General features: G+C 41.4%; 6 protein-coding genes, 2 long non-coding RNA genes and 1 pseudogene across 12 annotated transcripts in view; 7 read left to right on the forward strand and 2 right to left on the reverse strand.

Moving 5' to 3' along the window:
* The window catches only part of LOC130682865 (ras-related protein Rab-27A-like), a 2,917-nt gene extending 2,424 nt beyond the window's left edge, over positions 1-493 (forward strand). Inside the window, 1 exon segment of the mRNA XM_057497930.1 lies at positions 1-493. This exon segment is cut by the window's left edge and continues 1,904 nt beyond it. The gene's annotated coding sequence lies outside the window, so the exon portion shown is untranslated.
* Positions 494-7,729: 7,236 nt separating this feature from the next.
* Positions 7,730-216,463, reverse strand: LOC130682866 (uncharacterized). Its single transcript, XR_008996261.1, has 3 exons — positions 216,365-216,463; positions 10,777-10,897; positions 7,730-10,307 (listed from the first exon to the last, which is right to left on the reverse strand). It is a non-coding gene; the product is annotated as an uncharacterized LOC130682866 (long non-coding RNA).
* On the forward strand, positions 50,943-51,860 carry LOC118929401 (spindlin-1-like; annotated as a pseudogene).
* A 66-nt stretch (positions 216,464-216,529) lies between the features above and the next one.
* SNX16 (sorting nexin 16) lies at positions 216,530-260,450 on the forward strand. Its single transcript, XM_036919424.2, has 8 exons — positions 216,530-216,705; positions 218,357-218,828; positions 224,282-224,368; positions 231,565-231,713; positions 241,858-241,927; positions 257,590-257,726; positions 258,280-258,402; positions 259,126-260,450. The coding sequence occupies exons 2-8, from the start codon at positions 218,454-218,456 to the stop codon at positions 259,202-259,204; spliced, it is 1,020 nt and encodes a 339-aa protein (XP_036775319.2). The 5' UTR covers positions 216,530-216,705; positions 218,357-218,453; the 3' UTR covers positions 259,205-260,450.
* A 3,826-nt stretch (positions 260,451-264,276) lies between these two features.
* On the forward strand, positions 264,277-268,646 carry LOC130682867 (uncharacterized). Its single transcript, XR_008996262.1, has 3 exons — positions 264,277-265,298; positions 266,602-266,746; positions 267,561-268,646. It is a non-coding gene; the product is annotated as an uncharacterized LOC130682867 (long non-coding RNA).
* A 12,726-nt stretch (positions 268,647-281,372) lies between these two features.
* CHMP4C (charged multivesicular body protein 4C) lies at positions 281,373-307,686 on the reverse strand. Its single transcript, XM_036919425.2, has 5 exons — positions 307,345-307,686; positions 287,510-287,687; positions 285,309-285,423; positions 282,495-282,660; positions 281,373-282,309 (listed from the first exon to the last, which is right to left on the reverse strand). Exons 1-5 carry the CDS (start codon positions 307,532-307,534, stop codon positions 282,245-282,247), a joined length of 714 nt encoding a protein of 237 aa, XP_036775320.2. The 5' UTR covers positions 307,535-307,686; the 3' UTR covers positions 281,373-282,244.
* A 9,830-nt stretch (positions 307,687-317,516) lies between these two features.
* ZFAND1 (zinc finger AN1-type containing 1) lies at positions 317,517-337,625 on the forward strand. Of its 3 annotated transcripts, XM_036919427.2 has the most exons (8): positions 317,520-317,635; positions 319,973-320,015; positions 320,950-320,989; positions 322,858-322,985; positions 323,064-323,155; positions 323,897-324,018; positions 336,274-336,429; positions 336,524-337,625. In XM_036919427.2, the coding sequence occupies exons 1-8, from the start codon at positions 317,581-317,583 to the stop codon at positions 336,692-336,694; spliced, it is 807 nt and encodes a 268-aa protein (XP_036775322.2). In that variant the 5' UTR covers positions 317,520-317,580; the 3' UTR covers positions 336,695-337,625. The 3 variants fall into 3 exon arrangements, with proteins under 3 accessions (XP_036775323.2, XP_057353916.1, XP_036775322.2); XM_036919428.2 differs by lacking the exon at positions 336,274-336,429 and having other exon boundaries at positions 317,517-317,635; XM_057497933.1 differs by lacking the exon at positions 323,897-324,018 and having other exon boundaries at positions 317,519-317,635; positions 336,311-336,429.
* A 148-nt stretch (positions 337,626-337,773) lies between these two features.
* On the forward strand, positions 337,774-342,627 carry SLC10A5 (solute carrier family 10 member 5). Its single transcript, XM_036919429.2, has one exon. The coding sequence runs from the start codon at positions 340,267-340,269 to the stop codon at positions 341,578-341,580; it is 1,314 nt and encodes a 437-aa protein (XP_036775324.2). The 5' UTR covers positions 337,774-340,266; the 3' UTR covers positions 341,581-342,627.
* IMPA1 (inositol monophosphatase 1) lies at positions 340,475-375,232 on the forward strand. Of its 3 annotated transcripts, none has more exons than XM_057497932.1 (9): positions 340,475-340,588; positions 351,282-351,399; positions 351,771-351,904; positions 353,511-353,615; positions 355,154-355,199; positions 357,467-357,575; positions 358,735-358,843; positions 372,756-372,907; positions 373,747-375,232. In XM_057497932.1, the coding sequence occupies exons 2-9, from the start codon at positions 351,337-351,339 to the stop codon at positions 373,860-373,862; spliced, it is 834 nt and encodes a 277-aa protein (XP_057353915.1). In that variant the 5' UTR covers positions 340,475-340,588; positions 351,282-351,336; the 3' UTR covers positions 373,863-375,232. The 3 variants fall into 3 exon arrangements, with proteins under 3 accessions (XP_057353915.1, XP_036775326.2, XP_036775325.1); XM_036919430.2 differs by lacking the exon at positions 340,475-340,588 and adding an exon at positions 348,190-348,459; XM_036919431.2 differs by lacking the exons at positions 340,475-340,588; positions 358,735-358,843 and adding an exon at positions 348,172-348,459.
* The last annotated feature ends 201,484 nt before the right edge of the window (positions 375,233-576,716 follow it).

The following is a 576,716-nucleotide window of genomic DNA, read 5'->3' on the forward strand; positions in this document are numbered from 1 at the left end:
AGTACTAAGTCATTGAGTCCTATGTATTTGAATTGTGTAGTTAGTGAAGGAAAGATTCAGACATTTCAAGGGCAGGGTCATAATCACAAGCAGTGCCTTGAAAAGTTGCCCTAAGACTTCAGTGGAGCAAATCATAATTTTACAGCTGCTTATTAGGGAGTATTTTATATGGTGTATTTATGTAGTTAAAAAGAAGACAATATTTGTGTTTCAGTTTTTCAAGAACTAAATGAGAAATTAGCTGTTGGCCTTAAACAGAATATACAACTAAATGTATACATCATATAGTGATGTACAAGAACCATTTTTATTGAAATAAATAATCATATTCTCTTTGGAAATTATTTGTTTAAATTTGATACTGAAGGACCATATTTTTGTGTGTTGATGTGTTTTTCTGTTACAAGTCTGTGTAAAAGTGAAAATGTATCTTCAGTGAACTTTGTGCCGATTAAGCATATAATTAAAAAGTGGTTTTGTCTGTCAAAAAAAAAAAAAAAAAAGTGCAATACTACTGAAATTTTTATCTAATGAACCCTCCATCATAATGATTGAAGTAAGCTCTCTTCAGTATCCTTCCTCCCTCAAAAACAAAGCCCCCTGAAAAAACATGGATATTTAGCTATATAATTATCTGTTTGACTATCTCTCCCAAGGTTCACTTCTCCTAACTCACAGGTCTCCAGTTAAACCTGGAAACTACTAATTGCATTGCAGGAATAGAATCTTGCCATAATGAAAGTGTCAGCTCAAGCCCCTATCTGCAACCACAGCCTCTTTCAGCCTTCAGTTTTTATTTAAAAGGCTTAATTGGAAGTTTTTATTACTCCCAATTAGGCTTTTTAATTAAAAGGAAAAGTTGAAAGAGGCTGCAGGCAAATACTGCTAAAACCCTTATCAGCATAAAATCAAAGGAAATAAAAACAAAATTACTGTAAAACAGCATAACAGGCAGAACTTTCAGTAATGTTTACCTCTGGTCATATTTAATGTTAATGGTAACACATTGGCAGTGATGAAGTGGACATGACTGATTGGAAAAACTAGAGTGTATATAATGTAACAATAAAATTCATCAAAATGATGCTTAAAAGACCACATTAGCATTCAAGGCAAAAATGTACCAAAATGCCCAGTTGACAATTCAAGTAGTTAGCAACTCTAATTCACCAACACAGCACTAACTCTACACACTAATGCAGACTCTTAAAAATCTCTTTAACAAGCAGACTACTACATATAAACAATGTGGATAAGTGTTTATTGTTGTAAGATGATTAGCTTTTTAATTTCTTAAAGGATTTTTTCATTCTATAGAAAGCCTTAGGTTGTCATAATTGTTGAGTTTTGCACTAGTGATGGTTTTTTAATTCAAAATGAAATTGGGAGTTGTGTTCACTTGTATTTTTGGCATCTTTTAAGTTCCATGTGATGTCTCCATAGCAAAATAGAGCTTTCATAGAAAGGTGAACTCATCATCAGAAAAAACAGCAATATGTAGAGATATCAGATCCATACTAGACACAATTCCATACCTAATAAACTTGGTTATTTATCTTGAATTTTATAAATTATACTAAGAATCAGGAGAAGATATTTTTAAATGACTCTCATATAAGCTCTGACATTGTAGAAATTACTGCTTCATATGCTATCTTTCCAACTCACACATTAGATTAATACTTGCCCATAAATCACACTAACAAATTTTGGGAAAAAACATACAAATGTCCATGCAGATAGGCTAAATTTTACTATAACATCAAAGCTGACAGAAATCTTTGCTTTGTTTATGTCCAGTCACTTATGGAGTTCATATTTTGGCAACTGAAATCTTGACTAAAAGATTACGCAGGTATATTCAGGAGACATTCACTAAACTTGAGCATACTGGGGAGGAGTGGGTATCTTTATTGTGCCATAAATTACGATCTTCTTAGTCTCTCTGCCTCAACTCTTGTGCTCTACAACCCATTCTCTGGGTGTCCCATTTTCTAAAGGTATAAATCAGGTGATTCTCTTGCTTTACAAACTCTTTTATGGCTTCTTACAGTGGCTAGAATAAAATCCAAACTCTTAGGCCTGGCCTCTAAAAGCCCTGCCGGATCTGGCTCATGATTTCAACCTCATCTTCAGTGTTCTTGCTAGCTCTCTTCCAGCTACTAGTGTCTTCCTTTCAGTTCTATGAACACAACAAGCTCTTTCCTTCTTTGGGACATTATCATATGCTCTATTCTATGCCTAACAGTCTCTCCAATTTACAAAATGCTAGTTTTTTTTCTATGCCTCTCATTCTAAATATAGTCTCAGTATAAACATTACCTCTTCAGAAAACACTTTCCTAAACATTCAAAACAAGTCCATCACAGTTACTATCATATTCTATCACAATTCATATATTTTGTATACCCCAACCCTAATAACAATCTTAATTTGATATTTAGTTGTCCATATTCTTGTTTCATATTTTTAATGTCTCAACAAATAATATTTTAAAAAGGGAAAAACCAAGACCATCTTATGTATCAATATATCACACTACCTATCTAGCATCTAGCCCCTTCCTAGCAGGTAGTGGGCACTCAACAAATGTTTTTCCCCTTGTAACAATATCTTTTATTTATTCATTCATTCAACAAATCCTTTTTCCAGCTGTATCAATATACAATTAAAATATAACATTTTGTTAGCTTAAGATGTTCAATGTAATTTGATACACGTATATATTGTCTAATGAACACCACAATAGGGTTGTGACCTAGTATATTTACCTAATGTATGACCTATGACCTAATATAATTACCGTTTTATTTTGTGGGACAGAACACTTAAGATCTTCTCTCTTGGAAACTTCCAAGTATATAACACAAACATTGTTAACTATAGTCAATGTACATCCGATCTGCAGAACTATTTATCTTCTAATTGGAAGTTTGTACCCTTTCACCAGATCAGATCTCCCATTTCCCCATTCTCCAGTCTCAGGCAACCTCCATCTTCTCCTTGTTTCTACGAGTTCAGCTTTTTTAGATTCCACATATGAGTGAGATCATGCAGAATCTGTCTTTTTTTTTCTGTCTGACTTATTTGACTTACCATAATGCCCTCAAGTTCCATCCGTGTTTTCACAAATGGCAGGAATAATTCTACAAGGAACATGGAAATGCAGATTATCTCAATACCCTGATTTCATTAACATTGGCTATAAATCAAAAAGTGGGATTGTTAGATCATATAGTACTTCTATTTATAAATTTTTGAGGAACCTACATATTGTTTTCCATAGTGGCTGCACCCATTTATAGTCCCAACAGTGCACTCTGTCCACATCCTTACCAGCACTTATCTCTTATATTTTGCATAACAGTAATTCTAACAGATGTGAGGTGACATCTCACTGTGGTTTGTTTTGCATTTCCCTGATGATTAGTGATGTTGAGCATCTTTTCATGTACTTTTTGGCCATTTATATGTCTTCTTTGAAAAAAAAAGTCTATTCATATCCTCTATCCTCTTCTTAACTGGGTTGTTTTTTTGCTGTTGAGTTGTATAGTTCTTATATATTTGTATATTAACTTCTTATTACATAGTTTGTAATATTTTTTCACATTTCATAAGCTTCATTTTCATTTTGTTGATTATTTCTTCTGTTGTGCAGAAGCTTTTTAGTTTGACATGGTTCTATTTAGTAGTTTTTGCTTTTGTTGCTTGTGCTTTTGGTGTCATATCCAAAATTTGCTACCAAGACCCATGTAAAGGATCTTTTACTTTTATTTTTTTCTAGGTTTTAAGCTTTATGTTTAAGTCTTTACTCCATTTTGAGTTAACTTTGAGTGGTGTTAACAGGTCTAATTTGATTCTTTTGCAAACAATTATCCCATTTTCACAACACCAATTAATGAAGAGATTATCTTTTCCCCATTGAGTATTCTTGGCTCCCTTGTCAAATATTAGTTGACTTCCCGGAGTCCAGCTCCCGTGGGGGGGGTGTTGCCCAAAAGGATGAGATGGAGTCGGTGCACGGAGAGACAGGACACAGAGTCAGTTGGAGGAAGTCTCTCGACAAAGTGCTGATGACATCTTTATTTATACTATTTTGCACAAGGATATAATTATTTTTTATTTGTTCTTTTGATTAACAAGCATAGACAAGCTTTTTTTTTTCTATTTCCTTCTAATCTATACATGGTTAGCCAAGTGCTAGACAGGTGATTTTTTTCTGTTCCTTGACCTAAACTTTTCCTAGCAACATGTACTCTGTTGTGTTTCTTGTTTTTATGCAAAGCGGTTTCTAAGTAATGCATGTGACCACAGAAATGTGCAGCATGTAGCAGTGACTATTGAGTCTATCAGCTTAGGGTGACATACAGGTCACTCACTGCTACAGTTAGCTAGGCAGGTATCATCATCTATGTTTCTAATGCAATGGGTACATTTTATCCCCTCATAATATTTATTCTATTGTAGGTAGATGCAAGATAAAGATAGAAAGCATGATTTAGTGCTGTTAGAAGGCAAGTATAGATGATCAGGTCTGTGCCTACAGACTAGCTATTAATCCAAGTTAGACAAGGGTGACAAAACATCCACAGATATAGAAGATTTCTCTCAAAACTGGGGGGGTGAGGTTCTAAGCCTCACCTCTGTTGGCCCCCATTTTCTCACCTGATGGCCCCCCTGTGACTGTGCCTGTCTTAGGTTGTTCCTCCCTTGAGAAATCTTACCTGTCTCTGGCTAACCAGCCATTTTCCGGGGCCATACAGGGAGATGTAAAGCTGGTAAGTGAGAGAGAAGTAATAGTCTTTGAAAAGGTTAGATTTATGCAGATTTATGCCCCATGGCTTCTAAGCCCAGCACTTGTCTTGAGGTATCTTTACCACTCGGAAGAGTTATGGTACTTGGTAATTTCATGTATGAGGCATGAATTCTAGTAAAGGGCTGTAATTAGGAAGGAAGAAGAGAAGCTATAGAAGTAGCACATGGAAGAAAACATGAGAAGATTGATTAAGTGTCAGACGGTTATTCCATTCAGTATTCCCCCATAACTCTATTTCTCTAATTTTCCTATAAAACTCTTCATCACTAATTTCATTAGCATTGTAATAAAAAAGGGGGTCATTCCCACTTAGTGGAGATGGGGCAGTCAATGTTTGACTAACTAACAGTTTTCGGTATTTCATGCCAAGATCACCATATGGCCTCTGTGCATTCCATTCTTTAGGAACACTGTCCTGAAAAGCTTCTGGGAAACTTATGTTCTCATCTTTTCCATACTGCTTAGCAAAAGTTAGTTTAGTCTTTGGCAAAAATGCAAGCAAAAGCAAAGCCAATAGTATAATGGAGAATAACAAAATCAAGGTGGGTAATAGAGGGAGCCAACTGCGAAGGCCCCTGCTTTGTAGGGGTCTTCCTCCAGCCTGAGCTTTGCTACACAGCTTGAGTAGCATGGGTCCTACCATTGACTGTATATGCAATGGCTTCTTTCTGGGTTCTCTGTTCAGTTACACTTGTCTATGTTTCTACTTTTAGACCAGCTTTATACTGTTTTGATTACTATAGCTTTGGAGTAACTTTGAAATCAGAAAATCTGATGCCTCCAGCTTTGTTATTCTTTCTCAGGATTGCTTTGACTATTCAAGTCTTTAGTGATTCCATGTGAATTTTAGGATTATTTGTTTTATTTCTCTGAAAAATGCCACTAGAATTTTGACAGGGATTGTACTGAATTTGTAGATTGCTTTGGGTAGTATGGACATTTTAACATACTAATTTTTCCACTCCATGTACATAGGATATCTTTCCATTTGAGTCTTCTGCAATTTCTTTAACCAAAGTCTTACAGTTTTGGTGTGCAGGTCTTTCACCTCCTTGGTTAAATTAATTGCAAAGTATCTTAGTTTTTGATACAATTATAAGTGTTCTTGCTTTATTTCTCCTTCAAATAGTTCATTGTTAGTGTATAGAAATACAACTAATTTTTGTATATTGAGCTCTATCCTGAACTTTACTTTATTAGTTCTATTTTTTTGTGGATCCTTTAAGTTTTTCTAAATATTTATGAGATCATGTCATCTTTTAAATAACATTTATGTTAGTCAGTAGAAACAATTTTACTTCTTTACTGAATTCAATGCCTTTTGTTTCTTTTTGTACCTGATTGTTCTGTCTGGGACTTCCAGTACTAGTTGATAGGCATGATGAGACTGGGCACTCTTGTCTTGTTCCTGATCCTAAAGGAAAAGTTTTCAATTTTCACTGCTGAGTATGATGTTAGCTGTGGGTTTATTTTATATGGCTTTTATTATGCTGAGATATGTTCCTTCTATACCCAACTTGCTGAGAGTTTATGTTCCTTCTATACCCAAACTGCTGAGAGTTTTTATTCACGCATGGATATTGAGTTTCACCAAATGCTTTTTCTTCATCAAGATGATTGTATGATTTGTATTTTTTATTTTATGGTGATGTATCAAACTCATTGATTTGCATATGTTGAACCATCTTTATATCCCTGGGATAAATCTCACTTGGTCATAGTATATTATCCTTTTAATGTGCTGTTGAATTTGGTTTCCTAGGATTTTGTTGAGATGTTTCACATCTATGTTCATCAGGAATATGGCCTATAGTTTTCTTTTCTTGAAATGTCCTTATATCTGCCTTTGGTATCAGAGTAATAATAAGATAATTCATAAGATAAGTTTGGGAGTGTTCCTTCAATTTTGGAAAGGGTTTGAGAAGGATTGCATTAATTCTTCTTTAAACATGTAGTATAATTCATCAATAAAGCCATCTTGATCAGGAATTTTCTTTTGGGGAGGTTTTTTTGATTACCTATACAATCCATTTTCTCATTATTGGTCTGTTCAGATTTTCAATTTTTTCAAAATTCAGTCTAGGTAGGTCATATGTTTTTGGAATTTATTCCTTTCTTCTAATTATCCAATTTGTTGGCATATAATTGTTCATAGTAGTCTCTTTGATCCTTTGTATTTCTGTGGTATTGAATGCAATATCTCCTTGCTCATTTCTAGTTTTATTTATTTGAGTTTTCATTCTTTTTAGTTAGTCTAATTAAGGTTTCTCAATTTCTTATTTTCAAAAACCAGTTTCATTGATCTTTGCTATTGTTTTTCTGCTATTTCACTTATTTATGTTCTGATCTTTGTTATTTCCTTCCTTCTGTTCACTTTTGGTTTAGTTTGTTGTCTTTCTAGTTTTTGAGGTGTACTGTTAAGTTGTTCATTTGGGATATTTTTTAATATAGTCACTCATCCCTATGAGCTTCACACTTAGTATTGCTTTTTCTGCATCCCATGAGTTTTTGGTATAATGTTTTTCCGTTTTTGTTTCAATATATTTTTATCTTTGACCCATTGGTTGTTAAGCAATGTGTTATTTAATCCCCACATATTTTGAATTTTATACTTTTCCTCCTTGTATTGATTTCTGATTTCATGTCTTTGTGTTCAGAATACTTTGTATGATTAGTCTTTTTAAATGAAAAGACTTATATGATCTAATTTATGACCTATCCTGGATATGTTCCATAGTTTACAAGAATGTACATTCCACTGCTGTGGGAAAGAATATCCTGTATATGTCTATTAAGTTCATTTGATCTAAAGTATAGTTCAAGTCCAACATTTCCTTATTGATTTTCTCTCTAGATGTCCAATCCACTGCTTACAGTGGGATATTGAAGTACCTTATTATTATTGCATTGTGTATTTCTCCTTTCAGATCTGTTAGTATATTAGTATTTTTAGGTGCTCCAATGTTGGGTATATATGTATATTTACAACTGTCATATCTTCTTGATGATTTAACCCATTTATCATTACATAATCACCTTGTTTTCTCTTATTACAGACTTTGTCCTACAGCCTATTTTGTCTGATATAAGTATAGATGCCCCTGTTCTCTTTTGGTTTCCACTTGCATGGAAATATCTTCTCTCATTTCTTCAGTTTGAGCTTATGGGTGTCCTTCAATTTGAAGTTAATCCCTTTTAGGCAGCACACAGTTGGAACTTTTTTTAAAATCCATTCAACCACTCTATGTCTTTTCATTGAATATTTAAACAATTTATATTAATTATTGGTAGATAGGGACTTACTAATGTCATCTTAATTGTTTTTTGACTGTTTTGTAGTCCCCTTGTTTCTTTCTTCCTCTCTTCCTGTCTGTGGATTGATGATTTGTTATAGAGTTACACTTTGATTCCCTTTTTCTTGTGTGTTCATCTACTGTAGGTTTTGCTTTGTGGTTACCATGAGGTTTATGTAAAACATCTTATAGATATAACTCTACTATATGCTAACAATGGAACTTTAGTCACATATAAAAACTCTAGTCTGTTACTTCTCCCTTTTATGTTTTTGATTTCACAATTACCTCATATAGGATATTCACTAGCAAATTGTTGTAGCTATAGTTATTTTTAATACTTTTGTCTTTTAACCTTTTTACTAGAGTCAAGTAGTTAACATATCACCATTTTATAATATTAAGAGTTTTCTGAATTTGTGTATATACTTACCTTTACTAGTGTGTTGCATATTTTCATATGCCTTCTTGTTACTAATTATCATCTTTACATTTCAACTTGAAGAACTTTCAACATTTCTTATAAGATAGGTCTAGTGGTGATGAACTCCCTCAGGTTATGTTTGTCTGGGAGAATCTCTCTCTCTCCTTCATTTCTAAAATACAGCTTTGCCAGATAAAATATTCTTTGTTAGCAATTATTCTTTCAGCACTTTGAATATTCATCCCCCTCTTCTCTGGCCTGTAATGTTTTTGCTAAGAAATCTGCTGATGGCCTTATAGAGATTACCATGTAAGTAACAAACTTCTCTTGTTACATTTGTAAGTCTTTCTTTGTCTTTGATTTTTTACAATTTTATTACAATGTGTCTTGGAGAAAATCTCTTTAAAATTTAGTTTGTTTGGGGACCTACAAGCTTCATGAACTTGAATGGCCAAATCTATCCCCAGATTTAGGAAGTTCTTAGCCATCATTTCTTTAAATAAGCTTTCTGTTTCCTTCTCCCTTTGTTCTACTTCAGGGATTCCAATAATTTGCATATTCTTCTCCTGATGGAATCTATAGTTCACATAGGCTTTCTTCACTCTTTCATTCTTTTTCTTTGTTCTCCTGTGCCTGGATAATTTCAAAGATCCTGTCATCTACTTCACATATTCTTTCTTACATTAGATCCATTCTGAAATGAATTCTCTCTATTGCATTTTTCATTTCATTCAGTATATTCTTCAGCTCTAGAACTTCTGTTTTTTTTTATTATTATTATTTCTACCTCTTTGTTAAACTTCTCACTTTTTTCATATATTGTTTTCCTAATTTTGTTTGTATTTCTGTGAGCTTTTTGGTAGTTCATTGAGCTTTCTTAAGGCAGCTACTTTTTATTTCTGTATCAGATAAATTGCAGATATTCATTTCTTTGGAGTTGATTGCTGGAAAACTATTATGATCATTTGTGGTATCATGTTCCCTTGATTTTTTCAGGTTGTTTGAAGTCTTGGGTTGCTGTTTTCATACCACTTTCTCTAGTCTTTACTGACTGATTGTGGGAGACAAGTCAAAAATACCTTCTATCAGCCATACTAGAGATTCTGAGGCCTTCTCAGACCTTCTATAGATACAAATATTATTTCTGTCTTAATTTTCTATTATTGTTTTGACAAAACACCATAATTATGGTGGCTTAAAAAATTTATTATCTTACAATTCTGGGGTTCAGAAGTCTGACATGTGTCTTACTGGACTAAAATCAAGATGTTTGCCATACTCTGTTCCTATTAGCTGAGGTCTCAATGTTTTGTCCCCCCAAAATTCATATGTTTAAATACTAATGAGATTCAGATAAGAGATGGGTTTGGGGGAGGTGTTTAGGTCATAAGGGTGGAGCTAGTGAACAGGACTAAGTGCTCTTATAAAGGAGAAACTACAGAGCTTTCTAGAGATTCTGCCATATGAGGAGACAAGAAGCCTGCACCCTCTTAGAGAGCTCTTATCATCCATGCTGGCTCCCTGATGTTGGATTTCCAGGCTGCAGAACTATGAGAAATATATTTCTGTTTATAAGCCACCCAGTCTGTGGTATTTTGTTGTACCAGCCAATATGGACTAAGACACCTTCTGAAGACTAGGGGAGAATCTATTTTCTTGTATTTTCCAATTTCTAAAGGGTGCTTGCATTCCTTGGCTTATAGTCCCCTTCTTTCATCTCCAAAGCCATAGTCTCTTATCATTCTGATCCTTTTTCCATCATCACATGTCTCACCTGTATAACAGGAGAAATAACAATTACTACTTTATAGGGTTATAAGAATAAAATGTGATTATACATTCAAAGAAGCTGGCCTATATCTGAATGCAATTGTGCCCCAAAACCATTAGCTACTCTCATAAATAACAACATATTCCTTCTGTGCCCACTCACTTAAAAAAATATATAGTTTCTACTACCACAAAATTATTAGGGTCATTGATTTTGAACCCTTCCCTATTACAGGTTCTTTTCTAGTTCTCAAAGGAAAAAATTTTATGTTTCTTTAAGTTAATCTTAAATCTATCATAAGCATTCGTCTCCCCTTCAAGTAAGCAGGAGAGGTTATACCTGTACAAATGAACTCTTCTAAACTACCTCGAATAAATGGGTCTTGAAGCTCTTCAAAATTTCTCTTATTAACATTCATGGTTACTTTTCAATCTAAATAAACCCCACACTAAAATTCATCATAAACACTCACATGTCTCCTTCTCCTAGGCCCAGAGCTGGAAGTGGTGAGGCAGCTAGCCAATCACCTGCTGCTTTCAGAGGATCTGGCATTACAGCATAACCAGATTGTCAAGGTTCACCTAGAGGATTACCTGGTAAGCCACAAGTTTAAAGAAAACAATTTGGAGTTACCCAAGAGGAAACAACACACTTATCTCCAGACTCTCCACACAGACTATATTAAATTTTCCATAACCAAATTTACTGTAGGATTGAGAACAAGCGTGATATTTCTGCTGAAAGTTTTTGATATTTGAAACTATCTTTGATAAAAAAGCTTAAATCATAGGTACAACTCCCTATCTCTTGGGAAAAAACACATTTTTTTTCCTTTGGGGAAAATTGTTTGGTCATCTAATTGTTCCAGGTACAAAGGAAAAATATATTCAAAACACAGAACCTATCTATTAAACTATAAATTGCTTTTTTTCAAGATTTTTAAAATGCTGTGTTTGATATCATCAAACTGTTAGAGTTTATTTTAGCACCAACTGCTGTGACATTTTAAATCAATAAAACACAAGTACTCAAGCTAGTAGAGAAGGGAAAAAGAAATGAAAGATGGAATAAAAACTTTCTTAACAATTTCTAAACTAAATATATATTTAAATATAGCAATCATAGAGCCAAAATGGTAATGAACTCTCAGAGAACTATTTAGCATTTTTTCCCAACATTTGGTAGTTATTGTATTAGGTGTACAACATAAAAATTTAGGAAGAATGTAGACTTCAGCCAAATAGATTTGTGTAGTCAACATACACAGATGCTAAAAAAGAAAGCATGTTTTATTTGAAAAGGGCACTTCAATTCCCATCCCTGCCCATCAAGTGGAAAGGAAAATATATGAGGATATCAACTGTGAAATGTCAGCATACTAAGTAGGGTATATAGCTCAAGTTTCTTGAAATGAAAGGGAAATATCTCGTTGAATTCTATTTGAAAGTCCAGCTGCTGCAGAGCTATACTCTACTTGCCTGCGTTCTATAAAGCCGCTCAGAGGGCATGTGCAGAAGCACTATCTCAATACATCGCCCCATCACCACCCACAGCTATTTGTGGGAGTGCTGGAGATAATTGAATGTACTAAAGAAATGGATTTAGAAATAAAAAAGGAAGTGCTTCAGAATTCAAACAAGAAAAAAGAAAGGAACTGAAGCAAATGATATGTTTACCTTATCCCATGAGACAAGAATGTGTGAATGAATGAATATTATAAGAATTTTTACTAAGCCTAAACATACTAGGAAATATAAAAAGGGTCTGTGTCTTTTGTTGCCACCATTAAAGGGCAGGGGGAAATGAGTTAGTCCAAAGTGACAGTGCTGGTGGCAGATAAAGAAAGATTGAAATTGAAATGGTGGTGAACTCTGTGTGTAAGTCCTCTAGATTAGATAAATATTTATTACAGTTACATTTCAGATTCTACTAAAGAACACATTCTATCTTAAAGAATAATTTTGAAAGCCCTCATCTTTTCATTTCAGAAGAAAAAGGGTATATAATCTACACAGATGAATCTGAATTCATGAATGGCAATAATCACAATATCTTAACATGTTTCTCAACCCAAAGAACCCCCTAATCACTTCCCAGATTTAAGAAGATGACATCAAACTATAAACAGGATCGTTTCGCACATGGAATCATAGCTACATCTGTGGAGAAAGCACAGAGGAATGACACAGCTCAAACGTGCCTGTGACAAGGAAAAGTGCAACCAAACTACCTGGAGTGTCTGTGTGAACATCATAAGGCTAACCATGCGTGAAATTTAGCCAAAATCCTGTTGCCATAACAGGTATTTCAGCTTTTCTTAGAATGTTAAGATGGCTAGCAACTTTTAAAGATAGGATACTGTTATTTGAAATGGATTTTGCTTTAAAAAGATGGTTTTGATGTAGCACTACACAGCTCTAAAAACGAAGGAGCACCCAAGTGCAACAAGGGTTCTCAGGAAGATACATTTTAGTACTGACCTGGCCAAGCCTAAGACTGTGAGAAATGTATCAAGGTTTGATTAGATGTTTGTCTCAAGAAAAAAAAAAAATAGGAGCAAGGAAACAAAGACAAAAAAGAAGCCTCTCTCATTATATCAATAACAAGACAGTGGCATTTGTTTCTGTGTAATCAATGGAGTGATTACTTGTACTGCAGCATATATACCATTAATCTGTCTTATTAGACCAATAACTTGGATTAAAATTTATAGTCCACAAAGTATAGTGTTCTGAGAGTATAAAAAATGTGCTCCATTAATGAAATCCAAAACTTTTGTTTTCCCTTAGTCATTTAGATAATCTGTCTAAAACACTGCCCTCTTCTACTGCATTTTCTTAAGTATGGCTGAATAAATTTGATTTATTTTTCAATTGTGCCTCCCCCATCATTTCATATTAATCTGCTGTCATATTTTTCAGAACAGAGAAATCAAAACCACACTCTATATTTTAATAATATAAAATGATGGCAGAAAAACATCAGAAAGCAAACTATTCTTTATTTTTTTCTCTCTTTCCTCTTTATCAGTTTAGAAAGCATATACACACCCAGAAACACATACGACCACACAACAGAAGCCTGTCTTGTTTGAGCTTTTAATTAGTTAATCTCCCAAACAGGTAAATTAGTGCTGTTAAGTGCTGTTCTGGTTTCAAATAATTACCTGAAAATGACTGCCTGGGGTTGGATTACCTATATAGTCTCATCAACATGCATCACTATTGCTACAGCATGAAATGAGAGAAAAATAATATACAGTGAAAACAGGAGAAATACTATGAAAACAAAATGCGCACAATTTTTTGTTAAAAAGTCTTGGCACTGACCATCTTCTCCCCAGACACTATTTCATTGCATACTTCATGATGGTCACATAAGAGCCACACTCTTGAAACATACTCCTCTAGCACAGATTTTATATGTGCTTCTGCTTTCCATGCAGACTCTTACCTTTGGAGCACCTGGAGTGCTTATTAAAAGTTAAGACTCCCAGAACTCAAAAAATTCTGAGGCAGCAGGTATAGTTAGGGACCCAGAAATTTCTAAACACTATCCCATTCAGGATATCTATGGATCATATATGGAGAAATGCTGCCCCATAGGCTATGCACTACATCATCATCTGTTTTTCAAAAGAAAGACTTCCTACATATTCTTTACACCCCAATAAGGCAGAAGAAAGTCAGCCACAATTTTGCCTTCCTACCCGCTGTATGGTGATGCTAATACCACCTACCCCAAACTGAATCTTCAATGACAGGACCTCAGTAACTTCAGAAGTAATTCATTCCATTTTTGAACAACTCTGACTCTTCTTATATTTGCATATAAGTCTTTGTTCTAACCTTTGGAACCATATTCTGTAACAACTATTTTGCTCCAATAAAGCCTTCAAACTGACAGTTTTTGGGTACAGTATAGACGTCTCACCCAGAGGATTGGCAGGGGCTCAAACCCAGGGAAAATGCTCTGGTGGTCATAGGAGATGGCCCATTCTTAGAGAGAGGGGAGATTTAAGCTATTTGAGATTCAGGGAAAGCTGCCTCCTATGTTTATACAACATATAGACAATAAGAATAGAGAATGGAAATACCAAGTGAGAGTATCTTTGCTAAAGATATAGCATACACATGAAAAATAAATTCAAATGATATGGAAGTTAAAAGTGAAAAGGTCAGGTCTCTTCCCTGGTCTAACCTGCTGGCCCTCTTCTCCAAAAACAGTTACTTCTACACTTGTATGCTTAGTTACCTTACTGGCTACCATCACCATGATCTATGTGTGTACCTCTCTCTGTTCCTAAATGCCTGACAGTGTCCCTTGTTTCCCCACCAGGAAAGATGCGAAATTTGGGCACTTATCTTGCTCTGCTCTTTCTCTCTCTCCTCCACCTAATATGCATTTGTGTTATCCCAGTGGTTGCCTCTATGACTTAAAATTGTGTAGTTTAATGTCTAGCTCTGAATTAATTATCTTGGGCAGTGTCTAAAGATTCCATGAAAAATGAGGAAATTAGTACATATCCTTCCTAAAGGTAAGATGTTAAAAATATTTTCTTAATCATTAACTTATCTTTTAGGTGACTGACATGAGGCAAACCTTTTGAAATCATTCTCTCTTCTATTCATAGGCAGTAGTATTACGGACATGTCTACTGTGGAGAATTGTTATAAAGTTTCTAAAACCTTATATGTGACATAAATATAAATTTGCAGAACACATACACACTAGACTGATTGTCCAAAACATTTGCATTCCAACCGATAGTCCTACTTTCTTGTAACTTTGATATGACACATGATTTTAACTCACACAATGTGACTCTTATCTGTTCCTAAAGAATTTATGCACTATCTTAAGGCTTCTGGATAAACATCTATTTCAGCCCCATAGAAACCCTTCTTTTTGACAGGGTCCTTGATTTCAAAGCAAACTTCATTGATAGCAACCAAGAGTAACACAACATTTACTGCAAAAAAAGTCAACTAGTGTCCTAGGACAAAGCCAAGCTACCAGTTCTAAAAGAATGATTGCTTCCAAACAACCTTACTGTTAGTCTTGGCTGGAGAATAAATGATGGAAATTTACACAAAAGCTAACATAATGAAAGAAATGGTAGAGCCTTAAGCAGGTACTTAATGAATCACAACAGTAAAAGATATGGCACTGTTGTAACACAGTTACTAAACCACAAATGTAGAGTCACTTATCAATCACACACTATTATGCCCATAGGGGAGTGATTATTTTCATTGTTGTTTTGAGTAATTGGGTAGGCAGTGAATCAAGGAGACAGAGAAACAACACTGCAGTTACAGACCAAAGAAAAATTTTCACAAGAATTCTATGTCATATACAACTATATCACACATGCAGTTGTCTTTTTTCTACCACACTTGCACTACACAGAGCAAAAACTTCCAGTATCACAAAGGCTAATTGCTGGTGGAGGTCATCAAGACGGGACCAGTTGACCAGTGAAGAATTAGAGGCCCCACCTCCCCCCCTGCATCTTCAACTCCCCAATGCCATCCTTGGAATGTGTTTCCTTTCCTGCTCCCAGAAACTGCTCCAAGGATACACCCTTGAGATAGTAGTGGGGTGTTGAGGCTATCTGGACCAGGTATGTCACTAAACTCTGTCAGGGCCTCTATATGCACGTTTTTTTTTTGGAGTGGCAGAATTATATCTATTGTATCCTAACTGTGGTGCTGGTTACATGAATATATACATGTGTGAAAATTCATAGAACTGTACATCAAAAAAGAACTTCTAATGTATGCTAATTTTTAAAATAAAATTTATAAGTTGAAAAATATTGGAGGACTTAATAGATTTGTTACCAAAGGATAGAAACTGTTACTCAGGGGTTCTTTGACTTATGGCACTACTTATCAAAAACATTTTCAGTAAAGAATGAATCCTCAGAAGGAAGGTCAGTCTTTCTTCTGCATGAGGAGGGTCACTCTTACACTAAGAGATAGTAACTTGTAGGCCTGAGAATTCTGGCTTTATATATGCACGTTTTTAAGATTCTCATGGGTGAGTATGAAGATCTACTCATCTTCAGGCTACCCCAGAGAAGCCTCTCATATGTAACTTTCCTTGCTTATTAAACCTGTCACCTACCAATCTGGACTGGCCTGTCTCTTTCTGTGGCTTGGAGCCTATGTATACTTGGGGCCAGTTTGCAAACCCACACTAATTTGTATATGTTAAACTTTTATTTTCTTGCAATTGAGTCTTTAATTTTCCCAGTGGGAAGTTACTGTCTCTTAGAAAATATAAAGCATTTACTAGTTGTACAGTGGCCTAAAAGAATTTATTGTAAGACTTTTGGAAAAAGGTACACCTTTTTTATGTTTACTAAATCATGCACTATTATGATATCCATAATGATACCATAAATAAATATACCCTAATGGAGTAGGCTATTTAATTCCAAAGTCATTAAGAAATTAATAAGATATATTATAATATATCATACTATCATAACATCAAAGTTTAAATAGATATGTTTATTATCTAAAGAAAATTTAACAGGATGCTCAAACAGTGTGAGATTGAAAAATATCCCATGAGGTTGAGTTCAAATATTTCACAAGAACCATCCAATGGATATTACGCAGAGGGGAAAAGCCACAGTAGCAAAAACAAAGACATGTGGGATGGAAAAGACTAAGGTAAAATGTGTTTCATAAAAAATATATATCACAGTTAAGTCCAAAATATTTTATAAGACAAAAGAAAACAGTTTATATATGTATATATATATATATATATGTGTGTGTGTGTGTGTGTGTGTGTGTGTGTGTGTGTTAAATACACCATCTGCCATAAATCAGCAGAAATTAAGTTTTAAAGATTTTATGAATTGTTGGCTCTATAGGCAGAAGATAGGATTATAACTGAATTTTTTTAAGTTAAATAATAGTGACTTCAAAAGTAAGAATCTATTTTTTAAAAACTGTAATTCACAACCTGATGGTTTGGAATTAGTTACTATGTAAAGAAGAATGTCCTGATTATGTGCAAGACCTTGTTAAATTCTAGCTTTGTCTACAGTTAAGATTTTCCCAAGAGGAAGAAAAAATAATGGCTAACATAATTCAAAACCCTAATCCTAAATGAATTTTTTCAGCTTCCTATCTATTCATAAATCAGGAACCTGCACCTAGAATTTATTCAAGTAAAAAAACACTTCCATGCTCCAGGACTACTTGAAATAATGGTTTTTTATTATTCACAGCACAAATAGGTACCAAACGGTAAAGAATTCCACAGTTGCATCTTTACCGCTGAATTTTATCAAACGTTTAGTGAAGACCTAATACCCATCCTCCTTAAAGGGAATACTTCCAAACTCATTCTATGAGGCCAGCATCACTCTAATACCAAAACCAGGCAAAGACACCACAAAAAAAGAAAGTTATAGACCAATATCCCTGATGAACATAGATGCAAAAATACTCAACAAAATATTAGCAAACTGAATTCAAAAATACATCAAAAAGATCATCCATCATGATCAAGTAGGATTTATTCCAGGGATAAAAGGATGGTACAACATTCGAAAATCCATCAACATCATCCACCACATCAACAAAAAAAGGGACAAAAACCACATGATCATCTCCATAGATGCTGAAAAAGCATTTGACAAAATACAACATCCACTCATGAAAAAAACTCTCAACAAAATGGGTATTGAGGGCAAGTACCTCAACATAATAAAGGCCATATATGACAAACCCACAGCCAACATCATACTTAACTGTGAGAAGCTGAAAGCTTTTTCTTTAAGATCGGGAACAAGACAAGGATGCCCACTTTCCCCATTTCTATTCAACATAGTACTGGAGGTCCTAGCCATGGCAATCAGACAACACAAAGAAATAAAAGGCATCCAGATTGGCAAGGAAGAAGTCAAACTGTCCCTTTTTGTACATGACATGATATTGTACATAAAAAACCCTAAAGAATCCACCCCTAAACTACTAGATCTAATATCTGAATTCAGCAAAGTTGCAGGATACAAAATCAATACACAGAAATCTGTGGCATTCCTATACACTAACAATGAACTAGCAGAAAGAGAAATCAGGAAAACATTTCCATTCACAATAGCATCAAAAAGAATAAAATATCTAGGAATAAACTTAACCAAGGAAGTGAAAGACCTATACCCTGAAAACTACAAGACACTTATAAGAGAAATTAAAGAAGGTACCAATAAATGGAAACACATCCCATGCTCATGAATAGGAAGAATTAATATTGTCAAAATGGACATCCTGCCTAAAGAAATCTATAGATTTAATGCAATTCCTATCAAAATACCAACAGCATTCTTCAATGAACTAGAGAAAATCATTATAAAATTCATATGGAAACACAAAAGACCTCGAATAGCCAAAGCAATTCTGAGAAGGAAGAATAAAGCTGGGGGTCTTAAGCTCCCCAACTTCAAGCTCGACTACAAAGCCACAGTAACCAAGACAATTTGGTACTGGCACAAGAACAGACCCATAGACCAATGGAACAGACTAGAGGGCCCTGACATAAACCCAACCATATATGGTGAATTAATATATGATAAAGGAGCCATGGATATACAATGGGGAAATGACAGCCTCTTCAACAGCTGGTGTTGGCAAAACTGGATAGCTACATGCAAGAGAATGAAATTGAATTATTGTTTAACACCATACACAAAAGTAAACTCAAAATGGATCAAAGACTTGAATGTAAGTCATGAAACCATAAAACTCTTACATCTCCTGAATATAAGCATAAGCAACTTCTTCCTGAACCCATCTCCTCAAGCAAGGGAAACAAAAGCAAAAACGAACTCATGGGACTACATCAAACTAAAAAGTTTCTGTACAGCAAAGGACACCATCAACAGAACATAAAGGCATCCTACAGTACAGGAGAATATATTTGTAAATGACATATCTGACAAGTGATTAACATCCAAAATATGTAAAGAACTTACATGCCTCAACACCCAAAGAGCAAATAACCCAATTAACAAATGGGCAGAGGATATGAAGAGACAGTTCTCCAAAGAAGAAATTCAGATGGCCAACAGACACATGAAAAGATGCTCATCATCACTAATCATCAGGGAAATGCAAATTAAAACCACAATGAGATATCACCTCACACCAGTAAGGATTGCCAGCATCAAAAAGACTAAGAACAACAAATGCTCACAAGGATGCGGAGAAAGGGGAACCCTCCTACACTGCTGGTGGGATGTAAGCTAGTTCAACCTTTGTGGAAAGCAATATGGAGGTTCCCCAAAAAATTAAAAATAGAAATACTATTTGACCTGAGAATCCCACTCCTTGGAATTTACCCAAAGAATACAACTTCTCAGATTCAAAAAGACAGATGCACCCCTATGTTTTTTGCAGCACTTTTTACAATAGCCAAGATACGGAAGCAACTTAAGTGTCCATCAGTAGATGAATGGATAAAGATGATGTGGTCCAATACTATTCGGCAGTAAGAAAGAAACAGATTCTACCATTTGCAACCTCATGGATGGAGCTCGAGGACATTATGCTCAGTGAAATAAGCCAGGCAGAGAAAGACAAATGCCAAATGATTTCCCTCATTTGTGGAGTATAACAATGAAGCAAAACTGAAGGAACAAAATAGCATCAGACTCTGAGACTCCAAGAATGAACTACTGGTTACCAAAGAGGAGTGGTGTGGGAGGGCAGATGGGGAGGGAGGGAGAAGGGGATTGAGGGGTATTATGTTTAGTATACATAGTGTGGGGGATCACGCAGAGAACAGTGTAGCACAGAGAAGGCACATAGTGGATCTGTGGCATCTTACTACACTGATGGACAGTGACTGCATTAGGGTATGGGTGGAGACTTGATAATATGGGTAAATGTAGTAACCACATTGTTTCCATGTGAAACATTCATAAGAGTGTATATCAATCATACCTTAATAATAATAAGTAAAAAAAAAAAAAGTAGCCGGAAATCACAATTCATAAATAAATGATATGATTATGACTGATTCAGCATTTCATCAGAACAATTATAAATTTGAAAGTGCAATGGACCCTCTTGTTAGTCCCATAATTTATACTAGCACCTGGTGAACATTTTTCCATGTTAATATTCTTCATTTCAACAATTTTTCACTGCATTCTCTATACACTGTTAACTTGCCCAAAATACTTAGTAACTATAGCTACTATTTACTGTGTAATGTAACCCTAAAGAATAGGCCAAAGTTACCACTTAGTAATTACCACAAACATGTTCAAGCTAATGTTAAATAAGAATTATTCATAATTGCTTCATGAGATTTGAAGTTAAGTTCCCAAAGAGGTAATTTTTCTATTTCCTAGTATTACTCAGATTGAATTTTCCAATTCTTGCCATTTTCAGCATTGTGTTACAAAATCAGGAAAACATAGATGGTTCAAAGGACAGAGGGAGAAAAGCAGAATTATTTTAAAAGTGAAGGTAGTAAACTGGATGCTCTCAGTACAGTTCTGAAGGTTCAATATACACTTTCCAAAGCGACTTTAAGAAGAAAGCCAAAGATCAAATTAGTGTCCTAATCTAGATGTGCTGCTATCTCTGAAAACAAGCACAATTTAATTCTCTGATCCTCAGATACGCCTTTGTTAGCACACCTCTGAGCTACACCTTTGTTAATGCTATTCCCCTTCTGACCCACAGCCAGTTAAAGCGTGTCCAACCTTCATGGGTCAAATAATGCCCAACTTCTCCTATTTAATCTTGATTGAATATTAGGTCAATATTGATGTATTTCTACTTTGAACACATAAGAGTTTAGATAACTCAATTTATCCCAGAATTATGTAGACTTTATATTTTTGGAGTAGTTTTAGGTTCCTGACAGAAGGTACAGAAGTTTCCCATATACCCCTGCCCCTACACATGCATAATCTCCCTACTTATCAACATCCCACACCTGAGTAGTACATTTATTACAACTGATGAACCTAAATTGACACATCATCACCCAGAGTCCATGATTTACATTAGGGTTCACACTTGCTGTTGTATATACTATGAGTTTAGACAAATTTATAATAATATGTATCCATTACTATAGAATCATACTCAGTAATTTCACTACCCTAAAAATCCTTTGTGCTCTATTTATCCTTTCCTCCTCACTAACCCCATACAACCACTGATATTTTTTTATTGTCTTTATAGTTCAGTCTTCCCAAGAATGCCAAATAGTTGGAATCATACAGTATGTAGCTTTTTTAGATTAGTTCCTCTCACTTAGTGATAATGCATTTAAGGTTCCTCCATGTCTTTTCATGACTTGATAGTGCATTTCTTTTTGGCAATTATGAATAAAGCTGTTATGAACATATGTGAACAGGTTTTGTGTAGAATAAGTTTTTTGTCTCCTTTGGGTAAGTACTAAGGAGTGTGAATACTGGATCATATAGTAAATATGTTTAGTCTTGTAAGAAACCATCAAACTGTCTTACATGTCTATACCATTTTGTATGACTACCAGCAACGAATGAAAGTTACTGTTGCTCCACATTCTCACCGGTATTTGGTGGTGTCACTGTTCTGGATTTTAGCCATTCTAGTAGGTATGAAGTAAGTGATATCTCATTATTGTACTAATTTATATTTCCTTGCTGCCTTATTTAGGAAATTTAGGAAATGCACATTTCCCTGATAACTTATCTTTTCATATTCATTTGCCATCTATTCACCTCTTTGGTAAGGGATCTGTTAGGTCCCTGGCCTGTTTTTTAATGAAATTTTTTGTTTTGTGATTGCTGAATTTTAAAGATTCTTTGTACATTTGAATGAGTTCTTTATTGGTTATGTCTTTTGAAAATTTTCTCCCAGTCTGTTTTTTCATTCTCTTGCCATTGTCTCACAAAGCAGAGTTTTTAATTTCAGTTAAGTCCAACTTGTCAGTTCTTTCATTCTTTCATGGATTGTGCCCTTAGTGCTATATCTGGAAAGTCACTGCCAAATCCAAGGTCAGCTAGGTTTCCTCCTATGCTATCTTCCAGGAGTTTTATAATTCTGCATTTAACATTTAGGTCTATGATCCATTTAGAGTTAATTTTTGTAAAGGGTACAAGGTATCAGTCTAGGTTCACTTTTTTTGCATGTGGAAGTACAGTTGTTCCCTTACCGAATACACTATGACTTCTTTGTGCCTTCATGGTTTCCTAGATGTTACAGATTGCTTTGATGCTTTCCCTCAAATCATTTCATTTCAATGTAATCCAGTGGGTTCATGTAGAATCTAGGGAAATACCAGAGAAAAATGAAGTTTCCTGGATAAATGGGAGTAGGGAGGAGCACAATATCAGTCAACAGGTATTGTGTGACCCTGTTGATAGGAAATAGTTGTGCATACTAGATGCGGTCTTCCAATTAAGGGAAACTAATTTAAGGAATGCACATTCTCTTGGCCCTGTAAGTTACAGTTGGTAAATGTGGAAAGAATGACTGGACATGCTCAGTTTAGCTCTCTTCACATCCTCTTGAGAGGACACCTTCCTGCAGAGAACACAGATTTTCCTCTGCCATGCTATCCATTTTACCTCAATAGGCTTCTTGCATGGGCAAGCCCCAGTTTAGAACAACCTGGGACTAGATGGGGAAAGCTGCATAATTCTGGAATCCTATTAGCAAGCCTAACAGGTATGAAGCTACTTGCTCTGCCTAACCTGTTAGTAATAAACATTACTTTGCATTTACATTGGCCTCTTTACTCCTTTGGGGTTCTTTCTTTAACTTTTCAGATGTGGAAAAAGGATGCTACTTGTGGGGGTTCATTTGAAACACCCACAAACCCATTTTTGTAAAATTCTGTATGTATGCTTACTTAAAAATCTGTAAAAGAAATAAACCAAAGTGATAAAATTATAGACAATTTGGTTTTGCATATTTACATGTTCTAAACTTTTACTTTATGAACACATTTTATAATTAGGAAAAAAGGTTAAATATATTTTAAAATATAATGTGGAGTTCCTCAGAAAAAGAACATAGGTTAGCATAGTCCTTACAATAGGTGTCATGTGGAAATGCTCAAAATGCTTATTTTAGGCATATAACAGTGTTTTAATAATGAGCCCCCAAATGGATCACACAGTTAGGAGAAGCTCACAGGAATTCTCTTCCCTCCTATATCATTAATAAGAACCCTTCCTAATCAGTTAATGGACTATCAGAGTAATCAAAGAAAATTGCCTGCTTTTAGCAGTTACAGACAACATGACTTTTCAAAAACATATTACTGCATCACATTCCTATGGTAGACACAAAATTCCCTTGGTCCAGTAGAGCTACAGCATGTTTTAATGGTGACATTTTCTTCCAAATATCACTTTCATAGAAGCTGGCAACTTCAAAGTGCTGGATACAGCAGGCTTGGCATCAGCAGACATTTATTCCCCCTCTGTCACTATATTTCTGCTCACTTAGCTTTGCTTCATTTTGCCCATCCACAAAATAAGAAAAATAACTTGCTTGTTTCTTAAAAGTGATAGGAATAAAATAAATCAGAGTCTATACATGAATGCTATAATTAGATTCTTACAAATAAAGAAAAATGTATGCACATAAATATTCAGAATTGCTATTACTATAATTAATTTTAGCAGTCCATCAATTTAGGCTAGATAATTTTCCTGCTGTTTTTTAACTCAAGATGAGCTTAAAGATGTGATATTTTTCTCCAAATATCACTAACTTTCACAAAAGCCAGTAGTTTTAAAGTGCTAGAGGCTGGATAGGTATCAAAATGGCAGAGAAGCAAGCTCTTTGTCTCTAGGAGGGAAGCTGGTCTTCTCCAATTTGACAAGAAAAACATTACCCTTGAGAGCTTCTTTCCCCAATCAAGAAGTGAAAAATCACTTGTATGTGGCAAGTTAACCAAATAATAGTGGAAGAATGCCAGTTCTAGGAAAAGACATTTTGATGGATGTGAAAGGAATGAAATGAGATGCCTGCTTTATTAAATAGCAGCTGATCTGTGTTCTGCCCACAGAGGAAGTTTACAAAGGAGTAGGACAGTTGTGTCAGGGAACTGAAACCCACAATCATCCACAGTAGTTTGAAAAGGACGAAAGCACAAAGCTCATAAAGCGTAAAGAGCATAAAAACAATAAAAACAAGTGGCATCTGATAAAACACGAGAGATTCAGTAGAAGGGCATTACAGCATGAAGACAGAAAGCAGCAAATTAGGGTCAAGGAAAAAGCTTGTGTTTATGAATTTGAAAACATTGGAAAGACCAGGGAGATAGAGAGAAAACTCCTTGCAACTTAGCAAGGTTATAGACGTCAAACAGCTGGGAAAGGTCATCTTAAATAGTGCCTTTGAATGATTTTTGCTTTGTTGTGGGTTTTTTTATTTTGAAAAACTGAATTAAGGAGCTGGATTTCAGTGTCCTTTTAACAAGTAGGCAAAGGAAATAAGCCATTATTGATAAACAGCATTAGAAGATTGCTCAAATGTTCTAAATGTTCTGCAATAGTTAAGCTTGCAGCTTGCAACTAAACCCAGCTGTTGGCCTTGGTGACAGCTGCAGAAAACACGAAGGGTTAAAAATACCATTTGAAATTGGGGAGACAGGTTTTGAGGGCTTTGTATTCTCTCTCTGAAGTGATCGGTTTTTGCCTGATTACATCAGAGGCTTAAAGGAGATCAAAAGCTCCAGATGCTATAACCTGCTTTGTTGGAAAGACTTCTAATTGAATATGGCATGGACAGAATATAATTACATAAAAAGTAATAAAATCTCTCATCAAGATTTGGAGCAGTAATGCTTGGACTGCTCTAATTCCTTTACTGTCTCTTTCACAAAAGATATTGCTAATTACAGACATGCATTATTGCCCAAAATTCAATAATTCCTGTTTAGGATAGGAGGAAAGAAGATAAGAAAAAATTTGTAGGGACTTTTTCCATATTTATGTTTTTACTATGAAAATCATATTCACATAAGAAGAAAGTTGGTACAGCATGGATATATGGATATAATGAAAAGGGTTAATACGGCTTCATACATGAATTTATAACAAAGCATTTGGACAGATCTGGTAAAGTCTAATCCCCAACAAAACCAGATGGAACAGCATATCATACAGAGAAACTCATGGGAGTTTTACTCTAGAATTCAAAAATAAGTACCAATTTCTGAATATTTTTTAGATGTCTATATATTTGTTCCTTTCTTGTCCAACACTCACCAGGTAACTTCTGTGCTTCAGTTTTGAGAAACATAAGATGACAGAACGGTTAAGACGTTTACTTCCAACTCAGTTCTGACAGTCCGTCATCAAAATTATTCCTTAACACCCACAGGGCTCATAACACTACAATGGGTACTTGGATGTACAGATTAAAGAACAGATAGTGTTTCTGAACCAAAGAAAATGCATGGTAATGATTTCAGTGATAACAGGGCAAGTATTTTCATAGATTCAAACCAGAGGCTAGCATTAGAGAAATAAGCCAAATCCAGGAGATATGAGAAGACATTTCTGACAAGAAACTTGATATTTTCTTTTCACTTTTGTTGTTAAGAGATCCTACACAGTAACTCAGCCAGCCTCTCCTTGCTACACACTGCCACCTAAAGGACAGCTGGTAATTGCTAGGTAATAACTTGTTTGGTTTCTCATGGCTGAAAGTAAAGCCCCTAATTAATTTCATGATGCCCCTATTTTTCATGCAGCATGAAAGTTAAGCATACAAATGCACACTTGATCTTATGTCTATTATCTTAAAATAAAAATGCTTCCCAGGGTTCCAGATTGGTTTAGGGAAACTGAAGAAGTCCCTGCACATAACATTTCATAGCAAGGCACAGTTTTATTCCTGCTCTATTTAATTTCAGGAAGTAGGCTATTAGGATTAGGTTGCCAAATATTCTGAATAAGGAATCTGCTAATTGTGATAAATGCAATGTGCAAATGCACCATGTAATGAATGCTTTTGATGATGGTGGTGGTTGGCAGTAAGAGTACTTTTACCTAAATGTTTCATTAACTGGGATGCGATTAGCCATTGTTTCTCAAGGAACATGTCACTTTATATTACAAAGACTTGGATTTTTCAATTTTTTTTGATAACTGCAGAAAATGGAAATTAAAAGTAAAAAGTAAAAATACGTAAACTCAAGTCTTAGTACCTTCTGAAGGTAAATAAAACCATCAAAATACCATAGTTATTAGAAGGATACCATTATGAATAAAAGAAACAATTTGGCTTTTTCAGTTTGGTAACAAGAACAGTATGACATTTTCCCTTTATAAAGAATTATCAAATTACTTGCTTGAGAAAAATTGATCAAATCAGGCCAGAAGAGCAGCTTCCATGGCAACCAATGCATTAGAAGATCATAGATTTTAGTATTTTGACTGATATAATTGAGAAAGATTCAATAAGTCCTAGACAAACTGAAAGCTAAATTTGGTCACACTGATCAGTAAAAGGTACAATAAGATTTCTGGTGTAAAGATCAACAACAAATTCCCCAAAATGGGCTGAGAATTTTGTCAAATGGTTTATACCCATGCTGAACACAGATTAATCAGGAAGAGTTTTATATTGAAAAAAACTCTTCCTTTTGTTCCACAGTAAATGTGTGACTAGAAAGTTCTACACACATAACATATCTGTTATTCATTTCACATTCTTAAATGCACTGGAGTAGCTCCCTATTTATAGGAATCATGCAATGCATAGTTTTGTAAAACAGAGTATTCTTATAGTACAAATAGTAACAATTTTCTCTCCTCTATGTATTTGGTAAATAATGATCTTCAAATATTGAATTTCTTGAAGTAATACAGCCATAATATGCAAGTGACAAAATGCCAGGAGACACTTTCAGAAATTACTACTTGAGAGTTCAGAATTCAAAGATATAGCACTGTAAGAAGGAATTTTAGCAAGCTGAGTCTCTCTTATTTTCTTATATTACAAAAAATGAGCATTGGTGAATTGGTCAGACCTACTGTCCAAAAATATGGATCCTGCAATTCAGGTTCTCAGGTTGAGTTCAGCGTTACAAAAATCCAATGGTGTGGCTATACTACGTACTCCAACTTCACACTCCAGGAGGTTAAAATAATATAGCATTTTTTGTTAGTAGTAAACTTTTAATAATGTAGCTAAATCTAATTTTTTCCTTAATGCTAATTCACACCTGCAATATGCTGCATCATTTTGGTTTAGTGTATATATTTTTGTGTGGCTTGCCTTTTGCATCTAACCATAGATGATGTGAAAGACGCTTAAAGAAATAAGGTATCATTTTAAAAACTAGGGATGAGAGTCCATTTTTGAGTGTGGATTTCTTTTCATATAGTTTCAAGACTTGGTTTGAAGGTAGATGTTTTATTAGGAATACAATGTAGTTAAAAACACTAACATGGATTCTTTACTTTTTCATGGTATTGCGTGAACTTAAGACAGATTTTTAATCTCTCTTCTATTTCTCAAAAGGTAATGGTATTTTACTCCAAATTACCTTAAAGATTTAAAATGTTGTATGTAAGGCTCTCCAAGCCAGAAATCTCTTTTGCCTTAAATACTAATTTCCCCAGAAGAAACCCAGAATGATTCCATTTACCAAGTAACTGAGGGAAAGGGTTTGACTCTATTTTGCATTAATTAGTAAATCCCTTCCATTTTGCCACAGGTTCATATTTTAAGAGAAGCCTCATTGACAGCGTGGTTGTATTAGAAACTTTTATAGTTATGATAGAGAAAAAATACATATTTTGTGCAATGAATTCTGATATTTACAGTGCTTGTAACATGCTCTTTACATTTTAATAAAGCATTTATATAACACATTGTTTTTGAATAGATCACAAGAATCATTTCACAAAATTTTCACAACATCCCTACCTGGCAGACAGGATATACAACCAAAAGGTGATACACAAGAGAAAATATAATGATGGCCAAAGTTCAAGTCTGTTCTAAAACTAACAATTGCTATAAGTCCTTGAGAGTAAGCAAAATACCTTATCATCTCGTCTCCCCTGCTGAGGACATTGCTTTGCCTAATTTGAAAAACTAAAATGAATTCATGGCCTTTGTTCCTCCATATCTCTTTTATCCTCACACAGAACAATCTGATTCTACTACATCATTAAGCCATTAAGCCATTATTACATATTTGCATAGAGTTAAATTTCTGAACTAGAAATGCGGTGAAGACCATAGATATGAGTTCATCTTCCAGGTGACTATCCTCTATATTTAACAAGTGCAATCATTCTCCTTATGCATTGAGAACTGCAAAATGAAATAAAAATAATTCGGAAGTTTAGGTCATCATCTGAAACACATGATAAGCTAATCAGAGTATGCTTAGTGATAATTTATCTGAAATTAACCAGAGGCCTATAAAGGTTCATATTCTCAGTCTACTACCACTTTTAATTAATTTCCATGGGACTTAACTAATTCCTTCGTAAGAAACCAAAAATGCCTCAATTTAAAGGCTTGGATGGGAAGCTGAAAAGACAGTGGAGTAGCTAGTCTTCAAGAAGTCCCAATGACCTGTACCTCCTGCTTCTCACATCCATGAGTATGCCCCTCCCACCTTGTACCCGGGATGGTCTGTGTGAACAATAGCATATGGCAGGAATAATGGTATGTCACTTCAGAGAGTAAGTTACATCTGACTGCTGCTTCCATCTTGGACACCCTCTCCTTGGGCTCTACCCTTGTTTCTCCTTCCCTCTCTCCTTAAAGTCTCCAATTGAAAGCTAACAAGGAATCAAGGTTTCCCAGCAACCACATGAGTGAGTTTCAAAGTGACTCTGCAGCCTCAGTAGAGTCGTGAGATAACTGCAGCCCCTTCTTGATGCAGAGCCACCCAGCTAAGTTGCTCCCAGATTCCTGACCCTACAGGATAATAAATGCTTGCCGTTTTAAGCTGCTATGTTTGGGTATAATTTGTTACACAGAAATAGATAACTAATACAGATGTGTAGGCATATCTAGGGATTTTATATTTTCTACCAAATAAAAGTATGGTTATAAAAGTAAAAATAAAACACACACACACACATACGCACACACACACACACACACACACATCATCTTTTGATCACAAAAGATGTTTAGAATTTGGTTTTCTAGACTGAGGTTTATGGCTCCTAAATCACAAACTGAGAAAGGCTAGAAATCTCAAAAAGTCGGTGATGGATATTTTTTGCTATGGTAAGTTTTTTAAGACCTGAGGGAGGGAAAAAAATGCACAGAACAAACGACTGACCTCACAGTATGATGAACAAATTTGACATATAATGATGGAAGTGATGCCAAATAATTCACAGGGTAAGAGTTTTGTGATAAAACCAAGGCCTTATGGATTCGGTTATGGTCTATATCTAGAACAATTAGGAATATAAGTGTCTTATAAATCAAAATTTTAAATGCAACTTAAAGAAATAAGCTAATCTCTGGATCAGTGAAAACTAGTGGGAGATGGAAAAAGCAATGGCTCTATAACATGACTACCATTGAAGATGAAAGACAAGGAAAAAATACTTGTAGAGAAATCTGCAGCCCAAAGAGCAGAAACACAATAGAACTTATCGGAAACACAAATCTTACCAACAGGTAAGATTAGGGAGAAAGAGTAAAAGGAATAACATCATTAAGGATGTGACCTAAGGAGTACTTAGCCACATCAAAGTTATGGATTTCAAAACTGCAGAGATTACAAAACTGGGAAGGTATAAAGAAGTAAAATAGCAGTGGTAAGTTTTTTTTTCTAAATGCGTAATATCTGGTAAGTTCTAGACTTTCTCTTTTTAATAATTTCATGTTTCAGGGAAGATAAGAAATGTCTTCAAACAAATGAACATGTGGCTTTAGGTGCATGTCTAGATTTACTGCATCATGACAAAGGGTAAGGAGGAAAATTAAAGGAAGGCAACATTTGGCCTCAGAATTTTTCAATAATTAGATGCATAACAAGAGAATATATTTAATATATATTAAGTGGTAAAACTTTACCTTGGGAAACTTTTGATCAGAGTAGATGACACTTGAAGAAATATTGAGAGAAGGGCTGTGGTAGTGTGTTTAGATGTATTCAACAGGGAACCGAGAAGTAGGGTAACAAGATTTGCTGTCCCTAAGAGTCTTTGATTTCATGTACAAAATATATCAATCTCCCTTTTCATAAAATAAGATTTTCATCTTGGATTCCATGTCAAAAATGCTTCAGGAATTACCACAATTTAGGCAGCACATTTATGTAAGGAAAAACTGTCCCATGTTTAAGAAATTGATTCCAGAGTATTGTGCTCAACGTGTCTCATAAAATAGAGCAACTTTTAGAAGTGTGGTTAATAGACCCATGTTCAAGAGGGTTAAAAACCTAAATTAACTTGGATTTGGAATTTATTTCTTATTTATATATAAAATTACAAGAAATTATGCTATCAAGGGAATCTTTTTTTATACAACTCGAGAATTTTTCAAAAGATTTTCTTTTTCACAAAGCATACTCTTTTTATTTTGTTCTATGATTCTTAATACTGCCTGAGTTGTAAGAAGGTGACTGGTATTTTCTTTTGAGGGTAGATCAAATATTCTCTGATGGGATCAATAACATAAATTCTAAGAAATTTAGTACCCACTCCCTGCCATGTACTAAAGGACTTAAAATCTTCAAAACTCATGACTTATTTTTCTATTATCAAACACATTACTTTGAACTATAGTTTAAAAAAAGACACTATCCCATTTACTTCTTGCACAATCTAACCATGTTATAGAATAAAAGAACTAAGTAAAAATGATTCTAAAATTTAAAACTAAATAGTCTTACTATGCTGATGGACAGTGACTGTAATGGGGTGTGCTGGGGCAACTTGAGAATAGGGGGAGTCTAGTAACCATAATGTTGTTTAAGTAATTGTACATTAATGATATCAAAATAAAAAACTATATAAAAAATAATAATTAGTATATAAATGTTTAAATGATTAAGTAGTAATTTTAAGTGGCAATCCTTTATATCAGTGTTGCCACTGGACTTTTTCACTGTAGGCTCTCTTACATTCATAAAAATGTTATGTTTAGAGTATTATTGACTGCAAAGAGCCAGGAGAAATACATTGCATAGCACAGCTTATTTTTTTTAAGTACATTTAATAGGAAGCATTTTAAGGTTAAATGTTACATGGTTGCCTCCTGAATTAGCAAGATTTGATTTCTGCAATCCAGATTTTTGCCAAATAGCAGACTCATAAACACCAGCCATTCTTATATAAGGCTCAGTTGTGATAAACTACCTATATGGAAAACTACCAACTACTCTTCTAGATCAGTGTTTCCCAAATTGTGATCTCTGGACCATAGGCATGAGAATCAACTGAGGTGCTATTTAACAACACAAGGCTCTGAACCCCACCCTCTATCTGCTGAGTCAGAACAGTCCAAGTAATCCTTAGGCAACCTAAAATTTGAAAACCTACTTTAGATGTGCTTTATTATATTTTGATCAAGCCAGACTACCAAAGAGTTACAGAAAGAAAAAGACATACAAACTCAACACTGTTCCTGTTTTAAGAATTTGTTAGTGGACACTTTATCACACAATTACCTTTCTGTTAGGCCACAGAAAGTATGGCTTTCAGGGAGAAATACTGGTTATACCTGGACAGGCTTTACTTTTATCTTAACCATGATTCTTCTCTCTTTGTTTTGGTCACTTGATAGCTTAGAAAAAAATTTTAGCCCTATCCCTTATTATACTACACTTTGTAATAAAATATGTTGAGCCTACTTCAACAGTTTATTTGTTATTTTTAAAGATATATATAGATTGTAAACTGACTCAAACCCAGTTTGGTAGAGAAGTGGAATATAAATTCATAGATAGGTCAATACATCAATAATTCAATCCTAACCTTGAAAACAAAATTACACAGTTAACTGTTAACTAAAATATATATGCCTTATCTGACTACACTGATGGACAGTGACGGCAATGAGGTATGGGTGGGGACTTGATAATATGGGTGAATGTAGTAATCACATTGTTTTTTCATGTGAAACCTTCATAAGAGTGTATATCAATAATACTTTTAATTTAAATATATATATATATATATATATATATATATGCCTTATAACATATATTTTACATAGGTCTCCCCCATCTTTTCCTTTAAATTGTTAAAAATTATTTTATTTAATTTTTTCTACTCTCCATATCCCAGAACTGGTGCAAACATAACACTGAAAAATCAGGGATTAGATAAGTAGAGGGGAGCTGGTATGTAGCCACCAAAGTTAAAGTAGAGTTTCCAGGACCGGTGGAGGGGCCACTGAAAAGGTAGATACTGACTTGTAAACCATAGGTCTTTGTATGTGATTGTTTAACCAACAATCTACTTAATAAAACCAGTACCTAGCTCATATTTCATCACCTTTTCCAAAAAGTGTATGAGAAAAATCTGCCATGTGCCCAAATCCATATGCATTAGTATACTGTGTTTCTCTGACATTACTATATTGGTCAGTCATTAAATATATGTGGTCTGATCTTAGTATATCACCTCATGTTAATTCTAAGTGATCACTTTCCTTCATTGCCTTCAGTAAGTGCTCAAACCAGTGCTTCACAAATAATCTATGATGATCAACTAGTCTGTTTTATTATGTTTTTTTTTAATTTCTAATCTATCATGGACTGGAACTTTTCTAACATACAATAAAAATGATTTGTTAGAAAAATGAAATAACTAAAAAGCAATATACAAAGTCAATTTAATAATTTTAACTTAAAAATATTTAAAAATTATTATTAGATTCAACAGATGTAAAATTCCCTGACAAATGCCTACAAACATTTCTAAATATTTGCTCTCCTTCTGCATTTATCATGTGGAGCCATAACATTCTGCAGACAAAAACTATCTGTGGACCAACTTTTCACAACTTTCCATAAACAATTCCTGTAATACTTCCCTACTGGGTTATAGTTTACTGACTCCATTTCCTGTAAATTTTTAGAAAAGGGACTCTGCTTACTCTAAATTTCTCTTAACCTTTTTCTCCTCCTTATAGTTGCTAAATAACCACTGAAAATGCATTAGCAATCACAGAGGCAAATCCTTTCAGAAGTGTTATGTTATAATTGGACCCAAAGCTAATTAGAATAGCTAAAAGCTCTTTTCAACTTTGGCCCTAATTTGGGACATCACTTCCTTTTACCACTGTTTTTTCTAAGGATTTCAATCAAAGATAGTTACCTTCATTCACCAATATCAGATTCTTCTCCCTTCAGGAGACAAGGAAAACAGCACTCCTAATCTCATTCCAGTTGGGCAGGACTGTGGATTAGATCTAGCCCAAGGACAGTGAGAAGACCTTGAGTTATTCTCATTTTTCTCTTCCTTGGACTAATTAAAGACAAAGAAACAAGCAAAACACATAAATAAACTAACCCCCCCTCACACACAAAAAAAGACAAACCACTTGTTCTAATAGGTTCATCCGTAATATGTAGTAGAGGTGTCCTCAATTGTTCTGAGTCTCTGAATGGCTTTGTAAAGCTGAACCCACTGCTGATCTGCACTAAAAACAAAGCATGAGCAGGAAATAAACCTTTGCTATAATAAGTACCTGAGATTTCAGAATTAATTGCTACTGTAACATAATCTAAGCTATCCTGAGGATGTGAAACTTAAATTGAGGCCCTAAGTATGATATGTTGTTATCTGGAAGAAGAGGAAAAACCAGCACTTCAGGCAAAAGAAACTGCATAGGATGGCCGAAAGCTGTAAAACATGATGACTAAAATATGCATAGAGACCAAGCTTCCCTTCATGAGTTTGGTAAGCCTCATGCCTTTTGATATATCTACCTTGACACAATTTCTTTACTTCTTGCTACTGGATCACGGTGTTAGATTTCTCTCTCTGGTTTTAGATCTCTCATGACAACTCATCAATGTCCTGGAGAGCACACATTCTTCTGCAATGGTTCTGGACTCTCCCATTGCTTGAAGACCTCATGTTTATTGCGTGCTTGGCACATAGAAATGCCTAGTAAATAGCTGATAACTGACCAAATGAATAATAATGAAGGAATAATTGTAAGAAATAGTTTGCATAGATCCACAACATTCGTGTAGTCTATTCTTATGCCAAAAACAAAAACTAAAAATCTTAAAGCTATTTGAAATTCTGATTTTCTAATTTGTGTTCACATTTCTTCTTTCCCAAGGGTAAAGGAATATCAAAGTTATTCTAATCAAATGTGGAGAAAGCAACATGAATCACTGAAAAAAATCAATTTTTAAATAGTAAAAGAAATACAATTTTATTATTGCCAAATACAATAACACAAATTAATAGAATAGCAGCTTAAGGAAGCATTCTACTAGTCCCATTTTGATGAATCAGTCTCCCAAATATCTATGGGATACCACCTGTATGCCTAATCATAGAAGTATAGTAAGTAGTTTTTAAACTCTGTGCTACAAATCTTGAAGAATATAAAATCATTTAACAAACTCACTGTCCTCAACATGCTTAGCCAGATAGACAACAAGTTATTAGAGATTACCACTGGGTTAAAATATATTGATGAAAGTTAATATATTTGCATTGGCCTACTCATTTATTTTGTTCAAATACATATAACAAAATTAATGAAAACACTTTATTCTGAAACTCACTTTATTTCCAAATATTTTTCTGTATTACTATTTCATATAATAAATTTCCCCTTTGTGAGAGGTACTGATAAATAAAATTGACTTAAATTTGGATATACCTATGTGAAGAACAAAGAAGCCAAGAAAACAAATCAACCAAGAAGATTGGCTCTTTCTCCTAGAAATGCTTTAAAGTCCCTGTTCTTCACAAACTAGTCTCTATGACCTTTTAAATTCTATTTTTTTTCATTGAACAGTACACATTTATGGAACAACAACCTTAACATTCCCTCCACTTCTATAGTTTAAGGAAAGTCCTAGTATAAGGTTACGGAACAGATCTCACCTGCTCCTTTTTATGGCTCTATCACACTTGCTCTTCCCAACAAACTAACTTTTTAAAATATTTTGCTCCCCATGTTATTTTATATCTGAATAAAACCAATAGTGAAATCTGCTTTTAACCTTCAAAAGGTAAGTCATTCAATTTGAGAATTGTCCTGGATATTACTTCCTGATGTTCCTTGCTGACCATTAGCAATATAGTCTCTGTATTGTATCTTGATCCATTTTACATTTTGGCTTAATGAAAAGTCATCCTCACTATATGATACTGCTCCTTCATGAATCAGTATTAGTCATTTATGCAGTTTTCAAGACCAGGCCAATGCCTCTGCTTATTGCAACATCTAATCTACCATGAACATATTCCTCTGAAACAAAATCTTTTGGAATAATTATTAATATATCTGTTTTCATCAAAATCAGTGCAGTTGACTTACTTTATAGGTGCAATAATGTTGAATCATATTCTGAAAAATTATTCTTAACCTGTATATTTTGTTCTGTAACGCTAAATGTCAGTTGCATGACAGCATAGGTGGATGGATGTATTCTTCAGCATGAAATATGTCTGGAGTACCAAAAGAATAATACTGGATCCAGTACCACCTAAAGCTGAATCACAGCTTCCCTGCATTTGCTGGCAAGTCAAACACATCCACTATCCTTCAGGCTTAATACTCTTCTGTTCTTTCTCCTTCTAGCTCCAAATTACCCATGTCAATGAATCATCTTATCAGAATTCCATCTCTAAAAATTTGCCACATTTAATAGCATGGCATTAACTTTTTCAGTAATCGGGATTTATATCCTGTTCTATATTCAGGGAAGAATATTCAAAAGCAGTTGATACATATGGATTCTCAGAGTAATATTCAGTTTTTTAAAAATTCTACTCCTTCTAAAAGAAAAATCCTTAATAATGATAAAGGGCAGAGATAATGAAAGGATTATAAGGAATCACCTTATGAGAAGACGACTTTTACTCGAAGTTGTCAAGTGCCTTTCCACAATAGACAGGTTCTGTCTCAGCTTGAAAGCCTATCATTTACTCCTGTGTAGAGAAGTTTAAATGGATTTTTCTTTAACTTAAACAACAACATTTTTCATGACCATTTCCTTCTCATCATACTCAGTCATCAGTAATGTAAGTGACTGAGGAGAGTGGAAAGATAACTTCTGAATTTGACAACAGAGTGGATATTATACATTTTAAGAGTAGGTCTTTGGTATCTCTTCAAAGTGTATTTGTCAGCAGTGACCTTAAATGGCAATTTTTATGTGCAAAAAGAATGAACATCTTAGCTCATTTTCCATCCTGAGTCACATGTGAAACTTGGGGTCAGAAAGAACTCCAATGACACTCCTTGTTTCATACCATGCCTTCAGAAAGAAAGGTTTCATCACAACTAAACTTGGCCCTACTCTTCCTATCCTAGCTCTATTGATGGTGGAGGGAGAAATTTGGATTGTCAATTCTACAATTATATAAAAGTAGACATAATAATGTCTGAAATTATATAGTGACTTTCTTTTGCAAAGTGGTTTAACACACATATCTCACACATTATGGATTCAAGACAATTACTAGCACACATTCACACTTGAAATTTCAACGATGTGCCTTCTGTCTCTTTGAAATCAATATAGGTCATTAATTGAATGTAAAAAGTATAAATGAAAAATTCTGTCCACATCATCAACTTATGTCATCACAGACACTAAACATAAAGTAGGAATAAAGTTAGACAAGATCCAGACATAATCCTTAGAATCTTTGTCAGAAATACCAAAAAGGGAAGGTCAAAAGGTGGGAGTTACATGAAATACCCCATGTAATATAGGGGAATATAGAAAAGCCATTTCCCTCGAGGGGCTAGAATTGAGTGATTCAGAGATAGAGCCTCAGCTTCAGCTGGACATTGAGGAAATCTTCTACATTACATGATGAACAAAGGAGAGGAATGAGAGCAAAGTATCTGCACTTAAGTAGACACACAGTTGAGCAACTATATCCAAAAAGTGCTAAAAAGCATATCCATGTCTAAGAGAAACAAATGGTCAACCATAAACCACACAACTTAAAACTTAGACTGAGATTAAAGCATAGAAGATGTATTTATCAATCTTTCAGATGAAGTGCACCTGAAAAGATCACCTCGCCAAATTAGGATTTAAAACTGTTCCCCAAAAAAGAAGTTATGGGGTGAAACCAATCAAATTTTAATAAGGATATATCTACTTTCTCATTTATTTATTTATTTTTATCAAGCAGAGGGGAGGCTGAAAATGACCTGATTTGGCCGTATTTAATGTGAAAAATCTTAATATCAGGTGACCAGAATTTCAAAGAGTCAGTAGGACAATGCAAATATCAAAAAGTGCTGATGTGGTCCTGGGCTATATTAAGAAGGACATTTCAAAAGAACAGGAAGAACAGTCTTAGAATCCTTGAAAGGGAAAGCAAGTCTGAACGCAGTGCAGATAAGGCGACATTTGGAATGTGGCATTTTTTTCCCCTATGCTTGACATTTAAAGATGGATGTGGGCAACATAGAACAGTACTTCCCAAAATGTGTTAATAGTATACTAATATGTTACAGAAAATAACGTTACTGTGATCATATAAGTTTGAAAAGTACCATGCTAATATATGTGCCATTTTAAAGACAGTTTTCTTTAACCCAGTTTCCACCTGAATGCCTCTGCCAGCATGGACCGTGAGCTCTTACAGTTTTCAGCCTTTCACAGATGAATTTGACCAGGGGACCACCTTTTAAAGATGTACCTCTCAGAACTAGCACCACAAAGGACACACTTTGGGAAATATTGATCTAAAGTACATTCAAAATGTCATGTACCCAGTGATAATTTGAAAATCATCTTCTTAGAGGTTTAGTTGGAAAAACTAGGCATTTTAGACTGAAAAAGAAAAGACTCTAAGGAGAAGCATAATGAGTGAATTAAAATAGAAGACAACGATTTCTTTCAATATTGTTTTAAGGATGTACAAATTACTATCGAGTAGAAAATCCAGGCACACATGTTGGCTTGGTGTAAGAAAGATATTTCTATCATTGTCTCTAAGATTGTTATGGTCTCCCATGAATGAAGTTTTCTAAAATAATTCAGATTTTTCTCTAATAGCCATCAGTTAGGAAATATGAGAAGAAATCTTGTATGAATAGAAGTTTAAATTAGAATGATGTCCAAATTAATTCCAACTTTGACTTTAATTTATGCATAATCATTTGTTCACACTAATCCACCAATACAACTCTGCCATATTAATTATGATCTTAAAACATATCATTTCCTAATTCTTATTACTCTGTAATGAAAACTTCCAGTCAGTCTTTTATGGGTTATCAAATAAACTCCGATTTCTTTAGACCATCATTAACCATGTCACTGAACACATACGCAGCAGAACTCTGGTGTCATGTGAAAAAGACACAAGTGTCAACCACGTGATGGCACACAGACATTGTCTTGGGCATCAGCGGTTCCCAAATGTTCTATCAAAATGGCTGAATAATAAGAATGATCTAGAGGCCTTTTAAAAAGTTAAATATTTCAAGGGTCCATGCCCAGAAATTCTGAATCATGCATGGGGTACAGCCCAGGAGTGTATGCTTTTTAGAAGCCCTTTAGTTGATTCTGGTATACAAATTGATTTTTGTTTTTTTAATCCACTATCCAGTTCAGGCACCATTTGTTTGAAGGGATTGGCAGCACACATCAAGCCTCCTGTCACAGTTATGGTTATGTGTCTGAAGTTTCTCAAAAGGAGTTAGAAAAGATAACTTCTGAGTTGAATCTAAAATATGGCTTTGCAAACTATGGCCTGCAGACCAAATCTGCCCATGTTTGCTTCTGTAAAAATCAGGATTTGTAGTAACACAGCTATTCCCATTCATTTAACACTATGTCTGTGCTACTGTCATGCTACATATTAGCAGAATTGAGTAGTTTTGGCTGGCAAGGCCAAAAATATTTACTCTCTAGTCCTTTATAGAATAAGTTTGCTGATATATTGTCTAGAAAAGGTTGGTTTTCCAGGGGCCAAGGTTAGAAAAAGTCGCATGTCCAGAGACTTGGAGAAATAAACAGCTGTTTAGAATAAAGATTAAGAGTTCAGAAGAAAGAAAATAGATCACTTTGGTTAGAATGAAGGCTTCACAAAAGAAGCAAAGGAATAAAGAAAGGTAATCTGAACCAAAATTGTAGGACATTTTAACTATTGGTGACACTCCCAAGCTCTCTAGGGGTTGCCCAATAGTGACTTTTCAAGAATGTTTACAATTCTCTAACTCACCTTTTAGGGAGGAGATGCCCTACATTAAAGTCGTTTCAAAAGAGAAGCTATCTGCTCACATAAGGACAGCAAGAGGGCCATATTCTTTAGTATTTGTCTCATCTTTGGGATTATGTATTTTTGGAATGCCATGCAACAGTTATGGAAAGATAGGCCTGGGGTTATCTGCCAATGTGAGAGGGTTTTCTGGCTGAGAGAAATTCATGTTACAACCAAAGTCTAGCCCAGGGTAAAGGAGGCATCATTTGGTCACTTAAATTGGTCTAATCTTAGCAAAGTCATCCTTCCAATTTAAAAGTGAGCCAGCTCAGTTCATCAAGGTTTTGAGCCAAAGCCTTGACTACAAATAAATTTGAAGATACAGGATTTGGGAGTCCTAGATGTTGTCAATCTGTCACTTTTCTTCCATTATGCTCACTTGGAATTTGTACACATTTTTATTATAGTAATTCTCTCACTGTACTGGCAAATTATTTATGTGTTCATGCCTATCTAAACAGTGAATCCATCAAGGATAAAAACTATGTTTTATTAATCAGTATCAAACAAAACAGCTAGCACCCTACAAGTATTCAATAAATGTTGACTAGTTGAATGAACAAATAAATGAATGGATGGATGATAAATAAAAATGTTAATTTGAGGTGCATTTTGAACAATGGAAAGGATTTGGCAGATGACCCTTGAAATTAAGTGCAAAGTAGTTTCAAATCTAAGGGGAAACAGTTTTTTTTTCTCCCTGAACAATCTCCTTCATTCATTCGACAAATATTGACTGAAAAGTACCTGCTAAGGGCTAAACCCTTGACAATTAACATTCTGTAAAGCAGTGCTTCCCAGAGTTGAAGATATAAAGTACACTAAGTCACTGCACCCACTAAATATGCCTATTATGGCTTGTGCATGAAAGTCCTTTTAAAAGTTAATGGGATCCGAATGCATCAGCAGAATAAAAGAGGAATACCCAGACCAAATTACACAAAAATTTATGACACTCTGTCCCTGTATGTTGAATCAAGGGATTTGGGTTATTGAAGATAACATTCTAATGAAGTCTTTTCATCTGTTCTACACATCACTTTCATTAGCAACACATTGTAGAGGAGAGCATGGCATAGCACCAACACACTAATCCTTTGTTTGAGAAGGTTCCTAGGTCTTTATGTCCCCTTTAAGTACCCTTAATCTTCTTTAATTAACTACGAATTCCTTAATTTGTATTGTTTTTTTATTCTGTCTCATTGGTTCTCATAGCTATCTGCTCTGATGTATATTTCACAAGTGATTTCATATATTTTAGATTTCATACTATTCTGGGCAATCATTTATGTAATTATTGCTAAAAGGACTGTGCAAGAATTACTGTTGGCTGAAAACTTAATTTTTAAATGATGTAAATCTAAAAATTTTCGTCAAACATCTGAATATCTTTACCTAAGCTTTGAACAAACATACCTGACTGCATTAAATTCATAGCTCCAGATTTTTGACAAGTGGGTTTCATGTATATTGAAGTATCCTGAGCTTCTACAATGTTCTATTAAGGTCCAATTAATTATAATAACGGAAATTTTGCCGGCTCTGAGACTACCTGCCAAGACTAAACTTCAAGCCATTGAAAAGTTTCCCTCAGCCACCCTCTAAGTCTGCTGCTATGGTAATAGAGGGAAGGAGTGATGCCACCCTCTTTTATATTTTGATGGTGGGGGCAAGGTCAGAGCCTCTGCACCGACAGTTTACATATTTTAGTGAAGCAAATATAGTTTTTATTAGAGGGCTTTTTATTCTTAACACACAAACATTTGTCCATGAATCAGGAAAGGTTTCAACTAGAAATTTGCAAAAAGTCTTCATAATAAGTGCTCTCCTCTGGCGTCAAAAGTTGTCCCTGGGAAAAGTTTATTTTCCTAGTACGTTTTCTCAGGACGAGCTCTTTCCAAGGATCACCTCACTTCCTCAACTAATATAATCAATGTTTGCCACACTGGTCCCACCCCCACTGCTGTTTGCCATATTGAAATGCCAGTTTATGCTCAAGATAGAATCCTTGGTACATTTAAAGTGCTTTTATGCTGAATGCCTTCTTTAATTTGGCAAAGTCTGTTCATAAAAATTATCAAAAAGCAGTCAATGCATTACCTTCTGAATAAAAATATGACAAAATATAGTTTACATATATCAATATTACTAATATCTTGTCAAAAAGAGCTGCTTCATGTGGAAGAGTACACTGATTGCTTTCTATTTTAGATCTGGGAAAGATCCTGGACAATACCTTTGTAGAATAGTGGTAATGATCTACAAGTGAGAATATTTAAGTCCAGAAAAATTAAGAGGTATTTTAAAAGCCACATAGCTACATAGTTGGATATTTATTATCGTAGTCACTTGGAAAATCTAGAAAAGATAAAAACTTTGAAGAAAAGGCTAGGAAAAGTTCATCATGAATGTCAACATTCATTGTAGTAACAAGCCCTGGTAAACAGAACCATGCCAGGAATGGCAACATGAGTTAGGCAGACCGACAACAAACCTAACACATATCACAGTTACTATTAGTTTCCAAGGGAAGCATGTAATGGATAACACTGCCCACTCACAATGATGCTGAGTCCTCCATGGCCTTATTCCATGCCCTGCACCAAATTTTAAAAGCTCCAAGACAATAAAGTTATGATCATTTAGTGTAAATTCTGTGTGCCCACTCTCTTTCCTCCTGAATGTAATCTTAAGGAGGTATTGGGGCTTTTTCTATATTTATTGTTCAGTGCCAAAAGACAGGTCAAAGGACATCTTTGAAATTCTCGTGGGATAAGAAAAGAGAACGTATTTCAGTGTCTTCTAAAAACAAAAGGACTCTGGGAATGGGAGCAATGAATTTGGTCTCTGACAGCTCCTCTGTTTGTGATGGTTATTGGTTACAGGGCTTTACTGCTACCTGGAAGTGTAAATTGCACCCTGGGGATTGTTCTGCACGTAACCTTTAACTCACACTTGATAGCAAACAAATGAAAGAGAGGCAATACCACCAGATGTGATGATTTATTTTTAAACCACAAGTTTTTTGTTTAATATAAATGTAAAAACATAACTTTCCCTTCAAGCCAGCAAGGTAGTTTAGGCAATTTATCAAACCAAGAGCACTGAAGCTCTGCAGGAAGAAAGGAATAAAATACATCTGTGCCCAAGTAATTGTCTTTCTCTTCCTGAAATCTGGTTAGATTTAAGGTGTTGGTGATTCCAAATAATGATTACAGTCAAACAAATAAACTCCTTCATGCAATTAGTTTAATTTCATTTCATCTTTAATTTTCAGAGATGCTATCACATAACTAATGTTGTCTCCTATTTGAACTGTTTTGTGAATTTTTATTTCTTCAGGAAGACTCTTGCCAGCTCCTCATTTCAATAAAGAATACAATCCTTTCAAAAGCCATTTTTCTTTTATCTCCTTTGATGAAAGTTATTTTATAACCTTTGCAAAAATCCTGCCCAAATACAAAGCTGATCAACATAACCACTGTGTAAAGTATAAGCTGTGTATGACTACTCTCTCCATTCATATACCCAAGTATTTATTGTGTACTTATTATATGCCAGGAAGTATTCTAGAGGTTAGAAATACAAGGATTAACATAAAATAAAAAGATTCTTAATCTTATGGAATTTAATATAGTAGAGAGAAGATAATGAGGAGAGGGAAATAAATAAACCTGATAATTTTAAACAGGTAAAATGAACTAGGGTGGGGATGGTACTTACTTCAAAGTGATTGGAGAGAGAAAATTTCCCTGACAAGTTAATATTTGAGCTTAAACCTGAATGGTAAGAAAGACTTCAGGAATGAGAAGATCTAAAGCCAAATATCTGGGGTAGAAGTTATAACTAATACCAAGACCCTCAGTCAGGAGAGTTCAGCAAGTTTAGGGTATAGAATGGGGGCTTGTGTGTTGAACAAAGTGAGCAATGGGGGAATCACAGAGATAAGTTCTAAGAGGTAGGCAGGGACCAGATGATAAAGTGCCTTGCAGGTCACTGGAAAGGACTAGATTATTTTCAGGTGCAAGAGGCAAATATTGGAAGAGTTTAAAAAATGGAGTGACAAAGAAGTATTCAGTAGGGAATGGAAAGAGAAAGAATGCCATAATTTCAATATTATGTTGTATTTGTCTGTTTGCTTGTTTGCACAAACATTTTGAAGTTTTGGAACTTAATAGAATAATAGTATAACACATCCATTCTACAGATTGAATGCTTTCTTACTGTTTTCAGTTAGTTAAGCTTGTTCTAAAATAACGTTTTGAAGATGCATAAAAGTGGAGACATTATACCAGCCTGGTAATACATACACACAAATGTATTTAGTGGGGGCTAAAACTGACTAGAAGAGATAACCTGAAAGCAGAACCAGAACCCCCAGAACAGAGAAAAATCAGTATAAATCCTTTAAGAACTGACAGTTTGAATCAACAGGGAAATTAACTTGGCAATTAGACCTTCCTTTCTTGACAAATACACACACCCATAGGATGATTTTCATTATCAATACAGCAATAAAATTTCAGAACGATATATACTTCAAGCTGTCTTGCTTCTACATTCCTCCAACATGCACTCAAAATAGAATTTAAATTGAAAGGATTGCTAAATTTGCATTAAAATTTTATACATCAATTGGCCAAAAGATGGTGGTGTGAGAAGTCAGAGAGAAACCTTCTCCCAAAACCACATATAATATGAAAATATAACAAATACAATGAACCCTGAAAGAGTGATGGGAAAGAAGACTGTGACAGACTGCTACATCTAGCATAAAGAGAAGATTTCACAGAAAAGCAAGAAGAAGCAAAGCCATGATCAGGTGGAACCAAGCCTTCCACCCACCCCAGCTCACCAGCAGGGGGGAAGAGAAATGGAGCAGGGAGGGGGTAGAAGACTAGTACTGCTGAAAACCCAGCCCTGGAGACATGCTCTGGGAGCACAAACCACATTACATGGTGCTCTGGTGATTAGTGGGGTTGGAAAGCAAACACAGGTGTAATATTTGGAGAGACTGAGAGTCCAGCTGCTTCTGGAGAAGTTACCCAGAAATGGCTGCTTTTGGACAAAAGAAAGGCAGGCACTCTGAGACTCTTCCCAGTAGTGAGAGGGCTGCTAAATGGGCAAGGATTACATAGAGCTTGCTGCACAGGAGTTGAACAGGTGGACAATATTGTCCTAGAACACTAAGCACAGCAAGGTTGGGAACACTCAGGAGCTTCGGGCGCCCAATCTCCCTAGCTGCCAACACATGCTGAGGCCCCCACCATTATATGCAGCCTGCCGCTCCTTCATCTCAGCCAGCACCTGTTCTCAAACCTGCTGCCTCTGTCATTGTGCCAGGCCAGCCAGAGGGCAGCTCTGTCTATGGTAGTTACAGGGGCATAATGCAGAGCCTCCCCTCTGTATGCTCAGCCCACTAGCTCTGGCAGTGGAGGCAGGCATTGCAGCCAGGAAACAAGAAAAGGCTCTTTCTTCCCAACAGGCACAGGCACTGTTCACCACCATCACTCCAGGTGCTGGGCAGCTCCAGAGAGTAGAGCTTCTGGGCACTAGAGGGCACCACCTACACAAAGTTATTTTTCCAGAGTACTCAATACAAACATGAAATGACAAAGAAACCTGGTACAAACCAAAATCCCACAAACACCAGAAAGAGAGCTAAGAGAAACTGAAATCATCAATCTTCTTGATAAAGATATCAAAATAAAAATCATAAACATGCCCACTGAGCTACAGAAAAATATTCAAGACCTCAGGAAGGACTTCAAGAAAGAGAAAGAAACTTGAAGAGAGCTAACTGAAATGAAACCTACAATAAAGGGATTTAAAAGCATATTAGAAGAGGTCGAGGAGATGGTAAATGAAATAGAAATTAGAGAACAGGAATACAAAGAAGCAGAGGCACAGACATCAGAAACAATTGCTAGGAATGAAAGAATATTAAGAGAACTGTGTGACCAATAAAAATGAAACAATAGTCACATTATATGGGTACCAGAAGAAGAAGAAGACAGAGACAAAGAGATAGAAAGTGTCTTTGAGGAAATGCTAAAAACTTATCTGGGAAAGAAATTAGTCTCAGGTCATGGAAGTGCAAAGATCTCCCAACACAAGGGACCCAAGGAAGACAACACCAAGACATACAATAATGAAAATGCCAAAAATCAAGGACAAGGACAGAGTATTAAAAGCAGCCAGAGAGAGGAAAAAGATCATCTATCAAGGAAAACCCATCAGGCTATCATCAGACTTCTCAGTAGAAAACTTACAGGCCAGAAGGGAGTGGCTTAATATATTTATAGCAATAGAACCAAAGGGCCTCAAACCAAGAATGCTCTACCCAGCAAGGCTATCATTTAAATTTGAAGCAGGGATTAAACAATTTCCAGATAAGCAAAAGTGGAGGGAATTTACCTCCCACAAACTGGCTCTACAGTATAGTTTGGAGGGACTGCTATAGATGGAAGTGTTTCTAAGGCTAAGAGCTATCATCAGAGAATATAAAATCACAGTAAAGGAAGTAAACCAATTAATCACTAAGAAAATGCAAAATTAAATCTACTACCCCCAAAGTCAATCAAGTGATACACAAAGAGTACAGAATATGACACCTAATTTATAAAGAATGGAGGAAGAAGAAAAAGGGGGGAAAGAAAACCCTTTAGATTGTGCTTGAAATAGCACACTGAGTTAAGTTAGACTGTTAGATAGTAAAGAAGCCACCCTTGTACCTTCGGAAACCAATAATCTAAAGCCTGCAATGGAAATAAGTACATATTTACCAATAATCACCTAAATGTAAATGGTATGAATGCACCGATCAAAAGACACAGAATTACTGAATGGATAAAAGAACAAGACCCATGTATATGGTGCCTATAAGAGTCTCACTTCAAATCCAAAGACATACACAGACTAAAAGTGAAGAGACGGAAAAGACATTTCATTTAACTAATAGGGAGAAAAAAGCAGGAGTTGAAGTACTTGTAACAGATAAAATATAATTCAAAACAAAGAAAGTAACAAGAGACAAAGAAAGACATTACATAATGATAAAGTGGTCAGTCCAACAAGAGGATATAATCATTATAAACATCTATGCACCCAACACAGGAGCACCTACATATGTGAAACAAGTAGTAACAGAATTAAAAGGGGAAATAAAATACAATATATTCATTTTAGGAGACTTAAACACTCCACTCACTCCAAAGGACAGATCAACCAGACAGAACATAAGTATGGAGACAGAGACACTGAACAACGTATTAGAACAGATGAACCTAAAAGATGTCTACAGAACCCTCCACCCAAAACCAGCAGGATAGACATTCTTCTCAAGTGCAAATATAACATTTTCCAGAACTGATCACATACTAGGTCACAAAAAGCCTCAGTAAATGCAGAAGGCCTGAAATTGTACCAACCAGCTTCTCAGACCACAAAAGTATGAAACTGGAAATAAATTATGCAAAGAAAACAAAAAAGCCCACAAACACATGGAGGCTTAACAACAATCTCCTAAATAATCAATGGATCAATGAACAAATAAAATAGAGATCAGGTGCTATATGGAGACAAATGAAAACAACTACACCACAAAATCTTTGGGATGCAACAAAGGCTGTGCTAAGAGGGAAGTATATTGCAATACAGGCCTACCTCACGAAGGAATAATGATCCCAAGTGAACAGTCTAAACTCACAATTAAGGAAACTAGAAAAGGAAGAACAAATGAGGCCAAAAGTCAGTAGAAGGTGGGATATGATAAAGATTAGAGCAGAAATAAATAAAATCTAGAAGAATAAAACAATAGAAAGAATCAATGAAAGCAGGAGCTGGTTATTCAAGAAAATTAACAAAATAGATAAACCCCGAACCAGACTTACCAAGAGAAAAACAGAGTCTACACACATAAACAGAATCAGAAATGAGAAAAGAAAAGTCACTGCGGACACCACAAAAATACAGAGAATTATTAGAGAATACTATGAAAAATTATATGCTAACAAATTGTCTCAGTTTTCTTGTAAATGGGGATAATAATAGTACCTACATCATAGGGCTTGGCAAATAATTAAATAAGTGGATATATATATATATATAGCATTGGAAACTGTTCTTGATATGTAGTTAAACCCATACATACCTGTTAGTCATTTTTTTTGAAGAAATAACAATTTATATTTATATATTCATATAAATGAGCAGAAGTTGTTCAGATAATTAAAAGTCGATCCTGACTCTATACTTAATGAAATGTGGGTAAGTTATAAGTAATGATATTTAAAAAGTAATTGTAAGACAGTATAAGGTAAGAAAATATTTTTTTATCCTAACTGTATAATTGGGGAAGAAATGCAAATAATAAATAAACCCAAAAAAAAGGGTCTATTAATAAACTTATTGATGATAAGTAACTAATGAAACTAAGGAGATGCTTTCCTGACAAAATGGTAACATGAAAAATCATGAACAGACTTTATTAAAGATAGATTATTTCAAATTGAGGTTCCATACTGCTAGTTAAGGGATCTCTCTGATATTCAGGATATTTTACTATAAAATAAGAATATCAAAAACATTCTCATGAGTTTAGAATAAGAATTAACTAAGAGAATGTGTGTAAAAAGCCATCAGTGTCTGGCATATAGTAGGTATTCAAAAAAGTTTTCCATTCTTCACTTTTAATACTGATGTTATTGAGGTCAGCCCACCCTTCGCAGAATACCAGTCTGTAGGACCATCAGGGCAAAGGTGGAGACAGAGTCGACAACTGATCTATCCTGGAAAACCGTGCACTGTTCCAAATATTTATCTCATAAGGTGAAGGCAACTGGAATTCATTTTGGTTCCAATAAACAAAAGAAAGGAAAAGGAAGGAAGATTCTCCTCTCTAGGATCTCAGACTTTTTATTACCGAAATTATGTAGATCAGTGTACCTTGACCAAGAGTCACTGAGTATGGTGAACTGTGATGGCTCTTCAGCAGACTGGATCATGCTGAAGGCTAACTAGAGACCTCAAATGAATTGAACCAAAACGGAACAAGTACAAGTCAATTAGAAATGAACCAGTGAGTCTTTTAAAAAAGTGGGAACAGCTACCTTTCCTTCCTATGTTTTTCTATTTATGTTCACAGAAGTGCACATCTGTACTTATTTCAAGCAGATGCTTCTGCTCTCTTAACCACTGATAGAAGACATCAGTGGGGTAGGATTGTGGGATGGCAGATGTGGACCCCATTAAATGTGACATTTTGCTGTGGGGAAAGCCAAAGGAGCACAACTATGCAAAAATGTTTAGACTAGTACTGCCATGTAAAAATATATTAGCTGCATGTTTAATTTTAGATTTTCTACTAGCCACATAAAACATAATTTTAATAATGTATTTAACTCAGTATTTCAAAAATATTATTTCAAGATGTAATCAACACAGTTTAGGAAATATTTTCCACTTTTATGCTAATCTTCAAAATGCAGTTTGTAATTTATACATGCAGCACATCTCAACTCAGACCAGCCATATCTGATTAGTGGCTGGCATATTAGCTCAGATCTAGGGGAGGTAATATGAAATAGTAATAGTAGACTGGATTTTTCTGTTACTTTTTAAGGAATATGTCTGGGTCTAACAAAAAATATGGGAATATATACCACCACTTGGCATAACAAACTAATGTATTTTTTTGAGTCAGACGTTAATCAATTTCAATTCCTAGATATATCCTAGGTGGTACACGTGGGTGCAATTGTCTTGAGGTTACCAGCGACAATTTTGAAGTAGTAGCCTCTAAGAGGAACTCAGAAGTACAAGGTCAAAACCCACACAGATCTGCCTTTCAAAGTCATCCTGAGATGCTTTACATTAATTACAAGTTCCTAAGAAGACAGATTATCTGTTGAATGAATGAGCAAAATGATTACAAATGTATAATTGGATAAAATTTATATTATGATTTCACAATTTGTGTTTCTGTTAGTAAAGATTAATTATGTTCTATGTTGAATAGTTTTGTAGGTATAGATAGGTAGACAGATAGATATTAATATGGGTTACCTAAAACTCCTCTTTCCAGTAAAAATTACAAAAAACCTAAATTACTTCTAACTTATTTAGTTAAGGGTAAGGACTGCATAATTAAGACAGAGAGTCATGGCTTAAAGAAACCTAGGATGTACAATGGAAGATGAAAAATTAGTAGACTCTAAAACTTATTATTCAAATTTTCTGAACAGTAAATCTGTATGCTTTCAACTGTTCAAAAAACATTTTAAATACTACTTAAACTTTTAATCATATTTTTCTTATGCAGAGAAATACTAAAATAATCATTAAAACCTCATTATCACCTGTCCATACTATTATAAGACTTATTATTGCTTCCTATTTTTTCCCTTGCTAGCTTATCCAGGACACTATATATCAAGGTCTTCTTATAAGATGTGGTTTTCATTACACTATTCCTGTAGTAAAAGGCCTCCTCTCTGCTATTAGATAAACCTGAACTCCTTGACATCCTAAATCTTCCATCAGATGCCCACACCTAATAATGTCTCCTGACTCACTATCTCATCAGCTACTCCTCTTTATATTTCTGCACATTCTGTAACTACCAAATTATTTATGCCCAGAGTCTATGAGAAATGGTGGAGAGAGACATGCCAAAGTACTCTATGAAATTTCACTCTGTCCTTTCTGAGGCCAGCCAGAGTACCCATGAATCAGCTGCAATACACAGATATCCAAAACTGGCCAGGGAAAAGCTATAAATGTGAAAGAAGAAATTATGGGATCAAAAACACAGGTATGGGCAATCTGATTTTATGAGATCAAACACACAGAATTGAAAATATGTTCAGCTGACATGTTAGAAACTCTTGCCAAAAATTCAAGTGACAAAATCTTGAACCATTGAAGAGTTGCCCAGTTCTAAGGATTTTTGCAGTATTTGAAGGTCTGTTTTATCAAGGGCAGTGAAATACGCCAAATTGAATTACCTGTCCAGCACATGAATCAGCCTTGGAAATTTCAAGAAAAGAGGCTTTTTGGCATACATAGAAAGTTTTCAGATTAACCAAAATCATAGCTAGATGCTAATTCCTATTTTTTTTCAAGTCAGAACTCAGTATATTAAGATGAAGACAAAAATATACTATGGGGGGGTGGAAGCGCGGCATGGGATGGCGGGCCCATGGCCTGCAGACAGGGTCTGGTGGCCAGCAGAGTCCTTATGATTTCACATATTTTTCCTGAATGAAGAAGAGGCACTTGACTGATGGATCAAGAAGAACATTGAAATTCTGAAGAAAGTTTCAAACCGGAGAGTATTGGGTTTTCACCCTAGTCCAACAGCTCTGCTGCTCACTTAAATACAGATGAAGACTCCATTCGGGAAGACACCTGGTCAGCAGTCCAGGGCTGATGCAGGCCATGCTGGTGTGTCTGCAACCATGATGAAGAAGAGGACATCCCATAAAAAACACTGGAGCAGTGTTGGGCCAAGCAAACCTGTTTCCCAGCCCTGGCAGAACATCGTAGGCTGCAGGATACAGCATGGGAGTGGCCCTGTCATCCAGTGGAAAGGAACTGTTCTGCGCCAGGTGCCTGTAAATCCTTCTTTGTATCTTATAAAATACTATGGATTCGACTGTTTATGGACTAGAACTTAATAGAGGAGTTTCTGCACTTGAAGTCCTCCCTGATAAGAGTTGCAACTTCCTTAATCAGTGACACACACCTAGCTGACACGATGATTGGCAAGGCGATGGAGAACATGTTTGAGACTGAGAATGGCTCCAAGGATGAGTGAAGGGGAATGGTCCTAGCACGCGCCCCTATAATGAACACACGGTTTTACATTACCTAGGGAAAAGATCCTGTCTTGTACATGTACCAACTCTTAGATGATTATAAAGAAGGCGACCTGTACATTATGCTTGATTCTAATGATTCACCTCCAGCAGAAAGGGAACCAGGAGTTGTGGACAGCCTGGTAGGCAACAAGTGGAATATGCCAAAGATGGCTCTAAAAGGACTGGCATGGTCATTCATCAAGTAGAAGCCAAACCGTCTATTTCATCAAGTTTGATGATGATTTCCATATTTATGTCTATGACTTGGTGAAAACATCCTAGATGTCATCACAAACTTTGCCAAATCTGTGGAACTATTAAATGTATAATTTGGAGACAGAAAGACTTGATTGCTTTCCAGTTTAATGAAAGCTTAAATGTCCCTGTGAACCTATAATCTCTTCCAGAAGAACTGGTTTTGTTCTGAATAGTACAGGTTTTTATGTGAACACAAAGCATTTTCTGTAAGGAGCTCCTTCCTCTTAAGAAGTCTGTTTAGAAGGGAGTTACTGGCAGGTTTGGTAAAAATTAAGCTCATATCATAGTCGTTGAGGGCTGTGCCAGACCTTACCCAGTTCCCTTCACTCTTAATGTGCTCTCATTCTGCTGCTACAACGCAAGCATAGTTTGGTGTTTTTGTTATTGTCTTTTTTTGACATATATATATGTATCTATTCCTACCTACCTATCTATATTTGTGTGTATACATATATAATACACACAGATCTGTGCACATGCACACACACACACACACACACACACACACACACACACACACACTCTCTTCATTGGCAGTCATTTCTTTGTGGATTGAGATAGGGGTTAAAAAACTTTCTCCAGTTTAACAGGAATGCTTGACTCAAGTCAGTCCTATCTAGTATATATTACTGCTCTTTGTTTAAAATTCAGTTTGACACATGTAGGGGTATTCAGTTTGTGAAAATCAGAATTTCAGACACCTTTTCAGTCTGGAGGCTTTAAACTGTTAAGTCCAAACACGAATCAGTTGTGAATACAATGTTCATAATTTCATTATGAAATTTAGTGAGGTACATTAGAATTTTACAAAACAAAAATCTGGGTAAAAGGCTGCCTTTAATTCTAAGTTTTGTGAATTGTTTTGTTCACATTTTTTTAATCAATATTATTTTTTTAAACAAAACCCAGGCATTTGGTCCACATAGTGTAATGCAGATGTATTTTGGACGGCATATTTGGTCCATTCTTTGTGCAAATCAGTAATCTGGATTTTTGTATATGGATTTAAAAGGCAAGTGTATCAGTTGTTTCTGTGTATGTGGTAAGTTCCTGGAAGAATGTAATGGTTTTATATGAGAAATAACAAGTTTAAGAATGGTGGTGTTGCTGTCTAACAAGTTCTCTGGGACACTCTTATTTGTATTACTGTTAATACGGGTACATGATTATGGTCAGAAGACTTTTCCCCACAAAGAGTGCCTAGACAAATTCCCAGCTTCAGTCTCCTGACACCTCTGTGGCGCTGTATGTTCTTACCCCTGGTGTGCTGTGCCCGTGGGTTTTTTTTGTTCAGTTGACCCTGCTGCATCAGGTCCAGGTGCCTGTACTGACTTGTGGGTGTGACTATGTCAGTAGCCTTTACCCACTTCATCCTTTTGTGGCTTATTCCTGCAAGGTTGTTTTAACTGAAACAGAACTGCATAAGTGGTTGGATGCTAGCAAAATGGCCATCTATCACTTTGTTTTGGGTACGCCTTGGCAATTTGAAAGCTAGGATCAAGGCAGTGTGTGAATCCAGTTGCTCATGGAGATTAGAAATCTTAACCTGAGTTTTGAGCAGACTAGACACATGCTGTCAACACCTGAAATCTGAGTGACCTCCATCAGGGCCCTTCTTGAAGTTAGAGATTCCATGGTTTCCTGGCCTCACTCTGCACAGTTCACAGGGTGCCTGCTTGCGTCCAGGAAAGCCATGCCTCATGCTGTGGGACAGAAGGCCTACTTTTTGCCCCACAGTGCCCCCATTGGCTGCAGTGTGGCCGTGGCTCCCTGCAGGCCAGTTCCTGGGCGGCTTCTCCTCTCCATAGCTCCCTGGTCTGACACCCCTCCTGGGCTTGACCAAGTGTCATGCTGCAGATCGGCCACCTGGCTTCCTGGTGGCTCTTACAAGAGTCCCTGCATTGAGTCTCAAGACCAAACCTGGCTCCCCAAACCAACACGACACGTGTGGCCCAGAGTGAGTGTGTCCTGCACATCTGCCTGAACACGGCTGTGACTTTGGGCCGAAAAAAAAACAGTCTTTTGGAACTATCCTGAGGCTGTGAAACATTTCCAGCGTTATGTAATGACTTGCTTGTGGTTTCTCCTGCAAGTACCTGTAGCAACTTAATACCACATGATCTGCCACTCTTCAGGTGAACATAATGTGATGATCATTATTATTTTAATCATTGTTATATTTATCCTTCATGCCTTTGGGGCTGAAGGAAGGGGAAGGGTTTTTTTTGGTTTTCCATTTTTTTCTCCATTGTCTTTTCTTTCAGTGGCTCAAACCACATTTATGCTGTGACAAATTCTGCTCCTTGGCAGAGTATTCCAGGCCTTGTTTTAGGCTCACATTTCAGATCTGCATGCATTGCTTGCATTTTCCTGGTATCAAAATGTTGGTTCCTAATTCTCAGGAATCCAACGTGAATTTCCAAAATTACACGAATTGTGACAGCACAGGATATGAATCTGTTTAAAATGTATTGGCCTTCCTCAATGGCCTGCTCTAGTATTACTGTCATGTGTGCATGTGTGTGATGTCTGGCTGCCACGTAAAGCTTCAAAGGAGAGCCTTGAAAGCACACCATCCTTCTCTGCATGCTCTAGTCTAAGCAGAATGTTCAGTGTAACTGTGCATAAAATAAGAGTTCCTGTGGCCAGGATTCTCACCTGGCCCTGGTTGACTAGCTCACTGCACACCTGTGGGCAGTACATGGCTATTGACTCTATGTAAAGAGCTCCACCCAGTGCTCTGGGCAGGACAAAGTGGTAGGGCTGCAAGGCTGCAGGAGAGCAGAGCAGAGGCTGGAGTGATGGCAGCGCTGAGGACAGAGGCCCAGGGGATGGCTGTGCAGGACAACTGTGCAGAGAGGCCCGGAGGATGGCTGTGCGGACAGAGGGGCCCAGGGGCAGAGACCGGCTTGCTGCATGCAGACTCGCTCTAAGTTAACGGAAGTTTAGTGACTGACCTGCCACCTGGAAATAGTTGGGTATAATCCTTTCACCCCAAGAATGTTTGCTGATTTCTTTGGTCACATTGAATCCATAGCGAACTTGTCTGGGGCTGAAACACATTGGCAAGACAATTTGCAAAAGTCGGCAGGATTCATTGTTGACCAAGGAAAAAGATAAGCTGCCCTTATGGGAGGGGTGCTTCAGCGGGCTGCCCCTGTGAATGGGGAGACAGTGGATCATCCTCCAATGGGTATGTGGTCTGAGGTGGCTTGCCTCCTAGAGGAGACTGGGCCCCACCCCAGGACTGGAGGCAAGTGGAGGTGACACCTGAGGCTGTAGGTGTGGCCTTTGGTATTTGTAAGCAGAGCCTTTGAAAAGCAGAGTGCCCGGGAGGCAGCGGGGACTGTGGGTTGGCTGCTTCTCACAGTATTAAAAAAGTCTACAGAGGAGACCCAAGGAATGGCGGCATAAGAATGCAAGCTGCAAATTTCTGTGGATTCCCTGAGGAGGGAAATGGCATTGACGCAAGAGAAAGTGGCACGAGAACACGAGCTGCAAACTTCTGTGGATTCCCTAAAGAAAGAAATGCATTGATACGAGAGCACCGGCAACAAGGTGCCATTGGAGATGAGGCAGCAGCGCTGTCAGGTGTTCTGGAGGAGGAAGAGGCCATCAAGGAAAAAGATGAACTCCTGAGGGAAGCACAGGCAGAGCTGGCATGAGAACATCAGCTGCAAAGCACTGAGGTGAAGGTAAGAGACCTTCTGAAGACTGAGCTGGCATTGTTGCGAGGCACTGTAGCAGAGGAGGCACTGGGGGAATTGAGAGAAAGATGCCATCAGCCCAAGAAATGGAGGAGCTGGGAAAGGATGAAGGGGTGGTTTCAGAGGCACTGGCCCCTCCAGTATTGAAAGTATGCACAGTGGTTGTAAAGAAAATAAAGACCCAGCAGCTGAAAGTTCCCCTCAGAGAGGAGCAGCCCCCTCTCCAGGTTGTGGAGCACTCTATGGTCCACCCTTAGACTGAGCCGGTGACTGTGGGACTTAGGGGTGGATGGAATTGTTCTGTCAGGATCAGAGATGGGAAAGCTGTCTTCCCTGACAGCGCAGCCCACCTTGAGGCGATTACAAAATGTGAGGTGACATGTACAGTAGCTGAAGCAACGAGAACCTGGAAAGAAATAAGACCTGTTACTCACAGGAGGAATTTGAGGTGCCTCGTGAGGGTTACAAGGACCCAGATGTGGATTGATTTGATATGGGCAGGAGTAGATGGAAGGAAATTAGATGGAAAGCCAAATAGGATCTTACTGGAGCTATGGCAACAACTGAAACCAGAGCAGCAGTTCCAGCCATTAAGACCAAAGAGGCAGAGGTCAGAGACAGACCCATGAGTCGGGCCTGTGTGTCTGCAAGACTTTTTGCTGGAGAGGTTGGAGAACAGTGTTCAAGCTACCTTGCACAGGGACCATTGCAGAGGACTAAGGGCACATAGGTTGAGAGGAGAGAATCCTGGAGGGGTAGAGTGTGGGTAAAATGAGTTCATGGCCAGGATTCTCACCTGGCCCTGGTTGACTAGCTCACTGCATACCTGTGGGCAATACATGGCTGTTGACTCTATATAAAGAGCTCCACCCAGTGTTCTGGGTGTGACACAGTGGCAGGGCTGCAAGGCTGCAGGAGAGCAGAGCAGAGGCTGCAGTGGTGGCAGTGCTAAGAACAGAGGCCGGCTGTGTGGGACGACTGTGCAGAGAGACACAGAGGATGGCTGTGTGGGACGGCTGTGTGGACAGAGGGGCCCATAGGACAGTTGTGCAGACAGAGGGGCCCAGAGGCAGAGACCGGCTTGCTGCATGCAGACTTGCTCTGAGTGAACGGGATTTTAGTGACTGACCTGCCACCTGGAAATAAAGTTGGGTATAACCCTTTCACCCCAAGAATGTTTGCTGTTGATTTCTTTGGTCACACTGAATCCATAGCGAACTTGCCCAGGGCTGAAACCTATTGGCAAGACAGTAACTAACTAAAATTGCATGGTAAAGATACTTAGGTTTTTTTTTTTCTCTCTTTGTTTTGTTTTCATTTTCTGTATATTTGCTTCCTGTGCTGTTTAGTGGTTGTATGGCACTGGTGAAGCAAACATAGTGCCGACAGAAGTTGATTTTCCAGTCGTGTGTGTCATGCAGCATTTGGAGGGACTGTGCATCCTTTAAACAATCATGGTGACTTCTAAACCAGATTTCATTTCTGTTATTGTTTCACATGCCAAACCCTGAAGTGCATTGGGCTTGAATTTCTGAATGCTGTGGACCCTTTAGAGACTGTTTTGATTGTCACAAATTGTAATGCCTGAAAACATCCTTAAGCTGATTGTCTTAACAAAAATGAAAGTTCTCCAAAGACAAAACAGGAACAACTATTATAAAAGAAAATAAAAATGGTCAAAATATCTGTGGTTCCTTGGAAATAATGTACTTTTTGTATTTTCCATCAGCAGTTTGAACGAATGTGTATAGTTCAGAGGTCTTCATGTCTGCATTTTAAAATTAGGTAAATGAATGACCTCATCTTTCAAGCTTGAATTCGTTTTTAATTTTAGTTTTATTTTATACAATGTGTAGACAGTTTCCTGTTCTTTGCATTTACAAGTATGAACAATATAATCTGTTAATTCTGTAATTTTTATAATTATGATGTAACTATTGTATCCTTAAAACATTTAAAATAAACCCTTTATGTGCAAAAAATATGTGTGTATATATATATATATATATAGGTAACTTGCATCACAGGCTGCTGTTGTAGCTTTACTCAGAGAGAAAATGTGATGTCAGTTCCATAATTAAATGTAGGAGAAAATTTGTGAAAATTGATGTGACTACACTATAAGGAGGAACTGTGTTTTATCTTCTACTCAATTTCCAGTGCCTAAGATAGAAGACACCTTACAGTTTTCCTTTCAATTCTTTGTTATTCATGACTATTTGGTGGTTAATCTGGGTATCAAAGGTGTACTGCTAAATAGATCTACAGATACTATATATCTATAGTATTTTCTATGGTCCAACGTTATTTTCTAAGTGTCAAATGAATAATACTCTAGAAAGGATTTGGATCCTTTATGCACACAGCATTGGTTTTGAATGAGAAAGGGAGTAGTTTTTACAGAGGCTGCCAATATAATGTGTGCCCAACAAATGAAAAATACTATCATGTAGTTTTCAGAATTTTAGGCTAGCTGTAGAAAACTATATGTATTTGGCTAATATGCAGTTTTCTAATTTCAGTTAGAGTTTTGTTTTTCTTTCTTTTGGAAAAATTCAAAACGCCAAGTTGATTAACAGTGTGAAATACATGGAAAAGGCTACATAAATTTTCATTAGTACCATGATTGCTGTTTCTAAACATAACATTTTATGTAACTGTTTAACCTAGGAGAAAAAAAAATTTATAATGAAGATGATGCCTTTAAAAAAACTCAAGTGACTTAAATTTGACAAATAAGATGTCTACTATAAGGTAATGAGAATCTCACAAGCATGAATATGTATCTGATGTAATTATGGTCCAAGAAAAATTCTATCAAACACTGGTGTAAATACTTTACTCCACTGTTTTCCTATTTTCAATACGGGTTACTGGCCAACTCCACAAGGATCATTTGTTATAGAACACTTACGAAAATCAGACTGAAAATATTGGTCAAAACAATGTGATAAATCATCCCTCTTTTCCCTATATACACACATACACATACATACACACAAATACAGATACATATCTTATTACAGAAAATGGAAGTCACCTAACAATGGCAGAGTCCTACTATTATTAGGCATATATTACAGTACATATTGACTCAATGACTCCTTACAAAACAGGGATATGTTTGTCCATTTTACATATGGGGAAAGTGAGTCTCAAGCACACAAGGTGATTTTCCAAAGGCCACAACATGTAGGAAAGTGGAATCAGGATATGAATTCAAGTGTTTTGCTTCTATAAGCTGTTTCTTAATACTTGATGACTACTTTTTTTCAAGCTTTGTCCTTGAAACAACATTTTGGGAAACTAGGGAAGCCTCAAACTTTCCCTCAAATTATATCTGCTATACACACGCACACACACACACACACACACACACACACACACACACACACACACACACACACACACACACACACAATTATATATAAAAGTTCTGAAAGCTAAGACATCTAATTATTTGTGGTGGACCTCTGCCCAGGTATGAAGCATTCTCCAGGCAAAGATACAGTGAGAGGGGCTGGGTAGCTGTGGTAGTTACAAACATATTTAGTGTCAAAGGCCTGCTTCCTCCACTTAATAGCTGTGTGACCTTGAGCAAATTGTAATTTCTCTAAGCCTTAGATTCCTTGCCTATAAAATGGGCATAAGAATACTATCTACTTTATAAGGCTGTTAGATAGAGCCCGGAGCTCAGTCTGGCACCCAGTGAGGGCACAGGGAAAACAGGCTTTCAGTATGTTCAGTGAATGACCCCAAGAGCTGTGTTCTGGTCCCTAGAGCTGCTGCCAAATTGGTGGAGGTGTGTTCCTCACCTGACCGCAAGAGTCAGCTGCAAAGTTACCCTTGCAGGTTTTTACAATGAGAAGTAATTAACTCACACACTGGGCTGTCATATGCTGGCTACTGAGAAGACTGTATGGTTGAAGAAGCTGAGGTGCCAAAGTTCAAACAGCAAGTTCCTCAGCTGAGCCACATAAAGGGATAAAAGGTCACCTTTGACTATTTGCTCTTGGATATCAAAGGTGAACATTTTTTCACAGCATATTCCTCATGTTTAACAACCCCCTGATGAATGCTTTTGATAGGAGGTTGGAAAGAAATGTTAAGGAAGTGAAATGTCTAAACTAAGCTTCTCTCTGCAAGAAGCTCTCTGCTATTGTAACCACCTCCAGCCCCACCATGGTGCTCTTTTGGAAAACAGCCCCTTCAAAGCCAAAGAAACAAAGAACAAAAATCTATGTTACAACTCTCCCTTAAAATGCTTCCTGATTAAATCTGAAGGCTTTATGAACATTTAAGGACTCATCTGGAAGATTATTCAGGAAGGGATCCCCAGATTCCAACTGCATGTTGATGAAATGAATGCACTTCTACCTGGCAGAGTACAAAGAAACAAGAATTCAATTATTTGCATTGACATCCTAGAAGATTTCAAAATCATAGAATTTGGAGGGTGAACAATGTGCTAGCAGTACTGAATATGTAGAATCTCCATAAATTAAATATTGTCTGCATGAAGCCATATATAAAATGAAAAAAAAATCAACTGACGAAAAGTGTTTTTGGTATGTATGAGGCAAAATACTTTGTTGGATCATATTGTTTTTCTGATGTAAATGAATCAACCAGGTGCTTTCTTACCAGATAGAAAAAGCTTAAGAGATAAAGTTCAGCATTATAGAAACATCCGTATGTACAAGAAATTAGCAATTATGGACAGTCAGTAAGTACTAAATCTAGGAACTGTAAAGAGATCCAATTTAGACACAAATAATAATATTTAAATTTAATTTTCTCTTATTCAAAGAGAAACGCATTTAAGTAATATAAGTAGAAAATGTACTAACTAGAAAACTCAATGTCATCAGGAGCTTTTTCGAGCATGTATTAAGATCAAATATTTTGTGTGATGCAGCTCTTCATTTAGAAAGATGGCACTTGAAAATCACCATCAATGGTAATATAGCTGTAATGACTTTCAAAGCAGGAATAAATTTCCTTTCAACAGGAAAGTAGTGTGATGAAATATTGTGGTAAATTATTGTTCTCAACTACTTATTCCTTCTCTATAATAAAATTATTAATCTATTCCCTTAGCAGTGTAATTTCAGTTATTCCCACTGTGGAGATGCTTCCTCACCCTCATTCACATTGGGTTTAGCCACATCTTTCCTTGAAATATTTGTGCATATAACACAAGCAAAGACCTTTCAAAAAAGTATGTGTGGTCTGCCTGGGCACCTGTGAAAGCCATGATAAAAGTACACACCTAGCACACTCGAAATGAGATACGTGAGCAGAGCTGAACCCAATCCAAAGCTGGAGTCACCCTGATGACCTACAGCCTACAAGATTTGCTCCAGGAGACCCACAGATACAGGAGTGTGAAAAACAAATAAATATTTGTAATTGAAAGCAGCAATAGTTTATGTAGCATTATTGAAGCAAGTTGTCTGAACAAATGTTTAGAATGTGGACTTTAAAGTCAGTGAGAGTCTAAATTGGAACAGTCACTCTGCAGCTGAGCTGTGTAACCTTGGGAAAACTTCTTAACAAACATGATTCTCAGTTTCCACATTGATAAAATGAGTGTAATGATGCCAGTCTCATAATATTGCTGTAAAGATTAAACAGCACAATGTATGCAAAATAAACTATATTCCTGAGAAACTAGTTACTCTGCAAATAGTTGCTGCCAACATCATCATCATCATCATCATCATCATCATCTTTATAATCCAGCCCTTCCTTCTATAATCCAGGCTTCTTTAAGCCAGTAGTAATTTATGTCATGAGAGAGCTTATGTAAAGCATCTACAATAGTGTCTCATACAGATTAGGCCCCTTAAATATTTCTTTCATGATCACTATTTCCCAATAGACACATGCATAAATGGGACTCATGATTTCTGTTTCAGTAGCATCCTAGGCTATATAACCAAGGGGATAAAAAAATATATTTTGTCACAAAGTGATGCATTAAACCCACTCTTGTCATCCACCCAAGACTGAGACCAAAAACTTGTATTTCTGTGGTTCTCAAGTCCCTCTGGAATTTTGAATCCAACAGTCTGCATGGTCCACATACATGCATCCTCTAAATACTGCTGGGAGACCCAAGTGGATCTCATGTAAGTCTGGGGATCTACTGTCAGTCTATTCGGACCACTATGACATAGGACCATAAAATGGATTCCTTAAACAACAAACATTTGTTTCTTACAGCTCTGGAGGTTGGGAGGCTCAGATCAGTGTGCCAGCATGGTCAGGTTCCTGGTGAAGGCCATCTTCCAGGGTTTTATTTTTTTTGCTTTTAATTAATTAATTTATTTTATATAACCAACTGCAATTATTCCAGTGTATAATTTGATTAGCTTTGACATACAAAGACATAAACCCAAAGTAAGATACAGATGTATATAAATACAATGTGAAAAAATAACTAAAATCAAGATAATGAACATACCCATGAGCCTCAGAATTTCCTAGTGCAACTTTATAATATCTCTCTCTTTTTTAAATATAATGTCTCCTTTTGTTACTGGCTACTGTTAAAATTTATCTTTTCACCATCTTTTGTGATTCTGTTTGGTTGTGCCTTGGTGTAACTTTTTTTTATTAACATATCATTGACATGCAATCTATTGAAGATTTCACATGAACAACATTCTAGTAGCTATAATCAACCATATTATCAAGTACCCCCCCCACACCCCACTGCAGTACTGTCCATCAGTGTAACAAGATGCCACAGAGTCATTACTTGTTTTCTCTGTGCTACACTGTCTTCCCAGTGACCTCCACACACACACCATGTGTGCCCTTCATAAAGATCCTCAATCCCCTTCTCCCTCCCTCCCCACACACCATCCCCAACCCCTTCCCTTTGGTAACCGCTAGTCCCTTCTTGGAGTCTGTGAGTCTGATGCCGTTTTGTTCCTTCAGTTTTGCTTTGTTGTTATACTCCACAAGTTAGTGAAATCATTTGGTACTTCTCCTTCTTCACCTAGCATATTTTACGGAGCATAATACCATACAAATCCATCCATGTTGTTGCAATAAGTAAGATTTGTTTTCTTCTTATGGCTGAATAATATTCCACTGTGTATGTACCACCTCTTCTTTATCCATTCATTTACTGAAGGACACTTACATTGTTTTCATACCTTGGCTATTTTAAATAGTGCTGTGATAAACATAGGGGTGCATATGTCTTTTTGAATCAAGGATCTTGTTATCTTTGGGTAAATTCCTAGGAGTGGAATTCTGGGTGAAATGGTGTTTCTATTTGTACATTTCTGAGGAAACTCCATGTTGCTTTCTACAATGATTGAACTAATTTACATTCGCATGAACAGTATATGAAGGTTCGCCTTTCTCTGCATCCTCGCCAGTATTTGTTGTTCCTTGTCTTTTGGGCATTGGCCATCCTAACTGGTGTGAGGTGATATCTCACTGTGGTTTTAAAATGTATTCCCTGATAATTAGTTATGTGAAGCTTCTTTTCATGTGCCTGTTTGCCGTCTGAATTTCTTCTTTGGAGAAATTTCTGTTCATGTCCTTTGCCCACTTTTAACAGGGTTATTTGCTTTTTGGGTGTTGAGGCATATGAGTTTTTTATATATTTTGGATGTTAACCCCTTATCGGACATGTCATTTAGCAACATATACACCCATCCTATGATGTCTTTTTGTTCTACTGCTTGTGTCCTTTGCTGTACAGAAGCTTTTAAGTTTGATGTAGTCCCATTTGTTCATTTTTGCTTTTGTTTCCTTTGCCCGAGGAGATGTGTTCAGAAAAAAGTTCCTCATATTTATATTCAAGAGATTTTTGCCTGTGTTTTCTTCTAAGAGTTTTATGGTTTCATGACTTACATTCAGATTTTTGATCCATTTCAAGTTTACTTTTGTGTATGAAGTTAGACAATAATCCAATTTCATTCTCTTATATGTAGCTGTCCAGTTTTGCCAACACCAGTTGTTAAATAGGCTGTCATTTCCCCATTGTATACCATGGCTTCTTTATCATGTATTAATGGACCATATATGCATGGGCTTATATCTGGGCTCTCTATTCTGTCCCATTTATCTATGGGTCTGTTCTTGTGCCAGTACCAAATTGTCTTGATTACTGTGGGTTTGTAGTAGAGCTTGAGGTCCAGGAGTGTCATCCCCCCAGCTTTGATCTTCCTTCTCAGGATTGCTTTGGCTACTTGGGGTCTTTTGTGGTTCCATATGAATTTTAGAACTACTTGTTCCAGTTTTTAGAAGCATGCTGTTGGTATTTTGATAGGGATTACATTGAATCTGTAGATTGCTTTAGGTGGGATGGTAATTTTGACAATATTAATTCTTCCTATCAATGAGCATGGGATGTATCTCCATGTATGGTGTCTTCTTTAATTTCTCTCATGAGGGTCTTGTTTTTAGGGTATAGGTCTTTCACCTCCTTGGTTAGGGTTATTCCTAGGTATTTTATTCTTTTTGATGGAATTGTTTTCCTGATTTCTCTTTCTGCTAGTTCATTGTTGGTATATAGGAATGCAACATATTTCTGTGTATTAATTTTGTATGCTGCAACTTTGCTGAATTCAGTTATTAGTTCTAGTAGTTCTGGGGTAGATTCTTTAGGGTTTTTTATGTAAAATGTCAAGTCATATGCAGACAGTGACAGTTTGATTTCCTCCTTACCAATCTGGATGCCTTTTATTTCTTTGTGTTGTCTGACTGCCATGGCAAGGACCTCCAGTACTATGTTGAATAAAAGTGTGGAGAGTGGGCATCCTCATCTTGCTCCCCATCTTAAAGGAAAAGCTTTCATCTTCTTGCTGTTAAGTATGATGTTGGCTATGGATTTGTCATATGTGGCCTTTATTACGTTAAGGTACTTGCCCTCTATACCCATTTTGTTGGGAGCTTTTATTACGAATGGATGTTTAATTTTGTTGAATGCTTTTTCAGCACCTATGGAGATGATCATATAATTTTTGCCTTTTTGTTGATGTGGTATATGGTGTTGATGGATTTTGAACACTGTACCATCCTTGCATCCCTGGAATAAATACTACTTGGTCATTATGGATGATTTTTCTGATGTATTTTTGAATTTAGTTTGTTAACATTTTGTTGAGGATTTTTCCATCTATGTTCATCAGGGATATTGGTCTGTAATTTTTTTTTGTGGTGTCTTTGCCTGGTTTTGGATTTAGAGTGAGGCTGGCCTCATTGCATGAGTTTGGAAGTATTCCCTCCTCTTCTACTTTTTGGAAAACTTTAAGGAGGATGGTATTAGGTCTTCCCTAAATGTCTGATAAATTCAGCAGTGAAGCCATCTGGTCTGGGAATTTTATTCTTAGGTACTTTTTTGATTACCAATTCAATTTCATTGATGATAAATGGTCTGTTCTGATTTTCTGTTTCTTCCTAGATCAGACTGGAAGGTTGTATTTTTCTAGGAAGTTGTCTATTTCTTCTAGGTTATCCAATTTGTTAGCATATAATATTTCATAGTATGTATTCTCTAATAATTCTCTATATTCCATAGTGACTTTTCCTTCTCTAATTTCTGATTCTGTTTATGTGTGTAGACTCTTTTTTTCTTGGTAAGTCTGGTTAGGGGTTAATTTGTTAATTTTCTTCAAGAACCAGCTCCTGCTTTCATTGATTCTTTCTATTGTCTTATTATTCTTGATTTTATTCATTTCTGCTCTGATATTTATCATGTCGCTCCTTCTACTGACTTTGGGCCTCATTTGTACTTCTTTTTCTAGTTTCATTAATTGTGAGTTCAGACTGTTCACTTGGGATTATTATTCATTCTTGAGGTAAACCTGTATTGCAATATACTTCCCTCTTAGCACAGCCTTTGCTGCATCCAACAGATTTTGTGGTAAAGAGTTAATGTTTTCATTTGTCTCCATATAGTGCTTGATCTCTTGTTTTTATTTGGTCATTGATCCACTGATTATTTAGCAGCATGTTGTTAAGCCTCCATGTGTTTGTGGGCCTTTCTGTTTCTTTGTACAACTTATTTCTAATTTCATACCTTTGTGATCTGATTAGTTGGTTGGTATAATTTCAATCATTTTGAATTTGCTTAGGCTCTTGTTGTGGCCTAGTATGTGATCTCTTCTGAAAAATGTTGCATTTGCACTTGAGAAGAATGTGTATCCTGCTGTTTTTGGATGGAGTGCTCTGAGGATATCTGTCAGGTCCATCTGTTCTAATGTGTTGTTCTGTGCCTCTGTCTCCTTACTTATGTTCTGTCTGGTTGATCTGCCCTTTGGAGTGAGTGGTGTGTTGAAGTCTCCTAAAATGAATGCATTGCATTCTATTTCCCTCTTTATTTCTGTTAGTACTTATCTCACATATGTAGGTGCTCCTGTGTTGGGTGCACAGATATTTATAATGGTTATATCCTCTTATTGGACTGACCCCTTTATCATTATGTAATGTCCTTCTTTGTCTCTTGTAAGTTTCTTTATTTTGAATTCTATTTTATCTGATACAAGTACTGCAACTCCTGCTTTTTCTCCCTATTAGTTGCATGAAATATATTTTTCCATCCCTTCACTTTTAGTCTTGTGTATGTCTTTGGGTTTAAAGTAAGTCTCCTGTATGCAGCATATACATGGGTCTTGTTTTTTTATCCATTCAGTAATTCTATGTCTTTTGGTCAGTGCATTCAGTCCATTTACATTTAGGGTGATTATTGTTAGATATGTATTTATTACCATTGCAGGCTTTAGATTCATGGTTAACAAAGGTTTAAGGGTAGCTTCTTCACTATCTAACAGTCTAACTTAACTCAGTATGTTATTTCAAAAACAGTCTCAACATTTTTTTTTCCTCCCTTCTTTGTCTTCTTAGTCCATTCTTTATATATTAGGTATAATACTCTGTACTCTTTGTGTACCCCTTGACTGACTTTGGGGGTAGTAAATTTAATTTTGCATTTGCTTAGTAATTAACTGGTCTATTTCCTTTACTGTGGTTTAATATTCTCTGATGACAGCTTTTTAGCCTTAGGATCCCTTCCATCTATAGCAGTCCCTCCAAAAATACACTGTAGAGACAGTTTGTGGGAGGTAAATTCCCTCCACTTTTGATTATCTGGAAATTGTTTAATCCTTGCTTCAAATTTAAATGATTACCTTGCTGGTAGAGCATTCCTGGTTTGAGGCCTGCTGTGGCAGTAAATATATCATGCTACTCCCTTCTGGCCTGTAAGGTTTATGCTGAGAAGTCTGATGATAGGCTGATGGGTTTTCTTTTGTATGTCATCTTTTTCTCTCTCTGGCTGCTTTTAATACTCTTTTCTTATCCTTGATCTTTGCCTCTTTAATTATTTTATTTTTATGTCTTGGTGTTGTCTTCCCTGGGTTCTTTGTGATGGGAGATCTGTGCACTTCCATAGCCTGAGAGACTATTTTCTTCCCCAGGTAAGTTTTTAGCAACTATTTCCTCAAAGACACTTTCTATACCTTTGTCTCGGTCTTCTTCTTTTGGTTCCCCTATAATGCAACTATTGGTTCATTTGGATTAGTTGCACAGTTCTCTTAATATTCTTTCATTCCTAGAGATTGTTTTTGATCTCTGTGCTTATGCCTCTTTATATTCCTGTTCTCTAATTTCTATTTCATTTACCATCTCCTCTACCTCATCTAGTCTTTTAAATTCCCCCTTGTAGGTTTTATTTCAGATATCTCTTTCTTGACATTTCTATCTCTTTCTTGAAATCCTCCCTGAGGTATTGAATATTTTTCTGTAGCTCCAGGGGCATGTTTATGATTTTCATTTTGAAATATTTATCAAGATTGGTGATTTCAGTTTCACTTAACCCTCTTTCTGGTGTTTGTGAGATTTTGGTTTGTACCAGGTTCCTTTGCCATTTCATGTTTGTATTGCGTACTCTGGAAAAATAACTTTGTGTAGGTGGTGCCCTCTAGTGCCCAGAAACTCTACTCTCTGGAGCTGCCCAGCACCTGTAGTGATATTGGGGGTTGCAGGTGAACAACGCCTGTGCCTGTTGGGAGGAAAAAGCCCATTCTTGTTTCCTGGCTGCACTGCCTGCCTCCACTGCCAGAGCCAGTGGGTTCTGCATGCAAAGAGGAGTCTGTGCATTACGCTGCTGTAGGCAGAGCCACCCTCTGGCTGGCTTGGTGCAATGGTGGTGGCAGCATGTTTGTGAACTGGTGCCAGCTGGGAGGAAGGAGCGGCAGGCTCCATATCATGTTGGGGCCTCAGCGTTCGTTGCCAGCCAGGTAGATGGAGCACCTGAAGCTCCTGAGAGTTCCCAACCTTGCTGGGCTGAGTGTGCTGGGATGATTTTGTCCACCTGTCCTTTCTCCTGTGCAGCAAGCTCTATGTAATCCTTGCCCATTTAGCAACTCTTTCGCTGTTGAGAAGCCTCTCAGAGTGCCCGCCTTTGTTTTGTCCCAGAGCAGCCATTTGTGGGTTAACTTCTCCAGAAGTGGCTGGAATCTCAGACTCTCTAAGTATTCTACCTGTGTTTGCTTTCCAATCCCACTAATCTCTAGAACACCATGTAATGTGGGTCTGTGCTCCCAGAGCATGTCTCCAGGGCTGGGTATTCAGCAGTCTTAGGCTTATACCCCCTCCCCACTCTATTTCTCTTCCTCCTGCCAGTGAGCTGGGTGACAAGAGGGCTTGGGTTCCACTGGATCATGGCTTTACTACCTCACTCTTTTCTGAGAGGGCTTCTCTTTTCTGCCAATGTAGGCAGTCTGTCACAGTCTTCTTTCTGGTCACTCTTCAGGATTAGTTTTACTTGCTCTATTTTCATATTATATGTGGTTTTGGAAGTTTTCTGTCTCACTTCTCACGCTGCCATCTTGAAGCCCTTGCCGTTTTCCAGTTTTAAAGATGGCTATTTTTTCACTATATCTTCCCACTGTGGAGAAAGAGATCATGCATTGTGAGTCTCTTTTTTAAGGACAGTATTTATATTCATGTGGGCTCCATTCTCAAACATCATTACTTCTTGAAGGCCCTACCTACCATAATCACATTGTGGGGGTTAAGATCTCAACATATGAATTTGAGGTAGACACATTTACTCCATAACATCTATTTTGTTATGGATTAGGTACCACAATTTTTTCTGAATTCTATTACCACCATTTCCACTAGGTACCACCACACCACAATCCTCTGGTTCCCCATACTTGACACCACTGGCACTTCCTATGTGATGACCTTTGTTAGTGCTGCTAACACAGCAAATAACAAGATACCAGAACTACTAAGGGTTCTGTACTAACGTGATGAGAAATGTACCACTTCTCTCATCCAGAGCAACCTGTCAGAAAGGAATCACTGCAATAATTGTTTCTGTCCTACTATCTTACATAGATTTCAGTGAAAGTAATTCTTTGACTTTTTATTCACAACCCTTCTCTTTAATGTCCAAAAATGAGTCTGCCATGGAAGGAAGTAGGGAGGGAAGAAGCTGGACTTGGAACAATTCTGAAAGGTAGACACAATTCAGTGGTGGCCAGAACTGCCCCTCTGGTTTGACAACTGAATCTTTGCTATTGGGTCCAACCTGTTTCTTTGCCTCTTCTCTTAATATGCATTATTTTCCATGAAGTCCTTCAGCCCCTTTTGTAAATTACTTTTTAATTATCTATAAGACCTACTCACACAAATTTAGGCTTATAATGACATTGCCGTGAGCCCCCTGCTATAAATATACTGCTATTTATTTGGTGCAAAACAAAATGAGGAAAAAATGAGTCTGAATAAGTTATCATATTCAGAGACTCAACATAATTTTATTTTTTAGCCAACTCATTATTTACAAAGTATCTTAAACTTAGCATATCAAAAATTGAACTTTTGATTCTTCAGCTCACCCCCAACACCTGCTACTCTATAGTATCTTCTGTTTGGTAAAAAGTAACACCATCATATTACTTGCTATGGCCAAGAAACTTAAAGCCATCCTTGATTCTTCTCTTTCTCACATTTCACAGGCAAATCACCAACAAATCCTTTTGCCCTCACATTCAAAATACACTGGGAGTCCAGCCACTTTTCATATCTTCCTTACTACTAAGCTGAGTCAGACATCCAACATATCTCACCTGGATAGTTGTGAAAGCCTTCTGAGTTGTCTCTGCTCCCACACAAGATCATATATTATCTATTCTCATACAGAAGCCTGAGTAATCTTTTAAAAATATAAATCAGAAAATATCTTTGCTCTGCTCTTAACCTTTTACTGCTTCCCACCCTGCTCACAGTAAACACTAAAGTTCTTATACTACCTATGTAACCCTACATCATGTTGCTGGACAGCTGCATCGGGAAGTCTCTTCCTGAGCACTAGGTGAAGCACTAAGAGAAACCTCAACCTGGATTGGGGAGGTTTCTTGACTCTGGATAAGGAAGAATTCTCAAATAGGTTGGACAACTATAGGTAAGGAAGGAATTCATTAAAGCAAGAGTAGTAGTGAATGGTAGCTGCCCTCTAGGCATCTTAGAACAGGGTGAGATCCTGGACAAACCCCCAAAAAAGATGACAGCGGGGTTCTTGTTTACGGAGTCAAAGAAGGAACTTTGCAAATGTTCAAGAAAGGCAAGCAAGAAGGAGGCTTTTTATTGATAGAAATAAAGATATAGAGCTCCCAGGCATATACTGGGAGGGGCAAGGTTGCCATTTATGGGCTCAGGTCTAGGGGTTTTATGCCTGTTGAATCAGACTGAGCACTAGGTGAAGCACTAAGAAAGCAGGGAGAGAAGCTGTTTGTTTTCTATACGTTCCCATCAGAATGCCAGCTATATTTTAGACAATCATACTAAATGTCATTTCTATTTTTAACTAGTATGCCTTGGTGAAGCTACATGAGCTACCAGGGACTTACAGTTAGTAAAATGGTTCTTTATCACCAGGTGGTTTGGTGGGAACCTTCTTATACATTGCTGCATTGTTTCAGTCTCCTGTTTTTCACATTCGTAAGGTCCTTAGTAAGCATCTCCTTTGCCCTTCCCAGGGCCCATATCTTGCTCTAACTGGACAGGGGCTGCCCTCTGTCCTTTTCCTGCCTCATCCTGACACACTGGTTCCCTTCTTGCTCACTCTGTTCTAGCCAGTGATCTCCTTGCTATTTCTTGATTATCCTAGATCTGTTCCCATCTTGGGGTCTGTGGTCTAGCTGATCCCCCTGCCTGGAATGTCTTCCTCTAAATACCCTAAATTTCCTAACTCCCTCACATCCTACAAACATTTGCTTAGACCTCTTTTCCTCAGCAGATCTATCTTACTAACTGCTCTCTTCCACCCCACCTCTGCGACCTACCTTCCTGTAACTCTTACCCTGACCTGGTTCTTCATTATTTTCAGAGCATTTATTAGCCCATCTTATAGTAAAAATGTATCTATTTACTGTTTTATTATATTTTATCTCTCTCCCCTTCCTCATGTAAATTCTATGAAGGCAGGGTCTTTATCTGTTTTGTTCACTAAACAGTTTTAGGCATATAAATGAACACATATTGGAAGGAGAAAAAAATTATTTCTTAAAGTCTTTAATGTTTGTTTTTATCAAACAGCACTTGCCACACTTGAGCTTTGCAGAGGACCAAAGGACGTTTTCAAATCTTACAAATCAAGTTTTCTTCTTCAATTCTAGAATTATTTTTTAAAGTACTCTGTATATGTACTATCCTTTTGCACTCACACATATTGTAGTTATTTTGTCAATTCCGAAGGTCTTAAAGATAAAAGCTTCACTTTTTTTTAATGCTCTACTGGTCTCCTGAGAACAAAAGGTATAAACTGATATGTAAATGGTAATTAGTTCAAATGGTTACATTATAATTTTTAGTAACAGGAAAATATCAAATACAACAAATTAAAAAAATGATACAGCTGACAGATATGGAGAGAGAAAGCAAGTCACTTTTGAACAAATAAAAGTTATATATCAGCTTCATAAACATGTTTTATTTACATTCCCTCTAAAGCAGCATATGCTTCTTCAAGTTCACACATATATTTCAAACATGTCAAAAACAAAAAATTTACCTCCCTCTTTCCCTAAACTTTCTCTTTCCTTAATAAGAAAAATGGTACCAACATCTACCCAGTGATTACTTCACCTTCCTCAACTAGGTTTTGTTAATTCTACTCCACAAATGTCTCTCAAACCTTCCCCCTTTTCTTAGTAATTATCTGCTTCTATCAACACAGTCAGCCACCATTTCTTGTTTGGGTTTCAGGAACACACTAAGCAGATATCTACTCCAAGTCTTGCCTTTCACAGATTCATCCTCCACAAAGCACATCTGATCTTGCCATTCATTGCTGGCAACGCCTTTAATGATTTCCCCTTATCTTCAGAGTTAAGTTTTTATAAAAATCTTAACATGGCTTACCAAAAAATCTTTGATATATTAATACTGCCTGTCTCTTAAGATACATGTAAAGGAAAAATTCTATGCTTGAGGGCAAAGGACATAGTACATTATTTCAATAGAGGTGAGGACATAGTAGATTATTTCAATAGAGATGATTTTGGTTACGTTTCCCCAGGACCAAAGCATAAAACTAAGATTTGAATTCAAGTAAACGATATTTGGAGGACACTCAGGAAGTACCACACAGAGAAAGCCCTCTGCTGGTAATCAGAAATGCTTGCCTTAGGAAACTGTTCTAAACAGGACCTCTAAGTGCTTAAGGGATATGATGGGAACCAGCAGCATCTGCTAAAAGGGCTATTAACAAAATTAGTCCTTTTCCAAAAAAAAAAATGATCAAGGCAGTAAAGGACCTTGAAACTGTATACCATGAATAACGGTTAAAGGAATGAAGAATGTTGCAACTAGAAAAAAGGAAATATAAAACCCGAAATTTAATTCTCCACTTAAGAAAACAGTTAACCTTAACTGGAGGAAAACTGAGAAGCAAATCACTAGGACATACAAGTTCTTCAGTTTATTCAGTTTTTATATTGTGATTATTTTCCCTTCTGCTCATAAAAAGAAAGATCATAACTAGAATATTTATGACATAGGGAACTATATGAAGGATATAATTGCTAACTAATCAGTTAGCTTAAAATCAAATTAAATTTGGATATGATATGTTCTCTATATTACAAAATTTTCTCTTGTATTTGTTTGCCATTTAGTGTAAAGAGATGAAGCCCCTGCATGATTAAGATATTTTATTATGTATCTAAAATTTAAACTTGTTATTTTTAAGAACTGTGAAACATGTTTTAATTAAGCATGAAGTATAATAAAACACGATTGGTACAGGTGATAAATATTTCTCAAATTATCCTTTTTAACCACTTCAGACATATAAGAGTTCATAATCCATGTTTTTGAAGTTCCTGACTAAACAGTCTGTTTTTCTCATCAAAAAAAAAATTCTTTTTTTTTTAAATTTAATCAGCCAGGACAACATTGGGTTCAGAGATGCCTTTTGTATTTCATTTCTTTCTGCAAAGGTTTCTAATAAGCATGATTAAAAGTAACAGTGTTCCCCCAGCTTCTAAACTCTAACCCAACAGAGAGCTTTATACTTTGGCACAGAATAACTGCCTACAAATTTTGAACTCCTGACCAGCAGTAGAAGGATTAGACTTTCTGTATGGTCACAAAAGACAGATTTAAGATAAAAATGGGAGAAGGGTTTCACCTTAAATAAGGAAGGGGAAAGAGGAAGGGAGGAGGAGAAACAGAATATTTTTAAATAGCTAGGTTATTTTTAAAGACTGACTAAGGCTAGTGCTAGAGTTATGTAAGCATAGATTTGCCTTGGGATTTACAAAGAACTAAAGAGCATCCAGTTGGTTGGACCAGATTACTTTAAGGTCTGTTTCTAAATCAGAGATCTATGATTCTAAGATTCTAGGGTTTATCTGTCAAATAATCTTTAAAATGAATTAGAGGTAAGAGAAACCAGTTAAGAAATACCCCAAGAATACAGGTCAGAAGTAAAGTACAACTATATGATGATCCTAGAAATGGAGAAGATCAATATTAAAATTTTGAGTAATCAAATGAGAACAGCAAGAGAGAAGAAGAACTCAGAAGATGACACCAAAGTTTGGGGCCTAGGTACAGAGAGGTTACTAACCTCTCACTGACATAAGGACCAGAAAAGGAAGAGCAGGTCTGGGAGGAAATAACAGACCCACTATGAGTTTAAGTTACTTGATGAAGTCAGATATATCTAATCAGAATTAGAAATATTGTACTGGATCTTGGAAGGGAGGTCAGTTCTGGGCATATAGAAGAGAAAATTGCCTGCATATCATTGATTGTTAAAATCATGACATGAGATAAGATTGTCTGCCAAGAAAGACTATGGAGAGAAAAGGAAGTGGACAATGAAAGATCTTTATGTGATGTCTAAGTTTAAGAAAGTGGGGGGCAGAGACAGAGAGAAGAGGACAATAGGAAAGGAAAGAGGAAAGGAGGAGGGAGGGGGCAAGAGGAAGGGAAGAAAGGAAAGGAGGACAGGAGGGAGGCAGGCTTCATAGCACAACCTTTGCAGATAATGAGTCAGTAATCTTTTTTTATGAAAGAGTAATAGAATACTTCCAATTGTAATTAATAAATGAATAACTCTGAAAACTTTATTTGCATCATAACTGAATATTCTAATTGGAAAAATTCTCACCAGCAGAATTATTTTCTGTTTTCCATATTAAATGTTTTAGCAACCTCCTAGTTACATAAAGGCACATGAGCCTGAAAGTAGTGATAGACTGCTTTTTAGCAAAGAAGCATCTATTGCTTACTTCAAGTTAAAAGTAGATGAGAGTTAAAAATTCCGTTATTTCTTTTCTTTAAATCTTGGGATTCATAATTATTGCATTGCTCTATTTCACCTAATGACAATAGCTTACAATTACACAATTTTATGATTTGAAAAATGTTTTCACATGCTTCAGCTCTTTCAGCTCCCATGAACACCCTGTAAACTAGACAAGAAAGGTCTAATTACTGAGGATTTAAGTGATTTGCCCCAACTGACATGCCAACAAAACCAGTCCACTGCTCCTTCCCTCTACCATGGTGACCCTCTGTCTCCATAGGAAACTGAGGACTCTCACATGTAAATCAGGTGACTGGGCATCTGCAGGACTCCCTTCTGAACATTTATATGCATAGAAACATAAAATGTGACAATATACCTTATAGCAAGTGATTCATCCCTTTAAGTAGCAGATAGAAAATAAGATGAAGGAGATGTACAGACTTGTCCTAGAAATGATCCTTTAGTTCGTTATGACAGCAATAAAGCTACAAACAACTGGTTACCTATCTATAAAGGATAAGACTTTGGCTTTTTATTGATTTCTTTCCACACTAAATAAAAACATTGGTGGCAAATGTGAAAAAAATTATAAGGAAGCTTGCAGAATATTTATTCTTAGGGACTTTTACAATTTAAGCATATTTATAACAGTAAGTCTTCTGCTCCCTTTTTATCTCACTCTCCCTTTCCCCCTCTTGTAACTAATCTGGTGAGAGAGAGCAGAAAAAATTAGCATCTTAAAGACAACTTCCAGGTCTCTAATCTTACTATTCCATCACCTTCATACCTGTTTTCTTCAGACTATAAAAGATCCCTCCCTGACTTCAGTTAATCCTCAAAAAATCTGTCTCCAAAAACCTTTGCTGTTCTCTTCAATCAGAGGCATTCAGTATAATTTCTGGTGGAATACTGCTACCAACGGGGATCTGAAGACATCTGCAAGTCAAGCACTTCTCAACCACTGTATTTCTTTCAGCAGATTAGTGATTCACTAATGGTCAGTTGTGTGGTTGCCTTAAGTATAATTTTCCTGCACTTTTTCTATATGCTTTCTTTGATGGGAATAAAAGCATGGCACACACCTACAGGTAGGAATTTCAGAAATTGTTTATACTTGAGACTGAGTTTCTGTGATTGTTATTGAGCCACATGTCATGGAAATAAGCAAGGTTGTAGTTATTCTTTATGTATTCTTTATGCAAAGACATGCTTGTTATTTGTTTGATATAATATTTGCCTCACAAACTGGGTCTTATGGAATCCTTGTAATTAAGGAAACAGGTTCAGTGAAATTTAGTAACTAGTACAGTATCACATAGCTAATAAGCTGTAGAACAGAATAAAACAGGATCACCTCACTCTAAAGCTTCTGCTCACTTCACAAGAAAAATGATGTCATGACAGCAAGATATATTTCATACATCCCCGGCGGTACCCATAACTGTCCTAGGCTCTCAAACTCTTCCTGAGCAAAGCCTAACTCAGAGTCAGGTAGGCTAAGCCAGGAATCTAAGTTGAAATGAAGGAAAGAAAGGAGGAAGGGAGGGGAGGTGGGAAAGAGAGAGAGAAGAAAGGGAAGGGGAAAAGGGAAAGGTTTGAAAGGACTCAGAAGATCAAAAATTTCTCCCCCTCCTTTCCCCCACTCCACCCTGGGTGCACATCCAGTTCAAAATAACTCCACAGTGGCAGCAATTAAGTTCTAACAAATGAGGCAGGTGTGTTCTTTTCTGGTAAGTGCATAGGTGGGAGCCAATGTAATAGTTCAATTTCTCTTTTCCACTTTATCAGATGCAACACGCTGTGCACATCACAGTTCTTTAGGACAAATGCATTTCAAAAGAAAAATTAGTCGTGAACATTGAAACTTGCAACTGTGTATATTCTACTAAATGTCAATCATTGCTTGCTGGGTGACTTCAGTTAGTCTGATTTATTATGCCATTCTAAGCCTCAGAAAATTATTTCAAATAGAAAAAAGAAATTACTTGCCCCAAATCTTAGACTACATGCAGTTTCCAAAGGTACAATTTAAGCCATTTTCCATCATTCAGCTATAATTTTGCTTTCTACTCCCTGCTTCTAGCTAGGTTACAACCTCCTGACCATAAGAAAAATTGCCTCCAGTCTTACCTTAATTCTTCCATTTTGAGATAATTTCAGGTAACAGCACATATTTGTTCAAGAGTCTACTGTACCATTCTTCCTTCTCTGGTTAAATGCCAGACTGAATTTATTTTTATTTCAACTTGCTCTTCAAACTTGCATTATTCTTCATTAATGATCAAGTGGAACATTATTAAGGTTCATCTTAAAAGATCCTTCTAGATAAAAAAATATCTCAAGATGGGCATTTTTTGTCATTGTCAAATTATTTCCTGAGACCTGTTTTAAAATAATAAAATGTGGTGAACCAAATTAAATTTTTGTTATTCTCTGTACTACAATATCCTAAATGAGTGCTACTGAAACTGACTTTTCATGCTTCATTGCCCATATTTGTACCAATAATAAAAATAATCATAACATTCATTTTGTGCTTATTATGTGCCAGTATTTCAAATGAATTATCTTATCTAAACATGAAAATAGCCCAAGGAAGACCACATCATTCTATACTTCAGATTATTTCCTTAGTGAAAATTCCAAGATGAGGGATTCCTGGGTCACTGAAAGTGGTCAATTCACAAATTCAATATATGACCAGATCCACAAAGATTTTACTAATTTATGTTTCCCACTAGCAATGCATGAAAATTCCTTTTACTCTCTACTTTCGTCAGTAGTGGGTAGTCTGACTGCAATTCTTTTTTCAAAATTTCCTAATTTGACAAGGAAAAATAAGACCTCCCTGTTGTTTTAATTTGCATACTGATACGTTTGTTAGCCTATTTTATTTCCTAATTATCTATTACTGTCACAATCTGCTATCTATGAGGATCGTCTTAGTGCTGTTGTTCTCAATTTGAATGAACTCTTTAAATACTAAAACAATTAACCTTTGGCACATTTATTATAAATAGTTGTCCCAGTTAAGCTTGCATCTTAATTTTAGTCTTTTTTATTTTGGACTTGCAGCCTTTTTATGTTCAAACAATTAAATGTATTGATCTTAGTCTTTATAAATTCTTCCATTATAAGGCCATCTGAATAAAATGCAAATTGTTCATGTCATTCTTCCATTTTTTTACCCTAAGAGTCAAAGTCCTTAGCATAACAAACAAGATCTTTCATGATTTAGATCTCACATCTTACAAATTATCTTTCCTCACTTTAGCCCTTCAGCCCTATGAACTAACCTTGCCAAATTCCTTTAATTAACCTGCTTTCTTTCCCACATCTAATTTCTTTGCTCTAGTCCTTTTTTTCCAAGACTCAAATCCCATGTTCTCTTCCAGGATGCCCTTTTGAAAGCTACTCACTCTACAGACACTGGATGATTTTCCAAAGTTCCCATAGCATCCCAAGCTTGCTTCCTTCATAATACTTACAGCTATGTTGGATTCTCTCCTTTCCAACTAGATGCCAGACACTCTGCAGACCAGTATCTACCTATTATCATCCCCACATTATTCGACTTACAGTTTAAGTCAGTCATTGTTAAATGAATGAATTCATGCCAAAGTTGATGATGAAGGGTACTAGCCAGATAGATACATTTTATTTGAATATATACACAATTTCATTTCTAATATATGATGTGAAGAGCAATAATCTGGGAGAAATTAAATGACTTTCAAATCCTTTTAGTACTTAAAATCATTTCCTAGGGAGTACCAAAGGAAAGGGCTGGACTTTTGTCCAGTTTTAACCTCAGAGCTTCACTTACTTTTCTCATTTAATATAAATGTTGGGTCTCTAGGCTGAATAACACACTATTAAAGACTTCAATAAAGAAATTCACACAACTTAATTTGACATATAATCTTTCTAAGGGGCTTAGAATTTAATAAAAGTATGAAAATAAAGCAGTAGGCACCTAACTTTAAAATCACAATGGAGAAGAATGGTATGCAAATTCAACAATTTTACTTTGTTTAAACTAATATTATAAAATAAGTGACTCATATTTTAAAAATGTAAAATGTCTATAGCCATTTAAAAGAGCAATTCATTTCACTAATAAAATAAATGACATTTAAAGCAACAAACCAGTATGTTTCATCTGTCAGACTGGAAAAGATTAAAAAGACTAAAAAAAACCACCTATGGTGAGTGAGAGTGTAGGGAACAAGACTCCACTCTTTCGATGAATGAATTTTAACCAAAGGTCATCTGACAATATGAACTTTCAACATACAACTTTACATTTTCAATATTTTCTTAATTTTCTCACCTTTTTTGGCCTAAAGAAAACCTATTCCCTAATGACACTGTTTCTTTTTTAAGCATTAGAAGAAGGGTATTTTCTCTCATAATTCCACTTGCTTCAGGAGCTAGGAGTTAGCTATCTTCCTTATTTCCCATAGTCACTTCCATCTATTATACTAGTAACACTTTTAAAAATCACACACGCACACCTATATTATTTGAAGATCAGACTTTACCACATATCCTCCCTTCTCGATGTTGTCTTTTTTTTTATTTTTATGTTCATTGTTTTTTATTTTTTTAATTAAACAAATTTTTATAGTTGACATACAGTATTATATTACTTTCAGGAGTACAACATAGCAATTGACATTTATATCCATTACAAAATGCTCACTACAATAGTGTAGCTTCCACCTGTCATCTTAAAAAGTTATTACAATATTACTGACTATATTCCCTATGCTGTAATACACATTCCAGTGAGTTTTGTACCTCTTGATTAACGTCATCTTTTTTTGAAAATGTAAAGAGCACATAAATGCTAAATAAATAAGAGTAAACAGCCATGAAAAGAAAGAGAAAGCAAAAATTAAACATTACATCTTCATAGTACCTTTGCTATTCTAACTATGGTTAATTTTTATTGTTTTCATTTCTCTACTAGCTATGTTGGCAAACTTATGCTCTCTCATCTAATATTACATCCAGTTTCTGGGAGCAGAGGTAGTGGTTGCTACAAGAAGCACAACTCACCGAAAGAAGAGATTATCACTACTGGTGCTACAGCTTATCTCTGCACCTTAACTATCAATAAACCCACCACACTCCTGAATATGTCCATGAAAAATAATAACATCAAATTTCCCTTCCCATGCCCTATCTAGTCTAAAAACCAACCTTATATTGGAGATCTGATTTAATAACACTGCCAAATTTTTTCCTGAAGTCAAATTGTACACTTTGGATAACAGACTTCTAGAGTCTGAGCTTCATAACTGTGATGATTCAACTCTTTATATATACGTGTATATTGCTTATAATATTTGTGCCCATTTCATAAGAGCTGCAAAATTTTCTTCATGTACTTCTGCTTCAAATTACAAATGAGACAAAAGCCTTTCATTTGCATATATATTATAATGTTGCCCCTTGATTATACTGTTTTTCAAATTTGATAGCCACAATCAGCCATAAAAACTAAGATGATCACTCTTTTTATTGAAATACAGTTGACATACAATATCCTATTCATTTCAGGTGTACATTGCAGTGATCCCATTTTTTAAAATATATTATGAAATGACCCCCATGACAAGTCTAGATGCCATCTGTCACCATACTAAATTACAATTTTATTGACTATATTCCCTATGCTGTACATTATATTCCCATGACTTACTTATTTTTAATTGGAAGCTTGTACCTCTTAACCCCCTTCACCTATTTTTCCTACCCCTTCCCCACTCTGATAACCAAGAGATTGTTTCCTGTATCTATGAGTCTGTTTCCTGCTTTATTTGTTGTTTTATTTTTTAGATTACACATCTAAGTGAAACCATATGGTATTTGTCTTTCTCTTATTTCACTTAACATAATATCTTTTATGATCATTCATGTTGTCAAAAATGGCAAAATTTCATTCTTTTTTATGCTGAATAATATTCCATTGCGTATGCAAAATCCCTGGCAAAATCCCAGTGGCATCTTCCACAGAAGTCGAAAAAACAATCCTAATATTCACATGGAACAATGAAAGACCTCAAATAGCCAAAGCAATCTTGAGAAGTAATAAAGGTGGAGGCATCATACTTTATGTTTCAAAATACATAACAAAGCTACACTAATCAAAACAGTATGGTTTTGGCATCAAAACATACATATAGACCAATAGAACAAAATAGAGAGCCCAGAAATAAATATAAGTATTTTCAGTCAACTAACTTCAACAAGGAACTCAAGAACACAAAATGGCGAAAGGATTGTCTAATCAACAAATGGTGTTGGGAAAATATACAGAACAAAGAAATCAGACCCTTATCTCATACAAAATACAAACACAAACCGAAATCAAGTAAGGACTTGAATGAAAGACCTGAAATTATTATACCCCTGGAGAAAAACATAGAGAAAAATATAATAGACATTATATGTCTGTAAGTCTGGGCAATGATTTTTCTGGATATGACCCAAAGAAGCACAGGCAAAAAAAGCAAACAGACAAATGGGATGCATAAAACTAAGCTTCTGCACAGCAAAGGAAACATTTGACAGAGTGAGGAGACAACCTATGTAATGGGAGAAAATACTTGCAAACCATGTATCTGATATGGGGCTAATATTCAAAATAGATAAGGAACTTAAACAGCTCAACAGCAAAACAAAAAAATAAATGACCCATTTAAAAAATGGTGAAGGGTCTGAAAAGAATTTCACAAAAGAAGACATAAAATGCCCAGCAGGTATAATAAAAGGTGCTCAACATCACTAATCACCAGAGATATGCAAATCAAAACTACAGTGAAATATTATTCAGCATTAAAGAAAGAAGGAAATCCTGTCTATCACAACTTAGGGAACCTGGAAAACATTATGTTGAGTGAAATAGACCTGATGCAGGAAGACAGATACTGCATGATCTCATTTGTATGTGGAATCTAAAAATGTCAAACTAGTAAAAACAGAGTAGAATGGTGGTTGTAGGCCAGGGGCTAGGAGTTGGGGGAAACAGAAAGATGTTGGTTAAAAGTACAAAGTTTCAGTTATGAAGGATGAATGAATTCTGGAAAAATAATGGGCAGCATGGTGACTACAGTTAATATTATACTGTGTACTTGACATTTGCAAAGAGAGTAAATAGATCTTAAAAGTGTTCTCACCACACACATGAAAAAAGATAACTATGTGAGGTGATAAGATTAATTAGGTTGACTGTGGTAATCAGTCCACAATGTATACATATATTAAAACATAACATTGTAGACCTTAAACATCAATAAATTTTATTTATCAATTATATATCTCAATAAAGTTTTTGGGGAAAAGAATATACAAACAATTATTTTAAATCAATAAAAATGCCAAAATAATGAAGGGAAAAAGGCAATTCAAAACAATAATATATTCAAATGGCTAATAAAGTTTTTGTTAGAATGTGTTCAATGCATATTCATACAGAAATAAATATGATGAAGCATGGCCAAAAAGAGTTTAGAAACCACATAACCAAACACTATTTCCATACATCACCAAGAAACAAATAAATAAAAAGGTGATTAATTCACACACTTTATGAAGACTTCTAAATGTTCTGTTTATCAACCAGGCAAAGGTAAATATGGGTAGGCAAATGCAGATTTGGTGAGCTGATTTTCCACATGTAGGCAAGACCAATTAACCATTTATTTTTCAGGTTACACAGGAACTTAAGTTCTCAAAGAACTTTAAACTTGCAGTATTTTGTTAAGTAATATTTAGCCACTAAGTTTTACATCTATAACATTGAGTTAGGTCTCATGCAAGGCAAATTAAATTGAGACTGGGCCACCAAGAAATCTATAACGAAAAAGCAAGTTGGACTACTATATAAAGGAACAAACAAGCACATAAGCTTTATGTGTACATAAATGTCTTATGAATATTAGTATTACTACTTAGTAGAAATAAAAATAGTGTAGTGTTGTGGTTTATAAATCACCTTTCTAATATATGTATTCTCATATAGTCTCAGAATAATACTTTGAAATAGGGCTTTATTCCCATTTCGTCAGTAAGAGAACTGGTACTGTTAGTGATTAGGTATGTGTTAATTTTCTTACTAGCAGCAGAGACTGAGCATTCCCAGATGTTCCTTTGTTCTCCTTAGCTTTATTAGAACTCTAAACTTAGAAGGGCACATGACACTCAGGTAGAGACTATATTTCCATTTGAGTAAGTTATGGCCACTGGGTTGTGAGTAAGATTGAACTGTACAAACTCTGGGTCATGTCATTAAAGTCCATTTCCTTCCACTTACTCCCTCTCTCTTTCTGCAGGCTACAGGACAGATGGGATGCCAGATTCAATTTCTGGAGGAGGACAGCACCCAAGGGGATAATGGAGCAACAAGGTAGAAGGAAATTGGCCTTGAATGACCTCCTGGAGCTGCCTCCCTCCCTCCCTCCCTACCTCTACCACACACTTATGCTTCTGGAATGTTACATGAGAGAAACATAAATCCCTATCCAATGTTATAAAGAACTCTGTAGTTTGGTCCCTTTTCCTCTCCCTCTCCCTCCCCAGCCACCTTTCACCTCCCTTTTCCCTCTCTTTTCATTACCCTACCTTAACTTTAGCCATTCATTATTGAATGAATTAGAGATCAAAAGGTTAGAGATGGGGTAATGACTTGATCCTTAATCATGACTCCACAGCCAATAACCTTTCCCTTTACATTAGGTAAATAAATTCTTAGCATAAAAAGCAAACACTGTTGCAAAGAAATGTGTTATCTTGATTTTCTGGCTCTTCTTGACCGCACACCCTGTGGGACAGAGCACATTTAAAATAATAATATGTGCTTACTTTTGCATTCACTTTACTGGACTTAATTTAAAAAATAGGAATAGGCACCTTAGTAAGTCTCTCCCACTTCCCACAGGAATAGCTATATAGTCACTGCTACTTCTGTTTAAAAGATGGAGGTGACCATTTCCACAGAAGAACTATGTTCCAGAAGGAGTTGAACTGCACTGTATCACTTGAAGTCTTTTGTGGGACATCCTCCTGGTATAACTTCTGACCTCGGTCATGGCCATTTCCCCTTATTCCCTTTATTCACTGTTCTGCTCCTGCATCCATCCTTCCATAAATCCTAATTTAGCCACAAGAAGCTCACCATGCATTTTTATGCCTCTTTTCTCTTCCTTCATTCTTTCTCCACACATAGATTTTTTACAATACTATTACGCTGCCTTTTGCTGATTTCTCTGTTGCCCTCTAGTAAAAAAAACATCATTCACTTTTTAAAATACATACATGGATCCATACACTCACACGTACAGACACAAAAGTTCACCAAGAAAACCACATACCCAACCATATGTGATAAAGTAAGACTATAACAAATTTAACATCTAATAAAATTATCCTAATATTTCAATATAACACAGAAAATCATTTCCAATACAAACAAAAATTTGGAGTGATTTTACTGAATATCATGGGTATGCTCTCTTGTTTATTAGTTCAATCTAAGATAGAACAGACATAGATAGGGATACATGCTCACCTATTCATTACTGTGTCTCTTTTGTTTTTAAAGAAGTTGTGGTTGAAAATCCTAATTTACACAACAGCTCATTGTAAATAGTAATGATAGCAATAATATATTCTATTTAACAAGAAAATAACTTAAAGCTAATTCAAGTTAATGGCAAAATTAAAGCCTTGTGACCATTTTTCAGTATACATGGAGAACAATACTGTACTACCTTGTTTATATCTTCAGGAACCAAGTTTAATTCAATTATTTGTTCAGGACTTTGAAAATTAAGTATACCTTTTATCTAAATATTTCTCATAATCTTCAGCTATCTTTTTTGGAGTAATAATTAAAAGTTTGAGAGAGAAATGAAATGTAATAATATCTCTAATTTTACTTCTTTCAAACTGTCACTGAAAGTTACAACAATGCTGAGAACAAAGTGGCTCTTAGTGATTATTTCTAAATCTCACATGCTGTAACAATGATTTATCTCAGATACATCTGATTTGTTAAATATATCATTTATTTTCTAATTTAATTTACTAAAAATGACAAAAATGTTATTTAAATATGCTTAACTCTCTTAACTAAATATTAACTTTAGCTTCTTGATATAACCACTGATACTGATACTTCTGGTATTTTTAAATAAGTCCACTATATTTTCTAGTTATATGTGCTGCTCTACCAACTTCTGATTTTTTACAGCTCTTCCAGCTTAATTTATAGTAATCAACAGTGTGTTTTCCTAATGCTGTAGGTGTGCTTCATCCAGTTGTGGGTGGATTAAATTTAAACAACACAACAAACCTTCATAAAATCACCTTGTCATATATTTCTGGCCTAAAATTTTTTAACTTGCAAAATCGGTCCTGTCATCAACTTGGAACATGACATCAACATCAGCTGTTATTTATGAATTAAGTATCACTTCTAAGTATTCTCTAATAATTCATATTTGAGAGGATAGTGGGTTAATAAAAAATGTATTATTGATCTATAATTTTTTCACCAGAAATCCCATATACTTCACCCATACCATCTTAAAGACAATTTTTTTACCATCTCTATGAGACGTGTCTCTTATTACATAAAGAGCAACTGTGTCTCTATTAAACACCTCTCATAAAAAACTTTTTTTTTAATCTAAGAAAATTGTGCTAACAATTTTTTCTTTCCTTGACAAAATCTGCATATTTCACAGGCTGCTTTTCCAAATGTCTTAAATTTTGAAAATTTTACGCTTTTATGTGCAAGAATAACCTGTAATACATAGGTCTGACATTTTCATTGGGTTTTATATTTTGATGAAATCATATTTGAAATAATCTTCATTTTAAAGTCTTGCATTTAATTTTCTCTAAGTTTAAAAGAAATAAAAGTTTACAAATTAGAATTGTGGTGGCTTTGTACTGTATTTTTTGTAATGTCGCTAAGATGGAACTACATTTCCTAGAATTCCCCTCTTGTTTGGTAGCAGCTGGTGTTGGCCACACTAGAAATCTGCACGACATTTGGAAAATGGATGTGAGGAAGCGAACCTTACCTCCCCTTTCCTCCCCATTCTTTCCTTCCTTTTTGTTTCTGTTTTTTTTCCATTTGAAAGTTGGTATAAGAATGCAAGGTGGGCGGAGCCAAGATGGCGGCGTGAGTAGAGCAGCGGAAATCTCCTCCCAAAACAACATATATCTATGAAAATATAACAAAGACAACCCTTCCTAGAATAAAGACCAGAGGACACAGGACAATACCCAGACCACATCCGCACCTGAGAGAACCCAGCGCCTCGCGAAGGGGGTAAGATACAAGCCCCGGCCCAGCAGGAGCCGAGCACCTCTTCCCCCAGATCCCGGTGGGAGAAGAAAGAGCAGAGCGGGAGGGACATGGAAACCAGGACTGCCAAACACCCAGCCCCAGCCATCCGGGCCAGAGTGAAGGGCCCTGGATACTAGGAAAACAGGGGAGCAAGAACAGTGAGCGGGCACTGGAGGCGGGCGCCAGAGGACACCAGAAAAGTGAGCGAACTTTTTTTTTTTTTTCTGTTTTGTTTCGGCGAGCGCTTTTTGGAAGTCTTAAAGGGATAGGGACCCCAATACTAGGGAAACAGGGCAGCAAGAACAGTGAGCGGGCACCAGAGGCCTGGCGCCAAAGTACACCAGAAAAGCAAGCAACCATTTATTTTTTACTTATTTATTTTTTTTTGCTGTTTTGTTTCGGCGAGCGCTTTTTGGAAGTCTTAAAGGGATAGGGACCCCAATACAAGGGAAACAGGGCAGCAAGACCGGTGAGCAGATGCCTGAGGCTGGCGCCGGAGAATAAAGAAAAACGAGCGGCCACTTTTTTTTTTTTTTTTTAATCTAAAAAATTTTTTTTTTGTGGTCGTTGTTTTGTTTTGGCGGGTGCTTTTTGGAAGTCTTAAACGGGCAGGGCAGGACACTTAATCCAGACGTAGGGAATCCAGGGATCTCTGGGCACCCTAACCCCTGGGCTGCAGGGAGCAGGGAGGCCCCTTACGGAGATAAATAGCCTCCCAGCCGCTCCCCGTCCAACGCGACTCCACCACTTTGGAGCAGAGGCCCGAGCCAGGCCACGCCCACAGCAACAGCGGAGATAAACTCCATAGCCGCAGGGCAGGAAGCAGAAACACTGTCTGCGCGCAGCTGCCCAGCACAAGCCACTAGAGGTCGCTGTTCTCCCAGGAGAGGAGGGCCACAAACCAACAAGAAGGGAAGTTATTCCAGCCTTCACTCGTCCCAGCTCTGCAAACTATTCCTATCACCATGAAAAGACAAAATTACAGGCAGACAAAGATCACAGAGACAACACCAGAGAAGGAGACAGACCTAACCAGTCTTCCTGACAAAGAATAAAAAATGAAAATCATAACATGCTGACAGAGATGCAGAGAAATAGGCAAGAGAAATGGGATGAAGTCCGGAGGGAGATCACAGATGCCAGAAAGGAGATTACAGAAATGAAACAAACTCTGGGAGGGTTTATAAGCAGAATGGATAGGATGCAAGAGGCCACTGATGGAATTGAAACCAGAGAACAGGAACGCATAGAAGCTGACATAGAGAGAGATAAAAGGATCTCCAGGAATGAAACAATATTAAGAGAACTGTGTGACCAATCTAAAAGGAATAATATTCTTATTATAGGGGTACCAGAAGAAGAAGAGAGAGGGAAAGATATGGAAAGTATCTTAGAAGAAATAATTGTTGAAAACTTCCTCAAACTGGGGGAGGAAATAATCGAACAGACTACAGAAATACACAGAAGCCCCAACAGAAAGGATCCAAGGAGGACAACACCAAGACACATAATAATTAAAATGGCAAAGATCAAAGACAAGGAAAGAGTTTTAAAAGCAGCTACAGAGAAAAAGTTCACCTATAAAGGAAAACCTATCAGGCTAACATCAGACTTCACGATACAAAACCCTACAGGCCAGAAGAGAATGGCATGATATATTTAATACAATGAAACAGAAGGTCCTTGAACCAAGGATACTGTATCCAGCACGACTATCATTCAACTATGATGGTGGGATTAAACAATTCCCAGACAAACAAAAGCTGACGGAATTTGCTTCCCACAAACCACCTCTACAGAACATCTTACAGGGACTGCTCTAGATGGGAGCACTCCTAGAAAGAGCACAGCACAAAATACCCAACATATGAAGAATCGAGGAGGAGGAATAAGAAGGGAGAGAAGAAAAGAATCTCCAGTCAGTGTATATAACAGCTCAATAAGCAAGCTAAGTTAGGCAGTAAGATACTAAAGAGGCTAACCTTGAAACTTTGGTAACCACGAATTTAAAGCCTACAATGGCAATAAGTACATATCTTTCAATAGTCACCCTAAATGTCAATGGACTGAATGCACCAATCAAAAGACACAGAGTAATAGAATGGACAACAAAGCAAGACCCATCTATATGCTGCTTACAAGAAACTCACCTCAAACCCAAAGACATGTACAGACTAAAAGTCAAGGGATGGAAAAACATATTTCAAGCAAACAACAGCGAGAAGAAAGCAGGGGTTGCAGTACTAATATCAGACAAAATAGACTTCAAAACAAAGAAAGTAACAAAAGATAAAGAAGGACACTACATAATGATAAAGGGCTCAGTCCAACAAAAGGATATAACCATTCTAAATATATATGCAACCAACACAGGAGCACCAGCATATGTGAAACAAATACTAACAGAACTAAAGGGGGAAATAGACTGCAATGCATTCACTCTAGGAGATTTCAACACACCACTCACCCCAAAGGATAGATCCACCAGACAGAAAATAAGTAAGGACACGGAAGCACTGAACAACACAGTAGAGCAGATGGACCTAATAGACATCTACAGAACTCTACATCCAAAAGCAACAGGATATACATTTTTCTTAAGTGCACATGGAACATTCTCCAGAATACACCACATACTAGGCCACAAAAAGAGCCTCAGAAAATTCCAAAAGATTGAAATCCTACCAACCAACTTTTCAGACCACAAAGGCATAAAACTAGAAATAAACTGTACAAAGAAAGCAAAAAGGCTCATAAACACATGGAGGGTTAACAACACTCTCCTAAATAATCAATGGATCAATGACCAAATCAAAATGGAGATCCAGCAATATATGGAAACAAATGACAACAACAACACTAAGCCCCAACTTCTGTGGGACACAGCAAAAGCAGTCTTAAGAGGAATGTATATAGCAATCCAAGCATATTTAAAAAAGGAAGAACAATCCCAAATGAATGGTCTAATGTCACAATTATTGAAATTGGAAAAAGAAGAACAAATGAGGCCTAAGGTCAGCAGAAGGAGGGACATAATAAAGATCAGTGAAGAAATAAATAAAATTGAGAAGAATAAAACAATAGCAAAAATCAATGAAACCAAGAGCTGGTTCTTCGAGAAAATAAACAAAATAGATAAGCCTCCAGCCAGACTTATTAAGAAGAAAAGAGAATCAACACTAATCAACAGTATCAGAAATGAGAAAGGAAAAATCACGACAGACCCCACAGAAATACAAAGAATTATTAGAGAATACTATGAAAACCTATATGCTAACAAGCTGGGAAACCTAGGAAAAATGGACAACTTCCTAGAAAAATACAACCTTCCAAGACTGACCCAGAAAGAAACAGAAAATCTAAACAGACCAATTACCAGCAATGAAATTGAAGCGGTAATCAAAAAACTATAAAGAACAAAACCCCTGGGCCAGATGGATTTACCTCGGAATTTTATCAGACATACAGGGAAGACATCATACCCATTCTCCTTAAAGTTTTCCAAAAAATAGAGGAGGAGGGGATACTCCCAAACTCATTCTATGAAGCTAACATCAACCTAATACCAAAATCAGGCAAAGACCCCACCAAAAAAGAAAACTACAGACCAATATCCCTGATGAACGTAGATGCAAAAAGACTCAACAAAATATTAGCAAACCGAATTCAAAAATACATCAAAAGGATCATGCACCATGACCAAGTGGGATTCATCCCAGGGATGCAAGGATGGCACAACATTCGAAAGTCCATCAATATCATCCACCACATCAACAAAAAGAAAGACAAACACCACATGATCATCTCCATAGATGCTGAAAAAGCATTTGACAAAGTTCAACATCCATTCATGATAAAAACTCTCAGCAAAATGGGAATAGAGGGCAAGTACCTCAACATAATAAAGGCCATCTATGAAAAAACCACAGCCAACATTATATTGAATAGCGAGAAGCTGAAAGCATTTCCGCTGAGATCGGGAACTAGACAGGGATGCCCACTCTCCCCACTGTTATTTAACATTGTACTAGAGGTCCTAGCCACGGCAATCAGACAAAACAAAAAAACACAAGGAATCCAGATTGGTAAAGAAGAAGTTAAACTGTCACTATTTGCAGATGACATGATACTGTACATAAAAAACCCTAAAGACTCCACCCCAAAACTACTAGAACTGATATCGGAATACAGCAAAGTTGCAGGATACAAAATCAATACATAGAAATCTGTGGCTTTCCTATACACTAACAATGAACCAACAGAAAGAGAAATCAGGAAAACAACTCCATTCACAATTGCATCAAAAAAAATAAAATACCTAGGAATAAACCTAACCAAAGAAGTGAAAGACTTATACTCTGAAAACTACAAGTCACTCTTAAGAGAAATTAAAAGGAACACTAACAGATGGAAACTCATCCCATGCTCGTGGCTAGGAAGAATTAATATCATCAAAATGGGCATCCTGCCCAAAGCAATATACAGATTTGATGCAATCCCTATGAAACTACCAGCAACATTCTTCAATGAACTGGAACAAATAATTCAAAAATTCATATGGAACCACCAAAGACCCCGAATAGCCAAAGCAATCCTGAGAAAGAAGAATAAAGTAGGGGGGATCTCACTCGCCAACTTCAAGCTCTACTATAAAGCCATAATAATCAAGACAATTTGGTACTGGCACAAGAGCAGAGCCACAGACCAATGGAACAGACTAGAGAATCCAGACATTAACCCAGACATATATGGTCAATTAATATTTGATAAAGGAGCCATGGACATACAATGGCGAAATGACAGTCTCTTCAACAGATGGTGCTGGCAAAACTGGACAGCTACATGTAGGAGAATGAAACTGGACCATTGTCTAACCGCATATACAAAAGTAAATTCAAAATGGATCAAAGACCTGAATGTACGTCATGAAACCATTAAACTCTTGGAAGAAAACATAGGCAAAAACCTCTTAGACATAAACATGAGTGACCTCTTCTTGAACATATCTCCCCGGGCAAGGAAAACAACAGCAAAAATGAACAAGTGGGACTATATTAAGCTGAAAAGCTTCTGTACAGCAAAAGACACCATCAATAGAACAAAAAGGAACCCTACAGTATGGGAGAATATCTTTGAAAATGACACATCCGATAAAGGCTTGACGTCCAGAATATATAAAGAGCTCACATGCCTCAACAAACAAAAAACAAATAACCCAATTAAAAAATGGGCAGAGGAACTGAACAGACAGTTCTCCAAAAAAGAAATACAGATGGCCAACAGACACATGAAAAGATGCTCCACATCGCTAATTATCAGAGAAATGCAAATTAAAACTACAATGAGGTATCACCTCACACCAGTAAGGATGGCTGCCATCCAAAAGACAATCAACAACAAATGTTGGTGAGGCTGTGGAGAAAGGGGAACCCTCCGACATTGCTGGTGGGAATGTAAGTTAGTTCAACCATTCTGGAAAGCAGTATGGAGGTACATCAAAATGCTCAAAACAGACTTACCATTTGACCCAGGAATTGCACTCCTAGGAATTTACCCTAAGAATGCAGCAATCAAGTATGAGAAAGATCAGTGCACCCCTATGTTTATCGCAGCACTATTTACAATAGCCAAGAATTGGAAGCAACCTAAATGTCCATCGATAGATGAATGGATAAAGAAGATGTGGTACATATACACAATGGAATACTACTCAGGCATAAGAAGAGGGCAAATCCTACCATTTGCAGCAACATGGATGGAGCTGGAGGGTATTATGCTCAGTGAAACAAGCCAAGCGGAGAAAGAGAAATACCAAATGATTTCACTCATCTGTGGAATATAAGAACAAAGGAAAAACTGAAGGAACAAAACAGCAGCAGAATCACAGAACTCAAGAATGGACTAACAGGTACCAAAGGGAAAGGGACAGGGGAGGATGGGTGGGAAGGGAGGGATAAGGGAGGGGAGAAGTAGGGGGGTATTAAGATTAGCATGCATGGGAGGGTAGGAGAAAAGGGAGGGCTGTACAACACAGAGAAGGCAAGTAGGGATTCTACAACATTTTGCTATGCTGATGGACAGTGACTGTAAAGGGGTTTATAGGGGGGACCTGGTATAGGGGAGAGCCTAGTAAACATAATATTTGTCATGTAAGTGTACATTAGTGATACCAAAAAAAAAAAAAAAAAGGCAGTTCCTGTGTGGTAACCTCCAATGAGTTCTACACAAGGGTATAAAGGGCATATAAAAGTGTAGGCAAAGGGTCTGTTTGTGTTTATACAGAGGATCAAAGCCTAATTGAGCTACCCCGAAAATGAACTACGATACGATATGAAAAAGAACTTCCAACATCAGCACTCTCTGCAAGACTCATGCCAGAAGATGATCATCAAAAAACTCCAACAAAGATCCACGCACTGCTACAGCTGTAGGTGCACTCATCCCACCAATTCCTGGACTTGCCATGGGAATGAAGAAGGAGATATCTAAGCTGCCCTGTGCATACACTAAAACAACAAATTTGACTGGATCTATACTGTTGGAACTCAATCAAGAATTAGGAGAAGTGCAAATTGTAGTGCTCCAAAATCTTACAACTACAGACTATTTACTGTTAAAAGAACATAAGGGATGTGAACATTCCCCAGGAATGGGTTGTTTTAATTTTCTGATTTCTCTCAGACTGTTCAAGTTCAGTTGGACAATATCCACCATATCATAGATAAGTTTTCACAAATGCCTAAGGTGCCTAACTGGTTTTCTTGGTTTCACTGGAGATGGCTGGTAATTACAGGTATGCTTTGGTTATGTAACTATACTCCTATTATGTTAATGTGTGTGTGCAATTTAAGTAGTAGCTTAAAACCTATACATGCTGAAGTTACTCTACAAGAAGATATGTCAAAGAAATAATCAATCTTCCCATGTTTTCTTCCACCTGCTACTTCTATAGCTTTTCTTCTTCCTTCCTAATTACAACCCTTAAATAGAATTCGTGCCTCATATCAAATTTACCGAGTATTGAAATTCTTCCAAGTGGTAAAGATACCTCAAGACAAATGCTGTGCATAGAAGCTACAGGACATAAATATACAAAGAAGTAAAAAGCTAACCATTTCAAACAATAAGGCTTCTCTCTCACTTACCAACTTTACATTTCCCTGTATGGCCCCGGAAGATGACTGGTTAGCCAGAGACGGGTAAGATTCCTCAAGGGAGGAACAACCTAACACAGGCACAGTCGCAGGGGGGTCATCAGGTGAGAAATTGGGGATCAACAGAGGTGAGGCTTAGAACCTCACCCCCCCTGTTCTGAGAGAAATCTTCTGCATATGTGGATGTTTTATTGCCCTTGTATAGCTTGGATTAACACATAGTCTACAGGCACACACCTGATCATCTACATTTGCTCTCTTACAACACTAAACTATGTTTTCTACCTTTATCTCGTATCTACCTACCACTTCAGCATTTTATTAAAAACAATAATAATAAAGAGAGAAATGTGGTATCCACATATAAATCAAGTATAAAAATCAAATGAGTATTCATATTTTAACTGACTGTTTATAGTTCATAATGCATGAGCAAAACCGAAAGTTTCTGTGATGACCGCCCTTGTACTGTTCACCATGTAACTTATTCACTATGTAAGAATTTGTTCTCCATGTAAGAACTTGTTTGTTAGGCCTCAGAAGATTGGAGACTGACGAAAATTAGGCTTGGAGTGGATTAATGATTGTGCATTGAGCATTGACTCCCCTATACAGAATTTTATTGTTGTTAACAACCATTTGATCAATAAATATGAGAGATGCCCTCACAAACAAACAAACAAAACAAAAAAAAAAGTACACATTTCCAATTGTAAAATAAATAAGTAACCGGGATGTAATGTATAGCATAAGGAATATAGTCAAAATATTGTAACAACTTGGTATGGTGATAGCTGGTACCTAGAATTATCATGTATATAAATGTTGAATCACTATGTTGTACACCTGAAACTAATGTAATGTAATACTGTGTGTCAACTACCCTTCAATAAAAAATAATTATCTAAAAAAAAAAAGAATGCCAGGCAATAAAGCAGTTCACATTACTGCAGATCTGCTTCAAGCTCACCTTACTATAAGAGATAACATCCAGGCCCATAGCATCTCCATCTCCTACTGGATTTCCTCCTGCTTCTCTATAAACTAGGCCAGGTGCGTAGTGTAGTTCTACGGCAAAAGGCACCAGCAGCTTCTCTTTCAGGTAACCAGTGTCATCTCATCAGGGTTGGAGGTGATGAGAGTGTCTACATTCCAGTGTGTCCTTGCTCTTAACCCACTTCATACTCTACTCTTCATCCCAACAGCCACCCTGGCTGACCTATAGCAACCTCAGGACCAATACCAGATTCAAGAGTCCTTTTATAGACATTTCCAGTATATCCCATAATTCTATCAGATCTAATTCCTATAAAAAGTCCTTTCTTCTCTATCACTCCTACTGACTCTACTTCTGACTAAGCTCTGACAATAGTCATCATTTTCTCAATGTTGACTTATTTACATTTCCATATCCAACAGTTGAACATGAACATGCCCCCATATTTTTCATCTTTCTCCTTCTAATAATACAAATCACTCATTTAAAGGCAATCACAGTTACTACAATTAAAATGTTATATTGTCCCAAACTCTAAAAATGTCTTTTTCCATAACCCTTCTTTCAAAAGACACATACACACATTGAAACTCTGTTGCAAATCTCAATGCTTTGCCAGCTGTCAGTTTCACAATTAAATGCAAACTGTGTTAATATAAAACTAATTCATACAATATTGATGCCCCAGTTGTGGACTGGTCATGAGAGCATCATATTCATGAGTACAGATTGTAGAGCCAAATAGCCTGGCATTGAACCCTATTCCTCCTCAGACCTGTTGTGGATCTTGGACGTATTACTTAACTCTTTATCCCTCATCTCCTCATCTGTACTAAAAAAGTGTCTTTAAGTCATGAGTTTGCTGTGATTATTACAAAATTAACATAAGCAAAATTCTAGAACAGTCTATGGCATAGAGCATGAATAAGCACTATTATTATTATTATATGTCACAAACTCAGATGACCACCAGTGAGTAAATGATCAAAGCTCTTTCCAGACAATGTACTGCATTTATAACATACTTTCCACTAGTTTTCTGTCACACACAAATCACAAATGGCCACAGCATTAGTTCTAATGTGCCCTGTTTGTGCTAACAGTTCCTGTGCACTCTAATATTTTCTCCTTTTTTTCTATTTGATTTTATTATGTTGGCCATATAATTCTTCCTCTAGGGAATTTTATGGGCTGCTTGTCCTAATCATAATGTTATGATGTTCCCATCATAAGGTGGGGGAGAGTTCAAATGAATAACTCAAATTAATCAGTTTCTGCCCCTAGAGCCAGGATATATCCCCCAAAGTGGAGGCTGCTACATAATGGGGAAGGAGTGGGGTAGCTACTGAGGAGACCTCCCAACATCCACTACCATACATATAGTATCACATACTTATGAGTAAACAAAAGGGGAAATTTCCTTTTTCTAAGCCTTAGACCTTAACATTATTTAATTCCCATAATAGAAGTTAGTTATCATTGTAATAAAATCTCCTAAGATTGTGCCAGTCCTCCCAAAGTTCTATTGATTATCTACTAAACTAACTTCACGACTTGCTATTAGGTTATAATTCACAGTTGAGGCGTCATTCCATGCCTGCTGCTGGTTAGCCCACTGAAAAAGAGGAAAAACAAAAACAGAAAGCAATGAAGAAGCCGGCACTACCTTCCTGACCTTCACCTACTGAAATGCTTCCATTAGTGCCTAACAGTCTTATATTTTATTTTTCTTTCCCTCTTTTTCTAACATCATAGTACTGCATTTAAGAATTTAAGAGCACAAAACACTGGAGTCAGAGGCCTGATTTAGCACCCTCTGACCTTGAACAACTGTTTACCACTTTGAACCTCAGTTACTCCACATGCAAAAATGGGAATAATATAATTAACATTCATAATAGTAAAGTGAGAATGAAATGAGATAAGACATGAAGTATCTGGAACTCAGTAAAGCACTCAATACATATTAGCCATGATTATTGCTATAAAAAGTGACTTGCATAATAAGATAAACTAATGCCTCTCTGGTATAAATGAGTGCTTAATGTTTTCACTCTCAGGGCACTAGATGTCTAAAACTACAGCAAAGAATTTCTAACTGTAGAATGCCAAAGATTAGTCAACCAATAAAAAAGGATTTTTTTTATGGCCAAGGAGTGCTTTCCAACATGTCCTAAAGTCAAATTACAGACAGCTATATATTTGACTCTATTCTCACTGAAAAGAAAGAAAAAGGAAAGGAAAAAGCAGATTTTTTCCTAATGAGCACTAGGAAAATCTCTTTGTTTCTGAGTTAGCCTGAAAATACTTCAGAGTTAGAACCAAGAAAGTAAATTACCTTTCTTCTTTTAAGATAATTTTTTTAGAATAACAAATATTGAGAAATGATTACACAGTGAGCTCTTTGGAAAACAAGTAAGCTAAGAAATGAAATGGCTAAATGAAAACTGTTTTTAGAATCATTAACAATCTGCATGACCCCCCAACCCTTCCCCAGTGAATCTTCCAATTTGCCACATGCTATTTTATACTTTTGTTAAAATCTACTTATGCATTCACATTACTTATTCACAGCCAGGAGATCAGAGCCCTAAAACAGAAATCACATTAAATGCTGCAGACAGAATGTGGAAAGGCTGTAAAATTACCCATCCATAGTTATAGAGCTATTATTAACCCTGTGGCAATAGGCCAATTTACAGAAGTTATTTAAACTTGTCATTCAGAGAGTGTTAGCACTCCATTGTGGTGCTGTATTTTCCACATCAATTACATTTGATTTATAATTTTTCACTTTTGTAATGCCTAACATTTGGCCATTGGTAATATGTCCCTTAAAGTTAATTAGAACTAAATAGAAATTATGCTTTGTATTTTTACAATAAATGCATTGGATAGATTTAGGTTTGTGTTCAATTTTACATTGTTCACGAATAATTCAGTTTCCAAAAATTCAATTTCAATGGGCTCAGCCAACATCTACCCATGAACTTGATTAGGTGCTAAACTGGGGCACTTCTGCTTGGGGTCATGGTAAAAGGAGTGAAGGAGGAAAAACTTTATAACTTCTAGAGATTAAAATTTTTAGAAGTCAGGATTCTATCCTTCAACTTCCTTTCCTTCACTGTTTTGATACAGGGATATCTTATGAGTGAACTGAATTTCAGTAAGCTAATCAGCTTTGGATTCATTCTTAATTCTTTCAAGTTACTGTAGTAATATATCATGCCTTAAATTGATGCTTCAGGTACTAATCACTACATTGTACTAAAATGGTTAAAAAAGATCTAACTTATGGCTGGCATAAAATGGGAATATGAAAAGAATCAAAATGTAACTTTGCAGATCTACACAATTATAAATGAACCTTTTTGTATAATTCATTCTGTTTTGAGATAAGCTTAATTTACACTTGAAAAAAAAATCTACCCCATTACATCGTGATTACTGTTCCTTCCAATACACTTATTAAAAAATTATTCAATTTTTCTTAATTGAATGAAACTGAGCTGAAGTGCAGCAAAAGGAAACCAAATAAAGCTCTGGAAGGCAATTACTACTAAATAATTTATATCATTTAACAATTCTTAAAAACGTTTTCATAAGGTGCCATGTTTTCACAGTAACTTTTTATAAGAGTTCAATACAATTTTATAAAGCTCAAAACCAAGGAAAACTAAATAACATATTATTTATTATTTATTTTAAAAAGCAAAGGAAGTTTATGCAACCAACATAGGAGCACCTAAATATGTAAAACAAATAGTAACAGAAATAACAGGAGTAATAGACTACAACTCCATCATATTTGGGGACTTTAACACAGTACTTACATCAGTGGACAGATCAAACAGACAGAAATAAATAAGGAAACAGATGCACTCAACAACGCACTATATCAGATGGACTTAACAGATATATACAGAACATTATACCCAAAAGTATCAGGAAACAAGTATTTCTCAAGTGCACATGTAATGTCCTCCAGAACAGATCACATATTAGGACACAAAAAGAGGCTTAATAAATTAAAAAAGATTGAAATTGCATCAAGCATCTTTTCAGATCACAATGGTAGGAAACTAGAAATAAAAAACACAAAGAAAACAAAAAAACCTACAAACATAGGGAGGCTAAACAACATGCTTCTAAATAATCAATGGACCAATGAAAAAATAAAAGAAGAAATCAAGCACTATATGGAGACAAATGAAAACAAAAACATAACAGTTTAAAATATGTGGGATGCCACAAAAACGGTTATAAAAGGGTGATATATATAGGCAATACAGGCTTACTTCAAGAAACAAGAATAATTCCAAATAAACAGTGTAAACTCGCAACTGAAGAAACTAGAAAAAGAAAAACAAATGAAACCCGAAGTTAGTATAAGAAGGGACATAATAAAGATCAGGGCAGAAACAGAAAAAAAATCAAAGAACCTAAGAGCTGGTTCTTTGAGAAGATAAACAAAATAGATAAACCCCTCACCAAACTTATTAAGAAAAGAAAAAGAGAAGGACACAAATAAACAAAATCAGAAATGAAAAAGGAGTTACAACTGATACCAAAGAAATACGAAGAATTCTTAGAGAACTCAATGAAAAATTACATGCCAATTAACTGGACAACCTAGAAGAAAAGGACAAATTTCTAGAAAAGTACAACATTCCAAGACTGATTCAGGAAGAAACAGAAGATCTGAACAGACCAATTACCAGTAATGTAATTGAATCAGTAATCAAAAAACTCCCAACAGAAGTTCAGTACCAGACAGTTTCACAGCTGAATTCTAGCAAACATTTAGAGAAGACTTAATACCTATCCTTCTTACCAAAAAGTAGAAGAGGAGGGAATACTTTCAAACTCATTCTATGAGGCCAGCATTGCTCTAATACCAAAACCAGATGACACTACAAAAAAAAAGAAAATTATAGACCAATACCCCTGATGAATATAGATGCAAAAATCCTCAACAAAGTAACAACAAACTGAATTAAAAATACATCAAAAGGATCATCCCTCATGACCAAGTGGGATTTATTTCAGGGATGCAAGGATGGTATAATATTTTTAAATCAATGTGATACACCACAGTAACAAAAATAATAAAAATTGTATGATCGTCTCAATAGATGTTGAAAAAGCATTTGACAAAATTCATCATCTATTCATGATAAAAGAACAAAAAAAATGGGTATAAAGGGAACGTACTTCAACATAATAAAGGCCATATACAACAAACCCATAGCTAACATCATACTCAGTGGTGTAAAGTTGAAAGCTTTTCCTGTAAGATCAGAAACAAGACAAGGATGTCCACTCTTACTACTTTTATTCAACATGGAACTGAAAGTCCTAGCCATGGCAATCAGACAAGATAAAGATATAAAAGGCATCCAAATTGGTAAAAAAGAAGTTAAACTGTCACTATTTGCAGATGACATGATATTATACATAGAAAACCCTAAACACCCCACCAAAAAACTATTAGAACTAATAACTAAATTCAGCAAAGCTGCAGAATACAAAATTAATACACCAAAATGTGTTTCATTCCTATAAGTTAACAAACTAGCAGAAAGAGAAATCAGGGAAACAATTTCATTTACAAGTGCATTCAAAAGAATAAAATACCTAGGAATAAAAAATAACCAAGGAGGTGAGAGACCTGTACTCTGAAAACTGTAAGACACCCATGAAAGAAATTAAAGAAGACACAAATAAATGGAAATCTATCCCATGCTAATGGATAGGAAGAATTAATATTTTCAAAATGTGATACTCCCCAAAGCAATTTACAGATTCAGTTTTATCCCTACCAAAATACCAATAGCACTTTTCAATGAACTAGAGCAAAAAATCCTAAAATTCATATGGAACCATAAAATACCCCAAGTAGCCAAAGCCATCCTGAGAAAGAAGAACAAAGCTGGGGGTACTATGCTCCCTGACTTCAAGCTATACTACAAAGCTAATTATACAGTATGGTACTGGCACAAGAATAGATCCACAGATCAATGGTACAGAATAGAGAGCTCCAAAATAAACCCCTGCATATATGGTCAATATATGATTAAAAAAGCCATGAATATACAATGGGATACAATGGGGACAAACAATGTCTTCAATTACTGGTGTTGGGAAAACTGGAAAGCTTGATACAAGAGAATGTAACTGGATTACTGTCTAACTCCATACACAAAAGTAAACTTGAAGTGGATTAAAGACCTAAATATAAGACAGGAAACCATAAAACTCTTAGAAGAAAGCATAAGCAAAAATCTCTTGAACATAAGCATGAGCAATTTTTTTCTGGGCACATCTCCATGGGGAACAGAAACAAAATAAAAAATGAACAAGTGGGATTACATCAAACTAAAAGTCTTCTGTACAGCAAAGGACACCCATCAACAGAACAAAAAGGTACCCTACAGTATGGGAGAATATACTTGTAAATGATCTATCTGATAAGGGATTAACATTCAAAATATATAAAGAACACACACACCTCAACACCCAAAAAGAAAATAATCTGATTAAAAAATGGGCAGAGGATCTGAACATTTTTCCAAAGAAGAAATACAGATAGCCAACAGGCACATGAAAAGATGCTTGGCACCACTAATCATCAAGGAATGCAAATCAAAACCATGAGATAGCACCTCACACCAGTTAGAACACCCACTATCAAAGAGATAAGAAATAACAAGCATTGGCAAGCATGTGGAGAAAAGGAAACCCTCCTCCACTGTTGGTGGGAATGTAAATTGGTGCAACCCCTGTGAAAAGCAGTATGGAAGTTCTGCAAAAAACTAAAAACAGAAATTTGACCCAGTAATTTCATTTGTAGGAATTTACCTGAAGAAAACACAATTCCTGATTCAAAAAGATATATACATCCCTATGTTTACTGCCACATTATTTATAATAGTCAAGATATGGAAGTAACCAAAGCGTCTATGAACAGATGAAAGGACAAAGAAGATGTGGTACATATACACAATGCAGTATTATTCAGCCATAAAAAAAGACAGAAATCCTGCCATTTGTGACAACACAGATGGAACTGAAGGGCATTATGCTCAGTGAAATGAGCCAGGCAGAGAAAGACAAATAATGTATGATCTCACTTATTTATGGACTCTAAACACAAAACAAAACAAAATAAACAAAACAGCAGTAGACTGAGAAGTCTACTTAGCAGTCACTGAGAAGTGACTGGTGGTTACCATTGGGAAGGAGTTGTGAAGGACATAAAAGTGAGTATGTGAGGAGGGTGAGGGCATAAAAGGGACCCAAAAATTCTCAATCATAATACAGGTTGGTCACGGGGATGGTAGTAAAACATGGAGAATATAGCTAATGATTTTGTAACATCTTTCTACATTGACAGTAACTGCACTAGTTGTATTGAGGATTTCATAATTAGAGTTACTGTTGAAACACTGTGCTGTATACATGAAACTAATGGAAGATTGTATATCACTTATACTTAAATAAAATCAAAGGAATTATATGCACTTATTTATAACTAAGTAGAAATTAGAAATAGAAAATTGAGTAGTGATTACCAATTGGGGAAAGGCAGGAATATGAGATAAAGGAAGAATAAAAAGGAAGATTAAAGGTATTGCTGGTATTCCAGGGCAGAGGCTTGCAAACTATGGCCCACAGGCCAAATCTAGTGGTAACCTGTTGAGCAAATCAAGATTTTTTGGTACATAGCCATGTCCACTTGTTTATGTAACATCAGTGGCTGATTTTAGGCTACAACAGCAGAGTTGAGAACATGTGAAAGAGGCCATATGTCCCACAAATCCTGAAATATTTATCAGGGTTTTTAAAGAAAAATCTTGCTGACTTCTGATCTAGACAATAAAAATAAAGAACCCCTGCATTAGTTATTATTTGTATGTGGAATGATAACCCACTGATTCTCTTCAGCTTTACTTATCCTCATTCTTAATGAGAACTTAATAATACAGCACAAAATTACATACAAGCAGTAGAAGGAGGGACAATTGATATTAAAAAGATCAACCTGTGTTTGTTTTATAGGTTCTACAATCTGAAGAAAGTAAGAACCCAATATATTCCCCTTGGCATGGGAACAGGGAAGGGTTCTCAACTTTGACTACAATAAGATAGGATAATTTTGCAGCCACCCATTGAAGCTGACTGTATATAAACTGAAAGAGCATTTGATGGAAATAGGAATTATTTTATATCATCCTCTAGATTTTTATTAGCTTCTGGTTAGGAATCACAGGAGTTACACTGATTCTTTTTGATGCTTAACTGTCCTTATAACCCTTCCAAAAAGTGCAGATCATAACAGTAAGGTTATATTCATACCACTAGTTCACAACCACAGGAGGTTTTGAAACCCTTCCAGGACTCTCAGGGGACCTTGGCAATATCTGGAGACATTTTTGGTCATCACTACAAAGGTATATAATTAGTGGAAACCAGAGATGATGCAAAGTATCCTATAACACACAGGACAGCCCAGCACAACAAAGTCCAAACGTCAGTAGTGCTGAGGTGGAGAGACCCTGATTCACTCTTAGGTTGGATATGTTGACAATTAGAGTCAAGATTCAGATTGTATGGCCAAATCTCAAGTAAGTAACATGCTTACAAAATTCCTTCTGAATTTGAGATACATGATGCACACACAGACACATATTCAAGCACATTGTAATTTATATATTCTATATAACAAGAAAACTTAAAACAATTCTCCATAATTCAGACTTTTTGGATATATATTATTTCAAGTAAAAAATATTGTTTATTCTGAATTACTTATATAACTTGCCTCAGTTATTTAGTTCATTCAACATGCAAGGAGTCAGCATACAGATGATTTTTTAAGATATTACTACTAATATACTTTATCACTTCATCTTTCAACGATATGAATTGCAAAAGGACATTTCCGTGAGATTTCTCTTTTGTTATTAAGCTTTGAATAGGGCTTCAGCATTTGCACATGCCTTAATTCATGCCCAAATGATATTATTGAGCATCTTAAAAAGAATGTCTGGAATATTACATGTCGTGAGTTTAAACAGTCTGGCTGTCACCACCAGGAGGAAAAAGAAATGATTTTAGCAAATGTTTCAGATGTATCCCAAAGAGGCTGAGAATATTTTCATCAAAATTAAGAATCTGTTTTACAATTAGTATTCCATATATAACTATTCTCTTTTCAATTTTAGTGAATTAGTGGGCACTTCCAATCGTCACAATAAGATATATGATAGCTTTGTTGTTCATTAAGTGTCTCATTAGCAGGCTCTGGAAAAGTCGGATTCTAAGCACTCAAAATTAGTAAATGTTAATAGACAATTCTGAAACTTTTAAAATGCCTATTCTGATGCTAATAATCACAGCTAGCATATTCATCATTATTTATTTATGGATGTTGTTAGTAAAGATCTAGTAGAAACACTTACTAAGGAAATTGAAATAGTGTCTCCACAAATGAATTAACCAATGTCTAATTCAGTGAGGTCTACTTTAACTTGTAAAATTATTAGGATTTACAATGTGTCTTAATATTGTAAAGTTCATCAAGTGATATGAGACAGTCCCCAAATTAATCTTAATCATACCTACTATTCTTTTATCCAGGATTATCCTAGACAAAATTATGAAACAGGTATTATGTATCTCAGCCCACTTTCTAACCAATATATTCAAAGGCCTCTTTTTATTTTGTTTTATTTTAATAAACTCCATCCTTTTTGTTCCAAGTTGTTCATGTTACCAACACTTCATTATCTTCAAAACATTGTATGGTTTTCTCTATTAGGCAAAAAACACATCCACGAATCTGGAAGTGTAATCCCTTCTCTGCCTGAGCTACCTGTGAGTTGGTTGCAGAAACATGTTCTTAAATGTCCTATTATTTGAAGGCAATTTTTGCTTGGCATGTTCTTAAGATTCATATAGGCATATATTTTCGTTTTGAGGCTCTACCTTAACCTCACATTTTATGTGAAATTTTAAAATATGAATTTTAAGTACAGTATAAGAGTTAAGAATGTATACTGCAATTCCTAGAGAACCACTTAAAAAGTAATGCAGAAAGGTATGCTAAAATACCAATAACTAAATTAAAATAGAGAGGGATTAAAGATGGCAGCATGAGAGGTGAGACAGAGGCTTCCTCCTAAAACTGCATATAATATGAAAATATAATTAATTCAACTAATCCTGAAAGAGCAACAGGAAAGAGGACTGCATCAGACTGCATACATCTGGAGAAAAGGGCAGACCTTACGGAACAGGGTAACATACCAAAGCTGTGGCCCAGATGGACCAAAACCCTTACCCCACCCCAGATCACCAGTGGGAGGAAGAAAAACAGAGCAGGGAGGGAGTGGAGGCCTGGGACTGCTGAAAACCTAAATCCAGAGATCTTCTCTGGGAGCACAAACCTACATTTCATGGTGCTTGCATGGTACTCTCATGATTAGGGGGTTGGAAAGCTAAGACAGGCAGAATTCCTGGAGAGACTGAGATTCCAGCCGCTTGTGGAAATCAGGGATCCATATCTGGCTGCTCTGGGACAAAAAAAAGATGGGCAGTCTGAGAGACTTCCAAACAGCAAAAGGGCTGCTAAAGGGGCAAGGACTGCAGTTTACTGCTCAGGAGAAAGGACAGGCAGACAAAATTGTCCAGATGCACTCTGCCCAGCAGGTTGGGAACTTTCATGATTTTCAGGCACTCCGTCCCTCTGGCTGCCTACACAGATCCAAAGCCCCCCACCATGATACGTGGCCAGCTAGCACCAGGCTCGCAAACCAGGAAACCATGCCCGGCCATCAGGCCAGCCAGAGGGAAGCCCTGCCTACGGCAGCTCCAAATGCAAAACATAGAGGCTTACCCTTGTGTGTTTGGCCCACTGGTTCTGGCAGTGGAGACAGGCATAGCAGCCTGGAAGCAGGACACAGCTCTTTCTGCACACCAGGCACTAGCACCACTTCCCTGAGACACCTGAGCAGCTCCAGAAAGTAGAGCTTCTGGGCACAAGAGGACACCACATACAAATATGAAAGGTCAAAGGAACCTGGTTAAAAGCAAAATATCAACAACAACATAAAAAATAATGAGGGAGACTGAATTAGTCAATCTTCCTGAAAGAGATTTCAAAGCCAAAATCAAACATGCTCCTGGAGGTATAGAACAATATTCAAGAACTTAGGAACGAATTTAGGACGGAGATCCAATCGTTGAGGAACACAATGGAGTGTACTAAAAGCAGATTAGATATGGTGGAGGAGACGATCAATGAAACAGAAACTAGGGAAGAGGAAAACAAAGAAGCTGAGGCACAGAGAGAAAAAAGGATCTCTAGGAATGAAAGAATACTGAAAGAACTGTGTGACCAATCCAAATGAAACAATATTTGTATTATAGGGGTTCCAGAAGAAGAAGAGAGAGAAAAAGGGATAGAAAATGTTTTTGAGGAAGTAATTGCTGAAAACTTCCCCAGTCTGTGGAAGGAGATAAGTCTCTCAGGCCATGGAGGTGCACAGATCTCCCAATACAAGGGACCCAAGGAGGAAAACACCAAGACATATAATAATTAAAATGGCAAAAATCAAGGATAAGGACACACTATTAAAAGTAGCCAGAGAGAGAAAAATGACATACAAAGGAAAACCCATCAGGCTATCATCAGACTTCTAAGCAGAAACCTTACAGGCCAGAAAGGAGTGGCATGATATATTTAATGCAATGAAGTAGAAGAGCTTTGAACCAAAAACACTCTATCCTTCAAGATTATCATTTAAATTTGAAGGAGAGATTAAACAATCTCCAGATAAGCAATAGCGGAGAAAATTTACTTCCCACAAACTATCTCTACAGTGTATTGTGGAAGGACTGCTGTAGATGGAAGTGCTCCTATGGTTAAATAGCTGTCACCAGAGGTAATAAAAAGGGATAGACAAAGAGTAGAGAATATGATACCTAATATATAAAGAATGGAGGAGGAAAAAAAGGAGGGGAAAAAAAGAACCCACAGATGGTGTTTGCAAAAGCACACTAAGAGAGTTAAGTTAGACTCTTAGATAGTAAGGAAGTTACCCTTGAACCTTTGGTAACCATGAATCTAAAGCCTTCAATGGCAATAAGTACACACATATTGATAATCACCCTAAATGGATGTGATCTGAATGCACCAATCAAAAGACACAGAGTCACTGAATGGATAAAAAAACAAGACCCGACTATACGCTGCCTACAAGAGACTCACTTCAAACCCAAAAGCATACACAGACTAAAAGTGAAGGGATGGAAAAAGATATATCATGCATATAATAGGGAGAAAAAAGCAGGTGTTCCAGTATTTGTATCACACAAAATAGACTTTAAAACAAAGAAAGTGAGGAGACAAAGAAGGACATTACATAATGATAAAGGGGTCAATCAAAAAACATGTAATCACAGACATCTACAGAACTCTACACCCAAAAGCAGCAGGATACACATTATTCTCAAGTGCACATGGAATATTTTCAAGAATAGACCATATAATCAGCCACAAAAAGAATGTCAGTAAATTCAAAAAAATTGAAATTGTACCAACCAGCTTCTTAGACCACAAAGGTATGAAACTAGAAATAAACTACGCAAAGAAAATGAAAAAGCCCACAAACACATGGAGGTTTAACAACATGTTCCTAAATAAGCAAAGGATTAATAACCAAAGATAAACAGAGATCAAGCAATATACAGAAACAACTGACAACAATAATTCAACACCACAAAATCTGTGGGATGCAGCGAAGGTGGTGCTAAGATGAAAGTATATTGTGATACAGGCCTACCTCAGGAAAGAAGAACAATCCCATATGAACAGTCTAAACTCACAATTAATGAAACTAGAAAAATAAGAACAAATGAGGCCCAAAGTCAGTACAAGGAGGGACATAATAAAGATTAGAGCAGAAATAAATAAAATTGAGAATAATAAAACAATAGAAAGAATCAAAGAAAGCAGGAGCTGGTTTTCAAGAAAATAAGCAAAATAGACAAACCCCTAGTCAGACTTATCAAGAATAAAAGAGAGCCTACACACACAAACAGACTCAAGAATGAGAAAGGAAAAATCACTAAAGACAGCACAGAAATACAAAGAATTATTAGAGAATATTATGAAAAACTATAAGCTACCAAACTGGATAACCTAGAAAAAATGGACAACTTTCTAGAAAAATTCAAACTTCCAAAGCTGACCAAGGAAGAAATAGAAAATATGAACAGACCAATTAGTAGCAATGAAATTGAATTGGTAATCAAAAAATGACCTAAGGACAAACCCCTAGTCCAGATGGCTTCATCGCTGAATTTTATCAACTATTTTGTGAAGACCTAATACCCATTATCCTTAAAGTTTACCAAAAAGTAGAAGAGGAGGGAATACTTCAAACTCATTCTACGAGGCCAGCATCACTCTAATACCAAAACAAGGCAAAGACATCACAAAAAAAAAATTACAGATGAATATACCTGATGAACACAGATGCAAAAATACTCAACAGAAGATTAGCAAACGAAATTCAAAAATACAACAAAAAGATCGTCCATCATTATCAAGTAGGATTTATTCCAGGGATGCAAGGATGCTACAACATTCGAAAATTCATCAACATCATCCACCACATCAACAAAAAGGACAGAAACCACATGAACATCTCCACAGATGCTGAAAAAGCATTCGACAAAATTCAACATCCATTCATGATAAAAAACTCTCAACAAAATGGGTATAGAGGGCCAGTACCTCAACATAATAAAGGCCATATTGATAAACCCACAGCCAACATTATACTTAACAGTGAGAAGCTGAAAGCTTTTCCTTTAAGATTGGGAGCAAGACAAAGATGCCCACTCTCCCCACTATTATTCAACATAGTTCTGGTGGTCAATGCCACGAAAATCAGACAACACAAAGAAATAAAGGGCATCCAGATTGGTAAAGAAGAAGTTAAACAGTCACTGATGAAGATGACATGATATTCTACATAAAAAACCCTAAAGAATCCACTCCAAAACTACTAGAGTATCTGAATTCAGCAATGTTGCAGGATACAATATTAATACATAGAAATCTGTTGCATTCTTATACAATAATGATGAACTAGCAGAAAGAGAAACCAGGAAAACAATTCCATTAAAAATTGGATCCAAAAGAACAAAATACCTAGGAGTAAACCTAACTACGGAAGTGAAAGACCTATACTCTGAAAAGTACATGACACTCTTGAGAGAAACTAAAGAAGAGATTATGGAAAGCAGGGATCCATATCCGGCTGCTCTGGGACAAAAGAAATAACTGGAAACATATCCCATGCTCATGGAGAGGAAGAATTAATACTGTCAAAATGGCCATCCTGCCTAAAGCGATCTACAGATTCAATGCAATTCCTATCAAAATACCAAAAGCATTCTTCAACGAACTGGGACAAATAGTTCTAAAATTCATATGGAACCACAAAAGATCCCGAATAGCCAAAGTAATCCAGAGAAGGAATAATAAAGCTGGGGGGATTATGCTCCCCAACTTCAAGCTCTACTAGAAAGTCACAGTAATCAAGACAGTTTGATACCAGCACAAGAACAGACCCACAGACCAATGGAACAGACTAGAGAGCCCTGATATAAACCCAACCATATTAGGTGAATTAATATATGATAAAGGAGCCATGGACATTCAATGGGGAAATGACAGCCTCTTCAACAGCTGGTGTTGGTAAAACTGGAAAACTACATACAAGAGAATGAAACTGGATTATCGTTTAACCCCATACAAAAAAGTAAACTCAAAATGGATCAAAGATGTGGATGTAAGTCATGAAAAGATAAAACTCTTATAAGACAACATAGACAGAAATCTCCTGAGCAACTTCTTCCTGAACGCATCTCCTCAAGCAAGGGAAACAAAAGCAAAAATGAACCCATGGGACTACAAAAAACTAAAAGGTTTCTGTATGGCAAAGGACACCATCAACAGAACAAAAAGACAACCTACAGTATGGGAGAATATATTTGGAAATGACATATCTGATAAAGGGTTAACATCCAAAATATATAATGAACTTACATGCCTCAGCACTCAAAAAGCAAATAACCCAATTAAAAATTGGGCAGAGGATATGAAAAGATAGGTATCCAAAGAAGAAATTCAGATGGCCAACAGACACATGAAAAGATGCTCCACATCACTAATTATCAGGGAAATGCAAATTAAAACTACAATGAGGTATCACCTCTCACCAGTAAGGATGGCCAGCATCAAAAAGACTAAGAACAACAAATGCTGGCAAGGATGTGGAGAAAGGGGAACCCTCCTACACTGCTGGCACGAATGTAAGCCAGTTCAACCATTGTGGAAAGCAATATGGCGGTTCCTCAAAAAACTAAAAATAGAAATATCATTTGACCTGGGAATCCCACTCTTTGGAATTTACCCAAAGAATACAACTTCTCAGATTCAAAAAGACATATGTACCCCTATGTTTTACAATAGCCAAGATATGGAAGCAACCTAAGTGTCCATCAGTAGATGAATGCATAAAGAAGAGGTGATACATATACACAATGGAATACTATAGCCATATTAAAGAAACAAATCCTACCATTTGCAACAACATGGACGGAGCTGGAGGACATTAAGCTTAGTGAAATAAGCCAGGTGGAGAAAGACAAGTGCCAAATGATTTCCCTCATTTGTGGAGTATAACAACAAAGTAAAACTGAAGGAACAAAATAGCAGCAGGCTCAGAGATTCCAGGAAATAACCAGTGGTTACCAAAGGGGAGGGATGTGGGAGGGCAGGTGGGGAGGGAGGGAGAAGGGGATTGAGCAGTATCATGTTTCGTACACACAGTGTGGGGGATCACGGTGAAAACAGTGTAGCACAGAAAAGGCAAATAGTGAATCTGTGGCATCTTACTAAAGTGATTGACAGTGACTGCATTGGGGTATGGGTGGGGACTTAATAATATGGGTAAATGTAGTAACTACATTGTTTTTTCATGTGAAACATTCATAAGAGTGTACATCAATAATATCTTAATAAAAATTTAAAAAAATTAAAATATAATTTTTAAAAATATTCAATTAATCAAAAGAAGCCAAGAAAGGAGCCAAAGAGGAACCAAAAGCAACAGTGGCAAAGAAAAAATAAATACTAAGTTGATAGAGTAAATCCAGTAATATCAATAATTACATTAGATGTTAACAGACTACACATGTCAATTAACAGAATTAAATTGTCAAACTGTATTTTTAAAATGCAAACCCCAACTACATACTGGCTTTTGCAAAGACGCCCTTTAAAAATAAAGGACAGATGGATTGAAAGTAAATAAACTGGAAATATAATGCCAGGCTAACAATGAGATTAAAAAGGCTGAAATAATGGTATATCAATATCAGGTAAGATAGACTTCAAGACAAAGTTTAAAATAAAAAAAAAGTGACTTGTGTGAAAATGAAAATACAATATATAAAATATGTAGGTTACAAATGAAACCATACATACAGGGAAATGTATAGGTTTAGCCACTAATACAGAAAATGAAAAAAGTTTTAACCCAATGGCTGTAATTTCCACCTGAAGAAGCTAGAAAAAGAAAAGTAACCAAGAGTAAATAGAAAGAAGGAAATAATAAAAGAACCAAACTTAAATAAACAAAAACCTGACTATTGAGAAAATGTAAAAGGCAAAAAAAATGTTTTTTTGAGAAGATCAGCAAAATTGGTAAACCCTTGGACACAGCGTTCCCAAAAAAGAAAGAAAAAGAGAGGAAGAGAATGCAAATTACCAGTATTAGCATTGAAAGAAGTGTTGGTACTACAGATCTTACGGACATTAAAAGGACATTAAGGAAATAATCTAATAAATATATGCCAACAATTTTGACTACCTGATAATATCTACTGTGAGAAGCTGTTGAAAAAGAATAATGTATATTATAAGAGTGTATATAAAATGCTTTCATTACATTGGTGCCAACAATTAGCAAGGACTTATAAATATTATACCTCACACAACTTTACATTCTATGCTGGGAATAATTCAGTCTGCTTAACAGATGAGGAAACTGGAGCTTAGAAACAATAACTAACTTTTCAAGATTTGCATAGACAATAGAACAAAGAGAGTTGTTATTTGAGCCCATTGTCTAGTTGACTCCAAAGTATACACCTTTTATGACATAACATGTTGCTATAATAATACAAATACATGATCCTTGTAAAACACTATATGTATTATCCTGTTTTCCTATCATCCCTCACTTCCATATTATCAAAACTGTAGATTTTGAAAAAAATTTATTTGAAATTTTTCTCTAATTTAAAAAAATATGCTATAAAGTAATGGGATAATAATTTGTGCCATAAAAATTCTGAAGGAAAATACAAGTAAGTTTTAAATAGTATGAACATAGTATAGAATAATCATAATCACAGTAACTTATAAGATCTCAGTTAAGGAAGGGGTTTTACACAATATTTGCCATAGATACTAATTCAGTGCCTTCCAAGTTACTTTCAACCAAATTATTTTAAAATTTTTGTTAAATGCTGTATCTATACAAAAACTATAGAGTAACTATAAAATGAAATTATTACCAAACAAATCATACTAAAATTATAATTAAATTAATCAAAATTTCTAAAGCAGACCAAACATCATCTGGCCTTATGTTTCGTATCATCCACAAAATGTAAGTGACAATGGAGCAATGTTTCAAGTTTCTACAGGATATTATTATATACCCTCACTTTTATACCATAGCAAATTATAAATCAAATGTGAGTCCAAATCAGAGAGACTTCCACATATCCAAGGAAAAATATTAATTCACTATTCTTTCTAGGAAACCCATTTGAATATGGACACTTAAACAAAAATGAAAATAAAAAAGACGACGTGGAGTATGAAAAAACAGTACACTGTCCAGGATTCCAACAGAACAAAGTGCCAAGATGACAGCTGTGCAGCAAGTCTGGAAACTAACTGCAAAAAATTAGAAGAGGAAGTCAGCAGGCTCCAAGAGAATTTCTCATACAACATCCCATAAAAAGCAACACAGAAATACATTTCATGAAAAACCCATGGTTCACAGATGAAGCAAATTACAATGTGGCATGATTTTCAACAATTAATGAAGAGTTATAAAAGATAATCCATTTCACCATAATTCTGGTGATACTCTTCTAACATTGAAGTCTTATCAGTGGACCTTTAAGGAAGGGAAATTCTATCATACCACTTGGTTCTAAAACATAAAATAATACAATTTATTTAGAATCAAGCTATAAAATCTTAAGATTTATTTAATATAGATAATGCATGGAATATTTATATAGATATGGATATAAATGTACTATAGGATATTTTATGAAGTCAAGCTATAGATTAACAAGGGGAGACCCAATTATGCTCGTAGAATCAAATATAAACATAATCAATATTAATAATGTAAAAGTAAAATTACAGATGTCAAAATTTGAAAAGGAATGCTAAGTGTGCTAACAATCATGTCTTACATTAGTGCAAAATCAATAGTTATTATCTTTATTTGTTGGAATAATGATTTTAAATTACAAAAGTAATAAAATAATTAAAAATACTATTATCAATAGTTGAGAGGTCAGGGAAGGACTGAATAATATGAGTGAAATGCTTATCTTTCATAATAGAGTCACTGGAGTTGATACTTCCAAAGTTGATATATTAAGAAATAAAATATTACTTAGATTAATGAAATTAACCAACAAAAGAATCTAACAATAACAGTCAAAAATTATTGCTTCTAACAAGTGACTACAAAGGATGGAGCTTTTCATTATAAGCCTTCCTGTACTATTTGAATTTTTAGGATGCCCACTGTGTTTTGATAAAATCAAAATAATTTTGGATAAAGTATAAAACAAAGAGAAAGACTCTTTCATAAAAGTGTATAACCTCTATTAACAAATTAATACCTTGAATATAGAGCCATTAGCATGAGTTTAAAAGCACATAAAGCCATGAATAGAGCAAATTTCTTAAAGAGGTAGACAATGGCTATAATTCAAGTCAAATTATTCTATATGCAATGTTATTAGCAATAAAATAAAAACAACATGAATAAGTTAATTTTACTCCTAAAAGTTCTGTAGACAATACTCTTGTATAAGCTAAAGATACTTCTAAAAGTTCTGTAGGCAATACTCTTGTATAAGCTAAAAATACTGCTGAGCAGCTGTGGTAAGTCACTGCAGAAAAGATCGAGGCTCTCAGTAAGTCAAGTACTTCAATAAAATTCTTAAAAACACAAGACTATTTCATTGTATTCCAATAATGAGAAATATAAGTAATGAAAAGTGTTAGAATAGTCTCCAGCAGAATTTCTGAGCCATTCATAATGCTTCTGTTAAAGTCTGGATGTCACCAACTAAGATAATAAAAGATAATGTCTTAAGTGTTCACAGGCCTTTCTCCCTACTTATAATCTTACTTACTCTAAGCCACCCAAAAGCCCAGACTACTTTAAGGTAGTTCTAGAAAGCTCAGACCTTAAATTATGTAAGGAAGATGTAATTTCAATGTTCACAATTTTATATTACTCAATAAAGCTTAAATCCTGAAAATACCATCTTGCCGTCTTTTCAGATTCAACCCTCCTCCAAGTAGACTGGATTCACTTGTGAACATATCCCTTGAATCACTAAGTCGCTTGTCAGTACAGGTTTATTTCCATTTGAATCCTAAGCTTACTCTCTTCCTGACCACAACCTTGAAAAATAAGTCCATTTCCTGTCTGTACTCCATGTCTGTAACTTGATTTCAGGAGGAATCTACTATTCTGATTACACAGCCAACTCGGGGTTACTCAGTATCTTATAGTAGTATGCTCCAAAGAACCTTCATGCTGTGAAACGCATTTATTGACAATTACTATGTATTCTAGTAGATTTTGTTATGTTGAGTGACAGCCAGATTGTAGGACCAAGTAGTTTATATTGCTTATGCTATAAGTGGGAAATGGAACAGGCTATCTATATGGGCATGTTTTTTCAGAGACTCAGGGAGAAAGCCAGGCATTCTTAAATTACTAGGAGGAGGCAGTGGGGAGATCATCATGGTTAGTTTGGAGCACTGTATTAAAGGAAAGAGTGGTAGCACATGGTAAGCTCTACTAAACCACCACTAGCATAGCACAATTGCAGAGCTCCAACAAGAAACAGAAAGCAGAAATCCCAGAAAGCCTGAAAAGGGTAGGCAAAAATAACGATGTAAACAACGAATGACACATATTGAATACTTACTACATGTCTCATGCTTGACCTTTATCTCAAAGAATTTAAACCTCAAAGAATTCTATACCCTATATGCTACTACAATCCTAATTTGTAGATGAGGAAACTGAGACTTAGAAAGAATATCTAACTTGCCCATATATAGAAAGTGAAAGGATAGGGATTTAAACTAAGTTTGATTCCAAAGCTGACATACTTAAGCGGTCTGCTACCCAGCTCAAGAAGACGAAGATCTACACATAAAAAGTAAAAGTGGCAGAGAGATTTCATTAGAGCTGAGATAAAAGATATGTGTTAGGTATCAGTGAAAAAGGGTAATTGCTGGCCCTATAAAGGAAAATGAGGAAAGCGGGATTATCAATCTGTTGGACCAGTACTAAATGGAATTTAAAAGTGCCTTAATCTCCTCTGGAAATATCCCCAAACTCAAGACTGATACAGAGGTAATAAGGCATAAATCACAATTAACCAAACATGGTAAAGGCAAAGCTAAGGGTGAACACATTTTAAGTTTATTTGCAAGTGTTTTATATTTAATAAGTATAGTTTAGTAAAACAATTTAAATCTCTGCAAATGAACAAAGTATTACAGAGGGCAAAAAAAATTTTTTAATCCAATGGAGCTAATCTTATAAAAAAAGACTGATATGGAGATTTGCATGGAAAATGGAGGTGATTAAGTCAGAGGTTCACTAGTATATATAGTAGTTTTAATAAGCCATTAATATCCATCTCGGTGTTCAACCTCACCTGTTTTTTCTGTTTTCTGGAAGTGTTATGGTTGCAATTACATTTTCTCTATTTGCTGGCCTTTGAACCAGATATCCAGTGAGACCCTCAGTAGTCTGGTCCAAAAGAAATTATCCAGGCTTTGGGGGAAGAGAGTAGAACCAACCAAACTGAAAAAGACTCAAGGTTCTATAACTCTGGGGCTACATTGGGATAGAAATTTTTAGGACCATTTGGAATTGGAATACTATCATCCTAGAAATTTTGTTTTCTAGTGTTGTGACTATTTTTAAATACTAGATTAACAGATGGATAGGTGGAAAGATAGGTAGATTTCCAAGAGAAATTGTTGTGAACATGTAATGTACACTATGCTATAAGGAAGTGTAGTCAAAAAGACTGAATTCAAAATTCAATCCAAAATAATTCACTTTGAGATAGCATCAAGAAATTATTTGCTCAAGTTTAGGCCCAATGTACTATTGTGTGTCTGCAGGACATTTTGTTACCAGCTGAGATGCTGTTTTTTCCCAGTATCATGTTTGGGAGGCAGTGAAAAATGAAGCCAGCACACAAATTCAGAGCAACCAGCAAAGCTCTTTTAATGAAAAGTGAAAAGGAAATGGCTCTTGCTACTAAGAAGGGGCTAAAAGGAAGGATACCAGGCAGGGCTACAGTGTCTGAGGTTTATATTGCCTTCTGAGAGGAGGAAGTCCCATTCTTCCCAGACCTAATAGAGAACTGAACTAATGACATCACAACCCAATCTTGATTGGCTGAAAGTACAATGCTTCATTTGCATAGGACATAACCAATCAGAACTGAGTTCTTTCTAACTAACTGTACTTTTGAATGACTGACTTGGATTAGAGTTTTTTAAACTTGCAAGGGTCTTGAAACTTCTTGAAACTTCAAGGGCCCTGAAGCTTCTTGAAACTTACAAGGGCCTTGAAACCTACAGGGCCACTATACTCTGCCTGCCTCCTTCTATCACCTGCCTCAGTTTCATGGCTTGTCCCCTTCACAGTTATTTAACTGTCATTCTCTGAGTTAGCTCAGTTTTTTCAAAGTTTCTCTCTGATTTGGCCATTCAACACAGTGTGACTATTATTACATGTGATATAACATGACCAGACTGCCCATTAACATGTTCTCTAATATACCCTTAGTACTTAATACAACATTTAGAATGGTACAATCAGATGGGAAATCTTCCTCTTAACTATAGTGACTACTGAGCTAAAATCATAGCAGTTTCTCTACTGCCTTTAATCTGTGAGCTTTCAGTGTGACGAATCAAAAACTAGAGACTGAAAGCTCTCTGAAATAAAAGGGTTTACTGAGCCTTTACAGATGCAGCCAGAAAAGCAGAGTCCTGGGACAGGAAATTTCTGCTTTACCAGCATCAAGGCCAGTTAACAGAAATATGTTGTCCACCAAACTCAGGAAACAGGGCACATTGAAGAAATAAAGTTCATTAACTTCACATTGGCTACAGATAAAGAAGGCCAATGCAAAGCAGGGGAAAATCCAGGAATAGGTGGCTAGTCCATGCAGAAGGCTCATAGATTGGTTGTTGATGATTCCTTCTTGACGACTGCTGAAGTCATTCAGGAACATGGAGTTTCTGGTTAGCCATGACCCTCTGCTATAGACTGATGACCTTCCCTTTTTCTCCCTCATTTTCTGGCACTTATGTCACTTAACTTAGGACATTTCAGAATTTTTCCCTTTTCAAGTAGCAATTTGTTCCTCCTGGAATCAAGTTCTCCAAATCAAGACAAATGTTTTTAATGTCTTCTTCTTTAGAGAACAGATTTTAAAGTATAATAAAGAGGATTTTTCTGCTTTATTTACTGTTTTCTCCCTATTTCTATGAAAATGTTCATCACTCAGTCCCCATTAACTGCTCAACTATAAAGTTTATTCCAAACTTTAAAATTAATGTGGTTGATATGGGTTCTTTATTTCAGAGATTATTCTACATTTTAGTCTTCCAAGCCTCACTTCCTCTTTATCTAGTCAAAATGCAACTGTAGGATCTACTGTTAAAATATATTTGTCTAGCCACAATGTAAAGAGTCAATGTCTTTGCAAAATGGAACATAAATACTTGTTTCTTTCCAGACATTACTTATCATGTACAAAAGAATCTCCTGAGTTTATTTTTTTAATGGAGATTTCCAAGGTGTTACCCAGATTCACTGAAGCAAAATCTCTCAAAGTGAGGCAGGGTAAACCGCACTTTAACAAGCCTCACAAAAACTCTTTGGACATATTAAAAATTTGAAGGTATCTGAATTAAAAATTCCATAATTCCTCACCTGGGAACCTAGACTTATTCACAGAAGCTTTATGAAGTGAAGAATAAATATGAAATATATGTATAAATGTATAAAACATATGTATTTATGTATATCAAATAAGTTACAAAAATATTATATTCAGAATTTAAACTTAGACACAGTAACTATAAGAAACCTTGATTTTCAAAAAATCAAAGAAGCCAGACTAAATCAGATGAAAGAGAAATGGCTTCTTATTATTGTTAATGTTATGTGTATGAAAATATCAAATGCAGACCCAAAGTCAGATCAATGAAGTCATCATTTATTCATTATTCAATAAATCTTGTGCCAACCTTCTACTAAGTGCTGGAGACAGAAATAAAAATTAGACATATTCCTCCTAGTAGAAGAAAGATACTAAAAACAGATCTCTGCAATATAATGGCTTCATGTAGCAGCAGAGATATGCAAAGGTATTTTGGGTGCACTGAAGAGTACAAGTCTCCCTAGTTGGGTGGAATGTGAAGGGAGAATGTTAAGAAAGTCTTGGAGATGACTTATTAGGTTAATAGTTTAAGTATGCCTTAGGTTGCTCAGGGTAGGAGTTAAGAACTTCTAAGCAGAGACACCAGAATGAATGAAGATATAAAGATAAGAAATAGCACTGTATGTGGGATAAACTGTGAGTTATTTAGTGAACTGAAGAGAAAACCAAATGTCAGGAATTGGTTCAGATTTGAAACTTGAAAGACAGGCAAGACATTTGAATTTCTTGTACCTCAAATAATTTTTGTTCTGCTGTTCCCTTCCAGAATTACACATAGATAGACTACTTGATATTATTAGTCTTTTGTTCCCCCTCTGGGCTTTATTTTCTATACTTTCTATAGCTATCTATTCAAGTTCACTGATCTCAGAGTCCCATCTGCTATTAAGGCTATTCAGTGAATTTTTTTCAGACACTGTATTTTTCATCTCTAAAGTTCCACTTACTTTATTTCATAGCTTCCATTTCCCTTATAATTATGTTCATGTTTCTTTTAAATCCTTGAGTATATTTATAGTATCTGTAAGAAATATTTAATATCTTCATCATTTCTGTCATTTTAGTGCTTGTTTCTATTGGATTATTTTTCTCCTAGCTATGGCCATAATTTCGTCATTAAGACTAGTAATTTTTTATTGGGTGATGAATTTTATGTGTATTTTACATTGTTGGAGAATAGATTTTGATCTGGCAGGCAATTCAGTTACTTGATCCTTTTGAAGTTGGTTTTTAAGCTTTGAAGAGTAGGTAGAAAATACTCTTGCCCAATGGTGGTTCCACAAGAGAATTAAACCCTAGTGTCTAAGGCAACATGGTACAAAATGACTTAACTTATCTCTAATGATTTTTAATAGTATTATACCAATCTTAAGAGAAAAAAGAAAAAAGTCATTCAAATTATTTTCCATGGGACCCCAGTTGAGAAGGACTGACAATTTAGCTGCACTTCTAAGGCACAGGACCCCTCTGAAATCTCCCTGAAGGCCCAGATATTCAAGAAGGACTCTTCATTCTAGCTGATCAAAACTCACACTGACCAGCCCTGTGTGAGTTCTAAAACTTTCAACTTACAGCTTCCTTTCTGTTCTTTGCCTGGTATAAGAGGAGTTTCCTCATACATATGTACAGTTTAGTATTTAGAAGCAAATTCAAGGGGATTCTTACACAGATATCTGAAATTCTTTCTCAATGCAGCTTCCACTTCTTTGTTATTCTGCCCCACAAATTCTAGATGCCTCGAGATTCCTGGACCATAAAACTCTGTCTGCTCAACTCAGTGAGACCACTGTGCTCTGCTCAAGACATCCTGCCTACACTGTAGTCCAGCAAGAGCCTAGAGGTAGAATTTATAAGCTTACAATTATTTAATAATTATACTTAATAATTAAATAATTGTAAGCTTACCTGGTTTGTTTCCATTCTTTATGACAACTATTTGACAAGTGTCCAAAAAGTGTTGCAGCATATTGTCCAGTTGTCTTATGTTTTTATGGAAGTAAGTCCAGTTCCAGAGTGAAAATTTTACCTTATACTTTAAATTAAGTTGATGGAAAACTAATAAATGATTTTAACCAGACCACTGATATGATTAGAGCTGTATCTCAGATAATTATAGCAGTTCTGTGAGAAAGATTAGAGTGGTGAAAGGGAGAAACCCCAGAAACATTTAGAAGATAAAACTATCAGGATGGGATGGTTTATTGAACATAGAAAGGAAGGACTCAGAGATAGCTCTAAGAATTCAAGCTTCAATGTCTGAGTGCCACCAACTTACATGGGGAAGAGAACATAGTTTATGGTGATTTTAATTTTGTTCCTATGGCCTTTGAGGCATCTTTGGAATAGCCAAAGGAAGATAACCTTTGAAAAGATGAATATACAAACTTGAAAGATCTTGACTGAAAGAGAAAAAAACAAGAATAACCAGCATATAAATATGTTCAACCAATAGAGAAAACACATTGTTCAGGAAAAACATACACAATCAGAAGACAATTGCAATAAAATAAAGGAATACTAACATGTAAGAGACAAAGGGATAAAGTGAAGTGGAGAAGTCCTGAGAAATGAAAAGAACCAGGAGACTGCAGAATTGTAAAGTTAAGGTAGTAAAGACTTTCAGAAAGAGGAATTAAAATATGACTTTAAATGGGAACTCCAACAAAATGAATGCTAAGAGAATGGACACTGGTTTGGAAAATTAAGAAGAAATAAGTAATGTATCCTAAAAACTACAAAATATTCTTAAGAGAAATTAAAGAAGACACCAATAAATGGAAATTTATCCCATGCTTATGGATAGGAAGAATTAATACTGTCAAAATGGCCATGCTGCCTAAAGCAATCTAGAGATTCAATGCAATCCCTATCAAAATACCAATAGCATTCTTCAACGAACTACAGAAAACAGTTCTAAAATTCATATGGAACCACAAAAGACCCTGAATAGCCAAAGCAATCCTGAGAAGGAAGAATAAAGATGGGGGGATTATGCTCCTGACTTCAAGGTCTACTACAAAGCCACAGTAATCAAGACAATTTGGTACTGGCACCAGAACAGACCCATAGATAAATGGGACAGAACAGAGAGCCCAGATATAAACCCAAGCATACATGGTCCATTAATATACAATAAAAAAGCCATGGTATACAATGGGGAAACGACAGTCTGTTCAACAATTGGTGTTGGCAAAACTGGACAGCTACATGTAAGAGAATGAAATTGGATTACTGTCCAACTCCATACACAAAAGTAAACTTGAAACAGATCAAAGACCTGAATGTAAGTCATGAAACCATAAAACTCTTAGAAGAAAACATAGGCAAACTCTCTTGAATATAAACATGAGCAACTTTTTTTCGGAACACATCTCTATGGGCAAGGGAAACAAAATAAAAAATAATATAATGGGGGTGCTTTCCTATACACTAACGATGAGCTGGCAGAAAGAGAAATCAGGAAAACAATTCCATTCACAATAGAATCAAAAAGAATAAAATACCTAGGAATAAACCTAACTAAGGAAGTGAAAACTTTTACCCTGAAAACTACAAGACACTCTTAAGAGAAATTAAAGAGTACACTAACAAACGGAAACTCATCCCATGCTCTTGGCTAGGAAGAATTCATATCGTCAAAATGGCCATCCTGCCTAAAGCAATCTAGAGATTCAATGCAATTCCTATCAAAATACCAACAGCATTCTTCAATGAACTGGAATAAATAGTTTTAAAATTCATATGGAACCACAAAAGACACTGAATAGCAAAAGCAATCCTGAGAAGGAAGAATAAAGCAGGGGAGATCTCGTTTCCCAACTTCAAGCTCTACTAGAAAGCCACAGTAATCAAGACAATTTGGTACTGGCATAAGAACAGACCCACAGACCAGTGGAACAGAATAGCGACTCCATATATTAACCCAAACATATACAGTCAATTAATATACGATAAAGGAGCCATGGATATACAATGGGGAAATGACAGCCTCTTCAAGAGCTGGCGTTGGCAAAACTGGACAGCTACATGTAAGAGAATGAAACTGGATTATTGTCTAACCCCATACACAAAAGTAAATTCGAAATGGATCAAAGACCTGAATGTAAGTCATAAAACCATAAAACTCTTAGAAAAAAACATAGGCAAAAATCTCTTGGACATAAACACAAGCAACTTCTTTATGAACATATCTCCCTAGGCAAGGGAAACAAAAGCAAAAATGAACAAGTGGGACTATATCAAGCTGAAAAGGACAGCAAAGGACGCCATAAATAGAACAAAAAAGACATCCTACAGTATGGAAGAATATATTCATAAATGACGTATCCGATAAAGGTTAACATCCAAAATATATATAAAGAGCTCATGCACCTCAACAAACAAAAAGTAAATAATCCAATTAAAAAATAGGCAGAGGACCTGAACAGACACTTCTCCAAAGAAGAAATTCAGAGACAGCCAACAACCACATGAAAAGATGCTCCACATCGCTATTCAACAGAGAAATGCAATTAAAAGCACAATGAGATATCACCTCACACCAGTAAGGATCACCACCATCCAAAAGACAAACAACAACAAATGTTGGCGAGGTTGTGGAGAAAGGAAAACCCTCTTACACTGCTGGTGGGAATGTAAATTAGTACGACCATTGCGGAAAACAGTATGGAGGTTCCTCAAAAAGCTCAAAATAGAAATACCATTTGACCCAGGAATTCCACTTCTAGGAATTTACCCTAAGAATGCAGCACTCCAGTTTGAAAAAGACAGATGCACCCCTATGTTTATCGCAGCACTATTTACAATAGCCAAGAAATGGAAGCAACCTAAGTGTCCATCAGTAGATGAATGGATAAAGAAGATGTGGTACATATACACAATGGAATATTACTCAGCCATGAGAAGAAAACAAAGCCTACCATTTGCAACAACATGGATTGAGCTAGAGGACATTATACTCAGTGAAATAAGCCAGGCAGAGAAAGACAAGTACCAAATGATTTCACTCATATGTGGAGTATAAGAACAAAGAAAAAGTGAAGGAACAAAACAGCAAAAGAATCACAGAACCCAAGAATGGACTAACAGTTACCAAAGGGAAAGGGACTGGGGAGGATGGGTGGGAAAGGAGGGTTAAGGGCAGGGAAAAGAAAGGGGGCCTTACGATTAGCATGTATAATATGGTGGGGGGCTGCATAGGGAGGGATGTGCAACACAGAGAAGACAAGTAGTGATTCTACAGCGTCTTACTACACTGATGGACAGTGACTGTAATGAGGTTTGTGGGGGGACTTCGTGAAGGGGGGGGTCTAGTAAACATAATGTTCTTCATGTAATTGTAGATTAATGATAACAAAATGAATTTTAAAAAATGGGCAGAGGATCTGAACAGACACTTCTCCAAAGAAGTTCAGATAGCCAACAGGCACATAAAAAGATATTCCACATCACTAATGATCAGTGAAATGCAAATTAAAACCACAATGAGATATTATCTCACACCAGTCAGGATGGCCACCATCCAAAAGACAAACAACAAAAAATGTTGGTGAGGATGTGGAGAAAGGGAACCCTCCTACACTGCTAGAGGGAATGTAAATTAGTTCAACCATTGTGCAAAGCAGTATGGAAGTTCCTCAAAAACTCAAAATAGAAATAACATTTGACCCAGGAATTCCACTTTTAGGAATTTACCCTAAGAATGCAGCAGCCCAGTTTGAAAAAGACATATGCACTCCTACGTTTATCACAGAACTATTTACAATAGCCAAGACATGAAAGCAACCTAAGTGTCCATCAGTAGATGAATGGATAAAGAAGATGTGGTACATATACACAATACAATATTATTCAGCCATAAGAAGAAAACAAATCCTACCATTTGCAACAACATGGATGGATTGCGCTAGAGGGTATTATGCTCAGTGAAAAAAGCCAGGTGGAGAAAGACAAGTACCAAATGATTTCACTCATACGTAGAGTATAAGAACAAAGAAAAAACTGAAGGAACAAAATAGCAACAGACTCACAGAACCCAAGAATGGACTAACAGTTACCAAAGGGAAAGGGACTGGGGAAGATGGGTGAGAAGGGAGGGATAACGAGGATAAAAGGGGCATTACTATTAGCAGTCATAATGTATGAGAGGGGCACGGGGAGGACTGTATAACACAGAGAAGACAAGTAGTGATTCTACAGCATCTTACTATGCTGATGGACAGTGCATGTAATGGGGTATGTGCAGGGGACTGGATAATGGGGGGCGTCTTGTAACCATAATGTCACTCATGTAACTGTAGATTAATGACACCAAAAAAACAAACAAACATGAAGCAATGGGACTACATCAAGCTAAAAAGCTTCTGTACAGCAAAGGACATGATCAGTAGAACAAAAAGGCACCCTACAGAATGGGAGAATATATTCATAAAAGACATATCTGATAAGGGGTTAACAACCAAAATACATTAAAAAACTCACATGCCAAAACACCCAAAAAGCAAATAACCCAATTAAAAAATGGGCAGAGGATCTGAACAGACACTTCTCCAAAGAAGAAATTCAGATGGCAAACAGGTACATGAAAAGATACACTAATCATCAGGGAAATGCAAATTTAAACCACAATGAGATACCCCAACATCCAAAGACAAGGAACAACAAATGCTGGTGAGGATGTGGAGAAAGGGGAAACCTCCCACACTGTTGGTGGGAATGTAAGTTAGTTCAACCATTGTGGGAAGCAATATGGAGGTTCCTCCAAAAGCTAAAAACAGAAATACCATTTGACCCAGGAATTCCACTCCTAGGGAGTTACCCAAAGAAAACAAGATCCCAGATTCAAAAAGATATATGCACCCCTATGTTTATTGCAGTACTATTTACAATAGCCAAGACATGGAAGCAACCTAAGGGTCCATCAATAGATGAATGGATAAAGAAGATGTGGTACATCTACACAATGGAATATTATTCAGCCATAAGAAGAAAACAAATTCTACCATTCGCAACAGCATGGATGGAGCTAGAAGTATTATGCTCAGTGAAATAAGCCAGGCAGAGAAAGACAAGACCAAATAATTTCACTCATTTGTGGAGTTTAACAACAAAGAAAAACTGAAGGAACAAAATAGCAGCAGATTCAAAGACTCCAAGAAGGGACTAGAAGTTACCAAAGGGAAAGGAGGTGGGAAGGGTGGGTGGGGAGGGAGAGAGAGGAGATTAAGGTGTATTATGATCAGCACACATAATGTAGGGAGGGGTATGGGGAAGGCAATATACCACAGAGAAGACAAGTAGTGACTCTACAGCATCTTACTACACTGATGGACAGTGACTGCACTGGGGTATGTGGTGGAGACTTGATAATATAGGTGAATGTAGTAGCCATAATGTTGCTTATGTGAAACCTTCATAAGACTGTATATGAATGATACCTTAATAAAAAAAAAAGAAGAAGAAATAAGTAGCCTTTCACTTACTCAGTAGGTGAGTGTAGTTGAAAGCCAAATGTCAGCAGGTAGAGAAAAAAAGAGAGAACAGATACCAAGTATAGATTACTCGTAAATGATCAAAAAAGAGGATTGACTAAATTGAAGCTAATGAAAGATAAGGGTCAAGAGAATACATGAGACTTAACTTCTGGAAGGGTGAAGAGAAGAACTTAAAAATACAGAAGAGAGGGAAAAATAAATGGATTAAAGTCCCAGAGGAGAGAGACCAAGATAAACTCAAGAACACAGAATTCTGAGCAAGGGTTCCTACCTGGTTTTCAGACCAGTAGCAGCACCTTGACTGAGAATGAACTGCCACAGAGCTTAGGAAGGGCAAGCAAACTCATCAGAAACTGAGAGCAAGGGACTTACTCTGAGAGCCTATTTCCAGAGCCTTTAGCAGTGACAAGAACCCTGGTTAGGGAACCATCACTGAAGGCCTTGTTCTTAGTGTGAGCTGTCACATAACATTCAGAGCACTTACTTGAAAGGAGATAAAAGTGAGGATGCTGATTTTAATGATGATGATTAAAATAGAAGCTCTGATATATCCTCAAGGCACTCCTTTCAGAACCATATTCCCCTAGTCTCTAGGAGTCCTGCTGGCTGACAGCCCCTTAGCAAATTCTTCTTAGCTGAGGAGAGTTGCCTTGGTCATGAATGACCCCAAGGTCATGATTCTTTCCCAACTACAGTCTGTACCCCCATGACTAGTGAATACAAGGGTACAGAAATCTAGCCGCCTTCCCCCAACTCTGGACAGGGCTGAAGAGCCATCCCAGTTTCAGTTCCCTTGAGAGTCAGCTGCGGCCTTCATCGTTACTAAATAGCAGCATGATTTCCCTCTGTGTCTATTCCCATGGCCTGTCCTTCCTCCACAGCTTGGGTTGTCAAAACATAGAGAACTCCCAGTCAAATACGAATTTCAGATAATTATGTCCCAAATAGTATACTTTATATTAAAAATTATTCATTGTTTACCAGAAATGTAAATTTAACTGATATCCTATATTTTTATTTGCTAAATATGGCAAGTCTACCCGTAGGTATTAATTCTGAGAGGACTCTTGAATAAACTTCCTTCACACTAATTTGTATCTCAGAGTTGGCCTCCCAGGGAATCCCACCTGGAGCAGTTAGTAAATTCTGGAATTTAATCGTCTGCATGATAGCTAGCACTGAGGACCCCCTATCTAAGGACAAGTGGAAAATACACAGTTGCCAACAGTGTAGCAGTGTAAATGTTAAAACTTTGGTGGTGAACTGGTGAGACAGTCTCACCTGATCACTCCCAGGGATCCACTTAGAGAATTGCACTGCCTGCCTCACAATTCTGGGCTTTGTGGGTAAGGTCCTGATTCCCAAAGGAAGAGCATTTCTGCCAGAGGAAACAGCAGAATCCCATTGAACTTAAAGGTATAGCTGTGAGCCTGGCACTTTGGGCTTCACATGACAAAGGACCAGGAGGCAAGGAGAGAAATTACCAGTCTAGACAGAGGTAACTGAACCTGCTGTTAGGAAAGGTAAAGCTATTACTATATCATGGAAGCAGGGAGAAACATGTTTGGCATATAGGTAAGCCATTTAGACATCACTTGTTACTCCCTCGCCCAGTTTTGATGGCAGATGTTCAATACAGAAGCCATGGCCTGAGAAGGGCATAGTGACCAGGGACTCAAGTACACTTCCTAAAAAGAACTATGGCAGGGCAAGAAAAAAATAAAAAGACAAAAGAACATTAGAGAGAAGTCATAGGGAGGTTCAAACAAGTTTTCTCTAAGTTCAGAATGTATATGAATATACATATATATACCTCCTATAATCTTCTGATTTTCAAAGAATTATGATTGTCATTGAAAAAATAACTTGATTATACAAATGCAAATCAGCGCTTAATGAGAGCCTACTATGGGTCAGACAGTTTTCTTATATCATTTCACATTAATTCTCGCAAATAAAAACCTGTCAGCGAAGTTGTACTCTCCACAGATTTGGAAATTGAGTCTTAATAAGTAAATAGTGGAAGATATTTCCACCATAATATGTCCATGAAGAAAACTAATAGGACCTATGTGCTTCAGACAAATTGAATAGGACCACAGAGACTAAAAACAGCTCTGAGGTGGTCCAAATACACATATTCAAAAGCAGCACTCTGCAACAGAACTTTCTGAGATGATGGAAATATTCAACATACGTGTCTGTTCTGTCCATCATGGCAGTAACTAGTCCCAAATGTCTACTGAGCAATTAAAATGTGGCCACTGCCATAGAAGACTTAAATTTCTAATTTTAATTCATTTAAATCTGAATTTAAATAGCCACTTGTATTGGACAGTACAGCTTTAAAGGATCCTGGAATTTATCCTGTGCCTTTAATACAATACGTCCAGGAGTTAAGATGACTAATACAAGAAAAGCAATGCAACTCTTAATTTCCAAAACAAGACTTCTAGTTCCCTGGCCATACTTTTCTTTTCCCTCAAGTTCTCACAAAATTGGACTTATTGTATTCTAAACTCTAATTCTTAAATAGAGCAAATGCTCACAGACATTGATTAAAGACTTTTAGCAGCCATTGCTAAAGAGAGACCCTACAGAAGCATTCAGAGCTACTTTTCATTTTTCACAATTTCTTGGCTAGCTGAAGGCTAACTTTCTCAAAAATAATGTAGTGATATATTAAGTTAAACAGAAGTTTTCTTTATCTTTAGTTTACTGTTTACTGTCTGTGCAACTCCTTCTCCAGAGATTTAGACCAAATAGATTTTCCTGATTAGGTTGCTCATCATTATTTTCTGAGCTTCCAATTAAGTATCATCTGGCAATCTGGCAATTCTGTGAAACATTAAAGCAGGCTATATTTCAATTATGCCTTTCAACTTTTAACTTTCATTAAAGAGAATCTATTTTGAGGCCACTGCTGAACTGAGATCTCCAAATACTTCATAAGTTTTGACACCTTGCCAAACCTACAAAAATCTACACTCTGCTTAAAAGGATTTATTAAATTGAATCCTATAAGAGATCATTTACCAAACTGAACATGTTTAACTAATATTCTGGCTTCTGTCATTCAATCTAATAAGTCACATTGAAATCCTTACATTCTGGCCATTCACAACTTCCCACAAATATTTCAGAATTAAAACTATTTTTCTTTGGGGAAAGTAGATGACAGAAATACCTCACAGAAAGCGTTAACAAAATACCTATCCCTATCTTTACATAAATACTTTTCTCACCTGCTTCTCTGCTGAGATGAAAAAGGAAATGCAAATTATAAAACCCTAGAATGAACTAGACATTAAGAAAAACAAAAACTCTACCACACAGAGGGGCTAAAATTTACCCTCAAGTTATTATGGCTTAGTAACTGGCTAGATGTTGGAGGCCACACAAAAAGAATCTAAGCAAATATTAAATTCTCTAAAGCCAAAGAGACTGAGTTCGAATCCAGATTCCATTGTTGAACATTAGATAATTATTTAAAATATATGTATCTCTGTTCCTTCATCTATAAAATGAGGATGATAATAATAATAATAATAATAATAATAATAATAATAATAATACCTATCCCATAATGTTGTTTTGAAAATTAAATAAGTTGATGCTTGTGAAGCAGTTAGAATAGTGCCTGGCATACAAGCACGGTAGCATAAATCAATATAAGTATCACAGAACAATAGAATATGAATGTTGAATAGAACTTTAGGTGTTATCCATTTTATATGCATATTTAACACTTTCATAATATTAGAAACACCTTTTACACATACCTTTGGTACTTTAGTATTTAGATTCTAGAAATAGCAATAAAATTTTAACTATTCATTTACTATTTGATATAAGCAGAATTCGTAAATAAAAGGGTTTTCATTCAATTTGGAAATTAGTATTGGGATGGTTCTGTCACTGATATAGATATGAACTTTATATTCCTAATAAAATTATGCCTACAATTCTCATAGGGATAATAGTTATGGGCAGTGATGTGTCTATGGATACCACATTGTCCTTTTTGAGCATCTAGTAGAGTTGCTTAGTCAACCAACCAATGGTATTTAATCACCTCTTTTTCACTTCTTTTTGTTATTTTATTCACCTGTATTAATAAAGTATGGACAATAAAATTATCAACAAAATAGCTTTCATAACATTCACTCTAGTAAAGGATAAAGACATTAATCAAAAGAAATCACACAAATGTGAAACTTCAGCTGATATATATGAATTTATTTGAGCATATTATTTGAATAATTTGACCCAAAGTGAAAACTAGACTGATGCCAAAGGGTAAGAGGAAGTTAACTAAGTAAATAAATGAAAGAAGACCACTCCTATAAAGGGAACAGTGTGAGCAACATCTAGTAGAATGAAGTGAAGAGAATAAGGTGAATGAGATCCTCAACGAAGTTGAGTAGATGGGGAAGAGACCACACAGAGACTACAAGGCCATGTTAAGCAGTTTCACCCCCATCATACAGCCAATGGAAAGCCAGTGAAGGAGTCTAACCAGGAGGTGGTGGGAACAAACAGGATCAGGTTTGTTTTTACACATAAGATTAATAGGGCTGAAATGAGAAGACGGTTGAGGGAGAAAGAGGCAAGAGTTAAGAAAATCAGTTGGGAGGCTATTTCAACAATATCATTGGTCTAGTAACTGGTAGTGGAGATAGAGAAAAGTATGAATTCAAAAGATATTTAGGAATCTTGATGATTCACGAATGAATGTGAGATCTCATTCTCATAGGAATCTCATGAATGTGAGAGATGAGGAAGAGGGAGGTATAACTTCTAAGATTCTGATTTATATAACTGGACCAGATTTTGGGAGGGAAGACCATTTGTCTGAATATTTTGCACTTGAAATGTCTCTGAAACATTCAGGTGAATATAACAGTTTTGCAGTGGGAGAATTTTTGATTTCAAATACAATAAAGTAACTGGTACCATACTATTCTTCCCATAGCAAATAACTAAAACTGGACAAAATATATTAAACAATATTTTCAGACCTTGGTCAAAAGGCAACATTGAACTTTGATTCTGAGAAAGAGGAAACACATAAGATAGGCCCCATAATTGCCCTAAATTTATGCCCAGGGAAATTTTCCAGACTACAATGCAGGGAGAAGGAGTCAAGCAGAATATAGTAGTATCACTGAGCTGAGGCGGTAAAGAAATATTGGAGCTGCCGAGAAATCTAAGGTTTGTGGTGGATACTGTAGACAAGGAAGCTGCACAGAAAAAAATCTCACAAATCTAGATAGGGATCATCTTAATAATTTTGCTAAATCCTAAAGCTGTGTATACACATAGTGAAACTTAGGAAAGTGTGATGAAGAACAACTGCTAGGGATTTATAAAATAAAATGGATATTCTGGTGGTTGCAAACTGCTTGAAAAATAGAAATTCTGACCAGCCAAAGTAGAGAGAAGTCACTAAACAACCCAGGATGCAGTTGACACTTTGTAGAAAGGCCATGTCACAGTAGGGCTACTATAGCCAGGGTCTGCCCAAGACCCTTCATAACGTGATAAAACCAGACTCCAAAGACTATAAAGATGAAAGATGACCCACTAGTAAATTATCTGTCTGCCAGCTCAAACTCAACACTTGTAAAGAAAGAAAAAAGAAGTCATAATTTCAAAAATATATCTTAGAATGTCTAGTACACAACCAAAAATTAGTAGATGTGAAGAAACAAAACTACAGAAGCAGAGTTTTACCAACTCAATGAGTAGGGTTTGGAACAAGACACGACAGCAGTTTTACCTAGGCCCCAGTGGGAAATACAAATAATAACAAACAATACACCTAAGGAAAGGCAAAAATAAACTAATAAATAACAATAAATATAAAAAGAAGAGGGAAAGCAAAAGAACAAGTAGAACACTAAAACTTCAAGGTCAGACAGACACCAAAAATAATAAAGTATCTATGACTTAACTACATTAAGAAAAACATTTCTGGAAGTTAAGATAAACTAGATATTTTTCTTAAAAATAAGAGTTTAATTTAAGAAAAGAATGGTTATCATTGAGAACCAAATTAGTGTCTTTGGAGATCCTGAGGAAGAAATATCTCCAAAGAGAAAAAACATACAAACAGAAGGTAATCATATGGGAAAAGAAAAGAAAAATGGATGATGATCTAGCATGTCTAATAAATCATGAAATTTTAGAAGAAAAAATAACAAAGAAAATATTACATAAATTATAAAGGACTATTCTTCTAGTCTTAAGAAAGATTTGAATCTACCAATGTAAGGTCCTTACTGAAATTTAGGGAGATATTAATAGACACACCAGGGCATACCTGATAATAATGTAGGGATATCAGGTCTTAATCCTCAGAACCCATGAATGTTGCTTTATATAGTAAAGTCTGCAGATGCAATTAAGTATCTTGAGATGGTGAGATTATCTTGGATTATTTGAATAATAATTACCATCATTTAAGTGTTCTTCTAACACATAGGCAGATGTATATTACATACAGACAGAAGAGGACAGAGGCAGAGATTGAAATGATGTAGCCACAAGACAATGAATACTGGCAGCCAACAGAAGCTAGAAGACAAAATGTATTCTGAATGCCCTCTATTGCTCATCTATTCTCAAGATAATCTAAACATTTAGGGCAAATGTTTGTAGCATAATCAGAAGCTGGAAGAGGCAAGGAATGGGTTCTCCCCAGAGCCTCCAAAGAGAGCATGGGATTGCTAATGCCTTGATTTCAGCCCAGTGATAGTTATTCAGACTTCTGGCCTCCAGAACTTTGAAGAATAAAGTGTGCTGCTTAAGTCACCCAGTTTGGGGTAACTTGTTACAGCAACCAGAGAAAACTAATACATAATGGTAAAGAAAAAACTGTACAAATTCTCACAGAGTAAGAGTAAGTTATTTCAAAAGGCAAAAGAATAAAACTAATATCAGATACCACCTCTACAACTCTGGAATCTAGCAAACAAGAGAATAATATTTACAAACAACTGGTAAGTTAGAACTGCAAACCAAGAATCGTGAAGTTAGCTAAGACATCAATTACTTGTCAGAATGAAGGAAAGGTGTTTCAGATATCCAAGTATTCAAACAATATATAACCAACATGCCACATCTGAAGGAAATGTTTGAGAAATTAAGTAACCAGTGAGTCCAAACAGACAAAGATAAGGAGGAAGGAAAGAGTAGAAAGATGACCTTTTCAATATATCATCATTAAATTTAAATGGATAAAGGAATGTGCTACAAATAAGAGACATTAAAAAAAAAACTTAATAGCTGCCTTTAAAGTCATAAACCTTTTCATCAAAATACAGATGTTACAGGGAGCGGAAAGGTAAAAGCACTTTAAATGCATCACTGTATTGGAGGGAAAGCAGTGGTGAAATAAAGCATAGCATAGAAGATCATCAGCATCTTGTTTTCAATGTAATAGTAAAGACATTTCATTAGAAATGAAGAATGGAAATTATAATGACATGAAAACACAGTAGAATTTCTAAATTAACAAGAGAAAAAGAGGGCACTAAACTAACTTCAACAAACCTGAAAAATAAAGAAAAGAGAAAAATGAAATAACACAATTAAAGTAATAGTCTTTCTAAATAAGGAAAAAATAAAATGCAGTATAGCAGTTTTTACCCTAAATGGAAATGGGCCAGAATCTCCTATTAGAAACAACATTCAGTAATGTTTTTTCATAAAATACAATTTAACTCAAAATGATTAGGAAATGTTTTAAATTTTTATTTTTTTGAAATTTTTCAACTTTTACTTACAAAATATTTCAAACATGCAAAATTGAGAAAATATTATGAACCCACATGTACCACATGTTGACTATGTTCAATATGGTCATAATCCATTGACTAGATTATGAAACATAATCATAGTACAATGTATACATAGTTCAGCAGTCAAAATAGTGTAACTATTGACAGTGAAAATGAAAAATAGTGATAAAGCCACATTAAGCGGCATTGAGAATGAAGTCTTGCGCAAGTAAATTATAGTAACAGAAGCCATAGATATATAGAATCAATAAATTAAGACCTAGCAGTAGTAATAGTTTCTTTAGATATGTTAGGAATGTTAGGTAGAAAGATGGACATGAGCAGCCAGGGAAGGGGAAGATGAGGTTCAAGTGAAAAACTGCTCAGGTAGAGTGTCCCACATGAAGACAGCAAAGGCTTTACAGGGAGATAACTTCCTATGGAAACAAGAACAAACCCATCCCAACCAGGTCCCAATGTGGCACAATGGAGCAAAAACTAATACACCTCATCATAATCTCATTAAAATAAAATTGTGGTTTTGCCCCCCACCAGCAGCCTTAGGCTTTTCTGTGCGCATTTTAGGAAACAACAAGCACACCAAGAGGAAAGGGTGTGCAACTAGAGCTATCAATCAAATGACCTCACCCTGTCAGTCAAAGAAGTGCCTCCTAGCTAGGTAGTGATAAATAGTCCCTCCCCTAAAATGTGGGGCCTTTGTCTACCTTCACTCTGGCCTGCTCTCCCCTTGGAGTGTATTCAAATAAAACTTTCACTCTGCTTCTCTGTGTCTCTGCCTTTCAATTCTTTGCTGCAACAGGGACAAGAAACAAAGAGAACAAACTGAACCCATAACAGATAGAAGGACATTACCAAAGACAAATAAATATAAAGAATATGCAGCTCCCCCTCTAAGGGTCAGGATCTAGAGTAGAAAGGAGTGGAGTAGAAAACGACTACATTTTGTCATAAACTTTGAGACTGCTTGATTTTTAAATCTGTATGTATATTGGATTGATTAAAATTCAAATTATTTTTTTAAAGCTCAGTGATGCACAAAATAAATTCAGTGTAAGTTTATAAAATGTAAGTCTTTTTTTAAATGTTGGTCTTTATTAAAAGGTGTTCCACTTTTCTGAAAAGATCAATACTATCATTTTCATGACATTCAATCTCCTTAGTACTGTTAAAGATTGATGTATATTAAGGACTACCACGTGGTACTAGAAAGAATATTTTCCTTGGGATAGAATTATAAAGGACTGTCACTTTATATTTATATTTCTTCCATATCTTACTAACTTTCTAAAAATTCTCCTTAACTCCAAACCTCAACTTCATCCCCCTTTGATAAGAATATTTTGGGAAATGTAAACAGGAAAGAATGTGTAATTGGAAGGCAGATGGACCTAACTTTGAATTCTAGTTTCCTAACTTTCTAGTTTTAAGCACATTTATTAGTTTCTCTAACCTATAAATTTCTCATCTATAAAATGGAAGCAATTCATTACATAAAATAGTGCATGTAAAACGTCTTATAGTGCACATAGCACACAGTAGGTATCCAATAAATTATGGATGTTTTATTACATGGATTTCCATAATGTTTTAATCAGAATTTTGTAATCTGAATGACCATAAATTCACATGCCTACAAAACAAGCCACATTTCCTTTTAAAGTTTAAATTATCATGGTACAACTCTATAAGCTTGATTACTAAAGATGTCCCACATTATTTTCAGCTATTCCAAAGAGTCCTCACAACTGCCAAGAAACCAGTTTTCCCCACACATTTGCTCTTCATTTTCTTGTTCTGGCCCTTAAGCATGGTGCCTGCCAATGAGGCACTTGGAGAAGCCACCCAGACCAGCCCCCCTGCCACTTCTCACAACCCTTGAATCTGAGCAAAGGCTGCTGCCTGAAGAGAAAAACCTAGCAGTTTTTCACTTGAACCTCATCTTCCCCTTCCCTGGCTGCTCATGTCTATCTTTCTACCTAACATACCTAACATTTCTACCAGGGCAGAGCATTGCAGGAAAACAGGGAAAAACCTCTTTCCTAATTCCATGTCATACTATCGACAAGATTTACTACAGTTAATGGTTTTTAGAACAAGGCAGGTTTCAGTCTGTGTATGGGGATTTCCACGGATAGATTTTCAGCACTCGTTAAAGAAGACAGGAGTCAAAGCCATTCTAATGCTCAAGATTCAGGTAGCAGGCACGCTTTGAATCAAAACATTTCATAAATCAAAAATAACTGTACCAGTCAGTGTGCTCCATCCTGGAAAATACAGTTGATCCTCAGTATTTGTTAGATTTCATATTTGCAAATTTGCCTACTCCCTAAAATTTATTTGTAACCCCAAAATCAGTATGTGTGGTGCTTTCATGGTAATTCACACACATGGACATTGCACAGAGTGGTGAAAAACATGTTACCATGCATATCCACAGCTCAAGTTAAACACGACAATACTCTGCCTTCTTGTTTGAATTCTCATGATACACAAGTGTCTCTTCAAGTGTCCTTTTCAAGTACATTTAGTGCCCTTTTCTCACATTTTTGTGCTTTTTGTTGGTGATTTCACTGTTTAAAATTGCCCAAGAATAGTGCTGAAGTGCTATCTAGTGTTCCTAAGCACAAGTAGGCTGTAATGTGTCTTATGGAGAAAATATGTGTGTTAGATAACCTTCCTTCCAGCAGGAGTTAAAGTGCTGTTGACTATTAAGTCAGTGTTAACGAATCAACAATATATATTAAACGTTTTTTAAAACAGAAACAGACATAAAACAAGGTTAGGTATTGACTGGTTGATGAAATGTTGAGACCACAGGCTCACAGGCACCTAACCCTGGGGCATTGATTCAGTATTTGTTAATTTAGTGTTCCCAAGTATGCCTAGATAACTGCTGTGAATAAGGAGCATCTACTGTATTCTGATTTGTTGAAGAAGTTGAGGCCCCTCTTCTCTGTCTCAGTACAAGTGGGGGGAGATAAGCCAATGAGACAGAAACTCATTGTGACAGGCATGGGAAACAGAAACTAGCGTGATCCATAACCTGCTCTGACAAAATTTATTGGGAAGGCAGTAGGCAAAGGCTCTAGAAGGTCTAAGCTCCTTTCACTAATTAGGTTCTTATAGTGGGTATTACCCATCCACCAGAATGCACCGTTCTCCAGCTCTTCCAGGACTGAGAAGATAGAGATCCAGGACACTCAACGACAGTCCAGGGAGCCATCCACACCCCAGTTAATCTATGCCAAGGGATAGAATACCCTCTTACTGAGGATAGGCTCTGAGGCCAGTAGTGGGAACATGGGCCTGAAAAATTGCTCATTCTTAGATTTTCCTATTTGGGGCATGCACCTACTAAATTACGTTTTGTTTGTTTGTTTGTGTAAGTGTCCAATGTTAAAAGGGTATTGATTTACTTGAACTAGGCAAGTAAACTAGAGTGAATTGGAAATAGTGATGATAAATCAATAGTCAGCCTTTAGAAGCTGTTCTGTGAAATTCCAAAGTAAGTGTTCACAAAGTCTCACTTGAGAGTTCTCTCAGCTTCTGACCATCACCTCTCGCCTGGCATCTCTCCAGATTTCTCTTAGATAACCTTCCTTCCAGCAGGAGTTAAAGTGCTACTGACTGTTAAGTCAATGTTAATGAATCAACAAAATATATTAAAGGTTTTTTTAAAACAAAATAGAGCAATAGTTCTGTCAGTCTTTAAACATGGCCATTCAAGCCCAGTCCATGGATCTGACTGGCGACAGATACCACTGACTTCATTCTCAGCTCGTTATCCTTCAAATTCAACACACACAGATACACACACACAAAAGCATATCAATTGGTGCAAATAAACACTGGGAGAGGCATTTTCTGCATTATTACTTTTGGAGTTCAGTTCCATGAACCCAACATGTATGTAGCACGAACAAAAGGGAAATGAAGAGACAAAGTGTCCTGCTAATTAACAATAATAGTAATCACACGGTTCTACAATGTGCCAAGCAAAAAGTGCTTTACCTATATTAACTCATTTAATTCTCACAACAACATGAGGTAGTGATTCTATAATACTCACTTAAGACATACAGAAGTTAAAAGACAGAAAAGTTAAGTAACTTGCCCAACGTTGCACATTTAGTAAGTGAAAGTGAAAGTAGAGGGATTTGAACTTGGGCAGTCCAACTCTTGATTTTTGTGGTCTTAACCACAATACAGTACTGCCTCTCAAAGTCTCTATAAAGTCCTTTAAATGAGAGACCATTTTTCTCTACCAATTCTCGGCATGATGTGATTATATCACTGGGTCACAAAGAAAAGGATCTAAATAAGAACTCTCAGGAGCTTGGATAATTCCTACAACATCAAACTCCCTTGGAATTTTTCAAGGATTAATGATGTCCAGTGAGATATTATTGCCAAGGGCAAGATTACTGTTATAGTTAGCTGGTAATTCTGCTACTTTCTTTCTAGAAAAACACAAACTAATCATAGGACCAACAGGTCTTTCCCACATCAATAATCCGGTTCTGACTCCAGGGTACAGAGGTTTTAGTTAAAAAATATGGTTTGGGTTTCATGTGGTTAGAGAAATGGTAATTTTTCTTGATTTGCTGACTGCTGGAACATGAGATGAGAAAATGGAACAGGGAATCTGAGGTGATGTGCTCAGAGGAGACAGTTTAGTGTTTATGACTAAAGATGACAGAAAACTGAGGAAATAGGAAAGCATGTAAACAATGACAAGTAACCCTGCTTTTGCTATATTGAAACTGCCAACAAAGAAATCTGTTAGCCTAGTAGCTCTGTGCTTGTCAGTTAAGGATTTATCAAGTGCTTCTTGGGAAAATGCTCACTGGTAAACATTGTACAAAGACAAACACATTATATAACTGCGATAAAATGTGTCAGGGATATTTCCAGTCATGCTAGCCTCATCTGAGTAAAACAGTTCATTAACATCCAGAGAAACATTCAGATCTGATGCTCCAGTCATTTTAAATCTTTCAAAAGTGAGAGGATTCAAGAAAAACAACCCCAAATACAGTACGTTTCCTACTACTCTGGTGAATCAGTAGGAGACTAAATGACCTAGGGAATTGGGCTAAGGGGTCAGCAGCATGATTCTAATCAATTTTTAAATGTATCACAAATTACAATTTTACATACAATGTTGCTCAGGGAAAAAGAAACTCTGGCTAAATATATATATAAATTAGTTTTAATGGAAAATTCTTCTACAAAAGAAAAATATTACAAATACATTTCTAGTCTTAAACCTATAAAAATGATTACTATGTTGTAGTGGTTTCCATAATAATGTGTTTCAACTATGCTCAGCCACTGGTTTACATAATTTACTATTAAGCAAAATCTCAAATGTAATCAAGTACCACAATATTTAAGGCACAATTTAAGATGATACACTCTCAATCTGAAAAAAGCTATATGTTTAAATACCTTTTACAAAAGTAGGTATATTACCCTTAACAATAATTATCAAAAGTTTTCTTTTCTTTTTCATTCCTATCAATCTTTCTTAGTTCTTTGCACTTAAATTGACTATTTTCTCTCCAAAGTATTTTACTATCTCTACTACTTTTCTATTCTTCTACATGAATAGAAAAGAAGCAGTTGTATCACATAATGTAATTAAACTTAGCTCACATGCCTGAACTTCAAGAATAATTTAATTTCACATTTATTCACTTGTGGTATTTCTAAATTTATTTCAAGTGCTGTCACTGTACAGAAAAATTTTTCTACCATTTAATGAAAAATACTTCAGTTATTTCAACAAGATTCTACAAAATCTCTTTAAAGTTACATAGACAAGAAATAGTCAAAAACTCCTTATAAAATTCCTTCATAAAATTCAATGTATAACCAAGTGGAAAGTAGATATACATAAGAATGATTTTGTGTAAAAGTGAACTATAGATTCATTATTATTCTTCATTACCTCCTTAAATTAAGAAAAACTAGTAGACTCATAACACTAATAGATTCATAACTTTGAAATTACTTATCTAATACATCTTTTTATTATTTAACATGAGGAATAGAAAGGCCCAGAAAAGAAAAATAACTTCCTATATAATAGCAAAACTGTGACCAGTCTTCTGCCTAAAGCCCTTTCAACTACATCATCATGGAACAGAACATTATATGTGATAACACATATGTAATAAATATAAGGAATTGTAGCTACATGTCAAGATAGCCTTCTATGAATTTCTGCTCTCCCTAGAAATTATAACAATAACTAAACACAAAGGATATATCCTATTAAAATATACTTACCACAGTATTATAGGAATAAATATTCATTAACATTAAAATTTAAAATAGCAAACATTAAGTCAGTAAATGACATACAGGCACTAAGGTCCCTCATGTCATTTTAAATTCCCCATCTTTGGAATGTCTCTCAACTGAGGCAAAATGACCAGAGGGGCAGAAACCTTCTTGGCCTCCCTTCCACACTGGCCTGAGGCATCACTAGCTCTTTCCTGGGGCACTCCTGGCTCTCTCACCTTTCCTAGGGCTTCAGTTGTAGGAATCATCTTTTAACTTTCAGAGAATGTGCAACACCTGCATCATGACACATTCCCTTTTAAGTACTTGACTCCCCACTCTGTCCCAAAACCTTACAAAAGAAAATTTCTTTGCATGACACCCAATTTTGGTCATTCTGTAATAACCATGTATTTTCCTAATTTTAATAAATATGTCTATGTTTCATGCACTTCTATTGCCATGACTGGATAGTTTGTTTGTTTCTTTCAACAAATTGGGAGATGATCAGAAAGTAATTTAGTAAATAGACATGATAGCATATTCAAAATTCACCTGTGACTAAAGGCAAGGGAGGGTAGGCATAAGGAATAATAATCACTTGAGAATTCATAAGGAAAAATATAATGTTTAAAAGCAAATAAAAGTAAAATTTAATCAGAAGAATTTGTTCACAATTGGAAAAGACACATATTCTCAAAGACATCAAGGATGAGTTTTTAAGGCTAAGAACTTTGAGCACCTCAAAAAATAGGCAACTATCACTTGGAGTCACTCAAAAGGCTGTTTGACTATAGATCAAGAGAGAAGTGTTTGTTCATAAACCATTGAGATTAAGCTGGAGATATAAACTAGCTATTAAAATGTCACTGACAAAGAATACAAATTTTAACCTAAATCAATTTGGCTAACATAGTGGGATTATAAAATAAATATCTAAGACCTCAATATGTGAAAAAAAGATCTAATCTTTTCTATGAACTACACTCCACTGAGTAATAGAGAAATTTAGACTTTACAATTAATATTATCTCAGTCACTTAGGGTTTAATTGATCTCCTTTTAGTGTACAAGAATTCAAGTAAATATGTTCCACAGATTCTCTTTGTACTTTTCAAAGGTCTCTAGAACAAAATCTCCCATCCCACTTGCTCTTCTACAGTGTGACCTTGATACCCTTCATCAAGAAATGGGGTCTAAGTTCTTTCCCTGTAGCTAAGTTTGTTATTGCTCCAAACAACAGAGTAGCAAAAGTGACACTATGTAACTTCCAAAGTGAGATCACAAAACACAATGTAGCTTCTGTCTTGACCACTGGATACTTGCTTTTAGAACCCTAGGCTACCATGCATGTAAGGATCCAATTACTGTAAGGCTTCCAAGTTTTGAAAACAAGGCCACATGAGGAGGTTCTGTGGTTGGATGCCCCTAACAGTGAGTGTTCCCAGATAAGGCTTCACACATCATGTGTTAGAAAAAATCATCCTTACTATACCATTTCCTAACTTCTGATTACAAAATCCCTGAGCATAAAAGAATGGTTGTTTTACACTAGCAAGTGTTTGACTGGTTTACCATGTAGCAGTAGTAACTGAAATATTGCCTCTCTCTTGGTCACTATTATCTATCTTGATATAGTGTCTGGGAATACCAGGGGCTCATGTTATTATGGCAGAAAGCATTCTCACATCTCTGAAGTATCCTCTGGATCCTTTCTAGTCTCTGTTGTGATACTACTGGTCTGATCTAATTCCTGAACTGATACCTACTATTGTATAATGTGTGATGAGTCTAAGCACCATGATGGCATCTGCCATGAGAGTATGTGGTCTTAGATCTGTGACTCTGGTCATGAGTTCCTCACACAGAGACATTTTTGCCTCAACTTTGGGCCTCTGATGGTCCACTGATATTATCAGTCCCTCCACATCCTCTCCCCAGAGGATAAGGAAATTTCTTAAGCCCTCTACCCTCTGGGCATACCTGCGGAGTCAAGGATGCTGCCTCATGCCATCTACTAGCCAACTCCCTTCATCATACTTGTGCTTGCATCCTTGCCATATTGGAAAGGGCCAAACATGAGATTATTTCTGAGTTTTAAATTCTTAAATTTAAATTACCCACTGAGCTTGCTTCCACTAAATCCTGTGATATGGTCTGATTCTTCCACACAAGTCGCAATGCTTCTATCATATACACTGAGCTCTATTCCCACAAGAGGAAAATGAATGCATGGAAATGTGACCTCCCTGCCACATTTATTTCTCTCTTCTTTCCAAAATCCCCATGGTTCAGGAAAAAAGGATATCCCAATTGATTTCTCCCTAGCAAAGACTTTTTCTCCATTATATCTTCCTCCTTACATGCATGGTAGCCTAGATATTAAACCTCAGTTCCCAGCCTCAATAATAGAAGAGGTATCTTCTCTACACTAATGAGTAAATAGTATCATCTGAGCTATCAACATGGTTTTTCATATGAAGGTCATAAAATTACTGGCAAAATCCATATTGGTTTAATACCATGACAAAATCATTCCTGCTATTATAATCTTTAAATGGGAAATTGAACTTAAAGGTGACTACTTTACCATTTACTTGTTTATCATAAGTTTCTACACTTAGTAGAAATTTAATATGGCTGCAATGTATTGGGATCATATTTTTTTTAATGGCAGGTATTCTGATTCCAAAGACTAGTTCTTTGGATTTGATCAGAGTCTATTAGTGAAAACATCCCTCATGGTATTAACAAATACATACATAGCAATTAAAAATGAAAATCATTTATAATATGGATTCAAAATCATTATCTTCTTGCGTCTTTATGTTACTCAGGCCAATCCCCAAAACCTACAGGGCAGATTTATTAAGACAATGAATATTTGCTTATCTCTTTGGCTTTCTTATTCATCATCTATTATCCATTTTTAAAGTTACTACATAATTCATACTTTTGAATCAGTTGTCCCTGATGAACATTAAAAGCCATAGAAAAATGTCCTCTCCCCATTATCAAGTCATATGCAAGGTCATAGACTACAATGTCAACCTAGAATTGAGTAGGAGTCAGTGTATAAAGTGAAATCTCTATAAGGGACTCTGTTTGGGAATTAAAGTGTATATGTCTGACTATACCCTAATCTACATGTGGTCAATACATTGACTAATTTTCTGTTGTTTAAAGACAAGAGCCAATTACTTTACAAAACAGTGATATGTTTATTGAAATTTAACCTTAAAACTTGTCTTCAATTAAAGTTTTTAATTATGTAAATATCTGTAAAATGTGCTTCTGAATAAAATAAGCAAATATGGAATAATGTTTCATTATCTATCTCATTTAATCTATACCATCATGTCATGTTTACAAGACCCTAGAGGGAAAAGAATTTTAAATCCACCTACGTCTTTTCAGTCGCTAGAAGACAGGAGCTCCATCTTGCTCATAGTTGCATTTCTATAACTAGCATCCGGCACATAAGCATTCTGAATAAATGAATGAACCAAGTTCTACCCTTTCATTTTACAATTGAGGAAAGTGAGACCCAGACAGGTCATATATCTTCTCCCCTCTTAAGACGTTGCTGAAATGCCTCTGTATTCAGTATGAATGTTTCACTAATGTTTCTTATATATGTCTATGGTTTATCACCTGCATATATACATTTTTAGTATTTGCTCTAGTAATTTAGTTCAAAATCTACAAGTTCACTCAATGACATTTAGGTTCTTTTGCTTATATTTGTTATTGTGCCTTCTGATTAAGAGAGTTGGCAATAAAACAGAAAAGAGAGAGCAAGAAGAAATAATGCATGTAAAATATCCAGTCAGGTCTGGACATATGACTTCACTGCTGTCTAAACTAAAACTTTTCTTTGGAACTAAAGGTATAAGAAACACTCAAGTAAAATAAGACAATTTAAGTAATTCTGCATAGCACAGCCCTTTTGATAAAGACCAAAATCTTAAAAATTTCATGATATTGAAAATTAGGTCTGGGTAAAGGTTACATGAGTGTGTATACATGTCAAAATTCATCAAGCTGTCCACTAAGATTTGCACAGCTTATTGTGTGTACCTCAATATAAAAAATTTAAAAATAAATAAAGGAAAGGAAATTTTTTTAAATACTAAAAAAAAGAAAAAATTAGTTGTAGCAAAACTGTTATTTTAATTTATACTACCTGTTATTTATTATTTAGAATTTGTTTATTGTGTATTAAATAGAAACATATGTTAAAGAAGAAATAGATTTTAATGTTGATTATTCCTAGACCTCTTTTCTATATTTTGAAATTTTCACTTAAATTCAATAATATTTATTATGTGCCAGCCAGAATTACCTACCATCACTGGAGTTTACAATCAAAAGGGACAAAGGCACATGGAAAAAATTAAAAGATAACTGAAAAGTGCCATAGTAGATCAATATATACAATCTTTACAGAAAAAGTATTAGAAGCGATTAATTGTGCCTGAGAAACCTCAGAAGTCTTTGTAAAGGAGGTGATTTTGAGACAGGCTTTATGAGAAGTTGGTGGGAATGTAAATTATTTCAACCATTGTGGAAAGCAGTATGGAGGTTCCTCAAAAAACTCAAAATAGAAATACCATTTGACCCAGGAATTCCACTCCTAGGAATTTACCCTAAGAATTCAACAGCCCAGTTTGAAAAAGACATATGTACCCCTGTGTTTATTGCAGCACTATTTACAATAGCCAAGAAATGGAAGCAACCTAAGTGTACATCAATAGATGAATGGATAAAGATGTGGTACATATACACAATGGAATATTATTCAGCCACAAGAAGAACACAAATCCTACCATTTGGAACATCATGGATGGAGCTAGAGGGTATTATGCTCAGTGAAATAAGCTAGGCAGAAAAAGACAAGTATCAAATGATCTCACTCATCTGTGGAGTATAAGAACAAAGAAAAAACTGAAGGAACAAAACAGCAGCAGACTCACAGAACCCAAGAATGGACTAGCAGTTACCAAAGGGAAACAGACTGGGGAAGATGGGTGGGAAGGGAGGGATAAGGGGGAAAAAGGGGCATTACGATTAGCAGACATGTAGCACGGGGGCACAGGGAAGGCTGTACAACACAGAGAAGATAAGTAGTGATTCTATAGCATCTTACTATGCTGATGGACAGTGACTGTAATGGGGTATGTGGTGGGGACTTGATAATAGGGGGAGTCTAGTAACCATAATGTTGCTCATGTAATTATAGATGATACCAAAATTTAAAAAAAAAAAGAATATGAGCAAGTATCAGATGAAGCAAAGTGGAAAGAAGAAAAAAAAAAAACAAGGCCTAAAGAAAAGCATTCACAATTATACAGACTAGTGAAATAATCAGCAAGTATAATAAACATCCAAGGATTTTGTGTGACTCGAACAGAGGATATAAGGGGAGTTTTACTGGTATGATCCTTAAAAGTTAGGGGTCAGATTATAAAGAACTTTTTGCAGCATGATAACAAGTTTTAACTTCATGTTATAGGTAGTGGAAAGTAATTTCTAAGCAGGAGAGTAATATAACTTGGTTTATAGATCAGAAAAAGAATCTACTGGAATAATGAGAGTGAAGACAGAGAAACTATACCAAGGCTATTTAAATGGGCAAATCTGATGACAAGAACAAATAGAAGGAAAAAATGGAAATGAGGGAATACATTCTGGATATCTTTCTAAAGCACTTGATGATTGATAAAATATGAGCCATGAAGAAAAGATATGAATCAAAATTTCTCAGCTGGGCAACTGAAGGGATGCTGACAGCTTTAATCAAATAGATAGGCATACACTAAAAAGAAAGAATCAGGAAGCCATTGCATTTGTAAAATACAACAGCAATTATTTGAAATTTGAAATTAAAAACTTCAATAATTGACTTAGTTTTTATTTAACTTGTTAAACCAATCATCTATATTTTCTCATCACAAGAAAAGCTATCTGAGACCATAGCAAGTGCCTGCTCAATATTCTGCTCCTGGCAACTCCTTTAAGACATGTTCCTGATGTAGACATATTTGAAGCAGACAAAAGACTGGACATACTCTAACTTCCCTAACTTCTCATAATGAAACCAAAGAAAGTATAGCTTATCTCCCAATCCTGAAGATCATATTCTATGTGAAGGGATATTTACTAGCTTCACATTCTTGTCTCTCTCCTTCCCGTCACTTCCCCTCACTAGCATTCCTTCCCAGTCCTAGGGGAAATGGGCACAATTCCCTAACAATTCAATGAGTTTGGAGCCTGTGTCAGTTCAAGTCCTCTGAGAAACAGATACAAGATGGGATTGGACATGCAAGAGATGTCTATGAAGGATAAGAAGAAGGGAGTTAGGGACGGGGGAAGAGAGTCTCTATAATGCGATACAGGTGTGATGCCTGCTAAGACAAACTGGTAAGGAGAGTCTCAGACTGCAATGCCATTCTGAGAGAGGTGTGGCAAGACCAAAGGGACCACAAGCTAAGGTTACACATTAGAGAAATGAACCGACACCAACCCTTGCAACCCACAGATGGCTTCAGAGCAACTGCAGAGTTGGCTCCAGAAGGACAAAAATTGGGCAGTGGGTCAATTATGTTCCCTGCTGCAGAAGATGTAAACAGTGCATTTTCATGGCCACCACAGTAAGAGAAACTGAGCATGGGCTACCTGGCTCCTTCCTCTCTCCTTTCTTTTGGAAGCCAAAGCACCCTCAAAAGACTATACTTCACTGTTTCAGGACAGGACATAAGATTTACACTTTGGTGAGTAAGAAAGCCTGCATTTATTTTTGAGGGAAGAAATACATGGTGTATGGAACCAGGTTCTTTGTAACACAAAGGAGAGTTAAAATTTGGGGACTGACATATACCAGGAGGGACTGAGGGTTCTAAGGTAGTTATGGTACACAGCTTCAGGAGTTTCAGGTTTTTTTACTTAGATCACGTGTAGAAACTTATATCAGGCTATCTTGAAGTTTACAATTATGCAATTAGATTTTTCTGCCCTGTCTTTAAAGTTTTTAAGCCTTACGTCCCACTGTATTTTTTCACTTGGTGGTGACCACAGCTTATGGAGGCTTTTTTGTGAGGGGCAGTGCCACTTACTAGCCAGATGACAACCATAAGAATGTGGGGTGTGGGCTTCATCAAAGGACCGATCTCTAGCTGACTCAGGCAGGCTCAAGTTGCAGGATACGGCTGCATGGCCCTGAACCACACAGGTGCAACTTCCAAAGCAGGTGTAGCTGAGGCAAAATTATCTACAGGAAGCAGTCTTTTTATAGGCCCATCAGACAGTAGACAGAACATTATTTGCTTCTATTATGCTGCAAGAATTAAGCACATGCTACAATTGAGCTTTACCTGTGCTACACTAACCTAGTAAGGTTCTAGGCTAAGATGTTCAATGTTGGGCACAGATAAGTGGTACAAAGGAGAAATACGAAAATAAGGGCTTTGAATATGGATGGGAAAGAGGGTCTTCTTAAATAAGATTTTTTGTCTGGAGCTTCCCTCATTAAAAATTTATAAATTTTGAAAACAGCAGAGGAAATAGCATAGAGGTGGATTTCTTCTCCATTTACGCATAATGGAAAAATTAAGCCCTGTTGGTTTCTCCAATTTGAAGTTATGAATTCTGAACCAACTGGTACAGGCTGACATGGCATGACAGCAAGGCTAAATCAAGAATATTTTCTCTATCTAAGCTCCTTAACTCAGATATCATTGAGCCCACAATGTGGTCTTTCACAAACAATATTTGGTTAGACTAGATCCTGGGTTCTGGATTCTGAGAACATTATATTGCCTTGAATTATTGTCCTAAGCACTAAGGATTGGCTCATTTTAAAATTTGCTGCTTATGTGCCTAGCTTTGATAGTCTGATGTGTCCTATTTATCATTTGACCTCTTTAAAAGTGTAGGTCACAAAATATTTGGCATTAAGCTAATACAACTTCAGTGGCCCTGAAGGATCTATACCCATTCCAGGAGGAGACAGACTGCCCAACCTGCAGTATTTAAAAGAAACCCAACTCAAACCCTCCTACACTGTTGGTGGGAATGTATACTGGGGCAGTCACTATGGAAAGCAGTATGGAGTTTCCCCAAAAAACTAAAAATAGAAATACTATATGACCCAGTAATTCCACTTGTAGGAATTTATCTGAAGGCAACAAAATCTCTGATTCAAAAATATATATGCACTTCTGTTTATTGCTGCATTACTTACAACAGCCAACATATGGAAGCAACCAAAGTGTCTGGCAATAGATGAATGGATAAAAAAGATATGGTACATATACACAATTGAATATTATTCAGCCACAAAAGAGAAAGAAATCCTGCCATTTGCAACAACATGGATGGGCATAAAGGGTATTATGGTAAGTAAAATAAGCCAGGCAGACAAAGACAAATACCATATGATTTCACTTATTTGTGGACTCTAAACACGAAACAAAACAAAATGAACAAAACAGCAATAGACTCATAGACACTGAGAAGTAACGGATGGATAATGTGGGGGAGGGGCAGGGGAGAGTGGATGAAATAGGTGAAGGGGACAGAGGCATAAAATCTCAATCACAATATAACTTAGTCTCAGAGATGAAAGCACAGCATGGAGAATATAGTCAATAGCTATGTAACATCTTTCTATGTTGACAGACAGTAACTACACTAGTTGGGGTGAGAATTTAATAATGTAGGTAACTGCTGAATCTATGCTGTATACTTGAAAAACCAAAATAATATTGTGTATCATCCAAGCCTCCATTTAAAAAATAAATAAAACAAAAAGAAACCCAGCTCTACCAAGCACTGAGAGACTAAGCAGAATATTGGGTTAAAAAGAATGGATTTTGGACTTAAACACACTTGACGTTTGTAACACAATGGCAACAGAATTTGATTTTGAGCTTTATTTCCTTCATGCTTTTTCTCAAATTTGAATATGAGCTGGTTATTTTCTTCTTGCTGCTCCAGAGCACTCTCTAGACTTTGTGCCCCAGAGGCTGTACAGGCTCCTTTCCCTCTAACTCCCCATTGGATTCAACCATTGGAAAGCACCAACAGAATAGGAAGAAAATGGGGTCAGGTGTTTATTCCCTTGGTTCCTTCCCTGCCAGGTCACCACAAGTTGGTTGCATCCCACTCGTTAAAGTAGCTCCCTCCATATAACCACTTTCCCCAGATTCTGAGGATTTCTCCTTCCATATGACTCTTCAGACCTAGGGGGTTGACACGTGCTCTCTTGGCAACCCCAGAATATTGTCCATCCTTGTTGGTTTCTCTACACCCTGTCTGCACTGGCATAAACAGTTCCTTTACTAAGCTCATCTCAATTGCCCAGTCTGAGTATGCCAACTGCTTCCTGCTAGAATTCAGTGGATACAACTTGAAAGGGGAATTAAGTTTACAACTTTACTTTCTCCCTGGGAATTTGGTAATAACAAGTGGATTGTACTTTATGATTTGTCATTTGCTCTCTTTGAAGAACCTCTGATAGGCCCTGTTGGATGTGGTTGGATACATCTGGGATGTGAAGTAACAAGTGAACATAACCTTGAGTGTGGAGTGGCCTTGGAGGAGTTATTTGATCTTTATTATGACCTATTTTAGAGCCTCTTGGGGATAAAATCTGTACTGCCTACCAGAGGTCTCAGTAAGTACTCAAGCGAGCAGTGACGAGCACTTGCAGAGCAGTCTCAAAGAAGTGGCAGAAGGGTCATCCTCAGAGACCTGCTGCTCCCCTTTCCTGCTGGTATGGCTATAACTTTGGTTGACTGAAGATTTAATAGTTAAGCCTATTGGATTAAGAGTGCAAAAACCTAGGAAACTGTAGTGTAGATAGATATTTATTGCCTATTTCTAATGTCCCCTTTGATGCAGAGGAAACCTCATTAGTAAAACACTCCTGGCCTCTCTCCACCTCTTTCATGATCCTCTAAATGACTTACATGACTGGTGAGTCTGGAAGGAGAAACTGAGTATGAAAGCCCCTTCCTCTTTGCTTTCCATTATCTTAGGAAGGCTCTGCCTACAGTGAGGGGGTAGTCTGCTCAGCCCCAGCCACAGATTCCTGCCCTTTGGTTCATGGTGTGTGTAGGGTGCTGCCTTAATCCAGACAGTTAAAAAAATGAGCCTAATTCCAGAATTTTGTATTCAGAAACACATTTGTATGCAAACATAGACCACATTATAAAATATCAGCTTTATGTAAAATGAAGATGATATTTGGACTTCTATCTGCCTTGCTCCTTGGGGGAAGTGAAGTAATATTTATTTGTTCCCCCTCAATGACCCCCAGAAAATACCAAGTTAAAAGTTTCTCAGACCAATTTCCATTATTTTGCCAATATGATTTCCTGAGTTTATTGCACAACTGCATAAAGTATAAGATAATGAATGTCATTAACCTACTCCCAAAGGCTAGATTGTGATTTCATTGTTTTGCAAACCAGGTAGAAACTATAATACCCAGCAAAGCATTAAAATACATAGTAATAAGTGAAATAATAACCATAACAGCTCTGCCATTGTTTGGAAGACTTCAATATATTTAGCTAAAATAGTATGTAATTTTTAAAAATCACTTTAAAACTAAATTATAACAGTATAACTTCTCATTTGGTGCTACCTTTCCTGGCTCCTCCATCATTTTCTGTTCATAGGATCAGTTTTTTGTCATCTTGTCTCCTTGTACTCAGCATGTATAACAAAGGTCAAAAACTGAGAATACACCTCCGTGGTCAACTGTAGGTACTGATGATAGTGTCTGGAGAAACAGTCCTGACACCAGGTCAGCATGAATGATAGAAAAAAAATTGCACTGGCAAAAGAGTAGGCTCTTTTCTTGTTGTGTCATGTTTGATAGCCAACGGAGCACACATAAAATGTCGGTTGGCAAAGACATATTATTATGTGAAAACCATTAGAGTTGAAAAGAGGAAAATTTATACTTGAGATAAATATTTCTGTATTAAACAATTGCAGAGTTGCCAGAGCAGGCTACTGAAGTTCTATTGACAGATCTGTTGAGAAAAAGGTTATGCTGCTGGAGACATTTCCTACCACAGATCACCATGAGCCCAGTATTAGTGTTAGTGATTCTGTGACATGTGTCTCTTGTGGATCTCATTTCCCAAACAAACCCCTCTTTGAGCAAGGTTTGAGCTGCTCTGTGCTTGATGCCAAGAATATGAGACTAACTTGCCCCAGGATGGAAGCTATGTTACGAGGTAAGCAGCATGAGCCAGAAGGAGAATGCTTTAAATAGACCCTAGGCAACATGGTTCTGCCAAGAGAACTCAAGAGATTCACTGAAAGTTGTTCTGCACAGGAACTACTGTCCAAATGGAGGAAACAATACTTGAAGAAGGAACAGGTATTTCATATATTATGAGTGTTCTGTTTTACTTTATCACTAACACTCATCAACCACAGACATTTGCTGAGTACAATATCTATGCCAGGAACTTTGCTAGGCTAAGAAAATACCTGCTCCCAAGGAACACATAATCTAGTTAAGAATATAGAACCTACTTATAAAAATACAAATAACAAAGTAGCAGTTATTACTTAATAGGTGATGATGAATAAAGCTAAATATCCCAGTTTTAGGAAAATAAACCAATGTCAGTCTATTATGATTATCTTAACAAGAGCATAGAGCCAGGCCACATCCTTGAGGATAGGGGTGGAGTTTTCCTAGACAGTTTTCCTTCAGCAGTCATTCTAAAACAGGTTATACCAGAGAGCTAGGGTAGGGAGGGTTGGTGGTGAGAAACTTGAATATAGAGGAAATTTGCCTCATTCTGGGCAGGAGCATTTGATGCATGAAGAGGACTAAGAATTGTGGAGTGGTTCATATGGTAGGGTTTAAGCTTTTCCTGGTCAGAGAAGACAGGCTGAAAGCAAGGCAAAGAATGAACCTGTAAGTGACGACAGGTGTGAGCATAGGCTTGGACAGTGGTAGTTAGGAATTCTCTGACTTAAACCCTTCTTTTTTTATCCAAGATGCATCAGTAAAGCCTAAGCAAGAATCATCACAGTCTCAGTTGTGTTGCGGAACATTAAGAAAGGCCTGGTGCATGCATTGTGGTAAGGAACAATAGAAGTGATAGCAGTTCCTCCTCTCCAGAGCCTAGAGAAGGATGTGTGTGGGGATAAGGATGGGGAAGGTGGGTCAGGAGAATTCGGTAACACAGGCACACCAGGTGTGGTGGCTGTCTCATAAGAATCAGTGGTCAGGAGGAGGAGCCAAGATGGCAGCATGAGTAGGGCAGCAAAAATCTCCTCCCAAAACCGTATATATGTCTGAAAATAAAACAAATACAATTACTTCTAAAAGAGAGACCAGAAGATATAGCACAACAGCCAGGCTACATCTACATCTGCAAGAACTCAGCATCTCACGAAGGGGGTAAGATACAAGCTGTGGCCAGGCAGGACCTGAGCACCTCCCCACCCCCACCCAAGCTCCCTGGCGGGAGGAGAGGAATCGGAGCGGGAAGGGAGACGGAGCCCAGGGCTGCTAAATAGCCAGCCGTAGTTATCCGCACCAGGAGCGCAGACACACAGTGTGTGGTGTGCTGGATATTAGGGAAACAGAACAGTAAAACCTGCGAGCAGGTCCCCACAGCCGACACCCCTGGGACAAAAGAAAAGCGAGTACCTTTTGAAAGTCTTAAAGGAACAGGGGCCTCACAGCTGGACGGAAGCATCCCGGCACACTCAGCTCAGCAGCGGGAAATCCAGGGAACTCCGGGCGCCCTTACCCCCTGGATAACAGCATAGCTCTGAAACCCCTCACAGTGATAAGCAGCCTCTGTGTCCATTCCCCCTCCGGTGTGGCCCCACCATAGCAGGGGAGCGGCCTGAGCGGCCATGCCCACACCAGCTGTGCAGAGCCTCCTCCACAGCCGCATGGACCAGACTCAGAACCCTGTCAGTGCGCAGCTGCCCAACACAAGCCGCTAGGGGTCGCCATTCTCCCAAGAAAGGAAGGTGACCTGCAAGCAAGAAGGTACTTTGTTCTCCCAGCTGACACACGCACCAACTGCCCATGACTACCTCTACCACCATGAAAAGGCAGAAACATTTGATTCAGACAAAAATAACACAGATAACCCCCAAGAAGGAGCCTGGGGAAATAGATTTAAGCAATCTTCCTGAAAAAGAATTCAAAATAAAGGTCATAACCATATTGATGGAGCTGCAGAGAAGTATGCAAAAACTAACAGATAAAGTAGGGAGGGAGAATACAGAAATAAAACAATCTCTGGAAGGACTTGAGAGCAGAATGGATGAGATGCAGCAGACAGAGGACATTAATGGAATAGAAATCAGAGAACAGAAACGCAGAGAAGCTGATGCAGAGAGAGATAAAAGGATCTCCAGGAATGAAAGAATATTAAGAGAACTGTGTTACCAATCCAAAAGGAACAATATCTGCATTATAGGGGTACCAGAAGAAGAAGAGAGAGAAAAAGGGACAGAAAGTGTATTTGAAGAAATAATTGCTGAAAACTTCCCCAAACTGGGGAAGAAATAGGCTCTCAGACCATGGAAGTCCACAGAACTCCCAACAGAAGGGATGCAAAGGGGGACAACACCAAGACACATAATAATTAAAATGGCAAAGATCAAGGATAAGGACAGAGTATTAAAGGCAGCGAGAGAGAGAAAAAAGGTCACCTACAAAGGAAAACCCATCAGGCTATCATCAGACCTCTCAACAGAAACCTTAAAGGTGAGAAGAGAATGGCATGATATATTTAATGCAATGAAAAAGAAGGGCCTTGAAACAAGGATACTGTATCCAGCACTATTATCATTTAAATATGAAGGAAGGATTAAACATTTCCCAGAGAAGCAAAACTTAAGGGAACTTGCCTCCCACAAACCACTTCTACAGGGTATCTTAGAGGGACTGCTCTAGATGGAAGAACTCCTAAGGCTAAAAAGATACCATCAGAGAAAATAAAATCACAGCAAAGAAAGCAGAACAACCAAATACAAACTAAAGGCAAAAAATAAAATCAACTACTCACAAAAGCAAACAAAGGAAACACAAAAGAGCACACAATAAAACACCTAACATATAAAGAATAGAGGAGGAGGAATAAAAAGGGAGAGAAATAAAGAAACTTCATACTGTGTTTATAATAGCTCAATAAGCGAGTTAAGTTAGATAGTAAACTACCTAGTAAACAAGCTAAGCCTGAACCTTTGGTAACCATGAATCTAAAGCCTGCAATGGCAATAAGTACATATCTTTCAATAATCACCCTAAATGTAAATGGACTGAATGCACCAATCAAAAGACACAGAGTAACAGAATGGATAAAAAAGCAAGACCCATCTATATGCTGCTTACAAGAGATGCACCTCAAACCCAAAGACATACAAAGACTAAAAGTCAAGGGATGGAAAAAGATATTTCATGCAGACAACAGGGAGAAAAAAGCAGGTGTTGCAGTACTAATATCAGACAAAATAGACTTCAAAACAAAGAAAATAACAAGAGATACAGAAGGTCAGTACATAATGATAAAGGTGTCAGTCCAACAAGAGGATATAACCATTATGAACATATATGCACCCAATACAGTAGCCCCAACATATGAGAAACAAATACTAAAAGAATTAAAGAAGGAAATAGAATGCAATGCAGTCATTTTAGGAGAATTCAACACACCACTCACTCCAAAGGACAGATCCACAAAACAGTAAATTAGTAAAGACACAGAGGCACTGAACAACACACTAGAACAGATGGACCTAATAGACATCTACAGAACTCTACATCCAAAAGCAACAGGATACACATTCTCCTCAAGTGCACATGGAACATTGTCCAAAATAGACCACATACTAGGCTACAAAAAGAGCATCAGTAAATTCAAAAAGATCAAAATTCTACCAAACAACTTCTTGGACCAAAAAGGTATAAAACTAGAATTAAATTGTACAAAGAAAACAAAAAGGCTCACAAACACATGAAGCTTAACGACATGCTCCTATACAATCAATGCATTAACGATCAAATTAAAATAGAGAACAAGCAATATATGGAGATAAATGACAACAACAACACAAAGCCCCAACTTCTGTGGGACGCAGCAATAGCAGTCTTAAGAGGAAAGTATATAGCAATCCAGGCATACTTAAAGAAGGAAGAACAATCCCAAATGAATAGTCTAAAGTCACAATTATTGGAATTGGAAAAAGAAGAACAAATGAGGCCTAAAGTCAACAGAAGGAGGGACATAATAAAGATGAGAGAAGAAATAAATAAAATTGAGAAGAATAAAACAATAGAAAAAATCAATGAAACCAAGAGCTGGTTCTTTGAGAAAATAAACAAAATAGATAAGCCCCTAGCCAGACTTATTTTTTTTTTTTTAATTGAAGGGTAGTTGACAACAGTATTGCATTACATTAGTTTCAGGTGCACAACACAGTGATTCAACATTTATATACATGATAATTCTAGGTACCAGGTATCACCATACCAAGTTGTTACAATATTTTGACTATATTCCTTATGCTATACATTACATCCCGGTTACTTATTTATTTTACAATTGGAAGTGTGTTTACATATATATATATTGTGAGGGCATGTCTCATATTTATTGATCAAATAGTTGTTAACCACAATAAATTTCTGTATAGGGGGGTCAATACTCAAAGCACAATCATTAATCCACCCCAAGCCTAATTTTCATCAGTCTCCAATCTTCTGATGCATAACAAACAAATTCTTACATGGAGTACAAATTCTTACATAGTGAATAAGTTACATGGTGAACAGTGCAAGGGCAGTCATCACAGAAGCTTTCGGTTTTGTTCATGCATTATCAACTATACACAGTCAGTTCAAATATGAATATTCATTTGATTTGTAAACTTGATTTATATGTGGATACCACATTTCTCTATTATTATTATTTTTAATAAAATGCTGAAGTGGTAGGTAGATACGAGATAAAGGTAGAAAACAGAGTTTAGTGTTGTAAGAGAGCAAATGTAGATGATCAGGTGTGTGCCTGTAGACTATGTGTTAATCCGAGCTAGACGAGGGCAATAAACATTCATGTATGCAGAAGATTTCTCTCAGAACATGAAGGGGGAGGTTCTAAGCCTCACCTCTGCTGCTCCCCATTTTCTCACCACATGGCCCGCTGTGACTGTGCCTGTCTTAGGTTGTTCCTCCCTTGAGGAATCTTACCCGTCTCTGGCTAACCAGTCATCTTCCGGGGCCATACAGGGAAATGTTAAGTTGGTAAGTGAGAGAGAAGCCTTATTGTTTGAAAAAGTTAGCTTTTTACTTCTTTGCATATTTATGCCCTGTGGCTTCTATGCCCAGCATTTGTCTTGAGGTGTCTTTACCACTTGGAAGAATTATGATACTCGGTAAATTCGACATGTGGCACGAGTTCTATTTAAAGGTTGTGATTAGGTAGGAAGAAGAAAAGCTATAGAAGTAGCAGGCGGAAGAAAACCTGGGAAGATTGATTATTTCTTTGACATATCTTCTTGTAGAGTAACTTCAGCATGGATAGGTTTTAAACTACTAATTAAATTGTGCACACACATTAACATAATAGGAATATAGTTACCTAACCAAAGCATACCTGTAATTACCAGCCATCTCCAGTGAAACCAAGAAAACCAGTTAGGCACCTTAGGCATTTGTGAAAACTTATCTATGATATGGTGGATATTGTCCGACTGAACTTAAACAGTCTGAGAGAATTCAGATAAACTAGAACAACCCATTCCTGGGGACTGTTCATATCCCATATGTTCTTTTAACGATAAATAGTCTGTGGTTGTAAGATTTTGGAGTGCTACAATTTGCACTTCTCCTAATTCTTGGTTGAGTTCCAACAGTATAGATCCAGTCCAATTTTTCTTTTACTGTATGCACAGGCCAGCTTACATATCTCCTTCCTCATTCCCATGGAAAGTCCAGGAACTGGTGGGATGAGTGCATCTACACCTGTGACAGTGCGTGGATCTTTGTTGGAGTTTTTTTTTTTTTTGCTGATCATCTTCTGTCATGAGTCTTCCCAAGAGTGCTGATGTTGGAAGTTCTTTTTCATATCATACCTTAGTTCATGTTTGGGGTAGCCAAATTAGGCTTTGATCCTCTGTATAAACACAAACAGACCCTTTGCCTACACTTTTATATGCCCTTTATATCATTGTGTAGAACTCATTAGAGGTCACCACATAGGAACTGCTTTTTTTTTTTTTTAATCATTAATCTACACTTACATGACGAATACTTTGTTTACTAGGCTCTCCCCTATACCAGGACCCCCTATATACTCCTTTACAGTCACTGTCCATCAGCGTAGCAAACTGTTGTAGAATCACTACTTGTCTTCTCTGTGTTGTACAGCCCTCCCCTTTCTCCCACCCCGCTATGGATGCTAATCTTAATACCCCTCTTTTTCTGCCCCCTCTTATCCCTCCCTACCTACCCGTCCTCCCCAGTCCCTTTCCCTTTGGTACCTGTTAGTCCATTCTTGAGTTCTGTGATTCTGTTGCTGTTTTGTTCCTTCAGTTTTTCCTTTGTTCTTATATTCCACAGATGAGTGAAATCACTTGGTATTTCTCTTTCTCTGCTTGGCTTGTTTCACTGAGCATAATACCCTCCAGCTCCATCCATGTTGCTGCAAATGGTTGGATTTGCCCTTTTCTTATGGCTGAGTAGTATTCCATTGTGTATATGTACCACCTCTTCTTTATCCATTCATCTATCGATGGACATTTAGGTTGCTTCCAATTCTTGGCTATTGTAAATAGTGCTGCGATAAACATAGGGGTACATTGGACTTTCTCATACTTGATTGCTGCATTCTTAGGGTAAATTCCTAGGAGTGCAATTCCTGGGTCAAATGGTATGTCTGTTTTGAGCATTTTGATGTACCTCCATACTGCTTTCCACAATGGTTGAACAAGTTTACATTCCCACCAGCAGTGTAGGAGGGATCCCCTTTCTCCACAGCCTCGCCAACATTTGTTGTTGTTTGTCTTTTGGATGGCAGCCATCCTTACTGGTGTGAGGTGATACCTCATTGTAGTTTTAACTTGCATTTTTCTGATAATTAGCGATGTGGAGCATCTTTTCATGTGTCTGTTGGCCATCTGTATTTCTTTTTTGGAGAACCATCTGTTCAGTTCCTTTGCCCATTTTTTAATTGGGTTATTTGTTTTTTGTTTGTTGAGGCATGTGAGCTCTTTATATATTCTGTACGTCAAGCCTTTATCGGATGTGTCATTTTCAAATATATTCTCCCATACTGTAGGGTTCCTTTTTGTTCTATTGATGGTGTCTTTTGCTGTACAGAAGCTTTTCAGCTTAATATAGTCCCACTTGTTCATTTTTGCTGTTGTTTTCCTTGCCCGGGGAGATATGTTCAAGAAGAGGTCACTCATGTTTATGTCTAAGAGGTTTTTGCCTATGTTTTCTTCCAAGAGTTTAATGGTTTCGTGACTTACATTCAGGTCTTTGATCCATTTTGAGTTTACTTTTGTATATGGGGTTAGACAATGGTCCAGTTTCATTCTCCTACATGTAGCTGTCCAGTTTTGCCAGCACCATCTGTTGAAGAGAATGTCATTTCACCATTGTATGTCCATGGCTCCTTTATCAAATATTAATTGACCATATATTTCTGGGTTAATGTCTGGATTCTCTCGTCTCTTCCATTGGTCTGTGGCTCTGTTCTTGTGCCAGTACCAAATTGTCTTGATTACTATGGCTTTATAATAGAGCTTGAAGTTGGGGAGTGAGATCCCCCCTACTTTATTCATCTTTCTCAGGATTGCTTAGGCTGTTCGGGGTCTTTGGTGGTTCCATATGAATTTTTTAATTATTTGATAAAGTTCATTGAAGAATGTTCCTGGTAGTTTCATAGGGATTGCATCAAATCTGTATATTGCTTTGGGCAGGATGGCCATTTTGACGATATTAATTCTTCCTAGCCATGAGCATGGGATGCGTTTCCATCTGTTAGTGTCCCCTTTAATTTCTTTTAAGAGTGACTTGTAGTTTTCAGAATATAAGTCTTTCACTTCTTTGATTAGGTTTATTCCTAGGTATTTTATTTTTTTTTATGCAATTGTGAATGGAGTTGTTTTCCTGATTTCTCTTTCTGTTGGTTCATTGTTGGTATATAGGAAAGCCACAGATTTCTGTGTGTTGATTTTGTGTCCTGCAACTTTGCTGTATTCCGATATCAGTTCTAGTAGTTTTGGGGTGGAGTCTTTAGGGTTTTTTATGTACAGTATCATGTCATCTGCAAATAGTGACAGTTTGACTTCTTCTTTGCCAATCTGGATTCCTTGTATTTTTTTGTTTTGTCTGATTGCCGTGGCTAGGACCTCCAGTACTATGTTAAATAACAGTGGGGAGAGTGGGCATCCCTGACTAGTTCCCGATCTCAGCGGAAATGCTTTCAGCTTCTCGCTATTCAATATAATGTTGGCTGTGGGTTTTTCATAGATGGACTTTATTATGTTCGGGTACTTGCCCTCTATTCCCATTTTGCTGAGAGTTTTTATCATGAATGGATGTTGAACTTTGTCAAATGCTTTTTCAGCATCTATGGAGATGATCATGTGGTTTTCGTCTTTCTTTTTGTTGATGTGGTGGATGATATTGATGGACTTTCGAATGTTGTGCCATCCTTGCATCCCTGGGATGAATCCCACTTGGTCATGGTGTACGATGGTTTTGATGTATTTTAGAATTCGGTTTGCTAAAATTTTGTTGAGTATTTTTGTGTCTACATTCATCAGGGATATTGGTCTGCAGTTTTCTTTTTTGGTGGTGTCTTTGCCTGGTTTTGGTATTAGGGTGATGTTAGCTTCATAGAATGAGTTTGGGTGTATCCCCTCCTCTTCTATTTCTTGGAAAACTTTAAGGAGAATGGGTATTATGTCTTCCCTGTATGTCTGATAAAATTCCGAGGTAAATCCATCTGGCCTGGGGGTTTTGTTCTTTGGTAGTTTTTTGATTACCGCTTCAATTTCGTTGCTGGTAATTGGTCTGTTTAGATTTTCTGTTTCTTTCTGGGTCAGTCTTGGAAGGTTGTATTTTTCTAGGAAGTTGTCCATTTCTCCTAGGTTTCCCAGCTTGTTAGCATATAGGTTTTCATAGTATTCTCTAATAATTCTTTGTATTACTGCGGGGTCCGTCGTGATTTTTCCTTTCTCATTTCTGATACTGTTGATTTGTGTTGACTCTCTTTTCCTCTTAATAAGTCTGGCTAGAGACTTATCTATTTTGTTTATTTTCTCGAAGAACCAGCTCTTGGTTTCATTGATTTTTGCTATTGTTTTATTCTTCTCAATTTTATTTATTTCTTCTCTGATCTTTATTATGTCCCTCCTTCTGCTGACCTTAGGCCTCATTTGTTCTTCTTTTTCCAATTTCGATAGTTGTGACATTAGACCGTTCATTTGGGATTGCTCTTCCTTTTTTAAATATGCTTGGAGTGCTATATACTTTCCTCTTAAGACTGCTTTTGCTGTGTCCCACAGAAGTTGGGGCTTAGTGTTGTTGTTGTCATTTGTTTCCATATATTGCTGGATCTCCATTTTGATTTGGTCATTGATCCATTGATTATTTAGGAGCGTGTTGTTAAGCCTCCATGTGTTTGTGAGCCTTTTTGCTTTCTTTGAACAGTTTATTTCTAGTTTAATGCCTTTGTGGTCTGAAAAGTTGGTTGGTAGGGTTTCAATCTTTTGGAATTTACTGAGGCTCTTTTTGTGTCCTAGTATGTGGTCTATTCTGGAGAGTGTTCCATGTGCACTTGAGAAGAATGTGTATCCTGTTGCTTTTGGATGTAGAGTTCTGTAGATGTCTATTAGGTCCATCTGTTCTAATGTGTTGTTCAGTGCCTCTGTGTCCTTACTTATTTTCTGTCTGGTGGATCTGTCCTTTGGAGTGAGTGGTGTGTTGAAGTCTCCCAGAATGAATGCATTGCATTCTATTTCCTCCTTTAGTTCTGTTAGTATTTGTTTCAGATATGTTGGTGCTCCTGTATTGGGTGCATATATATTTAGAATGGTTATATCCTCTTGTTGGACTGAGCCCTTTATCATTATGTAATGGCCTTCTTTATCTTTTGTTACTTTCTTTGTTTTGAAGTCTGTTTTGTCTGATACTAGTATTGCAACACCTGCTTTTTTCTCTCTGTTGTTTGCATGAAATATCTTTTTTCATCCCTTGACTTTAAGTCTGTGCATGTCTTTGAGTTTGAGGTGAGTCTCTTGTAAGCAGCATATAGATGGATCTTGCTTTTTTATCCATTATGTTACTCTGTGTCTTTTGATTGGTGCATTCAGTCCATTTACATTTAGGGTGATTATTGAAAGGTATGTACTTGTTGTCATTGCAGGCTTTACGTTTGTGGTTACCAAAGGTTCAGGGTTAGCTTCTTTACTATCTTACTGTCTAACTTAACTCGTTTATTGAGCTATTATAAACATAGTCTGATGGTTCTTTGTTTCTCTCCCTTCTTATTCCTCCTCCTCCCTTCTTCATATGTTGGGTGTTTTGTGCTGTGCTCTTTTTAGGAGTGCTCCCATCTAGAGCAGTCCCTGTAGGATGCCCTGTAAAGGTGGTTTGTGGGAGGCAAATTCCCTCAACTTTTGCTTGTCTGGGAATTGTTTAATCCCTCTTTCATATTTAAATGATAATCGTTCTGGATATAGTAGTCTTGGTTCGAGGCCCGTCTGTTTCATTGCATTAAGTATATCATGCCATTCTCTTCTGGCCTGTAGGGTTTCTGTTGAGAAGTCTGATGATAGCCTGATGGGTTTTCCTTTGTAGGTGACCTTTTTTTCCTCTCTGGCTGCCTTTAATACTTTGTCCTTGTCTTTGATCTTTGCCATTTTAATTATTATGTGTCTTGGTGTTGCCGTCCTTGGATCCCTTTTCATGGGAGTTCTGTGTACCTCTGTGGTCTGAGAGGCCATTTCCTCCCATAGTTTGGGGAAGTTTTCAGCAATTATTTCTTCAAAGACACTTTCTATCCCTTTCCCTGTCTCTTCTTCTTCTGGTACCCCTATAATGCGGATATTGTTCCTTTTCGATTGGTCACTCAGCTCTTTTAGAATTCTTTCATTCCTGGAGATCCTTTTATCTCTCTCTGCATCAGCTTCTCTGCGTTCTTGTTCTCTGTTTTCTAGTCCATTAATGGTCTCTTGCATCTCGTCCATTCTGTTTTGAAGTCCTTCCAGAGCTTGTTTTATTTGTGTATTCTCCCTCCTCAGTTCTTGCATATTTCTCTGCAAGTCCATCAGCATGGTTATGACTTTTGTTTTGAATTCTTTTTCAGGAAGACTGGTTAAATCTATCTCCCAAGGTTCCTTCTCAGGGGAAGATGTAGCAGGGTCCGAAGCTGTCTGGGTTAGTCTTGTCTGGATCAAATTTTTTGCCTTTTCATGTTGACAGGTGCTATTGACTGTCAGCTGGGAGGGCCAAAATTTTCACTTGCTACTGGCCTTTCTTTACTGGGACAACTGAGACCCCTAGTGGCTTGTGTTGGGTAATTGCGTGTAGAGTGGGTCTTTGTGTCTTGCCCGGCCGGAAGGGAGAAATTTCCCTTTCTGTGGGCGGAATTTGTCTCAGGCTGCTTCTCTGCTTTCGCAGTGCCCTGTGGGGTAATGGATGGGGGGGCTGCTTGACTGTTTGCCTCCGTGAGGGGTCTCAGAGCTGTTGCCCAGGGGGTTAGTGCACCCGGTTTTCCCTGTAATTTCCAGCTGCTGTACTGTGACCTGGGTTGTTTCCGTCAAGCTGTTAAGTCCCTGTCCCTTTAAGACTTTCAAAAAGCCCCCGCTTTTCTTTGTCACAGGTGCATCAGCTTCGGCACCCGCTCAGAGGTCTTACTCCCTGTTCCCCCAGTATCCAGGGCCCCCTGGGCATGTACTGTGTCTGCGCTCTGGCCCGGATGGCTGGGGCTGGGTGCTCGGCAGTCCTGTGCTCCGTCTCCCTCCCGCTCTGCCTATTCTTCTCCCGCCAGGGGCTGGGGGGAGAGGGGCTCGGGTCCCGCCGGGCCGGGGCTTGTGTCTTACCCCTTTCACCAGTCGCTGGGTTCTCGCTGGTGTAGCTGCAGTCTGGCCACTGTCCTGCGTCTTCTGGTCTCTCTTTTAGGGCTAGTTGTGTTTGTTGTATTTTCAAAAGTATATATGTTTTTGGGAGGAGATTCCCACTGTCCTACTCATGCTGCCATGTTGGCTCCGCCTCTCCTAGCCAGACTTATTAAGAGAAAAAGAGAATCAACACACATCAACAGAATCAGAAACGAGAAAGGAATAATCATGACGGACCCCACAGAAATACAAAGAATTATTAGAGAATACTATGAAAACCTATATGCTAAGAAGATGGAAAACCTAGAAGAAATGGACAATTTCCTAGAAAAATACAACCTTCCAAGACTGACCCAGAAAGAAACAGAAAATCTAAATAGACCAATTACCAGCAACAAAATTGAATCGGTAGTCAAAAACTACCCAAGAGCAAAACCCCCAGGCCAGATGGATTTACCACGGAATTTTATCAGACTTACAAAGAAGACATAACACCCATTCTCCTTAAAGTTTTCCAAAAAATAAAAGAGGAGGGAATACTCTCAAACTCATTCTATGAAGCCAGCATCACCCTGATACCAAAACCAGGCAAAGACCCCACCAAAAAAGAAAACTACAGACCAATATCCCTGATGAACATACATGCAAAAATACTCAACAAACTGCTAGCAAACTGAATTCAAAAATACATCAAGAGGATCATACACCATGACCAAGTGGGATTCATCTCAGGGATGCATGGATGGTACAACATTCGAAAATCCATTAACATCATCTACCACATAAACAAAAAGAAGGACAAAAACCACATGATCATCTCCATAGATGCTGAAAAAGCATTAGACAAAATTCAACATCCATTCATGATAAAAACCTCAACAAAATGGGTATAAAGGGCAAGTACATCAACATAATAAAGGCCATATAGGATAAACCCACAGCCAACATCATAATGAACAGTGAGAAGCTGAAAGCTTTTCCTCTAAGATCGGGAACAAGACAGGGATACCCGCTCTCCCCACTATTATTCAACATAGTAGGGAAGGTCCTAGCCACAGCAATTAGACAAAACAAAGAAATACAAGAAATACAGATTGGTAAAGAAGAAGTCAAACTCACTATTTGCAGATGACATGATATTGTACATAAAAATCCATGAAGACTCCACGCCAAAACTACTAGAGCTAATATTGGAATTCAGCAAAGTTGCAGGATACACAATTAACACACAGACATTTGTGGCTTTCCTATACACTAACAATGAACTAACAGAAAGAGAAATCAGGAAAACAATTCCATTCACAATTGCATCTAGAAGAATAAAATACCTAGGAATAAACCTAACCAAGGAAGTGAAAACCTATACCCTGAAAACTACAAGACATTCTAAAGAGAAATTAAGGAGGACACTAACAAATGAAAACTCATTCCATGCTCTTGGCTAGGAAGAATTAATATCGTCAAAATGGCCATCCTGCCCAAAGCAATCTACAGATTCAATGCAATCCCTATCAAATTACCAAGAGCATTCTTCAATGAACTGGAACAAATAATTCAAAAATTCATATGGAACCACCAAAGACCCCGAATAGCCAAAGCAATCCTGAGAAGGAAGAATAAAGTTGGGGGATCTCGCTCCCCAACTTCAAGCTCTACTACAAAGCCACAGTAATCAAGACAATCTTGTATTGGCACAAGAACAGACCCATAGATAAATGGGACAGAATAGAGACTCCAGATATTAACCCAAACATATACGGTCAATTAGTATATGACAAAGGAGCCATGGACATACTATGGGGAAATGACAGCCTCTTCAACAGATGGTGCTGGCAAAACTGGACAGCTACATGTAAGAGAATGAAACTGGACTATTGTCTAACCCCATACACAAAAGTAAATTCGAAATGGATCAAAGACCTGAATGTAAGTCATGAAACCATAAAACTTAGAAAAAAACATAGGCAAAAATCTCTTGGACATAAACATGAGCGACTTCTTCATGAACATATCTCCCTGTGCAAGGGAAACAAAAGCAAAAATGAACAAGTGGGACTATAACAAGCTGAAAAGCTTCTGTACAGCAAAGGACACCATCAATAGAACAAAAAGGCATCCTACAGTATGGGAGAATATATTCATAAATGACAGATCCAATAAAGGGTTGACATCCAAAATATATAAAGAGCTCAAGCACCTCAACAAACAAAAAGCAAATAATCCAATTAAAAAATGGGCAGAGGACCTGAACAGACACTTCTCCAAAGAAGAAATTCAGACGGTCAACAAACACATGAAAAGATGCTCCACTTCGCTAGTCATCAGAGAAATGCAAATTAAAAGCACAATGAGATATCACCTCACACCAGTAAGGATCGCCACCATCCAGAAGACAAACAACAACACATGTCGGCGAGGTTGTGGAGAAAGGGGAACCCTCCTACACTGCTGGTGGGAATGTAAATTAGTTCAACCATTGTGGAAAGCAGTATGCAGGTTCCTCAAAAAGCTCAAAATAGAAATACCATTTGACCCAGGAATTCCACTTCTAGGAATTTGCCCTAAGAATGCAGCAGCCCAGTTTGAAAAAGACAGATGCACCCCTATGTTTATCACAGCACTATTTACAATAGCCAAGAAATGGAAGCCACCTAAGTGTCTGTCCACCAGTAGATGAATGGATAAAGAAGATGTGGTACATATACACAATGAAATATTATTGAGCCAGAAGAAGAAAACAAATCCTACCATTTGCAACAACATGGGTGGATTGAGCTAGAGGTATTATGCTCAGTGAAATAAGCCAGGCAGAGAAAGACACATGCCAAATGATTTCACTCATATGTGGAGTATTAGAACAAAGAGAAAACTGAAGGAACAAAACAGCAGCAGAACCCAAGAATGGACTAACAGTAACCCCCTTTAGTAAGGTGCTGGGGAGGTTGGGTGGGAAGGGAGGGACAAGGGGGGAAAAAAGAAAGGGAGCCTTACAATTAGTATGTGTAATCTGGGGGGAGGCACGGTAGGGCTGTGCAACACAGAAAAGACAAGTAGTGATTCTACAGCATCTTACTACACTGATGGACAGTGACTGTAATGGGGCTTGTGGGGTGACTTGGTGAAGGGAGGAGTCTAGTAAACATAGTGTTCCTCATGTAATTGTAGATTAATGATACCAAAAGAAAAAAAAAGAATCAGTAGTCAGGAAGGCAGAAGCAGGCTGAGGATCGAACGAAGACTGAACAGAAGAAATTGAGGGCTTTGTGCCAGAACAGATAAGAGACAGTATTCTGGGAATGGCCAGAAACAGCTGAGATTAATTTTGATGAACCTCATTTCTTGACAAGATGATGAGAGATTGGCTGTAACAATTTGCATATAAAGTTTGCTTTGATTTGATAATGACAAAGTTGGTAACTTAAGGCTGCACTATTGATAGGGTAACCATGTGTCCCTGTGCCCAGGTCAGTTCCAGTTTATGCCAGTTGTTCCAGTGTAACTATCAATAGTACTCATTCTCACTGGCAGAAGATTCCCAGCTTGAATAACAAACAAGGCAGTCACCTTAACTAAGCACTGCATCCATGAGAGAAAAGAAATACACAACTTCAGTAGAGGAGACATCAACTGAAGGATAAAGGAGATTAGATCTGAAATGTGTCTCAAAGGAAGGGAGGATTTAAAGAAAAAGAAAAAAAGTAATGATTTTATAGGAAAAAGGAATGGTATGGGAAAATAAATTCAGTGTGGCACATCTGCCACTTTTTGATGATATATATTGATTTCTTTCCATATGTCAAGCACAATCACATCCTGTGATTGTGTATGTGTAAACAGTCTTACTTCTCATAATAACCCTATGAAGTACAGACCATTAATAGTCCTGTTTTAGTGAGGTACAGAGAGCTCACCTAATTTCTCCAACCTACACAGTACTTCATTCTTTACAGAGTGTAAAGATAGTGAAGAGTTTTGAGATACTGATTTGAATAAGTCTTATTTTCAGAAGATTTATCTTTAATAGCATAGAGAAGCATAGAGAAGAAATCAGAATTAGACTTGTGAGGTTGTGTTTTCATCACATGGGTTTATAACCTCAAATTTATTTATTTGAGGTTATAATTTATTTATTATCCTTACTCTACATATTGGTATGAACCTAAGTGACATCTTTAAGAATTGTTTGCAACTAAGATTTGTGGGGAATAAGATTAATAATCAGAACACAGGAAAAGAAAGTAACCAGGGAGGAGGATACACACATATATTTATACATACAAATATTCCTTGCTTAGAGACATGTACTTAAAACAAAGCTCCAGAGCTGGGCATGAAAGCCTGTGGAAGGTTGGTTGAAGATGAAAGGGAAAGAACAGTAGAGCTATGAAATGAGACCAGAAGTTTCAGTTCAAAACAAAAGAGAACTTTCAAACAGTTACAACTATTCAAAAGTGAACAGACTTGATGTGATTCTATGAACATTTGATCCCAAATGCCTCTATTCTAAAAGCTCAGTCTATTAATGTTACACAAAAATGAGATAGAAGTGTAACTGACACAGTATATATACAAAAGAGGATAGTACATGTTGAGTATATTTCTATAGGTAAATTGGTGAGAGATGGAAAGACAGATTGGTAAAATAGATTGATAAATATTAACTAGATAAGTGGACAGATATACAGACAAGCAGATAACTATTATTACATTGTTTTACAAATTCCTCAGATCCCAAAATGTGGAAATCCAATCAAGACAAGACTCCAAGAGTTTAAGGGCTACGCCTTAATAATGGTTTGCATGCTCCATGTACCAGTAAATGGGAAAAGGAAAATGACTGAAGGCTTTAGTAATTCCTTCTAACATCTGGATTTGGATAATTAGTATTTGTTCATGAGGTTAAAATTGGGTAGTATTTCACATTATTAAGATCATGCAGTGAGTATTAGAGTTTAGGGAAATCAGTTTCCCTATCTGTGAAAAAAATAAATATTTGGAACGATTCCTTCTCTCAGCGTGTGAGGAAAATGAATTCATCATGCTTTTTTTAATAAAAAAAGTAATGATTTTATAGGAAAAAGGAATGGTATGGGAAAATAAATTCAGTACGGCACATCTGCCACTTTTTGATGATATATATTGATTTATTTCCATGTGTCAAGCACAATCACATACTGTGATTGTATATGTGTAAACACTCTTACTTTGAAAGCATCAACATTTGGGGCATCCATTGTCCAATGTAGTATTTTTTCATGTACTGGGATTATGTATGTGTTTGTGTCAATAATATAAAAATGCAAATTATATCCTTGAAATGTATATTATATTCATCTTCAATAGTAAATTTGAAAAGTAATTGCTTAAAACTTGCATGAAAATAAATCAATTAAAATCATAAACATTTTATTATATTATATATATATTTATTTATTTATATATACAGTATATATATATATATATATATATATATATATATGCACATGTATAGTTTCAAGTCCTTTGCCTAGGAAGTTTATATCTCATGGTGGCCCAAATGAAAATTCTGGTGAAGAATCAAACTTTGATCTTCTAATACTTATACATTATTTTGAGAAAAAAATGAATTCTGCACATGAATAAAAATATTTTCACTTTTAGATCATTTTTTTCAGCAGAAAGACAACTAAAGGGTTTTTTCAACTTAGTTTTTTAGGTTCATAATGAAGTCATTATTTCCAGAAAATAATTCCTCTTTCCAGTTGCTTGAAACCACTGCCATATTAATTTGATTTAGGCTGGAAACAAATAATCATAGTCTCTTTTCAATTAAGAGACATACTTCATTTTCCAATACAATCTTCATTTCTTCTAAAACTCATTACAAACCAAATAATTTTGTTTAGCCAAAGCAACTTCTGGAAACACAATCAAGGGCTACAGTATAACTGTGAAGTTTTAATAATGCCCTTTATCATTTTCTTGGGAACATTTCACACTAACAGGTAGAAACTCCAGCTTTTTAAAAATATTTCCTTGAGGTAGTACATCTACTCTGAAAATAAAATATAGGAAAATGATAGCTTTTCCCCAGGATTACTACGATGTAGTAGTACAAATGTATCAAGAAGCAATGACTGTTACTATATGGTCAAAGAGAGCAACTAAAAGGAGACTTTTAAAAACTACAATGAGAGGTGTGTGGATTTTTAAAGTCAGCAGAATCAAAATGCATTCTTCCAAACACATAGTTTTTGAAATTTATGCTATAATTCCAGAAGAAATGTTATTCTTCTGAAAATTTAGTAAGCAAGTTAGACTTTGTATAAAGACCTGTAAGAACCAAAATGAGACTTACATTTTGAAGTAATATATTTAAATAAAAATTTGATGAAGGAAAGGAAAAATAATTTAACTATAATTCTTAGCTCCAAGAATTTCACCAAACACTTCAGATATTACTTATACAAACCAGGAAGCCTGTGTGTCTGTTTTATGGATGAAGAAACTGAGGCCAAAAAAGTACAAGTAATTTACCCAAGATCACACAAGTAGTTAGTGGCAGAGTAAGAACTTCAAGCCAGATGCAACTCAAAATCCTTCCTTTATTGACATGAGGATTCTTTATTGCACTATGATAGGTCTATTGCATTAAAGTCAGCATGGAAATGATGTAGGGCAAGACTGATTGGACTATACTTACATAGCCATTTTAGAGAGTATCTATCAAAATTTTTAAACATAAAAGAGCATATCTTTTTATCCAATATCCCACTTTCAGGAATCCATCCTACAAAAGAGCTTGCTTGCTTTCTATAGGTGTATCTTTGCAACATTATCTATAATTTCAACAACAAAAAAAGAAAGTAAACCTAATGTCCATGAATAGGGAATTATTTCAATATATGACAGTGTGCCCACACTACAGAATTGCATATAGCACTACAAGATAGTGGTAAATCTTATATGGCAAGATCTCTGAGATATATTTTTAAGAGTAAAAGCAAAATAGAATACACAAATAACATCTTAGTTATGAGTTATGTTAAAATTACAAATAGAAGATAGATTAAACAGATAAATATAGATATGGTGACATATTAAGGAGATCTTCCTACGATCCAATGCTGTCTTTATTTTGATCTTGCAACCTGATTTATATTTACTCTAAGAAAATCAGACCATATTACAGGTCAAAGACCAAGAATTAAATGTCTTCAACTCTTCCTCACATGTCTATCAGAGTTCCAAGAATGAATCCAATATAACTGTATTAATCACAAAGCACATTTGACATTCATCACTTTAAAGCACTTTCACTCAGATGACCTAATCTAGTCCTTACAATACCCATAATCCAAGTATCCCAGAGCAGTTCAAGAACAAGTTATACTATTTTGCTGTTTTATGCTAGTAAGAATTCATATTTATTCATTTGAATAGCATTCATTGAGGGTTTACTATGGTCTAGCTTCTCATAATAGGTCTTGTCAGGGTAGAAAGATAAATAAAGTAAGCAACCAGAATATATTTATTCGGAGAGGTGGTGAGTTACAAGATATGGGCACAAATAACATAAAAATTTAAGTAAAAAGTGAACAGATGACACTGGAAAGGTACAAAAAAGGTACAAACAATTCTCCCAGTGATATGCAAATCTTGAAGCCTAGGAGACTTCTGTAAGATTCTAAACTCTGAATTTAAGTTGTTCATATATTATTTCTTTGCTTACTTATTCACAAAAGTTCTTTTAAGATCTTATAATCCTACAACACTCTATTGTACAATGTGATCAAGTGGCAAGAATACAAAGTTAGAAACAAGTAAATCTGATCTCCTGTTTGGGTGTTCCACTGTCTAGCTGTTTGACTGGGAGAGTTATTTAACCTCTCTGACCCTCTGTGTGGTAAAGCGTATTTTTTAAGTGTCCACATCAACATTTCTCTTCAGAACCTTGCTGTTACCCTATCAAGAGAAGTCAGTTGTCCTCCTCTTGAAATTGGGCATTCCTCATAGTTACAGTCACTCAGTGAATAGAATGTGGCAGAAAAAGTTAATGCTTCCATAACTTCAAAGGCTAGTCATAAAAATGAAATATCACCTCACACCAGTTAGAATGGCCACTATCCAAAAGACAAGAAATAACAAGTGTTGGTGAGGATGGAGAAAAGGAAACCCTCCTACACTGTTGGTGGGAATGTAAATTGGTACAACTGCTGTAGAAAGCAGTAAGGAGGTTCCTCAAAATAGTATGACCCAGTTATTCCTCTTCTAGGAATTTACCCAAAGAATATAAAATCTCTGCTTCAAAAGATATATTAACCCCTATGTTTACTGCCACATTATTTACAATAGTCAAGATATGGAATTAACGAAAGTGCCCATCAATAGATGAATGGATAAAGAAGATGTACATACACACAATGGAATACTATTCAGCAATAAAAAAGAAATCATGCAATTTGTGAAAATATGGATGGATTTAGAGGGCATTATGCTAAGTGAAATAAGTCAGGTGGAGAAAGACAAGCACCATATGATTTCACTTATTTATGGAATATAAAAACAAAATAAAATAAACAAAACAGCAGTAGACTCATACAATGAAAAGTGGCTGGTGGATGTAACCCATGGGGGAAGAGATGGGGTGGGTGGTTGGAGTGCATGAAGGGGATAAAGAGGTATAAAAAACTCAATTATAATATAAGTTGGGGCACAAAAATCTCAAATCATAATATAAGTTGATCACAGGGATGATAGTACAGTATGGAGAATATAGACAATGGTCCGGTAACATCTTCCTATTTTGACAGCAACTGTACTAGTTGGGATAGGATTTAATAATGGTTGTAGCTGTTGAACCACTGTGTTGTATACTTGAAACCAATATAATATCGTCTATCAACTACACTTCAATTAAAAAAAGTGATCTCCCTCTCAATCTCTCTCTCCCCTTTCAACACTCACCTTTGAAGCCCATCCATGATGCTCTTAGGAGTACAAACTAGTTCATGTGAAAATACCACACAGAAATCCTCAGCATCCATCAGCATCCACCACTGAACTTGTGAGTGGATGAGCCTTCAGATGATCACAGATCTAGCCTTCAAGTCTTCCAACTGAGGCCTCAGGTATGGTGGAGTAGAAACAAGCCATTCCCATCTGAATTTTTGATTCACAAATCCATGAGCATAATAAATGGTTGTTTAGGTGTAATTTGTAACAAAGGTATAGAAACTGTAATACTAAGTTTCCTCATCTGGAAAAACGTAACAACAGTATTTGAATAGATGTTTTGAGAATTAAACAAGACAGTATAAAGCATTTAGGATAGTACTAGGCACACTGCTGATACTAAATAAATGAAATTACTATTATATTGTTAGTTCCCCACAAACAATGTCTTCTCTGCTACATCCCACATTATTCTTGCCTCCTTTCTCCAACACCCTGGTAGAAAAGTCAAGTATCATCTGAAAGTGAAATCCTAGAACATCCCAGAACTAAATCAGCCTTTAGTTTATGAAGAATTGCTTTGCGCAAGCAGTATGTACATCCCTAGTTCCTTCCCATAAACTCTAACTCTGAAGGTAGGAATTAACAGGATAAAAGAAATGGATGGGATAGCCAAGAGTGGACAAAGTAGACAGTAACTCCTTTGTGATGACCCTGCTTTCTAATTTTTTGTGTGTTGTCACTGAGGGCAATATGTACTTGTATAATATCACACACACACAAATTTGGAATTTGAAATGAACACTTGGGTGATCAAAAATCATGCTGGTTGGTATCTAGCGCATCAACTTTAACACTTCATTTTTCTTTCCATCCATTCATTTATTTAGTCACTGGACAGACCTTTACTTAGCAACTTGTATATGCCAAATGTCATGTAGGTACTAGTAATTCAATGATATATTCTCTATGGTCTCTACCATGAAGATTTATAGTCTAAAGGTAGAGGAACACATGGAAGTAGTTCTTTTTGCTTTTTGAGTTCTTTATTCACCCCCCCAAAAAACTCTTTACTGTTTTGCTTACATAAAAAATGTTTTAGTTAAAGAAGTCAAATTTAAAAGTTTTATCTTCTCTTATCATCATCTTCATCCCAGGCACACATACCAACCAACACAATATTTCAAGTATATTTGTTTTGCCTTATCTTCAGTCAATGAACAAAGCTAAGTAATCATGGTATTGCCATATGGGTATGGATATTACAGAGCACAGATGGCTGTGCACATGAACTTAATAAATACTTGCTAAACAAGGCAATTAAAGTGTAACACTGGCTTAAAAAATAAAAAATCAGATTTAGTGAAAACAAAAAGAATCAGGCAAGCTTTTCCTAAGCTCCACCACTGCTACCTGAGGTACTCACGTTGTTCATCAGGACCAAATCTCCCTGCGTGTCCTTGAGCAAGCAACACCCCCATCAACTATCACGGCTCCTCCTGCCTGAGAAACAGGCTGCATGGAAAACTCACTGCTTCGGATTCAGTATTCATAGCCCAAGTGTACATCTTCCACAAAGCCTATCAAGACTAACTCCATTTTGTCATACAGTCCTACTTACTCAAGTCTTTGCCAAAAGTCCAAGCCCCCATGTTACCCTTTATCTCATAACCAATATCTCACAACCAAACTGCTTTTTACATGCTCTAATCTGAATCCCTAATCTAACCCAATTCCCCTCCCTTCTTCTACCTAAACCCCAGGTTTCACATCAAATATCATCTTGGAGACCTTCTCTGACCATGCCATTAAGAAGGTCTTACATTATACTCCATTGTAACATATTTACTTCATTCACATCACTGGCCCAAGTCATCATTATATTTCAGCTTTTCTTTCCTAATTTACTATTTCTTTGTTTACTTGTTTATTGTCTTTCCAAATTAGATAAGGTCCACAACAGTTAGGGTAATATTCACGTTGCTTACCACTCTATAACCAATGCCTAAATAAGGCTCTAGTGCCTGGTATGTTCCCAATTAATATATGACAAATAAAAAAAACTACTAAATAAAAAAATAGCTGCCAAGAATGTAGCATTATGTAAGCAAAAACATATGTTTTGTTCCATTGCCACTGCTAATGAATTCATGCAGGTCAACATCATCTCTTAATTGATGGCTGAAACAACTTTTCACTGGTTTCCCAGCTTCTCCTCCTTCACTGCTTCCTTCTTTTCTGAAATTGCTCTCACACAGTAACAAAAGTGATGTAAAAAAGTAAATTTGAAAAAAAGTAAGTAATTCGAGACTTCTGATTCCAAGAAGGAAAAAGTAGACCTACTTTGTCCCATTTCTCTCTTCAAGTACACATAAAACACTGGACACTATGTATAAAACAAACATAAGAAGACTGCAAAGTAGGAAGAATGCAAACCACCTAGGGACACAGAGAGCCGAGGAACCACTGGGTGGTGAGTTTCCTGTGCTTTGCTTTCAACTTACATATCCCATATTTGCAGAGGAAGAACTGGCAACCAAGAAATACCAACAGACATAAGCAAAAAGAGGCCAACACAAGCTGTATACCCTTGGAGGTTTGAGAGGAAGAAATATACTTGGAAATGAGAAGGGGAGCAGGGGCCAGAGAAAGAAGGTTTTATCAGTGAGGAGAAAGAGAATGCCCAGTGTTTTCTGATTCTCTCCTTTTTCAGTACAACTCACCTGTTCCTCTTCCTCTGGACTATGATATTTAGATTCCAGATCTCCCTGCTGCATTTCCATGCCGATCCACCATCACCACCTATCTCAACTCTACCACTACCAGACAGGAACTGATGTCAGATGCAATTTCAACACCAAGAATGGGGAAATGAGAAGTAGCAGGATAATGGAAGGGAAGATAATAAGATGACAAATTAACAACTTAGCTTCTAGCAAGTTTTCAAAGTGCCAGAAGAGAAGGGAAAAGAGAAAGAGAGCTTTTCAATGGTATGATGATTCATATCCAAGTATATATTCTAAGTACTTATTAAGAGCTATCATTTTACTACCACATTCAACTAAATAGGTAGTTTTATGAAAAACATGAAAATGTGTAAATTAACTGAAAGAAGGAGAATTCAGTGAATAGCTGAAGTATAAGAAAGAAATTTGGGAAAAATTGCAAAGATGTCAATTTAGTAATTGAATAACAAAGAAAATTCAGTATTCTTGATTACTGATACATGATTAAAACTAATGTTATGTAAATACATTGATTATATAATGAAATTTAAGTTGCACTATAATTAAATACCAAGAAAAAGTCTAACTGCATATACTTAAGTTTCATACTAAGGTCCAAATTATTGCTGAAACTGAGTGTACTAGAAGACAACTAGAACCCTGAAACAAGCCTTTTAAATATAAATTCATTAGTTTATGTAATATTTTTTGTATGTTTAACTCTAGGCTTTTTGAATTCTCAATAAAAACGATTGGGTACAGGGCAGAGCCAAGATAGCGGCATGAGTAGGACAGTGGGAATCTCCTCCCAAAAACATATATATTTTTGAAAATACAACAAATACAACTAATCCTAAAAGAGAGACCAGAAGACACAGGACAACAGCCAGACTACATCCACACCTGTGAGAGCCCAGCGCCTGGTGAAAGGGGTAAGATACAAGGCCCAGCCCGGGGGAACCCGAGCGCCCCTCACCCCAGCTCCCGGCGAGAAGGAGAGGAGTCAGACCGGGAGGGAGAGGGAGCCCAGGACTGCTAAACACCCAGCCCCAGCCATCCACACCAGAGCACAGACACAGGGCGTGCGTGGGGCGCTGGAAACTAGGGAAACAGGGCAGCAAGACCTCTGAGCAGGTCCCGAAGCCAATGCCCCTGTGACAAAGAAAAGCGAGTGCTTTTTGAAAGTCTTAAAGGGACAGGGATGACACAGCTGGATGGAAACAACCCAGGTCACAGTCCAACAGCTGGAACTTCCAGGGAAATCCGGGCGCACTAACCCCCTGGGAAACAGCTCTGAGACCCCTCACGGAGGTAAACAGCCAAACAGCTCCCCATCCATTACCCCTCCAGGGCCCTGCCAAAGCAGAGAAGCAGCCTGAGGCTGGCCACGCCCTCCGCAAGGGAGATTCCTCCACACCGGCAGGACAAGATACAAAGACCCAGTCTACACGCAATTGCCCAACACGAGCCACTAGTGGTCGCAGTTGTCCCAGTAAAAAAAGGCCAGGAGCCAAGAGGAAAGCTGATAGACGCATCAATAGCACTCAACTGCACCTATCAACATGAAAAGGCAAAAAATTTGATCCAGACAAGACTAACCCAGACAGCTTCGGACCCTGCTACATCTTCCCCTGAGAAGGAACCTTGGGAGATAGATTTAACCAGTCTTCCTGAAAAAGAATTCAAAACAAAAGTCATAACCATGCTGATGGACTTGCAGAGAAATATGCAAGAACTGAGGAGGGAGAATACACAAATAAAACAAGCTCTGGAAGGACTTCAAAACAGAATGGACGAGATGCAAGAGACCATTAATGGACTAGAAAACAGAGAACAAGAACGCAGAGAAGCTGATGCAGAGAGAGATAAAAGGATCTCCAGGAATGAAAGAATTCTAAAAGAGCTGAGTGACCAATCGAAAAGGAACAATATCCGCATTATAGGGGTACCAGAAGAAGAAGAGACAGGGAAAGGGATAGAAAGTGTCTTTGAAGAAATAATTGCTGAAAACTTCCCCAAACTATGGGAGGAAATGGCCTCTCAGACCACAGAGGTACACAGAACTCCCATGAAAAGGGATCCAAGGACGGCAACACCAAGACACATAATAATTAAAATGGCAAAGATCAAAGACAAGGACAAAGTATTAAAGGCAGCCAGAGAGGAAAAAAAGGTCACCTACAAAGGAAAACCCATCAGGCTATCATCAGACTTCTCAACAGAAACCCTACAGGCCAGAAGAGAATGGCATGATATACTTAATGCAATGAAACAGACGGGCCTCGAACCAAGACTACTATATCCAGAACGATTATCATTTAAATATGAAAGAGGGATTAAACAATTCCCAGACAAGCAAAAGTTGAGGGAATTTGCCTCCCACAAACCACCTTTACAGGGCATCCTACAGGGACTGCTCTAGATGGGAGCACTCCTAAAAAGAGCACAGCACAAAACACCCAACATATGAAGAAGGGAGGAGGAGGAATAAGAAGGGAGAGAAACAAAGAACCATCAGACTATGTTTATAATAGCTCAATAAACGAGTTAAGTTAGACAGTAAGATAGTAAAGAAGCTAACCCTGAACCTTTGGTAACCACAAACGTAAAGCCTGCAATGACAACAAGTACATACCTTTCAATAATCACCCTAAATGTAAATGGACTGAATGCACCAATCAAAAGACACAGAGTAACATAATGGATAAAAAAGCAAGATCCATCTATATGCTGCTTACAAGAGACTCACCTCAAACTCAAAGACATGCACAGACTTAAAGTCAAGGGATGAAAAAAGATATTTCATGCAAACAACAGAGAGAAAAAAGCAGGTGTTGCAATACTAGTATCAGACAAAACAGACTTCAAAACAAAGAAAGTAACAAAAGATAAAGAAGGCCATTACATAATGATAAAGGGCTCAGTCCAACAAGAGGATATAACCATTCTAAATATATATGCACCCAATACAGGAGCACCAACATATCTGAAACAAATACTAACAGAACTAAAGGAGGAAATAGAATGCAATGCATTCATTCTGGGAGACTTCAACACACCACTCACTCCAAAGGACAGATCCACCAGACAGAAAATAAGTAAGGACACAGAGGCACTGAACAACACTAGAACAGATGGACCTAATAGACATCTATAGAACTCTACATCCAAAAGGAACAGGATACACATTCTTCTCAAGTGCACATGGGACAGTCTCCAGAATAGACCACATACTAGGCCACAAAAAGAGCCTCAGTAAATTCCAAATGATTGAAATCCTACCAACCAACTTTTCAGACCACAAAGGCATTAAACTAGAAATAAACTGTTCAAAGAAAGCAAAAAGGCTCACAAACACATGGAGGCTTAACAACACGCTCCTAAATAATCAGTGGATCAATGACCAAATCAAAATGGAGATCCAGATATATATGGAAACAAATGACAAAAACAACACAAAGCCCCAACTACTGTGGGATACAGCAAAAGCAGTCTTAAGAGGAAAGTATATAGCAATCCAGGCATATTTAAAGAAGGAAGAACAATCCTGAATGAATGGTCTAATGTCACAATTATTGAAATTGGAAAAAGAAGAACAAATGAGGCCTAAGGTCAGCAGAAGGAGGGACATAATAAAGATCAGTGAAGAAATAAATAAAATTGAGAAGAATAAAACAATAGCAAAAATCAATGAAACCAAGAGCTGGTTCTTCGAGAAAATAAACAAAATAGATAAGCCTCTAGCCAGACTTATTAAGAGGAAAAGAGAGTCAACACAAATCAACAGAATCAGAAACAAGAAAGGAAAAATCACGACGGACCCCACAGAAATACAAAGAATTATTAGAGAGTACTATGAAAACCTATATGCTAACAAGCTGGGAAACCTAGGAGAAATGGACAACTTCCTAGAAAAATACAACCTTCCAAGACTGACCCAGAAAGAAACAGAAAATCTAAACAGACCAATTACCAGCAACGAAATTGAAGCGGTAATCAAAAAACTACCAAAGAACAAAAACCCCGGGCCAGATGGGTTTACCTCGGAATTTTATCAGACTTACAGGGAAGACAAAATACCCATTCTCCTTAAAGTTTTCCAAAAAATAGAAGAGGAGGGAATACTCTCAAACTCATTCTATGAAGACAACATCACCCTAATACCAAAACCAGGCAAAGACCCCACCAAAAAAGAAAACTACAGACCAATATCCCTGATGAACATAGATGCAAAAATACTCAACAAAATATTAGCAAACCGAGTTCAAAAATACATCAAAAGGATCGTACACCATGACCAAGTGTGATTCATCCCAGGGACGCAAGGATGGTACAACATTCGAAAATCCATCAACATCATCCACCACATCAACAAAAAGAAAGACAAAAACTACAAGATCATCTCCATAGTGCCAAAAAAGCATTTGATAAAATTCAGCATCCATTCATGATAAAAACTGTCAACAAAATGGGTATAGAGGGCAAGTACCTCAACATAATAAAGGCCATATATGATAAACCCACAGCCAACATCATACTGAACAGCGAGAGGCTGAAAGCTTTTCCTCTGCGATCAGGAACAAGACAGGGATGCCCACTATCCCCACTGTTATTCAACATAGTACTGGAGGTCCTAGCCACGGCAATTAGACAAAACAAAGAAATACAAGGAATCCAGATTGGTAAAGAAGAAGTTAAACTGTCACTCTTTGCAGATGACATGATATTGTACATAAAAACCCTAAAGACTCCACTCCGAAACTACTAGAGCTAATATCAGAATTCAGCAAAGTTGCAGGATACAAAATTAACACACAGAAATCTGTGGATTTCCTATACACTAAGAATAAACTAATAGAAAGAGAAATCAGGAAGACAATTCCATTCACAGTAGCATCAAAAAGAATAAAATACCTAGGAATAAACCTAACCAAGGAAGTGAAAGACCTATACCCTGAAAACTATAAGACACTCTTAAGAGAAATTAAAGAGGTCATGAACAAATGGAAACTCATCCCATGCTCTTGGCTAGAAAGAATTAATATCATCAAAATGGCCATCCTACCCAAAGCAATATACAGATTCGAGGCAATCCCTATCAAATTACCAACAGCTTTCTTCAATGAACTGGAACAAATAGTTCAAAAATTCATATGGAAACACCAAAGACCCCGAATAGCTAAAGCAATCCTGAGAAGGAAGAATAAAGTGGGGGGGATCTCACTCCCCAACTTCACACTCTACTACAAAGCCACAGTAATCAAGACAATTTGGTACTGACACAAGAAAAGAGCCACAGACCAGTGGAACAGAATAGAGACTCCAAACATTAACCCAAACATATATGGTCAACTAATATTCAATAAAGGGGCCATGGACATACAATAGGGAAACGACAGTCTCTTCAACAGATGGTGCTGGCAAAACTGGATAGCTACATGTAAGAGAATGAAACTGGATCAGTGTCTAACCCCATATACAGAAGTAAATTCGAAATGGATCAAAGACTTGAATGTAAGTCATGAAACCATAAAACTCTTAGAAAAAAATATGGGCAAAATCTCTTAGACATAAACATGAGTGACCTCTTCTTGAACATATCTCCCCGGGCAAGGGAAACAAATGCAAAAATGAACAAATGGGACTATATCAAGCTGAAAAGCTTCTGTACAGCAAAGGACACCATCAATAGAACAAAAAGGTATCCTACAGTATGGAAGAATATATTTGAAAATGACAGATCCGATAAAGGGTTGACATCCAAAATATATAAAGAGCTCACACACCTCAACAAACAAACAGCAAATAATCCAATTAAAAAATGGGCAGAGGAGCTGAATAGACAGTTCTCTAAAGAAGAAATTCAGATGGCCAACAGACACATGAAAAGATGCTCCACATCACTTGTCATCAGAGAAATGCAAATTAAAACCACAATGAGATATCATCTCACACCAGTAAGGATGGCTACCATCCAAAAGACAAAGAACAACAAATGTTGGCGAGGTTGTGGAGAAAGGGGAACCCTCCTACACTGTTGGTGGGAATGTAAATTAGTTCAACCATTATGGAAAGCAGTATGGAGGTTCCTCAAAATGCTCAAAATAGAAATACCATTTGACCCAGGAATTCCACTTCTAGGAATTTACCCTAAGAATGCAGCACTCCAGTTTGAAAAAGACAGATGCACCCCTATGTTTATCGCTGCACTATTTACAATTGCCAAGATATGGAAGCAACCTAAATGTCCATCAGTAGATGATTGGATAAAGAAGATGTGGTACATATACACAATGGAATATTATGCAGCCCTAAGAAAAAACAAATCCTACCATTCGCAACAACATGGATGGAGCTAGAGGGTATTATTCTCAGCGAAATAAGCCAAGTGGAGAAAGACAAGTACCAAATGATCTCACTCATATGTGGAGTATAAGAACAAAAGAAAACTGAAGGAACAAAACAACAGCAGAAGCACAGAACCCAAGAATGGACTAATAGTTACCAAAGGGAAAGGGACTGGGGAGGACGGGTGGGAAGGGAGGGATAGGGGTGGGAAGAATAGAAAGGGGGCATTACGATTAGCATGTATAGTGTTGGGGGGGCACGGGGAGGGCTGTGCAACACAGCGAAGACAAGTAGTGATTCTACAGCATCTTACTATGTTGAAGGACAGTGACTGTGAACTTGGTGACAAGTAGTGATTTTACAGCATCTTACTATGTTGATAGACAGTGACTGTGAACGGGGATGTGGGGGGGACTTGGTGAAGGGGGGAGCCTAGTAAACATAGTGTCCATGTAATTGTAGATTAATGATACCAAAATTTAAAAAAATTTAAAAAAATGAAAAATAAAACATTGGGTAATATTTTCTCATATTAAAAACAAAACCATGTATCACAGAAACCATATTAAGTGATCTGTAAATGCCAATACCTTTTATTTTGCTATACAATTGATTTCTTATGGAGCTACTTATAATTTTCTTTAAAAATATGTAACTGTGAACTGCTAAATTTTGCCACAAGGTGGCTCGTCCTAGATTCTACATTAACTAGCTAGTAGCTCTGAAAAAACAATTTCCAAAGGAAATATATTATCTCTTACATATTCTTTTAAAGTGAATACCATTGATATAAAGCCAGTTTGGGAAAAGGAGAAAAAAAAACTAAGCACAATATAATATATACAACTAATTGCTCTTTTAATAATTCAATGATTTGTGTGTGTATGTGTGTGGAGGTGGGGGGAAATATTACCATTTACTATCATAACATATCTATTTAGAAGTTACTCAGGCTTCTGAGTAACTGTAGTAGAATGTGGTACTTAAGGTATCTCCTAAATTGAAGACACCCAAAATTGGTTCTTTCATCACTTACGTGGATGGAAACCCATGATTGCTCCTTTACACTTTTGTACAGGAGTTTATGTCCCTTTCAGGGTCAGATGGCAGAGTGGAATATGAAATCATTCACTGAAGGAATGTCTTTACTAGCATTTGAAGGAAGCCCAAAATACAAAACACTCATTCAGACTATGTTCCAGACACTTCAATAGACAACATAGAAAGTGGTTAAGAACTTAGACCCTGGAGCCAAATTTCTAGGCTCCTATAAGTGGTCCCACCCTTTAATGTGTCATGTTGGGTAAAATACTTAACTGACTGTGCCTAGATTTTCTCCTACATCAAATGGGTATAATAATACAGGATTGTCAGCAGGATCAAGTAACTACCTGAGCTCTGCTTCTCCATCTGGAAAAGCAAGGTAATAACACTAGCCCTCTAAGGATTGCTACATACCCTAGAAAATCTTATTTCCCTGTCTTGAGTCTTGCTTCTCTCCTTTTATTCTGGATACCAGAGACAGAACAATCTGTCTGAAATGCAAATCTGATCCCAGACACTTTTCCCTGTCTTCCCACTGTCCACTTCCAATAGCAAATTTCTAAGATCTTCAACCTTGCTTTCAAACCCCTTTGCCCTGGCTTTCCTCCACCTTTTCTGCTTCACCCTGAGCCTTTCCTAACTATATTTGGAGGCATTTGCTTTGTGAACTTTTCCTGTTTCTCTTCTTACATTTTCTTCTAAAATTCGAAGAATTCACAGGGCCCCATAAAATTGTCTCTATGTGGTGTTTCAGCCACAAAAATGTAAGTCTTGTGCTTCAAAGTTTGAAGGACAAGGTAGACCTTAACTATAAGGTTCTTAAAGAGGTGACACAGGAGTTTCACACAGGATTTCACAGGAAGCTACTTATACAACTCTCCCTCCCCTGATGGTTTTCCACCATGAGCAGCTGACAAAAATCTTTTTCTCTCCATATGGCACTCTTATAGTCAGGTAGCTCTACCCTCCATTCTACCCCCATCCTCACCAAGTACATGTTTACCTGTCTTCCACTCAAGCCCAATAGCCAAGGTAACCCATTCTAGGACAACCAAGAAATCCCAGCAGGTTCAGGCTCCTAAACTTCTCTCATTTCCTCAGAAGAGAAGCATACATGGAACTTTCTGGAAAAGACAGTCTCAGCTCCCCCTCTGTTGCTTTCCTTATAAAAAAAAAAAAATCAACCTCCCTTCAAAAACACTGCATTCTCCAAAAGAGCACACCTTCATTACCTGGGTGATGTTAGTGATTAGATCAATTCTCTGAACTAGCAACCCCAACAAGAATTTTGGAGGTCACTGACTCCAACTACTTGTGCACTGAATCCTTAGAGTATGAGGTACTTGTATCCTCCTCAGCTTGAGGATTTAGCTGCTATAGGTGATAAATCTCATTTATCATCTAGTTACATATCTTTACGTATAGCTACATCCACACCCATAGCTAAAACCATATCCACAGCCATACCTACATCTATATCTATATCCATATACATGCTTATATACCTATATACATACATATAGATACACACCTTTATCAACATATATATCTACATCTAAGTTTATACATATTGCTGCATACATAACACTATGTTGTAACATTAGGATTGTTATAGCAATTAAATGAATACATGTAGGTATGCAATGAATATTTGTTGAATGAATAAAAAGTGCCTGTAACATTTTAAGTTCTCACTAAAGGCTAGTCATTATAATTTGTATTTTTTGTAGGGAAAGTAGTAACATAAAATCCCAACTTAAGCTTGCTTATCAAGATGGAAATTTATTATCTCAGATCACCACAATCCAGAAGTAGAGCAGACTCTTAAGTACATCAAGATGCATTACCCCTCTTCACTCTACCATCCTTATACTGACTTCATCCCAAAGTGATTCCCTTGCAGTTGCAAGATGACTGCAAATGGCAATCAAGACTCTATGCTTCCTTGTTCATACCTAGTTGAAGACAAGAGAATATTTCCTTCAACCACAGGAATTAAGTCCCTCCCTTTTCTTGACCTTTCTCTTGGCCCTTCTCTTTACTTGCTTATGTAGCAAGCAGGCAAACATGGCTATGTCCAATTTAAGATAAAGACATTTTTTAAAGATACCAGCTAGCTCAAAGAACCTCAGGGAAGCTTAGAGACAATGCAGCTGGAAACAAAGCCTAAAGCCAAACCATTAAACTAGCCCTGTAAGGATGCTGTTTTCACTGAGCATTAGACCCTGTACCTTGGGCCACCAACAGGGCAGGTATGGGAAAGGATTCATATGATCAGCAATGCCTAAGGCATATATCTATACTCTTGGCACAAGGGAGGCTGAGAAAGCAGCTATACAGCAATTTAGAATTTTATAGTGGGAAGTGGGCTCTGACCTCTTATCAAGATTCATAGGACAGGAACTCTCTAGACAGAAAGAAATTGAGATAGTGGGTAACCAATAAGGCCCACTACAGAGCTGTTACAGGAGCTTCTGCCAACACAGCCATCCTCATAGCATGGGGCTCCCTGGGGAAAAGAGCTGGGTGAACAAAACCAAAAGGTCTTATTCGCCAAACTCTGACACACTTTAGGATTCAAGCATATGAAAGTAGTTCTCCATTTCAACTGGCAGCAGCACCATGGGTCTCCAGCTCAGCAGAGGCAGGTAGCACTACTGACAGGTTTCCAGACTGCATCCAAATTGAGTGCTTGGATCAAAAGACACTGAAATGTCTAATCTCTGTTAGTGGGAAGGCTGGTGGGAAGTTGGCATGATTCAGCCAGGGACAAAAGCAGTGATAGCGGTCCCTCCAGCAATAGTGTTAGGGAGCAATAACCAGAACAGATTCCCTGCAGCAGAGAAAACATCCCTTGGTGACTCTAAGGATATGTAGGAAAAGGAAAATTTAGAAGAGGCTAGAATTCCTTTAAATGAAGTGGGAGCTTGAAACTAGCAAGATTTGGGTAGCAATATCTCAGACATATGGATCACATATGTGATTAGAGAAACATGGCATCTTATTTCCTGGAATCGGAGCTCTTAGAAGGAAAAGGAAACACTTTTCTCATTAGTTTTCTTTTTTCTCCTACAGAACACTTGAGGCAGCTTTCCTACAATGCTCTGCCACCCTATTCTTGCAAAGTTGTTCTCTTCTAGACAGTCACATCTCAGCAATCCAGATACATCTCAGAGAGGTGTGATTTGATGCCCCAGTGTATACTGCTGCACTTCTCCTTGCCTCAGCCACTCTGGTCATATTATCCTATTTTATTGTCTTCAAAAAATATAAATCTAGCTAACTCTTAAAATTCATTTCTGCTATGTTTATTGTCTCTCCATGAATAAATATTTACCAGGATGTGAACTCCATGAGAAAAGTAACTTTACACATGTTGCTATTGATAAATTCCTGTAGGCTTAGAATAATAACTGGCAAGTATGGTAGGCACTCAATAAGCATTTGTTCAATGAGTATGAAGACCTGGCTCTTCACAAAGTTGAAGCTCTTTGAAGCCATGTAAAAATCAAAACTTTATGTCTGTAAGTCTTTACTTCAATTCAAACCACCTTGTGTCTCACTATTAAGTAGTCTCTATATAGAATACTCCACACCTTTTCTGCCTGTGATATTCCTCTTCCCAGCTACACCCCTCACTTCCTCTGCAGACACATACTTCACTTGGTTAACTCCTTCCCAGTCTTTCTGGTTCACTCAGTCTTTCAACAAAGAAGATGAAAAAAATGAGGTATCAGAACCAACATCAGAAAATAAATCAGAAAAACAATAAAGAAGCTGAGGACAGAACATCAGTTTACAGGACAAGTTATTTTAGGAGTCATATTAGAACTAAGTAGTAGAAATAATCACTTGGGGTAGCTACCACAGTGTTAAATGGGGTGAGGAACCCAGGAGTTCCTGGAACTAAGTCCAAGGACTTCATCTTCAACCATTGTCTTGCCAATGTGCATCTTTGAGGGTCTGGTCTCTACCCGCAGAATGAGAGTGTATGTTTGTTAGAGCATAAATCAGAGTGTAGGCTTCAGAGACAGAACTTGGCTTGAATGCCAACTCTGTCTACCACAATAACCTCTCAGAGAATAACTTTTCATATAAAAGGATAAGCTGAGCAGCCTCTCAGATATTTAATCTGTAAAATATCAATTATAATAATAGTACCTGTCTCATGAGATTATTGTAAGGATTAAATAAATTAATGCACATAAAATCAATAGCACAGTTCTCTGCTCATAGTTAACTACCATCAATTCATTCAGCAAATATCTATGTACATTATTACTAATATTGCCTATCTTTTTGAAGTAATTGAGCTACCTAGTTCACTCAAGATATAATAATAATAATAGCTATGTTCATTTTGCCAGGCACTTTACAAAGCACTTAACAAGCATAATCATTCTGATTTTTCACAAAAACTCTAGGAGAAAGTACTATTATTATAGCATGTTACAGATGAAGAGTCAGAAGTAATCCAAACAAAAGATGAGGGGTGACCCAGATGTTTTAAGCCCTCCCTAAAGAAACAGCAGGCTCAATTAGAAAATGAGCAGGAATCCTGCTGTTGATGGATTGGAGACTTACTACTTCTTCCAAGACTTTATTTTCCCCTTAAATACTTTTTTCTTTTTGGAAAAATCTCTTACACGCTGGAATATTAAAACCTGTTGCAACCTCAGGAAACAGAATACCTCCTCCATGTTTATACCAGGAACTGAAGCATATCTCAAATTTAATAAGACAAAGACTTAAATGTACAATAATACCTGATTTACTGGTCTGCCTAATTTCAGCAGTGTAGCTTTTTTTTGTTTTCATTTTATTTTTGCTTGGCCTAATGTGTTTTATAGATCTTAGCATTGCTAACCAGGCTGTGATATTATTTCGGTTACCTATTCTCAAATGATGCACATAAACTCATAAAACATTAGATCTGAAGTGGACCTTAGAAATGATCTACCTACTCCAGTGGTCTACAAATAACTCCTTTCAGCAAATGAAGGAATCCTTTCTCTTTAACCAGAGCTGCCTCACTTTATTTCATAGAACGAGCTTCCATTTAACCTTTCTTTGAAGCCAAATTCCACAGAGATTGTGTGTGTTTTTTTACACTGAGCCACCAAGCTGAACCAGTAAGAAAATTTTAATCACTCATTTTCATTAATTTACTCATTCAGTTTAGCCCCACCATATGTCAGGGGTTCTGCCAGCCAGTGAAGAGGAAAAAGACAGTCTTTGCCTCAAGGAACACATGCTCTAGTCAGGAAGGCAGACATACAGGGACACCCACACTCAATGGGAGTAAGCTTCCAGTGAGGACTGTGAGGACACTGTAGAGGGGGATTCAGACAAGCCTTTGGAGAGAAGGTCACCTAGAGCTAAGCCTCAGAAATAGGACGAGAGAAGTAAGAAAAACAAACACTAGCAAAAGCAACAACAAATGCTAGCAAGAAAAAAAATGAAAAGCTCAGAATGGGAAATAATTGATATGGTTGGACTATGAGATTCACTGTATGTGACAGGTTAATTGATTAACTAGAAATAGACTATAAAAGTAGATCAGTCAGTCCATGACAGGGCTCTATGCCTACTCAAAGAAACTGGATTCAATTCTCTAAACTAGGAGCTGAAAATGCAAATGTCTACAGGGATCTTACAAAAAATATGAATAAGTGAAGTGGGCCAGATATAAAAAACAATAGTAATTATGGGGACTACACATAAAGTACCTGCTTTTTTCCAGGTACCATATAAGGTACTGTCAGCAGATAAATATCTAATATATGACCCTGAACACATAAATAAGTACTCACAGTAGAATGTGATTACCTCTGATCATGTACCAAATACAATGGGATCATAGAGGACACACTTACTTAGTTCCATCTGAGGAAATCAGGAAGGTTTACTAACGAGATTATATTTGAGATGGACTTGAGGGATGAGTTGGAGTTCATCTCTCTATTTCCAGCTACACCCGAATACCCTTCAATTCAATTAGGTTGGTCTCCTCATTTTCCCTCAACCTATTATGATCCTCTTTCAAGTTTCTGATTTTGCCTAATGTGCCCTGCATCCCTCCTTTACTCATTCAATTCCTATCTTTAAAGACTCAAATGAAGACCTCTCTCATGCATAAATTCTGTGAAGAAGTCCTAGGTATCAAATGATAACTGAGAATATACCAGAAGCAAGACACTACTGGAAGGCTAAATTTTGGACACAACAGAGTGTGGAAGTGCTCAGGAAAGGGTGTCTTATTGTGCATGGTGAGAAGCTTACTAGTGTGGGAGTCGAGGGTTCATTGGCACTATGATTAAAGGCCGATCTTCCAGCCTGTTTTCCTCAGTAGTCTTAGCTCTAAAATGGAGGCTTATCCTCATGACCACAACGGACCCTTTCAGTTTTAAGATTATACTGTGATTTTTGTGAAGGAACTTGATCTCTGTTATGTTTATAATAGGATTTCTACTAATGCTTTTAAATCTTTCCTTATGTAAAAAATGAAGAATGGTAAATCACTAATCAATATAGCAGTGAGGAGCACCTTCTCTGTGCCATTATAAATACCATGTAATTCCTACTCTAGACTTAGGGTTATATAATTACTATAATAATATAATAATAATAATAGTTATTAATGGTTGTCAGCTATTGGTAGTTAGTTAATAGTAGCTATAAATAATAGAGTTATAAGTCATTGAAAAGGAATTATTTGCATTTTATCAGCTCTTACTACTCATATTTGAGTTTGCTTGATTCCAGTTCTCTCTACTAGTTGTACTTTTGGTTATAAGCAAAAGAACTAACTCTGGCTAGATGTAAGCAAAAAGCAAATCTATTGAAAGAATACTAGGGAATCTCATGAACTCCAAGGAAAAGTCAAGAACAGGGCAAGACCAGTCAACTCCAGGGACCTCAGCAGGACCTTCTCACCATAGAATTTCCTTTAGTTGGACGTTAGTTCTTGGGGGTTCCAGGTTCTATCTCACCTCCACCCCTATTTTATTTCCTAGAAGAAAGCATCCTTCAGACACAACTTAAGTCAAATGTCCTCCTATGGCACAATCAATTATGACAAAAAACATTTGCTGCAAGAGTAACATATTAGAAACATGGCCACAGGGGCCCATCCTTTAGAAAAGGGACTGGTTCCAGAGAAGGGGGAAATGTTGAAATCTAGGAAGTCACCTCAAGAGATGTCTGTCTATTACATACTTTTTTTTTTCTGCTGTTGTTTTTTACCCTCCCTCTTCCTTTCCCTAAGCCCCCCTCCTGCCAGTTACCAATACCACCTATATATTATTGTATATAAAATTGTACCTTGAATGGGTTCAAAATGTCCTGCTAATGTATATTTTACATACAATTAAAATAATGTAAGGGGAGAAAAATGGGCTTCTGTTACTCCACAAATTAAAAAATATACAATTGAATTTGATTGCATGCATTGTAGAAAGGCATCCAAGCTTAACTAAAAAATTCCATACATCAAGACTAGCTATCAGATATGGTCTATGATAATATAACTTTCATTCTAATAACCACAGGATATTCTTTCTTGTATTGAAGATGCTCAGGAGTCCAGAAATAAACCCATACATATACAGTCAGTGAATTTATGACAAAGAAGTCAAGATTACATACAATGGGGAGATGGCAGTCTCTCCAATAAATGGTGTTGGGGAAACTGGATAGCCACATGCAAAAGAATGAACTAGACCACTATCTTATGCCATATACAAAAAATGACACAAAATGGATTAAAGACTTGAATGGATGACCTGAAACCATAAAATTCCTAGAAGAAAACACAGGCGTTAAGTTCCTTGATGTTGGTGTTGGCAATGATTTTTTGGATCTGACTCCAAAAGCAAAAGCAAGAAAAGAAAAATAAACAAGTGGGACCATATCAAACTAAAAAGCATCTGCACAGCAAAGGAAATCATCAACAAAAGTTAAAAGCAACCTAATGAATAGGAGAAAATATTTGCAAATCATATATCCACTAAAAGGTTAATAGCCAAAATATATAAAAAACTTATGCAATTCAATAGCAAAAAAAACAAAAACAGAAAAATACTCTAAATAGACTTTTTCCTAGAGAAGACATACAAATAACCAACAGTGAAGTGGTCTTTCCTAGAGAAGACATACAAATGAGTACATGAAGTGCTGCTCAACTTATCAGAAAAATACAAATCAAAACCATAATGAGGTATCACTCATAGCAGTTAGAATGGCCATTATCAAAAAGACAAGGGTAACAATTGTTGGTAAGGATATGAAGAAAAGGAACCACCATGCACTCTTGGTGGGAATATAAATTGGTTCAGCCACTATGGAAAACATACGGAGATTCTTCAAAAAAGTAAAAATAGAAATACCATATGATCCAGCCATTTTATTTCTGGGTATCTATCTGAAAATTTTAAAACCCAGTAATTTGAAAAGACATATGAATCCCATACTCATTGCAGCATTATTTACAATAGCCAAGATAGGGAAACAACCTAAGTGTCTATGGATGAATGAATGAATGAATGAATGAAGATATGGTATATATAGTTGACCTTGAATAACGGGTTTGAACTGCATGGCTCCACTTACACAATAATTTTTTTTCAATAAATACATTGGAAAAAAATTTGGAGCTTTGTTTGAAAAAAGTTTCTTTTCTCTAGCCTACTTTATTGTAAGAATAAAATGTACAATACATCAAACATACAGAATATGTGTTAATTGACTGTTTATGTTGTTGGTAAGGCTTCTGCTCAATAGTAGGCTATTAGTAGTTAAGTTCTGGGGGAGTCAAAAGTTATATGTATATTTTCAAGTGCATAGGGGTCAGCACCCCTAACTCCCACGTTGTTCAAGGACCTATTGTATATACAGTGGAATACTATAGCCATAAAAAGAACAAAATCTTGCCATTTGCAACATGAATGGACCTTGAGGGCATTATGCTAAGTGAAATAAGTTAGAGAAAGATAAATACCATATGGGCTCACTTACATGTGGAATTTCAAAAACAAAACACCAAGTTCATATACACAGAAAAACAGATTGGTGGTTGCCAAAGGTGAGGACTGGGGGCTAGATAAAATAAATAACGGGGATCCAAATGTACAAACTCGCAGTTATAAAATAAGTAAGTCCTTGGGATGTAGTGTACAGCATGATAACTATATTTAATAATATTGTATTGCATATTTGAAAGTTGCTAAGAAAATAAATCTTAAAAGTCCTGGTTAGATGAAAAAAAATATTCTGTAACTATGTATAATGACAGACGTTAACTTTACTTATTGTGGTGATCATGTCGTAATGTATACAAATATATCATTATTTCATAAAGCTGAAACTAATATGTTACATATATATATTAAGTTTTTAAATTTTTACACTTAAAAAAGCACTGTTCAGGAGGAGGGGCGGAAGATGGCGGCGTGAGTAGAGCAGCGGAAATCTCCTCCCAAAACAACATATATCTATGAAAATATAACAAAGACAACCCTTCCTAGAATAAAGACCAGAGGACACAGGAAAATATCCAGACCACATCCGCACCTGAGAGAACCCAGCGCCTCGCGAAGGGGGTAAGATACAAGCCCCGGCCCCGCGGGAGCCGAGCGCCCCTCCCCCCAGCTCCCGGCGGGAGAAGAGCAGGCAGAGCGGGAGGGAGACGGAGCCCAGGACTGCTGAACACCCAGCCCCAGCCATCCGGGCCAGAGTGCAGGGCGCTCGATACTAGGAAAACAGGGCAGCAAGAACAGTGAGCAGGCACTGGAGGCTGGGCGACAGAGGGCATAAAAAAAGCGCGCGACCATTTTTTTTTTTGCTTTTTTGCTGTTTTGTTTTGGCGAGCGCTTTTTGGAAGTCTTAAAGGGATAGGGACCCCAATACTAGGGAAACAGGGCAGCAAGAACAGTGAGCAGGCACTGGAGGCTGGGCGACAGAGGACATAAGAAAAGCGCGCGACCATTTTTTTTTTGCTTTTTTGCTGTTTTGTTTTGGCGAGCGCTTTTTGGAAGTCTTAAAGGGATAGGGACCCCAATACTAGGGAAACAGGGCAGCAAGAACAGTGAGCAGGCACTGGAGGCTGGGCGACAGAGGACATAAGAAAAGCGCGCGACCATTTTTTTTTTGCTTTTTTGCTGTTTTGTTTTGGCGAGCGCTTTTTGGAAGTCTTAAAGGGATAGGGACCCCAATACTAGGGAAACAGGGCAGCAAGAACAGTGAGCGGGCACTGGAGGCTGGGCGACAGAGGACATAAGAAAAGCGCGCGACCATTTTTTTTTTTTTTTTGCTTTTTTGCTGTTTTGTTTTGGCGAGCGCTTTTTGGAAGTCTTAAAGGGATAGGGACCCCAATACTAGGGAAACAGGGCAGAAAGACCGGTGAGCAGAGGCCTGAGGCTGGCACCGGAGAATAAAGAAAAACGAATGACCACCCCCCACCTTTTTTTTTTTTTTTTAATTAAAAAAAATTTTTTTTTCTTATTTTTTTTTTTTTTTTTTTGTGGTCATTGTTTTGTTTTGGCGGGTGCTTTTTGGAAGTCTTAAAGGGGCAGGGCGGGTCACTTAATCCAGAGGTAGGGAATCCGGGATCTCTGGGCACTCTAACCCCTGGGCTGCAGGGAGCAGGGAGGCCCCTTACGGAGATAAATAGCCTCCCAGCAGCTCCTGCTCAAACGCGACTCCACCATTTTGGAGTAGCTGCCCGAGCCAGGCCACGCCCACGGCAACAGCGGAGATTAACTCCATAGCAGCCGGGCAGGAAGCAGAAACCCTGTCTGCGTGCAGCTGCGCAGCACAAGCCACTAGAGGCCGCTGTTCTCCCAGGAGAGGAGGGCCACAAACCAACAAGAAAGGAAGTCCTTCCAGCCGTCACTCGTCCCAGTTCTGCAGACAATTCCTATCACCATGAAAAGGCAAAGCTACAGGCAGACAAAGATCACAGAGACAACACCAGAGAAGGAGACAGACCTAACCAGTCTTCCTGACAAAGAATTCAAAATAAGAATCATAAACATGCTGACAGAGATGCAGAGAAATACGCAAGAGAAATGGGATGAAGTCCGGAAAGAGATCACAGATGCCAGAAAGGAGATCGCAGAAATGAAACAAACTCTGGAAGGGTTTATAAGCAGAATGGATAGAATGCAAGAGGCCATTGATGGAATTGAAATCAGAGAACAGGAACGCATAGAAGCTGATATAGAGAGAGACAAAAGGATCTCCAGGAATGAAACAATGTTAAGAGAACTGTGTGACCAATCCAAAAGGAACAATATCCGTATTATAGGGGTCCCAGAAGAAGAAGAGAGAGGAAAAGAGATGGAAAGTATCTTAGAAGAAATAATTGCTGAAAACTTCCCCACACTGGGGGAGGAAGTAATCGAACAGACCACGGAAATACACAGAACCCCCAACAGAAAGGATCCAAGAAGGACAACACCAAGACACATAATAATTAAAATGGCAAAGATCAAGGACAAGGAAAGAGTGTTAAAGGCAGCTAGAGAGAAAAAGGTCACCTATAAAGGGAAACCCATCAGGCTAACGTCAGATTTCTCAACAGAAACCCTACAGGCCAGAAGAGAATGGCATGGTATATTTAATACAATGAAACAGAAGGGCCTTGAACCAAGGATACTGTATCCAGCACGGCTATCATTCAAATATTATGGTGGGATTAAACAATTCCCAGACAAACAAAAGCTGAGGGAATTTGCTTTCCACAAACCACCACTACAGAACATCTTACAGGGACTGCTCTAGATGGGAGCATTCCAAGAAAGAGCACAGCACAAAACACCCAACATAGGAAGAATTGAGGAGGAGGAACAAGAAGGGAGAGAAGAAAAGAATCTCCAGACAGTGTATATAACAGCTCAATAAGCGAGCTAAGTTAGGCAGTAAAATACTAAAGAGGCTAACCTTGAACCTTTGGTAACCACGAATTTAAAGCCTGCAATGGCAATAAGTACATATCTTTCAATAGTCACACTAAATGTTAATGGGTTGAATGCACCAATCAAAAGACACAGAGTAACAGAATGGATAAAAAAGCAAGAATCATCTATATGCTGCTTACAAGAAACTCACCTCAAACCCAAAGACATGTACAGACTAAAAGTCAAGGGATGGAAAAACATATTTCAAGCAAACAACAGTGAGAAGAAAGCAGGGGTTGCAGTACTAATATCAGACAAAATAGACTTCAAAACAAAGAAAGTAACAAGAGATAAAGAAGGACACTACATAATGATAAAGGGCTCAGTCAAACAAGAGGATATAAAAATTCTAAATATATATGCACCCAACACAGGAGCACCAGCATATGTGAAACAAATACTAACAGAACTAAAGGGGGATATAGACTGCAATGCATTCATTCTAGGAGACTTCAACACACCACTCACCCCAAAGGATAGATCCACTGGGCAGAAAATAAGTAAGGACACGGAAGCACTGAATAACACAGTAGAGCAGATGTACCTAATAGACATCTATAGAACTCTACATCCAAAAGCAGCGGGATATACATTCTTCTCAAGTGCACATGGAACATTCTCCAGAATAGACCACATACTAGGCCACAAAAAGAGTCTCAGAAAATTCCAAAAGATTGAAATGCTACCAACCAACTTTTCAGACCACAAAGGCATAAAACTAGAAATAAACTGTACAAAGAAAGCAAAGAGGCTCACAAACACATGGAGGCTTAACAACATGCTCCTAAATAATCAATGGATCAATGACCAAATCAAAATGGAGATCCAGCAATATATGGAAACAAATGACAACAACAACACTAAGCCCCAACTTCTGTGGGACGCAGCAAAAGCAGTCTTAAGAGGAAAGTATATAGCAATCCAAGCATATTTAAAAAAGGAAGAGCAATCCCAAATGAATGGTCTAATGTCACAATTATCGAAATTGGAAAAAGAAGAACAGATGAGGCCTAAGGTCAGCAGAAGGAGGGACATAATAAAGATCAGAGAAGAAATAAATAAAATTGAGAAGAATAAAACAATAGCAAAAATCAATGAAACCAAGAGCTGGTTCTTCGAGAAAATAAACAAAATAGATAAGCCTCTAGCCAGACTTATTAAGAAGAAAAGAGAGTCAACACAAATCAACAGTATCAGAAATGAGAAAGGAAAAATCACGACGGACCCCACAGAAATGCAAAGAATTATTGGAGAATACTATGAAAACCTATATGCTAACAAGCTGGGAAACCTAGGAGAAATGGACAACTTCCTAGAAAAATATAACCTTCCAAGATTGACCCAGGAAGAAACAGAAAATCTAAACAGACCAATTACCAGCAACGAAATTGAAGAGGTAATCAAAAAACTACCAAAGAACAAAACTCCCGGGCCAGATGGATTTACCTCGGAATTTTATTAGACATACAGGGAAGACATAATACCCATTCTCCTTAGAGTTTTCCAAAAAATAGAGGAGGAGGGGATACTCCCAAACTCATTCTATGAAGCTAACATCACCCTAATACCAAAACCAGGCAAAGACCCCACCAAAAAAGAAAACTACAGACCAATATCCCTGATGAACGTAGATGCAAAAATACTCAACAAAATATTAGCAAACCGAATTCAAAAATACATCAAAAGGATCATACACCATGACCAAGTGGGATTCATCCCAGGGATGCAAGGATGGTACAACATTCGAAAGTCCATCAACATCATCCACCACATCAACAAAAAGAAAGACAAAAACCACATGATCATCTTCATAGATGCTGAAAAAGCATTTGACAAAGTTCAACATCCATTCATGTTAAAAACTCTCAGCAAAATGGGAATAGAGGGCAAGTACCTCAACATAATAAAGGCCATCTATGATAAACTCACAGCCAACATTATATTGAACTGCGAGAAGCTGAAAGCATTTCCACTGAGATCAGGAACTAGACAGGGATGCCCACTCTCTCCACTGTTATTTAACATAGTACTGGAGGTCCTAGCCACGGCAATCAGACAAAATAGAGAAATACAAGGAATCCAGATTGGTAAAGAAGAAGTTAAACTGTCACTATTTGCAGATGACATGATACTGTACATAAAAAACCCTAAAGACTCCACCCCAAAACTACTAGAACTGATATCGGAATACAGCAAAGTTGCAGGATACAAAATCAACAGACAGAAATCTGTGGCTTTCCTGTATACTAACAATGAACCAACAGAAAGAGAAATCAGGAAAACAGCTCCATTCACAATTGCATCAAAAAAAATAAAATACCTAGGAATAAACCTAACCAAAGAAGTGAAAGACTTATACTCTGAAAACTACAAGTCACTCTTAAGAGAAATTAAAGGGGACACTAACAGATGGAAACTCATCCCATGCTCGTGGCTAGGAAGAATTAATATCGTCAAAATGGCCATCCTGCCAAAAGCAATATACAGATTTGATGCAATCCCTATGAAACTACCAGCAACATTCTTCAATGAACTGGAACAAATAATTCAAAAATTCATATGGAAACACAAAAGACCCCGAATAGCCAAAGCAATCCTGAGAAAGAAGAATAAAGTAGGGGGGATCTCACTCCCCAACTTCAAGCTCTACTATAAAGCCATAGTAATCAAGACAATTTGGTACTGGCACAAGAGCAGAGCCACAGACCAATGGAACAGACTAGAGAATCCAGATATTAACCCAGACATATATGGTCAATTAATATTTGATAAAGGAGCCATGGACATACAATGGCAAAATGACAGTCTCTTCAACAGGTGGTGCTGGCAAAACTGGACAGCTACATGTAGGAGAATGAAACTGGACCATTGTCTAACCCCATATACAAAAGTAAACTCAAAATGGATCAAAGACCTGAATGTAAGCCATGAAACCATTAAACTCTTGGAAGAAAACATAGGCAAAAACCTCTTAGACATAAACATGAGTGACCTCTTCTTGAACATATCTCCCAGGGCAAGGAAAACAACAGCAAAAATGAGTAAGTGGGACTATATTAAGCTGAAAAGCTTCTGTACAGCAAAAGACACCATCAATAGAACAAGAAGGATCCCTACAGTATGGGAGAATATATTTGAAAATGACACATCCGATAAAGGCTTGACGTCCAGAATATATAAGGAGCTCACACGCCTCAACAAACAAAAAACAAATAACCCAATTAAAAAATGGGCAGAGGAACTGAACACACAGTTCTCCAAAAAAGAAATACAGATGGCCAACAGACACATGAAAAGATGCTCCACATCGCTAATTATCAGAGAAATGCAAATTAAAACTACAATGAGGTATCACCTCACACCAGTAAGGATGGCTGCCATCCAAAAGACAAACAACAACAAATGTTGGCGAGGCTGTGGAGAAAGGGGAACCCTCCTACACTGCTGGTGGGAATGTAAGTTAGTTCAACCATTGTGGAAAGCAGTATGGAGGTACATCAAAATGCTCAAAACAGACTTACCATTTGACCCAGGAATTGCACTCCTAGGAATTTACCCTAAGAACGCAGCAATCAAGTTTGAGAAAGACAGATGCACCCCTATGTTTATTGCAGCACTATTTACAATAGCCAAGAATTGGAAGCAACCTAAATGTCCATCGATAGATGAATGGATAAAGAAGATGTGGTACATATACACAATGGAATACTACTCAGCCATAAGAAAAGGGCAAATCCAAACATTTGCAGCAACATGGATGGAGCTGGAGGGTATTATGCTCAGTGAAACAAGCCAAGCGGAGAAAGAGAAATACCAAATGATTTCACTTATCTGTGGAATATAAGAACAAAGGAAAAACTGAAGGAACAAAACAGCAGCAGAATCACAGAACTCAAGAATGGACTAACAGGTACCAAAGGGAAAGGGACTGGGGAGGATGGGTGGGTAGGGAGGGATAAGGGGGGGAGAAGTAGGGGGGTATTAAGATTAACAATCAAGGGGGGGTAGGAGAAAAGGGAGGGCTGTACAACACAGAGAAGGCAAGTAGTGATTCTACAACATTTTGCTATGCTGATGGACAATGACTGTAAAGGGGTTTATAGGGGAGACCTGGTATAGGGGAGAGCCTAGTAAGCATAATATTCGTCATGTAAGTGTAGATTAGTGATACCAAAAACAAAGAAAAAAAAAAAAAAGGGCAGTTCCTGTGTGGTAACCTCCAACGAGTTCTACACAAGGGTATAAAGGGCATATAAAAGTGTAGGCAAAGGGTCTGTTTGTGTTTATACAGAGGATCAAAGCCTAATTGGGCTACCCCGAAAATGAACTAAGATACGATATGAAAAAGAACTTCCAACATCAGCACTCTCTGGAAGACTCATGCCAGAAGATGATCATCAAAAAACCCCAACAAAGATCCACGCACTGCTACAGCTGTAGATGCACTCATCCCACCCGTTCCTGGACTTGCCATGGGAATGAGGAAGGAGATATCTAAACTGGCCTGTGCATACAGTAAAACAACAAATTTGACTGGATCTATAGTGTTGGAACTCAACCAAGAATTTGGAGAAGTGCAAATTGTAGCGCTCCAAAGTCTTACAACTACAGACTATTTACTGTTAAAAGAACATATGGCATGTGAACAGTCCCCAGGAATGGGTTGTTTTAATTTGTCTGATTTCTCTCAGACTGTTCAAGTTCAGTTGGACAATATCCACCATGTCATAGATAAGTTTTCACAAATGCCTAAGGTGCCTAACTGGTTTTCTTGGTTTCACTGGAGATGGCTGGTAATTACAGATATGCTTTGGTTATGTAACTATACTCCTATTAAGTTAATGTGTGTGCGCAATTTAAGTAGTAGCTTAAAACCTATTCATGCTGAAGTACTCTACAAGAAGATATGCCAAAGAAATAATCAATCTTCCCATGTTTTCTTCCGCCTGCTACTTCTACAGCTTTTCTTCTTCCTTCATAATTACAACCCTTAAATAGAATTCGTGCCTCGTATCAAATTTACCGAGTATCATAATTCTTCCAAGTGGTAAAGATACCTCAAGACAAATGCTGGGCATAGAAGCCACAGGGCATAAATATGCAAAGATGTAAAAACCTAACCTTTTCAAACAATAAGGCTTCTCTCTCACTTACCAACTTCACATTTCCCTGTATGGCCCCGGAAGATGACTGGTTAGCCAGAGACGGGTAAGATTCCTCAAGGGAGGAACAACCTAAGACAGGCACAGTCGCAGGGGGGCCATCAGGTGAGAAAATGGGGATCAACAGAGGTGAGGCTTAGAACCTCACCCCCCCTGTTCTGAGAGAAATCTTCTGCATACGTGGATGTTTTATTGCCCTGGTCTAGCTTGGATTAACACATAGTCTACAGGCACACACCTGATCATCTACATGTGCTCTCTTACAACACTAAACTATGTTTTCTACCTTTATCTTGTATCTACCTACCACTTCAGCATTTTATAAAAAATAATAATAATAAAGAGAGAAATGTAGTATCCACACATAAATCAAGTATAAAAACCAAATGAGTATTCATATTTGAACTGACTGTTTAGAGTTCATAATGCATGAGCAAAACTGAAAGTTTCTGTGATGACTGCCCTTGTACTGTTCACTATGTAACTTATTCATTATGTAAGAATTTGTTCTCCATGTAAGAACTTGTTTGTTATGCCTCAGAAGATTGGAGACTGAAGAAAATTAGGCTTGGGGTGGATTAATGATTGTGCATTGAGCATTGACTCCCCTATACAGAATTTTATTGTCGTTAACAATCATTTGATCAATAAATATGAGAGATGCCCTCACAAAAAAAAAAAAAAAAAAAAGGACAGACTTCCAAAGGTAAAATAAATTAGTAACCGGGATGTAATGTATAGCATAATGAATATAGTCAAGATAATGTAACAGCTTGGTAGGGTGATAGCTGGAACCTCGAATAATGTATATAAATGTTCTACCACTGTGTTGTACACTTGAAACTAATGTAATGTAATACTGTGCGTCAACTACCCTTAAATAAAAAAATAATTATTAAAAAAAAAAAAAAAAAAGCACTGTTCAGGAGGAGGGGCGGAAGATGGCGGCGTGAGTAGAGCAGCAGAAATCTCCTCCCAAAACAACATATATCTATGAAAATATAACAAAGACAACCCTTCCCAGAATAAAGACCAGAGGACACAGGACATTATCCAGACCACATACACACCTGAGAGAACCCAGCGCCTCGCGAAGGGGGTAAGATACAAGCCCCAGCCCTGCGGGAGCCGAGCGCCCCTCCCCCCAGCTCCCGGCGGGAGAAGAGCAGGCAGAGCGGGAGGGAGACGGAGCCCAGGACTGCCGAACACCCAGCCCCAGCCATCCGGGCCAGAGTGCAGGGCGCTCGATACTAGGAAAACAGGGCAGCAAGAACAGTGAGCAGGCACTGGAGGCTGGGCGACAGAGGACATAAGAAAAGCGCGCGACCTTTTTTTTTTTTTTTTTTTTTGCTTTTTTGCTGCTTTGTTTTGGCGAGTGCTTTTTGGAAGTCTTAAAGGGACAGGGACCCCAATACTAGGGAAACAGGGCAGCAAGAACAGTGAGCAGGCACTGGAGGCTGGGCGACAGAGGACATAAGAAAAGCGCATGACCATTTTTTTTTTTTTGCTTTTTTGCTGTTTTGTTTTGGCGAGCGCCTTTTGGAAGTCTTAAAGGGACAGGGACCCCAATACTAGGGAAACAGGGCAGAAAGACTGGTGAGCAGAGGCCTGAGGCTGGCACCGGAGAATAAAGAAAAACGAACGACCACCTTTTTTTTTTTAATTAAAAATTTTTTTTTTTTTTAATTAAAAAAATTTTTTTTCTTGTTTTTTTTTGTGGTCATTGTTTTGTTTTGGCGGGTGCTTTTTGGAAGTCTTAAAGGGGCAGGGCGGGTCACTTAATCCAGAGGTAGGGAATCCGGGATCTCTGGGCACTCTAACCCCTGGGCTGCAGGGAGCAGGGAGGCCCCTTACGGAGATAAATAGCCTCCCAGCAGCTCCTGCTCAAACGCGACTCCACCATTTTGGAGTAGCTGCCCGAGCCAGGCCACGCCCACAGCAACAGTGGAGATTAACTCCATAGCAGCCGGGCAGGAAGCAGAAACCCTGTCTGCGTGCAGCTGCGCAGCACAAGCCACTAGAGGCCGCTGTTCTCCCAGGAGAGGAGGGCCACAAACCAACAAGAAAGGAAGTCCTTCCAGCCGTCACTCGTCCCAGTTCTGCAGACAATTCCTATCACCATGAAAAGGCAAAGCTACAGGCAGACAAAGATCACAGAGACAACACCAGAGAAGGAGACAGACCTAACCAGTCTTCCTGACAAAGAATTCAAAATAAGAATCATAAACATGCTGACAGAGATGCAGAGAAATACGCAAGAAAAATGGGATGAAGTCCGGAAAGAGATCACAGATGCCAGAAAGGAGATCGCAGAAATGAAACAAACTCTGGAAGGGTTTATAAGCAGAATGGATAGAATGCAAGAGGCCATTGATGGAATTGAAATCAGAGAACATGAACGCATAGAAGCTGACATAGAGAGAGACAAAAGGATCTCCAGGAATGAAACAATATTAAGAGAACTGTGTGACCAATCCAAAAGGAACAATATCCGTATTATAGGGGTCCCAGAAGAAGAAGAGAGAGGAAAAGAGATGGAAAGTATCTTAGAAGAAATAATTGCTGAAAACTTCCCCACACTGGGGGAGGAAGTAATCAAACAGACCACGGAAATACACAGAACCCCCAACAGAAAGGATCCAAGAAGGGCAACACCAAGACACATAATAATTAAAATGGCAAAGATCAAGGACAAGGAAAGAGTGTTAAAGGCAGCTAGAGAGAAAAAGGTCACCTATAAAGGGAAACCCATCAGGCTAACGTCAGATTTCTCAACAGAAACCCTACAGGCCAGAAGAGAATGGCATGATATATTTAATACAATGAAACAGAAGGGCCTTGAACCAAGGATACTGTATCCAGCACGACTATCATTCAAATATGACGGTGGGATTAAACAATTCCCAGACAAACAAAAGCTGAGGGAATTTGCTTTCCACAAACCACCTCTACAGAACATCTTACAGGGACTGCTCTAGATGGGAGCACTCCTAAAAAGAGCACAGCACAAAACACCCAACATATGAAGAATCGAGGAGGAGGAACAAGAAGGGAGAGAAGAAAAGAATCTCCAGACAGTGTATATAACAGCTCAATAAGCGAGGTAAGGTAGGCAGTAAGATACTAAAGAGGCTAACCTTGAACCTTTGGTAACCACGAATTTAAAGCCTGCAATGGCAATAAGTACATATCTTTCAATAGTCACCCTAAATGTTAATGGGTTGAATGCACCAATCAAAAGACACAGAGTAACAGAACGGATAAAAAAGCAAGACCCATCTATATGCTGCTTACAAGAAACTCACCTCAAACCAAAAGACATGTACAGACTAAAAGTCAAGGGATGGAAAAACATATTTCAAGCAAACAACAGTGAGAAGAAAGCAGGGGTTGCAGTACTAATATCAGACAAAATAGACTTCAAAACAAAGAAAGTAACAAGAGATAAAGAAGGACACTACATAATGATAAAGGGCTCAGTCAAACAAGAGGATATAACCATTCTAAATATATATGCACCCAACACAGGAGGACCAGCATATGTGAAACAAATATTAACAGAACTAAAGGAGGAAATAGAATGCAATGCATTCATTCTAGGAGACTTCAACACACCACTCACCCCAAAGGATAGATCCACTGGGCAGAAAATAAGTAAGGACACGGAAGCACTGAACAACACAGTAGAGCAGATGGACCTAATAGACATCTATAGAACTCTACATCCAAAAGCAGCGGGATATACATTCTTCTCAAGTGCACATGGAACATTCTCCAGAATAGACCACATACTAGGCCACAAAAAGAGCCTCAGAAAATTCCAAAAAATTGAAATGCTACCAACCAACTTTTCAGACCACAAAGGCATAAAACTAGAAATAAACTGTACAAAGAAAGCAAAGACGCTCACAAACACATGGAGGCTTAACAACACGCTCCTAAATAATCAATGAATCAATGACCAAATCAAAATGGAGATCCAGCAATATATGGAAACAAATGACAACAACAACAGTAAGCCCCAACTTCTGTGGGACACAGCAAAAGCAGTCTTAAGAGGAAAGTATATAGCAATCCAAGCATATTTAAAAAAGGAAGAGCAATCCCAAATGAACGGTCTAATGTCACAATTATCGAAATTGGAAAAAGAAGAACAAATGAGGCCTAAGGTCAGCAGAAGGAGGGACATAATAAAGATCAGAGAAGAAATAAATAAAATTGAGAAGAATAAAACAATAGCAAAAATCAATGAAACCAAGAGCTGGTTCTTCGAGAAAATAAACAAAATAGATAAGCCTCTAGCCAGACTTATTAAGAAGAAAAGAGAGTCAACACAAATCAACAGTATCAGAAACGAGAAAGGAAAAATCACGACGGACCCCACAGAAATGCAAAGAATTATTGGAGAATACTATGAAAACCTATATGCTAACAAGCTGGGAAACCTAGGAGAAATGGACAACTTCCTAGAAAAATATAACCTTCCAAGATTGACCCAGGAAGAAACAGAAAATCTAAACAGACCAATTACCAGCAACGAAATTGAAGAGGTAATCAAAAAACTACCAAAGAACAAAACTCCCGGGCCAGATGGATTTACCTCGGAATTTTATCAGACATACAGGGAAGACATAATATCCATTCTCCTTAAAGTTTTCCAAAAAATAGAGGAGGAGGGGATACTCCCAAACTCATTCTATGAAGCTAACATCACCCTAATACCAAAACCAGGCAAAGACCCCACCAAAAAAGAAAACTACAGACCAATATCCCTGATGAACGTAGATGCAAAAACACTCAACAAAATATTAGCAAACCGAATTCAAAAATACATCAAAAGGATCATACACCATGACCAAGTGGGATTCATCCCAGGGATGCAAGGATGGTACAACATTCGAAAGTCCATCAACATCATCCACCACATCAACAAAAAGAAAGACAAAAACCACATGATCATCTCCATAGATGCTGAAAAAGCATTTGACAAAGTTCAACATCCATTCATGTTAAAAACTCTCAGCAAAATGGGAATAGAGGGCAAGTACCTCAACATAATAAAGGCCATCTATGATAAACCCACAGCCAACATTATATTGAACAACGAGAAGCTGAAAGCATTTCCGCTGAGATCGGGAACTAGACAGGGATGCCCACTCTCTCCACTGTTATTTAACATAGTACTGGAGGTCCTAGCTACGGCAATCAGACAAAATAAAGAAATACAAGGAATCCAGATTGGTAAAGAAGAAGTTAAACTGTCACTATTTGCAGATGACATGATACTGTACATAAAAAACCCTAAAGACTCCACCCCAAAACTACTAGAACTGATATCGGAATACAGCAAAGTTGCAGGATACAAAATCAACACACAGAAATCTGTGGCTTGCCTATATACTAACAATGAACCAACAGAAAGAGAAATCAGGAAAACAACTCCATTCACAATTGCATCAAAAAAAATAAAATACCTAGGAATAAACCTAACCAAAGAAGTGAAAGACTTATACTCTGAAAACTACAAGTCACTCTTAAGAGAAATTAAAGGGGACACTAACAGATGGAAACTCATCCCATGCTCGTGGCTAGGAAGAATTAATATCGTTAAAATGGCCATCCTGCCCAAAGCAATATACAGATTTGATGCAATCCCTATGAAACTACCAGCAACATTCTTCAATGAACTGGAACAAATAATTCAAAAATTCATATGGAAACACCAAAGACCCCGAATAGCCAAAGCAATCCTGAGAAAGAAGAATAAAGTAGGGGGGATCTCACTCGCCAACTTCAAGCTCTACTATAAAGCCATAGTAATCAAGACAATTTGGTACTGGCACAAGAGCAGAGCCACAGACCAATGGAACAGACTAGAGAATCCAGACATTAACCCAGACATATATGGTCAATTAATATTTGATAAAGGAGCCATGGACATACAATGGCAAAATGACAGTCTCTTCAACAGGTGGTGCTGGCAAAACTGGACAGCTACATGTAGGAGAATGAAACTGGACCATTGTCTAACCCCATATACAAAAGTAAACTCAAAATGGATCAAAGACCTGAATGTAAGCCATGAAACCATTAAACTCTTGGAAGAAAACATAGGCAAAAACCTCTTAGACATAAACATGAGTGACCTCTTCTTGAATATATCTCCCCGGGCAAGGAAAACAACAGCAAAAATGAGTAAGTGGGACTATATTAAGCTGAAAAGCTTCTGTACAGCAAAAGACACCATCAATAGAACAAGAAGGATCCCTACAGTATGGGAGAATATATTTGAAAATGACACATCCGATAAAGGCTTGACGTCCAGAATATATAAGGAGCTCTCACGCCTCAACAAACAAAAAACAAATAACCCAATTAAAAAATGGGCAGAGGAACTGAAGAGACAGTTCTCCAAAGAAGAAATACAGATGGCCAACAGACACATGAAAAGATGCTCCACATCGCTAATCATCAGAGAAATGCAAATTAAAACTACAATGAGGTATCACCTCACACCAGTAAGGATGGCTGCCATCCAAAAGACAAACAACAACAAATGTTGGCGAGGCTGTGGAGAAAGGGGAACCCTCCTACACTGCTGGTGGGAATGTAAGTTAGTTCAACCATTGTGGAAAGCAGTATGGAGGTACATCAAAATGCTCAAAACAGACTTACCATTTGACCCAGGAATTGCACTCCTAGGAATTTACCCTAAGAACGCAGCAATCAAGTTTGAGAAAGACAGATGCACCCCTATGTTTATTGCAGCACTATTTACAATAGCCAAGAATTGGAAGCAACCTAAATGTCCATCGATAGATGAATGGATAAAGAAGATGTGGTACATATACACAATGGAATACTACTCAGCCATAAGAAAAGGGCAAATCCAATCATTTGCAGCAACATGGATGGAGCTGGAGGGTATTATGCTCAGTGAAACAAGCCAAGCGGAGAAAGAGAAATACCAAATGATTTCACTCATCTGTGGAATATAAGAACAAAGGAAAAACTGAAGGAACAAAACAGCAGCAGAATCACAGAACTCAAGAATGGACTAACAGGTACCAAAGGGAAAGGGACTGGGGAGGATGGGTGGGTAGGGAGGGATAAGGGGGGGAGAAGTAGGGGGGTATTAAGATTAACATGGAGAGGCGGAGCCAACATGGCGGCGTGAGTAGGACAGTGGGAATCTCCTCCCAAAAACATATATACTTTTGAAAATACAACAAACACAACTAGCCCTAAAAGAGAGACCAGAAGACGCAGGACAGTGGCCAGACTGCAGCTACACCAGCGAGAACCCAGCGACTGGTGAAAGGGGTAAGATACAAGCCCCGGCCCTGCGGGACCCGAGCGCCCCTCCCCCCAGCTCCCGGCGGGAGAACAATAGGCAGAGCGGGAGGGAGACGGAGCCCAGGACTGCCGAACACCCAGCCCCAGCCATCCGGGCCAGAACGCAGACACAGTATATGCCCAGGGGGCCCTGGATACTGGGAGAACAGGGGGTAAGACCTCAGAGCGGGGGCTGAAGCTGATGCCCCTGTGACAAAGAAAAGCGGGGGCTTTTTGAAAGTCTTAAAGGGACAGGGACTTAACAGCTTGACGGAAAAAACCCAGGTCACAGTACAGCAGCTGGAAATTACAGGGAAAACCGGGCGCACTAACCCCCTGGGCAACAGCTCTGAGACCCCTCACGGAGGCAAACAGTCAAGCAGCCCCCCCATCCATCACCCCACCGGGCGCTGCGAAAGCAGAGAAGCAGCCTGAGACAAATTCCGCCCACAGAAAGGGAAATTTCTCCCTTCCGGCCGGGCAAGACACAAAGACCCACTCTACACGCAATTACCCAACACAAGCCACTAGGGGTCGCAATTGCCCCAGTAAAGAAAGGCCAGTAGTAAGTGAAAATTTTGGCCCTCCCTGCTGACAGTCAATAGCACCTGTCAACATGAAAAGGCAAAAAAATATGATTCAGACAAGACTAACCCAGACAGCTTCGGCATCTGCTACATCTTCCCCTGAGAAGGAATCTGGGGAGATAGATTTAGCCAGTCTACCTGAAAAAGAATTCAAAACAAAAGTCATAACCATGCTGATGGACTTGCAGAGAAATATGCAAGAACTAAGGAAGGAGAATTCAGAAATAAAACAAGCTCTGGAAGGACTTCAAAACAGAATGGACGAGATGCAAGAGACCATTAATGGACTAGAAAACAGAGAACAGGAACGCAGAGAAGCTGATGCAGAGAGAGATAAAAGGATCTCCAGGAATGAAAGAATTTTAAGAGAGCTGAGTGATCAATATAAAAGAAATAATATAAGAATCATAGGCATTCCAGAAGAAGTAGAGAGAGAAAAGGGGATAGAAAATGTCTTTGAAGAAATAATTGCTGAAAATTTCCCCAAACTAGGGGAAGAAATGGCCTCTCAGACCACAGAGGTACACAGAACTCCCATGACAAGGGATCCAAGGAGGGCAACACCAAGACACATAATAATTAAAATGGCAAAGATCAAAGACAAGGACAAAGTATTACAAGCAGCCAGAGAGAAAAAAAAGGTTACCTACAAAGGAAAACCCATCAGGCTATCATCAGACTTCTCAACAGAAACCCTACAGGCCAGAAGAGAATGGCATGATATACTTAATGCAATGAAACAGAAGGGCCTCGAACCAAGACTACTGTATCCAGCACGAATATCATTTAAATATGAAGGAGGATTAAACAATTCCCAGACAAGCAAAAGTTGAGGGAATTTGCCTCCCACAAACCACCTCTACAGGGCATCCTACAGGGACTGCTCTAGATGGGAGCACTCCTAAAGAGAGCACACAACAAAACACCCAACATATGAAGAAGGGAGGAGGAGGAATAAGAAGGGAGAGAAATAAAGAATCATCAGATTGTGTTTATAATAGCTCAACAAGCGAGTTAAGTTAGACAGTAAGACAGTAAAGAAGCTAACCCTAAACCTTTGGTAACCACAAACTTAAAGCCTGCAATGGCAATAAATTCATACCTTTCAATAATCACCCTAAATGTAAATGGACTGAATGCACCAATCAAAAGACACAGAGTAATAGAATGGATAAAAAAGCAAGATCTATCCATATGCTGCTTACAAGAGACTCACATCAAACCCAAAGACGCGCAAGACTTAAAGTCAAGGGATGGAAAAAGATATTTCAAGCAAACAACAGAGAGAAGAAAGCAGGTGTTGCAATTCTGGTATCAGACAAAACAGACTTCAAAATAAAGAAAGTAACAAAAGAAAAAGAAGGACATTACATAATGATAAAGGGCTCAGTCCATCAAGAGGATATAACCATTATAAATATATATGCACCCAATACAGGAGCACCAACATACCTGAAACAAATATTAACAGAACTAAAGGAGGAAATAGAATGCAATGCATTCATTCTAGGAGACTTCAACACACCACTCACTCCAAAGGACAGATCCACCAGACAGAAAATAAGTAAGGACACAGAGGCACTGAACAACACACTAGAACAGATGGACCTAATAGACATCTACAGAACTCTACATCCAAAAGCAACAGGATACACGTTCTTCTCCAGTGCACATGGAACATTCTCCAGAATAGACCACATACTAGGACACAAAAAGAGCCTCAGTAAATTCCAAAAGATTGAAATCCTACCAACCAACTTTTCAGACCACAAAGGCATTAAACTAGAAATAAACTGTTCAAAGAAAGCAAAAAGGCTCACAAACACATGGAGGCTAAATAACACGCTCCTAAATAATCAATGGATCAATGACCAAATCAAAATGGAGATCCAGCAATATATGGAAACAAATGACAACAACAACACTAAGCCCCAACTTCTGTGGGACGCAGCAAAAGCAGTCTTAAGAGGAAAGTATATAGCACTCCAAGCATATTTAAAAAAGGAAGAGCAATCCCAAATGAACGGTCTAATGTCACAACTATCAAAATTGGAAAAAGAAGAACAAATGAGGCCTAAGGTCAGCAGAAGGAGGGACATAATAAAGATCAGAGAAGAAATAAATAAAATTGAGAAGAATAAAACAATAGCAAAAATCAATGAAACCAAGAGCTGGTTCTTCGAGAAAATAAACAAAATATATAAGCCTCTAGCCAGACTTATTAAGAGGAAAAGAGAGTCAACACAAATCAACAGTATCAGAAATGAGAAAGGAAAAATCACAACATATCCCGCAGAAATACAAAGAATTATTAGAGACTACTATGAAATCCTATATGCTAACAAGCTGGGAAACCTAGGAGAAATGGACAACTTCCTAGAAAAATACAACCTTCCAAGACTGACCCAAAAAGAAACAGAAAATCTAAACAGACCAATTACCAGCAACGAAATTGAAGCGGTAATCAAAAAACTACCAAAGAACAAAACCCCCGGGCCAGATGGATTTACCTCGGAATTTTATCAGACATACAGGGAAGACATAATACCCATTCTCCTTAAAGTTTTCCAAGAAATAGAAGAGGAGGGGATACACCCAAACTCATTCTATGAAGCTAACATCACCCTAATACCAAAACCAGGCAAAGACACCACCAAAAAAGAAAACTATAGACCAATATCCCTGATGAACGTAGACGCAAAAATACTCAACAAAATTTTAGCAAACCGAATTCAAAAATACATCAAAACCATCGTACACCAGGACCAAGTGGGATTCATCCCAGGGATGCAAGGATGGCACAACATTCGAAAGTCCATCAATATCATCCACCACATCAACAAAAAGAAAGACAAAAACCACATGATCATCTCCATAGATGCTGAAAAAGCATTTGACAAAGTTCAACATCCATTCATGATAAAAACTCTCAGCAAAATGGGAATAGAGGGCAAGTACCTCAACATAATAAAGGCCATCTATGAAAAACCCACAGCCAACATTATATTGAATAGCGAGAAGCTGAAAGCATTTCCGCTGAGATCGGGAACTAGACAGGGATGCCCACTCTCCCCACTGTTATTTAACATTGTACTAGAGGTCCTAGCCACGGCAATCAGACAAAACAAAAAAATACAAGGAATCCAGATTGGCAAAGAAGAAGTTAAACTGTCACTATTTGCAGATGACATGATACTGTACATAAAAAACCCTAAAGACTCCACCCCAGAACTACTAGAACTGATATCGGAATACAGCAAACTTGCAGGATACAAAATCAACACACAGAAATCTGTGGCTTTCCTATATACCAACAATGAACCAACAGAAAGAGAAATCAGGAAAACAACTCCATTCACAATTGCATCAAAAAAAATAAAATACCTAGGAATAAACCTAACCAAAGAAGTGAAAGACTTATATTCTGAAAACTACAAGTCACTCTTAAAAGAAATTAAAGGGGACACTAACAGATGGAAACGCATCCCATGCTCATGGCTAGGAAGAATTAATATCGTCAAAATGGCCATCCTGCCCAAAGCAATATACAGATTTGATGCAATCCCTATGAAACTACCAGCAACATTCTTCAATGAACTGGATCAAATAATTCAAAAATTCATATGGAACCACCAAAGACCCCGAATAGCCAAAGCAATCCTGAGAAAGAAGAATAAAGTAGGGGGGATCTCACTCCCCAACTTCAAGCTCTATTATAAAGCCATAGTAATCAAGACAATTTGGTACTGGCACAAGAACAGAGCCACAGACCAATGGAACAGACTAGAGAATCCAGACATTAACTCAGACATATATGGTCAATTAATATTTGATAAAGGAGCCATGGACATACAATGGCGAAATGACAGTCTCTTCAACAGATGGTGCTGGCAAAACTGGACAGCTACATGTAGGAGAATGAAACTGGACCATCGTCTAACCCCATATACAAAAGTAAACTCAAAATGGATCAAAGACCTGAATGTAAGTCATGAAACCATTAAACTCTTGGAAGAAAACATAGGCACAAACCTCTTAGACATAAACATGAGTGACCTCTTCTTGAACATATCTCCCCGGGCAAGGAAAACAACAGCAAAAATGAACAAGTGGGACTATATTAAGCTGAAAAGCTTCTGTACAGCAAAAGACACCATCAATAGAACAAAAAGAAACCCTACAGTATGGGAGAATATCTTTGAAAATGACACATCCGATAAAGGCTTGACGTCCAGAATATATAAAGAGCTAACACGCCTCAACAAACAAAAAACAAATAACCCAATTAAAAAATGGGCAAAGGAACTGAACAGACGGTTCTCCAAAAAAGAAATACAGATGGCCAACAGACACATGAAAAGATGCTCCACATCGCTAATCATCAGAGAAATGCAAATTAAAACTACAATGAGGTATCACCTCACACCAGTAAGGATGGCTGCCATCCAAAAGACAAACAACAACAAATGTTGGCGAGGCTGTGGAGAAAGGGGAACCCTCCTACACTGCTGGTGGGAATGTAAGTTAGTTCAACCATTGTGGAAAGCAGTATGGAGGTACATCAAAATGCTCAAAACAGACTTACCATTTGACCCAGGAATTGCACTCCTAGGAATTTACCCTAAGAATGCAGCAATCAAGTATGAGAAAGATCAGTGCACCCCTATGTTTATCGCAGCACTATTTACAATAGCCAAGAATTGGAAGCAACCTAAATGTCCATCGATAGATGAATGGATAAAGAAGATGTGGTACATATACACAATGGAATACTACTCAGCCATAAGAAAAGGGCAAATCCAACCATTTGCAGCAACATGGATGGAGTTGGAGGGTATTTTGCTCAGTGAAACAAGCCAAGCAGAGAAAGAGAAATACCAAATGATTTCACTCATCTGTGGAATATAAGAACAAAGGAAAAACTGAAGGAACAAAACAGCAGCAGAATCACAGAACTCAAGAATGGACTAACAGGTACCAAAGGGAAAGGGACTGGGGAGGATGGGTAGGTAGGGAGGGATAAGGGGGGGAGAAGTAGGGGGGTGTTAAGATTAGCATCCATAGCGGGGTGGGAGAAAGGGGAGGGCTGTACAACACAGAGAAGACAAGTAGTGATTCTACAACAGGTTGCTACGCTGATGGACAGTGACTGTAAAGGAGTATATAGGGGGGACCTGGTATAGGGGAGAGCCTAGTAAACAAAGTATTCATAAGTATTCGTCATGTAAGTGTAGATTAATGATTAAAAAAAAAAAATGCAGTTCCTATGTGGTGACCTCTAATGAATTCTACACAATGATATAAAGGATATATAAAAGTGTAGGCAAAGGGTCTGTTTGTGTTTATACAGAGGATCAAAGCCTAATTGGGCTACCCCGAAAATGAACTAAGAAACGACATGAAAGAGAACTTCCAACATCAGCACTCTCGGGAAGACTCATGCCAGAAGATGATCATCAAAAAACCCCAACAAAGATCCACGCACTGCTACAGCTGTAGATGCACTCATCCCACCAGCTCCTGGACTTGCCATGGGAATGAAGGAGATATCTAAGCTGGCCTGTACATACAGTAAAACAACAATTTGACTGGATCTATACTGTTGGAACTCAACCAAGAATTAGGAGAAGTGCAAATTGTAGCGCTCCAAAATCTTACAACTACAGACTATTTACTGTTAAAAGAACATATGGGATGTGAACAGTGCCCAGGAATGGGTTGTTTTAATTTGTCTGATTTTTCTCAAACTATTCAAATTCAGTTAGATAATAACCATCATATCATTGATAAGTTTTCACAAATGCCTAGGGTGCCTAACTGGTTTTCTTGATCTCACTGGAGATGGCTGGTAATTACACGTATGCTTTGGTTATGTAACTATACTCCTATTATGTTAATGTGTGTGCGCAATTTAAGTAGTAGCTTAAAATATATACATGCTGAAGTTACTCTACAAGAAGATATGTCAAAGAAATAATCAATCTTCCCATGTTTTCTCCCGCCTGCTACTTCTATAGCTTTTCTTCTTCCTTCCTAATTACAACGAATTCTTAAATAGAATTCGTGCCTCATATCAAATTTACCGAGTATCATAACTCCTCCAAGTGGTAAAGATACCTCAAGACAAATGCTGGGCATAGAAGCCACAGGGCATAAATATGCAAAGAAATAAAAAGCTAACCATTTCAAACAATAAGGCTTCTCTCTCACTTACCAACTTCACATTTCCCTGTATGGCCCCGGAAGATGACTGGTTAGCCAGAGACGGGTAAGATTCCTCAAGGGAGGAACAACCTAAGACAGGCACAGTCGCAGGGGGGTCATCAGGTGAGAAATTGGGGATCAACAGAGGTGAGGCTTAGAACCTCACCCCCCCTGTTCTGAGAGAAATCTTCTGCATATGTGGATGTTTTATTGCCCTTGTCTAGCTTGGATTAACACATACTCTACAGGCACACACCTGATCATCTACATTTGCTCTCTTACAACACTAAACTATGTTTTCTACCTTTATGTTGTATCTACCTACCACTTCAGCATCTTATTAAAAATAATAAAGAGGGAAATGTGGTATCCACATATAAATCAAGTATAAAAATCAAATGTGTATTCATATTTGAACTGACTGTTTATAGTTCATAATGCATGAGCAAAACCAAAAGTTTCTGTGATGACTGCCCTTGTACTGTTCACCATGTAACTTATTCACTATGTAAGAATTTGTTCTCCATGTAAGAACTTGTTCGTTATGCTTCAGAAGATTGGAGACTGACGAAAATTAGGCTTGGGGTGGATTAATGATTGTTCATTGAGCATTGACTCCCCTATACAGAATTTTATTGTTGTTAACAACCATTTGATCAATAAATATGAGAGATGCCCTAACAACAACAACCAAGAAAAAGTACACACTTCCAATTGTAAAATAAATAAGCAACCGGGATGTAATGTATAGCATAAGGCATATAGTCAAAATATTGTAACAACTTGGTATGGTGATAGCTGGTACTTAGAATTATCATGTATATAAATGTTGAATCACTGTGTTGTACACCTGAATCTAATGTAATGTAATACTGTGTGTCAACTACCCTTCAATAAAAAATAATTATCTAAAAAAAAAAAAAAAAAAAAAAGATTAACATGCATGGGGGGGTAGGAGAAAAGGGAGGGCTGTACAACACAGAGAAGGCAAGTAGTGATTCTACAACATTTTGCTATGCTGATGGACAGTGACTGTAAAGGGGTTTATAGGGGAGAGCCTAGTAAACATAATATTCGTCATGTAAGTGTAGATTAGTGATAGAAAAAAAAAAAAGGGCAGTTTCTGTGTGGTAACCTCCAACGAGTTCTACACAAGGGTATAAAGGGCATATAAAAGTGTAGGCAAAGGGTCTGTTTGTGTTTATACAGAGGATCAAAGCCTAATTGGGCTACCCCGAAAATGAACTAAGATACGATATGAAAAAGAACTTCCAACATCTGCACTCTCTGGAAGACTCATGCCAGAAGATGATCATCAAAAAACCCCAACAAAGATCCACGCACTGCTACAGCTGTAGATGCACTCATCCCACCAGTTCCTGGACTTGCCATGGGAATGAGGAAGGAGATATCTAAGCTGGCCTGTGCATACAGTAAAACAACAAATTTGACTGGATATATACTGTTGGAACTCAACCAAGAATTAGGAGAAGTGCAAATTGTAGCGCTCCAAAGTCTTACAACTACAAACTATTTACTGTTAAAAGAACATATGGCATGTGAACAGTCCCCAGGAATGGGTTGTTTTAATTTGTCTGATTTCTCTCAGACTGTTCAAGTTCAGTTGGACAATATCCACCATATCATAGATAAGTTTTCACAAATGCCTAAGGTGCCTAACTGGTTTTCTTGGTTTCACTGCAGATGGCTGGTAATTACAGATATGCTTTGGTTATGTAACTATACTCCTATTATGTTAATGTGTGTGTGCAATCTAAGTAGTAGCTTAAAACCTGTACATGCTGAAGTTACTCTACAAGAAGATATGTCAAAGAAATAATCAATCTTCCCATGTTTTCTTCCGCCTGCTACTTCTATAGCTTTTCTTCTTCCTTCCTAATTACAACCCTTAAATAGAATTCGTGCCTCATATCAAATTTACCGAGTATCATAATTCTTCCAAGTGGTAAAGATACCTCAAGACAAATGCTGGGCATAGAAGCCACAGGGCATAAATATGCAAAGAAGTAAAAAGCTAACTTTTTCAAACAATAAGGCTTCTCTCTCACTTACCAACTTCACATTTCCCTGTATGGCCCCGGAAGATGACTGGTTAGCCAGAGACGGGTAAGATTCCTCAAGGGAGGAACAACCTAAGACAGGCACAGTCGCAGGGGGGCCATCAGGTGAGAAATTGGGGATCAACAGAGGTGAGGCTTAGAACCTCACCCCCCCGTTCTGAGAGAAATCTTCTGCATACGTGGATGTTTTATTGCCCTGGTCTAGCTTGGATTAACACATAGTCTACAGGCACACACCTGATCATCTACATGTGCTCTCTTACAACACTAAACTATGTTTTCTACCTTTATCTTGTATCTACCTACCACTTCAGCATTTTATTAAAAATAATAATAATAAAGAGAGAAATGTGGTATCCACATATAAATCAAGTATAAAAACCAAATGAGTATTCATATTTGAACTGACTGTTTAGAGTTCATAATGCATGAGCAAAACCGAAAGTTCTGTGATGACTGCCCTTGTACTGTTCACTATGTAACTTATTCATTATGTAAGAATTTGTTCTACATGTAAAAACTTGTTTGTTATGCCTCAGAAGATTGGAGACTGACAAAAATTAGGCTTGCGGTGGATTAATGATTGTGCATTGAGCATTGACTCCCCTATACAGAATTTTATTGTCGTTAACAACCATTTGATCAATAAATATGAGAGATGCCCTCACAAAAAAAAAAAAAAAAAAAAAAGGACAGACTTCCAATGGTAAAATAAATTAGTAACCGGGATGTAATGTATAGCATAAGGAATATAGTCAAGATATTGTAACAGCTTGGTAGGGTGATAGCTGGAACCTAGAATTATGTATATAAATGTTCTACCACTGTGTTGTACACTTGAAACTCATGTAATGTAATACGGTGTGTCAACTACCCTTCAATAAAAAATAATTATTAAAAAAATAATAATAATAAAAATAAAAAAAAAATGCACTGTTCAGTTCATTTTCTGAAAGTAAAATCTAGACATTTATCAACACCAGATACTCTGCAAGATAAAGAGCAAATATGTATATCCTATATGCTGGTTTCAATAATCTGTGAAGGAAGTTCTTCTTGGACAATTTCAATGACCTTTTGTAGATCTTTAGCCTCTTCCTGTGCTATCTGTACACCTTTGCTGCTTGAAACTTAAATTTTCCTTGGCTTCCTTGTTGTTGGACTATCAGGTTTTCCTTCCCAAAGGTATTTTTTGCTACTACCCATAGGCCTGTCCTTGAGTCCATTCTCTCCATACCCTTACTTAAGAGAATTTATGGATATAACTGCCATTTCAGGGCCAAGACTGGCCAGGTCTATCCTGAAAACTGCCTCATGTGTTCGTCTAGTGTTTCTATATAACCCTCTTTTTAATCTTATTCACATTAGAAAGGCAATATTATCAACGCAAAACCATTACTACGTTACAAACCAGATTATCTTCCTATGTTCATTGTGAAATTACAACTATCAATCTTTCCTAGTCTTGGGAATATACCAATACCTTAGAATTCACGGAATGATCTTTAAATCAAATTGTACAATTCTAGTAATAAACAGGCCTACAGACCAATCCGGATTTTGGTTTTCGACTATTAAAGAACGTCTTTCCTGATAACCCGACAGGTCTTCAGACGTGCAAATCCAACAAACCTAATACTGAATTATTTGGGAGAAAATTGCTACCCAGATCGTAAATAATTTCACGAGCTCTCTGCCAATGAGGACTTACAAATTACGTAAGATGAATAGGCTGTGTTGCAGTGTTCTACCGTCCCACCCCTAGAATCGATTGTCACCCTTAAAGCGCTACTATTCTAGAAACAATCTACAACCTATTAGAACCAGACCAAGCTGGTTATGACTACAAGTCCCGGAATGCAAAGCAGGAGCCCGAACTAAGGTTGGCCGTAGTTCTTCCTGGGAATTGTGGTCTTCTAACCACCTGTAGGGCGACCTAAGTGTCGTAGCCTCAACTTCTTAAAATTTTACGTAAGCTAGGGCAGAGAAAGTAGAACTCTTACCACTAAACCAGGTTCAACTCAGCTGCCAAAAAGCCCTGGCCGAACCACTCCAGCGGCCACAGGAACACGGACCACCACGAGCCTGAGCCTCCGGGGGCGGTGCCCGGTGTGACGTCACTTCCTGCAGAGGTCAGCAGGCTGCCCCTCCCTCCGATTTCTTGGGTTCCTGGACCCGGCGACCAGGACTCTGGGGGTAGAAGCCAGGAGCAGCTTCTTTGGAGACGGAGAGTCACGTGAGACCTTCCGGTACTGTGGGTGGAGACCAACAGCTGCGGTTAAGGAAGGCCGGGTTTAACCGTCTCCGTGAAATGCGTTCCGAGGAGACCGTGGAGTGGACGGAGGTAGGGACCGGGCTGCGGACGCTGCTTTGGCGCTCGGGCGGGTGACACCTGCCCGCCTGCTGCTGGCGGGCGGCGGGCAGGTTCCACAGGAAAGCGGAGGGGCGCCGGAGGAGCCACGCTTACTGCACCGCCGACTCTGCCATGCGTCTGGGAGGCGCTGGCCTCCACAGAGCTGCAGAGATGGGACCCTTGGGGCCTCAGGGACCCCTGGAGCGAAAGGTCTCGCCACCCCCCGAGCGCAAGACCCATGGCCTGCTCAGACACCACTCCTAGGGGCGAGCTGCGCCTCCTTTCTTAACTTTCCTCTTGCCACCCACTACTCTCTTCCACTCTCTTGGTGCTCAGGCACCTCACCTGCCCGAGGTTTTCCAGAGTAGCAGTAAGATGTTTGTTCTCGGAGCATCTCCACACAGGGCAAAAGTGAAGATACTCTTTACGAGACCAATACATGTCCTTAAAGTTTGAATGAGTAGCGCTACTTCTTTACACGTAAAGGGTTGTATTGACGTGCGACCTCCCCAAGTCCTGCCGCCTCAGGTAGTTGAGTGGCAAAAGGCAGGGCAATCCCACATGCCTTGAAAAAGTTGAGATTTCGTGCTTTTATTTACTTATTTTGGGGGAGGTCATGAGGCGGAACCGAGTAGAGGTGAATCAGCAGCTCAGGTTTCTTGAATCTTTGATGATGCAGAAGGTTGTCCAGAGGCACGTGCTGGATTTAAAATCTTACTTCAGCATCTTTCCAAGTCTGGGCAGCTTGTTTCCTACCTTTCCTACTAGTAGAATTACGTAGAAATAGTTGGATAGGCAGAGCCGTTGTTATGTGTCATTTCAATAATGTGTAGTTACTACGATTTCTTACTCTATTATTTAACAGTTTAGTGGTAACCTTTATTTCTTTGTATTGTTATGAAATTATTCTGAGACACGATAAACTAGACCTTTTGACAACAGAGATTATTGAGTAGGAGTTATAAAGATTTAAATAACCTCAGTTTATTGCATAGCAGAATTAGTGATGACTTGGAAACAACATTTAAACTTTTAAATCATTTAATCTTCTTGGATATAAGTTTAGTGTTCATTGGGTTTTATTTGATTAATTTAATTTGACCAAGTTTTTTCGGATACATTTGACCCTGAGTTTAATAGACTGTTACTTTAAGAGCAGTTGACATTTACCTGGTTGCATCTAAGCTTCTGGTTCACTGTTATTTCTCTGGGTAATTCTTTAGAGTTTCACTAATTAAGTGAAAAGGCAGTGTAAATAATTTTCCTGCCTTTCTTTCCTTCCCTTTCCTCCTTTCCTTCTTATACTGTATGTAGTACTGTCAGGATCATAAGCAGAGAATAAAGCTTCAGGAAGTCTTTACCATTCTCCCTCTTTCTGACTCTCTTATATAGATGAAATCAGGCTAACGTAATATGAGGGTCAAGGAAAAGGATGGGAAGTAGTTCTCTCTTTACTGAATAAGTGGGAGTCTTTAGAGATGGTATTTTGGGATTCAAAGAAGCAGTTTCGGGCACCTTTTTATTCCAAATAAAATATTAGAGTCTAACAAAATTTTTACAAGTGGATATGAACATGTTGTTTTCTTTCGGGTAATGCCCCAGACTAGAGACTAATCTTTCAATATGTTCTTTTTATTTTTAGAGAGTGAATTCCTAAGAAAATAATGGATTGCATATTAGTTGGTCTGTAAGTGATTGGACTCATCAGTGTGCCAGTTTGTTTCAAAGGCCAAAAGAAGATGGCAACTCCTTATGTCCCAGTTCCTATGCCCATAGGGAGCTCTGCCTCCAGTTTTACAACCAACAGAAACCGAAGAAGTTCTTCTTTTGGGAGTGTATCAACAAACTCAAACTCTTCCAAAGACCATTTAGAAGACTCAAATATGGATAATTTTAAACAGACAAGTGTACCTGATCAAATGGATAGTACCTCTTCTGACTGTAACAGTCCCCTCATTAGGACTAAATTCACAGGTGCAGATTCTTCCATTGAATATTCTTCTAGACCAAGAGAAAGTGAAGAACAAAATCCTGAAACAGTGTATTTGGAAGATAGACCTTCAACACCTACTATACTGGGTTATGAGGTGATGGAAGAAAGAGCTAAGTTTACTGTGAGTATTGACTTCTACTGTACACCAATAGAAAGTGAAAGATTTACCTGTGTTCTAAACCTGTGTTAAATTTATTAATGTATGTACTTGTAGTACTTTGAACACAAGATTTAAATGGCTTTTACAAATCCTGATTCTGTCATGCCATAGTAAACTTTTGTTTACTTGAATGGAATTTTCACAAACTAGACACACCTATGAAACAAGCACACAGATCAAGAAACAGAACATTATTAGCATCCTAAATGTGCCCTTTCCATGCTCTCTGTCAGTCACTATTCTAATGATAGTCCAGATTAATTTTGCTTTTTTTTTGTACTTTTTTTTGGAATTACAGAGTATCTACTCTTTTGGGTGTGGCCTCTTTTAGCATTACGTGTAAAGAGTCATCCTTCATTTTGCATATAATTGTAGGTTGCTCATTTTTCTGACTGATAATATTCCTTTATGTGACTATATTACAGTTATTTATCCATTCTACCATTGAAGAGCATTTGGATAACTTCCAGCCTGGGGCTTTTACAAATGTTATTGCTGTGAACCTTTTAGTACTTTTCACTCAGTAAACACATGTATGCATCTGTGTTCGATAATCTGCCTAGGAGTAAAATTGCTGGATCATATGCCCAGTTTTAGAAAATACTGGTGAACAGTGAACCAGAGTGGCTGTACTATTTTATACTTCTTTAAGCAGTGTATGAGAGTGCCAGTTGCTCCACACATTCCAAATATGTGATATCTTTCTTTTTCATTTTAACTATTCCAGTGGGTAGAATGCTGTCACATTGTGATTTTAATTTTCATTGTCTTAATGACTAATTAAATTGAAGACTTTCTTTGACCATTTGGATCATTTCTTCTGTGAAATGCTTAAGACCTTTATTCTACTTTTCTTTGAATAAGTCTTTTGCACTTTGTAGTATTCTGTGTGCTTTGGACATAAGTCCTTTTTCAGAACATGTAACATCTCTGAGGTTTGCCTTTTCACTTCCTTAATAATGCATTTGGTAAACAAAAGTTCTTAGTATAGTCCAGTCTATTAATTTTTTTCTTTTATAATCAGCACTTTTTAAAATCTGTAATCTTTCTACTCCCACGTTACAAAAATGTTATCTGTGCTTTCTTTTAAAAACTGTGTAATCAGGTTTTTATTGAAAAGATACTGTTTCTCCTCTGAATTTGCACTGTTGACTGTCATAAATCAAGTGACCGTAATTCTGTGGGTCTGTTTCTCTGTTCCATTTTTCTCTCTTTTACCAATTCCCTACTATCTTTAATTACTAATGCTTCATAATAGGTCTTGATAGCTGGTAGCTTTTTCTTCTTCTTCAGGATTGTCTTGGCTATTCTTGGTCCTTTGCATTGCAACTGTATCAGATCTATAGACTGATCTAGAGAGAACTGACATCTTCACTAATGAATCTGTGAGCCTAACCCAAAAGTCTTTAACTTCTTTTAATAATGTTTTATAGTTTTTAAGGGCAGAGGTCTTACATCTTTTGGTTAGATTTATTTCTAGGTATGGATGTTGTTTGATATTCTCAATATCTTCTTCTATTTATTTGTTCATTGCCAGATTATATATTTTGGCTTTATATATTAATGTATATTTATCTAGCAACCTTGCTAAATTCACTTATAAGTTGGAATAATTTGTTCCTTCTCTTGAATTTTCTTGAAATAAAGTTTTTGTGTTTACTTCAACATTTCATGCCATAAACTTATGACAGTCTGGACGACCCTCCAAGAAAAATATTGCTGAGATTATACTTGAAGAGACTGTCTTTTTAGAGTTATCATGAAACTAATCATACGATGGGAAATCTGCATGGACTTGACTTTTTTAAGAATAATTTTGGAAATTACAATAAACTGGTGATTCATTCCTTTACATTACTTACTTCTCTTATCCAAGAGTGAGCATTCATGACTTGATGTGTGTGAAATGCAAGTTCATGGGCAAATTTAAGGCAATGGTGTACAAAGTCTTTAAAGACACTATAGAGGAAGGGTCACATTCATTTATTCACTAACTTAACATTTTTTGAGTACCTGTTATGTGCCAGGCACTCTTCCAGGTAATAGGGTACAGAAACTCTAATGAATAAATGATTAATAAGTACATTTTTTTAAACTGCTGGTATGTCACATGGTGATAAGTGCTGTAGAGAGAAATAAAAGAAGAAAAGAATATAGCTTCCCCCAAACAAGTTGTAGTTTAAGTAGCATTATCCATCATGGCCAGAAAAGAAGTTAGCACTAAGGAGTGAGCCATTAGAGTATCTGGGAAAGAGCTTTCCAGACAGATGGGACAACTGCAAAGACACTTGGTTGACAGCAAAATAAGCAATGGGGAGAAATGTATGAACTGAGAAGCAGGTAAAGGTAAGGGAGTGTGACACACAGATCAAGTAGAGCATGTAGGCCATCGTAAGGCTTTTAGATTTTACTCTGTGTGAAATGGGAATCTTGGTAAAGGAAGAGTCACATGTTCTGACAGTTGTTTAAAAGACTCATTCTGGCTGCTGAACTAAGACTAGATTTTGTGGAGGAACAATGGAGGCAAGAGGCAGTTCTTGCAATAATCCACAGAAGACATGATGGTGTGGACTAGCGGGGTAGAAACAATCCTAGGCAGTGATCATATTCTGGATGTATTTTGAAAGTAGGGCTTTGGGATGTGGAAGAAAGAAATCAAGTGATATCCCAAAGGTTTTGCACTAAACAATGAAAAGAATAGGGTTGCCATTTAATTAGATGGCAGATTTTGAGGGGGAAGATCAGGATTTGTTTTTCGGACATGCTACATTTGAGAAGTAAAAATTTTGAGAAGACGTTAAAATAGCACTGACAGGTTGTGTGTGTGTGTTTTCATGTGAATGTATACAAATGTGTATTTTGTGTATGTGTTTATATCAAAGCTGAATTTAGGGGAAACCTCTGGAGACATAGTTTGGGATTGTTAAATTTATGAAGTAATTTTTCCTTAATGTATTTCTTTAAATTAATCTCTTAACTGAAGAAAGTATTAGGAATGACTAGTGAGATCTTGCATAAAGTGTCAAGTGTTTGAAAGGTATTTAAAATAAAAAGTAGGCAGGATTGGGAAGGAAGCACAAGATGGGCTTCTTCAATTGGTAATGTTTTGTTTCTTGTTCTTGTTACTAGTTACAGTGGGTGTGTTTACTTTGTGGAAATTCATTAAGATATACTTATGAGTTTGTTCTCTATTTTATAATTTATGTTTCTGTATATGTCATACTTAAAAATTCTAAAACAAAGACTACATAAAGATAAACAGTAGAAAGTAGTATATGCCATTTCAAAGAGTAGAAACAATAACTCGTATTAGAACATAGAAGAAGGAATGATTAGTACTGTCCATAAAGTTTTCTTGAGAGCACTACTGAAACAGGTAGAAATGTAGAAGAGCTCTTTAGTAAAGATAAAACACAAGAATTTGTGCTTGGTCTTTCCTACAGAAACAGGAGTGTTCAGGGGCCACTGTAGCTTAGTTAGAAAGGAGGGTTCATTGTTTAAAACAGGAAAATAACATCAATATGGATTATGTATAGATAGACCTAATTATCATATGAAGTTGACTGTTTTCATGTAGCAGTTATTCACACTCAAAAGTTTTGAAGTCAGTTTATCCCTTTCTTTGAATTAGTTATTCTTAAAAAGAATATTTCCTTTGTATCCACTTTGCAACTATCTTAGATCAGGACTTTCTGGAGACTTTAAGGGGTATCCAAATAATCTAATTCCTCACCTTATTTTACAAAAATTAATTACCTGTATTTTACTTCAAAGACTTAACCCTTGCTGATTCTCCCCCTTAAAAGCTGAAAGAGAAGTCTGTAAGAAGCAAAATCAAATGGCAAGGATGCTCTACAGTCCCTAAATAGTGAATTGTCTCTAGAGCACCTAATAGGACTGTAAAGTGAACCATGATGAGTCATATTTGTAATTTAAAATTTCCTAGTAGCCTTATTAAAAGTAAAACAGATGAAATTATGTTTAATGTTTTTTATTTAACCTGTATCCAAACTATCATTTCAAAATGTAATCAATTTAAAATCATTCTAATAAAGATTTTTTACATCTTTTTTCATACTAAGCCTTTGAAATACATTGTGTATGTCTCATTCACAGCACATGTCAATTAAGACTACTCATTTCTAATATTCAGTAACCACACATGGGCAGAACATAGCTCTAGAACTACAACGGAGTTTTTGAACAACAGACTTAAAAAAAAAAAGTTACTCCTTTTAGGAGTTTCACTCATTCAGTGGATAGTTACTTAGCATTTTGTATTTGCCATGTATTTAGCTTAGCTTAAAATGCTACACCAAAAACTACCAGGAGTTGTTTCTCTGAGATTCTGTTATTAAAAAGTACTTCCTCATAATAAATTCTTAATAAATTATTATGAAGTAATATAAGAAATATAGAATCTTGATATAAGAAAAATAAAATCCAGTTTTCTATTAAATGCTTTTTAAAATATTGACTTGCTTCAACAGGTTTTTCTATTCAATAGCCTAGATAATATTGTGTATAATTATAGAAATGTAGACTTTTATCTACCTGGGTATTTTCTTAGCTTGTATTTCAGCCTCGAAGATTAAAACATCAAATTTGTTTGAAAACTTGCTTGGTGTAGTTACTGAGTTTAAAAATTAAATTGATTCTAAAGAACGAGAGTGGCCATTTTTCACAGCCTTTTCAAGCACGATTGATCAGTTTTAGAATATGTTGGCATAAAATATATTTTGGAAACTGATGAGTTCATTTATTAGTGTGTACTGAAAAAGCATTTTATCTCAAATTTGTCATAATCATGTTTCTTAAAAAACTCTTGCTTTTGTCTTTCTCTGCCTGGCTTATTTCACTGAGCATAGTACCCTCTAGATCCATCCGTGTTGTTGCAAATGGCAAGATTTCTTTTCTTTTTATGGCTGAATAATATTCTATTGTGTCTGTGTTGCAATATTCTAATGCATCTTCTTGATCCATTCATCTATTGATGAACACTTAAGTTGCTTCCGTATCTTGGCTGTTGTAAATAATGTGGCAGGAAACCTAGGGGTGCATGTATCTTTTTGAATCAGAGATTTTGTTTTCTTCAGATAAATTCCTAGAAGTGGAATTACTGGGTCAAATGGTATTTCTATTTTTAGTTTTTTGAGGAACCTCCATACTGCTTTTCACAGCGATTGAAAACAGTATAAGATTGTATATCAACAATACTTCCAATATAAAAAAAAATTTTTTTGCCTACATTATTTGTACATTTGATGGTCTAAATGGTTTCTGGTATTTATTACATAATAATTGTTATGATATGGGCTAAGTAAATGTTTTAAAAATATTTAGTTTGAATTGTTAAATATCTTCACATAATTTTTTTTTTCTTTTTGTTTTAAACCCTCTCTCTCTCTGCGTAGGTATATAAAATACTAGTAAAGAAAACCCCAGAAGAAAGCTGGGTTGTGTTCAGAAGATATACTGACTTCTCTAGACTTAATGATAAAGTAAGTACTTTAATAAATCTAAAAGTGACTTTTCAAGCTTGAATTATTTTCTGTTCCTCACAGTTTTATGATATTTATGTTTTTTCTTCCTTGCTAATTATTTAAGTGAAGTCAAATCTTTGCTACTTCCTAAGAAAATTAACTGTTTCATTCCACTTTAATTGCCTGAAGACACATCTCTACACAAAACTTCCTTTTTTTGGAAATAAAAAATTATTAGTATAAAAGTGTGAGATATTTAAAATCATATTTTTAACATATTATATTTTCTATTGATATATTACAAATTACCACAAACTCTGTGGTTTAAAACACATCTGTTTTTTATGTAGTGATTTGAGTGGGCCTACCTGGGTTTGCTGGTCAAATAGGATCAAAGACAAGCTGTTGGCTGGACTGGGCTCTTATCTGTAGGCTCTGGGAAAGAATCAGCTTCTAGGCTCATTCAGGTTGTTGGTCAGAGTTCGGTTACTTGTAATTGTTAAGACCAAGGTTCCTCTTGCCCTGCTGGTTGTCAGCCAGAGGTGATTCTTAGCTCATAGACACTACTTTCCAGTCCTTGCACATGACCCTTCACCTTGAAAGCTGGGAGCGGATCAGGTCCTTCCTGTGCTTTGAATCTCACTGACTTTCTATTCTGCTGCTAGCCAGGAATAAAGGTCTGCTTTTAAAGAGCTCATGTGTTAAGATTAGGCTTACCAACATAACCTCCCTGTCTTAAGGTCAACCGAATAGTAACTCTCATTACATCTACAAAATCCCTTTTGTTGTATAACAACAAAATCACAGAAGCAATACCAGGAGCAAAGGTCATGAGGCCATCTATAATTTGGCCTATATGTACATATGAAACAGAAAGGAAAATAATAAACCTCAATATATTAAGAACTCTTAAAAATAAGTAACAAAGTAATCCCAAAAATAGAAAATATAATAACAAATGATATGAACAGGGTAATCCACAGAGGAAATATACATGACTTTGGAAAGTCAATTTGGAAAACATTTACTATCACAAGAACTCCACTAAAAGAAAATAAGAAACTGACTTTCATCTGTCACCTTGACAGATCAATCTAAGTGGTATTATCCATTGTTGAAAATATGAATCTTCTTAAAGTTATGTATAATTTTGACACATTTCTGGGATTTATCTTGTGTAAGAAATCATGGATATGAGCAATATTTAGCTCTAAGTGTACTCTTCACCTTTTTATTTGTCTGTGTTTTAGTTTGTTTCTGATAGTTAAAAATTAGAACCAACCTAAATTTCCAACAATAGGGAGTTGATTAAATAGCAGTAAGAGTGTAACAGAGAAAGAGATGCTGAGCTGTCCATGGAACAAGAGGGAAATCAGGTGAGTCAGTTGGGTGTAATTGGTATTTTAGAAACCTAAGGAGCATTTTTCTAGAGAAGCAAGTGGTTTATGGTGCTTCTGAGAGACTATGTAAAATGACATTGGACCAGAAATTGCTCCCTAATTTTGAGAGGACTTTAATAGAGGAAACCTGTTCTGCCCCATCTGCTACCTTTTCCCACCTCCTTCCTGGACTACTCAAAACTTTTAAAGTTGGTATATGCTTAAAATGTTTGGTGGGGGGAAATGCCACTTTTGTGACTTTGCAACTGCCTGGTTGACAAAAAGTTTCTGTAATTCTGAAATCCTCAGTTTAAATGAAAAGGTAAAGCATAAAATGCTAAACTATTTTATCCTTTATTGAGATATTGTTAAGATGACTTATAATATGCCCAGATATATGAAGTACTATTTCTAATGTATTTCTAATATTATAAATTAATTGTACTTTTCCTGAATTCCTATATTACACTAATGAATTAAAAACCTATAACTGTGTACTTCTGTTGATTTTTTTAAATTATTAAAAAAACAAAAAAAGCAGAGTAATTCATGAAATTACCAGGTACTTAAGTGGAATTCTTAGCTTTCTTGTTTCTATTTCAATTTAGAGCTATTTAATCATCTATGATGTATTATTTTTTTCTTTTCAGGGCTCAACTACTATTTACTTCCCTTTGTCTCTAGATGCATCTTTATATTGCAATAATATTTCATATCTCAGGAAAACTGATATTTAGATAACTCTTACTTAAGCTTTTGAAGAAAAATGTTAGTAGGAGTAATTTAAATCTCATAAATATCTCCTTAATGCTCCAAGTTTGGCACTTAAAATTAGTAAGTACCAATGTCAGTCTTCTAGGTACTAGAAAGAGCTCTACCCATCACCAGCTTTTACTGGCAAGAATCAAAAATGTGTGTAAAACACCAGCAGCCATAAAAGTTAAATTGCAGTTATTTTTATAATTGTTAAAAATAAAGTAAAAGTTTGGTATCTTTCATTTTATAAAACCAATCATGAAATACCTATAAAATCAGTAGTTTGAGTTCAGCATTTTGATAAGAATATGGGATTATATGGAAATGATCTTAACTTTCAGGAGTTTACATTCTCTACTTATCTATAGTAATGAGGGGGAAAAAATAGCCAATTGACAACATGAAGATTATTGAACATAGTTAAAATAACATTGGTTAGAAAGAGAAAATTTTCTATAGGACACTGATTTTTTTTTCCTCTTTTTTTAAATCTCCTGAGTTATAATCTGACTTCTGCTTCGCTGGAAGTTTATAAGAGCCTCTTCTGAGGAAGTCAGAGGGCAAAGTCATGAGCAAGTTGTGGAACACATTGGGCTTACCAGAGTTGAGGCATCTGGCAGGGTTGTAGAGGGGATTAGGTGATGAATAGTTTGCAGAAATACGGCCACGAGATGTGGGTTTTTTCTCTGTATTCTGTTTAAAAGATCACTAATTTCTACTTCCAATTCATAAGAGTAAGTCAAAGCTGAACATTTATGTGCAGTAAAATGATTGTTCTGAGTTAGTTCCAGGCAGCTGAGCATAGGGAGGGAGCAGAACCATTCTCAGCTAATTGTCAAGACAAGCCTAGTTCATTTGAAAATCTGGGCTAGATTCATTCAGTACTCAACGTTAAAAAGAAATTTAGTGGTAATCATCAACATGTCTGTTTCTTGATCACACTGTCCTGAGCTGTCCTGAACAGATTCACCTCATCATGTGGTTCATAAATAGCATTTCTGGGATTTTTCACTTCTCTCCTTTATTGGATCTTATTTCCACTATCCCATGTCTTCCTCTTTATTGAATTACTATTTTCCTTTTAGTGGAGTTCTTAACAGAGGTAACATAGGAACTGATGATTTTCAGATCATGCATTCCTAAAAGTACTCTCATTCTGTCTTCATACTTGATTAAAATTTGGGCTAGGTATAGAATTCTAGGTTGGAAATAATTTTTTTTTCAGAATTTAAAGACAAACCATTTTTACCTTGCTTTTAGTATTGAGTGTGCTACTAAGACATTCAAAGGCATTCATAACTTTATATGTCACCTTTTTTCTCCCAATTTAGAAGTTTGTTAAATCTTCTCTGAAATTTCACAATGCCTTTTTGTAGGTTTCTTTTCTTCTATTTTCTTGAATACTCAATGGGCTTATTTAAGCCAAGTCTTTCAATTCAGAGAAGTGTTCTTGAATTGCTTTATTAATGAACTCCTCCTTTCTATGTTCTCAGTTCTCTTTCTGTAACTTCTCTTGTAAAATAGACCTTTGGGCTGGTTCCATATCTTTCCTCTCCTTTTTTATTCTTTTTCTTTTTTGCTATTTTGGAGATTTTATTATCTCTAAGACCATCTTTTTATTCTGTTAATGCCTCCTCTTTTATCACTTTATTCTTATTTCTTAACTAATATCTTTTCTTAATCTATTGAATATATTAGTAATAGTTTTTATTTTTATTCTTTCATGCTTTCTTCTATTGCTTGCTCTGAGTTACTTTTTTCTGTTTGTCTTCTGTGTTAAAGTAACTGTGTAGTAATTCTTGTCTGGTCATGATTAGAAGTTGAGTACTAAAAGCTAATTGGAATCTCTTATTCCATAGGTGAGGCTTATGTTGATTTTAAGTTCCACTGTAGGGTGACAAAGGTGAACTGTTCTTGGAGAACTTCTGATGTCAGGATCTTTATGTCATTCCTTGTGGTTTGATCAAACTCTACAGAGAAGTGTTTTTTAATCTCCTGTCTTTTACTGCCAGTTCCTGAATAATTTGAGGTTTCTGTAGCATAAGCTTGGTAAAGGTTTTCTTACACTTCAGATTTTCTTGGCTTTACGGCATCGACTACCACCCTTTGTCTACATTTTGATTTGCAATGTATCATTTTATATTTATTTCTTTGCACTATAGTTTAGGTGGGGCTCAGAAAGACAGAATTGAATGAGTGTGCTCAGTTCTCTACCTTAATCCTTAAAACAACACATGTGCATGCTTTCTTGAAGGGTTTTTTATAAAAATATCAAATGCCTATTATGATATTTTCCCAGGAAATTTATTAGTGTTTCAATATAATGAAATATAAAAACTAGCACTTATTAGTTATTTCAAACTAAAGTGTAGTCCCCAAATTTTACTTTGTTAAAGTTATTGAGTAAGTACCCATAAGATAAAGTCTTTGTGAGGACTCAAATGGGGGAGAGCTCCCTCTTCTGAGGATAAATTTTTAAAGGCAAAAAATCTAACCATGCATGTGACATATCTGACATTTAAAGCTTAAATTTAATATAGAGACTATTTTTATTTCTTCTTCATGGCTTTTATTATTTTCATTGCAAACTCATTAATAACAGAACTCCAAGGCCAAAAATACCCTGTTACATCTTAGAATCAAATCTGGGTTTTTAATTGTCCAAATTATTTTCTAGTGTTTGTCTTGTTATTCTATCTTCACATATTTATAGAATATGAACAATATTATATTTTATATTTTTACTTAAAATTTTACCCTGTGGATTTTTCCCTTTTGCTAGTCTTTTTTCTTACCTTTTGATATTTCTTGATATATGTTATAGAAACATGAATGTATGTACATGGTTCTATTTCATTCATCCATTTGTTGAACATAAATTGCTGACTGCTTATAATATAGCAGTCACTGTTCAAAACACTGGAGTGGCAAGTATGAATGAAGCATAATCATTGCAGTTTAGTAAAATGGTTCTCAATCTTAGCTGTACCTTGGACTTCCTTGGGAAGCTTCTTAAAATTGCTGTGCCTTGGCCACATCCAGCTAACTAAATTCAAGTCTGTCAAAGGTGTGACACAGTCATTAATATCTTTCAGAGTTCCTTGAGTGATTCCAATGTACAGCCAGGGTTTAGAATCACTGGTCTGCTAAGAAAGTCCAAAATTAAGTAAACATTATTTACATTGTGATAAGTATCACTTAAAAAATTAATAATTTAAGTATATGTGGCAGATCACCTTTTCTAAAAATGTCTACAGTAATATTTTCATATATGCTCTTCCAGAATCTTGCTACTGACCATCAAGAGGTACAATCTGTTGCTCCTCCCCTTGAACCTGGGTGAGCTTGCAACTACTCCAACCAGTAGATACTGTGTGACGAGGCTAGATCATAAGAAGAAGACAGCTTCTTCCTGGCTGCCTCTTTTGAGATGGTCGCCTTTGAAACCTAACTTCTATGCCGTGAGAAAGTCCAAGACAACAGAGAGGCAGTATTAGGCTAATAGCTGACATCCCAAGCTGAGGTCTCAGAAAACAACCACTGAATATATGGGGAAGTGAACTTTGGGTGATTTCAGCTCCCACCTTCCAGTCTTCCAGCTGAAGTCCCAATTCATCATGGAACAGAGATAAACCATCTTCACTGTGCCCTGTATGGCCCACAGAGTCAGTGACCTAATAAATGGTTATTTTATACAACAGAGTTTGGGGTAACGTGTTACACATTTATAGTCTCTTAAAAAGAGTATGTAAAGGGAAATCTAACCTGCTTAGTAAGTTGGAAAAGTCTTCCCTAAGAAAAATTTAAACGAGATATGCAAAATGAATCAAAAACCAAAATGTAAAAGCTAAAACTATAGACATCCAGGAAAAAACAGAAGAATATGTTCACAATCCTGGAGTGATTTCTTAGGATCAAAAAAAAGCATAAACCATAAAAGGAAAAAAACTGATGAATTAGATAACATCAACATGAAAAACACATGCTCTGTTAAGACTTAAAAATGAAAAGTCAACCCACAGGGAGAAAGGATTTTTTGTCATATATATATATCTGATAAGGGACTTGTATCTGAACTACATAAAGAACTCTTGAAACCTAATAATGAAAAAAAAAATAACCCACTTAAAAAATAAAGTGGAGGGATCAGAATATTTGTAGAGATAGTCCGCCACAGAGCACACAGATCCAAATAAGCACATGAGAAGGTACTTAACACCATTTGTCAACAGACATGCAAATTGAAGCCACAGTGAAGTACTAGTACACACCCACTAGAATGGCTAACATTGAAAAGATGGACAAGGATGTGGAGTAAATGTAACTACTATGTATACACACCTGGTAGAAATCAAGGTATAAAAACTTAGCTGAATTTAAATCTTCTATTTCATGTGGTATCCACATATAAATCAAGTATAAAAATCAAATGTGTATTCATATTTGAACTGACTGTTTATAGTTCATAATGCATGAGCAAAACCAAAAGTTTCTGTGATGACTGCCCTTGTACTGTTCACCATGTAACTTATTCACTATGTAAGAATTTGTTCTCCATGTAAGAACTTGTTCGTTATGCTTCAGAAGATTGGAGACTGACGAAAATTAGGCTTGGGGTGGATTAATGATTGTGCATTGAGCATTGACTCCCCTATACAGAATTTTATTGTTGTTAACAACCATTTGATCAATAAATATGAGAGATGCCCTAACAACAACAACCAAGAAAAAGTACACACTTCCAATTGTAAAATAAATAAGCAACCGGGATGTAATGTATAGCATAAGGAATATAGTCAAAATATTGTAACAACTTGGTATGGTGATAGCTGGTACTTAGAATTATCATGTATATAAATGTTGAATCACTGTGTTGTACACCTGAAACTAATGTAATGTAATACTGTGTGTCAACTACCCTTCAATAAAAAATAATTATCTAAAAAAAAAATAAATAAATAAAATAAATCTTCTATTTCAAACTCATTTCATAAATAATTTCACATAGTCAACAGGATAGATTTCATAAAATTGATATAATTCTGTTGAAGTGTATTTTCTTTTTTCTTTCTTTTTCAGTTAAAAGAAATGTTTCCAGGCTTTCGATTAGCACTTCCACCAAAACGCTGGTTCAAAGATAATTACAATGCTGACTTTTTAGAAGATAGACAATTAGGATTACAAGCATTTCTTCAGAATTTAGTAGCTCACAAGGACATTGCTAACTGGTATGTAACAAATTGAAATAAGAGATTATAAGTGCATTCCAACAACTAGTTTAAAGAACAAATCCAGGACCATAGGTATTCAAGCACAAAAATATAGGGTAGGAGTATAATTACTTGTCCCCTCTAATAAAGCACTACATGCAATGTTACTGCCTTTTTTCAGTAAGGATTTTATTTGGCACTTGCTTTGAATTAACACTTTTAAAAACTTCATCAAACTTAAAAATTTCCATGTACCATATACTCAAACCACCCAGCTGTGAACTTAAGTGTTTATTATTTTAGCAATCATTTAAACAAAGAGACCCACATAGTAGTTTTTTGGTTAATATGACAGTATATAATTTTGAGGGCATATTCTTTATATTTCTCCACAGTAATGCAAAAATATGAAAATTGTGAAGTTGGGTTAATTTATATGGAGAGTAAAATGAAAAATACCAAAACCAATAAAAAGGGAAAAAAGGATCTATATGGGTTTTTGCTTCTGAATATATTTACAAGAATATTGCTTTATGATACAAGGAGCTTAGTATCTCATTTTGGAATTTACATTATCAGAAAAATTATAACTATTTTGAAGGAAGAGAGCAGTTAGAAGGCAGCAATAGCATATTGTATAGAAACCTCTGTCTGTAATTCTCTTTAGCAGTTTTTCACATGAAGATGGAAAGTAAGGAAACTATCCTGTGTCACTTTCTCTATTCTTTTTCTTCAGTCTTTTTTTATGCATATCACCTTATGTTATACATAACAAACACATATTATGCATATAGATCTTGCTTCATCATATGTGCTGCCTAAGCTGATGGCTCCTTGAGATTTCTGCCCATCCCCCCTCATTTTCCCCTAGGAAAGGAAGTACAAGCCAGAACGCTTCTCTCAACTCTAGATTCAAACATGCAGTTGCCTCTGTGACATCTCCTTTGGGTTACTCAAAGTGACCTTGAGCCTAAAACAGTCTTAAAACTTCCTCTCTGGACTTTTTACCTTAATTCTCAGCAGCAGCATCTACCCAGAACCTGGGAGTTGTCCTTGACATCCCTTACCATCTTTACCCTTACATTTTAAATTATGTTTCAGATGTATCTACATTTCTCCATTCCTGCATCACCACCCTAGTCTAAGCAGTTTTGTCTCACCTTAATCACTGCAGAAGCATTCGTACGGGTCCTCCTCATCCACTCATTTCTATAGTCCATTAGAACTACGGTGATTTTTTTCTAATGTACTTTAAGTCATTCTTTCTAGTCCCTGCCTACCCACGTGTCTTTCCAACTTTATGTTCTGTTATTCCTCCCTGCCCCTATTCAGTGTGCACTGCTTAGCACAATGCCATCACCATTTGTGCTCAATAAGTACTTGTTGAAATGAATGGCAAAAATGTTGATACTTGCTATTGTACTGTTTATAAGAAAAAAAGATTAAAGCTTATATGACAAAACATTGTGTGTTCTAGGTAGTAGGAACATGGGTGCTCCCTACTTTTCTATATTTTTTACATCTTGACAGATAAAAGAGAAAAAAGGTTAGTGTTAATTCAAACACAGAAAGGAGGTATATAAACCAGCAAACTCCAAAGTCATAGGAAAAGTCTTGGAAAAAAAATGTTTTATAGCATACCATAAAAGAAGACTTTTGCAACTAAGAAGTCAACACATCCTGTCCCCCTTCTCTAGTTCCTTATTCAGTAAACCTTTATTTCTCTGTATTGAAATGTTGCAGTGACTTAATATCAAATTTATTCTATAAATGACTATACTTTGTTTTTATATAATGAAATATTAAGTAAGTTGTGTTAATGGATCTGGTGATTTCTTGATTTTTTTTTAAATGGTGAAAGTATTTTAGCTAAAATGCCTTTTTTGTTTTAATTACTGATTATAGATCTCTGTCTCTAAGATCGGCATTACTAGGGACATTCAAGATCCTGTTGTTTCTGATAGTGCAAACTTTTTAGAACAGCGGTAGTAGTCTTACTCAATTCATAAATAGGTACTCCAGGGAAAGAAAGATTTCTTAGCCAAGTGAGTTGAGGAAAGGTTTTTTGACATCCCTAGAGTATTAAAAGTTCTAAGAAATCTTACATGAAGAATCTAGTGTGCCTTGCATTATTATCTTATTTTTGTCATATTATCAGACATTTGGGGAATTCCGTAAGATAAATGAACTTGGTATTTAAATTGAGTAAGGTATTTAAGCCTTGATTTTTCTAGAGCACCCACTCCTTTTGTGGGTGATGAGTAGCAATTTTTATTTCACAATTTAAGAAGTTTTTTAATAAATTATGTTTAAAGAATGTGTGGGGGAAGGAGAAGAAGAGCTATTAACTTGTATCTTAAGCATTTGCCCTTGTCTATGTCATGGTAAGAAGGGTATGAAAGAAGCTTGGGGTATACTGATTGATTCTAAAATTCATTTAAAGAAATTAAGCTCCTGTTTGAACAAAATAAGAGAGATTATGAAATGCTGCATGGTATCATGCAGATAATAAAGTAACAAAAACTCAAGGGGGGTGGGGTCAGTCCTTTTTGCAGTAATCAAGCAATATTGAAAATACGAAGTATAATTTGAGAACCTCGAAAGCTAGATTAATATTATGGGTAGGAAGATGTATATGATTTAGGAAAAAGTAGCTAGAAGGTATACTAAAAGTCTAAGGCTGACAAACAGCCATTTATTATTTTCACCTAAGGGAGAAAGGGAAAAAAGACAAAATCAAAACACTTCTTTATAAAAGTATAAAACGACATTTAAGACTCACTACTAAAACATCAATTAGTTGTATATTACCTGTCGGTACACCTGTTAGCATCCTGTTATGGTTGGACTGGCAGTACAGAAAAATTACTATCTTTATATGGCCAAATAATTATTTGATATTAATTCTTCATACAGTTCTTTCACTTTCCTTTTTAATATCCTTAGCACCTCACAATACAGTTATTTCTTAACCTTCATGTTGGCTAAGAGCTTGCCATTACAGAACTAGCATTCTTAATATTATAGAAAGAGAAGAAAATATGGATTGCTCCTTTGAATGTTTTAAGGGGATATTACTTGCAGATATATTTAGAAACACAAAATTAAAAAACAGGTAACTAATGTTTTCATGACAAAAGGACTTATTATTTATTTTGTCTGTTCCATAAATGTCTTCCTGTACATAAAGTACTGCAGCTACACACAGGTGCATCAGAGGAAGATCCCTTACTTTGGAAAACTGAATAGAGAAAGATGTACTAAAAAAGGTTGTAAAGGCTAGAGTTAGATCTCTTTCAGAGGAGGAGGAGAGAATTTTGACTGACAGAATTAGAGGAGACTTCCCAGTGGGTGATATTTGAGCTGGATTTTAAAGAATTATGATATTTGGACTGACAAAGAGAAGGTAAAGAAGGACTTACCAGATGAGAGGGGACATTATATCAAAATGCAGAAGCAAGAGAGGTCCTGCACCAGGAGCATGTGACTCAGTTTGTCAAGATGAAGGATATGTAAAGATAGAGGAGAAAAGTCATATATTTCACAATCTGTTATAGTTAAATTACTGCTCTTTGCCGTTTTATACTATCTTATGCTATTTTGAAATTGTTACATTATTTAATAGCAAAGAAAATATTTTACTATTCTTTATTTTCAGAAGTACTACACACACATCCTGATTTACCAAATTTTCCTCCTTAAATATTTATAATACAGGGGCTAAAATTACATATTTTTCCTCATATTGTCATCCTTCCAGAAGGACTTCAGCACCTAAATTCAGCATATATACAGGATGGATCTGGACTAACAGCATTTCATGGTTTTAAAAATGTACATATGCACACACATACACACACACACACACACACACACGTGTGTGTGTGTGTGTGTGTGTGTGTATATATATATAGTATCTAGATATATATAGTATCTATATATATATATAGTATCTAGATAGAGGAGGGAACAACTGAAGGAAATGAGAATATTTACCTTTTAAGAAGAAGTAGTACTTGGGAAATGTGATAGCCATCTTCACATACTTGAAAGTATAGTGGGGAGAAGGATTAATCAAATGATACTTAACTTTGAAGCAGTGCTCCAGCTGTAGTGTGCATCTTGTTAAAATGCAGACCCTGAATCAATAGGTCTGGAGTAAAGATTCCACATTTCTAACAGGGTTCTGGGTGGTGCTGATGCTACTGGTCTGGGAACCTTATAGCAAAACTGACATGGAACTAGGAATACTAGCGAGATGTTGAAGGAAGACCCTGTCAGCTCAGATAAGAGAGTTATATCTCATTTCAAGCTGTCTTTTGAAGAAGTGAGTTTCTCTTTAAGTATCTGAAGAGGTAAATAAATAGCAGTGCTACTAAAGAGGAAATTATTAAATGTATTGTTGATTACATGACTTTCTAGGTTTCTCCTATTTGTAAAATTCAGTAATTCTGTCATTCTTTAGCAAGAATACTTAAGCTATTTTTATATACTTTCAACCTAAACTATCTTCTCAGAGGAAATTTTATTATAAATGTCTCTAAGTTGTTTTTATATATAAAGATACCAAGAGAAGTTGGGTTAGTATTAGTACTTTTATAAATGAATGACTAATTGAGTTATATGTGCAGAAGCTCATGAGATTCAAAACATTATTGCTAATGTTGGCTGGATGATTTTCAACACTAAATGTTAGTATGGTAGAACTTCCAATTTTGGATAGTTTTTAAAAATGCAGTACAAAATAAATATTTTATATTCGGGTATATGTAAACTGTTACTTAAATGGGGTTTCAGAAACTATGCAAAACTCAGTTTTGGGGGCTTAGTAGCAATATAATTTTAGGCAATTACTTAACTGATTTTAATCGATGTCTTCAACTGGAAAAAGATAATTGGGCTAACTGTTCTCTAAAAATCCCTTTCAACTCTGAATTCCTCATATGCTATTCTTTCTGTTGTGGTGCTTTATGAATCTTGAAGTTGTACCATCAGAAAGAAACAGCCAAATTCTAAACTTCTTTTAACTCTTACAACTTTTGGTATTGTTGCTGTCCTAAGCTTATTTTCTATGAAAGTAGGATAATGTGTTGAAAACTAAAATCCATCTCAAATTTGAGAAATACACTAGAGTGTTTATCTACAACATTGGATAGAAATTTGTTCTGATGCTCTTAATTACATTAATTTTTTAATTGCATAGCTCTTAGAAATAAATTCATTATTTAAATACTTATTCTGTGCTATGCTAATTGATTCAGATATGAACTGCACAGTCCAGGAACTTGTTATCTGTCTTTTGGTGAAGAAAACTGCTTGGTGAACAGATAATACTAATAGAGAAGTAAGTCCTGAGGGGCCTCTTTAAGGTGCTGTGGTAATGCACATAAGAATGCAGAACCTGGTAGAGGGCAGGAGAGGGGGATTTAGTCAGAGAAGACTCCATGAGGAGAGAGTAGATGAGCTGAGTCATGAAGAGTAAGTATGAGCTAGCCAGGTAAGGGTAGGAAGGGTGGACCAGGGTAATAGCAGCAAGCCTGAATAAAGGCATGGAACAACATGATAGACATGAGGAGGTACTATTTCTGAATTGTCAAATAAAAAGGCAGCCTCACACCCACCAAGCCATCTACACAGTGACCCTCACCAGCCCGGTCTGAGTCTTTATCCTTAAAGTTGTATTTAATGGCAATTTTTGGTTATTTTCTTTAAACTGGTGTAGAATACTGAAGAGAAATATTAAATGATAGAACATTTCTATCTGAAATCCCTCAGTTGTATTTTCATACAGTGACTTCTTGTGCTTGATTTGGTTTTAACATAATCAGTGTCTGGTATTTTTAGTACATTTTTTCTACTTAGTTCTTAATTGACCTTTTAATGAATTGTAGGCATTAGTTTTAGGGTTTTTTTTCTTTCTTTTAAAATACAAATGTTGAGATAAAGAGCACGTTTCGCTTTGAAATTGGTCTTTTTAAAAACTACACGAAATGTAAACAGGTACATACCTATAAACAGAAAAAAGGATAATATAACAGTAAATAGAAGGTGAAGGTTCACTGGATGAAATTGTTTTTTAAAAAGCTTGAAAATCCAGTAAAACTCTTGAAGAAAAATTCAAGAGAATCAAAGGAAGAGTTTAACTTAGAGTACACATTTGCTCCGATAAAGTAATGCTGAAGGATAGCATCTGTAATCTTATCTTAAAGCAAATTAAATCAACAACTGATTCCAATTCCAAAATAGCATTCTCCCAAACACACTAAAAGGTACTACTGTAGGCAATAAGGGAATAGAAAGATACATACCTTATAAGTATCATTATAACCTTACCTTGTAATTCCAGATTGTTGGATTTTCTCTTACATAGTTTCTCTCTTATCCTGATATTTTTCTTACCTTCATTATTTTATTCAAATGGAAGCAAAAGTATTAAAGATTGAATACAGAAGAGAGACTGGGAGCTATTTTGAGCCTATCAGTGAATAAGTTTTAAAAAGATTTTTAAGAATTCACTTCTGTTAAATCCATAGACCATTTAATAGTATAGACTGTTGTTTATGTTTTATTTGAATTCATTTGATCCCTTTGAAATCATACATTCATAATATATAGGAAATCACTGAGCAGAATCATGGCACACATCAGCAGTCAAATATTTATCAATTCCTAAATAAAATTCTCTAGTTAGTGTCTCTTAAACCAGGGTTAGGGCTTCCTTTCCTCAGAAAAAAAGTGTCAATTTCTGAGAAAGAAATTGTTTTTTCAAACACTGCTGTCTCCCAGAGATTCTTGTGTGTCCCTCTCCTATAGGAATAGAGCTTGAGAGTATTGACTGACTCTTTACCAGCTGAGTTCTGTTGAAACAGAAGAAATGTAGTGAACCATGGAGAAAGTGTTTTGTGAATCAAAGTTGTAAAGCCAGCTTTAAATTTCATTCTTAGGCTATGGATTAAAGAAAAGAGGGCATGGAATATAATCTTGCAACTATATTGAAAAAAACAAGGGGTCCATTGGATTTCATTTGACTAGAATTCTAGTGAGCCATAGATATAAAAATTGTTTTATTTAAAGTATAACTGACATATAATACCCTATGACAGTTGACCCTTGAACAACATGGGTTTGAACTCCATGAGTCCACCTATATGCAGATATTTTTCAATAAATTTGTTGGAAAGTTCTTTGGAAATTTGCAACAATTTGAAAATACATTTTCTTTTCTCTGGCTTAATTTATTGTAAAACTACACTATATAATGCATATAACATACAAAATATGTGTTCATCAACGTATGTCACAGGTAAGGCTTCTGGTCAGTAGTAGACTATTAGTAGTTTAAGTTTTAGGGGAGTCAAAAGTTATATGCAGATTTTTGACTGAAAGAGGTCAGGGGATGGTCAGCATCCCTAAACCCTGCATTGTTTAAGGTTCAGTTGTAGTTTCAGGTGTTCATCATACTGAATGGAAATTTTTATACATTATGAAATGATCCCTATAGTAAGTCGAGTTTTCATCTATCACCATACAAAGTCATTACAATATTACTGAGTAAATTCACTATGCTGTACATTAGGTTAAGGGATTAAGAGGTACAAACTTCAGTTCTAAAATATATAAGCCATGGGAATGTAATGTAGATCAAAGATTTTTAGGGAGGTTTGATGAAATAGAAAAGTTACTCCAAAAAGATTCCTATAGTTAGGTACATTGTCAACCTCATGTTAATCTTGGGCTGAATTTCTACTATAAACCAAAGGTTTATAAAAAAAAAAAAAAGAGATACATATATTCCTTTACCCACTTTTTATTTCCTAACAGCAGCATTCCAGTAATTAATTTGTGAACATATAAAAAAATGTGTTACATGGGGTTGTCATACACTGGAAGTATTTTTTAAAAAGACCCCTACATAAGCTTTCTAGCTCTTTCTTTTTCAGTTGTAAGGGTTATTCTCTCAGGGTTTCATTCAAACTTCTGACCTCTCAGTCCTAACATTAGTTTATTTCCTGTGGCTCATATTTTCCTAAGAGTTGGTTCTCTAATATAAATAATGTGTGGGATAAAGTACAATATCTAAACCAAATATATGGCAGTCCTGTTCTTTGTGCAACATAGACTAACTGCAGTATTCTAGAGGCCTTGATTAGAGTAGGATACAGGCAAGTAGAATGTGGTCAGAGAAAATGACCAGCAAAAAAGAATCCATGTGAACTAAAACACAAGAGAAAAGAATTTAAAGGTAGAAAAACACGTATTTACATTCAGAACACTGAGATTTAAGATCTTGCTCTACCATTTGAACTAGTGACTTTGACTAAGTCATTTTACCTCTCTAAACTTTGTTATCATTTGTAAAAAAATGAAGATACAATGCCTATCCTCAGCTCACATGATTGTTGTGAAAATTAAATTAAATAGGATATGTGAAGCCCTGTGTGTGCAGTGTATATTGAAAATGTTAAAAATGGTAACTGTTTGAGTTGGATATGTTAATTAACTCGATTGTAGTTCAGATTTCACAGTGTATACGTCTATCAAATCAAGGTTTACACCTCAAATATCTTAAAATATTAGAATATATTAAAAATTGTAATTTGTCAATTATACCTCAGTAAAGCTGGGGGGAAAATGTTGTCTACATGAATCCAGAGACCAAGTAGGCTTTAATAATCCATGAATTTTGTTACACGACAAGAAAAAAGCAAAGGAAATGTTAGTGTATTAATATTACTTCTAGGAGGTATAAGGTTAAAGGAAATAAAACATTCTTGACATGTTTTTAGGGTTATCATATGAAAGAGGCCTTAGGTTTTCCCTTAATGGTTCCAAAAAGCAGAACTAAAGGTCATGAATAGAAGCTGCAGGGAGGAAACTCCCAGCTCAGTGAAAGAAATAATTATCTTATTTTCAGCAGTGTTCAAACATAGTTTGAAACATGGTTTATTTTAAGAAGTGGAGTATTTTGTGTCTTGGGAGGTGTCTAGGTATATCCTTGACTGAACATTTAAAAAGGATAGAGCATACTATGGTTGGTTCAACTAGATCACATTTAAGATCCCTTCCATCTCTATTATTTTATGATTATGAATAGGTTTTTCTCGGTTTGCCTGAATATGTGTCCTTTATTACCTGCATTGTCAAGATTTTACGAGCCAGGAATTTTCACTTCTTTATTCTGTCTTTGGAATCTTCTGGATTACTTCCTTAACACCACTTCTATATATTAATTCATACTGTGTTTTTCTTTTGGAAAAATTTCACTAAATACACCATTTATCTTTTCATGACCATCCCTATCATCAACCTGTCTGGCCCAATCTGAACCGAAAAGCCCCATTCCCTTTTCAGCATAGGTTGATATCTCCTTTGTTTAATATATCAAGAAATCATATTGTTCTTTTACAGCTAAAAAAAAAAAAAAAAAGTCTCCACATTTATGTTCTAACACACACACAAAGATGTCTCTCAGCCCAAAATTGCTTTTATAATGAGGGATATTTTTGTTCACAAGGAAATTCAGTTTTCTACCCTCCTAACCTATTTCTGGTCTTTACAAAGTATAATAATACCATATTATTTCATTACTTTGAAATTTATGATGATTCAGAAGTAGGCTAGTAAGAAATTTTTGTCTTGAGCTCTCTAGGGAAAATATTTAAAGTTAATGTAATAAACATGATCATAAGAAAATCTTTAACATGTTTCATAGTATTTTCAGTTACTTTAAAGCATCTCCTTACATTTGCAGAAACAAATGAAGTGTAAATTTGAAATTGTATTTCTTCAAGATAATAACTTTTTAAGATTGGCTCAAATTAATTTTCTTTGAAAATAATATTGTATCTGTTCACCATTTAAGTTGGTCTCCTGTATCACTATTCTGAATTATGTTTTATGAGCTGTAGTGTTTAACACAAATTCACAATCTCTGTGTTCATTAAGATCTTAGAAAATAGCTTAAAATCTTTGTATCTACTAAAGATTTTATATTTGTATATGGTTACTTGCGTGAGAACACATTAACCAACTTTCTTATTTTGGTATATCAGCAGAAAAAACTTACTTCAAATACTATATAGCTTTCAAGAAATTTTGCTTTTTGCTATCTTTTGTAAACTTATTTGTTCCTCACCTAATTTTTTTTTTTCCCTTTGAAAAGCCTTGCAGTAAGAGAATTTCTTTGTCTGGATGATCCACCAGGTCCATTTGATAGCCTAGAGGAAAGCAGGGTAAGTGCTATATTATATATCACAGGAAAAGAGGAACAAATAATACAGTACAATAACTACATTGTTTCTTGAATTGAATAGCAAATACCAAAATATTGTAATTTTAAACCATGGTAGTTTTGCACAGAAAGCTTTTAATGCTTAAGTCAAAGGTTTCTTTCATTTAAATACATGAACCCAGTTCAGAGAAAAATAAAAATTCATACTTGTTATATAGTCAGTGAAGCTCTAAAAATCAATTTAACATTTATTCTCTTTTTCACTGTTCAAAAAAATTATTAAATTATTTGGAAATTTATTTTACTACATTTATAGTACATTTGTATGCAAGTTTTCTTCCATCTAAGTATCAAAGGAAAGAACCTACAGTTAAAATCAAATTTAAAACTTTTCTTCAGAGGTAAGTTACTGTCTTGTTATCAGTTGAGTTCAAAGCTTGATGCTACTCAGATTACGCTAATTGACGTGTTAAAGTGGCCTATTTCTTGAAGCAGTTGGCTAGAGTCACAAAACAGATTTGGTGATAACTTGATATGCAAGTTTTTTCCCCAGATGTTTAATGGTGCTTAAATGGAACAGATTTAATTGGTAGGTTTGTAATGGTTTTAGTTAAACTGAGTCAGTTCTTTGTATTAGAGGGAATGCAATAGCTTTATTGAAGTAAAATTTTCATCCATGAAATTCTATTCTATTGTAAATTTACAATTTAATAACTTTTAATAAATGTATAGAGCTGTGACATCACCTTAATTCAGTTTTAGGAATTCTCATCACCTTGAAAAAAACCCCTGCAAACCATTTTGCCAGTCAGTCCATGCTCCCAGCCCCAGACAATTACTGATCTGCTTTCAATCTCTACAGATTTGCCTTTTCTGAATATTTCACATAAGTAGAAATATGTATATGTACATATATGTGTTTTTGTGTATATGTATAGATATATACAAAATATTCAATGTATATAATCTTACATATACAGCATGTATAACATAAAGTATATATAATAGTATAGTATAAACTGTACATAATCTTTGCATCTAGTTTCTTTCACTTAGCATAATGTTTTTAGGTTATCATTGTTATAGCCTCCATCAGTATTTCATTACTTTTATAACTGAATGGTTTGGGTTTTCCAGTGTATACATACATATACCACATTTGTCCAGACACCAGTTGAGGGAAATTTGTTGGATTCTTTCCAGTTTTGTGCTATTATGAATAATGCTGCTGTAGCCAGTGTTATGGAAGGCTTTGTGTGGATATATGTTTTCATTTCTCTTGAGTTGGTCTCTCAGGGTGGAATTTTTCATTTTGTGGAAAATTATGTTTAACTGTTTTTTTTTAAACTTTCAAACTGTTTACTTAAATTGCTATAACATTTGAACATTATCTGTGTTTTGGATTATAGCCATTCTCATGGGTGTGTAGTGCTATTTTATTATAGTCAGTTTTCATTTCCCTAATGATTTTTTATGTTGATCATTTTTCCATATGCTTTTTAGTATTTTATATTTTCTTTGATAATTTGCCTATTTAAGTCTTCTGCCCATCTTTTTAGTTGGGCAATTTGTCTTACTGAGTTGTAAGAGTTCTTTATTTTGAATATAAGTCCTTTATCATATACATTGTTTACAAATATTTTCTCCTGGTCTGTATGGGTCCTTTTATCTTCTTTTGAAGCACTTATGTTTTTAATTTGAATGAAGTTCATTTTACCACTTTTTTTTAATGGTTTATGCTCTTGGTGTTGTGAGAACTCTGCTTAGCACGGCATCACAAAGATTTTCTCCTTCATTTTTTTCTAGCAGTTTTACAGTTTTAGCTTTTACATTTAGGTCTATGATCCATCCTAAGATACTTTTTTTTTGAAGATGTGAGTAAGGTTCTTAAGTTTCTACAGAAACCTAGGTTGTGTCAGCACCCTGCACTGAATTGGGTTGGCACCTTTATCAAAAGTCAAATGAACTTAAAAAGGAAGGGTTTGTTTCTGTACTTTTAATTCTCTTCCATTTATCCTAGTTACCTATCCCTAAGCCCATACCACACAGTCTTGCTTACTACAGCTGTCTTACGGTTTCTGTTTGCGTAGTGTAGCTTCTCCCATACGTTTTTGCTTTCGGTCTATGTGTGCCTCAGTTTAAGGTCTGTCTCTCACAGATAGCATATAGTTGAGTCCTGGTTTTTTTTTCAGTCTGACATGTTTTTTCTGTCTTACATGTTTTGGTCCTCTTCCTCCTTTACTTTCTACTGTGTGAAATATTTTTTAGTATGCCATTTTGATTCCTCTGCAGAAATTTTTACCTATTCTTAGTTATTTTTTGTGGTGGTTCTAGGTAGCAGAGTATGCATCTTTACATAGTCTACCTCAGAATAATACTTAATTCCAGTGAATTATAAACTGAGCTCCAGTATATCTCCTTTTACTTCCCCCTTCTTTGTGTTGTTATTGTTATGTATTTTACATATATATATATGTTGTAAACCCAACAGTGCAGATTCTTTATACAATCTTTTCTTCTTTAAAGAATTTAATGAGAAAACTACTGTGTAGATTTTTATATTTATCCATGTATTTACTATTTCCAGCCTTCCTCATCCCTTCCTGAGGATTGATGTCTGGTGTCACATCCTTTCAGCTTCAGGGCCTTTAGTGTTTATCATACGGCAGGTCTGCTGGCAGCAAATTCTCAGTCTCTGTTTATATGGGAATGTTCCTATTTGAAGAATAGTTTTGTTGACAGCTTTTTTTCTTTCAGTATTTTGTGCCTTTCCACTGTCTTCTGGCCTCCATTGTTTCTGATGAAAGTCTTTGGCCTCACTGAGCCGCTTGGATTTAGTAGGTTAATGCTGTCTGTTAAGCTTGGGAAGTCATTGACCATTATTTTTCAGTCCTTTTCTCATGCTCTTCTGCTTCTAAACTCCCATTACCTGTGTGTTTGAATGCTTCATATTGTATTACATGTCTCTGAAGTGATACTCATTTTTCTTCAGTCATTTTTTTTCTGTTCTTGTGATTAGATAAGTGTATTGATCTTTCTTCAAGCTCACTCATTTTTTTTCTGACATCTGAATCTGAACTCTGCTAGTAAGTCCCTTTTGTTAATTTTTCATTTCAGTTTTTTTGCTTTCCAACTGCAGAATTTCTATTTGCTTTTTTTTTTTTTTTTTTTGGTCATTCTATTTCTTCACTGAGATTCTCTATTTGTTGAGTCCATACTTGGCATTAAATCTTTGTATCTTGCAGGGCAAGTGTTCCCTTCCTTGTTCTTCAAAATCAACCATCTGTTCTTCTACATGAGTTTTAGAATCAACTTGTGAATTTCATGAAAAACCCTGTTGCAATTTTGTTTGGAATATAATACATTTATTGATTGATTTTGTAAAGAACTGCATCTTCCTATCAATAGACCTTTGCTTGCTTAGTTATTTTTTAAAAATCCTTCAACAAAGGTTTATATTTTTTTCCTTAAACTTCTAAGGAATGCTGTAGGATTTATTCTTATGGGTTTTGTTATGCCACAATTTTTATTTTTATTACATTCTAATTCATTACATTGTATTACTGATGTTTGTGTATATGTCACATCCTTGATTAAATCTCTCATTAGTTTATAGATCCTTTTGGATTTTCTATATATGTTATCATATCTCTGAAGTATTGTTATATTTTTTCCTTTCCCTTTTTATATTATTGTACTTTCCTGGGTCTTTGGAGTTAAATAGAAGCAGTTATAGTGAGCATCCATTTCTTTTCATCCTGACTAAGGGAAATGATTCTGTATTTCATCATTGAGTATTGGTATTTTCTACAGGCTGTTGGTAGTTGTGCATTTTCTTTGCTTTTATTTTTAAATTAAGGAAGTTCTCTTCTATTCCTAGTTTCTAAGAGGCTGTGGTGTGTTCTTAATACTTTAGTTTGCATCTGTAAGGATGATCATGTGGGGTTTTTTAAAATCAATTATTGTGATAAATCACATTCATATATTCTCAAATGATAAAATACTCATTTGTGGGATTACTCATGAATTCACCATTTTTTTAATTGCTGTATTTGAATTGTAATAATTTTAGTTGGGATTTTTACGTGTGTAATGAATCTGGTGTCAAATTACACCAGTCTTACAAATAGAGAAATAGTCCCTCTTTTTCTGTTCTCCAGTATCATTTCAGTAAGATTACTACTGTGTTCTTTGAATGTTCACTAGAACTCCCTTGTAAAACAATCGAAGTCTTATATTTTCTTTAGTTGTTAGTTTTATGGATAGATCTTTAACAACTTACTATGTTGTTGTTTTTTAATGACTAGAATTTGTTCAAATTATCTGTTTCTTTGGAGATTGATTTTGACATATTTTCTAGAAAATTGACAAATTTCTATAGGCTTTACAATACATTGATATAAAGCTATTTTCTCATGATTTTTAAACACTTTACATATCTTTATCCACTTTCAATCTCACTATTGTTTCTACTACCCTTTTTCTCTTATGTTTGGTAAATTTTAAGTCTTTTCAAATAACCACTCTTTTAATTTCTTGATATTCTTGATTGACTATATTATTCTCCTGTTTCTGTTAGTTCTTTTTACTTGGGCTTAATCTGTTCTTTTTTTTGACTTCTTAAGTTAAATGCTTTCTCAGTTGTTTCTATTACATACATTTAATCTACAAATTTATTTTTGAATTACATGCTAACTGCATCTCAAAAGCATTAAGAAATAGTATTTTTCATTGTCATTCATATTTTATATTTGTAATACCTCCTTTATAAAGCTCAATTCTCTAAAAATTTTCAAACTTTAAAATTTTTCCTTATATTATCAACTTTTTCATTTATTTGCATTTTTGTAAGAGAATATGTTCTCTATGACACTGATTCTTTATTGTTAAGATAGTTCTTTTTAATCTTTGCAATCTGTATATATTTGATGAAATTTTTAAATTTTCCATGTGTGCTGGAAAAGATTATGTAATTGTATGTTCAGGATTCAATATGTATTTGTCAGATCAAGCTTATTAATTGTATTATTTAAATCTTTTAAATATTTGCTGAATTTTTTTTTCTGTTCACTCCATTAACTACCAAAAGTAGTATATTGAATTCACTCATGGTTGCAGATTTGTTAAATTTTTCCTTGGAGTTATGTAGTTGAAATATCCCTGGTGAATCATTATTTCTATTATTGGATAGTGACTTTTTTTGTGCCTAATAATGTTTTTCACCTTGAAAGGAACTCAGTCTGCATACATCCTTTGTGAGGGAGAATGAGTAGATTTGCCTATTGCCTGATAAGTATTTTTCTACCTCTATATTTAGAGTGTGTTTCTTATCAGCATATAGAGGTAGATTTTTGTTTTTTGATAAAATCAGAAACATTTGCTTTTAACTGGTGAGTTTATTCTGCTATGTATAGTAATTAACAATATATTTGTATTTATTTCTGCCATTTTATTTTCTGCTTTTTATTTACCCTGATTTTTTAATGCTGATTTTTCTCCTTCCATTTTATATCTTTAGTAAATTTTCTTTTCTCCCTTTTTTTCTCTACTCTTGGTTTCTAAGTTCTATATTCACTGTCTTTTATTTAATGGTCATATGTTGTTCTCAGTAAATAATTTAGAACCGAGTTGTATATAGCCCTCCCCAAAGTTAACCATTATTGTATTTTATACAGTCAGTGCTTCTTTTCATTTACCTATGTATTTGTCACTTTCTTTCCTCACCATTCCAGATTCATCTCACTCTCCATTGCAGTTCAGTTAGCTTCTTAACTTCATTCAGTAGTTCTGGGGAATGGGTGTTGATAATGTTTAGGTCTTTTAATGTCTCTCTTTCATCTCACTCTCTCCATTGCAGTTCAATTAGCTTATTCTTAAAGAACTCCATTCAGTAGTTCTTTTGGTGAATGCGTGTTGATATGTTTAGGTCTTTCAATGAAATGTTTTTAATCTTGCTCGCATTCTTGACGTATGATTTAGCTGGGCCTAGAATTCTACCTTGCTAGTCATTTTTCTCAGGGCTTTGAAGAGTGTACCACTGCCTTTGACATATGTAGACTGTTGCTGTGAGGCATCTATTCTCGGTTCATCATTGTCTCTTTATAGTAAACTGTCATTTCTTCCTGGTATTTAAGAGATCTTCTCTTTGGGCACTTGCAGTTCTACTATGTTGTATCTGGGGGGTATTTATTTATATTTTCCTTGGGATGTATTATTCTTCCAAAATCTGGAAATGCTAGTATTTAATCAGTTCTGAAAAATCTCTGTTATATTCTTTAATATCACTTTTCTTTATTCTTTGTTCTCTCCTTTTGAAACTCTATTTGTACTTAATCGGTTCTGAAAAATCTCTGTTGTATTCTCTAGTATCGCTTCTCTTTATTCTTTGTTCTCTCCTCTTGGAACTCTATTTGTAAATATATATATTGGTTACTTTAGTTTTCCATCTGCCTTAATCATTCCTTCATTATCTATATTCCTCTCTCTTTGCTTCATTCTGGGTAATTTTATTAGTTGGAGCTTCCAGTCTTCTGTATTGTCTTCAGACAGGATTATTCTGCCATTTGGTACTTCCTTTAAGATTTTAATACTATTGACTATATTTTACAAACAATAAAATAGTTATAAAATACAGAAATGGTTTTTTTGTTTTTTCTCAAGTATACCTGATGTGGTTTTTTTTTTACTTTTTATTTTGGTATCATTAAGCTACAATTACATGAAAAACAATATGTTGACTAGACTCCCCCCAACATCAAGTCCCACCCACATACCCCATTACAGTCACTGTCCATCAGCATAGTAAGATGCTATAGAATCATTATTTGTCTTCTCTGTGTTGTACAACCCTCCCCATGCCCCCATCATACATTATGTCTGCTAATAGTGATGCCCCTTTTTTTCCCCTTATTCTTTTCTTCCCACCCATCCTCCCCAGACCAGTTCCCTTTGGTAACTGTTAGTCTATTCTCAGGTTCTGTGAGTCTGCTGCTGTTTTGTTCCTTCAGTTTTTTTTCTTTGATCTTATACTCCACAGATGAGTGAAATCATTTGATACTTGTCTTTGTCCGCCTGGCTTATTTCACTGAGCATAATACCCTCTAGCTCCATCCATGTTGTTGCAAGTGGTAGGATTTGTTTTCTTCTTATGGCTAAATAATACTCCATTGTGTATATGTACCACATCTTCTTTATCCATTCATCTACTGATGGACACTTAGGTTGCTTCCATTTCTTGGCTATTGTAAATACTGCTGTGATAAACATAGGAGTGCATATGTCTTTTTCAAACTGGGCTGCTGCATTCTTAGGGTAAATTCCTAGGAGTGGAATTTCTGGGTCAAATGGTATTTCTATTTTGAGTTTTTTGAGGAACCTGCATACTGCTTTGCACAATGGTTGAACTAATTTACATTCCCACCAGCAGTGTAGGAGGGTTCCCCTTTCTTCACATCCTCACCAACATTTGTTGTTGTTTCTCTTATAGATGGTGGCCATCCTTACTGGTGTGAGCTGATATCTCATTGTGGTTTTAATTTGCGTTTCTCTGATGATTAGCAATGTGGAGCATCTTTTCATGTGTCTGTTGGCCATCTGAATTTCTTCTTTGGAGAAGTGTCTTTTCAATCCCGTGCCTATTTTTTAATTGGATTATTTGCCTTTTGTTTGTTGAGGTGCATGAGCACTTTATATATTTTGGATGTCCACCCCTTATCAGATATGTCATTTATGATTATATTCTCCCATACTGTAGAATGTCTTTTTGTTCTATTGATGGTGTCCTTTCCTGTATAGAAGCTTTTTAGTTTGATATAGTCCCACTTGTTCATTTTTACTTTTGTTTCCCTTGCCAGGGAGATATGTTCATGAAGAAGTTGCTCATGTTTATGTCCAAGAGATTTTTGCGTATGTTTTTTTCTAAGAGTTTTATGGTTTCATAACTTACAGTCAGGTCTTTGATCCATTTCGAATTTACTTTTGTGTATGGGGTTAGACAGTGATCCAGTTTCATTCTCTTACATGTAGCTGTCCAGTTTTACCAGCACCATCTGTTGAAGAGGCTGTCATTTCCCCATTGTATATATCCGTGGCTCCTTTATCGTGTATTAATTGACCGTATATGTTTGGTTTAATATCTGGAGTCTCTAATCTGTTACATGGTCTGTGGGTCTGTTGTGCCAGTACCAAATTGTCTTGATTACTGTGGCTTTGTAGTAGAGCTTGAAGTTGGGAAGTGAGATTCCCCCCTGCTTTATTCTTCCTTCTCAGGTTTGCTTTGGCTATTCGGGGTCTTTTGTGGTTCCATATGAATTTTAGAACTATTTGTTCCAATTCATTGAAGAATGCTATTGGTATTTTTATAAGAATTGCATTGAATCTGTAGTAGATTGCTTTAGGCAGGATGGCCGTTTTGACAATATTAATTCTTCCTAGACAAGAACATGGGATGTGTTTCCATTTGTTGTGTACTCTTTAATTTCTCTTAAGAGTGTCTTATAGTTTTCAGAGTATAGGTTTTTCACTTCCTTGGTTAGGTTTATTCCTAGGTATTTTATTCTTTTTGATGCAATTGTGAATGGAATTGTTTTCCTGATTTCTCTTTCTGCTATTTTATTGTTAGTGTATAGGTATGCAACCGATTTCTGTGTATTAATTTTGTATCCTGCAACTTTGCTGAATTCAGATATTAGTTCTAGTAGTTTGGGAGTGGATTCTTTAGGGTTTGTTAGGTACAATATCATGTCATCTGCAAATAGTGACAGTTTGACTTCTTCTTTACCAATCTGGATGTCTTGTGTTTCTTTGTTTTGTCTGATTGCCGTGGCTAGGACCTCCAGTACTATGTTGAATAACAGTAGGGAGAGTGGGCATCCCTGTTTTGTTCCCTATCTTAGGTGAAAAGCTTTCAGCTTCTCGCTGTTAAGTATGGTGTTGACTCTGGGTTTGTCATATATGGCCTTTATTATGTTGAGGTACTTGCCCTCTATACCCATTTTGTTAAGAGTTTATATCATGAATAGATGTCGAATTTTGTCGAATGCTTTTTCAGCATCTATGGAGATGATCATGTGGTTTTTGTCCTTCTTTTCATTGATGTGGTAGATGATGTTGATGGATTTTCAAATGTTGTACTATCCTTGCATCCCTGAGATGAATCCCACTTGGTCATTGTGTATGATCCTCTCAATATATTTTTGAATTCAGGTTGCTAATATTTTGTCTAGTATTTTTGCATCTATGTTCATCAGGGTATTGGTCTGTAATTTTCTTTTTTTGTGGGGTCTTCGCTGGCTTTGTATTAGAGTGATGCTGACTTCATAGAATGAGTTTGGAAGTATTCCCTCCTCTTCTATTTTTTGGAAAACTTTAAGGAGAATGGGAATTATGTCTTCTCTATATGTCTGGTAAAATTCAGTGGTGAATCCATCTGGCCCAGGAGTTTTGTTCTTGGGTAGTTTTTTGATTACCAATTCAATTTCATTGCTGGTATTTGGTCTGTTCAGATTTTCTGTTTCTTCCTGGGTCAGTCTTGGGAGATTATATTTTTCTAGGAAGTTGTCCATTTCTTCTTGGTTATTCAGTTTGTTAGCATATAGATTCTCATAGTATTCTCTAGTAATTCTTTGTATTTCTCAGGGGTCCGTTGTGATTTTTCCTTTCTCATTTCTGATTTGTTTATGTGTGTAGATTCTCTTTTTCTCCTAATAAGTTTGGCTAGGGGGTTATCTATTTTGTTTATTTTCTCCAAGAACCAGCTCTTTGTTTCATTGATTTTTTTCTATTGTTTTCTTCTTCTCAATTTTATTTATTTCTTCTCTGATCTTTATTATGTCCTTCCTTCTGCTGACTTTGGGCCTCATTTGTTCTTCTTTTTCCAGTTTCAATAATTGTGACTTTAGACTACTCATTTGGGATTGTTCTTCCTTCTTTAAATAGGCCTGGATTGCTGTATACTTTCCTCTTAGAACTGCCTTCACTGTGTCCCACAGAAGTTGGGGCTATGTGCTGTTGCTGTCATTTGTCTCCATATATTGCTTGATCTCTGCTTTAATTTGGTCATTGTTCCATTGATTATTTAGGAGCATGTTGTTAAGCCTCCATGTGTTTATGAGCCTTTTTGTTTTCTTTTACAATTTAATTCTAGTTTTATACCTTTGTGATCTGAGAAGTTTGTTGGTACAATTTCAATCTTTTTTAATTAACTGAGGCTCTTTTTTGTGGCCTATTATGTGGTCTATTCTGGAAAATGTTCCATGTACACTTGAGAAGAATGTGTATCCTGCTGCTTTTGGATGTAGAGTTCTGTAGATGGCTGTTAGGCCCATCTGTTCCAGTGTGTTGATTAGTCCCTCTGTGTCCTTACTTATTTTCTGTCTGGTGGATCTGTCCTTTGGAGTGAGTGGTGTGTTTAAGTCTCCTAGAATGAATGCATTGCATTCTATTTCCTCCTTTAATTCTGTTAGTATTTCTTACACTTATGTCATTGCTCCTGTATTGAGTGCATATATATTTATAATGGTGATATCCTATTGTTGGACTGACCCCTTTATCATTATGTAATGTCCTTTATCTCTTGTTACTTTCTTTGTTTTGAAGTCTACTTTGTCTGATACAAGTACTGCAACAGCTGTTTTTTTCTCCTTATTGTATGCATGAAATATCTTTTTCCATCCCTTCACTTTTAGTCTGTGTATGTCATTGGGTTTGAGGTGAGTCTCTTGTAAGCAGCATATAGATGGGTCTGGCTTTTTTATCCACTCTGTTACTCTGTGTCTTTTGATTAGTGTATTCAGTCCATATACATTTAGGGTGATAATTGAAAGATAATATACTTTTTGCCATTTCAGGCTTTGGGTTCATGGTTACCAAAGGTTCCAAGTAGCTTCTGTACTATCTTACCATATAACTTAACTCGCTTATTAAGCTATTATAAACACATTGTGATGATTCTTTATTTCTGTCCCTTCTTATTCTTACTCCTCCATTCTTTATGTGTTAGGTGTTTTATTCTGTATTCTTTTGTGTTTCCTTTGACTGCTTTTGTGAGTAGTTCATTTTATTTTTTGCCTTTAGTTAGTATTTGGTTGGTCTGCTTTCTTTTCTGTGATTTTATTTTCTCTGGTGTCATTTATTTAGCCTCAGGAGTGCTTCCATCTAGAGCAGTCCCTTTAAAATATCCTGTAGAGATGGTTTGTGGGAGGCAAATTCCCTCAACTTTTGCTTGTCTGGAAATTGCTTAATCCCTGTCAAATTTAAATGATAATCATGCTGGATACAGTATCCTTGGTTCAAGGCCCTTCTGTTTCATTGCATTAAATATAGCATACCATTCTCTTCTGGCCTGTAAGGTTTCTGTTGAAAAGTCTGATGAGAGCCTCATGGGTTTTCCTTTGTAGGTGATCTTTTTTCTCTCTCTGGCTGCCTTTAATACTCTGTCCTTGTCTTTGATCTTTGCTGTTATAATTATTATATGTCTTGGTGTTGTCCTCCTTGGGTCCCTTGTATTGGGAGATCTGTGGGCCTGAGAGACTATTTCCTCCCCCAGCTTGGGGAAGTTTTCAGCAATTATTTCTTCAAAGGCACTTTCTATCTCTTTATCTCTGTCTTCTTCTGGTACCCCTATTATGTGAATTTTTTGTTCCGTTTGGATTGGTCACACAGTTCTCTTAATATTCTTTCATTCCTAGAGGTCCTTTTATCTCTCTCTGCCTCAGCTTCTCTGTATTCCTGTTCTCTGATTTCTATTCCATTAACAGACTCTTGCACCTCATCCAGTCTGCTCTTAAGTCCTTCCAGACATTGTTTCCTTTCTGTTGTCTCCCTCTGGACCTCATCCCTTAGCTCTTGCGTATTTCTCTGCAGGTCCATCAGCATGGTTATGACCTTTATTTTGAATTCTTTTTCAGTAAGATTGGTTATATGTATCTCACCAGACCCTCTCTTTGGGATCGTCTGAGTGATTTTTGACTGGACCAGATCCTTCTGCCTTTTCATGGTGATAAAGATCATTGTAGGCAGGTAGCATATGTGTCAGCTGGGAGAACAAAGTCCCTTCCTGCTTGCTGGTGGCCGTTCCCTTCTCCACTGCCTGTGTCGGTTACCCACAGACAGGGAGCAGTCTCTGGGATAATCTCCTCAGCTGCCATGGGCCGGCCAGCCCTCAGGATACCACAGAGCCCTGCAGAGTGTGGCAGACAGTAAGCGTGTGTTCTCCTGCAAGAACTGCGCCCCTTCATGCCCTCTGGACCTTGCTCCAGCTTCCTCTCTCTGTGCTGGGCCAGTTAGCTGTGCATTGGAAGAGACTCTGCTTCATTGCTGTGAGCGAGGCCACTCTCCAGCTGCTCTGCCACTGTGGTGGGTCAGCCGGTTTGCTTGCAGCACCGGCCAAGGGGAGTGAATGGCAGGTGGCTTATTGTGAGGGGCTTCGTGGCTGGGTTACCCACCAGAGGGTTGGCACACCTGAAATTCCTTAGGATTCCCAGCCTGCTGGGCTGAGTGTGCCGGGATGATTTTGTCCAGCTGTTAAGCCCTTGTCCCTTTAAGAGCTTTAAAAAAGTACCCACTTTTCTTTTTTCCCAGGGCAGCTGGCTGTGGGGACCCACTCGCAGTCTCTGTCTTGGATATTACTTTTTTGTTTCTCTAATGTCCAGTACACCATGCAATGTGTGTCTTTGCTCCCAGTGCAGATTACTTGGGCTGGTTATTTAGCAGTCCTGTGCTTCCATTCCCACCCCACTCTGATTCTTTCCTCCCACCAGTGAGCTTGGGTGGGGGGAGTGTTCAGGGCTTGCTGAATCAGTTTTTGTATCTTACCCTTTTTGTGAGATGCTGAGTTCTTGCAGATGTAGATATAGCCTGGTTGTTGTACTGTATCTTCTGGTCTGGTCTCTCTTTTAGGCATAGTTGTATTTGTTGTATTTTCAAAAATATATATTGTTTTGTGAGGAGATTTCCGGTGCCATCTTGAGCCTTCTCATCTGGCTACCTGATGTTTTATAGTAATGGCTTTTAACTACCTTTCAGTCATACACATTCATATTTTTTGGTCTCTATTAGTTGTTATCTGAAGGTTATGGGATTCTAATCCTTCTGTTTATTGGATCTGTTTACTCTCTCTTATGTTGTATGATTTCCTAGTGTATTTTGTAATTTGTGACTGTAAATTCGCTTTGATTAGAACATTGTCTCTAGGAACCCTGAACATTGAGTTTGAGGGTATATTCTTCCTTAAGAGTTTGTTTGCTTCTGCAGAGATAACTTGAGTATTGTTGAACCTGGACAATTTTTATGCTCATTTCTCAGCTTAGGTGTTTCTGACCAACTGTGATATATAAATTCAAACCCCAAATCCACATGAGTCATTAGCCCATGGTTATAGATTCTTCAGGAAAGACTTAATGTCTTCCACCTAAAGGCCAGGATGAAAAACCAGTCTTTCTTGATGTATTCCTATGTTGATGAGTGACTTTTATTAATGGCTTAGTTCCTTAGGGCCCTTACTTTATCCTGAGTATCTCATTTCTTGTCCTTAACCCCTCAAAATGTGGCTGACTCTGTATCTCTTTTTCCGTCCTGGTGTTCAAGGTTTGGATTACCAAGAGCAACCTTTCCTCACCCCTTTTTCTCCCACTCCCTGAAGCTATCATGTCAGTGCTCATGGTGATGACACTGACTTTTATTTCTCTCCATTTGTGCCCCCTGATGTTTTTTTCTATTTATTTCCCACATAGCTATTTTTAAGTTGGGATTTTAGCTAGGCATTTTATAGCTGGAGGCCTTACTTTACCTAGTTTATCTTTATTGTTATCAGTGGAAGTTATTCATTGTTCATTTATGCTTTTTTCTTTATGGTCGTATGTTCTATTTACATGATAATTGAAAACTTCATTTTTTTTTTCATAATTTACTGATATTGCACTTTGGTTAAGAACTAAAAACAATAGAAATGAGTATAGAGAGTAAATGACAAAAGAGGAAATATTTATGAGGCATTGGGGAGGCAGAGAAGAGGAAGGGAAAAGTGGAAGACAGGGTTACCTTGAGCCTTTGAAATTAAGAAAAATGGAGTGATCTAAGATGCCTGCCTGGTGGCTTGGCTGAGTAGGTGGTAGAGCAGATGTTCCCTTGGAAACACTGTTTGACCTACCATTGGAACATCCAGTTGGAGTGGACCAGTAGGTGTATGAATGATGTCTGTGTACTTGAGAAAGTTCTGGACTGCAGATTAACAAAAAATACAAACACAAAAATGGCAACTTTGGAAATCTGTAGTACATAGTATATAGATGGTAGGTGAAATGATAACAGTAAGTGCTAATTGCGCAGAGATGGCATACAGAGCAGGAGAACATATAATCAAGGACAAAATTCTGATAAATGCCTGTGTGCACAGAACAGTTAGAAGGCTAAGAAATAACTGTCAAAGTGAGGGGGCAAACCAGGAAGTTTTACAGAAGCCAATGAAAGAGGATTCCACTTAAAATTTTTTAATTTAAGTCAGTAGTGATTTGCTATGAAGGAAAGAAAAACAGAACTTTGGATTTCACAATTAGAAGGTCATTGTTAGCCTTTGCCTGGGCATCATTAGGAGAGAAAATTTAATGATTTTAGCAGTGAAAGGGGAGTTAAATTTGGGTGATAAAAAAACTTTTTTATTTTGAAAGGAAGGAAATGCATTGGGAAGAGACACAAGAGGGTGGTGTGAATGATTTTGTTTTTATATGGAGACATTTCTAGGGTTTACTTATTAATGAATTTCAGTAAAGTTTATTTAGTAAACTTAGGGGCTAGAAGGGGAAATGATTGAACGTTTAAGAGAAAGTGTATGGAGAGGGCAAGCTTCCACAGAAAATAGGGTTTAACTTGAAAAGTCATATGTTCTTAAGGACAAGAACAGGATGCAGGTGACAGTTCAGATTCTGGGGATAGTTCAGATAGTTCAGATATTGTAGAGGATTTGCCATGGGTGAAAGTTTAAAATAGTCATGGAGGAGGAGACAGGGAGTGGTAGATAACTAAGAACCATTGATAAGTGGCACTGAAAACCTCATCAAGGTAAATGATTCAGATATTTTTTATGGCATCATTCTTCACGGTATGTGTGATTTTGTTTATTTGTTTTAATCTTTATTTCAGCGATACTTAGCATCCTGGGTGTAAAGGACAGAATGTCAAGTTGGAGTGAATATGGTGATAGGAGAAGCAAGGGGAAAGCAATGTTGGGGGTGTTAAAATAGTGTGTCTTCAGAGCTAATACAAAACGAATCAATAGCCAGTTTGGGGTTGTGTTTTTTTTTTAAGTGTATTCACCTAGGACTGGGCACAAATAAGGCTAAGGAGACTAGAAACTAAAACAATGGTCATTAGTAATTTTTTTCCCCAATTCTGCACCAGAAGGTTTTCACATTTTCATTTCAGGCGCCCTGTGTTACTCAGGAAAGGGGCATGTAGCTATAAGACCTCCTGGTAGGTGGGGACTAGGAGAATCAAGATAGAAGAGACCTAGAAAGATGAGAACAAATACAAAAGTAGAGAACCAACAGGTTGGGCTGCTACCTATTATTTTGATTATTGTGCTCTTTGGCTCTACAACAATGTTCCTAAGAAAGGAACTGCACCAGTGATTATATTCTTTTCCACTGTGTTTTTTTGTTTTTTTTCAAGGCCTTCTGTGAAACTTTAGAAGAAACAAACTACCGTTTTCAAAAAGAACTACTTGAAAAACAAAAAGAGGTAGAATCACTGAAGAAATTGCTTAATGAGAAGCAACTTCATATAGACACCCTTGAGGACAGAATCAGGTGTGTTCTAAAACTTGTGTTTTTAGTCTATTCAGTTCTTAATATGCTGTGCCAAATGCCCTTGTATTTTATTATTTAGGAAATTTCTGATTTCAGAAATCTTAGACTCTTGGTTTACTTTGTTATAGATTGGGAAAATTGTCTTTGATTATTTATTAGAAGGCTGTACATTTGTAGGGTGGAAACTTCAGGAAAATAAGCCTCTGGGTATTCAACAAGATAAGCATTATGCATTTTAACCTATTTAAATGGTGTCTTTTTTCTAGGCATTTATGCCAACTTTCCACATGTGAAAGATCTAGTTTATTTTCTCATCAACATGTAGTGAATTGATATTACAAATTATTTTAAATTAATCATAAGTACGAATTCTCCGTTGATTCCAAGTCAGCAGTTTATTAGCTTATTGATTTCTAAAAACTGAGGGAAACAACTGGGGAAATAGACATTAAAAATGACTGAAGGCTGCTAAACCTACGTGCATTCACATATAACAATAAACATATACATTTTCTACTCATAGAAAATAACTTGATGCTTAATTTACTTTTAGAACATTGTCTTTAGAACCTGAAAAATCAGTACATGTGTCAGTAACAGAAGAAGGTGGACAGTTCCTAAAGGTGGAGTCCTCTGCACTTGAGGTTGATCAAGATGTCTTAGATGAAGAAACTAGGTAAATAATGTTTGATTTATTATAATCTAACCATCTAAGTAATTGGCAGGAAGTAGGCATAATACTCTATAGAGAGTACTTTTTTATGAACTCAGGGTTTTTGTATCATGAATTGGCTGAGCAGAGAAAGACTATAGATAATCAAGACTGTCCCTAAAAATGAGTCTTTAGCATCCTGACTTCAAATTTTCTCATTACATATTTTGAAAATATTTCTGAATTAACAGGACTGTGAGTTAATTCATTAATTTTGCAAATCTTGACAAATTAATCTCCCTCAGTGTCAGTCTTTTTCCATTCAAAAAGTGGACACTATAATAGCAACTGCCATAACCCCTCAATGAAAAGATAGTATTTTTTAAAGCACACAGAATTTTTATCACATAGAAATCTAAGATCATAATTAATCCTTTAATGGTAGTAGTTCAGCTATAATTACGTGAACAGATTTTATGTTGGGAAAGGTCATTACAAACTAGGATTTTTATTGATAATATGGTAGTGGGAGAGCTAAAAGAGTTAAAAATATCCAGTTAACATCCAGTGATGTTATCTGGGAATGACAGCTTGAAAATATTGAATTTCTCATTGAATATATAAACATTCTTCTCCACTAAATATTTATCATTAAATAATGTAATATTCTTTACATGAGGTAAAAAAAATTTTGAAAGGTTACATATACCCAATATTTTCATTGATGTATTTCTTCTTTTTTTACAGAGCTGATAATCAGCCATGCTTTAGTTTTAGTGAACCTGAACATTCTGTCAGACATAGAAGTAGCAGAAGTGGCATGTAATGCTGAAGAAGACTAATACATCACAAGCAGTTCCTTCCATTTTTATGTTTCAGCAAATTTAGATGAATGGCAAATTAAAAAACAAAAAAGAATGAAGCATTTACAAAAAAGAGCAAGACTGCACATGTATAAAGTTTACATAGTTCCTTTTAGTTATTGGGAAGGAAATATATTCAGTGCTGCTTTGCATTATCTTTTATCCAAACTTTGTATTTAATACACTAAAACAAATCTAGAGTTCTGTTAGCAAAACCCACATTTGTAAATACTGGGCATAAATTATTTTGGTGTTTTGCCAATATATTCTTCCAAACTGATAGTGTGTGCATGCACTCTGGATGTGTGTGGTTCGTGTTTAAATCACCAGTAAATGGACATTAATTGCATGGTTCTATCGGGTTGGTATATACTTCTGTGTATCTGTCACAGTATATTTTCATTTATGGTTTAAATCACTGGTAAAGATGTACTGAGTTTTAAATATTGACGTGTTTACCATCTCTAAATAAAAATTGCCCCTTTAGAATGTTGCTGCTATTTAAAAGAAGAAGAAAACTTTGTAATACCAAAGAAAAAATGGAAGAGCTACAATAACATAACTAAAGTGGTAAAAATAGCTTTGATTTTAAAAGCTAATTCATTCATATAAAAATACTATAATAAGTGTCCCAGTTTATTTTATTACACTTGTCTATTTTCTACATAATCTTTATCTTAAATCTCTACCTGTAGAATCAGTGAGTTTGCCTCCTTCAGAATACTACCTCTTTTTGCTAATCAAGGCATACTCTTCTGAAAATATAGATTGTAAGCAAATAGAGAGTTATATAAAAAATAAAAAGCCATATATACTATAAATATAAGTAGCCCTAACTATATTAACTGCCGGCATTGCATTTGTATTTCCATATATGTGAATATGTTGCTATAAGGTATTAAGACTGATTTTCTTTTTAATATATTTACCCAGGTGATGCACTTTATAATAATTAAACTATTTTGTGCCAAGTTTAATGGGTGAATTTCTTTAGGAAGAAAAGTTAGGAAAAAGAATTATGTAGTGCCTTCACTGTTTCACTTTTTACAAAAGTCTCAAAAGGTCTGTCTGTGAGTTTTATGGAAAAATGTTTATTTCAGCTTTGCTTATAAGTGCCTTGTTTCATTTTTATAGTATGAAGTAGCTCATTTATTTTCTGTTTCTGCTGTTTTGCATTTTGCTGTTAATAAAGCATTGTAATCTTGCTAGCATTTTGAAATCCCATTTGGTATATGGAACTGCATATGCTTTCTAAAAACTGAGGGAAACAACTGGGGAAATAGAATAACAATCTCCATTTCTTTTTTCTTCACCATCTACAAGTTTATTAGTATCTTGGTGTAGACATTAAGATTTGGTTGTTTAAAATGCTACTGACATAAATTAACAGATGCATATAAATTAATGGCTGTTGTTAACCTTTGATCTAAAAAGGAAAATGCTTTTTACCAAAGTACAAACAATTATAAAGTCTTTATCAAAATGCACAGGTATGCTTTCAGATCTATTTTCCACAAAGTGTTTAAAAATGTGTTTACTATCTTGGGAGACAAAGAATATAATAAACTGATCTGCTTATTCATTTCAAAATACTATTCTAAACTTAAAAAGATTAAAAAAAGAATATTTAAATTAATATCAGTTTTATTCTAATTTAAAAAAATTATCTTTGCTAAATTCCAGATATAGTTCTATATAGTCTCTGTCTTAAAGTGAAGACTTACAAAATACACTTTCAAAATCTGGTCTTTCAGAAGATTGTATTTAGTTTTGGGTGGGCAAAGAAAAACTCTTGTTAGTTAGATAAACCATTATTATTTATATTTGGAATTTACTTTTTTTACTTTTATAATGAATTTTGTTCCCTGTATTATATTCATTCAATAAATTATTTTTTCAGTACAACAGTAGCTGTGTTGTTCAGATCTTGAATACAGTTTTCCCCTTTAGTTTCTATGTTCGTCTCTTAAAATTATTGTGAATTTAATTATAGTTAACTGCTGCATTTCACAGATAAGGAATGAGTCTGATTTTCCTTTTTTTTTAAGTTTATAATGCCAGTCATTTTAAGTCTTTGTGAATAGTATAATGCACTTCAAATGTAACCAATATTAATAAAAAAAATTGAACAGAACTGAAACAGAAAATACTTTTGTGGATACTCTTTTACCCTTTTAAAAATTAAGTTCACTTATAGATAGTATAGTCATAAAACTTAGCATTTTAAAACGTGTTTTTTATCTGTATACTATAGTAAGATTAGCCATTTAAAGTGCATTTACTTAGAAAACCATGTTCCTCAGATAAATCACCTATGTAGTCTGCCTCACCTGTCTGTGATGTTAGAAGGGAACAGTGACACTAGGTCTAAGAATTATTTGTCTGGTCTTGAAGTGAATTTTGTTACTTATAGGAATAGAGGAGTTTTGGGACTATGTTAAAACAAGTTTGTATTCCCAACTAGTTTAGAAGAATCCAAATTTAACCCTCTGGGAGATTTTCAAAGAGCTGCATATTTGATCCTTGTTTTGGTTCTTAACAAAAAGAGGTGGAATTGCCTTTATTGTATTGCATTTTGCTTCTCTGCTGTTGGCTTCTACTAGCGAAAACAATATCAAAACTTCAATTTCCAATATATATGGCTTTTAGCTTGGTAACTACTAAATCACACCATATACCTTTTATAAGGACTTAAGGGAGAAAATTCTCTTTGGTCTCGGTACCAGTAAAGCCTATGCTTCTAAAAGACTGGTTTTTATCTTACAGACTCTGTTATTGTTTTCCTCTTAGTTTTGTTTTTTGGGGCAGCTCTAAGCCAAATTATAGTTCAACTAGAACTACTATGTAGATCCCTTATGAGTAATGCTTTTGTGTTATAAATATGACTTTATTTTTCTATCTGATTTTCTCTTAACTCCAATTTTCTTCTCTATTTTAGATCTTCTATTAGAACAGAGGTATTTTTGTACTGATAAAAGTCTCAGATTTGAATGACATTTTAGAGTACAATAGGTAAGAACTGGTCAGCAGTATTGACACAATTACGGCACCATTAAGTGGTGCCAGGAATTACACAAAGCTAAATTATTCTTCCCTTTAAAAGATGCCTTTAAGTAACCTCAGTGAGTGTGGAGTGCTGACGTAGGAAGGGTAGCTGGTGGTAAGCTATGGTAAGTTCTTGGCCAAGGCACAATATTGATGAACTCAGATTATGGCTTTAACCATAGCTTCAAATTAGAACAGACTGCACATTCCACTTTTTTATATTTATCTTTGACAGAAAAGTAGAAAAATGTCATTATCTCCACACAAAACAACGATAAAAAACTAACAGCCAATGTCTACTGAACAGATGAAAGATAGTGTTTTATTGTAGTAGATAGAGTTGAAGACTAAGTATAGACTAAATACGCTAATGTAGTGTTTGCAACCTTGTCAATTGCAATCAGAGAGATAGTAGTGTTAGTTGAATGGTGGCTAAAGTGTTCTGTTCATGTGTGAAATGTAAAGCCCAGCTTGGATGAAGCCCATTACTGGAAGACTCGCTCTAAAATTAACTGATCTGCCAGTTCAGTCTTACAGTTCCCTGTATAGGAGACACCATTCATTGACTAACACAGTGGTATTTGTGTTCCTCTTCTCCTTTGCCACCTCCAAACTAGGAGTTGGATAAACTTAACACTTGTTTTTCAGCTCCTCTTGTAATGAGGTTTGAGCCTGTTGACTCCATTATGGCCAGTGAAACGAATGGAAGTCTGCTCGTAGCTTCCGGGAAATCTCTTGCTTTTCCTCTCAGAGGGAAGCATTCTGCTGATTCAGCCTCTGCCCTTTCCCCTGTTTTGAACTCGGGTGATGTCCAGAGGTACTGTGGAAACCATCTTGCAGATGTGAGGTGTTGACAAGCATGAGGGGAGAGTAAGAAAATCAGAGACTGCAGCCGCTTGCGAAGCCACTATAAATTGTAGTTTTTTAATTGTACCAAGATAAAACCTATCTTAATTGGATGGAAGATGGAAGCTCCTCATTGGTGAAGCCGAGGATGGAGAGCAGGGCCCCATCTGGACGTCCCCGCGCCACCCTCAGGAGTCTGCGGAGCGGGTCGAGAGGCATCGAGGTCCAGCACCTGTGCGCGCCAGCCGGCCTGTCTTCTGAGAGCTCACAGTGAAGCACACACAGAGCGGCAGGGTGCAGGGGCTCCGGGATTGCTTTCAGCCTGGCCAGGAGTCCTGCCCCAGCATCTCCACAAGCTGATAGCTCACCTGGTTGGGCAGGTGCAGAGCTTTTAACTCAACAGAAACCTGAAGACGACTAGAGGAAGGGAACTGTTGTTTGCGGAGAGGGAGAGAAGGGTATTTGTTTTGAGCTCAGAAAACCCTGGGTTGGCGTGGAACCACTTCTGCTGTGTCCTGCCAGGTCACAGCACCCCTCCTCCCAGCTACCCCATCCCTGCCCATGCAGAGGCCGGTCCGGTTTCACTTCCCCGCTGGCAGCAAAGGGCCCACAGAGGGCCATGCAGCCCACAGAGGCTGTGGCTAGGTCTTCTCAAGCCCCTCTTTTCTGGGCCATCCCCACTGTGGGTTCACCAGGTTCTGTGGCCACCCAGACTGAAGAGCGAAGATGGTCAGGGCAGATCTGCCTTCTTCCCTATGCAGCAGGCCCATCTCCCAGCCCGGGTCCCACAGTGACTCGCAGTGGTCATCGATTTGATTTACAGTGTCAGATGAGGTACGGAGTCTTCTAAGTACTAGAGTCGGCCAGAATGTTTTGTTTTTAAGAAAACTGTGTCCCTTGGCTCCCTAAGTATTCTGAGGTTAAGGTGTTAGTGTTCAGAGAACATTGAGAGGCTTCTGCCACTTGCAATAAAGACTTGAATTGGACCCCCCCAAAAAAAATTATAAAGAAAAAAAATATAGTACTGTACTGCACTTGTTCTTTAAAATCCCCTTTTAAGTGGACCCACACAATTCAAACCCATGTTGTTCAAGGGTCAACTGTAATGTATTGTTCTGCACATATTCGTCTGCTCAGGCTGCTCTAAAAAAGTACCAGTGACTGGGTGGCTTAAACAACAGAAGTTTATTTCATCACAGTTCTACAGGTGGGGTGCCAACATGAGGGCAACAGCAGGGCTGGTATCTGATGAGGACATCCCCCCTGGGATTGCACACAGCCGCCTTGGTGCATGTGCGTGTGGAGTGCATGCTCCCTGGTGTCTCTCATAAGGACATTAGTCCTCTTGGATTAGGGACCCACCCTTATGACCTGACTTTGGCTTAGCCTTGATCACTTCCTTAGAGGCCTTATTTCCAAATACAGCCACACTGGGGATTAGGGCTTCAACATAGGAATTTGGGGAGGACAAAAACATTCAGCCCATAACCGTGTAGGTTGGATGTAACAGCATTAAATATTTACAAAGAAATTTCTCAGTTCAAAAGATTAAAGTAGACAGCCTCTTCTTTCATTTGCTCATTCAACAAATATGGAGCATCTATTGTGTGTTGACTTTTTGGTTATAAAAATTATTGAGAAATACTTGATCCCTTCAAGGAGTACAGAATGGTACGGCTTTTTATGCAGCTGATCTGTACATCCTATGGCATTGTGGTAAATGTGATGATAATGTTTTTCTTGGTGAGTTATGGGGATGAGAGGTCCAGGAAGGAGGGCAAAGATTGGCAAGCAGAAGTCTAGAGTTTCAGCTGCTTCTCAGAAATGTCAGCTCCAGCCTTTGCCCAAGTGACAAGCATCATTATCCCTAATTCTTCGTACCTCATTCAGTCCTTCAACTTTAGCTCCAAAATGCACTGACGTCCCAACCACCTGATGTGATAGGTCAAAGACGGACACACAAGCCATGGTACAACCTTAACTATTTTATTTTAACTGAATGCACATATGTTCATTTGCCAGTGTCCTAATTGGGGTTCAAGGCCCGTCTTTGGTAGGGCTTCACTAATGAGTTTCTGGTTGTCTCTCTTGCTAGGCCACACCCCTAACATAGATCCCGATCCTGGCTTTGGTTCCTCTAGAGTGAAGACATGCATGACGGAATGGGTGAGAGAGAGCACAATTTTCACACTTTTGTTTTTTCAATCCTATACTAACTTGCCTATAATTTTACCGAGTCTTTCCAAAACATCTGGCCTAGTTTTCCCAGAAATGATCATTTGTTCTCATATTTCATTGTTTCATATACTGTTAATAAATTCATTTAAAATTTAATTTTAAATACAGCTTGTATACTCAAATTTGGAAACAAACTGATACCTGGTAGCCCCACAGCTCTCGGGAGGAAGCAGAGGGTGCCAGTGCTCTGAGCAGGAGCCTCCTAGCCACACACCTTCAGGGCGCCCAGGCGGCAGTGAGTGCATTTTATAGAGAACATGCAGGTCAGTTGGTATTCTGAGGTGTAGGGAGGACAGATTTATACCTTAAATCTAGCCAACTCTTCATCTCCATTGCCATCACTCTGGTCCGAATCACCAAAGTATCTCAAATGGCCTATCAGCTGATCTCTCTGCCTCCACTTTTGCCCCCCTATGATCCTGTCCCCTGCAGTAGTCATGGTGTTCTTTTTGAAAAACATAAATCACATGTTTTTTCTCTACTTAAAAACTTTGAAAAGTGTCCCATCGTGTTTAATGTTACACCATTCAGGCCTGCAAACATTATTTCACTCTGCCAACTGCTCTCCCTGATGCCAGCCACATGCCCACCTTCTTGTTCCTTGAGACTATTAAGATCTTCTGCCTCCTAGCCTTACCATATCCCCTGTTCTAGAATGCTTTTACCAGAGGCCTGTCTGGCTCTTCTCTAAGTCTCCAAGCAACCTCAGTAGTCCTTAAAACAGTCATCTCAATCTCAGATTTGTTATTTACTTTATTATTGTCTGTTTCACCTCCCCACCTCTCCAACGCTTCCCCCAAAAGGCAAGGCTTTGTCTTTTCTCCTTCATCCCTGTCCCCCTGCCAAATTTAGAAAAAGATATGGCAAATAGAAAGAAAGTGCTCAAAAATATTTATTGAATGATTAAGACTATAAAGGCTAAATTAGGAAAATATAAGGGAAAACAAATGTATTTAGAAGGAAAGATTAAGCCTTGGGGATTGATACTCTTCGTAGATTGCTGTGGTACAGAATGAGGAAGAGTGACACAGAGAGGAGGAGGTTTAGGGAGGCAGGGGGTGGATTCAGTTTGGGACATGCTGGATTCGAAATAGGCAATCCAAGTGGAAATCTCCAGCAGGCAGTTGCATACAATCATCCAAAATTCAGGGTTGAAGTCTACCTTATAGAACTAGAGTCAGATTAATTTCTATGTAATGTCCCTCTTGTTCTTCCTACCTCTTGTCCACAGTACATGGTCTAAAACCTATTAAGGATGCATGTTGGCAGTACTAAAATGAAGACAGGAATCCATGACTCTGTGCTATGGTGACGAGCATCATGGAAATACACCTGATGGGCTCAGGTGTCTCATCCAGTTAATTTGTTTTCACTCTGTAAGTAATTTGCTATCAGAGAATACCATGTTTTTCTTCTTTCTTCAGAGGAGATACAGTAATAGCACAATATCACAGAGTTTTTTTTTGTGTGGAGTTTTTTTTATTTAACATTTAAAGCAAAGTTTAAGGAAAAGAAGAAAATGAAATAAAGTGAAAATATTTGATCTCACAAGTAAAGAAATATTGCTGCAATATATGTTTTTTCATAATTGGCACAAGAGTATGGAGTAATGAAGTTTGTATTGCTGGTGGGAGTATGAATTGGTTTAATAATATTTCTAGAGCTGATTTGGCCACATACAGTAAAGCCATTAAAAATGTTCATAGCCTTCAACCTAGCAATTATACTTCTAGGAACTTAAACAAGAAAATACATGAAATGATTAAAGATTTTGCTCAAAGGATGTGTATCACATTTACCACAAACACTTCAACCAAAAGTTCCAGTCTTAAGGAGTTTTATTAAATATTTCATGGCATATAAAAAATATTGGATTTTTTGCATCCAATAAAGTAATGTTGCAGAAGCTTTAAAGATGTTCATGATGTACCACTAATTGAAAGTAGGAGGCTACAAAACAGTATCATCTCAGTTTTATAAGTAAATACATATGTATTATGCATCTTATGCAGAAATATACAGTACAATAATAGTCAATGGTTTTCTACTTGATAGGATTGTAAAGGAATTTTCTTTTCAGAATCTGTATTCTCAATTTTCTACAGTAAGCATGTATTACTTTGTAATTTTTTTAATAATAATAACTAATATATATATATTGCCCCACCATCTACGCTGTTTGACTCACAGGAAATTCCTCAAACTGTCTGTCTCCTCCAAAAGGAAGATAATGCCATCTAAACTACAGCGTTGTGACCTAAATGGAGTGTTAATAAGCCCAATCTATCACCTAGGCACTAAATGAGCAGAATCTGATATCAACCTCCTGCACTGAATGCTATCATCATTGGCCGTTCAGGAGTCCATCTGTAAGCCTGAAATACAGTGGAAATTTTTTTTAAACTGACGTAGACTAAATGTCATTCATTAACTAATCAGGTTATTCCATCACCTATATTTTAATTACCCTATGTTTTAAATTTTGAAGGCTTAAATAGCTTTATCCAGTTTATAAGTATTTTTTGTTCTAACCATATTTCCAAGTGACACATTCACTAAATGGTAGTTTGTCAAACTAAACTTAAAATGCCTTTTTAATCTGTAAGATAGTAGAAATTTGTATAATTTTGCCAAGAGACAAAGTGGTTTTGAACTGACAATTAAACAAGAATAATATAACATTTATCTGACACATGGGACTTGAGGAAGCAGCTTAATAAGAGATGAGAGGTAAGTGGAGACTTATGTAAAGAATCTCATGAGAGATTGCAAAGTGAGGCGGGCCAAACAACGAGATGAAAACAGGTTTGAAGTTGGCTAAGAAGGGACAACTGACCACCTCAACTAAACAGGCCAACCAACAGTGCAAAAGATTTTCCCCACTAGAATACAAGTGAGCAAGGAGATAGCCACCCACACGCTCCCTGGTTCCTCCTGGAGGCCTTCCCGTTGTGGCGGTTCATACGGCACACACAGGCAATACATGCACCAGGTCACAAGAGCAAAGAAGACTTTGGCCCCCTCCCTGCCCCTGTGCTGTTAGACTGGTGTGGGGCCATGTCAGCCCTAAAGACCTACCTACTGCCATGTAAGGAAATTCCTCACTGAGCCACAACTGCCTGACAATTCCATTTTTCTAAGTGTCTTCATTTGTACAGTGGGTCAACTCATGGCTTGCCACACGGGTTATAAGAAGATGGCTGGCACTACATTTTTTTTTTGTTTGGCATCAGTCTAACAATCACCAGCTCTAATTTTATGCTTATTAATCAAAAGAAAGGCTGTGTGCATTTTATTAGAAATAATAATAATAATAAGGGAGAAATGTGGGATTCACATATAAATCAAGTATAAAAATCAAACGAATAATCATAATTAACCTGATTGTTTATAGTTCATGATGCGTGATCAAAACCGAAAGTTTCTGTTATGACTGCCCTTGTACTGTTCACCATGTAAGAACTTATTCACTATGTAAGAACTTGTTCACCATGTAAAAACTTGTTCGTTATGCTTCAGAAGATTGGAGACTGTTGAGAATTAGGCTTGGGGTTGATTAATGATTGTGCATTGAGTCCCCTATATAGAATTTTATTGTTGTTAACAACCATATGATCAATAAATATGAGAGATGCCCTCTCAAAAGAAAAAAAAAAGGCTGTGTTTAGGTGAGGTGATGTTTCTGTGGTAACTGGACAGGAATTAGAAGAAGTGAGAATTTGCCTCCTGTCAAATTAACTGAAGTATGCATGGTGAAAGAAGAAAAAGTTACCAAAGTATATGGGCTCAAACCCCCTGAAAGGAAAGAAAGAAAACCAGAGAAATATGTTAGAGAAAGCTGGGCCAGACAAAGGCAGACAGGCACTCAGTGTGGGAGGCTGATAATTCAGGATGTCAAACATCTATCCTTCAGATACTCAGTCAACAATTTATTTAATAGGGTCTTAGAAAAATCGACTTTATAATATGTGGACAACTTTGTGTTCAAAATAAGACTTTTATTGTACATCCTGAAAACAAATGCGTTTAGAAATGTATTCCTTAGCTAAATAATACACTCGTTCCTCCCTAAGGGTCCCTAGCACTCTGTACATTCCTCTGGTGGAGTACTGACCACTTGGGGTTGTACTCATTTATTTTAGACCCATCCACCACCTAGACTCTCAGCAGCTCTTCCTTGCTTAGGTCATGAGGCTGGCATATACCCAGTCTGGGGCTCAACAGATATTTATTGTGTATGAATGGGGTGACCGATCTTGGAAATACATTTAAAAATAAGGTATTTGAATTCGTAGCCCCTAGTCAATTTATACTCTTATACTTCATAACTACTCACAAGTAATATGGCCAAAGGGGCAGTCTATTATAACTAGAAGTACTTGAGAAATTAGTTGGTTCAAGTTGAACTTCCAGCATAAATCCCTTTCATAGCGCATCTGCCATTCCCACAGAAGCAGCTCTGGTTTGGGAAGCTCACCTGCAAGTGTTTGAAGCGTGGTAGTTTGCAGGCAGATCCTACTTCACTAGAATCTAATCCTGGGATGATTATGGTTGAAGCAACCTGTGGAGTCTTCTGCTCCAAACCCCTCCCCTTACAAATGACACCTCAGACCAGAAAGATTACGTGAACACAGGGAGTGAGTGCTGGAACATCATGTAAAACAAGTCTCTTTGGCTCCTGTCTCATACTTCTTTACTTCATACAAATCTCTCCTGTGTTTGGTTATATCTGCAAAGATTTCATGGGTGATGGATCATAGCCATTATCTGGGAATTACTGTTCTCCATAGCCAATGGACAGAGAAAATCAATTTTGTCCCTGATTCTGGGTTCCAGTTCTACCTCTTGGCCTTAGGTTGACAAAGACTGGTGAAGGAGGGTCATGGATCATATTTTAATACCAACAACCAAGGGTCATCAACTTGCTGAGCCCTGCCCTGTGCGTCACACCCACCTCCCGGAAGTCGGCCTGCTCCAGTGCCTGGCCACTTCGAAGAGAGGAGCGCGCTTTCTCTGAATTGACTGGAACCTGAGCCCCCCTCAGTCCTGCTACCATCGTGCGGTCCTGCTTCCTCTTTGCGAGTGAGCACTGAAAACCCCTCCCCTCTGAGGCTGCTGGTTAACACTGTTTTCTCTGTGTGTGCATGGCTGAGCAAGATTATTGGGCCCTATAAATTCCGTGATAAACAGTAAACCAAGTCATCTCCCGGTTATCACAGTCCCGGGCCACCTGTACTCCGGGAAGAGGGCCACCCCGGGCGTCGCTGCAACCGCTGATACTATCCCTAGCGGCCCCGCCTTATAGCTCCGCGGCGCTCAGCGAGTGTGAGATGAAGCCAAAGCAGGGATTCCAAAGACAGCTTACTTTTAGGCTCAGTTAAACCATAGCCTTGATGCTAGTTTATAAAGAACCATTTTCAATTCTAAAGTTTCAATTATAAACTCCGAACTGCTGTCAGTTTCCCACAAACGGAGATGCCTAGGGCAGATTTTAGCTGACGCCGTCTTCGCCTTTACGATGAGCTTAGAGTGTCGCCTAGTGGTAGCATTTGATAACGTCACTTCAGAGGCGGAAACTACCAGGGCAGATGTCACCAATGCTATAAACTGAAAATCCCAACGTCCAATAACGGCTGCTGTTTCTCTGGTTTGTCAGACCAAAGAGATACACCCCAAGATATATTTTGAGTGATTATCTCATTTAAAAGAGAATACCACCTGAATCACGGTACTCATCCCACCGAGGGATCTCAGCCTAAATAGGAGTGTATTTCACTTACTGTAGAATATTTTGGTGACTTTTCCCCCTTTGATAAGCTAGGAACGTGAGTTGATCCTTGCCTTACCATTTTTAATATCTGAAATGCTAAAAAATAATTAACCATTTTTGAATTTTAATGGACTTTTCAATGTATTAATTTCTGTTATTTTTCACTCGGATGCCAGCCACACAACGTTGAATGGTGTCTGTTTCTAAAAGTTTTTTAGTAATTCTGTACCAGAACTATTCACTATCTTGTTCTTGTCATTTTCTAACATTCTCTTTATTCCTTTCCTAAAACTTCTTCTTTAGCTCCATTTTTTTTAACTTCAGCTAGTTTTCTAAAAGCGGCACATTTGATACGTTTTTGTCACCTTATTTTGAAAAATTAAAATTGTTATTTACTTATCTTCCTTTTAATGAGGAGTTTACTGTTCTGAGAGAAGTGGCTTTGTTCAAATAATTAAAAGATGGAAAGCTCCCACTTGACTAGATGGAAATGAGATGAGACATTTTTCCATACTGTCAAAACGTGCCATAGATGCTAGAAAACCTGGATTTTCTACCATTTATCTCATTCCTTCCTCAGTTGCAGTTTCCACAGTTAGTGCCCTTCTATGCCACGGTATTCTGTCTACAGCCACATTTTGCTGACTCGAAACTCTGACTCTCCCACAGGTCATCCTCTGCACTCAGCCCAGGAATAATAAACTGGCACTGAACACCTCCACTCTGATGTCCAAACCGAACTGATCCTCGTCCTCCCACCCAGGTCTGCTCCTCCTCCTGATATCCTTCATCTCATGGAAAATAGCACCACCATCTGCTGAACTATGCAAAACAGAAATTGGGAGCTATCTCAGACTCTTCTGTCCCTGTTGACCTTCCTCCACATCCAAACCCCAATGCCACATTCTCATCTCCTGACAGCTTCTCAGCGGGTCTCTCTGTGAGCACTCTACTCCTCTCCAAGCTATTCTCTATTTTTTTGTGATAGACTGAATTTTATAAAATGAAAGTGGATTGACACTTAAAAATCCTGCCTTGATACCCCAGAATATCCCCATGTTAGGATATTCTAGATCATCTGGCTCTCAAAGACCTCATCTCTCGCCACTGCTATTTTATACCCAATGTTCCAGCCATCCTAGACCCCAGTGTACCCTCTCACTCCTCCCTGCTTTAGCTACTGCCTATCACCTCCTCAGACTAGTTCCTTTAGTTTTCAACTCAGGCACAGACTGGCCAAGCCATCCAAGCAACGCTGGAACAATTACTATGTTGCACTGCATTTCTTTTTATGTGCCAGCCCTGTCGCAACTGGACTTCTTGAGGGCAGAAACTATTATTAGCCATTTTGAAAATTTAATGCCCTACAGAGTGGTTGCTATAGTTGTTGGAGAAATTGTGAACAAGATGATAAGGGAGTTGTGAAGTTGTGAAAAAGGTGATATCTTTTTATCTGTTTTTTGGTGTCATTGGTTAAGGTAATTTGTTTATAGTTCTTGCCCTCAAGAACCTCATAATCTAGTGTATTGCCATAATGCAGAAGGCAAATGATATATATATATTTTTTTATTTTTATTTTGGTATCATTAATCTACAATTACATGAAAGACATTATGTTTACTAGGCTCCCCCTCCACCAAGTCCCCCCCACATCCCCGTTCACAGTCACTGTCCATCAACATAGTAAGATGCTGTAAAATCACTATTTGTCATCGAGTTCACAGTCACTGTCCTTCAACATAGTAAGATGCTGTAAAATCACTACTTGTCTTCTCTGTGTTGCACAGCCCTCCCCGTGCCCCCCCAACACTATACATGCTAATCGTAAAGGCAAATGGTATTTTTAAAGCTCATGATTTTAGGATCCAGTCAATAAGTGTTAAATTTAATTACTTCAAACAGTACACAAACACTCCCTAATTTTAGACTTTGTCTTATCTATCAATATTTTTAGAAACTTGAAATTTTAGGAGTTATATTTCTACTCCTTAAACACAAGCCTGACCCAAGTCTCATTTATGTTATTTGCTGAATGCCTTTAAAACTATTAAAAAGCAAAACATTTGAAGAGGAGACAGGAGGAGCCCACAAGCGCACAATGATCCTAGGGCTGCGAGGAGCATGTGTGTCCCATGTACAACTTCCCTGGACTTTAAAATCTGCAGGCAGTGGACTTGAAGCACTGCAGCCACGTGCAGCCTTCGGCTAGAGCAGAGTGCTCTAGAGACTGCCGACAGAGCAATTCAGGAAAGAAACCAAAGTGAAAACAGCTCAAATCCCTATAACCTTTAGCTTCAAAATATGATCTTGAACTAAAAACTAAGCTACAGAAGAGTTAACTTTTCAAATAGGAACTGTGGGGAGTATCCTTTGCAAGTGTTTAAACTTACTGGCTTAATGTTTTTGGCTGAGATTTGCTTGCTTTCTCTGAAGAAAGGAAACAATATTTTTAAATAAATAATAGAATTTTAAAACCCTAACAATCTGACCCAGTTTGCCAGGAGCTCATTATGCAGTTTTAGGCTTATGTAATTTTGCATTGTCCTAATTAAAATGAACTTCTAGGAGAAATACCCATAGAGAAGATAGAGTCTAATTGTACCCTATGCAGTGCTCACCCTTTTTCTTAACCTGACTGTCTGCTGTCCTCTATAGTCAAGGAGAGGCAAGAGATGTTCCTTTCTTTGGTTCTACTGATATAAAACGATTTCCTTAAAGATTTTATGCCTGTGCCATCTTGGGAAGGAAGTGCTGGTCTCACCAGAGATGCCAGAAAAAGGTTAAGGAGATAAGTATTAGACTAAAGGACAACTGATTTCAAATTCTTTATCTTAATGTAGCAATTGTATGACTTTAGGAAGTTGCTTAATCTCTTTGAGCCACTTTCAGTTTTACTATTAATGGCTACTTATATTAGTTAATTAATACTTACTACATTAATACCCACAACATCATGTTTTACAAACTAAATGAAGTAGTAAGACCCTTTGTTTTCAGTTGACAGAGATAGCATATGACAGATGGTGATAATTGTTACTTAAAGTGCCTCTGTTGCTTTGAGAATTGATGAGAGCAAGAAGAAAGCATTTATTAAGCATTAATTTTGTACCAGGTACCGCACTAGCTTTACATACATCTTCCCATTTAACTCTCATAACAATCCAGTGAGATCAATGACAGTTTTCCTATTATATCATTAAAGGACTTCATTAAAAAATTTGTTAAGGTCACACAGCTAGACTGTGCACTACATAAGAGCAAGATCTGTACCTTGTTTAGATTTACAACATCTCCTATCAAGTTGTCTTTGGTAAATGAACACATGAACAAATGAATGAATCATGGAAAGTAAAAACTAAATATAAACCTTATTTCCTATGTAGTGCATACTTTGCATATGTCACATTAAAGGGAACAAGAGCCTTAGTGAAACGTTTAGAAATCATGTAGATTATTATTATGGATTCATAAAAGTTACAGAATGTTATGCACTATTTTATGCAGAATGTTTTGGTTTACGCAATATATTTTTGGTTTCTGGTGCTTAAAGAAATCTGTGTCTAATTATTGACTGGATACTATTGGAAATCTAAGGGGTCACACACAACAAAGAATACAGACATCTCAAAATTAGTTCAGGAAAGTAAACAAATAAGAATAAGAATCAACACAAGGAGACAGGTTAGAATATTCAAATGTATAATATTTAATATGTCCTGTTTTTAACAAAAAAATTATGAGACACAAAGAAACAAGAAAACATGGACCACACATAGGATAAAATGCAATAGAATAGAATAGAAACTGCCCCTAAAAAAGCCCAGATGTTTGACTTACTAGACAAAGACTTAAAACTGGTTGTTTTAAATATGTTCAAAGAGTTAAAAAACATTTTTAAAGTACTAAAGGAAAGCATGAGAATGACTGACTTCTCACCAAATAGGAAATATCAATAAAGAAAAGGAAATTCTAAAAAGGACATAAATAGAAATTTGGAAGTTGGAAAATACAATAAGTAAAATGAATAATTCATTAGAGACAGTCAACAGCAAATCTGAGCAAGCAGGGAAAGAATCAGTATGGTTGAAGATAGACTAGATATCTGAGGAACATAAAGAAAACATAAAGAAGAAATGAACAGATCCTAAAAGACTGTGTGATACCACCAAACATACTAACATATATATAATGGGACCTCAAAGGGAGAGGAGAGAAAGAGGTAGCAAGGATATTTGAAACAACAGTGGCCAAATACTTCCCAAATTTTATGAAAGACATGAATCAACACACCCAAGAAGCTCTGAATCCAAGTTGGAAAAGCTCGAAGAGATTCACACTCAGACACATTATAATAAAACTGTCAAAAGTCAAAGAATCTTGAAAGCAGCAAAAGAGAAGAGATTCATCATGTACAAAGGATCCTCAGTAACATTAACAGCTAATGTGTCATCAAAATCCATGGAGACCAGAAGGCAGTAGAATAGCATATTCCAAGTATAGGAAAAAAGGACAAAGATAAACTAAGAACTGTGAGTCCAGCGAAATTAATATTCTAGAAATGAAGAAATTAAAACATTCCCAGATTAGCCAAAAACTGGGGGAATCCACTGATAGTAGACCTTCCCTGTAAAACATGCTAAAAAAAAGTCATTCAAGCTGAAATGACACAAGGCAGTAATCTGAGTCAACACAGTTATGAAAACACCAGAGCAGGTAACTACACAGATAGGCATAAAGATAGTACTAATATATTGTTTGCGACTCTTTTTTCTAATTTTATTTAAAAAACAAGTGCATAGTGCAACAATTACAAATCTTTGTTGATGGGCACATATATATAAAGATGTACTTTCTACAGCATAAAGGGGGGATGGAACTACATAGGAGAAAATTTTCTGTATACTATTAAAGTTAAATTTGTATTAATCTGAACTAGTTTGCTATAAATAAAAGTATTATTTGTAATCTCCAAGGAGATCACTAAGAAAATAACTTAAAATTATATAGTAAAAGAAACTGCAAGGGAATTAAAATGACACACTAGGATATTATCATTTAACATTTATTAACTTCCTTAAAGAAGGAAGTAATGGATGAATTGAGGCAAAAACAGAAATAAGAACAAAAAACAAGCAGCAAAATGGCAGATACAGTAACTACATTAAGTATAATGATTAAACTCTCCAACTGAAAGGAAGATTGGTGAATGGATAAAAGAATCAATATCCAATTATATATGCTACCTGCAAAGACTCACTTCAGATTCAAGTACAGATATAGATTAATCATAAAAAGATGGAAAAGGATATTCCATGACAACTCTAATTAAAAGAGCTGGAGATACCAGGCAAAATAGATGTTATGACTTAAAGACTTTGAATTTGAAGAGATGGCAGAAAATCTAGAGGAAACCTAACGTTTAGTTGACTAGAGCTTAGGATAGAGTTCATGACTAGAAATATACATGATGACATGTTTTATTAAGCTTTAATCCTAGCTCAGAGGTCAGGGTATAATATTTTTAGCAAATATTGGTTGACTGAGTAAATTCATGAATGATCTCTAAGTCATTCCCACGATAGTGAGAATTGAAGCTATAATTTAAAAAGAGATCTAGTAAGAAAACAGAAGGAAGAGAGAACAAATCACTGAATCATGGAAAATGTGAGAAAGATTCACATTTGTGAGGTAGGAAAAAGGCTGCGTCAACCAAAGAGAAAGAAAAGCAAGAGTTGAGATTAAGAGAATACAGGGAAGTTATGGAGGGCAAGGAGTAGCATACTTTTAAAAGAGTATGGGACACACACATTTGGTATTAATACACAGTATGTGTAATTTGAATATAAGCATAGAATCTACACATTTATTTATAGATATATTTCATACAATCAAAATAATCAACCACATACAGATCACCCTTTCAGTGCTCCACAAAGAAGTCTGAATTAGAGTTTTGTCTGACTGTTGAGAGGGAACACTTAATCCTCCTGATATCACAAATAACAGTGTATATACAACCTTCAATAGCCTGTGAATACTAGAAAAGTTAGGGAGAATCATTCACAATCAGAGGCATTGCCTACTGGCTCAGCATTTGGCCATCTCTCTTCTTAATAATAACTTCACTGCTTTGACCTGCCTGTACTTCCTTAATATATACTAAGTCTTCTGAAAAATGGCTCAAATGTCCTGTATAAAATGCAATCAAACTTCTAGTAAGCCAAGAAACAAATAATGCTAAGTGAATTTGGCTATTTTAAGAAACACTTTTTCCAGGAGAAAGATTAATATGTCTTAAATTAAGAAGATGAGAGAAAGGAAGTGGACAGATGATATAGAAATCAACTAACATTTCATTGATTTGTTCCCCAGGGCTGTAATGTAATGGTACCAAGATATCCTCATTAGTTCTGACTCCTCTGGATTTTCTTTTTCTTTTTTCTTGCTTGGATTCTAACTTTGACACATTATCCAGTTTGTTTTAGTAAGACACATAGCACAGTGGTGTATAAACTATGCTACTCCAATTTCTACTAAATAAATCAGTGCTCAGACTATGTTTGCCAGGAATGAGAAAATGCTTCAGTTCCAATTTAATTATTCTTAGTTGTTGAGTGGACAGCTACTGTGTGAGGCAGTTTTTTGGTTTTAGGAGCCAACGCGCATTCCCCCTTCTTCAGGAGGAGCACTTTGATTATACTTTAACAACCCCCACCCCTTCTTGCTGCCCAGTTGATGAGTGTCCAGAGGTAACTACATGGGCCAAGCTGGGCCAGTCAGGTATTCTGGTTCTAGAATTTGACTCTTGAGCAGAATAATAGCTTGCTCAAAATGGTAGTAGCCCACTTTTCCCTGCAGCTGGCCACTCAGAGGAAGGAGTCCTTTAGCTCTGAGGCTGTCTGGTTTCTGATCTTCCTCATATTTGCACCTGACTATGAGAACTACTCAAATCACTTCCAATAAATCCGAGTTTGTCTCAAGTTATCCTGAATGTGTTTTTTACAACCAAGAGAAGAACCCAACAGATATATTGGAAATCATTTTATTTAAAAATAAAAAACACAACTGACTAGCTATTCGGCACTGCCCACATGGAGGTCCACCCCTGAAGTACAACTATAATGTAACAACACCAATTTTTAACAGACATCCCAGAATTTTTAACTTTCAAACAAAAACTGTTGCATCCTTGCTGGAAAAACCCATTTGATGTCTGATTAATACCCTTACTCCCTTTCAATCCATCTTCAAACAAAGGATGATTTAGTTATTTATTTTGCATCCTCTCCCACTTTTGGAGGATGACTTATTTTTATACCTTTTCTCTCATTTATTTTACTTCTTCTTATTTGTCAACAGAAGGCCAACATTATGATTTTTCTTTCAAAGTATTGTTGTTTCTTTTCAGAATAATATGTCAACTTGTGCAAAATTTCTCTGATTTTTAATACTTTGGAATTTTAATTCTTCAAATCATACATTTTCTGGACACTCACTGATAGTGAAGAATTGATCTCCTTGGCCAAGATAACCAATGAAAATTTAACATGAGTTACATATGTAATTTTAAATTTCCAGGTACCCACATTTAAAAAAGATCAAAAGAAACAGGTACAATAAATTGTAATAATATATCTTACTTGATGCAATACATCTAAAATAATATTTCAACATGAAATCAGTGTAAAAGTATGAATGAGATATTCTGCATTCTTTTTACACTAAGTCTTTGAAATCTAGTGTATATTTTATACTTAGAGCACCTTGCAAATTTCAATCAGAAATACTTGGTCTGTATGTAGAATCTATAAACTTTACAGTTGGAAAAGATTGATATACCCAAGTTGTTCTAAACATACTTGTTTTTTAGTAACTGAGCACTTGTTTTTAAATTTAATTAAAATTGAGATTAAAAACTCAGTTCCTCAGCTGCATTAGCACATTTCAAGTGCTCGTTTCCTGTGGCTGAAGAATACTGTTTGAACCTCACAGTGTGGCAGAACTAGCTAGGCACGCTGTGTTTAACCAGGAGGCCAGAGATGTTCAAACACCTCAGATCTCATTCATGAGGTTTTGACGTGTTAACGTTCCACAGTAACTTTTGTTACTGAAAGATAAAAGGATTTCTGCTTGAGGTATGCTGAGCTTTACTGAACTTTCGGTTCATAGTTTTCACCAGATTTGGAAATTCTTCAGCCATTATTTCTTCAAAGGATTTCTTCTGTCTTATTCCCTCCCCCAAAAGCCCCCCAAACCATCCACCCTGCCCACCACCACCATTGCAGGACTCCAATTACCTGGATGTTAGGCAGCTTAATATGGTCTCACAGCTTCTCTTGCTCCATTTTTAAAAATTTTGATCTTCTTTTCTCTCTTTATTTTATTTAAAATAATTTCAGTTGTTCTACTTCAAGTTCACTTTTCTCCTACAGTGTCTAGTCTGATGTTAATCCCATCCACTCTATTCTGTATTTTTCATCACAGATAATGTATTTTTCTTCTCTAGAATTTCAATTTGGGTCTTTTTTTTAATATCTGCCAGTTTTCTCTTCCTCATGATCATGCTTTTCTCTCCTTTTGTAAATGTATGGAGTATATTTACTATAGTATTTTTGGTGAACATATGGATCATATTTATAACAGCTATTTTAATTTCCTTGCCTTTTAACTCTATCATCTATATCATTTCTGAGTTGTTCCTACTTTTTGATATATTTCCTGGTTATGGGTTGTTTTTCCTGCTTCTTTGAATGCCTGAACATTTTTGATTGGATGCCAGACTGAATTTTATGATGTTGGGTACCAGGGTTTTATTTTAGTTGCATTGTTGTTGTTCTTTGTTAGTTTTTTATATCCCTTTAACATAAAAGGAATATAAAAGGATTTTGTTCTGGGGTGCAGTTACGTTACTTGGAATCAATTCATCTTTTTAAGCTTTGAGTCTAGGCACATTTTGACCTCACTACTGAGGCAATATCTTTCTGAAAACTCAATATGATGCCCTGGGAATCAGGAGGTCTTTCCACTGTGCCTAGTGGGAATACAAACTACGCCTAGCTCTCTGAGTCCTTGGGATGGATCTCCTTTCCAGTGGTTCTTCTTGGCCTCAGCAGTTCCCTCAGACATGTATGCAAATCGGTTCCCAGCCAAAGACGTGAAGGGACCCCTCTGCAGTTCTCCCGAAGCTCTCTCTCTCTGTCTCTCTCTGTGCAGCAGCCTCCTTTCCAGGACCCTGCCCTCCAGACTTCCTCCACTCAGGAAGGCTAGCAGAGTCTGCTGGGGCTCCTTTCCCTGGGAAGGCCGTGAGCTCGTGAACCGGCATCGCTCACTCGCTCCCTCCAGCGGCCCTGGGCTCCCTTCCCTGTGAAGGCCGAACCAGCATTGCTTACTCCCTTCATTTTCCTCTCAGGGACCAGGTTAGTTTCACACATTTTATCCAGTTTTAACAGTTGTCTCATATGTTTTCCAGTTTTCTAGTTGTTTGAGGGTAGCAGGTAAATCCAGTTCCTGTTATTCTATCATGGCCCCAAATATGTAAAAACTTAATAGGCATTCATTTGATAAATATTTACTGAATGCCCATGGCATATGAGAAACTGCAGAATTCTGGGAATACATTATTGAACTGAAAAAGGTGCCGTCCATGCCCTCATGGTTACCACAGCACAGCAGGGAAGAACAACAGTAATTAAGTAATCATCCTAGTAAATACGTGTCCAACTAAACCATGACAGGTAATAGGAGAGAAAGCAGAGTGCTATGAAAGCAGAACAGGAGACTTGATTTGGCCTGTGCAATCAGGGAAAGCTTCCCAAAACAAAAGACATTTTAACTAAGATATAAGGAATAAGGAAGATGTGTTATCTGTGCCGTGAAGGGGGGCAAGACTAAGAAAAACAGCATAAGCAAAAGGCGCCTATGGCAGGATGGGACATTTACATCAAGACCATTACATCATCAAGTCCAGCCCTTAGATTTCCCAATGAAGAAACAAAAGCTCAGAGTTTATGACATGCCTGGTCATACCTGCTAGTGGCAGAGCAGAGGCTGGAACCCAGGACTCCTACCTCCACTTGTACTGTCCTTTCCATTCCACTATGTCGCGAAGCAAATGTAAGGAATACTAGAACATTTTATATAATGACATTTGTCATTTTATGGCCCATGACATATTATGGGCAATACATAATTTTGAAATTTACTTTCATTTAAAAGTAATTATGGACAAAATCTTACTCAAGATATACTTTTAATCACCTATATTTTTATCTATTTACAAGGAATATGCTGTAAAGGGTAAATAAATGTACAAGAGAGAACAAAACAGAGAAGAACGTTCATTCACACATTTAGCATGCTGAAACCATAACAGCATCATAATGGCCTGGGAGTGTTAACGTAGTTCCCTAAGTGGCTAAATTACACCCAGGAGATTCTTGCTCAGCAGTGTGAACTGTTAGTGCTTTCAGACATTTTAGGAAATGGAAGCACTGCCCCATTCCAAGCTTAATTGGCATAATAAATGACAATAAAGCTACTTTAAGATTTTAAACTGCAAAACTCAAGTGAACCTATTTATGTATAGACTCAAACAAGACTCTTCAACATGAAGTCTCCCATACAAGAGACCCTGTATTTGCATGTATGGGTTACATACCTCCCAACACAGATACACACAGCAAACTTGCATCCACAAAGAAAAGAAAGTGATTTTCCCCAGCTGTCCTAAATGCATGACTCTTAAGTGGCCTGTAAAATATTCTATGTTTTATATGTTAATAGAATCCAGTTTTCTTTCCACAAATATACAGAAAGCACCACTATGTGCCAAGACTGGAAATTCAGTAGTGAACAAGGTAGAATGTCCCCTCCCAAGAAGATGGAGGGACCCTCCAAGATGCTACCAGGAAGTCCCTTTCCATCCCTGATTCTATGTCTACATATGACTCCATTTTTAACTTTCACATATGAAGCTTAAAAGACAATTACTCATCCAATGTAAATATAAAACAGGACCTTTGTTAACTCCTGAAACTGGAAACTTTTTTTTTTTCTGTCTTATGTACAAATCATCAATTTAGGTGTCAAAAAATTCCATTTTAGTTTAAGTAGCCCAAGTTGCTAACTGTTTGATATCATCATCCTCTTCTTCTGTCCTCCTGGAAGATGCTAGAAAACAAAATGGATAAAAATTAGGAATTGGTAACATTCATACTTTCAGCACAGAAACCAGGTATGAATTATGTATAAAAAGGTGTATATTTAAAAAATAAGAAATAGGTGCTAAAAGGGATAGGCCTGGCTAGTATTTTTAGCAACTCCCTGACCACAGGTACCAGAGGTGGGGAACAGACCTGCTCGGGCTCGATGGGCAGTGGAGGCTGTGCTCGGAATTCTACTTGGCATTCTAGCAGGCTGTGCTGGGAGGGAGGTGGAAGGCACATTTGGAAGTCGAGTATTTATCATCTTCCTATTTAATTCTTCCTGCTCCAATTCTTCAAGTTCTGCCATCAACTCATCCTGAACATATGAGAAAGAAAAAATTATGGAGTTAGTGTTTCGAGAAGTGGGTTTCCTCAAACACAATCATAAGAACATCTGCTACCCAATTGATATGTGAGAATCCAGTGAGATGGAATATTTATTTTAAGACTAAGTCTTTTTTTGCAACACTGAGCAATGATTAAAAAATGAATATTTTGGTTGTGCAAATTTGTTGTAGTTAATCTTATAATACTTCAGTAAACAGTTACTCAAGTAATTTGTGATAGCTGAATATATTACCTCCACAGTTTCTAGGAAATTTGCACCTTGTCTGTCATTTTTCCAATGTCTTTTCTTTTCTACTGTTAAAAACTACGAATCTGTGAAACTTTAATTAGAGGAAATAAATATTTTCATTTGGGCTAATGCTATTAAAAATAAAACAATAGGTATAGCAAAACCATATGTATAAAAAGTAAAAAGAATCAAAGATACAATACGTCCTTTGTTAAAGTACCAAACCCAGTACAAATCATGCTGTGTGTCTGGGTTAAGAAAAGTTCAATTCAAGGTAGGTACATTAATTTTTTCTTTTAGCAACAGTTCCAGAGAATTTGGTTTAATCGTAAACTATTCTCTGTCCAAAGAACCTTAGAGAGGCAAGACGAGTTTGAGACTTGAAGCGTACAAGTTACTTTATAACAGGTTAAGAGATGACTTGCAGTAGTTCAGAGCTAACTAGCTCCATGAGTTCTCAGGTAGAATCCAGTCCCCCTGTGAGAGGTTGGAATCAAAACGAAATATCTCATCATTAGAATTCTGAGGTTGTCACCATTAGAAATGACTTAACATTCATGTTCAACCAAGGAGAAATTTTCATTCATTCATTCATCGTTGAGCAAATTTACTGAGCACTCACTCCTGGCCAGGTATTCGAACTCAGTGCTGGGGATGCAAAGTTGAATCAACAGCCCCTACATTTAAGGGGCTTGTTACTGAATGTGGGAGAAATGCACATTGAAGATTATCCTATATTAAAATGAGAGTAGCAGTACTATGGGCCAAGAAAGAAGATATTTAAGCCAACTACAACACTTGATCAAGTCACTGTGTATCAGACGTGCAGCAAGCTAAATGATGGTCTCACCACTGTTAAATCCACATCATGAAAAAGAAATAAGACATGAAAGTGTATAGTACTGAGCTGTGTAAAATGGTATGGTCAATGTAGTTGTGTGCTTTGTGGTTCTCCACAGGCGAAATAAATAGTGTCTTCAGAACAAATGCTCTGATGTCCTATTTCTGCTCACAAAACCAAGGGGGGAAAATCTAGTAAATATAATAATGGAGCAACATGCTTTCCTACACTGAATGTGTGCCCAGATCTGTCCATTGTGCTTGATAATTAATCAACAGCACCAACAAGATATTGGTATTTTCTTTAGCATATATGATGACAGAATAGTAATTTTCTCCATCATTTTCAGACTTCAGGCACCAAATACATGCTTGTTCTTTGATAAAAAAGAATTTTAGAATTTAAGAAACTGTAGAGATAATCTAGTGATCCAATTATTTTCTTTTTATAGATGAGAAAACTTCAGTTTCTGAAGGGACTTACACAAAGTTTAGAAATAAATGGCAGAACCCAGTCATCCTCATGAGCCAGAGCCCTTCCCACCATGTCATAACGCACTCATCAGATCCTTGTTAGTCTAACCAGAGGTAGGCACACTTTTTCTGCAAAGGGCCAGACAGTGATATGTTAGGCTTTGCAGGCCACACATGGTCTCTGTTGCATAGTCTTCTTTGTGGCTATTGTTACTGGTGGTGGTGTTTTCTGCAATCCTTTAAACATGTGAAAACCATCTTTAGTTCACAGGCCATCCAAACACAGACTGTAGGAAGGATTGGACCTGAAAGCCATATTTTCCTAACCCCTGGTCTACACCATTTTTTAAGTTGTTGACACCCAACTGTCATTTCCTAGGATTCCATGGAACTACTTCTTACTTATTAGGTGTATCATTTTTGATACCACATAGATATAGGAAGTCAGATTCTTTGCATTGCTAATCTGAGAACTGGAAATGTTTCAAAATATGCACCAGTCCCTACTTGTGTGTGCTTTGAGTAGAACAATTGACATTCACAGTGCAGACATCACCATTATAATTATAGTCTGTATTACTGGACAGATTAATCTCAGTGGAATGCGTGTGTTAATAATGCTACTCCACATTTATTTTGTTTCATGGCCTGAGTAATAAACAGAAGCAGCCTAACCTCTAATTTTATAACTACAGAGCACAATACGTCTGTTCCTTGCAAAGTGACACAGTCTGTTTTGTTTTGCCCAGATGTGCAAACACTCTATTCTTTGTAATAGGGCTATTTAGGCTTCAACCATTAAAAGTCACTAACTTTACATAATCACATGCTGTTTTTCCTTAATAGCTGGAAATTTAATTAGGGGGCTGTTTGCCAAACTATATTAATCTTTCCTTTAAATCAGCTACCAACACTTCATTTCCCACTTAAGGGAAGTACATTTTTAACAAGTAGCATTTATTCTTTAATGATACTTAAGGAATTCTTTAAGGAAACCTGACTTGCTATATATGGTAGGAAGCTATCCTTTTTAGTGGCCATAATAACTCCATTCTTTACATTGTGCTACCCACCTCATCAAAGTCGTCACCAAATCCAACCCGTTGAGAAAATGCTTCTGAGATTTCTTGGGCAATATCCTGTTGCTCTGTGATCTCTTGCATCAAATCATCTATTTTGTTCAGATCCCTGAGAAATAATATTTTGTTGAAATATTTTAGAATTTTACTTTAAAATTATGAATTTAGGTATGATCCCATCTGAAAAATGAGCCAATTTCATATAATCATTCAGTTATTTCAGTAGAATAACAAAAATTTCTGGCAATAATATTTATCAACCTTAAGAACAATCTGTATTTCAAAAAATCCTGCATATACACATATATTTAAAATATTAAATAAATAGCCATTACATTTGGGAGTCACTAGAGAGCAAATTATTTTAAAAGTAAAAATATCTGTAGCCCCATTTTGAAATTTCGACTAGTAGGGCTACGCAAAATTTAAATACATGCTGCTTTGTATCAGCTCTGCAGGAAATGGTGCCATGAAGCACCAGGGACCCCCTGACGAAGACAGGCTGTGGCTGCTCTCTGACAGCAGCCTTTTCTAGAAAATGAACTCTGGAACTAGAGATCTGTTTTCTAGAATGCTTAGTAGCTGAGATCCTGGCTCCTGGAGGGCTTTCCCAGAGCTGCTGATGCCCTGATTTCCCATAGCTACTGATTCTGGGTCCAGGACAGGCAGTGCTTCAAAGCTCGTTTCTGACACCTGAGACCCACTGGCCCCCAACCACCAGCCCAAGCGGTCAGTGTCTGAATGCCAGGATCTGGGCTGCTTCTCTAGACTCTGTCTCTGAATCATTCCTCCAACTCTGAAACTAGGCCAAATTGATACTAGGGAAGTGACAATTTTCTCCATTATTAAATAACCCAAATACTGAAATTTGGATTCCAGTGGAATAAATCTTTTGTAAGTTTCCCAGACTCTTCATATGGGAAAATCTGAGTATTTTGACATAATTTCATCTATTACTCAGAAAGAATACTTTTACCAGCCCTTTACTGCCCTTTGTTTCCAATTCTTACAATTATATTTATAACAAATACATGAGGAATTTTTTTATGAAAAGAAGTCTGAGAAAGGTACAGCTGAAGTTTGGTCCTGGGAGTGAATTTTTCTCAAAAGGAATACAATGAGATGCTGCTGCTAAACTACTCAGAGAGAAAGGCTATGATTTTGTGATGCATTTTAGCAGCCCCCTTACAGCAATAAGAGTGGATTTGACTCTGATAATGAATCTAATGATCTTTCTGAAGCTGTCAAAATTACAGCTGATTGTCCACCAATTATCAAGGCAAGAAAATGTTATCAAAGATGTTTTCCCTGACCCCAGCCTCCCCTTCTTCCACCTTTTCCCTTCCATGGAAATGTCTCTACATCTCTCAAGTACTCATTGCTCTTGTGCATCCTTGGCCCAGACTTCATTATCACATCTAATCTTAGGAAAGGATTATGTCCCAGTCATTGATTCCAGTGTGAATGCAAAGCAACTTGTCACCAGTCCCACTACACTGTGAATATTGATTATTGTTTACTTTGTGCCAAGACCCACACTAAGTGCATTAGATTAAGTATCTCACTGAACCTCACAATACCACATGAGGTAAGTACTATTATTATCTCCAATTCCCAGATGAGGAAACTGAATTGGGGACAGGCCAAGTAATTTGACTAAGGACAGTCAACAGTGGAGCTGGGATTACAACCCAAAAACTCTGACCCATAACTCCATGGTCAAAGTTATTATTCTAGGTCAATGCTTCTCAAACACTGGTTAGTAACAGAACCACCTGGGGAACTTGGTTAAAACTAAAAAGGCTCCATCTCTTCCATGCTTCCAGGAGCCAGGGTGTCTGTGCTCTCTTTAGTAGTTTTCTGGGTGAAGTTTGAAAACCCCTATAGTTCTAACACCCTCACAGATGTTGACATCAAAGCCTCTTAGAAATTATCAAATGAATGTATTTATAGGTGGAGTGTCAGATAAACAGTGCGGAGACTGGGAAACATTAAGGGCAAAATGAATTGCTTCTTTTTTACATGGTCTTTTTCTTTTGCTACGATAACTTCTCATCTTTCTCTGAGGGAGCATTCCATTCCAGTATGTCAAAGAGCCTCATGTGATTTAAGCCCATTCCTGCCAAATGCATCACACAGTCCCATACATTCCACTGAGGGAATTTATGATGCAGAGGGAGCCCAAAGTCACTCACATGTTTTCGTGAACTGTTTTCATTGCTTTTGCCGCAAAGCCCATGTTCTTTAACACCTCGGTGTTGGTGTGTGAGTTTTCCAGGGCTTCTCTCTGGAACTCGATGGTGGACAGTGTGCCATCAATCTGTGTGAGCTGCTTCTCAAACCTCTTCTTTCTCTTCAGTGCCTGCAATGCAGCTAAATATGGGAGAAGCCACATTTATGAGGAGAGAGCACAAGTCATTTAGTCAAGAAACATTTGCTCAACACCAGCTATGGCTCAGCCTTACTGATACCTGCAGATGAAGAGGATACCAAATAAAGCTGAGAAGCTTAAGGGTAACACCTGCCCCTTCAATCTCTGGCACCAATGACCGCTCCCCCAAACTTTCTGTTATTCTTTTCTTCCAAAGATCCGACAAGTGTACAAGCATGGAAAGCTAGTTTTCATATTACATAAATCACACCATGGAAGTATTCCTGTCAGTATATAGGATTTTAGAAGAAAGATGAAGATAAGAGTAAAAATCAAGCAATAAAAAAATAAAACTTTAAAGGAAGGACCTTAATCACTGCCTATTCTAGCCCAATTTCCTCATTTCAAATACAAGTTGGTTGAGACTGAGAGAAGATATGTGACTTGCTTGAAGATAGACAGTGAGTGGCAGGTGGAAGCAAAATCTAGGATGTCTAGCTGCATGCCTTGGTCTGAAATGATTATGAGATGGTCGGCAAGGTTACATCCGACCATGAGCAGCCATGAAATCAACACTGCTGGAGCCGTATTCAAGGATCCGATGGCATGCTGGTGAGAGAGAAGAGTGTTGCCTTCAGAGAAACAATATCTGAATGCCCCGCATTACCTCTTCAGCAAGATAACTTCATCTGCTTCATTCAGAAATCACAAAATTTAACAAGAGTCTTTTTGACTATGGTGCTTGGAAGACCCTCCCCCTGCAAAAAAGGCCCTAAAATGTGAGTTTTGACAAGGCATTTAGGGTGAGTTGCATGAAAAGAGCAGCAGCAGAATGTTCGCACAATAAGTAAATGAAATTTTTAAAAGAATGCAAATAGTTTATGGTTTCGAGTGAAACATGTAAGTTATTGCAGAGATTTCTAGAGAAAAATCTCTTCTAACTGTTTTGGTCAGTTTCTTCTTATAATTCCAACATATTTGATTATTTTTTCTTCTACTAATTTTATTTAGTGCACAGAGACTCACTGTCATTATACTTTCTTGTTGGATTTTATTGGTGATCAATATGAAATATTACTCTGTCCCATTTAATCCTTTTTGCCTTAAATTCTGCTTTGTTTTACATTAAATATTCCAGCTTTCTGGTTACAATTTGCCTGGAATAATTTTGTGGGGACCTCTACTTCAAAATTGTTTTTTATTTTCTCTTTTTTTGGTATGCCCAGTACCGAGAGCATATACATGGATATTTAGTTTGTGTGACTGTTTTGAACCCATTCAGATAGTCTGTACCTTATAAGATGTTAACTCATCTTATTTATTGTGATAACTGGTATATTTTTTAATATGGCCTTTTTATTGTCATCTTTTTGTGTTTTCTGTTTATTACACCTTTTGTTTTCTTTTTGTTTTTTTCTCTATGTAGATTGATCAAATCTTCTTTTTGAAAATTTAAACACCATGATTTAACAGAACATATGCTTTATTTATAGAACAGTTCTTATGTTTAACCTATCCTTTAGGAAAGAACTAAAACCATTTTTTTAAAAAGTCATCTGGCATAAAGCTCTTTCTATAATATCACACTGTAGAGGCTCATTATATTAATGACCAGAGCTGTGTGAGGGTTTTCTCTCCCACACAGAAGAATGGCCAATTGACCCTCTGTGCTAACACTCTGCATGTGGGTCCATATCTACTGCTACTTTTATCACACTGTATTATAATTAATTGTAAAATCTATACTATCCCACCTCCCCAACACTAATTGTAAACCCTTTGAGGAAAGATATAGCATCCTATTCTCCTGTTCCCCCACTACATGGCCCACTTCCTGGCACATGGCCAACAAAAATACATTAACAAAAACTAACATTTACTGAGTGTTTGCTATGTACAAAACTGGTGCTAAATGCTTTGTGTACATTATATGATTATGTCATTAAGTCTCACAAAACTTCACGAACAGATACTATGATTGGCCTATTTTACAAAAGATCAAATGAATGTGTACTACATGAATGTTTGATAATTCTACACACATAGTGCAATGACAGCATGGTGTAACAGAAAAAGTATGGCCTTCAAGGCCAGAGCATGAATCCTTCTTCCACGACTTAACAGATGTGTGCTCTTGGGGAAATCTCTTCCCTTCTTTGAGCTTCAGTTTGCTGTTCTGGAAATGGGGAGATAATGCCCATGAGGCTGGGTGACTTTTTAAAAAAATTAGTAATAGTATATGGAAGATACCTTATACAGTCCCTAAGCATGGTAGGGACTTACCAACTAGATATTATTAGTAGTAATAATGATTTATATATTCATTAATTAATGAGATTGTGTATCTTATTTCTAAGACCACTGAGCAATAAGTTACCTGTTTCTTCTCCATAACTCACCATAATAGGAATATAATATTATAAAACAGTTCTATATTTCAATAAATGCAGTACATAATTCTATTCAGTAGAGTATCCTCAGAAGTTAAACTCCAAGTTCATATCTCCACCCAACATGCCCAGAAGTGGAATGTGCAAAGTATGTCTCCTCCCTATCTTGCCAGACTGGTTCAGTACCTATAGTTATTTAGAACCTAACTGGTACCCATTGACCCGAAAACATTTTTCTTGAGAAATTTTTTTAAAGTTCTCCCTTTAAAAATATGCCATGTTTTTAGATTACTTTCTGAGATCATGAAGTACAGTTTGGGATGAGGCTCTAGAGTCACTAGACCTGCATTTTAATCTGCCTCTTCCAACTAATAACTGCGGGAGATGACCTTGGTGTGTGACCTTAACTCTTCTTCAGTAATGTTTCCTCACTTAAGCAATAATTAATTATATATATGTATAATTAATAATAATAACAACAATATCTAGAACACAACAATAGAACATTGTACTCTGGCGTCAGTTTGCCTACGTTCAGATCTAGGCTCCATCTCTCCCTAGGTATGTGGCCTTCACAGAAGTTGCTTACTGGAAAATGGGATAACTCATTTGGTTGTTGGGAATTAAATGAAATAACATAAAGTATCTAGTGCAATGTCTGACACATAGTGAAGGATTACTAAGTATTAAGTATCTTTCTCCTCCTCATCATCACCTCTTTCAAAGGGCTTTCAGAACTGTGTGGTGGGAGCCACATGGTATAAAGCCCAATCTTGCAAATGTTTGTTATTAGTAAGTTCTGGCTTTGACACATTTTAAATACTTCTATTAATTTATGGCTTCTGCCCTTTGAAGTATTTGGGAGAAATTTGAAAATTCACCAAGAGTTTAGATCTCAATTTACACTCGAATTCCCACACCACAAACTACAGAGTGGCCTACACCAGGGTCCTAAACACAGGAGGACAGGCAGGTAATGACAGTAAGTGAAGCAGAGAGAGATTAAGGGGAAACGCCATCTTTTTTTTTCTCACCTGTGAGAGAGAAAGACACAGAGGAATATCTCTCTACTATAACAATAAAAAAATAGCGCAAGAGTGACAATAATAGCTGTACACATTGGCCCCAGTATCAGGGAGTCAGCAGGAAAAAGTGGGGATACACTGGTGACCAGGCAGGCATGAGTCTGATCTAATGGAAGCAACACTGCTAGGCCCCAGTCCACCATGGCCATGCAGACTGCAGGCCAGCCCTCCATGTGTGCAAAAGCAGGAAGAAATTATGGGTTTTTTCACACAAAATCCCCTAAATTTAAAGTCTGATTTACATTTTTCAAAAAACCTTGTGTGGGGAGACAAGATGGCGGCGTGGGTAGAGCAGTGGAAATTGCCTCCCAAAACCATATAAATTTTTGAAAATTCAACAAATACAACTATCCCTAAAAGAGAGACCAGAAGATACAGGACAACAGCCAGGCTACATCTACACCTGTGAGAACCCAGCGCCTCGCGAAGGGGGTAAGATACAAGCCGCGGCCCAGCAGGACCCAAGCGCCCCTCACCCCAGCTCCCAGCAGGAGGAGAGGAGTCGGAGCGGGGAGGGAGAGGGAGCCCAGGACTGCTTAACACCCAGCCCCAGCCATCTGCACTGGAGCGAAGACACACAGTGCATGGGTTGCGTGATACTAGGGAAACGGGACAGTAAAACCTGCGAGTGGGTCCCGGCAGCCGGCACCCCTGGGACAAAGAAAAGCAAGTACTTTTTGAAAGACTTAAAGGGACAGGGACCCAACAGCTGGATGGAAAGGTCCCGGGACACTTAGCCCAGCCCTAGCCCCCTGGGATGCAGTGCAGCTTGGAGGCCCCTCATGGAGATAAACAGGCTCCCGCCCATTTCCCTTGCTACACAGCTCCACCATAGTGGAGCAGCAGCCTGAGGCTGGCCATGCCCACAACAGCAGGGCAGAGATTCTTCCACAGGGGCCAGGCAAGAATTAGAAACCCCGTCTGCACGCAGCTGTCCAACACAAGCCGCTAGGGGTCGCCATTCTCCCAGAAGAGGAAGGCCACAAACCAGCAAAAAGGGATGTTCTCCCAGCTGACACATGCACCAGCTCCTCAAAACGATGTCTATCACCATGAAAAGGCAGAAGAATTTGATACAGACCAGACTAACCCAGACATCCTCCCATGAGAAAGAATCTGGGGAGATAGACCTAACCAATCTCCCTGAAAAAGAATTCAAAATAAAGGTCATAACTATGCTGATGGAGCTGCAGAGAAATATGCAAGAGCTAAGGGATAATGTCCAGAAGGAGATTACAGAAATGAAACAATCTCTGGAAGGATTTATAAGCAGAATGGATAAGATGCAAGAGGCCATTGACGGAATAGAAACCAGAGAACAGGAATGCATAGAAGCTGATGCAGAGAGAGACAAAAGGATCTCCTGGAATGAATCAATATTAAGAGAACTGTGTGACCAATCCAAATGGAACAATATTTGCATTATAGGGGTACCAGAAGAAGAAGAAAGAGAAAAAGGGATAGAAAGTGTATTTGAAGAAATAATTGCTGAAAACTTCCCCAAACTGGGGGAGGAAATAATCATTCAGACCACAGAAGTACACAGAACTCCCAAAAGAATGGACCCAAGGAGGACAACACCAAGACACATAATAATCAAAATGGCAAAGATCAAGGACAAGGACAAGAGTTTTAAAGGCAGCGAGAGAGAGGAAAAAGGTCACCTATAAAGGAAAATCCATCAGGCTATCATCAGATTTCTCAACAGAAACCATACAGGCCAGAAGAGAATGGCACGATATATTTAATGCAATGAAACAGAAGGGCCTTGAACCAAGAATACTGTATCCAGCACAATTATCATTTAAATATGAAGGAGGGATTAAACAATTCCCAGACAAGCAAACGTTGAGGGAATTTGCCTCCCACAAACCACCTCTACAGGGTACTTTAGAGGGACTGCTCTAGATGGGAGCACTGCTAAGGCTAAATAGATGTCACCAGAGAAAACAAAATCATAGCAAAGAAAGCAAACCAATAAAATACTAACTAAAGGCAAAAAAATTAAATCAACTACCCACAAAAGCAGTTAAAAGAAACACAAAAGAGCACAGAATAAAACACTCAACATATAAAGAATGGAGGAGGAGGACTAAGAAGGGAGAGAAATAAAGAATCACCAGACAGTGTCTATAATAGCCCAATAAGCGAGTTAAGTTAGGCAGTAAGATACTAAAGAAGCTAAACTTGAACCTTTGGTAACCACGAATCTAAAGCCTGCAATGGCAATAAGTATATATCTTTCAATAATCACCCTAAATGTAAATGGACTGAATGAACCAATCAAAAGACACAGAGTAATAGAATGGATAAAAAAGCAAGCCCCATCTATATACTGCATACAAGAGACCCACCTCAAACCCAAAGACATGCACAGATTAAAAGTCAAGGGATGGAAAAAGATATTCCATGCAAACAACAGGGAGAAAAAAGCAGGTGCTGCTGTACTAGTATCAGACAAAATAGACTTCAAAACAAAGAAAGTAACAAGAGATACAGAAGGACATTACATAATGATAAAGGGCTCAGTCCAACAAGAGGATATAACCATTCTAAATATATATGCACCCAACACAGGAGCACCAGCATATGTGAAACAAATACTAACAGAACTAAAGGAGGAAAGAGAATGCAATGCATTCATTTTAGGAGACTTCAACATACCATTGACTCCAAAGGATAGATCCACTGGACAAAAAATAAGTAAGGACACAGAGGCACTGAACAACACACTACAACAGATGGACCTAATAGACATCTATAAAACTCTACATCCAAAAGCAAAAGGAAACACATTCTTCTCAAGTGCACATGGAACATTCTCCAGAATAGACTACATACTAGGCCACAAAGAGAGCCTCAGTAAATTCCAAAAGATTAAAATCCTACCAACCAACTTTTCAGACCACAAAGGCATAAACTAGAAATAAATTCTACAAAGAAAGCAAAAAGGCACACAAACACATGGTGGATTAACAACATGCTCCTAAATAATCAATGGATCAAGGACCAAATTAAAATGGAGATTTAGCAATATATGGAAACAAATGACAACAACAACACAAAGCCCCAACTTCTGTGGGATGCAGCAAATGCAGTCTTAAGAGGAAAGTATATAGCAATCCAGGCATATTTAAAGAAGGAAGAACAATCCCAAATGAATAGTCTAATGTCACAATTATCGAAATTGGAAAAAGAAGAACAAATGAGGCCTAAGGTCAGCAGAAGGAGGGATATAATAAAGATCAGAGAAGAAATAAATAAAAAAAACAATAGAAAAAATAAATGAAACCAAGAGCTGGTTCTTTGAGAAAATAAACAAAATAGATAAGCCTCTAGCCAGACTTATTAAGAGAAAAGGAGAATCAAAACACATCAACAGAATCAGAAACGAGAAAGGAAAAATCACAATGGACCCCACAGACATACAAAGAATTATTAGAGAATACTATGAAAACCTCTATGCTAACAAGCTGGAAAATCTAGAAGAAATGGACAACTTCTTAGAAAAATACAACCTTCCAAGACTGACCAAGGAAGAAACACAAAATCTAAACAGACCAATTACCAGTAAAGAATTTGAAGTGGTAATCAAAAAACTACCCAGGAACAAAACCCCTGGGCCTGATGGATTTACTTTGGAATTTTATCAGACATACAGAGAAGACATAATACCCATTCTCCTTAAAGTTTTCCAAAAAATAGAAGAGGAGGGAATACTCCCAAACTCATTGAATGAAGCCAAAATTACCCTAATACCAAAACCAGGCAAAGAACCCACCAAAAAAGAAAATTACAGACCAATATCCCTGATGAACGTAGATGCAAAAACACTCAACAAAATATTAGCAAACCGAATTCAAAAATACATCAAAATGATCATACACCATGACCAAGTGGGATTCATCCCAGGGATGCAAGGATGGTACAACATTCAAAAGTCCATCAACATCATCCACCACATAAACAAAAAGAAGACAAAAACCACATGATCATCTCCATAGATGCTGAAAAAGCATTTGACAAAGTTCAACATCCATTCATGATAAAAACTCTCAGCAAAATGGGAATAGAGGGCAAGTACCTCAACATAATAAAGGCCATATATGATAAACCCACAGCCAACATCATAATGAACAGCGAGAAGCTGAAAGCTTTTCCTCTGAGATCGTGAACAAGACAGGGATGCCCACTCTCCCTACTGTTATTCAGCATAGTACTGGAGGTCCTAGCCACGGCAATTAGACAAAACAAAGAAATACAACCAATCCAAATTGGTAAAGAAGAAGTTAAACTGTCACTATTTGCATATGACATGATACTGTACATAAAAAGTCCTAAAGACTCTACTCCAAAACTACTAGAACTGATATCGGAATACAGCAAAGTTGCAGTATACAAAATTAACACACAGAAATCTGTGGCTTTCCTATACACTAACAATGAACTAATAGAGAAATCAGGAAAACAATTCCATTCACAATAGCATCAAAAAGAATTAAAATACCTAGGAATAAACCTAACCAAGGAAGTGAAAGACCTATACCCTGAAAACTATAAGACACTCTTAAGAGAAAATAAAGGGGACACTAACAAATGGAAACTCATCCCATGCTCCTGGCTAGGAAGAATTAATATCGTCAAAACGGCCATCCTGCCCAAAGCAATATACATATTTGATGCAATCCCTATCAAATTACCAACAATATTGTTCAATGAACTAGAACAAATAGTTCAAAATTTCATATGTAAACACCAAAGACCCAGAATAGCCAAAGCAATCCTAAGAAGGAAGAATAAAGTGTGGGGGATCTCGCTCCCCAACTTCAAGCTCTATTACAAAGCCACAATAATCAAGACAATTTGGTGCTGGCACAAGAACAGAACCACAGACCAGTGGAACAGAATAGAGACTCCAGACATTAACCCAAACATATATGGTCAAGTAATTGTATGTCCATGATAAAGGAGCCATGGACATACAATGGGGAAATGACAGTCTCTTCAACAGATGGTGCTGGCAAAACTGGACAGCGACATGTAAGAGAATGAAACTGGATCACCGTCTAGCCCCATACACAAAAGTAAATTCTAAATGGATCAAAGACCTGAATGTAAGTCATGAAACCATAAAACTCTTAGAAAAAAACAGGCAAAAATCTCTTGGACATAAACATGAGTGACTTCTTCATGAACGTATCTCCCCAGGCAAGGGAAACAAAAGCAAAAATGAACAAGTGGGACTATATCAAGCTAAAAAGCTTCTGTACAGCAAAGGACACCATCAATAGAACAAAAAGGTACCCTACAGTATGGGAGAATATATTCATAAATGACATATCCGATAAAGGCTTGACATCCAAAATATATAAAGAGCTCATGCACAACAATAAACAAAAAGCAAATAATGCAATTAAAAAATGGGCAGAGGAGCTGAACAGACAGTTCTCCAAAGAAGAAATTCAGATGGCCAACAGACACATGAAAAGATGCTCCACATCGCTAGTCATCAGATAAATGCAAATTAAAACCACAATGAGATATCACCTCACACCAGTAAGGATTGGCACCATCCAAAACACAAACAACAACACATGTTGGTGAGGTTGTGGAGAAAGGGGAACCCTCCTACACTGCTGGTGGGAATGTAAATTGGTTCAACCATTGTGGAAAGCAGTATGGAGGCTCCTCAAAAAGCTAAAAATAAAAATACAATTTGACCCAGGAATTCCACTTCTAGGAATTTACCCTAAGAATGCAGCAGCCCAGTTTGAAAAAGACAGGTGTACCCCTATGTTTATCGCAGCACTATTTACAATAGCCAAGAAATGGAAGCAACCTAAGTGTCCATCAGTAGATGAATGAATAAAGAAGATGTGGTACATATACACAATGGAATATTATTCAGCCATAAGAAGAAAACAAATCCTACCATTCACAACAACATGGATGGAGCTGGAGGGTATTATTCCCAGTGAAATAAGCCTGGCAGAGAAAGACAAGTATCAAATGATTTCACTCGTATGTGGAGTATAAGAATAAAGAAAAACTGAAGGAACAGAACAGCAGCAGACTCACAGAACCCAAGAATGGACTAACAGTTACAAAGGGAAAGGGACTAGGGAGGATGGGTGGGAAGGGAGGGATAAGGGCAGGGAAAAAGAAAGGGGGTATTACTATTAGCATGTATAATTAGCATGTGGAGGGGCATGGGGAGGGCTGTGTAACACAGAGAAGACAAGTAGTGATTCTACAGCATCTTACTATGCTGATGGACAGTAACTGTAATGGGATGTTGGGGGGGTACTTGGTGAAGGGGGGAGCCTAGTAAACATAATGTTCTTCGTGTAATTGTAGATTAATGATAACAAAATTTAAAAAATAATAAAATTAAATTAAAAACCTTCTGTGCACAAACCAGTGATCTCTGCATGGCTGGATCTGACCCTCAGAAACCTGACACTTCTTGTTGCTTCTGCCTGGTGTGGTAGCTACTCCCAAACACCAAGACCAGAGGCTTCTGTTCCAAAAAGCCAGGAAGTATATCTCAGGAGTCTCCCCATGAGCTATTTCTCACATGAAATAGTGATGCCAGAGACCCACCATAACTTGGACAAACTTTTCTTTTGTTTTCTAATAAACAGTTTGGGAAAGAAACAGCTGTATTTTTGCAAAGACATGCCACAAATGCTGCAAATCAAGCTTTGCTCCTCTTTGGTAAAGGAGGACACTTTTAGAGCCATGTAACTTAACCTGTGTAGAAGGTGCAATTCAATCTTCCAAACGCCTGTATGTGCTTTTAAGCAGCTGGTGAAACCTGGACAACATTCTTTGTAAAACAAAGGAATCTACTGTATTCCTCTGTGTGGTGGAGAAACAGCCAAGGGTTTTGTCTCCCTCCATAACAGTGATGTCGTTCAGCAGTGGAGCTGCAGAGCCGTGTCCTGTTTGTACTGCTCCCAAGGGGTACAGGAGGAGCCCATACTACAGCCCACTGAGGATAGGGACTTAAATTTAAGAATTACTGCCTGAACCTAAATTCAGCTGGCCAGTATGCAACTTCACTACATTGCCCGAGGAGGAAGGCTTTCATCATCTATGAAAAATAACTTAAAACAGCAGAAGACAGTTGCTGTTTCATTGTTCATATAATGTATAGGTCAATCCCTCACCTAAAGATCAGTCTGTTGTTCTTCGATCATCAGGGTGTATAAGTGTGTGCACTGTTCATCCATGAGTTGGCAAAAAAGGAAGAAGCTTTTAGGAACCATTATATCCAGTGACTATAGACGACCTGTTTGTGAAATGTGAAACTGCATTATGACAGCTCTTCCCTCTCCCACGAATGGATGACCTCCAGAGAAGGCCTAAGGATGAAGCTCAGGGGAGTAATCCTAGAGAGTGTTCAAGATACATGTGTCAACCATAATTGCTTATGTCTTCTTTTGCTTTTCAACTGGGAAGTCTCATAATCATGCTGTTTTATTTGAGAAACTTTAATGTAAGTCCTGTTCTTACTCAGACGCAAATTACTTCATTAATTAAACCACACCATCTATTTATGGCACCTAACTAAGCATCATCATGAGCATTTTGCAAACTCAATAAATATAAAGTGTTTCTGTTCAAAGACACAGGTTAGATTGGAAACACCTGGGGAAATACTAGAAAATTCTAACCATCATTTGTCCAAGGTGACCCTGTTCAGAACTTCCCTGGCCTTCTTCATTTAAAAATATATATATCTTTTATTCATTCATTTCAATCATTCCACAATATGTACTGAAGATCTTCCACACACCCAGCACTGTTTGGCCCTGCCGGGACAAAGAAATAAGGCTACAGTCTCAGAGGAGGCAAAATATGAAATGGGCGTTCAATCACTTATTCATCTCTCAACAGCATTATTGAGCACCTACTACTTTACAGGGCCTGCCCATGGATACTAACTTGTGTAAGTTACATCTTTCACCTCAAGTACCAGAGGAGACACAGAAGAGAATAACAAAACAGATATACAAGGTACAGTGGGTACACAGAAGAGTGTAGAAGCTCTCTTTAGAGGGTAAGGGAAAGATTTACAGAGGAGGAGACATAGATGAAGCCAGAGTGACTGTCTACACACATACTACAATGCTCTGCTCAGTAAGGAATATAAATGATAAAAGGTACTACATAAAGTATTGCTTCCAGCCCCTGACCCTCTTCCCCTACTGCAAATCTCCTACTCAGCAATGCAAAGTTTCTGGCTGAGATATAGTAGAAACCAGGAATAAATCCGTATATTTTTATATGTATGCATATGTATATATATATGTATTGTATTTATATGCATATCTGCATATGTATAAATGTGTGCATGTGTGATAAAGCCCTGTTTTCTTGTAAACAAGTATTGTTTAATTGTTATTAATACTTGTATTAATAATAATTGTTAATAATACTTGTAAACAAGTATTCCTCATTCATATGATGCACCAATATTTCCTACTACTATGCTGGTGGCTTGCAGGTGCTCCTGAGCACTAACAAGCCATATCCCTAGGGCCCCTTTCAGGTCTCACTGTCTTTGACTCTATGACTTTTCTCTTGAGATCCTGTGATCAGCAAATCTACAGAAATATATAGCACCTATCATCAAGGTGACTATTATTACTAGAAAATTTTTAAGAATAGGTTTACCTTGAAATTGGTGATGAACTGCATTATTATTTAATTTTTCATGTCTAAGTGGGAGAACAATACTTAACGAATGGAGATAGATTACATGAATACATTTTCAAACTGCTCACAAAATGACAAAATAGGCTCTTGCATGTGTGATCCTTAAAATATATATAAATTGGTTTAACATAATCATAATTATTTTCTTGCTACACTTAACACAGCAGAAGTTTTGAGTTAGAATAATACCTTTGTTCAAACTCCAAGGTTATACAGACTTTCACTTACGTGTATTAAATGTAGCAAGAATTGGTAATGGAAATAGCACTGCTCACTGAGAAAGGCCTGCTGAACAATGTTATTACTATAGCAGATAAGACACCCCATATGACTATGTAGCATAAAACACTATGTGAAAGAACCCAAACAAATTCATGTTTCAATGGAGAATAGAATGTCCAAAGTGCTTGCTAAATATGTGGCTGCATAATTTTATTCCTCTGAGTTTACGTGTAAGCCAGATGTAAAACTATGAACTTTATTTTGTTTAAGCTAGATGGTTGACATTAAATTTTAGCTTTTAAATAATGAACTTCTAAAAGGATTCCCAACTTTTACCAGAGAATAATCAACTTTCCTTTCCTGTAATTTTAAAATGACCATTCTTGTTTGCTTCCATCTTTGGATTTGTTTTGTTTTAAGGGTAGCAATAGCAATGTTGCTGTTTAAATCACTAGATTGCTAGACTGAGTAAGAGTTGATGGAAGTTGTACAGAGCACATGACAGTGGAGATGTCGTCTCACTAGAAATACCCCCAAGTTAGAAATATCTGGGAAAAGGGCTTAGCAAGCAGGTTGAAAGATCAATGGTTCAGGTTTAAAGGCTCCTACTGCTTTAAAGCATGACCACACAAACTTTGGATTAAGTCCTAAATATTTCCAATAAGTAATTCCCTATCAGCATCACTGGTTTGAGACAAGGGATCAAAATCTCTGGTACAGAAAAATCAGTTGTTCAGGATATGGCCTCCTATTTATTTTATATTTATTCCAGACTCTTGCTTTTTTGTTCCTGCACATGTTTAAGCCAACTGTGTGTTTGTCAGAACTTCCCTTAAATGATTAAAAAAAAAAAGTAGGAGAAACTAAAATTACCAGTATGTATTAAAAGTTCTGGATAGTTTACTAAGGCAGACATCTTAAGTATCTATGATAACCCTGTCCCTTAAAAGTACAAGTAGATTCACATGTACTTAAGCATATTTAAAAAAATGAATACCCAAACAGATCATTCATATGCTTTCCAAACCTGAGCTCCACAAGCAAAGCATCTAAGCTAAAAAGAACCCTCAGTATTAGGTCTCTTGTCTTATATCTCATTGGTTAGAGTATCATGTGTTTTTCTTAATGTTTTCTTGAAATCTGATCTAAGTAAGTTTTCCTAAGTACTGAGACATACAAGTAATACCAAGTCCATCTGAGGGCAAGTTCACAGTAAGCTCCAGCTGTCGTTTTTTAAAACTATAATTCGCATGACTTTGGCATAATCATGGTGTTACCAATAAATTCTCTACCTTACTGTGGTAAATTCAAGAAACTGCAGAATAGTATAAATCAAAGAAAATTATATTCTTTGCTTAATATAATTATTTCCAAAATGTTGTGCCTATTCTCCAGCTCTGTGGAACTTACAATGAAGAAGGAGAATGAATGTTCCAAAATTTATAATACTGCTCCAAATTCATGAAGAAAAAAACCAAACTAGATGTAATGTTACATAACAGAAGAAATAGTACTAATAACCCTTCTAGAAGTAGCTACAACATGTCAACAAACTGTCAAAATCTGTGCAACAGATACTTGAAAGAATGATTCTAGAACAGAAACACCCTACAGTCCAGTTTCTGAGGAATTAGAAAAACAATGATAACCAGGAGCCACTAGGAGCTCACAAAGATGAAACGTACCAAACTGATCTCACAGGCTTCTTTTCTTTTGGTTATTAGATGCTGAGTCAAGGAAGAACCATAGACCACCCACTGGCCATCTAACCTTCTGCAAATCAGAATCACCCAGAAATCTTTCCATACCACAGTCCTGAACCTTATCCCAGACTTATTGAAACAGAGTCTTCTGGTGTGGCATTTTAAAAAGCTCTCCAGGGGCATCTGATGAAACTAACACACTATCAATTCACAGCCAGCATTTGTGCAACAGTGTGTGAATATAGTTTGGTTTTAATAATATAATTCACAAGGCATATTGAGGCACTGTCTGGGAAGAGAGAAGTTGGAGAAATAAGATGATATGGAGTAGAAATGTAGGTCAGGTATATTCACAGCCAGATGAATAACTGAACTCATTAAGTGTTTATCCATCAAACTGGTCTTCATGAGTTAGGTGCACCTTAAGTGAAACATTGTTGCTATCATGCAGAAGTTATCCCAGAATGAAGTCTTTACAGGCATGCCATGAGGCTCTGTTCTTGGTTCTGTCTTATTCAGTGTATTTTAACAAAGACTGACAGCAACAAAAAAGACTGCTGATTATATTTGTGACCAATTCCACTAAAAGAAAGAGCTCTCTCTATAAGACAATAAAGTTAGAATTTTTAAAATCTTTATTAAGACAACTGAAAATGAGATGATATTTAATAAAAACCAATGTAAAATGCTGACTGTAAACTCAACATGTTAATTTAAATAAGGGGAGAAGGTAAACCTGGTTGGGATTTTTAACTCTCTTAGAACCCTACAGGGAAATAGCACCTGAAAAAGCATGTGCAAACTGAGGCAGTATTAGCAGAACAAAATTGGTAACCAGCCAGGGCACTGTGTGCTGGTCAGTAGTACCTAAGTGCATGAGTGAGGTTGTATATCTAAATTGGACCCTCACCTGGGCTCAGAGGGGAAAGGGAGGTAGTGGGAAAGCAAGATGTTTTTTAACTATAGCTTAAGTGAATAGGGTTTCCAGGGCTGGGTCAAATGTTTTGGGTCCCCCCACCCTCGGATGAAAGCCTAGGAGAGCTCCTGAAGGGGGTGAGGGAAGCTGGTATTGGGGGAGATTGAGGGAGGGTCACATTTCCATTCATCTATCTTTTCCAGAAGAGAGGGCAGTTGACTGGAGAAGGAGACCTGGCCCAGATCTTGGTTGTTAATGACCCAGAAATAAACTCTTTTCCCGGGTTCCAGAATACACAGAGAGTGAGAAAAAACAACGAGATAATTGGAAGCAAAGAAGAATGCTTCATTATGGTGCCTGGTTGTAATTTGAACACTGAGAACTCTGAGACCCCTTCGGAAGGCCTGAGGAGTCGAGTCAGCACCATATGAACTTCCCTAAAGAAAATAAATTCAGGTGGTTAATGAGGACCTGTCAGAAGCTCTGGAAATGATTCCTTGGCAGTAAACAGAGGGGGAGGGGGAGAGATATTTATCATCCTGTCATTTGAGTGATGATGGATGAAGGGAGAAAATAGGAATGGTAAGAAAGAAAACAGAGTGCAGAGTAGTGGCTTCCAGTTTAACAGCTCACTGAATAATAGATCATAGGTGCTCAGACTGTAGTGGGCATTGACTTACATGTGTTCCGGATTCTACACTCAACTTATTACATGAGAATATTTAGGAGGTACTTGTGAGTGTATACTTTCACAACCATCCTCAAGGAATTCTGAAGCAGGCAGTCTGAGGGCCACATTTTGAGAAACTATTTAAAGAAAGGAGGCCACCAGGTAAATGATATCTCCCCAAGGGGAACTTCTATCCATCAGGGTCGTACAGTCTAGGTCTGTCTCGCATTACCTGAGCCGCTGTGCTTTTGCCCTCACTACTTTGGCATTCAACCAGCTGATACAAATGTGGTTCTCCTTACACAGTAGTCCTTCTGGCCCCCAGTGTCTGAGATTGCAGAATTTAGCACTATGACAGCTATAATAAAAGAGCACACTTAAGAGCCCAGGGAGGTCCCAACACTGAGCTAAACAAGTGGGACTCTGCACATCCTCTGACTCTAAGGAAGACCAAGTCTGCACTGTGACTCTGAAAATCCACCCTTGCCAAAAAACAGCCCAGGCTTCAAAGGAGCCACTTGTTCAAATAGAAGACTCTCTGCCTTGGGTTCTCATTCACCAAACAGACACCTGACAAAAGGTGGAATGGTCTCAGCACCAGGTTTTCTCTTGAATCATGTGTAATGATACTGAGTAGGGATTGTGGCCAATTTCACTTCCTCCTCCTGTCAACCTTTCATCTCTATCAGCCCAAGTTCTCAATAACCTGAGGCCTACTGAAAATCCACCTCAGCCAATTATATCAGAATCTTTGGGGGTGGGACCCAGGCATGAAGGTGACTATACAGCCAGGATGGAAAGCTGCTCTAGATGACAGAGCTCAGAGAAGTACAAAAAATTAAGTGATAAGTAAGAAGTTTGTTTTTCCATAAAGCAGATTATTAGCTATAAAGCAGGAATAATCTGAATAAACTGCATTAGAGAAACTCTGACCTCCTTAAAGGTTTTAACCAAATTATAAATCTTGCTCCAACTGCTAATCTTTGAGATCAACAGGGCCCTGAATATCATGGCTATTCCAAAACCATTTTGGTGGTGCATATTCAGGTTCTTTCTGGTACATTATGGTAAGAACCTAAGAAGCCTGAGGTAAGAAGAATTAGCTACCCCTCTACAACTGTACTATGAGATACAATGAAAGCAAGCTTCAGACTAAATTCTGCATAAACACTTATTAAACAAACATACATTGGCAAATAGGCAAAAACAGGCTGTCAGCTTGTTCCATGAGCTGAGTGAAGTCCCAGTTCTGTGTCCTTTCAGGTGCTCCAATACACCTTGAATGAAAGGTTCATTGAGGGCAGGCGGCAACATTCCCTGGCAGGGGACTGTGCCCTGCAGGAAGTGGACTGGGTTGGAAGTCCATCTGAACCAAGGACTGGACACTGCCCTGATCTGAGATCAAGCCTCAGGTACTAGCCTACTGTTTAGCTATATACCTGGTAGGTCCCTTTAAGCTGTTCTTACATGGGCAGCAAGGAAGTGTCTAAACTATTTCACTCAGTACACATATTTAGAATACCTGTCATTTCACAGAAGAGATGCTGCTTCCATTATGCTCATTTGAAAGTTACTCATTTCACCAATAAAACCTGTTGTTGACATTCAGAATACTGTCGAAGCTTCTACTGTACAGAAAGGTCATTGAAGAATTTGTAGTGGTCAAGAGTGTGGCCCTTTCTGATATAATGCTATCAGTCCCTCTACTAGTATTCTTTTTTTTTCACCCCCTCCCTCACCTCACCTCTACTAGTATTCTGGACAGCATGCTAGCTGACCAACCATGTCTAAAAGTAAAACTTTAACTGCACATACATTATGTCATGTGATTATAATGTAAATTACAGCCATCCCAGCACTGATATTGTGTAGCACAAGGCCCATTTAGTGTTAAGTATACCTGACCTTACTAAACTATGTGCAAAAATATTTCTTAGTGGTTAATGGAAAACAGTAACTATGTGTATATGAATTTGGCTGGTATTTTTGGAATATGCTGATATTGACAGGGCTTTCAATGCATGGGCTTGTGATTAAATTCTTTCCACAGTTTAGATTACAGATGATCACATGCTAACTGGCCTCTTCCTAATATGAGAGCAACTGTAAAAGCAGGCCTTGGTTAACAGCAGTGAAGTTCCCAAGGATAAATGACAAAGAATAAATAAATGGCTTTTCTAACACCAATTGGTTATTTGTACATAATAGTTGCACCTGTAACTTCTCTGATTTAAGAAAGACTGATTCACCTAATTAATGTTATCTTTAATTTTTTCTTCAGTGTCTTCATAATACACTTTAGCGCATTTCCAATTGGAGAACATTTGTAAAAGTAACAAGTTAAACCTATATTATTTTACATGTTTGTCTTCTGAAAGCAAATCTAATTTTTACCATTTCCTAGAAGTAGATATACTATTTTTCAGATGTTTTAAATCAATGCTTACTGAGCAACTGCTGTAAAACTCTATACAGCCCCAAAAGATGACAAAACAAACAAAAAACCCTTGACAAACATTAAGCAAATATCAAGTGTGCATATCAAACTACAGAGGATGGGCAAATGAACAGAACAACTAATGACTCTTTAGCAAGCCAGAATGGCATGGTCTTGCTTTACAAATGGCCATTTAATAAATTCCCAAAACATTTTCAGACATAAAGTAAAAACAGAAACCAGAACTTAATGCTAAAACAAGCTATTATGTGGACAAAAGTTACACACAGTAGCAGAGAAAAATGAAACGACCTTTTTATTGTTGGTATTAAGAGGGCACACATATATCGGGCACATTTTATGGGAAGTGACAGAGTTTCCAAGGTCAGCTCCAGAAGACATTATTCCTCTCCTGGTTAAACAATGGCAGTTTGAGAGAACTAAATCTTCCCAAGGCTTCAATATGGCTAAAGAAGCCTGACTTGAGGGTACAAGTTCAGGGTTTGCTGGTGAGCGAAGTACTGTATTGACATTTCTACTTCTGGGTCTGCCATTACAAGACCACTTCTATTTCTATTGTTTTTAGAAAAGCAAATCACCTCAGCTTCTCAATGGGTTTTTATGTGTCACAGTGCTGTTTAGATCTGTTCTCTATAAAGAGAGCTGAAGAAACCATTAACTCTGGCAAAACACGAAGGGCTCAAAGTGTGACAGGAGCACCAAGAGTTATTAATGGATCAAAGTCCCTTGTGTGTGGTAAAACACAATGATAGGAAGTTTTGTATTTAATTCTCTGACTTATTTTTTTGTATATCTCAACTGCACAAGTTAACTGAAGTCTTCAACGGCTGAGGAGCAAGGTGAACCAGAACATTCTAGAATATACCTCTCTGAAGAGTTGCATGCAAGTTAAAATGTGTGATTCAAGAAAACGATATTTAGTGCTGGGGTCAGCAGGGCTGTATACTAGGGTGAGGCAAGCCAAGAGAAAAATTTAAAGGGATGCCAAAAAGTCAGTAATCAACATAAAATAATATTTTAATGCAGTTTTAAAATTCAAAATTAATGCAAAAAAGTCCATGATGCACAAAAAAAAGTTTTAAAAAAATTATGTTAAAAAAAGAAGTGCCCCACATAAAGACATAAGAGCCAGAGACAAAAGAAAAAAAAAAAGATGAGTAACACTGATCCTGTTCTCATTTAGTACTTTGATACTTTGTTCATCATAGATATTTTGCATTAATTCTGAGGGCTTTTTTATGCAAAATATTGCATAAAAATAGTACGTTGATTACTGAGATTTTGGGCTCCCTCTAACATTTTGCCATCCAGGCATGTGCCTTGCTCAGGTCACTCCAGTCTCGGCGTTGGGGTCAATACCAGTTCCTAGAAAGACTGTGGGAGCAAATCTGGCCTCCTGGGGGACAGGTGCTGTGGGCCCGATTGGCCCTAAAGAAGGGGCTGCAGGTGGAAGAGTGAGAGCTCACGCCTGGTACCAGACCCCAAGCCTACCTCGCTTATTCTGCGTGCCATGCTTCTTGGCCAGGGCGAGTTCTTTCTGTATTCGACTTTCCAGGTAGTCTTGTTTCTTGCCCAGCATTTCCTCAGTCTCCCGCAGTCGGGCCAGGGCCTCCTGGGGGCTGGGAGCAGCTCGGCTCTTAGAAGAGCCTCCCCCTTTAAAGAACTTGCCCAACTTGCTCATGGCTGTGGAGTCGAGGGGCAAGCGGGCCGCGCCTGGGGAACAGATGAGAGAGAGCGTTCTCTGGTCTCGGGGGCTCAGACCTGAAGGCAGCTCCTGGGAATCAACAAGTCGCCAGCGGCAGGTGACACACACACCTGGGCATTTCCTGGAGGCCGGCGCGGCCCCGCCCCGGGCGCGTCTGCAGCGGGGAGGGCACTGGAGCCGGATGTGGCCAGCCGGCGCCACCTGGCCGGCCCTCCGAGAGTTCAGGGAGAGCAGTGAAAAGAGTTGAGAAGACTTGACAATACTGCAACGAAGTTGCTGCTTTATAAATGCCCGGGACGCACTCGGGGGTGAAGGACTCGTTTTTTAATGGTTAAGAGAAAAGCAAACTAACGTACCAGGGGTCTTGTGCAGGACTTGAAAGTGTGCGTACACGAAGTGCGGTTTGCCGAGCCGGATAAACAAAATGCTTTATTCTGAGCATGTGTTGTGTTTGTTTGTGTTTGTGAGTATGTCTGAGCACGGTATTCCTGTATTCAGGTCTCTGTCCTTGTGAATAGAATAGTCAGATATTTTCATTTAGCTGAATGTCATGTGGGTATGAGCGTGGAGAGGCACAGGTTTCCAGGGTATTTGTCTGCCACTATGATGCAGGTGCAGGGGCTTACTCTAGAAGCTGCTGGTCTGATTGGTCTTGTCTCTGCAGATGGAGAATCTGGGCAGGTGGGTGTGTGTTTGATTGCCAGTTGGCATGGGATTCTAGATCATCCATGGCTTGAAGTGGATAAAAGATGGAGATAATCTCTTTTCCTAATGTCAGGACTTATGAGTGTGTTTAGTTGCATTCAATTCTGTAATTAGAAATCTGAAGCCCTCAGTGTGATTGTTAGTGTATCAAAAACCTTTAATGGGGTGCCCTTCTGTTTGTATCAAAGGCAAAATAACTTTACAGAGACACCTAAGTATCAGAAAGGAGAGAATGTCCTAGAAAAAGGAAATATTCTTTTGTTCATGCTCACTTTCTCAGTCCCATCTATTAGAGCTGCAAGCAAAGTTTGGCAAAATGAAAGGATAGCAATATGTAATGATTATGGATGATGCAATACAACTGAAACTTGTGATGAGCATAAACAAGTAGAATATGGAATTGAGTCTGTGATTAGTTTTCAAGGGCTAGTCTGTACCCCGATAATACAGCCTATTTGAGCAACATTAGCCAACATCATCAGAACATATTTGTGATCATTAGTTAACCACTGATCACTAAAGGGAGAAAAAGCATCCATTACTATGACAAATACGCTTTGATACCCAAGTTCAATAACCCAGTTTTGTCTGTCATTATACTAACGGAGAAGTAGCAGGTTGATGCATTTTATCTAACACTGATAGAGCCAGCATCACCAAATTTTGACAAAGAAATTGTACATTTTCCTAGGAGGCTTACTGATATATATCTTACACACACAAACATGTGAACTTATCATTTCCTAACAACTACAGCTGGCCACCTCTTATCATTTCTTGCCTGATCACCCAAAGCACTTACGGTCTATAACACATACTTTGTTCTCATCTTGTATGTATCATAAACTATGTATTTTACTATTACCTAAATATTTCATGAATCTATTTGGAACTTATTTTCTTGCTTAGATTTTTAAGCCACTTGGGAGGTAAGAAGTAGCATGTGTTCAGCATGGTTTCATTGCTGTCAGTTTAACCAATGTTTTTTTGAGTATTCTGTACATGAGGTTCTGGGAGCTTACCTTCTAGTGATAATAACAGCTGCCATCTTTTGAACTAGTCGGCAGGCACACTACATGCATTATTAATAATCCATGCATAAACCATCCAAAATAGTTATTGCTGTTTCTCTTTGACAAATGAAAAACCAAAAGCTTAACTGGTAATTTGGCCAAGCTCATACAGGCAGTCAAAGTTTAAGAAATCTTTCTATCTTAAAGCCTATATGGTCTTTTTACTGTTTTCATGACCTTCTTTCCTTCTGTGTGGTATAGTCCAGAAAAGAAACTCATTAAGTATTCATTTAATTAAATAACATGGTGTGAAGAGGCTAATGTGAGGTGTTAACTCTAAGGGATCCTATAAGCATTATTGAATTCATTGTCTTAGGGGTCAAGAAAAAGTGGCCAGAAAAAGTGACACTTAAGCTGGAATCTAAATGATGAATAGAGGTTACTTAAGTTGAGAGAAGGAAAATTGGTATTCCAGGATAAAGAATAATTCATTCATTCATCATTTTTCCTGAGTGCATACTGTATACCCAACACAGTCCTAGATGCTAGAGATCCAGGCATTTTTTGGAGCCTATTCTAGTTAGGGGAAGACAGACAATTAATTAAGAAAGTAATGTGCTTTATGTGTTATATGGGGAAAAAATGAAGCAAGTCGTGTTAGAGAACTGAAATTTTAGACAATATGTGCAAAAACCTGGAGTCTGAATTATTGAAAGACGGCCAGGCTGGGACTTAGAGACAAAAGAGGAGAGTGCTATGAGATTGTCTTTAAAGGCAGGCAGAATCCAGATCACGTAGTGTCCACATAGTGCACTAAGGATCTTGTATTTTATCTGAAGAGCAAAAAAAAAAACAATCAGAAATTAAAACAAAGGATTTAATTAATTTATAATTCAATAGAAAAAAATCAATTTTACACAATTTACTGTGTAGCATTTTCAGAATCACTCATGGTATGCAAAGGAAGATACGTTGGAATTAAAATTATTTCCTTCCATTAATACATAACCTCAAGGAAAAGGTCATTCTTTCAAGCAAACCATCCAAATATATATTGGTGTTTAATCCAGCAATGGGATATAGAGAATAAATTTTTAAGTCAATGATGTAGAAGCTGACAATAACACATTTATCTTCATTCAATACTCATTCTACAACGATGGTTTCATAAAGAGTTCTCAGCATCTAGTGTATTTTTCATTTTCTAATCTCAATTGATCTCAGCTAATAAGGAAGTTGTTGTTCAAAAGAATGATCTTGTTCAGGATGATTTACCATGGTTAAGATGGCAAAGGGAATTGGAAATTTATAGATCTGTTCAAAAGACCTAGATGTCAGGCTAATTGATACATTTTGGCCACCTCTTGAAATTAGATCCATTTTTAGAATGCCAAATGAACTCTCTGAAGCAACAGAAGAATTGCCCTTTAAACATACTGCAGAATCATCATCAAATAGTTATTTGTTATGCAGTCCAACAAGCATGTACACATTCTTTTCATCAGCAGTTCTTTTGGTTTATCAGAATCAAATATTAATTTTACCTAATACTTAGTCACAATAAGTACAAAAGTAGCCATTATGAAAAACAATTATTTTTTCAAAAATTAAAGTTTTATTGCCCTAATTCATAACAAAGATATATGGTGCCAGTGACTGAGTTTTGCCTGCATAGCTCTTTATCCATGTTTTCCTATATCTCCATGCACCCCTGACTAGAAAGAAGTTAAAAGAATCTAAGGGTTATCAGATTTGGCTGTGAAAGGTTTTCCACACCAACCACTTAATGGGTAGGAGATGTGATGTAGCCCTCTACTTCAGTATCACCCTTACTGCATAACCTGCCCCAAATTGATTATTACACATTCTTTTACCTCCAGAATTTAGTTGTACAATCACATGAGATTTTGTACTTAATTGGGAAACACACAAATTGTCTCCAATCCAGCTCCTTTCTCCCTCAGTTGATGATAACCATAGCTCCCTTTTGCTCAGGCCCAAATCTCGGTCATCCTTGACACCTCTCCCTCTCATCCCACATCCAATCCATCAGCAAGCCCCATGTGCTCCAACAAGAACCTGTTGGTGCACCACCACCACCACTGCTAACGCCTGCCCGGAGCCATTCTCACCTCTCAGCTAGACACTGCAGTTGACTTCTAACTGCCCACTATGCGCACCTTGGCCTTGTGGCTGTGTCCCTGCACAGAGTGAGCCTGGGTCCACCCCCACTGATTTCCCCCCTCACTCCAATAAAAAGCCGAGGTCATCACAAATGTCTTTGAGCCCCTACATCAAGTGTTACCAATTCCCACCCTCCCTTCATCAGCACCTCCCTGTCCATGTGTTCTGCCATTCCCCCTGGTCCTCTCTGTTCCAGGCACACTGGCCTCCCCCGCTCTGGCTGGAATATAACAGGAGCATTCTCACTGCAGAGTCTTTGTGCCAACTGTTCCTCCAACTAGACACCTGTCCCCAGATACCCACTTTGTTCATTCCCTTACCTGCTTTAGGTCTTCATTTAAGTACCAGCTTCTCACTCCACCCTACTTAAAATTGCAGCTCTCCGTCTTCCCCTCCTATGCCTACACAACTCCTTATTCCCTTGCTCAGCTTCAGTTTTCTCCATAGCACTTACCACTGTCTATCATATCCTCTTCTGGTTTTGTTATTGTTTATTTTTTGTACGCCTCTCCAATACAATGCTCCCCATGAGATCAGGAATTTTTTGTTATGTTCACCTGTGTATTCCCTGTTTCTAGAACAGAACTTCGCACATCAGACACTCTATCAATATTTGTTGAATAAATGAATGAATGAAGAAATATAACATACATGATAAAATATTCAAATGATGGTATAAAATATAAAAATATTGGGAGATGTATTTACTAGATGCAGCAATCTGTGTCACCATTCTGATAATGAAGAGATACCCATACTTCTAAGCTTTAAATATCTGACACCAGTATTAAAGGTTCTCATAAAATTTCTGGCCATCTTAATTGGGGCAAAGGAAAAAATCCAGACAGATGTAGCACCCAGCACTTGGGAGGGAGGTAAGCACTTTGTCATATAAAAATGTACTCTCTAAATACTAATTCATATTTTAAAATATTTGATCCCTTTTCATTGGTGAGAATTGCAAGGAGTAAAGTTAATAGTAGCTGTTACTGCACATCAGAAAAATCCTGCAGTTAATTAATTATATGTGACTATCCAATTTGTTCCATTGAAATGTGCTTTAAGTCATTTCAAAACAATTTTATATATGCTTATCAGGACAACCAAAATTACTACTTCAAAGAATAATTACCTGTGAAAGTGTTGCAAAGTTTCCTTCTAGGGCAAACTGTTGCTAAAAAAAATGATACTTTCCAAAACCCACACATGCAATGAATACGCCCACCTGTTCATGTAAATGAGCATGTGTGCATGCACACACACATACACACATATTGCTATGATAATAGTGGCGATGTTAGTCTTGATGATGGATTTTTCTTTGATTCACGCCCTTCCTCAAATCCACTGATTGGGCCCTAAAATTATAAATGCTCTGAGTTTTATACAATACTGTTTCTCATTCTTCACCATCCTGTTGCCTTCCTTTAAACATGCCCCAATTTGCCTTTTTCACACTGTAAGTGTGGTACTTAGAACCAAGCACAATATGCCAGGTGTTTTTGACCAGTCAAGCAGGGTGCAACAAGCTACCATGTTCGTGCTCTTTGTTCTGAGGATTCCATTTTTGTTAATGCTGATTAAGATTATAAAAGCTTTTGGGGCAGCTGTGTGTCAATGTTGACTTGTTCATTCATTGGCTCAGTGGACAGATATTTTTGGAGGCCTTACCATGTGTCAAGCACTGAACAATTCTGGAAAATATGAGAATGTATATTGGAGTAGGTAAAATAATGCCCCCCACCAAAGTTGTCCACATCCTAATTCCTGAAATCTGTAACTCTGTTACCTTTCATGGCAAAAGGGGCTTTGCAGGTATGATTAAGGATCTTAAAATGGAAAGAGTATCCTGAAATATCCAGGGAGGCTCAATGTGATCATGAGTGTCCTTCTAAGAGGAAGGCAGAAGGGTCAGAACAGAAAAAAAGAAATAGAGGAGGACAGGGAAAGAGAGCTACTGAGGATGGCACTTAGCACCTTGAAGATGAAGGAAGGAGTCGAGAGCCTAGGAATGCAGGCAGTCTTTAGAAGCTGGAAAAGACAGAAACTGGATTTTCCTCTAGAAGGAACATAGCCATGCCAACATATTAGTTTTAGGACTAATGACCTCCAGTACTATAAGATAATAAATTTGTGTTGTTTTAAGCCCCTAAATTTGTGGTGATTTGTTACACCAACAATAGGAAACCAGTACCTGTAATAAAGGGCCTGATCAATCTGAGGCATGTCCTAGAAGCCTCTTTTGAGAGCTGACAGATGAAGAGGAGATAACCAGGCAAGTCTGGGGAAAGGAGAAAGAAATTCCAGACTAAGAAATGAGTCCATGAGGTTCATCAGGAAGATAGCTGGTAAGTACAATTAATTTGGAGGTCAGTGGTGTGATGAAGAGGGAGAATAGCTTTAAATGCTGGGGACAGGGAGGAAGGAGTTGAGTAATTTTTATAAGCCATTCTATGAAGTGGGGATAATAATAGTATTTTTCTTAAAGTTTTCTTGTGAAGATTAAATGATTTATTTAAGTGCTTGATACATAATAATCTGAGAATATTAGCTGTTATTACTGTTAAAGTTTGAATTTGGAATGTTCAAGATTTATTTAGAATATGGTGTGTGAGATATCCTGATATTCTGAGATATAACAAATCTATAGAAAAGTACATAAACATATAGCAGATTAACAAAGAGCTATAGAGTGAACATCTATAAAACCATAATTCAGGCCCCTGTCCTCATGGAGTATACAGCTTAGAATGGGAGACAAACATTAAATTCAATAGACATACAAATACAAAATTGAGTTAGGACAAATGCTTTAAAGGAGATACAAAAATGAATGTAAAAACAGCAGTATCTGACCTAATCAAGGAGAAAAGAGAATTTCCTAAAGAAAAGGTAGCTGAGCATAAAAAGAAAATAAATCTTTCCATTTGCAACAACGTGGATGGTTCTAGAAAGTATTATGCTCACTGAAATAAGCCAGATGGAGAAACACAAATACCATGTGATTTCACTAATTTGTGGAATAAAAAACAAAGCAAAACAGAAGGAACAAAACAGCAGTAGACTCACATATACTGAGAAGTGACTAGTGGGTACCAAGTGGGAGGAGTGGGGGTGGGAGGGGTAGGGGGATAAAAGGGCACAGTAATTCTCAATCACAATATAAGTTGATCACAGGGACAGTAGTACAGCATGAAGAAAATAGTCAATGATTTTGTATCATCTTTCTATGTTGATAGATAGTAACCTCACTAGAGGAGGTGAGGACTTGATAATGTGGGTAACTGTTGAACCACTGATGTATGATTGACACTAGCATAAGATTGTATACTTTAATAAAAAAAAAAGATAAGGTAGTTGAGGTGACAGCTAAAAGTAAAGCAGAAATGACAGGTCAAATAGGAGAAGAAAGAGCTTTCCAAGGAGAAGGAACAGCACCTGAAAAGGGCCTGAGGTTATGCAGAACACAGGGTGTGAAGAAGCCTTTGAGAGACGAGTGAAGGAAAGTAGTTTGCGCCAAGATTTGAAAGACTCAATGCCAGGAAGAGACATTCCTCCCTAGGCTACATGAGCTCCTTGATGTCAGGAATCATTCTTACTCAATTCTCTAACAAGCCAAAATAGTATCTGATGTGTATTAAAGCTCAAAACACTTGGTAAATTGGCTTGAGTGTCAATTTTATCTTGTGGCTAATAGAAGCCACTGAAGATTTTTTTGGCTAGGTAAATTATAATATTGCCTGATTAATGCTAGTAGGAAAAGTATATAACAAGTGCTACTATAGCATGTGGCTGATGGCCTAGAGGACTGAATTTTGCTTGTGCATTAAGAAGGCTTTCCCAGAGGAAAGGATAACAGAATTACATTCTGAAGGTGGAATAAGAGAGTAACCTGTGTCCTAAACTTATCCCATGGTAAGAATGAATGTGAGGGCACTTGTTCAAGACCCATCCCAGACCCTGTAAGATCAGACCTATGGAGGAGTATGGGTGGTGTATTTATTAACAAGCACTCCACCTTGATTCTTTCTTTCAAGAAAGTTTGGAAGCCCTGGAAGAGAGAACATTCAAGGGAAAAGGAAGGCATGTACTCAAGTAGGAACATATCAAAGGGCCAGAAGGGTATATTCCAGAAATCCCTGGAGAGTAGGGAAGTGGTTATTGCTGAGCCTGCGATTTTGAAAAGCTTTACCAGTAAAGCTTTTCCTAACTAAGCTAAAGAATTTTGTGAATAATGGAGAACCGTTGTAAGATCTTAGGCAAGGAATTGAGTTCTGGGGGAAGGAATAACCCAAGAAATTGAAGAGTAAGTACAGAGTTGAAAGACATTTCTGAGGCATAATTCATAGCACTTAATTGGCTACTTCCATAAGAGAAGTAAGAAATGAGAGGTGGAGAATGAATCCAAGGTTTCTAATATGGTAGATTACCTTTGTTAGGGAAAGAGGACACAGTAAGAAATTATTCCATTCTGAACTTCAGTTTTATAAAACAGATGACACCAAATGAATATGTCTAACAGACGATGGATATAGAGACATTCAGTTTGGGAGGAAGTTCTCAGGGCAGAGAATATGGTTGTGGGCATCACTGGAAGTGTGAGAAATCAGTTATATATAATGATGTAAACTGATAAATGGGCCAAGCACAAAATTATGGGTAAGCAGATATGTTTAAGTAGCACCGAAAAGAGAAATCAGCAGAGCAAACTAAATGAGCTGCAAGAGCTAGCAACTGCCATCTTGGCTTCTCTAATCATCTAAATGCTCCCTACACTCCAGGCTAAGTGATTGGCAAAAATAAAAATATTTCCATTATGATTGGACTGATAACATACATATTTGCCACCTATCCAGAACATTCTAAACAGTAAAATTTTAGAAAACATGCGTTATTAACATAATTAGCTAAAAAAAATCTGTACAGAATCCAGGTAATCTGCTATTTCTTAGATTCAAGAATACTGTAAGTCTTTGATAATTGGCTTTTAGTCCTGGCTCTTCCACTAATTTGAGCAAATCATTTAACTTCTATGAACTTGTTTCCCAATCAAAAAAAAAAGTAAGGAGGCTGGGATAGCTAGATGATATCTTAGGTTGCTACCAGCTTTAAAATCTAAAGTTTTTTGAGACTTTAGCAAGTTTGAGATGGAAATCTTAGATTTATTCAAGTTTACCCTTCCCCCTTCCTCAATGAATATTCATTTGGAAATACCGAGTTATATATGAGGCATTGGTACTTCTCTAGTTCCTGTCATAAGTACAATTTTGATTGTCACTCATCCACTCTGAGTCATGTCTGGTGTCACGTTGTCAGTGGAATGGCTTCCATTTGAACCCCACCTAGTAGAGCCTTTCCTTCCTCAGTACCTTTTAAGTGTTTTATGAAGCACAGGGAACTCCCTGACATTCCAATGCAATAAGCTTTCCTCAGGTAGCTGTGTTAAATGGGTCTGGGCTCTCTAAAGTCAGGTACCCTATGCGGTTCAGTACACACGTAAGACCTCAAGAGCTACAGCCTTGTTTTTTCCTGTCAGAATTTAAAAAAATAAAAAAATAAAAATAAACTTTGACTTTAAAAACAAACAAAAACGCAAAGGGTATTTACTTTAAACTACAGAATCAAACAACACTGGTGTAGGTAAAATCAGGAATCGAACGACCAGTGTGTCTCCTTCACTTGATTCTTGTAAATATTTGTGCCAGGCACTGTGTTGGATAGTAGAGCTAATTAAAAAAAAAAAAACAATCCTTGTACGGCTGTCCCCGATTTTAGATGTTGCCCGGAGGAAACCTCAAGCACGCAATCTTCCAGAAAGGCAGTTGTGTATTTCCGTAAGGATTGGGCGAGAGGGTAAAGAGCCCAGCAAGAACACACGAACCGCCCCGCCCCGCCCCGCTCCGCCCCGCTCCGCCCCGCTTTCTTTGGGCCGCCTCCCTAGGGGCGCTCATCGCGCAGAATCAGAACTGCGCACACGCCCAGCAAGACTAAGGCGCCCAGTCCGAGCCCCGTCCCCACCTGTAGGCTCCGCCCCTGGGCCCTTCACACTCCCAGCAGTCGCTGCGAGCACGTCGTCGCCCTGCCCCTTCGTCTTCGCCCCTCCCCTCCCAGCGCAGGGTGATGGCGGAGTTGGACGTTGGGCAGCACTGTCAGGTGGAACATTGCCGGCAGCGAGGTGATCTAGGAGTCTCTAGTCCTAGTCCCGGAAGACTGGGACTCTTCTGCCTCCGCGGATGGTGGCGGCGGCTGCGGGGAGGCTGTGGGACGGGGTGGAGGCTGCGGAGGCCGGGCGGGCGCATCCCTCCTGGGTCGGCAGTGAGATGTGTTGGTGCTTTTCGTAGCCCCTGAGCCTTAGGAAGAGGCAGTGGTCACCTGGGAAGGGAACCATGCAATTCCTCAGAACGTGCCTTGCAGTGTTCAGTTTAGTTTTCGAGGGCTCCTGCCGAGAAGTCGCGTAGTGCCCACTACTTTCTGACGAGCACGGGGGGATGCTCTGAGAATCAGGAGACTTGAGTTCTCTTCTGCTCCTGCCCCTGCGACCGTGTGCAAGCCAGTTCTCTTTCTCAAACTGTTTGTTTTGTTGTCTGTTACTTATCTGTCAGAAGAAGAGGTTGGGCATGATCAGCTTTTAACCTGGTTTTCGTAAGCTTATCAGGAAACGCTCTTCTAGTGAGAAGGCCCTTGGTTTTTATCGGACACTCAAGGGATTCTGATCCTCAAAACTGTTTGCTAGATGATCATTAAGCTCTCTCAGTTCTGTCATTCAGCAAACATTTCTCAAGCATTTGTTTTGGTGCTGGGACTACGTGAAGGTGAAAAATAGTCTTTAACACAAAAACTTTTAGACTAATGAGCTGCCTTTTGGGGGGCATTAATAAGGTGATGTTCTCTCTCCAATGAACTGAGAGCCCTTGTGATACACATAGCCCATCCAATAGCTTGTGGTAGTGTAGCACACGCCTTAGGATGTCGAACATCTGTAACAGGCAAGTTCCTGAAGGATTAGAGCCACACACAATGCTCAGTCTTTGGTACGTGGTTTTCACTCCAAATGTGTGTTTTCATATTTAGCCCATATTGCATAGGGTGGAAAATAGGCTGTATCTCCCATTACAGCTTCAGTTATTGGTAGCAGGTACCTAAGTCACTGTTGAGAAGGATTCATGCTCAGATTTTGTTGGAGTGTCACAACTGATGAGTGATACCTGATGTGGGTGGTAGGCAAAAGGACACAGTCCCTGCTAGGTCCTTTACCACACTATGTATATGTGTATCTTTCACCACTGCCTGTCATCACCAGCCATTCATCAGGCAAGAGCCTATGCTTCCTTGCAGATCCCTCATAGGGAAGATTAGCCTATTGGGTTTTGACTTTTAGTTATGTATCTCTGCTATACCTGATTACCCCTAATAAGTCCATGATATCTACCAATTGTGACGTAGTTTGTCTTCCTTTTGAACTTCAAAGTGTGAATATCTGAAATGAGGTGAGGATTTAGTTTTTTTCTACTAGGATTGGGGTTAAGATTTAGAATATGTTAAGTGTGTATCCTGAATTTCATTTAGCTTCTGAGTGATTAGAAGGATGGTGTCCGGTGTCAGGAAATTATCTTAATCTTAATTCTTACCCCTGGGTCTTCTTGGTCAGTTGCTGCATCTAAGAATGGGTACTTTTATGTGCTTTCCAAAAATTCAGTTCCTAACTTAGTTATTAGTCCTAACTTAGGTGTTCCTCAACTGCAAGGAAACAAACAATTCAGAACTAAATATTGCAGTATCAATAAATCCATCTGCTGACTTTTTGGAAATTCTTTTAATATCTCTCTACCTAGTCACCACAGGATTTTTCTGAGTTCAGCATATTCAGAAGAAATTATTTTATTAATTGCAGTTACTATATTATTATACTTATCTTTTATATATATATTATTTGGTTTTTGCAATTACCCTGTGAAGTAGGTGTGACATAGTATAGATATATATATACCCATACATACACAAACACAACATGTACACACAGACATAATATGCTTATATCTATATCAATTTGTATCTGTAATCACCTAACAATAGGGTTTTAGTTTTGTGTTCATTTATATGCATATACCCACACTCTATACTATATCAAATATATATATATGTATCTGAAGCTCTTCTATTAAGTAACTTGCCTAATATTGCGAGATTAGTAAATTGTGAAATCAGAATTAAAGGCCAGGATTTTTGCAGTGTACAGTCATCAAAAGCAACAGCTATTAAATCTGGGGGAAAAAACTTTTTTTCTGATTTAGCAGGCTATTACATGTGACATTCATATCCTGATAATCTAGTTACTTTCAGAGTGCTTGAGATTGTGATGACATTTTTTAACCACTACTTGCTATGCTAAGATATTGGTCAAAAAGGAAAGTTCTCTTACAGATGTTCAGTACTTTAAGATTCTTTTTGCTTAAGAAAACTAAATCAAAATCAGATACTGACCAGCACATATAACATTTTCCCTCAATTTTAGATTTTCTTCCATTTGTGTGTGATGGTTGTTCAGGAATTTTTTGGTAAGTTTTTATGCAGGATTTGGGAGTCGTTTCAGTGTTTGTGGTAAGAGACTTATTTCTGAAAAGCATATTGTTTAAGATAGGTTTTACTTTAGCCATTGATCTTTGATATTCATTTTAGTAATCACTTGGAAAAAAAGAACAAATAGACTAGTCATAGGCTCTTATTACTTGTCATATGTGTGGCTAATCTTATATTTCCAGAAATGAGATTATGTGTGTGATTTTTACACACAAGTTATATTTGTGTCCTTTAATCACAAGGAGAGAACATATCCACAATATAAAGAAATGTTTTTAAAACTCCAGTTATTCTGATTACTCTTCATTTGAATTAATAAAATGAAAAGAGCTCAACCTGTATATTTAAATTGGATAGCACATATCCTTTTCACACACATCTCATGCAAAATAAAACCTGGGAACTAAGCAAAGATTTTGGAAAATGTATTTTCTTTGCAGTTAAACTTTCATGTATCAGACATTTAATTTATTAAACAAAGCACTGAAAGAATAAAGTCTTTTCAGAAGATAACTCAGAAAGATTAGAAGTAAATAAAAGTAATACATATTGTTATTCAGAACTAGAGCACTCCTTTGATGTTTTATTACTGATGGTCTGAGAAATAAAAGGAATTAAAAGATTCTATGTATTTTCACACACTTTAAAGCACTCGAGTAAAATAATTTAGAATGGTGAATTGTTATTACTCATGTTGAAGTTGAATAGTTGGGTTGTAAAATGTTTGAGACTAAATGCTCTATCTTTAATTCATCTGTCATTTCAGTTTATTATATGCAGAATTCTTAATGTAATGTGAATGTAATTAATCTTAAGGATACTAACCATTAAAATATCTCAAATTACTGCAATTATCTTTATGTACATTATTTGATTGCACTTAAATAAACACTTTAAAAAATTTATTTTAAGCCTTGAACACAGAAGCCGGGAGTCACATAGCTGTCCTGAGGTATGTTAATAGTTCTTCTAATAAAATATGTTTTATTTATGTACTTTAATTCAGAGTTTGATTTGCTTTAAAATCAGTTAGTGTACCGTGGATTAAAATTTGGCATACTAAACTGATTATGTAAAGAGGCTCTTACTTCATTTATGTTATTTTTCTCAGCTTGTCTTAAAGAAAATTTGGTCTCCTTGGTATTTATAAATTTTCATTCTCATCTCATTACACTTCAGTTCTGTTTAGGTAGCCCATTTACAGCTTTAGGCTCTATATTTATAAATATACAATGGACTTAACATGCTTGTCATATACTCCTAGTTTTTCTTCACTGTTGTGTTCACCTTCACTGGTGCCTGGTGTTAGGATTCTGTGGTAATACATTGTTCTGACCCAGCTTTCTATCAACAGGATCAAACCTGCAGTCCAACTAATTCCCACCCTAATTTTCAACAAATTAAGAGATTAAAAAGGGCTGTTATATAGAAACCAAAAATATCATCTTTATTACTGGTAAAGGATAAACTGAATAATGAAGTAAAGCTTAGTGTAGAGCCAGATGGGTCTGCAAAGGAAATCTTGAATTAGGCAGATTTGCCTACCAGTCATAGCAGTGCTATACACCAGGTTAGGCCTACTTCTTGAGGGCAGGAGAAAGGTGAGCCCATCATGCCTAATGTAATTTTCTCAAATTTGTAATCAGATAAATTTCTCACCCTTTCTTAGTCAGAGAAGGGTAGGAAGTTGAACTGAATGCATTCCACTGGGAAACATTTACTTCACATTTTCAGTTGACATTTATTCCTGCCCACCATTTACCAAGGCGTTTACCGAGGATTTTTACATTGGTTCTGTCAGTTATAGAAAACTGAGGTTAAATAAGCTTTACTCAAAATCTGGCCCTTTGAAGTTTAGGTAGTTTATTTAAGGAGAATAAAAATTAATAGTGGTATTATGCAGGATTAATTGGAAGTAAATAACTCATATAGAGTCATATAGTAAACATACTGATGTTTCTTACACAGCTTGTAAATCTTCCCCATGCTTTGCTTTTTCTTATGTGATTTCTATGAGTGGTTCTCTTAGAATGTCTGTCAATTAAGTTTCATTAATTAAATTAAATAAAAATAATTTACCTTTAGACCACTAGAACAAATTGGAAAAATAGTTAAGAAATTAATCCCAATGAAAGATAACTCATTTATATAGACAAATGCTCTTTGGTGTAGATTTCAAGTAATTATTTCCCTAAGTTCATCAATTCTAGAAACCTAGTTACTTAATACTCAAAATAACCTGACTGGTCTGGATATATATATACTTTTATATCTTATATAAAATCTCTTCTTCCTCTGATATAATATTTGCTGGTAGTATAATATTAAACACAGAATTGAGAATAGTATATCATTCTAAAAACTGTCTTTAAAACTCCTGTATAGTGGATTAACATATAATTTTAAGTGTTCTTTTATATATATTTAACCCCCTAAAGTCAGTGTAGAAAGTAGGTTGACTTCCTGTTTGAATTTGGCTGAGATGATTACCTAACACATTATTATGGGGGCATGTTTGTGCAGGACTGTTAGAAAGTAGAAGACTAAAATTATAAAGAGTAAGTGAAAAGTGATTTTAGTTTGACTTAGAAGATAAATGTAACACAGTAGGAGAATTATGAAAATGTAGAACTGTCATCATTTCTCACACAAACACAACTGCAATCATTTCTCACACAAACATTATAAGCTGTTATGTGAGTGTATAAGTTGCTCTTATGAGTTTAAGCAAAAAGTACATGAATATTGGCTTCCAAAACAGACTTCTTGATGTGCTTTAAATGTGCTTATAATGCTGTTTCCCCCTTTTTACATCTTCAGATAACTGTAATCAGTGAGAGACCGAAGGCAGATAAGCATATATCTTACCCATGCTCATTCAAGGACTGTGCTGAAAGAGAGCTTGTACCAGTTATATGTCCTCATTGTGAGAAGAATTTTTGCCTGAGGTGATCTATCAGACCATTCAAACTCTGTATATCTAAGACATATGCAAATACATTAACTATTCATTCTGTTGTTTATAGACACCGACATCAGACAGACCATGAATGTAAAAAACTGGAAATCCCTAAGCCTCACATGGCTGCCACTCAGAAACTCGTTAGAGACATTATTGGCAAGTATCTATAAAGCTTGGTGTATTGTTTTCTTACTGTTGTATATTCATAGTTCCAGAGTGCCTGCTTCTTACATCAGTTTGCCAGTTAAGGAAGTATTGTTAAGAGCCCCAGTGGTTAAAACTTGCTACAGGTTTTGATGACGTTCTTGTGACAGTATTTCTCATAAGGCCTACCTGACCAATGAAAATGTGGAAATTTTATGGAAGTGTCCTACTATGTTCATTTTTACTGGGCTACTTAGATCAGCTGGTTAACCATATTGGCTAGAAATGGTACTCATAAGGCTGATGTAGTCGTTTGCTTTCTCTAAAGACTAAGCTGTAAGTTTAATCAGCTGTCCTGTGAATGCTGAGGTACCAGGAAAGAATGTATCTGTGACTTAGAACAGTGTATTTGCTAACATTTTAGTTCAACATTATTTTCATTCCATATTAAGGCTAGTACCTTTATTAAAATCTTCAATGACCAAATCTTAAAGTTCTCTGTAGAAGTGTTAGTGATTGCTCTGGATTAAATAGGCTTAAATTGGAAAGAAGTATAGTTTTTTGATGTAGAGATTGTTTAGATCAACCTCAGCAGTATTTTTGCATGGCCATGTAAATATAATGCTTATAAAATGAATGTGGTCTCTACAGTCTCTATTGTGTGTCATTTGTGTATATTTCAGGGCCATAATTAATAAAACTCTGGAAAATATACAAGTTCCATGTCATCATATGCTTATACTTATTTCTTAGCATCCAAGACGGGAATGACAGCAAGTAAACGGCGGAAAGGTGCAAAAAATAGTGAAACAGCTGCAAAGGTAGCATTGATGAAGTTAAAGTTGCATGCTGATGGAGATAAGTCATTGCCCCAGGTTGGTTTTAGAGATTTTGAAAAACAAAAACATCCCAAATACAGTTGAAGTCCCCTTTTTACTCCTCTTTCCCATGAAACAATGAACTATATGTATCCTTCTTCAACGTTTTTTGTTTTTTTCACTTGGCATCATGTTTTTAACATCCAATGCTGGTACATTTAGTCTACTTCATTTTGATAGGTGTACATTATTCCATAGTGTGAATGTACCACAGTTTATCCATTTTCCTAATGAACAAGATTCAGATTTTTTTCCAAGTTTTTTACTATTATAAATTTCTCAACAGTGAGTATCCTCATGTATGTGTGGGAACATTTCTCTTGGGCAGTCCCTCTAAAATTCCATAGTATCAATGATCTTTTATGTAACAATGCAGTATATATATATATATACACACACACACATACACTCACACACATACCTTAACAGTCTCGTTGATACCCAGCCTTATAACTATATGTTATATACTCTGATGTTTTTATTCCATTTAGTTTTATTTTTAACATTGTTGGTTTTATAATCCCATTTATAACTTCAATAATCTGAATGAGACCATTAGATTGAAAAATACTACTCTACGGAATGTATCTAGAAATAGAAAACCCCTGGGTCATGGTGTTTTTCATCTTCAGCTTTATCAGATACTGTCAACTTTCTATTGTCAGTGGTTGTACTGATTTATCTCCTTTCTGTAGTGTCTGAGGGTTTTAGTGTTTCTTGCCAACACTGGGTATTATTCATTGTTTCTTGCCAATCTGATAGACGTGAAATAGTACCTCACTGAAGTTTAAAGTTGAATTTCCATTATGACTAATGAGGTTCAGCTTCTCTGAATATATTTATTGGCTATTTGATTTTCTTCTGTGAATTACTTGTTCATACTCTTTGCCCATTTTTTCTGTTGGGTTGTTTGGCACTTTTTAATAAATTTATAGAATTCTTTATGTATTCTGAATTCTAATCCTTCATTTGATTAAATGGGTTGCCCTTATCTTCTCTTTAGTCTTTTGCTTGTCTTCATTTTGTGTTTTATCTCTTTAGTGTTCCACACTTTAAACATTTTAATATAGTTAAATTTATTAATAATTTCCTTCAGATTTGTGCTTTTTAAAATAAGTTGTTTAAGGTATTTTCTTATATATCCCTTTAAAAGTTTTCCAGTTTTATTTTTTGAAGTTCTTTATTCCATCTGGAATTTAATTGTGAGAAAGTTAAGTATAGATTTCTTACCCCTTCCACCCCACAGTGTGATTACCTATTGTTATAAGATAATGAAGAATTCATCCTTGTGATGGTACATCTGTCATAGACCAGATTGTTCTGTATGTGTGGGACTAGTTTAGAGATCTCAATTCAGTTCTTTTGGTCTGTTTGTCTGTCTTTTCATTAATATCAAAATGCCTTAATTATCGTAGCTTTAAAATAAGTGGGACAAGTCTCCGGTATTCTTTGCTTTCAACCATGTCTATTCTTGGTCATTTATTCATTTATAAAAATTTTAGGATTACTTTGTCCTGTTCTGTGAAATTGAGATTTTGATAGGAATTTTGTTGAATTTTATATTAGAAATAGCTGACATCTTTAGAATTTTTGACTCTTCCCATCCATGTCTATGGTCCCTTTCCAACTTTTCTTTAGATCTTTTTTTGTGTCATTTAAATAACATTCTATAATGCTTACCATACATATCTATATATCTTAGGTTCTTCATAGTTTTTGCTGCCATTGTAAATGATTACTTTTAATACTGCATTTTCCTAATTGGGTGTTGCTTGTTGTATGTTGTCCTTCTGTCCAGCAAGTAAATTCCTAATAGTTTCCATGTTGGGGAGTGTTTTCTGTGCATTCATACCTTCTGAAAATGATAGTTTTGTGTTTTTTGGTTTTTGTTTTTTCAAATTTTCTTTTCTCTTCATTATTATTTGTTATAGTGCATTGGCTGAGATCTCTAGAACAATGAACATCATGAGTAATAGGTACTTTTTACCATGTTTCTGACTTTAATGCAAATAATTCTGTAAAGTCTCATCAAGAAATACTTGCTGCAGATTTTTAGTAGCATTTATCAGGTCAACAGTATTTCTTTCTATTCCTAACTTGCTCTGAAATTTATATAATGCTTACATGAGTATATACACTTGTCAAAATTCATCAAGCTGTACACTAAGAATTATTCATTTTATTGTATGTACCTCAGTTAAAAAAATGTTAAATTGTACTTATATAAATATGCACTATAACAGAAATAGTATGTTTATGTCTCAGCATGTGTTTATGTGTGAAAGTTCACTGTATCGATCATAACAGAAAAAAAATGGAAGGCATTCTACATGTCTGTCAAAGAAATCATTAAATACAATTGAGGAATATTCTACAAGCCATTAAAAATAATGAAAGAGAAAGAAAAATAATTTTGCTGTAAGTTTTTTTCTTACATCTATTAAAAGGATCAGATTCTTCTAAAGTCTTCTTTATCAATGTTTTTAACTACATTAATCAATTTTTCTGTTGTTGAATCACCCATACATTCCAGGATAAACCACTTGACACTAGTGTATAATTCTTTTAAAATGCACTCCTGAATTAATTGGCTAATATGTTATTTAGTGTTACTTAGTGATACTAGTATCAAGATTATACTCATTAGTAGTTGAGTAGTTTTCCCTCTTTTATTCTTTGAGATAGCTGTAGAAGGTGGGGATTAATTGTTTTTGAAGGGTTGATAATGAGTGTTAAAATCTTTGGAATTACTGTCTCTTTTGAGGGGAGACTTTTGAATACTATTTCAAGATGTTAAACATCTCGTGGTCTATTTGGATGATCTATTTCTTATGAAATAAATTTTGGTAAATAATATTTGTCTTAAAAATATTTATTTGATGTAGATTTTCCACTTCATTGCTATAAAATTGTTCAAGTTATTATGTTCCAAAATTTCTATTGTGTCTTTAGTAGTTACTACATTTCAGTGTTAATATTTTCCATTTGTACTTTTCTTTGTTTTCCCCTTGAGCAGTCTTGCTAGGGTTGTGGTTTTTAAAAATATATACTTATATGTCAGTCTGTTCAAAACAGTACTTTGGTTTTATTGACCGCTCTGTTGTTTCTTTGCTTTCTGTTTCACCAAATTTTGCTTTTATATTATTATTTCCTTTCCTCTGCTTTATTTAGATTTTGTATGTTGTTCTTTTTCCAAGTTCTCACATTGAATTATGAACTTATATTTTCAACCAATTTGTTTCTGTATGAGATTTTTTGTTCTCTATTTTTTGTAACTTTATTTTGATACAGTTTCAGATACAGAAAAGTTACAAGAATAGTGCATTTTTCCATATCTTTTACCCAAACCTACTGGTCATTTACATCTTGCCATATTTTCTTCATCATCATTTGCAGCCCTGTCTTTCCATCTCTCTGTATACATACATATTTCTCTGTGTATTTGTGCATGCACGTGCACATGCATCCTAATTTTTGGTCTGCTTCATCTGTCAGTTTCTGAGACAGATGGTGTTAAAATATCCCACTGTAGTTGTGGTTTTGTCAGTTTTTTTTTTTCTTGTAATTCTAAAGGTTTTGCTGAGTTGTAGTGTCAGGTGCATGGAATTTTTTCATCATTATATCTCCTCAATGATTTTTGCCTTAAATTCTATTTTGAAATATAACAGTATTGCTTCACTAGCTTTCTTTTGGTGAATACTTAAATGTTATGTCTTTTTTAAATCCCTTTACTCAACTTCTCTGTGTTGTTTTGTTTTAGGGTGTCTCTTGTAAGCAGCATATAGCTGGACTTTGTTTTATTTATCCAGTTTGATAGTATCTCTCTTTTATAGGTGAGTTGAATCCATTTATATTTATTGTGATCACCAGTGCATTTGAATGTATTTCTTTCATCTTAGGTTTTTTTGCTCATCATCCTTTTCTTTTATTCCCCTTTCCTGTCATCTTTTGTATTGATTGAATTTTCTATATTCCTTTTTATTCTGCTGCTTTAGAAACCCATTGATCATAGTCTTCTTTTAGGGATTATCCTTAATATTTTCCTTTTTTGAAATATATCTTCTTTATTTGATATTTTTAAAATGCAAAGGTAATACATACTTTTAACAAATGTAACTATTAAAAGATGTATAGAGGAAAAAACAAACACACTCTCCCGAACCCATATCTCTCCTACCAAAGCACTGGTTCTCAACTGAGAGTGATTTTGCCTCATAGGGGACATGTGGAAATGTCTGCAGATGCTTCTGGTTTACACGCGGGCATGAGGGCACTACTGATTTCTACTGGGGGGAGGTCAGGGATGCTGCTGAACACCCTTCAGTGAACAGCCCCACAATGAACAATGTTGGCCCAAAACATGGACAGTGACAAGTCTGATGTGGCTCGCCCTAAAGTATCCAGTAGTGTTACTCACATTACTTTGCAGTTCTTTTGTTACTTAAGACATAGTAATAAAAATAAAAATTTCTGTAGCATTTGCTTTGTTCTAGGCCCTCTTCCAACACATTTAATCCTCACAACATGCTTGTGAAATACGTAATATTATGTCTGCCTAAGAAATGAGAAACCTGAGGCACAAAAAGTTTAAGTAACTTGCTAGTTACATAGTTAGTAAATGGACACTGAATTAAAGCCAGGAGGGCAGACTGGCTTCAGAAAACATGCCCTTAACACACTTAACAATTTACCATGGAACATACCACAGGTCTGTAGATAAATCTTTTTCCCTGAATTGTCAATATTTGTGTGTCTGTTTGTATGTTTATGCATATATATACTAACATATATCATATATGTATATATATATATATATGTATACACACACCCATGTGTATGTGTGGGGGGGAGGGTCATTATTTTATAGAAATGACATCATATTAATTTAGTCAACACTTTCTTTGAACACCTGCTATATTATCAGGTCCTGGGAATGCATCAGTAAATAAAGTCCCTGCCCATGTGGAGTTTACATTCAAATGGGGTGAGACAGCTATTATGAATATAACCTACAATGTCAGATAGTGATTAAGGCTATAAATAAAAATAAAGTAAGTTTTAGGTAGATTACATATCCTTACCTCTATATATCTTTTTCATTAATGCCAGCAGAAATTCCCTCAATGGTGCTAGTATAGTTCTCAGTCATTTTCTTTAAAAGCTGAATAATAGTCCATGGTGTGGACATACTATTACTTATTTTGCCATTTTCCTATTGATGAACATTCATTTTATTTCCAGTTTTGTCTACTGTACTAAGTGATCTCAGTCTGGTTTCTTACTTTCGTGAGATAAATTCACAGGAGTGTGTATGCTGGGTCAAAGGGTATGTGTATTATAAATCTTAATAGATGTTGCCAAGCTGCTTTACAAAGAAACTGGAACAATGTACAACAATAATAGCCTTTATTGATTGAAGACACTATGCCAAGCATTGTTTTGTGGCTGCAGATTTTTTATTTCCCTAATACTCAAAACTCTTCTGTGATATATTACTATCCACATTTCAGAGATGAGTAATATGAACTTAAGTGTTCTTTAAGATCACTCATGCAGTCGAGCCTGCCATCTTGCCCAGTGTAATATTCCACCTTCTGTGGCCATACTTGAGAGTACATTTCCTCTCCCATGGTTTCTGGTAGCTGTTAATCTTTTTTAATGTTTTCCAGTCTAATGGCTGTAAAATAAATCTCCTAATTACTTTAATTTGCATTTCCTTGACTGCTGTTAAGTGTGAGCTTTTCTTAATTTGTTCTTTGTCCAATGTACTTTGTCTTCTCTGAGTTGCAAATGCATGTCCTTTGACCATTTTTCTTTCATTTTTTAAAAACTTAGTTTGATTAACTTGGAAACTTTTCTAGTATAATAAACACTAATCCTTTATAATAAGTCCACTTTGGGAATTATTTTTTCAAAATCTGACAGATACAACATTGATTTTACTTAAGTGTCTCATTGACATATCAATGGTTTACATTTTTCCAAGGTCTATCCCTTCTTTCATTCTTGTTTTGCTTTTCTTTAGGATTTTTACTTTTTTGTGACTGTCTTTATTCCATCCAGAATTTGTTTTTAACATAATGTTAGGAGCTAAGGATACAATTTCATTTTCTCCAGTTATTTATTTAACTAGTTTTACCATCACCAACAATTAAATAAATGGTTTTACTCATGTTAATACCAAATTCATTTGATGCAGTAGCTTTATAGAATGTTCTAATATATGATACTGTGAAGTCCCATCCATATTTTTTCATAGCTGTTTTTTTAATTTTATTCATTCATATGAACTTACAATCATTATATCAAAATTTAACAAAAAATATCTTTTGGGATTTTCATGGCTGTCAAAATGGGACAAGATTGTGAATGACAGACTCCAGCAGATACTGTTGAAGAATATAGACTCTTTAAAGGAAAAATGGAGAAACTGAGAGAAATCATTATAAAAAACAAGACAGAACACAAAATGGTATTAGACAGAAATGTGGCTTCCCACAAGGATGTAAGCTGTGAATAATAGTGCCTACAGGAATTGAGGATTCTGCCATTGATAAGAAGCCTCCTTTGCCATTTTTAGGAGGATTTTATACACTCTTGGCCTCTTTCTGGGGATTCTGGCTCCCTCCTTGGCCAGCAGGTGTATGTAACTGATGCAAAACCTCCTTAATACATTAGCAAGCGATTTTTATGAAGTTAGGTGAAGTAAAATTCAATTTCCCAGTAGCATCTATCAGCAAGTCCTGACTGAGGATCATTGCTGAAGGATTCACTTTGGATTTGCCTTATATATGATACTGTCTTCTTAGACAAGAACCTTATGTGTATATGTCTTTTCGTTTATCTAGATTATGTTTTATTGCCTTCTGTAACATTTTATATTTGTCTTCATTTAAGTGTCATTCCATAATTATTTGTCCCTAATTATCTTATGGGTTTTCTATTGTGAACAGATTATTTCCTTTTCGCTCTTTTTCCAGGTACTTACTACTGATAGAAAAAAGTTTTGATTTCTGTATATTCATTAACTCAGTCACATCACCACGTTATTTTATTTATTTTAGAGATATTTTTTATCCTTTGATTTCCTAGGTATAGAGTTACACCCTATTAATAAATGATAATTATTTTTCAATAATTATACTAGTATAGTATATTTTCTTGAATTATATTATCTAGAATCTCCAATATAATGTTTCGTAATAATGGTGACATGAGGCATGTGCTTACACTTTTAATTTTTAACATATATAATAAAATATCAATTTTTCTTCAAAATCTGAAGGTACTTGGTATTGTATCCTCTTGAGTAAGACAAGGAGCATGACATGCTTTCTCCCTTTGAATATCTCCCATCCCATCATCTTTGGTCACACATGACTATTTTTAAGTCAGTAGGTATTTAAATTACCAACATATTTTTTGAGTTTCTCCTTTCTTTAGGACTCAGTTTTATTCTGGCTAAAGTACATTCTTTATTAGTTCATTCATTAAGAATCTTTGATGGTAAACTCGTTTAGTCTTTTGTGGCTGAAAGTACCTTTATTTTGCCTTCATTTGAGCTGGACTGTCTGTTAGACTCTCTCACCTCTTTTAGTGTACTGTTCATTGGCTTCTGTTGTCTATTGCAGGAAAAGCATCTGCTGTCAGTCTTCTTATAACTTTATGGAGAATCTGTCTTTTTATGGTAGTTTTAAAATTTTATCCATGATAGCTTCCAGTTTTAATTACCCAGCTTAGGTAGTCATTTTTTCTCTGAGTATTGTTTCTTCTCTTCTGAAACTCTTACTAGACATATTTTTTTGGATTCATAATTTCTTTTTGTCTATTTGTCCTAAATTGTAGATGACTTCCTAAATTCATCTTCCAATCAATTAAGCCTTTTTATTGAATATTATAAAAAATTTATCCTGTTTGAATTTCTTCAGAAACTGTATTTAAAAATTTTTATATTTCTAATTCTTCATAGCTTTTCTTATTTCATCTTCATCTTTTCAACTTTGTAGCTTTGCCTATTTTGGTTTCGTAACTTCTTGTTCCTTTTCTATGGATATTGTTCCTTAATTTATCACACTAAGTGTCCTAAATAACTTTTTAAAATGTCTTTTTCAAGTTCAGTTAACTTCAGTAACTGTCCATAGTAAGGTAACCTTTTATTTATTTTTAACTTTAGTTTATAGATTCTGCATGTTCATCTTGAATAGGAGGTTCTTTCTATGTCTCTCACTGTTCTCACTTGTGTTTCCCTGTCTAGCAATTTTGCATTTTCTTCCACCAACACACCTACCCAGGAACTCCATTCCAAATTCAAGTTTATGTTTGGCAGGTTATGCATGCCCTACAGAAATTTTCATATTATTGCAGATCCATTTATTGATCTGGAAGATGTTAGCTTTGTTCAGTCAAGAAGTTATATATGTGCTTTTCTGCCTCCCTGAATATTGGTTTTGTAAGCAATAAAAGTCAACATGCAGCAGTAACTTCTTCAGCCTCCTTTCCTGGAGTGCAGATCCCATACTAACCTTTTTTCCAAGCAGTAAGCCCAACCCAGGTGCCTCATCTCCAGGTAGTGCTGTTATTTCCCATTAACCCACAAGCTGAAAACTCTTAACTATTGACCACCTCTTCCTGTTCTGGAGCCTTGAAAGCCTATAACTCAGCATGTCTTTCTAGTATTTTGCATTTCTGTTTCATTTTTGATTCTCAGACATTTAACTTTTCTTTTAAAGTGTGGCTTTATCTTTTAAATTTACCTTTTCATATTTATGCTCTTGTTACTTAGTTTTGGAGCAGGAACTGTTAAGTTGTAGCATTGGCACAAAGCTTGAATTTCCAAGAATTTCTTGCTTTTTCTTTTAATACTTATTATCTGTAATAAGGTACTCCACCAGTCTTCAACAAATCTAAAGTTCCTTAGACCGAGACGGAAATTATGTTGGACTTGTTATTTCTTAAAATACTCCTTTTCCTTTCCCTATAACTTAGAGATATTCAGTTATGCCAACTTTTTTTATTGTATCAGGAACCAGACTATAAATCCAACACTTTTAAAATTGATTTTTAGGAATCAAGGAACAAGAGAGGCCAAAGACCTTTACCCCTACTCTTTCTTTACTGCATGTTAATTTAGCAAGAAAATACAATATACAGTATAGAATACTAGAGGAACTGTTTCCAAATCTGATTAAATCCTTCTCTTTTGTTGATGAGGTACTTGACCTTTTTTTTAGAGTCTGTTTGCAAAAGCCCTAATATCTCTTAATATAGGCATATCTCCAAGGTATTGAGGGTTTGATTCCAAACCACCACAATAAAGTGAATATCACAATAAAGTGTCAAGTGAATTTTTTGGTTTCCTAGTGCATATAAAGGCTGTGTTTACACTGTAGTCTATTAAGCATGCAATAGTTTGTGTTGGAAAAAACAATATATAATACCTTAAATAAAAAATATTTATTACTAAAAAATGCTAACCTTCATCTGAGGTTTCAGTGAGTTGTAATTTTTTTGCTGGTGGAGGGTCTTTCCTTGACGTTGATGTCTGCTGAGTGATCAGCATGCTGGTTGCTGAAGTTGGGGTGGTTGTGACAGTTGCTTAAAAAAAGATGACAGTGAAGTTTGCTGCACCAGTTGGCTCTTCCTTTCATGATTTCTTTTTTGATAGCATTATACCCATAGTAGAATTTTTTTCAAAATTGGAGTCAGTCTTTTCTAACCCTGTCACTGCTTTATCAACTAAGTTTTTATCTAATATTCTAAATCCTCTGTTGTCGTTTCAAAAATCTTCATAGCATCTTCACCAGAAGTGGATTCTGTCTCAAGAAACCATTTTCTTTGCTCATCAATAAGAAGTAACTCCTCTTCCATTCAGGTTTGATCATGAGATTGCAGCAATTCAGTCACATCTTCAGGCTCCACTTCTAATTCTGATTCTCTTGCTCTTTCCACTACATCTACAGTTAGTTCCTCCACTAAAGTCTCTTGAACTCTTCAAAGTCATCCATGAGGGTTGGAACAAACTTCTTCAAACTCTTGTAAATGCTAATGTTTTGACTTCTGCTCATGAATCACAAATGATTTTAATGACATTTGGAATGGTAAATCCTTTTCAGAAGATTTTTAATTAACTTTGCCCAGCTCCAACAGAGGGATCACTATCTATGGCAACTTTGCCTTATGAAACATATTTCTTCAATAAGATTTGAAAGTTGACATGACTCCATGGGCTGCAGAGTGAATGTTGTGTTAGCAGGCATGAAAACAACATTAACATGTACATCTCATCTCTGTCAGAGCTCTTGGGTGAACAGGTGCATTGTCAATAAACAATCATATTTTGAAAAAATACATTTTTTTGAGCAGTGGGTCTCAATGGTGGGCTTAAAATACTCAGCAAGCCAAGTTTTAAACAGGTGTGCTGTCATCAAGGCTTTGTTCGATTTATAGAGCACAGGTAGAGTAGATTTAACATTCCCAAGGGTCATAGGATTTTGGAATGGTAAATTAGCATTGGCTTCTCCTTAGAGCCACCAACTGCATTATCTCCTTTTACGCTTTGAAGCCAGCCATTGACTTTTCCTCTCTAGCTAGCAAAGTGCTAGATAGCATCTTCTTCTGCTAGATAGCTGTTTTATCTATATTGAAAATCTGTTGTTTAGTGTAGCCACCTTCCTTAATTCTCTTAGCTAAGTCTTCTGGATAACTTGCTGTAGCTTTTACATCAGCACTTGCTGCTTCACCTTGCACTTCAGTGTTACAGAGATGGCTTCTTTCCTTAAACCTCATGAAGTAACCCTTTCTAGCTTCCAACTTCTTTTCTGCAGCTCCCTCACATCTCTCATCCTTCATAGCATTGAAGAGAGTTTGGGTCTTACTCTGGATTAGGCTTTGGCTTAAGGGAATGTTGTGGCTGATTTGATATTCTGTTTAGACCACTAAAATGTTTTCCATATCAGCAGTAAGGCTGTTTTACTCTCTTAACCATTTGTGTGTTCACTAGAGTAGCACTTTTAATGTCCCTCAAGAACTTTTCCTTTGCATTCCCAACTTAGCCAACAGTTTGGTACAAGAGGCCTATCTTTGACCTGTCCTGGCTTTTGACATGTCTTCCTCACAAAGCTTAATCATTTCTAGCTTTTGATTTAAAGTGAGAAACATGAGACTCTTCCCTTTACTTGAACATTTACAGGCCATTTTAGGGTTATTATTTGGCCAGTTTCAGTATTTTTGTGTCTCGGGGAATAGGGAGGCTGGAGGAGTGGGAGAGAAACAGGGAACTGGCCAGTAGGTGTAGTAGTCCGAACACACACATTTATCGTCCATTGAGTTTGCTGACTTACATGGGTGTGTTTCCTGGCTCCCCAAAACAGTTAAAATAGTACCATTGAAGATCCCTGATCACAGGTCAGCAGACAGTAAACTATTAATGAAAAGCTTGAAATATTGTGAGAATTACCAAAATGTGCTGCAGAGACATGAAGTGAGCAAATGCTGTTGGAAAAATGGTGCCAATAAAGTTGGCTCGAAGGATTGTCACAAACCGTCAATTTGTAAAAGAAAACAAATTATCTGTGAAGTGCAATAAAGTTAAGGACAGTAAAATTAGATATGCCTATATGTAGTAAGGTCTTTCAGGTGAAAAGAAATATATGTCAGGAACCTTTCTATTGCAAGTGATAGAAACTTGATAACAACTAGCTTAATCAAAAAATTTTTTTTCTCATATAATGGAGAGGGATGCATTGACCTGGCTTCAAGGGATTACTGAATTTTGGCAGTCAGTTGCTGTTGAAAGAGTCAGTCTGTTTCCTGGATTTGTCGTTTGTGTGTTTGACTCATTATTTCCCAATTGAGGGAATCTTTTACACATTGGTCCATGAATGGCTGAGAGGCATGGGGGATAAGGCAACCCAGGTTTAATTCAATATGATGTTAAAAAAAACTCTGGTAAAAGATTGCCTCTCCCTCCCCCAAGTTTTTGAATGTAAAATCCCAGTAAAAGACCTTGATGGGCCTAAAATAGGTCATATGCCTGCCTTTGCACAATTTACCCCCTCACAGTTTAGGGTCTTAGGTCTTATGCCTATGTATTTAGGGGGATCCTGGGGTACTGTGGTTGGGATTCCCACCAAAAGGTGCATCATTAGAGGGTAATCCTACTCAGACCAGGAGAAGAAAGGAAGACATCTTACCAGACAAAAACATGTCTGTTTCATACATATAATTCTGTATTTTAACTTATAATTTTTACAGGCAGAAAGAGTTTACTTTCAGGTTTTCTTACCTAAAGGGAACAAAGAGAAGAGCAAACCAATGTTCTTTTGCCACCGATGGAGTATTGGAAAAGTCATAGATTTTGCAGCTTCTTTAGCCAGTCTTAAAAATGACAATAACAAGTTAACAGCTAAGGTAACAATTAGTTATAATAATTTTCCCCTAAAAGCTTTAAGATAATCTTTACAAACATTGTTATTTATTATAGTATTTCTTTCTTTCTTAACAGAAATTAAGGTTGTGTCACATTTCTTCAGGAGAAGCCTTACCTTTGGATCATACTTTGGAAACCTGGACTACTAAGGAGGATTGTCCTTTATATAATGGTGGAAGTATTATCTTAGAATACCTTAATAATGAAGAACAGTTTTTAAAAAATGTTGATTCTTACTTGGAATAGTCATTCGAGGATTCAAGCCAGGAATGACAAGGAAAATTCTATGTTAAGTCCATTTCTTTTACCACAAATACTATATAATTTTTTTTAAGTTTTAAAAAAATTGATTTCCATTATGTCATAATTTCCATTATCAGTTTCCTATGAAATTGTATTTGAACTTTTGTGTTTCAAAGTTTAATTCTGAACTGATAATTCAATTATTAGCAAATTCTTGTACTGAATTAGCTTTTAATAGGTTATGCTTTAGTATTAACAAAGATATGTTTTTTACTTGGTTTGTATCAGCTGTTAATTGGCTGTGACTCTGCTATGTGTCATCTTTAGGTACTAAGGCAAAAGAATGACTGCTTTTTAGGAATTCTACTATTTTTATGAAAGAGGAAGAAAGAAATGCACATATCACTTTTGCTTTATGCAAGTAACATGGCCAATCCTAGCATCTTGGGGCCAGAAAGTATAGCCTTACTATCTGCCTATGTCATGATCTATGAATTGTATCTGTACATGAATCACAGAAACTTAGAGATCATCTCATTCACTCGTCTAAGTTTTTGGATGAGGAATCTTAGGCCTAGGGAGGGAAAATGAGTTTCTTGATCTCACCTAACTGCTTTGGGACATATTTCTGATGAAGATCCTCCTCCAGTGGGATTCACCTTTTTGTCTGTATGAATGTATTACAAATGAGAAGACACATGTACCAAATGTTTATACCAAAACAGAATACATGCCAAAAGTGATTACATTTTAGCAACACATTAAAGTTAGTGCTACTGACTGATGTATTCCATGTATACTTAACAAAGTACTCCTATACAGAATGAATAGAAATTATTTCTATTTGTTTATTTGTTCCTTTTCTGTTTTAATTGTGAATACATACAGTGACTTTAGATTTAATTAAAGGAATAAACTCATAATGTTCATTTTATTTCTGATTCTTCATATTTTCATACAAGGAATGAAGATAACTTCTGACTTCTATCAGCTGTTAATGACTGATAGAATGACTTCTACATTCCTTTATTAATGTCAGTATTCAAGTACCTACTGAATGTAAGGACTTGATTCTCATTGCCATGGTAGATATAGTGAAGAGATGTGTGCATACCTATAAGTATAATACAAAGCAGTGTGGCAAGTGCCAATTGAGTAGGTATATAGCTATGTTCCACTAGCTTTTTATTAGAAACTATAAGACTAGAAGTAGAAATAATCCTTAAATGTATTCCCAGATACCAGAAAGTTTTAATAGAAGCTAATACCTTAGGTCTGCCATAATTACTTGCACCTTGTAGGTGATCAACATGTCATGAATTGAACTAAAGCTAAATGTACCAGAAAATATACCAATGGGGGTTGAAAAGAGGAGATAAGACTGGCAGAGATTGAGTTACACCTTGGGAGGGTGAAGAAGAGGTCCTATCAATGATTAGACAGAAAAGAGACAAAGCAGCATGGAAGGAAACACATATGTCACCAGGCAGTAAGTAAACACACCTGACACAGTAAGTCAGGTCAGGGCCAAGAGAGTGGCACAAGCTAGTTTGGGGCAGAGGTACAGTGTCCTCAGAGGCTCTAGGGACCAGGGCCTCTAACATGAGCAGTCTCCTAAAGAGACCAATGTGTGGGCAAGAAATAAAATTATTCTAGCTTATTCCAAATTATTTTGAAATCAGATAACTCTCAGACTTTCTTTTAGGGCTTTCAGTTGAATGTGCTTACTGAACTTTTAGGATTTGACTGTCCCCACTGCACCCTTGTATTTTTCCATCTCTTCACAGACAACTAACTTCAAGTAGAAAACCCACAAATAGAAAAAAAAAAGTGTTAAAGTCAAATATATATTTGTAATAACACTATGATATAAGTGAGCTTCAGTTTAAATTAATGAACCAGTAAATACATGTGAGTAATATATTACCAGGTTTTTCCCAGATTTCTAAGATTTTATTCCTGGCAGTTTTCAGATAAGGAGAAAAGTTTACACATAGATGAATACGAGGGAAATAAAATTTATGTACCTCACATCCTTGACCTTGGCAACAAAAATTGTGAATTAAAATATTAAGTCACATAACTGTAAAGATAGCTTTGGTTTCATGACCTTTTTTTTTTTTATGTTTCATTTGGTTTGGTCATTTTAGACTAGGGAAGTTCCTTGGGAATTTAACTGAGGTATCACAGAAACATTAGCTATATTCCCTGTTTTCAACATTGGTACAGTGTATCTTGCTTTTCTTAATGTAGTATGTGGAAATAAAATATATGAAAATAGGGTGTATTGCAATTAAAAGATTAACCTACATAAATGGAATATAAAAAAAAAATTTAAAAGAATAATAATTGCTTCGAGGGACAAATATTTTATGATCTAAAATACCTAACAACTGTCATTGTTGCATTTGATACAGACTGTTATAATTACATGAGGGATCTGATGAATTGGTTATATGTGTAGAGACTACTAAATCTGGAGGCTCAATAGTAGACAGTTGTGATTTTTAAAATTATTTTCTTATCTTTCTGCTTAACATCAGAACCCCCTCTTCTTTGGAAATAGGAGAGGGCTTGTGAGTCCAAAGGTTGAAGTACTAAAAGCTTGATACTTTTCCATATTCTTGGCAGCCAAGGCACAGGTATATGATCTAAGATAGACAGTTGACCATCCTTGCCCCTAGTTGTTGTATAGGGAATAGTGTTACAAGGAAGGAATAAGAGATTAGAATTAGTGCCAGTGGCCTTCCATTGCCCCACTGTGTCAGGGTCAAGTGTCCCGCAGTAGTGGCCCCTTAACCAGGCTGTACCTTGGCCATGGATCCAGCTATCTAGCTTCCCAAGCTATCTGGTAGCCATCCAGGAAATTGTTTTTCTATTTAAGGACACCAAAAATAGTTTCAGATTTTACGTAACCACTACAATCACTCTTTAGAGTTGTGGAAAACTATTAGAGCCTAAGGATGCCTCAGGACTGATCTACAGGCTGTGCAATTTTTTTAAGTAATGATAAGAGGCCACCTGACTAAGCTCTAGGAGGGCAGAGTCCGTATCTGGCTTGATTACTATGGTATACCCAGCTCCTAGATCAGTGCCCCAGCAAACATGTTCAGTAAACTTTTGATTTTGACTTGAATGAATAAAATTGTAACACCCACCTATAGGCCTCCTCAATTTATTTTATATTTTTGGGTCCTAATTGCTTTTAATGTAGATTTTTCCTCAGAATGGAAAAGAACTCAAAGTGATTACACTAAGGTTTTAAATTCAGGTAAATAGCAGGTTGTTTTTTTCAGTAGCAGAAATGAGGAAAGAGATTAGGTTTCTGCTGTGATAAATCAAACCTTTTAAATGCTAAGGCTTTTATATTTTCATGTACAGGTTAAACAGGTTGTGTCAATCACTAGAAAGCCTTGTATTTGTTTGAAAATTACAACAGTCCCTCCTCCTGGACTTTGATCCAGCAAAGACAACTTATCTAATAACCTCTGATTGTCACAGGAACACTTGTATGAAGAGTGTTCTTTAGTTCTTTTAAAATGTTTTTGCATATGTGACTTATTTAAGCTTTCAACATGCTTAGAAAACTTTTTATTGTCCTGCTTTTGTTGTTTGTGACTCTGGGAGAAGGAAGGAAATCGTTTCTCAGTTTTCTGAATATAGAAAAGACTGAAATACTACTTTTCACAAAGACTGAAGAAATCATTATTATAAGATCAAGTTACAGAGATAAACAGCCAAATTCCAGCTACCTCTTTGTGCAATCAGAAGACCCTAAAATGCTGCAAGTGGTGAATGTGACAAAGACCTTATCGGACGTTACAAACTTTACCATAAACCTAGTGACTGATGAAGATGGAGAGACAAATTTGACCATTCAACTATGGGATTCTGAAGGTAGGCAAAAAATACTAATTGAAGAAATAAAGAATGTTAAAGTCAAAGTGCTCAAACGAAAAGATGGTCTTCTACAGGCGTCAATGCACATCGATAGAAATCTTCTAATGCTTATTCTACCAATGATATTGTTAAATAAATGTGCATTTGGTTGCAAGATTGAATTACAGGTGTTTCTAACAGCATGGAAGAGACCTTTGCCAGTAATTCTTACGGCAGTTACACAGTTTTTTCTTTTGCCATTTTGTGGATTTCTTTTGACACAGATTATGGCACTGCCTGAGGCACAGGCTTTTGGATTTGTAATGACCTGCACATGCCCAGGAGGTGGTGGAGGCTATCTCTTTGCTCTGCTTCTAGAAGGAGATGTCACTTTGGCCATTTTGATGACTTGCACTTCAACATTTTTGGCCCTGATCATGATGCCTGCCAATTCTTATATATACAGTAGGATGTTAGGGTTATCGGGTACATTTCATATTCCTGTTTCTAAAATTATGTCAACACTCCTTTTTATACTTATACCTACATCAGTTGGAATAGTCATCAAGCGTAGAATACCTGAAAAAGCGAACTTCCTGGAGAGAATAATTAGACCTCTGAGTTTTGTTTTACTCTTTGTAGGGATTTATTTGACTTTCAGAACAGGACTAATGTTTCTAAGAACAGTTAACCTAGAGGTGCTTCTACTGGGTGTCCTAGTTCCTGCTTTGGGTTTGTTGTTCGGGTACTCTTTTGCTAAAATTTCTATGCTGCCTCTTCCTGTTTGTAAAACTGTTGCTATTGAAAGTGGGCTACTGAATAGTTTTTTAGCCCTTGCTATTATTCAGCTCTCTTTTAAACAGTCCAAGGCAGATTTAGCTTCTGTCGCTCCTTTTACAGTGGCCATGTGTTCTGGCTGTGAAATGTTACTGATCCTTCTGTTCTACAAGGCTAAGAAAAGATGTATCCTTATTGTAGAAGATAAAGGGAAAAAAAATCCCCCAGTCTAACAAGGCATTACTGAATTCCTACTCTGAATGAGGTACTGTGGGGAGAATCAAAGAATATCTAAAATGATGCCTGCTCTCAACTCATTTGTGATCTGATTGAAAATTTGACATTGGGTGAGAAATATTTATATGTATAAAATCCTATGTGCTAGACAGACCCAATGAGTACGACAGTTTAAAGGAGAAGGATTCGAAGGAAGGAGATCACTCTTCAATGTTGGTTTAGAAATGTTTCATATAGTTGGATTTTAATGTGATACTTTATTATGGCCTGTTAAATAGGAAAGAGCAATTATAAAAACAAATAACAAAAACCTTCTCCTATAGTGACTGATATATACCAAGTGTTTACAGAAGGGCTATCCACATAATAGGCATTCAGTAAATGCTCACACAGTGACTCATCAAAATCAATATGTCTTAAACTAAATGTAGCATTTCTGCCCTCATAACTGCAATTCCTCTCATTTTCCGCATCTCTCTCTAAAGGTTATTAGTTCACCCTGAAACACAGGATCATCTCTTCCCCCTCTTCTCCTTTCTTCCCTTCTTATTCTTCATTATTGTCAAATTATTTCCTCTAGAAATTTTCCTAGAATATTAATCAGTCTCTTCTCCACTCCCAGCACTACTACTTTTATTCTATCCTTTATTGCTGCTTCCCTAAACCTTTCTTAAGTGGCTTTGGCTTCTCTGTCCATTCTCCAATCACTGTCAAATGAATCTTCCTAAAATCTAACTGATCATGTGCCTATTTGCCTTTTGAATGAAGTCTATATTCCTTAGTAAGGCATTTATTATGCTCTACTATCTGACTTAATTCTAGCTTTCCAGTTTCATCTCCTCTCCCACTTCCTTACTCACAGACTTTGCCCCAGTCTAACAGGATGACTTGGTATCTTGTGACTGCCTTCATTTGCACTGTACCTATTCGCACTGTTCCTACAACCTGAGGGGCCCACCTGATCTCTATCTAAATTTTGATCATTCTTTCAGACCTGGCTCAAATGTCACCCTTGCCATGGAAGTTTTTGCTCATCCCCTTAGCTGCCTGTTAATTAAATTTTCTAAATTTTCATCACAATTTTTTTATACTTGTAATATTTAGCCAACCTGACTTGATATAGAGCTATCTATGTTTCTCTCATATCCTTCCCCTATTGCTATAAATCCTTAAACATGAAAATTATAAACATATAAATAATATAATATGATAATATAAACAATATTCATTTTGATACTCCCAGTAATGTCTAGAACATTTCCTATGTGCTTATTCAAATAAAGTATAGAAGCACAGACTAGGGCCCAAATGAATAGTGTGCTTGTTTTTATATCACTTTTGAATTTTCATTGACAATTTTAGTATCTAGTTCCAGTATGCACTCTTCTCCAAAGAATTTGGGCATAAAAAATAAGAACTATCGCTCTAAATAGTCCTGCTTCCCACAGTTCCTACTCCTGTAGTTGAGGGCAAAGTGTTTAATCTCCCTGTAGTAGTTTCCTTGTCTTAACAATGCAGATAGTAAGGTGAACTCCATCAGATTGTCATGGGAAGTAAATGAGAACAAACTTATGGTGGCCTTAGAATAGTGCCTGGCACATAATATGTGCTCAGTAATTGTTAGCTGCTTTATTATTTTATCACAGTTTAAATCAGTTTTGACCCTGGTATATCTGATGTGGTTTGAAACATCAATCTGATAACCCTGATGGGGCATAAAACATTGAACATTTTCCTATCAGTGTTATTCATCACCTCACCCATACTATTAGGGAATTTTTGTTTAGTTTGCCAGTTGATAAGCAACCAGCTCTCTTTTTTTCTAGTTTCATCAAATCCAGCATATAAATAACAAAATCTATAAAACATCTGGCTTGGCATGATGGTAGATGGTTATTATTCATTTTATAAAATAATAATTTCCTATATGGGATATTGTACTACTGACTCCTTTAAACATAAGTCTCCATTAGGGGTTTAAATATACTTAAGCTTACACAAATTTAACTTACATAAGTTTGCATGAACATATTTTACTGATTGGGAGACAAGAAATGGCCTTTTTAGTTGTACTTGATCAACAAGACATTTCTGTGCACTTCAGCTTTCAAATCCATAAAATGAAGAGATTCAAGTGAGGTTTAAAATCTTGTTCAACTACTTAAGTCTGTCATTCTGGCATAAAACTCTAGGCTAACACCATGGACAGGGTGATGGGACGAAGTGAAGAAGGTTCTGGTTATGAGAATAACCACATATGAAGGTAATTTTCTAGTTAAGGAGAGAACCAAATTATAAGCTTCATGAGGGCAGGAGCCACATACTATTTTTTGAATTTCCTACAATGTTTAGCACAATACCTTGAACAGAGTCGTGGCTCATTATAAATTGAATTAATTAGTAATATCTATAGAGGTCAAGATCATATACTCTGAAGCCAGACTATGCTTGGTTCTTCAATTCCAGCTCTGTCAGTCACCAGCTGGGTGATATTGACCAAGCTACTTAATCTCTCTATGCCTAAATTCATGTAGAAAGTGGCGATAATGGTGGTACCTACTTCACAGTATTATTGTGAAGATTAATATTAGTAAGGTTCTCAGAACACCACCTAACATAGAGAAAACTCTATTATTATTGTTATTCTATGCATGTTTGAATCATCTTACACCTTCAAATCAGTTGAATGGAACTTGGAATATATTTTTTTCCCTTACAGATGTATTGCGGAAGACTTGAGATTTGTAAATAGTAAAATTTGTCTTAACTTGGATAGGGACGAAATTCCTTATTTTATTTTTTTTTAAGAATGGGAGACATAAAGCAAACTGTCTAATTGGTTGAATTCATACCAACCTTTTTACACATCCATGTGTGCTTAGATAAAAGATCCAGACGCAGAGGGGTAAGCCAATTTTTTATTTGTTTGTTTTGGTATCATTAATATACAATCACAAGAGCGTGAGCAACATTGAGATTACTAGATTCTCTCCATTATCAAGTCCCCACCACATTTCCCATTACATTCACTATCCATCAGTGTAGTAAGATGCTACAGAGTCACTACTTGTCTTCTCTGTGCTATCCTGCCTTCCCCGTGCCCCCACCCCACCCTGACATTATGTGTGCTAATTGTAATGCCCCTTATTCCCCTTCTCCCTCCCTTCCCACCCACCCTCCCCAGTCCCTTTCCCTTTGGTAACTGTTAGTCCATTCTTGGGTTCTGTGAGTTTGCTGCTGTTTTGTTGCTTCAGTTTTTGCTTTGTCCTTATGCTCCACAGATTAGTGAAATTGTTTGGTACTTGTCTTTCTCCACCTGGCTTATTTCACTGAGCATAATACCCTCTAGCTCCATCCATGTTGTTGTAAATGGTAGGAATTGTTTTCTTCTCATGGCTGAATAATATTCCATTGTATATATGTATCACATCTTCTTTATCCATTCATCTACTGATAGACACTTAGGTTGCTTCCATTTCTTGGCTATTGTAAATAGTGCTGTGATAAACATAGGGGTGCATCTGTCTTTTTCAAACTGGGCTCCTGCATTCTTAGGGTAAAATCCTAGGAGTGGAATTCCTGGGTCAAATGGTATTTCTATTTTGAGTTTTTTGAGGAACCTCCATACTGCTTTCCACAATGGTTAAACTAGTTTACATTCCCACCAGCAGTGTGAGAGGGTTCCCCTTTCTTCACATCCTCACCAGCATTTGTTGTTCCTAGTCTTTTCTATGTTGGCCATCCTAACTGGTGTGAGGTGATACCTCATTGTGGTTTTAATTTGCATTTCCCTGATAATTAGCAATGTGGAGCATCTTTTCATGTGCCTGTTGGCCATCTGAATTTCTTCTTTGGAGAAGTATCTGTTCATATCCTCCACCCTTTTTTTAATAGAGTTATTTGCTTTTTGGGTGTTGGGGTGTGTGAGTTCTTATATATTTTTGGATGTTAACCCCTTGTCAATATGTCATTTACAAATATATTCTCCCATACTGTAGGAAGCTAAGCCAATTTTATATAAAGTTTCTTTCCAACCATTAAGAGGGATGATTCTCTTGTACATTGTTCCTAGAAGAAAAATTCTATGTGTGTTATGAATTTCAACCTATGTTATGTCAAAATATTGAGAAGGAAAAATTTTCCTCTACTTTTCAAAGGTTCTTCCAGCTGGTCTATGGATATAAATTGCCATGGAACAGATTAACAAGAGAAAATCAAATTTGATTTTGTACAAACAGGAGCCCTATATACAGGAGTGGTTCAAATACAAAAAGGTAAAATGAGGTGTATATTGCCTCCTCAGCTAAGGAATGGGAATAGGGCCTAGGGCTGCAAAGGTGAGAAGGGCAAGTCATAGAGCAATAAGAGCAGATGTGTGGTAATTAGATGTTTGCCCTGCCACAAAGATGGGTCATTCAGATAAAATTTACCTCTGGTAATAACTGTTATTCTGGGAAAGACACCCAATTTAGATTTTTCTAGGTAGTTAAGGGAGGGGCAAAACTTTCCACTTGTTACAGAACCATCAAATCATCCTCTTGCCCCAAGGTGCGGCAAGTGGACCACTGACACCTGGGCATTGTGAAAAACAGTAAGTTTATTACAGGGCACCAAGTAAGGAGAACAGGGAGTTAATGCTCTAAAATCCCAAACTCCCCACTGGCTGAGAAGCATGGGCTTAAAGGGAAAATGATGAGTAAGGATTTCAGGACACGTGATTAGCTCACGGACATCTGATTGGTTGAGCATTAGGTAACCAGGAGATATTTTTGGGAATCACACTTAACCAGTCTTCTGGGGTCTACATACTTGCAGTGAGCATGCAGTCCTTCTGGTGGGCTCACAGCTCTTGTAAAACAACTCAAGGATATGCATCAGGACATTATCTATAGTTCCTGAGGGGAAACTGAAGTCCTGTTACCTTGATCTACATCTAAACTAAACTATTATTACTCTTGCCTAGCCTGCTTCTGCTCTGCTCCCGCACGTATCCATTGTCCTAATCGTCATTAACTATCCAACCCAGTCCCCACACTGGCATGGAGGGCTCTGGACATGTAGTATAAGAGAGTCTGAGGGTCTTCCCTGAGGAAGGGGTACTATTAGCAGTGAACTCACAGGGTCTCGATTGTCTTCAGCTCAAAACAGTCCACATCCAAAGTGGCACATTTAGGAAAAACCAAGAGCAATGTATGAAGTACTGAGGCTTTTGCATCCATCTGAACCACTCACAGCATTGGACAAAAATCTTTGGTTTGTGCGGGACCAGTTTGCAATACAGCCAAAATCAGACCTGTGCTCTAGACCTCCCTGTGCACTAGAGGATTCTTCTTTTCACTGTCAGGCAGGCTCCTGGGAGCAGAAAAGCCTCTTTGGACTAAAAACTGAATTATTTGAAAACAATTGTGAGGTAGCAGCTGAGGCCTCTAGGAAAAGATTGGACTTCCTGTTCGCAAGGCAGCTTGCAATAGTTTTAATTTGAATAAGATATTTGCCCTTCTATCTATCTTATTTCACATTGCTTACACTGATTTTAGCAGCTTTGCCATATCAGTGGGACCGTGTTCATTTAAAGGAGAATTATAGAGGACTCTGATGACAGTTCTGCAAAGATCTGGAAAATTTTATTTGGTTGTGAATCCACACTTGTCACCATGTAGTTGGCAGGATATTTATTTTAAAATGACTGACAATGAAAAACAAAAAGCTGATTTCTAAAGTTTTTTTTTAAATCAAGAAAACAAAAGCATCACTTGCTAGACAAATCAAGATGTTCAAATCAGATACCAAGGCATCATTCTTTAATGAAGACAAAATTCTGCCTCTTTGTGAGACTGAGAAGTGGTCCAACTGTTCACATCATTCATCTTTTGAGAACACTTTCATTTACAACAGGTTGGTGACAATACCCTGTCTTTTGATCAAACTAAGGGGAGTAATCATCGGGAAAGCAAGGAGCTGAATAACCCAGTTCCCTGTTCCTGTTGTGACTAGCACATCTTACATCTGTGATATTTTTTGCATTGAAATGATAAAACTATATATACCACGATACAAGACCTATTATTTCAAGAAGAGGAAACATTTTAAGGACCATAAACTAATCCTTATATCTCATACAGTACAACTTTATTGTGCCATATATTCCCTGAGTGTGGACTTTGGAATCTGTGTGTTCCACTCTGCTCTTGCTGTATGACCTGAGGTCCAGTGTTTCTCTTGAGCCTCAGTTTCCTCATCCATATGATGAAGTTAATTTCATCTTCCTCATGGAACTGTTATGATGTTTGAATAAAATAATGCATATGAAGACCCAAGAGCCTGAAACATGGCAAGTCCTCAATAAATGGTAATCAAATGAACTATGGAGAAAAGGGACAGTTGGTACTGGTCATCAATTGTCTATCAATCAGTCATAGGTTTATTATAGTATATATGTACATACATGTATTGTAGGTTTGCCTAGTACGTGTTTCGCAAATAAAAGCTGCAAAACCTCAAAACCTGAGTTGTACCCCGGAACTGTATTTTGCCAAAAGAGTAGTATGGAATAAAAGGGAGAAAGGAAGGGCATTGGGAAAACGGGAAGGAATGGAAGACGGAAGAAGGGATGAGCAAAGCAAAGAGGAAATAAAATTTTTAAAAAACTATAGAAGAATCTACAAGAAGTGGAAGTGAATTCGAAAGTCAAAGAACCAGAAGAAGAAAAAGACAGCCCGCGAGCGCCTCCGGAGGCGGGATGCGCAGAGGCCACGCCCCGTGGGCGGGCCCGCAGGGCGGGACTTCCTGGCCGGGGCTTTTTCGCTCATCCTCCGGAAGAGCCGCGCCGCGGATTCCCCCGGTAGCTCAGCGAGGCCGACGCCATCCAAGCCCAGGTGAGCGCTGCCTTCTTGCGACCCGGCACCCTTCGGGCGGGCGCGGCGGCTTTCCCCTGCCCGGCCCGCGGCCTGAGTGGGTGGGCGCGGGACTCGGCGCCCGAGGACGGGGGCAGCCGTTGGGGCGGCTTCATCCCTGCCCCGCCCCCGCGTGGTGTAGCGGTTTCGCCCACGCGATCTCACTGATCCCTTGAGGCACCTCCTCTAGAATATTTCGCCCTTTTTCAGTTTACCGATTCCTAAGAAGCTCAGAGAGAACTGGCGTTTTCCCAGGGTCAAGGAGTCGCAGTGTTAGTCGCGCTGCTGGGAACAGGTGGCACCGCAAGGTTGCCTGGCTCTCACCGCCGGGAAGGCTGTGACCAGAGCAGACAGCTGGGAATACTTCTAGGTGTTTGTCTTTGGGAAAGTGAAGCTGAATAAGATGTGGTCCCTGCTATCAAGATATACATCCAAAGTGGTTGGGAAGATAAGGCATACACATAAGCGACTCAAATGTAAGGAAGACGTTACCGAGTGCCCTAAGAGTGATGTACAAGTTTTATTGGGCTTTTTCAGGACAAGACGTCTTCTGAGCTTCTCACTGTTCCGCCTAAGGAAGGTCATTCAGACTGGGGACTCAGTTGCTGCCTACTCAGATGACACATATTTATATCTGCAGGCCATACTTCTTTGAGCGCAGGATCTCTATATTCAGCGGCCTAATTGACATCTCCTTTTGATTGCACGAAGGCTTGTCGTCCTCCAAACTATTGATCCCCCTCCCTCCTACAGCTCCCCAAACCTGACTATATTCCATGCTCCCTGTTTAAATAGGTGCCACCATTACCCATTCATTTGCCAGAATGGGAAATTTGGGCATCATTAAACTCTCCCTGTTACCCCATATCCTGTCTATTACTAAGCACCCCCAGTTTTACCTCCCAAAGCAAATCTCTTGATTCTCTCAACTTCTTTATTCCATCCCCACCCCTTTAAGCCTGGCTTCAGGTCTCCTCTGAACTACTGGAACTAAACTGCATCCCCTAAATCCCAATCTCCCATCCATTCTGCGCAGACACAGTCTCCACTCTTCTGTACACCCTCCAATCGATTCTGTTCAATAGTGATGGTGAAGTCATTCCTCATGGCTCTCAAATTAAAATCTTATCCCTCAGGCCCTGCATGGGTGAGCTTCAATCTCTCCAGGCTCATCCACCCAGGTCTCCCTTATCTCTGAGCTTTCACACTTAGGCCTTTTACTTTCTCTTCACAGACCAGGTGTCTTGCAGTTGAGTTAGTTAATGCCTGTTGTCCTTCAAATCTTGATTTAATCATGCCCTCAAGGGAAAACTATCTGATACCTGACACCAGGTCAGAGCTCCCCTGTTACATGATTCTCATTGCACTTCTCCAACTTAGCCTCTATTAAATTTGTGAGTTTACATGTAGCCTGTGATTTTTTGGATTAACATGACTCCCTACTAGAGTGTGAACCAGGCCTGTTTTTTCTCACCATGAGCAGTACAGCAAATACTAGGTATTCAGCAAATAACTGTAGAATGATTAAACAAGTAATGGCTACTGGCAAAGAATCCCTGAAGAAAGGGTAGCTTTGGAAGTGGGCCTTGAAGAATTGGTAGGAGTTACATCATTGCTTTCAGGAGGAGGAGGTATCGAGTGGCTTGAACAAAGATTCAGACAAGAAAGCAGTTGCATCAGGAGAACATCTACCTCAGTTGAGTCAAGAAGAGAGGAATGGGAGTAAGAATGAGAAAAAAAGAGTTTGGAAACAGTTTTGAAACACTAAGCAGTTGCGTCTATTACTCAGAGTGGTTTCCTTTTTAAATGTTTTAAAATGCTTATAACAGGGGAAAAAAAGCCACTAGCAGAAACAGCTCACTGCTGTATCTATCCTTTGCCCTCCACTCCTGTCTCCTCCCCATTCATATACTGTGAGCACCTGTGATAGGAATCTCTGAGTAGCCTTAAAGGTAAAACTCTGTGTTAGTTATACTCAATTTAAGAAGGTGACAAAATTGGGCTTGCTTTATAGATGATACCACATTTTTCTGAGTCTGACAGCTTAAAAAGCTTCACTGTCCTAGGTACAGACTTTACAGTGTGATCCTACTGGTGGCAAGTTATTTGAGTCTTCTCTTCAGAAGTCTTTGGAAAGCTGCACAACTCAGAAGATAAAAATATGTTGTTGTTTTTTCCTCTCTGAAACTCAGGGCAATAAATTTCTTTTTTTGCTTTATTATTTATTTAGTGTTGGAAATTTCTTTCCTCCGAATGTTTTAATATAAAGAGCAACAGACTTTAAAATCATAATTGAATTTGAAATTCTGACAGTGACATTTGTCAGTATAACATTGGGTGAATTATCATCTCTGAGCTTTAAGTGCTTCCTTACAATCTCATTAAAAGAATTCACCTGTGTAAAGCAGTGGCCCCGCCTGACTTTCAGTTAGTACATGTACTGCTACCCCTTCCCTTCACGGCTTCTTGGATTTCAGGCTTTCCAGTGTTTCCTTGTATTTTCACTTTATTCTCCCCCTAAACATGCACCTAGTTTAAAAATAGTTCTTGTGTTATTCTCCATTCCCCCACACCAGTGTTTTTGGAAATGTGAAATAATATGGGCACTTTGGGAGACGCACAGAGTATTTTTTGTTATAAAAATGTTTCTATAATAGAAGTGAAGTAATTAAGGTAAACAGTGATTTTTAGTGGAGCTATGAGTAAATGTGTAAAAAAATTTGAACTCTAGAAAAGTATGAATCTTGAATGAAAGTATTTTGTCAAGTAGGATGTGTTTGTGAACTAACTATTCTATACTTAAGACTTTTAGAGATTTGTTACTGCTTTGTCCTGATACGTGTTAAATCCATTCAGAAGATGGCTGATCTTTGGCAGGAATGCATGGATTATGCAGTTACCCTAGCAAGACAAGCTGGAGAGGTATGAACTGAAATCTTGTCAGCCATAATGTGATGGATGTGAACAGTGTGTGGTTGCTTGTTAAATAAAACATGTGTTTCTGTTAATCTGTATATGTTTTCATTTTGCTAGACACTTGAAATGGAGTAAATACTCTTGATTTTTATGTCATTAAACTTTTGTAATGAGGATTGTAAATCTAAAAGAGGATGTAAAATTACATGATTTTGTAAAGGTCATAACCACTAATGGTTATACATTATGGTGAGAAGTTTTTAAAAATATCATTGAGGACAGATGGAATGTTTCAAACTGTTTCTGTATTTCTTCTTTGACTTTGATGTAAAATGATTTATGGTCTCTCTATTTGCTTACCAAAAAAATCTTTTTAGGTGGTTCGTGAAGCTCTAAAAAATGAAATGAATGTTATGGTCAAAAGTTCTCCAGTTGATTTGGTAACTGCTACTGATCAAAAAGTTGAAAACATGCTTATCTCTTCCATAAAGGAAAAGTATCCATCTCACAGGTATTTCTTATTTCACTTTCACACGGATTAAGTGAAACCTAGGTTGGAGTCAGTAGAGTAGATGAAAACTTGCATTCTAGACAGAGAAGTTGACTTCAGTTAAGCTGAGCAGGAATTTATTTGGAGAGTGTTGGTTAGCTCTGGAGCCCCGAGAGCAGGGCTCAGGGAAGAAGGCCATGCTAGACAAAGGCCAGGAGCCGCTGCTTCCCGTGCAGCTGGGCGCCTCCCTCCTGACCCCACTGGCTCTGAGTGTCTTTACCTCATTAAATCAAGATTACAAAGTCTGGGCAGGAACATCTTCTTGCTGAACTCAGGCTGTTGCCTAAGCTCAAGCTGCCAGGGAGCTGCCAACAGGGTGTTTGGGTTCTTTTATACTGCAATAAATGTTGGGATGCTAGGAAGCTAACATGACAGATATTTGCCATAGGCATGATTTAGAAGTTCAATTTTATTCTCTATATGCAGACTTTTTAATATGGAAGAATGGGCATCTTTAGGGAGTTTGAGAGAAAATACTAGTATCAGGGCTCTCTTTCAAGCCCAGAAACATAGTAGAAACATTGTTTTCATTTTAAAGTTTTAACATTGTCATTCTCGACTTCTTCTTGGTCTTGCCTGTGGCCATTTTTGGTATTTTAGCCAATGAGAAGAGAAAATGTTTAAAGCTGTGGCTAAATATACTTCTCAATAGAAAGGTTTATAGCTAAGACAAAAAGAGAGAAAAGAAAGTTATGATAATGATTATTAGGACAATTTTGTATTGAGTAAAGGAACAAAAAATGTAGGAAAGGAGAGAAGAAAACCAGTGACTGGGACACCGTTTACAGAATGTACTGGGATATACTGCATAGTACACACTACTTTTAATGGATACCTAGTCCTGGCTAGGGTCTCGGGTGAGGGAGGCAGTCATCTCAAGGCTGAAGCGGGGCTGAATGATCCTCCCACTTATGTCATTATTGGTGATGTCAGTTCTTCATGGTTTGTCTGCTTATAGGCTTCCCTCATTTCTCCCCCATGGGGGTCTCTCCACAGAGCAGCCTGTAACACAGGGCCTGGCTTCCCCCAGAGCGAGAGAGGGGAGGGGAGAGGAGGGGAAATAGAGTGAGTAAGATGGAAACACAGTGCCATTTTGTGAAGGAGTCTTCACAGTTGCATATTATCACTTCTGCTTTGTTCTCTCTGTTAAAAAGGAGTCACTAAGTCCAAATTCTCAATCAAGGCAAGGGGTGTTAGGCTCTACCTCTTGAACAGAGACATCTGAGAGAATTTGTGGACTTAGTTTTAAAAGTACCACATTTCCTTAAAAAGTTCTCATTTGCAACAAATGCCCTTTTCAGATGTGTGTGTGTGCGTACACATACATGTGTTTTACTTACCCTGTTATTGCATTTGAGAATTTTGAATCCCGTTATTTTCCACATGACTTTGGGGGAAATAAAACTTCCTCAGTTTCATCAGACAGAAGGAAAAAGAAATACCAAGAAAAGTATGTGTAGACTTTTGTTATGTTTTACATCAGACTCCATATAGCTAAGGGAATGTTAAGGTTTGAAAATTCTTGAAAGCAATGTAAAGATTTGGAGTTTGTCCTTCTTGCTTTTAGTTTCATTGGTGAGGAATCTGTGGCAGCTGGGGAGAAAAGTGTCTTAACTGACAACCCTACATGGATCATTGACCCTATTGATGGAACAACCAACTTTGTACATAGGTAGGTTCTTACAATTGGAATACTGTAGTTACTATTTATTAATTGAATAGACCTTTAGAGTACTGTGTTCATGAACATAAATACTTTAGAGAATTGTGTAATTTGTAGAGTAAAATTATGGAGAATTTTCATCAGATATGGGAGAAGTGATGAAATAGGAATCTTGTGGATATACACAGGAGAGTGCTCTGCCCGCCATCCTTTTTCTCACTGTTAGAACCAGGTAGAAATGTAAGCCAGCATCATGGTCGCTTGGAGATCAGTTAAGGAACTAATGGGGTCATTATTGCAGTGTTGTCTGTATAGAATGGGTTTCAATCCAGGAGGAAAAAACTGTCAAAAAGAGCATGGTTTTTATGATCAGTAGACTTGGGTTGAATGAATCCTTGTGAAAGCCTATTGTATAGGTTTTCTGACCTTGGGCAAGTTACATAATCTTTCTAAACCTCAGTTGTTTTCTTTTTTAAAAATCTATAAACTGTGACTTTTAATGGTAATAGAATTGTTTGGGGACTCAATGAGTAGTGTATTTACATAAGAACTTATAGAATGCCAGACACAGAGTAACTGTATATAACTTAGTGTATTAGCACTAGAAGAAAACTTGGTGGAATTGCCAGTGAGGGTTATAATGAGTAACCTAGTTGGTGGGATTACATAGAAATGTTATATTTAAAGTTGCCATGTAGCTGTAGATACTATTATTAATAAAGAATTGTTAAAGTCTATTAAGTTAAGATGTAGAGTCTATATGTGATAGGATGTAAATGTGGAGAGATACTCAAGGGACATTTTAACAGAGATTATAATAAAGTGTGTATAGTATGATCCCATTTTTGTTAAAAACTATTAAATATTTTTTGAAGTTTTTATTTTCAGTAGTTAATGTTGAATGTATTTGTCGATTTTCTTCATCTGGATCCTCTTCTGAGTCAAAAATTACAACGTGTGTTCAAATTCATGTCAGTATAGCAGTAACTGTGGCTAACAGTTTACTTTTCAGATGTGAAGCTGTAAAATTTGGTGTTGAGACAAGTAACAATTTATTCTGTACAATTCAATACCTGTGTTTATAGGTCTAGACTAGGAGAAATGACCAAAGAAGAAAGGCTTTTCTTTTTAACCATGATCAACTAAAATATTTTTTAAATTTGTTTCTATTTTTTGAAAAAATATTTTACATAGTTATTATATTCATAGTGTTAAACCTTCAAAACATACAAAACAGCAAAGTGTCCTTCTCACTTCTGACTCCAATTCTCAAGACCTGTCTTTGGAGGTAACCATTGTTACCAGTTTCTTGTGAATCCTTTCAGAGATTTTCCTGCCTGTAGGAACATCCTCTTGTGTATGTATCTGTATATACTACCTCCCCTACCATTGACACAAAGGGTTGCATACTATACACACTGTTCTGGGATAGGAGGAATGATACTGTTTATATGAAAATTTTTGTAAGCAATTCTATTATGAAAATGCATGTTTATTGAAAACAAGTTCTGTCTTGGTAAATTTGTATGTGTATGTTTTCTTTTAAGATTTCCTTTTGTAGCAGTTTCGATTGGCTTTGTTGTAAATAAAAAGGTATGTTATTTAAATTTATAGTTGCTAAAATGCCTTGTTCTCATTTCTGAGAAAGAATAAATATAATAGATTTAGGTTTGTGCCTATATTCAGTCTATATTTTGAAATGAGCCTCAGAACTATTAAAATGATCATTTTCCAGCAAAAATTATACTTTTTTCCAGCAAAGAAAATTTGATATTTTTGAGAAACAAGAGTTGTAAGGAAAAAAATATACAAAAGTAACTGAAATACAATTCAGTATTTAATCATCATTATGTATGTAATAGAGTCAGGTGTCACAGTAGTTGACCTATGATATAAAATTCTTAATGGAAGAGGTATCCTTCTATTTCTGTTTGAAATCCTTTAATAGGTGTCAGTGAAGGGAGACACTGAAAGACCAGGAAGTGGTTGATACCAAGGCATATGTGGAAAATGCAGAGTATGTTCATGAACCCAAATATCTGCTACATTGAAAACCTAGTAGAGTAAAATCTGTAGCTATTGCATTCCCTTGCTGTTTAGCTATTTGATCAAACAATGGATGTGTTTGCTAACATCCCACATACCTGTCTTCAAGGAGCTTGTGATAAGTTCGATCAGCATGTACACAAGAGAGTCAAGAAATCTCTGCAAGTAAACGCATAAGTAGTGCAAATGAAATCTTAGGCACAGGGTTGTATTAATCAGTGAGAACATCCAGAAGGACCTGTGTGAGCTCTTGGCATAAAATCGGCTGGACTGTGTGCTGTCCCTGCCATTGAACTCCCAGCTCAGTGACAAAGTTAGATGTGTTAACAGATAATGTGTGGTGGAACTGTGAAAAGAAATACAGCGAGGACATGAAAAGGGTGTAAGCAACTTACTGAGAAATGGTGTGGAAAACTCCATAATAGTAGGGGTCTTAGACTTCGGTCATGTTAGTTGGGTCTAGGAGCTCAGGCATTTGCCAGGTAAAGAAAAGGGAAAGCATTTTAACCAGAAAGAACAGCTTGAAGAGCATGATATGTGTGTGGGAGTGATAAGATGTTCATTGTGAGTGAAACTGGAAGTGGCAGGAGCAGAACTGATGGGGTAAGTTAGTTGTGGTCTTTGTGAGGCATTGTAGCCTGTCCAGGCAGGCCAGGACATTTAGAGTGTTTTTAAGTGATAGGAAACCAGTAGAGGTTTTTTTAAAGTGCAGAGTGACAGATAATTGTAGCAAGGTAAAGATTATAAAGATTATACCAGAGGCATGGGGTAGGTGATTCTGAACTAAGATGTGCTAGTGAGAATAACCCAGGAAATGCCAATCTGGAAATGTTTTCAAGATAAAATACGATGGGGAAGGAATGAGGTTAGATCAGGTAATGAGTGATTTTGACCTCTTTGGCTGAGGTTTCTACAAGACTAGGTCCTGAAGCATAGGTTCTTATCTGTGATGATAGGGTTCAGGAGAGTTACAGTTGAATTTCTGGACTTGAAAAAACAAACCTGTAAGATATAGAGAACTGAAAGGAAGTACAAGAAATGGAAGTGTAAAAAACCCAGCAGTGCACAACTTTCAAGAGTTTAGAAGAGAAGAAGGTCCTAAAAAAAGGTAACACCAGGACAGACTAGTGAGTGAGGTAGGAGTGCTAAGAGAGTACTGCCAGAGGCATGGAGGTACTGAGTGAGGTACTGAAGAACTGTGATGACGGTCAGCAGTCTCCAGTTCTTCAGAGAAGGCATTTGGTCATCATTCTTTGGTAATCTCTTTGCCGGGAGTTGCTAGAGAATGCATGATCAGGGCAGAGCCAAATTGTTATGTTTTAAGAGAACAGGAGATACAGAGTATAAACTACTCTTTGGCAGTAAAGAGAAAATGAGTAGATACCATTTTTTGGAAGGTTTTGTAAGGGAAGGAGAAATCAGTGAGAAGGTACCAAATCGAAATCCAAGAGAAGAGGGGTCAGTTGATGAAGCAGTTTTTCGGAGAAGTTTAAGAGGCTAAGACAATAACACAGGAAAAAGGATTCACTTTAGAAAATAGGAAACATCTGTCTTCATCTGATGCAGGAGTGAGAGAGGCCAACTGGGGGTGCTCTTAGGGCTAGAAATGATGAGGCCAGAGTCAAGGATTCAAGTCTGATGACCTCTTCCTTCTGAGTAAGATGGAAAATGCCATCTAAGCAGCCCACAGTTCAGCCATTTGAAAACACTCTTAGTATACCAGATTTTCTTTTTACTGTGTTAGAAAATGTATTGATTTGATGAAAAGTATTGATTACTCAGGTTTGGTAAAGGAAACTTCTTTCCTTCTGCAGATGGAATTTGGAGTTGTGTACAGTTGCGTGGAGGATAAGATGTATACTGGCAGGAAAGGAAAGGGTGCCTTTTGTAATGGTCAAAAGCTACAGGTTTCACAGCAAGAGGGTAGGTTTATCCTCTAATTTTTGGTGTGATTGATTTATATATTTGTATTTTACTGCTTTTGAGTGGTAACCTGTGGAGTTCTCCAGGTGTTAACTGATTCATATTTTCCCTTATTTATTTCACCTGCAGTTTGGAACATGCTAGTAGAAGCATGAAAAGTGCTACTGAGCAAAACCACTTGAGGGCAGGAGCTTGCTAGGTTCAAGGGTAGGAAGATTAGTAGGGGCTCCCTATATATTTTTTATGAGCTCGATGATTGGCATTTTAAGTCTTTTTTCTATGTGACAGCTCATTGAGGTTTTGAGTCACCTTTTTTCCATAAGCCATGTCCAGCTTTTCCCACAGTTTGCTCTTCCCATTCTTCTGAGCACAACAAGAATTTAAAGATACTTGCTAGTCTAAGTTCAGAATCCCCCTATAATTTTATAATTTTTCTCCTCAAACACTTAATTTGAGACCAGATTTTTAGTTCATTTCCTTTTTATTAAACTCTAAGACCCCAAAGATTGAATGATGCTAACATGTGAAAAATGTGCATCTTCAAATTGCAGGAATATGGTAGCTTTCATAGAAATAACTCTTTCCCTTTTTATAATTTTATTTATGCTTTACATAATACTTATGTGATTAAGAGAAGTATAATAATTGTAAACATGTTTGGAACAAGCTGGTGAGCACATACCCCCACTGGGGTACACATGAAACCTGGTAGGCAAGAGCATTGAGTGTGTCATGAGCTTCAATCATGGTGCTTCAAAGAGGGAATGGAAAGCACTTGATAATTTTGTCAAGTTAGGAAATGGACCTAACAGCTACCACTTAGTTTTAACTTTGTTTGTTTCAAATCTATATATAAATTACTTAATTTCTAAATTCCACCTTTTTATGAAGGTATGCATGCAGGCAAATTAGTTATATACTACACTTTTTGGGGTATAATGTAAGAAGCTAGACTCTTTTTGATGATTATAAAAATGACCACTTGGGGAAGATAAATTTATCAGAATTTTAATATTTCAAGGCTTAGAAACAAATTTGATACAACTAGGAAGAAGGATAAAACTCTCTTATATTATCCTGAATTGCAAGTGTCTCATTTTTTTAACCAGAATTCTTAGTAGTATACTCTAATGATTACATTTAAAACATTTTCTTTTAGATATTACCAAATCACTCTTGGTGACAGAGTTGGGCTGTTCCAGAACACCAGACACAGTACAAATTATTCTTTCTAATATGGAAAAGCTTCTTTGCATTCCCATTCATGGGTAAGCTCTTTTCATTTCCCACCTGAAGTTATGCTACAGATAATTTAACACTTTAAGTAATGAGTTTTCCTTTAGAAATGAATTTTTTACCAACAGACCTGGAATCAGTACCATAATTGTAATTTTGTAATGTGATTAAAAAAACTTTTTATTTGAAAATAATTTCAAACTTAACAGAATTTGCAGTTATAAAACAATACAGAAAACTAGTAGATTCACTTATTATTGACATTTTACCCCATTTGCTTTATCATTTTATCATTCCGTGTGTGTGTGTATGTTTATACATACACACCTTTTTTCCCTTGAACTGTTTTAGACTAATTACTTTTACATCATTTTTCTTTACCCCTAAATATTTCAGTTTGTTATTTCCTTGGGATAGGGATATTTTCTTCCATAAACACAGTATAATTAATGACTTCATAGATTTACTTTTTATCTAATCTATCATCCATATTCAGTTTTGTCAGTTGATCTAATAATGCCCTTCAGCATTTTCCTTCCTCCAGTGCAAGATTCCATTTAGGGTCAGATATCACATTTAGTTGTCATGTCTCTTTAGCAACCTTTGATTCAGAATATTTCCACAGTGTAAGAAATTACCCACTTCCCCTAAGTTTTCAAATTATTTTCATAGAGGTATGCAAGGCACACTCTTATAATTTATTTCTGGTTTTTCTGCATCAGTATTTATTTCCGTCTTATCATTTCTTATTTTGTATGTTTGTTTAAAAAAAATCTCAATTAAATTAAGTAGTGGTTTGTCTTATTTTTTCAGAGAATTGGAATTTTTATTAATCTGATCTACCCTCTGCCTTATTGTCATTGTTAGAATTTTTTCCTTTCTGCTTTATTATTTTCATCCTTGTGCTTTCTTTTGGCTGATTTTGTTTTTCGAATAAAGAATTTATTTTTATTCTTTGATTTTTATTGATATAAGTATTTAGTAATGAATTTTTATCTTATTACTGCTTTAAATGTTTTCCATAAATTCTGATATGTAGTGTTTTCATTATAACTTTTTCACAAAACCTGTAATTTCTCTTTGTGTTTTCCTTTTCACCTAAGAGTTGTGTTCGTAAATTTCTAGGAAATGTTTTTTTTATTTCATTTTTTAATTTGTAGTTTTGTTACATCATAATCAGTCTACTGTTTTCTTGGTGCCGTAGTATGTGATCAGTTTTTGTGAAACTTCCATACACACTGAAAAAAGGTATATTTTCTATTATCAGGCTAGAATGTTTGATATAGTAAAGCCAAAAGATCTATGTTATTATGTTGTTTATTTTTTTGTCTGATTGACCTGTCTCATGCTGAGTGATGTTAAAATCTTCTATTATTAGTATGTTTCTCTCTATTCTTCTTGTAATTCCTAGATCTTTATATATTTTTATCTAAAATTATTTTATATTTTATTTCATATAGATGGAAACTATTATTTGATGTCTATTCATAACTTACATCTTGTTGTGTAATTTTAACATTATAAAGTAACCTTTGTCTTGTTTCATGCTTTTGAACTCACAGTCTACTTTGACATCAGAATTTCAAACGCTGCTTCCTTATTATTTCCATTTGCTTGGTAAATCTTTGTCTATTCTTATTTTTAGCCCTTTTAAATCACTGGTTTTTAAGTATGTCTCTTAAGTATAGCATAGAGTGGAGTTTTGCTTTGTAATGAATTTGAAAATATTTTTCTTTGAATAAAAAAAGTTGGGCCTATTCATGTATTGATATGCCTGTTTTGTTTAGTCTCCTTTTCTGTCATATTGTCTTATGCTATAATTACTGTGTGTATTGTATTACAGTTACTGTGTTTACTTAGTGTGTTCTCCGCTTTTTTTCCCCCTTTTTGTATTAATGAGGGGTTAAGTTTTATTCTAGCAAGTTTCTTTTGTATTACAACTTTTTATAATGCCCTTAATGTCCTCTTTTCTTACTTCACCACTTAACCATCTGTAAAGATTCCAGAATATTTTGGCTTTTACCTATTGCCTATATAACAAACAGTGAGTTTTCTTTTCTGCTTTTTTCTCCCTTTTCTGTCCTGCTTTTTAAGTTGCATTCTTTCTATTTTGTCAGAACATATTATTACATATTCTTCAACCCCCTGATCCCACCCTTTGGTCTTAGATTTTTGCTTCACTTTATAAAATGCTGAAAGTCCATTCATAAAGTTTTCCCACATTTAGATTGGATGAAGCTCATCTGCTACTAGGTCCCTTGGAAAGGGCACATATGCCCAGGATTCTGAGTTCTGGCATATTCCAAACTCTTTTTCTGTGGCCTTGAAACCTGAAGGACCAATTGATGAATATAATATACTTAGTGAAAGAAAGTGGGAACCAAATTTCTTGAAAATGCTGTTTTACTGTTGCATTGCTTTGTATGTTTTTGGAGAAATCTGATGCCATCTAATTTTCTTGGCCTTTAAATTATTTCATGTTTTAATTGGAGATTCAGAATTTTTTTCTTTTGATTATTCATGGCTAGTTGTTTTATAAGGATATATCTTAGAACTGCTCTTTCTGGGACAGTTTGCTTCTTCAACATGTAGATTCATGTCCTTTTTTTCTGTAAAGTTTCCTTGAATTATATAGTTTTGAATATTAGTTCAGTTCTACTGTTTCCATTTTCTTTTTCAGAGACACCAATAGGAACATTCAGCCTCCTTTATGTCTTCCATTTCTGCCACTTTTTCTCCCATCCTTCTTTCTTTATTGCTTTTCCTCATTGCCCTTTATTGTTTCCATTTGCATCTATTCTCCTTAGATACCTTGAAAGGGTATCTTGCCACACCCTCCTTACCCCAGAATGACTCAGGAGACACAGCCCACGCAAGAGATTTTATCTGAAAGAGAAAATGGCTGCCCCCAGACAGAGGGAGCAGCAGCTTGTGGGTGAGGGAGCGCATTTTTAAGGAGTAGGGGTAGGGTGTGTTCTGTATTGGTGATTGGATCTTAAGGGGTGGGGGTCTTAGCATGCCAGAATTTGCCTTCATACCTTATAATTTCATCTTTATTCCTGATATAATTTTTCCTCTCCCCCCAAGTTCTTTTCTGAGTTCGGTCATCTCTATTTCTTCCTGCTTTTTTTTTTGCGTTTCTGCATTTCTCATTTAACATTTTTTCCTCCAAATTCACAAGTATTTGAGGATATTTAGTTAAGATTGGATTTAAACCATTTCAGTTTTCTTCAGCTTCATTGTTGATTTTTAGGGGGAGACTATATCAGCCAAAAAACCCAGAACACGTTCATTAGCAGGTTCTGATGTTTTGCAGTAGTTTTTATGGATATGGTCTGCTTCTTTCTGTTTCTGTTCATTTTGTGATCAGGGTTCCTGCTTGCAGAGCTCCTTACTCAGTCTCTTTCTGCCTTTCTTTATGATTTCTTCTATGAATATCTGTTAAGTGGTGGGGTGGTGGTGGCAGGGAGGTTGGCATGACCTATTTTTGTGTGATTTCTGCAGGATCCTTAATTTATCACTCAGTTACCACCTCTCTTTTTTTGTTCTTGAAGTATAATTGACATATAACATACTAGTTTCAGGTGTACAATATAATGATTCAGTTTGTGTGTATTGCAAAATGATCACCACAGTTAATATAGTTAATATCCAACACTGTACATAGTTATAATTTTATTTTTCTTGTGGTGAACTTCTAGGATCTACTCACTTGGCAGCTTCCAAATATGCAGGGCAGAATTATTAACCATAGTCATCATGCTGTACATGACATCCCCATGACTTGTTTATCTCATCCTGGAAGTTTGTACCTTTTGACCCCCTTTACCCATTTCACCCACACTCTGTCCCCCACCTCTGTAGCCACCATTCTGGTTTTGTATCTATGAGCTTGATTGGGTTTTTTTTTTTGTTGTTTGTTTGTTTAAGATTCTGCCTATAAGTGGACTAATCTCTTCTATCTTACCTGATCCTCCCTGAGGCCTCCAGATTAGGTTCTGCATATTTTCCATCCCCTTCACTGTAGCCAGGGCTACAAATTACCAAATCCTGATCTGTCCTTGGCATTTTTGTATTTATTGTCTCACTGCCTCTTTCTTAGGGAGGTTTTGTCTGTGTTCCCTCTGGGTCCTCTGCTCCTTCTACTGTTTGTCACAAAGTCTTCTGCCTCGTCTCCCCACACCCTGCATCCACAGGCTTACCAAGCTCTATTAGAATTCTTTTGATTCGTTGGTTTTCCCTCTGCTTATCAGTAGTTTGAGAATTTGTACTTTCCGATTCCCAGAACTGCTGATGGGATGAGTCTTGTAGGTTTTATTTGTCCTCCTTGTTGATTTCTTTTTACTTTGGGAGGAAGGTAATAGAGGGTTTTAAAATCAGAATACCACTATTATTCTTCAAACTTCAGAGTTTTTCTGTAATGAAAGTTTTATAAGCAAAGAAATTAAAAGCAAGTATTAAACAGTTTGATACATTATCCTCAAATTTTCAAGAAAAGCTAGAAATTTGAGATGCTTGAATTTAATATAGTTAATCACTATGTTGAATAGCCTTTCTCTGTCCTTTATTATAGTTTTTTGCAGGAAAAAAAATATATAGCTGTTGAAGAACCACAGATTTTTGTGACTGTTTTTCACTACCAACTGTTCCTACCTTTTTCCTTCTGAAAAAAATCATCACTGAGTTATAAGACACTTAGAACTGATCACAGAACATCTAATTAACCAGCCTTATGTGAGAGTTGACTGAGGTTAAGAGGTAAAGTGACAGTCTGAGATCACATAGCCAGATGGGGATGTGACTAGAACCCTTGTTTTTGGATCTTTTTTTTCCCTCCAATATTCGACTTCTTTTCAAGAGTCAAGACACTCAATGTGTAGTTTGGCCATTGTACAAATTATAATTCAATGCTGTAAACCTGTGATCTATAGTATAGTAATGAGCATAGTAAAAGAAAAGAGTTACTGTCAGAAAGATGTCCTTGAGGGAAGAGCAGTATTATTTAAAAAGCTTGAAGCTACAGTGTGCTGTTTGAAAGCAAGCACTTTACCCATGATCAATAACATGGTATGGTAGCCATAAGGAGCTGCAAATGCTTTGCAACTTTAGCCTTTATTTTTCCATTAACTGAAGTTAAAAGTAAACAGTGACCTCTTATTTTAGGATTTTTTTCAAAAGTATAACCAGGAAAATGTTACCAACAAGAAATACTGAATCATTGATTCCTTTCTATGATCTTTTTCGTTAAGCTAATTCTCAAGTATTGCAGTATGAATTTAGAAGGGTTACTTATACAAAAAAAAAAAACTAAAGAAGTATAATTTGAATGAATGCCATAAATAAATAGAAACTAATAGGTTCCTAAGTAAGAAATGAAACTCATGAGCCAGAGTAAATCATTATGGGTCAGTTTCCTTTGTTTAATTTTTGGGTATTCATTTAGATGACATGCAGTGTGTCTGTTTATGTTTCCTTATAGAATATTTTCTGACATTACGAGTTAGGGAATTTCATCATGAACATCACTTGTTTATTAAGGCCCCTTTTTTTGGTAGGCACTCTGCTCGGTGCTTTACATGTCTTATTTATAATCATTACAACAGTAGTCTCAAGTAAGTTCTTATCTCCATTTTTATGAGAAGAGAGCTAAAACTTGAAGAAGAAACTTATACAAGTTGCAGTTTTTAAGCAGCTGAGCAGGAAACAAATGCAAGTCTTTGTAAAACCAAAGATAATCCTTTTAATATTTACCATACTAGTTCTATAGGGAGGATCAGTCTGACATAGGATTTGGAATACATATGTAGAACCTAGACCAAAGCCTTAATTACTTGGTAACTAACTACTGTCTTTGGTAATATTTGTCCACAAAAGAATGCGCTCTTATGAACTACAAGACTTCTCACAAGAGCCCATGATACTCAGAAGTCAGAAGCATCGTGAGTAGGTATCACTGGTATTCTTCCAGCCTAGGATTCTGTCCCTAAATAGAAATCCAAGGTATTATTTGTGAAAGATCTTGATATTTGCTTTCTGTGATACCAGACAGGAACTGTCATTAATATCCCATAAGTAAAAGGGGAACTACACCATTCTTTATAAACTAAAAGCTACTAAAGTTAATATAGCTTTTTGGATTTGGAAAGTCATTAGAAATCTGTGGAAATTTATTGTACTTGTTAGTTATTTCATAAATGATACACAGGAAGCACATAGGGAGTAAAATGTGAAATCAAAGCCATCATATAATTTTAATTCTTTAAAAAAATAGTTTTGGCATGAAGGGTGTACTCAGGTGCAATATTTTTATTTTCTTTTTATTTTATTTATTTTTTGAAATTTTGGTATCATTAGACTACAATTACATGAGAAACATTATGTTTACTAGGCTCCCCACTTCACCAAGTCCCCCCCACAAACCCCATTACATCGCTGTCGATCAGCGTAGTAAGATGTTGTAGAGTCACTATTCTCTGTGTCCCACAGCCCTCCCCATGCCTCCCCCCACATTATACATGCTAATCATAGTGTCCCCCTTTTTTTCCCCTCCCTTATCCCTCCCTTCCCACCCATCCTCCCCAGTCCCTTTCCCTTTGCTAACTGTTAGTCCATTATTGGGTTCTGTGATTCTGTTGCTGTTTTGTTCCTTCAGTTTTTTCTTTGTTCCTATACTCCACAGATTAGTGAAATCATTTGGTACTTGTTATTTCACTGAGCGTAATACTGTCTAGCTCCATCCATGTTGTTGCAAATGGTAGGATTTGTTTTCTTCTCATGGCTGAATAATATTCCATTGTGTATATGTACCACATCTTCTTTATCCATTCATCTACTGATGGACACTTTGGTTGCTTCCATTTCTGGGCTACTGTAAATAGTGCTGCAATAAACATAGAGGTGCATCTGTCTTTTTCAAACTGGGCTGCTGCATTCTTAGGGTAAATTCCTAGGAGTGGAATTCCTGGGTCAAATGGTATTTCTATTTTGAGCTTTTTGAAGAACCTCCATATTGCTTTCCACAATGGTTGAACTAATTTACATTCCCACCAGCAGTGTAGGAGGGTTCCCCTTTCTCCACAACCTCGCCAACATTTGTTGTTGCTTATCTTTTGGATGGTGGCGATCCTTACTGGTATGAGGTGATACCTCATTGTGGTTTTAATTTGCATTTCTCTGATGACTAGCGATGTGGAGCATCTTTTCATGTGTCTGTTGGCCATCTGAATTTCTTCTTTGGAGAACTGTCTGTTCAGCTCCTCTGCCCATTTTTTAATTGCATTATTTGCTTTTTGTTTGTTGAGGTGTGTCAGCTCTTTATGTATTTTGGGTGTCAACCTTTTATCGGGTCTGTCATTTATGAATATATTCTCCCATACTGTAGGGTACCTTTTTGTTCTATTGATGGTGTCCTTTGCTGTACAGAAGCTTTTCAGCTTGATATACTCCCACTTGTTCATTTTTGCTTTTGGTTCCCTTGCCTAGGGAGATATGTTTATGAAGAAGTCGTTCATGTTTATGTCCAAGAGATTTTTGCCTATGTTTTTTTCTAAGAGTTTTATGGTTTCATGACTTACATTCAGGTCTTTGATCCATTTAGAATTTACTTTTGTGTATGGGGTTAGACAGTGATCCAGTTTCATTCTCTTACATGTAGCTGTCCAGTTTGCCAGCACCACCTGTTGAAGAGACTGTCATTTCTCCATTGTATGTCCATGGCTCCTTTATTGTATATTAATTGACCATATACGTTTGGGTTAATGTCTGGAGTCTCTTTTCTGTTCCACTAGTCTGTGGGTCTGTTCTTGTGCCAGTACCAAATTGTCTTGATTACTATGGCTTTGTAGTAGAGCTTGAAGTTGGGGAGCAAGATCCCCCCCACTTTATTCTTCCTTCTCAGGATTGCTTTTGCTATTCGGGGTCTTAGGTGGTTCCATGTGAATTTTCGAACTATTTGTTCCAGTTCGTTGAAGAATGCTGTTGGTAATTTGATACAGATTGCAGTGGATCTGTATATTGCTTTGGGCAGGATGGCCATTTTGACGATATTAATTCTTCCTAGCCAGGAGCATGGGATGAGTTTCCATTTGTTAGTCTACTCTTTAATTTCTCTTAACAGTGTCTTAGAGTTTTCAGGATACAGGTTTTTCACTTCCTTGGTTAGGTTTATTTCTAGGTATTTTATTCTTTTTGATGTAATTGTGAATGGAATTGTTTTCCTGATTTCTCTTTCTGTTAGTTCATTTTGGTCAATAGGAAAGCCACAGATTTCTGTGTTACAATTTTGTATCCTGCAACTTTGCTGAATTCTTATATTAGTTCTAGTAGTTTTGGAGTGGAGTCTTTAGGGGTTTTTTATGTACAGTATCATGTCATCTGCAAGTACTTCTTTACCAATCTGGATTCCTTGTATTTCTTTGTTTTGTCTAATTGCCATGGCTAGGACCTCCAGTACTATGTTGAATAACAGTGGGGAGAGTGGGCATCCCTGTCTTGTTCCCGATCTCAGAGGAAAAGCTTTCAGCTTCTCACTGTTCAGTATGATGTTGGCTGTGGGTTTATCATATATGGCCTTTATTATGATGAGGTACTTGCCCTCTATACCCATATTGTTGAGAGTTTTTATCATGAATGGATGTTGAATTTTGTCGAATGCTTTTTCAGCGTCTATGGAGATGATCATGTGATTTTTTTCCTTCTTTTTGTTTATGTGGTGGATGATGTTGATGGATTTTCAAATGTTGTACCATCCTTGCATCCCTAGGATGAATCCCACTTGGTCATGGTGTATGATCCACTTGATGTATTTTTGAATTCAGTTTGCCAATGTTTTGTTGAGTATTTTTGCATCCACGTTCATCATGGATATTGGTCTGTAATTTTCTTTTTTGGTGGGGTCTTTGCCTGGTTTTGGTATTAGGGTGATGCTGGCTTCATAGAGCAAGTTTGGTATTCCCTCCTCTTCTATTTTTTGGAAAACTTTAAGGAGAATAGATATTATGTCTTCTCTGTATGTCTGATAAAATTCCACGTTAAATCCATCTGGCACGGGGGTTTTGCTCTTGGTTAGTTTTTTGATTACCGCTTCAATTTGGTTCCTGGTAATTGGTCTGTTCAGATTTTCTGTTTTTTCCTTGATGAGTCTTGGAAGGTTGTATTTTTCTAAGAAGTTGTCCATTTCTTCTAGGTTTTCCAGCTTGTTAGCATGTAGGTTTCCATATTATTCTCTAATAATTCTTTGTATTTCTGTGGGGTCCATTGTGATTTTTCCTTTCTCATTTCTGATTCTGTTGCTGTGTGTAGATTCTCTTTTTCTCTTAATAAGTCTGGCTGGAGGCTTATCTATTTTGTTTATTTTCTCAAAGAACCAGCTCTTGGTTTCATTGATTTTTTTTCTATTGTTTTATTCTTTCTCAATTTTATTTATTTCTTCTCTGATCTTTATTTTGTCCCTCCTTCTGCTGACTTTAGGCTTCATTTGTTCTTCTTTTGCCCGTTTTGATAATTGTGACATTAGACTATTCATTTGGGATTGTTCTTCCTTCTTTAAATATGCCTGGATTGCTGTATACTTTACTCTTAAGACTGCTTTCGCTCCCTCCCACAGAAGTTGGGGCTTTGTATTGTTGTTGTCATTTGTTTCCATGTATTGCTTGTTCTCTATTTTAATTTGGTCATTGATCCATTGATTATTTAGGAGCATGTTGTTAAGCCTCCATGTGTTTGTGAGCATTTTCGCTTTCTTTGTACAATTTATTTCTAGTTTTATACCTTTGTGGTCTGAAAAGTTGGTTGGTAGGATTTCAATCTTTTGGAATTTACTGAGGCTCTTTTTGTGCCTAGTATGTGGTCTGTTCTGGAGAATGTTCCATTTGCACTTGAGAAGAATGTGTATCCTGTTGCTTTTGGATGTAGAGTTCTATAGATGTCTATTAGGTCCATCTGTTCTAGTGTGTTGTTCAGTGCCTCTGTGTCTTTATTTATTTTCTGTCTGGTGGATCTATCCTTTGGAGTGAGTGGCGTGTTTAAGTCTCCTAAAATGAATGCGTTGCATTCTTTTTCCTCCTTTAGTTCTGTTAGTATTTGTTTCACATATGCTGGTGCTCCTGTATTGGGTGCATATATGTTTATAATGGTTATATTCTCTTGTTGGCCTGAGCCCTTTATCATTATGTAATGTCCTTCTTTATCTCTTGTTACTTTCTTTGTTTTGAAGTCTATTTTGTCTGATACTAGTACTGCAACACCTGCTTTTTTCTCCCTGTTTGCATGAAATATCTTTTTCCATCCCTTGACTTTTAGTCTGTGCATGTCTTTGGGTTTGAGGCGAGTCTCTTGTAAGCTGCATAAAGATGGGTCTTGCTTTTTTATCCATTCTATTACTCTGTGTCTTTTGATTGGTGCATTCAGTCCATTTACATTTTGGGTGATTATTGAAAGATATGTACTTTTTGCCATTGCAGGCTTAAGATTCATGGTTACCAAAGGTTCAAAGTTAGCTTCTTTAGTATCTTCCTGTCTAACTTAACTCATTTATTGAGCTTTTATAAACACTGTCTGGTGATTCTTTATTTCTGTCCCTTCTTATTCCTCCTCCTCAATTCTTCATATGTTAGGTGTTTTGTTCTGTGCTCTTTTGTGTTTCCTTTGACTGCTTTTGTGGGTAGTTGATTTTATTTTTTGCCTTTAGTTAGTGTTTGATGGGTCTGCTTTCTTTGCTGTGATTTTATTTTCTCTGGTGACATCTTTCTAGCCTTAAGATTGCTCCCATCTAGAGCAGTCCCTTTAAAATACCCTGTACAGGTGGTTTGTGGGAGGCAAATTCCTTCAACTTTAATTTGTCTGGAATTGTTTAATCCCTCTTTCAAATTTAAATGATAATTGCGCTGGATACAGTATTCTTGGTTCAAGGCCCTTCTGTTTCATTGCATTAAATATATCATGCCATTCTCTTCTGGCCTGTAAGGTTTCTGTTGAGAATTCTGATACCTTGATGGGTTTTCCTTTTTTCTCTCTCTGGCTGCCTTTAATACTCTGTCCTTGTCTTTGATCTTTGCCATTTTAATTATTATATGTCTTGGTGTTGTCTTCCTTGGGTCGCTTCTGTTGGGAGTTCTGTGTGCTTCCGTGGTCTGAGTGACTATTTCCTCCCCCAGTTTGGGGAAGTTTTCAGCAATTATTTCTTCAAATACACTTTCTATCCCTTTTTCTCTCTTCTTCTTCTTCTGGTACCTCTATCATGCGGATATTGTTCCATTTGGATTGGTCACACTATTCTCTTAATATTCTTTCATTCCTGGAGATCCTTTTATCTCTCTGTGCATCAGGTTCTCTGCGTTCCTGTTCTCTGATTTCTATTCCATTAACAGCCTCTTGTACCTCGTCCATTTTCCTTTTAAGTCCTTCCAAAGATTGTTTTATTTCTGTATTCTCCCTCCCAACTTTATCCATTAGCTCTTGCATTTTTCTCTGCAGCTGCATCAGCATGGTTATGACCTTTATTACCTTGTCCATTTTGCTTTTAAGTCCTTCCAGAGATTGTTTTATTTCTGTATTCTCCCTCCCAACTTTATCCGTTAGCTCTTGCATTTTTCTCTGCAGCTCCATCAGCATTGTTATGACCTTTATTTTGAATTCTTTTTCAGGAAGATTGGTTAAATTTATCTCCCCAGGTCCCCTCTCAGGGGATGTCTGGGTTATCTTGTCTGTATCAAATTCTTCTGCCTTTTCATGGCGATAGAGGTAGTCGTAGGCAGTTGGCACGTCTGTCAGCTGGGAGAACAAAGTCCCTTCCTGCTTGCCAGTCTCCTTCCCTCCTGGTGAGAACTGTGACCCCTAAGTGGCTTGTGCTGGGCAGCTGTGCCCCAACGGGGTCTCTGAGTCTGGCCCCAGGTGGCTGCGGAGGAGGCTCTCTGCACTGCTTATGTGGGTGTGGCCAGTCTCAGGCTGCTACTCCGCTATGGTGGGTCACGCTGGAGGGAGAACAGGCGGGCAGCTGTTTATCGCCGTGAGGGGCCTCAGAGCTGTGCTGCCACCCAGGGGATTAGGGTGCTCGGAGTTCCCCTGGATTCCCAGCTGCTGGGCTGAGTGTTCCGGGATGCTTCCGTCCAGCTGTAAGGCTCCTGTCCTTTTATGACTTTCAAAAAGCACTCACTTTTCTTTGTCCCAGGGGCGCTGGCTGCAGGGACCCACTCGCAGGTTTTACTGTTCCATTTCCCTAATATCCAGCACACCATGCACTGTGTGCTTACGCTCCTGGTGTGGATGACTAGGGCTGGATATTTAGCAGTCCTGGGCTCCCACTCTCTCCCCTCTCTGACTCCTCTCCTCCCACAAGGGAGCTGAGGTTGGGGGCGCGGTTGGGTCCCGCTGGGCCGCGGCTTGTATCTTACCCCCTTTGTGAGGTGCTGACTTCTCACAGATGTAGATGTAGCCTGGCTGTTGTACTGTACCTTCTGGTCTCTCTTTTAGGAATAGTTGTATTTGTATTTTCAAAAATATATATGGTTTTGGGAGGAGATTTCCACTGCCCTACTCATGCCGCCATCTTGGCTCCTCTTCAATAATCTTATTTTGATTTTTTTAGCTATAAAAAAAATTCTACATTAAGCATTAATTTCCCATTGTTTCTTTAAAAACCAAAGGATCTCAGTGAGCGGACCTCACTGCCTTATTTTTAGAGGATTAAACAATTATAAAAGGAATTTGAGTAAGAACCATTTGAAAATACCTTGAAGACATGATGAATTCATTCTGTTAAATACTTCAGCGTGCATTTTTTTAATTTAAAGGGATACTTGCTAACATAACCACAATACTATTACAAAAATCAGGAAGTAACATTGATAGATTACCAAATATAGTGACTTCATTCAAATTTTGAAAAATTCTGACTTAATATCCAATCCAAGATCATACATTGCATTTAGTTATTTCTTATCAATTACCTTTAAGCTACAGCAGATGATTAGTCTTTTTTTTTTTAATGATCTTGACACTTGAAAAACATAGGCCAATTGCTTTGTAGTGTGTCTCTTGATTTGGGTTTGTCTGGTTTCCTCATGATTAAATTTGTGTTATGCAGTTTTTTAATTAAGGTATCATTGATATACACTCTTATGAAGGTTTCACAAGAAAAACATGTGTTATGCATTTTTGGCAGGAATGCCACCGAAGTAAAGTGTCCAAGTGCATCCTGTCAGGAGGCACATGATACCCTTTTTTGTCCCATTGTTGGTGACAGTAACTTAGATCACTGGGCAATGGTAGACTATTGTAAAGATGCCATCTTTCCCATTTGTAGTTACTGTTTATTTTAGGGGGAGATACTTTGACACTTTGTAAATAACAATTTTTTACCCACTCATTTTAGCATTTATTGATGATGCTCTCCTGCATCAGTTATCATTCTAATGGCTGTCAAGTAGTGTCCATACTTAACTTGGTATATGTCCAGGGAAAAGGTGCTATGACAAAGCAAACCTGAAATAATCTTCCCTGGCATCTCTGGGTCTAACTAGGGCCTTGGCATGCTGTTCTTGTAGTCACACATATGGGTGTGCTTACAGTTGGGAATGACCAATGGCATGTCTTACCCTTCTTAGGGACTACTTGTACTATGGACTGTAAGTCCCTAGGATTAGACAAATATGAATATGCATGCATGCCATTATAGTAAAATGATGGCATTTTCTTCTGTTTTTTTCCCCCTGAAAAATCATTGTTTTAATGTTTATCTTATTAAATAATTGCTTTTGAATTTTGTGGTTTATCTAGTGCATCATGATATAAGATTTTACATATTTTTATTTAAAAATTAGATAATACCCTTTTTTACTTTTCCCTCTAGATTGGTTCAAATTAATCAACATTTACACTGAAGTTAAGGGGGAATACTTACTTTGAAGGAATCATTTTTTTCCAGTCTTTTTTTAAAATATTTGTTAGGATCCGAGGTGTTGGAACTGCAGCCATTAATATGTGCCTTGTGGCAACTGGAGTTGCAGATGCCTATTATGAAATGGGAATTCACTGCTGGGATATGGCAGGAGCTGGCATTATTGTTACTGAAGCTGGAGGAGTCCTAATGGATGTAACAGGTAAAATTATAGGACAGTAAAGCATTTTTCTCTCAGACTTCCTCTATATATGGCTCTTTTCTTTTGATGCTTAGTGTATGTTATATATCAGCTCTTAAAGGCAAAACCATGTAATTTTCTCTAAAATCAATATAGCAAACTTTGACAGAGCAAGGATAAAAAGCAAATGGTAGTGTGGGATTAATAATGATACATGGCTAAGCCTCTTCAAATGTATCAGGAGCTCTCAAGAGGCTATAGAAAAGTCTAGAAGGTCACTGAATCTGAGGATTATACCCAGAGCTCTTTGAGTGGCAACTGCTTGTAGTTGATGATGGACTTCCTCCACCATCACTCCCTGCCTTGGGCCTAGACAGGTTAAATATTTGCTCTGAACTGATGGTGAAACTTTTAAAGTGAAGAGTGAAATTTTTTTTAAGTGAAAGGATTCATTAGTGATCTGGGCGAAAGTTAACACAGGAAAGGAAATGGAAAAGAGAGTGGTGTGAAATGCTTTGGACTCAGATTTCCTCCCCATAGACCCTCAAACGTGAAAGAGGTAATAGGTAATAAGAGTAATAAAAAGAAGAAATAGAAAGAAAAAAGATGACATTTTTCAGATTGGTATAACAGATTCTCCCCTTCCACCCAACCTAGTATTTACCAGAAAAAAAGTGCTTAGAAACTCAGTTTTGTATTGCTAAAGCTTAAACATTATGATTATATGACAGAGACTTTTTAAAAGGAAACTGAAAGCATTAAAATGTTATGATTGATGATAGTACATATTGCTATACTAGTTTTAAAGGAATTATTTTTGTATAAAATATAACTATTTTCCATATTTGATTTGATTTTAGGTGGACCATTTGATTTGATGTCACGAAGAATAATTGCTGCAGGTAGTAAAACATTAGCAGAAAGGATTGCCAAAGAAATTCAGATAGTACCATTTCAAAGAGATGATGAAGATTAAGTACAGCCCCCTCCATATTCAGTCACAGTTGCATCTCCTCATATTTGCTGATGCATGGATGGTGTTAAAAATTTAGAGCATCTGTTTCACATGTATAATAGGGTTAGTTTAAATTGTCTTTGGTGTCCAGATTAAAATATTGCAACTTGTTCCATATTTTACTAAGAGGAGATATGCAAGGATAGATGAGGTGTTTCATTGTTTTTAAAAATGTTGCACGTAAGAATGTACTTTGGGAAACATTAGACAGGCATTTGATGAAATAATGAACCTAAATGGTCAATCGCAATTTAAAGTTTTTGAGTATGTATGAGCCTCTGAAATTTTGACTTAACTTATTATGCACATAAGCATTCTTATTAGAAAGTTAACTTTTTGGAAAAAAATCTCTTTGGTTCCAAAACCCATGTTTAATTCAATTTGTAAGAATATAACAAGTACTTCCTAGACCAACGTATCTTTGCAGAGGACCTTTTTTTATACATGTAGCACTTAGCACAGTATCTGTCAGCTCCAGGCAATCCACATATAAGTACTGAAAGAAAGAATATTTTAAGGTAGCAATTCCTAGTTATAACAGATACTTAAAGTAACGAGCTCACATGTATTCTGTATTATTACTTAAGGTTTTGAATGAAAAGTTACCTAGTCTTCCTTTCGTATTTCACATGGCCATTCCTTTTAACATTTCACTCTGCCATACCATTTCAGTTACCATACCACCAGATAACATTCTCAATTGTGGACATTTCTACAGTTAATGTATTTTCCAAAAATTGTGTTTGGATTCCTTTAAAGTCCCTATGTGAAAGAAAAGAAACTGTTACCAAAAAAGCACTCTAATCAAGTACTGATATAATTAGGGACAGTATAACATTTTACTAAATTCAATATTCATGTGTTAAAGATGTCCAGATTGATCTGGTTGTGCACAGGAAACCTAGAACCTGGCAATACTGTACTATTAACACTGCACTGTTAGTTTCTTTCCAAATTCCTCATTTAACTTTGTTGCCACTGGATTCTTTTCAGCCTTTAAATATTCCCTACTAGTCTTTGGCTTATCGAATTGCTTAGTCTTAGGCATGTGAACAGACTGTTAAGTTTTAGTTTAGCTATGCTCATGAGAGCCTGTATTTGATAAAATGAAAACTGCATCTGTGAAGTTTTCAAGAAGGGTTATTTTATTGTTGTGCACATTTGATTCATTAAATATAAGTGATACTAAGATGTATTATAATTCCTATATTTGTACTGTTGATTACATGCAGTAAAAACATCTCATATTGTATTATTCTAAAACAGGTTGATTTGAGATTTAATTTATTTTGATTAAGACTATCATTAATAAAATTTTAAATAAAAATATAGTTGATGTTTACATTATTAAAGTTTGTAGTTTAAGTTACTTTTGGGGGTTTTGTGTTGAGTCATAAATATTTGACTCTTGTAGTTGTGATTAAAAATATGTTCTTGTTTTTTGCCTACAGTTTTTCCAATTTTCTAAAAGACTTAAAATAATTTTCTAGTAGGTAGTATATTTTTTCCTTTTTTTTATTCTAAATGGAAGTAGATATTTTATGACTGAAATTGTGTTAAACATTGAAAAAGGATGATTGACAAGTGAATTAACTAATTAGTTGGAAAATATTTTCGAGTAGCAGGACTTCTTAGACTCAACATGTGTAAGGTATAAGTAAATACTGAGCATCCATAAGGAGCTGAAGCACCGGCCACATATCAGTCCAATGGTTCTGCCCTTTTTTTGAAGTCACAGGAGATGTCCTGATTTTCAGAAGCCAAATCTTTTCTGCCGTTAACTTACTTATCCTCTCTGCAGTTCTTTACCCTTGCTTGTTCTCTGCATTTTTAAAATCACATTTAAAAAATTCTCAACTTCTCAGTCTCCTTTACTGACTTCTTCGGTGATGATAATGTTGAGTGGCGTGCCATCCTTGGCCCTCTCTTCTACCAGGTCACTCAGAAAACTCATGCACATCCATTCTACTGGCTCCCAAATGGTGGCTAGGGCCCACGCTTCCTGTCTTGAGTTCTTACCCTGACTCTCCAGCTCCTTGCTTGATGTCCTTTTTGGAATGTTCTACACTTTTATCTGCTCAGCGTGTCTCCAATCAAACTAATTTTTCACTCAATTCTCTGCTCCTCCTCTGTATGCTTTCCCTTCCCGCATGCTCTCAAATGAGAACCTGTTGTATTTGATGATTCCTTTCCTCTAGTACCCTACATTCAGTTTATCATAACCGAGTTTTTCATAATACGGCCCCATCTAATGTTCCGATGGAATACTCAGCCAAACACTCATTACTGGACTCCTCTGAGCCTTTACAAAATGGTCTACAGTAATAATAGATAATTCTTTTTTTACTTTTTCATGATTGTAAAGATACCTCTAAGTCACAGTCATTCCCCTCTCCTTGGGACTTGCCCCCAAAACGGGGCTGTGCCTACTGTCACAACATTTGTAGATGTGCTTCTGCTGGGGAACTGGACATCTTACTTTGTGATAGAGATTGGGAATGGCTGGGAATACCTTATGCTATGAAGTGCTTTAGGTCAGCACTGGATAAGAAGTCTTGCTTCTCGGAATGTCCAGCCCCCAGGCTGATCTGGGCATTAATATTCAATCCCAGATGACGTCCAGTTTAAGAGGAGTAGAAATATGCCATATGTGGTAAGTCCTGATTTCTAATGTGCCATATGTTATATATTCATATCCCTTAGCTTGTTTACTCCCTTGGATAACTCAAAGTATTTTCCTTCGTAATGAAAAGTACTATTAATAGTATTTGTTGAGCAAAGTGTACCACACATTATGCTAAGCACTTGACATTCATGATCATATTTAATCCCCACAATAACCCAAGGAGAGGTTATTATCCTCATTTTACTGAAACACACAGATCTTGTTTAATTAGCCCAATTTCCCTGCTCAGAATGACACAACTAAGCAGTGAGAAACTTACACAGAGAGAGCTTTGTAGAGGAGACTCGAGAGAGGCTCAAGTCCACAGTCTAAATCACCACCCAGTGTTCCTCACCGTGGTTGCACAAAAACATCACTGGGAAGTATTTCAACATGTTATTGACTGGGTCCTACCTGAGTAAATCTGATTTATTAGATCTGCAGTGCAGCCATCAGTATTTTTTAAAAGGGTCCTAAGTGATCTGTTGAGAGCCATAATTGAGACTCATTAGCTACAATGTATGGCTTCCCAAAAGTAACTGATTTCTTAGAAGTATCCAAGTCAGCCATCCACCCACTAGTCCCCCACCTCCACAAACCTCAGAGGGTTTCATGATATAATTTGATGTCTTAAAATTGAAATGGTTTGAGTCATCCCTTTGCCTCCTGGTGAGCCTGGCTTGAAAATTAACAGCCTTTTTTATTTCCACAAATCAACACTAGATGGCAAACTACACGTAGGGAATTATCTTATGTTACGTTAAAGAATTTTGATTTCTGAAACATTTTATTTTTCCTTTACATAATTAGCCAATATTTGGGTTTAACAATATAGTTTTAAAATCAGGGTAATTTTTTCATAAATTGAATTTCTCTATATTCTAGATCAACTCGAGTATATTGAAGAACTTAGATATCCTGTATGTGCTATGGAATGGATTTTAGTCATCTTCCAGCTTTAGCTTTCAAAAGGGGTTCATTAATCATAAAAATACATGAAATGAGGCACTTGTCTTTTGTTTTTACACTTGAGAACACTTTTCTACCAATAGATTTCAATATCCCTGTCAAATAATTGACCCATTAATAAAAAAGTTTACAAATGAGCTATTTACCTTTGGACCTTAATGCATCCCCAGCCCTGCAAGGCAGGGGGACACAGTGCTGTATGCCCACTTTCCCTTTTCCTTAGAAACTGTTTGCTTGGGTGATGGAGATACAGAAGTGGGGAATGCAAAGCACAATACAAGAGAAGTATATTAATATGATCATTGCTTAGGATCTCACAACCAGCAAAATACCTTCACTACCTTAGGTTTTCAAGTGTTAAACAATTCATATTCCTTATCTAAACTTACATAAAGGGAAGATATGATTGGAGAGATTTAGAGGTTCAAGTGATCTTTCTAAATGCAAATAAATGATCACCAGCTTAATGGCTCCCCAATTCTCTTGGGATACAGTCTCAATTCCTTAGTATAAATTACAAGGCCATTCAATATCTGGCCTTCCTCTCCTAATCTTATCCTCCACCCTTAGGGGTCAGATGGGATTTCTGTCAGTTTGAGCAACGTATCTTCTGCCTCATGAGTGTTCACAACAAGCTGTGACTTTTGATAACATTCTCTCCCACCTTCCATTGCTTGACCCATGCTGTACCCATCACAATCCATACTTAACCCACCTTCATGTTTAACTTGTACCTACATGTTAGGTCTTAATTTACATACAACTTCCTCCAGGAAGCTTTCCCTGACCATCTAAATACAGCTTTGTTTCCTCTCTCGAATGTTCTGCATTTCCTCATTCAGACTACTTAACCACGCTATGTTATAATCACTTCTTTTCTTGTCTGTAAAGATAAAATTGCAAACTTAAGATGAATCTTCATTTTTCTTATATTCTCACCATGTGGCTCAGTGCTTGGCAAATACCAAGTCCTCTGCAAATATTTATTGAACAAGTCAGTGAGGTCTCAGTATCTGTAAGGCCCTTCTGATGTCATTTTGAACCCAGGCTTGAGAGCAGTAACTTTATGCACACCTCCAAATAATAAATTGTTCAAAACCAGCCTAAATTGTCCCTTTCCTAGAAAAACAAAAGAACATCCCATCTAGTTCTTGATTTATCAAAAAAAATATATATATATATAAGCACCCCTGAAGTCTTGCAGATTTACTTTAGATTCAAGGTGACAAGATATGAGATGTAAAAGTACAATAAAATTTCAGTGTCTTTTGCTACAAAATAGAAATGAAGAAAACTTTACAAGATCATGCAAGGTTCATGTATACTGAGAACTTTTGATGATTTAGGTTCACTAAACACAGATGTAGGTCCTCACAAAGATCAGTTTCCATAATAAGGATGAGCTCAGTCCCCTCCCTTTCATCTCCCTCTGCCTCTATCACTGTTAAAGACTGGAGGAAAATGCAATTCCTCAAGAATAAATATAAAAGATAAGAACAACTAGTTAATATTTCTTTAAAACCTTATTATTATAGTTTGTGAGTAAATCTCAGTACTGACAGAGCCCTGAAGATTGTACACTTTGGTGACATAGTTACTAAAAAACTCTTTTTTTTTTTGGTTCCATATGAAGATAATGGGATTGAATGGATATAAAATCCTTTTTATTTCCTATCCTGGGTCAAGCAAAATTGTTCTGGAGAACATTATTATGTTTCCGCACCCCTCTTTACCAAATCTCAATTTAATTACTTTCCATAACTATGTATAAACCTATTTTTTTTTTAGATAATTATTTTTTATTGAAGGGTAGTTGACGCACAGTATTACATTATATTACTTTCAAGTGTACAACACAGTGATAAAACAATTATATACATAATTCTAGGTTCCAGCTATCACCCTACCAAGCTGTTACAATATCTTGACTATATTCCTTATGCTATACATTACATCCCGGTTACTTATTTATTTTACCATTGGAAGTCTGTCCTTTTTTTTTTTTTTTTTTTTTTTTGTGAGGGCATCTCTCATTTATTGATCAAATGGTTGTTAACGACAATAAAATTCTGTATAGGGGAGTCAATGCTCAATGCACAATCATTAATCCACCCCAAGCCTAATTTTCGTCAGTCTCCAATCTTCTGAGGCATAACAAACAAGTTCTTACATGGAAAACAAATTCTTACATAATGAATAAGTTACATAGTGAACAGTACAAGGGCAGTCATCACAGAAACTTTCGGTTTTGCTCATGCATTATGAACTATAAACAGTTCAAATATGAATACTCATTTGGTTTTTATACTTGATTTATATGTGGATACCACATTTCTCTCTTTATTATTATTATTTTTAATAAAATGCTGAAGTGGTAGGTAGATACAAGATAAAGGTAGAAAACATAGTTTAGTGTTGTAAGAGAGCAAATGTAGATGATCAGTTGTGTGCCTGTAGACTATGTTAATCCAAGCTAGACAAGGGCAATAAAACATCCACGTATGCAGAAGATTTCTCTCAGAACGGGGGGGTGAGGTTCTAAGCCTCACCTCTGTTGATCCCCAATTTCTCACCTGATGACCCCCCTGCGACTGTGCCTGTCTTAGGTTGTTCCTCCCTTGAGGAATCTTACCCGTCTCTGGCTAACCAGTCATCTTCCGGGGCCATACAGGGAAATGTAAAGTTGGTAAGTGAGAGAGAAGCCTTATTGTTTGAAAAGCTTAGCTTTTTACTTCTTTGCATATTTATGCCCTGTGGCTTCTATGCCCAGCATTTGTCTTGAGGTATCTTTACCACTTGGAAGAATTATGATACTCGGTAAATTTGATATGAGGCACGAATTCTATTTAAGGGTTGTAATTAGGAAGGAAGAAGAAAAGCTATAGAAGTAGCAGGCGGAAGAAAACATGGGAAGATTGATTATTTCTTTGACATATCTTCTTGTAGAGTAACTTCAGCATGTATAGGTTTTAAGCTACTACTTAAATTGCGCACACACATTAACATAATAGGAGTATAGTTACATAACCAAAGCATACCTGTAATTACCAGCCATCCCCAGTGAAACCAAGAAAACCAGTTAGGCACCCTAGGCATTTGTGAAAACTTATCTATGATATGGTGGATATTGTCCAACTGAGCTTGAACTGTCTGAGAGAAATCAGAAAATTAAAACAACCCATTCCTGGGGAATGTTCACATCCCTTATGTTCTTTTAACAGTAAATAGTCTGTGGTTGTAAGATTTTGGAGCACTACAATTTGCACTTCTCCTAATTCTTGATTGAGTTCCAACAGTATAGATCCAGTCAAATTTGTTGTTTTACTGTATGCACAGGCCAGCTTAGATATCTCCTTCCTCATTCCCATGGCAAGTCCAGGAATTGGTGGGATGAGTGCACCTACAGCTGTAGCAGTGCGTGGATCTTTGTTGGGGTTTTTTGATGATCATCTTCTGGCATGAGTCTTCCAGAGAGTGCTGATGTTGGAAGTTCTTTTTCATATCGTATCATAGTTCATTTTCGGGGTAGCCCAATTAGGCTTTGATCCTCTGTATAAACACAAACAGACCCTTTGCCTACACTTTTATATGCCCTTTATACCCTTGTGTAGAACTCATTGGAGGTTACCACACAGGAAATGCCTTTTTTTTTTTTTTTGGTATCACTAATGTACACTTACATGACGAATATTATGTTTACTAGGCTCTCCCCTATACCAGGTCCCACCTATAAACCCCTTTACAGTCACTATCCATCAGCATAGCAAAATGTTGTAGAATCACTACTTGCCTTCTCTGTGTTGTACAGCCCTCCCTTTTCTCCTACCCCCCCATGCATGTTAATCTTAATACCCCCCTACTTCTCCCCCACCCCTTATCCCTCCCTACCCACCCATCCTCCCCAGTCCCTTTCCCTTTGGTACCTGTTAGTCCATTCTTGAGTTCTGTGATTCTGCTGCTGTTTTGTTCCTTCAGTTTTTCCTTTGTTCTTATATTCCACAGATGAGTGAAATCATTTGGTATTTCTCTTTCTCTGCTTGGCTTGTTTCACTGAGCATAATACCCTCCAGCTCCATCCATGTTGCTGCAAATGATTGGATTTGCCCTTTTCTTATGGCTGAGTAGTATTCCATTGTGTATATGTACCACATCTTCTTTATCCATTCATCTATCGATGGACATTTAGGTTGCTTCCAATTCTTGGCTATTGTAAATAGTGCTGCCATAAACATAGGGGTACATTGGTCTTTCTCATACTTGATTGCTGCATTCTTAGGGTAAATTCCTAGGAGTGCAATTCCTGGGTCAAATGGTAAGTCTGTTTTGAGCATTTTGATGTACCTCCATACTGCTTTCCACAATGGTTGAACTAACTTACATTCCCACCAGCAGTGTAGGAGGGTTCCCCTTTCTCCACAGCCTCGCCAACTTTTGTTGTTGTTTGTCTTTTGGATGGCAGCCATCCTTACTGGTGTGAGGTGATACCTCATTGTAGTTTTAATTTGCATTTCTCTGATAATTAGCGATGTGGAGCATCTTTTCATGTGTCTGTTGGCCATCTGTATTTCTTTTTTGGAGAACTGTCTGTTCAGTTCCTCTGCCCATTTTTTAATTGGGTTATTTGTATTTTGTTTGTTGAGGCATGTGAGCTCTTTATATATTCTGGACGTCAATTGGATCTGTCATTTTCAAATATATTCTCCCATACTGTAGGGATCCTTTTGGTTCTATTGATGGTGTCTTTTGCTGTACAGAAGCTTTTCAGCTTAATATAGTCCCACTTACTCATTTTTGCTGTTGTTTTCCTTGCCCGGGGAGATATGTTCAAGAAGAGGTCACTCATGTTTATGTCTAAGAGGTTTGTGCCTATGTTTTCTTCCAAGAGTTAAATGGTTTCATGGCTTACATTCAGGTCTTTGATCCATTTTGAGTTTACTTTTGTATATGGGGTTAGACAATGGTCCAGTTTCATTCTCCTACATGTAGCTGTCCAGTTTTGCCAGCACCATCTGTTGAAGAGACTGTCATTTCACCATTGTATGTCCATGGCTCCTTTATCAAATATTAATTGACCATATATGTCTGGGTTAATGTCTGGATTGTCTAGTCTGTTCCATTGGTCTGTGGCTCTGCTCTTGTGCCAGTACCAAATTGTCTTGATTACTATGGCTTTATAGTAGAGCTTGAAGTTGGGGAGTGAGATCCCCCCTACTTGATTCTTCTTTCTCAGGATTGCTTTGGCTATTCGGGGTCTTTGGTGTTTCCATATGAATTTTTGAATTATTTGTTCCAGTTCATTGAAGAATGTTGCTGGTAGTTTCATAGGGATTGCATCAAATCTGTATATTGCTTTGGGCAGGATGGCCATTTTGACGATATTAATTCTTCCTAGCCACGAGCATGGGATGAGTTTCCATCTGTTAGTGTCCCCTTTAGTTTCTCTTAAGAGTGACTTGTAGTTTTCAGAGTATAAGTCTTTCACTTCTTTGGTTAGGTTTATTCCTAGGTATTTTATTTTTTTTGATGCAATTGTGAATGGAGTTGTTTTCCTGATTTCTCTTTCTGTTGGTTCATTGTTAGTATATAGGAAAGCCACAGATTTCTGTGTGTTGATTTTGTATCCTGCAACTTTGCTGTATTCCGATATCAGTTCTAGTAGTTTTGGGGTGGAGTCTTTAGGGTTTTTTATGTACAGTATCATGTCATCTGCAAATAGTGACAGTTTGACTTCTTCTTTGCCAATCTGGATTCCTTGTATTTCTTTGTTTTGTCTGATTGCCGTGGCTAGGACCTCCAGTACTATGTTAAATAACAGTGGGTAGAGTGGGCATCCCTATCTACTTCCTGATCTCAGAGGAAATGCTTTCAGCTTCTCACTCTTCAATATAATGTTGGCTGTGGTTTTATGATATATGGCCTTTATTATGTTGAGGTACTTGCCCTCTATTCCCATTTTGCTGAGAGTTTTTATCATGATTGGATGTTGAGCTTTGTCAAATGCTTTTTCAGCATCTATGGAGATGATCATGTGGTTTTTGTCTTTCTTTTTGTTGATGTGGTGGATGATGTTGATGGACTTTCGAATGTTGTACCATCCTTGCATCCCTGGGATGAATCCCACTTGGTCATGGTGTATGATCCTTTTGATGTATTTTTGAATTCGGTTTGCTAATATATTGTTGAGTATTTTTGCATCTACGTTCATCAGGGATATTGGTCTGTAGTTTTCTTTTTTGGTGGGGTCTTTGCCTGGTTTTGGTATTAGGGTGATGTTAGCTTCATAGATTGAGTTTTGGAGTATCCCCTCCTCCTCTATTTTTTGGAAAACTTTAAGGAGAATGGGTATTATGTCTTCCCTGTATGTCTGATAAAATTCCGAGGTAAATCCATGTGGCCCGGGGGTTTTGTTCTTTGGTAGTTTTTTGATTACCGCTTCAATTTCGTTGCTGGTAATTGGTCTGTTTAGATTTTCTGTTTCTTCCTGGGTCAGTCTTGGAAGGTTGTATTTTTCTAGGAAGTTGTCCATTTCTCCTAGGTTTCCCAGCTTGTTAGCATATAGGTTTTCATAGTATTCTCCAATAATCCTTTGCATTTCCGTGGGGTCCGCCGTGATTTTACCTTTCTCGTTTCTGATACTGTTGATTTGTGTTGACTCTCTTTTCTTCTTAATAAGTCTGGCTAGAGGCTTATCTATTTTGTTTATTTTCTCGAAGAACCAGCTCTTGGTTTCATTGATTTTTGCTATTGTTTTATTCTTCTCAATTTTATTTATTTCTTCTCTGATCTTTATTATGTCCCTCCTTCTGCTGACCTTAGGCCTCATCTGTTCTTCTTTTTCCAATTTCGATAATTGTGACATTAGACCATTCATTTGGGATTGCTCTTCCTTTTTAAAATATGCCTGGATTGCTATATACTTTCCTCTTAAGACTGCTTTTGCTGTGTCCCACAGAAGTTGGGGCTTAGTGTTGTTGTTGTCATTTGTTTCCATATATTGCTGGATCTCCATTTTGGTTTGGTCATTGATCCATTGATTATTTAGGAGCGTGTTGTTAAGCCTCCATGTGTTTGTGAGCCTCTTTGCTTTCTTTGTAGAGTATATTTCTAGTTTTATGCCTTTGTGGTCTGAAAAGTTGGTTGGTAGGATTTCAATCTTTTGGAATTTTCTGAAGCTCTTTTTGTGTCCTAGTATGTGGTCTATTCTGGAGAATGTTCCATGTGCACTTGAGAAGAATGTATATCCCGCTGCTTTTGGATGTAGAGTTCTATAGATGTCTATTAGGTCCATCTGCTCTACTGTGTTGTTCAGTGCTTCCATGTCCTTACTTATTTTCTGCCCAGTGGATCTATCCTTTGGGGTGAGTGGTGTGTTGAAGTCTCCTAGAATGAATGCATTGCAGTCTATATCCCCCTTTAGTTCTGTTAGTATTTGTTTCACATATGCTGGTGCTCCTGTGTTGGGTGCATATATATTTAGAATGGTTATATCGTCTTGTTTGACTGAGCCCTTTATCATTATGTAGTGTCCTTCTTTATGTCTTGTTACTTTCTTTGTTTTGAAGTCTATTTTGTCTGATATTAGTACTGCAACCCCTGCTTTCTTCTCACTGTTGTTTGCTTGAAATATGTTTTTCCATCCCTTGACTTTTAGTCTGTACATGTCTTTGGGTTTGAGGTGAGTTTCTTGTAAGCAGCATATAGATGGGTCTTGCTTTTTTATCCATTCTGTTACTCTGTGTCTTTTGATTGGTGTATTCAACCCATTAGCATTTAGGGTGACTATTGAAATATATGTACTTATTGCCATTGCAGGCTTTAAATTCGTGGTTACCAAAGGTTCAAGGTTAGCCTCTTTAGTATCTTACTGCCTAACTTAGCTTGCTTATTGAGCTATTATATACACTGCCTGGAGATTCTTTTCTTCTCTCCCTTCTTGTTCCTCCTCCTCGATTCTTCATATGTTGGGTGTTTTGTGCTGTGCTCTTTCTAGGAGTGTTCCCATCTAGAGCAGTCCCTGTAAGATGCCCTGTAGAGGTGGTTTGTGGAAAGCAAATTCCCTCAGCTTTTGTTTGTCTGGGTATTGTTTAATCCCACCGTCATATTTGAATGATAGTCGTGCTGGATACAGTATCCTTGGTTCAAGGCCCTTCTGTTTCATTGTATTAAATATATCATGCCATTCTCTTCTGGCCTGTAGGGTTTCTGTTGAGAAATCTGATGTTAGCCTGATGGGTTTCCCTTTATAGGTGACCTTTTTCTCTCTAGCTGACTTTAACACTCTTTCCTTGTCCTTGATCTTTGCCATTTTAATTATTATGTGTCTTGGTGTTGTCCTTCTTGGATCCTTTCTGTTGGGGGTTCTGTGTATTTCCGTGGTCTGTTCGATTATTTCCTCCCCCAGTTTGTGGAAGTTTTCAGCAATTATTTCTTCTAAGATACTTTCCATCTCTTTTCCTCTCTCTTCTTCTTCTGGGACCCCTATAATATGGATATTGTTCCTTTTGGATTGGTCACACAGTTCTCTTAATATTGTTTCATTCCTGGAGATCCTTTTGTCTCTCTTTATGTCAGCTTCCATGCGTTCCTGTTCTCTGATTTCAATTCCATCAATGGCCTCTTGCATTCTATCCATTCTGCTTATAAACCCTTCCAGAGTTTGTTTCATTTCTGCGATCTCCTTTCTGGCATCTGTGATCTCCTTCCGGACTTCATCCCATTTCTCTTGCGTATTTCTCTGCATCTCTGTCAGCATGTTTATGATTCTTATTTTGAATTCTTTTTCAGGAAGACTGGTTAGGTCTGTCTCCTTCTCTGGTGTTGTCTCTGTGATCTTTGTCTGCCTGTAGCTTTGCCTTTTCATGGTGATAGGAATAGTCTGCAGAACTGGGACGAGTGATGGCTGGAAGGACTTCCTTTCTTGTTGGTTTGTGGCCCTCCTCTCCTGGGAGAACAGCGACCTCTAGTGGCTTGTGCTGGGCAGCTGCGCGCAGACAGGGTTTCTGCTTCCTGCCCGGCTGCTATGGAGTTAATCTCCGCTGTTGCTGTGGGCGTGGCCTGGCTCGGGCAGCTACTCCAAAATGGTGGAGTTGCGTTGGAGCAGGAGCTGCTGGGAGGCTATTTATCTCTGTAAGGTGCCTCCCTGCTCCCTGCAGCCCAGGGGTTAGGGTGCCCAGAGATCCCCGGATTCCCTACCTCTGGATTAAGTGACCCGCCCTGCCCCTTTAAGACTTCCAAAAAGCACCCGCCAAAACAAAACAACGACCACCAAAAAAAAAAAAGAAAAAATTTTTAAATTTAAAAAAAAAAAAATTTTTTTTAATTAAAAAAAAAAATGGTGCTCGCTCGTTTTTCTTTATTCTCCGGTGCCAGCCTCTGGCCTCTGCTCACTGGTCTTTCTACCCTGTTTCCCTAGTATTGGGGTCCCTATCCCTTTAAGACTTCCAAAAAGCGCTTGCCAAAACAAAACAGCAGAAAAGCAAAAAAAAAAAATGGTCGCGCTCTTTTCTTATGTCCTCTGGAGCCCGGCCTCCAGTGCCTGCTCACTGTTGTTGCTGCCCTGTTTTCCTAGTATCGAGGGCCCTGCACTCTGGCCCGGATGGCTGGGGCTGGGTGTTCGGCAGCCCTGGGCTCCGTCTCCCTCCCGCTCTGCCTGCTCTTCTCCCGCCGGGAGCTGGGGGGAGGGGCGCTCGGCTCCCGCGGGGCCGGGTTCTGTATCTTACCCCCTTCGCGAGGCGCTGGGTTCTCTCAGGTGCGGATGTGGTCTGGATATTGTCCTGTGTCCTCTGGTCTTTATTCTAGGAAGGGTTGTCTTTCTTATGTTTTCATAGATATATGTGGTTTTTGGTAGGAGATTTCCGCTGCTCTACTCACGCCGCCATCTTCCACCCCTCTCTCTATAAACCTATTTTGACGGTTATTATAAGCAACAGGCCATGGACCTCTGAAACTTGAATGTCTGAGAATGTTCACTGTATTTTGGAAGCTTCTCTTTGTCATGTCATTCCCTAGAAGAGAGTCCAGTATGATCTTAATATCCAAAAGAATTGTTCTTGCCCTGAAAATTTAGTTTGGTTCTATTTGAGAGATCAATGGGAATTTATTAAAATTTTAAGTGCTAGAATCTCACCCTATATCTTAAGAATTTGAAGTTGTGCTAGTGGGGCCTGAATAACTAATTTTATAGGCTCTTCAAGTGATCCAAGTACACACAATAGTTTGGGAATCCCTTTTGGAGGTGAGAGTTACAGAACTAACTAGATTTTTCTGTAAACTTGGCCACTGGAAAGCTTAAAGGCAAATTTATGTCTCATAGATAGCAGATGTAAATCATCATATTATACTTTTTAATTCTTTTCCTGTCTCTCCATGTTTTCATCTTTGGTTTTTACCTCTAATTTAAATTCTTGTCATAGTATATAACCACATAAACTGTCTTAAATATTTCTTAGAGCATAACAATAAACAGGTAGATAGCAGAATAAATATGTAAGTAATTATTACATTCACCGGCTGTAGAGAAAAAGTTATTTTTGGCAGTTGGTAGGAGTAAGCACCCTTGGCTGACCTGGAGAAAGCCGTGTGTGTGTGTGTGTGTGTGTGTGTGTGTGTGTGTGCTCACGCGCGCACACGCACGTGCTCATGCTGGGGAAGGAGAGAGGAGATCATGCATGTGAATTAGAGAACTATTGCATTTCTGTTTATCAGTAAATGGTTTTGAAATTTTTCTATCTATAAACAACTGTAATTCCTTGTTGCTTTCATCAAACTCATGGTACCTAGAAAATTCACACCTGAAACAGTGACGCAGCTGCTGTGATGGGTGCCTGCCCTCCATGTGCTCTTTCGTCTTTGGTTCCGACCTCTCACCTTAGTCCCTGTCTTGTCTGCCATTACTTGCTAGCTAATCCCCATGAAAGAGTTAAGTAATAGGAGATTAGAGCGTGATTCTCAGAATTACTGGGAGTGAAGGGCAACCACAGATTATTTTGATATATTTCAATAAGGGGAAATGCACTTTTGGCCATTTTATCTTTACTACACACACCGTGTCTCTGAGAATCATGTAAATGGGGGTAGAGTGGGAGTGATACCACATGGGTAATGGCCTGCTTTTTATCCGAATGACCCTTCGTGTGTCCGTGGCTGCGAGGACCAGATTTTCTTCCCTTGCTGTATTCTCCTTGGTTGTTCCCAGGAGGAGTTCTAGGTCTAGGGGGACCGCCGTGTGAGGCACCTCAGCTAGACGCCGGCAGCGAGCCGCTGCGATGGTGCGGCCTGACTCCAGTGCTCTGTCTGAGACACCAAGCATAGGCTGTTAGATTTCACTGCATTTGCTGGGTTTTCACTTTCTGGATATTTACTTGTCACATGGCTCCCTCAGCTAAGCTTTGTCATACCAAGATAGACTTTATAATAACTGGGTAAGAATTGGATCATTTTGGTTCAAGCTGAAAACTCTAGAGTCAGGTCAATCACTAGAATCCTGTACACTGAGATCATCTAATTGAGAAATGTCCTTCAGGACTCTGGAGGTCAACCTAGGGCGTGTCACACCACTACGAAATTTTGAGAAAAGTATTAAGCAAAGAGATCTACCTACAGACAAGGTCCTTCAGTTCACCTGACGTCTGGGCACCCATTTTGGGTAAGGTATGGTCTAGGCATTGCAGGAATGTGGAGATGGAAAGACCAATCATTAGAGTTAATAACAAGAGCCAGCTTGTAGTGAGCACCTGGTAGTTAATACACATAATTGAACTTAATTTGAAAAAGCTGAACACTTTTACTCACTTCTTAAGAATAAGAGAACTAAGTCCAGAATGGATAAGGAACTTGACTTGCGCAAGGCCATGCATTTTGGTGTTAGGATCCAAAGCTGAAGTTTTTTCCTAACTACCACACCACCTCCAGCATGGGGTGTGGGGTGTGTGTGTTGTAAGTGTGTAAATCAATAGCCATAATACCAAAAAGAAGAAAATGAAGGTATGATGAGAGAGAGAACAACAATGTGCTATAAAGATTTGGAGGGAAAAACTCTCAGGAGGAAATAGAAGATGGGCTTTTGAATTGATTTAAAGGCCTCAAGGAATGGATGGAATTTGGAAGGATAGAGATGAGACTGACATACCATGAAACAGGAAGAGTGTGAGAAAACACCTGGAGCAGGAAAGGACTGGGTAGGTTAGAAGAGGGTGAGAACTCCAGTTTAGAGAGCATTTAGGGTAGGTCTAAGCATGGTAGAGCATATGGAGGAGCATCAGGGGGAGGGCCCCAGATGCCTGGCTGGGCTGAGGAGTTTCTAATTTGCTAATGGACTACTCCAGGGTTGGGGGCAGCAGACTGGCTGGTAGCAGACTGATTCACAGCATTTGCATTTAAGAAGAGGAGTGGCAGGTTGCATACAGGAGGGGCACTTGGAAAGCATGGAGGCCAGTGAAGAGTTGTAAAGAAGTTCAAGAATTAGGGCATCTTAACTGCGGGCACCAGGAACTCACAGGAGGACCACAGGTGCAAAACCCATTGAAGACATGTCATCCTCAGGACTTCAGTAATGATTAGGGAAATGAGCAGATTGGGGTGAGTTCAGTTTGGGATATGTTGAGAAAGGAGATCAGTAAGATGTGAGAGAGTTCCACACGGAGGGGCTGGTTGACTCTGGGTGGCTGCAGAAAGGCAGAAGAGAGAGATTAGAGATAAAGGTCCTCCTCAGAGGATGTTAGCACAGTGTGGGTCCATCCCCTTGGAGATAGGTTGATCAGGGAAGTTGGTATGTATAAGGGAAAAATCGTGACTAAGAGCAATTTAATCCCATCAGAAAACTGGTATCTTGACCTCTCAAAATAAGATGGTGGTCATCAACTAAATGCAATCTGACTGTGGAAAAAAAAATCTGGGTGCAATGGAAGAAGAGCTGTAAGCACTCAAATGGCAAGCTTACTTTCCAGGATTCACCTACACAAATGACTCCACAGGAGGGAAAAACCACCCGTATAATTACAATACAGTTTAGATGACAGGCCTTCTAGTCTGTTGTCTTGCCAATGGGGTTCAGCCCCAGGCAAGTTCACTATGGAGTCAATGTGACCAAAGAAATGACAGTAGAATGTTCTTGGGGTGAAAGGTTTACATCCAACTTTATTTCCACAGTGGCAGGTCAATCACTAGAATCCTGTACACTCAGAGCGAGTCTGCAAGCCTCTGGGCCTCTCGGCCCACACAGCTGTCCCAGTCTCTGTCCTCGGTGCTGCCACCACTCCAGCCTCTGCTCTGCTATCTTGCAGCCTTGCAGTCATGCTGCCATGTTGTCCCGAGCACTGAGCAGGGCTCTTTCTAAAGTCAATAACGACGCATTGCCCACACATGCATAGTCAGCTAGCCAACCAGGGCCAGGTGAGAATCCTGGCCACAGGAACCTTGGCTTTATCCACATCTGTGACAGCCAGGATTCGTTCAAGTTTTTTGTTGTCATTTTTTAATAACTGTCATCCTGGAATAACCTCTTTTCAATTTTATTCTTTTGGTTTGTTTTATGTCTTGTGTAACAGGAGCAGACAGTGGCAATTCTTTAAAACACAACTCTAAAGGGTAGGCTGAGAGAGACCCACCCTAAAAGCTGTTCCTGCACCTGGTAGTTTCTCCTGCTCACCCTAGCTCTGGAAGGCGACCTGCCTTATTCTCAAGTAATTACTTGCGCAGTGCTGCAACCTGAACAAACATTTGTTCAAGCCAGAAGCACTTCAAATGGCAAGATTTCTCTTTCAGTATTTTCATAACCTTCTCCCATGGGCAACTTGGGCTAGAGCACTGTCAATGACTTTCAATGCACAAAGAAAGGTTAATAATTTGAATGATAGCTCTCATGCTCTTAAGTCACTTGGTGAGTGGCAAATAAAGGTATACAGGCATTAGGTTCTGCTCAGACCAGTTTCCATAAATGAGAAAGTGCAGCTCACTTCTATACACCCTCTGCCCTCCACCCATAAAACACCCATAGCTTTTTAAATTTATTTTTGATTTTTTTATTTTGGTATCATTAATCTACAATTACATGAGGAACATTATGTTTACTAGACTCCTCCCTTCAACAAGTCCTCCCACATATACCCCATTAGTCATTGTCCATTAGCGTAGTGAGATGCTGTAAAATCACTACTTGTCTTCTCTGTGTTGCACAGCCCTCCACGTGCCCCCCCTACATTATACATGCTAATTGTAAGGTCCCCTTTCTTCTTCCCCCCACCCATAGCTTTTTAAGGAGAATCCATCCAGCCCATAGTGAGTGTTGGTTTGGCTTCTTCCTGTCTCCTCTAGATGCAAAATTCATAAGTGGCAAGTGAGAATCTGTTAAAGATTTAAAATCTTCTAAAGAAGTAGATCTTGTTCATTTTAGACTCTGTTTCCTTTACCTAGTCTTCAAGAAAATGGAGTGGACATAAAACTCCATTTCAGGTGAGCCAACCAGTAAGAGGTTGCTTCCTATTTTTTGTATCCTCTGGAAGTAGTAGAGTCCCTTGGTGAGAAAGGCTTTCAAGTCAGTGAGTCCTGAGTTCAATTTTATGCTTATTATTTCATTATCATGAAGCCATTTAACCAAGTTTTTCTGGAGAGCCAACTGTGGCCAGCTGAGGTGCTGACATATGGCGATGGACACACAGACACAGACCTGCTCTCATGAAGCACACATATTAGTTAGAGGAGATAGGCAATTTTTGAAAAATGCCATAATGAAAATCAAAACAGGCCCATGAGGTTAGAGTTTCTGGGTAGTCTGGTCCAGGAAGCCCTCAGAGGTATTGCTTACTCCTCGCTATCTGTGTGGCCCTGGGGAAATTTCTTAGCTTCTCAGCTTCCTCATAAGGTTGGGAGGATTCAGTTAAACCATTGCAAATCACTAAATATTGTCTGGCATGTAGGAAGCATGCAATGAACATTACCTGATACTGTTCTCAGCCCCTTGATGACAGGGGGTTCACTCTCTGTCATCATTCACTCTCTGCTCTATCCCCAGTGCCTAGAGCTGTGCCTGACACATGGCAGACATTTGATAAGTACTTGTTGGCTGGATGACTTTAATGATGAAGAGAATCATAGTGGGGGGAAAAAAGACAACAGTGGAGGTTAAATTAAACTACAAAAATGATTCATAGAGTACTTGATGGAATATTGGTAAATTGAATCACAGAGTGTAGCTTTTTAGGGAGGAACTAGGCCAAAAAACAGAAAATGAGTGCTCAGAAATTGAAATTATAACTGATCTTCAAATGAAGGACTCAAATACTTTCTTCTCTCTCTTTATCCACTAGAGGGAGTGTGTTACTTACCAGAAATCAGCCTTTCCCAAGTACAGCTGACCTGAAACAAAACTCAAAAATAATGGGTTAAGTGGAAAAATGAGCCGGTGCCACTGCATGTTTTAAGTAGATAGCTAAAAAAAAAGTCTCAGATACAATCAAATGGTAGTCAAAAGAAATGATCAACATGTGACTCATATTATCTTTGAAAATATGTAGACTAAAAATCATTTCTGATTCATTAACTGCAAAAAGAATGAGATTTTTATGAGCAGGATGTGTATCTGCTCATTTTTAAAAATCTTTGGGCACTCAAATTGTGATGCTCTAAAACTCATTATGGAAATGCCATTACCTGATTGTTTTAGAAATCAGTTTACTAATTTTTTTTTTTTGCACATTTTCTTGCATGCCTGATCCAGATAGTTTGTAAATCCCATTGCTTTTCATGAACAGTTATTTCTCATATTCATGGATGAATTCTGTAAAGTATGTATGGTCACTGTAAAAACGAGTGTTGAGTATACATAGAAATGATGAGACAAGAAAGCTAAGCAGGGCAGTAATCCTCTAACAGGGTCGGATAATCCTCTAACCCAGGGGGCAGTGGGAGGTGCTGCCTCTGTATGCTGTGCAGGCAAAGCCCCAGCTTCCTTCCTCAGGTGGCAAGTATGTGGCTTTCTGAACTCTAAGGTATGACATACTACTGCTTCAGTGAATATTGTTTTATCAGAATAAGAACAATTTTAGAAATGTCTTTGGTATTATAAATGTATAAATAATAGGATGTGTGAAATTTTTCATGTTGTTTAAAATTTCAGTGGCTCAAATATATGAACAAAAGTCATTCTGTGGTTCAAATTCCAAATTCAAGGAGGCTCCCAGGTTAAAGCCAGCCTCCTCCCGAAAGGCTGACTAGAGATTCCATTTGGAGCTGGCTCCCTCATTAGGAGACATGAGTGCTGGTGAGGAGAGGGCAGCCTGCCTTACAAAGTCCTGTTTGCAGAGACAGTGGATGCTTTGCTCCCCGAAACCTAAAGAGGTGAAGGTGCCAACAAAATCCCCATAGGGCTTGAAATTGCCTGAAAGAGAGAGAAGTGGGTGTTTCTCACTTAATTAGATGTCTGCTTAGTCAGGGACTTGTGGCTCTGTCGCATCCTACTTAAACAGGGGGAAGCTGACACCTGGCATCACAGAGGCTGCTGGGTACAGAGGGGAGTGGGGGGCTGTTTGGGTTTTGTAGGAGGTGAGGCTAATGGAACCCAGGTGTCCTGGCCTAGAGGCTGCTGCAGAGGTGAGGTGAGGGCTGGAGCCACAGAGTCACTGGGAAACTGAGCAAGGGGAGCAAAGAGGCACAGGCACAGAAAAGCCACAGGAATGTGCCAGCGGGGGATCAGCAGCATGGGTGCCCATCTTAAGAGTGAGCCATTAATGCCCAGGGAAGCTTCAAGGGCTTGAGCCTGGCCTGAGCAGGGCAGGTTGGAGCCATTGTCCACACCTCATGGCAACAATCCAGATTAGCAGCTATGGCCGTCCATGCAGACAACCACCACCTCCCCCAGTTAAGCCAGGAGATACTTATTCTTCTCAAAACACCGGAGGAGCTTGCAACTAGAAGAGGAGAAAGAGAAAACTGCATAAAGAGCAAACCTGTCCTCTCCCCCCAAAAATACACAGAGACACTGTATCGTCAGATCTTGCCAATGCTGGAGTCATGGGGGAAGCTGTGAAGTAAATTTGTGATTTAACTTTTACAAATGAAAGGAAATCATCTTTAAAGATGAAACAAGTCTCTTGTGACAACCAAAATTTATTGGATGTTATAAAATATGGCCAGTAATCATGAAGAGACTCAATACCCAGGAAGAAAAGGAAGTTTCAACATAGTGTGTTGGGAGGCAGTTACAAGAATAAATCAAAATCACTGCATGTTCAAATGCTAACAATTTCTTTAAAAAAAAATTGACCACATGTATTTAAAACAAATTTTAGGAAAAAAATAAAGGCGATGGCAGGCACTCCAGTGCAGTGAGGCATGAGCACCGGTGTGCTAAGGCACACACCTGGTTCTACCAAGCCCAGTGCTTCATGTTATTTCCCTGCCAACTGCATTTTGTTAGATTCCAGTGAGTCAGGATGGCTTAGAGCTCTGAGTGCTCTTCCTTAATAGTTGTAGCCCATCCATCAATACGATAAATGCACTTTCTGAAATATCTCTTCTCTAACCTGAATCAGATGACATACTAGCACCCAAATCTTTTGCCTGCTGTGTTTAGTCACTTGCTGTAACCCTTTGGGTCAATGAAACTTCCTGGTTTTCTCATTGACAAAATTCAGGGGCAACTCTATGAGCCTTTTGATTCCTCTACATAGTAAGAGACTTACAGGATTCATTTTCCTGAGATGTTGACCAAAGTGGAAATACAACAAGTTCAAAATATGTTTAAGTGGACTCATGACTAACAGATGGGAATGTAAAGAGTAATGTAGATAGAAAGAGATGAGGCCATATGTAAAATCTGGTGTTGGAAGAGAGCAGGTTTCAGCACAGTTAGTTTGATGAGAGACAGGCTGTAGTGAAGTTAAGGGGAGGAAGGCAATTAGGGAATTGGGGGTAAGGGCTTTATAATTCAAGATTTTGTAACTGTATTTGGAAAGGACTCCTTTGAGATCTGAGGAAGGAAAGCATGCAGGGAGGCTCAGGAGGGAGAGGAACAGTTTACAAGATTGCAACTAAGGAGCAAAATAAGGTTGATGAGTTTAGGGGTGACATAGGAAGTACATTCATGTAGTTTGATAAAAATAGCCTTTGAACCAGCTGTGCAGAACAGCCAGAGCATAATAAAATCAACTACTACTATAACAATGTAGGGATTACCAGCCATTCTAATGTGGTCCTCCAGCTGCCCTGGAGGCAACAGGGCACCAGAGAGGGGGTCAGAGGCCAGGAGTGAGGGCATGTCTCATGTCAATGAAGAGGATGTAAAAATGGATGTGGTGAGCTTGTAAAACTCTCACATTTCCTTCCATCTCTTAAAACTCTTGGTAATTTAAATACAAGTACACATGCTGGGAAGAACTAATTAAAAATGTACAACTCACACACAAACTGAAGTCCTGTACTAGTGCTAAGAACTAAGTGTTTAAAAGCTACTAACAGCAAAGAAGCAAAAGTAATTTCCTGGGGAAAACAAAAATAATAATATCAAGCAGAAATACCTTATGCATATTCAGAAGGCTATATTGGTAGGATTTACATGACACAACTCACTCACCTTTATTCCCTGACAATGTCCACCTTCATGTTTTTGAAAGCATGTTTTGCAGGTGCCACTCTTAGTGGGTGCTCCAACCATGTCTGTCAGTGTTATATACACCCAGCTATGATTCGTGGTCCAGTTTCTTTCTGAATCCTGAGTGTGCAGGCAGGGCTTTGTATCTGTAAATTACTACATTTGTATTAGATAATAATCTGTATTAGTTTCCTGTGGCTGCTGTAGCAAAAACTACAAACTGAGTGATTTAAAACAAAAGGAATTTGTTCTCTCATAGTTCTGGAGGCCCCAAGTCTGAAATCAATGTCTCTGGACCAAAATCAAAATGTCAGCAGAAGTATGCACCTCCCCAAGGCTCTAAGGGAGGACCCCTTCCTTGCCTCTTCTGGCTTCTTGTGGGATCTGGTAGCTTCTGCTGACATTCCTTTGGCTGTGGCCACCTCACTCTAATCTCTACCTCTGTCTTCACATTACCTTTCCTTGGGTGTGTGTGACAGTCTCCCTCTGCCTCTCTCTGACCAGGACACCTGTGATGGTATTTAGCACCCACTTGGTTAATCCAGGAGAGTCTCTCCATCTCAAGATCTTGAGTTACATCAGCAAAGACCCTTTTTCCTGAATCCTGAGTGTGTGTGTGTGTGTGTGTGTGTGTGTGTGTGTGTGTGTGTGTGTGTAGATAAATATCTTCTGCTACTCAGTGTTTGTTCAGCTAAGTTTCCCTAAGATCTAGACTTCCTCAGAAGTGGAGAAGACTGGCCCTCAGCTGTCACACTGGTGTGTCCTGGCCACTGATGGTTTCTGGGCCTTAGTCTGGGCCTTGTGTTTCCTGTCCTGTGGCGCTGTCATTTGTGTGCAGCCTGGAGTCACAGCTCACTGCCTTACTCTTGAATCAGCAGCCGAACTACTCTAATTCTCAGTTGTGCAAACCCCAAAGTACAGAGCAGAACAGACAGCCAAGCTCCAAGGGTCCCTTACTGTATTGAGTGGCTTTCTCTGGGTGCTGGATCCTTGACCTCTGAGGTTCTCTGGTGCCAGAGTCTACAGCAACAGGCTTTCAGGAGCCCCACCCCAGTTGCTGATCTGCTCCTCTGGTAAATAATCATTCTTATCTTAGACATTATCAGGCAGGATGTTCGCTGACCTTGATAAGAGAAACAACTGCTTATCTTCCAGGCCCCAGGAAAGTCACTCAACTGTATGAAGCCTGCAAAACCATAACTAAGAACTTTGAAGCTTGGCCTTGGAATCTTTACTGTAACTAAAGATTTGGCCCCCATTGAATACAATTGCGGAGTGAGTTTTGTCATGATCTAGACCTGCAGTTAGAATGGGGCAGGCCACACCAACACATCTTTCTTTGGTGCGTCTGGACATGTGCAGCTTCTGAAGCTCCAAAATGAGAATTGAGTCAACTGAAACAGACACTTGGATTTGAGTTCCCAGACTTGTGTTACTGAGAGTCTTCATAATTTCATCCTCTTCTTTGTTGACTCAAATTTGAGCAAAGTACCTCTGTCATTATGTAAATGACATGACATGATGCTGTAACATGCAATTGTGACAGAAATGAAGAAATGAACATTTTATAATGGAAAAAAACCCTACAAAGTGGCTATTCTGGATATGAATAATCCTCACATGACAGTTTTCTAGGGAGGATGGTAGACAGTCCACTGATATTTTTGTTGACTTGTTTACATGGTTCCTAGTTCATTGCATTATTCACTGATTTTCCAGCCAAACCCCACTTACTTTGCTACTTGGTGTGGTATGGTACCTTGAGCTCTGTACCATACATGTTCTATTCCAATTCCAGTCTCCTTTAGAGAGTCATCTCTACCTCCAAAAATCTCACAAACTGTCTGTGTTCAGTTCCTCCATTAAATACTTGTTATAGTAAATGAATGACAAGAGTCTCCTGAAAATGGAAACAATCATGGCAACATGAGGGGCTCAGATTGTTTGAGAGAAAAGAGGAACATAAATGCAAGATATTACTATTATTCTACATGGGCATCGTATTATAGGCATAAAGGTTGTCTAGGTTGAAAGGAAATTGTATTATTCTAAATAGAACAGTAAAAAGAACATTATAGTTTCATTATAAGGATAAGGAATATATATATCTATGGGGAAAAATATGTGGGAAATATAGTTTCCAAAATATTTAAACAATTTTTTTTTTCTCTTCAAAGGAGTCCTAAATCTAACCTTTTGGCTTATATTTAGAGTATAAATAAGCAAAAGGAATTTATTTGCTTTTGAAAGTGAAATTAATACATGTCTTGCCCATTTTTCCTTTTCTGAAAAGTAAAAAGATTCAAGAAGTCTTTATTAGCTCCTGTAAGTCAGGGGAGAGGAAATCCCGGCGCAAAATACCTCTAAAAACCAAAATCAGTCAAAGGGAGAAATAAACTTTAAAACCCGTTTATTGCTTACAAACTGCAGTCCAGGGCCGTTTCTCTCCTCTGCTCCTAAAGAAGCAAGCCAGCAAGCCAGCCCCTCCCTTTAAATTGTCAGGTTCAGATAAGTCCTCCTTGCCCAGGTAATCACCCAATGATATGGAGATGAACTTCTCTCCACCCCTGAGGAATGATGCAAATGCACTAAAGCCACACTTCTTTCCACCTCTGAACACCTAGTGATATGCAGATATACTAAAACCAGGTGAGATATTCTGGAAATATTACAATTTTACCCATAGTTCCTGATCTCTCCTCCCCTCCAATGAGCAACTTAACCTTTTCCTCCCCCGATCTACTATCACACATTATATGTCACGTTTAAGAGCTTGACTTCTGGGATTCATGTCTCTGGTTTTAAATTCTGCATCTGCTCTTCTTAGTTATATGACCTTGGACCAGTTTTGTAACCTCCCTGACATCAGTTCCCTCATCTATAAAGCGGGGATAATAGTATATGCCTTAAAATGTTGTAGAGCAGATTGGTGCTTGGTTCTTAGGAAACTTTTAATAAATCTTAGCTAGTAATATTACTTTACTTCAATACATTTATTTCACTATATAAAACATACTGTTTCTTGTTATGTTTGTCTCCATCTTTCCCACTAAATTGTGAGCTCCCAAAGAAAAAGATGGGACTATGTGTTCTTCACTTTTATATCTCTCTTACAAATCTAGCACAGTGTATTGTACATGGTAGATGCCTAATAAGTATTTGTAAAATTGAATTATTTCAGGCATTTGGAAAATCCATGCACATAATCCTATGAGGTTTCAAATTAAAGATCAGATATCTAGTATGTTGCAAGAGTCTGTTTTTAGGAAAAACATATCACCTTAAAGAACACACTTCGATCATTCCTACACCATGGCTGACAGGCTCAACCTTAAACCAGCCTTTACTCACCAGTTGTGTATAGTTTGGTCTCTAGACAGTGTCTGCCAGCCCTGCCTGTACCACTAATAGTGTCAGAGCTGATTCTCCCCTTGAGGTTTATACCAGATCATGTCTTCTTGCAGAACATATGGGTCGTTCTAAACCAGTCCTCCAGTTTGGTTCTCACAGCTAAACAATTATGACCTCCCAACCCTCTTCGGACCCAGCTTCTGTCTAATATGAAATGTGATTTGCACTGTTTAAATTTCGTAAGTCCCATTCTATTTCTCACATAAATAAATAATAAATTGTATGATGCTGTTAAACAAATCTGAAAGCCCTCCCAGCTACCCATTTTAAGCAGTAACTTTTACTAAGAGATTTTTTAAAATGTTTTCTTCTGGTGGCATCTGGCTGAAATCCCGGAGCAGCTGGAGAAGGCAATGTAGTGACAATGGATTTGCTGCATAATACTTGCATCTCAAGAATGTCACAGTCCCTTATTTGTTCAAAATCAAATTAAATCTGGTTGTGAGCTTCATTTTCGCAGTCTGTCACGTTGGAGGAATCTCTTCCCCTTCCTGAAGGTCAAATAGGAGGGTGTTAAGGACATTAGGGAGTAGGCATTTTTTACCTCAAAGTCTTCCCTGGCCGAGGCCCGCAAGTGGAGGGCTCTGGCCCCGCCGGGCTGAGTGGCACCTGAGCCCTTCCCTTGCGCCTGGTTTCCAGGCCAGCTGTCATCATGCTCTTGTTGGCTCCCCCATTGGAATTCAGTGTTCCTACTCAGCAAGAGACTCTGGGCTGTTCTGCCACACTTGAAAACCAGCCCCTTCTCCATCTGCCCCTCTCCCATCAACCTTCTTCCTGCCCTGCTCTTAGAGGTTTGCTCCAGGGCATCTTCCAGGCCACTCTGTCAAAAACAAAGTCTCATAATTTCCCCCTGTGAGCAACAGAAGCCTCCAGGATGGTAATGCTTGGGAAAAAAATGGTGTAAGGAAAAGAAAAAAATTCTCACTTTGTCCTGAGTCTTGCACAATAGGAAGAGTAAGATAATTCAATATCTCTATGAATTATTCTGTTATGTATTTTCCTAGAGTCTTTGCCTTACTACAGCTTCTGTTTCAAGCCAATCTCAGAAATGCAGGCAGAAATTGAAGGAGACAGTTGGGCAGGGGGAGCATAAGCTGGACTTGGGCCCAGAGGGCTGCTGAGAGGAGCTGATAGGACCTTGCTATTTTGGGACAACAGACACCTCCATGGTTCTAGACTGTGACCAGTATCTGCATTTTCACTGGGGAGGTATGTGCCTCTTCCATGTGGTGTGCCCTAAAACAGCCAAAGAAGACTAGATTCTGGTCCTTCTGATCTATGTTATGGTAAGTCTATATTTTAGCAAACACTAAAAGTTTATCTTCTCTGCACACAGAACAGCAAAGCAGTTATTGAGTAGACCACTGCTCGGTTTTGTTTTTTTTTTACAAAGTTCTTATTTATTCATTTGTTATTTTTTATTGAGGTACATGCAATAAAATGCACAAATCTGAGTGTACAGCTCAATGAATTTTGACGTGTAAGTATATTCATGTTACATGATATCAAGCTATCAAACGTTCTCACTAATTATGTCTTTCCCCCTCAACCTATTTTCACCCATCCTCTCACTTCCCTTCCCTAGGCAACCACCAGTCTGTTCTCTGTTTATGAGTATATTTGTTTTGTTTGTTTGTTTAAGGAACAGTTTTATTTAATGGGTTCATTTTGTTGATAACATATTCACAGGAAAAGATTTTAAGCTTTAGAGTCAAACTTATAGCATTTTGGCTAATGCTCAGGAATTACTAAGAATTAAAAAAGTAAACTATAGATTATCTAAGGATATATAATTAGTTTCAGTTTTAAGTGTTAATAAACTGAACTAACAAAGTAGCACCAAATTCAGGTTCTTAAAATTATCTTTTAAAGAGTAAGCATATTTAGAATTGGATCTGAAAAATTGCAAATGTAGTAATTCTGAGAACTAGGACCTAAGTTGAATATCACTGGGAATGTGGGTCATTCATGTTACGCTCAGGTATGTTTATTTAAAAAAGGTTTTTTTCAGGGGTGGAAAGTGCTTTCTTATTTTATTAAATATTTTTTTCAGGGTATGAAAAAAGTTTTTCATTTTATAGCATTCTTTAAGATGTACAACTTGTTGATTTGATAGATTTATATATTGCAATATGATTACTACCACAGTATTAGCTAACACCTTCAGTCCATCATGAAATTACTATTTTTTTGTGGTGAACACATTTACAATCTAGTCTCTTAGCAACTTTGAAGTATATAACACAGTATTGCTGACTACTTTCTCAATGCTGTGTGTTAGATCTACTGAACTCACCCATCTTCTGACTATAAGTTTGTGCCCCTGACCAACATCTGAATTCTGTGACCCTGCAGCACCTGGCAGCCACCAGTCTACTCTATTTGTATGAATTTGACTTTTTTAGATTCCATGCATAGGTAAGATCATATGGCATTTGTCTGTCCCTATCTGACTTATCTACTTGGTGTAATGCCCTCAAGGTCTATCCAGGTTGTTACAAGTGGCAGGATTTCCTTTCTCAAGACTGTACAAAGCAGTCCCCCCCACCCCCAACAAAGAATCATTTGGCAACAGGTCAGCAGTTCTGCTGTTGAGAACCCTTGTTGTTTACTAATGCCAGTTTAACCCAAGCCAGACAAGGTGATTTCCTTGACTGTAGGATGGCAGTTGCCAGGACAGAGCCCTTGTGTGGCTATGGCAACACCACTGAGGGTGCCAGCAGAAGCCGACAGAAGCCTCTCTGTGGCCAGAACACTGGTCTCAGCGTCCTGACTTAAGAACATGGGAGGGACTAAGGGCAGAGGAATGCAAGTGTGAGATGCTCATACCCTTCTGAGAACATCTGGGAAATTAGGAAAGCTGGGAAATTTCTAAATGAGATTGTAGTCTGAGCCCTGCATTCCTTTTAAGGAAATATTAAATCAGTATGCCAATATCTCAGCCTGTGTCAGAAGAGCACACAATGTCTTTTTGTGAAATATCTTCTAGGAAACAACTGTTACTCCAGATTTTGTCAGCATATTAAAGAGAAGAAAATAAATAGAAATAAAATGGGCATTTCTATGTTTTTCTTTGAGAATAGATGCCCATTTTCAGACTATTGTTGAAGGAAATATATTCAAATTTTTGATTTCATATCACCAAAGAGACTTCTCAAGAAATTCCACTTCTAAACATTCATTCGTCAAAGACATTGTTTTATCTTAATTCAGTATAATTTGATCAAAATGTATTTACGAATACAGTCACTAATAATATTAATGTATTTAAAGATGAATAGTAACATGTTAGTAAGAGTATAATTTTTCATCTGAAAATGCTTAGCAGGTGCCAGACAAACGAGAGTCAAGAATTAACCGCAGCAAAAATGACATTTGCTTTTAAGGGGATTTTTATTTGATTTTCTCAGGGCATGTTTGTCAATCTAAACATATTATGTCCTGAGAAAATTAGGAAATAAGCAAATTAAAGACACATTTTTTAATTTGAAAATCCTTCCAAGAGATTGTCTTTTTCTCAGCATTTTGGAAAAGGGTCTTCAGTCATTTAAACTACAGAATATCTGCTCTTTAGTCAGGCGATTTTTTTAATTTGCTGCTTAAAGAGGAACTGGAAACAGTAAAGTCCTAGGTCTACTGTTGTATCATTTGTTTCCTTTCTAGGGAAAAAAAAAATTATACTGAAGGAAAGGGATTTTCTCTTGTGCTAAATATTTTACTTCCTCACAAATTAAGTGGAGAAAAAGTGAACTGAGTAAAAGTATCAGACTTTATATTGAGAATGAAAAAGTCTCTCAGGAAGATAAGTATTTACACTGTGTGAATTGCAGTGACTCACTATAGTTTTTTGTGAATTTCGTCTGCCAAGAACCTCCAGGCTACTTACAACAAGGGCTTTAGCCTATTTTCACAGTAATCACAGAATGATGAACATAGGGCTAGCTTATAATTCATGCTCAATAAACACTTCTTGAATTGTATTTTTAATACTATAAGCCAATATTTTCCTAAATATTTTCTGTTGAGAATTAGGCTCTGTATATAGATGCTCATGAACTATGGCCTCCTGGTCAGTACATTTGTGAAACCACCTAGTATATTTGTTTTTTGGAAACTTAGAATTTCTGCACCCATTTAAATTAGGTTGTGAAAAGCCCTATGGTTGTAAAGTTAGCTCAGTTTAACATTAGTGTTTCCAAACTAATTTATCATTTAATCATATTTTACTATAACACAAATTCACATTCCATAAGATTACTGGAAAATCTAGTAAAAAATGTTATTAGGAGATTCTGTCTTCTATTCCAGCTTTGAATGTAACATCTAGGACTTTGATTCAGACTCTACTGAAATTTTTAAATAATTCATGGAAATACTGAGACTAAGCACTAAAACACAAAAAATATTGTAGCCATTCCTCTTTCCTATTCTAGTTTAGAGAATATAGCTATAGTCATTTGTGTCTCTGGAAGACCTCTAAAAGAAAATACATATAATAACTAATATAGTAAAGCAGGGAAGGACTAGGAACATAAAATTCTTTATCTAATGCATTGAGTCAAATCAAAGTTATACAAAAAGTATTCTTGAGATATTTGAAGGAAATGCCTCCATTGAGAGATCTCTTTGCTTCCACCTCCCACCCCCAAAATGAAAATGTAATTTTAATAATCTGTGTTCAGTATGTGTCAAGTGTGGAGAAACTAAGTTCCTGGGGCACTGTGTGCTCCAGGTAGACTTCTAAAGATGCATGAAAATTCTAGTTCTAGGAATTTATCCTATATATATATACACTCACACCTACAAAATGACATATGTGCACATTTATCATAACATTTATTTGTAATAGCAAAAATTGAAAATTAAAGAATCATCGGTAGAAAACTAGTTCAGAAAGTATGATACATCCTCTGGTTGTAACTAGAGATGTTCAAATATTTTTGGCACTTCCTAGGCCCATTGTAGTCATATGTAGCCATGTGACTCCTTCTATCCAATATTGTAAATTGAAATGACATCTGCCACTTTCAGACTCTCATTTAATTGTAGCATTATTCTCTCTAGAATTCTTCTTTCTACTGTCACAGTGACCAGATAGGTTATGCTCCATTTGCCTGGATTCCACGATGATGTAGACATGGGGTGTGTTGCCCAAAAGGATGAGACGGAATTGGTACACTGAGAGACAGGACACAGAGTTAGATGGAGGTGGTCTCTTGACAAAGTGCCGATGACAGCTTTATTTATACCATTTTGCACAAGGATATGATTATTTTTTATTTGTTCTTTTGATTAACAAGCACAGGCAAGCTTTTTTCTTTCTGTAGCCTTCTAATCTATACATGGTTAGTCAAGTGTTAGGTGATCTTTTCCTGTTCCTTGACTGAAACTTTTCCTAGCAACAGGTACTCTATTGTGTTTCTTGTTTCTACGCAAAGTGGTTTCTAAGTAATGCATGTGACCAGAGAAATGTGCAGTATGTAGCAGTGACTATGGAGTCTGTCAGTTCAGGGTGAAATACAGGTCACTCACTGCTACAGTTAGCTAGGCAGGTATCATCATCTATATTTCTAATGCAATGGGTACATTTTATCCCCTCATAATATTTATTCTATCATAGGTAGATGCAAGATAAAGATAGAAAGCATGATTTAGTGCTGTTAGAAGGCAAGTATAGATGATCAGGTCTGTGCCTATAGACCAGATATTGATCCAAGCTAGACAAGGGCGACAAAACATCCATGGGTGTAGACAATTTCTCTCAACACTGGGGAGGCGGGGGGTGAGGTTCTAAGCCTCACCTCTGTTGATCCCCATTTTCTCACCTGATGGCCCCCCTGCGACTGTGCCTGTCTTAGGTTGTTCCTCCCTTGAGGAATCTTACCCGTCTCTGGCTAACCAGCCATCTTCCGGGGTCATACAGGGAGATGTAAAACTGGTGAGAGATAAGTAATATTCTTCGGAAAGGTTAGCTTTTCACTTCTTTGCAGATGTATGCCCCGTGGCTTCTAGGCCCAGCACTTGTCTTGAGGTATCTTTACCACTTGGAGAGAATTATGGTACCTGGCAATTTCATGTATGAGGCACAAATTCTAGTAAAGGGCTGTAATTAGGAAGGAAGAAGAAAAGCTATAGAAGTAGCACATGGAAGAAAACATGAGAAGATGGATTAAGTGTCAGACAGGGTTATTCTATTCAGTATTCCCCTATAACTCTATTTCTCTAATTTTCCTATAAAACTTTTCATCATAAATTTCACTAGCATTGCAAAAAAAGGAGGGTATTCCCACTTAGGTGGAGATGGGGTAGTCAATGTTTGACTACCTACCTGCAGGTTTCGGTATTCTATGCCAAGATTGCCATTTGGCCTCTGCGTGTTCTATTCTTTGGGAGCACTGTCCTGAAAACCTGGGAAGCTTATGTTCTCCTCCTTTCTGTGCTGCTTATCGAAGTTTAGCTTAGTCTTTGGCAAAAATTCAAGCAAAAGCAAAGCCAACAGTATAATGGAGAAAAACAAAATCAAGGTGGGTAATAGGGGGAGCCAGCTGCAAAGGCCCCTGCTTTGTGGGGGTCTTCCTCTAGCCTGAGCTTTGCTACACAACTTGAGTAGCATGGCTCCCAGCAGACATAGACTAGAACTCTCAGCCAACCCACATAAACTTGAAATGTGAGTTAGAAATAACTCTGCAGTCTGAAGCCACTGAAATTTGGAGATTGTTACTGCAGCTTATCCTAGACCCTCCTGATGACATCCATTTCATTGAATGTGAGGCAGCTATAAAAAGGAAGAAAAAAAATTAGTAAGCGCTGCCCAATATATATTGTCCAAGATATTTAAGTGAAAAAAATCAAGCTACAGAACAGTTTATATATCATATGCAATTAAAAGTGTGTGTGTATGTGTTTGCTGTTTGTTGTAATAACATAGAACATTTCTAAATATAGTCAAGAAACTGGAAATTTTGATTGCCTCTAAGGAAAAGTACTTGATGGGGAACAGGAGTAGAAGAAGTACATATTCAAATTTTAAATTGTATGAAAATTATATTGAAAATACTAAATTTAAAAAGTGTATGCAAGGATTTCATATAAATCTTCTTTTGGAAAAACAATTTAAGGCTTAAACTTCTCTCATTCACCTGCTTTGTTCTAAAAGACGTTGGTCCTGCCTACTTTCACTGCTCTGCAAACCTGATCCCTAGACCCTGAAGCAGTCCTCCTGTGACTTAGTTTCAAAGTCCTTCTGCAGAATGTCCAGCTCGGTGGCTGTGTTGGATCTTCATTCACAGCCTTAGCAAGTGCAGTGCCCCAAACTGGAGCCATAATTGGCAGATCCCACCATGTCGCCCACACCTACCTAGCATCAGCCCACCTCATATCCGATCTGATTCAGTCTCTAAGGATTTTGAAGAACTCTAAATTGGTGATAAGTCACTGAAGAGTCCACAAAAGAAGGCTTCACCACACAAGTTCTTGACTGTGAAGAAGCCACTGGCTCCTCTGACACCCTGCCTGCCTCAAGTCAGGCCCCAAAGCCCAGGACCTCCCCTCAGAGGCAGCCACCTGTCATCTTTGTGGTCGTCACCACAGCTCAGTCAACACTGGTTGAGGGATCCGAGGAGAGCCCAGCGCAGAATCTGCAGATGCACACAGCCACCTCGAGCAAACTCAGGACATGGAGCCTCTGGACTGGAGCCACCACGATTTCGCCCTCTTTTGCAGCTGGGTAGCCAAGGACGACTGTGAAGAGCTGTGCGAAGCAAGGCCTGTAGAAGGCGGAGAGTGAGAAGGCGACAGAGGTGACCATGGCAGCCAAGTTCCTGGCCTGGTGGAGGTGTGAAACCTAGAGGCTGTTGGCACCGGCAGCGGAGAAGTTAGAGAGCCTGGAGAGGCGGGGCACGGGGAGCAGCCCGCACAGGCTGCCGTCAGGGATGCGGAGCCTAGAGAAAAGCTGTGGCAGGCCCAGCATGACATCCCCACCTACCTCCAGCTGCTGGAAATGGAGCACGTTTCCCAGCACACTCGCTATCCCAGCGCGGTCCTGCAACAGGAACTTGCACAAATCATGGAGTTGCCTGAAACCAGAGTGCAGGTTTGGTTCAAGAAGAGGAGGGCCATTTGGAGAAGACAGCAGAGGCCGTTAGGGTTGAGATTGCTGCAGCCCATGGTGCTCGGCTGCAGTGTGGTCGTAACCTTGTTCAGACCGTGCAATGCCACCATTCTTCAGGAGCTAGATTTCATATGGGTTCTTCTGAAGCCAGGGCCACCGGGGCAGGGCAGGCTCTGCTGAACCTGCCGGTCTTTCCTCCTCTTGTCTTGCCTGTTCTTCCCTGGATTCTGCCACGTAGGCTTCCCTGTACCTGGCCTTAGGGGGCAAGGCCTGTGCCTTACCATCTGTGTTCCTTTTGAAGTCCCCATTTTCTAAGGAATGCTCTGTATGGCACTACTTGCTTTTGAGCCACATTCATGTTGTTCATATCTCACCATCAAGTGTCGTTCCCCAAATGCCTGCTGAAGTTTTAGCAGCCCAAAGTTATTGCCCCTCTGTTTTAGGGCGTGTTTTTGTATTTTCAAACATGAGGCCTGTGGAAGGCAGAGAGCAAGGAGGCGATGGCGGCGACCATGGTGGCCAAGTTCCTGGCCTGGTGGAGGTGCACAACCTCAAGGCTGTTGGCACCGGTAGCAGAGAAGCTAGAGAGCCTAGAGAGGTGGGGCTGGAGGAGCAGCCCACACAAGCTGCTGTCAGGTCTCGGAGCCTCCCCTTGGCTCCAGCCAGAGGGTGGGCACTGGCGGCTTTAGTGACTCTAGATAACCTCGGGCCGATTGCATGCCACCCGTGGCGGCGATGACCCATTCAAACATCTGCCCTATCAACTTTCGATGGTAGTCACCGTGCCTACCATGGTGACCACGGGTGATGGGGAATCAGGGTTCAATTCCAGAGAGGGAGCCTGAGAAACGGCTACCACTTCCAAGGAAGGCAGCAGGTGTGCAAATTACCCACTCCCAAATTGGGGAGGCAGTGATGAAAAATAACAATACAGGACTCTTTCAAGGCCCTGTAATTGGAATGAGTCCACTTTAAATCCTTGAGCGAGGATTGATTGGAGGGCAAGTCTGGTGCCAGCAGCCACAGTAATTTCAGCTCCAATAGCATATATTAAAGTTGCTGCAGTTAAAAAGCTCATAGTTGGATCTTGGGAGTGGGCGGGCAATCCGCTGTGAGGCAAGCCACCGCCTGTCCCTGCCCCTTGCCTCTCGGCGCCCCCTCGATGCTCTTAGGAGTGTCCCGTGGGGCCTGAAGCATTTACTTTAAAAAAATTAGAGTGTGCAAAGCAGGCCTGAGCTGCCTGGATACCACAGCTAGGAATAATGGAATAGGACGGTGGTTCTATTTTGTTGTTTTTCGGAACCAAGGCCATAATTAAGACGGACGGCCAGGGGCATTTATATTGCACCACTAGAGGTGAAATTCTTGGACCGGTGCAAGACAGACCAGAGCGAAAGCATTTGTCAAGAATGTTTTCATTAATCAAGAACAAAAGTCGGATGTTCGAAGACGATCAGATACCGTCATTGTTGCAACCATAAATGATGTCGACTAGCAAAGCGGTAGTGTTATTCCCATTACCCATTGGGCAGCTTCTGGGAAACCAAAGTCTTTGGGTTCCGGGGGGAGTATGGTTGCAAAGCTGAAACTTAAAGGAATTAATGGAAGGGCACCACCAGGAGTGGAGCCTGTGGCTTAATTTGACTCAACACAGGAAACCTCAACCTGCCCGGACAGGATTGACAGATAGCTCTTTCTCGATTCCATGGGTGGTGGTGCATGGCTGTTCTTAGTTGGTGGAGCGACTTGTCTGGTTAATTCCTATAAGGAACGAGACTCTGGCATGCTAACTAGTTACGTGAGCCCTGAGCGGTCAGCATCCCCCAACCTCTTAGAGGGACAACTGGCATTCAGCCACCCGAGATTGAGCAGTAACAGATCTGGGATGCCCTTAGATGTCCAGGGCTGCATGCGTGCTACACTGACTGGCTCAGTGTGGGCCTTCCCTATGCCGGCAGGCGCAGGTAACCTGGTGAACCCCATTCATGATGGGGATCGGGTTGCAATTACTCCCCATGAACGAGGAATTCCAGGTAAGTGGGGTCATAAGGTTGCGTTGATTAAGTCCCTGCCCTTTGTACACACAGCCCATTGCTACTATCTATTGGATGGTTTAGTGAGGCCCTCGGGTCGGCCCACGGCTCTGGTGGAGTGCTGAGAAGATTGTAGAACTTGACTATCTAGAAGAAGTAAAAGTCATAACAAGGTTTCCCTAGGTAAACCTCTGGAAGGATCATTAACAGAGCGAGGCTGAGGGCCGAGTGGAGGATTGCCTGGTCACTCTTGCTCGCTGGGCCTCTGGAATTTTATTTTGGACCAGGTGTGGCAGGGTGTGGGAGGGGCCTGGTGGAGAGAACGGGGAAGAAGTGTGCGTGGTGTGGAGAGGTGGCGTGAGGGGGAAAGAACGGGGGGCTGAGAGGTCGGCGTGCTCACCCCATATGCACGGGAGGGGCAGGGGCAGCATGGCAAGTGCACGTCCACGGTGTCTGTCCTACCTCAGGCAATTGGGCTGGAGGTGGGTGTGCCGGGTCGTACAGAGCAAGGTGAAGGAGGTGGTCGTGTGGGGAGGCATGTGTGTGCGGCATGCGGCATGCAGGGTGGGGAGGGGAGGGGGATAGGAGGGGCTCTGTGACACTTGTGCCCCATGCTACTAACCCTGGACCCTCCCTGGGTCACCACCATACCCTCGCTTCCCCCATGACCCGCAACCCATTCGGGACCTCCTGCCCATGCCCTGAGTCTTCACGGGGAAGTGGTAGGAGCCTGAACAGGCCGCCATCATGGATCCGGAGCCCAGAGAAGAGCCGTGGCAGACCCAGAATGACATTCCTACCTACTTCCAGCTGCTGGAAATGGAGCACATTTTCCAGCACACTTGCTATCCCAGCGCGGCCCTGCAAAAGGAACTTGCATGAATCATGGTTGTGCCTGAAGTGACAGTGCAGGTTTGGTTCCAGAAGAGGATGGCCATTTGGAGAAGACAGCAGAGCCCCTCAAGGTTGAGACTGGTGCAGCCCGTGGTGCTCGGCGGCACCTTGGTCGTAACCTTGTTCAGACCGTGGAATGCCATAATACTTGAGGAGCCGGATTTCGTATGGGTTCTTCTGGAGCCAGGGCCACCGGGGCAGGGTAGGATATTCTGAACCTGCCGGTCTTTCCTCCTCGTTTTGCCTGTTCTACCATGGATTGTCCCACATACGCTTCCCGTACCTGGCTTTAGGGGACAAGGCCTGGTGCCTTACCATCTGTGTTCCTTTTGAAGAACCCATTTTCTAAGGAATGCACTGTGTGGCACTACATGCTTTTGAGTCACGTTCACGTTTTGCATATTTCACAATCAAGCGTCGTTCCCCAAATGCCTGCTTAAGATTTAGCAGCCCAAAGTTATTGTCCTTCTGTTTCAGGGCATGTTTTGTATTTTCAAACATTAGGCCTGCGGAAGGCAGAGAGTGAGAGGGTGACGGTGGCGAACACGGCGGCCAAGCTCTTGGCCTGGTGGAACTGCAAAACTTCGAGGCCGTGGGCACCGGCAGCAGAGATGATAGGGAGCCTGGAGTGGCGGGGCAGAGGGAACAGACGGCACAGATGACCGTCGGGTATCCAGAGCCTAGAGAAAAAAAGCCGTGGCTGTTGCAGCATGACATCCCTACATACCTCCAGCTGCTGGAAATGGAGCACATTTCCCAGCACACTAGCTATCCCAGCGTGGCCCTGAAACAGGAACTTGCAAAAATCATGGTTGTGCCTGAAGCCACAGTGCAGCTTTGGTTCAAGAGGACGGTCATTTGGAGAAGACAGCAGAGGCCCATAAGGTGGAGATTGCTGATGCCACTGGTGCTTGCCTGAACCGTGCTCGTAACCTTGTTCAGATCGTGCAATGAAACCATTCTTCAGTAGCCGGATTCTGTGAGGGACTTTCTGGAGCCAGGGCGACCGGGGCAGTGCAGGCTCTACTGAACCTGCCAGACTTTCCTAATCTTGCAATGCCTGTTCTGCCCTGAATTCTCCCGCATAGGCATCCCCGTACCTGGCCCCGTACTTAGGGGGCAATGCCTGGTGCCTGACAATCTGTGTTCCATTTGAAGAACTCATAATTTATGGAACGCTCTGTGTGGGAGTACGTGCATTCGATCCACGTTAACATAGTGTATATCTCCCCATCAAGCATCTGTCCCCAAAATGCCTGCTGAAGTTTTAGCTGCGCAAAGATATCGCCCCTCTCTTTTAGGACATCATTTGTATTTTCAAGCATGAGGCCTGCGGAAGGTGGAGCGTGAGAAGGTGACAGTGGCTACAATGGCGGCCAAGTGGAGGTGCAAATCCTAGAGGCCTTGGGGAAAGGCAGCAGAGAAGCTAGAGAGCCTGCAGAGGCAGAGTAGGAGGAGCAGTTCACACAGAACGCCGTCGGGAAACCGGATCCCAGGAAAGAGCCGTGGAAGGCCCAGCATGACATCCCCACCTACCTTCAGACGCTGGAAATGGAGTACGTGTTCCAGCGCACACGCTACCCAGCGCGGTCCTGCCACAGGAACTTGCACAAATCATGGAGTTGCCAGAAGCCAAAGTTCAGGCTTGGTTTCAGAAGAAGATGGCCATTTGGAGAAGACAGCAGATGTCGTTAAGTTTGAGATTGCTGCAGCCCGTGGTGCTCAGCGGCACCTTGGTCATAACCTCGTTCAGACCATGCAATGCCAGCATTCTACAGGAGCCGGATTTCATGTGTGTTCTTCACGAGCCAGGGCCACCGGGACAGGGCAGTTCCGGCTGACCCTGCCGGTCTTTCCTCGTCTAGCCTTGCCTGTTCTGCCCTGTATTCTCCCGCATAGGCTTCCCCGTACCTGACCTTAGGGGGCAATGCCTGGTGCCTCACAATCTGTGTCCCATTTGAAGAATTCATTTTTTATGGAATGCTCTGTGTGGGACTACGTGCTTTCGATCCACGTTCACGTAGTGCATATCTCCCCATCAAGCGTCTTTCCCCAAATGCCTGCTGAAGTTTTAGCTGCGCAAATTGTCGCCCCACAGTTTTTGGGCATCTTTTGTATTTTCAATCATGAGGTCTGCGGAAGGCGGAGAGTGAGGAGACGACAACGGCGACCATGGCGGCCAAGTGGAGGTGTGAAAACTCGAGGCCGTGGGCAAAGGCAGCAGAGACGCTAGAGAGCCTGCAGAGGCGGAGTAGGAGGAGCAGTTCACACCGGACGCCGTCGCGGATCCGGATCCAAGAGAACAGCCGTGGAAGACACAGCATGACTTCCCCACGTACCTTCAGCTGCTGGAAATGGAGCACGTTTTCCAGCACACTCCCTATTAAAGCACAGTCCTGCAACAGGAACTTGCACAAATCATGGAGTTACCTGAAGCCAGAGTTCAGGCTTGGTTTCAGAACAGGACGGCCATTTGGAGAAGACAGCAGAGGTCGTTAGTGTTGAGATTGGTGCAGCCCATGGTGCTCAGAGTCACCTTGGTCGAAACCTCGTTCAGACCATGCAATGCCACCATTCTTCATGAGCCGGATTTCGTACGGGTTCTTCAGGAACCAGGGCCACTGGGGCAGGGCACCCTCTGCTGAACCTGCCTGGCTTCCCTCCTCTTGTCTTGCCTGTTCTGGCCTGGATTCATCCGCATAGGCTTCCCCGTACCAGGCTTAAAGGGGCAATGCCTGGTGCCTCACAAGCTGTGTCCCACTTGAAGAACTCATTTTTTATGGAATGCTGTGTGTGGGACCACGTGCTTTCGATCCACGTCCACGTACTGCGTATATCCCCAACAAGAATCTCTCCCCAAAGCCTGCTGAAGTTTTAGCTGCGAAAATATATCGCCCCTCTCTTTTAGGGCGTCATTTGTATTTTCAAGCATGAGGCCTGCGGAAGGCGGAGAGTGAGAAGGCGACAGTGGCGACCATGATGGCCAAGTGGAGTTGCAAAACCTCGAGGCCTTGGGGCAAGGCAGCAGAGACGCTAGAGAGCCTGCAGAGGCAGAGTTGGAGGAGCAGATCACACAGAACGCCGTCGGGAAACCGGATCCCAGAAAAGAGCCGTGGAAGGCCCAGCATGACATCCCCACCTACCTTCAGACGCTGGAAATGGAGTACGTTTTCCAGCACACACGCTACCCAGCGCGGTCCTGCCACAGGAACTTGCACAAATCATGGAGTTGCCAGAAGCCAAAGTTCAGGCATGGTTTAAGAAGAGGACGGCCATTTGGAGAAGACAACAGATGTCGTTAAGTTTGAGATTGCTGCAGCCCGTGGTGCTCAGCGGCACCTTGGTCGTAACCTCGTTCAGACCATGCAATGCGAACATTCTACAGGAGCCGGATTTCATGTGCGTTCTTCACGAGCCAGGGCCACCGGGGCAGGGCAGCTCCGGCTGACCCTGCCGGTCTTTCCAAGCCTAGCCTTGCCTGTTCTGCCCTGTATTCTCCCGCATAGGCTTCCCCGTACCTGACCTTAGGGGGCAATGCCTGGTGCCTCACAATCTGTGTCCCATTTGAAGAATTCATTTTTTATGGAATGCTCTGTGTGGGACTACGTGCTTTCGATCCACGTTCACGTAGTGCGTATCTCCCCATCAAGCGTCTTTCCCAAAATGCCTGCTGAAGTTTTAGCTGCGCAAATTGTCGCCCCACAGTTTTTGGGCATCTTTTGTATTTTCAATCATGAGGTCTGCGGAAGGCGGAGAGTGAGGAGACGACAACGGCGACCATGGCGGCCAAGTGGAGGTGCGAAAACTCGAGGCCGTGGGCAAAGGCAGCAGAGACACTAGAGAGCCTGCAGAGGCGGAGTAGGAGGAGCAGTTCACACCGGACGCCGTCGCGTGTCCGGATCCAAGAGAACAGCCATGGAAGACACAGCATGACTTCCCCACGTACCTTCAGCTGCTGGAAATGGAGCACGTTTTCCAGCACACTCCCTATTAAAGCACAGTCCTGCAACAGGAACTTGCACAAATCATGGAGTTACCTGAAGCCAGAGTTCAGGCTTGGTTTCAGCAGAGGACGGCCATTTGGAGAAGACAGCAGAGGTCGTTAGTGTTGAGATTGGTGCAGCCCATGGTGCTCAGAGTCACCTTGGTCGAAACCTCGTTCAGACCATGCAATGCCAGCATTCTACAGGAGCCGGATTTCATGTGCGTTCTTCAGGAGCCAGGGCCACCGGGGCAGGGCACGTCGTGCTGACCCTGCCGGTCTTTCCTCGTCTAGCCTTGCCTGTTCTGCCCTGTATTCTCCCGCATAGGCTTCCCCGTACCTGACCTTATGGGGAAATGCCTGGTGCCTCACAATCTGTGTCCCATTTGAAGAATTCATTTTTTATGGAATGCTCTGTGTGGGACTACGTGCTTTCGATCCACGTTCACGTAGTGCGTATCTCCCCATCAAGCGTCTTTCCCCAAATGCCTGCTGAAGTTTTAGCTGCGCAAATTGTCGCCCCACAGTTTTTGGGCATCTTTTGTATTTTCAATCATGAGGTCTGCGGAAGGCGGAGAGAGAGGAGACGACAACGGCGACCATGGCGGCCAAGTGGAGGTGCGAAAACTCGAGGCCGTGGGCAAAGGCAGCAGAGACGCTAGAGAGCCTGCAGAGGAGGAGTAGGAGGAGCAGTTCACACCGGATGCTGTCGGGAATCCGGAGCCAAGAGAAGAGCCGTGGAAGACACAGCATGATTTCCCCACGTACCTTCAGCTGCTTGAAATGGAGCACGTTTTCCGGAACACTCACTATCAAAGCGCGGTCCTGCCACAGGAACTTGCGCAAATCATGGAGTTGCCTGAAGCCAGAGTTCAGGCTTGGTTTCAGAACAGGACGGCCATTTGGAGAAGACAGCAGAGGTCGTTAATGTTGAGATTGGTGCAGCCCATGGTGCTCAGCGGCACCTTGGTCGAAACCTCGTTCAGACCATGCAATGCCACCATTCTTCATGAGCCGGATTTCGTACGGGTTCTTCAGGAACCAGGGCCACTGGGGCAGGGCACCCTCTGCTGAACCTGCCTGGCTTCCCTCCTCTTGTCTTGCCTGTTCTGGCCTGGATTCATCCGCATAGGCTTCCCCGTACCTGGCTTAAAGGGGCAATGCCTGGTGCCTCACAAGCTGTGTCCCACTTGAAGAACTCATTTTTTATGGAATGCTGTGTGTGGGACCACGTGCTTTCGATCCACGTCCACGTACTGCGTATATCCCCAACAAGAATCTCTCCCCAAAGCCTGCTGAAGTTTTAGCTGCGAAAATATATCGCCCCTCTCTTTTAGGGCGTCATTTGTATTTTCAAGCATGAGGCCTGCGGAAGGCGGAGAGTGAGAAGGCGACAGTGGCGACCATGATGGCCAAGTGGAGTTGCAAAACCTCGAGGCCTTGGGGCAAGGCAGCAGAGACGCTAGAGAGCCTGCAGAGGCAGAGTTGGAGGAGCAGATCACACAGAACGCCGTCGGGAAACCGGATCCCAGAAAAGAGCCGTGGAAGGCCCAGCATGACATCCCCACCTACCTTCAGACGCTGGAAATGGAGTACGTTTTCCAGCACACACGCTACCCAGCGCGGTCCTGCCACAGGAACTTGCACAAATCATGGAGTTGCCAGAAGCCAAAGTTCAGGCATGGTTTAAGAAGAGGACGGCCATTTGGAGAAGACAACAGATGTCGTTAAGTTTGAGATTGCTGCAGCCCGTGGTGCTCAGCGGCACCTTGGTCGTAACCTCGTTCAGACCATGCAATGCGAACATTCTACAGGAGCCGGATTTCATGTGCGTTCTTCACGAGCCAGGGCCACCGGGGCAGGGCAGCTCCGGCTGACCCTGCCGGTCTTTCCTCGTCTAGCCTTGCCTGTTCTGCCCTGTATTCTCCCGCATAGGCTTCCCCATACCTGACCTTAGGGGGCAAAGCCTGGTGCCTCACAATCTGTGTCCCATTTGAAGAATTCATTTTTTATGGAATGCTCTGTGTGGGACTACGTGCTTTCGATCCACGTTCATGTAGTGCGTATCTCCCCATCAAGCGTCTTTCCCCAAATGCCTGCTGAAGTTTTAGCTGCGCAAATTATCGCCCCACGGTTTTTGGGCATCTTTTGTATTTTCAATCATGAGGTCTGCGGAAGGCGGAGAGTGAGGAGACGACAACGGCGACCATGGCGGCCAAGTGGAGGTGCGAAAACTCGAGGCCGTGGGCAAAGGCAGCAGAGATGCTAGAGAGCCTGCAGAGGCGGAGTAGGAGGAGCAGTTCACACCGGACGCCGTCGCGGATCCGGATCCAAGAGAACAGCCGTGGAAGACACAGCATGACTTCCCCACGTACCTTCAGCTGCTGGAAAAGGAGCACGTTTTCCAGCACACTCCCTATTAAAGCACAGTCCTGCGACAGGAACTTGCACAAATCATGGAGTTGCCTGAAGCCAGAGTTCAGGCTTGGTTTCAGCAGAGGACGGCCATTTGGAGAAGACAGCAGAGGTCGTTAGTGTTGAGATTGGTGCAGCCCATGGTGCTCAGAGTCACCTTGGTCGAAACCTCGTTCAGACCATGCAATGCCAGCATTCTACAGGAGCCGGATTTCATGTGCGTTCTTCAGGAGCCAGGGCCACCGGGGCAGGGCACGTCGTGCTGACCCTGCCGGTCTTTCCTCGTCTTGCCTGGCCTGTTCTGCCCTGTATTCTCCCACATAGGCTTCCCCGTACCTGGCCTGCGGGGGCAATGCCTGGTGACTCACAATCTGTGTCCCATTTGAAGATTTCATTTTCCATGGAACGCTCTGTGTGGGACTACATGCTTTTGATCCACGTTCACGTAGTCTGTATCTCCCCATCAAGAACGTAACCCCAAATGCCTGCTGAAGTTTTACCTGCGCAAATTATCGCCCCACGGTTTTGGGGCATCTTTTGTATTTTCAATCATGAGGTCTGCGGAAGGCGGAGAGTGAGGAGACGACAACGGCGACCATGGCGGCCAAGTGGAGGTGCGAAAACTCGAGGCCGTGGGCAAAGGCAGCAGAGACACTAGAGAGCCTGCAGAGGCGGAGTAGGAGAAGCAGTTCACACCGGACGCCGTCGCGGATCCGGATCCAAGAGAACAGCCGTGGAAGACACAGCATGACTTCCCCACGTACCTTCACCTGCTGGAAATGGAGCACGTTTTCCAGCACACTCCCTATTAAAGCACAGTCCTGCAACAGGAACTTGCACAAATCATGGAGTTACCTGAAGCCAGAGTTCAGGCTTGGTTTCAGCAGAGGACGGCCATTTGGAGAAGACAGCAGAGGTCGTTAGTGTTGAGATTGGTGCAGCCCATGGTGCTCAGAGTCACCTTGGTCGAAACCTCGTTCAGACCATGCAATGCCAGCATTCTACAGGAGCCGGATTTCATGTGCGTTCTTCAGGAGCCAGGGCCACCGGGGCAGGGCACGTCGTGCTGACCCTGCCGGTCTTTCCTCGTCTTGCCTGGCCTGTTCTGCCCTGTATTCTCCCACATAGGCTTCCCCGTACCTGGCCTGCGGGGGCAATGCCTGGTGCCTCACAATCTGTGTCCCATTTGAAGAATTCATTTTTTATGGAATGCTCTGTGTGGGACTACGTGCTTTCGATCCACGTTCATGTAGTGCGTATCTCCCCATCAAGCGTCTTTCCCCAAATGCCTGCTGAAGTTTTAGCTGCGCAAATTATCGCCCCACGGTTTTTGGGCATCTTTTGTATTTTCAATCATGAGGTCTGCGGAAGGCGGAGAGTGAGGAGACGACAACGGCGACCATGGCGGCCAAGTGGAGGTGCGAAAACTCGAGGCCGTGGGCAAAGGCAGCAGAGACACTAGAGAGCCTGCAGAGGCGGAGTAGGAGAAGCAGTTCACACCGGACGCCGTCGCGGATCCGGATCCAAGAGAACAGCCGTGGAAGACACAGCATGACTTCCCCACGTACCTTCACCTGCTGGAAATGGAGCACGTTTTCCAGCACACTCCCTATTAAAGCACAGTCCTGCAACAGGAACTTGCACAAATCATGGAGTTACCTGAAGCCAGAGTTCAGGCTTGGTTTCAGCAGAGGACGGCCATTTGGAGAAGACAGCAGAGGTCGTTAGTGTTGAGATTGGTGCAGCCCATGGTGCTCAGAGTCACCTTGGTCGAAACCTCGTTCAGACCATGCAATGCCAGCATTCTACAGGAGCCGGATTTCATGTGCGTTCTTCAGGAGCCAGGGCCACCGGGGCAGGGCACGTCGTGCTGACCCTGCCGGTCTTTCCTCGTCTTGCCTGGCCTGTTCTGCCCTGTATTCTCCCACATAGGCTTCCCCGTACCTGGCCTGCGGGGGCAATGCCTGGTGCCTCACAATCTGTGTCCCATTTGAAGAATTCATTTTTTATGGAATGCTCTGTGTGGGACTACGTGCTTTCGATCCACGTTCATGTAGTGCGTATCTCCCCATCAAGCGTCTTTCCCCAAATGCCTGCTGAAGTTTTAGCTGCGCAAATTATCGCCCCACGGTTTTTGGGCATCTTTTGTATTTTCAATCATGAGGTCTGCGGAAGGCGGAGAGTGAGGAGACGACAACGGCGACCATGGCGGCCAAGTGGAGGTGCGAAAACTCGAGGCCGTGGGCAAAGGCAGCAGAGATGCTAGAGAGCCTGCAGAGGCGGAGTAGGAGGAGCAGTTCACACCGGACGCCGTCGCGGATCCGGATCCAAGAGAACAGCCGTGGAAGACACAGCATGACTTCCCCACGTACCTTCAGCTGCTGGAAAAGGAGCACGTTTTCCAGCACACTCCCTATTAAAGCACAGTCCTGCGACAGGAACTTGCACAAATCATGGAGTTGCCTGAAGCCAGAGTTCAGGCTTGGTTTCAGCAGAGGACGGCCATTTGGAGAAGACAGCAGAGGTCGTTAGTGTTGAGATTGGTGCAGCCCATGGTGCTCAGAGTCACCTTGGTCGAAACCTCGTTCAGACCATGCAATGCCAGCATTCTACAGGAGCCGGATTTCATGTGCGTTCTTCAGGAGCCAGGGCCACCGGGGCAGGGCACGTCGTGCTGACCCTGCCGGTCTTTCCTCGTCTTGCCTGGCCTGTTCTGCCCTGTATTCTCCCACATAGGCTTCCCCGTACCTGGCCTGCGGGGGCAATGCCTGGTGACTCACAATCTGTGTCCCATTTGAAGATTTCATTTTCCATGGAACGCTCTGTGTGGGACTACATGCTTTTGATCCACGTTCACGTAGTCTGTATCTCCCCATCAAGAACGTAACCCCAAATGCCTGCTGAAGTTTTACCTGCGCAAATTATCGCCCCACGGTTTTGGGGCATCTTTTGTATTTTCAATCATGAGGTCTGCGGAAGGCGGAGAGTGAGGAGACGACAACGGCGACCATGGCGGCCAAGTGGAGGTGCGAAAACTCGAGGCCGTGGGCAAAGGCAGCAGAGACACTAGAGAGCCTGCAGAGGCGGAGTAGGAGAAGCAGTTCACACCGGACGCCGTCGCGGATCCGGATCCAAGAGAACAGCCGTGGAAGACACAGCATGACTTCCCCACGTACCTTCACCTGCTGGAAATGGAGCACGTTTTCCAGCACACTCCCTATTAAAGCACAGTCCTGCAACAGGAACTTGCACAAATCATGGAGTTACCTGAAGCCAGAGTTCAGGCTTGGTTTCAGCAGAGGACGGCCATTTGGAGAAGACAGCAGAGGTCGTTAGTGTTGAGATTGGTGCAGCCCATGGTGCTCAGAGTCACCTTGGTCGAAACCTCGTTCAGACCATGCAATGCCAGCATTCTACAGGAGCCGGATTTCATGTGCGTTCTTCACGAGCCAGGGCCACCAGGGCAGGGCACGTCGTGCTGAGCCTGCCGGTCTTTCCTCGTCTAGCCTTGCCTGTTCTGCCCTGTATTCTCCCGCATAGGCTTCCCCGTACCTGACCTTATGGGGAAATGCCTGGTGCCTCACAATCTGTGTCCCATTTGAAGAATTCATTTTTTATGGAATGCTCTGTGTGGGACTACGTGCTTTCGATCCACGTTCACGTAGTGCGTATCTCCCCATCAAGCGTCTTTCCCCAAATGCCTGCTGAAGTTTTAGCTGCGCAAATTGTCGCCCCACAGTTTTTGGGCATCTTTTGTATTTTCAATCATGAGGTCTGTGGAAGGCGGAGAGTGAGGAGACGACAACGGCGACCATGGCGGCCAAGTGGAGGTGCGAAAACTCGAGGCCGTGGGCAAAGGCAGCAGAGACGCTAGAGAGCCTGCAGAGGCGGAGTAGGAGGAGCAGTTCACACCGGATGCTGTCGGGGATCCGGAGCCAAGAGAAGAGCCGTGGAAGACACTGCATGATTTCCCCACGTACTTTCAGCTGCTTGAAATGGAGCACGTTTTCCGGAACACTCACTATCAAAGCGCGGTCCTGCCACAGGAACTTGCGCAAATCATGGAGTTGCCTGAAGCCAGAGTTCAGGCTTGGTTTCAGAACAGGACGGCCATTTGGAGAAGACAGCAGAGGTCGTTAATGTTGAGATTGGTGCAGCCCATGGTACTCAGCGGCACCTTGGTCGAAACCTCGTTCAGACCATGCAATGCCACCATTCTTCATGAGCCGGATTTCGTACGGGTTCTTCAGGAACCAGGGCCACTGGGGCAGGGCACCCTCTGCTGAACCTGCCTGGCTTCCCTCCTCTTGTCTTGCCTGTTCTGGCCTGGATTCATCCGCATAGGCTTCCCCGTACCTGGCTTAAAGGGGCAATGCCTGGTGCCTCACAAGCTGTGTCCCACTTGAAGAACTCATTTTTTATGGAATGCTGTGTGTGGGACCACGTGCTTTCGATCCACGTCCACGTACTGCGTATATCCCCAACAAGAATCTCTCCCCAAAGCCTGCTGAAGTTTTAGCTGCGAAAATATATCGCCCCTCTCTTTTAGGGCGTCATTTGTATTTTCAAGCATGAGGCCTGCGGAAGGCGGAGAGTGAGAAGGCGACAGTGGCGACCATGATGGCCAAGTGGAGTTGCAAAACCTCAAGGCCTTGGGGCAAGGCAGCAGAGACGCTAGAGAGCCTGCAGAGGCAGAGTTGGAGGAGCAGATCACACAGAACGCCGTCGGGAAACCGGATCCCAGAAAAGAGCCGTGGAAGGCCCAGCATGACATCCCCACCTACCTTCAGACGCTGGAAATGGAGTACGTTTTCCAGCACACACGCTACCCAGCGCGGTCCTGCCACAGGAACTTGCACAAATCATGGAGTTGCCAGAAGCCAAAGTTCAGGCATGGTTTAAGAAGAGGACGGCCATTTGGAGAAGACAACAGATGTCGTTAAGTTTGAGATTGCTGCAGCCCGTGGTGCTCAGCGGCACCTTGGTCGTAACCTCGTTCAGACCATGCAATGCGAACATTCTACAGGAGCCGGATTTCATGTGCGTTCTTCACGAGCCAGGGCCACCGGGGCAGGGCAGCTCCGGCTGACCCTGCCGGTCTTTCCTCGTCTAGCCTTGCCTGTTCTGCCCTGTATTCTCCCACATAGGCTTCCCCGTACCTGACCTTAGGGGGCAAAGCCTGGTGCCTCACAATCTGTGTCCCATTTGAAGAATTCATTTTTTATGGAATGCTCTGTGTGGGACTACGTGCTTTCGATCCACGTTCATGTAGTGCGTATCTCCCCATCAAGCGTCTTTCCCCAAATGCCTGCTGAAGTTTTAGCTGCGCAAATTATCGCCCCACGGTTTTTGGGCATCTTTTGTATTTTCAATCATGAGGTCTGCGGAAGGCGGAGAGTGAGGAGACGACAACGGCGACCATGGCGGCCAAGTGGAGGTGCGAAAACTCGAGGCCGTGGGCAAAGGCAGCAGAGATGCTAGAGAGCCTGCAGAGGCAGAGTAGGAGGAGCAGTTCACACCGGACGCCGTCGCGGATCCGGATCCAAGAGAACAGCCGTGGAAGACACAGCATGACTTCCCCACGTACCTTCAGCTGCTGGAAAAGGAGCACGTTTTCCAGCACACTCCCTATTAAAGCACAGTCCTGCAACAGGAACTTGCACAAATCATGGAGTTACCTGAAGCCAGAGTTCAGGCTTGGTTTCAGCAGAGGACGGCCATTTGGAGAAGACAGCAGAGGTCGTTAGTGTTGAGATTGGTGCAGCCCATGGTGCTCAGAGTCACCTTGGTCGAAACCTCGTTCAGACCATGCAATGCCAGCATTCTACAGGAGCCGGATTTCATGTGCGTTCTTCAGGAGCCAGGGCCACCGGGGCAGGGCACGTCGTGCTGACCCTGCCGGTCTTTCCTCGTCTAGCCTTGCCTGTTCTGCCCTGTATTCTCCCGCATAGGCTTCCCCGTACCTGACCTTATGGGGAAATGCCTGGTGCCTCACAATCTGTGTCCCATTTGAAGAATTCATTTTTTATGGAATGCTCTGTGTGGGACTACGTGCTTTCGATCCACGTTCACGTAGTGCGTATCTCCCCATCAAGCGTCTTTCCCCAAATGCCTGCTGAAGTTTTAGCTGCGCAAATTGTCGCCCCACAGTTTTTGGGCATCTTTTGTATTTTCAATCATGAGGTCTGCGGAAGGCGGAGAGTGAGGAGACGACAACGGCGACCATGGCGGCCAAGTGGAGGTGCGAAAACTCGAGGCCGTGGGCAAAGGCAGCAGAGACGCTAGAGAGCCTGCAGAGGCGGAGTAGGAGGAGCAGTTCACACCGGATGCTGTCGGGGATCCGGAGCCAAGAGAAGAGCCGTGGAAGACACAGCATGATTTCCCCACGTACTTTCAGCTGCTTGAAATGGAGCACGTTTTCCGGAACACTCACTATCAAAGCGCGGTCCTGCCACAGGAACTTGCGCTAATCATGGAGTTGCCTGAAGCCAGAGTTCAGGCTTGGTTTCAGAACAGGACGGCCATTTGGAGAAGACAGCAGAGGTCGTTAATGTTGAGATTGGTGCAGCCCATGGTACTCAGCGGCACCTTGGTCGAAACCTCGTTCAGACCATGCAATGCCACCATTCTTCATGAGCCGGATTTCGTACGGGTTCTTCAGGAACCAGGGCCACCGGGGCAGGGCACCCTCTGCTGAACCTGCCTGGCTTCCCTCCTCTTGTCTTGCCTGTTCTGGCCTGGATTCATCCGCATAGGCTTCCCCGTACCTGGCTTAAAGGGGCAATGCCTGGTGCCTCACAAGCTGTGTCCCACTTGAAGAACTCATTTTTTATGGAATGCTGTGTGTGGGACCACGTGCTTTCGATCCACGTCCACGTACTGCGTATATCCCCAACAAGAATCTCTCCCCAAAGCCTGCTGAAGTTTTAGCTGCGAAAATATATCGCCCCTCTCTTTTAGGGCGTCATTTGTATTTTCAAGCATGAGGCCTGCGGAAGGCGGAGAGTGAGAAGGCGACAGTGGCGACCATGATGGCCAAGTGGAGTTGCAAAACCTCGAGGCCTTGGGGCAAGGCAGCAGAGACGCTAGAGAGCCTGCAGAGGCAGAGTTGGAGGAGCAGATCACACAGAACGCCGTCGGGAAACCGGATCCCAGAAAAGAGCCGTGGAAGGCCCAGCATGACATCCCCACCTACCTTCAGACGCTGGAAATGGAGTACGTTTTCCAGCACACACGCTACCCAGCGCGGTCCTGCCACAGGAACTTGCACAAATCATGGAGTTGCCAGAAGCCAAAGTTCAGGCATGGTTTAAGAAGAGGACGGCCATTTGGAGAAGACAACAGATGTCGTTAAGTTTGAGATTGCTGCAGCCCGTGGTGCTCAGCGGCACCTTGGTCGTAACCTCGTTCAGACCATGCAATGCGAACATTCTACAGGAGCCGGATTTCATGTGCGTTCTTCACGAGCCAGGGCCACCGGGGCAGGGCAGCTCCGGCTGACCCTGCCGGTCTTTCCTCGTCTAGCCTTGCCTGTTCTGCCCTGTATTCTCCCACATAGGCTTCCCCGTACCTGACCTTAGGGGGCAAAGCCTGGTGCCTCACAATCTGTGTCCCATTTGAAGAATTCATTTTTTATGGAATGCTCTGTGTGGGACTACGTGCTTTCGATCCACGTTCATGTAGTGCGTATCTCCCCATCAAGCGTCTTTCCCCAAATGCCTGCTGAAGTTTTAGCTGCGCAAATTATCGCCCCACGGTTTTTGGGCATCTTTTGTATTTTCAATCATGAGGTCTGCGGAAGGCGGAGAGTGAGGAGACGACAACGGCGACCATGGCGGCCAAGTGGAGGTGCGAAAACTCGAGGCCGTGGGCAAAGGCAGCAGAGATGCTAGAGAGCCTGCAGAGGCGGAGTAGGAGGAGCAGTTCACACCGGACGCCGTCGCGGATCCGGATCCAAGAGAACAGCCGTGGAAGACACAGCATGACTTCCCCACGTACCTTCAGCTGCTGGAAAAGGAGCACGTTTTCCAGCACACTCCCTATTAAAGCACAGTCCTGCGACAGGAACTTGCACAAATCATGGAGTTGCCTGAAGCCAGAGTTCAGGCTTGGTTTCAGCAGAGGACGGCCATTTGGAGAAGACAGCAGAGGTCGTTAGTGTTGAGATTGGTGCAGCCCATGGTGCTCAGAGTCACCTTGGTCGAAACCTCGTTCAGACCATGCAATGCCAGCATTCTACAGGAGCCGGATTTCATGTGCGTTCTTCAGGAGCCAGGGCCACCGGGGCAGGGCACGTCGTGCTGACCCTGCCGGTCTTTCCTCGTCTTGCCTGGCCTGTTCTGCCCTGTATTCTCCCACATAGGCTTCCCCGTACCTGGCCTGCGGGGGCAATGCCTGGTGACTCACAATCTGTGTCCCATTTGAAGATTTCATTTTCCATGGAACGCTCTGTGTGGGACTACATGCTTTTGATCCACGTTCACGTAGTCCGTATCTCCCCATCAAGAACGTAACCCCAAATGCCTGCTGAAGTTTTACCTGCGCAAATTATCGCCCCACGGTTTTGGGGCATCTTTTGTATTTTCAATCATGAGGTCTGCGGAAGGCAGAGAGTGAGGAGACGACAACGGCGACCATGGCGGCCAAGTGGAGGTGCGAAAACTCGAGGCCATGGGCAAAGGCAGCAGAGACACTAGAGAGCCTGCAGAGGCGGAGTAGGAGGAGCAGTTCACACCGGACGCCGTCGCGGATCCGGATCCAAGAGAACAGCCGTGGAAGACACAGCATGACTTCCCCACGTACCTTCAGCTGCTTGAAATGGAGCACGTTTTCCGGAACACTCGCTATCAAAGCGCGGTCCTGCCACAGGAACTTGCGCAAATCATGGAGTTGCCTGAAGCCAGAGTTCAGGCTTGGTTTCAGAACAGGACGGCCATTAGGAGAAGACAGCAGAGGTCGTTAATGTTGAGATTGGTGCAGCCCATGGTGCTCAGCGGCACCTTGGTTGAAACCTCGTTCAGACCATGCAATGCCACCATTCTTCATGAGCCGGATTTCGTACGGGTTCTTCAGGAACCAGGGCCACCGGGGCAGGGCACCCTCTGCTGAACCTGCCAGGCTTCCCTCCTCTTGTCTTGCCTGTTCTGGCCTGGATTCATCCGCATAGGCTTCCCCGTACCAGGCTTAAAGGGGCAATGCCTGGTGCCTCACAAGCTGTGTCCCACTTGAAGAACTCATTTTTTATGGAATGCTCTGTGTGGGACCACGTGCTTTCGATCCACGTCCACGTACTGCGTATATCCCCAACAAGAATCTCTCCCCAAAGCCTGCTGAAGTTTTAGCTGCGAAAATATATCGCCCCTCTCTTTTAGGGCGTCATTTGTATTTTCAAGCATGAGGCCTGCGGAAGGCGGAGAGTGAGAAGGCGACAGTGGCGACCATGATGGCCAAGTGGAGTTGCAAAACCTCGAGGCCTTGGGGCAAGGCAGCAGAGACGCTAGAGAGCCTGCAGAGGCAGAGTTGGAGGAGCAGATCACACAGAACGTCGTCGGGAAACCGGATCCCAGAAAAGAGCCGTGGAAGGCCCAGCATGACATCCCCACCTACCTTCAGACACTGGAAATGGAGTACGTTTTACAGCGCACACGCTACCCAGCGCGGTCCTGCCACAGGAACTTGCACAAATCATGGAGTTGCCAGAAGCCAAAGTTCAGGCGTGGTTTAAGAAGAGGACGGCCATTTGGAGAAGACAACAGATGTTGTTAAGTTTGAGATTGCTGCAGCCCGTGGTGCTCAGCGGCACCTTGGTTGTAACCTCGTTCAGACCATGCAATGCCAGCATTCTACAGGAGCCGGATTTCATGTGCGTTCTTCACGAGCCAGGGCCACCGGGGCAGGGCAGCTCCGGCTGACCCTGCCGGTCTTTCCAAGCCTAGCCTTGCCTGTTCTGCCCTGTATTCTCCTGCATAGGCTTCCCCGTACCTGACCTTAGGGGGCAATGCCCGGTGCCTCACAATCTGTGTCCCATTTGAAGAATTCATTTTTTATGGAATGCTCTGTGTGGGACTACGTGCTTTCGATCCACGTTCACGTAGTGCGTATCTCCCCATCAAGCGTCTTTCCCCAAATGCCTGCTGAAGTTTTAGCTGCGCAAATTGTCGCCCCACAGTTTTTGGGCATCTTTTGTATTTTCAATCATGAGGTCTGCGGAAGGCGGAGAGTGAGGAGACGACAACGGCGACCATGGCGGCCAAGTGGAGGTGCGAAAACTCGAGGCCGTGGGCAAAGGCAGCAGAGACGCTAGAGAGCCTGCAGAGGAGGAGTAGGAGGAGCAGTTCACACCGGACGCCGTCGCGGATCCGGATCCAAGAGAACAGCCGTGGAAGACACAGCATGACTTCCCCACGTACCTTCAGCTGCTGGAAATGGAGCACGTTTTCCAGCACACTCCCTATTAAAGCACAGTCCTGCAACAGGAACTTGCACAAATCATGGAGTTACCTGAAGCCAGAGTTCAGGCTTGGTTTCAGCAGAGGACGGCCATTTGGAGAAGACAGCAGAGGTCGTTAGTGTTGAGATTGGTGCAGCCCATGGTGCTCAGAGTCACCTTGGTCGAAACCTCGTTCAGACCATGCAATGCCAGCATTCTACAGGAGCCGGATTTCATGTGCGTTCTTCAGGAGCCAGGGCCACCGGGGCAGGGCACGTCGTGCTGACCCTGCCGGTCTTTCCTCGTCTAGCCTTGCCTGTTCTGCCCTGTATTCTCCCGCATAGGCTTCCCCGTACCTGACCTTATGGGGAAATGCCTGGTGCCTCACAATCTGTGTCCCATTTGAAGAATTCATTTTTTATGGAATGCTCTGTGTGGGACTACGTGCTTTCGATCCACGTTCACGTAGTGCGTATCTCCCCATCAAGCGTCTTTCCCCAAATGCCTGCTGAAGTTTTAGCTGCGCAAATTGTCGCCCCACAGTTTTTGGGCATCTTTTGTATTTTCAATCATGAGGTCTGCGGAAGGCGGAGAGAGAGGAGACGACAACGGCGACCATGGCGGCCAAGTGGAGGTGCGAAAACTCGAGGCCGTGGGCAAAGGCAGCAGAGACGCTAGAGAGCCTGCAGAGGCGGAGTAGGAGGAGCAGTTCACACCGGATGCTGTCGGGGATCCGGAGCCAAGAGAAGAGCCGTGGAAGACACAGCATGATTTCCCCACGTACCTTCAGCTGCTTGAAATGGAGCACGTTTTCCGGAACACTCACTATCAAAGCGCGGTCCTGCCACAGGAACTTGCGCAAATCATGGAGTTGCCTGAAGCCAGAGTTCAGGCTTGGTTTCAGAACAGGACGGCCATTTGGAGAAGACAGCAGAGGTCGTTAATGTTGAGATTGGTGCAGCCCATGGTGCTCAGCGGCACCTTGGTCGAAACCTCGTTCAGACCATGCAATGCCACCATTCTTCATGAGCCGGATTTCGTACGGGTTCTTCAGGAACCAGGGCCACTGGGGCAGGGCACCCTCTGCTGAACCTGCCTGGCTTCCCTCCTCTTGTCTTGCCTGTTCTGGCCTGGATTCATCCGCATAGGCTTCCCCGTACCTGGCTTAAAGGGGCAATGCCTGGTGCCTCACAAGCTGTGTCCCACTTGAAGAACTCATTTTTTATGGAATGCTGTGTGTGGGACCACGTGCTTTCGATCCACGTCCACGTACTGCGTATATCCCCAACAAGAATCTCTCCCCAAAGCCTGCTGAAGTTTTAGCTGCGAAAATATATCGCCCCTCTCTTTTAGGGCGTCATTTGTATTTTCAAGCATGAGGCCTGCGGAAGGCGGAGAGTGAGAAGGCGACAGTGGCGACCATGATGGCCAAGTGGAGTTGCAAAACCTCGAGGCCTTGGGGCAAGGCAGCAGAGACGCTAGAGAGCCTGCAGAGGCAGAGTTGGAGGAGCAGATCACACAGAACGCCGTCGGGAAACCGGATCCCAGAAAAGAGCCGTGGAAGGCCCAGCATGACATCCCCACCTACCTTCAGACGCTGGAAATGGAGTACGTTTTCCAGCACACACGCTACCCAGCGCGGTCCTGCCACAGGAACTTGCACAAATCATGGAGTTGCCAGAAGCCAAAGTTCAGGCATGGTTTAAGAAGAGGACGGCCATTTGGAGAAGACAACAGATGTCGTTAAGTTTGAGATTGCTGCAGCCCGTGGTGCTCAGCGGCACCTTGGTCGTAACCTCGTTCAGACCATGCAATGCGAACATTCTACAGGAGCCGGATTTCATGTGCGTTCTTCACGAGCCAGGGCCACCGGGGCAGGGCAGCTCCGGCTGACCCTGCCGGTCTTTCCTCGTCTAGCCTTGCCTGTTCTGCCCTGTATTCTCCCGCATAGGCTTCCCCGTACCTGACCTTAGGGGGCAAAGCCTGGTGCCTCACAATCTGTGTCCCATTTGAAGAATTCATTTTTTATGGAATGCTCTGTGTGGGACTACGTGCTTTCGATCCACGTTCATGTAGTGCGTATCTCCCCATCAAGCGTCTTTCCCCAAATGCCTGCTGAAGTTTTAGCTGCGCAAATTATCGCCCCACGGTTTTTGGGCATCTTTTGTATTTTCAATCATGAGGTCTGCGGAAGGCGGAGAGTGAGGAGACGACAACGGCGACCATGGCGGCCAAGTGGAGGTGCGAAAACTCGAGGCCGTGGGCAAAGGCAGCAGAGATGCTAGAGAGCCTGCAGAGGCGGAGTAGGAGGAGCAGTTCACACCGGACGCCGTCGCGGATCCGGATCCAAGAGAACAGCCGTGGAAGACACAGCATGACTTCCCCACGTACCTTCAGCTGCTGGAAAAGGAGCACGTTTTCCAGCACACTCCCTATTAAAGCACAGTCCTGCGACAGGAACTTGCACAAATCATGGAGTTGCCTGAAGCCAGAGTTCAGGCTTGGTTTCAGCAGAGGACGGCCATTTGGAGAAGACAGCAGAGGTCGTTAGTGTTGAGATTGGTGCAGCCCATGGTGCTCAGAGTCACCTTGGTCGAAACCTCGTTCAGACCATGCAATGCCAGCATTCTACAGGAGCCGGATTTCATGTGCGTTCTTCAGGAGCCAGGGCCACCGGGGCAGGGCACGTCGTGCTGACCCTGCCGGTCTTTCCTCGTCTTGCCTGACCTGTTCTGCCCTGTATTCTCCCACATAGGCTTCCCCGTACCTGGCCTGCGGGGGCAATGCCTGGTGACTCACAATCTGTGTCCCATTTGAAGATTTCATTTTCCATGGAACGCTCTGTGTGGGACTATATGCTTTTGATCCACGTTCACGTAGTCCGTATCTCCCCATCAAGAACGTAACCCCAAATGCCTGCTGAAGTTTTACCTGCGCAAATTATCGCCCCACGGTTTTGGGGCATCTTTTGTATTTTCAATCATGAGGTCTGCGGAAGGCGGAGAGTGAGGAGACGACAACGGCGACCATGGCGGCCAAGTGGAGGTGCGAAAACTCGAGGCCGTGGGCAAAGGCAGCAGAGACGCTAGAGAGCCTGCAGAGGCGGAGTAGGAGGAGCAGTTCACACCGGATGCTGTCGGGGATCCGGAGACAAGAGAAGAGCCGTGGAAGACACAGCATGATTTCCCCACGTACCTTCAGCTGCTTGAAATGGAGCACGTTTTCCGGAACACTCACTATCAAAGCGCGGTCCTGCCACAGGAACTTGCGCAAATCATGGAGTTGCCTGAAGCCAGAGTTCAGGCTTGGTTTCAGAACAGGACGGCCATTTGGAGAAGACAGCAGAGGTCGTTAATGTTGAGATTGGTGCAGCCCATGGTGCTCAGCGGCACCTTGGTCGAAACCTCGTTCAGACCATGCAATGCCACCATTCTTCATGAGCCGGATTTCGTACGGGTTCTTCAGGAACCAGGGCCACTGGGGCAGGGCACCCTCTGCTGAACCTGCCTGGCTTCCCTCCTCTTGTCTTGCCTGTTCTGGCCTGGATTCATCCGCATAGGCTTCCCCGTACCTGGCTTAAAGGGGCAATGCCTGGTGCCTCACAAGCTGTGTCCCACTTGAAGAACTCATTTTTTATGGAATGCTGTGTGTGGGACCACGTGCTTTCGATCCACGTCCACGTACTGCGTATATCCCCAACAAGAATCTCTCCCCAAAGCCTGCTGAAGTTTTAGCTGCGAAAATATATCGCCCCTCTCTTTTAGGGCGTCATTTGTATTTTCAAGCATGAGGCCTGCGGAAGGCGGAGAGTGAGAAGGCGACAGTGGCGACCATGATGGCCAAGTGGAGTTGCCAAACCTCGAGGCCTTGGGGCAAGGCAGCAGAGACGCTAGAGAGCCTGCAGAGGCAGAGTTGGAGGAGCAGATCACACAGAACGCCGTCGGGAAACCGGATCCCAGAAAAGAGCCGTGGAAGGCCCAGCATGACATCCCCACCTACCTTCAGACGCTGGAAATGGAGTACGTTTTGAAGCACACACGCTACCTAGCGCGGTCCTGCCACAGGAACTTGCACAAATCATGGAGTTGCCAGAAGCCAAAGTTCAGGCATGGTTTAAGAAGAGGACGGCCATTTGGAGAAGACAACAGATGTCGTTAAGTTTGAGATTGCTGCAGCCCGTGGTGCTCAGCGGCACCTTGGTCGTAACCTCGTTCAGACCATGCAATGCGAACATTCTACAGGAGCCGGATTTCATGTGCGTTCTTCACGAGCCAGGGCCACCGGGGCAGGGCAGCTCCGGCTGACCCTGCCGGTCTTTCCTCGTCTAGCCTTGCCTGTTCTGCCCTGTATTCTCCCGCATAGGCTTCCCCGTACCTGACCTTAGGGGGCAAAGCCTGGTGCCTCACAATCTGTGTCCCATTTGAAGAATTCATTTTTTATGGAATGCTCTGTGTGGGACTACGTGCTTTCGATCCACGTTCATGTAGTGCGTATCTCCCCATCAAGCGTCTTTCCCCAAATGCCTGCTGAAGTTTTAGCTGCGCAAATTATCGCCCCACGGTTTTTGGGCATCTTTTGTATTTTCAATCATGAGGTCTGCGGAAGGCGGAGAGTGAGGAGACGACAACGGCGACCATGGCGGCCAAGTGGAGGTGCGAAAACTCGAGGCCGTGGGCAAAGGCAGCAGAGATGCTAGAGAGCCTGCAGAGGCGGAGTAGGAGGAGCAGTTCACACCGGACGCCGTCGCGGATCCGGATCCAAGAGAACAGCCGTGGAAGACACAGCATGACTTCCCCACGTACCTTCAGCTGCTGGAAAAGGAGCACGTTTTCCAGCACACTCCCTATTAAAGCACAGTCCTGCGACAGGAACTTGCACAAATCATGGAGTTGCCTGAAGCCAGAGTTCAGGCTTGGTTTCAGCAGAGGACGGCCATTTGGAGAAGACAGCAGAGGTCGTTAGTGTTGAGATTGGTGCAGCCCATGGTGCTCAGAGTCACCTTGGTCGAAACCTCGTTCAGACCATGCAATGCCAGCATTCTACAGGAGCCGGATTTCATGTGCGTTCTTCAGGAGCCAGGGCCACCGGGGCAGGGCACGTCGTGCTGACCCTGCCGGTCTTTCCTCGTCTTGCCTGGCCTGTTCTGCCCTGTATTCTCCCACATAGGCTTCCCCGTACCTGGCCTGCGGGGGCAATGCCTGGTGACTCACAATCTGTCCCATTTGAAGATTTCATTTTCCATGGAACGCTCTGTGTGGGACTACATGCTTTTGATCCACGTTCACGTAGTCCGTATCTCCCCATCAAGAACGTAACCCCAAATGCCTGCTGAAGTTTTACCTGCGCAAATTATCGCCCCACGGTTTTTGGGCATCTTTTGTATTTTCAATCATGAGGTCTGCGGAAGGCGGACAGTGAGGAGACGACAACGGCGACCATGGCGGCCAAGTGGAGGTGCGAAAACTCGAGGCCATGGGCAAAGGCAGCAGAGACACTAGAGAGCCTGCAGAGGCGGAGTAGGAGGAGCAGTTCACACCGGACGCTGTCGCGGATCCGGATCCAAGAGAACAGCCGTGGAAGACACAGCATGACTTCCCCACGTACCTTCAGCTGCTTGAAATGGAGCACGTTTTCCGGAACACTCGCTATCAAAGCGCGGTCCTGCCACAGGAACTTGCACAAATCATGGAGTTGCCTGAAGCCAGAGTTCAGGCTTGGTTTCAGAACAGGACGGCCATTTGGAGAAGACAGCAGAGGTCGTTAATGTTGAGATTGGTGCAGCCCATGGTGCTCAGCGGCACCTTGGTCGAAACCTCGTTCAGACCATGCAATGCCACCATTCTTCATGAGCCGGATTTCGTACGGGTTCTTCAGGAACCTGGGCCACCGGGGCAGGGCACCCTCTGCTGAACCTGCCTGGCTTCCCTCCTCTTGTCTTGCCTGTTCTGGCCTGGATTCATCCGCATAGGCTTCCCCGTACCTGGCTTAAAGGGGCAATGCCTGGTGCCTCACAAGCTGTGTCCCACTTGAAGAACTCATTTTTTATGGAATGCTCTGTGTGGGACCACGTGCTTTCGATCCACGTCCACGTACTGCATATATCCCCAACAAGAATCTCTCCCCAAAGCCTGCTGAAGTTTTAGCTGCGAAAATATATCGCCCCTCTCTTTTAGGGCGTCATTTGTATTTTCAAGCATGAGGCCTGCGGAAGGCGGAGAGTGAGAAGGCGACAGTGGCGACCATGATGGCCAAGTGGAGTTGCCAAACCTCGACGCCTTGGGGAAAGGCAGCAGAGACGCTAGAGAGCCTGCAGAGGCAGAGTTGGAGGAGCAGATCACACAGAACGCCGTCGGGAAACCGGATCCCAGAAAAGAGCCGTGGAAGGCCCAGCATGACATCCCCACCTACCTTCAGACACTGGAAATGGAGTACGTTTTACAGCGCACACGCTACCCAGCGCGGTCCTGCCACAGGAACTTACACAAATCATGGAGTTGCCAGAAGCCAAAGTTCAGGCGTGGTTTAAGAAGAGGACGGCCATTTGGAGAAGACAACAGATGTTGTTAAGTTTGAGATTGCTGCAGCCCGTGGTGCTCAGCGGCACCTTGGTCGTAACCTCGTTCAGACCATGCAATGCCAGCATACTACAGGAGCCGGATTTCATGTGCGTTCTTCAGGAGCCAGGGCCACCGGGGCAGGGCACGTCGTGCTGACCCTGCCGGTCTTTCCTCGTCTAGCCTTGCCTGTTCTGCCCTGTATTCTCCCGCATAGGCTTCCCCTTACCTGACCTTATGGGGAAATGCCTGGTGCCTGACAATCTGTGTCCCATTTGAAGATTTCATTTTTCATGGAACGCTCTGTGTGGGACTACATGCTTTCGATCCACGTTCACGTAGTCCGTATCTCCCCATCAAGAACGTTACCCCAAATGCCTGCTGAAGTTTTACCTGCGCAAATTATCGCCCCACGGTTTTGGGGCATCTTTTGTATTTTCAATCATGAGGTCTGCGGAAGGCGGAGAGTGAGGAGACGACAACGGCGACCATGGCGGCCAAGTGGAGGTGCGAAAACTCGAGGCCGTGGGCAAAGGCAGCAGAGACGCTAGAGAGCCTGCAGAGGCGGTGTAGGAGGAGCAGTTCACACCGGATGCTGTCGGGTATCCGGAGCCAAGAGAAGAGCCGTGGAAGAGACAGCATGATTTCCCCACGTACCTTCAGCTGCTTGAAATGGAGCACGTTTTCCGGAACACTCGCTATCAAAGCACGGTCCTGCCACAGGAACTTGCACAAATCATGGAGTTGCCTGAAGCCAGAGTTCAGGCTTGGTTTCAGAACAGGACGGCCATTTGGAGAAGACAGCAGAGGTCGTTAATGTTGAGATTGGTGCAGCCCATGGTGCTCAGCGGCACCTTGGTCGAAACCTCGTTCACACCATGCAATGCCACCATACTTCATGAGCCGGATTTCGTACGGGTTCTTCAGCAACCAGTGCCACCGGGACAGGGCACCCGCTGCTGAACCTGCCGGGCTTCCCTCCTCTGGTCTTGACTGTTCTGGCCTGGATTCACCCGCAAAGGCTTCCCCGTACCTGGCCTAAATGGGCAAAGCCTCGTGCCTCACAAGCTGTGTTCCACTTGAAGAACTCATTTTTTATGGAATGCTCTGTGTGGGACCACGTGCTTTCGATCCACATCCACGTACTGTGTATATCACCAACAAGAATCTCTCCCCAAAGCCTGCTGAAGTTTTAGCTGCGAAAATATATCGCCCCTCTCTTTTAGGGCGTCATTTGTATTTTCAAGCATGAGGCCTGCGGAAGGCGGAGAGTGAGAAGGCGACAGTGGCGACCATGATGGCCAAGTGGAGTTGCAAAACCTCGAGGCCTTGGGGCAAGGCAGCAGAGACGCTAGAGAGCCTGCAGAGGCAGAGTTGGAGGAGAAGATCACACAGAACGCCGTCGGAAAAACGGATCCCAGAAAAGAGCCGTGGAAGGCCCAGCATGACATCCCCACCTACATTCAGACGCTGGAAATGGAGTACGTTTTCCAGCGTACACGCTACCCAGCGCGGTCCTGCCACAGGAACTTGCACAAATCATGGAGTTGCCAGAAGCCAAAGTTCAGGCATGGTTTAAGAAGAGGACGGCCATTTGGAAAAGACAACAGATGTCGTTAAGTTTGAGATTGCTGCAGCCCGTGGTGCTCAGCGGCATCTTGGTCGTAACATCGTTCAGACCATGCAATGCCAACATTCTACAGGAGCCGGATTTCATGTGCGTTCTTCACGAGCCAGGGCCACCAGGGCAGGGCAGCTCCGGCTGACCCTGCCGGTCTTTCCTCGTCTAGCCTTGCCTGTTCTGCCCTGTATTCTCCCGCATAGGCTTCCCCGTACCTGGCCTGCGGGGGCAATGCCTGGTGACTCACAATCTGTGTCCCATTTGAAGATTTCATTTTCCATGGAACGCTCTGTGTGGGACTACATGCTTTTGATCCACGTTCACGTAGTCCGTATCTCCCCATCAAGAACGTAACCCCAAATGCCTGCTGAAGTTTTAGCTGCGCAAATTATCGCCCCACGGTTTTGGGGCATCTTTTGTATTTTCAATCATGAGGTCTGCGGAAGGCGGAGAGTGAGGAGACGACAACGGCGACCATGGCGGCCAAGTGGAGGTGCGAAAACTCGAGGCCATGGGCAAAGGCAGCAGAGACACTAGAGAGCCTGCAGAGGCGGAGTAGGAGGAGCAGTTCACACCGGACGCCGTCGCGGATCCGGATCCAAGAGAACAGCCGTGGAAGACACAGCATGACTTCCCCACGTACCTTCAGCTGCTTGAAATGGAGCACGTTTTCCGGAACACTCGCTATCAAAGCGCGGTCCTGCCACAGGAACTTGCGCAAATCATGGAGTTGCCTGAAGCCAGAGTTCAGGCTTGGTTTCAGAACAGGACGGCCATTTGGAGAAGACAGCAGAGGTCGTTAATGTTGAGATTGGTGCAGCCCATGGTGCTCAGCGGCACCTTGGTTGAAACCTCGTTCAGACCATGCAATGCCACCATTCTTCATGAGCCGGATTTCGTACGGGTTCTTCAGGAACCAGGGCCACCGGGGCAGGGCACCCTCTGCTGAACCTGCCAGGCTTCCCTCCTCTTGTCTTGCCTGTTCTGGCCTGGATTCATCCGCATAGGCTTCCCCGTACCAGGCTTAAAGGGGCAATGCCTGGTGCCTCACAAGCTGTGTCCCACTTGAAGAACTCATTTTTTATGGAATGCTCTGTGTGGGACCACGTGCTTTCGATCCACGTCCACGTACTGCGTATATCCCCAACAAGAATCTCTCCCCAAAGCCTGCTGAAGTTTTAGCTGCGAAAATATATCGCCCCTCTCTTTTAGGGCGTCATTTGTATTTTCAAGCATGAGGCCTGCGGAAGGCGGAGAGTGAGAAGGCGACAGTGGCGACCATGATGGCCAAGTGGAGTTGCAAAACCTCGAGGCCTTGGGGCAAGGCAGCAGAGACGCTAGAGAGCCTGCAGAGGCAGAGTTGGAGGAGCAGATCACACAGAACGTCGTCGGGAAACCGGATCCCAGAAAAGAGCCGTGGAAGGCCCAGCATGACATCCCCACCTACCTTCAGACACTGGAAATGGAGTACGTTTTACAGCGCACACGCTACCCAGCACGGTCCTGCCACAGGAACTTGCACAAATCATGGAGTTGCCAGAAGCCAAAGTTCAGGCGTGGTTTAAGAAGAGGACGGCCATTTGGAGAAGACAACAGATGTTGTTAAGTTTGAGATTGCTGCAGCCCGTGGTGCTCAGCGGCACCTTGGTTGTAACCTCGTTCAGACCATGCAATGCCAGCATTCTACAGGAGCCGGATTTCATGTGCGTTCTTCACGAGCCAGGGCCACCGGGGCAGGGCAGCTCCGGCTGACCCTGCCGGTCTTTCCAAGCCTAGCCTTGCCTGTTCTGCCCTGTATTCTCCTGCATAGGCTTCCCCGTACCTGACCTTAGGGGGCAATGCCTGGTGCCTCACAATCTGTGTCCCATTTGAAGAATTCATTTTTTATGGAATGCTCTGTGTGGGACTACGTGCTTTCGATCCACGTTCACGTAGTGCGTATCTCCCCATCAAGCGTCTTTCCCCAAATGCCTGCTGAAGTTTTAGCTGCGCAAATTGTCGCCCCACAGTTTTTGGGCATCTTTTGTATTTTCAATCATGAGGTCTGCGGAAGGCGGAGAGTGAGGAGACGACAACGGCGACCATGGCGGCCAAGTGGAGGTGCGAAAACTCGAGGCCGTGGGCAAAGGCAGCAGAGACGCTAGAGAGCCTGCAGAGGCGGAGTAGGAGGAGCAGTTCACACCGGACGCCGTCGCGGATCCGGATCCAAGAGAACAGCCGTGGAAGACACAGCATGACTTCCCCACGTACCTTCAGCTGCTGGAAAAGGAGCACGTTTTCCAGCACACTCCCTATTAAAGCACAGTCCTGCAACAGGAACTTGCACAAATCATGGAGTTACCTGAAGCCAGAGTTCAGGCTTGGTTTCAGCAGAGGACGGCCATTTGGAGAAGACAGCAGAGGTCGTTAGTGTTGAGATTGGTGCAGCCCATGGTGCTCAGAGTCACCTTGGTCGAAACCTCGTTCAGACCATGCAATGCCAGCATTCTACAGGAGCCGGATTTCATGTGCGTTCTTCAGGAGCCAGGGCCACCGGGGCAGGGCACGTCGTGCTGACCCTGCCGGTCTTTCCTCGTCTAGCCTTGCCTGTTCTGCCCTGTATTCTCCCGCATAGGCTTCCCCGTACCTGACCTTATGGGGAAATGCCTGGTGCCTCACAATCTGTGTCCCATTTGAAGAATTCATTTTTTATGGAATGCTCTGTGTGGGACTACGTGCTTTCGATCCACGTTCACGTAGTGCGTATCTCCCCATCAAGCGTCTTTCCCCAAATGCCTGCTGAAGTTTTAGCTGCGCAAATTGTCGCCCCACAGTTTTTGGGCATCTTTTGTATTTTCAATCATGAGGTCTGCGGAAGGCGGAGAGTGAGGAGACGACAACGGCGACCATGGCGGCCAAGTGGAGGTGCGAAAACTCGAGGCCGTGGGCAAAGGCAGCAGAGACGCTAGAGAGCCTGCAGAGGCGGAGTAGGAGGAGCAGTTCACACCGGATGCTGTCGGGGATCCGGAGCCAAGAGAAGAGCCGTGGAAGACACAGCATGATTTCCCCACGTACCTTCAGCTGCTTGAAATGGAGCACGTTTTCCGGAACACTCACTATCAAAGCGCGGTCCTGCCACAGGAACTTGCGCAAATCATGGAGTTGCCTGAAGCCAGAGTTCAGGCTTGGTTTCAGAACAGGATGGCCATTTGGAGAAGACAGCAGAGGTCGTTAATGTTGAGATTGGTGCAGCCCATGGTGCTCAGCGGCACCTTGGTCGAAACCTCGTTCAGACCATGCAATGCCACCATTCTTCATGAGCCGGATTTCGTACGGGTTCTTCAGGAACCAGGGCCACTGGGGCAGGGCACCCTCTGCTGAACCTGCCTGGCTTCCCTCCTCTTGTCTTGCCTGTTCTGGCCTGGATTCATCCGCATAGGCTTCCCCGTACCTGGCTTAAAGGGGCAATGCCTGGTGCCTCACAAGCTGTGTATCACTTGAAGAACTCATTTTTTATGGAATGCTGTGTGTGGGACCACGTGCTTTCGATCCACGTCCACGTACTGCGTATATCCCCAACAAGAATCTCTCCCCAAAGCCTGCTGAAGTTTTAGCTGCGAAAATATATCGCCCCTCTCTTTTAGGGCGTCATTTGTATTTTCAAGCATGAGGCCTGCGGAAGGCGGAGAGTGAGAAGGCGACAGTGGCGACCATGATGGCCAAGTGGAGTTGCAAAACCTCGAGGCCTTGGGGCAAGGCAGCAGAGACGCTAGAGAGCCTGCAGAGGCAGAGTTGGAGGAGCAGATCACACAGAACGCCGTCGGGAAACCGGATCCCAGAAAAGAGCCGTGGAAGGCCCAGCATGACATCCCCACCTACCTTCAGACGCTGGAAATGGAGTACGTTTTCCAGCACACACGCTACCCAGCGCGGTCCTGCCACAGGAACTTGCACAAATCATGGAGTTGCCAGAAGCCAAAGTTCAGGCATGGTTTAAGAAGAGGACGGCCATTTGGAGAAGACAACAGATGTCGTTAAGTTTGAGATTGCTGCAGCCCGTGGTGCTCAGCGGCACCTTGGTCGTAACCTCGTTCAGACCATGCAATGCGAACATTCTACAGGAGCCGGATTTCATGTGCGTTCTTCACGAGCCAGGGCCACCGGGGCAGGGCAGCTCCGGCTGACCCTGCCGGTCTTTCCTCGTCTAGCCTTGCCTGTTCTGCCCTGTATTCTCCCGCATAGGCTTCCCCGTACCTGACCTTAGGGGGCAAAGCCTGGTGCCTCACAATCTGTGTCCCATTTGAAGAATTCATTTTTTATGGAATGCTCTGTGTGGGACTACGTGCTTTCGATCCACGTTCATGTAGTGCGTATCTCCCCATCAAGCGTCTTTCCCCAAATGCCTGCTGAAGTTTTAGCTGCGCAAATTATCGCCCCACGGTTTTTGGGCATCTTTTGTATTTTCAATCATGAGGTCTGCGGAAGGCGGAGAGTGAGGAGACGACAACGGCGACCATGGCGGCCAAGTGGAGGTGCGAAAACTCGAGGCCATGGGCAAAGGCAGCAGAGACACTAGAGAGCCTGCAGAGGCGGAGTAGGAGGAGCAGTTCACACCGGACGCCGTCGCGGATCCGGATCCAAGAGAACAGCCGTGGAAGACACAGCATGACTTCCCCACGTACCTTCAGCTGCTGGAAAAGGAGCACGTTTTCCAGCACACTCCCTATTAAAGCACAGTCCTGCGACAGGAACTTGCACAAATCATGGAGTTGCCTGAAGCCAGAGTTCAGGCTTGGTTTCAGCAGAGGACGGCCATTTGGAGAAGACAGCAGAGGTCGTTAGTGTTGAGATTGGTGCAGCCCATGGTGCTCAGAGTCACCTTGGTCGAAACCTCGTTCAGACCATGCAATGCCAGCATTCTACAGGAGCCGGATTTCATGTGCGTTCTTCAGGAGCCAGGGCCACCGGGGCAGGGCACGTCGTGCTGACCCTGCCGGTCTTTCCTCGTCTTGCCTGGCCTGTTCTGCCCTGTATTCTCCCACATAGGCTTCCCCGTACCTGGCCTGCGGGGGCAATGCCTGGTGACTCACAATCTGTGTCCCATTTGAAGATTTCATTTTCCATGGAACGCTCTGTGTGGGACTACATGCTTTTGATCCACGTTCACGTAGTCCGTATCTCCCCATCAAGAACGTAACCCCAAATGCCTGCTGAAGTTTTACCTGCGCAAATTATCGCCCCACGGTTTTGGGGCATCTTTTGTATTTTCAATCATGAGGTCTGCGGAAGGCGGAGAGTGAGGAGACGACAACGGCGACCATGGCGGCCAAGTGGAGGTGCGAAAACTCGAGGCCGTGGGCAAAGGCAGCAGAGACACTAGAGAGCCTGCAGAGGCGGAGTAGGAGGAGCAGTTCACACCGGACGCCGTCGCGGATCCGGATCCAAGAGAACAGCCGTGGAAGACACAGCATGACTTCCCCACGTACCTTCAGCTGCTGGAAATGGAGCACGTTTTCCAGCACACTCCCTATTAAAGCACAGTCCTGCAACAGGAACTTGCACAAATCATGGAGTTACCTGAAGCCAGAGTTCAGGCTTGGTTTCAGCAGAGGACGGCCATTTGGAGAAGACAGCAGAGGTCGTTAGTGTTGAGATTGGTGCAGCCCATGGTGCTCAGAGTCACCTTGGTCGAAACCTCGTTCAGACCATGCAATGCCAGCATTCTACAGGAGCCGGATTTCATGTGCGTTCTTCAGGAGCCAGGGCCACCGGGGCAGGGCACGTCGTGCTGACCCTGCCGGTCTTTCCTCGTCTAGCCTTGCCTGTTCTGCCCTGTATTCTCCCGCATAGGCTTCCCCGTACCTGACCTTATGGGGAAATGCCTGGTGCCTCACAATCTGTGTCCCATTTGAAGAATTCATTTTTTATGGAATGCTGTGTGTGGGACTACGTGCTTTCGATCCACGTTCACGTAGTGCGTATCTCCCCATCAAGCGTCTTTCCCCAAATGCCTGCTGAAGTTTTAGCTGCGCAAATTGTCGCCCCACAGTTTTTGGGCATCTTTTGTATTTTCAATCATGAGGTCTGCGGAAGGCGGAGAGTGAGGAGACGACAACGGCGACCATGGCGGCCAAGTGGAGGTGCGAAAACTCGAGGCCGTGGGCAAAGGCAGCAGAGACGCTAGAGAGCCTGCAGAGGAGGAGTAGGAGGAGCAGTTCACACCGGATGCTGTCGGGGATCCGGAGCCAAGAGAAGAGCCGTGGAAGACACAGCATGATTTCCCCACGTACCTTCAGCTGCTTGAAATGGAGCACGTTTTCCGGAACACTCACTATCAAAGCGCGGTCCTGCCACAGGAACTTGCGCAAATCATGGAGTTGCCTGAAGCCAGAGTTCAGGCTTGGTTTCAGAACAGGACGGCCATTTGGAGAAGACAGCAGAGGTCGTTAATGTTGAGATTGGTGCAGCCCATGGTGCTCAGCGGCACCTTGGTCGAAACCTCGTTCAGACCATGCAATGCCACCATTCTTCATGAGCCGGATTTCGTACGGGTTCTTCAGGAACCAGGGCCACTGGGGCAGGGCACCCTCTGCTGAACCTGCCTGGCTTCCCTCCTCTTGTCTTGCCTGTTCTGGCCTGGATTCATCTGCATAGGCTTCCCCGTACCTGGCTTAAAGGGGCAATGCCTGGTGCCTCACAAGCTGTGTCCCACTTGAAGAACTCATTTTTTATGGAATGCTGTGTGTGGGACCACGTGCTTTCGATCCACGTCCACGTACTGCGTATATCCCCAACAAGAATCTCTCCCCAAAGCCTGCTGAAGTTTTAGCTGCGAAAATATATCGCCCCTCTCTTTTAGGGCGTCATTTGTATTTTCAAGCATGAGGCCTGCGGAAGGCGGAGAGTGAGAAGGCGACAGTGGCGACCATGATGGCCAAGTGGAGTTGCAAAACCTCGAGGCCTTGGGGCAAGGCAGCAGAGACGCTAGAGAGCCTGCAGAGGCAGAGTTGGAGGAGCAGATCACACAGAACGCCGTCGGGAAACCGGATCCCAGAAAAGAGCCGTGGAAGGCCCAGCATGACATCCCCACCTACCTTCAGACGCTGGAAATGGAGTACGTTTTCCAGCACACACGCTACCCAGCGCGGTCCTGCCACAGGAACTTGCACAAATCATGGAGTTGCCAGAAGCCAAAGTTCAGGCATGGTTTAAGAAGAGGACGGCCATTTGGAGAAGACAACAGATGTCGTTAAGTTTGAGATTGCTGCAGCCCGTGGTGCTCAGCGGCACCTTGGTCGTAACCTCGTTCAGACCATGCAATGCGAACATTCTACAGGAGCCGGATTTCATGTGCGTTCTTCACGAGCCAGGGCCACCGGGGCAGGGCAGCTCCGGCTGACCCTGCCGGTCTTTCCTCGTCTAGCCTTGCCTGTTCTGCCCTGTATTCTCCCGCATAGGCTTCCCCGTACCTGACCTTAGGGGGCAAAGCCTGGTGCCTCACAATCTGTGTCCCATTTGAAGAATTCATTTTTTATGGAATGCTCTGTGTGGGACTACGTGCTTTCGATCCACGTTCATGTAGTGCGTATCTCCCCATCAAGCGTCTTTCCCCAAATGCCTGCTGAAGTTTTAGCTGCGCAAATTATCGCCCCACGGTTTTTGGGCATCTTTTGTATTTTCAATCATGAGGTCTGCGGAAGGCGGAGAGTGAGGAGACGACAACGGCGACCATGGCGGCCAAGTGGAGGTGCGAAAACTCGAGGCCATGGGCAAAGGCAGCAGAGACACTAGAGAGCCTGCAGAGGCGGAGTAGGAGGAGCAGTTCACACCGGACGCCGTCGCGGATCCGGATCCAAGAGAACAGCCGTGGAAGACACAGCATGACTTCCCCACGTACCTTCAGCTGCTGGAAAAGGAGCACGTTTTCCAGCACACTCCCTATTAAAGCACAGTCCTGCGACAGGAACTTGCACAAATCATGGAGTTGCCTGAAGCCAGAGTTCAGGCTTGGTTTCAGCAGAGGACGGCCATTTGGAGAAGACAGCAGAGGTCGTTAGTGTTGAGATTGGTGCAGCCCATGGTGCTCAGAGTCACCTTGGTCGAAACCTCGTTCAGACCATGCAATGCCAGCATTCTACAGGAGCCGGATTTCATGTGCGTTCTTCAGGAGCCAGGGCCACCGGGGCAGGGCACGTCGTGCTGACCCTGCCGGTCTTTCCTCGTCTTGCCTGGCCTGTTCTGCCCTGTATTCTCCCACATAGGCTTCCCCGTACCTGGCCTGCGGGGGCAATGCCTGGTGACTCACAATCTGTGTCCCATTTGAAGATTTCATTTTCCATGGAACGCTCTGTGTGGGACTACATGCTTTTGATCCACGTTCACGTAGTCCGTATCTCCCCAACAAGAACGTAACCCCAAATGCCTGCTGAAGTTTTACCTGCGCAAATTATCGCCCCACGGTTTTGGGGCATCTTTTGTATTTTCAATCATGAGGTCTGCGGAAGGCGGAGAGTGAGGAGACGACAACGGCGACCATGGCGGCCAAGTGGAGGTGCGAAAACTCGAGGCCGTGGGCAAAGGCAGCAGAGATGCTAGAGAGCCTGCAGAGGCGGAGTAGGAGGAGCAGTTCACACCGGACGCCGTCGCGGATCCGGATCCAAGAGAACAGCCGTGGAAGACACAGCATGACTTCCCCACGTACCTTCAGCTGCTGGAAAAGGAGCACGTTTTCCAGCACACTCCCTATTAAAGCACAGTCCTGCAACAGGAACTTGCACAAATCATGGAGTTACCTGAAGCCAGAGTTCAGGCTTGGTTTCAGCAGAGGACGGCCATTTGGAGAAGACAGCAGAGGTCGTTAGTGTTGAGATTGGTGCAGCCCATGGTGCTCAGAGTCACCTTGGTCGAAACCTCGTTCAGACCATGCAATGCCAGCATTCTACAGGAGCCGGATTTCATGTGCGTTCTTCAGGAGCCAGGGCCACCGGGGCAGGGCACGTCGTGCTGACCCTGCCGGTCTTTCCTCGTCTAGCCTTGCCTGTTCTGCCCTGTATTCTCCCGCATAGGCTTCCCCGTACCTGACCTTAGGGGGCAAAGCCTGGTGCCTCACAATCTGTGTCCCATTTGAAGAATTCATTTTTTATGGAATGCTCTGTGTGGGACTACGTGCTTTCGATCCACGTTCACGTAGTGCGTATCTCCCCATCAAGCGTCTTTCCCCAAATGCCTGCTGAAGTTTTAGCTGCGCAAATTGTCGCCCCACAGTTTTTGGGCATCTTTTGTATTTTCAATCATGAGGTCTGCGGAAGGCGGAGAGTGAGGAGACGACAACGGCGACCATGGCGGCCAAGTGGAGGTGCGAAAACTCGAGGCCGTGGGCAAAGGCAGCAGAGACGCTAGAGAGCCTGCAGAGGCGGAGTAGGAGGAGCAGTTCACACCGGATGCTGTCGGGGATCCGGAGCCAAGAGAAGAGCCGTGGAAGACACAGCATGATTTCCCCACGTACCTTCAGCTGCTTGAAATGGAGCACGTTTTCCGGAACACTCACTATCAAAGCGCGGTCCTGCCACAGGAACTTGCGCAAATCATGGAGTTGCCTGAAGCCAGAGTTCAGGCTTGGTTTCAGAACAGGACGGCCATTTGGAGAAGACAGCAGAGGTCGTTAATGTTGAGATTGGTGCAGCCCATGGTGCTCAGCGGCACCTTGGTCGAAACCTCGTTCAGACCATGCAATGCCACCATTCTTCATGAGCCGGATTTCGTACGGGTTCTTCAGGAACCAGGGCCACTGGGGCAGGGCACCCTCTGCTGAACCTGCCTGGCTTCCCTCCTCTTGTCTTGCCTGTTCTGGCCTGGATTCATCCGCATAGGCTTCCCCGTACCTGGCTTAAAGGGGCAATGCCTGGTGCCTCACAAGCTGTGTCCCACTTGAAGAACTCATTTTTTATGGAATGCTGTGTGTGGGACCACGTGCTTTCGATCCACGTCCACGTACTGCGTATATCCCCAACAAGAATCTCTCCCCAAAGCCTGCTGAAGTTTTAGCTGCGAAAATATATCGCCCCTCTCTTTTAGGGCGTCATTTGTATTTTCAAGCATGAGGCCTGCGGAAGGCGGAGAGTGAGAAGGCGACAGTGGCGACCATGATGGCCAAGTGGAGTTGCAAAACCTCGAGGCCTTGGGGCAAGGCAGCAGAGACGCTAGAGAGCCTGCAGAGGCAGAGTTGGAGGAGCAGATCACACAGAACGCCGTCGGGAAACCGGATCCCAGAAAAGAGCCGTGGAAGGCCCAGCATGACATCCCCACCTACCTTCAGACGCTGGAAATGGAGTACGTTTTCCAGCACACACGCTACCCAGCGCGGTCCTGCCACAGGAACTTGCACAAATCATGGAGTTGCCAGAAGCCAAAGTTCAGGCATGGTTTAAGAAGAGGACGGCCATTTGGAGAAGACAACAGATGTCGTTAAGTTTGAGATTGCTGCAGCCCGTGGTGCTCAGCGGCACCTTGGTCGTAACCTCGTTCAGACCATGCAATGCGAACATTCTACAGGAGCCGGATTTCATGTGCGTTCTTCACGAGCCAGGGCCACCGGGGCAGGGCAGCTCCGGCTGACCCTGCCGGTCTTTCCTCGTCTAGCCTTGCCTGTTCTGCCCTGTATTCTCCCGCATAGGCTTCCCCGTACCTGACCTTAGGGGGCAAAGCCTGGTGCCTCACAATCTGTGTCCCATTTGAAGAATTCATTTTTTATGGAATGCTCTGTGTGGGACTACGTGCTTTCGATCCACGTTCATGTAGTGCGTATCTCCCCATCAAGCGTCTTTCCCCAAATGCCTGCTGAAGTTTTAGCTGCGCAAATTATCGCCCCACGGTTTTTGGGCATCTTTTGTATTTTCAATCATGAGGTCTGCGGAAGGCGGAGAGTGAGGAGACGACAACGGCGACCATGGCGGCCAAGTGGAGGTGCGAAAACTCGAGGCCGTGGGCAAAGGCAGCAGAGATGCTAGAGAGCCTGCAGAGGCGGAGTAGGAGGAGCAGTTCACACCGGACGCCGTCGCGGATCCGGATCCAAGAGAACAGCCGTGGAAGACACAGCATGACTTCCCCACGTACCTTCAGCTGCTGGAAAAGGAGCACGTTTTCCAGCACACTCCCTATTAAAGCACAGTCCTGCGACAGGAACTTGCACAAATCATGGAGTTGCCTGAAGCCAGAGTTCAGGCTTGGTTTCAGCAGAGGACGGCCATTTGGAGAAGACAGCAGAGGTCGTTAGTGTTGAGATTGGTGCAGCCCATGGTGCTCAGAGTCACCTTGGTCGAAACCTCGTTCAGACCATGCAATGCCAGCAATCTACAGGAGCCGGATTTCATGTGCGTTCTTCAGGAGCCAGGGCCACCGGGGCAGGGCACGTCGTGCTGACCCTGCCGGTCTTTCCTCGTCTTGCCTGGCCTGTTCTGCCCTGTATTCTCCCACATAGGCATCCCCGTACCTGGCCTGCGGGGGCAATGCCTGGTGACTCACAATCTGTGTCCCATTTGAAGATTTCATTTTCCATGGAACGCTCTGTGTGGGACTACATGCTTTTGATCCACGTTCACGTAGTCCGTATCTCCCCATCAAGAACGTAACCCCAAATGCCTGCTGAAGTTTTACCTGCGCAAATTATCGCCCCACGGTTTTGGGGCATCTTTTGTATTTTCAATCATGAGGTCTGCGGAAGGCGGAGAGTGAGGAGACGACAACGGTGACCATGGCGGCCAAGTGGAGGTGCGAAAACTCGAGGCCATGGGCAAAGGCAGCAGAGACACTAGAGAGCCTGCAGAGGCGGAGTAGGAGGAGCAGTTCACACCGGACGCCGTCGCGGATCCGGATCCAAGAGAACAGCCGTGGAAGACACAGCATGACTTCCCCACGTACCTTCAGCTGCTTGAAATGGAGCACGTTTTCCGGAACACTCGCTATCAAAGCGCGGTCCTGCCACAGGAACTTGCGCAAATCATGGAGTTGCCTGAAGCCAGAGTTCAGGCTTGGTTTCAGAACAGGACGGCCATTTGGAGAAGACAGCAGAGGTCGTTAATGTTGAGATTGGTGCAGCCCATGGTGCTCAGCGGCACCTTGGTTGAAACCTCGTTCAGACCATGCAATGCCACCATTCTTCATGAGCCGGATTTCGTACGGGTTCTTCAGGAACCAGGGCCACCGGGGCAGGGCACCCTCTGCTGAACCTGCCAGGCTTCCCTCCTCTTGTCTTGCCTGTTCTGGCCTGGATTCATCCGCATAGGCTTCCCCGTACCAGGCTTAAAGGGGCAATGCCTGGTGCCTCACAAGCTGTGTCCCACTTGAAGAACTCATTTTTTATGGAATGCTGTGTGTGGGACCACGTGCTTTCGATCCACGTCCACGTACTGCGTATATCCCCAACAAGAATCTCTCCCCAAAGCCTGCTGAAGTTTTAGCTGCGAAAATATATCGCCCCTCTCTTTTAGGGCGTCATTTGTATTTTCAAGCATGAGGCCTGCGGAAGGCGGAGAGTGAGAAGGCGACAGTGGCGACCATGATGGCCAAGTGGAGTTGCAAAACCTCGAGGCCTTGGGGCAAGGCAGCAGAGACGCTAGAGAGCCTGCAGAGGCAGAGTTGGAGGAGCAGATCACACAGAACGTCGTCGGGAAACCGGATCCCAGAAAAGAGCCGTGGAAGGCCCAGCATGACATCCCCACCTACCTTCAGACACTGGAAATGGAGTACGTTTTACAGCGCACACGCTACCCAGCGCGGTCCTGCCACAGGAACTTGCACAAATCATGGAGTTGCAGAAGCCAAAGTTCAGGCGTGGTTTCAGCAGAGGACGGCCATTTGGAGAAGACAGCAGAGGTCGTTAGTGTTGAGATTGGTGCAGCCCATGGTGCTCAGAGTCACCTTGGTCGAAACCTCGTTCAGACCATGCAATGCCAGCATTCTACAGGAGCCGGATTTCATGTGCGTTCTTCAGGAGCCAGGGCCACCGGGGCAGGGCACGTCGTGCTGACCCTGCCGGTCTTTCCTCGTCTTGCCTGGCCTGTTCTGCCCTGTATTCTCCCACATAGGCTTCCCCGTACCTGGCCTGCGGGGGCAATGCCTGGTGACTCACAATCTGTGTCCCATTTGAAGATTTCATTTTCCATGGAACGCTCTGTGTGGGACTACATGCTTTTGATCCACGTTCACGTAGTCCGTATCTCCCCATCAAGAACGTAACCCCAAATGCCTGCTGAAGTTTTACCTGCGCAAATTATCGCCCCACGGTTTTGGGGCATCTTTTGTATTTTCAATCATGAGGTCTGCGGAAGGCGGAGAGTGAGGAGACGACAACGGCGACCATGGCGGCCAAGTGGAGGTGCGAAAACTCGAGGCCGTGGGCAAAGGCAGCAGAGACGCTAGAGAGCCTGCAGAGGCGGAGTAGGAGGAGCAGTTCACACCGGACGCCGTCGCGGATCCGGATCCAAGAGAACAGCCGTGGAAGACACAGCATGACTTCCCCACGTACCTTCAGCTGCTGGAAATGGAGCACGTTTTCCAGCACACTCCCTATTAAAGCCCAGTCCTGCAACAGGAACTTGCACAAATCATGGAGTTACCTGAAGCCAGAGTTCAGGCTTGGTTTCAGCAGAGGACGGCCATTTGGAGAAGACAGCAGAGGTCGTTAGTGTTGAGATTGGTGCAGCCCATGGTGCTCAGAGTCACCTTGGTCGAAACCTCGTTCAGACCATGCAATGCCAGCATTCTACAGGAGCCGGATTTCATGTGCGTTCTTCAGGAGCCAGGGCCACCGGGGCAGGGCACGTCGTGCTGACCCTGCCGGTCTTTCCTCGTCTAGCCTTGCCTGTTCTGCCCTGTATTCTCCCGCATAGGCTTCCCCGTACCTGACCTTATGGGGAAATGCCTGGTGCCTCACAATCTGTGTCCCATTTGAAGAATTCATTTTTTATGGAATGCTCTGTGTGGGACTACGTGCTTTCGATCCACGTTCACGTAGTGCGTATCTCCCCATCAAGCGTCTTTCCCCAAATGCCTGCTGAAGTTTTAGCTGCGCAAATTGTCGCCCCACAGTTTTTGGGCATCTTTTGTATTTTCAATCATGAGGTCTGCGGAAGGCGGAGAGAGAGGAGACGACAACGGCGACCATGGCGGCCAAGTGGAGGTGCGAAAACTCGAGGCCGTGGGCAAAGGCAGCAGAGACGCTAGAGAGCCTGCAGAGGCGGAGTAGGAGGAGCAGTTCACACCGGATGCTGTCGGGGATCCGGAGCCAAGAGAAGAGCCGTGGAAGACACAGCATGATTTCCCCACGTACCTTCAGCTGCTTGAAATGGAGCACGTTTTCCGGAACACTCACTATCAAAGCGCGGTCCTGCCACAGGAACTTGCGCAAATCATGGAGTTGCCTGAAGCCAGAGTTCAGGCTTGGTTTCAGAACAGGACGGCCATTTGGAGAAGACAGCAGAGGTCGTTAATGTTGAGATTGGTGCAGCCCATGGTGCTCAGCGGCACCTTGGTCGAAACCTCGTTCAGACCATGCAATGCCACCATTCTTCATGAGCCGGATTTCGTACGGGTTCTTCAGGAACCAGGGCCACTGGGGCAGGGCACCCTCTGCTGAACCTGCCTGGCTTCCCTCCTCTTGTCTTGCCTGTTCTGGCCTGGATTCATCCGCATAGGCTTCCCCGTACCAGGCTTAAAGGGGCAATGCCTGGTGCCTCACAAGCTGTGTCCCACTTGAAGAACTCATTTTTTATGGAATGCTGTGTGTGGGACCACGTGCTTTCGATCCACGTCCACGTACTGCGTATATCCCCAACAAGAATCTCTCCCCAAAGCCTGCTGAAGTTTTAGCTGCGAAAATATATCGCCCCTCTCTTTTAGGGCGTCATTTGTATTTTCAAGCATGAGGCCTGCGGAAGGCGGAGAGTGAGAAGGCGACAGTGGCGACCATGATGGCCAAGTGGAGTTGCAAAACCTCGAGGCCTTGGGGCAAGGCAGCAGAGACGCTAGAGAGCCTGCAGAGGCAGAGTTGGAGGAGCAGATCACACAGAACGCCGTCGGGAAACCGGATCCCAGAAAAGAGCCGTGGAAGGCCCAGCATGACATCCCCACCTACCTTCAGACGCTGGAAATGGAGTACGTTTTCCAGCACACACGCTACCCAGCGCGGTCCTGCCACAGGAACTTGCACAAATCATGGAGTTGCCAGAAGCCAAAGTTCAGGCATGGTTTAAGAAGAGGACGGCCATTTGGAGAAGACAACAGATGTCGTTAAGTTTGAGATTGCTGCAGCCCGTGGTGCTCAGCGGCACCTTGGTCGTAACCTCGTTCAGACCATGCAATGCGAACATTCTACAGGAGCCGGATTTCATGTGCGTTCTTCACGAGCCAGGGCCACCGGGGCAGGGCAGCTCCGGCTGACCCTGCCGGTCTTTCCTCGTCTAGCCTTGCCTGTTCTGCCCTGTATTCTCCCGCATAGGCTTCCCCGTACCTGACCTTAGGGGGCAAAGCCTGGTGCCTCACAATCTGTGTCCCATTTGAAGAATTCATTTTTTATGGAATGCTCTGTGTGGGACTACGTGCTTTCGATCCACGTTCATGTAGTGCGTATCTCCCCATCAAGCGTCTTTCCCCAAATGCCTGCTGAAGTTTTAGCTGCGCAAATTATCGCCCCACGGTTTTTGGGCATCTTTTGTATTTTCAATCATGAGGTCTGCGGAAGGCGGAGAGTGAGGAGACGACAACGGCGACCATGGCGGCCAAGTGGAGGTGCGAAAACTCGAGGCCGTGGGCAAAGGCAGCAGAGATGCTAGAGAGCCTGCAGAGGCGGAGTAGGAGGAGCAGTTCACACCGGACGCCGTCGCGGATCCGGATCCAAGAGAACAGCCGTGGAAGACACAGCATGACTTCCCCACGTACCTTCAGCTGCTGGAAAAGGAGCACGTTTTCCAGCACACTCCCTATTAAAGCACAGTCCTGCGACAGGAACTTGCACAAATCATGGAGTTGCCTGAAGCCAGAGTTCAGGCTTGGTTTCAGCAGAGGACGGCCATTTGGAGAAGACAGCAGAGGTCGTTAGTGTTGAGATTGGTGCAGCCCATGGTGCTCAGAGTCACCTTGGTCGAAACCTCGTTCAGACCATGCAATGCCAGCATTCTACAGGAGCCGGATTTCATGTGCGTTCTTCAGGAGCCAGGGCCACCGGGGCAGGGCACGTCGTGCTGACCCTGCCGGTCTTTCCTCGTCTTGCCTGGCCTGTTCTGCCCTGTATTCTCCCACATAGGCTTCCCCGTACCTGGCCTGCGGGGGCAATGCCTGGTGACTCACAATCTGTGTCCCATTTGAAGATTTCATTTTCCATGGAACGCTCTGTGTGGGACTACATGCTTTTGATCCACGTTCACGTAGTCCGTATCTCCCCATCAAGAACGTAACCCCAAATGCCTGCTGAAGTTTTACCTGCGCAAATTATCGCCCCACGGTTTTGGGGCATCTTTTGTATTTTCAATCATGAGGTCTGCGGAAGGCGGAGAGTGAGGAGACGACAACGGCGACCATGGCGGCCAAGTGGAGGTGCGAAAACTCGAGGCCGTGGGCAAAGGCAGCAGAGACACTAGAGAGCCTGCAGAGGCGGAGTAGGAGGAGCAGTTCACACCGGACGCCGTCGCGGATCCGGATCCAAGAGAACAGCCGTGGAAGACACAGCATGACTTCCCCACGTACCTTCAGCTGCTGGAAATGGAGCACGTTTTCCAGCACACTCCCTATTAAAGCACAGTCCTGCAACAGGAACTTGCACAAATCATGGAGTTACCTGAAGCCAGAGTTCAGGCTTGGTTTCAGCAGAGGACGGCCATTTGGAGAAGACAGCAGAGGTCGTTAGTGTTGAGATTGGTGCAGCCCATGGTGCTCAGAGTCACCTTGGTCGAAACCTCGTTCAGACCATGCAATGCCAGCATTCTACAGGAGCCGGATTTCATGTGCGTTCTTCAGGAGCCAGGGCCACCGGGGCAGGGCACGTCGTGCTGACCCTGCCGGTCTTTCCTCGTCTAGCCTTGCCTGTTCTGCCCTGTATTCTCCCGCATAGGCTTCCCCGTACCTGACCTTATGGGGAAATGCCTGGTGCCTCACAATCTGTGTCCCATTTGAAGAATTCATTTTTTATGGAATGCTCTGTGTGGGACTACGTGCTTTCGATCCACGTTCACGTAGTGCGTATCTCCCCATCAAGCGTCTTTCCCCAAATGCCTGCTGAAGTTTTAGCTGCGCAAATTGTCGCCCCACAGTTTTTGGGCATCTTTTGTATTTTCAATCATGAGGTCTGCGGAAGGCGGAGAGTGAGGAGACGACAACGGCGACCATGGCGGCCAAGTGGAGGTGCGAAAACTCGAGGCCGTGGGCAAAGGCAGCAGAGACGCTAGAGAGCCTGCAGAGGCGGAGTAGGAGGAGCAGTTCACACCGGATGCTGTCGGGGATCCGGAGCCAAGAGAAGAGCCGTGGAAGACACAGCATGATTTCCCCACGTACCTTCAGCTGCTTGAAATGGAGCACGTTTTCCGGAACACTCACTATCAAAGCGCGGTCCTGCCACAGGAACTTGCGCAAATCATGGAGTTGCCTGAAGCCAGAGTTCAGGCTTGGTTTCAGAACAGGACGGCCATTTGGAGAAGACAGCAGAGGTCGTTAATGTTGAGATTGGTGCAGCCCATGGTGCTCAGCGGCACCTTGGTCGAAACCTCGTTCAGACCATGCAATGCCACCATTCTTCATGAGCCGGATTTCGTACGGGTTCTTCAGGAACCAGGGCCACTGGGGCAGGGCACCCTCTGCTGAACCTGCCTGGCTTCCCTCCTCTTGTCTTGCCTGTTCTGGCCTGGATTCATCCGCATAGGCTTCCCCGTACCTGGCTTAAAGGGGCAATGCCTGGTGCCTCACAAGCTGTGTCCCACTTGAAGAACTCATTTTTTATGGAATGCTGTGTGTGGGACCACGTGCTTTCGATCCACGTCCACGTACTGCGTATATCCCCAACAAGAATCTCTCCCCAAAGCCTGCTGAAGTTTTAGCTGCGAAAATATATCGCCCCTCTCTTTTAGGGCGTCATTTGTATTTTCAAGCATGAGGCCTGCGGAAGGCGGAGAGTGAGAAGGCGACAGTGGCGACCATGATGGCCAAGTGGAGTTGCAAAACCTCGAGGCCTTGGGGCAAGGCAGCAGAGACGCTAGAGAGCCTGCAGAGGCAGAGTTGGAGGAGCAGATCACACAGAACGCCGTCGGGAAACCGGATCCCAGAAAAGAGCCGTGGAAGGCCCAGCATGACATCCCCACCTACCTTCAGACGCTGGAAATGGAGTACGTTTTCCAGCACACACGCTACCCAGCGCGGTCCTGCCACAGGAACTTGCACAAATCATGGAGTTGCCAGAAGCCAAAGTTCAGGCATGGTTTAAGAAGAGGACGGCCATTTGGAGAAGACAACAGATGTCGTTAAGTTTGAGATTGCTGCAGCCCGTGGTGCTCAGCGGCACCTTGGTCGTAACCTCGTTCAGACCATGCAATGCGAACATTCTACAGGAGCCGGATTTCATGTGCGTTCTTCACGAGCCAGGGCCACCGGGGCAGGGCAGCTCCGGCTGACCCTGCCGGTCTTTCCTCGTCTAGCCTTGCCTGTTCTGCCCTGTATTCTCCCGCATAGGCTTCCCCGTACCTGACCTTAGGGGGCAAAGCCTGGTGCCTCACAATCTGTGTCCCATTTGAAGAATTCATTTTTTATGGAATGCTCTGTGTGGGACTACGTGCTTTCGATCCACGTTCATGTAGTGCGTATCTCCCCATCAAGCGTCTTTCCCCAAATGCCTGCTGAAGTTTTAGCTGCGCAAATTATCGCCCCACGGTTTTTGGGCATCTTTTGTATTTTCAATCATGAGGTCTGCGGAAGGCGGAGAGTGAGGAGACGACAACGGCGACCATGGCGGCCAAGTGGAGGTGCGAAAACTCGAGGCCATGGGCAAAGGCAGCAGAGACACTAGAGAACCTGCAGAGGCGGAGTAGGAGGAGCAGTTCACACCGGACGCCGTCGCGGATCCGGATCCAAGAGAACAGCCGTGGAAGACACAGCATGACTTCCCCACGTACCTTCAGCTGCTGGAAAAGGAGCACGTTTTCCAGCACACTCCCTATTAAAGCACAGTCCTGCGACAGGAACTTGCACAAATCATGGAGTTGCCTGAAGCCAGAGTTCAGGCTTGGTTTCAGCAGAGGACGGCCATTTGGAGAAGACAGCAGAGGTCGTTAGTGTTGAGATTGGTGCAGCCCATGGTGCTCAGAGTCACCTTGGTCGAAACCTCGTTCAGACCATGCAATGCCAGCATTCTACAGGAGCCGGATTTCATGTGCGTTCTTCAGGAGCCAGGGCCACCGGGGCAGGGCACGTCGTGCTGACCCTGCCGGTCTTTCCTCGTCTTGCCTGGCCTGTTCTGCCCTGTATTCTCCCACATAGGCTTCCCCGTACCTGGCCTGCGGGGGCAATGCCTGGTGACTCACAATCTGTCCCATTTGAAGATTTCATTTTCCATGGAACGCTCTGTGTGGGACTACATGCTTTTGATCCACGTTCACGTAGTCCGTATCTCCCCATCAAGAACGTAACCCCAAATGCCTGCTGAAGTTTTACCTGCGCAAATTATCGCCCCACGGTTTTGGGGCATCTTTTGTATTTTCAATCATGAGGTCTGCGGAAGGCGGAGAGTGAGGAGACGACAACGGCGACCATGGCGGCCAAGTGGAGGTGCGAAAACTCGAGGCCATGGGCAAAGGCAGCAGAGACACTAGAGAGCCTGCAGAGGCGGAGTAGGAGGAGCAGTTCACACCGGACGCCGTCGCGGATCCGGATCCAAGAGAACAGCCGTGGAAGACACAGCATGACTTCCCCACGTACCTTCAGCTGCTTGAAATGGAGCACGTTTTCCGGAACACTCGCTATCAAAGCGCGGTCCTGCCACAGGAACTTGCACAAATCATGGAGTTGCCTGAAGCCAGAGTTCAGGCTTGGTTTCAGAACAGGACGGCCATTTGGAGAAGACAGCAGAGGTCGTTAATGTTGAGATTGGTGCAGCCCATGGTGCTCAGCGGCACCTTGGTCGAAACCTCGTTCAGACCATGCAATGCCACCATTCTTCATGAGCCGGATTTCGTACGGGTTCTTCAGGAACCAGGGCCACCGGGGCAGGGCACCCTCTGCTGAACCTGCCTGGCTTCCCTCCTCTTGTCTTGCCTGTTCTGGCCTGGATTCATCCGCATAGGCTTCCCCGTACCTGGCTTAAAGGGGCAATGCCTGGTGCCTCACAAGCTGTGTCCCACTTGAAGAACTCATTTTTTGTGGAATGCTGTGTGTGGGACCACGTGCTTTCGATCCACGTCCACGTACTGCGTATATCCCCAACAAGAATCTCTCCCCAAAGCCTGCTGAAGTTTTAGCTGCGAAAATATATCGCCCCTCTCTTTTAGGGCGTCATTTGTATTTTCAAGCATGAGGCCTGCGGAAGGCGGAGAGTGAGAAGGCGACAGTGGCGACCATGATGGCCAAGTGGAGTTGCCAAACCTCGACGCCTTGGGGAAAGGCAGCAGAGACGCTAGAGAGCCTGCAGAGGCAGAGTTGGAGGAGCAGATCACACAGAACGCCGTCGGGAAACCGGATCCCAGAAAAGAGCCGTGGAAGGCCCAGCATGACATCCCCACCTACCTTCAGACACTGGAAATGGAGTACGTTTTACAGCGCACACGCTACCCAGCGCGTTCCTGCCACAGGAACTTACACAAATCATGGAGTTGCCAGAAGCCAAAGTTCAGGCGTGGTTTAAGAAGAGGACGGCCATTTGGAGAAGACAACAGATGTTGTTAAGTTTGAGATTGCTGCAGCCCGTGGTGCTCAGCGGCACCTTGGTCGTAACCTCGTTCAGACCATGCAATGCCAGCATACTACAGGAGCCGGATTTCATGTGCGTTCTTCAGGAGCCAGGGCCACCGGGGCAGGGCACGTCGTGCTGACCCTGCCGGTCTTTCCTCGTCTAGCCTTGCCTGTTCTGCCCTGTATTCTCCCGCATAGGCTTCCCCTTACCTGACCTTATGGGGAAATGCCTGGTGCCTGACAATCTGTGTCCCATTTGAAGATTTCATTTTTCATGGAACGCTCTGTGTGGGACTACATGCTTTCGATCCACGTTCACGTAGTCCGTATCTCCCCATCAAGAACGTTACCCCAAATGCCTGCTGAAGTTTTACCTGCGCAAATTATCGCCCCACGGTTTTGGGGCATCTTTTGTATTTTCAATCATGAGGTCTGCGGAAGGCGGAGAGTGAGGAGACGACAACTGCGACCATGGCGGCCAAGTGGAGGTGCGAAAACTCGAGGCCATGGGCAAAGGCAGCAGAGACGCTAGAGAGCCTGCAGAGGCAGTGTAGGAGGAGCAGTTCACACCGGATGCTGTCGGGGATCCGGAGCCAAGAGAAGAGCCGTGGAAGACACAGCATGATTTCCCCACGTACCTTCAGCTGCTTGAAATGGAGCACGTTTTCCGGAACACTCGCTATCAAAGCGCGGTCCTGCCACAGGAACTTGCACAAATCATGGAGTTGCCTGAAGCCAGAGTTCAGGCTTGGTTTCAGAACAGGACGGCCATTTGGAGAAGACAGCAGAGGTCGTTAGTGTTGAGATTGGTGCAGCCCATGGTGCTCAGAGTCACCTTGGTCGAAACCTCGTTCAGACCATGCAATGCCAGCATTCTACAGGAGCCGGATTTCATGTGCGTTCTTCAGGAGCCAGGGCCACCGGGGCAGGGCACCTCGTGCTGACCCTGCCGGTCTTTCCTCGTCTAGCCTTGCCTGTTCTGCCCTGTATTCTCCCACATAGGCTTCCCCGTACCTGGCCTGCGGGGGCAATGCCTGGTGACTCACAATCTGTGTCCCATTTGAAGATTTCATTTTCCATGGAACGCTCTGTGTGGGACTACATGCTTTTGATCCACGTTCACGTAGTCCGTATCTCCCCATCAAGAACGTAACCCCAAATGCCTGCTGAAGTTTTACCTGCGCAAATTATCACGCCACGGTTTTGGGGCATCTTTTGTGTTTTCAATCATGAGGTCTGCGGAAGGCGGAGAGTGAGGAGACGACAACGGCAACCATGGCGGCCAAGTGGAGGTGCGAAAACTCGAGGCCATAGGCAAAGGCAGCAGAGACACTAGAGAGCCTGCAGAGGCGGAGTAGGAGGAGCAGTTCACACCGGACGCCGTCGCGGATCCGGATCCAAGAGAACAGCCGTGAAAGACACAGCATGACTTCCCCACGTACCTTCAGCTGCTTGAAATGGAGCACGTTTTCCGGAACACTCGCTATCAAAGCGCGGTCCTGCCACAGGAACTTGCGCAAATCATGGAGTAGCCTGAAGCCAGAGTTCAGGCTTGGTTTCAGAACAGGACGGCCATTTGGAGAAGACAGCAGAGGTCATTAATGTTGAGATTGGTGCAGCCCATGGTGCTCAGAGTCTCCTTGGTCGAAACCTCGTTCAGACCATGCAATGCCACCATTCTTCATGAGCCGGATTTCGTACGGGTTCTTCAGGAACCAGGGCCACCGGGGCAGGGCACCCTCTGCTGAACCTGCCGGGCTTCCCTCCTCTTGTCTTGCCTGTTCTGGCCTGGATTCATCCGCATAGGCTTCCCCGTACCAGGCTTAAAGGGGCAATGCCTGGTGCCTCACAAGCTGTGTCCCACTTGAAGAACTCATTTTTTATGGAATGCTCTGTGTGGGACCATGTGCTTTCGATCCACGTCCACGTACTGCGTATATCCCCAACAAGAATCTCTCCCCAAAGCCTGCTGAAGTTTTAGCTGCGAAAATATATCGCCCCTCTCTTTTAGGGCGTCATTTGTATTTTCAAGCATGAGGCCTGCGGAAGGCGGAGAGTGAGAAGGCGACAGTGGCGACCATGATGGCCAAGTGGAGTTGCAAAACCTCGAGGCCTTGGGGCAAGGCAGCAGAGACGCTAGAGAGCCTGCAGAGGCAGAGTTGGAGGAGAAGATCACACAGAACGCCGTCGGGAAACCGGATCCCAGAAAAGAGCCATGGAAGGCCCAGCATGACATCCCCACCTACCTTCAGACACTGGAAATGGAGTACGTTTTACAGCGCACATGCTACCCAGCGCGGTCCTGCCACAGGAACTTGCACAAATCATGGAGTTGCCAGAAGCCAAAGTTCAGGCGTGGTTTAAGAAGAGGACGGCCATTTGGAGAAGACAACAGATGTCGTTAAGTTTGAGATTGCTGCAGCCCGTGGTGCTCAGCGGCACCTTGGTCATAACCTCATTCAGACCATGCAATGCCAACATTCTACAGGAGCCGGATTTCATGTGCGTTCTTCACGAGCCAGGGCCACCGGGGCAGGGCAGCTCCGGATGACCCTGCCGGTCTTTCCTCGTCTATCCTTGCCTGTTCTGCCCTGTATTCTCCCGCATAGACTTCCCCGTACCTGACCTTTGGGGGCAATGCCTGGTGCCTCACAATCTGTGTCCCATTTGAAGAATTCATTTTTTATGGAATGCTCTGTGTGGGACTACGTGCTTTCGATCCACGTTCATGTAGTGCGTATCTCCCCATCAAGCGTCTTTCCCCAAATGCCTGCTGAAGTTTTAGCTGCGCATATTATCGCCCCACGGTTTTTGGGCATCTTTTGTATTTTCAATCATGAGGTCTGCGGAAGGCGGAGATTGAGGAGACGACAACGGCGACCATGGGGGCCAAGTGGAGGTGTGAAAACTCGAGGCCGTGGGCAAAGGCAGCAGAGACGCTAGAGAGCCTGCAGAGGCGGAGTAGGAGGAGCAGTTCACACCGGACGCCGTCGCGGATCCGGATCCAAGAGAACAGCCGTGGAAGACACAGCATGACTTCCCCACGTACCTTCAGCTGCTGGAAAAGGAGCACGTTTTCCAGCACACTCCCTATTAAAGCACAGTCCTGCGACAGGAACTTGCACAAATCATGGAGTTGCCTGAAGCCAGAGTTCAGGCTTGGTTTCAGCAGAGGACGGCCATTTGGAGAAGACAGCAGAGGTCGTTAGTGTTGAGATTGGTGCAGCCCATGGTGCTCAGAGTCACCTTGGTCGAAACCTCGTTCAGACCATGCAATGCCAGCATTCTACAGGAGCCGGATTTCATGTGCGTTCTTCAGGAGCCAGGGCCACCGGGGCAGGGCACGTCGTGCTGACCCTGCCGGTCTTTCCTCGTCTTGCCTGGCCTGTTCTGCCCTGTATTCTCCCACATAGGCTTCCCCGTACCTGGCCTGCGGGGGCAATGCCTGGTGACTCACAATCTGTCCCATTTGAAGATTTCATTTTCCATGGAACGCTCTGTGTGGGACTACATGCTTTTGATCCACGTTCACGTAGTCCGTATCTCCCCATCAAGAACGTAACCCCAAATGCCTGCTGAAGTTTTACCTGCGCAAATTATCGCCCCACGGTTTTGGGGCATCTTTTGTATTTTCAATCATGAGGTCTGCGGAAGGCGGAGAGTGAGGAGACGACAACGGCGACCATGGCGGCCAAGTGGAGGTGCGAAAACTCGAGGCCATGGGCAAAGGCAGCAGAGACACTAGAGAGCCTGCAGAGGCGGAGTAGGAGGAGCAGTTCACACCGGACGCCGTCGCGGATCCGGATCCAAGAGAACAGCCGTGGAAGACACAGCATGACTTCCCCACGTACCTTCAGCTGCTTGAAATGGAGCACGTTTTCCGGAACACTCGCTATCAAAGCGCGGTCCTGCCACAGGAACTTGCACAAATCATGGAGTTGCCTGAAGCCAGAGTTCAGGCTTGGTTTCAGAACAGGACGGCCATTTGGAGAAGACAGCAGAGGTCGTTAATGTTGAGATTGGTGCAGCCCATGGTGCTCAGCGGCACCTTGGTCGAAACCTCGTTCAGACCATGCAATGCCACCATTCTTCATGAGCCGGATTTCGTACGGGTTCTTCAGGAACCAGGGCCACCGGGGCAGGGCACCCTCTGCTGAACCTGCCTGGCTTCCCTCCTCTTGTCTTGCCTGTTCTGGCCTGGATTCATCCGCATAGGCTTCCCCGTACCAGGCTTAAAGGGGCAATGCCTGGTGCCTCACAAGCTGTGTCCCACTTGAAGAACTCATTTTTTATGGAATGCTCTGTGTGGGACCACGTGCTATCGATCCACGTCCACGTACTGCGTATATCCCCAACAAGAATCTCTCCCCAAAGCCTGCTGAAGTTTTAGCTGCGAAAATATATCGCCCCTCTCTTTTAGGGCGTCATTTGTATTTTCAAGCATGAGGCCTGCGGAAGGCGGAGAGTGAGAAGGCGACAGTGGCGACCATGATGGCCAAGTGGAGTTGCCAAACCTCGACGCCTTGGGGAAAGGCAGCAGAGACGCTAGAGAGCCTGCAGAGGCAGAGTTGGAGGAGCAGATCACACAGAACGCCGTCGGGAAACCGGATCCCAGAAAAGAGCCGTGGAAGGCCCAGCATGACATCCCCACCTACCTTCAGACACTGGAAATGGAGTACGTTTTACAGCGCACACGCTACCCAGCGCGGTCCTGCCACAGGAACTTACACAAATCATGGAGTTGCCAGAAGCCAAAGTTCAGGCGTGGTTTAAGAAGAGGACGGCCATTTGGAGAAGACAACAGATGTTGTTAAGTTTGAGATTGCTGCAGCCCGTGGTGCTCAGCGGCACCTTGGTCGTAACCTCGTTCAGACCATGCAATGCCAGCATACTACAGGAGCCGGATTTCATGTGCGTTCTTCAGGAGCCAGGGCCACCGGGGCAGGGCACGTCGTGCTGACCCTGCCGGTCTTTCCTCGTCTAGCCTTGCCTGTTCTGCCCTGTATTCTCCCGCATAGGCTTCCCCTTACCTGACCTTATGGGGAAATGCCTGGTGCCTGACAATCTGTGTCCCATTTGAAGATTTCATTTTTCATGGAACGCTCTGTGTGGGACTACATGCTTTCGATCCACGTTCACGTAGTCCGTATCTCCCCATCAAGAACGTTACCCCAAATGCCTGCTGAAGTTTTACCTGCGCAAATTATCGCCCCACGGTTTTGGGGCATCTTTTGTATTTTCAATCATGAGGTCTGCGGAAGGCGGAGAGTGAGGAGACGACAACTGCGACCATGGCGGCCAAGTGGAGGTGCGAAAACTCGAGGCCATGGGCAAAGGCAGCAGAGACGCTAGAGAGCCTGCAGAGGCAGTGTAGGAGGAGCAGTTCACACCGGATGCTGTCGGGGATCCGGAGCCAAGAGAAGAGCCGTGGAAGACACAGCATGATTTCCCCACGTACCTTCAGCTGCTTGAAATGGAGCACGTTTTCCGGAACACTCGCTATCAAAGCGCGGTCCTGCCACAGGAACTTGCACAAATCATGGAGTTGCCTGAAGCCAGAGTTCAGGCTTGGTTTCAGAACAGGACGGCCATTTGGAGAAGACAGCAGAGGTCGTTAGTGTTGAGATTGGTGCAGCCCATGGTGCTCAGAGTCACCTTGGTCGAAACCTCGTTCAGACCATGCAATGCCAGCATTCTACAGGAGCCGGATTTCATGTGCGTTCTTCAGGAGCCAGGGCCACCGGGGCAGGGCACCTCGTGCTGACCCTGCCGGTCTTTCCTCGTCTAGCCTTGCCTGTTCTGCCCTGTATTCTCCCACATAGGCTTCCCCGTACCTGGCCTGCGGGGGCAATGCCTGGTGACTCACAATCTGTGTCCCATTTGAAGATTTCATTTTCCATGGAACGCTCTGTGTGGGACTACATGCTTTTGATCCACGTTCACGTAGTCCGTATCTCCCCATCAAGAACGTAACCCCAAATGCCTGCTGAAGTTTTACCTGCGCAAATTATCACGCCACGGTTTTGGGGCATCTTTTGTGTTTTCAATCATGAGGTCTGCGGAAGGCGGAGAGTGAGGAGACGACAACGGCAACCATGGCGGCCAAGTGGAGGTGCGAAAACTCGAGGCCATAGGCAAAGGCAGCAGAGACACTAGAGAGCCTGCAGAGGCGGAGTAGGAGGAGCAGTTCACACCGGACGCCGTCGCGGATCCGGATCCAAGAGAACAGCCGTGAAAGACACAGCATGACTTCCCCACGTACCTTCAGCTGCTTGAAATGGAGCACGTTTTCCGGAACACTCGCTATCAAAGCGCGGTCCTGCCACAGGAACTTGCGCAAATCATGGAGTAGCCTGAAGCCAGAGTTCAGGCTTGGTTTCAGAACAGGACGGCCATTTGGAGAAGACAGCAGAGGTCATTAATGTTGAGATTGGTGCAGCCCATGGTGCTCAGAGTCTCCTTGGTCGAAACCTCGTTCAGACCATGCAATGCCACCATTCTTCATGAGCCGGATTTCGTACGGGTTCTTCAGGAACCAGGGCCACCGGGGCAGGGCACCCTCTGCTGAACCTGCCGGGCTTCCCTCCTCTTGTCTTGCCTGTTCTGGCCTGGATTCATCCGCATAGGCTTCCCCGTACCAGGCTTAAAGGGGCAATGCCTGGTGCCTCACAAGCTGTGTCCCACTTGAAGAACTCATTTTTTATGGAATGCTCTGTGTGGGACCATGTGCTTTCGATCCACGTCCACGTACTGCGTATATCCCCAACAAGAATCTCTCCCCAAAGCCTGCTGAAGTTTTAGCTGCGAAAATATATCGCCCCTCTCTTTTAGGGCGTCATTTGTATTTTCAAGCATGAGGCCTGCGGAAGGCGGAGAGTGAGAAGGCGACAGTGGCGACCATGATGGCCAAGTGGAGTTGCAAAACCTCGAGGCCTTGGGGCAAGGCAGCAGAGACGCTAGAGAGCCTGCAGAGGCAGAGTTGGAGGAGAAGATCACACAGAACGCCGTCGGGAAACCGGATCCCAGAAAAGAGCCATGGAAGGCCCAGCATGACATCCCCACCTACCTTCAGACACTGGAAATGGAGTACGTTTTACAGCGCACATGCTACCCAGCGCGGTCCTGCCACAGGAACTTGCACAAATCATGGAGTTGCCAGAAGCCAAAGTTCAGGCGTGGTTTAAGAAGAGGACGGCCATTTGGAGAAGACAACAGATGTCGTTAAGTTTGAGATTGCTGCAGCCCGTGGTGCTCAGCGGCACCTTGGTCATAACCTCATTCAGACCATGCAATGCCAACATTCTACAGGAGCCGGATTTCATGTGCGTTCTTCACGAGCCAGGGCCACCGGGGCAGGGCAGCTCCGGATGACCCTGCCGGTCTTTCCTCGTCTATCCTTGCCTGTTCTGCCCTGTATTCTCCCGCATAGACTTCCCCGTACCTGACCTTTGGGGGCAATGCCTGGTGCCTCACAATCTGTGTCCCATTTGAAGAATTCATTTTTTATGGAATGCTCTGTGTGGGACTACGTGCTTTCGATCCACGTTCATGTAGTGCGTATCTCCCCATCAAGCGTCTTTCCCCAAATGCCTGCTGAAGTTTTAGCTGCGCATATTATCGCCCCACGGTTTTTGGGCATCTTTTGTATTTTCAATCATGAGGTCTGCGGAAGGCGGAGATTGAGGAGACGACAACGGCGACCATGGGGGCCAAGTGGAGGTGTGAAAACTCGAGGCCGTGGGCAAAGGCAGCAGAGACGCTAGAGAGCCTGCAGAGGCGGAGTAGGAGGAGCAGTTCACACCGGACGCCGTCGCGGATCCGGATCCAAGAGAACAGCCGTGGAAGACACAGCATGACTTCCCCACGTACCTTCAGCTGCTGGAAAAGGAGCACGTTTTCCAGCACACTCCCTATTAAAGCACAGTCCTGCGACAGGAACTTGCACAAATCATGGAGTTGCCTGAAGCCAGAGTTCAGGCTTGGTTTCAGCAGAGGACGGCCATTTGGAGAAGACAGCAGAGGTCGTTAGTGTTGAGATTGGTGCAGCCCATGGTGCTCAGAGTCACCTTGGTCGAAACCTCGTTCAGACCATGCAATGCCAGCATTCTACAGGAGCCGGATTTCATGTGCGTTCTTCAGGAGCCAGGGCCACCGGGGCAGGGCACGTCGTGCTGACCCTGCCGGTCTTTCCTCGTCTTGCCTGGCCTGTTCTGCCCTGTATTCTCCCACATAGGCTTCCCCGTACCTGGCCTGCGGGGGCAATGCCTGGTGACTCACAATCTGTCCCATTTGAAGATTTCATTTTCCATGGAACGCTCTGTGTGGGACTACATGCTTTTGATCCACGTTCACGTAGTCCGTATCTCCCCATCAAGAACGTAACCCCAAATGCCTGCTGAAGTTTTACCTGCGCAAATTATCGCCCCACGGTTTTGGGGCATCTTTTGTATTTTCAATCATGAGGTCTGCGGAAGGCGGAGAGTGAGGAGACGACAACGGCGACCATGGCGGCCAAGTGGAGGTGCGAAAACTCGAGGCCATGGGCAAAGGCAGCAGAGACACTAGAGAGCCTGCAGAGGCGGAGTAGGAGGAGCAGTTCACACCGGACGCCGTCGCGGATCCGGATCCAAGAGAACAGCCGTGGAAGACACAGCATGACTTCCCCACGTACCTTCAGCTGCTTGAAATGGAGCACGTTTTCCGGAACACTCGCTATCAAAGCGCGGTCCTGCCACAGGAACTTGCACAAATCATGGAGTTGCCTGAAGCCAGAGTTCAGGCTTGGTTTCAGAACAGGACGGCCATTTGGAGAAGACAGCAGAGGTCGTTAATGTTGAGATTGGTGCAGCCCATGGTGCTCAGCGGCACCTTGGTCGAAACCTCGTTCAGACCATGCAATGCCACCATTCTTCATGAGCCGGATTTCGTACGGGTTCTTCAGGAACCAGGGCCACCGGGGCAGGGCACCCTCTGCTGAACCTGCCTGGCTTCCCTCCTCTTGTCTTGCCTGTTCTGGCCTGGATTCATCCGCATAGGCTTCCCCGTACCAGGCTTAAAGGGGCAATGCCTGGTGCCTCACAAGCTGTGTCCCACTTGAAGAACTCATTTTTTATGGAATGCTCTGTGTGGGACCACGTGCTATCGATCCACGTCCACGTACTGCGTATATCCCCAACAAGAATCTCTCCCCAAAGCCTGCTGAAGTTTTAGCTGCGAAAATATATCGCCCCTCTCTTTTAGGGCGTCATTTGTATTTTCAAGCATGAGGCCTGCGGAAGGCGGAGAGTGAGAAGGCGACAGTGGCGACCATGATGGCCAAGTGGAGTTGCCAAACCTCGACGCCTTGGGGAAAGGCAGCAGAGACGCTAGAGAGCCTGCAGAGGCAGAGTTGGAGGAGCAGATCACACAGAACGCCGTCGGGAAACCGGATCCCAGAAAAGAGCCGTGGAAGGCCCAGCATGACATCCCCACCTACCTTCAGACACTGGAAATGGAGTACGTTTTACAGCGCACACGCTACCCAGCGCGGTCCTGCCACAGGAACTTACACAAATCATGGAGTTGCCAGAAGCCAAAGTTCAGGCGTGGTTTAAGAAGAGGACGGCCATTTGGAGAAGACAACAGATGTTGTTAAGTTTGAGATTGCTGCAGCCCGTGGTGCTCAGCGGCACCTTGGTCGTAACCTCGTTCAGACCATGCAATGCCAGCATACTACAGGAGCCGGATTTCATGTGCGTTCTTCAGGAGCCAGGGCCACCGGGGCAGGGCACGTCGTGCTGACCCTGCCGGTCTTTCCTCGTCTAGCCTTGCCTGTTCTGCCCTGTATTCTCCCGCATAGGCTTCCCCTTACCTGACCTTATGGGGAAATGCCTGGTGCCTGACAATCTGTGTCCCATTTGAAGATTTCATTTTTCATGGAACGCTCTGTGTGGGACTACATGCTTTCGATCCACGTTCACGTAGTCCGTATCTCCCCATCAAGAACGTTACCCCAAATGCCTGCTGAAGTTTTACCTGCGCAAATTATCGCCCCACGGTTTTGGGGCATCTTTTGTATTTTCAATCATGAGGTCTGCGGAAGGCGGAGAGTGAGGAGACGACAACTGCGACCATGGCGGCCAAGTGGAGGTGCGAAAACTCGAGGCCGTGGGCAAAGGCAGCAGAGACGCTAGAGAGCCTGCAGAGGCGGTGTAGGAGGAGCAGTTCACACCGGATGCTGTCGGGGATCCGGAGCCAAGAGAAGAGCCGTGGAAGACACAGCATGATTTCCCCACGTACCTTCAGCTGCTTGAAATGGAGCACGTTTTCCGGAACACTCGCTATCAAAGCGCGGTCCTGCCACAGGAACTTGCACAAATCATGGAGTTGCCTGAAGCCAGAGTTCAGGCTTGGTTTCAGCAGAGGACGGCCATTTGGAGAAGACAGCAGAGGTCGTTAGTGTTGAGATTGGTGCAGCCCATGGTGCTCAGAGTCACCTTGGTCGAAACCTCGTTCAGACCATGCAATGCCAGCATTCTACAGGAGCCGGATTTCATGTGCGTTCTTCAGGAGCCAGGGCCACCGGGGCAGGGCACGTCGTGCTGACCCTGCCGGTCTTTCCTCGTCTTGCCTGGCCTGTTCTGCCCTGTATTCTCCCACATAGGCTTCCCCGTACCTGGCCTGCGGGGGCAATGCCTGGTGACTCACAATCTGTGTCCCATTTGAAGATTTCATTTTCCATGGAACGCTCTGTGTGGGACTACATGCTTTTGATCCACGTTCACGTAGTCCGTATCTCCCCATCAAGAACGTAACCCCAAATGCCTGCTGAAGTTTTACCTGCGCAAATTATCACCCCACGGTCTTGGGGCATCTTTTGTGTTTTCAATCATGAGGTCTGCGGAAGGCGGAGAGTGAGGAGACGACAACGGCAACCATGGCGGCCAAGTGGAGGTGCGAAAACTCGAGGCCATAGGCAAAGGCAGCAGAGACACTAGAGAGCCTGCAGAGGCGGAGTAGGAGGAGCAGTTCACACCGGACGCCGTCGCGGATCCGGATCCAAGAGAACAGCCGTGAAAGACACAGCATGACTTCCCCACGTACCTTCAGCTGCTTGAAATGGAGCACGTTTTCCGGAACACTCGCTATCAAAGCGCAGTCCTGCCACAGGAACTTGCGCAAATCATGGAGTAGCCTGAAGCCAGAGTTCAGGCTTGGTTTCAGAACAGGACGGCCATTTGGAGAAGACAGCAGAGGTCATTAATGTTGAGATTGGTGCAGCCCATGGTGCTCAGAGTCTCCTTGGTCGAAACCTCGTTCAGACCATGCAATGCCACCATTCTTCATGAGCCGGATTTCGTACGGGTTCTTCAGGAACCAGGGCCACCGGGGCAGGGCACCCTCTGCTGAACCTGCCGGGCTTCCCTCCTCTTGTCTTGCCTGTTCTGGCCTGGATTCATCCGCATAGGCTTCCCCGTACCAGGCTTAAAGGGGCAATGCCTGGTGCCTCACAAGCTGTGTCCCACTTGAAGAACTCATTTTTTATGGAATGCTCTGTGTGGGACCATGTGCTTTCGATCCACGTCCACGTACTGCGTATATCCCCAACAAGAATCTCTCCCCAAAGCCTGCTGAAGTTTTAGCTGCGAAAATATATCGCCCCTCTCTTTTAGGGCGTCATTTGTATTTTCAAGCATGAGGCCTGCGGAAGGCGGAGAGTGAGAAGGCGACAGTGGCGACCATGATGGCCAAGTGGAGTTGCAAAACCTCGAGGCCTTGGGGCAAGGCAGCAGAGACGCTAGAGAGCCTGCAGAGGCAGAGTTGGAGGAGAAGATCACACAGAACGCCGTCGGGAAACCGGATCCCAGAAAAGAGCCATGGAAGGCCCAGCATGACATCCCCACCTACCTTCAGACACTGGAAATGGAGTACGTTTTACAGCGCACATGCTACCCAGCGCGGTCCTGCCACAGGAACTTGCACAAATCATGGAGTTGCCAGAAGCCAAAGTTCAGGCGTGGTTTAAGAAGAGGACGGCCATTTGGAGAAGACAACAGATGTCGTTAAGTTTGAGATTGCTGCAGCCCGTGGTGCTCAGCGGCACCTTGGTCATAACCTCATTCAGACCATGCAATGCCAACATTCTACAGGAGCCGGATTTCATGTGCGTTCTTCACGAGCCAGGGCCACCGGGGCAGGGCAGCTCCGGCTGACCCTGCCGGTCTTTCCTCGTCTAGCCTTGCCTGTTCTGCCCTGTATTCTCCCGCATAGACTTCCCCGTACCTGACCTTTGGGGGCAATGCCTGGTGCCTCACAATCTGTGTCCCATTTGAAGAATTCATTTTTTATGGAATGCTCTGTGTGGGACTACGTGCTTTCGATCCACGTTCATGTAGTGCGTATCTCCCCATCAAGCGTCTTTCCCCAAATGCCTGCTGAAGTTTTAGCTGCGCATATTATCGCCCCACGGTTTTTGGGCATCTTTTGTATTTTCAATCATGAGGTCTGCGGAAGGCGGAGAGTGAGGAGACGACAACGGCGACCATGGGGGCCAAGTGGAGGTGTGAAAACTCGAGGCCGTGGGCAAAGGCAGCAGAGACGCTAGAGAGCCTGCAGAGGCGGAGTAGGAGGAGCAGTTCACACCGGACGCCGTCGCGGATCCGGATCCAAGAGAACAGCCGTGGAAGACACAGCATGACTTCCCCACGTACCTTCAGCTGCTGGAAATGGAGCACGTTTTCCAGCACACTCCCTATGAAAGCACAGTCCTGCGAAAGGAACTTGCACAAATCATGGAGTTGCCTGAAGCCAGAGTTCAGGCTTGGTTTCAGCAGAGGACGGCCATTTGGAGAAGACAGCAGAGGTCGTTAATGTTGAGATTGGTGCAGCCCATGGTGCTCAGCGGCACCTTGGTCGAAACCTCGTTCAGACCATGCAATGCCACCATTCTTCATGAGCCGGATTTCGTACGGGTTCTTCAGCAACCAGGGCCACCGGGACAGGGCACCAGCTGCTGAACCTGCCGGGCTTCCCTCCTCTGGTCTTGACTGTTCTGGCCTGGATTCACCCGCAAAGGCTTCCCCGTACCAGGCTTAAAAGGGCAAAGCCTCGTGCCTCACAAGCTGTGTTCCACTTGAAGAACTCATTTTTTATGGAATGCTCTGTGTGGGACCACATGCTTTCGATCCACGTCCACGTACTGCGTATATCCCCAACAAGAATCTCTCCCCAAAGCCAGCTGAAGTTTTAGCTGCGAAAATATATCGCCCCTCTCTTTTAGGGCGTCATTTGTATTTTCAAGCATGAGGCCTGCGGAAGGCGGAGAGTGAGAAGGCGACAGTGGCGACCATGATGGCCAAGTGGAGTTGCAAAACCTCGAGGCCTTGGGGAAAGGCAGCAGAGACGCTAGAGAGCCTGCAGAGGCAGAGTTGGAGGAGCAGATCACACAGAACGCCGTCGGGAAACCGGATCCCAGAAAAGAGCCGTGGAAGGCCCAGCATGACATCCCCATCTACCTTCAGACGCTGGAAATGGAGTACGTTTTACAGCGCACATGCTACCCAGCGCGGTCCTGCCACAGGAACTTGCGCAAATCATGGAGTTGCCAGAAGCCAAAGTTCAGGCTTGGTTTCAGCAGAGGACGGCCATTTGGAGAAGACAGCAGAGGTCATTAAGATTGAGATTGCTGCAGCCCGTGGTGCTCAGCAGCACCTTGGTCTTAACCTCGTTCAGACCATGCAATGCCAGCATTCTACAGGAGCCGGATTTCATGTGCGTTCTTCAGGAGCCAGGGCCACCGGGGCAGGGCACGTCGTGCTGACCCTGCCGGTCTTTCCTCGTCTAGCCTTGCCTGTTCTGCCCTGTATTCTCCCGCATAGGCTTCCCCTTACCTGACCTTATGGGGAAATGCCTGGTGCCTGACAATCTGTGTCCCATTTGAAGATTTCATTTTTCATGGAACGCTCTGTGTGGGACTACATGCTTTCGATCCACGTTCACGTAGTCCGTATCTCCCCATCAAGAACGTTACCCCAAATGCCTGCTGAAGTTTTACCTGCGCAAATTATCGCCCCACGGTTTTGGGGCATCTTTTGTATTTTCAATCATGAGGTCTGCGGAAGGCGGAGAGTGAGGAGACGACAACTGCGACCATGGCGGCAAAGTGGAGGTGCGAAAACTCGAGGCCGTGGGCAAAGGCAGCAGAGACGCTAGAGAGCCTGCAGAGGCGGTGTAGGAGGAGCAGTTCACACCGGATGCTGTCGGGGATCCGGAGCCAAGAGAAGAGCCGTGGAAGACACAGCATGATTTCCCCACGTACCTTCAGCTGCTTGAAATGGAGCACGTTTTCCGGAACACTCGCTATCAAAGCGCGGTCCTGCCACAGGAACTTGCACAAATCATGGAGTTGCCTGAAGCCAGAGTTCAGGCTTGGTTTCAGAACAGGACGGCCATTTGGAGAAGACAGCAGAGGTCGTTAGTGTTGAGATTGGTGCAGCCCATGGTGCTCAGAGTCACCTTGGTCGAAACCTCGTTCAGACCATGCAATGCCAGCATTCTACAGGAGCCGGATTTCATGTGCGTTCTTCAGGAGCCAGGGCCACCGGGGCAGGGCACCTCGTGCTGACCCTGCCGGTCTTTCCTCGTCTAGCCTTGCCTGTTCTGCCCTGTATTCTCCCACATAGGCTTCCCCGTACCTGGCCTGCGGGGGCAATGCCTGGTGACTCACAATCTGTGTCCCATTTGAAGATTTCATTTTCCATGGAACGCTCTGTGTGGGACTACATGCTTTTGATCCACGTTCACGTAGTCCGTATCTCCCCATCAAGAACGTAACCCCAAATGCCTGCTGAAGTTTTACCTGCGCAAATTATCACCCCACGGTTTTGGGGCATCTTTTGTGTTTTCAATCATGAGGTCTGCGGAAGGCGGAGAGTGAGGAGACGACAACGGCAACCATGGCGGCCAAGTGGAGGTGCGAAAACTCGAGGCCATAGGCAAAGGCAGCAGAGACACTAGAGAGCCTGCAGAGGCGGAGTAGGAGGAGCAGTTCACACCGGACGCCGTCGCGGATCCGGATCCAAGAGAACAGCCGTGAAAGACACAGCATGACTTCCCCACGTACCTTCAGCTGCTTGAAATGGAGCACGTTTTCCGGAACACTCGCTATCAAAGCGCGGTCCTGCCACAGGAACTTGCGCAAATCATGGAGTAGCCTGAAGCCAGAGTTCAGGCTTGGTTTCAGAACAGGACGGCCATTTGGAGAAGACAGCAGAGGTCATTAATGTTGAGATTGGTGCAGCCCATGGTGCTCAGAGTCTCCTTGGTCGAAACCTCGTTCAGACCATGCAATGCCACCATTCTTCATGAGCCGGATTTCGTACGGGTTCTTCAGGAACCAGGGCCACCGGGGCAGGGCACCCTCTGCTGAACCTGCCGGGCTTCCCTCCTCTTGTCTTGCCTGTTCTGGCCTGGATTCATCCGCATAGGCTTCCCCGTACCAGGCTTAAAGGGGCAATGCCTGGTGCCTCACAAGCTGTGTCCCACTTGAAGAACTCATTTTTTATGGAATGCTCTGTGTGGGACCATGTGCTTTCGATCCACGTCCACGTACTGCGTATATCCCCAACAAGAATCTCTCCCCAAAGCCTGCTGAAGTTTTAGCTGCGAAAATATATCGCCCCTCTCTTTTAGGGCGTCATTTGTATTTTCAAGCATGAGGCCTGCGGAAGGCGGAGAGTGAGAAGGCGACAGTGGCGACCATGATGGCCAAGTGGAGTTGCAAAACCTCGAGGCCTTGGGGCAAGGCAGCAGAGACGCTAGAGAGCCTGCAGAGGCAGAGTTGGAGGAGAAGATCACACAGAACGCCGTCGGGAAACCGGATCCCAGAAAAGAGCCATGGAAGGCCCAGCATGACATCCCCACCTACCTTCAGACACTGGAAATGGAGTACGTTTTACAGCGCACATGCTACCCAGCGCGGTCCTGCCACAGGAACTTGCACAAATCATGGAGTTGCCAGAAGCCAAAGTTCAGGCGTGGTTTAAGAAGAGGACGGCCATTTGGAGAAGACAACAGATGTCGTTAAGTTTGAGATTGCTGCAGCCCGTGGTGCTCAGCGGCACCTTGGTCATAACCTCATTCAGACCATGCAATGCCAACATTCTACAGGAGCCGGATTTCATGTGCGTTCTTCACGAGCCAGGGCCACCGGGGCAGGGCAGCTCCGGATGACCCTGCCGGTCTTTCCTCGTCTATCCTTGCCTGTTCTGCCCTGTATTCTCCCGCATAGACTTCCCCGTACCTGACCTTTGGGGGCAATGCCTGGTGCCTCACAATCTGTGTCCCATTTGAAGAATTCATTTTTTATGGAATGCTCTGTGTGGGACTACGTGCTTTCGATCCACGTTCATGTAGTGCGTATCTCCCCATCAAGCGTCTTTCCCCAAATGCCTGCTGAAGTTTTAGCTGCGCATATTATCGCCCCACGGTTTTTGGGCATCTTTTGTATTTTCAATCATGAGGTCTGCGGAAGGCGGAGATTGAGGAGACGACAACGGCGACCATGGGGGCCAAGTGGAGGTGTGAAAACTCGAGGCCGTGGGCAAAGGCAGCAGAGACGCTAGAGAGCCTGCAGAGGCGGAGTAGGAGGAGCAGTTCACACCGGACGCCGTCGCGGATCCGGATCCAAGAGAACAGCCGTGGAAGACACAGCATGACTTCCCCACGTACCTTCAGCTGCTGGAAAAGGAGCACGTTTTCCAGCACACTCCCTATTAAAGCACAGTCCTGCGACAGGAACTTGCACAAATCATGGAGTTGCCTGAAGCCAGAGTTCAGGCTTGGTTTCAGCAGAGGACGGCCATTTGGAGAAGACAGCAGAGGTCGTTAGTGTTGAGATTGGTGCAGCCCATGGTGCTCAGAGTCACCTTGGTCGAAACCTCGTTCAGACCATGCAATGCCAGCATTCTACAGGAGCCGGATTTCATGTGCGTTCTTCAGGAGCCAGGGCCACCGGGGCAGGGCACGTCGTGCTGACCCTGCCGGTCTTTCCTCGTCTTGCCTGGCCTGTTCTGCCCTGTATTCTCCCACATAGGCTTCCCCGTACCTGGCCTGCGGGGGCAATGCCTGGTGACTCACAATCTGTCCCATTTGAAGATTTCATTTTCCATGGAACGCTCTGTGTGGGACTACATGCTTTTGATCCACGTTCACGTAGTCCGTATCTCCCCATCAAGAACGTAACCCCAAATGCCTGCTGAAGTTTTACCTGCGCAAATTATCGCCCCACGGTTTTGGGGCATCTTTTGTATTTTCAATCATGAGGTCTGCGGAAGGCGGAGAGTGAGGAGACGACAACGGCGACCATGGCGGCCAAGTGGAGGTGCGAAAACTCGAGGCCGTGGGCAAAGGCAGCAGAGATGCTAGAGAGCCTGCAGAGGCGGAGTAGGAGGAGCAGTTCACACCGGACGCCGTCGCGGATCCGGATCCAAGAGAACAGCCGTGGAAGACACAGCATGACTTCCCCACGTACCTTCAGCTGCTGGAAAAGGAGCACGTTTTCCAGCACACTCCCTATTAAAGCACAGTCCTGCGACAGGAACTTGCACAAATCATGGAGTTGCCTGAAGCCAGAGTTCAGGCTTGGTTTCAGCAGAGGACGGCCATTTGGAGAAGACAGCAGAGGTCGTTAGTGTTGAGATTGGTGCAGCCCATGGTGCTCAGAGTCACCTTGGTCGAAACCTCGTTCAGACCATGCAATGCCAGCATTCTACAGGAGCCGGATTTCATGTGCGTTCTTCAGGAGCCAGGGCCACCGGGGCAGGGCACGTCGTGCTGACCCTGCCGGTCTTTCCTCGTCTTGCCTGGCCTGTTCTGCCCTGTATTCTCCCACATAGGCTTCCCCGTACCTGGCCTGCGGGGGCAATGCCTGGTGACTCACAATCTGTCCCATTTGAAGATTTCATTTTCCATGGAACGCTCTGTGTGGGACTACATGCTTTTGATCCACGTTCACGTAGTCCGTATCTCCCCATCAAGAACGTAACCCCAAATGCCTGCTGAAGTTTTACCTGCGCAAATTATCGCCCCACGGTTTTTGGGCATCTTTTGTATTTTCAATCATGAGGTCTGCGGAAGGCGGACAGTGAGGAGACGACAACGGCGACCATGGCGGCCAAGTGGAGGTGCGAAAACTCGAGGCCATGGGCAAAGGCAGCAGAGACACTAGAGAGCCTGCAGAGGCGGAGTAGGAGGAGCAGTTCACACCGGACGCTGTCGCGGATCCGGATCCAAGAGAACAGCCGTGGAAGACACAGCATGACTTCCCCACGTACCTTCAGCTGCTTGAAATGGAGCACGTTTTCCGGAACACTCGCTATCAAAGCGCGGTCCTGCCACAGGAACTTGCACAAATCATGGAGTTGCCTGAAGCCAGAGTTCAGGCTTGGTTTCAGAACAGGACGGCCATTTGGAGAAGACAGCAGAGGTCGTTAATGTTGAGATTGGTGCAGCCCATGGTGCTCAGCGGCACCTTGGTCGAAACCTCGTTCAGACCATGCAATGCCACCATTCTTCATGAGCCGGATTTCGTACGGGTTCTTCAGGAACCAGGGCCACCGGGGCAGGGCACCCTCTGCTGAACCTGCCTGGCTTCCCTCCTCTTGTCTTGCCTGTTCTGGCCTGGATTCATCCGCATAGGCTTCCCCGTACCAGGCTTAAAGGGGCAATGCCTGGTGCCTCACAAGCTGTGTCCCACTTGAAGAACTCATTTTTTATGGAATGCTCTGTGTGGGACCACGTGCTATCGATCCACGTCCACGTACTGCGTATATCCCCAACAAGAATCTCTCCCCAAAGCCTGCTGAAGTTTTAGCTGCGAAAATATATCGCCCCTCTCTTTTAGGGCGTCATTTGTATTTTCAAGCATGAGGCCTGCGGAAGGCGGAGAGTGAGAAGGCGACAGTGGCGACCATGATGGCCAAGTGGAGTTGCCAAACCTCGACGCCTTGGGGAAAGGCAGCAGAGACGCTAGAGAGCCTGCAGAGGCAGAGTTGGAGGAGCAGATCACACAGAACGCCGTCGGGAAACCGGATCCCAGAAAAGAGCCGTGGAAGGCCCAGCATGACATCCCCACCTACCTTCAGACACTGGAAATGGAGTACGTTTTACAGCGCACACGCTACCCAGCGCGGTCCTGCCACAGGAACTTACACAAATCATGGAGTTGCCAGAAGCCAAAGTTCAGGCGTGGTTTAAGAAGAGGACGGCCATTTGGAGAAGACAACAGATGTTGTTAAGTTTGAGATTGCTGCAGCCCGTGGTGCTCAGCGGCACCTTGGTCGTAACCTCGTTCAGACCATGCAATGCCAGCATACTACAGGAGCCGGATTTCATGTGCGTTCTTCAGGAGCCAGGGCCACCGGGGCAGGGCACGTCGTGCTGACCCTGCCGGTCTTTCCTCGTCTAGCCTTGCCTGTTCTGCCCTGTATTCTCCCGCATAGGCTTCCCCTTACCTGACCTTATGGGGAAATGCCTGGTGCCTGACAATCTGTGTCCCATTTGAAGATTTCATTTTTCATGGAACGCTCTGTGTGGGACTACATGCTTTCGATCCACGTTCACGTAGTCCGTATCTCCCCATCAAGAACGTTACCCCAAATGCCTGCTGAAGTTTTACCTGCGCAAATTATCGCCCCACGGTTTTGGGGCATCTTTTGTATTTTCAATCATGAGGTCTGCGGAAGGCGGAGAGTGAGGAGACGACAACTGCGACCATGGCGGCCAAGTGGAGGTGCGAAAACTCGAGGCCGTGGGCAAAGGCAGCAGAGACGCTAGAGAGCCTGCAGAGGCGGTGTAGGAGGAGCAGTTCACACCGGATGCTGTCGGGGATCCGGAGCCAAGAGAAGAGCCGTGGAAGACACAGCATGATTTCCCCACGTACCTTCAGCTGCTTGAAATGGAGCACGTTTTCCGGAACACTCGCTATCAAAGCGCGGTCCTGCCACAGGAACTTGCACAAATCATGGAGTTGCCTGAAGCCAGAGTTCAGGCTTGGTTTCAGCAGAGGACGGCCATTTGGAGAAGACAGCAGAGGTCGTTAGTGTTGAGATTGGTGCAGCCCATGGTGCTCAGAGTCACCTTGGTCGAAACCTCGTTCAGACCATGCAATGCCAGCATTCTACAGGAGCCGGATTTCATGTGCGTTCTTCAGGAGCCAGGGCCACCGGGGCAGGGCACGTCGTGCTGACCCTGCCGGTCTTTCCTCGTCTTGCCTGGCCTGTTCTGCCCTGTATTCTCCCACATAGGCTTCCCCGTACCTGGCCTGCGGGGGCAATGCCTGGTGACTCACAATCTGTGTCCCATTTGAAGATTTCATTTTCCATGGAACGCTCTGTGTGGGACTACATGCTTTTGATCCACGTTCACGTAGTCCGTATCTCCCCATCAAGAACGTAACCCCAAATGCCTGCTGAAGTTTTACCTGCGCAAATTATCACCCCACGGTCTTGGGGCATCTTTTGTGTTTTCAATCATGAGGTCTGCGGAAGGCGGAGAGTGAGGAGACGACAACGGCAACCATGGCGGCCAAGTGGAGGTGCGAAAACTCGAGGCCATAGGCAAAGGCAGCAGAGACACTAGAGAGCCTGCAGAGGCGGAGTAGGAGGAGCAGTTCACACCGGACGCCGTCGCGGATCCGGATCCAAGAGAACAGCCGTGAAAGACACAGCATGACTTCCCCACGTACCTTCAGCTGCTTGAAATGGAGCACGTTTTCCGGAACACTCGCTATCAAAGCGCGGTCCTGCCACAGGAACTTGCGCAAATCATGGAGTAGCCTGAAGCCAGAGTTCAGGCTTGGTTTCAGAACAGGACGGCCATTTGGAGAAGACAGCAGAGGTCATTAATGTTGAGATTGGTGCAGCCCATGGTGCTCAGAGTCTCCTTGGTCGAAACCTCGTTCAGACCATGCAATGCCACCATTCTTCATGAGCCGGATTTCGTACGGGTTCTTCAGGAACCAGGGCCACCGGGGCAGGGCACCCTCTGCTGAACCTGCCGGGCTTCCCTCCTCTTGTCTTGCCTGTTCTGGCCTGGATTCATCCGCATAGGCTTCCCCGTACCAGGCTTAAAGGGGCAATACCTGGTGCCTCACAAGCTGTGTCCCACTTGAAGAACTCATTTTTTATGGAATGCTCTGTGTGGGACCACGTGCTTTCGATCCACGTCCACGTACTGCGTATATCCCCAACAAGAATCTCTCCCCAAAGCCTGCTGAAGTTTTAGCTGCGAAAATATATCGCCCCTCTCTTTTAGGGCGTCATTTGTATTTTCAAGCATGAGGCCTGCGGAAGGCGGAGAGTGAGAAGGCGACAGTGGCGACCATGATGGCCAAGTGGAGTTGCAAAACCTCGAGGCCTTGGGGCAAGGCAGCAGAGACGCTAGAGAGCCTGCAGAGGCAGAGTTGGAGGAGAAGATCACACAGAACGCCGTCGGGAAACCGGATCCCAGAAAAGAGCCATGGAAGGCCCAGCATGACATCCCCACCTACCTTCAGACACTGGAAATGGAGTACGTTTTACAGCGCACATGCTACCCAGCGCGGTCCTGCCACAGGAACTTGCACAAATCATGGAGTTGCCAGAAGCCAAAGTTCAGGCGTGGTTTAAGAAGAGGACGGCCATTTGGAGAAGACAACAGATGTCGTTAAGTTTGAGATTGCTGCAGCCCGTGGTGCTCAGCGGCACCTTGGTCATAACCTCATTCAGACCATGCAATGCCAACATTCTACAGGAGCCGGATTTCATGTGCGTTCTTCACGAGCCAGGGCCACCGGGGCAGGGCAGCTCCGGCTGACCCTGCCGGTCTTTCCTCGTCTAGCCTTGCCTGTTCTGCCCTGTATTCTCCCGCATAGACTTCCCCGTACCTGACCTTTGGGGGCAATGCCTGGTGCCTCACAATCTGTGTCCCATTTGAAGAATTCATTTTTTATGGAATGCTCTGTGTGGGACTACGTGCTTTCGATCCACGTTCATGTAGTGCGTATCTCCCCATCAAGCGTCTTTCCCCAAATGCCTGCTGAAGTTTTAGCTGCGCATATTATCGCCCCACGGTTTTTGGGCATCTTTTGTATTTTCAATCATGAGGTCTGCGGAAGGCGGAGAGTGAGGAGACGACAACGGCGACCATGGGGGCCAAGTGGAGGTGTGAAAACTCGAGGCCGTGGGCAAAGGCAGCAGAGACGCTAGAGAGCCTGCAGAGGCGGAGTAGGAGGAGCAGTTCACACCGGACGCCGTCGCGGATCCGGATCCAAGAGAACAGCCGTGGAAGACACAGCATGACTTCCCCACGTACCTTCAGCTGCTGGAAATGGAGCACGTTTTCCAGCACACTCCCTATGAAAGCACAGTCCTGCGAAAGGAACTTGCACAAATCATGGAGTTGCCTGAAGCCAGAGTTCAGGCTTGGTTTCAGCAGAGGACGGCCATTTGGAGAAGACAGCAGAGGTCGTTAATGTTGAGATTGGTGCAGCCCATGGTGCTCAGCGGCACCTTGGTCGAAACCTCGTTCAGACCATGCAATGCCACCATTCTTCATGAGCCGGATTTCGTACGGGTTCTTCAGCAACCAGGGCCACCGGGACAGGGCACCAGCTGCTGAACCTGCCGGGCTTCCCTCCTCTGGTCTTGACTGTTCTGGCCTGGATTCACCCGCAAAGGCTTCCCCGTACCAGGCTTAAAAGGGCAAAGCCTCGTGCCTCACAAGCTGTGTTCCACTTGAAGAACTCATTTTTTATGGAATGCTCTGTGTGGGACCACATGCTTTCGATCCACGTCCACGTACTGCGTATATCCCCAACAAGAATCTCTCCCCAAAGCCAGCTGAAGTTTTAGCTGCGAAAATATATCGCCCCTCTCTTTTAGGGCGTCATTTGTATTTTCAAGCATGAGGCCTGCGGAAGGCGGAGAGTGAGAAGGCGACAGTGGCGACCATGATGGCCAAGTGGAGTTGCAAAACCTCGAGGCCTTGGGGAAAGGCAGCAGAGACGCTAGAGAGCCTGCAGAGGCAGAGTTGGAGGAGCAGATCACACAGAACGCCGTCGGGAAACCGGATCCCAGAAAAGAGCCGTGGAAGGCCCAGCATGACATCCCCATCTACCTTCAGACGCTGGAAATGGAGTACGTTTTACAGCGCACATGCTACCCAGCGCGGTCCTGCCACAGGAACTTGCGCAAATCATGGAGTTGCCAGAAGCCAAAGTTCAGGCTTGGTTTCAGCAGAGGACGGCCATTTGGAGAAGACAGCAGAGGTCATTAAGATTGAGATTGCTGCAGCCCGTGGTGCTCAGCAGCACCTTGGTCTTAACCTCGTTCAGACCATGCAATGCCAGCATTCTACAGGAGCCGGATTTCATGTGCGTTCTTCACGAGCCAGGGCCACCGAGGCAGGGCAGCTCCGGCTGACCCTGCCGGTCTTTCCTCGTCTAGCCTTGCCTGTTCTGCCCTGTATTCTCCCGCATAGGCTTCCTCGTACCTGACCTTATGAGGCAATGCCTGGTGCCTCACAATCTGTGTCCCATTTGAAGATTTCATTTTTCATTGAACGCTCTGTGTGGGACTACATGCTTTCGATCCACGTTCACGTAGTGCGTATCTCCCCATCAAGCGTCTTTCCCCAAATGCCTGCTGAAGTTTTAGCTGCGCAAATTATCGCCCCACGGTTTTTGGGCATCTTTTGTATTTTCAATCATGAGGTCTGCGGAAGGCGGAGAGTGAGGAAACGACAGCGGCGACCATGGCGGCCAAGTGGAGGTGTGAAAACTCGAGGCCGTAGGCAAAGGCAGCAGAGACGCTAGAGAGCCTGCAGAGGCGGAGTAGGAGGAGCAGTTCACACCGGATGCCTTCGGGGATCTGGAGCCAAGAGAAGAGCTGTGGAAGATACAGCATGATTTCCCCACGTACCTTCAGCTGCTTGAAATGGAGCACGTTTTCCGGCACACTCGCTATCAAAGCGCAGTCCTGCCACAGGAACTTGCACAAATCATGGAGTTGCCGGAAGCCAGAGTTCAGGCTTGGTTTCAGAACAGGACGGCCATTTGGAGAAGACAGCAGAGGTCGTTAATGTTGAGATTGGTGCAGCCCATGGTGCTCAGCGGCACCTTGGTCGAAACCTCGTTCAGACCATGCAATGCCACCATTCTTCATGAGCCGGATTTCATGTGCGTTCTTAAGGAGCCAGGGCCACCGGGGCAGGGCACGTCGTGCTGACCCTGTGGGTCTTTCCTCGTCTTGCCTGGCCTGTTCTGCCCTGTATTCTCCCACATAGGCTTCCCCGTACCTGGCCTTCGGGGGTAATGCATGGTGACTCACAATCTGTGTCCCATTTGAAGATTCCATTTTTCATGGAACGCTCTGTGTGGGACTACATGCTTTCGATCCACGTTCACGTAGTCCGTATCTCCCCATCAAGAACGTTACCCCAAATGCCTGCTGAAGTTTTACCTGCGCAAATTATCGCCCCACGGTTTTGGGGCATCTTTTGTATTTTCAATCATGAGGTCTGCGGAAGGCGGAGAGTGAGGAGACGACAACTGCGACCATGGCGGCCAAGTGGAGGTGTGAAAACTCGAGGCCGTGGGCAAAGGCAGCAGAGACCCTAGAGAGCCTGCAGAGGCGGAGTAGGAGGAGCAGTTCATACCGGATTCTGTCGGGGATCCGGAGCCAAGAGAAGAGCCGTGGAAGACACAGCATGATTTCCCCACGTACCTTCAGCTGCTTGAAATGGAGCACGTTTTCCGGATCACTCGCTATCAAAGCGCGGTCCTGCCACAGGAACTTGCACAAATCATGGAGTTGCCTGAAGCCAGAGTTCAGGCTTGGTTTCAGCAGAGGACGGCCATTTGGAGAAGACAGCAGAGGTCGTTAGTGTTGAGATTGGTGCAGCCCATGGTGCTCAGAGTCACCTTGGTCGAAACCTCGTTCAGACCATGCAATGCCACCATTCTTCATGAGCCGGATTTCGTACGGGTTCTTCAGGAACCAGGGCCACCGGGGCATGGCACCCGCTGCTGAACCTGCCGGGCTTCCCTCCTCTTGTCTTGCCTGTTCTGGCCTGGATTCATCCGCATAGGCTTCCCCGTACCTGGCTTAAAGGGGCAATGCCTGGTGCCTCACAAGCTGTGTCCCACTTGAAGAACTCATTTTTTATGGAATGCTGTGTGTGGGACCACGTGCTTTCGATCCACGTCCACGTACTGCGTATATCCCCAACAAGAATCTCTCCCCAAAGCCTGCTGAAGTTTTAGCTGCGAAAATATATCGCCCCTCTCTTTTAGGGCGTCATTTGTATTTTCAAGCATGAGGCCTGCGGAAGGCGGAGAGTGAGAAGGCGACAGTGGCGACCATGATGGCCAAGTGGAGTTGCAAAACCTCGAGGCCTTGGGGCAAGGCAGCAGAGACGCTAGAGAGCCTGCAGAGGCAGAGTTGGAGGAGCAGATCACACAGAACGCCGTCGGGAAACCGGATCCCAGAAAAGAGCCGTGGAAGGCCCAGCATGACATCCCCATCTACCTTCAGACGCTGGAAATGGAGTACGTTTACCAGCGTACACGCTACCCAGAGCGGTCCTGCCACAGGAACTTGCACAAATCATGGAGTTGCCAGAAGCCAAAGTTCAGGCGTGTTTTCAGCAGAGGACGGCCATTTGGAGAAGACAGCAGAGGTCGTTAAGATTGAGATTGCTGCAGCCCGTGGTGCTCAGCGGCACCTTGGTCGTAACCTCGTTCAGACCATGCAATGCCAACATTCTACAGGAGCCGGATTTCATGTGCGTTCTTCACGAGCCAGGGCCACCGGGGCAGGGCAGCTCCGGCTGACCCTGCCGGTCTTTCCAAGCCTAGCCTTGCCTGTTCTGCCCTGTATTCTCCTGCATAGGCTTCCCCGTACCTGACCTTAGGGGGCAATGCCTGGTGCCTCACAATCTGTGTCCCATTTGAAGAATTCATTTTTTATGGAATGCTCTGTGTGGGACTACGTGCTTTCGATCCACGTTCACGTAGTGCGTATCTCCCCATCAAGCGTCTTTCCCCAAATGCCTGCTGAAGTTTTAGCTGCGCAAATTATCGCCCCACGGTTTTTGGGCATCTTTTGTATTTTCAATCATGAGGTCTGCGGAAGGCGGAGAGTGAGGAGACGACAACGGCGACCATGGCGGCCAAGTGGAGGTGCGAAAACTCGAGGCCGTGGGCAAAGGCAGCAGAGACGCTAGAGAGCCTGCAGAGGCGGAGTAGGAGGAGCAGTTCACACCGGACGCCGTCGCGGATCCGGATCCAAGAGAACAGCCGTGGAAGACACAGCATGACTTCCCCACGTACCTTCAGCTGCTGGAAATGGAGCACATTTTCCAGCACACTCCCTATGAAAGCACAGTCCTGCGACAGGAACTTGCACAAATCATGGAGTTGCCTGAAGCCAGAGTTCAGGCTTGGTTTCAGCAGAGGACGGCCATTTGGAGAAGACAGCAGAGGTCGTTAGTGTTGAGATTGGTGCAGCCCATGGTGCTCAGAGTCACCTTGGTCGAAACCTCGTTCAGACCATGCAATGCCAGCATTCTACAGGAGCCGGATTTCATGTGCGTTCTTAAGGAGCCAGGGCCACCGGGGCAAGGCACGTCGTGCTGTCCCTGCCGGTCTTTCCTCGTCTTGCCTGGCCTGTTCTGCCCTGTATTCTCCCACATAGGCTTCCCCGTACCTGGCCTTCGGGGGTAATGCATGGTGACTCACAATCTGTGTCCCATTTGAAGATTTCATTTTTCATGGAACGCTCTGTGTGGGACTACATGCTTTCGATCCACGTTCACGTAGTCCGTATCTCCCCATCAAGAACGTTGCCCCAAATGCCTGCTGAAGTTTTACCTGCGCAAATTATCACCCCACGGTTTTGGGGCATCTTTTGTATTTTCAATCATGAGGTCTGCGGAAGGCGGAGAGTGAGGAGACGACAACTGCGACCATGGTGGCCAAGTGGAGGTGCGAAAACTCGAGGCCGTGGGCAAAGGCAGCAGAGACGCTAGAGGGCCTGCAGAGGCTGAGTAGGAGGAGCAGTTCACACTGGATGCTGTCGGGGATCCGGAGCCAAGAGAAGAGCCGTGGAAGACACAGCATGATTTCCCCACGTACCTTCAGCTGCTTGAAATGGAGCACGTTTTCCGGAACACTCGCTATCAAAGTGCGGTCCTGCCACAGGAACTTGCACAAATCATGGAGTTGCCTGAAGCCAGAGTCCAGGCTTGGTTTCAGCAGAGGACGGCCATTTGGAGAAGACAGCAGAGGTCGTTAGTGTTGAGATTGGTGCAGCCCATGGTGCTCAGCGGCACCTTGGTCGAAACCTCGTTCAGACCATGCAATGCCACCATTCTTCATGAGCCGGATTTCGTACGGGTTCTTCAGCAACCAGGGCCACCGGGGCAGGGCACCCTCTGCTGAACCTGCCGGGCTTCCCTCCTCTTGTCCTGCCTGTTCTGGCCTGGATTCATCCGCATAGGCTTCCCCGTACCAGGCTTAAAGGGGCAATGCCTGGTGCCTCACAAGCTGTGTCCCACTTGAAGAACTCATTTTTTATGGAATGCTCTGTGTGGGACCACGTGCTTTCGATCCACATCCACGTACTGTGTATATCACCAACAAGAATCTCTCCCCAAAGCCTGCTGAAGTTTTAGCTGCGAAAATATATCGCCCCTCTCTTTTAGGGCGTCATTTGTATTTTCAAGCATGAGGCCTGCGGAAGGCGGAGAGTGAGAAGGCGACAGTGGCGACCATGATGGCCAAGTGGAGTTGCAAAACCTCGAGGCCTTGGGGCAAGGCAGCAGAGACGCTAGAGAGCTTGCAGAGGCAGAGTTGGAGGAGTAGATCACACAGAACGCCGTCGGGAAACCGGATCCCAGAAAAGAGCCGTGGAAGGCCCAGCATGACATCCCCACCTACCTTCAGACGCTGGAAATGGAGTACGTTTTACAGCGCACACGCTACCCAGCGCGGTCCTGCCACAGGAACTTGCCCAAATCATGGAGTTGCCAGAAGCCAAAGTTCAGGCGTGTTTTCAGAAGAGGACGGCCATTTGGAGAAGACAACAGATGTCGTTAAGTTTGAGATTGCTGCAGCCCGTGGTGCTCAGCGGCACCTTGGTCGTAACCTCGTTCAGACCATGCAATGCCAGCATTCTACAGGAGCCGGATTTCATGTGCGTTCTTCACGAGCCAGGGCCACCGGGGCAGGGCAGCTCCGGCTGACCCTGCCGGTCTTTCCTCGTCTAGCCTTGCCTGTTCTGCCCTGTATTCTCCCGCATAGGCTTCCCCGTACCTGACCTTAGGGGGCAATGCCTGGTGCCTCACAATCTGTGTCCCATTTGAAGAATTCATTTTTTATGGAATGCTCTGTGTGGGACTACGTGCTTTCGATCCACGTTCACGTAGTGCGTATCTCCCCATCAAGCGTCTTTCCCCAAATGCCTGCTGAAGTTTTAGCTGCGCAAATTATCGCCCCACGGTTTTTGGGCATCTTTTGTATTTTGAATCATGAGGTCTGCGGAAGGCGGAGAGTGAGGAGACGACAACGGCGACCATGGCGGCCAAGTGGAGGTGCGAAAACTCGAGGCCGTGGGCAAAGGCAGCAGAGACGCTAGAGAGCCTGCAGAGGCGGAGTAGGAGGAGCAGTTCACACCGGACGCCGTCGCCGATCCGGATCCAAGAGAACAGCCGTGGAAGACACAGCATGACTTCCCCACGTACCTTCAGCTGCTGGAAATGGAGCACGTTTTCCAGCACACTCCCTATGAAAGCACAGTCCTGCGACAGGAACTTGCACAAATCATGGAGTTGCCTGAAGCCAGAGTTCAGGCTTGGTTTCAGCAAAGGTCGGCCATTTGGAGAAGACAGCAGAGGTCGTTAGTGTTGAGATTGGTGCAGCCCATGGTGCTCAGCGGCACCTTGGTCGAAACCTCGTTCAGACCATGCAATGCCACCATTCTTCATGAGCCGGATTTCGTACGGGTTCTTCAGCAACCAGTGCCACCGGGACAGGGCACCCGCTGCTGAACCTGCCGGGCTTCCCTCCTCTGGTCTTGACTGTTCTGGCCTGGATTCACCCGCAAAGGCTTCCCCGTACCTGGCCTAAATGGGCAAAGCCTCGTGCCTCACAAGCTGTGTTCCACTTGAAGAACTCATTTTTTATGGAATGCTCTGTGTGGGACCACGTGCTTTCGATCCACGTCCACATACTGCGTATATCCCCAACAAGAATCTCTCCCCAAAGCCAGCTGAAGTTTTAGCTGCGAAAATATATCGCCCCTCTCTTTTAGGGCGTCATTTGTATTTTCAAGCATGAGGCCTGCGGAAGGCGGAGAGTGAGAAGGCGACAGTGGCGACCATGATGGCCAAGTGGAGTTGCAAAACCTCGAGGCCTTGGGGAAAGGCAGCAGAGACGCTAGAGAGCCTGCAGAGGCAGAGTTGGAGGAGCAGATCACACAGAACGCCGTCGGGAAACCGGATCCCAGAAAAGAGCCGTGGAAGGCCCAGCATGACATCCCCACCTACCTTCAGACGCTGGAAATGGAGTACGTTTTCCAGCACACACGCTACCCAGCGCGGTCCTGCCACAGGAACTTGCACAAATCATGGAGTTGCCAGAAGCCAAAGTTCAGGCATGGTTTAAGAAGAGGACAGCCATTTGGAGAAGACAACAGATGTCGTTAAGTTTGAGATTGCTGCAGCCCGTGGTGCTCAGCGGCACCTTGGTCGTAACCTCGTTCAGACCATGCAATGCCAACATTCTACAGGAGCCGGATTTCATGTGCGTTCTTCACGAGCCAGGGCCACCGGGGCAGGGCAGCTCCGGCTGACCCTGCCGGTCTTTCCTCGTCTAGCCTTGCCTGTTCTGCCCTGTAATCTCCCGCATAGACTTCCCCGTACCTGACCTTATGGGGCAATGCCTGGTGCCTCACAATCTGTGTCCCATTTGAAGAATTCATTTTTTATGGAATGCTCTGTGTGGGACTACGTGCTTTCGATCCACGTTCATGTAGTGCGTATCTCCCCATCAAGCGTCTTTCCCCAAATGCCTGCTGAAGTTTTAGCTGCGCATATTATCGCCCCACGGTTTTTGGGCATCTTTTGTATTTTCAATCATGAGGTCTGCGGAAGGCGGAGATTGAGGAGACGACAACGGCGACCATGGGGGCCAAGTGGAGGTGTGAAAACTCGAGGCCGTGGGCAAAGGCAGCAGAGACGCTAGAGAGCCTGCAGAGGCGGAGTAGGAGGAGCAGTTCACACCGGACGCCGTCGCGGATCCGGATCCAAGAGAACAGCCGTGGAAGACACAGCATGACTTCCCCACGTACCTTCAGCTGCTGGAAATGGAGCACGTTTTCCAGCACACTCCCTATGAAAGCACAGTCCTGCGAAAGGAACTTGCACAAATCATGGAGTTGCCTGAAGCCAGAGTTCAGGCTTGGTTTCAGCAGAGGACGGCCATTTGGAGAAGACAGCAGAGGTCGTTAATGTTGAGATTGGTGCAGCCCATGGTTCTCAGCGGCACCTTGGTCGAAACCTCGTTCAGACCATGCAATGCCACCATTCTTCATGAGCCGCATTTCGTACGGGTTCTTCAGCAACCAGGGCCACCGGGACAGGGCACCAGCTGCTGAACCTGCCGGGCTTCCCTCCTCTGGTCTTGACTGTTCTGGCCTGGATTCACCCGCAAAGGCTTCCCCGTACCAGGCTTAAAAGGGCAAAGCCTCGTTCCTCACAAGCTGTGTTCCACTTGAAGAACTCATTTTTTATGGAATGCTCTGTGTGGGACCACATGCTTTCGATCCACGTCCACGTACTGCGTATATCCCCAACAAGAATCTCTCCCCAAAGCCAGCTGAAGTTTTAGCTGCGAAAATATATCGCCCCTCTCTTTTAGGGCGTCATTTGTATTTTCAAGCATGAGGCCTGCGGAAGGCGGAGAGTGAGAAGGCGACAGTGGCGACCATGATGGCCAAGTGGAGTTGCAAAACCTCGAGGCCTTGGGGAAAGGCAGCAGAGACGCTAGAGAGCCTGCAGAGGCAGAGTTGGAGGAGCAGATCACACAGAACGCCGTCGGGAAACCGGATCCCAGAAAAGAGCCGTGGAAGGCCCAGCATGACATCCCCATCTACCTTCAGACGCTGGAAATGGAGTACGTTTTACAGCGCACATGCTACCCAGCGCGGTCCTGCCACAGGAACGTGCGCAAATCATGGAGTTGCCAGAAGCCAAAGTTCAGGCTTGGTTTCAGCAGAGGACGGCCATTTGGAGAAGACAGCAGAGCTCATTAAGATTGAGATTGCTGCAGCCCGTGGTGCTCAGCAGCACCTTGGTCTTAACTTCGTTCAGACCATGCAATGCCAGCATTCTACAGGAGCCGGATTTCATGTGCGTTCTTCACGAGCCAGGGCCACCGAGGCAGGGCAGCTCCGGCTGACCCTGCCGGTCTTTCCTCGTCTAGCCTTGCCTGTTCTGCCCTGTATTCTCCCGCATAGGCTTCCTCGTACCTGACCTTATGAGGCAATGCCTGGTGCCTCACAATCTGTGTCCCATTTGAAGATTTCATTTTTCATTGAACGCTCTGTGTGGGACTACATGCTTTCGATCCACGTTCACGTAGTGCGTATCTCCCCATCAAGCGTCTTTCCCCAAATGCCTGCTGAAGTTTTAGCTGCGCAAATTATCGCCCCACGGTTTTTGGGCATCTTTTGTATTTTCAATCATGAGGTCTGCGGAAGGCGGAGAGTGAGGAAACGACAGCGGCGACCATGGCGGCCAAGTGGAGGTGTGAAAACTCGAGGCCGTAGGCAAAGGCAGCAGAGACGCTAGAGAGCCTGCAGAGGCGGAGTAGGAGGAGCAGTTCACACCGGATGCCTTCGGGGATCTGGAGCCAAGAGAAGAGCTGTGGAAGACACAGCATGATTTCCCCACGTACCTTCAGCTGCTTGAAATGGAGCACGTTTTCCGGCACACTCGCTATCAAAGCGCAGTCCTGCCACAGGAACTTGCACAAATCATGGAGTTGCCGGAAGCCAGAGTTCAGGCTTGGTTTCAGAACAGGACGGCCATTTGGAGAAGACAGCAGAGGTCGTTAATGTTGAGATTGGTGCAGCCCATGGTGCTCAGCGGCACCTTGGTCGAAACCTCGTTCAGACCATGCAATGCCACCATTCTTCATGAGCCGGATTTCGTACGGGTTCTTCAGCAACCAGGGCCACCGGGGCAGGGCACCCTCTGCTGAACCTGCCGGGCTTCCCTCCTCTTGTCTTGCCTGTTCTGGCCTGGATTCATCCGCATAGGCTTCCCCGTACCAGGCTTAAAGGGGCAATGCCTGGTGCCTCACAAGCTGTGTCCCACTTGAAGAACTCATTTTTTATGGAATGCTCTGTGTGGGACCACGTGCTTTCGATCCACATCCACGTACTGTGTATATCACCAACAAGAATCTCTCCCCAAAGCCTGCTGAAGTTTTAGCTGCGAAAATATATCGCCCCTCTCTTTTAGGGCGTCATTTGTATTTTCAAGCATGAGGCCTGCGGAAGGCGGAGAGTGAGAAGGCGACAGTGGCGACCATGATGGCCAAGTGGAGTTGCAAAACCTCGAGGCCTTGGGGCAAGGCAGCAGAGACGCTAGAGAGCCTGCAGAGGCAGAGTTGGAGGAGCAGATCACACAGAACGCCGTCGGGAAACCGGATCCCAGAAAAGAGCCGTGGAAGGCCCAGCATGACATCCCCATCTACCTTCAGACGCTGGAAATGGAGTACGTTTTACAGCGCACACGCTACCCAGCGCGGTCCTGCCACAGGAACTTGCACAAATCATGGAGTTGCCAGAAGCCAAAGTTCAGGCGTGTTTTCAGAAGAGGACGGCCATTTGGAGAAGACAACAGATGTCGTTAAGTTTGAGATTGCTGCAGCCCGTGGTGCTCAGCGGCACCTTGGTCGTAACCTCGTTCAGACCATGCAATGCCAGCATTCTACAGGAGCCGGATTTCATGTGCGTTCTTCACGAGCCAGGGCCACTGGGGCAGGGCAGCTCCGGCTGACTCTGCCGGTCTTTCCTCGTCTAGCCTTGCCTGTTCTGCCCTGTATTCTCCCGCATAGGCTTCCCCGTACCTGACCTTAGGGGTCAATGCCTGGTGCCTCACAATCTGTGTCCCATTTGAAGAATTCATTTTTTATGGAATGCTCTGTGTGGGACTACGTGCTTTCGATCCACGTTCACGTAGTGCGTATCTCCCCATCAAGCGTCTTTCCCCAAATGCCTGCTGAAGTTTTAGCTGCGCAAATTATCGCCCCACGGTTTTTGGGCATCTTTTGTATTTTCAATCATGAGGTCTGCGGAAGGCGGAGAGTGAGGAGACGACAACGGCGACCATGGCGGCCAAGTGGAGGTGCGAAAACTCGAGGCCGTGGGCAAAGGCAGCAGAGACGCTAGAGAGCCTGCAGAGGCGGAGTAGGAGGAGCAGTTCACACCGGACGCCGTCGCGGATCCGGATCCAAGAGAACAGCCGTGGAAGACACAGCATGACTTCCCCACGTACCTTCAGCTGCTGGAAATGGAGCACGTTTTCCAGCACACTCCCTATGAAAGCACAGTCCTGCGACAGGAACTTGCACAAATCATGGAGTTGCCTGAAGCCAGAGTTCAGGCTTGGTTTCAGCAGAGGACGGCCATTTGGAGAAGACAGCAGAGGTCGTTAATGTTGAGATTGGTGCAGCCCATGGTGCTCAGAGTCACCTTGGTCGAAACCTCGTTCAGACCATGCAATGCCAGCATTCTACAGGAGCCGGATTTCATGTGCGTTCTTAAGGAGCCAGGGCCACCAGGGCAGGGCAAGTCGTGCTGACCCTGCCGGTCTTTCCTCGTCTTGCCTGGCCTGTTCTGCCCTGTATTCTCCCACATAGGCTTCCCCGTACCTGGCCTTCGGGGGTAATGCATGGTGACTCACAATCTGTGTCCCATTTGAAGATTTCATTTTTCATGGAACGCTCTGTGTGGGACTACATGCTTTCGATCCACGTTCACGTAGTCCGTATCTCCCCATCAAGAACGTTACCCCAAATGCCTGCTGAAGTTTTACCTGCGCAAATTATCGCCCCACGGTTTTGGGGCATCTTTTGTATTTTCAATCATGAGGTCTGCGGAAGGCGGAGAGTGAGGAGACGACAACTGCGACCATGGCGGCCAAGTGGAGGTGTGAAAACTCGAGGCCGTGGGCAAAGGCAGCAGAGACGCTAGAGAGCCTGCAGAGGTGGAGTAGGAGGAGCAGTTCATACCGGATGCTGTCGGGGATCCGGAGCCAAGAGAAGAGCCGTGGAAGACACAGCATGATTTCCCCACGTACCTTCAGCTGCATGAAATGGAGCACGTTTTCCGGATCACTCGCTATCAAAGCGCGGTCCTGCCACAGGAACTTGCACAAATCATGGAGTTGCCTGAAGCCAGTGTTCAGGCTTGGTTTCAGCAGAGGACGGCCATTTGGAGAAGACAGCAGAGGTCGTTAGTGTTGAGATTGGTGCAGCCCATGGTGCTCAGAGTCACCTTGGTCGAAACCTCGTTCAGACCATGCAATGCCACCATTCTTCATGAGCCGGATTTCGTACGGGTTCTTCAGGAACCAGGGCCACCGGGGCAGGGCACCCGCTGCTGAACCTGCCGGGCTTCCCTCCTCTTGTCTTGCCTGTTCTGGCCTGGATTCATCCGCATAGGCTTCCCCGTACCTGGCTTAAAGGGGCAATGCCTGGTGCCTCACAAGCTGTGTCCCACTTGAAGAACTCATTTTTTATGGAATGCTGTGTGTGGGACCACGTGCTTTCGATCCACGTCCACGTACTGCGTATATCCCCAACAAGAATCTCTCCCCAAAGCCTGCTGAAGTTTTAGCTGCGAAAATATATCGCCCCTCTCTTTTAGGGCGTCATTTGTATTTTCAAGCATGAGGCCTGCGGAAGGCGGAGAGTGAGAAGGCGACAGTGGCGACCATGATGGCCAAGTGGAGTTGCAAAACCTCGAGGCCTTGGGGAAAGGCAGCAGAGACGCTAGAGAGCCTGCAGAGGCAGAGTTGGAGGAGCAGATCACACAGAACGCCGTCGGGAAACCGGATCCCAGAAAAGAGCCGTGGAAGGCCCAGCATGACATCCCCATCTACCTTCAGACGCTGGAAATGGAGTACGTTTACCAGCGTACACGCTACCCAGCGCGGTCCTGCCACAGGAACTTGCACAAATCATGGAGTTGCCAGAAGCCAAAGTTCAGGCGTGTTTTCAGCAGAGGACGGCCATTTGGAGAAGACAGCAGAGGTCGTTAAGATTGAGATTGCTGCAGCCCGTGGTGCTCAGCGGCACCTTGGTCGTAACCTCGTTCAGACCATGCAATGCCAACATTCTACAGGAGCCGGATTTCATGTGCGTTCTTCACGAGCCAGGGCCACCGGGGCAGGGCAGCTCCGGCTGACCCTGCCGGTCTTTCCAAGCCTAGCCTTGCCTGTTCTGCCCTGTATTCTCCTGCATAGGCTTCCCCGTACCTGACCTTAGGGGGCAATGCCTGGTGCCTCACAATCTGTGTCCCATTTGAAGAATTCATTTTTTATGGAATGCTCTGTGTGGGACTACGTGCTTTCGATCCACGTTCACGTAGTGCGTATCTCCCCATCAAGCGTCTTTCCCCAAATGCCTGCTGAAGTTTTAGCTGCGCAAATTATCGCCCCACGGTTTTTGGGCATCTTTTGTATTTTCAATCATGAGGTCTGCGGAAGGCGGAGAGTGAGGAGACGACAACGGTGACCATGGCGGCCAAGTGGAGGTGCGAAAACTCGAGGCCGTGGGCAAAGGCAGCAGAGACGCTAGAGAGCCTGCAGAGGCGGAGTAGGAGGAGCAGTTCACACCGGACGCCGTCGCGGATCCGGATCCAAGAGAACAGCCGTGGAAGACACAGCATGACTTCCCCACGTACCTTCAGCTGCTGGAAATGGAGCACGTTTTCCAGCACACTCCCTATGAAAGCACAGTCCTGCGACAGGAACTTGCACAAATCATGGAGTTGCCTGAAGCCAGAGTTCAGGCTTGGTTTCAGCAGAGGACGGCCATTTGGAGAAGACAGCAGAGGTCGTTAGTGTTGAGATTGGTGCAGCCCATGGTGCTCAGAGTCACCTTGGTCGAAACCTCGTTCAGACCATGCAATGCCAGCATTCTACAGGAGCCGGATTTCATGTGCGTTCTTCAGGAGCCAGGGCCACCGGGGCAGGGCACGTCGTGCTGTCCCTGCCGGTCTTTCCTCGTCTTGCCTGGCCTGTTCTGCCCTGTATTCTCCCACATAGGCTTCCCCGTACCTGGCCTTCGGGGGTAATGCATGGTGACTCACAATCTGTGTCCCATTTGAAGATTTCATTTTTCATGGAACGCTCTGTGTGGGACTACATGCTTTCGATCCACGTTCACGTAGTCCATATCTCCCCATCAAGAACGTTGCCCCAAATGTCTGCTGAAGTTTTACCTGCGCAAATTATCACCCCACGGTTTTGGGGCATCTTTTGTATTTTCAATCATGAGGTCTGCGGAAGGCGGAGAGTGAGGAGACGACAACTGCGACCATGGTGGCCAAGTGGAGGTGCGAAAACTCGAGGCCGTGGGCAAAGGCAGCAGAGACGCTAGAGGGCCTGCAGAGGCTGAGTAGGAGGAGCAGTTCACACTGGATGCTGTCGGGGATCCGGAGCCAAGAGTAGAGCCGTGGAAGACACAGCATGATTTCCCCACGTACCTTCAGCTGCTTGAAATGGAGCACGTTTTCCGGAACACTCGCTATCAAAGTGCGGTCCTGCCACAGGAACTTGCACAAATCATGGAGTTGCCTGAAGCCAGAGTCCAGGCTTGGTTTCAGCAGAGGACGGCCATTTGGAGAAGACAGCAGAGGTCGTTAGTGTTGAGATTGGTGCAGCCCATGGTGCTCAGCAGCACCTTGGTCGAAACCTCGTTCAGACCATGCAATGCCACCATTCTTCATGAGCTGGATTTCGTACGGGTTCTTCAGCAACCAGGGCCACCGGGGCAGGGCACCCTCTGCTGAACCTGCCGGGCTTCCCTCCTCTTGTCTTGCCTGTTCTGGCCTGGATTCATCCGCATAGGCTTCCCCGTACCAGGCTTAAAGGGGCAATGCCTGGTGCCTCACAAGCTGTGTCCCACTTGAAGAACTCATTTTTTATGGAATGCTCTGTGTGGGACCACGTGCTTTCGATCCACATCCACGTACTGTGTATATCACCAACAAGAATCTCTCCCCAAAGCCTGCTGAAGTTTTAGCTGCGAAAATATATCGCCCCTCTCTTTTAGGGCGTCATTTGTATTTTCAAGCATGAGGCCTGCGGAAGGCGGAGAGTGAGAAGGCGACAGTGGCGACCATGATGGCCAAGTGGAGTTGCAAAACCTCGAGGCCTTGGGGAAAGGCAGCAGAGACGCTAGAGAGCCTGCAGAGGCAGAGTTGGAGGAGCAGATCACACAGAACGCCGTCGGGAAACCGGATCCCAGAAAAGAGCCGTGGAAGGCCCAGCATGACATCCCCATCTACCTTCAGACGCTGGAAATGGAGTACGTTTTACAGCGCACATGCTACCCAGCGCGGTCCTGCCACAGGAACTTGCACAAATCATGGAGTTACCAGAAGCCAAAGTTCAGGCTTGGTTTCAGCAGAGGACGGCCATTTGGAGAAGACAGCAGAGGTCATTAAGATTGAGATTGCTGCAGCCCGTGGTGCTCAGCGGCACCTTGGTCTTAACCTCGTTCAGACCATGCAATGCCAGCATTCTACAGGAGCCGGATTTCATGTGCGTTCTTCACGAGCCAGGGCCACCGAGGCAGGGCAGCTCCGGCTGACCCTGCCGGTCTTTCCTCGTCTAGCCTTGCCTGTTCTGCCCTGTATTCTCCCGCATAGGCTTCCCCGTACCTGACCTTATGGGGCAATGCCTGGTGCCTCACAATCTGTGTCCCATTTAAAGATTTCATTTTTCATGGAACGCTCTGTGTGGGATTACATGCATTCGATACACGTTCACGTAGTGCGTATCTCCCCATCAAGCGTCTTTCCCCAAATGCCTGCTGAAGTTTTAGCTGCGCAAATTATCGCCCCACGGTTTTTGGGCATCTTTTGTATTTTCAATCATGAGGTCTGCGGAAGGCGGAGAGTGAGGAAACGACAGCGGCGACCATGGCGGCCAAGCGGAGGTGTGAAAACTCGAGGCCGTAGGCAAAGGCAGCAGAGACGCTAGAGAGCCTGCAGAGGTGGAGTAGGAGGAGCAGTTCACACCGGATGCCTTCGGGGATCCGGAGCCAAGAGAAGAGCTGTGGAAGACACAGCATGATTTCCCCACGTACCTTCAGCTGCTTGAAATGGAGCACGTTTTCCGGAACACTCGCTATCAAAGCGCGGTCCTGAAACAGGAACTCGCGCAAATCATGGAGTTGCCTGAAGCCAGAGTTCAGGCTTGGTTTCAGAACAGGACGGCCATTTGGAGAAGACAGCAGAGGTCGTTAATGTTGAGATTGGTGCAGCCCATGGTGCTCAGCGGCACCTTGGTCGAAACCTCGTTCAGACCATGCAATGCCACCATTCTTCATGAGCCGGATTTCGTACGGGTTCTTCAGCAACCAGGGCCACCGGGACAGGGCACCCTCTGCTGAACCTGCCGGGCTTCCCTCCTCTTGTCTTGCCTGTTCTGGCCTGGATTCATCCGCATAGGCTTCCCCGTACCAGGCTTAAAGGGGCAATGCCTGGTGCCTCACAAGCTGTGTCCCACTTGAAGAACTCATTTTTTATGGAATGCTCTGTGTGGGACCACGTGCTTTCGATCCACATCCACGTACTGTGTATATCACCAACAAGAATCTCTCCCCAAAGCCTGCTGAAGTTTTAGCTGCGAAAATATATCGCCCCTCTCTTTTAGGGCGTCATTTGTATTTTCAAGCATGAGGCCTGCGGAAGGCGGAGAGTGAGAAGGCGACAGTGGCGACCATGATGGCCAAGTGGAGTTGCAAAACCTCGAGGCCTTGGGGCAAGGCAGCAGAGACGCTAGAGAGCCTGCAGAGGCAGAATTGGAGGAGAAGATCACACAGAACGCCGTCGGGAAACCGGATCCCAGAAAAGAGCCGTGGAAGGCCCAGCATGACAACCCCACCTACATTCAGACGCTGGAAATGGAGTACGTTTTCCAGCGTACACGCTACCCAGCGCGGTCCTGCCACAGGAACTTGCACAAATCATGGAGTTGCCAGAAGCCAAAGTTCAGGCATGGTTTAAGAAGAGGACGGCCATTTGGAGAAGACAACAGATGTCGTTAAGTTTGAGATTGCTGCAGCCCGTGGTGCTCAGCGGCACCTCGGTCGTAACATCGTTCAGACCATGCAATGCCAACATTCTACAGGAGCCGGATTTCATGTGCGTTCTTCACGAGCCAGGGCCACCGGGGCAGGGCAGCTCCGGCTGACCCTGCCGGTCTTTCCTCGTCTAGCCTTGCCTGTTCTGCCCTGTATTCTCCCGCATAGGCTTCCCCGTACCTGACCTTAGGGGGCAAAGCCTGGTGCCTCACAATCTGTGTCCCATTTGAAGAATTCATTTTTTATGGAATGCTCTGTGTGGGACTACGTGCTTTCGATCCACGTTCACGTAGTGCGTATCTCCCCATCAAGCGTCTTTCCCCAAATGCCTGCTGAAGTTTTAGCTGCGCAAATTATCGCCCCACGGTTTTTGGGCATCTTTTGTATTTTCAATCATGAGGTCTGCGGAAGGCGGAGAGTGAGGAGACGACAACGGCGACCATGGCGGCCAAGTGGAGGTGCGAAAACTCGAGGCCGTGGGCAAAGGCAGCAGAGATGCTAGAGAGCCTGCAGAGGCGGAGTAGGAGGAGCAGTTCACACCGGACGCCGTCGCGGATCCGGATCCAAGAGAACAGCCGTGGAAGACACAGCATGACTTCCCCACGTACCTTCAGCTGCTGGAAATGGAGCACGTTTTCCAGCACACTCCCTATGAAAGCACAGTCCTGCGACAGGAACTTGCACAAATCATGGAGTTGCCTGAAGCCAGAGTTCAGGCTTGGTTTCAGCAGAGGACGGCCATTTGGAGAAGACAGCAGAGGTCGTTAGTGTTGAGATTGGTGCAGCCCATGGTGCTCAGAGTCACCTTGGTCGAAACCTCGTTCAGACCATGCAATGCCAGCATTCTACAGGAGCCGGATTTCATGTGCGTTCTTCAGGAGCCAGGGCCACCGGGGCAGGGCACGTCGTGCTGACCCTGCCGGTCTTTCCTCGTCTTGCCTGGCCTGTTCTGCCCTGTATTCTCCCACATAGGCTTCCCCGTACCTGGCCGGCGGGGGCAATGCCTGGTGACTCACAATCTGTGTCCCATTTGAAGATTTCATTTTCCATGGAACGCTCTGTGTGGGACTACATGCTTTTGATCCACGTTCACGTAGTCCGTATCTCCCCATCAAGAACGTAACCCCAAATGCCTGCTGAAGTTTTACCTGCGCAAATTATCACCCCACGGTTTTGGGGCATCTTTTGTGTTTTCAATCATGAGGTCTGCGGAAGGCGGAGAGTGAGGAGACGACAACGGCAACCATGGCGGCCAAGTGGAGGTGCGAAAACTCGAGGCCATAGGCAAAGGCAGCAGAGACACTAGAGAGCCTGCAGAGGCGGAGTAGGAGGAGCAGTTCACACCGGACGCCGTCGCGGATCCGGATCCAAGAGAACAGCCGTGGAAGACACAGCATGACTTCCCCACGTACCTTCAGCTGCTTGAAATGGAGCACGTTTTCCGGAACACTCGCTATCAAAGCGCGGTCCTGCCACAGGAACTTGCGCAAATCATGGAGTAGCCTGAAGCCAGAGTTCAGGCTTGGTTTCAGAACAGGACGGCCATTTGGAGAACACAGCAGAGGTCATTAATGTAGAGATTGGTGCAGCCCATGGTGCTCAGCGGCACCTTGGTCGAAACCTCGTTCAGACCATGCAATGCCACCATTCTTCATGAGCCGGATTTCGTACGGGTTCTTCAGGAACCAGGGCCACCGGGGCAGGGCACCCTCTGCTGAACCTGCCGGGCTTCCCTCCTCTTGTCTTGCCTGTTCTGGCCTGGATTCATCCGCATAGGCTTCCCCGTACCAGGCTTAAAGGGGCAATGCCTGGTGCCTCACAAGCTGTGTCCCACTTGAAGAACTCATTTTTTATGGAATGCTCTGTGTGGGACCACGTGCTTTCGATCCACGTCCACGTACTGCGTATATCCCCAACAAGAATCTCTCCCCAAAGCCTGCTGAAGTTTTAGCTGCGAAAATATATCGCCCCTCTCTTTTAGGGCGTCATTTGTATTTTCAAGCATGAGGCCTGCGGAAGGCGGAGAGTGAGAAGGCGACAGTGGCGACCATGATGGCCAAGTGGAGTTGCAAAACCTCGAGGCCTTGGGGCAAGGCAGCAGAGACGCTAGAGAGCCTGCAGAGGCAGAATTGGAGGAGAAGATCACACAGAACGCCGTCGGGAAACCGGATCCCAGAAAAGAGCCATGGAAGGCCCAGCATGACATCCCCACCTACCTTCAGACACTGGAAATGGAGTACGTTTTACAGCGCACATGCTACCCAGCGCGGTCCTGCCACAGGAACTTGCACAAATCATGGAGTTGCCAGAAGCCAAAGTTCAGGCGTGGTTTAAGAAGAGGACGGCCATTTGGAGAAGACAACAGATGTCGTTAAGTTTGAGATTGCTGCAGCCCGTGGTGCTCAGCGGCACCTTGGTCATAACCTCATTCAGACCATGCAATGCCAACATTCTACAGGAGCCGGATTTCATGTGCGTTCTTCACGAGCCAGGGCCCCCGGGGCAGGGCAGCTCCGGCTGACCCTGCCGGTCTTTCCTCGTCTAGCCTTGCCTGTTCTGCCCTGTATTCTCCCGCATAGACTTCCCCGTACCTGACCTTTGGGGGCAATGCCTGGTGCCTCACAATCTGTGTCCCATTTGAAGAATTCATTTTTTATGGAATGCTCTGTGTGGGACTACGTGCTTTCGATCCACGTTCACGTAGTGCGTATCTCCCCATCAAGCGTCTTTCCCCAAATGCCTGCTGAAGTTTTAGCTGCGCATATTATCGCCCCACGGTTTTTGGGCATCTTTTGTATTTTCAATCATGAGGTCTGCGGAAGGCGGAGATTGAGGAGACGACAACGGCGACCATGGGGGCCAAGTGGAGGTGTGAAAACTCGAGGCCGTGGGCAAAGGCAGCAGAGACGCTAGAGAGCCTGCAGAGGCGGAGTAGGAGGAGCAGTTCACACCGGACGCCGTCGCGGATCCGGATCCAAGAGAACAGCCGTGGAAGACACAGCATGACTTCCCCACGTACCTTCAGCTGCTGGAAATGGAGCACGTTTTCCAGCACACTCCCTATGAAAGCACAGTCCTGCGAAAGGAACTTGCACAAATCATGGAGTTGCCTGAAGCCAGAGTTCAGGCTTGGTTTCAGCAGAGGACGGCCATTTGGAGAAGACAGCAGAGGTCGTTAATGTTGAGATTGGTGCAGCCCATGGTGCTCAGCGGCACCTTGGTCGAAACCTCGTTCAGACCATGCAATGCCACCATTCTTCATGAGCCGGATTTCGTACGGGTTCTTCAGCAACCAGGGCCACCGGGACAGGGCACCAGCTGCTGATCCTGCCGGGCTTCCCTCCTCTGGTCTTGACTGTTCTGGCCTGGATTCACCCGCAAAGGCTTCCCCGTACCAGGCTTAAAGGGGCAAAGCCTCGTGCCTCACAAGCTGTGTTCCACTTGAAGAACTCATTTTTTAAGGAATGCTCTGTGTGGGACCACATGCTTTCGATCCACGTCCACGTACTGCGTATATCCCCAACAAGAATCTCTCCCCAAAGCCAGCTGAAGTTTTAGCTGCGAAAATATATCGCCCCTCTCTTTTAGGGCGTCATTTGTATTTTCAAGCATGAGGCCTGCGGAAGGCGGAGAGTGAGAAGGCGACAGTGGCGACCATGATGGCCAAGTGGAGTTGCAAAACCTCGAGGCCTTGGGGAAAGGCAGCAGAGACGCTAGAGAGCCTGCAGAGGCAGAGTTGGAGGAGCAGATCACACAGAACGCCGTCGGGAAACCGGATCCCAGAAAAGAGCCGTGGAAGGCCCAGCATGACATCCCCATCTACCTTCAGACGCTGGAAATGGAGTACGTTTTACAGCGCACATGCTACCCAGCGCGGTCCTGCCACAGGAACTTGCACAAATCATGGAGTTGCCAGAAGCCAAAGTTCAGGCTTGGTTTCAGCAGAGGACGGCCATTTGGAGAAGACAGCAGAGGTCATTAAGATTGAGATTGCTGCAGCCCGTGGTGCTCAGCAGCACCTTGGTCTTAACCTCGTTCAGACCATGCAATGCCAGCATTCTACAGGAGCCGGATTTCATGTGCGTTCTTCACGAGCCAGGGCCACCGAGGCAGGGCAGCTCCGGCTGACCCTGCCGGTCTTTCCTCGTCTAGCCTTGCCTGTTCTGCCCTGTATTCTCCCGCATAGGCTTCCTCGTACCTGACCTTATGAGGCAATGCCTGGTGCCTCACAATCTGTGTCCCATTTGAAGATTTCATTTTTCATTGAACGCTCTGTGTGGGATTACATGCATTCGATCCACGTTCACGTAGTGCGTATCTCCCCATCAAGCGTCTTTCCCCAAATGCCTGCTGAAGTTTTAGCTGCGCAAATTATCGCCCCACGGTTTTTGGGCATCTTTTGTATTTTCAATCATGAGGTCTGCGGAAGGCGGAGAGTGAGGAAACGACAGCGGCGACCATGGCGGCCAAGTGGAGGTGTGAAAACTCGAGGCCGTAGGCAAAGGCAGCAGAGATGCTAGAGAGCCTGCAGAGGCGGAGTAGGAGGAGCAGTTCACACCGGATGCCTTCGGGGATCTGGAGCCAAGAGAAGAGCTGTGGAAGACACAGCATGATTTCCCCACGAACCTTCAGCTGCTTGAAATGGAGCACGTTTTCCGGCACACTCGCTATCAAAGCGCAGTCCTGCCACAGGAACTTGCACAAATCATGGAGTTGCCGGAAGCCAGAGTTCAGGCTTGGTTTCAGAACAGGACGGCCATTTGGAGAAGACAGCAGAGGTCGTTAATGTTGAGATTGGTGCAGCCCATGGTGCTCAGCGGCACCTTGGTCGAAACCTCGTTCAGACCATGCAATGCCACCATTCTTCATGAGCCGGATTTCGTACGGGTTCTTCAGCAACCAGGGCCACCGGGGCAGGGCACCCTCTGCTGAACCTGCCGGGCTTCCCTCCTCTTGTCTTGCCTGTTCTGGCCTGGATTCATCCGCATAGGCTTCCCCGTACCAGGCTTAAAGGGGCAATGCCCGGTGCCTCACAAGCTGTGTCCCACTTGAAGAACTCATTTTTTATGGAATGCTCTGTGTGGGACCACGTGCTTTCGATCCACATCCACGTACTGTGTATATCACCAACAAGAATCTCTCCCCAAAGCCTGCTGAAGTTTTAGCTGCGAAAATATATCGCCCCTCTCTTTTAGGGCGTCATTTGTATTTTCAAGCATGAGGCCTGCGGAAGGCGGAGAGTGAGAAGGCGACAGTGGCGACCATGATGGCCAAGTGGAGTTGCAAAACCTCGAGGCCTTGGGGAAAGGCAGCAGAGACGCTAGAGAGCCTGCAGAGGCAGAGTTGGAGGAGCAGATCACACAGAACGCCGTCGGGAAACCGGATCCCAGAAAAGAGCCGTGGAAGGCCCAGCATGACATCCCCATCTACCTTCAGACGCTGGAAATGGAGTACGTTTTACAGCGCACATGCTACCCAGCGCGGTCCTGCCACAGGAACTTGCACAAATCATGGAGTTGCCAGAAGCCAAAGTTCAGGCTTGGTTTCAGCAGAGGACGGCCATTTGGAGAAGACAGCAGAGGTCATTAAGATTGAGATTGCTGCAGCCCGTGGTGCTCAGCAGCACCTTGGTCTTAACCTCGTTCAGACCATGCAATGCCAGCATTCTACAGGAGCCGGATTTCATGTGCGTTCTTCACGAGCCAGGGCCACCGAGGCAGGGCAGCTCCGGCTGACCCTGCCGGTCTTTCCTCGTCTAGCCTTGCCTGTTCTGCCCTGTATTCTCCCGCATAGGCTTCCTCGTACCTGACCTTATGAGGCAATGCCTGGTGCCTCACAATCTGTGTCCCATTTGAAGATTTCATTTTTCATTGAACGCTCTGTGTGGGACTACATGCATTCGATCCACGTTCACGTAGTGCGTATCTCCCCATCAAGCGTCTTTCCCCAAATGCCTGCTGAAGTTTTAGCTGCGCAAATTATCGCCCCACGGTTTTTGGGCATCTTTTGTATTTTCAATCATGAGGTCTGCGGAAGGCGGAGAGTGAGGAAACGACAGCGGCGACCATGGCGGCCAAGTGGAGGTGTGAAAACTCGAGGCCGTAGGCAAAGGCAGCAGAGATGCTAGAGAGCCTGCAGAGGCGGAGTAGGAGGAGCAGTTCACACCGGATGCCTTCGGGGATCTGGAGCCAAGAGAAGAGCTGTGGAAGACACAGCATGATTTCCCCACGTACCTTCAGCTGCTTGAAATGGAGCACGTTTTCCGGCACACTCGCTATCAAAGCGCAGTCCTGCCACAGGAACTTGCACAAATCATGGAGTTGCCGGAAGCCAGAGTTCAGGCTTGGTTTCAGAACAGGACGGCCATTTGGAGAAGACAGCAGAGGTCGTTAATGTTGAGATTGGTGCAGCCCATGGTGCTCAGCGGCACCTTGGTCGAAACCTCGTTCAGACCATGCAATGCCACCATTCTTCATGAGCCGGATTTCGTACGGGTTCTTCAGCAACCAGGGCCACCGGGGCAGGGCACCCTCTGCTGAACCTGCCGGGCTTCCCTCCTCTTGTCTTGCCTGTTCTGGCCTGGATTCATCCGCATAGGCTTCCCCGTACCAGGCTTAAAGGGGCAATGCCTGGTGCCTCACAAGCTGTGTCCCACTTGAAGAACTCATTTTTTATGGAATGCTCTGTGTGGGACCACGTGCTTTCGATCCACATCCACGTACTGTGTATATCACCAACAAGAATCTCTCCCCAAAGCCTGCTGAAGTTTTAGCTGCGAAAATATATCGCCCCTCTCTTTTAGGGCGTCATTTGTATTTTCAAGCATGAGGCCTGCGGAAGGCGGAGAGTGAGAAGGCGACAGTGGCGACCATGATGGCCAAGTGGAGTTGCAAAACCTCGAGGCCTTGGGGCAAGGCAGCAGAGACGCTAGAGAGCCTGCAGAGGCAGAGTTGGAGGAGCAGATCACACAGAACGCCGTCGGGAAACCGGATCCCAGAAAAGAGCCGTGGAAGGCCCAGCATGACATCCCCATCTACCTTCAGACGCTGGAAATGGAGTACGTTTTACAGCGCACACGCTACCCAGCGCGGTCCTGCCACAGGAACTTGCACAAATCATGGAGTTGCCAGAAGCCAAAGTTCAGGCGTGTTTTCAGAAGAGGACGGCCATTTGGAGAAGACAACAGATGTCGTTAAGTTTGAGATTGCTGCAGCCCGTGGTGCTCAGCGGCACCTTGGTCGTAACCTCGTTCAGACCATGCAATGCCAGCATTCTACAGGAGCCGGATTTCATGTGCGTTCTTCACGAGCCAGGGCCACCGGGGCAGGGCAGCTCCGGCTGACCCTGCCGGACTTTCCTCGTCTAGCCTTGCCTGTTCTGCCCTGTATTCTCCCGCATAGGCTTCCCCGTACCTGACCTTAGGGGGCAATGCCTGGTGCCTCACAATCTGTGTCCCATTTGAAGAATTCATTTTTTATGGAATGCTCTGTGTGGGACTACGTGCTTTCGATCCACGTTCACGTAGTGCGTATCTCCCCATCAAGCGTCTTTCCCCAAATGCCTGCTGAAGTTTTAGCTGCGCAAATTATCGCCCCACGGTTTTTGGGCATCTTTTGTATTTTCAATCATGAGGTCTGCGGAAGGCGGAGAGTGAGGAGACGACAACGGCGACCATGGCGGCCAAGTGGAGGTGCGAAAACTCGAGGCCGTGGGCAAAGGCAGCAGAGACGCTAGAGAGCCTGCAGAGGCGGAGTAGGAGGAGCAGTTCACACCGGACGCCGTCGCGGATCCGGATCCAAGAGAACAGCCGTGGAAGACACAGCATGACTTCCCCACGTACCTTCAGCTGCTGGAAATGGAGCACGTTTTCCAGCACACTCCCTATGAAAGCACAGTCCTGCGACAGGAACTTGCACAAATCATGGAGTTGCCTGAAGCCAGAGTTCAGGCTTGGTTTCAGCAGAGGACGGCCATTTGGAGAAGACAGCAGAGGTCGTTAGTGTTGAGATTGGTGCAGCCCATGGTGCTCAGAGTCACCTTGGTCGAAACCTCGTTCAGACCATGCAATGCCAGCATTCTACAGGAGCCGGATTTCATGTGCGTTCTTAAGGAGCCAGGGCCACCGGGGCAGGGCAAGTCGTGCTGACCCTGCCGGTCTTTCCTCGTCTTGCCTGGCCTGTTCTGCCCTGTATTCTCCCACATAGGCTTCCCCGTACCTGGCCTTCGGGGGTAATGCATGGTGACTCACAATCTGTGTCCCATTTGAAGATTTCATTTTTCATGGAACGCTCTGTGTGGGACTACATGCTTTCGATCCACGTTCACGTAGTCCGTATCTCCCCATCAAGAACGTTACCCCAAATGCCTGCTGAAGTTTTACCTGCGCAAATTATCGCCCCACGGTTTTGGGGCATCTTTTGTATTTTCAATCATGAGGTCTGCGGAAGGCGGAGAGTGAGGAGACGACAACTGCGACCATGGCGGCCAAGTGGAGGTGTGAAAACTCGAGGCCGTGGGCAAAGGCAGCAGAGACGCTAGAGAGCCTGCAGAGGTGGAGTAGGAGGAGCAGTTCATACCGGATGCTGTCGGGGATCCGGAGCCAAGAGAAGAGCCGTGGAAGACACAGCATGATTTCCCCACGTACCTTCAGCTGCTTGAAATGGAGCACGTTTTCCGGAACACTCGCTATCAAAGCGCGGTCCTGCCACAGGAACTTGCACAAATCATGGAGTTGCCTGAAGCCAGAGTTCAGGCTTGGTTTCAGCAGAAGACGGCCATTTGGAGAAGACAGCAGAGGTCGTTAGTGTTGAGATTGGTGCAGCCCATGGTGCTCAGAGTCACCTTGGTCGAAACCTCGTTCAGACCATGCAATGCCACCATTCTTCATGAGCCGGATTTCGTACGGGTTCTTCAGGAACCAGGGCCACCGGGGCAGGGCACCCGCTGCTGAACCTGCCGGGCTTCCCTCCTCTTGTCTTGCCTGTTCTGGCCTGGATTCACCCGCATAGACTTCCCCATACCTGGCCTAAATGGGCAATGCCTGGTGCCTCACAAGCTGTGTTCCACTTGAAGAACTCATTTTTTATGGAATGCTCTGTGTGGGACCACGTGCTTTCGATCCACGTCCACGTACTGCGTATATCCCCAACAAGAATCTCTCCCCAAAGCCTACTGAAGTTTTAGCTGCAAAAATATATCGCCCCTCTCTTTTAGGGCGTCATTTGTATTTTCAAGCATGAGGCCTGCGGAAGGCGGAGAGTGAGAAGGCGACAGTGGCGACCATGATGGCCAAGTGGAGTTGCAAAACCTCGAGGCCTTGGGGAAAGGCAGCAGAGACGCTAGAGAGCCTGCAGAGGCAGAGTTGGAGGAACAGATCACACAGAACGCCGTCGGGAAACCGGATCCCAGAAAAGAGCCGTGGAAGGCCCAGCATGACATCCCCATCTACCTTCAGACGCTGGAAATGGAGTACGTTTACCAGCGTACACGCTACCCAGCGCGGTCCTGCCACAGGAACTTGCACAAATCATGGAGTTGCCAGAAGCCAAAGTTCAGGCGTGTTTTCAGCAGAGGACGGCCATTTGGAGAAGACAGCAGAGGTCGTTAAGATTGAGATTGCTGCAGCCCGTGGTGCTCAGCGGCACCATGGTCGTAACCTCGTTCAGACCATGCAATGCCAGCATTCTACAGGAGCCGGATTTCATGTGCGTTCTTCACGAGCCAGGGCCACCGGGGCAGGGCAGCTCCGGCTGACCCTGCCGGTCTTTCCAAGCCTAGCCTTGCCTGTTCTGCCCTGTATTCTCCTGCATAGGCTTCCCCGTACCTGACCTTAGGGGGCAATGCCTGGTGCCTCACAATCTGTGTCATATTTGAAGAATTCATTTTTTATGGAATGCTCTGTGTGGGACTACGTGCTTTCGATCCACGTTCACGTAGTGCGTATCTCCCCATCAAGCGTCTTTCCCCAAATGCCTGCTGAAGTTTTAGCTGCGCAAATTATCGCCCCACGGTTTTTGGGCATCTTTTGTATTTTCAATCATGAGGTCTACGGAAGGCGGAGAGTGAGGAGACGACAACGGCGACCATGGCGGCCAAGTGGAGGTGCGAAAACTCGAGGCCGTGGGCAAAGGCAGCAGAGACGCTAGAGAGCCTGCAGAGGCGGAGTAGGAGGAGCAGTTCACACCGGACGCCGTCGCGGATCCGGATCCAAGAGAACAGCCGTGGAAGACACAGCATGACTTCCCCACGTACCTTCAGCTGCTGGAAAAGGAGCACGTTTTCCAGCACACTCCCTATGAAAGCACAGTCCTGCGACAGGAACTTGCACAAATCATGGAGTTGCCTGAAGCCAGAGTTCAGGCTTGGTTTCAGCAGAGGACGGCCATTTGGAGAAGACAGCAGAGGTCATTAGTGTTGAGATTGGTGCAGCCCATGGTGCTCAGAGTCACCTTGGTCGAAACCTCGTTCAGACCATGCAATGCCAGCATTCTACAGGAGCCGGATTTCATGTGCGTTCTTCAGGAGCCAGGGCCACCGGGGCAGGGCACGTCGTGCTGACCCTGCCGGTCTTTCCTCGTCTTGCCTGGCCTGTTCTGCCCTGTATTCTCCCACATAGGCTTCCCCGTACCTGGCCTTCGGGGGTAATGCATGGTGACTCACAATCTGTGTCCCATTTGAAGATTTCATTTTCCATGGAACGCTCTGTGTGGGACTACATGCTTTTGATCCACGTTCACGTAGTCCGTATCTCCCCATCAAGAACGTAACCCCAAATGCCTGCTGAAGTTTTACCTGCGCAAATTATCACCCCACGGTTTTGGGGCATCTTTTGTATTTTCAATCATGAGGTCTGCGGAAGGCGGAGAGTGAGGAGACGACAACTGCGACCATGGTGGCCAAGTGGAGGTGCGAAAACTCGAGGCCGTGGGCAAAGGCAGCAGAGACGCTAGAGGGCCTGCAGAGGCTGAGTAGGAGGAGCAGTTCACACTGGATGCTGTCGGGGATCCGGAGCCAAGAGAAGAGCCGTGGAAGACACAGCATGATTTCCCCACGTACCTTCAGCTGCTTGAAATGGAGCACGTTTTCCGGAACACTCGCTATCAAAGTGCGGTCCTGCCACAGGAACTTGCACAAATCATGGAGTTGCCTGAAGCCAGAGTCCAGGCTTGGTTTCAGAACAGGACGGCCATTTGGAGAAGACAGCAGAGGTCGTTAGTGTTGAGATTGGTGCAGCCCATGGTGCTCAGCGGCACCTTGGTCGAAACCTCGTTCAGACCATGCAATGCCACCATTCTTCATGAGCCGGATTTCGTACGGGTTCTTCAGCAACCAGGGCCACCGGGGCAGGGCACCCTCTGCTGAACCTGCCGGGCTTCCCTCCTCTTGTCTTGCCTGTTCTGGCCTGGATTCATCCGCATAGGCTTCCCCGTACCAGGCTTAAAGGGGCAATGCCTGGTGCCTCACAAGCTGTGTCCCACTTGAAGAACTCATTTTTTATGGAATGCTCTGTGTGGGACCACGTGCTTTCGATCCACATCCACGTACTGTGTATATCACCAACAAGAATCTCTCCCCAAAGCCTGCTGAAGTTTTAGCTGCGAAAATATATCGCCCCTCTCTTTTAGGGCGTCATTTGTATTTTCAAGCATGAGGCCTGCGGAAGGCGGAGAGTGAGAAGGCGACAGTGGCGACCATGATGGCCAAGTGGAGTTGCAAAACCTCGAGGCCTTGGGGCAAGGCAGCAGAGACGCTAGAGAGCTTGCAGAGGCAGAGTTGGAGGAGTAGATCACACAGAACTCCGTCGGGAAACCGGATCCCAGAAAAGAGCCGTGGAAGGCCCAGCATGACATCCCCACCTACCTTCAGACGCTGGAAATGGAGTACGTTTTACAGCGCACACGCTACCCAGCGCGGTCCTGCCACAGGAACTTGCACAAATCATGGAGTTGCCAGAAGCCAAAGTTCAGGCGTGTTTTCAGAAGAGGACGGCCATTTGGAGAAGACAACAGATGTCGTTAAGTTTGAGATTGCTGCAGCCCGTGGTGCTCAGCGGCACCTTGGTCGTAACCTCGTTCAGACCATGCAATGCCAGCATTCTACAGGAGCCGGATTTCATGTGCGTTCTTCACGAGCCAGGGCCACCGGGGCAGGGCAGCTCCGGCTGACCCTGCCGGTCTTTCCTCGTCTAGCCTTGCCTGTTCTGCCCTGTATTCTCCTGCATAGGCTTCCCCGTACCTGACCTTAGGGGGCAATGCCTGGTGCCTCACAATCTGTGTCCCATTTGAAGAATTCATTTTTTATGGAATGCTCTGTGTGGGACTACGTGCTTTCGATCCACGTTCACGTAGTGCGTATCTCCCCATCAAGCGTCTTTCCCCAAATGCCTGCTGAAGTTTTAGCTGCGCAAATTATCGCCCCACGGTTTTTGGGCATCTTTTGTATTTTCAATCATGAGGTCTGCGGAAGGCGGAGAGTGAGGAGACGACAACGGCGACCATGGCGGCCAAGTGGAGGTGCGAAAACTCGAGGCCGTGGGCAAAGGCAGCAGAGACGCTAGAGAGCCTGCAGAGGCGGAGTAGGAGGAGCAGTTCACACCGGACGCCGTCGCGGATCCGGATCCAAGAGAACAGCCGTGGAAGACACAGCATGACTTCCCCACGTACCTTCAGCTGCTGGAAATGGAGCACGTTTTCCAGCACACTCCCTATGAAAGCACAGTCCTGCGACAGGAACTTGCACAAATCATGGAGTTGCCTGAAGCCAGAGTTCAGGCTTGGTTTCAGCAAAGGACGGCCATTTGGAGAAAACAGCAGAGGTCGTTAGTGTTGAGATTGGTGCAGCCCATGGTGCTCAGCGGCACCTTGGTCGAAACCTCGTTCAGACCATGCAATGCCACCATTCTTCATGAGCCGGATTTCGTACGGGTTCTTCAGCAACCAGTGCCACCGGGACAGGGCACCCGCTGCTGAACCTGCCGGGCTTCCCTCCTCTGGTCTTGACTGTTCTGGCCTGGATTCACCCGCAAAGGCTTCCCCGTACCTGGCCTAAATGGGCAAAGCCTCGTGCCTCACAAGCTGTGTTCCACTTGAAGAACTCATTTTTTATGGAATGCTCTGTGTGGGACCACGTGCTTTCGATCCACGTCCACATACTGCGTATATCCCCAACAAGAATCTCTCCCCAAAGCCAGCTGAAGTTTTAGCTGCGAAAATATATCGCCCCTCTCTTTTAGGGCGTCATTTGTATTTTCAAGCATGAGGCCTGCGGAAGGCGGAGAGTGAGAAGGCGACAGTGGCGACCATGATGGCCAAGTGGAGTTGCAAAACCTCGAGGCCTTGGGGAAAGGCAGCAGAGACGCTAGAGAGCCTGCAGAGGCAGAGTTGGAGGAGCAGATCACACAGAACGCCGTCGGGAAACCGGATCCCAGAAAAGAGCCGTGGAAGGCCCAGCATGACATCCCCATCTACCTTCAGACGCTGGAAATGGAGTACGTTTTACAGCGCACATGCTACCCAGCGCGGTCCTGCCACAGGAACTTGCACAAATCATGGAGTTACCAGAAGCCAAAGTTCAGGCTTGGTTTCAGCAGAGGACGGCCATTTGGAGAAGACAGCAGAGGTCATTAAGATTGAGATTGCTGCAGCCCGTGGTGCTCAGCGGCACCTTGGTCTTAACCTCGTTCAGACCATGCAATGCCAGCATTCTACAGGAGCCGGATTTCATGTGCGTTCTTCACGAGCCAGGGCCACCGAGGCAGGGCAGCTCCGGCTGACCCTGCCGGTCTTTCCTCGTCTAGCCTTGCCTGTTCTGCCCTGTATTCTCCCGCATAGGCTTCCCCGTACCTGACCTTATGGGGCAATGCCTGGTGCCTCACAATCTGTGTCCCATTTAAAGATTTCATTTTTCATGGAACGCTCTGTGTGGGATTACATGCATTCGATACACGTTCACGTAGTGCGTATCTCCCCATCAAGCGTCTTTCCCCAAATGCCTGCTGAAGTTTTAGCTGCGCAAATTATCGCCCCACGGTTTTTGGGCATCTTTTGTATTTTCAATCATGAGGTCTGCGGAAGGCGGAGAGTGAGGAAACGACAGCGGCGACCATGGCGGCCAAGTGGAGGTGTGAAAACTCGAGGCCGTAGGCAAAGGCAGCAGAGACGCTAGAGAGCCTGCAGAGGTGGAGTAGGAGGAGCAGTTCACACCGGATGCCTTCGGGGATCCGGAGCCAAGAGAAGAGCTGTGGAAGACACAGCATGATTTCCCCACGTACCTTCAGCTGCTTGAAATGGAGCACGTTTTCCGGAACACTCGCTATCAAAGCGCGGTCCTGAAACAGGAACTCGCGCAAATCATGGAGTTGCCTGAAGCCAGAGTTCAGGCTTGGTTTCAGAACAGGACGGCCATTTGGAGAAGACAGCAGAGGTCGTTAATGTTGAGATTGGTGCAGCCCATGGTGCTCAGCGGCACCTTGGTCGAAACCTCGTTCAGACCATGCAATGCCACCATTCTTCATGAGCCGGATTTCGTACGGGTTCTTCAGCAACCAGGGCCACCGGGACAGGGCACCCTCTGCTGAACCTGCCGGGCTTCCCTCCTCTTGTCTTGCCTGTTCTGGCCTGGATTCATCCGCATAGGCTTCCCCGTACCAGGCTTAAAGGGGCAATGCCTGGTGCCTCACAAGCTGTGTCCCACTTGAAGAACTCATTTTTTATGGAATGCTCTGTGTGGGACCACGTGCTTTCGATCCACATCCACGTACTGTGTATATCACCAACAAGAATCTCTCCCCAAAGCCTGCTGAAGTTTTAGCTGCGAAAATATATCGCCCCTCTCTTTTAGGGCGTCATTTGTATTTTCAAGCATGAGGCCTGCGGAAGGCGGAGAGTGAGAAGGCGACAGTGGCGACCATGATGGCCAAGTGGAGTTGCAAAACCTCGAGGCCTTGGGGCAAGGCAGCAGAGACGCTAGAGAGCCTGCAGAGGCAGAATTGGAGGAGAAGATCACACAGAACGCCGTCGGGAAACCGGATCCCAGAAAAGAGCCGTGGAAGGCCCAGCATGACAACCCCACCTACATTCAGACGCTGGAAATGGAGTACGTTTTCCAGCGTACACGCTACCCAGCGCGGTCCTGCCACAGGAACTTGCACAAATCATGGAGTTGCCAGAAGCCAAAGTTCAGGCATGGTTTAAGAAGAGGACGGCCATTTGGAGAAGACAACAGATGTCGTTAAGTTTGAGATTGCTGCAGCCCGTGGTGCTCAGCGGCACCTCGGTCGTAACATCGTTCAGACCATGCAATGCCAACATTCTACAGGAGCCGGATTTCATGTGCGTTCTTCACGAGCCAGGGCCACCGGGGCAGGGCAGCTCCGGCTGACCCTGCCGGTCTTTCCTCGTCTAGCCTTGCCTGTTCTGCCCTGTATTCTCCCGCATAGGCTTCCCCGTACCTGACCTTAGGGGGCAAAGCCTGGTGCCTCACAATCTGTGTCCCATTTGAAGAATTCATTTTTTATGGAATGCTCTGTGTGGGACTACGTGCTTTCGATCCACGTTCACGTAGTGCGTATCTCCCCATCAAGCGTCTTTCCCCAAATGCCTGCTGAAGTTTTAGCTGCGCAAATTATCGCCCCACGGTTTTTGGGCATCTTTTGTATTTTCAATCATGAGGTCTGCGGAAGGCGGAGAGTGAGGAGACGACAACGGCGACCATGGCGGCCAAGTGGAGGTGCGAAAACTCGAGGCCGTGGGCAAAGGCAGCAGAGACGCTAGAGAGCCTGCAGAGGCGGAGTAGGAGGAGCAGTTCACACCGGACGCCGTCGCGGATCCGGATCCAAGAGAACAGCCGTGGAAGACACAGCATGACTTCCCCACGTACCTTCAGCTGCTGGAAATGGAGCACGTTTTCCAGCACACTCCCTATGAAAGCACAGTCCTGCGACAGGAACTTGCACAAATCATGGAGTTGCCTGAAGCCAGAGTTCAGGCTTGGTTTCAGCAGAGGACGGCCATTTGGAGAAGACAGCAGAGGTCGTTAGTGTTGAGATTGGTGCAGCCCATGGTGCTCAGAGTCACCTTGGTCGAAACCTCGTTCAGACCATGCAATGCCAGCATTCTACAGGAGCCGGATTTCATGTGCGTTCTTCAGGAGCCAGGGCCACCGGGGCAGGGCACGTCGTGCTGACCCTGCCGGTCTTTCCTCGTCTTGCCTGGCCTGTTCTGCCCTGTATTCTCCCACATAGGCTTCCCCGTACCTGGCCTTCGGGGGTAATGCATGGTGACTCACAATCTGTGTCCCATTTGAAGATTTCATTTTTCATGGAACGCTCTGTGTGGGACTACATGCTTTCGATCCACGTTCACGTAGTCCGTATCTCCCCATCAAGAACGTTGCCCCAAATGCCTGCTGAAGTTTTACCTGCGCAAATTATCACCCCACGGTTTTGGGGCATCTTTTGTATTTTCAATCATGAGGTCTGCGGAAGGCGGAGAGTGAGGAGACGACAACTGCGACCATGGTGGCCAAGTGGAGGTGCGAAAACTCGAGGCCGTGGGCAAAGGCAGCAGAGACGCTAGAGGGCCTGCAGAGGCTGAGTAGGAGGAGCAGTTCACACTGGATGCTGTCGGGGATCCGGAGCCAAGAGAAGAGCCGTGGAAGACACAGCATGATTTCCCCACGTACCTTCAGCTGCTTGAAATGGAGCACGTTTTCCGGAACACTCGCTATCAAAGTGCGGTCCTGCCACAGGAACTTGCACAAATCATGGAGTTGCCTGAAGCCAGAGTCCAGGCTTGGTTTCAGAACAGGACGGCCATTTGGAGAAGACAGCAGAGGTCGTTAGTGTTGAGATTGGTGCAGCCCATGGTGCTCAGCGGCACCTTGGTCGAAACCTCGTTCAGACCATGCAATGCCACCATTCTTCATGAGCCGGATTTCGTACGGGTTCTTCAGCAACCAGGGCCACCGGGGCAGGGCACCCTCTGCTGAACCTGCCGGGCTTCCCTCCTCTTGTCTTGCCTGTTCTGGCCTGGATTCATCCGCATAGGCTTCCCCGTACCAGGCTTAAAGGGGCAATGCCTGGTGCCTCACAAGCTGTGTCCCACTTGAAGAACTCATTTTTTATGGAATGCTCTGTGTGGGACCACGTGCTTTCGATCCACATCCACGTACTGTGTATATCACCAACAAGAATCTCTCCCCAAAGCCTGCTGAAGTTTTAGCTGCGAAAATATATCGCCCCTCTCTTTTAGGGCGTCATTTGTATTTTCAAGCATGAGGCCTGCGGAAGGCGGAGAGTGAGAAGGCGACAGTGGCGACCATGATGGCCAAGTGGAGTTGCAAAACCTCGAGGCCTTGGGGCAAGGCAGCAGAGACGCTAGAGAGCTTGCAGAGGCAGAGTTGGAGGAGTAGATCACACAGAACGCCGTCGGGAAACCGGATCCCAGAAAAGAGCCGTGGAAGGCCCAGCATGACATCCCCACCTACCTTCAGACGCTGGAAATGGAGTACGTTTTACAGCGCACACGCTACCCAGCGCGGTCCTGCCACAGGAACTTGCACAAATCATGGAGTTGCCAGAAGCCAAAGTTCAGGCGTGTTTTCAGAAGAGGACGGCCATTTGGAGAAGACAACAGATGTCGTTAAGTTTGAGATTGCTGCAGCCCGTGGTGCTCAGCGGCACCTTGGTCGTAACCTCGTTCAGACCATGCAATGCCAGCATTCTACAGGAGCCGGATTTCATGTGCGTTCTTCACGAGCCAGGGCCACCGGGGCAGGGCAGCTCCGGCTGACCCTGCCGGTCTTTCCTCGTCTAGCCTTGCCTGTTCTGCCCTGTATTCTCCCGCATAGGCTTCCCCGTACCTGACCTTAGGGGGCAAAGCCTGGTGCCTCACAATCTGTGTCCCATTTGAAGAATTCATTTTTTATGGAATGCTCTGTGTGGGACTACGTGCTTTCGATCCACGTTCACGTAGTGCGTATCTCCCCATCAAGCGTCTTTCCCCAAATGCCTGCTGAAGTTTTAGCTGCGCAAATTATCGCCCCACGGTTTTTGGGCATCTTTTGTATTTTCAATCATGAGGTCTGCGGAAGGCGGAGAGTGAGGAGACGACAACGGCGACCATGGCGGCCAAGTGGAGGTGCGAAAACTCGAGGCCGTGGGCAAAGGCAGCAGAGACGCTAGAGAGCCTGCAGAGGCGGAGTAGGAGGAGCAGTTCACACCGGACGCCGTCGCGGATCCGGAGCCAAGAGAAGAGCCGTGGAAGACACAGCATGACTTCCCCACGTACCTTCAGCTGCTGGAAATGGAGCACGTTTTCCAGCACACTCCCTATTAAAGCACAGTCCTGCGACAGGAACTTGCACAAATCATGGAGTTGCCGGAAGCCAGAGTTCAGGCTTGGTTTCAGCAAAGGACGGCCATTTGGAGAAGACAGCAGAGGTCGTTAGTGTTGAGATTGGTGCAGCCCATGGTGCTCAGAGTCACCTTGGTCGAAACCTCGTTCAGAAAATGCAATGCCACCATTCTTCATGAGCCGGATTTCGTACGGGTTCTTCAGCAACCAGTGCCACCGGGACAGGGCACCCGCTGCTGAACCTGCCGGGCTTCCCTCCTCTGGTCTTGACTGTTCTGGCCTGGATTCACCCGCAAAGTCTTCCCCGTACCTGGCCTAAATGGGCAAAGCCTCGTGCCTCACAAGCTGTGTTCCACTTGAAGAACTCATTTTTTATGGAATGCTCTGTGTGGGACCACGTGCTTTCGATCCACGTCCACGTACTGCGTATATCCCCAACAAGAATCTCTCCCCAAAGCCTGCTGAAGTTTTAGCTGCGAAAATATATCGCCCCTCTCTTTTAGGGCGTCATTTGTATTTTCAAGCATGAGGCCTGCGGAAGGCGGAGAGTGAGAAGGAGACAGTGGCGACCATGATGGCCAAGTGGAGTTGCAAAACCTCGAGGCCTTGGGGCAAGGCAGCAGAGACGCTAGAGAGCCTGCAGAGGCAGAGTTGGAGGAGAAGATCACACAGAACGCCGTCGGGAAACCGGATCCCAGAAAAGAGCCATGGAAGGCCCAGCATGACATCCCCACCTACCTTCAGACACTGGAAATGGAGTACGTTTTACAGCGCACATGCTACCCAGCGCGGTCCTGCCACAGGAACTTGCACAAATCATGGAGTTGCCAGAAGCCAAAGTTCAGGCGTGGTTTAAGAAGAGGACGGCCATTTGGAGAAGACAACAGATGTCGTTAAGTTTGAGATTGCTGCAGCCCGTGGTGCTCAGCGGCACCTTGGTCATAACCTCATTCAGACCATGCAATGCCAACATTCTACAGGAGCCGGATTTCATGTGCGTTCTTCACGAGCCAGGGCCACCGGGGCAGGGCAGCTCCGGCTGACCCTGCCGGTCTTTCCTCGTCTAGCCTTGCCTGTTCTGCCCTGTATTCTCCCGCATAGACTTCCCCGTACCTGACCTTTGGGGGCAATGCCTGGTGCCTCACAATCTGTGTCCCATTTGAAGAATTCATTTTTTATGGAATGCTCTGTGTGGGACTACGTGCTTTCGATCCACGTTCACGTAGTGCGTATCTCCCCATCAAGCGTCTTTCCCCAAATGCCTGCTGAAGTGTTAGCTGCGCATATTATCGCCCCACGGTTTTTGGGCATCTTTTGTATTTTCAATCATGAGGTCTGCGGAAGGCGGAGATTGAGGAGACGACAACGGCGACCATGGGGGCCAAGTGGAGGTGTGAAAACTCGAGGCCGTGGGCAAAGGCAGCAGAGACGCTAGAGAGCCTGCAGAGGCGGAGTAGGAGGAGCAGTTCACACCGGACGCCGTCGCGGATCCGGATCCAAGAGAACAGCCGTGGAAGACACAGCATGACTTCCCCACGTACCTTCAGCTGCTGGAAATGGAGCACGTTTTCCAGCACACTCCCTATGAAAGCACAGTCCTGCGAAAGGAACTTGCACAAATCATGGAGTTGCCTGAAGCCAGAGTTCAGGCTTGGTTTCAGCAGAGGACGGCCATTTGGAGAAGACAGCAGAGGTCGTTAATGTTGAGATTGGTGCAGCCCATGGTGCTCAGCGGCACCTTGGTCGAAACCTCGTTCAGACCATGCAATGCCACCATTCTTCATGAGCCGGATTTCGTACGGGTTCTTCAGCAACCAGGGCCACCGGGACAGGGCACCAGCTGTTGAACGTGCCGGGCTTCCCTCCTCTGGTCTTGACTGTTCTGGCCTGGATTCACCCGCAAAGGCTTCCCCGTACCAGGCTTAAAGGGGCAAAGCCTCGTGCCTCACAAGCTGTGTTCCACTTGAAGAACTCATTTTTTATGGAATGCTCTGTGTGGGACCACATGCTTTCGATCCACGTCCACGTACTGCGTATATCCCCAACAAGAATCTCTCCCCAAAGCCAGCTGAAGTTTTAGCTGCGAAAATATATCGCCCCTCTCTTTTAGGGCGTCATTTGTATTTTCAAGCATGAGGCCTGCGGAAGGCGGAGAGTGAGAAGGCGACAGTGGCGACCATGATGGACAAGTGGAGTTGCAAAACCTCGAGGCCTTGGGGAAAGGCAGCAGAGACGCTAGAGAGCCTGCAGAGGCAGAGTTGGAGGAGCAGATCACACAGAACGCCGTCGGGAAACCGGATCCCAGAAAAGAGCCGTGGAAGGCCCAGCATGACATCCCCATCTACCTTCAGACGCTGGAAATGGAGTACGTTTTACAGCGCACATGCTACCCAGCGCGGTCCTGCCACAGGAACTTGCACAAATCATGGAGTTGCCAGAAGCCAAAGTTCAGGCTTGGTTTCAGCAGAGGACGGCCATTTGGAGAAGACAGCAGAGGTCATTAAGATTGAGATTGCTGCAGCCCGTGGTGCTCAGCAGCACCTTGGTCTTAACCTCGTTCAGACCATGCAATGCCAGCATTCTACAGGAGCCGGATTTCATGTGCGTTCTTCACGATCCAGGGCCACAGAGGCAGGGCAGCTCCGGCTGACCCTGCCGGTCTTTCCTCGTCTAGCCTTGCCTGTTCTGCCCTGTATTCTCCCGCATAGGCTTCCTCGTACCTGACCTTATGAGGCAATGCCTGGTGCCTCACAATCTGTGTCCCATTTGAAGATTTCATTTTTCATTGAACGCTCCGTGTGGGACTACATGCTTTCGATCCACGTTCACGTAGTGCGTATCTCCCCATCAAGCGTCTTTCCCCAAATGCCTGCTGAAGTTTTAGCTGCGCAAATTATCGCCCCACGGTTTTTGGGCATCTTTTGTATTTTCAATCATGAGGTCTGGGGAAGGCGGAGAGTGAGGAAACGACAGCGGCGACCATGGCGGCCAAGTGGAGGTGTGAAAACTCGAGGCCGTAGGCAAAGGCAGCAGAGACGCTAGAGAGCCTGCAGAGGCGGAGTAGGAGGAGCAGTTCACACCGGATGCCTTCGGGGATCTGGAGCCAAGAGAAGAGCTGTGGAAGACACAGCATGATTTCCCCACGTACCTTCAGCTGCTTGAAATGGAGCACGTTTTCCGGCACACTCGCTATCAAAGCGCGGTCCTGCCACAGGAACTTGCACAAATCATGGAGTTGCCGGAAGCCAGAGTTCAGGCTTGGTTTCAGAACAGGACGGCCATTTGGAGAAGACAGCAGAGGTCGTTAATGTTGAGATTGGTGCAGCCCATGTTGCTCAGCGGCACCTTGGTCGAAACCTCGTTCAGACCATGCAATGCCACCATTCTTCATGAGCCGGATTTCGTACGGGTTCTTCAGCAACCAGGGCCACCGGGGCAGGGCACCCTCTGCTGAACCTGCCGGGCTTCCCTCCTCTTGTCTTGCCTGTTCTGGCCTGGATTCATCCGCATAGGCTTCCCCGTACCAGGCTTAAAGGGGCAATGCCTGGTGCCTCACAAGCTGTGTCCCACTTGAAGAACTCATTTTTTATGGAATGCTCTGTGTGGGACCACGTGCTTTCGATCCACATCCACGTACTGTGTATATCACCAACAAGAATCTCTCCCCAAAGCCTGCTGAAGTTTTAGCTGCGAAAATATATCGCCCCTCTCTTTTAGGGCGTCATTTGTATTTTCAAGCATGAGGCCTGCGGAAGGCGGAGAGTGAGAAGGCGACAGTGGCGACCATGATGGCCAAGTGGAGTTGCAAAACCTCGAGGCCTTGGGGCAAGGCAGCAGAGACGCTAGAGAGCCTGCAGAGGCAGAGTTGGAGGAGCAGATCACACAGAACGCCGTCGGGAAACCGGATCCCAGAAAAGAGCCGTGGAAGGCCCAGCATGACATCCCCATCTACCTTCAGACGCTGGAAATGGAGTACGTTTTACAGCGCACACGCTACCCAGCGCGGTCCTGCCACAGGAACTTGCACAAATCATGGAGTTGCCAGAAGCCAAAGTTCAGGCGTGTTTTCAGAAGAGGACGGCCATTTGGAGAAGACAACAGATGTCGTTAAGTTTGAGATTGCTGCAGCCCGTGGTGCTCAGCGGCACCTTGGTCGTAACCTCGTTCAGACCATGCAATGCCAGCATTCTACAGGAGCCGGATTTCATGTGCGTTCTTCACGAGCCAGGGCCACCGGGGCAGGGCAGCTCCGGCTGACCCTGCCGGTCTTTCCTCGTCTAGCCTTGCCTGTTCTGCCCTGTATTCTCCCGCATAGGCTTCCCCGTACCTGACCTTAGGGGGCAATGCCTGGTGCCTCACAATCTGTGTCCCATTTGAAGAATTCATTTTTTATGGAATGCTCTGTGTGGGACTACGTGCTTTCGATCCACGTTCACGTAGTGCGTATCTCCCCATCAAGCGTCTTTCCCCAAATGCCTGCTGAAGTTTTAGCTGCGCAAATTATCGCCCCACGGTTTTTGGGCATCTTTTGTATTTTGAATCATGAGGTCTGAGGAAGGCGGAGAGTGAGGAGACGACAACGGCGACCTTGGCGGCCAAGTGGAGGTGCGAAAACTCGAGGCCGTGGGCAAAGGCAGCAGAGACGCTAGAGAGCCTGCAGAGGCGGAGTAGGAGGAGCAGTTCACACCGGACGCCGTCGCGGATCCGGATCCAAGAGAACAGCCGTGGAAGACACAGCATGACTTCCCCACGTACCTTCAGCTGCTGGAAATGGAGCACGTTTTCCAGCACACTCCCTATGAAAGCACAGTCCTGCGACAGGAACTTGCACAAATCATGGAGTTGCCTGAAGCCAGAGTTCAGGCTTGGTTTCAGCAGAGGACGGCCATTTGGAGAAGACAGCAGAGGTCGTTAGTGTTGAGATTGGTGCAGCCCATGGTGCTCAGAGTCACCTTGGTCGAAACCTCGTTCAGACCATGCAATGCCAGCATTCTACAGGAGCCGGATTTCATGTGCGTTCTTAAGGAGCCAGGGCCACCGGGGCAGGTCAAGTCGTGCTGACCCTGCCGGTCTTTCCTCGTCTTGCCTGACCTGTTCTGCCCTGTATTCTCCCACATAGGCTTCACCGTACCTGGCCTTCGGGGGTAATGCATGGTGACTCACAATCTGTGTCCCATTTGAAGATTTCATTTTTCATGGAACGCTCTGTGTGGGACTACATGCTTTCGATCCACGTTCACGTAGTCCGTATCTCCCCATCAAGAACGTTACCCCAAATGCCTGCTGAAGTTTTACCTGCGCAAATTATCGCCCCACGGTTTTTGGGCATCTTTTGTATTTTCAATCATGAGGTCTGCGGAAGGCGGAGAGTGAGGAGACGACAACTGCGACCATGGCGGCCAAGTGGAGGTGTGAAAACTCGAGGCCGTGGGCAAAGGCAGCAGAGACGCTAGAGAGCCTGCAGAGGTGGAGTAGGAGGAGCAGTTCATACCGGATGCTGTCGGGGATCCGGAGCCAAGAGAAGAGCCGTGGAAGACACAGCATGATTTCCCCACGTACCTTCAGCTGCTTGAAATGGAGCACGTTTTCCGGAACACTCGCTATCAAAGCGCGGTCCTGCCACAGGAACTTGCACAAATCATGGAGTTGCCTGAAGCCAGAGTTCAGGCTTGGTTTCAGCAGAGGACGGCCATTTTGAGAAGACAGCAGAGGTCGTTAGTGTTGAGATTGGTGCAGCCCATGGTGCTCAGAGTCACCTTGGTCGAAACCTCGTTCAGACCATGCAATGCCACCATTCTTCATGAGCCGGATTTCGTACGGGTTCTTCAGGAACCAGGGCCACCGGGGCAGGGCACCCGCTGCTGAACCTGCCGGGCTTCCCTCCTCTTGTCTTGCCTGTTCTGGCATGGATTCACCCGCATAGACTTCCCCGTACCTGGCCTAAATGGGCAATGCCTGGTGCCTCACAAGCTGTGTTCCACTTGAAGAACTCATTTTTAATGGAATGCTCTGTGTGGGACCACGTGCTTTCGATCCACGTCCACGTACTGCGTATATCCCCAACAAGAATCTCTCCCCAAAGCCTGCTGAAGTTTTAGCTGCAAAAATATATCGCCCCTCTCTTTTAGGGCGTCATTTGTATTTTCAAGCATGAGGCCTGCGGAAGGCGGAGAGTGAGAAGGCGACAGTGGCGACCATGATGGCCAAGTGGAGTTGCAAAACCTCGAGGCCTTGGGGAAAGGCAGCAGAGACGCTAGAGAGCCTGCAGAGGCAGAGTTGGAGGAGCAGATCACACAGAACGCCGTCGGGAAACCGGATCCCAGAAAAGAGCCGTGGAAGGCCCAGCATGACATCCCCATCTACCTTCAGACGCTGGAAATGGAGTACGTTTTCCAGCGTACACGCTACCCAGCGCGGTCCTGCCACAGGAACTTGCACAAATCATGGAGTTGCCAGAAGCCAAAGTTCAGGCGTGTTTTCAGCAGAGGACGGCCATTTGGAGAAGACAGCAGAGGTCGTTAAGATTGAGATTGCTGCAGCCCGTGGTGCTCAGCGGCACCTTGGTCGTAACCTCGTTCAGACCATGCAATGCCAGCATTCTACAGGAGCCGGATTTCATGTGCGTTCTTCACGAGCCAGGGCCACCGGGGCAGGGCAGCTCCGGCTGACCCTGCCGGTCTTTCCAAGCCTAGCCTTGCCTGTTCTGCCCTGTATTCTCCTGCATAGGCTTCCCCGTACCTGACCTTAGGGGGCAATGCCTGGTGCCTCACAATCTGTGTCCCATTTGAAGAATTCATTTTTTATGGAATGCTCTGTGTGGGACTACGTGCTTTCGATCCACGTTCACGTAGTGCGTATCTCCCCATCAAGCGTCTTTCCCCAAATGCCTGCTGAAGTTTTAGCTGCGCAAATTATCGCCCCACGGTTTTTGGGCATCTTTTGTATTTTCAATCATGAGGTCTGCGGAAGGCGGAGAGTGAGGAGACGACAACGGCGACCATGGCGGTCAAGTGGAGGTGCGAAAACTCGAGGCCGTGGGCAAAGGCAGCAGAGACGCTAGAGAGCCTGCAGAGGCGGAGTAGGAGGAGCAGTTCACACCGGACGCCGTCGCGGATCCGGATCCAAGAGAACAGCCGTGGAAGACACAGCATGACTTCCCCACGTACCTTCAGCTGCTGGAAATGGAGCACGTTTTCCAGCACACTCCCTATGAAAGCACAGTCCTGCGACAGGAACTTGCACAAATCATGGAGTTGCCTGAAGCCAGAGTTCAGGCTTGGTTTCAGCAGAGGACGGCCATTTGGAGAAGACAGCAGAGGTCGTTAGTGTTGAGATTGGTGCAGCCCATGGTGCTCAGCGGCACCTTGGTCGAAACCTCGTTCAGACCATGCAATGCCACCATTCTTCATGAGCCGGATTTCGTACGGGTTCTTCAGCAACCAGGGCCACCGGGGCAGGGCACCCTCTGCTGAACCTGCCGGGCTTCCCTCCTCTTGTCTTGCCTGTTCTGGCCTGGATTCATCCGCATAGGCTTCCCCGTACCAGGCTTAAAGGGGCAATGCCTGGTGCCTCACAAGCTGTGTCCCACTTGAAGAACTCATTTTTTATGGAATGCTCTGTGTGGGACCACGTGCTTTCGATCCACATCCACGTACTGTGTATATCACCAACAAGAATCTCTCCCCAAAGCCTGCTGAAGTTTTAGCTGCGAAAATATATCGCCCCTCTCTTTTAGGGCGTCATTTGTATTTTCAAGCATGAGTCCTGCGGAAGGCGGAGAGTGAGAAGGCAACAGTGGCGACCATGATGGCCAAGTGGAGTTGCAAAACCTCGAGGCCTTGGGGCAAGGCAGCAGAGACGCTAGAGAGCTTGCAGAGGCAGAGTTGGAGGAGTAGATCACACAGAACGCCGTCGGGAAACCGGATCTCAGAAAAGAGCCGTGGAAGGCCCAGCATGACATCCCCACCTACCTTCAGATGCTGGAAATGGAGTACGTTTTACAGCGCACACGCTACCCAGCGCGGTCCTGCCACAGGAACTTGCACAAATCATGGAGTTGCCAGAAGCCAAAGTTCAGGCGTGTTTTCAGAAGAGGACGGCCATTTGGAGAAGACAACAGATGTCGTTAAGTTTGAGATTGCTGCAGCCCGTGGTGCTCAGCGGCACCTTGGTCGTAACCTCGTTCAGACCATGCAATGCCAGCATTCTACAGGAGCCGGATTTCATGTGCGTTCTTCACGAGCCAGGGCCACCGGGGCAGGGCAGCTCCGGCTGACCCTGCCGGTCTTTCCTCGTCTAGCCTTGCCTGTTCTGCCCTGTATTCTCCCGCATAGGCTTCCCCGTACCTGACCTTAGGGGGCAATGCCTGGTGCCTCACAATCTGTGTCCCATTTGAAGAATTCATTTTTTATGGAATGCTCTGTGTGGGACTACGTGCTTTCGATCCACGTTCACGTAGTGCGTATCTCCCCATCAAGCGTCTTTCCCCAAATGCCTGCTGAAGTTTTAGCTGCGCAAATTATCGCCCCATGGTTTTTGGGCATCTTTTGTATTTTCAATCATGAGGTCTGCGGAAGGCGGAGAGTGAGGAGACGACAACGGCGACCATGGCGGCCAAGTGGAGGTGCGAAAACTCGAGGCCGTGGGCAAAGGCAGCAGAGACGCTAGAGAGCCTGCAGAGGCGGAGTAGGAGGAGCAGTTCACACCGGACGCCGTCGCGGATCCGGATCCAAGAGAACAGCCGTGGAAGACACAGCATGACTTCCCCACGTACCTTCAGCTGCTGGAAATGGAGCACGTTTTCCAGCACACTCCCTATGAAAGCACAGTCCTGCGACAGGAACTTGCACAAATCATGGAGTTGCCTGAAGCCAGAGTTCAGGCTTGGTTTCAGCAGAGGACGGCCATTTGGAGAAGACAGCAGAGATCGTTAGTGTTGAGATTGGTGCAGCCCATGGTGCTCAGAGTCACCTTGGTCGAAACCTCGTTCAGACCATGCAATGCCAGCATTCTTCATGAGCCGGATTTCATGTGCGTTCTTCAGGAGCCAGGGCCACCGGGGCAGGGCACCCGCTGCTGAACCTGCCGGGCTTCCCTCCTCTTGTCTTGCCTGTTCTGGCCTGGATTCACCCGCATAGACTTTCCCATACCTGGCCTTCGGGGGCAATGCCTGGTGCCTCACAAGCTGTGTTCCACTTGAAGAACTCATTTTTTATGGAATGCTCTGTGTGGGACCACGTGCTTTCGATCCACGTCCACGTACTGTGTATATCCCCAACAAGAATCTCTCCCCAAAGCCGGCTGAAGTTTTAGCTGCGAAAATATATCGCCCCTCTCTTTTAGGGCATCATTTGTATTTTCAAGCATGAGGCCTGCGGAAGGCGGAGAGTGAGAAGGCGACAGTGGCGACCATGATGGCCAAGTGGAGTTGCAAAACCTCGAGGCCTTGGGGCAAGGCAGCAGAGACGCTAGAGAGCCTGCAGAGGCAGAGTTGGAGGAGCAGATCACACAGAACGCCGTCGGGAAACCGGATCCCAGAAAAGAGCCGTGGAAGGCCCAGCATGACATCCCCATCTACCTTCAGACGCTGGAAATGGAGTACGTTTTACAGCGCACACGCTACCCAGCGCGGTCCTGCCACAGGAACTTGCACAAATCATGGAGTTGCCAGAAGCCAAAGTTCAGGCGTGTTTTCAGAAGAGGACGGCCATTTGGAGAAGACAACAGATGTCGTTAAGTTTGAGATTGCTGCAGCCCGTGGTGCTCAGCGGCACCTTGGTCGTAACCTCGTTCAGACCATGCAATGCCAGCATTCTACAGGAGCCGGATTTCATGTGCGTTCTTCACGAGCCAGGGCCACCGGGGCAGGGCAGCTCCGGCTGACCCTGCCGGTCTTTCCTCGTCTAGCCTTGCCTGTTCTGCCCTGTATTCTCCCGCATAGGCTTCCCCGTACCTGACCTTAGGGGGCAATGCCTGGTGCCTCACAATCTGTGTCCCATTTGAAGAATTCATTTTTTATGGAATGCTCTGTGTGGGACTACGTGCTTTCGATCCACGTTCACGTAGTGCGTATCTCCCCATCAAGCGTCTTTCCCCAAATGCCTGCTGAAGTTTTAGCTGCGCAAATTATCGCCCCACGGTTTTGGGGCATCTTTTGTATTTTCAATCATGAGGTCTGCGGAAGGCGGAGAGTGAGGAGACGACAACGGCGACCATGGCGGCCAAGTGGAGGTGCGAAAACTCGAGGCCGTGGGCAAAGGCAGCAGAGACGCTAGAGAGCCTGCAGAGGCGGAGTAGGAGGAGCAGTTCACACCGGACGCCGTCGCGGATCCGGATCCAAGAGAACAGCCGTGGAAGACACAGCATGACTTCCCCACGTACCTTCAGCTGCTGGAAATGGAGCACGTTTTCCAGCACACTCCCTATGAAAGCACAGTCCTGCGACAGGAACTTGCACAAATCATGGAGTTGCCTGAAGCCAGAGTTCAGGCTTGGTTTCAGCAGAGGACGGCCATTTGGAGAAGACAGCAGAGGTCGTTAGTGTTGAGATTGGTGCAGCCCATGGTGCTCAGAGTCACCTTGGTCGAAACCTCGTTCAGACCATGCAATGCCAGCATTCTACAGGAGCCGGATTTCATGTGCGTTCTTAAGGAGCCAGGGCCACCGGGGCAGGGCAAGTCGTGCTGACCCTGCCGGTCTTTCCTCGTCTTGCCTGGCCTGTTCTGCCCTGTATTCTCCCACATAGGCTTCCCCGTACCTGGCCTTCGGGGGTAATGCATGGTGACTCACAATCTGTGTCCCATTTGAAGATTTCATTTTTCATGGAACGCTCTGTGTGGGACTACATGCTTTCGATCCACGTTCACGTAGTCCGTATCTCCCCATCAAGAACGTTACCCCAAATGCCTGCTGAAGTTTTAGCTGCGCAAATTATCGCCCCACGGTTTTTGGGCATCTTTTGTATTTTCAATCATGAGGTCTGCGGAAGGCGGAGAGTGAGGAGACGACAACTGCGACCATGGCGGCCAAGTGGAGGTGTGAAAACTCGAGGCCGTGGGCAAAGGCAGCAGAGACGCTAGAGAGCCTGCAGAGGTGGAGTAGGAGGAGCAGTTCATACCGGATGCTGTCGGGGATCCGGAGCCAAGAGAAGAGCCGTGGAAGACACAGCATGATTTCCCCACGTACCTTCAGCTGCTTGAAATGGAGCACGTTTTCCGGAACACTCGCTATCAAAGCGCGGTCCTGCCACAGGAACTTGCACAAATCATGGAGTTGCCTGAAGCCAGAGTTCAGGCTTGGTTTCAGCAGAGGACGGCCATTTGGAGAAGACAGCAGAGGTCGTTAGTGTTGAGATTGGTGCAGCCCATGGTGCTCAGAGTCACCTTGGTCGAAACCTCGTTCAGACCATGCAATGCCACCATTCTTCATGAGCCGGATTTCGTACGGGTTCTTCAGGAACCAGGGCCACCGGGGCAGGGCACCCGCTGCTGAACCTGCCGGGCTTCCCTCCTCTTGTCTTGCCTGTTCTGGCCTGGATTCACCCGCATAGACTTCCCCGTACCTGGCCTAAATGGGCAATGCCTGGTGCCTCACAAGCTGTGTTCCACTTGAAGAACTCATTTTTAATGGAATGCTCTGTGTGGGACCACGTGCTTTCGATCCACGTCCACGTACTGCGTATATCCCCAACAAGAATCTCTCCCCAAAGCCTGCTGAAGTTTTAGCTGCGAAAATATATCGCCCCTCTCTTTTAGGGCGTCATTTGTATTTTCAAGCATGAGGCCTGCGGAAGGCGGAGAGTGAGAAGGCGACAGTGGCGACCATGATGGCCAAGTGGAGTTGCAAAACCTCGAGGCCTTGGGGCAAGGCAGCAGAGACGCTAGAGAGCCTGCAGAGGCAGAGTTGGAGGAGCACATCACACAGAACGCCGTCGGGAAACCGGATCCCAGAAAAGAGCCGTGGAAGGCCCAGCATGACATCCCCATCTACCTTCAGACGCTGGAAATGGAGTACGTTTTACAGCGCACACGCTACCCAGCGCGGTCCTGCCACAGGAACTTGCACAAATCATGGAGTTGCCAGAAGCCAAAGTTCAGGCGTGTTTTCAGAAGAGGACGGCCATTTGGAGAAGACAACAGATGTCGTTAAGTTTGAGATTGCTGCAGCCCGTGGTGCTCAGCGGCACCTTGGTCGTAACCTCGTTCAGACCATGCAATGCCAGCATTCTACAGGAGCCGGATTTCATGTGCGTTCTTCACGAGCCAGGGCCACCGGGGCAGGGCAGCTCCGGCTGACCCTGCCGGTCTTTCCTCGTCTAGCCTTGCCTGTTCTGCCCTGTATTCTCCCGCATAGGCTTCCCCGTACCTGACCTTAGGGGGCAATGCCTGGTGCCTCACAATCTGTGTCCCATTTGAAGAATTCATTTTTTATGGAATGCTCTGTGTGGGACTACGTGCTTTCGATCCACGTTCACGTAGTGCGTATCTCCCCATCAAGCGTCTTTCCCCAAATGCCTGCTGAAGTTTTAGCTGCGCAAATTATCGCCCCACGGTTTTGGGGCATCTTTTGTATTTTCAATCATGAGGTCTGCGGAAGGCGGAGAGTGAGGAGACGACAACGGCGACCATGGCGGCCAAGTGGAGGTGCGAAAACTCGAGGCCGTGGGCAAAGGCAGCAGAGACGCTAGAGAGCCTGCAGAGGCGGAGTAGGAGGAGCAGTTCACACCGGACGCCGTCGCGGATCCGGATCCAAGAGAACAGCCGTGGAAGACACAGCATGACTTCCCCACGTACCTTCAGCTGCTGGAAATGGAGCACGTTTTCCAGCACACTCCCTATGAAAGCACAGTCCTGCGACAGGAACTTGCACAAATCATGGAGTTGCCTGAAGCCAGAGTTCAGGCTTGGTTTCAGCAGAGGACGGCCATTTGGAGAAGACAGCAGAGGTCGTTAGTGTTGAGATTGGTGCAGCCCATGGTGCTCAGAGTCACCTTGGTCGAAACCTCGTTCAGACCATGCAATGCCAGCATTCTACAGGAGCCGGATTTCATGTGCGTTCTTAAGGAGCCAGGGCCACCGGGGCAGGGCAAGTCGTGCTGACCCTGCCGGTCTTTCCTCGTCTTGCCTGGCCTGTTCTGCCCTGTATTCTCCCACATAGGCTTCCCCGTACCTGGCCTTCGGGGGTAATGCATGGTGACTCACAATCTGTGTCCCATTTGAAGATTTCATTTTTCATGGAACGCTCTGTGTGGGACTACATGCTTTCGATCCACGTTCACGTAGTCCGTATCTCCCCATCAAGAACGTTACCCCAAATGCCTGCTGAAGTTTTAGCTGCGCAAATTATCGCCCCACGGTTTTTGGGCATCTTTTGTATTTTCAATCATGAGGTCTGCGGAAGGCGGAGAGTGAGGAGACGACAACTGCGACCATGGCGGCCAAGTGGAGGTGTGAAAACTCGAGGCCGTGGGCAAAGGCAGCAGAGACGCTAGAGAGCCTGCAGAGGTGGAGTAGGAGGAGCAGTTCATACCGGATGCTGTCGGGGATCCGGAGCCAAGAGAAGAGCCGTGGAAGACACAGCATGATTTCCCCACGTACCTTCAGCTGCTTGAAATGGAGCACGTTTTCCGGAACACTCGCTATCAAAGCGCGGTCCTGCCACAGGAACTTGCACAAATCATGGAGTTGCCGGAAGCCAGAGTTCAGGCTTGGTTTCAGCAGAGGACGGCCATTTGGAGAAGACAGCAGAGGTCGTTAGTGTTGAGATTGGTGCAGCCCATGGTGCTCAGAGTCACCTTGGTCGAAACCTCGTTCAGACCATGCAATGCCACCATTCTTCATGAGCCGGATTTCGTACGGGTTCTTCAGGAACCAGGGCCACCGGGGCAGGGCACCCGCTGCTGAACCTGCCGGGCTTCCCTCCTCTTGTCTTGCCTGTTCTGGCCTGGATTCACCCGCATAGACTTCCCCGTACCTGGCCTAAATGGGCAATGCCTGGTGCCTCACAAGCTGTGTTCCACTTGAAGAACTCATTTTTAATGGAATGCTCTGTGTGGGACCACGTGCTTTCGATCCACGTCCACGTACTGCGTATATCCCCAACAAGAATCTCTCCCCAAAGCCTGCTGAAGTTTTAGCTGCGAAAATATATCGCCCCTCTCTTTTAGGGCGTCATTTGTATTTTCAAGCATGAGGCCTGCGGAAGGCGGAGAGTGAGAAGGCGACAGTGGCGACCATGATGGCCAAGTGGAGTTGCAAAACCTCGAGGCCTTGGGGAAAGGCAGCAGAGACGCTAGAGAGCCTGCAGAGGCAGAGTTGGAGGAGCACATCACACAGAACGCCGTCGGGAAACCGGATCCCAGAAAAGAGCCGTGGAAGGCCCAGCATGACATCCCCATCTACCTTCAGACGCTGGAAATGGAGTACGTTTTCCAGCGTACACGCTACCCAGCGCGGTCCTGCCACAGGAACTTGCACAAATCATGGAGTTGCCAGAAGCCAAAGTTCAGGCGTGTTTTCAGCAGAGGACGGCCATTTGGAGAAGACAGCAGAGGTCGTTAAGATTGAGATTGCTGCAGCCCGTGGTGCTCAGCGGCACCTTGGTCGTAACCTCGTTCAGACCATGCAATGCCAGCATTCTACAGGAGCCGGATTTCATGTGCGTTCTTCACGAGCCAGGGCCACCGGGGCAGGGCAGCTCCGGCTGACCCTGCCGGTCTTTCCAAGCCTAGCCTTGCCTGTTCTGCCCTGTATTCTCCTGCATAGGCTTCCCCGTACCTGACCTTAGGGGGAAATGCCTGGTGCCTCACAATCTGTGTCCCATTTGAAGAATTCATTTTTTATGGAATGCTCTGTGTGGGACTACGTGCTTTCGATCCACGTTCACGTAGTGCGTATCTCCCCATCAAGCGTCTTTCCCCAAATGCCTGCTGAAGTTTTAGCTGCGCAAATTATCGCCCCACGGTTTTTGGGCATCTTTTGTATTTTCAATCATGAGGTCTGCGGAAGGCGGAGAGTGAGGAGACGACAACGGCGACCATGGCGGCCAAGTGGAGGTGCGAAAACTCGAGGCCGTGGGCAAAGGCAGCAGAGACGCTAGAGAGCCTGCAGAGGCGGAGTAGGAGGAGCAGTTCACACCGGACGCCGTCGCGGATCCGGATCCAAGAGAACAGCCGTGGAAGACACAGCATGACTTCCCCACGTACCTTCAGCTGCTGGAAATGGAGCACGTTTTCCAGCACACTCCCTATGAAAGCACAGTCCTGCGACAGGAACTTGCACAAATCATGGAGTTGCCTGAAGCCAGAGTTCAGGCTTGGTTTCAGCAGAGGACGGCCATTTGGAGAAGACAGCAGAGGTCGTTAGTGTTGAGATTGGTGCAGCCCATGGTGCTCAGAGTCACCTTGGTCGAAACCTCGTTCAGACCATGCAATGCCAGCATTCTACAGGAGCCGGATTTCATGTGCGTTCTTCAGGAGCCAGGGCCACCGGGGCAGGGCACGTCGTGCTGACCCTGCCGGTCTTTCCTCGTCTTGCCTGGCCTGTTCTGCCCTGTATTCTCCCACATAGGCTTCCCCGTACCTGGCCTTCGGGGGTAATGCATGGTGACTCACAATCTGTGTCCCATTTGAAGATTTCATTTTTCATGGAACGCTCTGTGTGGGACTACATGCTTTCGATCCACGTTCACGTAGTCCGTATCTCCCCATCAAGAACGTTGCCCCAAATGCCTGCTGAAGTTTTACCTGCGCAAATTATCACCCCACGTTTTTTGGGGCATCTTTTGTATTTTCAATCATGAGGTCTGCGGAAGGCGGAGAGTGAGGAGACGAAAACTGCGACCATGGTGGCCAAGTGGAGGTGCGAAAACTCGAGGCCGTGGGCAAAGGCAGCAGAGACGCTAGAGGGCCTGCAGAGGCTGAGTAGGAGGAGCAGTTCACACTGGATGCTGTCGGGGATCCGGAGCCAAGAGAAGAGCCGTGGAAGACACAGCATGATTTCCCCACGTACCTTCAGCTGCTTGAAATGGAGCACGTTTTCCGGAACACTCGCTATCAAAGTGCGGTCCTGCCACAGGAACTTGCACAAATCATGGAGTTGCCTGAAGCCAGAGTCCAGGCTTGGTTTCAGAACAGGACGGCCATTTGGAGAAGACAGCAGAGGTCGTTAGTGTTGAGATTGGTGCAGCCCATGGTGCTCAGCGGCACCTTGGTCGAAACCTCGTTCAGACCATGCAATGCCACCATTCTTCATGAGCCGGATTTCGTACAGGTTCTTCAGCAACCAGGGCCACCGGGGCAGGGCACCCTCTGCTGAACCTGCCGGGCTTCCCTCCTCTTGTCTTGCCTGTTCTGGCCTGGATTCATCCGCATAGGCTTCCCCGTACCAGGCTTAAAGGGGCAATGCCTGGTGCCTCACAAGCTGTGTCCCACTTGAAGAACTCATTTTTTATGGAATGCTCTGTGTGGGACCACGTGCTTTCGATCCACATCCACGTACTGTGTATATCACCAACAAGAATCTCTCCCCAAAGCCTGCTGAAGTTTTAGCTGCGAAAATATATCGCCCCTCTCTTTTAGGGCGTCATTTGTATTTTCAAGCATGAGGCCTGCGGAAGGCGGAGAGTGAGAAGGCGACAGTGGCGACCATGATGGCCAAGTGGAGTTGCAAAACCTCGAGGCCTTGGGGCAAGGCAGCAGAGACGCTAGAGAGCTTGCAGAGGCAGAGTTGGAGGAGTAGATCACACAGAACGCCGTCGGGAAACCGGATCCCAGAAAAGAGCCGTGGAAGGCCCAGCATGACATCCCCACCTACCTTCAGACGCTGGAAATGGAGTACGTTTTACAGCGCACACGCTACCCAGCGCGGTCCTGCCACAGGAACTTGCACAAATCATGGAGTTGCCAGAAGCCAAAGTTCAGGCGTGTTTTCAGAAGAGGACGGCCATTTGGAGAAGACAACAGATGTCGTTAAGTTTGAGATTGCTGCAGCCCGTGGTGCTCAGCGGCACCTTGGTCGTAACCTCGTTCAGACCATGCAATGCCAGCATTCTACAGGAGCCGGATTTCATGTGCGTTCTTCACGAGCCAGGGCCACCGGGGCAGGGCAGCTCCGGCTGACCCTGCCGGTCTTTCCTCGTCTAGCCTTGCCTGTTCTGCCCTGTATTCTCCCGCATAGGCTTCCCCGTACCTGACCTTAGGGGGCAATGCCTGGTGCCTCACAATCTGTGTCCCATTTGAAGAATTCATTTTTTATGGAATGCTCTGTGTGGGACTACGTGCTTTCGATCCACGTTCACGTAGTGCGTATCTCCCCATCAAGCGTCTTTCCCCAAATGCCTGCTGAAGTTTTAGCTGCGCAAATTATCGCCCCACGGTTTTTGGGCATCTTTTGTATTTTGAATCATGAGGTCTGCGGAAGGCGGAGAGTGAGGAGACGACAACGGCGACCATGGCGGCCAAGTGGAGGTGCGAAAACTCGAGGCCGTGGGCAAAGGCAGCAGAGACGCTAGAGAGCCTGCAGAGGCGGAGTAGGAGGAGCAGTTCACACCGGACGCCGTCGCGGATCCGGATCCAAGAGAACAGCCGTGGAAGACACAGCATGACTTCCCCACGTACCTTCAGCTGCTGGAAATGGAGCACGTTTTCCAGCACACTCCCTATGAAAGCACAGTCCTGCGACAGGAACTTGCACAAATCATGGAGTTGCCTGAAGCCAGAGTTCAGGCTTGGTTTCAGCAGAGGATGGCCATTTGGAGAAGACAGCAGAGGTCGTTAGTGTTGAGATTGGTGCAGCCCATGGTGCTCAGAGTCACCTTGGTCGAAACCTCGTTCAGACCATGCAATGCCAGCATTCTACAGGAGCCGGATTTCATGTGCGTTCTTCAGGAGCCAGGGCCACCGGGGCAGGGCACGTCGTGCTGACCCTGCCGGTCTTTCCTCGTCTTGCCTGGCCTGTTCTGCCCTGTATTCTCCCACATAGGCTTCCCCGTACCTGGCCTTCGGGGGTAATGCATGGTGACTCACAATCTGTGTCCCATTTGAAGATTTCATTTTTCATGGAACGCTCTGTGTGGGACTACATGCTTTCGATCCACGTTCACGTAGTCCGTATCTCCCCATCAAGAACGTTGCCCCAAATGCCTGCTGAAGTTTTACCTGCGCAAATTATCACCCCACGTTTTTTGGGGCATCTTTTGTATTTTCAATCATGAGGTCTGCGGAAGGCGGAGAGTGAGGAGACGAAAACTGCGACCATGGTGGCCAAGTGGAGGTGCGAAAACTCGAGGCCGTGGGCAAAGGCAGCAGAGACGCTAGAGGGCCTGCAGAGGCTGAGTAGGAGGAGCAGTTCACACTGGATGCTGTCGGGGATCCGGAGCCAAGAGAAGAGCCGTGGAAGACACAGCATGATTTCCCCACGTACCTTCAGCTGCTTGAAATGGAGCACGTTTTCCGGAACACTCGCTATCAAAGTGCGGTCCTGCCACAGGAACTTGCACAAATCATGGAGTTGCCTGAAGCCAGAGTCCAGGCTTGGTTTCAGAACAGGACGGCCATTTGGAGAAGACAGCAGAGGTCGTTAGTGTTGAGATTGGTGCAGCCCATGGTGCTCAGCGGCACCTTGGTCGAAACCTCGTTCAGACCATGCAATGCCACCATTCTTCATGAGCCGGATTTCGTACGGGTTCTTCAGCAACCAGGGCCACCGGGGCAGGGCACCCTCTGCTGAACCTGCCGGGCTTCCCTCCTCTTGTCTTGCCTGTTCTGGCCTGGATTCATCCGCATAGGCTTCCCCGTACCAGGCTTAAAGGGGCAATGCCTGGTGCCTCACAAGCTGTGTCCCACTTGAAGAACTCATTTTTTATGGAATGCTCTGTGTGGGACCACGTGCTTTCGATCCACATCCACGTACTGTGTATATCACCAACAAGAATCTCTCCCCAAAGCCTGCTGAAGTTTTAGCTGCGAAAATATATCGCCCCTCTCTTTTAGGGCGTCATTTGTATTTTCAAGCATGAGGCCTGCGGAAGGCGGAGAGTGAGAAGGCGACAGTGGCGACCATGATGGCCAAGTGGAGTTGCAAAACCTCGAGGCCTTGGGGCAAGGCAGCAGAGACGCTAGAGAGCTTGCAGAGGCAGAGTTGGAGGAGTAGATCACACAGAACGCCGTCGGGAAACCGGATCCCAGAAAAGAGCCGTGGAAGGCCCAGCATGACATCCCCACCTACCTTCAGACGCTGGAAATGGAGTACGTTTTACAGCGCACACGCTACCCAGCGCGGTCCTGCCACAGGAACTTGCACAAATCATGGAGTTGCCAGAAGCCAAAGTTCAGGCGTGTTTTCAGAAGAGGACGGCCATTTGGAGAAGACAACAGATGTCGTTAAGTTTGAGATTGCTGCAGCCCGTGGTGCTCAGCGGCACCTTGGTCGTAACCTCGTTCAGACCATGCAATGCCAGCATTCTACAGGAGCCGGATTTCATGTGCGTTCTTCACGAGCCAGGGCCACCGGGGCAGGGCAGCTCCGGCTGACCCTGCCGGTCTTTCCTCGTCTAGCCTTGCCTGTTCTGCCCTGTATTCTCCCGCATAGGCTTCCCCGTACCTGACCTTAGGGGGCAATGCCTGGTGCCTCACAATCTGTGTCCCATTTGAAGAATTCATTTTTTATGGAATGCTCTGTGTGGGACTACGTGCTTTCGATCCACGTTCACGTAGTGCGTATCTCCCCATCAAGCGTCTTTCCCCAAATGCCTGCTGAAGTTTTAGCTGCGCAAATTATCGCCCCACGGTTTTTGGGCATCTTTTGTATTTTCAATCATGAGGTCTGCGGAAGGCGGAGAGTGAGGAGACGACAACGGCGACCATGGCGGCCAAGTGGAGGTGCGAAAACTCGAGGCCGTGGGCAAAGGCAGCAGAGACGCTAGAGAGCCTGCAGAGGCGGAGTAGGAGGAGCAGTTCACACCGGACGCCGTCGCGGATCCGGAGCCAAGAGAAGAGCCGTGGAAGACACAGCATGACTTCCCCACGTACCTTCAGCTGCTGGAAATGGAGCACGTTTTCCAGCACACTCCCTATTAAAGCACAGTCCTGCGACAGGAACTTGCACAAATCATGGAGTTGCCGGAAGCCAGAGTTCAGGCTTGGTTTCAGCAAAGGACGGCCATTTGGAGAAGACAGCAGAGGTCGTTAGTGTTGAGATTGGTGCAGCCCATGGTGCTCAGAGTCACCTTGGTTGAAACCTCGTTCAGACCATGCAATGCCACCATTCTTCATGAGCCGGATTTCGTACGGGTTCTTCAGGAACCAGGGCCACCGGGGCAGGGCACCCTCTGCTGAACCTGCCGGGCTTCCCTCCTCTTGTCTTGCCTGTTCTGGCCTGGATTCACCCGCATAGACTTTCCCGTACCTGGCCTTCGGGGGCAATGCCTGGTGCCTCACAAGCTGTGTTCCACTTGAAGAACTCATTTTTTATGGAATGCTCTGTGTGGGACCACGTGCTTTCGATCCACGTCCACGTACTGTGTATATCCCCAACAAGAATCTCTCCCCAAAGCCTGTTGAAGTTTTAGCTGCGAAAATATATCGCCCCTCTCTTTTAGGGCATCATTTGTATTTTCAAGCATGAGGCCTGCGGAAGGCGGAGAGTGAGAAGGCGACAGTGGCGACCATGATGGCCAAGTGGAGTTGCAAAACCTCGAGGCCTTGGGGAAAGGCAGCAGAGATGCTAGAGAGCCTGCAGAGGCAGAGTTGGAGGAGCAGATCACACAGAACGCCGTCGGGAAACCGGATCCCAGAAAAGAGCCGTGGAAGGCCCAGCATGACATCCCCATCTACCTTCAGACGCTGGAAATGGAGTACGTTTTCCAGCGTACACGCTACCCAGCGCGGTCCTGCCACAGGAACTTGCACAAATCATGGAGTTACCAGAAGCCAAAGTTCAGGCTTGGTTTCAGCAGAGGACGGCCATTTGGAGAAGACAGCAGAGGTCGTTAAGATTGAGATTGCTGCAGCCTGTGGTGCTCAGCGGCACCTTGGTCGTAACCTCGTTCAGACCATGCAATGCCAGCATTCTACAGGAGCCGGATTTCATGTGCGTTCTTCACGAGCCAGGGCCACCGGGGCAGGGCAGCTCCGGCTGACCCTGCCGGTCTTTCCAAGCCTAGCCTTGCCTGTTCTGCCCTGTATTCTCCTGCATAGGCTTCCCCGTACCTGACCTTAGGGGGCAATGCCTGGTGCCTCACAATCTGTGTCCCATTTGAAGAATTCATTTTTTATGGAATGCTCTGTGTGGGACTACGTGCTTTCGATCCACGTTCACGTAGTGCGTATCTCCCCATCAAGCGTCTTTCCCCAAATGCCTGCTGAAGTTTTAGCTGCGCAAATTATCGCCCCACGGTTTTTGGGCATCTTTTGTATTTTCAATCATGAGGTCTGCGGAAGGCGGAGAGTGAGGAGACGACAACGGCGACCATGGCGGCCAAGTGGAGGTGCGAAAACTCGAGGCCGTGGGCAAAGGCAGCAGAGACGCTAGAGAGCCTGCAGAGGCGGAGTAGGAGGAGCAGTTCACACCGGACGCCGTCGCGGATCCGGATCCAAGAGAACAGCCGTGGAAGACACAGCATGACTTCCCCACGTACCTTCAGCTGCTGGAAATGGAGCACGTTTTCCAGCACACTCCCTATGAAAGCACAGTCCTGCGACAGGAACTTGCACAAATCATGGAGTTGCCTGAAGCCAGAGTTCAGGCTTGGTTTCAGCAGAGGACGGCCATTTGGAGAAGACAGCAGAGGTCGTTAGTGTTGAGATTGGTGCAGCCCATGGTGCTCAGAGTCACCTTGGTCAAAACCTCGTTCAGACCATGCAATGCCAGCATTCTACAGGAGCCGGATTTCATGTGCGTTCTTCAGGAGCCAGGGCCACCGGGGCAGGGCACGTCGTGCTGACACTGCCGGTCTTTCCTCGTCTTGCCTGGCCTGTTCTGCCCCGTATTCTCCCACATAGGGTTCCCCGTACCTGGCCTTCGGGGGTAATGCATGGTGACTCACAATCTGTGTCCCATTTGAAGTTTCATTTTTCATGGAACGCTCTGTGTGGGACTACATGCTTTCCATCCACGTTCACGTAGTGCGTATCTCCCCATCAAGCGTCTTTCCCCAAATGCCTGCTAAAGTTTTAGCTGGGCAAATTATCGCCCCACGGTTTTTGGGCATCTTTTGTATTTTCACTCATGAGGTCTGTGGAAGGCGGAGAGTGAGGAGACGACAGCGGCGACCATGGCGACCAAGTGGAGGTGTGAAAACTCGAGGCCGTGGGCAAAGACAGCAGAGACGCTAGAGAGCCTGCAGAGGCGGAGTAGGAGGAGCAGTTCACACCGGATGCTGTCGGGGATCCCGAGGCAAGAGACGAGCTGTGGAAAACACAGCATGATTTCCCCACGTACCTTCAGCTGCTTGAAATGGAGCACGTTTTCCGGAACACTCGCTATCAAAGCGCGGTCCTGCCACAGGAACTTGCGCAAATCATGGAGTTGCCTGAAGCCAGAGTTCAGGCTTGGTTTCAGAACAGGACGGCCATTTGGAGAAGACAGCAGAGGTCGTTAATGTTGAGATTGGGGCAGCCCATGGTGCTCAGCGGCACCTTGGTCGAAACCTCGTTCAGACCATGCAATGCCACCATTCTTCATGAGCCGGATTTCGTACGGGTTCTTCAGCAACCAGGGCCACCGGGGCAGGGCACCCTCTGCTGAAGCTGCCGGGCTTCCCTCCTCTTGTCTTGCCTGTTCTGGCCTGGATTCATCCGCATAGGCTTCCCCGTACCAGGCTTAAAGGGGCAATGCCTGGTGCCTCACAAGCTGTGTTCCACTTGAAGAACTCATTTTTTATGGAATGCTCTGTGTGGGACCACGTGCTTTCGATCCACGTCCACGTACTGCGTATATCCCCAACAAGAATCTCTCCCCAAAGCCTGCTGAAGTTTTAGCTGCGAAAATATATCGCCCCTCTCTTTTAGGGCGTCATTTGTATTTTCAAGCATGAGGCCTGCGGAAGGCGGAGAGTGAGAAGGCGACAGTGGCGACCATGATGGCCAAGTGGAGTTGCAAAACCTCGAGGCCTTGGGGAAAGGCAGCAGAGACGCTAGAGAGCCTGCAGAGGCAGAGTTGGAGGAGCAGATCACACAGAACGCCGTCGGGAAACCGGATCCCAGAAAAGAGCCGTGGAAGGCCCAGCATGACATCCCCATCTACCTTCAGACGCTGGAAATGGAGTACGTTTTCCAGCGTACACGCTACCCAGCGCGGTCCTGCCACAGGAACTTGCACAAATCATGGAGTTACCAGAAGCCAAAGTTCAGGCTTGGTTTCAGCAGAGGACGGCCATTTGGAGAAGACAACAGATGTCTTTAAGTTTGAGATTGCTGCAGCCCGTGGTGCTCAGCGGCACCTTGGTCATAACCTCGTTCAGACCATGCAATGCCAACATTCTACAGGAGCCGGATTTCATGTGCGTTCTTCACGAGCCAGGGCCACCGGGGCAGGGCAGCTCCGGCTGACCCTGCCGGTCTTTCCTCGTCTAGCCTTGCCTGTTCTGCCCTGTATTCTCCCGCATAGGCTACCCCGTACCTGACCTTAGGGGGCAATGCCTCGTGCCTCACAATCTGTGTCCCATTTGAAGAATTCATTTTTTATGGAATGCTCTGTGTGGGACTACATGCTTTTGATCCACGTTCACGTAGTGCGTATCTCCCCATCAAGCGTCTTTCCCCAAATGCCTGCTGAAGTTTTAGCTGCGCAAATTATCGCCCCACGGTTTTTGGGCATCTTTTGTATTTTCAATCATGAGGTCTGCGGAAGGCGGAGAGTGAGGAGACGACAACGGCGACCATGGCGGCCAAGTGGAGGTGCGAAAACTCGAGGCCGTGGGCAAAGGCAGCAGAGACGCTAGAGAGCCTGCAGAGGCGGAGTAGGAGGAGCAGTTCACACCGGACGCCGTCGCGGATCCGGATCCAAGAGAACAGCCGTGGAAGACACAGCATGACTTCCCCACGTACCTTCAGCTGCTGGAAATGGAGCACGTTTTCCAGCACACTCCCTATGAAAGCACAGTCCTGCGACAGGAACTTGCACAAATCATGGAGTTGCCTGAAGCCAGAGTTCAGGCTTGGTTTCAGCAGAGGATGGCCATTTGGAGAAGACAGCAGAGGTCATTAGTGTTGAGATTGGTGCAGCCCATGGTGCTCTGAGTCACCTTGGTCGAAACCTCGTTCAGACCATGCAATGCCAGCATTCTACAGGAGCCGGATTTCATGTGCGTTCTTCAGGAGCCAGGGCCACCGGGGCAGGGCACCCTCTGCTGAACCTGCCGGGCTTCCCTCCTCTTGTCTTGCCTGTTCTGGCCTGGATTCACCCGCATAGACTTCCCCGTACCTGGCCTAAAGGGACAATGCCTGGTGCCTCACAAGCTGTGTTCCACTTGAAGAACTCATTTTTTATGGAATGCTCTGTGTGGGACCACGTGCTTTCGATCCACGTCCACGTACTGCGTATATCCCCAACAAGAATCTCTCCCCAAAGCCTGCTGAAGTTTTAGCTGCGAAAATATATCGCCCCTCTCTTTTAGGGCGTCATTTGTATTTTCAAGCATGAGGCCTGCGGAAGGCGGAGAGTGAGAAGGCGACAGTGGCGACCATGATGGCCAAGTGGAGTTGCAAAACCTCGAGGCCTTGGGGAAAGGCAGCAGAGACGCTAGAGAGCCTGCAGAGGCAGAGTTGGAGGAGCAGATCACACAGAACGCCGTCGGGAAACCGGATCCCAGAAAAGAGCCGTGGAAGGCCCAGCATGACATCCCCATCTACCTTCAGACGCTGGAAATGGAGTACGTTTTCCAGCGTACACGCTACCCAGCGCGGTCCTGCCACAGGAACTTGCACAAATCATGGAGTTACCAGAAGCCAAAGTTCAGGCTTGGTTTCAGCAGAGGACGGCCATTTGGAGAAGACAACAGATGTCTTTAAGTTTGAGATTGCTGCAGCCCGTGGTGCTCAGCGGCACCTTGGTCATAACCTCGTTCAGACCATGCAATGCCAACATTCTACAGGAGCCGGATTTCATGTGCGTTCTTCACGAGCCAGGGCCACCGGGGCAGGGCAGCTCCGGCTGACCCTGCCGGTCTTTCCTCGTCTAGCCTTGCCTGTTCTGCCCTGTATTCTCCCGCATAGGCTACCCCGTACCTGACCTTAGGGGGCAATGCCTCGTGCCTCACAATCTGTGTCCCATTTGAAGAATTCATTTTTTATGGAATGCTCTGTGTGGGACTACATGCTTTTGATCCACGTTCACGTAGTGCGTATCTCCCCATCAAGCGTCTTTCCCCAAATGCCTGCTGAAGTTTTAGCTGCGCAAATTATCGCCCCACGGTTTTTGGGCATCTTTTGTATTTTCAATCATGAGGTCTGCGGAAGGCGGAGAGTGAGGAGACGACAACGGCGACCATGGCGGCCAAGTGGAGGTGCGAAAACTCGAGGCCGTGGGCAAAGGCAGCAGAGACGCTAGAGAGCCTGCAGAGGCGGAGTAGGAGGAGCAGTTCACACCGGACGCCGTCGCGGATCCGGATCCAAGAGAACAGCCGTGGAAGACACAGCATGACTTCCCCACGTACCTTCAGCTGCTGGAAATGGAGCACGTTTTCCAGCACACTCCCTATGAAAGCACAGTCCTGCGACAGGAACTTGCACAAATCATGGAGTTGCCTGAAGCCAGAGTTCAGGCTTGGTTTCAGCAGAGGATGGCCATTTGGAGAAGACAGCAGAGGTCATTAGTGTTGAGATTGGTGCAGCCCATGGTGCTCTGAGTCACCTTGGTCGAAACCTCGTTCAGACCATGCAATGCCAGCATTCTACAGGAGCCGGATTTCATGTGCGTTCTTCAGGAGCCAGGGCCACCGGGGCAGGGCACCCGCTGCTGAACCTGCCGGGCTTCCCTCCTCTTGTCTTGCCTGTTCTGGCCTGGATTCACCCGCATAGACTTCCCCGTACCTGGCCTAAAGGGACAATGCCTGGTGCCTCACAAGCTGTGTTCCACTTGAAGAACTCATTTTTTATGGAATGCTCTGTGTGGGACCACGTGCTTTCGATCCACGTCCACGTACTGCGTATATCCCCAACAAGAATCTCTCCCCAAAGCCTGCTGAAGTTTTAGCTGCGAAAATATATCGCCCCTCTCTTTTAGGGCGTCATTTGTATTTTCAAGCATGAGGCCTGCGGAAGGCGGAGAGTGAGAAGGCGACAGTGGCGACCATGATGGCCAAGTGGAGTTGCAAAACCTCGAGGCCTTGGGGAAAGGCAGCAGAGATGCTAGAGAGCCTGCAGAGGCAGAGTTGGAGGAGCAGATCACACAGAACGCCGTCGGGAAACCGGATCCCAGAAAAGAGCCGTGGAAGGCCCAGCATGACATCCCCATCTACCTTCAGACGCTGGAAATGGAGTACGTTTTCCAGCGTACACGCTACCCAGCGCGGTCCTGCCACAGGAACTTGCACAAATCATGGAGTTACCAGAAGCCAAAGTTCAGGCTTGGTTTCAGCAGAGGACGGCCATTTGGAGAAGACAGCAGAGGTCGTTAGTGTTGAGATTGGTGCAGCCCATGGTGCTCAGAGTCACCTTGGTCGAAACCTCGTTCAGACCATGCAATGCCAGCATTCTACAGGAGCCGGATTTCATGTGCGTTCTTCAGGAGCCAGGGCCACCGGGGCAGGGCAAGTCGTGCTGACCCTGCCGGTCTTTCCTCGTCTTGCCTGGCCTGTTCTGCCCCGTATTCTCCCACATAGGCTTCCCCGTACCTGGCCTTCGGGGGTAATGCATGGTGACTCACAATCTGTGTCCCATTTGAAGATTTCATTTTTCATGGAACGCTCTGTGTGGGACTACATGCTTTCGATCCACGTTCACGTAATCCGTATCTCCCCATCAAGAACGTTACCCCAAATGCCTGCTGAAGTTTTACCTGCGCAAATTATCACCCCACGGTTTTGGGGCATCTTTTGTATTTACAATCATGAGGTCTGCGGAAGGCGGAGAGTGAGGAGACGACAACTGCGACCATGGTGGCCAAGTGGAGGTGCGAAAACTCGAGGCCGTGGGCAAAGGCAGCAGAGACGCTAGAGAGCCTGCAGAGGCGGAGTAGGAGGAGCAGTTCACACCGGATGCTGTCGGGGATCTGGAGCCAAGAGAAGAGCCGTGGAAGACACAGCATGATTTCCCCACGTACCTTCAGCTGCTTGAAATGGAGCACGTTTTCCGGAACACTCGCTATCAAAGCGCGGTCCTGCCATAGGAAATTGCACAAATCATGGAGTTGCCTGAAGCCAGAGTCCAGGCTTGGTTTCAGAACAGGACGGCCATATGGAGAAGACAGCAGAGGTCGTTAATGTTGAGACTGTTGCAGCCCATGGTGCTCAGCGGCACCTTGGTCAAAACCTCGTTCAGACCATGCAATGCCACCATTCTTCATGAGCCGGATTTCGTTCGGGTTCTTCAGGAACCAGGGCCACCGGGGCAGGGCAGCCGCTGCTGAACCTGCCGGGCTTCCCTCCTCTTGTCTTGCCTGTTCTGGCCTGGATTCACCCGCATAGACTTCCCCGTACCTGGCCTAAAGGGGCAATGCCTGGTGCCTCACAAGCTGTGTTCCACTTGAAGAACTCATTTTTTATGGAATGCTCTGTGTGGGACCACGTGCTTTCGATCCACGTCCACGTACTGCGTATATCCCCAACAAGAATCTCTCCCCAAAGCCTGCTGAAGTTTTAGCTGCGAAAATATATCGCCCCTCTCTTTTAGGGCGTCATTTGTATTTTCAAGCATGAGGCCTGCGGAAGGCGGAGAGTGAGAAGGCGACAGTGGCGACCATGATGGCCAAGTGGAGTTGCAAAACCTCGAGGCCTTGGGGAAAGGCAGCAGAGACGCTAGAGAGCCTGCAGAGGCAGAGTTGGAGGAGCAGATCACACAGAACGCCGTCGGGAAACCGGATCCCAGAAAAGAGCCGTGGAAGGCCCAGCATGACATCCCCATCTACCTTCAGACGCTGGAAATGGAGTACGTTTTCCAGCGTACACGCTACCCAGCGTGGTCCTGCCACAGGAACTTGCACAAATCATGGAGTTACCAGAAGCCAAAGTTCAGGCTTGGTTTCAGCAGAGGACGGCCATTTGGAGAAGACAGCAGAGGTCGTTAAGATTGAGATTGCTGCAGCCCGTGGTGCTCAGCGGCACCTTGGTCGTAACCTCGTTCAGACCATGCAATGCCAGCATTCTACAGGAGCCGGATTTCATGTGCGTTCTTCAGGAGCCAGGGCCACCAGGGCAGGGCAGCTCCGGCTGACCCTGCCGGTCTTTCCAAGCCTAGCCTTGCCTGTTCTGCCCTGTATTCTCCCGCATAGGCTTCCCCGTACCTGACCTTAGGGGGCAATGCCTGGTGCCTCACAATCTGTGTCCCATTTGAAGAATTCATTTTTTATGGAATGCTCTGTGTGGGACTACGTGCTTTCAATCCACGTTCACGTAGTGCGTATCTCCCCATCAAGCATCTTTCCCCAAATGCCTGCTGAAGTTTTAGCTGCGCAAATTATCGCCCCACGGTTTTTGGACATCTTTTGTATTTTCAATCATGAGGTCTGCGGAAGGCGGAGAGTGAGGAGACGACAACGGCTACCATGGCGGCCAAGTGGAGGTGCGAAAACTTGAGGCCGTGGGCAAAGGCAGCAGAGATGCTAGAGAGCCTGCAGAGGCGGAGTAGGAGGAGCAGTTCACACCGGACGCCGTCGCGGATCCAGATCCAAGAGAACAGCCGTGGTAGACACAGAATGAATTCCCCACGTACCTTCAGGTGCTGGAAATGGAGCACGATTTCCAGCACACTCCCTATTAAAGCAGTCCTGCGACAGGAACTTGCACAAATCATGGAGTTGCCTGAAGCCACAGTTCAGGCTTGGTTTCAGCAGAGGACGGCCATTTGGAGAAGACAGTAGAGGTCGTTAGTGTTGAGATTGGTGCAGCCCATGGTGCTCAGAGTCACCTTGGTCGAAACCTCGTTCAGACCATGCAATGCCAGCATTCTACAGGAGCCGGATTTCATGTGCGTTCTTCACGAGCCAGGGCCACCGAGGCAGGGCACGTCGTGCTGACCCTGCCGGTCTTTCCTCGACTTGCCTGGCCTGTTCTGCCCTGTATTCTCCCACATAGGCTTCCCCGTACCTGGCCTTCAGGGGCAATGCCTGGTGACTCACAATCTGTGTCCCATTTGAAGATTTCATTTTTCATGGAACGCTCTGTGTGGGACTACATGCTTTCGATCCACGTTCACGTAGTGCGTATCTCCCCATCAAGAACGTTACCCCAAATGCCTGCTGAAGTTTTAGCTGCGCGAATTATCGCCCCACAGTTTTTGGGCATCTTTTGTATTTTCAATCATGAGGTCTGCGGAAGGCGGTGAGTGAGGAGACGACAACTGCGACCATGGTGGCCAAGTGGAGGTGCGAAAACTCGAGGCCGTGGGCAAAGGCAGCAGAGACGCTAGAGAGCCTGCAGAGGCGGTGTAGGAGGAGCAGTTCACACCGGATGCCGTCGCGGATCCAGAGCCAAGAAAAGAGCCGTGGAAGACACAGCATGATTTCCCTACGTACCTTCAGCTGCTTGAAATGGAGCACGTTTTCCGGCACACTCGCTATCAAAGCGCGGTCCTGCCACAGGAACTTGCACAAATCATGGAGTTGCCTGAAGCCAGAGTTCAGGCTTGGTTTCAGAACAGGATGGCCATTTGGAGAAGACAGCAGAGGTTGTTAATGTTGAGATTGGTGTAGCCCATGGTGCTCAGCGGCACCTTGGTCGAAACCTCGTTCAGACCATGCAATGCCACCATTCTTCATGAGCCGGATTTCGTACGGGTTCTTCAGGAAGCAGGGCCACCGGGGCAGGGCACCCTCTGCTGAACCTGCCGTGCTTCCCTCCTCTTGTCTTGCGTGTTCTGGCCTGGATTCACCCGCATAGGCTTCCCCGTACCTGGCCTAAAGGGGCAATGCCTGGTGCCTCACAAGCTCTGTTCCACTTGAAGAACTCATTTTTTATGAAATGCTTTTTGTGGGACGACATGCTTTCGATCCACGTTCACGTACTGCGTATATCCCCATCAAGAATCTCTGCCCAAAAGCCTGCTGAAGTTTTAGCTGCAAAAATATATCGCCCCTCTGTTTTAGGGCGTTATTTGTATTTTCAATCATGAGGCCTGCGGAAGGCGGAGAGTGAGAAGGCGACAGTGGCGACCATGATGGCCAAGTGGAGGTGAAAAACCTCGAGGCCTTGGGGAAAGGCAGCAGAGATGCTAGAGAGCCTGCAGAGGCAGAGTTGGAGGAGCAGATCACACAGAACGCCGTCGGGAAACCGGATCCCAGAAAAGAGCCGTGGAAGGCCCAGCATGACATCCCCACCTACCTTCAGACGCTGGAAATTGAGCACGTTTTCCAGCGCACACGCTACCCAGCGCGGTCCTGCCACAGGAACTTGCACAAATCATGGAGTTGTCTGAAGCCAGAGTTCAGGCTTGGTTTCACAAGAGGATGGCCATTTGTAGAAGACAGCAGAGGTTGTTATTGTTGAGATTGGTGCAGCCCATGGTACTCAGCGGCACCTTGGTCAAAACCTCGTTCAGACCGTGCAATGCCAGCATTCTAAAGGAGCCGGATTTCATGTGCGTTTTCCACGAGCCAGGGCCACCGGGGCAGGGCAGCTCCGGCTGACCCTGCCGGTCTTTCCTCGTCTTGCCTTGCCTTTTCTGCCCTGTATTCTCTCGCATAGGCTTCCCCATACCTTGCCTTAGGGGGCAATGCCTGGTGCATCACAACCTGTGTCCCATTTCAAAAATTGATTTTTTATGGAATGCTCTGAGTCGGACCACTTATTTTCGATCCACGTTAACGTAGGGTGTATCTCCCCATCAAGCATCTTTCCCCAAATGCCTGCTGAAGTTTTAGCTGCGCAAAAATATCGCCCCACTGTTTTTCTATTTTCAATCATGAGGTCTGCGGAAGGCGGAGAGTGAGGAGACGACAACGGCGACCATGGCCGCCAAGTGGAGGTGTGAAAACTCGAGGCCTTGGGCAAAGGCAGCAGAGATGCTAGAGAGCCTGCAGAGGTGGATTAGGAGGAGCAGTTCACACCGGACGCCGTCGCGTATCCGGAGCCAAGAGAAGAGCCGTGGAAGACACAGCACGACTTCCCCACGTACCTTCAGCTGCTGGAAATGTAGCACGTTTTCCATCACACTCGCTATCAAAGCGCAGTCCTGTGACAGGAACTTGCACAAATCATGGAGTTGCCTGAAGCCAGAGTTCAGGCTTGGTTTAAGAAGAGGACGGCCATTCGGAGAAGACAGCAGAGGTCGTTAGTGTTGAGATTGGTGCAGCCCATGGTGGTCAGCAGCACCTTGGTTGAAACCTCGTTCAGACCATTCAATGCCACCATTCTTCATGAGCCGGATTTAGTACAGGTTCTTCAGGAACCAGAGCCACCGGGGCAGGGCACCCGCTGCTGAACCTGCCGGGCTTCCCTCCTCTTGTCTTGCCTGTTCTGGCCTGGATTCACCCGCATAGGCTTCCCTGTACCTGGCCTTAAGGGGCAAAACCTGGTGCCTCACAATCTGTGTCACAGTTGAAGAACTCATTTCTTATGGAATGTTTTTTGTGGGACCACGTGCTTTCGATCCACATTCACGTACTGCGTATATCCCCATCAAGAATCTCTCCCCAAAGCCTGCTGAAGTTTTAGCTGTGCAAAGATATCGCCCCTCTCTTTAAGGGCGTCATTTGCATTTTCAAGCATGAGGCCTGCTGAAGGCGGAGAATGAGAAGGTGTCAGTGGTGACCATGATGACCAAGTGGAGGTGCAAAACCTCGAGGCCTTGTGGAAAGGCAGCAGAGACGCTAGAGAGCCTGCAGAGGCAGAGTAGGAGGAGCATTTCACACAGAACCCCGTCGGGAACCCGGATTCCTGAAAAGAGCCGTGGAAGGCCCAGCATGACATCCCCACCTACCTTCAGACGCTGGAAATGGAGCATGTTTTCCAGCACACTCGCTATCGCAGCGCGTTCCTGCCACAGAAATTTGCACAAATCATGGAGTTGCCAGAAGCCAAAGTTCAGGCTTGGTTTCAGAAGAGGACGGCCATTTGGAGAAGACAGCAGATGTCGTTAAGTTTGAGATTGCTGCAGCCCATTGTGCTCAGCGGCAGCTTGGTCGTAACCTAGTTCAGACCAATCAATGCCAGCATTCTACAGGAGCCGGATTTCTAGTGCGTTCTACAGGAGCCAGGGGCATTGTGGCTGTGCAGCTCCTGCTGACCCTGCCGATCTTTCCTCGTCTTGCCTTGCCTGTTCTGCCCTGTATTCTCCCGCATAGGCTTCCCCGTACCTGGCCTTAGGGGGCAATGCCTGGTGCATCACAATCTGTGTCCCATTTGAAAAATTCATTTTCTATGGAACGCTCTGAGTCAGACCATGTGCTTTCGATCCACGTTCACGTAGTGCGTATATCCCCATCAAGAATCTCTCCCCAAAAGCCTGCTGAAGTTTTAGCTGTGAAAATATATCGCCCCTCTCTTTTAGGGCGTCATTTGTATTTTCAAGCATGAGGTCTGCGGAAGGCGGAGAGCCAGAAGGTAACAGCCGCAACCATGGCGGCCAAGTGGAGGTGCAAAACCTCGAGGCCGTGGGCAAAGGCAGCAGAGACTCTAGAGAGCCTGCAGAGGCGGAGTAGGAGGAGCAGTTCACACAGGATGCTTTTGGGGATCCGGAGCCTAGAGAAGAGCCGTGGAAGGCACAGCATGACATCCAAACGTACCTCCAGCTGCTGGAAATGGAGTACGTTTTCCAGCACATTTGCTATCCCAGCGCGGTCTTGAGACAGGAACTTCCAGAAATCATGGAGTTGCCTGAAGCCAGAGTTCAGGCTTGATTTCAGAAGAGGACGGCCATTTGGAGAAGACAGCAGAGGTCGTTATTGTTGAGATTGGTGCGGCCCGTGGTGCTCAGCATCACCTTGGTCGTATCCGGGTTTAGACCATGCAATGAGACATTCTACAGGAGCCGGATTTCATGTGGGTTCTTCAGGAAGCAGGGCCACCGGGGCAGGGCAGGCTCTGCTGAACCTGCCGGTCTTTCCTCGTCTTGTCTTGCCTGTTCTGGCCTGGATTCTCCCGCATAGGCTTCCCTGTACCTGGCCTTAAGGGGCAATGCCTTGTGCCTCACAATCTGTGTCCCATTTGAGGAACTCATTTTTTATGGAACGCTCTGTGTGTGACCACGTGCTTTCGATCCATGTTCACGTAGGGCGTATCTCACCATTAAGCTTCGTTCCCCAAATGCCTGCTGAAGTTTTAGCAGCCAAAAGTTCTTGCCCCTCTGTTTTAGCGCATCTTTTTTGTATTCCCAAGAAAGTTTTAAATTCTGAAAAAATAAAAATTGATGGTAACATTACAAAAGAACCTAATAAAAGAATTATAATATGTCACAGGACTGGCACGGAATATTTTCAAGTCATATATCTGACAAAGAACATGTATCCAGAATATGCAGAGAAGTCTTTAATGATAATAAGAAGGCAAACTATTCAATCATAGACTGGACAGAGGTCGCTGCCAAGGAGCATACACATATGGCAAAGAAGCACGTGAAAAGTTGTCCAATATCAATAGCATTAGGAAAATGCCAATTCAAGGTACTACATACCTATTAGAGTGATTAAATTATGCTGACAATTCTGTGATTACAAGAATGCAGAGCCACTGAATATCTAATACACTGCTTGCAAAATGTAAAAATGATGCAGTCCCTCAGGAAGATTGTTGGACAGTTTCTTAAAATGTTAAATATAGAGTTACCATACAATCATTTGCTCACATCCATGGGCATTTATCATAGAGAAATGAAAATTTATGTTCAGATGAAAACCTGTTTGTGAACGTCCATAGCATCTTTATTTGTAATGCCCTAAACTGGAAACAACTTCATTATCCTACAACAGGTAACTGGATAAACAACTGATAATCCATACAATGGAATACTATTTAGCAACAGTAAATAACAAATTGTTTATAAAGAAGAACTTGGATGAATTTCAAGGGCATTATAATGCATTAAGGAAAATCTCAGGAAGTTACAGTGTATATGATTCCATTTATATAGCATTTTGGAAATGACAAAATTGTGATGGAGAATAAATCAGTAGTTGACAGGAATTAGGGTTGGGGTGGGATGGAAAGGTGACTATAAAAGAGTAGCATGAAGGAGTTTCTTGGTGTTGTTGGAACAGGTCTATATCCTGTTTCTGTTGATGGTTACACTAATCTATTCATGGCATAAAGTTTCATAGAATTATCCAAAAAATGAATTAAATTTGTTAAAATCTGACTAAGCTTATGTTATTAATGATATTGTGCCAATCTAAATTTCTTGGCTTTTATAATGTTTTGTAAGATGTTGTCATTGGGGAAAGCTGAGTGAAAGGTATGTGGGGACTATCCATTATTTTTTAAATTCTTGTGAATCTAAAATTGATTCAAAATAAAAAGTTTAAAAAATGGGACTAATAAAATAGTCACAAAACGATTTTGTCAGTTGGCTTCCCACAGTCTCCTCCCACATACTCCTCCTTTGGCCTTAGAATTCCTCTTTAAAACAGAAAACTTTCTCATGTGAATCAAGGCTCCTGTGACAGGTGTTACCAAGTTCTCGCCATTTGGGAGTCTCCTGCCTGCTCACTCAGGAGTGGAGCCTTCCCACTATTCCCTAGTGGGATAGCGACATACATACACAGCAGAAAAGGAAACCTATGCCAACTACCTTGAAATAATAAATATGAAATATGAATTAAATAAAAAGAAAAACCAGAGATCACTACACATATGAAGAAAACCATAGCTTGAAAGGCCAAGAAAAAGAAATGGGAAGTAAATGATTGAGAGAATAAAAGAAAACTTAAAAACAAAATCCACGAAGCTCTATTTTTTGTCCTTAAAGAGAGTTGTGAAAATATGGTATCCTAGAATAAGAACTGGAAAATCAGAAAACAAGAAAAAGAACTCTTAGAAATTAAATCTATGATCATTCTCTCCCAAATTTTTTAAACTGTTTGAATTACAGTTAGATGTTCACAAGCAAAAAGCAAAATGAAAAAATAAAAGTGTGAAAACCTCAAGAGGAAACAGGAAACAGAAGGTCAAGTCAAAATATCATCAAGGTGAGTAATAAGAATTCTAGGAAGGAAAGAAAGCAAACTTAAACGGATGGAGAAGGAAAGAAAATAAAGTGAGAAGAAATAATAAAAGAACTAAGAGAATTCCCCAGAGCTAAAGAGCCTTTATATAGAAGCAATCCACCAAGTGAGGAGCAGATGGAACAAAAAGAGACCCTCACCAAAATATAACTGCACAAAAATTCAGTACCCCAAAGATAAGGCATAAACTAGAAACTTTTCCCAAGATGTAGACATACAGACCACCTGCAAAGGAGGAGAAATCAAACTGGTTTGATTAGGCTTTTGAAAAGTAAAATATTCATGCAAAAATCATTTTAACCTTGAATTCTATACTCTTGCCAATTCAATCAAGTCCAGAAGAGCATAAAGAGTGTTCTCAATATGGGAAGGACTCAGAAACTTTAAGGGCCATGCAAGATTGTTTTAATTTTAGCCATTTTACCAGGTATGTAAAGTATCTCTTTGGGGTTTTAATGTACATTCCCCTAATGGATGAACAACTTTTCATGTTCTTAGTCATTCTTCCTGATGAAATATGTATTTTTCTTTTGGCCCATTTTATTATTGGGTTTCTTGCTTTCTTATTTTGGGTATGTGATTAGCCCTACTCTATTAAAATATAGTCTTTTTGTTGCATCTGCCTCTTTTATTCTATTCAAAAATAGAAATTAAGATATTATTTGAAAACAAAGGTCAATTGAACCCAGATGGGGCTAATAAAATTGAGCACCCGATTCTTAGCCACTTAGCCACCAACTTCCTGGCAGGAGTACTCACTTAGGAAGCAGAGCCTGGGCCTCCTGGATCTTACCCAACTCTTGGTCTAAGGGAAGAATGTCTTACACCGAGGGCTCCTCAGGTCTCCTTGATGAAGAACTTCATAGATGTGTTTGCAAGTTCTTCTCTGGCAGAATGTGGGTTTGGATCAAATTAGATAACCAAGTGTGTGGCTGCCTGTCCCAGGGAGCCCCTGGGAGCGCAGGGTCAGGTCTGAACTTGTGTGGGGGCTGAGCAGGAGACAGTGGTTGCAATGGTCTCACCTGACTGGCTTGGAAGGAAGTCCATACTCTTGAGTCTCTGCTCATTAATATCAGGCAGTTCCCATTTGATTCAGTTCCTTTTGGGTTATTTGTAGATTTGCAGGTCAAGGCAAAATTGGCCAGTTGTAATTTCTCATCAAATATTCTCTGATTCTTTTCCTGTTTCTGACATGGGAACTTTGGAATATGTTTTACATTTTCTCAGACATGATTTGCTTAGTAGAGATAATTCTAAGATATAAATAGGGTCACTTAATATTTTGCATTATTCTAAACATGTTTAAATATAAAATAGGGTACAAGGTGAATTATTAGGAAAAAAGTCAGCACACCTGAGACTAAGGGCTTCCTGTGGGCCTTCCAGTGCCCTCTTCAGGACACCTGAGCTAACCAGACTCAATCGAAACCCAATATCCTCTGCCTCCAACCCCCCAACTCCCAAGCCGGCACCAACTCAAAATGATCCTGTCCTGAAAACACTTATGTTCTGAGTCAAGGGACAGTGCATATACAGGGAAGTATGTTTTGGCATTTAAAAGACAATGTTAGAGAGGAGGAGGAGCCAAGATGGCAACATGAGTGGATCAGCAGAAATCTCCTCCCAAAAACATATATATTTTTGAAAAAAATAAATAAATAAAACTACTCCGAAAAGAGAGACCAGAAGATACAAGACAACATCCAGGCTACATCTACATCTGCGAGAACCCAGCACCTCACGAAGGGGGTAAGATACAAGCTGTGGCCTGGTGGGACCTGAGCACCGCTCACCCCAGCTTCCGGCAGGAGGAGAGGAGTCAGAGCAGGGAGGGAGAGGGAGCCCAGGACTGCTAAACACCCAGCCCTAGACATCTGCACCAGAGCAGAGACACACAGTGTTTGGGGTGCTGGATACTAGGGAAACCAGACAGTAAAACCTGCGAGCAGGACCCCACAGCCAGCGCTCCTGGGACAAAGAAAAGAGAGTGCCCTTTGAAAGTCTTAAAGGGACACAAACCTCACAGCTGGACAGAAGCGTCCTGGCACAATCAACTCAGCAGCGGGGAACCCAGGGAACTCCAGGCACCCTAACCCCCTGGGCAGCAGCACAGCTCTGAGGCCCCTCATGGCAATAAACAGCCTCTCACCCATTCCCGCCACCACAGGGGAGTCAACAGCAACTGTACGCAGAGCTTCCTTCACAGCAGTTGGGCAAGAATCAGAGACCCCATCTGCGCACAGCTGCCCAGCACAAGCTGCTAGAGGTTGCCATTCTCCTAGGAGAGGAAGGCCACAAACTAGCAAGAAGGGACATACTCACAGCTGACACGTGCCAACTACAAACGATTATCTCTATTGACAAGAAAAGGCAGAAGAATTTGATACAGAACAGGTTATCCCAGACAGTCTCCCCAGAAAATGAATCTGGGGAGATAGACCTAACCAATCTTCCTGAAAAAGAATTTAAAATTAAGGTCATAACCATGCTGATAGACTTGAAGAAATATGCAAGAGCTAAGGAGGGAGAATTACAGAAATAAAACAAACTCTGGAAGGATTTAAAAGCAGAATGGATGAGATGCAAGAGGCCATTGATGGATTAGAAACCAGAGAACAGGCACACACAGAAGCTGACACAAAGAGAGATGAAAGGATCTACAGGAATGAAACAGTATTTAGAGAACTGTGTGACCAATCCAAAATGAACAATATCTGCATGATAGGGATACCAGAAGAAGAAGAAAGAGAAAAAGGGATAGAAAGTGTGTTTGAAAAAATAATTGCTGAAAACTTCCCCAAACTGGGGGAGGAAATAGTAGCTCACACCACAGAAGTACACAGTACCCCGAACAGAAGGGACCCAAAGAGGACAACACCAAAACACATAATAATTAAAATGGCAAAGATCAAGGACAAGGACAGAATTTCAAAGGCAGCTAGAGAGAGGAAAAAGGTCACCTACAAAGGAAAACCCATCAGGCTATCATCAGATTGCTCAACAGAAACGTTACAGGCCAGAAGAGAATGGCATGATATATTTAATGCAATGAAACAGAAGGGCTTGAACCAAAATTACTATATCCAGCATGATTAACATTTAAATATGAAGGAGGCCATTAAACAATTCCCAGACAAGCAAAAGTTGAGGGAATTTGCCTCCCACAAACAACCTCTACACGGTATTTTAAAGGGACTTCTCTAGAAGGAAGCACTCATAAGGCTAAATAGATATTACCAGAGAAAATAAAATCACAGCAAAGAAAGCAGACGAACCAAATACTAACTAAAGGCAATAAATAAAATAAACTACCCACAAAAGCAGTCAAAGTAAATGCAAAAGAGCACAGAATAAAACACCCAACATATAAAGAATGGAGGAGGAGGAATAAGAAGGGAGAGAAATAAAGAATCATCAAACAGTGTTTATAATAGCTCAATAAGTGAGTTAAGTTAGACAGGAAGATAATAATGAAGCTAACCTTGAACCTTTGGTAACCACGAATCCAAAGCCTGCAATGGCAATAAGTACATATCTTTCAATAATGACTCTAAGTGTTAATGGACTGAATGCACCAATCAAAAGACACAGAGTCACTGAATGGATAAAAAAGGAAGACCCATATATATGCTGCTTACAATAGATGCACCTCACACCCAAAGACATGCACAGACTAAATAAAAGTCAAGGGATGGAAAAAGATATTCCATGCAAACAACAAGGAGAAAAAAATCAGGTGTTGCGGTACTAGTATCAGACAAAATAGACTTCAAAACAAAGAAAGTAACAAGAGATAAAGGACATTAGATAATGATAAGAGGGTCAGTCCAACAAGAGGATATAACCATCATAAATATATATTCACCCAACACAGGAGCACCAGCATATGTGAAACAAATACTAACAGAATTAAAGGAGGTAATAGAATGCGATGCACTCATTTTAGGAGACTTCAACACACCATTCACTCCAAAGGACAGATCCACCAGACAGAAAATAAGTAAGGACACAGAGGCACTGAACAACACACTAGAACACATGGACCTAATAGACATCTATAGAACTCTACATCCCAAAGCAACAGGTTACACATTCTTCTCAAGTGCACATGGAACATTCTCCAGAATAGACCACATACTGGGCCACAAAAAGAGCCTCAGTAAATTCAAAAAGACTGAAATGCTACCAACCAACTTTTCAGAACACAAAGGTATAAAACTAGAAATAAATTGTACAAAGAAAGGAAAAAGGCTCACAAACACATGGAGGCTTAACAACATGCTCCTAAATAATCAATGGATCAATGACTGAATTAAAATAGAGATCAAGTAATATATGGAAACAAATGACAACAACAACACAAAGCCCCAACTTCTGCGGGACACTGTGAAAGCAGTCTTAAGAGGAAAGTATATAGCAATCCAGGCATATTTAAAGAAGGAAGAATAATGCCAAATGAATAGTCTAACATCACAATTATCAAAATTGGAAAAAGAAGAACAAATGAGGCCTAAAGTTAGCAGAAGGAGGGACATAATAAAGATCAGAGAAGAAATAAATAAAATTGAGAAGAATAAAACAATAGAAAAAAATCAATGAAACCAAGAGCTGGTTCTTTGAGAAAATAAACAAAATAGATAAGCCTCTAGCCAGACTTATTAAGAGAAAAAGAGAATCAACACACATTAACAGAATCAGAAACAAGAAAGGGAAAATCACGATGGACCCCGCAGAAATACAAAGAATTGTTAGAGAATACTATGAAAACCTATATGCTAACAAGCTGGAAAACCTAGAAATGGACACTTTCCTAGAAAAATACAACCTTCCACATCTGACCAAGGAAGAAACAGAAAATCTAAACAAACCAATTACCAGCAAAGAAATTGAATCAGTAATCAAAAACCTACTCAAGAACAAAATCCCTGGGCCAGATGGATTTACCTTGGAATTTTATCAGACATACAGAGAAGATATAAGACCCATACTCCTTAAAGATTTCCAAAAAATAGAAGAGCAGGGAATATTCCCAAACTCATTCTATGAAGCCACATCACCCTAATACCAAAGACTCCAGCAGGTAAAGACCCCAGCTAAAAAGAAAATTACAGACCAATATCCCTGATGAACATAGATGCAAAAATACTCAACAAACTTTAGCAAAACGAATTCAAAAATACTTCAAAAGGTTCATAAACCATGACCAAGTGGGATTCATCCCAGGGATGCAAGGATGGAACAATATTCAAAAATCCATCAACATCATCCACTACATAAATAAAAAGGACAAAAAACACACGATCATCTCCATAGATGCTGAAAAAGCATTTGGCAAAATTCAATATCCATTCATGATAAGAACTCCCAACAAAATGGGCAGAGAGGGCAGTTACCTCAACATAACAAAGGCCATATATGATAAACCCACAGCCAACATCATACTGATCAGCGAGAAGCTGAAAGCTTTTCCTCTGAGATCAGGAACAAGACAGGGATGCCCACTCTCCCCAGTGTTATTCAACATAGTACTGGAGGTCCTAGGCATGCCAATTAGACAAAACAAAGAAATACAAGGAATCCAGATTGGTAAAGAAGAAGTTAAACCATCACTATTTGCAGACGACATTATATTGTACATTTAAAAAACCCAACAGACTCCAATCCAAAACTACTAGAACTAATCAGAATTCAGCAAAGTTACAGGATACAAAATTAACACACAGAAATCTGTGGCTTTCCTATACACAAACAATGAACTAACAGAAAGAGAAATCAGGGAAACAACTCCATTCACAATTGCATCAAAAAGAATAAAATACCTAGGAATAAACCTAACCAAGGAAGTGAAAGACCTATACCTTGAGAACTATAAGATACTCTTAAGAGAAATTAAGGAGGACACTAACAAATGGAAACTCATCCCATGCTCTTGGCTAGGAAGAATTAATATCGTCAAAATGGCCATCCTGCCCAAAGCAATATACAGATTTGATGCAATCCCTATCAAATTACCAACAGCATTCTTCAACGAACTGGAACAAATAGTTCAAAAATTCATATGTAAACACCAAAGACCCCGAATAGCCAAAGCAATCCTGAGAAGGAAGAATAAACTGGGGAGGGATCTTGTTCCCCAACTTCAAGCTCTACTACAAAGCCATAGTAATCAAGACAATTTGGTATTGGCACAAGAACAGAGCCACAGACCAGTGGAACAGAATAGAGACTCCAGACATTAACCCAAATATATATGGTCAATTAATATACGATAAAGGAGCCATGGACATACAATGGGGAAACGACAGTCTCTTCAACAGATGGTGCTGGCAAAAATGGACAGCTACATGTAAGAGAATGAAAGTGGATCACTGTCTAACCCCATACACAAAAGTAAATTCAAAATGGATCAAAGACCTGAATGTAAGTCATGAAACCATAAAACTCCTAGAAAAAAACATACGCAAAAATCTCATGGACATAAATAGGAGTGACTTCTTCATGAACATATCTCCCTGTGTAAGGGAAACAAAAGCAAAAATGAACAAGTGGGACTATATCAAGCTGAAGAGCTTCTGTACAGCAAAGGACACCATCAATAGAACAAAAAGGTATCCTACAGTATGGGAGAATATATTCATAAATGACAGATCTGATAAAGGGTTGACATCCAAAATATATAAAGAGCTCATGCACCTCAACAAACAAAAAGCAAATAATCCAGTTAAAAAATGGGCAGAGGAGCTGAACAGACAGTTCTCCAAAGAAGAAATTCAGATGGCCAACAAACACATGAAAAGATGCTCCATATCGCTAGTCATCAGAGAAATGCAAATTAAAACCACAATGAGATATCTCACACCAGTAAGGACCGCTACCATCCAAAAGACAAACAACAGCAAATGTTGGTGAGGTTATGGAGAAAGGGAACCTGCCTACACTGCTGGTGGGAATGTAAATTAGTTCAACCATTGTGGTAAGCAGTATGGAGGTTCCTCAAAAAGCCCAAAATAGAAATACCATTTGACCCAGGAATTCCACTTCTAGGAATTTACTCTACAAATGCAGCAGCCCAGTTTGGAAAAGACAGATGCACCCCTATGTTTATCACAGCACTATTTACAATAGCCAAGAAATGGAAGCAACCTAAGTGTCCATCAGTAGATGAATGGATAAAGAAGATGTGGTACATATACACAATGGAATATTTTTCAGCCATAAGAAGAAAACAAATCTTACCACTTGCAACAACATGGATGGAGCTAGAGGGTATTATGCTCAGTGAAATAAGCCAGGCAGAGAAAGACAAGTACCAAATGATTTCACTCATATGTGGAGTGTAAGAACAAAGAAAAAGTGAAGGAACAAAACAGCAGCAGAATCACAGAACCCAAGAATGGACTAATAGTTAGCAAAGGGAAAGGGACTGGGGAGAATGGGTGGGAAGGGAGGGATAAGGCCGGGGAAAAAGAAAGGGGGCATTACAATTAGCATGTATAATGTTGGGGGGGGCATGGGGAGGGCTGTACAACACAGAGAAGACAAGTAGTGATTCTACAGCATCTTACTACACTGATGTACAGTGACTGTAATGGGGAATGTGGGGGTGACTTGGTGATGGGGGTAGCCTAGTAAACATAATGTTGTGCATGTATTTAATGATAACAACAACAACAAAAAAAGATGATGTTAGAGTCATTTAAAACTTTTTACAAAACAATAATGGTAAGCCTGTTTTTGGAGTGTGTCATAACAGGTTAATTGTTGGAGGACAACAGGAAATAAAATTTGACACTGAATTTATCCTGTAAAATTTGGCATAAATGATTATGAAAACTAAACATGTTGCTTCTGGTTTATTAGTTGTTTTACTAAATTCAAAGCCACAGCTTACATGACCTCAGCATTTTACTGATAACATTTTAAAAACCTGGCACATAGAAAAACATTTATGATATTTTGAAAAACAAGGGTTTTGTTTCAAATTCGATCTCTATAGTTACTAGCTCTGTGACTGTGTCTCTCTAAAATTTAGTTTTTTGACCTCTTTTGAAAGGAAAATAATCCTCCCTTACAAAAGATAGGATATTTGAAATCACTTTGTAACAGTAAGGAAAATTATGTTTTTCATTCAGATGGAATGTTTCCGTGACTGGCAAAGGGCTGCTTTTCTTTTTTTAATTAAGAGTTAAAGGAACAATGAGATATCATCTCACACCAGTAAGGATCACCACCATCCAAAAGACAAACAACAAATGTTGGCGAGGATGTGGAGAAAGGGGAACCCTCCTACACTGCTGGTGGGAATATAAATTAGTTCAACCATTGTGGAAAGCAGTATGAAGGTTCCTCAAAAAACTCAAAATAGAAATACCATTTCACCCAGGAATTCCACTCCTAGGAATTTACCCTGCGAATGCAGCAGCCCAGTTTGAAAAAGACATATGCACTCCTATGTTTATTGCAGCACTATTCACAATAACCAAGAAATGGAAGCAACCTAAGTGTCCATTAGTAGATGAATGGATAAAGAAGATGTGGTACATACACACAATGGAATATTTTTCAGCCATAAGGAGAAAACAAATCCTATAATTTGCAACAGCATGGATGAAGCTAGAGGGATTTTTCTCAGTGAAATAAGCCAGACAGAGAAAGACAAGTATCAAATGATTTCACTCATCTGTGGAGTATAAGAACAAAGAAAAAACTGAAGGATGCAAAACATCAGAAGACTCACAGAACCCAAGAATGAACTAACAGTTACCAAAGGGAAAGGGACTGGGGAGGATGGGTGGGAAGGGAGGGATAAGGGGGGTGGGAAAAGAAAGGGGGCATTATGATTAGCATGTATAATGTGGGGAGGGGCACAGGGAGGACTGTACAACACAGAGAAGACAAGCAGTGATTCTGCAATATCTTACTATGCTGATGGACAGTGACTGTAATGGGGTATTTGGGGGGAACTTGGTGATGGGGGGAGTCTAGTAAACAATGTTCGTCATTTAATTGTAGATTACTGATACCAAAAAAAAAAAAAAAAGCCCATGCATCTGCCCCATGCTTCTAAAAAAAAAAAGAGTTAAAGGAACATATTTCATTCCAAAACTCCCTGGGATAAATTGGAGTGAGCTGTTTCAGCTTGGACCATTTACTTTTGAAGTTAGGACTTCCCTGTGTTTGCAGTCTCCAATTTAGTCTCGTTCCAGTGAGAGAAACAGAATAAAAGAAGCAGAACTGTAGCCTTGCTGTTTGAGTGTTAAGTCCAAACAAAAGGGGAAATGAAGACAAAATTGCCAATTCACTTGCTCTCTTCAGAACACTGGGGAATCAAGCAATTTTTTAAATCTGGATGTCAGCTCTTGCAGCCCCAAGGTCGGATGCTGTGCCTCTCCGTTTGACCCCGTTATTGGTTGATCTGGCTACCTTCCACAGCCACATAATGAACCACAATGGCTAAAACCAATTTGACAACCATCTTTTGTTAAATCAGCATTTCACACACTAGTAAGTTTTAGAATGTTAGCTCCAGGAAAAAAATTAGTTTATGCGATTTCATTTTTTTGCTTGTGGTGTATGGTAACTAACACTTTGACCCAACTTTTGGAACCTAAACATGAACCATTATATCACGTAGAATATTTTCTTATATATGAAGTACTTTCATACACACTATACTCATTTGATTCTTTCAGGAAGAATGGGAAATGATTACTCTTATCTCAGAAACTTGGGACTGAGAACAATTACGATCCATCAACGTCACTGCTTCCAGGCCTGGCGGCAGGAAAAGAAAGGCTCTCAGGAAAGAAAGATAACCCACTCATGGGTCATCATCACGTTCCATGTGTGTGGAAAGGATGGCCAGGGCACCCCGCCATAATGTGGCTCTTCCAGGTCCAGTCACTCTGCAAACATAGCAACCAGTGTCCATTCACTGAGGATTACCACTGATTTCCTCACTGACGGCAGAGAAGAAGCACACACAAGATTAAAAGCATGGACTGTAATGTCGCAGAGTCCTTGACCAGCTCTACCACCAAATAGTTTGTGTGCTCTGAGAAAAAGTCATCTCATCTCTCAAATTCTGTGTTTCTGTAAAATGTTGAGAAGATTAAATGAGATAAAGACCTTAATAAAAACAGGCACAGGGTCTTCTATAGAGGTCTTGAAGAACATGGAAGGAATGGGATGGAATACAATCTCTGCAACACCCCACATTTGGTGGTGGGCAAAGTTGCATTCTGAATACAACCCACCGATTCTTAATTTGGCTGACAGAGGGATGACCCATCTCACATCTAGGATATACAACACAAATAAAATGAGTCCAGGAATGCCTTGACTATGACTAAAAGGTGCTACGCATTTAATTTTTTTCTTTCAGTTGGTTAGTCTGGGGCTTTGTTCTAGTGTCTTCTTATATGTTTGGAGATAGGGTGTGTCTCTCCAAATCCTGTTACTTCAGCACAAGTAAAGTATGAAGGAGACAGAGAATAAGAGTAATTATGTGTCAAAGGGGAAGAGAGTGAAGCATTTGTGCCAAATTAGTTATTTCTTTTAGTTGGCATTGTTTATTGTAAGTCTTTGTCTCACTGTCTCAAGAGACCATTGCTGTAACTATATATAAATACAGCTGAAAGGAAGAAAAGATTGTGGTGGGCAACTATTTTTCGTGATTTTTTTCTCAAAATTAATTCAAGAAAAAAGATGTGGCCTGCCTGGGGATTAGGATGGAGGGAAGGAAAGAAAAATATACAGACAGAACCTATCATTTTTTTTTACAGTGAGGCTGAACCTTACATTCCTACTAAGCATTGTTTGTACTACTTGGGAGTACTTTCCATTGGTGAATTATGGTTTCGGTAGTTCAGAAACTAAATTTCTTCCTCCCAGACAAGACTATAGCTGTTAATCACCTCATACTGCAGATGAATTATAATCTTGCAGAATACCTGGTGGCTTGAACCTCTCCCCAGTGTAGGTAACAGTAGTGTTGCATTGCTTCCTCAGGCCTTTCTTGAACTCCCAAGAGCACAGCATCATATGTTAAATTTTCTACCCAAAGTGTAGCCTGTATTACCATGCAAGACTTATCTTCCTGGGGCATCAGAAAAGGGTAGGTCAAGGATTCCCTAGTCTACCTTTTTTATGCTTGTAGAAAGCAAGACACATGGCAAAAGAGAGAAGTTCCCTGGCAGGGCAGATGAGGAAAGAGATCCTTTACCTACATCACTGGTGACCACATTTGAACCAGACCTCTTATCACTCTGGCCAAGGAAAAGGAAGTAAGTCCTGAACACCTAAATGAAAAGAAGGGAACACAAAATTTACTCTTTGCTGACACCACATTTGGATCAGGTGGCTAGCAAGCACTGCCCAGGATACCAGTCTATGGGGTGGCATACAACATCACAGGGAATGTGACAGGTTGGAGAAAACTTCATCCCTAGAATTCCTGTCCTACAGGGAGAGAAGTATGGAGAGGAATACTTTGATAAGCTGCTCAGAATGGGGTTCGGTTGAGGTAAAACCCCGAAGGAAAGTGCCCAAGGAACAAGATACGCTTGCTAACCTACCTTCTAAGAAGAAAGGGTCTGCAGAAACCAGGTCTGCTTTGCTCAGTGGAGCATGCATGTTTGGACCCGAGTGGAATTGTGAGGACAGGAGAGAGGCTCCCTGTGCCACCTGCAGTCCTCTTTCTCTGCCCTTCCCCCTGGAAGCACCTACCCACTTCTCCACTTACATGCCAAGAGGACCTTCGCCAAATGGTCCCGAGGGCAGACAAGTCTCGGTTGGCATGGTTGGCTCCCTTTGGAGCAGACCTGTGGCGGGGGCGGGGGTGTGCTACAGGGCACATGCGCAGGCAGGCCACGGCTCACTGGGCTGTGGTGGGGGAGAAGGGGGCTCTAGGTAATGAGGACCGGGTCTTCCCAGCACTGCTGCTTCTCTTCATAGAGCTGCCAATAGCTGAAAATCCACGTTACTGAAGGATGAATTGCCAAAATTCTTAGAGACTCCGTTCCCAGTGTGTGAGAAGGGCTGGGAGGGCTGTGTCCTCTATGCCTGCATGGCCATTCCTTCTCTTTCTCCCTTCTGAGGAAGAATTCTAGAATTCTTCCTTTCAGAAAACAGGATAGGGTAGCCAGGGACATGTCATAGGATATGGTTATCTATTTGCCAATAGAATGAACAGTTCGTGCAATCCTCATGTCCATTTGGCCTAAAGGGAAAGTTGGGCAATTGTGATCTATGCTCCAGCAGCTTCTCACCTAACTGGCTGCTCAAGCTCCCCTCAGTGAGCGTCCCATGCTAATGGACGCTTCCTGCCCATGGAATCTCAGCCATGAGCACTAGGGTGTCACTTCCAGGCCTGTGACTGAGCACAGAAAACAATGAGTGTTTATCTGATTAGGCCTGTAGGAGATTGTAAAACTAAATTGAAATGACTTCAGAATACACCCTTTTCCTTATAATAAGTATTATCCTTTGGCTAATAAAAGATATGCTATAGAAAACAAAATGGAAAATATAATCTTATTTTTTTTTGAGAGGGCATCTCTCATATTTATTTATCAAATGGTTGTTAACAACAATAAAATTCTGTATAGGGGACTCAATGCACAGTCATTAATCAACCCCAAGCCTAATTCTCAAAAGTCTCCAATCTTTTGAAGCATAACGAACAAGTTCTTACATGGTGAACAAGTTCTTACATAGTGAATAAGTTCTTACATGGTGAACAGTGCAAGGGCAGTCATATCACAGAAACTTTCGGTTTTTATCACGCATCATGAACTATAAACAATCAAGTCAGATATGATTATTCATTTGATTATAATCTTATTTTTGAAAAAATATTAACGTTTAACTCAAATGTTATATAGGACCTCTCTGTAGTTTGAGAAAACACTTAAAGATTTTAATTGATTTCAGACTAAACCAAAATTTTACTTAGAGTAAAAGGTTAGTTATAGCTTTCTTTCAGACAGCTAATCTAGTCTTATAATAATGTAATATGGTGTTCAGGTCAGATTCCATCTGGAGATATTTAGTTCAGGACAGCACATTATAAGAAAATCTGAGGCACATACAGAGGAGAATGGTATAATGATTAAGGGTTAGGAAACCATATTATATAAAGAAGGTTTAGGAATTAGTTACCTTCTTATGGAAAAGATAAATACTTAAAAGAGAAATGTTAGCTGCCTTAAAATATCTGGAAAAATACTAGATTTATTTGTTCAAATCAGGAAAACATAATTATATCTAATGAACAGGGAATTACAGAAAAATGAGATTGACTCAGTATAAGGAAGGCCATTCCAGCAAATGTTAACCTCTAGAAATGAACTGCAATGTCAGAGAAAGGGGTGAGTTTCCCTTCCCTAAAACCATTCACCAACAAAAAATTTTTTGTGACTAAGTTCTAGGCATTTGACAAGAATTGACTCAAGAAAAGACTGAAAAGCCACACATCTGGGATGTAATAGATCTTCATATCTGAAGAGGAAAGTTAAATTATATTATTTCTATGGGATATTTTCCTATGCTAGAATTTTATACATGTATTCCTTGAAGAAAATAACAAGCCTATTTATCATTTACTATTAAAATTAGTCTTTTCTAGGCAATGATTGTCATCCTATTGCTTTCCACTAGTGTTAATGGCTTGCTGTATATTACATAAAAATAAGTACTAAGTTAATGCTGGTTTCTGACCTTAGCATATCCAGGATGAAGGTAGTGTGGTAATGAGCTTTTTATTACTGTAGCCTGATAATAGTTTCTGCCCTTTCCAATAGTTTCAGCCAATCAAAGTGATTTTAATCTAACCTTTCTTTTCAAACACATTAGCTTTCACCCTAAACTTTGTGCATTGATATGTTTGATAACAAGCCTTTCATATCTTCATTCAAGTCATTAGTAGCAATGTTAAAGAGATTGAAAGCAAGTAACAAAATGCTCCTGCTAGCTTTTCATTAACCCAATGTTACTGTGCAACTGGGAATTAAACTACAGTTTTACATATAGAATTAAAACATTTTTTTCACAGATATTATGAAAGATTTTGAGAAATGACTTAACAAATATCAAGATACTGTGCCTTAGCATGTTTTGTTCTGCTGATTTAAAAAATATGACTTGTTATTAAGATACCATGATCTCCTAGGGTGCCATTTTGTTTCCTATATGCTAATGAACTATATTCAAGAATTTATTCTAGCAATTTCCCATTTTTTCTTGTCTTCATTCCTCTCTTCTTTCTTCCTTCCCTCCCTCCCTTTCTTCCTTTTTTTCTTTTGAAAAAGAGAATATCAAGAATCTCTGATACCTCAGCTGCCTTTCTCCTCTAGTGTTTTGTGTGGTGAAATTATTTTCCTGAATTTTGTTCTATGTCCTCTTATGAAAAATTTCTACTAAGAATTTAAGATTTATTTCAAGCTGAATTTAACAGAATAACTATATTTTGACTATGGTATAGAATGCTGCTTGGATTGAACTGATATTAAGTAATACAGAATACTTCAGAAAGACAAAATAAAATAGTGATAAATCCCGTAAACATATTAAAGGCTTTAAAAAATCATTAAGAGATGAAGAACTGTTCTCTCCATCATTCCTTTGGAAATTTTATCAATCACTAAAATCACTAAGTAAGTTTGCACTTTTTAAGACTAGGTTTCCATTTTCAAGTATTATATTGCTAATTTTAAAAAAAGAAAAACATTAGAGCCATTTGTCTGACTTTGTAATGGGATTATAAAAAATTCCAAAAGTTATTTAAATTAAGTTTTCTAAACTCTAGATAGTTGTCCAACTTTCTGTTTATTGTCTCTTGTCTCCTGAGCATAGAATGCCAGCTTTCTGAGAGGATGGGACTTTGTCTTTTTCTGGGCAGCTGGGGTCCAGAACAATATCCGACACTGATAGGGGACAAATATTTTGCCTAACTGACTCACAGGTATATTCTCTGACTATTTTAAAAATTAAGAGCCTGTGGTTGTTGTTTACCAAGGAACATGTGAATTCCTCTTTAGCCCACAACTTTCCCTTCTTAGTCAGAATTAAGTCTGAAGTATAAGTTTTCCTCATTACTTTTATAGATTTGGGGAGACGTTTGTCTTCTGAGCAATTCATAGAAAGAAAATCTGAAAGTTTGCCCTGACTTCATTCCACCTAAAACCTTGTGGGAAAATTTTAGGCTGTGGGCCAGGACCACTTTGAGGTTATTGCTCAAGATTGGTTCTTCCCCTCGGATCTGAGCAGTCTTAGTGTATTAAGATGGTAAATTGTGAGCGAGACTGTTATGCCCAAAATCGCGGATCCCAGACCACCGAGGAGCCAACACCGATGCAAAAGCCCGATCCGAAGACCACCGACGCGAATGCAAAGAGCCTTTATTCGAGCCGGCTTGAGCTCAATCTCCTACCTGTGCCGATGAAGCGACGAGATGCCGGAGAAAAAGAGCGCGAGTTTCAAAAGCACAAAGGTTTTATAGAGGGTCTAGGGGCAGTTGGTGGGGTGATGGTTGTGGTTCTGGCTGATTGGCTAGGGAGTTGGCCAGCTTCTTGCTGACTGGTGAAGGGAGAGTCCGGTCCCGATTGGCTGGTGTAGGATCCAGGTCCCAATTGGCTGGGGTAGGATCCGAGTCCCGATTGGCTGGGGTAGGTTTGCTGGGACCTTTCCTGGAAAGGGGCCATGTTGGGGATATAGTTACTCAAGATGGAGGACACAGAACAAAATGGAGTCCGTCTGGGTTTGTTCTTTCAAGACAAGGCAAAATGGTTATTTTACCACCCCTGAACAAGTACAAAGTGGCTGCCTGGAAAAAAATGATGTTCTGTCCTTTTACTGAGAGATGAGCATAAGGTGGGATTTCAGTAATTTCAGAATGTCATATGGTGCAGAGAAAGGGCTTTGGGATCAGAGAGGACTGAGTTCAAATCCTGACTCTGACATTTACAGACTGTGCGCCCTTAGGAAAATTACCCCAAATCTCTGGTTCTTGGTTTCTCTGCTTTACATTTTTCATGAGGATTGAAATAAGATTGTGTAGGCAAAGCATCTAGTCCTACACTTTACACACAACAGGACTTCAAAAACAGTTCGATTGTTATTGTAATATTCAGGGAGAGAATAGTCAGTGCTCTCTGGACTGTTCAACACTTGCCATTGTCTTCACTGCCCTCAGCAAGCTTAGAGAATGACTTTGGGGACACATCAGCAAACAAAATAGACAAAAAAGAAAATCGTAAGACCACACCCCATTTCCTGGCCCTTGCTTCTTTTCAGATCTGCTATAGCCACACTTCCCACCTGGCACTGCCTGATCCCATTCTCAGTTTCTTCCAGCTCCCCTCAGGGACCTGCGCCTTTCTCATCCCAGGGCATGGGTCATTGTTATTCTGTCTGCCTGGAGTCAGCCTCCTCCTCCCTTTTGTTCCACTATTCATTCTTCAGGTACCTCTTACTAGTCTTTTTCTTAGGGAAGCCTTTTCTGAATAATCCCATGGTCTGGTTCAGGGTCCCTGTGTTGAGCTTCCCTAGCACCTGCTCAGACCTCTCCTTGTTTTTGCCACAGGTCACTGCTAACACTTGTTTGCTTGTCTGTGCTCCATGTGGTCTTCTGAGACCCCCGTCACAGGACCCTTCACTGCCTATTCTCTGTTGTACCCTAGGACCTAACCTGTAAGGGGACCAGTGTAAACGCTTAAATATTTGCTACATGGGTGAATGAATAAATACATAAATAAGTGAATGAAATGAACTTTTGTGGGGGGGAGCCACAGGACACTGAGACCATAAGGAGGGTGGCTAGAAGAAAACTTTACAGATAGAAAGGGAAATCATTTGAAAATGCTTTTCCTTTCTTTTTTTAATCCAAAATACTTAGAATAATCATAGGAAAAGATATTAGTTGCATGATGCATTTTATTTTGTGTAATTCCTGGGATTTAAATTTAAATTAATTTCATCTGCTTTTTTTGGAAGAGGAGAGGAGCTCTCTTAACTTTGAACCAACCTCTCAGAAATACTTCACCTTATTATTTCCTGAATATTGGGTATCTCCAAAAGCTTAATGGTTAAAGAACACACTGACTATTATGGACTGAATAGTTTCTGCCTACCCCCAAACCAGACATTTGTATGTTAAAGTCCTTCCCCCCCTAGTAAACCTCAGAATGTGACTGTATTTGGAGACAGGGCTTTTAAAGAGGTAAAGTTAAATGAGGTCATATGGGTGGGCCTGGATCAAATATGACCAGTGTCCTTATAAGAAGAGGAAGAGACACTGAGGATGCCTACACACACAAAAAGACCATGTGAAGCTACAGCAGGAAGAGGACCATCTGGAAGCAAAGAGAGAGGTCTCAGGAGAAATCAGGCCTGCTGATGGCCTGATCTTGGATTTCAAGCTTTCAGAACTGTGAGAAAATAGATTCCTGTTGTTTAAGCCACTCACTCTGTGATATTTTGTTATGGAAGCCCCAGCAAACTAATAGAGTAACTTCTTAATTTATAGGTTTCAGGAAAAATTTGTTCCATAAATGGAATTCTCAGAATGACTATGAGATTGGAGCATCTCTCCATTCTTGTCATGAGGTATTTGACCAGAAAAATATTTGCAGTGTTAGTTCTAAGGAACTGTAGAAAAACTCATTCTTAGATGGATGAAATACACTGTTTGTCCTTCCCCAGAGACAACTGCCAGAGCTGGTTATTCTACTCATGTCATGATATGGGCCCAAAGATCCCAGGATCTCTACAAAGTTTCCCAAGGTTCCCCATTTTCAAAATCCTCAGGCTTAAAACCTAGGAGTAATTGTGACTCATCACTTTTTTCTTTACCATCTACCTATAGTCAGTAACCAATTCATAATGATTCTTATTCCACAATACCCCTTTCATATATCCCATTGCTTTTCTTTGCACAGTCATCAGGGAAAACCAGACTCTCATGACTTTAGGGATAAATTATTGCCAAATCCTTCTACCTAGTCTTACTCTAAACTTTCCCTTCCAATATGCCACTCCCAACAAGTGGCTACTTTATCAGTACCCTGCTGAGGAATTTAAGAGTCTCCTCATTGCTAGAAATTAAGGTATAATCCCTTGCAGCACCTAGAATTAAAAGGATTGCCCAGTCTATTTCCTTGTACTAATATAGCTTTCTTTCCCAGGATCCCGTAACGTCATACCTACATTTCATCTGGCCAGTGACCTCATTGCTTCTTGAACACCTGTTGCTTAATCCCAACTCTGCACCATTCCTCAATGCTCTTCCCTCTTTCTGTAATATTTTCCACACTTCCTGACCCCTCTCCCCTCTACTTGACAAAACCCTGCTTACCTGTTATAGCTTGTCCAACCTACCTCTGCAAGGGAGCTTTCCTGATCATTGCATTCATATCTCTGTCAGATGAATTCCCATGGCTTGTATAAACGAAATTGCTCATATAGGTTCTCAGCATTTTAGTTCAAAATTTAGTCACCATAATTGCAAATTTTTATATTGCTGTGTCTGTTCAGCAAAATAAACTTTCATAGGCATCACCACTAGATTTTGTGTCAGTGTCTTTCCTGAGGGTTTCAGCCCTGGGCAAGTTCACTATAGGTTCAGTGAGACCAAGAAATGACAATGGAATGTTCTTGGGGTAAAAGGGTTTATACTCTGCTTTATTTTCACAGCAGTAGGTTGAGCAATAGAATCATATCTGCATCCAGCAGTCTGCAGGACCATAATTCACCTCTGTCTCTGCCACCACCCAGAGCACTGGACAGAGATCTTTATATAGTTACTCAGTCAATAATAGCTCACTGCCAACAGGTATGGAAGCAGTTGCCTAGCAGTAGGCCAATTACATCATCAGGTAGTTTAGGGTCAGGTGAGGATCCTGGCCATAGGAACTTCCATTTTCCCCACACTTGGCATAACAATGAAGAAAATGATCAGTTTAGCAGCTTTGTAGATCCTTTTCTAACAAGTTACCTGTTTCTGAATAGCTGCTCCTCTTTCTGTGGTGTCCATTTAAAGAGAAACAATAAGGATTGATCTGTACTGGTGTTTGTTCTTTTGGTGCTTGCCTAAGGCAAAGCTCACATTCTGAAGGCTCACCTGGTTTATCCGAACATTTCTAGAGTCCCAATCAGACAAAGACCAAACTCTTTTGCTTGCCCTCCAAGGCCTTCCTTCAATGTAGTCTGCCTTCTTTCTAATTTCTCCTTCTGTATTAGTCAGGGTTCTCCTGAGAAACAAAAGCCAACAAGTGTATCTATGTATGTATGTATTTTTCTATCCCAAAGGCCAGTGTTGGCAGAACTTCTTGCTTGGGGGAGGTCAGTCTTTGCTCTAAGTCAGTCTTCAACCAATTGGATGAGGCCCACCCACATTATCTACTTTACTCAAAGTCTGCTAATTTAAATGTTAATCCCATCCAGAAAAAATACCTTGAGAGAGACATTCAGAATAACGTTTGATCAAATAACTGGGCACCGCGACTCAGCCTTGTTAGCACATAAAATTAACCATCATGCTTTCTATCCTAATTGTGTAGATTTCCTTAATATCTTCACTCTCTTCCATACAGATCATACTCATTCTAGCTTCTTATTCTAGACTCATTCTAGTCCCCTAGAAACAACCACTCCAATAATGTCTTCCAAATTCCCACTTTCTAGTTTAATGAATCTCATACTGTGGTGTGTATCAGAATTACCAGAAGCAAGCAAAGAATAGTGGCCCAAACTTGTACAAGTAGTATACAGCCTGTGTGTCTTTATTTTATTAAGTTCCATAGATAATTCAATATACACCAGAGTTTGAGAACGATGATTCTAGCCAGAAGTATCCTTGTTTTCAAGCAGTTTCCATATATTTATTTTCTTCATTTGTGAAATTATACTTCCATGAACCCATCTGTATTAACTGCTATGATTTCCATGAAAAACGAAAATCCCCCATAGGTTAGGCAGATTACACAAAAGGAAGGCATTACCTCATAGTTCTGGAGGCCAGATGTCCAAGATCAAGGTGTCTGTAGGGTTGGTTTCTCCTGAGGCTTCTCTTCTTCATTTCACCTTTTTGCTGTGTCCTTACATGATTTCTCCTGTGTGTGTGTGCACCCTGGTATCTGTTTGGGTGTCCAAATTTCCACCCATCAGATTGGATTAGGGTCTACCCTAAGGATTTCATTTTACCTTAATTACTTAATTAAAGGCCCTGTCTCCAAATCCCGTCATATTCTGAGGCCCTAGATATCAGAGTCTCAACATAAGAAATTTAGGGTACACAATTTTTGGGAAAACCATCATAATTCCAAAAATAAATGTGCTTTTTGTGAATTCCAATATGTAAATATATACAACACAATTTTAAATTTCCTTATGCATTACCTCAAAATTGTTTTCTAAGTGTATTATTTGTATGCATTTATCTTTAATTTCTCTAAAGTGTAAGGTTTTTTAGTGTGGTGACCTTGAATACAGCATCAATAAATAAAGAGTCTAAATCATGGATGCACTTTAGAATCACTTGGTGAGCTTTAAAAAATCCTTAAGCTGAAACTTTACTTCCAAAGATTCTAATTTAATTACCAGGAGTAGACATTGGTATTAGTAAGTTTTAGATTCTTTCCAGGCTATTCTAGTGTGTTCTCAACAAGGGTTGACAACCATGGATATAGTAGAAAGAGATGAGAGAGAAAGACTTCATCTGTTTGTATGATGGTGTGTCCCAGGGCAGTGCCAGACACATGGTAAGTGGTCATTAAATCCCGGATGGAAGGAATCTTGTTTTCACCATGTTTTAGCTGTATGAGCTCTGTGAACACTGTCTCACTTCTCTAAACATGTTTCCCATATTTAAAAAATGGGAATAACAATGCCAATATTGATGGGGGTAGTTTTGGAGAATAAATTAGATGGCAAAGTAAGTTATTTGGCTCATAGTAGATTCTCATCAAACGTTAACTCTTTTCCCATCAAAAGTTTCATGTTTTCACTCTATTTCTGACACTGGCAGGAATGCTGAGAGCACAATAACAAAGTGCATATGAAATGTGTATTGACTGAATGAATAAGATATGGAAATCTAAATGATACAGCATACTTAAATTGGGCCTAAAAAGTGATGCAATCTCATTTTAGTTGTTGGCTTTGTGGATTCCACCAGCCCCTGTTCTGGGACAGAGATAAGACAGTAAATGTTAATCACAGGATATGTTGCAATTATTTACACTACAAAATTTCTGCTAGTACCTGCTGATGGAAAAGAACAGTTATAATTTATGTGCATTCTCTGTCATGAAAATGAGCACATAGTGATTGAGAAACTGGAAAGTGATCAGATGAACTCATCTGGTCCCAAGCCTTACTTGCAATAACACGTTGGATTTTCATTGAATCCCAGAGCCCTTAAAGGTCATATGTAGTGCTAAGACTAAATGGGGAAAGAGAAAAATGAGGGAAGGCAGAGAGAATCACACTTTTGAATTGTCCCATTAGTTGTCTTTGGTATGTGTATATGTGTGTGTGTGTACACACACATCCATGCTTTGGTAACATGTAACATGCTCTTCTACATTCACCATGTTAAATTAAACCTGGTCCAGGTGTCAGGACCTTGTGAGCTAGCAAAGGACCACTTCTATTTCTAAATTGTTGCTAATTGTTCAACTTCTGTTTTTCTTCTCTCTCTGAAGTATGGGGATTCTGATTTTTTTCTCCTTTCTTCTTTGTATTACTCAGAGTATAAACATAAAAGGAGCAAGTGAATTTTTGCAAATAACTCTCACAAATCTGTTGGGACAAGTAAAAATAGCCTGAGGAAAAATGCTCTACTCCAAGGACTTAACTTCAAAAGAAACCTTAATGTGTGACTCAAGGAGGGTGTGCGAAGACAGGCGTCAGACTGACTTGATTTAGTAACAGCTAAGAGTTGGAAACACAGAGCACACACAATTGAATATGTGTATTAAAACTCTACTTCCTGATGTTTTTTCACAGAAGTCTGCTTGAATGAAAAGTGATCCAGGAAAATCTGTATGCAGTGCTACTACGTACATTAGACCTTACATTTTAGCCTGACTGCGGAATTTGTTTCAATATGTTTAAGTTAACTAAGAACTCTTCCTGTGAGAAGAATTTTTTTCCTGGATTATTTTGACATATTATTTAAATATTCACTATATAGAAATCATTCTAGTCCACTAGAAAATGTTTATTCCACATGTGCACTTGCTCTTGCTTTTCATTTTGAACACCTCAAATGTAACTATTAACTGGACTCATTACAACTACAAAACTACTTTTCCTAAACCCTAAGGCTTTGAAATCAGAAATACCTAATTTTAGAGAGATTTATCAGGTCTGAAAAATAACATGAGGCATATGCTATATATTATGGGACATTATCCCATAATCAAATATAGTATTTCTTCAGCAAAATCTGTATGTTCACTCTAAAGAGGATATGCAAAGATTACAAATGGCCTCTTGTCAATTCAGGTCAGGCTTATCACCAAGTGAGCTGCACAGACTTATTTTTCAAATGTTAGCTTTTGAGGGGTGTTTAGATTAGAGATCTGGATTAAGGGACCATGAACTTTCTGTCCATTTCCTTTGTCAGCTGGTGCTTTCTCTGAGCTGTCTAATTGTCCATATCCCAAGCTGAAAGGTCCAGGGGTCATGCTGGCTTATTGCCTCTACTGGAGCTCCTTCCTGTGTCTGTCAGGGTGCTGGTCTCCACAGCCATGCCCTGCACCAGCATCCCTCCCGGCAGCACTCCCTGTTTCTCACCTCTCCCTGTGCCAATGCTACTTCCTTCAGATACCTTTTGAAAGCCTGTGCTCATAGAGAATCCATCTGAAATCACAAAGCCCCAAAAGATTCCTTAAATTCCTAGGGTAATTAGCATTCTTATCTCTTTCCCCACACCAGGGATTCCCTTTATTTTTCCAGACCTCCATTAGAATGGGACACAAAGGTGAAGAAGATCTGTTCACAGTCCCAGCTGCTACACAACCTTTCACTTTTCCCTAAATACTCCATAAGCACTTCCTGGCCTCTAAACCATTGGTAATGGAAACTCCTCCTGAAATTACCACCCTTGACACCTTTTTTGTTTGTTTGTTTCCACTTAGTATACTCTTCTTTGATCCTGCAGAAAATGACTTTTACCTCTCATTGGGCTTCCATAATACTTTCAACATTTTTCTACTGTAGTACTTAGCATATTGCAATTATTGTAATTATATGCTTCTCTTCCCCACTGAACTTCATGGGGCTGGGATTGGGTCTTACTCATCTTTGCATTTACACATGAGAAGAAAGTGCCAAATGCATTTAAGGAAAGGTATGTTACACAAAATTTAGCAGGTTTTTTTTTTTTTATCATGTGTAAGACTTCTCATTGCCTGATCCATTGATCCATACAGGGAGACCCCTTTCCCCACAGATCTTATAATTTTTTGACCTTCTTCCTAGAGTGGATTGAATGGCAGCCCCCCAAAAATGTCTACACCCTAATCCCTGGGATTTGGGGATGCAATACATGATATTATTTAGAAGAAGGGTTTTTGCAGATGTAGTTGAGGATTTTGAGGTGAGATCAACCTAGATTATGAAGATGGACTCTAGATCTAATGACAAATTTCCTAACAAGACATAAAAGAGGAAAAGATATGGACAAAGAGGAAAAGGTAATGTGAAGACAGAGACAGAGATTGTAGTGATGCAGTGACAAGTCAAGGAAAGTTAAGTGCCACTAAAAGCTTCAGGAAGCCAGGAAGCTTTCTCTGCCGGAGGCTTTGGAGGGAGCACGTTCCTGCTGACACCTTGATTTCAGACTTCTGGTCTCCAGAACTGTGAGAATAGATTTCTGTTGTTAACAGCTGCCCAATTTATGGTAATTTGTTATGGCAGCTCTATGAAACCAATATGCTCCCCCTTTCTCAGTTACTCCACTGGTTGTTCTTATATGTTAGTATAGCTCTAACCCTGTTCCTCTTATTTTACACTCTCATTTAGACTGACCTCATCAGAAAGGGTTCTGATTACAGTCTTTTTTTTTAATTTGGATCTTTATTTTCTGTGCCCTAGATCTGTGTATCCAACTTTCTATTGCATAATTGAAACTGGCTATCCTATAGGCACTGGCTGCTTAAATTGATATATTGCCTTTTGTTCTTCTACAAAACTTTTTCTCTTGCTGTATGCCCTATTTCTTGCGTGGTGCCAGCATCAGGAGGGCACTTCAGACAAAATTCTGACCTCAAGTAGCATTTCTTGCCATTTTTACAAGTTCCTGTTGAATATGTTCTAAAAATTTTAGCTTTTTGTTATTATTTTACATGTATTGCAATTCAAACATAACATTAAGTTTACAATCTTAATGATTTTAAGAGTACAGTTCAGAAGTGATCATATATTCACATTGTTGTGCAAGATCTCTAGAATTTTGTATACCATAGAAGTATGGATGAGCAAATCTCATTGCTTTTCAAAAGTGTTAGTGTTTTAGATATCCCTGAAACATAATTCCTCATCTGCTACCAACAATCCCTTAAATTAATTTCAAAATAGTATTTGCTTTTCATCTTCACTTTGACTTGAACCGGAGCCCAGACACTAAGCTCATTTTACCCCTTCTGATCCTTTCCAGTGGAACCCTCATCATTGAAAGAGCATGAGATGATGTATTCTTTTATAATAGTAACTCTACATTGCCCAGACCTGTTGTAGAATTATCTATGCAGTTGTTTCTGGAACATCATCATTTACTTTCGATTTCACAATTGATGTTGAAATGAGAAGAATAAATCACTCACAGACTGCCTAGCCTACAGTTAATTAGTTTGAGAATGCACATTTAGAATCACAAAGCCAAAGATGCAAATGTTCTTTTTGTCAGGAAATGTCTGAACAAAGATGCCTTCTATGACAATGTTTTTTGGTACTGAATATTTTATTGCAATTTTTAGACTCTAAAATGTCTTAATAGGAGATGATGTTAGATTATTCAATAAGCTTTTTGATAGAATAAGTGGACTTTCTTCCTACAGTTGACACTGAAGTCAACTCTGTTACTTTCGGGTACAAGTAGCCTTGTCCCTCCACAGCCTGGGCTCAGTGCCCTCAGGTAGCCCTGGCTCCCTGCCTTGCCAGCTCTCCCATTTCCCCAGATTGCACATTAATCATTGATGTTGTGAAAGATATCACTGCCCTATCTATCATGATCAAAATGTGGGAAAATCTCTTCTTTGTTCATCAGCAACAAGATTAGAGTTTTTCAAAAGTGGAGATTAAAAGAAATAAGACACGAAAAGGTTAGAAATGAGTGCATTTGTGGAGCATGGTGTGTTGGCTCAAATGCACGTCTCTAGTCACTGCAACTTGAGCACTTTCAGCAGACCTAGAGATTGTGTATTGGTTATTTGTGACCTCCCTACCACCTGCAGACTGGTGGAGCAGCCAGCCCCATCCAGAGACGTATGGAATACTGTAAACTCCTATCCATACCCCACTCACCGGGTTGGTTCTGACTTCTAGGTCATTGCAGGGATGCCTCAGCTGCTCTCAAAGGTACTGGTGCAAGTCTTCCCTGAGAAATCTGTGGGCTGGCTCAGATGACATTTCCTGACTACAACACTTGACAAGATGCTCCAAGATGAGTACCCAGTGTCTCCCTACAAAAAGCAAGATGCCCCGGTTTCCCTTATGGCAGACTGGGCCAGGCATGTTTTCATGGAGTAATTTCTCTTAACTTTTAACCTTCAGCAATTCATTTAATCCATTTCCCCAGGAAAAGAAGGTCAGTGCATACAGGTCCAGGGGAAGTGTCCACAGTCACCTTACTGGCTGGATTTTATAATACCCCATCAGGAAACTCGCTTTACAGAATCAGTGGGTTCTTGTTTCTGAAACTTCAGTGACACAAAAGTAAAAAGTCTGGGCACAGGAGAAATTGTTTATCTTTGTAGTTTTATTTCCAGGCCTCTAGTGGCTTCTACCTATTACCTCTGATTGTATATGCTGTTGAACACACCCCTCCCCTCCTTTTCTTGTAAACAGTAGTGCCTCTGGAAGGTCTGCCTCTTTTGTTGAGCTATCTGATGGAGAAGTGAGTTCTCCAAGTGCCATCCTATCTCTAGAAATTTCCATGCATGGTTGAATCTGGCAAGTAGAGTACAACATCTGAAGCTATAGTGACAATAGGTGGAAATCCCAGCTATAATCAGCACAGGAGGTGCATGGAACAATATGACAGGATGCTTCTAGGACACAGCACTTAAAATACTAGGCAGGTGGCTGTCAGCAACAGGAAAGTCAGTGACTGGTAGCAGGGCCCTAGGTACAGGGTTAGGGATCAAAGGCCTCCTGTCTTTTAAGGAAGAAGTTCTACAAGCACAAGATTGGGCCTGAGCCTTTTCAGAAGTGCTACCATGTAAGGACCAAGCCCTGTGGAGTGGCACAGAAGCTTAGCGAGATGAATTAGGCTGAAAACTGAGCCTGGGGTCTTAAGAAGTGGGCAGATGCTCAGTAATCAAAACTGGTGTAAGTTTCAGGCCTGGACAAGGTTACGCTGATGCTAAATCCCAGGTTTGTGATAAAAAGCAGAGTTCCAGTTTTTTCTACATTAAATAATTCACTGGAGGATCTTTTGAAAAATGCAGATCCTGATTCATCAGATCCAGACTGGGTTCCAATAATCTGCCTTGTTAGCAAGATTTCAGGTGATGTAGAGGCTGCTGGTGTGTGGGATACATGGGTTTTTTTTTTGTCTTATCTTTTGTTTTTGATTTTTAAAAATTTTGGAATAATTTCAGATTGACAGAGAAGTTGCAAATATAGTACTGTAAGTTTCTGTGTCTGTTCATCCCACTTCCCTTGTTGGGAGCCACACAAAGACAACAAGATGGCCACAGTTCATGAGGTTCCTGCTTCACTTCCTGGAGATTAGCTGCGAGCCCGCGCGCGCCAACAAGAAAGCCCGCGCGCGCCAAGAGATACTCTTCTCCCCCTCCTTCCCCATTATCATATACCAATCAGAATGTAACTCGCTGCGCCATCCCTGCTATGCAGCCAATCCCCTGCTTACAAGTATCCTATGGCCCACTCTGCCCCTGAACACTGGTGTATATCTACCCCCGTCTTACAATAAAATTTGAGGGCTTGATCAGAATACTGTCTTGC

Source organism: Manis pentadactyla, chromosome 3 (assembly GCF_030020395.1).
Source record: "Manis pentadactyla isolate mManPen7 chromosome 3, mManPen7.hap1, whole genome shotgun sequence".
Classification (NCBI taxonomy): domain Eukaryota; kingdom Metazoa; phylum Chordata; class Mammalia; order Pholidota; family Manidae; genus Manis; species Manis pentadactyla.

Excerpts from the sequence above, each read along its gene's own strand:
- SNX16 (XM_036919424.2), top strand. The coding sequence starts at position 218,454 with ATGGCAACTCCTTATGTCCCAGTTCCTATGCCCATAGGGAGCTCTGCC. Across the intron at positions 218,829-224,281 it reads AAGAAAGAGCTAAGTTTACT|GTATATAAAATACTAGTAAA; the intron begins GTGAGTATTGAC and ends CTCTCTGCGTAG. Across the intron at positions 257,727-258,279 it reads ACCCTTGAGGACAGAATCAG|AACATTGTCTTTAGAACCTG; the intron begins GTGTGTTCTAAA and ends ATTTACTTTTAG.
- CHMP4C (XM_036919425.2), bottom strand. The coding sequence starts at position 307,534 with ATGAGCAAGTTGGGCAAGTTCTTTAAAGGGGGAGGCTCTTCTAAGAGC. Across the intron at positions 285,424-287,509 it reads AAAACAGTTCACGAAAACAT|GGATCTGAACAAAATAGATG; the intron begins GTGAGTGACTTT and ends ATTATTTCTCAG. Across the intron at positions 282,310-282,494 it reads TGCCCATCGAGCCCGAGCAG|CATCTTCCAGGAGGACAGAA; the intron begins GTCTGTTCCCCA and ends TTTGTTTTCTAG.
- ZFAND1 (XM_036919427.2), top strand. The coding sequence starts at position 317,581 with ATGGCGGAGTTGGACGTTGGGCAGCACTGTCAGGTGGAACATTGCCGG. Across the intron at positions 317,636-319,972 it reads GGAACATTGCCGGCAGCGAG|ATTTTCTTCCATTTGTGTGT; the intron begins GTGATCTAGGAG and ends CCTCAATTTTAG. Across the intron at positions 320,016-320,949 it reads GGTTGTTCAGGAATTTTTTG|CCTTGAACACAGAAGCCGGG; the intron begins GTAAGTTTTTAT and ends ATTTATTTTAAG.
- SLC10A5 (XM_036919429.2), top strand. The coding sequence starts at position 340,267 with ATGCTTAGAAAACTTTTTATTGTCCTGCTTTTGTTGTTTGTGACTCTG.
- IMPA1 (XM_057497932.1), top strand. The coding sequence starts at position 351,337 with ATGGCTGATCTTTGGCAGGAATGCATGGATTATGCAGTTACCCTAGCA. Across the intron at positions 357,576-358,734 it reads ACAGGTTTCACAGCAAGAGG|ATATTACCAAATCACTCTTG; the intron begins GTAGGTTTATCC and ends ATTTTCTTTTAG. Across the intron at positions 372,908-373,746 it reads AGTCCTAATGGATGTAACAG|GTGGACCATTTGATTTGATG; the intron begins GTAAAATTATAG and ends ATTTGATTTTAG.